This window comes from Myxocyprinus asiaticus, chromosome 39 (assembly GCF_019703515.2).
Source record: "Myxocyprinus asiaticus isolate MX2 ecotype Aquarium Trade chromosome 39, UBuf_Myxa_2, whole genome shotgun sequence".
Taxonomy (NCBI): domain Eukaryota; kingdom Metazoa; phylum Chordata; class Actinopteri; order Cypriniformes; family Catostomidae; genus Myxocyprinus; species Myxocyprinus asiaticus.
In genome coordinates, this window is record NC_059382.1 from 17,763,253 (window position 1) to 18,339,968 (window position 576,716).

The 576,716-nt window shown below is 41.3% G+C and overlaps 4 protein-coding genes and 4 pseudogenes across 12 annotated transcripts in view; 1 reads left to right on the top strand and 7 right to left on the bottom strand.

The window, feature by feature from the left end:
* Positions 1-3,150: 3,150 nt before the first annotated feature.
* LOC127430278 (tapasin-related protein-like) lies at positions 3,151-9,767 on the bottom strand. Its single transcript, XM_051679982.1, has 8 exons — positions 9,652-9,767; positions 9,120-9,293; positions 8,751-9,023; positions 5,309-5,638; positions 4,879-5,208; positions 4,331-4,423; positions 3,671-3,690; positions 3,151-3,443 (listed from the first exon to the last, which is right to left on the bottom strand). The coding sequence occupies exons 1-8, from the start codon at positions 9,722-9,724 to the stop codon at positions 3,435-3,437; spliced, it is 1,302 nt and encodes a 433-aa protein (XP_051535942.1). The 5' UTR covers positions 9,725-9,767; the 3' UTR covers positions 3,151-3,434.
* A 1,031-nt stretch (positions 9,768-10,798) lies between these two features.
* On the bottom strand, positions 10,799-16,007 carry LOC127429671 (tapasin-related protein-like; annotated as a pseudogene).
* An 8,970-nt stretch (positions 16,008-24,977) lies between these two features.
* On the bottom strand, positions 24,978-27,178 carry LOC127430285 (dehydrogenase/reductase SDR family member 13-like; annotated as a pseudogene).
* Positions 27,179-27,530: 352 nt separating this feature from the next.
* On the bottom strand, positions 27,531-46,382 carry LOC127430253 (PHD finger protein 12-like). Its single transcript, XM_051679925.1, has 15 exons — positions 45,676-46,382; positions 45,024-45,202; positions 42,978-43,050; positions 40,999-41,416; positions 38,870-38,990; positions 38,555-38,687; positions 37,365-37,529; positions 37,112-37,264; positions 34,218-34,788; positions 30,689-30,796; positions 29,472-29,633; positions 29,242-29,340; positions 29,062-29,144; positions 28,775-28,913; positions 27,531-28,455 (listed from the first exon to the last, which is right to left on the bottom strand). Exons 1-15 carry the CDS (start codon positions 45,739-45,741, stop codon positions 28,091-28,093), a joined length of 2,835 nt encoding a protein of 944 aa, XP_051535885.1. The 5' UTR covers positions 45,742-46,382; the 3' UTR covers positions 27,531-28,090.
* Positions 46,383-52,318: 5,936 nt separating this feature from the next.
* On the bottom strand, positions 52,319-436,535 carry LOC127430040 (seizure protein 6 homolog). 5 transcript variants are annotated; one of them, XM_051679463.1, is made up of 18 exons: positions 436,226-436,535; positions 265,043-265,750; positions 263,267-263,400; positions 210,801-210,990; positions 142,880-143,065; positions 129,388-129,556; positions 128,845-129,011; positions 123,845-124,039; positions 118,959-119,097; positions 78,301-78,497; positions 71,412-71,606; positions 58,784-58,975; positions 58,275-58,469; positions 58,052-58,108; positions 57,836-57,944; positions 57,122-57,221; positions 54,046-54,159; positions 52,319-53,859 (listed from the first exon to the last, which is right to left on the bottom strand). In XM_051679463.1, the coding sequence occupies exons 1-17, from the start codon at positions 436,308-436,310 to the stop codon at positions 54,082-54,084; spliced, it is 3,096 nt and encodes a 1,031-aa protein (XP_051535423.1). In that variant the 5' UTR covers positions 436,311-436,535; the 3' UTR covers positions 52,319-53,859; positions 54,046-54,081. The 5 variants fall into 5 exon arrangements, with proteins under 5 accessions (XP_051535423.1, XP_051535425.1, XP_051535426.1 ...); XM_051679465.1 differs by having other exon boundaries at positions 52,319-55,289; positions 58,052-58,090; XM_051679466.1 differs by lacking the exon at positions 54,046-54,159.
* Positions 436,536-473,927: 37,392 nt separating this feature from the next.
* LOC127429672 (peroxisomal sarcosine oxidase-like) lies at positions 473,928-492,795 on the top strand (annotated as a pseudogene).
* Positions 492,796-508,549: 15,754 nt separating this feature from the next.
* The window catches only part of LOC127429468 (unconventional myosin-XVIIIa-like), a 157,016-nt gene continuing 88,849 nt past the window's right edge, over positions 508,550-576,716 (bottom strand). For 2 of the 5 annotated variants that reach the window (XM_051678468.1, XM_051678467.1), the window contains exons 20-43: positions 576,466-576,676; positions 575,868-575,977; positions 573,470-573,535; positions 568,477-568,605; positions 564,002-564,145; positions 562,400-562,489; positions 560,149-560,268; positions 559,610-559,721; positions 557,614-557,741; positions 556,699-556,853; positions 551,253-551,376; positions 550,944-551,144; positions 549,900-550,010; positions 547,978-548,082; positions 547,246-547,392; positions 547,005-547,118; positions 543,440-543,556; positions 540,535-540,618; positions 536,075-536,212; positions 530,088-530,273; positions 529,355-529,494; positions 528,622-528,666; positions 520,172-520,294; positions 508,551-510,295 (exon numbers count right to left, since the gene is read on the bottom strand). In XM_051678468.1, coding sequence (XP_051534428.1) covers positions 510,121-510,295; positions 520,172-520,294; positions 528,622-528,666; positions 529,355-529,494; positions 530,088-530,273; positions 536,075-536,212; positions 540,535-540,618; positions 543,440-543,556; positions 547,005-547,118; positions 547,246-547,392; positions 547,978-548,082; positions 549,900-550,010; positions 550,944-551,144; positions 551,253-551,376; positions 556,699-556,853; positions 557,614-557,741; positions 559,610-559,721; positions 560,149-560,268; positions 562,400-562,489; positions 564,002-564,145; positions 568,477-568,605; positions 573,470-573,535; positions 575,868-575,977; positions 576,466-576,676 — 3,075 coding nt within the window. In that variant the 3' untranslated portion in view covers positions 508,551-510,120. Of the gene's footprint in view, positions 510,296-520,171; positions 520,295-528,621; positions 528,667-529,354; positions 529,495-530,087; positions 530,274-536,074; positions 536,213-540,534; positions 540,619-543,439; positions 543,557-547,004; positions 547,119-547,245; positions 547,393-547,977; positions 548,083-549,899; positions 550,011-550,943; positions 551,145-551,252; positions 551,377-556,698; positions 556,854-557,613; positions 557,742-559,609; positions 559,722-560,148; positions 560,269-562,399; positions 562,490-564,001; positions 564,146-568,476; positions 568,606-573,469; positions 573,536-575,867; positions 575,978-576,465; positions 576,677-576,716 lie in introns of all 5 variants that reach the window. The other 3 variants (XM_051678470.1, XM_051678469.1, XM_051678466.1) reach the window with 2 other exon arrangements.
* LOC127429473 (uncharacterized) lies at positions 510,303-516,088 on the bottom strand (annotated as a pseudogene).

The window sequence follows — 576,716 nt, forward strand, 5'->3', positions numbered from 1 at the left end:
GGCAGCTGTTTCCGTAGAACTGCAAAGCTTGGCTGAGCATTGACCTTCCTCTACCTGCTGACCCATCAGGCATGCTAGTTTCCACTGAGCCTTTTTGGCCACAGCCCACCCCCAGCATCACACCAGATTAAACGTTCAACAAAGCAAAAACTAGTAGTCCCACTTTGTCAGTGCATGCACAACACAGCAGCTCATTGCTAATGAAACTAAGAGAAAGAAACAATTTGCATAGATAACATGCAGTTTCAGCGTCGTCCTGCAGTGTGACATGCTATCTATCTAAAACTATTTTAAACAACATATTTTAAACAAACAGGTAGACACAGCGCTACGAATGGAACAGGTGGCAACAGAATGGAAAATATAATACAAAATAAATAAATATCTAGGTTTCAGTGAGGCACTTACAATGGAAGGGAATAGGGCCCATTTTTAGAGGGTTTAAAGGCAGACATGTGAAGCTTATAATTTTATAAAAGCAATTGCATTAATTATTCTGTTAAAACTCATCTATTATTTGAGCTGTAAAGTTGTTTAAATCGTAATTTTTACAGTCGTTTTAGGGGTTTAGAATTTGTTGACATGACATCGCAGTTGTAAAATTGGATGTAAATTTACACAGAAAAGGTTAGGAAGTGATTTTTTTCACACTAAAATCATGTTAACACACATATTGTTTATGTCTAGTGGCTATATAATTTTGAAATAGTGAGTATTTTAACATTTAAGAATTGTCCCCATTCACTCCCATTGTAAGTGCCTCACTGGAACCCAGATTTTTGCTTTTTTTAAAGAAAAGGCTAAATAAACTTTTGTGGTAAACAATATTATGCCACAAATGCTGTCGATTATGCTTAACTTTGACCCCCGAATATTCCTTTAAGGTTCTTTTAAAACTGATATGTATAAAAAAGACGGCGCTCCAGCTCAAGACCCTGGAAAAACCAGTGAGACACGGCGCAGCGACCAAAGATGTCCGTCCAGCACGTTTTCATTGATAAACAATTAAAAACGGTGCAGGCAGATGCAAAAACACATTCGTATGAACGACTTTTTAAAAGAGTTTGAATGATTTTTATACGCTGTATCAAGTTTAAAAGAACTTCAAGCTTTAAAAACGGGTCTCAAGACACCTGCATTCTGTTCCATTCATTTTAGTGCAAAAGAACAGATTCGGCCCCTTATATGTCAACTACCCATCTTCAGTTCTTTAGAAAGGCTCCACTGTGCAGCTGAAGACATTGTAGCAGGGATGAAATAGAGAAAGCGTGGGAGAGAAGTAGGGTACTTTAGGAAAAGAAGAATGTACAAAGTGTCATGTAGGAACAGCTGCCATTCCTGAGTGAAGTGTTTATAGTGTAGCTAACTGGGAATCAGGGAGATGCCACACAGTGGCTACATGTGGACCAGAGATGAGTATTTAGTAAAGAGTATTTAAAAATCCCACAGGCCTCTTAGCAACATTTGTGTTGCCTTTCACAGTAAGCGGAAAACAACATGTTGCTAACATCGTACACAGCAAATTTTCCCTGAAGATTGATACATGCGGCTTTAAGAACACAAAAGTAAATTAAACACAGACTTTATTTCTTTAAACTTTCAAGTAAAAGTACAGTTCAAGTACATTCCTTCAACCATCAGAGGCAGATTTTATTTATTTATTTATTTTTACACAGCTTTCCCACAATTTTTGACCAATACATTTCCATTACTTTTCCAGTCCTTCATGATTACTGGATAATGATAAAAAAATAAAATAAATAAATAAATAAATAAAGAATTTAAAGAGATTGCACTGTAAAAGAGTAATTTACTGTATATTTGTTAAAATGTCTTTAGTAGCGCATAACTAGAAAACATTATATTCTCTAAAGAAATGTCCATTATTTTTCCATTTGCTTTGTAAGATTTTAATTTTCATGATTTTTCCAGGCCTAGAAATCACAATATTAATTTTCCAGGTTTTCTATGACCATGGAAACACTGTAGGCCTATATGCATGTCCGTTTCTAGCTATAAGTGGTAAAAGCGGCCATTTAAGCACCACCAGTGGCCCCCACAAAGCAATGTCAGTTTTTTTTACATGCTAAAAGCTTAAAGTATCTGTTATGATTCAGTTAGACAGGTATAGGGGGCCCCCTTGTGGCCAGAGAAAGAAGGGAAAATGTAATGGGACAGTTGTGAAAAAAGTTGTATAGTGAGGATGTTTTTCAAAAATAATGGCATGAATAATTTTTAATTTCTTCATACCAAGTGCAGTAAACATAATAAAAATAAAGATTTGGTGTGACCACCTTTCTTTAAAACAGCACCAATTCACCTATGTATTTGCGAACAGTTTTTCAAGGTTGATGGCAGATTGGTTGTTCCAAGCATCTTGGAGAACTTGCCACAGTTCTCTGTATTTGTGCTGTCTCATCTGCTTCTGTCTCTTCATGTAATACCAGACTGACTCATACCATCTGTTGCAGGACTCCTTGTTCTACTTCTATTTTATTCTATTTGCAAAAGGAATGTTTGGAAATCTAAGATTGATATTTCTTATTAAGACACTAAAGCAGAAGATACTGTATAAAATAACCATCTTAAAGGTGTGCTCAGTAATTTTGTCCTCATTAAAATAGTTTTTCTCCTAAAGAAATTAATTGTAATTTTGAAACATATGTATAAAATCATGAGCACTCACATGAGATGAGGACTCTAGTCATATCATTAACCTTATAAAAGCTGTTTTAATCTACATGGGGCAGGGGTGCCCTCGTAGGTGCTGCCATTTTAGAATCACATGACCAGTTGAATACTACTCGCTTAATCTCAGTAACCATCTTGTTTTTGCACACTTTCATGCTTGGATTAAATTAATCATGGCTGATTGTGAAAAGTGAATTTCTACAATGGCATCTGTAACTGAAAACTATTGATTTTGGATGATGCTGCATCCACACCACTAGGTGATACTGTTAGTCCAAGATGACACCAGCAAAAAGTTACTGACTGCATCTTTAAGACAAATGTTTTAGTGAAACATCTAATGTGACTAACAAGATTTTTGCACAGTACTGTATATTTTTTTGGCAAAAGAAAAAAAACTATTTCATTGCAGTAGTGTATTTTGCACATAATTTATTGACAAATAAATGTATTGCTAAATTGACATCATTTACTGTATATGTGTCTACACGCAAAAATGTTACATTCTAAAAAGCCCCTTTTAAATTCTTTAATTCAAGGGAGACTGAAAAATGATAGTACCTTGTTATCAGCTACTGTAAACAAGAACATAAACCATGAGATCAAGCAGTAACAGCAGGAGGATACGTGCAGATCTTTTAGAAAGCAGTAGCAGCAGGAGGAGACGGTAGGGACGAGTGGAGAGGGATGGATGCGTTGTCGGTTTCCCTGGCGCTGTCCATTAAATCCTCAGGTATGAGCTTTCAGAACCTCTGCACACAAGAGAAAGAGTCTAAACATACAGTGGATGAGACTGGACATATAGATGCATTTAGTTACATTACTTTTCCACATATGCCAGTTCTAACATATACACATGCACATGTAAAACACACAAACACACACAAAATAAACAGTACAAAAAGCTTATTCAACTCATGCATATTCAATCATATGGGGTCACTGTTAATTTGCACAAAGGATATTGGAAGCAACTCACCTTATTTGCAGCTTTTCGTCCTATAAGAGAATAAATATTACAAGAATTGCAGTTGGCACAGGTAAATAGAATAATGAAAAAGTGAAAAAACAATATTTCTGTTCAATTTAACATTAGAGTCCAAAATTAAAAATATGTTTAAGGAAATTAAGCTTTTGTTTAGAGACTTGGTTTAAGTTATTTATGTAAATGACAATGATTTATCTGTTTTTATGGTTTGTAAAGGCTTCCCTTATAACTGTTGCAAAATATTAAGTCTCAAATACTTATAACCCACATTATATTGGAAAATATCTGTGTAATGATAAATGTATTCACACATTACAAATAATTGTGATTGGGGTACTGGGATGTGGGATGATGAGGAATACAAAATTGCAGGTGTTGAATATTAGTCAAAACTGTATATTATATTACTTTGTCTTCCTTACAGAGAAAAATAAATCTGAAAATTGCTTAAAAGGAGCAGCTCTTTAAACCTTTTCTAATTACTTGTTCATCACAGACATAATGGGCTATGGAGATTGTAAAAATATTTAAACAATGCATTGGAAGCGGTATTAAGTATCATTGTGGAAGACCAATATTTGAGGGATTGATTCAGTTGAGGGATACACAAAAATGCTATAAAATTTAAACAAATTACACCAAAAGTCTTACCTGCTAAGTACTGAGGCAGCAGCCAATTAAGAATTCCTAGCATGACAATTATAAATCCAAAGACTTTGATATACCACATGGTAGAGTCAGGTTCTGTGGTGTAAGTTTTTAGCTTTTAGACCATGTGTGTTAGCATGGAGGCCATCTACAGTATATGCTAGTATACTCCAACACGTTGACAAATTCACTTTAAGTGAATATACACATTTAAATATTTTCTTCTGGCAAAACACACCAAAAATATTGATGACTCATCCTGCTCTACACAGACTTTTATCTAGTCAAATGCTCTCTATAATGAAAATGTACCTCCCCCCTAATATCACCTAAAACTGACTAGCAAGTAGAAAAGCCTGTTGAAAAACAAATGAACGAGCCCTTTGATATGTCCCACCCAAAAATCTGGATTCAATAAGAAATATGTAAACACAGGACAGAAAACAGCGCTCGTCAATTCATTTCAAGGAATCTTCAAAAGATATTTAGGGAATATTTATACAAAATAGTCCTTTGTGAGAATATGTGTGTTCATATTGCATCTGATTCACCTGTAACTGTGAGGATGAAGCTCTTGCGGATGGGAGTGAGCAAGGACTTATGAGATACTCTGCAAGTGTACTTATATCCAGAGTCTTCAAGGCCAGGCTGCAGAAGGAAGAAGGCTGAGAGCGAGTATGTGCCATCTTGATGAAGCTGATGACTGGAGTGCAGTACATTCTTCAGGAACACAGGTGTAAGGCTGCCTCCAGCTGGTCCTCGATACCACTCAATGTTCACATCCAGAGGATAGTAGCCCTCTGCATCACAAACTACCTTCTGATCCTCACCGAGTGTTAAAGCCAAGGAGGAGCCCACATTTAGAGACACACGGGGTTTTTCTGTGGAGGTTGAAGAGAAATAAGAAACATTATGTCCACATGAATCTCTCTAATACACTCCCTTAGATCTTCTCATACTTAAAAAAGTTAATCATCTCACCACTTAGGCTAAGGGGAATATTGTGGCTGCCATGGAGAGGTGGGATGAGAACAGAGCAGGTGTATGTGCCCTCATTGTTTTTTCTGATGGGTCGAAGTTTGAAGGAGGCATTTCCAGCGCCAATGGCTTTGACAGACACTCCGCTACCTTCACTCTTCCCTGTGCGGCTGAAGTAGCTAAAGAGTTTGCTGCGCTCCCCGTGTCGCTGTAACGTCCACTCCACAGATACATTGGCCAGTTTATGATCCACTGCAAACTGACAGTGCAAAGTTGTTTCCTTTAAGAATCCCACCTCAACCGAGGGAGTCCGAGTCAAAACAACCATTGCAGCTGCCAAACACATTTGGAAGACATGGTGACTGACATTTTTACACCTAGGATATATTCCTGGATTAAAATATTTGTTTGTCCTGAACAGGGCCGTTTCTAGCTAAATGTGGTATAAGCAGGTTCTTAGGGCCCCCAAGCCACAAGGGGGCCTCACAAAGCAAGGTCTTTTTTCCATGAAATGGAAAATCAAAATGTCCTTGATATTTAGACATATAAGAGGTACAGTAACCTTACTATAAAAGACTACTGTAAATTTCAGAACTCAAAACTTCCTCCCCAGTCTAAAAAGGGCATTTATAGTTTCCACCTGTTTGAAAATTATGTGTCATTTTGAAAACTTTGTATTCATGACATCACGAGACATTGCTCAGTTGTATTTACACGCCCCACAACATGTGTAATCGCACTCTTAGCCCCGCCCACTGCCGTTCAGTTCGTATACAGAGAGGGAGAGAGACTGGCCTAGTGTGACCAACTATTTCTGAACACCAAAAGGGACCAATCTGAACTATTTTGAAGTTTTTTGGTGCATATAACATGCATTACACATACGTCTTTGAATGTTGTCACGTTTATCACGCCAATTTTAAAAGACGCGGTGTCAAGTTACAATTCAGAAACGGAGGTGCAATTCAGTTTCATTTAGCTGCTCTTCTTGCTGTTCTTGCGTCCATCTGCGCTATTTTTAATTGTTGGTGTTTGTAAACAAGCAATAGCTGGACATCTTTGACCATTTGGATGCATTTCTGGCGATATGCGTCTCTGTACACCTATGTGTGAGCATCTTTTTCATCGTGTTATGGACTGTGTGTGTGCAAATATCAGCGTGGACTGCTTGTGAACCAGTCATAATATGATTCAAGTGTTACAAAGGAACTGTTATTGAAGAAGAATGGGGCAATTAAAAACACTTGGATTTGACTGCAAAACCATGAGTAAATAGTTTAATTCATGCATATTTATTCTGTATGTCATGACTATTTGATAGTTATGGTACTGATGTGCTTGAGTGAACATTTTAATATATTCGGATGCAATGTGTTGGATGTGCCTTATGTATAAACCCTGAAATTTAGTTTTAGAATTTTGTGGAGTTTGTTTATTCTCTTCCGATTGAGTTTCAAATATGGTTGAATTTGAGGGGCTGCATGATGTTAGCCAATCAGAACAGTGGGCATTTACATTGAAGTTTAAAGGAGATGCTGTGGTCAAAACCATGTGTTTCAGACAGAGGGCCAGAAACAGGGTGGAAAATGATCATTTATTATTAAACTATGACAGTTTTGGTGAAAAAGACTTTACTGATATTATCAGTGGACCTCAGGGAAGGTAATAAAATTATAAAAAAATAGCATTTCATGACCCCTTTAAAAAACATACTAAAAGCTTTGAGTAAGACTCAGGCATCTGCTGTGGCTCAATTAGACAGGTGTAGGGGGCCCCCTTTTGGCCTGAGAGGGAAGGGAGAATGCAATAAATCGGGGAGCTGGGTGGGGTTGGGGCCTACAAGTAGGATTTTGTTTAGGGCTCCCATATGCTCAGAAATGGCCCTGGCCCAGAAACAACATTTCTACCAGTTTTAGATGTTATGTTTTGGCTCATGACTGGTGTTAGGGGATAGAAAAACACTGTCATCAAGCCATAATTTCTCTTTGATTTTAGGGGTGAGTTATGGTTATGGTAAAGGTTAGGGATAGGTTTTGGCCTTTGATTGTTTGATTGGAATATAGTTTCAGGACCAACAAAGGATTTTGATCCAGGAACATCCAATTTGGCCCACTCAAGTCCACCAGAAGAGACTGTGATAAGATGACTGGCAAGTTGAAATTAGTGGTCACTGTTATTTGGTATTTTTAAAATATTGCATCTGCCGATATATTTTCCTGTCTGGCCAATAGGTTTTGCGAGCCATGATGGTACTGGAAGCAGTCAGGGGCTGAATCCCTCGAGTCAGAAGATGCTTGAATTTACTTTTAGTAGTTTAAGTACTGGGAAATCACCTTGTTTTGTTGAAAAGTGCTTAAAAGTGCTTGAAATTAAAATGGAACATTTCTTCCTTGTAATGTGTGTCTATCAAAGATGATATCCACACACTCCACTTTCATTGAATAATGTGCCTTTTCACATCTGTTCTGCTCTTTACAGTCAGTTGTTGATCAAAAAGTGAAAAGAAACATTAAGTTTAATCACACATATTAAAGTAAAGTAAAGAAGCTGTACAACTATATTCATTTTCATGTGCCATCAGCCAAAGCAGTTCTGGGACTGTAAACATTATTTCAAACAGTGACAGCTCATCCAGTACTGTATGATTATTATATATGAAATTTAATGGAAAAATATTAATTGATAGTATGTAGAATTTTTTTTTTATCAAACATGAGCTTTTTTTTTATTATATATATATATATATATATATATACTTGAAAGACCTGGAATTGCATTCTGTGATGCCTGTATAAACCTGTATTTAATTCACCACTATTAATGTCATGGTCACTGTGCACTGTATGTACAATAAGTTTAATTCAGTCTTTTTATGGAGAAAAAAAAAATGTGTTTGCTAATGCATACACACTGTTCGTGGTTACTGTGTGTACTGTTATTTCCTTCTTTCTTTTATTAATGTTTTTTTTTTACAATTTCCTTACGTGTGAACAAATGACTAAACTGGGATGGCAAAACAGAAACCAGCAGAAGCTTCTATATCTAAGATGCACAAAAATAATATTTTCTTTAAAGATTTTATTTTTGTACACAGTGTTTTTACATAAGTTTCTGTTTGAAATTTTGAGTAAATGATGAATAAAAGTGAATTTCTTTTTTTTTTTTTTTTAAAGCAATTTTATGTAGCTACATGACACTGTCACACTATCATATTAAATTGTGTGATATCATATATATATATATATATCAGCATTATATCAGCCTATCGGCCACTCTGCTCTCTAGATATCGGCATAGCCCATCAAACAAAAAAAAAACAAAAAAACATATTGGTTGAGCACTAGTTGTAATGTATTCAATGTAAAGCAAAACATGAGTGTAGACTGTAGAGCTGTGGTGTGACTACAGGATGTTGACTGATTCTGTATCTAGTAATAACAGTTACCTGATGTTGTCAGAAGTTCCCCTTCTTTAATAGTTATCCAGTGTAGATAGTCTGGCCTTCCTTTGGTGGGAGCCGCAGGTGTGTGTCTAAGGAAGGTAGTGATGTTGAATAATCCTTTAGTACTGCGCAGAGTACAAGTGAACCAGATGTCATAATCTTGTGCTCCCATTGCAGGCCAGCGCATCACAGTGCTTTTAGTGCTGTACCTACGGATCTCACAGCACAGTTTGCCATCCTCGCTGTCCACATAAAGCCTCATATCCACTTTAGAGGCTAGATAAAACAAAACAAATGAAAACACAGTTATAAAGCACATACATCAAAGAACACAGGAATTATAACAACTGATTAAGTTGATTTTTTACTCACCTGTGACAAGAAAGGTAATGGCAGGGTATAAAGGACTGTCACCGGCATTACCAAACTGAATCACAGCCTCTTTGTGGATGTACTGAGTCTCTGTGTGGTTATTCTTATTTACATAAACTTTCTCATCTACAAACTCACAGGGGAACCAGTGAGCTGTGTGTGATCCACTAACTCCTGATCATAAAAATATATACATACATACATGAATAAATATAACAGTGCTTGATGACTTGATTTTAAGCCATTGCTTATAATTGCAAATATAAATGAGTTCATGCTAAACAAAACAACATTGTAAACAGTTTCCAGAAAAACATCTACCATGAATAGACCTATAATTAACTTCACATACAGATTTACTACAGCCATTGTACATGTAATTCAATATCTTACATAACAGCATGAATGTAATATGATGAAGTCAGTGCAATTCTGCAACTGTACTGGATTAAGAAGGTAAAGGTTGGAATAAAACATTCAGACATAAATGTATACAAAAAATGTAACCATTACAAGTAGTATTTATAATTACCTAAGCATAAAAGTGTAAGGATAACACCTACAAAGACCAAATCCATAATGTGTATCGTCCTTAAGACAATCATCCCAGTTCTTTAAAACAGCCATATAAAGCAAACATACTTTCACTTTTGTTTCTTTGTAAGTATCATACCTTGAAAGGGATCATCATCTTTAAAGGGGACTGAACAATTAGTTAAAGAATAGTAAAATTAAAGTGTTAGTGGCGTGTTATTTAAAAAACAAAAAACAAAACAAAAAAAACAAAAAACATTTCAGATTATAAAAGAAACAGTTATGTGAATTTAGGGAATAGCTGAAATTTCTAAATTACTAGGTTTGTGGGTCATTCAGTGCCTTTTGTGCCTGAAATTGTAGTTTTGGTAATTTAGTAATTTTAAATGATTCAGATTAGTGGAACTAACCTATTTATTTTTTTGTTTTACTAAAATATCAAAAGATCAAACCATTGTTTTAAAAGGGGGAAATGTCACAGCATAGCAGGGTTGAAAAAAGTGCTGTGAAAAGACAAATTCTGCACAGAAAATGCCTACATAAACAGTGAAAGCATAACATTTTTATTAATTCAATAAAAGCAATATTCAGGTAAGATTATGATTTTATCCACCCCATTTAAATAGTGATGAATGGATAAAGGCAAATTGTCTGTTATCTAAATATATTTTTTTTAAATTACAGTTAAGTCTAATTAAATATTGTGACTAAGTTCAATGTCCTTAGATTTATATCAGTACTGTGTCATGGGAACACACATAGCACTGTTTACTGAGAATGACCCCAATAGTGCTGCTAAATGGGGGTCAGGGAGATACCTCACAGTAGCTACAGTACATGTGCACCAGAAGTGAACATTTAGTCAAGAACACTTCAAAATCCCACAGGCCTCATAGCACCATTGGTGTTGCATTTCACAGTGAGCGGAAAACAACAGCATAAGCATCACACACAGCATTCATATGATATTACATGGATGTAAGAACACAAAAGTAAAATTCAAAACACAGGCTTTATTTTTCTGCATTAAATTTCACACAAAAATCTTACAAATAGACTATAGTTCAAGTATATTTTTATTTCAACCATCAGAGGCAGATTTTATTTTTGTGTTTTTATATACAGCGTTCCCACACTTTTGACCAACGAATTTTCATTTCTTTTCCAGTGGTTCATGATTAGTGGTTAAGGAATTTTATAAATTGTTTTATAGAGATTGCACCATAAAAGATACATTTCTAGTTGATAAATATTTTAGAGCTGAGCATAGCAAGAAAACGTCCTCTTTAGAAATGTCCATTACTTTTTTCATGACTTTTCCAGGCCTAGAAATTACAATTTTAAATTTCCAGGTTTTCTATGACCATGGAAACCCTGTATATATATATATATATATATAACAAAATTGTACTACATTTTCATACTTGCAAAAACAAAAATATAATAATAATAATAATAATAATATATTACTTCAATTGTAATAGTGTTTCTTGCCAATAATGTATGAGTCTTCCTTGCTAAATTGACATAATTTACAGTAGGTCTACACACAAAAATGATACAATCCATAAAGCCCCTTTTAAATTATTCTTTAATTCAGGGTAGTCTGAAAAATGATAGTGCCTTGTTATCAGCTACTGTTCACAAGAACATAAACCATGAGATCTGGAAATACACTCCTCATTTCCCCATGTAGTGCATCTGATCTTTTAGAAAGCAGTAGCAGCAGGAGGAGACGGTAGGGACGAGTGGAGAGGGATGGATGTGTTTTTGGTTTCCCTGGTGCTGTCCATTAAATCCTCAGGTATGAGCTTTCAGAACCTCTGCACACAAGAGAAAGAGTCTAAACATACAGTGGATGAGACTGGACATATGGCATATAGACGCACTTACTTACGTCACATTTCCACATATGCCAATAATTACTTGTACTGTAAATGTACACATGCACATGTAAAACACACAGATACACATAACAAACAGTACAGAGAGCCCATTCATTCATATTTAATCATGTACAATTAAGTTGGCTGTTAATTTGTGCAAAGGACTTTGGAAGCATATTTATTGTTACTTTTCTGTTCTTCATAGTTAGACCTCACCTTATTTGCAGCTTTCCGTTCTAAAGGAGAAACAATATTATGAGCATTAGAGTTGGCACAGGTAAGTAGAATAGTGAAAAAGTTAAACAAAAACATTCTACAATATTTGTTTGTTGGCTTGGCTGACTGACGAAATGGCAATGGACAACCATTTATCTGATGTTTTAATAGTTTTCAATGGCTTCCTTTACATTAGTTTCCAGACTTTTAGCCTTGAATATTCTTTAACTTTCAGCCACATTTTTTTTAAATCCCTATCTAATGATAAATGTATTCAGACATTAGAAATAATTGTTATTAGGGAGGTTTGGACGTGGGATGCTGAGAAAAGCAGGAAGTCAGAAGTTTTAAATTGAGGTGAGGTTTTCCATATGTTTTTCTGTTTACATTTTAAAATTGTAAAACAAATATCAGGAAATGTAGAAACTCTAATTAAATAATAAACAAGTCAATTGAGGGATGCACAAAAATGCAATAAAAATGGACATCTTTAAAGTTATTTAGAAACAACAAAGATCTCACCTGCTAAGTACTCAGGCAGCAGCCAATAAAGAATTCCTAGCATTACTATTATGAATGCAATGACTGTGACATACCACATTGTAGAGTCAGGTTCTGTTGTAAAAACAAGAACAAAAATGTATTGAGAAGAGTTTTTGATAATTCTGAACATGACAAATACATCTCGCTTGCCATCTAGTGGTTATTATTAATACTTCATTTAAAGGATACTTTGGGGACTTTCCATATAAAAAGAGCTTTGTGAGAATAGTTGTGTGTTCATACTGCATATGATTCACCTGTAACTGTGAGGATGAAGCTCTTGCGGATGGGAGTGAGCAAGGACTTATGAGATACTCTGCAAGTGTACTTATATCCAGAGTCTTCAAGGCTAGGCTGCAGAAGGAAGAAGGCTGAGAGGGAGTATGTGCCATCTTGATGAAGACTGATGACTGGAGTACAGTACATTCTTCAGGAACACAGGTGTAGGGCTGCCTCCAGCTGGTTCTCGATACCACTCAGTGTTCACATCCAGAGGATAGTAGCCCTCTGCATCACATACTACCTTCTGATCCTCACCAAGTGTTAAAGCCAAGGAGGAGCCCACATTTAGAGACACACGGGGTTGTTCTGTGGAGGTTAAAGAGAAATAAGAAACATGAATCTCTAATATGCTTCTTTCTTTGATAGAGCTGTTCAGTCATAACATCTATTAGTAGGCCTACCGGGAAGGCTAATATACCATTGGTTTCCTCGGGAACTTCCGATGGGTCTCTAGAAAAGCAGTTTTGGATTTATGAGCTAATTAAGATTTCTAGTTAACATTACATTAAAAGCGTTCATGTTTTTAATGTAATTAATTATAAATTAATTAAAGTAAAAAATGAGTTAATTTTGAAGCTTCTGTGTTTTCAAAATGTTGTCGTCCATATTTAGCAACTTGTGTTTTAAATTTTTTTTAATTAAAATTAACATTTGGGTTTGACTGAGTGTAATTTATGCTGTAGAACAAAATGTGAAGGTCACTTCAAGTAATGTTAACCGCAGATTTATTGTTCACCCAAACATTTAAATTCACTCATCATTTACTCACCATCATGCCATTCCAGATGTGTATGACTTTCTTTCTTCTGCTGAACACAAACAAAGATTTTTAGAAGAATACCTCAGCACTGTAGGTCCATAAAATACAAGTGAATGGGTACCAAATTTATGAAGCTCCAAAAGCACATAAATCAGCATAAAAGTAATCCATATGACTCCGGTGGTTAAATTGATATCTTCAGAAGTGCTATGATAGGTGTTGGTGAGAAATAGATCAATATTTTAGTCCTTTTTTACTATTAATTTTCCTCCCTGCCCAGTAGGTGACGATATGCATGAAGAATGCGAATCGCCAAAAACATAAGAAGACGGTAAAAGTGAAAGTGGAGATTAATAGTAAAATATTACTTAAATATTGATCTGTTTGTCATCCACACCTATCATATCACTTCTGAAGACATGGATTTAACCACTGGAGTCGTATGGATTACTTCTATGCTGCCTTTATGTGGTTTTTGGAGCTTCAAAGTTTTGGTCACCATTCACTTGCATTGTGAGGACCAACAGAGCTAAAATATTCTTCTAAAAATCTTCGTTTGTGTTCAGCAGAAGAAAGTAAGTCATACACATCTGGGATGGCATTTTCATTTTTGGGTGAACTATCCCATTAATTTAACCCATTAATTTGAAAACCTCTATTTTTTTTAACCTATTAGAAATTCATGAAGGAACCCATGGCTCGAAAATACAAATTCTCTTCTGAGTTTTAAGAATACAAATTGAACAGCTAAATTTCTTCACTTAGAAAAGTTTGTCATCTCACCACTTAGGCTAAGGGGAATATCGTGGCTGCCATAGATGGGAGGAACAAGAACAGAGCAGGTGTATGTGCCCTCACTGTTTTTTCTGGTGGGTGGAAGTTTGAAGGAGGCGTTTCCAGCACCGATGGCTTTGACAGACACTCTGCTACCTTCACTCTTCCCTGTGCGGCTGGAGTAGCTAAACAGTTTGCTGCGCTCCCCGTGTCGCTGTAACCTCCACTCCACAGATACATTGGCCAGTTTATGATCCACTACAAACTGACAGTGCATAGTTGGTTCCTTCAAGAATCCCACCTCAACCGAGGGAGTCCGAGTCAAAACAACCATTGCAGCTGCCAAACAAATTTGGAAGATACGGTGGTAATGTGGCTGACAGGTTGGGATATATTAAAGGAATAGTTCACCCAAAAATTTTAATTCTATAATCATTTTCTCACCCTAATGTTGTTACAATTCCATTTGACTTTCTTTCTTCAGTGAAACACAAAAGGACATGTGAGCCAGTAAATCTCAGTCTCCATGAACTACCATTGCATCTTTTTTTTTTTTTCAATGAAAAAGTGAATGGGGATTGAGGCTGTAATTCTGCCAAACATCTTCTGTAGAAAGAAAGTTCTACAGGTCTGAAACAACATGAGGGTGAGTAAAGGATGACAGATAGAACTTTAATGTTTGGGTGAACTATCCCTTTAAATGTAGAGCAAAATCATGAGTGAATTCTGCTTCCAATATTAATGGTTACCTGATGTTGTTAGAAGTTCCCTATCATTAACAGTCATCCTTTGTAGATAGTCCATCTGTCCTTTGGCAGGAGCTGCAGGCGTGTGTCTGAGGAATGTGGAGATGACAAATGATCCTTCAGTATGGCGTAAAGTACAGGTGAACCAGATGTCATATTCTTGTGCTCCAACAGCAGGCCAGCGCATTACAATGCCTCCAGTGCTGTACCTACGGATCTCACAGTGTATTTTGTCCTCCCCTCCTTCCACATAATGCCTCATATCCACCTTAGAGGCTGCATTAGTCACAACAAATAAACAAAGATTTATAGTGCGGATTAAAACTAAAGATTTATAACTGCAACTGCATGAACTGACTTTCACTTACCTGTGACAAGAAAGGTAATGGTAGGGTATAAAGGGCTGTCACCTGCATTACCAAACTGAATCACAACCTCTCTGTGGATGTACTGAGTCTCTGTGTGTCCCTCTTCATTTATATGAACTTTCTCATCCACAAACTGACAAGGAAGCCATTGAACATTACGAACAGACTGAGATCCATTAACACCTGGTCAAAAAAATTAAATAAAATAAATAAAGAATAATTGAAAATTAAAGATTACAGTGCTTCAAGACAGGATTAAAAAAGACAATGCTTGTAATTACAAATGTAAAGAAACCTTTGGAGCTGATGCTAAACTAAGCTGAAAACAGCAATAGTCAGCACTTCCCAATAAGGATGGGATAGTTCATCCAAAAATAAAAATTCTCTCATCATTTACTCACCCTCAAGCCATCCCAGATGTGTATGACTTACTTTCTTCTGCAGAACACAAACAAAGATTTTTAAGAATATCTCAGCTCTGTAGGTCCATACAATGCAAGTGAATGGTGCTCAAAACTTTGAAGCTCCAAAAAGCACATAAAGGCAGCATAAATTTAATCCATATGACTCCAGTGGTTAAATCAATGTCTTAAGAAGAGATATGATAGGTGTGGGTGAGAAACAGATCAGTTTTTATGTCATTTTTTACTATAAATCTCCACTTTTGACCAGCACAGTCCAGTAGGTGGTGATATGCACAAAACAAAATAAGGCCCTTTCGCAAATGGCACACTTGATGTGGACTTGCGGAAGGGCTGGGCAATGCATCGAATACCCATGATATTACCACGATGATTTTGCTGACGATATAAAATTCAACAATATCGTGAATATTGCGATGATTGTAATGAGCCTTTTATTGAAGTATAGGGTGTTTCTCAATCTGTTGGTGTTTTCAAACCAGGATGGGCGTTTTTCAACTATCCAATAAAAGTAGGGAATCTCAATATAGTAATCAGTGGTCGTTTCCAAACAGGATAGGCATTTCTTAAGTATCCAATGAAAGCAGGGAATCTCAATGTAGTAGGCAAAACATGTAAAGCAGTTGAAAAATGCCCACTGATTGGAAAATGCCTATTTTTGTTCTGCAGAGACACAAGTCTCCTTTTATTTGGCCATTAAGTTTCATAGAGTGCATCAGTAGACTAATTTCATGATCCTTCAGGGCTGTATAATTAATCAAAATAACATCAAAATGGAGATATGATCAAATGTGATTATTTAACTGCCAAAGGCTGCGATTAAAGACAGATAAACATGGTCTGTGTGCGCTTCAGAATGAATGAGCAACGCGCTGATCTGTGCACGTGCATGGGCGGCAGGGCCACTGATATACAGTATATATAGAACTGGATAGCCGATGCAACGTTAAACTGCCAGCCTGAGGTGAAGCCACCAGAAGTGTTCGAGCAGCCATCTTTGTATGCCCAAACCACCATAGAGCATCAATGACTGAAAACACCCCCGTTTCATCGTCTCTGACCTGCGGATACAACAGTTGCATTTCGCCCTCTAGGGACAATCATGTTTAATATTTAATTATCTTAATGTTTAATTAGCTTTAATTAGCCCCCCCTCTAGCTCCGCCCCTGCATAGCTGTAGCTTGAAAGATTGCTTATATTTATGATGTAGCAATGTTCGGTCTAACAGTGATATATATATATATTATACCTAAGGAAGTGTGGTTGTATTTTATAAAGATTTTTGCGATATGCGGTGGTGTGTGAGACATATGTTCTTCTTTCTATACATTTTACTGTGTTCTAAGACCTGCCTGTAAACATCCATGTGTCTGAATCATATTTTTTAGTTTTTTTTTGTTCTCTAAATATTTTAAAAGATGGGGTTTTGTTGTTGTTATATGTGCACTTTTTTCAGGGGTTCTTGGTTAAATTGCCTAATGCTTTATTGCCAGTGCGTTGCATGGACATATTTAATAAAAACAAATATCCAAGAGTTAGTTTAAAGTGTGCTCTTTATCCTATCTATCAATGTCATGACTTTTCAAATAATAATTTGTAAAACTGCATGTATATGAAAAACCTAATATATAAAAATGCGTCATCTAATTAAAGTCTTTAAGTCTGTCCCAAATGTCACCAAAGTCTGGACTCAAAGGAAGACTGCAAGGGCGTAGGGTACCATTTTGGACAGGGTCTAAGAAGAATGTGAAAGCGAATGTGAGAGTGGATATTAATAGTAAAAAAGGACTTAAATATTGATCTATTTCTCACCCACACCTATCATATCGCTTCTGAAGTCATTGATTTAAACACTGGAGTCTTATGGATTACTTTTATGCTGCTTTTATGTGCTTTTTGGGGCTTCAAAATTCAAAATTCTGGTCAACATTCACTTGCATTGCATGGACCAAAAGAGTTCAGATATTCTTCTAAAAATCTTCACTTGTGCTCTGCAGAATAAAGAAAGTCATACACATCTGGGATGGCATGAGGGTGAGTAAATGGTGAGACAGTTTTCATTTTTGGGTGAACTATTCCTTTAAATCAACTCTTCTACGTTCATTTATTTCTACTTTTAAGAGTTATCTGCTTTAAAATATTATGGATGTAGTTAGACAATACCATAGTGTTACTCATTTTATATTTTATGTTATGTACAGTGCATCCGGAAAGTTTTCACAGCGCTTCACTTTTTCCACATTTTGTTATGTTACAGCCTTATTCCAAAATGTATTAAATTCATTATTTTCCTCAAAATTCAACAAACAATACTCCATAATGACAACGTGAAAGAAGTTTGTTTGAAATCTTTGCAAATTTATTAAAAATTAAAAACGAAAAAAAAAAAAAAAAAAACACATGTACATAAGTATTCACAGCCTTTGCCATGACACTCAAAATTGAGCTCAGGTACACCCTGTTTCCACTGATCATCCTTGAGATGTTTCTACAACTTGACTGGAGTCCACCTGTGGTAAATTCAGTTGATTGGATATGATTTGGAAAGGCACACACCTGTCTATATAAGGTCCCACAGTTAACAGTGCATGTCAGAGCACAAACCAAGCCATGAAGTCCAAGGAATTGTCTGTAGACCTCCAAGACAGGATTGTATCGAGGCACAGATCTGGGGAAGGGTACAGAACATTTTTTGCAGCATTGAAGGTCCCAAATGAGCACAGTGCCCTCCATCATCCATAAATGGAAGAAGTTTGGAACCCCCAGGACTCTTCCTAGAGCTGGCTGCCCGGCCAAACTGAGCGATCGGGGGAGAAGGGCCTTAGTCAGGGAGGTGACCAAGAACCCGACGGTCACTCTGTCAGCGCTCCAGCATTTCTCTGTGGAGAGAGGAGAACCTTCCAGAAGAACAACCATCTCTGCAGCACTCCACCAATCAGGCCTGTATGGTAGAGTGGCCAGACGGAAGCCACTCCTCAGTAAAAGGCACATGACAGCCCGCCTGGAGTTTGCCAAAAGGCACCTGAAGGACTCCCAGTCCATAAGAAACAAATTCTCTGGTCTGATGAAACAAAGATTGAACTCTTTGGCCTGAATGGCAAGCGTCATGCCTGGAGGAAATCAGGCACCGCTCATCTCCTGGCCAATACCATCCCTACAGTGAAGCATGGTGGTGGCAGCATCATGCTGTGCGGATGTTTTTCAGCGGCAGGAACTGGGAGACTAGTCAGGATTGAGGGAAAGATGAATGTAGCAATGTACAGAGACTTCCTTGATGAAAACCTGCTCCAGAGCGCTCTGGACCTCAGACTGGGGGCGAAGGTTCATCTTCCAACAGAACAACGGCCCCAAGCACACAGCCAAGATAACAAGGGAGTTGCAACGGGACAACTCAGTGAATGTCCTTGAGTGGCCCAGCCAGAGCCCAGACTTGAACCCGATTGAACATCTCTGGAGAGATCTGAAAATGGCTGTGCACCGACGCTCCCCATCCAACCTGATGGAGCTTGAGAGGTCCTGCAAAGAAGAATGGGAGAAACTGCCCAAAAATAGGTGTGCCAAGCTTGTAGCATCATACTCAAAGACTTGAGGCTGTAATTGGTGCCAAAGGTGCTTCAACAAAGTATTGAGCAAAGGCTGTGAATACTTATGTACATGTGTTGTTGTCGTGTGTGTGTGTGTGTGTGTGTGTGTGTGTGTGTGTGTGTGTGTGTGTGTGTGTGTTTTTTATTTAATAAATTTGCAAAGATTTCAAACTTCTATCACGTTGTCATTATGGGGTATTGTTTGTAGAATTGAGGAAAATTAATTTAATCCATTTTGGAAGAAGGCTGTAACATAACAAAATGTGGAAAAAGTGAAGTGCTGTGAATACTTTCCGGATGCACTGTATAATAGTAGATTTGACGTAATAGCCAATTACATGCTTTGATGTGATAACGTGAGCAACAAACAATTTTACAGTAACAAGAAAGCAAACAAGGCAAGGAAAAACATTTGGCTTCTCTAAATATAAATAACAATTTAACCGTTACAAACAGTACTTGTCTATACCTAAGCATAGAAATATAAGGATAAGACCTCCAAAGGCCAAAACCATAATGTGTATTCCCGTCCTAACGACAATCATTCCAGTTGCCTGAAACCGCCAAACAAGCAAATGTAGGCCACTTTCTTTTTCGTTTTACAGCAGCTGCCACTGAAATACTCTTCGTGGCTGTTCACGCAATAAATCATTGACCGCATGATGGCGCTAGAGAAACAGCGGGCAGAACATGTGGTTGAGTTCTTTCTCTCCCTCCGTCTGACGTTGACGCGGAAGCACGCGCACGTTCTACATTTGAAAACTTGGAAGGAATTTTTACAAAAATGTAAAAGTGATATTGAAATAAAATGCTCTTTCTGCAAAAGTTCTACTGAAACCATTTTTCATATGTGTTGGTCCTGCCAAGATACACAAAGTTTCTGAAAAGATGTTGAGAGAAGTATGTGATATTAGGTTATTGTATTAAGAACCATTGCTCAAAGGATGTTGGTTTCATTATAAATTTTATTTTATTTTTATGTAAATTTCATATCCATAAATGTAAATTCACAAATGGCAAACCCAATTTTACAGTGCTTAAGAAGGAGATTAAAATGTGCATTGATGTTATGTCAAAATCTAAAAATAGCAAAGCAATTAAAACAACTGCAATATGTTCTTCGTTTAATATTTTCATATAAAAAGTATCTATTTATGCTTATTCAACAATATATAGATATGTACCCTCTCTGTGTTTTTCTTTTTTTATAATCTCTATTGTATTGTGAAGCATGTGATATGTTTCTCTGTTGCAATATGGTAATTAATCTTGTACATGTTATTTGTTGATAATAAAGCATTATATATAAAAAATAAAAATAATAAATTTTAACTTTAAAAAAAAAAAAAAAAAACTTACAAGGGGAACGCATGAAGCTTTGCCCGTGTGATTTATAATTAGTTTGTCTCAGTGGACATGAGTTACTTCAGCTGGTGACATTTATTTGCAAGTAAAGCAATTATGGACCATGGTAATAGTCTCCTAAAGCCTGCAATACATGTATATTATGTACATCTATGGCTTACTTGGAGTTTGGAAGCTTTACTTTGCTTGAAAGAGATCCCACATTTCTGTTACAGGTTTTCAGTTGTAACAATAACTAGTAACTGGTATTTTGGCTATAACTCATTACCATGGTATTTTTTTTTTTTTTTTTTATGTTTCTCATGATCTTAAAACCTTTTGATCTGTAAATTCTTGAAATTTGCTTTGGAGACAAATATAATTTGTGCCCACCTATGAATTTATTTACAAAACCATTTGAGAGTGCTGTAATCTAGGCTAAAAGAGGCTACTTTGAAGCTAAAATATATGATTGTTCTTTATTTTGGTCACTACATAATTCACACTTCTATTTGTGTTATTTTATAGTTTTGATGACTTCACTAGTTGGGCTGGGTATTGATACAGATTTCTTGATTCGATTGTGTTGCATAAGCTCACTATTCTATTCCAATTTCGATTCATATGTTATATTTCAGTTATAATGTCCACTTTGCTTACATATTAAATAAAACCTAGCTAATGCTGTTAATTATACAGGGGACCTTCTAACTAGGTACATTACGAAAATATAAATTTTATAAGTGATATTTGTTCATTATCATTTTGGTCACATTTTAGCTTTTTGACAATGTACACATCCATGTATTTCATCAATAAATATGATCACATATTGCATATACTGTATATATAATAATAATGAAAAACCAGCACTCGTCTGTAAATGAGTGCATATTAACAAGAGTGGCTTTTTTATCTCATCCGTGCTATGTGTGATGAGAATTAAATGCTTATGTTTTGTTGATTTTGATCAACAATTGACTGTATAGAACAGAAAGGGTATTAAAAGTGAATTGTGTGGATCTTGTCTTTGGACACATTACACGGAATATCAAATCAAACTTTTACTCTCGGCACACCGTGACAGGATGTTGAAGTTCCTAGCCAATATACAGTACTACTCAATTATTAAGTGAAATCTTATTCAGAACATTTACCAGCAAGTGGCTAATCACAGACATTTTTAATAGTTTAGCACGAAATTTGAGCTCGTATGCGAGTTATTTACTTGCATTATAGAGAGTTGCACATTTAGTAAACGATCAATCTTAGGATTTAAGAATCTACAGTTGGAGTCAGAAGTTTACATACACCTTAACCAAATACATTTAAACTCCGTTTTTCACAGTTCCTGACATTTAAGCATAGAAAACATTCCCTGTCTTAGGTCAGTTAGGATCACTATTTTAAGAATGTGAAATGTCAGAATAATAGTAGAGTGAATTATTTATTTCATCTTTTATTTCTTTTCATCACATTCCCATTGGGTCAGATGTTTACATACATTTATTAGTAAACTCAGCAAAAAAAGTAACGTCCTTTCACTTTCAACTGCTTTTATTTTCAGCAAACTTAATGTGTAAATATTTGTATGAACATAAAAAGATTCAACAACTAAGACATAAACTGAACAAGATTCACAGACATGTGACTAAAAGTAACAGTCAGTATCTGGTGTGGCCACCAGCTGCATTAAGTACTGCAGTGCATCTCCTCCTCATGGACTGCACCAGATTTGCCAGTTCTTGCTTTGAGATGTTACCCCACTCTTCCACCAAGGCATTCGCAAGTTCCCGGATATTTCTGGGGGAATGGCCCTAACCCTCACCCTCCGATCCAACAGTTCCCAGACGTGCTCAATGGGATTGAGATCCAGGCTCTTCGCTGGCCATGGCAGAACACTGACATTCCTGTCTTGCAGGAAATCACGCACAGAACGAGCAGTATGGCTGGTGGCATTGTCATGCTGGAGGGTCATGTCAGGATGAGCCTGCAGGAAGGGTACCATATGAGGGAGGAGGATGTCTTCCCTGTAACACACAGTGTTGAGATTGCCTGCAATGACAACAAGCTCAGTCTGATGATGCTGTGACACACCGCCCCAGACCATGACGGACCCTCCACCTCCAAATCAATCCCGCTCCAGAGTACAGGCCTCGGTGTAACGCTCATTCCTTCGATGATAAACATGAGACCTAACATCACCCCTGTTGAGACAAAACCGAGACTTGTCAGTGAAGGGCACTTTTTGACAGTCCTGTTTGGTCCGGTGAGGGTGGGTTTGTGCCCATAGGCGACATTGTTGCCGGTGATGTCTGGTAAGGACCTAACTTACAACAGGCCTACAAGCCCTCAGTCCAGCCTCTCTCAGCCTATTGCAGACAATCTGAGCACTGATGGAAGGAATGTGTGTTCCTGGTGTAACTCGGCAGTTGTTGTTGCCATCCTGTACCTGTCCTGCAGGTGTGACATTCGGATGTACCGATCCTGTGCAGGTGTTGTTACACATGGTCTGCCACTGCGAGGACGATCAGCTGTCCTTCCTGTCTCCCTGTAGCATTGTCTTAGGCGTCTCGCAGTACGGACATTGAAATGTATTGCCCTGGCCACATCTGCAGTCCTCATGCCTCCATGCAGCATGCCTAAGCATGCACATTCATGCAGATGAGCAGGGACCCTGGGCATCTTTCTTTTGGTGTTTTTCAGAGTCAGTAGAAAGGTCTCTTTAGTGTCCTAAGTTTTTATAACTGTGACCTTAATTGTCTCCCGTTTGTAAGCAGTTAGCATCTTAATGACTGTTCCACAGGTGCATGTTCATTAATTGTTTATGGTTCATTGAACAAGCATGGTATACATTGTTTAAATGCTTTACAATAAAGATCTGTAAAGTTATTTGGATTTTTACAAAATTATCTTTAAATACAGTGTTCTGAAAAAGGGACATTTCTTTTTTTGCTGAGTTTTTGGTAGCAATGTCTTTAAATTGTTTAACTTGGGTCAAATGTTTTGGGTAGCCTTCCACAAGCTTCTTACAATAAGTTGCTAGAATTTTGTCCCATTCCTTCAGACAGAACGCACACGCTTTTCAGTTCTGCCCACAAATTCAGATTGAGGTCAGGCCTTTGAAATGGCCACTCCAATACCTTGACTTTGTTGTCCTTAAGCCATTTTGCCACAATTTTGGAGGTATGCTTGGGATCATTATGCCATCTGTTTTGTGAAGTGAACCAGTCCCTCCTGCAGCAAAGCATCCCCACATCATGATGCTGACACCCCCTTGCTTCACAGTTGGGATGGTGTTCTTCAGCTTGAAAGCCTCACCCTTTTTCCTCTAAAAATAACAATGGTCATTATGGCCAAACAGTTACATTTATATTTCATCAGGCCAGAGGACATTTCTCCAAAAAGTAAGATATTTGTCCCCATGTGCACTTGCAAACTGTAATCTGGTTTTTTTATGGCAGTTTTCGAGTCTCCTTCCTTGCTGAGCAGCCTTTCAGGTTATGTCAATGTAGGACTTGTTTTAATGTGAATATAGATACTTGTCCACCTGTTTCCTCCAGCATCTTCATAAGGTCCTTTGCTGTTGTTCTGGGATTGATTTGCACTTTTCACACTAAACTACGTTCATTTCTAGGAGACAGAATGCGTCTCCTTCCTGAACGGTATGATGGCTGCGTGGTACCATGGTGTGTATACTTATACATACTATTGTTTGTACAGATGAACGTGGTAACTTCAGGCATTTGGAAATTGCTCACAAGGATGAACTAGACTTGTGGAGGTCCACAATTTTTTTCTGAGGTCTTGGCTGATTTCTTTTGATTTTTCCATGATGTCAAGCAAAGAGGCACTGAGTTTTAAGGTAGGCCTTAATATACAACCACAGGTACACTTCCAATTATCCTATCAGAAGCTAATTGGCTAATTGCTTAAAGGCTTGACATCATTTTCTGGAATTTTCCAAGCTGCTTAAAGGCACAGTTAACTTAGTGTATGTAAACTTCTGACAAACTGTAACTGTAATATAGTCAATTAAAAGTGAAACAATCTGTCTGTAAACAGTTGTTGGAAAAATTACTCATGTCACGCACAAAGTAGATGTCCTAAATGACTTGCCAAAACTATAGTTTGCTAATATGAAATCTGTGGAGTTAAAATGAGTTTTAATGACTTCAACCTAAATGTATGTAAACTTCTGACTTCAACTGTATCCGCCACTCAATTTTCCATTGCTGCTTAGCTGATTTTTATTTTAGTTTTATGATTGCATAGCTGTATTGCACTTTAGCTTAAGGATTAATCAAGGGTTTAACAAACATGACATTGATTGTAATGATAATAATGCAATAATTAGCACAAGAATGTGTGCCAACTTTCACATCACCAAATGCAGACTAAAGACAAATAGACTTTTATTTCAAGTGAAAATTACAGCAAGCATAAACTCTTATGTGGATCATCTGTGTTAGACAGAAAGTCAGGTACTATCAAAGATGACAAGCAAAGCCCAATGCGACTGTTCAGATATGTCCCATGTTCTCCTTTATTACAGTAGTAAAGCACTGAAATGATGATAGTTCATCTATATATGTATATAATTCCATGCAACAACTATAGAAAGAGAGTATCTTTGGTTAATGTCTGTCTCTGTGCTGTGCTCTCCATGGACACCTGTATTGCATATGTAGTAAGTAAATTGGATACTGTATGTGTCATAGAGTGGATTTAGGACAGGCCACTTAATGTCTCACTCACTTCCCACAGCTTCCTGGCCAAAGCATCGTTCTTAGCCTTTGCCTTCACCTTCTGAACAGCACAGTTGGAGAAATATCTGCCACTGAGGGATTCAGTGCCCTCTTGCAGGGCACAGTGTAAAGTCGTCTGAGCACCGGACTCTACACCCTTAAAGAACAAAGCTCCAATGGGTTTCAGTAGTAACCTCCTGAACATTTTATTAATGTTATGAGTCAACTCAGTGTTGATAACACCTGGTGAATTAAGTGTGGTGGCATAGATGGTTAGGCAATGCAGAATATAGTTTAGAAAATATTAGGGTTCAAATGTAAAACTGTTTGCATAGAAGATAGTGACAAGTGCACATGCGAATTAAATGTTTATATACTAATCTAGCTCTGAAGACGAAGCATGCACAAACTATGGTAAAGACACAAACCTGGATTGAGACTGTAACAGGTCACACTGGTTCCTTGTAGCCTCTTTGCAAGCTCATGTGTGAATAGCACATTGCACTGTTTGCTGTGTGAATATATCCAAAAGACATCCATTCCAGACTCACCCACTCCAAACTCCTTGTTTGTGCGAAGACAGTCAAAGTCAAGGTTACCGAAATTATGTAAATACGAAGACACTGTGACAATGCGGCTCGGTGCACACTCTTTCATTCTGTCCAGCAGCAAGTTAGTCAGGAGGAAATTACCAATATGGTTGACACCAAATATTAGACCAAGACCATCCTCAGTAGTGCCCTGCATATAGACTCCTGAAATAAGGATTTGATATGCATTAAATATAAACTATGGATTTTGATATGAATTATAGATTTGGTATAAAATGTGATGAAATAGCACTGATGGTACAAGCACCACAGTGGTACAGTGTTGAAAAGAGATAAATACCATGTTTGTGAATAACTACCATATAAATATTTAATATGTTATGTGTCAAATAGCTCAAACAATACTATTGTTATCATGTAAAACATGTCCAAAACAAATGGTAATACTTTATGTTAGTCGTGAATAATGGATTAAGTTCGGATATAAGACATAATGATATACTTGTGATATTAAAAATTGTTCAACCTGCATTGTTGATGAGATCCAGTGTTTTCTCTATCTTGAGAAAAATCTCTGCAAAGGCGCACACTGATTTAAGACTGGCCAAATCCAGCTGCACGAACACCACATTTTTACTTCCACTCTCCTGAGTTCAAACAACAAAAGCTCATGACATGCATCTGTAAACAAACATTTAGTAGCTTATATATAAAGGGTCACACGTAAGGAGATTTTATAAAATTTTCTCACTCGTTTTACATCATCAACAGCAGCCGTATTTGATTCCGGCAGGCCAGAATGACTCTTGCGCCTCTCCGCGCTAAATCTACCGCTGTGGCTCTACCGATGCCCGTGTTACAACCTGCACAGAGACACAAAGTGTCACATTAAGCTTGATGAATTCTTATTAAATACTTTTTAAATGTAAAATATGCTCTAAATAATTACATAATAAATGCACGAAACGTTTACCTGTTACGATGACTGTTTTGCCATGTAGTTTCTCTTTGCTTTTACAGCGCGCTCCAAGTATAAAATTACGAAATATCATCAACACCCCAATAACAACACTAGTGAACATCAGAAACTCTGACAATATGAACGAGAAGAATTCCAATCAACCACACCAGCAAAATACAAGTACGGAAGTAACAATCGTGAATATCCAAGCGATTATTCTAAGTTGCGAACTGGACTTCTTTTTTCTAGTATCCTCCAAAATAAACAATGGCATATTAAGGAAACAGTATCGAATTAAAGAAACTGCATAATTAAATGACTAAATTATATTAGTAAACAACAGTACTCGCAAATTTTGTTTGCTTTTAAAAACCGTGGATCAAATCGACATAAGTTCACTGCTGGGGGTAAAAAAAAACAGCTAAAACCAGTTTTAAGCTGTTAGGCAGCATTCGACCGGTTACATAAGGGTTTTAGGCACCTTTTGCTGAGCAGGATTGGAGACCAGCCAATCAGGCTGCTTTATTTATTCTTATTTCATTTTAGCTGTTTATTTTTTTTATTTTTTATTATTTATTTAAATCTGCATACACAAAGAAATAGTCTTATTTAAAAATCTTCATATATTTATAATGTAATGACGTACATGTCAGAACTTATCTTGCTGACACAATGAAACTTCAGTCACATATACACGAGCAAAAGAGACAACATTTTAGAGTTTAACAACTAGCTTTATACACAAATAAACTTCACAACTAAGGTTGCAGAGGTTCTAACACTACAGAGAAATGAACGGTTCCAGAAGAAAACTAGAACGATGACGATTTTGCTAATAAATCCAACAAAGGTATTTGCACATGTATGCATTTCTGCATATAATTGCTTATGGTGCAAAACTGCAGATAAAGAACAATACATTCTTATATCAAAATAAAATATTCTGAGTAAATATATTGTTCAAAAGAGTACATAAAAACCCCTTTGATGGACACAAAGTATACAGGGTGTGGTGTCCACATGTGAGGTTAAGGGGAATTCAAACGTCTGCTCCTCAGTCAAAAGGTTTTGCATAATAAAAATGGTAGAAATGTAAATGTAATGTGCAAACACTCTGTAATACCCAGTCCCCAAAATACCTCCGTACAAATAAATGCTTGAACTGCTTTATCAAAGTCCCTTTTTTTTTTTTGCACCTGTAGTCCACACCATATTTACGGTCCAATGTATTTTTTTAAGGGAAAGTAGGGGCTATGATACAGACTTGGACTTTAGCACTGGTATTTGGTGGAGTTTGGGAGTCTGTGTGTCAACCACTTCAGTCTCTTCTTGGCTAAGAATAGTGGACGTCTCCTCCTTTTTGGGCTGGTTGTTAGCAAACTCTGTGATGCTGAATAGGAATTGCATGCAGCCCACTTTGATGCAGCTGCTGTGGTGGAGCAATGCGGTACCCTCCCATCCAGCTCCGCTGCCCCCTATCAGGCTGGAGCTGCTAGCTTTGCAGTTGCAGGGAGACTTGGGTCCTCCTTGAGCCTGGCTACTCATCATGCCACCTGCAGGCATCAGCACCGCCTCTGCGCACACCTCCCCATGTGGCTTCCTTGACCTGTTACCTCCTGCAGATTTATCACAGTAAAATGAAATGAAATTATAATGCATTACAAGTCACACCACACAAATGTTTTTCAGCAAGATCAGAAATGAATCAGCCCAATGGCAAAAATGGCACTAAGTGTGAAGAAAAAAAAAAAAAAAAACATTAATTCATTTCAATGGACTGGTTAGAAATAGAAATATTTGACATAAACAGTTTATGGTTTTAAAAGAAAATGCCCCTGAAAATCAGTTCCATAGGGACAGTATTGCCCTTTAATAATAAAGAATCTTTTCTGACACCATCCTCTTGCATTCCACAAAGCTTTGAGTGATACTCACTGATGCTGTTTTGTACTTTGGATGCATGTCCACTGGGTGAAGTAATGTTCGGTTTGTCGGAGAAGTCACATGAGTAAAGCACATTATCTACCGTTGTCCCATGCTCACTGTAGTTCAGGAGCTCATAATGCTTTGTGTTCTACAAGAGATTCAATTACATTAAAAACTTTCATCTCTAATAAGTCTGAACAATTAATAAAAAATCTTCCCCATACCCTTTAATCATGCATAATTATTGTTCATTATCATAAAAAAAATGGCTTCATTTATTACTTGATTACACTTACTTCATCATAAAAGATGCAGGCATGTTTCCCAGAAACATAAATGCAATGGCCATAGTTTGTAAGGCACACATCCATTTCAGCACCTAAAAAAGTTGAGAAGTTTTCATGTAATGCAAAACTCAATGACGCATATTAAGAATAATGCAATCTCTTGTTAATGTTGCTCTTTGTAATCCATACCTGTTCCTATGTAAAGAGTCCTATAGCACATGCTGACAGCTGTCCCCTTTCCTGTTAAAGGACACAGTACTGCTCGAGCTTGCACGTCCCTTTTTTGTGCTGAAAAAGAGCAAACTTACTACATTACTTATTACATTATACCAGAAAGGCTAATAGAACATAACATGTCTGAAATGCGCTGGTTCGGTAAGCTATGCAAGTGTGACGTCAGTTCTATTCAGGGCTCTTACCATCTGTTTGAGGGGATGGTTTGGACAGAGAGGCAGTGACAGCTGAAGAGATCCCACATTTACTCAAAGGTTGAAGTGATGATTTGGGGGAGATGAGCTGCTGGATCCTCTGCCAGGCCAGCAGTCTGATCAACTCTTCATCCAGCATATTTATCTCCACTTCTGTAACACAAAAAAAAAAAAAAAGTTAAATGATCAGAGTGTAATGTAATTAGATGAATGTGTGCTTGGGAGTTTTTACACTTTAAGAGTAGTTTGCAAGAATGTTGCCTTTTATGTGATCACTCACATTAGCTTTGTATTATAACCGGTAACAGTCAAAACTATTTGGAATCACGTAAATATCAAAATCAAGCGAGTCTGGAGTGCACTGCGTTCACAATGCACATTATGAGCAAACCACACTGTGGACTTAAACGGATAGTACACCCAAAAATGAAAATTCTCTCATCATTTACTTACCCTCATGCCGTCCCAGATGAGTATGACTTTCTTTCTTCTGCAGAACACAATTTATGATTTTTAAAAGAATATTTGAGCTCTGTAGGTCCATAAAATGCAAGTGAATGGGTGCCAAATTTGTTACGCTCTAAAAAGCACATAAAGGCAGCATAAAAGTAATCCATATGAATCCAGTGGTTAAATCTATATCTTCAGACGTGATATGACAGATGTGGGTGAGAAACAGATCAATATTTAAGTAATTTTTTGCTAGAAATTCTTCTCCCTGCCCAGTAGGGTGCGATATGAATGAAGAATGTGAATCAGCAAAAATGTGAATAATGTGAAAGTGATCCGTTTCTCACCCACACCTATCATATTGCTTCTGAAGACATTGATTTAACCACTGGAGTCTTATGGATTACTTTTATGCTGACTGATTTTTTTTGAGCTTCAAAGTTTTGGCACCCATTCACTTGTATTGTATGGACCAAAAGAGCAGAGAAATTCATCTAAAAATCTTCATATGAGTTCAACAGATGAAACAAAGTCATACACATCTGGGAGGGCATAAGGATGAGTAAAAGAGAGATTTTTCATTTTGGGGTGAACTATTACTTTAAAGCAAAACATACTTTGAACAGCCTAAGTTTATTTTTTTTTAGAAGTGTTCGAGTTTGTTTAGAGTGTTCACAGATAATCCAAAATTATTTATCCACTCTGTGCTACCTGACATGTAAAAACAAATGTGCATCTGGTTACAGTGGATACCTTACCTCCATCACCTTGAACAGCATTCTTGATGTAGCTATATAAGCTGCCTATTGAGGAGGGGAGTACAGAGCCTTTCCCAACAGACATTACATCAGGGCTCACCTTGTTCTCTGAGAAAGCAAAGCATGAAAAAGTTTGAAACTACTTGGCATGATGGTCTGTGGAAAGGTCATGTAAAATGAAACTACTACAAGAAACCCTGACTAGCTGTAAAAGTTGACTAAAAGGGTTAATTAACCCCAAAATTTAATCATCCTCCTGTTGTTCCAAACCCGTATGACTTTCTTCTGTGGAACACAAGAGAAGTTAGGCAGTATGTTAGAGACTGACAGACTTTCTTTATATGGAAAAAAGAGCCAATGAAAGTAAAAAGGTGACTGACAGGTTTAAGTAAGTGTAAGACACTTCACTGTCATTGTATACAACAAAATTCGATGTGGTTACCCTCAGAAAATGCAGCAGCTGACAGACTAATACTTAAAAGTGAAACAGGTATTAATAATTAAATAAAGTAATAATTAACACATTCTAAAATCTACACAATGAGATATACAGTATAAAAGACAAAGTGTCTGAATTGCATTAATGCTTTTTGCATGAGTGGGGGTGAATAAAAGATGGATTGTGTGCGTGGGGGGCAACAACAGCTCTGGGAAAGAAGCGGTGTCTCAGTCAATCTGTGCAGGACTTGATGGCTCTGTACCACTTCCCAGATGGCAGGGGGACAAACACAATGTGTCCTGGGTGGGTTGAGCCTTTTAATAATGCTGCTAGCCTTTTTAAGTAGTCGGCTTGCATACACAGTGTCCTGGTTTGGGAGGATAGAACCAATAATCCTTTGTGCTGTTTTTACTACATGGTCTTCACGATTTTCCCCAGTGCACCTGGCATACCACACCGTAGTACAGTGGGAGAGGATATTTTCTATAGAAGCGCTAAAATTTCACCAGGAACTGTGTGGGTAGTTTGGTCTGTAAGAAGAATAGCCTTTGTTGTGCTTTCTTCACAAACAAGGAGGTATTGAGGGACCACAAGAGTTCTTTTGTTATATAGACTCCAAGGAGCTTGATGTTATTGACACTCTCCACTTCCTCTCTGTGTACGTGAAGGGAGGGATGGATGGTCTTCCTCGATTTTCTGAAGTCTATAATAATCTCTTTGCGTTTCTGAGGTGTTCAGGATCAGATTATAGTCTGTGCATCACCCGACCAAATGTTGGACCTCCTCCTTGTAGGCTGTTTCCTCATTTCCTGATATAAGTCCCACTATGGTGGTGTCATCAGCGAACTTTACAGTAGTGAAATCATGAGTGAAAAAGTGAATAGGGCCAGGCTAAACACACAGCCCTGAGGCACAACTGTGTTCAGGATGAGGGTGGAGGAAGTACAGTTACCTATTCTGGCATTTTGTGGTCTGTGACCCTGTTTACACCTGGTATTACGATGCGTTTTTAGTGATCCGATCACATGTGGTCAGCGCTAAATACAGATCTAAACTGTCTAAATAATTTTGTGATCGGATCACAAAAACCACATACAAATGTGGTCAAAAACACGTGACTGCATCACATTTGAGGTGTAAATGCTAATCCGTTCTGTATGCGTCCTGGCAGCAGCGCCACCCCTCACCTGTCAAACAACAGCTGCACTAAAACAAGAGTTTAAACTTTGCCTCTTCCGAGCGGCTTTAAAAGGAAATAACCGTCCGATCAGAAAATGTGAAAAAGTGGATACAGCATGTCTGATATCAACATGCAGGGACTTATGAGAAGCACAAACATCTGCAGCTCAGGTTAATTAGGCCTGTAGTGACTATTAAATAACCGTCTGATCGTGGTTATTTGAGACAACTGCAATTATTGGGATTATTGCAAAATAAGGGAATTTTAAGCTAATATACTGTATAAATGCCATGAATGGCACATTTGTGTCATACAGTTGAACTCCGTGTCTGTGCATCACTGAGCCGCACCGCAGAGGTCAACAAGCTCCTGTCCTCATGTGTCTGCAGAGGCTCATGCCAAACTCACACGAAAGTATAAACGAACAAGTATTAACTTTGATACTGAACGCAAAGTGCTCCAGTTTCCTTTAAACGATTGTGTAATGGGAAAAATTCCTGGTTCATACACACTGTGTTAATGACACACAGTGACAAAAAGGAGACAACACACTTTATTTCTATTTCATAACAAATAAGGGTTCGTAAATTTAATCAGAGCATTAAAATAACTTGTGAAAGTGAAGAAATTAGGAAAGAAATGTTTTACTACTGCATAATAAAAATATAATATATATATATATATATATATATATATATATATATATATATATATATATATATATTATAAAAAATTATAAAATATATGAGTTTAGAAAATAAGTGTAATTGTAAAATTGACCAAAACTAAAGTTGACCAAAAGAGAGACATTTTAATTATTTAGAAATATTTAGATATTTATTTTATTTTTCATGTCATTCCTAAGTTTTTAAAGCCTTAAAAAGGAAATCATAGTTTATCCCCATTTTATTATTTGATTTATACATTTACAGTTAAATATGTAAAAATGACTTCATTAGGTGTATGAAGAACACATGCAGAAAAAAAAACACCTTAAAAAACATGACAATTTTATGACAATTAATCATGAAAGCCCTTAACAAGACAATTAATCGTCACAGCCCTAAAACAGACAATTAATCGCCATAATCACAATTATTTGACAATTAATCGTCAGCCAGATTTCATAATAGTGACAGCCCTACATGTAATCCACTAAAATAACTGACAATTGTGCTTGAAATGTTGCTTTTGTGCTCAAATTAAATTTAATTCAGCTACATCTGGGAGAAACAGTGCATTGCTTTTTCATGCTTTCTTTGTATTTTATGACTTTGTTGTGCTTGAATGTCATGCAGTAACACACTGACACAGTGATTGATGTCATCATGAAACAGAGACCCTCCCCTCCAAATCCGATCGCAAGTGGTCACAGGAGATTTTAAGCAACCAGATGTAAACAGCTATGTGTCTTGCCTGACCACATATGATCGGATCACCCGAGATGCATCTTAATACCAGGTGTAAATGGGGTCTGTCTGTTAGAAAGTCCATAATCCATGAGCAGAGTGAAGTGCCTAGGCCCAGGTTTCTATTTGCTAAGTTTGCATATGAGTTTATGGGGGATTATGGTATTAAAGACGGAACTGAATCTAATGAATAGCATCCTAACATAGGTATTTGGCTGCTCCTGGTGAGTCACGGCTGTATGAAGTGCAAGGGAGTCAGCATCATCTGTGGATCGGTTCGCCAGCTAAGCAAACTGATAGTTGTCTAGATCCCTGGGAATGATGGCCTTGATGTGCAATAATATGAGTCTACTGAAACACTTCCTGATTCTGTCTGTAACCTCTTTGTGTTTCACAGAAGAAAGTCATAAGTGTTCGGAACAACACAAGTGTAAGCAAATTATGACAATGCCACAAAAGTGTACAATATAGCCCATTTAAGTGATGTGTAGGCACAAATACCTTTAGTCTGAGCTGACGAGCTGCTGTTCAGCCCTGAGGAATTTCCTACAGCTGAGCCATGATGAAGGGCAGGCGAGTCTGAAGCAAGGCTGGTAGATGAAGTAATATCTCTCTGCATACAGGAGCTGAGGGGACTACTGCTCTCAGTCTTTATGTCTACATGATTGGGCAGGGCTGGTTCTGTGACGACTGGAGTTTGTGGTTTAGAGGGGCTACAGGGCTTGTGTGGGGCTTCATCCTCACACACCACAGGTCCATTCACTCCTGCACCCTTCCCCACTGGACTATCAGCATCACCCTGACAAGGTCTTTTGGGCTGTTTAGGTGCTTGAGGGTGCAGCAAAGAGGCCCCTCGGGGGCCAACTGGTGTACCGCTGGACTGGAGGCAGTCAGCAAGTAGCGCAGGCTTGCAGGGAGAATCCTGAGAGCTGAGCTCTTGTGTCTCCACACACTTCTGAGTCTTCACATCTGACATGTCTGTCTGCTCTGAGTCCTGGTGGGATGATGACATCTGCTTGGCAGATAAATGTTTCATAATACTGCATTGAAGTGCAATGACTTGCCGAAGCCACTGTAGAAAAAAACAAAAAAACAAGTGAGGAAGAATCTTTTTGCAGTGATACCTGGGTAGTTGATTAATACATTTGTAAATTGACTTTTTATTAATCAACATCAAGATTTTTGGTTAAAATAGGTTTCTTGAGCCAAGTTAACACAAAAATGAAAATTCTGTCATCATTTACTCATGTTGTTCCAAACTTTCTTCTGTGGAACACAAAAGGTGTTGTTAGGCAGAATGTTAGTCTCTGTAACCATTCACTTTCATTGTATGGGCAAAAAGATGCAGTGAATATGAATGGTGATTGAGGCTAACATTCTGAATAACTTCTTTTGTGTTCCATGGAGAAAACGAATAAAAAGAAAAAGTCATACAGGTTTGGAAACAACATGAGGGTGAGTAAATTATCATTTTTCATGTTTGGGTTGAACTACCACTTAAAGTTTTTTTTGTATTTTTTCTCCTCATCTTTTTGCTTTCACTAATTCATTTTAAATGGTCTTGTGGTGTGACAAATTCCCATGTAGTCTCTCAATTAAAGGGATAGTTCACCCAAAAATGAAAATTCTCTCATCATTTACTCACCCTCCTGGCATCCCAGATGTGTATGACTTTCTTTCTTCTGCAGAAAACAAATTAAGATTTTCAGAAGAAAATATCTACTATGTAGGTCCATACAATGAAAGTGAATGAGTGCCTAAATGTTTAAGCTCCAAAAATCCACATAAAGGGAGCATATACACAGATCAACCACAACATTAAAACCACCAGCCTAATATTGTGTAGGTCCCCCTCATGCTGCCAAAAGCATCTCAGAATAGCATTCTGAGATGCTATTCTTCTCACCACAATTGTACAGAGAAGTTATCCGAGTTACCGTAGACTCTGTCAGTTTGAACCAGTCTGCCCATTCTCTGTTGACCTCTCTCATCAACAAGGCATTACTGTCCGCAGAACTGCTGCTCACTGTAGGTTTTTTGTTTTGGTCCCTTTCTGATAGATTCTAGAGACCGTTGTGCATGAAAATACCAGGAGATCAGCAGTTACAGAAATACTCAAAACAGCCCGTCCGGCACCAACAATCATCACCAGTAAATCGTGTGGCAGCAGTGCATAAAATCATACATATACGAGTCAGTCGCTTCAGTTAATGTTCACATCAACCATCAGAATGGGGAAAAAATTAGATCTCACTGATTTGGACCATGGCATGATTGTTGGTGCCAGATGGGCTGGTTTGAGTATTTCTGTAACTGCTGATCTCCTGGGATTTTCACGCACACAGTCTCTAGAATTTACTCCAAATGGTGCCAAAAACAAAAAACATCCAGTGAGGGGCAGTTCTGTGGATGGAAATGCCTTGATGAAAGTGGTCAGCAGAGAATGGCCAGACTGGTTCGAACTGACAAAGTCTACGGTAACTCAGATAACCGCTCTGTACAATTGTGGTGAGAAGAATAGCATCTCAGAATGCTATTCTAAGATGTGGGTTGGCGCTCTTTTGGCAGCACGAGGGGGACCTACACAGGGCAGGACCTGCAGGTGGTTTTAATGTTGTGGCTGATCGGTGTAAGTAATCCATACGATTCCAGTGATTAAATCCACTGGGCTCAGACACAATATGATAGGTGTGGGTGAGAAACAGATAAAAAATGTAAGTAATTTTTTATCATTAATTCTCCTCCCTGCCCAGTAGGGGACGATATGCACAAAGAATGCAAATCACCAAAAACAGGAAGAGGAGAAAGTGAAAGAAAAAGGACTTAAATATTGATCTGTTTCTCACCCACACCTATCATGTTGCTTTAGAAGATATGGATTTAACCACCAAAGTTGTCTGGAGTACTTTTAAAAGAAGACTTTATATTTGTCACACATTATACAGTGACATTTTTCCCCCTGCATATCCCAACTAAGCTGGGGTCAGAGCGCAGGGTCAGCCATGATACGGCACCCCTGGAGCAGATAGGGTCAAGGGCCTTGCTCAAGGGCCCAACAGTGGCATCTTGGCGGTGCTGGGGCTTGAAACCCTGACCTTCTGGTCAGTAACCCAGAGCCTTAATCGCTGAGCCACCACTGCCCCTATATGTATATATTATATGTTGCCCTTATGCAAAAATCTAAATATTATCTAAAAATCTTTATATGAGTTCAGCAGATGAAAGAAAGTCATAAACATCTGAGATGGCATGAGGGTGAGTAAATAAGACAATTTTCATTTTTGGGTGAACTATTCTTTCAACATGAGGTCATAAGGCTGCATTCATTATTATAAAATAATGTAGAAGTTAGTTTGTTTCATATAAACGCTTTATATATAATCCATTGTATTTACCTCCTCTTGTTCCTCCACACTGGTTAGATGCTGGGTGGGTGAAGAATGTTCTTGCTCCATGAAACAATTAGTGCTCAGCTCTCCGTTGCGAAGGCCCACTTGATCCATCAGCACAGGGGGGTTTTGGTAGTGACTTTTAATGGAATTGGGGACCTGAGCACACATCAAAGTGAAAGACCCATTAATCAAAGCTGCTATGTGTACAAGTGCCTCTTCAGAATAGTTGTGGATGTCATGTTCTATTGGACTCAACCTTTAAAGTCTTTTTCTTGACGTGCCGAACACCTCTGCGGTTGGGATGGTGTTGACGGTGAACCCACCGAAGGAAGTCCACTTTTACAGCATGCTGAGACAGTCGATCTTGGAACTGATCAAAGAGCTGGCAACGTGTGCTGAGGGTCATGTTCTTCTGGTTAAGCTAGAATGGAAATAAAATTTCAGTCATGGTTTACATTAAAGGGTTACTGACATATAAGGTTGTCTGAGGTGAAGAAAATGGGGGTGGGAGGAATTCTAATTAAAACACGTGTCATGTACATAAATGTAATCTTTAAATTCATGATGGCTTCACAAATTTTTGAAAAACATTTATAGCATTTTCTACAAAGATATTGATTTAATGACTTTAAAAGTGTCATGTGGTGTAACCATAAAGTAAAATGTATTAAAATACTTTCTTGCACCTTGAATACACAAATGTACTCAACTTAATCATTAATTTCAAAAATGTTTTCAAATATATTTTTCAAGAATTTTTAGAAGTATCATGAATTTTTGAGACAAGAATATAAATACGTTTTCTTATGTTACACCAAATGACCTGAACAAAATGTGTCTTTAAATGAAAATGTTAAAATATTGATATTTAAAAGATATGACCAAAAAAAAGTCACATGGAATACAAAATGGCTACTACCTACATATTGGTTACACCACCTGACTTTGATTTGTGGGACAAAAGTATTTCAAATATTAATATTTTTTTAAAAATAAAATAATAATAAAAGATAATTCTGTACTACTCTAAAGAATTTCAGAATTAACAGAGACTTTTTCCCCCCGCTGTCTCAGGATGGTTACGCCAGATGACATTTAATCCTCAGAACATTTTTTCAAAATGACTTAACTCAGTGACTAACAACACATTATTGGGGATATCTTCAGGGCAAAATCCAAGGAATCTATCATATAAAATGTATTTCACATGTTTGTTCATGAAATAGAAGTCCACATTCCAAATGTTTTGCACTATAGATGTACCAACAGTACAGCGTTGCTTCCTCGAGTCAACATTTCGGACCAATTTCCATCCAAATTTCATATTTTTACCATTTACGGTTGACAACACAACAGGATTCGTTCTGTGCCGGAACCCCTAAATATGACAGAAATATGCTACAAGGTAGCATGATCAATAATACCTGTTAAGACTAAGACACTCACCACCATGTGCTCTACATGGTTGGGACACATCCATCTCCCAGTGGGCATGGCAGTGAGAGGGGGATCCAGGCAGTCCATGTGGAACAAGAGCGCACAGTAATCACACTGGATCAGAGGAGCTACCCTACAGCTCCTGTGCAGTAAGAAGAGAGAGGAACCTGACGCACTGTGCCACAAATCAATGGTTTTAACATTAGGTCATTTAGGAAGCATAATGGTCACAGACAATGTTTTGATGATAAACTTGACAAGGGGAAGTTATTTGGACTATAACATGTTGCTGATCAGTGTCAGGCAGAGCAGCTGAACTCTTACTTGGTGCAGGCAAAACACACTTTCACTGGCAGAGGGACCAGCCCACTGGGATCCAGTTCATGTTGTGGCCTCTTCACATTCTTGCCTATTGCCTCCTCCTTCCTTCTGCGCTTACTGCTACCTGTAGACACATGCACACATAAGTTTTAAAAACACAATAAAGCAACACTTATTATGTAACAGTTTGTTCCAGTCCTCTAATCTGATTGGACAATTGGCATTCCAAGAGTGCAGATATGCAGAATAGCAGCACTGGGACGCTTAGTTGTATCAGTAACATTTTTTGTAATTGCTATGTGTGTTTACAATTTTCATTAGCAGAGCGAAGATCTGGGCTCCCACACTTTTTGACCAATTAGTTTTTATAGCTGCGTTTCCATCCAACTATAAATCCTGAATGGAAACACTTGATATGCGAACAAACTCTCAAAATTCGCATACAATTTAATGCACTAGGAGAATGGATTTTCTAGAGTATCGCATTAGTTAAAATGCGATTTTATGTGATAGAAACGGCTTATTCACATGAACGATGATGTGTCATGACCAATGTGCTCGTTGGATAGGTGCGCGAGAGCTTGATGTGACTGGCTCAACGAAAGGCCAGACCATGGCATACAATTCTTCAAACATAGCCCTGGTTAGTCAAAAGTGCTTCACCCACAGATCATCGTTAAAGTGGGTCCTCACAATCCACCAGAACTGTTTGGAGTGTGGGCGCTCCCAGGTATATGGAGGCTGTCGGCGAATGGGAATAGCCATTTGAACCCTGATTGTGTGAGCTATTGCACTTATTCTGCGATGTCTCCTGGCAGCATTTAATATCATAATGTACAATTGCTTTATTACAGCAAATACAACTCTCCCCGAAGCAAAGAGGCCATTCAGCTGCTCCATGACAAAAAGGTGGGCTCCCTCAAGATAATGCGCATTTACAGTTCATAGATACGCGCAATGTTTCACATTTTCTTAAGTCGAATTTTCAGAAATGCGCATTAAAAATGCTAAACATTTTGATGGAAACCCAGCTTATGACAGTTTCAATCGTTCAGAGTACTGGATAAAGATTTTTAAAAATAATTTTATAGAGAGTGCACTCACAAAGAGCATATAAGCAATGGGCTACTTTTTAAAAGCATAACTTAAAAAACGTCTGTCACTACAGAAATTTGGATGACTTTTCCATTATGTTTTAAAGGGATAGTTCACCCAAAAATGAAAATTCTCTCATCATTTACTCACCCTCATGCCATCCCAGATGCGTATGAATATCTTTCTTAGCAGAACATAAAGATTTTTTGATCTCAACTTCGTAGGTCCATACAATGCAAGTGAATTGTGATCAGACTTTTATAGTAGCAAAAATCACAAAGGAAACATAAAAGTAATTCTTATGATTCCAGTGTTTAAATCCTTATCTTCAGAAGTTATATAATAGGTGTGGGTGAGAAACAGAACAATACTGAATTCCCTCTTTGTTTTTTTACACTGAATCTCCACTTTGAGCTTTGACTTTCACTTTGTGAATGTGAAATAAACAGGCACCAATGTGACTTTAAGATTTAAAAGTGAAAGTTGAGATTTATAGTAAAAAAAAAAAAAGGACTTAAATTGATCTAATCACATCTATTACATCGCTTCTGAAGATATGGATTTAACCACTGGAGTCTTATGGATTACTTCTATGTTTTCTATGGACCAACAGAGCTGAAATATTCTTCTAAACATTTTTGTTTGCGTTTTGCAGAAAAAAGAAAGGCATTCACATCTGGGATGGCATGAGTGTGAGTAAATGATGAGAATTTACATTTTTGGGTGAACCATCCCTTTAAGATTTAATTCATTTTCATGACTTTTCAGGCCCGGAAAACACCATTTTAAAATTCCCTGATATTTCAGTTTTTTCATGACCATGGGAACCCTGAAAATAGACAAAAAGTACCTGCACATATTGTTTCTATAAAGTTATTCAACACAAATTTCCTGTTTATAGAACTGTTGTATAAAAGCAATATCACACTCGTAATCATGCGATTGCATTGATATTCAGCACTCTTGCTTGTATAATATTGCTTAAAACAAAAAAGCAAATACTGATTGGTGACTTCCTCAAACATGCCATGTCACACCTGGCAATGAAGTGGTGCATGTAAGCTCAGTGGGTAGCTGGAACTGTGTGGGGTTTCTCTCCATGGCCGCAGCGATCAGCAGCTGGAAAGGTTTCTTCAGACGAGGCATGGCAATCTCAGACTCAGAGCAGTGGACATCCTCTTCCCCGTCCATCAGGTCCTCATCCACATCGTTGTGTTCTGACGGTGTGGGCGTATCAGTGGACGCATTGGAGGTGGGTGTGCCAGGCCGACTGCTTGTCCGGCGATCGAGAAGTCGGACCTGCGCCACGGCCAGTCTCAGACCTCCTGATGTGGCAGAAGGCAGACCATCTAGACGCAGCGTGCCCAGCTCCAGCTCCGGTGCAGGAGAGGAGGAGCGCTTTGATAACTGCCGCTCTAACGCCCCGTTCACCTGCTCTGTCTTCTGCTCACGCTTCTAGACATTCAGAACACCACAATATAAATAATTTCATGGCAATTTTTATGGCAAAAACCAGGTTAAAATGTAATACAAGGCATAGTGAATAAAAACCGGCATTAACCTCAAACTCTGCAGACTCGGTACCAGGTTCGTGGGCGCAGCCAGGAGCATGACATAAGTTTAGGATTACAAAATAAAAGTCCCAAAACTCACAAGTGAGGCATATGTGGTACCATTTGAAAGCTTATAATCTGAACTTTTCACAGAACTCCATCACTTTTGCATTTATGTTACATAAAATAACAAGATAAGACATGAAATCCTCTGTCGCAAATGAGCGCCACCTTTTGGTAATGATGTAGAAACATAAATATGAAAGAGTTTCATATAGCATATGAATAGACATGTCATATATCACATGAAAGCTCTCCTTCTCAGAAATGTGATTGTACAGTTTATGTTGTCCTAACACCACAGTTTTAATGTTTATCAAGAGTCAAGTAGTTAAATATAATCTCTGTAAGACAATAAAGACAAAAGTCTCTGCCCTTATCATCAGTGCTTCTGTAAGCCCCAAATTGCCACAAAATATATTTCACCTCTTACGTTAGGCTGTTTTCTTTCAAATGAGCCATGTTTACTTGTCTGTGAGCTTTCTTGGGTAAATAATCCAATGATATGTCTCAGAACAAAATATGCAGCCAGTAGAAAAAGCATGAAACAAATCACCAGCAAAATATGTTCACAACTGTTGATGATTAAATGTATGGATCTCAGCATTCCAAAGACACCAAGATTGAGCATCTAGACAACTCAGAAGCAAAGATATTCAGCGAAACAGAAACAAATATACATTTTATGTCTATGGACGAGCGCATATGCTCAGTTGTGTTGGTGCACCCCCCACATTTCAGATCTTTTATATTGTGATGGAAGGTGAGAGGAAAAATTATTTTTCCTCGTACTTGCTGCCATCTAGTGGAATGAAATAAGACTTTTTCCTGGGAGATGGTGCAAACAGAAAAGGAATTATTACACGCTCACAAACTTAGGGAAACAAAAAAAGAAATTGTTCATCATAAGATTGTAAACATATACAATATTATGTGTGAATTAATGGAACCTTTTCTTAAAAATTGTGCGTGTGTGTGTGTGTGTGTGGGGGGGGTTCTGTAAAATGATACCCATTGTGTAAGATGAGCTTTTAAATTTGGGTGTGTAAGATAAGCTTTTAAATTTGGGTGTGAAAAATGCAGGCAGCAGACAAAGATATTCACAAGAGTTGAAGAGGTTAAAAGTATTTTTTGATTCAGTCTTTTTAGTAAAAACTCTTACTTGCAAGTGTCAGTCAGATAAAACTATCTCCACAAAGAATTCAACAATTACAATCCATTAAATATGTTTCAGTAAAATTAGTCTAGACAGTGTTTGTCTCTGGTAAGTTATCAAATGTACTTAAAATTCAAATGATCAATTTCAGTAGTCCAAAAGGCATACACGCACACTGTACACATCTCAATCTCCCCCAAATACATGGCATAGCAAAGCTATAAAGGCTTATATTATTTTTACCCACCTTCTTGCGCATACTGCAGCGATGACACATCCAGTCACCAGGGGGGAGCATCTCTCTACTTAAAGGCGGATTACTGTGAAGAGGCAAATATTTTGTCACAAATCTTAGTGTTTTTAGAAAGATAATACCTCTTGTTACACATTTTAAAATTCGTTGAAAGCTTCACTTTGGCATAAAAAAATACAGCAAATTCTACAAGATTTATTCAATGAGATTTAGAGAAAACCAAAACTATACTCACACAGAAACTTCTTAGGTTTTGGCACAAACTATATACCAAATCAATGTAAAAACAGGCTAACAACAGGGATTCTAAACATGTAGGCCAACATGGTATAAAGGATACAATGTTATTTTAAAAGAATACATAAGCTACAAATGTGGTCTAAATAGAATGTCTTTTTTTTGCTATTAAAAATCAAAGTATAATTCTGAGTTTCTCTGTCATATAGTCACTACAATCTAAGCTCTACATTACATTAACCAATAGAACAGCTGATCAATTTAATGCAAAGCACACCTGAACACATCTATATAGATGGGAACTTGACTGTTGAATAATGATAGTTTGTAAGACAGTAGTTAAGCAGAAAATAAACTAGTTCTCTGAGTGAATTACTTTCTCCAGGCAAATATCTATTAATACTTTTGCCCTATCTCTAATCTGTCAGTGCAAGTGAATATACAGCATATCATGCACTACAATACTATCTAGAATGGAGCAAAGAAAGCCCCTGTAAAAACAGCTATTTTTCTATGCTGGTTGACATAGGAGTGAGGAAGTGGTGACTCTTGCTTGAACCAAATATCATGCAATATTGCTCTCACGCGATCTACCGCAACTCTGTGCAATGTGCTCCTAGAGAACGGCATAACAGAGTATAGATTGATCAGGGTTAAAGGAAAAGTTCAACCAAAAATGAAAAATCTCTCATCATTTACTCACTCTCATGTCATCCCAAATGTGTAATGACTTTCCTTCTTTTGCAGAACACAAATGAGAAGAACATCTCAGCTCTGTAGGTCCATTCAATGCATGTGAACGGTGGCCAGAACTCTGAAGGTCTAAAAAGCACATAAAGGTAGCATAAAAGTAATCCATATGACTCCAGTTTAAATCCATGTCTTCAGTAGCGATATGAAAGGTGTGGGTGAGAAAGATATAAATATTTGACATTTTTCAATAAAAATCTCCACCTATGACCATGCATGAAGAATGCAAAACACCAAAAAACAAAAGAATGTGGAGGTGAAAGTGGATATTTATAAAAAAAAGACAAAAGAAAGAAAAAAGAAAAAAAAAGGACAAACATTGATCTGTTTTTTACACACACCTATCATATCACTTCTGAAGATATGGACTTAACCAATGCAGTTATATGGATTACTTTATGCTGCCTTTATGCGCTTTTTTGGAACTTCTGACAACCATTTACTTGCATTGTATGGACCTACAGAGCTGAGATATTCTCCTACAAGTCTTTGTTTGTGTTTTGCAGAAGAAACTCATACACATCTGAGATGGAATGAGGGTGAGCAAATGATGAGAATGTAAATTTTTGGGTGAACTATCCCTCACATTGTTCAAAACCTGAATGACTGACTTTCTTCTATGAAACACAGGAGTTGCGGTGCGAATGTTACGAGGCGTGGTGCGAGCGCGAGGCGATAGACTGTGTTCCGCAACTGCTACCGGGTCCTTGACGTATTACTTGCAAGTAATGGCAGCCGGTGGAGTTTCTGGTACCCCTCTAGGGTAAGATGGTGCCCTATGCAGACTGCATAATATGCGAATAGTGAGCACCGGTAATTATGGAACACAAAAAGAAATGTTAGGCAGAATGACAGCCTCATTCACCATTCACTTTCAATAAATCTTTTCTCCCCAATATATTACAAGTGAATGGTGATTGAGGCTGTCATTCCACCTAACATCTATCGTGTTCCATAAAAGGCAGAATTTCACTTTTGGGTGAAATATCCCTTTAAAGAATTGATCGGAAAAGTTCAACCACAGAAATATTTGACATAGCACAGCTGGTTTACCAGCACTGCAGGTGGAAAGCAGCCGGACAGTGATCACAGCAGAGCAGGTCTCCTCCTTCACGGCAACTGTCACAGGTGTCGTGGTTAGTGGCTCGGCCTCCTCTTCTAGTCTCCCTCTCTGGCTTCCGTCTTTTCTCTCCGTCCTCGGAGCGTGGAGGCGCAAGCAGCTGTTGAATTTGCTGCAACAGCATGACAAATTCATTTTAAGCTTCCAAATGAATAAACACTCTGTAGTTACGCTCAGAGCCTCTGTCGTGTTAAAACTGACAATAATGTCAGAAGTGAGTTGTGCAAAACACAAGCCTCAGCACGGATTGCTTCATTCATTCAACTATGAGAAGGCCATTAAACTTGCTTCCAAATCAAATAAGTTCTGATCAGGTAAGCCCAATGAAAACTGTTTAGGATTGATATATAAAGACAGTCTTCTCCACGTCTACTCTCCAGTCAGGCACATTTCTAAGCCAGGCTGGAAAAGGCCACAGGAGTTGACGCTGATTCCAGCAAAAACAGAAGAGCAAAAGGCCTCAAGCGACTGTTTTGCATTCTGCAGCTTACATTGCACACTGACTCATTATTACACAGTAAGTCATTCATAAACGCATATATAAGTCAGTCATTTTGAGCAAAGCTAAAGGGCAGCTAGTCTTACCTCCATTAGGCCCCCAGACGTGTCCAAATCGTACAGAATCTTTGGGGTCTCCATTTTGTCCCACATTCACCCTGCTAAGGTGTAGCATCAACACACAATCCGTCAGCAGTTCTCTCCACACTCCGATCCAATCGGCTCCACCTGCTGCCTTTAAACCGTATTGGAGAAATCCAACGACCCTGATCGACAATCTTCGAAATGAAGTGGCTTGGCTGGCTGCTCGAGCTTCAGCTAGCTAGCAGCTAGGACTATCAACAAACAAAAGCACAACGCTCGCTAGAGATTTAAACTAAACCAAGAGCTGATCTATCGCTCAAAGCTCTCGTTTAAGTGCAATTACAGCTGCTAGTTTGACTTCAGCTTGATGTCTGGTGCAGTTTACAAGGTTTGCTGTGGGATGTGAAGGCCTAGCTCGCTAGCCTAGCAGCATCCTCTGGTTTAGCAGCAGCCGCCTGCAGAGATGCGTGTAAACATCCACGGCTGTCTGTCCCCATCGCATACTGACTGTGAAAGCGCTTTCTGTCGCAAAGAAAGAGAGTCTCCTGGATTGTTCCGCGGCTGTTAGATTCTCATGTGCAAAAACACTCGTGGATGGTGCTCGGATGACAGCAGTGAAGAGCAGCGGTGTTGTTGTGAAAAGCCATTGCTAGTAGCTATGCTAACTGGCTGGTATTGCCCTCCTCTGACTCGACGGGGCTGGAATGAAGTCTGCGCATGCGTACTAGGACGAAGCGGGAATCGTCTCCTCCTAGCGTTGATCTAGGGGAATCACATAAAATGCTTTAAAGGGTCAGTTCACGCAAAAAGGAAAATTCAGTCATTGTTTACTCACCCCTGTGTTGTTATAACCCCATATGACTTTCTTTCTTTTTCTTAACACAAAGGGAGAAATTGTGAAATTTTTTTGTGTTCAGTGATGTCATACAATGGCAGTTATATGGTGACCACCTCTTCAAGCTTCAAAAGGATGCAAAAGTATAATTCAGAAGTCTAATAAATTATTCTATGAGACTCATGATTGTTATGAATACGATGAGCTTTGGTGAGAAACAAACCGAAATCGAATGTATTATTTAGTGAAATTGTTGACCGACCAATATTCTCCTCTGCAGGGCCGTGCACAGACATTTCGAGGAGCAGTGGCTCAAACTGAGAAAAAGGGACATCCCACCCCTTCCACCTTCTAAATAAAGTTACAGTGAATGTTTTACAAACATATGGTTAATAATTAGGCTTAATGCTAACACTACTACTGTTGTTGTTGCTGTTATAACTAGTGTTCTGTTCAAAGATTCACATGTCTATCTTACTCCTTATCAAACTCTTAGTATGTACCTTTACAGTACATCACTAAAATCCTCTCACCACTGGCTCCTGATGCTCAAAAGGCTCTTCCGAGTCTTGTGGTTTATGCCTCATCTTGAATGGAAGAATTAGACTTATCACTTATTGTTAAATAAAATACTATTTTCTATATAAATTGTTAAGCTAAATATATAACTCATAACAATAATGTATATTATTCCCTTTTTATTCTGTATACTAATATTAATTAGTTTTACTTAAAATATGCTTTACTTTAACACAGATGTAAACATTACTTCCTCCTATGAAAAAATAATTTTGGAGGAAAAAATACTTGATTGTGTGAAGGATCTTTTGCTATATATTTTCATCATGATTCACCTGCTTGTTTGCTGGTGCTTTGAATCCAGCTTTACAAAGAGACACTTCTTTTTTGTGAAGGTGTGGTACTGTAAACAGTGTGCAATAATTTTTACATTACAATATGCACAGCATAATGTGATGCCTGATATGCAGACCTGGTGTTATTTAATATTATGCAGTTAAATTTCATGGTTACTTCAGTGTTATGATCTCTGTCTTCACTGTTATATTTATATATAGGACTGAAATAGGCTTTATATGTACTGTATATACTCTTTTTTTTTTTTTTATCCCCCTTTTCTCCCGAATTTGGAATGCCCAATTCCCACTAATTAGTAGGTCCTCGTGGTGGCTCGATTACTCACCTCAATCCAGGTGGTGGAGGACAAGTCTCAGTTGCCTCCGCTTCTGAGACAGTCAGTCCGCGCACCTTATCACGTGGCTCATTGTGCATGACAACGTGGAGACTCACAGCATGTGGAGGTTCATGCTACTCTCCATGATCCACGCACAACTTACCATGCTCCCCATTGAGAGCGAGAACCACTAATCGTGACCATGAGGAGGTTACCCCATGTGACTCTACCCTCCCTAGCAGCCGGGCCAATTTGGTTGCTTAGGAGACCTGGTTGGAGTCACTCAGCACACCCTGGATTTGAACTTGCGACTCCAGGGGTGGTAGTCAGCGTCAATACTCGCTGAGCTACCCAGGCCCCCCACTGTATATATTCTTTAATATAAAGCAAATTGTAGCAGACAGCTAGCTTGATATATTCAGTTCAGCAACAGTTCAAGGGCTCACTTAATCTTTATCATTTATATTATAACTTGATGATTTAGCAGTGCAGCAATTGTAGTAATTGGAAAGTCTTCATTCTAGTTTAAATAACAACAAAATTAAAGAAAAGTACAGGTGCATCTCAATAAATTAGAATGTCGTGGAAAAGTTCATTTATTTCAGTAATTCAACTCAAATTGTGAAACTTGTATATTAAATAAATTCAGTGCACACAGACTGAAGTAGTTTAAGTCTTTGGTTCTTTTAATTGTGATGATTTTGGCTCACATTTAACAAAAACCCACCAATTCACTATCTCAAAAAATTAGAATACATCATAAGACCAATAAAAAAAACATTTTTAGTGAATTGTTGGCCTTCTGGAAAGTATGTTCATTTACTGTATATGTACTCAATACTTGGTAGGGGCTCCTTTTGCTTTAATTACTGCCTCAATTCGGCGTGGCATGGAGGTGATCAGTTTGTGGCACTGCTAAGGTGGTATGGAAGCCCAGGTTTCTTTGACAGTGGCCTTCAGCTCATCTGCATTTTTTGGTCTCTTGTTTCTCTTTTTCCTCTTGACAATACCCCATAGATTCTCTATGGGGTTCAGGTCTGGTGAGTTTGCTGGCCAGTCAAGCACACCAACACCATGGTCATTTAACCAACTTTTGGTGCATTTGGCAGTGTGGGCAGGTGCCAAATCCTGCTGGAAAATGAAATCAGCATCTTTAAAAAGCTGGTCAGCAGAAGGAAGCATGAAGTGCTCCAAAATTTCTTGGTAAACAGGTGCAGTGACTTTGGTTTTCAAAAAACACAATGGACCAACACCAGCAGATGACATTGCACCCCAAATCATCACAGACTGTGGAAACTTAACACTGGACTTCAAGCAACTTGGGCTATGAGCTTCTCCACCCTTCCTCCAGACTCTAGGACCTTGGTTTCCAAATGAAATATGAAACTTGCTCTCATCTGAAAAGAGGACTTTGGACCACTGGGCAACAGTCCAGTTCTTCTTCTCCTTAGCCCAGGTAAGACGCCTCTGACGTTGTCTGTGGTTCAGGAGTGGCTTAACAAGAGGAATACGACAACTGTAGCCAAATTCCTTGACACGTCTGTGTGTGGTGGCTCTTGATGCCTTGACCCCAGCCTCAGTCCATTCCTTGTGAAGTTCACCCAAATTCTTGAATCAATTTTGCTTGACAATCCTCATAAGGCTGCGGTTCTCTCGGTTGGTTGTGCATCTTTTTCTTCCACACTTTTTCCTTCCACTCAACTTTCTGTTAACATGCTTGGATACAGCACTCTGTGAACAGCCAGCTTATTTGGCAATGAATGTTTGTGGCTTACCCTCCTTGTGAAGGGTGTCAATGATTGTCTTCTGGACAACTGTCAGATCAGCAGTCTTCCCCATGATTGTGTAGCCTAGTGAACCAAACTGAGAGACCATTTTGAAGGCTCAGGAAACCTTTGCAGGTGTTTTGAGTTGATTAGCTGATTGGCATGTCACCATATTCTAATTTTTTGAGATAGTGAATTGGTGGGTTTTTGTTAAAAGTGAGCCAAAATCATCACAATTAAAAGAACAAAAGACTTAAACTACGTCAGTCTGTGTGCATTGAATTTATTTAATACATGAGTTTCACAATTTGAGTTGAATTACTGAAATAAATGAACTTTTCCACGACATTCTAATTTATTGAGATGCTCCTGTATACATTTTAAGAGACTTACGTTGGCTCTGCGATCTGATCGGTCACCTTATGAACTAATGCAAGTTTTTAAAGCATCTGGGCGCACTTAAGCAATGTGAATACTAATCAATGTGCATTTTTGACGCATTCGGACCCGCTCAAGCAGGGCCGTAGCTAGTGGGGTGAAAGGTTGTAACGATTCTAGGGGCCCAAAGGTCCCGGGGGCCCCACAACAAATTCTAAACTGTACTTTTTAATAGGAAACCACTGCCTGCAAAACAAAGACACGACACAACAGCCGAAGATGGCTGTCTAGCACATGTATACATAAACCAACAAAAATAAAAATAAAATCACGCAGTGTTGTACTATTCATCATATATAAATCACTTTGATGCTGGGGGTAAACAGCATCTTCAAAATTAATGCAAACAAAATTACTTTCTCCAGAAGGGTACCTCAGCCCAAGAGGGCAAAGGGGCAGTGGCTTAGGCTACTGTTGCCATCCCCCTGTGCATGTCCCTGCTCCTCTGCACATTCATGAGACTGCACTAGAGCTGCAGTTCAAGCAGTCTCCCGCTCGCAGCATGGGGCGTTCAAGCGAAAACTTTTGTTTATCTAAAGACAGGTCCACCATCCACAACAGCAATAGAAACAAGAGAACACAACACAGCTGCACACAAACCAGAGAACAGAGCAGAATGTTTTCACTCGATGATCATGAGCTTGCGCACACTCTCTGTGTTCACATCAGCGTCTCCCAGGAGTTTGGGGCCCCCCTGCTGCTGAGGGCCCTGGGGCTTAAGCCCAGGTAAGCACGTGCATTAATGCGGCCCTGGTCGCGAGGGGGTTGCGTGAACTGATTCTCTCATGCAGTTTCATCATGAACGTGCAGAGGAGGGTAACGGTCGGCCAAAAGTTTCACTAAATAATACGTTGGATTTCGATTTGTTTCTGACCAAAGCTCATGGTATGCTTTCTTAACAATCATGAGTCTCATGGAATAATTTATTAGACTTCTGAATTATATTTTTGCGTCCTTTTGTAGCTTGAAGAGGTGGTCACCATAAACTGCCATTGTGTGACATCACTGAACACAACTATCCCTTTAAGTAAGAAATAAGTATATTATATAAGTATATTTTCTCTAATGCCAGTGTTGGGTAGTAATAGACAGTGCTGGGTAGATAACTTCTGAATTGTAATCTGGTACTGATTCCAAATTACATGACTAAAATTGTATACAGTAACGTAATCTCTAGAATTATTTTTTATATATAATCTGATTGCTTTTAGACTACTTTTGGATTACTTCTGAACAGTGGCGTAATTTGGATCTTGCGGGCCCCAGCGCAAAGAAACTGTTGGGCTCCTTCCTTGGGGGGCCTTGGTAATTTTTCATCACCCCTCGGGCCCACTGTCATTTTTATGGTTTCTTTTGGTCGACCCTCTCACCCCGGGCCCTAGGGCAGAAACCCACCCTGCCCTCCCTCTAGTTACGCCCCTGCTTATGACCTAATTCTTGTTTATTTGATGTCACATGCATTTGAGTAGGATGAATGGTAGCATTTTGACATAAAGTTACGTAAATGCATTAAAGAAAACTTGCTTAATGGATCAAAATATGAGAATTGATATGTGTGTGTGTGTGTGTGTGTGTGTGTGTGTGTGTGTGTGTGTGTTTTACTTGCTTTTTGGGAGTTTCTGAGTAAAATAAAAAAATGTTCTTACTTTGGCAGTTTTGCCATTACAAACGCCATCCATGTGTGGTAACAAATCAGACGAGATATATTTGTAAAAAGCACATTCATGTACATTTTTTAAGTTAAGTACAAAAGCAATTCGCAAAACTAATACTGCATTAATGCAATCGATTCGGCATTTATGTGTGGATTACAGCGCCATCTTCAGGACAGCCACCTAACTGACGACTCCTATATCTTAAATTAATCAGTCATACCTCAAATGTGAATTTTGAAGCTGTATTGAATTGCATACTTTCATGTTTGAGGTGTGAAAGTGTGTAATTTATGTTGTAGAACAAAAATTTCACGTATCTTCAAGTAATGTTTTCGAAAATTAGTTGAAAAACCCCATTATAAAAACCCATAGGAAAATCCTGAGGGAACCCATGGCGAATTGGACTTCAGGGTTCGCCTACAAATTGACGTCATGGCTGAAAAGCTTTATAAGGGAGGGGGTTTGTTTTCATGCTTAATAAACTTTAATGAAAGGAGTGTAGATTTGGTATTTAATACACTTAAAGTTAGATTTCCATGAAAACAAACAGTAAGTAATCCAAAAGTAATTATTAGATTACCTAAAAAGTGTAATATAAAAGTTTGTAACTGATTACAAAGTTAGTTGTGTAACCATATTATATTTCAGAAATAATCTACCCAATACTGATTGAAAAGGTTTATGAAAAGTAAAGCAAACACAAATTTCACTCTAAAAACAAAGTAACTTGAAGTAACTACAACAACAAAACAGCACACTCTGATGGAATATCATTTTTAATTGAAGATATGCTCTGACAATGTGGTAAATAATTACAGTACAATAAAGCAAAAAATATATACAGTATATAATCTTGAATCATGAATATTTAAGTTTGAGGATGGTCAAGGAATTAATTTATTCTGCTCTGAATTCTGTGAGACTTTTAAGTCATAAATCCATTAAATGTTGTTTCTTAGGTTCCCAAAACTCAGTTTTTCAATTGGAGACAGTGAAACACTGAAGCATACTGTACATCCATGATGCAAGTCTGTCACGTGTCACATGACAAACAATGATGTTTTTGTCAGCTTTTGGTAATTACATTGAAATGACAATGTTTCCAATATGGACAACATTCTTATGGAGAACATGTACATAATTGCTTTTAGATGATCCATATCATTGATGTTGAAAGACAGTATCAAATGATGAACATTGATCTATTCTATAATAGATAAACCTCATATATACATACAGTTAAGCCATAATAAAAATTGTATGTACATTCTTAGATATTTATAGATTAAGAATGCCTGCTGAAAGAGTACAGTCAATTGTTCTTTTGTTCTATCATATGTATAAAAACATACAAAAATAAACTGAAAAAAAAAAAGAAAAATTCAGAGCAAATTGATCAGTGAAGGAGGGATGATTTACAAGAACTTGCTGTACATATATATTTATTACTTTTGGCTTATTCAGCCAAAGGCGAAATTTAGCGCAAGTAGAGACCAATTTCCCAACAGTCTTAGTCTGTTACTGTACACACAGACTACTTTTAACTAAGGATAATGTAAAGGCTTCAGAGCGACGAAATAGGGACCCACTTAACATCTATGGATACAGAAACATGTACCAGACCAGTCCCCATGCAAAACACTAAATTTCATAAAACTGGCAGATGTCATTTGAAGGTTGCTACTTACAGCTCTTGTAATTAAACATATAATTTTCATGATGTGTGGAAAAAATATATTAATAATAAACTGTTATCCATGCATAAGTTTTATTGTTTAATGGTTGCTGTGTTTTACATAATTGTGTTCATTTTTCCCAGCATGTAATTTAGGTGTCAAATGTTATGATTATCAATACATTTGTTGCAAACTCATCTGAATAAGCCACAAACTGTATTTTTATACTCTAGATGCACCATTGATGCCCTTTCAGGCCATAAATTATTTCCGGGTGTTGAGAGGTAACAAGAGCGCAACAATCAAGAACATAAATAAATAAATCTGTTTAAAGAGGCATCAATCAGCTAAATTACATGAATTCCCCATTTTCAGTCATTTTTTTATTCCTTATTTAATTTGGCTCAATTAAGGGTAAAAACTGTACAAACAATTCTGCTAGGCCATGGCAATCGAAGCTCTACAAAAATAATATCATGTTGTCCACACTTTTCGCTTACGGAAGTCCTCAGAATCAAGGCAATATTTACAGCAGATGGGAAAGGATGAAAAGCTAGGCAGGCGGTCCTCCATGCTAAAATTAGCTTTGTTGTATTTAAATGGAGACTTCATATTCTCTTGTATCCTGCATACCAAACAAACAAAAACACACCAAAGTATATCAATATTTAGCATTTATATGCACATATACATAATGAATAAAAATGAAAGCAGTGGGCAACTTTGTGAGGGGAAGGGACATGTCATAACATCATTGTAACTCGAAAGACAGAGACGAAAGATGGAGACACCCTACACCCGTGGTTCAAACCTTCTCGGCCTTGTCCATGTGATGCTACTCCATTGATCAACTCTCCTTACAGGCTCTTTCTTTACAACAGAATCCTAGAGAGTACCTCTGGTGGCTGGTTTGAATCATAGGTCTCTGTATAAATCAAAAATACCATGCAACTTAAGTGTGAAAATGCCTAAAAAATAATAAACAGCAATGGAAACATGATGAAAGTTAGAGGAAATACCAAAACTTTTGAGTAATTTTTGGGAAAAACAATGTATGATTTTGGAGATTAAATTGTGATCCAATAAATGAACAAAGTAGATGACTATGGGAATACAATTTTTATAAAGTATAGTTCTAAAGCCGTCTCAAATGGGTTTTGTTTACTCTGCGCTGACACTTAGCAGCATAGATGCATCATCATGCCATGGTAGAAATGCACTATTCACATCATGACGCCAATAACTGGGGATTATCAAAATAAAATTAGTAATATTCTGGTCATGTAATTTCAAGATGGCAGCACTCATGAATGTGCGTCCAGCACCAAATGTAGAATAAAGCAGCTTTTTCTCTAAGACTGATTTGACAAGAGTCTTCATCTCATGTGAATGTACATCATTTATTGTTTTTGTTTTTAAATAAAATGTATTAATTTATGTTTGAAGGTTTAGCAATTAGCAAAAAGTGCTAATGTTAATTTTGCCAAATGGCAAATTTTGCTAATTGCACTTTTAAATCGAATGGAAAATTCCACAACAAGAATGGTGCTCAGCCTGATTCAACCTTTGAATCAGTGGATGAATGGTAAATAGACAATACTAGTCTATTTATTACAGATCTAGACTGTCAGTTTTCTATTCATCTCGTTTTAATCTCGTTTTCGAGAGAGAGGTGCTCATGACCCTATGTTTCCATTGTTTTTACTTACTGACACACTTAATGTGAGTACAAAGCTTCAGTGCAGGAGGAACAGTCACACATAAACACATGCTCTGGCTAGCCACACACTTAGAAACATTCAAACACAGACTGAGCCCTTGGGGCCAGAAACTGTTTTCGAGCTGGTTAGTATATGCAAGCAGTGAGTGCTGCAGGGACTGGGTTATGAGTGCTACACCACAGCGAGGTCTGGATAGACACTAGTATAGCACTTGAGAGGTGTGAATAACCTGGAGTCTGTATCACAAGCTAGAACCAGCAGGCAGAGGGAAAAGACCACATTGCAGTCTAATACTTTTGACAGACAAGGTTTCAGAAAATCTAACCTCATTGTTCTTCAGGGATGCAGAAAGAGATAGAGAGAGAGAGAGTGAGAGAGAGAGAGAGAGAGAGAGAGAGAGAGAGAGAGAGAGAGAGAGAGAGAGCAGAGAAAGTGCAATGTAAGTGATTGAGAAGTTAACATCTCGGACAAAAAAAATCTCAGAATAAGTTGTTGTCTCTGAGATAAAGGGATTTAAAATTCTGACATCATTTACTTACATTTATGTAATTCAAACCCATGTGATTTATTTCTACTTCCATAGAACACAAAAGGAAATGTTTAGCAGAATGTCCCAGGTGCTCCTTTCCACACAATAAAGTGAAATCTCAATTACACTTAGGGCCCTATTTTAAGAGTGCTAAGTGCAGCGCTATGCGATAATTCATATGCGCAATGTCAATGGGCATGGCCATGAATTTTTGGTATTTTCTAGCAAGTATGCGCTAAGTCTAGGTGCAAGCAGGTCTGGATCAAGTGCAATTTAATTCGGAGGTTATTCTCTGGTTTTTACACTGTCTGCATCCTATTATATAGGTAGTCCATTCCTTCAAGCCCAAGACAGCACATTTATAAGAAGTTGGTAGTGTAAATGGGCTGTATATGAATAGAAGAATATAAATATGGACTTAAGTTCTTTTGTGCATTAACTGCATGACTGTGTCCTTGTTGAATGTCAGTCATATCCTTACATGCATGGAAAATGTGATTCTTATAAGGATTTGGATGTAGGCTCAGTTAAATTATAGAGAATGTAAGTATTATTAATCATTTTCATCTACTGACACACAAATCATGACTTAATAAAGTATTAACAGTGTTATCGGCCTTCCAGGTTAGGCTGTGGACCAACGGATTTTTGCAAATACTTCACTACGACCGGTCGATTTTAATTATGAAAAAATAAAATGTATTTATTAAAACATGAAAAAATTAAACCAAAAATATTTCTAAATTTAAATTACACTTTAAATGAAAATATAATCAAAATAATGAAGTTATTACAAATCCAAACATTTTACCCTCTCCAACTTCTTCCACCGGCCTCTTTTGCAGTGACTTAAAAATTACTAACGGACTTTGTATGTTGCGCTGCACCTGGTGCACTTACGAAAATAGAGCTATAAGCTGATTCAAACCGGTACATCACGTTTGGTTGTGAAACAACGCAACAACCAATAGATTCATTTGACATATTTGAATATTCCGAAGCTCAAATGACATTTCAAATCTATAGCAGAGGGCTATATTTTCAGTTAATAAAGACATTTATTTTTGTTTGTTCCACATAGCTATCATATGGCTTTAAAAATTTAAAATATAGTATACTTTTATGGTACTGTTTTGTCATTTCTGGAGCTCTGCAGCATTTTGTCCCCATTTGCTTACATTGAGCACCTGGGACATTCTCTTAAACATCTCCTTTTGTGTTCTACAGAAGAAGGAAAGTCATTTTTGTTTGGAATGACATGAGTTCAGTCAATCAATCAGTCAGTCTGTCTATCTACCCATTTAAGCTGAATGTGAATATTGAACAATGTGAGAAGGTGAAGCAAAGGGGGGCAATGATATGCCAATAGACTTTCTAATAATGGGGTGATGAGATGAGGGCATGGCTCTGTGTGCCAGAATAGCACTTTCATGCTAATTAGATAACAGAAATGAACCCACAATATGGTAATACATATGGTGTGCAAAGTGCAAATGTGCACCCGTAGGACTAAACACCTGAGTAACTCTGTTTTGCCAAGAAAATCACCACAAATGGATGTGGGTGTGAATAAGATTCTGTTACTACTAGTGATGAGGAGGATGTGGGTGAATGTATGTAATGTATGCTTTACTTACTGCAGTCTCATAAATGGGGGTTTCAAAAGCTGGCTCTCCTCTGATGTGGTCATATTTTGGTGATGTGGACATGGACAGGCGTAGTGATTTCCCCTGCACCCTGAGAAGAGACATGCAAAAACAATTGAAATTTGTTGCCCTGGTCTAAACCAGAGATGAGAGATTTGAACTAAAATAAATGTCATGTTCAATGACCCCAAAGTATTCGGACAATTAAGCCACATTTTAAAATGTATGAATTACCTTGCAATAGATATAGTAACCAGATATAAAACCAAGTAGCCTCTGCAAACAAATGATGCTTTACTTTTTATCAGAACTAATTGTATTTTTATTAGCCTTTTTTGCAGTTACTTTTTATTGTCCCAGGGTAATTTTTTGAGGATGTATGAAGTCAGTTCCCCACAAGTTCACACAGGCGTCCTAGCAAAGTAACCGCAGGTGTAGTTCATCACATGAATTATGGACATATTCCACAATGTTTGACAACCAGAAAGTGTCCAAATACAAACTATATCATTTTAAAATATTAAACTTGACAAACTTCTTTTAATCAAATATTTTTCTTAAAAAGTGTTCTTGTGCTACTTTCCTTAAAATAAATCCCAATTGGTGTCACATTTTATTATCTAATGCAATCACAAATGACATTCATAGATATTTAAGTGTATCTTATGAGTCCAAATACTTTTTGGGGCCACTGAATCAACTTACCTTGAAAAGTAGAAATATATTGACATGATGATAATCATGATTATTGCCACTGGGATGAAAATGGAAACAGCCACACTGGCTCCCTCCACACTGAAGTCTGCACTGGCCACTAAAAAGGGAGGTACGTATATACATTAAAGTATTTAAGTAGTATATCTGCTATACATACTGTATATACAGTATGTGTATATACAAGATGCAAAGACAACTTCATACCATCTAGCCTGCGTTCATCTATGTACTCCAGTGTCACAGCTGGGAGAGAAGTGATAGCTTTTAACACATGAGAAAATGTTACATGTCATTCCAATTACCTACCCTGTAGTAAAAGAACATATACATAACTAAACATCCACTAATGACAGGAAAGGGGCCTTATGAATGATATACTTTGCAGATCACATCACACACCATGAAAATTGCAAAACACAGAATGTACCTTTGCACAGTGGGGGTGAATGGCTCCATTTGGAAGGGTGCCCAGGGATACAGCTGAGAACAGGTTCACCCTGGAGCTCATACCCGCTCAGACAGGAGAACCGCAGAGTCTCTCCTGCCTGATACACATGCTTCTCTGAACTCTGGATGCTATAGGCGGGAGTCCCAGGATTCCTGCACAGCTCCAATGTATCAGCTATATAACACATACCATAAATACACAGACTTTTTCACAAATGTGGGGTAGTCATTAAAATACTGCTATTTCTGTATATACAATGAGACTTTATAAAAATAAAATAAAATAAACATAAACCAAAAATAAACCATTCATGTTAATACCAAAAATGGTGCAGGACGAGTTATGTGCAGAAGATTAATTGATTTGAACAAACTTCTAACCTTAAGTATAAGCAAAAGTAAAAGTGATAATGTTATTAACCTGTGTTTGTGTGTGGCTATGTGTGGCTCTGTGTAATTATTTGTGAATAAAATCACAAATGTACTCACGAATGCATTTCGGCAGTTTCTCGCTCCATTTGGGGCCGGTGGAGTCACGGTGGTAGCATGAGAGAAGGCTGTTACCCGACAATGAGTACCCTTTGTTGCAGATGTACTGCACAGTGGAGCCCACGATGAGACGTGGCCCTGACATCACCCTGCGACTGTGCTCCACTGTGCCTGGGTCTGCACATGACAGAACTGGACAAGCAAAAACAAATATCACACAGAGAGTATTTATATATTTTTTCTGGAAAAGTTCATATCATTTGTCTTGTTCTTTAGTCTATGAGGTTGATACAGTTTGATTCTATGCTAACTTGAGAAATAAATTGTTAATGAAAAAAAAAAATGCTTTAAAGATGCCTTTTAAAAGGTTAAGGTATATGGGAGACCGGGGCTAGTTGTTGCACGGGGAAGTTGTCACAAGAACTATATCTCAGTAACTATTTTTTTGCCCAAGTCAAATGTCTAATTACACAAACGTGTGTTTTATAGCAGAATGTATAGTTTTGTATGCTGGTTTTATACACCTGTTATCAAAATCCTCATGAATTAGAATAATATTTGTGAATTTTATCCTCCAATATCATCATATTTTTGTAATTGTTTGTAATTTGTAACTAAAAGTTTGATCTGTATTCTCAGGACAAGATGACTTTTCATAAATTAGTCAGGACTGGTTAAGTTATGTGTTTTATATGTTAAAAATATATACAGTTTACAGTATTAATTACAATATTTATTAGCCAAAACAATGGTTTGCTATTTTATATGTTACCTTTTACATTTTTGCAGTATCCTAAATTGTTTTGTTTCACAATTATTTAGCTTATAATAGCTTATAATAAACAGTTTCATGAGTTGTTGAGTTGAGTATACTTTATTGTCCCGTAAGGGAAATTTGTTTTGGACTACATACACGACAGCCAAAACACACACAAAACTTACTCACAAATATTACATAGCAACAATATCCTATTATATAATAAACAATATAACATATTATATATAAAAACAATAAAACCATGACAATATAAGTCTCAAGTAGTCCTTTTTAAAAGTCTGATTGAGGTAGGCACAAAAGAGTTCCTAAAATGATTCGACCTACTAATTGGGATTCTATATCTTCTCCCATAGGGCAACAAATGGGACTGATCATAAACAATTCCTTGGGCTTGCCTCAGTGCCGTTTGCTCAAACCATACTTGAATGGGTCAGTTTACTTTCCAGCCTAATATTTTCATAGCAGTTTGCACAAGGCAGGAAAGTTTTGTTTTTAACTCTACCGGTAAGTTCCCGTACCATGCTGCTACTCCATATCTAATAAGACTCTCAAAAATGGACTGGCAAAATAAAAACAATGTTCTGGCTTACCCCATATATACTAAGTCTCCTCAGGAAATAGATCGTCTGTTGCAGTTTTGCACACAAACTCTCAATATGGGTATTCCAACTCAATTAATTATTAACATAGACCACCAGATACTTAAATGTGGAGACCTGTGTAATGGGTTCATCATATATTAACACTGAACTATGATCCCCCACTGATCTGGGGTCAAATATCATTTCAACAGTTCCCTATCTGTCACTCACTCGACGTTGTGTCGATGTAGTGACACTAGGGGTCACTCTTGGGAGCCCGAGACACCTCTGGTCTTTGATAAAAGGCCAATGAAAATTGAGTGGTATTTGCATGCCACTCCCCCAGACACACGCAAAAAGGAGCTGGCGTGCAACCACTCATTCAGATTTTCTCTTCGGAGCCGAACGGTCGATGTTTACTGAGCTGACTGTTCGTTCACCTCTGCTGGATCTGACGGCGCATTTCAGTAGCTTCTCCCTCCTCTGCACTGGTGCACTGCAGAGAACGCCCCTGGGTGTTTCGTCAGAAAAAAGAGAGTATATTTTCCTAAAAGAGTATATTTCTCTAAAAGAGCGGCACACACGGAACGTCTTTTTAAAGACGCATCTTTTTAAAGATGCTTTCCGTTTGTATGTTATTCCTGGTTGCGGTCCTTACCTCTCAACTTCAGACGGTCACGATCGCTGTCTTTCATGTCTGGGCGTGACCCACACGGAGACAGCGTTTGTGGATGGTTCATGTTCTCACTGCGAGAACATGACCATGGCAACGTTGCGGTCGCGGCGTGCTTTCGTAAGAAAGCCCCAGCTGGGCTCCCCCTTCAGGGACGACTGCCCAGTCACAGGCTGATGCGGAAATGATGGACATGCTTTCCCGGGCGGCCGTGAGCGTCGGGCTAGAGTGGAACCCTCCGCTCTCCCCCGAACCCTCGCGGCTCGATGATTGGTTCCTGGGCATGCGGCGCCGCTCAAAGCAGCCACGCCCCACTCCAGTGCCTTTCTTTCCGGAAGTGCACGAGGAGCTGACAAAATTGTGGGAGGCACCTTTTACTGCCCGGTCCTGAATTCTCAGTTCCACCGCCCTCACTGCCCTTGATGGCGGGGCGGCCAGGGGCTATATGGCGATTCCCCCGGTGGATAAGTCACTCGCGGTGCATCTATGTCCACAGAGCGCCGCCACCTGGCGCGGATGCCCAAAGCTCCCGTCCAAGCCCTGTAGGTTCACGTCGTCCCTGACGGCCAAAGCCTACAGTGCTGCTGGACAAGCCGCCTCTGCCCTGCATGCCATGGCTCTCCTGCAGGTCCACCAAGCCAAGGTGCTAAAAGAACTGCACGAGGGTAGTTCCGCCCCAGATCTGATGCAGGAACTGCGCTCGGCGACCGACCTTGCTCTCTGGGCGACGAAGGTCATGGCGCGGTCTCTCGGGCGGGCGATGTCCACATTAGTGGTCCAGGAGCACCACCTTTGGCTCAACCTGGTTGAGATGGGTGAGGCCGACAAGACACTTGCTGCCCCTATCTCCCAGGCTGGCCTATTCGGTGACACTGTCGAGGACTTTGCCCAGCAGTTCTCGAAGGTGAAGCAGCAGACGGACGCTATCCGGCATATCCTGCCCCGGTGCGGCTCAAGATCCTGCACCCCGTCTGCTCGTCGCCAAGGGCGTCCCCCTGCGGTGACTGCACCGGCTCTGCCGCAGCCCGCCCCTTCGGCCCAGCCCTGGCGTGGAGCCCGCCGCAGGAAGCAGATGCCACCCGTCTCATGGCCGGCCACCAAGAACCCACGAAAGGCTTCAAAGCGCCCCTGAGACGGGCGACCCAGGGTCGACGAAACCCACTGCGTTGGAGCTGGTAGGAAGACCACTCCAACCCCTGGTGGAGGGCCGGGTGGAGAATCTTTTGTTGCCTTTTCATTTGATTTCGCTGCATGCCCAAGTGGCTGCGGTACCCAACAGTTCAGCAAAAGAGCGGTTTCCTTCTTCCCTGGGTCACATACCCGGTGTGCATGGCCATCATCATGACCACCGTCCACCTTTTACCCTTGCAGGATTGGCGCTCCAGCGGCGGTCTCCCCTCCCCTGTGTGCCCAGCTGTGGCACAGATCTGTCCCCGATGTGACAGTCTCCATGGGTTGCGAGGACAGGCCTCTTCCTCCCCCATCCCAGGCTGTTCCGGGGGTGGTCACAAGGAGCCAAGTAAGTGCTTCAATGTCCCTAGACCCAGCACGGCCACGACATGGTGTGGCACCTCGAGCTCCGCACCGCCGCGAGGCCCCACCTTCCGGTACGTCCGACGAGGTTGTCCCTTTGGTCCCCCTCTCGCGGAACTGGGATGCGTGGCTTGCGCTTTCCAATCTGTCACGATGGCTGGTCCGGACTGTCCAACTCGGCTACACGATTCAGTTTGCCAGGCGTCTGCCCAGGTTCAGCGTTATCCACTTCACCTTGGTGAAGGACGAAACACTGCTACCTTGCGCGCGGAGATCGCCACCCTCCTATGGAAGGGTACGATAGAACCTGTCCCTCCGGCTGAGATGAAGAAGGGGTTTTACAGCCCCTACTTCATCGTACTGAAAAAGGCGGTGGGTTGCGGCCAATCTTGGACCTGCGAGTACTGAACCGGGCTTTACACAGACTCCTGTTCAAGATGCTGACGCAAAAACACATTCTGGCGAGCGTCCGGCATCAAGATTGGTTCACGGCAGTAGACCTGAAGGACACGTACTTTCACGTCTCGATTCTACCTCGACACAGACCCTTCCTCCGGTTTGCATTCGAGGGTCGGGCGTATCAGTACAAGGTCCTCCCTTTTGGTCTGTCCTTGTTCCCTCATGTCTTCACGAAGGTCGCAGAGGCAGCTCTTGCCCCGTTAAGGGAGGTGGGCATTCGCATTCTCAACTATCTCGATGATTGGCTAATCCTAGCTCACTCTCAGGACATATTGTGTGCACATAGGGACTTGGTGCTCTCGCACCTCAGGTGATTAGGGCTTCGGGTCAGCTGGGAAAAGAGCAAGCTCCTCCCGGTTCAGAGCATCTCTTATCTCGGTTTGGAGTTGGACTCAGTCTCATTGACAGCACGCCTCAGGAACGAGCACGCACAGTCGGTGCTGACCTGTTTGAAGGCGTTCAAACAGAAAACAGCGGTTCCACTGAAACTCTTTCAGAGGCTCCTGGGGCATATGGCATCCTCAGCGGTGGCCACCCCGCTCGGGTTGATGCATATAAGACCACTTCAGCACTGGCTTCAGACTCGAGTCCCGAGATGGGCGTGGCGCCGCAGGACACATCGTGTGGTCATCACGCGGGTCTGTCACCGCCTCTTTAGCTCTTGGACAGACCTCACATTTCTACAGGCAGGCGTTCCCCTAGAGCAGGTCTCCAGGTGCGTCATGGTCACGACAGACACCTCCAAAATGGGCTGGGGCGCTGTTTGCAATGGGCACGCAGCCACCGGCTTAAGGACGGGCCCGTGGCTGCGTTGGCACATTAACTGCCTTGAGTTGTTGGCAATTTTGCCCGCCCTGCGGAGGTTCCGGCTGTTGATCCAGGGCAAGCACGTGTTAGTTCGGACAGACAACACGGCAACGGTAGCATATGTCAACCGCCAAGGCGGTCTGCGCTCTCATTGTATGTCACAACTCACCCGCCGTCTCCTCCTCTGGAGTCAGCAGCACCTCAAGTCTCTGCGAGCCACTCACATCCCGGGCGACCTCAACACTGCACGTGGTTCTCGGACCTCACGCTCCTCGCGACAGCCCCCCAACCCCTGGCGAATTCCCCTGAGGAAGGACCTTCTTTCTCAGGGACGGGGCACCATCTGGCACCCGTGATCAGACCTCTGGAATCTCCATGTCTGGCCCCTGGACGGGACGCGGAAGACCTAAGCTGTCTACCACCCGTGGTGGTAGACACGATCACTCAGGCTAGGGCCCCCTCTACGAGGTGCCTGTATGCCTTTGAGTGCCGTCTGTTCGGTAAGTGGTGTTCTTCCTGACGGGAAGACCCCCAGAGATGCGCAGTCGGATCGGTGCTTTCCTTCCTGCAGGAGAGGTTGGAAGGGTGGCTGTCCCCTTCCACCTTGAAGGTGTACATTGCTGCTATAGCAGCACACCATGACACAGTGGATGGTAAGTCCTTAGGGAAGCACGACCTGATCATCAGGTTCCTGAGAGGCGCCAGGAGGCTGAACCCCTCCAGACCGTGCCTCGTTCCCTCATGGGACCTCTCTGTATTTCTTCAGGGTCTACAGGGGTCTACAGAGGACATACTTTCGACATAGTTCAGCAAGACCATGTGCTGTATTTTCCACTTAAATATCCTCCCCTCTCTCTGGGCGAGGTGTGGTCTCTGCGGTGTCCTCCCCTTGGGAGGGACACCCCCCAACTAGACCTGGTTGGCCCAGTCGGATATTCTCCCTTTTTTTGGGGAGTGGAAAAAAAGAAGGGGGAAAAGAGGCCACGACTGGGCTAGCCTGTCTCTATCTTTTGGGTAGTCGACTTGTCCCCAAAGGGCCGTTCGACACTCATAACTATGTTGGGGGAGGTTACGTGTCAGCCTGGTGTGCTGGCTACGAGGCACACAGTTGTCTGCCCGTCACACACCGCCAGTTCATGGTCATGGTTACTTGTGTAACCTCCGTTCCCTGATGGAGGGAACGAGACATTGTGTCCCTCCTGCCACAACGCTGAACTACCCGCAGAAATGGCCGGACCTTGTCTCGGCTCCTCAGCATAAAACCTGAATGAGTGGTTGCAAGCCAGCTCCTTTTATACCCGTATGTCCGGGGGTGTGGCAAATACCACTCGCCAATTTTCATTTGCCTTTTATCAAAGACCAGAGGTGTCTCGGGCTCCCAAGAGTGACCCCTAGTGTCACTACATCGACACAACGTCTCGTTCCCTCCATCAGGGAACGGAGGTTACACAAGTAACCATGATGTTTTGCTCTCATTTAAAATCAAACAACTACTATCACACCACTGTACAAAATGATCAACTACTGTAAAAGCCCTTGAGAACAAATATTCTTGTACATTAAACTTAAAATAGCAGTATCATAAGAGAACAGGCTACTAATACAATCATTAGTATACAAAGTAAACAAGACGGGGGAGCTGACACACTCCTGAGGTGCACCTGTATTTACCACTTTAACATCAGAGAAGGAATTGTTAACCCTGACCTGTTGTGTATGATTACACTGTAAAAAAAAAATCCTGTTGTTTTACAAAAAAAATTTGGCAGTTGTGGTTGCCAGAATAATTATGTAAAAACAGTAAAAATTTAAACAACTTTACAGAACAACCTGTAAATTTTACAGTTTAAAACTGTTGTAATTTACATGACCACGATGGCACTGTAAAAAAAAAAAAAATAAAAAATAAAAAACAATTCTGTTCAATTTACAGTAAAACAAAAAGTCATAAACTTGATATTAGCCTTCTGAATCTGTAAAAATCTGCTTTTCACTTTATAATGTATTGTTAATCACCGTAGTAACTACAGAAGAGCACATCAATAGTGGCTCTTCCAGAAGCAATGACCAATAAACATGTAGAGACAGTGCTCAGTGTCACTCACACAAACACTAAACACCATCAGGGTAACACATGTGAAATTAAAATAATGTAATAAACATTAACTAAACTACATCAAATATAAAACAGAACACCCCGATGTACGTAACTGATATTAAAAATAAGAAGAAACATAACTATTCCCATAAAATATAATGAAATGTACTGGGTCACGCAGGGAATTGTGGGAACGCCCGATTACTGCTTTATACTGTAATTTTAACAATAATTTGCTGTAAAAAGTAAATGTACTCTCTTGTTAAACATGTCATTTTTTTTTTTACCATTAATTATACAGGAAAATCATACTTTTTAAATTAAAAAAATTTATAAAAATTATTGTAAAAACTACTGTATTGTCTTTTAAAATATATAAAAAAATTTTACTGCATATTTTACAATTAATACTCGTTAATCAATTAACGTTTTATTTCTGTAGCTTTTTTTACAGTCTTTTACTGTTAAAATTACAGACATTTTTTACAGTGTAGTTAAAAATGAATAAAACCACTTAATAACAAAAGGATTAACATTCAACTATTTCAGTTTCTGAATAAGCAGATGAGGTTGAAGAGTTTTAAAAATCTACAAAAATTATAGGTTCAATTTGTAGTGCGACTTACCCCAGGTAGTTTGACTATTGCTATTTCCTGGGTCCTAACGGCGGAAATGTTCAGTAGCTTTTGGAAGCCAAGACATAGGTACGTAGGTATTTAAGGTATAAGCCAATACAGAAACTGACATTCAAAAATAAACCTATCCTGAGAAATATTAAAGGAATACTCTAGGTTCAATAAAAGTTAAGCTCAAGCGACAGCGTTTATGACAAAAAAGTTGATTACCTCAGAATTTAATTTTGACTCATTCCTCCTTTTCTTAAATTAAAGAAGAAGCAAAAATTAAGGTTACAGTGAGCCACTGCAATAGAAGTGAAGTACATTTTTGGAGGGTTTAAAGTCAGAAATTTGAAGCTTGTAATTTTATAAAAGCACTTAGATGAATTCTTCTGTTAAAATGCATGTATAATTTCAGCTGTAAAGTTGTTTAAATTATAATTTTTACAGACATTTTAGGGTTTTAGGGTTTGTTGACATTACACCATCATGACAACGAAGTTGTGGCTATAACTTTACACAGAAAACATTAGTAAGTAATTTAATCACACTAAAATCATGTTAACACACATATTGTTTATGTCTTTTGGCTATACGTTTGAAAAAGTGAGTATTCTAACATTCCAAAATTGGCCCCCATTCACTTCCATTGTAAGTGCTCACTGTAAACCAGATTTTATTATTTTTTTTTTAATAAAAGGAGGGGCAAGTCAAAATTATATTTTGTGGTCAAGTCAAATCATTTATTTATAAAGCACATTTAAAAACAACAGCTGTTGAGCCAAAGTGCTGTACAACATCAAGCATAAAAATGAAAAAGGATTATTTATATAGCAATTATTTATACAACAAGGAGAGATAAATGAAAACTTTAACAAGATATAAGTTCTAATCCAAGTCAAAGGCTAAAGAAAATAAATAAGTCTTTAGTTTAGATTTTAGATTTATTTAGATGGGGAGGATCTAATATGCAGGGGCAAGCTGTTCCAGAGCTTAGGGGCGGCAACTGAGAAAGCCCTATCTCCCTTGGTAATCAATATTATGCCATAAGTGCTGTCGATTGAGCTCAACTTTTATTGAACCTGGAATATTTCTTTAACTGTAGTAAACAGTGTGACAACATGCCCAAGTCTACAAAAAGATAAAACATAAAAAAAATAAAATAAAAAAGACATACAAAAAGATTTTAAATATTTTAAGAGGATGTTTATTTAAATGTAAATTTATAAGCAAAAGTCTACTGCAGTCCTCACTGTCACCTGAAGGTGGCACCAATGAATTAAAGAACAAATATTTGTGATTAACAGACAGTGCCTTTGGATCACAATGGTTTTGGAATGATGTTTACTGTTTCCACCTTTCTTTTTTTTTTTTTTTTTTTTTTTTTTACACCAGTATTGTAAACCATGCAGAATTTTAATACTTCAAAATCCTGAAATACACAAATGCACATTTCTGCACATTTTGTTTTTTACCTTGTTGCTAAACTGGACATGATATAAAGAGCCAGGTCAAATGATTACCTATCCGAACACATATGTGGTGAAAAAGGTTTAAGCACCATGTGATCTTACTAAACGTGCTCTCTGTTCTGAGCTCTCTGTCCTTCACCCCTTACATCATAGAGGGGCCCATATGCCAGGGGCCCACAACTCATTCCATTTAGACAGTGTGAGGTGAGTTCGCATTGGAGCCAATGGGAAGAAGAACATGTGACTTTGATCTCAGGGCAGCATCCAGGCACACAGTGCAGTATAATAAAAAGATTACTTTGCACCACACTGCCCAGCTGCAAAGCCAATTCTCTCCCCTGCAGTTGTGGGGCAGGAAAAGGGTATGGGAGAGGCGAGTGAGTTAATGATGTTTGCATGGGGGTGAGAGCTTTGAGCCAGATAAAGGTCCCCGGTGCTTCTGGGCTGCTGTTGTTGCTGCTGTTTTTGTGAGAGACAGCGCTGGGAGCCAGAGCACAGGGCCACACAGCCTCCTGGCACTCACACTTCAAGCATCGAATGTCTGTGGACATCCTGGGAGAACGGTCCAGGCTGTTACTGCAATACTACACACTCACACAGAGCAAGTCCTGGCAACACAATAGCACAGGTGACAAGATTTAATTTCAAGCACTGGAGCAACTGGCTTCAACAAAATAAAGTCGTGGAGTTGTCACAATTTCACCTGTGATGAAACACTCATTGTATCTGCCAGATACTGACAGAGGTTCACCAGAGGGTATAAAGTGGAATACGAATTCTTGCTTAAATCAGTTGGTGTCGTAAGGCGTAAGCAGAGGGAGGATGCAGAAAGACTGCGAATTGAAACGGCATCTGCTTCATTTGTGAAGTTGCACTCGAAAGAAAAGTGAGTGATTACCAACAAAGACCTTCTTCACTCCTCACCTGTCCTTGAATGGGACTGCACTGGAGAGGCAAACAGGCACTTGTGAAATTCTACCCCTCAAATGGAATTCAAAAGCTCATCTACTGTTGTTTCGGAGCAGAGCATCTCTCTTGATCAATAGGCAGTGTGTGTTGAAAATGGATTTACGAGAAGGCCTATTTCCCACATCCAGCATCTATGGCGTGCAAGCAGTGCTGCAGTGTAAAGGGCCGTTCACACTGAATGTGATTTTGTGTCAGTCTTTTTAATTGTTTTTCTATGTAAACATTCGCTTGATGACTGTCTTTAATCGTTTTGCTGTGTCCTGAGTAGGAGTGCTACATTTTTTACACTCCTTATCAAGTTAGAAAGAACTTCAACTTTTAAAAACACTTCAGAATGGCTCCTAACTGCAAAAACAGGCTCGCATTTCTACTGTGTAACAGAGCTGCATCTTTATACAAAACAATAAAGTGATTTCTGGGTAACTGCACTAAATATTTCCTAAAATGGTAATCAGGAGTGAGCCATTAGGAATTATACAAACTTGATCTTCATGAAATCTAATTTACAAGAGGAGGGGGATCACATTTACACTACCGGTCAAAAGTTTTGAAACACTTGACTGAAATATTTCTCATGATCTTAAAAATCTTTTGATCTGAAGGCGTATGCTTAAATGTTTGAAATTAGTTTTGTAGACAAAAATATAATTGTGCCACCATATTAATTTATTTAATTATAAAACTAAAATTTAATAAAAATAAAAAAACTTGAAATTGATGATTTGACCAATTGGCCAATAAGTGCCCAACATAGATGGTAACTCCTTCACTACTGTTTAAAAAGCATGCCAGGGTGATACCTCAAGAATTTGGTTGAGAAAATGTCAAGAGTACATTTCTGAAAATTCTAGGCAAAGGGTGACTACTTTGAAGATGCTAAAATATAACAGAGTTTTGATTTATTTTGGATTTTGTTTAGTCACAACATAATTCCCATAGTTCCATTTATGTTATTCCATAGTTTTAATGACTTTACTATTATTCTAAATGTGAAAAAAAAAAAAAAAAAAAAAAAAATTAATAATGAATGAATAAGTGTTTCAAAACTTTTGACCGGTAGTGTACATTAAAATATTAATTAATGTACAAAGAATTAATTAAACTGCTTAAATTGTCTGGATTCAGATAAGCCGGAGCCACACTAACTGATTTTCAGGTGTGAGCTTCATTAACATAATTGCCGGCCAGGCGTAGGGAGACAAAGCGTGCATTAGAGTCTGGCAGTGGGAGGTCGTTAATCACTTGACTGTCGGGACATTGAGTCTGTCCTCTGCACCTCAATAACTGTCTGGTTTGGTTCAGCTACGAAATCAGACATCAGAAGACTACAAAGGACAGTTTGGACTGCTGAGAGGATTACTGGTTGCCCCCTGCCCCCCCCCTTCAAGAACTATACACTTCCAGAGTTAGGAAAAAGGCTGGAAAAATCACTCTGGACACCACTCACCCTACCCACTACCTTTTTGAACTGTTGTCTTCTGGCCGACGCTTCAGAGCTCTGAGCACCAGAACCGTCAGGCACAGGAACAGTTTTTTCCCTCAGGCTATCCATCTCATGAACAGTTAAATTGCCCCATTGAGCAATAACTATGTGCAATAAACAGTTTAGTCTTTTTTATATTTATCCAACACATCCAACCTCTTCTGCCATTTCATTCCTCTGAAAAAAAAAAATAAAAAAAAATAAAAAAAACATTTGCACTGTACATAACAGATTGTATTAGATTTGCACTACCCATGTGTATGTGTGTATGTATGTATGTATGTGTGTGTCTGTACATATGTGTTTAATTATTTTTTATTATTATCTATGTCTTGCTGCTGTTTTTGTATTGTTTTTGTATTGTTGTACACTGGAAGCTCCTGTCACCAAGACAAATTCCTTGTATGTATAAGCATACTTGGCAATAAAGCTGATTCTGATTCTGATTCTCTCTGCTGAGTTCATGGCTTCAGAAAGTGAAAAAACACATCTGGCTTGCTTGAAAAAATTGTTCTGTCACTGAGGCAGTTTCTTGAGTTTTTGTCAAGTGACGAATGAGTTACTTCTTTTACTGAAGAACTGACAAGACATCAAGCTCAACATTTTCATCATATCATCACAAATTCTGATTGTAATCCATTGTGATTCTGTCACCAAGCGTTTTTTCTACACTAAAACGATATCAGAAAGCAGAGCCACAACAGTCTGTTTTTACTGAATGTAAATTTCTTCACTCACTGAAAGCTGCTTAAGGACATACATGTTCTACAGCAAGCCTCGATGGGATAAATACACAATCATTCACAATTATTGCTGTATGAGTTAAATCTTGCAACATTGTAACTATTTTATCCCCTTTTTAGAACAAATCAAGCAAGCTACAGGTCTGAAAACGCCCTAAAACCACCCCAATAGTTTATGCTCAAGCAGTACTCCTGTTGTTATTACGGCGAGCTCCACGTGACAGGGAATCAGAGAGAGAGAGTTGCGGTGAGTTGGTATGTCTTTCACCTCTTCACCATTTTGTATCGGCAAGTGTGTCATACATCCAACTGAAGAGAGCAAGATTTAATATTAACCTGTTAATATGGGCACTGAAATGAACATGCACCACAGACATTGGATGTATGAAAAAGGCCTGAGTGTGTGTGCTTTCACCTCTTTCACAGCTGGGCAGGTCTCCGCTCCAGGTCAGGTCCCACTGACACATCAGCAATTCAGTGCCCACCACCTCGAATCCTGGGTAACACTGATATGTCACCACCGTGCCATGCACCAGGTCAGGGTGAGATGTGGTCTTCCATCCATTAGAGATCTCTGGGAGCTCTGGACATGTGTCATTACGAGGAACCTCTGCAATGAGAGAGAGAAAGACTCAATTAGTTTAATTAGTAGAACAGCAAGAGAAAGAAAAGGAGAGAGACAATGTGCAATAATGCATGCAAACAATTTCTTTGTTTCTCACCATGTCCCTGAACAAACCACAGGTGTTGTGTCTAATGACTGCTGAATCAAATGGTAGGAATCAGCTTGGCTGTGATTAAAAATGTGAACAGAGCAGCGCAGACAGCTGGCAGGCTTTTTGCTGATGTCCATTTGTAGCGCAGCAGAGCTGGGGAGGGCACGGCACCCAACAAATGCGGCTAATGAGTACAAACATGCACTATAATTGTTAGCACCTTTGCAAGGCCAATTCCCTACACCTGCAGTAGCTGGTTGTGGATTTTCCCCTCCCCTCTGTGCTGCATGAAGAAAATGCAAATCATTCCATTTTGGTCTTCCCTCTCAGTCATCTGCATTCCGCCATTCTCACCTTAACTCTTTATAAAACTCATTAGATTTTATCTGATCTTGTGTGGTAGTTGGCCACAAATGGAAAGCTATTGGAATGACCTTCCCTTTATCCTGGGAAATGTGAGCAGGGACTAAACCAGCAGTGTGTCTCTTTCTATAACTCTTTCTGCCTCTCTCTCTCTCTCTCTCTCTCTCTCTAAGGGGTGTAATCTCCTCACCACACTTTTCCAAATCCATGATCCAATAATTATACTTTATACCACGGGACTGTTGAATGCTTGATTCTGATTGGTTCACGGACGTTCTAAGGTGTGCAATTATTTTTCAAGTAAACGCATGGCTAGTAGTTCCAGGTCTTGACCACATAACGGTTCCAAATCACTTCACCAAATTATTTTAGTTATTTCAAAGAGCCCTACAGGCTACCATAGCAAAATAACGAATTAAAACAAAGACACTGGTTAAAGTAAATCAGATAAGAACATCAAATAATGTCTAAAATATCCCACATGTATTTCAGTTTCAGTTAAAAAGAGCCCTTGTGCTCCCTCATCTCACCCGCACTTACACGCACACACACACACACATACACATACACACAACAAATAGAGCTGCATCCCCACGAATTGATCAATACAGTTTATATTATCCGAAATAACTTTTAATGTTTCAATGTATTTCACACTTATCAGCCTCACATAGCTATAGTGGGGAAAAGCACTGCGCTACTCCTCCCCCTCTCTTTCACTCTCACACAAACTCTTTTGGTAGCAAAGTCAGCGCTCCCCCTCGACTCACTGCGATTGTAAACAGTTGTTTAGCAATAGAAAAGCTATATAAACTCAGCAAAAAAAGAAACGTCCTCTCACATTCAACTGCTTTTATTTTCAGCAAACTTAATTTGTAAATATTTGTATGAACATAAAAATATTCAACAACTAAGACATAAACTGAACAAGTTTCACAGACATGTGACTAACAGAAATAGAATAATGTGTCCCTGAACAAAGGGGGGGGGGGGGGGGGGGGGTCAAAATCAAAAGTAACAGTCAGTATCTGGTGTGGCCACCAGCTGCATTAAGTACTGCAGTGCATCTCCTCCTCATGGACTGCACCAGGTTTGCCAGTTCTTGCTGTGAGATGTTACCCCTCACTTCCACCAAGGCACTTGCAAGTTCCCTGACTTTTCTGGGGGGAATGGCCCTAGCCCTCACCCTCCGATCCGACAGGTTCCAGATGTGCTCAATGGGATTGAGATCTGGGCTCTTCGCTGGCCATGGCAGAACACTGACAGGAAATCATGCACAGAATGAACAGTATGGCTGATGGCATTGTCATGCTGGAGGGTCATGTCAGGATGAGACTGCAGGAAGGGTACCACATGAGGGAGGAGGATGTCTTCACTGTAAAGCACAGCGTTGAGATTGCCTGCAATGACAACAAGCTCAGTCTGATGATGCTGTGACACACCACCCCAGACCATGACGGACCCTCCACCTCCAAATTGAGCCCGCTCCAGAGTACAGGCCTCAGTGTAATGCTTATTCCTTCGACATAAACTCGAGTCCGACCATCACCCCTGGTGAGACAAAACCGTGACTCATCAGTGAAGAGCACTTCTTGCCAGTCCTGTCTGGCCCAGAGAAGGTGGGTTTGTGCCCATAGGCGACGTTGTTGACGGTGAAACTGTGACTTTAATTGCCTACCATCTGTAAGCTGTTAGTGTCTTAACAAGTTCCATAGGTGCATGTTCATTAATTGTTTATGGTTCATTGAACAAGCATGGAAAACATTGTTTAAACCCTTTACAATAAAGATCTGTAAAGTTAATTGGATTTTTACAAAATTATCTTTAAAATACAGTGTCCTGAAAAAGGAACGTTTCTTTTTTTGCTGAGTTTACAAGAATGGCGACACTCGCTGCTGCTGAGACTTAAACTTACACTTTGGCAATATGAAGCTCCGCTGCGCGTCGTGACCGCATTACCACCTCAGGTGTGCATTATTTTTCAACAATTCAATGGTCCGTCGTCAATTATTCCTTACTTAATTAGACAGCTCTCTGGATTATTTCATTCTGATTGCTCAATCATGGCACTTTGTTATCAAATATTTTTGTGTAGAAGTGGTCTCATATGCATCAACCCGAGCTGTGTGGCAACCGCTGAGGATGCCATATGCCCCAGGAGCTTCTGAAAAAGTTTCAGTGGAACCGCTGTCTTCTGACTGAACGCCTTCCGACAGTTCAGTACCGACTGTGCGCGCTCGTTCGTGAGGTGCGCCGACATCAACACTGAGTCCAACTCCAAGCCGAGAAAAGAGATGCTCTGAACTGGGGAGAGCTTCGAAGCCTTCCTTGGGTTCTTGGCGGCCGGCCGTGTGGCGAGTGGCGTCTGCTTCCTGCGGTGGGCTCCACACCGGCGCCGTGCCGTGGGGGCGGGCTGCGGCGGAGCCGGTGCTGTTGCTGCAGGAGGACGCCCTTGGCGACGAGCAGACGGGGTGTGAGGTCTTGAGCCGCAATGGGGCAGGACGTGCTGTATAGCCGCCATCTGCTTCTTCACCGCCGAGAACTGCTGGGCAAAGTCCTCGACAGTGTCGCCGAACAGGCCAACCTGGGAAATGGGGGCGTCAAGGAACTGTGCCTTGTCAGCCTCTCTCATCTCGATCAGGTTAAGCCAAAGGTGGCGCTCCTGGACCACCAGGGTGGACATCGCCTCCCCGAGAGACCGCGCTGTGACCTTCGTCACCCGGAGAGCGAGGTCGGTTGCCGAGCGCAGTTCCTGCATCAATCCCGGGTCAGAACTACCCTCGTGCAGCTCTTTTAGTGCCTTGGCTTTGTGTACCTGCAGGAGAGCCATGGCATGCAGGGCGAAGGCGGCTTGTCCAGTGGCACCATAGGCCTTAGTTGCCAGGGACGATGTAAACCTACAGGCCCTGGACGGGAGCTTCGGGCGCCCGCGCCAGGTGGCGGCGCTCTGTGGGCACAAGTGCACCGCGAGCGCCTTATCCACCTGGGGGATCACCGAATACCCCTTGGCCACCCCACCATCGAGGGTAGTGAGAGCGAGGGAGCTGAAAGATCGGAATCAGTTAGTAAAAAGTGCCCCCCATGATCTTGTCAGCTCCTCATGCACTTCCGGGAAGAAAGGGACCAAGGTGGGGCGTGGCAGTGAGAGGCACTCTGGGCTCAGAAACCAATCATCGAGCCACGAGGGTTCAGGGGAGAGTGGAGGGTTCCACTCTAGCCTGACGCTCGCGGCTGCCCGGGAAAGCATGTCCGTCATCTCCACATAGGCGTGAGACTGGGCGACTATACCTGAAGGAGGAAGCCCAGCTGAAGCCTCCGCATCAGACTGGACGAACCCGCTCTCCGATGCTGCGCTCGATAACTCATCGTCTTCCCGGGCCCCGAATAAGAGGTCGAACTCGCCCTGAGACGAGCCGGTGGTCCGAGAGCCCGACCAGGTCAAGCGAGCATTCTGAGGAATGGGAGGTCTGTGGGGGGTTACCCGGCGGAGGTGCTCCCATTGAAGTCCCCAAATCGGCCCCAGTGCTAACTGACGCGGCCTCATACCCGTAGGTAGAAGGACCGAGGCGGGGAGCCGCTGGGGTGGCTTGCTTTTTACGAAGGCAAGCCGTGACCGCAATGTTGCCATGGTCATGTTCTCGCAATGAGGACAAGACCCATCCATGAACGGTGTCTCCACGTGGGCAGCGCCCACACACGTAAGACAGCGATCGTGGCCGTCAGAAGTGGAGAGATAACGACTGCAACCAGGAATAATACACAAACGGAAAGGCATCTTTAAAAATATGTTCCGTGTGTGCCGCTCTTTTAGAATTGAAAATATATTCTTTTAGAATATACTCTTTTGTTTTGTTCTGCCGAAGCGCCCAGGGGCGTTCTCTGTACTCCATGGGTGCAGAGGGGGAGAAGCCTCTGAAATGCACCGTAAACCCAGCAGTTTGAGGTGAACGGTAGGAAGAAATTGAATTCAGTGCACTGAATGCAACCGCTTGGCTCCGAAGAGAAAATCTGAATGAGTGGTTGCATACCAGCTCCTTTTATACCCGTATGTCCGGGGGAGTGGCATGCAAACTCCACTCGCCAATTCCCATTGGCCTTTTTCAAAAAGCAGAGGTGTTTGGGGCTCCCAAGAATGACCCCTAGTGTCACTACATCGACACAATGTCGAGTGAGTGACAGATAGGGAACTACTTTCTGTCGCCATGGATTCAGCATCTTGCTTTAATATAGTCCGAGCCTTCATTGCTAATTCAAAAACGTCACTTTAGAACTAGCAACAGAAGATTGCGAGGCTTGCGCTGCTTTACTCGAGGACTTACTGGATAATGAGGTAGTGCGTTTGTGCATGTGTGTGTGAGTTAGTGTGTGAGTTTGTGTTTGAGGAATGGAAAGAGAGAAACTCAGAAAATAAGAGAGATTGCTTCTGGGATTACCTTTTTTGGTGCAGCTCTCGTCAGAAGTAACATTGCTTCAAAATCACCAAGATGTAAGTTTAAGCACTTCTCAGCAGCAGCGAGTGTCGCCATATTTCCGTTTTATACCCCAGGTCTGTTGAATACTTGATTCTGATTGGTTTGACATTCTTCTTAATTTGGTTTGAAATCTTCTTAATTTCTTAATTTACTTGAACCAATGTCTTCATTTTAATTGGTTATTTTGTTGTGGTAGCCTGTTGGGTTCTTTGAAATAACTGAAATAATTTGATGAACTGTTATGCGGTCAAGACATGGAACTACTTCATAGCGGTGCGTTTACTTGGAAAAACAATTGCACACCTTAGAATGTCCGTGAACCAATCAGGATCAAGCATTCATTAAACCCGTGGTGTATATATACATATACATATATATACTGTATATATATATATATATATATATATATATATATAAACCAATTATTATCAAAGGTAACTTTTCAAACCAATCAGCTTCCAGAATCACCTTAGCACATTATCAAGTCTTGTGGTTAACAGATCTCAACTTTCAAATTAAGCCAAAATATCGATGAAACCCAAATTGTTAAAGGATCTTAAAACAGGACTGAACAGCAACATTATATAAAACTCAATGAATGAGTAGAATATGGAGTTTTTGTGCACTTCGGTGAACAGAGAGACACAATGGCGGCCTCCATTCATTTACAATGTTTGCAACCAGTGTTGGGTTGGTGATCGAAAAGATAATAACTAATCGTTAATTGTCAAGACTATTTTAACATAACAGGGAGAGATCATCTTTGCATGGAGCATAAATATAAGCAAATAAAATAAATAAATAAAAATAATGCATTGTATTGATAAAACCATTTAATGGTTTTATTAATCAATATTGTTTCAAATATTTGCCTCCTCAGAAAATGTCCTCACGGACAGCCACTGATAAAAAATAACATAATTAGAAAAGAATGAACCTAAAATACATCTTCATGACTCCAATACTAACTTAAAATAAAAATAACTTAGAACTAAGCTTTTGATACAAATTATATTATAAAATTTGAAACCTTTACAACCTCCATCATTAAAGCGATATCAAGCCATGAGAAATGTAATGATGTTAAGCATATTGAAATATCATTTTACTCATTAACGACCTCAAAATACAAAAACAAAAATAAGTATTAAATACTGAATTAAATATACAGAAAAAATAACAACCATAGAGTGAAAACTAAACTAAAGTGAAAATAAATACTGAAAATAAATTAGAAACAAAACGTAAAGTTGCACACTGTAATTTTTTCTCTTCAAAAAAGTTTTACTACTTAAGAAATGAATACTAATTTTGAAACGTATGTATAAAATCATGACCTCTCACATGAAATGAAGACTTTATTCAACATCAGTAACCTTATAAAAGCTGTTTAAATCTACATGGAGAGGGTCCCCTCATGGGGGCAGCCATGTTAGGATCACATGACCAGCCAAATACTACTCGCTTAATCTCAGTATTGAGACACTTTCACATTTTTTATTTTTTTTTATTAATCATGGCTGACTGTGAATGTTGAACGTCTACAATGACATTGATGACAGAAAACATTTGCAAATTATGCAACATCTATGCCCCTTGGTGTCAGTGTAAGCTCAAGGCGAAGTACTGTACATAAAAAATTACTGAGTGCACCTTTAGATAAAAAAATTAAAAACTATAATAACCCTGTTCCTTACATTACACACTCAGAGATACCGACTCAGGTGGAAGAAAGGGTTAAACAAGTCATTACCGAAAAAGTGTACCACAAAACCATTGTTGTAGCCGTAGATGTTGGTGGCGGGGTCTGATTGGAACTGGATAGTGACATCAGCCATGGAGGTGTAGAGTTTGAAATGAGGCCTGGAGGCACTGTACTGGCCCAGTATCTTTGCAGTCAGGTCATCTCCATCATAGAACGTCAGCACATCATTCTTGCCCATGTGGAGACTGTGAGCAGATAAAACACAACTGGTCAATTCCAGACTAATCCACTATCACAGATGCTCAGGTTTCACCTTACAGGAGCACCAGGGGCCCTGACAGTTCTCTGACCTCCCCTGTCTTTTTATTCTAGCCTACCTTTCTTACTTTAGTCCTTCTTATCCAGCATCACAATCACTGCTTATCCTTGTCACTGCAGCAAACAGAACATTTTCTGCTTTTTAATTTTAACTCACTGCTTTTGTTAATCCCTTTTGGACATAGTTTCAATATGAGTGCAATCACGAACCGCATTCAAACGACTCACAGTATAAAGAGCAAATGATTCAGCAGTGGGAGACACTATTGTCCTGTCTCCATCTCATGTTTAGAAATAGCTGCAAAATAAGTTTTCTTATACAAGCCATGGAGAAGCCATTTAGCAGCTTCCTTATGGAAAATTCAAGACAATCTACACCAAGTTCATGCTTTTATTTATTTGTTATTTTTTTGTGTGTGTGTGTGTTTGGCAAACTTATTAATAGATTTTAATATTTGAATTACAGAGTGTAATACAAGGGTGTAGGTAGGAATATTTTAAAATCCCCATTTTCATTTAAAATGTCAATTTTAAGAAGTTACAAGGGACATTGTTTAGTAAGCGACTGTGCATGAGTTAAGCCTAGTTATACTTTAAATGTAAACTTACACACACAGTCGCACACAGTTACATGCTAGACAGTGTTACTAGTAACTATAAATTACATTTACAAAGGGGAATAAATACTTTAATTTTACAAATGAAAACATGGCACAGAATCATACAATATTTATATTACATAATATAATTAAATTACATTCACTCACAACTGCAATAGATAGAAATCAAGCATAGCGCCAGTTCAGGCAGGTCATGTTAGTCAAGCTGCAATTAGCTGATGCTCAGCTGATCATGACATCTACCAATACAATTCAGACGCTTATCAGAGCAGATCTATTTAAGTCCTCCATTTATTCATTGCCTTAGCTACCTTTACAGTGCATGCTGTACTTGACACCCTCCTCCATCCCCAGCTCCACATTTGTATGGCAGCTTCGCCTTTTAGTTTTCGCTACATCTGTCTTGTATGCTGCGCTCTAAAGCCCCATACACACATGCAGCAATTTTATCGTTTGATGTCGTTAGTCTCTGTACTTTGAAGTCACTAGTGGCTAGTGGTTTCTACTGCTGTCGCTTTAACATTATTGGTAGACTGCATGTCTGGCCATGTCTTTTGAAAATCTGATCACAGATGAGATGTACTGCCGTTAAAACTAAGATTTATTTCTAATTTGACAATTAATCAGTTTTCTTGTCCCTAAAAATGCACATTCTGCAGGGGAGAGTGTCTATATGAACTGAAGCAATTCTCATTCCATCAAATCATTCAGAAAAGATGAGCGATCTATCAATGTACGAATCAAATTCACTCAGACTACTGACAATTTCTTTCCCACACATTTTTTATTATTTTTATTATATCTATGTATGTTTTTACAAACAAATCAAAGAACAGTGAAATCCCTCACAGAAACATCACAATGCTGCTCCGTCTAGTCTGTACTCAACGCCATTATCTCAAAGGAGACCAATGACGTGATCTCCACTGACACCCTCTTCCCTCCTATTGGTTGTCGCTCCCAAAAGTCACTTCTCATTTGCATAAAGTTAAACTTTTCTAAACTTTGTCGTGTCACTTGCCACGTCCACATCTAGTCGCTAGAGGTTGCTGTCATTTGTGTCCCTGGAAATCGCCAGCTCTCATTGAAAATTTATGAGATTTGGTCGCTTTGTCGCTGGAAGTCGCTGCATGTGTGTACGGGGCATAAGACTACAATTGGTTGCCAGTTTGTAATTCCAATCTTCAGTGTGTTATTGCACCTTGTTCTTGATGTATCAACTTGATATACAGTATTTGAAGTTCTTTGAAATGTCCATTTAATCTATTATGTAATGAAAGATTGTTCCAAGTTGCACTGTCAGAATGTTTAAAAATTTAACAATGTTAAATTCTGAACTAGGTCTGTTCTGTTCCTCCTGGGGGGTTTTATTCGCTGCACTCCCTGATCTGTCCATGCATGGCTGCATGGATGGGTGGAGAGTTTGCCCAGAACAGAATCATACCGCCAACACAAACAGATTGCTTTAATAATTTATAAGTGAATAAAATCTATTCATTCAAGTATTCAAGTCAAGTACTCATTTGACAGAAGTGGTCCTGACTGAAATATTAGTAGGGATTATTCAGTAGTCACATAACTTTGGTAGGAACATGTGCCTAGATTTCATAAGTACGAAACAAGCTTTTCAATGAGATGGTAATCCTAGTGTGATGCTCTAAAGCCTGGCGAATAATTGACCTTCAGGATACTTTGAATTACCTCAAAGAAGTCTGACAGCTTACACCAAGATGACAATAGACCCTGGCCTACAATAGAAATGTCAAGAAATGAAAGGTGTTACCTTGACAGGTTAAACTTCATTTTCATGTTTCACTGCTTTACTCTAGTGTAAAATAATAAGACTATATAGCAAACACAGTTTTTGAGATGCATTGAGGTGCATTACAGTGCTTACATGTGACTGTGTGGGATCTGTAATTGTGGCTGACATCCACCAGACCTAGACAGTCTGGCCAATCACTGGTGGTGGAAGAGTGTGATTCAGGCAGGCAGGGAGGTGGCATACACACTCTATCTTGTCAATAATTAATCACAAGTGGGCAGTAATGGAAGTCATTACTAAAGAGAGGGGAATAATTAATCATTTACGTTCTGCTGTAGCAGGAGGCAGAATGGTTACATTCAGGCAAAATGAAGACAGGATGTTTAAATTATGGCCTACATACACACACGCAGCTAGAGAAAGCCACTCACTGGTGCCTACATGCACAGAATCTACTGTCTATGTAAGATTTGTAAAGATGATTACAAGTCACTGAATTGAAGAGTCTCTGAAGTGGAGTTTAAGTCAGTCTCAAGTCTATCAGGCACAAGCCTAAGTCAAGTCGCAAATCTTTTGCCACAAGTTAAAGGTAAAGTGTGTAATTTTTCTGATGTTAAAATCTTTTCTCCAATCCCAGCTTAATATGCAGAGACAACTATTAGTAACAATTCAAGGGTTGATTTCACCAAAAAGAGTAATCATGGTGACAGTGGATCAACCAATAGCACAAGTTTGGGATGTGATTTCCTGTTTGCCTGACCAAACCTTATTGAAAATTGCCAATTCTGTTTAGTGATGCTAGTAGCGAGTCAATACATTTTGTCCGGACAATGCAATTAAGTTATACAAAAATACATAAAAATGCAATTCACACAAAACAATTACTTGAACACACCTCTACTATGATATGTTTAAAATTTTTGGAATTTGAAGTCATTTATATATTTATATATACATTTACATATATTTATATCATTTATATTTTCTGGTGTTTAATGTAAAGAAAATGTCTAAGTGGTGTAACCGTCCATAGACAGTGAAATAAATAAATACATAAAATAAAAGTCTCAGTAAAAGTTGAAATTCTTGAAAAAAAGAGAAATGTTAGCATAAGTGGTTTGAACTAATCCTTTATTATAATTTCTTTAAAAAATAAAGAGCAAAATTATTTTGTTTTAAAAATATGCATAGTTGAAAAAAACAAAAAAACAAAAACAGAGGACCCATTAAGACAATCATGACTATGTATGAAGTTAAAAACAAAAAAATAATCTGATATTTTTACATTATTATAAATAGGAACATTATGTTCAGGTCAAATTGAGTAACCTTAAGAAAATGTCTTGACATGCATGATTCAAAATTAATATTTGTAAAAAAGAAGAAGAAAAAAGAATTTGTGTTGAAAATATATTTGAAAACTTTTTTGAAATTATTGATTAAGTTATGTACACTCACAAGTATTCAATGAGCAAAAAAAGAGTTTAACACCTTTTACTTGATGGTTACACCACTTGATTTTTTTTAAAGTAATTAAACCAACTATAAATGTTTTTTAAAAATGTATGAAACCAACATGCAATTATTACATTTCTAACTTGATACATGTGTTTTAAAAATAGATTCTTAAAAGATTTCTCAGTTTTATCATCTCAAACAACCTTATTTGTTAATTAACCTTGTGCAGAAATCTCACACTTGACCTTGAAGTCTCTAGCCTTCTGGGTATAGTTTTCAATCCAAAACAGGTTATTTTAATAATCTTGTAGCAAAGTAATCAATTTAATATATTTTGTTGTTCTCAAGTGTCTAATCAGGAATCCAAGTCAAGTCTCAAGTCAATAATTCACAAGTCTACATCAAGTCTACCTTGAGTTAACGTCTCTATTCGTAACAGCCCTGTAATACTGTTTGCCTCTGGCTGTGGGAGACTCCATGTATCCTTTTCTACTGGAGAAGCAGTTAAGCCTGAGGAGCCTCTGACCTGCTCTGAGGACCACAGAGAGTAAAACCGTGTCAGCTCTTATTGTATTTGTTGTGATAAAGTCAAACAAACCTTTGCGTAGATGCACACCGTATCTGCCGAGAAAATCAATCATGCTTTCCATTTGCTGGCAGTAATTTCATTTTGTTTAATCACAAAAACAGGCAGCTTGATTTGGCCAACACAACTACCTTCAAAATGCATCAAAGTCTCATATAGGGCTCCCAGACACATTGTCCTCCACTCAGCACAAAGAAAAGGAAGTGACAAATGCTGGTCTATTAAAAAAAGAAGAAATGTCAATTGTGTTCACATTCTCTGCATCTTAGAGGTGGTTAAAATAAATTTTTGGTGGTTCCATAGTGAGATGCATTCAATTCTGTTTGCTCTTTGGAAAACTAATCCATAATGATCCATCGTCTGTCAAGCAAACCAAGCCTATCTGCAATTTACATGGATGATGGGGCATAACTGAGAAAAACTGAGTTTATATGCATCAAAGTGAACAAATTCTAGAACATTGTTCGCTCCCCTTCCCCATGTCTGTTTAGTGCAGATTCATCTATCTGAATGATTGCCCTGCTGGAAAAACCCATTTCCAATCAAATCCCCTGTACCGAGGGCTGGGCACGGTGGGCCTGTGCTCAACATACCAACAACAGCTTTGCTCTAAGGGTGCAGCATCCCATTATGCAGGATGTAGGATGAACAGCAAAAAGTCACACAGGTGTCCAACATGCTTTCTAATATATGTAAAATTGTAAGCAGCCTAATTTAGTTGTACAGGGACAAAGGTATTAAAATGTCATATATCTGTATGTTAGTGTACATTTAAAATGTGGAAACAAAAATGTAATTTTACCTGGAAATACTAAGAAAGTATTAGGATTTTAATGAATGTACAAGAAGGAAATGATTAAATGATGTAAAATGAATATGAAATATTTAAGATTCTGCATATTAAGATTCAAAATATTTCAGATTTCTACATCAAATAAGCAAATTTGTGACCATGACCACGATAATACGTTTAATACAAAACGTATTAAGAAAAGTCTCCTGGAAAATGGCAGAAGATTTTGCCTAAATTGTGATTGAAACATACCCACTGATTTTATGGCATGTACACATATACTTGTATCAGAGAATAATGCCTGTAAAAATGTGTCTAAGTAACACTAAGACCATGTAAAAATGTGTCTAAAAAACAAAAAGACCATGAACATTTGAACATGTACATATTTCAATTATTAAAATGAATGATGGCTAACCAATTTCTTGCAAGCTCTTTGAAACAAAGTATAAAGTAAATTTATTTATGATGATTTTTTTAATGTTTGTTGTAATGTATCATGTATCATAATTTAATCGCTATCATGTGTGTATTTAAATATATGATTTTTGGACTCTATGTATTGATTTATACATTCAAATAATATTTTTCCTGCTTATTCAATTTACTTAATTTAAAAACTAAAATAACACAGTTCTAAAACATTTAGTCATAATTTGGTTTCACTGAGCATTTAAACTAGTAAAATGGAAGTTTACTTAATTGATTTGTGTTGGGAATACAACTCATACTGGGCAGGGCATTTCCATTTTTCCAGGATGCTTTGCATGGGACTGGAGAGGGAGAAAAAGTGTTATTTTATGCAGTTTTGAGCAAGATGTTTAATGTTCTGTTATACTGGTATTTAGTGTCTGTTATGCTGGAGTTTTGGGGTTACCATTGTGGTGAAAAATGGTGCTTGTGCTTAGCTTGAGGATGGACTTTCAATTTTAAGTGATATTTGATTTGATTGCTGACAGTGCAACAGTGTCCTTTCACTTGCTTACCTTTCATTTACTAATGATTTATAAAATAAATTAAGTTGGTCCAACATAATAAAATATATAAAATAAGCCAAAGTTAATTGAGTTTGACGGACCTCATAAAGTTAACATAACATAGCAAAATAGCGCCCTCAGCTGACAACAGTTAAGAATCTGAATATGATGTTAAAACTGAGCGTTTTGCTTCAAGTACTACACTATGAGAACATGCAAAATGATTGACAGGCAGAAAACACAACAAAATCTTCTTGTTGGCTCATCAAAGAATGTGTCCCACGTGGCCGATGGTCACATTTTTATTTGCTGTATACACAGTCTAGTGCTGTCACAGAGACTGGTTTGATATCTCAGGACACTTACTTCAGTGATATCTTTCAGGGGAGAAGAAACATTTTCTGCATACCATAGTATATTCCTTGGGTGAAATTCCCAGTGTAAGCCATTTCTTTATCTACAACTTCAGACTATCCCAATTCAAGTATACAGAAGGTGTACTTTTTTTTTTTTTTTACAGAGTAGACTGACTTGCCTTGAAAGGCACTTTGGTACCAGTCAAAATTTGGACACACCTGACTGAATTAATGTTTCTCATGGTCTTAGGGACCTTTTCATCTAAAATCTTATGCTTAAAAGCTTGAAATTAGTTTTGTAGACCAATATAAATTGTGGCCATATATTAATTTCTTTACAAAACTAAAATCTTATTTAACTGATGTGTTTTTAATGGATGAGTTAGAGAGAGTGAAAGAAAAAGCAGCATATGAGAACTCCTTTAAGGTTGTTGACAAGGCATCCCAAGTGACTAGCTGAAGCTCAGAGAATGCCATTTTGCAAAATATATTTACACTGAAATTGCAAGTGCAATGGGCCAAGAGACTCAAACAATAGCATGTGTGAGTGATTCCACATGCATTAAAACCTGTAATGGAGCCACAGGAGATTACAGATTGGCCTTTGGTCCACAGCCATTTGTTTAAAATGGATTCCGGACAGAGCCAGCAAATTAACACAGGACTTTTTGTGGCTGAATGATATGAATGTAGAAAAGCCCAAGTTGCTTTTGTATGAACAGTTCAACAGTGTTGGGTGTGGGAAAAGACTAAACGTTCATTTGGAATGTCAACATTTTCTGAGGGAATTACAGAGGACGATGCTTTTCAAATAAAGGTGGGAAATGAGTTCCTCAGTTTTTGCAGCTCTTCTTTAATTAGAAAGTTAAATGTTGGTGTGGGTTCTGGCTCGGTGCCCAGGGGGATGAGACAGCCATGATTTATTACCATCTTGCTAAAGGCTGTGACTCTCTGAGGGACACTGCACACAAGCACCATACAGAGTCCTGTAGCAGAGCCAACTGCCAGCCTAATGCCAAAAAAACAAAAAAAACAAAAAACAAAAAAAAAAGACAGAAAGACAATGAGAAAGCAAAATATAACAGTAAGTGAATGGAAGTAACTGGGACAATGAGACAAGACAACATCATACACAATCAGCAACTCATGGTCAACAAGACATAATCCTTTAAATTGATTAAACTACTGATCCAACACATGATCCAGTGCAGGACTGTTGAATCTAAAGCCCAAAGTATAATCAGGGTTGGGAGGGTTACTTTTTAAATGTAACATGTTACAAATACAGATTACTTAGTAAAGAATGTAATCAGATTACTTAGTTACTTTTTGATTACCTCAAGATCGTATATGTGAGTAAAGTCAAGAGAAAAGCAATATTGTGATGTAGCTATTATTGTATACAGTATAAGAAAAAAACATGAAAAACAGGGACACTGCCTCCTTAATAAGAAAACAGAATATGTTCATATGTAGAACAACTCTGCATTTTTAAACAAATTAGGTGATCTGTTACAGAAAATAGTTTATTTTCTCATCAAGCAAATACAGTTAGAACAGATGCACTGAATTATGTCTTGGTTAACATTAAACAAAATCTGACAGGATATACCTCAGATTCAAAAACACAACAAAGTTGAATTCTGCCATGTATTGCAGATAGCATGTAGACCAATTGGCACTGAACATTCATTAACTTCCGACGGCAATAGGTAGATCACCGGCTATCTTCATCATCATAGTTATTATCATCTGCTTGCTCATGATCCACAGTCAAACATCACCAGCTAACGTTTATGGGTGATTTTACATATGTTTATGTTTAAGGAGGATTCTAATGACAAAAAAAAATAAAAATTAAATAAAAATAAAAAATATTTAAAAATATATTGTTTTAAAGAATAGATCAAAATAGACCATTTTAGTGTGTCTTGATTTACTTAATCCTACTTTCTATGAGTTTTCAAATGTTACGTTTGCCAATTTCTCCCTCACCCATACTTTTGAACGTCTTAATGATACATTTATAATAAGTATCAAAATCAGATAAATTATCCATTGCACTTTTCCCTAAGAACTTAATATAATTTTTAATTCATTTGGTATTCATGTGTACAATTTTGATTTTTTTTTTCAACAAATAAAAAAAGAAATGCTGTCCCAATTACTGTTGTCAGTACAACATGAATGCATTTCAGAGAACAATTTCAACTGAAGTTAAGATGGAAATGAGAAATCACACTAAAGTTTCAACAGTAGACGTCCTGTGTACGGGAATACTGGCCGTTCGCTGGGGGGAGTGGTCGTTTCTCCGCTTCTATTCCTGCTCCTGCGAAAACGACCGAAAGACGGTCTGACGGCGAAATTAGGGAACACTTAAAACTAATTTTAGCTATACTAGCTTACGTGATTTTCGTGTGGGTCTTACCTTTAAATACTTCTTTAAATTATATTTCGGGTCCTTGGAAAATCACTGCATCTTCACAGCTGGAAGGTATAAATTGCACTGAACTGTAATGTTGTTTCCCTTTTCTCCACTGAAGTGACAAAAATGTTGGAATTTTCACAAACATTTGATTATTTCTCCAGTGGCCATTGCGATGAAACCCTTTTAATGGTTTGACCACATTTGCCTCGAGAGTGTTGATGTGAGACAGGTGTTATTTACACATGTGACATTAAGTGATGTCAGATTCACGTGAGTCACGAGAGAGAACCAGAAGAGATCTCCAGCGTACATCTGATCATATCTGTACCACAATGAAGCAAGCAGCGGTCTTTATCATTTTATGTCAGGAGGATCTTTAGTTCCCTATCTGCCACTCACTCGACGTTGTGTCGATGTAGTGACACTAGGGGTCACTCTTGGGAGCCCGAGACACCTCTGGTCTTTGATAAAAGGCCAATGAAAATTGACGAGTGGTATTTGCATGCCACTCCCCCGGACATACGAGTATAAAAGGAGCTGGTATGCAACCACTCATTCAGATTTTCTCTTCGGAGCCGAACGGTCATGCTCACTGAGCTGAATTCTCACGACTGTTCATTCACCTCTGCTGGATCTCCCTCCTCTGCACTGGTACAATGCAGAGAACGCCCCTGGGCGCTTCGGCAGAAAAAAGAGAGTATATTTTCCTGAAAGATTATATTTCTCTAAAAGAGCGCAACACACAGAACGTCTTTTTAAAGACGCGTCTTTTTAAAGATGCCTTTCCGATTGTGTGTTATTCCTGGTTGCGGTCGTTACCTCTCAACTTCAGACAGTCACGATCACTGTCTTTCGTGTCTGGGCACGACCCACACGGCGGCAGCGTTTGTGGATGGTTCATGTTCTCACTGCGAGAACATGAACATGAACATGAAAGCAAGCCACCCCAGCGTCTCCCCGCCTCGGTCCTTCTACCTACGGGTTTGAGGCCAGCGCGGCTAGCACTGGGGGCGATTTGGGGAACCCAATGGGACCGCCTCCGCCGGGTATCCCCCCGCGGACCTCCCATTCCCCAGCACGCTTGTCTGCCCCGATCGGGCTTCCGGATGAGTCTGCCGGCTCGTCTCATGGAGAGTTCGACCTCTTGTTCGGAGCCCGCGAAGCTGATGAGCTCTTGAGCGTAGCATCGGAGAGCGGGCTTGTCCAGTCAGATGCAGAAGCCTCAGCTGGGCTCCCTCCTTCGGGGACGATTGCCCAGTCACAGGCTGATGCAGAGATGACGGACATGCTTTCCCAGGTGGCCGCGAGCGTCAGGCTAGAGTGGAACCCTCCGCTCTCCCCTGAACCCTCGCGGCTCGATGATTGGTTCCTGGGCTCGCGGTGCTGCTCAAAGCAGCCGCGCCCCGCTCCAGTGCCTTTCTTCCCGGAAGTGCACGAGGAGCTGACAAAATCATGGGAGGCACCTTTTACTGCCCGGTCCCGATTTCCCAGTTCCCCCGCCCTCACTACCCTCGATGGCGGGGTGGCCAGGGGCTATACGGCGATTCCCCCGGTGGATAAGGTGCTCGCAGTGCACCTATGCCCGCAGAGCGCCGCCACCTGGCGCGGACGCCCAAAGCTCCCGTCCAAGCCCTGTAGGTTCATGTCGTCCCTGACAGCCAAAGCCTACAGCGCTGCTGGACAAGCCGCCTCTGCCCTGCATGCCATGGCTCTCCGCAGGTCCACCAAGCCAAGGCGTTAAAAGAACTGCACGAGGGTAGTACTGCCCCAGATCTGATGCAGGACCTGCGCTCGGCTACCGACCTCGCTCTCCGAGTGACGGAGGTTACGGCGCAGTCTCTCGGGTGGATGATGTCCACATTAGTGGTCCAGGAGCACCACCTTTGGCTCAACCTGGTCGAGATGGGTGAGGCCGACAAGACACGGTTCCTTGCTGCCCCCATCTTCCAGGCTGGCCTATTCAGTGACACCGTCAAGGAATTTGCCCAGCAGTTCTCGACGGTGAAGCAGCAGACGGAGGCTATCCGGCATATCCTGCCCCGGCACGGCTCAAGATCCCGCACCTCGTCTGCTCGTCGCCAAGGGCGTCGCCCTGCGGTGACTGCACCGGCTCCGCCGCAGCCCGCCCCTACGGCCCGGCCCCGGTGTGGAGCCCACCGCAAGAAGCAGACGCCACCCGTCTCATGGCCGGCAGCCAAGAACCCACGAAGGTTGTCAAAGTGCCCCTGAGACAGGCGACCCAGGGTCGACGAAACCCACTGCATTGGGGCTGCTAGTAAGACCACTCCATCCCCTGGTGGAGGGCTGAGTGGAGAATCTTTTGTTGCCTTTTCATTTGATTTCACCGCATGCCCAAATGGCTGCGGTACCCAACAGTTCAGCAAAAGAGCGGTTTCCTCCTTCCCTGGGTCACATACCTGGTGTGCACGGTCGTCAACACGACCACCGTCCACCTTTTTTCCCTTGCAGGATTGGTGATCCAGCGGCGGTCTCCCCACCCCTGCACGCCCAGCTGTGGCACACATCCGCCCTCAATGTGACAGTCTCCATGGGTTGCGAGGACAGGCCTCTTCCTCCCCCATCCCAGGCTGTTCCGGGGTGGTCACAAGGAGCCAGGTAAGTGCCTCAATGTCCCTAGACTCAGCACGGCCATGACATGGTGCGGCACCTCAAGCTCCGCCTTTTGGTCCCCCTCGCGCGGAACTTGGATGCATGACTTGCGCTTTCCAATCCATTGCGATGGCTAGTCCGGACCGTCTGACTCGGCTACGTGATTCAGTTCGCCAGGCGTCCACCCAGGTTCAGCGGTATCCACTCCACCTAGGTGAAGGACGAAAACGCTGCTACCTTGAGCGCAGAGCGCGGCCACCCAAGGGTTCGATAGAACCTGTCCCTCCGGCCGAGATGAAGAAGGGGTTTTACAGCCCCTATTTCATCGTACCAAAAAAAGGCGTTGGGTTGCGGCCAATCTTGGACCTGCAAGTACTGAACCGGGCTTTACACAGACTCCCATTCAAGATGCTGACACAAAAACGCATTCTGGCGAGCGTCCGGCATCAAGATTGCTTTGCGGCGGTAGACCTGAAGGACGCGTACTTTCACGTCTCGATTCTACCTTGACACAGACCCTTCCTGCGGTTTGTATTCGAGGGTCAGGCGTATCAGTACAAGGTCCTCCCTTTTGACCTGTCCTTGTCCCCTCGTGTCTTCACGAAGGTCACAGAGGCAGCTCTTGCCCCATTAAGGGAAGTGGGCATTCGCATTCTCAACTATCTCGACGATTAGCTAATCCTAGCTCACTCTTGGGACATGTGTGCACACAGGGACTTGGTGCTCTCGCACCTCAGCCGATTAGGGCTTCGAGTCAATTGGGAAAAGAGCAAGCTCCTCCCGGTTCAGAGCATCTCTTTTCTCGGTTTGGAGTTGGACTCAGTCTCATTGACAGCACGCCTCATGAACGAGCGCACACAGTCGGTGCTGACCTGTTTGAAGGCGTTCAAACAGAAAACAGCGGTTCCACTGAAACTCTTTCAGAGGCTCCTGGGGCATATGGCATCCTCAGCGGTGGCCACCCCGCTCGGGTTGATGCATATGAGACCGCTTCAGCACTGGCTTCAGACTCGAGTCCCGAGATGGGCATGGTGCCACAGGACATATCGCGTGGCCATCACGCTGGTCTGTCACCACCTCTTCAGCCCTTGGACCGACCTCTCGTTTCTACAGGCAGGTGTTCCCCTAGAGCAGGTCTCCAGGCACGTCGTGGTCAGGACAGATGCCTCCAAAACGGGCTGGGGTGCTGTTTGCAACGGGTACACAGCCGCCGGCTTATGGACGGGCCCACGGCTGCGTTGGCACATCAACTGCCTCGAGTTGTTGGCAATTCTGCTCGCCCTGCGGAGGTTCCAGCTGTTGATCCAGGGCAAGCACGTGTTAGTTCGGACAGACAACACGGCACCTGCGGAGCCTGCGGTGGTAGATATGATCACTCAGGCTAGGGCCCCCTCTATGAGGCACCTGTATGCCTTTAAGTGCCGTCTGTTCGCTAAGTGGTGTTCTTCCCGACAGGAAGACCCCCAGAGATGCGCAGTCGGATCAGTGCTTTCTTTCCTGCAGGAAAGGTTGGAAGGGTGGCTGTCCCCTTCCACCTTGAAGGTGTATGTTGCTGCTATAGCAGCACACCACGACACAGTGGATGGTAAGTCCTTAGGGAAGCATGACCTGATCATCAGGCTCCTGAAAGGCGCCAGGAGGCTGAACCCCTCCAGACTGTGCCTCGTTCCCTCATAGGACCTCTCTGTAGTTCTTCAGGGTCTACAGAGAGCCCCTTTTGAGCCTTTTCAGTCAGCTGAGCTTAAGGCACTCTCCTTGAAGACTGCCCTCCTGACTGCGCTCACTTTCATCAAGAGGGTAGGAGACTTGCAAGCGTTCTCTGTCAGCGAAACGTGCCTGGAGTTCGGTCCGGGCTACTCTCACATGATCTTGAGACCCCGACTGGGCTATGTGCCCAAGGTTCACAAGACCCCTTTTAGGGACCAGGTGGTGAACCTGCGAGCGCTGACCCAGGAGGAGGCAGACCCAGCCCTGTCGTTGCTATGTCCGGTGCACGCTTTATTCATCTATTTGGATTGCACGCAGAGCTTTAGGATCTCTGAGCAGCTCTTTGTCTACTTTGGTGCACAGCAGAAAGGAAGCGCTGTCTCCAAGCAGAGGATCGCCCACTGGCTCATTGACGCCATAGCTATGGCATATCACGCCCAGGACGTGCCGCCCCCGGAAGGGCTACAAGCCCATTCTACCAGGGGTGTAGCGGCCTCCTGGGCCCTGGCCAGGGGTGCCTCTCTAACAGACATTTGCAGAGCAGCGGGCTGGGCAACACCTAACACCTTTGCAAGGTTCTACAACCTCTGGGTGGAACCGGTTTCATCCCACGTAGTGGCACGCAATACAAGCGGATAAGCCCGGGATAGCCGGCCGGGTGTATCGCTTGCACATAGTGCCTTTCACCTCTGAGCTGAAGACATGCGCCATTAATTCCCAGTAGTGTTCACAAACTATGTTCCCTGGTTGAATTCCTCCGAGCTCTGTGGCAGTCGAGTTTTCGGAGAGACTTGCTGCCGGCCCAGTACACGTGCTAACTAAGAGCCCTGTTCTGGGGTAGGTGCTCCGCATGTGGCGGTTCCCTGTAAGGTAACCCCATGTGATGTATATCTTTCGCTAATTCGTTTCCCTGTTGGCAAACTGCATCTTCCTTGGGCAGAGCCCCCTCTGCCACAGTCTCCATGTTTGTAGTAACTCCTCCCCCGTTGGGTAGGATCTACCATGAGTCTTCTCCACATGGTCGGCAAGACCATGTGACGTATTTTCCACTTAAATATCCCCCCTCTCTTTGGGCGAGGTGTGGTCTCCGCGGTGTCCTCCCCTTGGGAGGGACACCCCCTGATTAGACCTGGTGGCCCAGTCGGATAATACCCCTTGTTTTTTAGGGAGTGGAAAAAAGAAGGGGAAAAGAGGCCACGACTGGGTTAGCCTGTCTCTATCTTTTGGGTAGTCGACTTGTCCCCAAAGGGCCATTCGACACTCATAACTATGTTGGGGGAGGTTACGTGTTGGCCTGGTGTGCTGGCTATGAGGCACACAGTTGTCTGCCCATCACACACTGGCAGTTCACGTAACACAGTTCAGCCAGTTGCGGCGTTTTGTATAGGGACCCCTAGTGTCACTACATTGACACGTCGAGTGAGTGACAGATAGGGAACGTCCTGGTTACTTGCGTAACCTCCGTTCCCTGATGGAGGGAATGAGACGTTGTGTCCCTCCTGCCACAACGACGAAATACCCGCTGAAATGGCCAGACCTTGTCTCGGCTCCTCAGCATAAAACCTGAATGAGTGGTTGCATACCAGTTCCTTTTATATCCGTATGTGTGGCATGCAAATACCACTCTCCAATTTTCATTGGCCTTTTATCAAAGACCAGAGGTGTCTCGGTCTCCCAAGAGTGACCCCTAGTGTCACTACATCGACACAATGTCTTGTTCCCTCCATCAGGGAATGGAGGTTATGCAAGTAACCAGGATGTTCTCGTGTCTTTAAGACCCCATTGACGAGCGCAGTTTTCTTTCCTTGGTTGATGTATTTCCTATTTTTAGCCAATAGGCTTTAGTTTACATCGCAGCCATGAATTTGCTGCTTGCAATTCCCAGTCGGATATTATTACACAACACCTGTGAGTGCAAGGTGAATCAGTAATGTTTTTGTTTCATATTCCAGAAAGACACTGGAAATTATAAGTGTGTACATATGCATGTGTATGCTTTAAGGAATGTTCAGGTTCAATACAAGTTAAGCTCAAATGACATCCCCCATTTTATATTAAAAAAAAGTGAGTGAATGGGTCCAGTCCATAACATTAAAATATTAACTGTTTATTTTTTTAATTATACTTGTTAACATGATTTTAGTGTGATTAAATCGCTAACTAATCTCTGTGTAAAGTTATATCCAATATTACAACTTCATTGTCATGACGACATAATGCTGTTAAATCCTGTAATCTAGTAAATATCGCCCTAAAATTGTGTTAAAACATAGCAGTTATGTTTTTTTGCTAAATACCTTTGAAATAGTAATGTATTTTTTTGTACTGTATGTTTATGTGCTGGCCCCATTCACAATTACTTTATTGTAAGCACAATTGTAGCTCCTTTTTTAAAAAAAAAACAAGGGATGAGTCAAAATTATTTTTTATAGTAGTAAACATCATGCCACAAATGTTGACGATTAAGCTTAAGTTGTTTTAAACCAGAAAAATTCCTTTGAACCTAATTTGGCCAAATTTATGGGTTCAGTAGCATATGTATAGTCTCAACAGACATGGACTAAAAGCCATTTTGTGGTGTATTTCAGACAGTTGTCCTAGTATGAACAAACTGATGGTGTGGCAGAGGGAGGTGAGTGGATCAGCCCAGGTGTGTCTGGAGTCATTCTGGTCAACTGCAAAGCCCATGCCTCCACCATCCCCAACTTTATAATCAGGGGTGTAAAGTAACATATTACAAATACTCCTGTTACTGTAATTAAGTAGTTTTTTCCCAGGAATTGTAATTTATTAAGTAATTTTAAAATGGGATGCTTTTTCATTTTAAGGGCTGTAACTGTACTTTTACTGTGCTATTTTCCCTCTGTCTGTGTTCGCTACTTCCCTGTCCTGATTTTATTTTTATCCATCAATGTGATTAGCTACGAGAGTCTCGTGACTCCCGTCAAATCAAAACATGGTTAGAAAACTTGAAGGTTTAATAGCGCCAACTGCTGTCATGGATGTGGAGGATGCCTCAAGCAGCAGTTCAACACCTGAACATCCACGGCCGAACCTGAAAGGGCTTTTCGCAGTGAAGAAGGCCAATTGTTTGATCCTGTCATGTGAGTTTAGCTTGTTCAATCCAGTCGAGATATCTGCAATAATTCTACATCTAATTTGAAGAAGCATATTGAGGTAAATTTCATATTTCTGCTTACTAGATTTTCTGTATCTATAACGCCTGTAAATTAGCAATCTATGACTGAGATTATTGGGCTGCTGTGACAGATTTATAATGTTAGCTAGGTTTTAGGGCTGGTGGATAAAACAGGAAAAAATCTTCAATATTGATGATAAACTTTTTAGTAATTTTTCATATTTTGCGTATGTTCTACATCTAGACCAGGGGTGCTCATTACATTGATTGTGATAGCAAGACAACCACTGGTTGATCTCGATAAAATATAAAAGATTGACTTTTTATTTCCTTGCTTCTGTATCCGTGCTGTTTGACTGACAGGTGGCTTGTGTGTGTGTGTGTGTGTGTGTGTGTGTGTGCTTTATATGCGCATGTGTTCCGAGAGCTCTAATGCAGGTGGGCGCCTAAATGATCAAATACACTTCACACTTCTGCCAAAATGCCCGTCTTGGCAAGGTATTCATGTAAACACAGTCAGTTAAGTCTAAAGTGAATGTAAACAGTGGGACAAAAATGGATTTGTATCAAATAGTCAGACTTGAAGTGTAACTGAATAGACCACTGTCTAGTATGTCATTAAAAGGCTATTAATCAAACAACAATAGCAAAAAAATTAGAAAACCACTCACTGCTTTTTCGCTGAATAACTTTAGTAGCTTTAAAAGTATTCATGTAATATAATAAAACAGTGAAAAAAATTAAAAATATATTTTTTAATAATAGCCTATTGTTAATTTTTTTTAATAATACCAATCCCTGATGTAGAGTGTGTGTTCTTTTGAACAATAAATTACCAGGGAAGTAGGGATGATAAAATAACTTATAATTAACCTCAGCCTTTATTACGTTTTTCTAATGCATGATGCACAATTTTCTGCAGTGTATTTGTGACTGGTGGAATATTTCGCCTTAAGTATTGCTCTACAAAGGTAGATACTTTTCTAAATCAATGCAGAACATTGTATCTCAGAAATAATATAACTGTAATGAATGCCAGGGTAAGAAAGGTAGATCTAATCGCGGCATTTAATAAAACTCAAAACAAACCCAAAATGTCAATAAATACAAGAAACTCAAGAAACTGGAACACAGAAAACACTACAGCCTACAAAGGAAAAGAACTGACAAAGACACAGGTAACATGAGGGCATTATATACACAATACTTAACAAGGTTAACAAGATTAATTAACAAGACACACCTCTAGTGGTCGCTAGGGAAAATGTCCCACATATATTACAATAATGTGGCAACGCTACTTAAAGCCCGATGTGGTCCTTGTACTAAAAAAATTTGCCCACCCCTGCTCAATACCCCCTCTATTGTGCAGGACGTGACATGCTAACTGCCAAGTGACAGTCTTTTTCTGCTTTTTTTGTTGTTTTTACATTATGTATTGTTTTGAACATTGTTTTATGCGCAACATTAACTCGCTCTGTCGGCATTAAGGGAAATTTAGACCCTCCACATAAACTAATTTTAATGTAATTGTTTTATACATTGCGATACATTATGATTTAAAATGATGATCAGTGTATTGAAAATAACATTTTCATCTTTTCATCTCTTTAATCATGTCTCCCTTTTATTTTTTTGGAATCATATTCATGTGTATAGATAACAGATGTATTTTAAAAGTTGGCATTCAAAAATACCTATAAACATCTATATTTTTCATTCTTTCTGGAAAACAGACATAAAAGGGAATATGAATCACGGTATGTATGCTACATTTTGAAATTGCAGCATGCATTGTTTATTATAACAATGTAATAACAAAATAAGTAGTCATAGCATTCGCAACCCAATACTCACTACTCACGGGTACTTTTAAATGAGCTACTATTTTACTCGTACTTGACTCATTTTTAGGACAGGTACCTTTACTCTACTCACACTACATTTTTTTTGGGATATAACAGTAATTTTACTTGAGGATGATTTTGCAGTACTCTTTCCACCCCTGCTTATAATCTTCAAATGACCAAATTTGTCAAAGGACATATGGGACATTATCAGCCAGGCGCATCAAATGAGATGTATAGATGGGAAAAATGAGTGAGGAGGGAGCCAGCCACAGCTGTTCAGCCCAGAGAGAGAGAGACAGAGAGAGAAATAACAAATCTATTGGCAGTCGTGCACCCAATTTAATTATTAAGCAAACTCATTTCTGTCCATATATTCACAGATGCATCTTCATACAAGCGATCACTGACCCAGCATAAGTCCTTATTGCTTTGGAGGCAACCTACAGAGTGGTTTGATGCCTCTTGAATCAGGGGTACAGCAATGTAGGGCCCGGGTCTCTGCTGGAGGCTCATTATGGGGCTGTAAGAACATTTTAGCCCGGTAATGAATATGCACCCACTCCTCTGTAATCATTCATCAATGTACACTGCACTCCCAATTACCTGAGAATGTGGGGCGTAATGAAGGCTGATGAATTCATTTAGCAGGGAGGGTTTCTCATGCCCTGTGTGCCGTGTGGTGAGTTGGAGAAGGAAGGAGAGAGGTGCACAGATGACAGCTGGGACACCTGCACACAGTCTTTCATAGGCCTAGTTGCACAGCAGGGAACGCTGGGTATATTAGAACCAATCAAAGTGCTATAGCCCTCTACTGAAGTTCTAGTGCACAGCTGTGTTTATTTATCAAATCCTGGATGTTCCTGGATCATCATCATTTGTTGATCCTGAAATAATATTCCTATCATAGCCCTAACCCTAACTGATGATGAAGTGTCCTCGTTTGACCTGAATTATACTCAGGCTTAAGGAGTAATGGAATATTTGTAATGACATTACGTAATCAGGATACAAAAAAATATGTAACTGTAATCCATTACAGTTACATAAAAGCCCAACGTATTCAGATTACAGTTACATTTGGTAAAAATTGGGATTACTAGCAGGATTTTATAAAAAAAAGTTATTTATAAAAAAAAAACGTCCTGGTTACTTGTGTAACCTCCGTTCTCTGATGGAGGGAACGAGATGTTGTGTCGATGTAGTGACACTAGGGGTCACTCTTGGGAGCCCGAGACACCTCTGGTCTTTGATAAAAGGCCAGTGAAAATTGGCGAGTGGTATTTGCATGCCACTCCCCCGGACATACGGGTATAAAAGGAACTGGTATGCAACCACTCATTCAAGTTTTATGCTGAGGAGCCGAGACAAGGTCCGACCATTTCAGCTGGTAGTTCAGCATTGTGGCAGGAGGGACACAACGTCTCATACCCTCCATCAGGGAACGGAGGTTACGCAAGTAACCAGGACGTTCCCTATCTGTCACTCACTCGACATTGTGTTGATGTAGTGACACTAGGGGTCCCTATACAAAATGCTGCAACTGGCTGAACTGTGTTACGTGAACTGCCGGTGTGTGACAGGCAGACAACTGTGTGCCTTGTAGCCAGCGCACCAGGCTGACACGTAACCTCCCCCAACATAGTTATGAATGTCGAACGGCCCTTTGGGGACAAGTCGACTACCCAAAAGATAGAGACAGGCTAACCCAGTCGTGGCCTCTTTTCCCCTTCTTTTTTTCCACTCCCTAAAAAACAAGGGGTATTATCTGACTGGGCTGCCAGGTCTATTCGGGGGGTGTCCCTCCCAAGGGGAGGACACCGCGGAGACCACACCTCGCCCAAAGAGAGGGGGGGTATTTAAGTGGAAAATACGTCACATGGTCTTTCCAACAATGTGGAGTGTTTCAAGGTAGATCCTGCCCAATGGCGGAGGAGTTACTACAAACATGGAGACTGTGGCAGAGGGGCTCTGCCCAAGGAAGATGCAGTTTGCCAACAGGGAATGAATTAGCGGAAGATATACATCGCATGGGGTTACCTTACAGGGTACCGCCACATGTGGAGCACCTACCCCAGAACAGGGCTCTTAGTTAGCATGTGTACTGGGCTAGCAGCGAGGGCTTGGAGGAAGTCAACCAGGGAACATAGTTTGTGAACACTACTGGGAATTAATGGCGCACATCTTCAGCTCAGAGGAGGTGAAAGGCACTATGTGCAAGCGATACACCCAGCCAGCTAACCCATGCTTATCCGCTTGTATTGCGTGCCACTACCTGGGATGAAACCGGTTCCATCCGGAGGTTGTAGAACCTTGCAAAGATGTTGGGTGTTGCCCAGCCCACTGCTCTGCAAATGTCTGTTAGAGAGGCACCCCTGGCCAGGGCCCAGGAGGCTGCTACACCCCTGGTAGAATGGGCTCGTAGCCCTACCGGGGGTGGCACATCCTGGGTGTGATATGCCATAGCTATGGCGTCAATGAGCCAGTGGGTGATCCTATGCTTGGAGACAGTGCTTCCTTTCTGCTGTGCACCAAAGCAGACAAAGAGCTGCTCAGAGATCCTAAAGCTCTGCGTGCGATCCAAACAGATGTGTAAAGCATGCACCGGACACAGCAACAACAGGGCTGGGTCTGCCTCCTCCTGGGGCAGCACTCGCAGGTTCACAACCTGGTCCCTAAAAGGGATCGTGTGAACCTTGGGCACATAGCCTGGTCAGGGTCTCAAGATCACGTGAGAGTAGCCCGGAACAAACTCCAGGCACGTTTCGCTGACAGAGAACGCTTGCAGGTCTCCTACCCTCTTGATGGAATTGAGCGCAGTCAGGAGGGCAGTCTTCAAGGAGAGTGCCTTAAGCTCAGCTGACTGCAAAGGTTCATAGGGGGCTCTCTGTAGACCCTGAAGAACTACAGAGAGGTCCGATGAGGGAACAAGGCACGGTCTGGAGGGGTTCAGCCTCTTGGTGCCTTTCAGGAACCTGATGATCAGGTCATGCTTCCCTAAGGACTTACCATCCACTGCGTTGTGGTGTGCTGCTATAGCAGCAATGTACATCTTCAAGGTGGAAGGGGACAGCCGCCCTTCCAAACTCCTGCAGGAAGGAAAGCACAAATCTGACCACGCATCTCTGGGGGTCTTCCCGTCGGGTAGAACACCACTTAGTGAATAGACGGCACTTAAAGGCATACAGGCGCCTTGTAGAGGGGGCCCTAGCCTGAGTGATCGTATCTACCACCGCGGGTGGTAGACCGCTTAGGTCTTCCGTGTCCCATCCAGGGGCCAGACATGGGGGGGGGGCTGTCACGAGAAGTGTGAGGTCCGAGAACCATGTCTGGGTGGGCCAGTAGGGTGCTACCAAGATGACCTGCTCCTCGTCCTCCCTGACCTTGCACAGAGTCTGTGCAAGTAGGTTCACTGGGGGAAATGCATATTTGCGTAGGCCAGGAGGCCAGCTGTGTGCCAGCGCATCTATATCGAGAATTGCCTCGGTCAGGGAGTACCAGAGCGGGCAGTGGGAGGATTCTTGGGAGGCGAACAGGCCTACCTGTGCCTGTCCGAATCAACACCAAATCAGCTGGACCACCTGAGGGTGGAGTCTCCACTCTCCCCTGAGGGTAACCTGCCATGACAGCACGTCCACTGCAGTGTTGAGGTTGTCCGGGATGTGAGTGGCTCGCAGCGACTTGAAGTGCTGCTGAGTCCAGAGGAGGAGATGGCGGGCAAGTTGTGACATACAACGAGAGCGCAGACCGCCTTGGCGGTTGACATATGCTACCGTTGCCATGTTGTCTGTCCGAACTAACACATGCTTGCCCTGGATCAATGACCGGAACCTCCGCAGGGCGAGCAGAATTGCCAACAACTTGAGGCAGTTGATGTGCGAACGGAGCTGCGGGCCCTTCCATAAGCCGGCGGCTGCGTACCCATTGCAAACAGCGCCTCAGCCCGTTTTGGAGGCATCTGTCGTGACCACGACACACCTGGAGACCTGCTCTAGGGGAACACCTGCCCATAGAAACGAGAGGTCGGTCCAAGGGCTGGAAAGACAGTGACAGACCGGCGTGATGACCACGTGATATGTCCCGCGGCGCCATGCCCATCTCGGGACTCGAGTCTGAAGCCAGTGCTGAAGTGGTCTCATATGCATCAACCCAAGCAGGGTGGCTACCGCTGAGGATGCCATATGCCCCAGGAACCTCTGAAAAAGTTTCAGTGGAACCGCTGTTTTCTGTTTGAATGCCTTCAAACAGGCCAGCACCGACTGGGCGCGCTCGTTCATGAGGCGTGCTGTCAAAGAGTCCAACTCCAAACCAAGGAAATAGATGCTCTGAACCGGGAGGAGCTTGCTCTTTTCCCAACTGACCCGAAGCCCTAGTCGGCTGAGGTGTGAGAAGTCCCTGTGTGCACACAACATGTCCCGAGAGTGAGCTAGGATTAGCCAGTCATCAAGATAGGTTCTATCGTGCCCTTCCGTAGGAGGGTAGCGATCTCCGCATGCAAGGTATCAGCGTTTTCGTCCTTCACCAAGGTGAAGTGGATACCGCTGAACCTGGGCGGGTGCCTGTCAAATTGAATCATGTTGCCGAGTCGGAAGGTCCGGACCAGCCATAGCGATGGATTGGAAAGCGCAAGCCACGCATCCAAGTTACGCGCAAGGGGGACCAAGGAGACAACGTCGTCGGACGTACCGGCAGGTGGGGCCTCGTGGCGGGGCGGAGCTCGAGGTGCCACACCACGTCATGACCGTGCTGAAGCACTTACCTGGCTCCTTGTGACCACCCCCAGAAAAGCCTGGGATGGGGGAGGAAGAGGCCTGTCCTCGTAACCCATGGAGATTGTCACATCGGGGGCAGATGTGTGCCACAGCTGGGAGCTCAGGGGCGGGAAGACCACCGCTGGAGCGCCAATCCTGCAAGGAAAAACCCGTGGACGGTAGTCGTGATGACGACCGTGCACACTGGGTATGTGACCCAGGGAAGAAGGAAACCGCTCTTTTGCTGTACTGTTGGGTACCGCAGCCACTTGGGCATGTGGTGAAATCAAACAAAAAGGCAACAAAAGATTCTCCACCCGGCCCTCCACCGGGGGATGGAGAGGTCTTCTTACCAGCTCCGGACGAGTGTGCTGGGGAATGGGAGGTCCGTGGGGGGATACCCAGCGGAGGCGATCCCATTTGGGTCCCCAAATAGCCCCCAGTTCTAGCCGCACTGACCTCATACCCGTAGGTAGAAGGACCTAGGCGGGGAGCCGCTGGGGTTGCCATGGTAATGTTCTCGCAGTGAGAACATGAACCATCCACGAATGCTGCCTCCGCGTGGGTCGTGCCCACACATGAAAGACAGCGATCATGACCATCCGAAGTTGAGAGATAACGACCGCAACCAGGAATAACACACAATCGGAAAGGCATCTTTAAACAGACGCGTCTTTCAAAAGACATTCCGTGTGTACCGCTCTTTTAGAGAAATATACTCTTTTAGAGAATTAAACTCTTTCAGAAAATATACTCTCTTTTTTCTGCCGAAGCGCCCAGGGGCGTTCTCTGCAGTGCACCAGTGCAGAGGAGGGAGAAGCCGCTGAAATGCGCCGTCAGATCCAGCAGCAGTGAATGAACAGTAGAAATTCAGCTCACTGAGCATGACTGTTCGTCTCCGAAGAGAAAATCTGAATGAGTGGTTGCATACCAGCTCCTTTTATACCCGTATGTCTGGGGGAGTGGCATGCAAATACCACTCACCAATTTTCTTTGGCCTTTTATCAAAGACCAGAGGTGTCTTGGGCTCCCAAGAGTGACCCCTAGTGTCACTACATCGACACAACGTTGAGTGAGTGACAGAAAGTAGAAACATTCAACCACATTCTAACCAGAAGCATTTACAGCAGGCAGGGAGCATCCAGCAAATTCTGAATGCTGCTGCCATCTCCCTCCATTACCTTCACCACATAATAAATGAAAAATTAATTACGTTGACTGCATCTCCTGCAATACATCCTGGATGTCATTTATTACACAGTCATACAATGCAGCACTGCATTCGGGACACTCGCAATGAGGGAGGGAGAGAGAGAGAGAGTGAGTGAGAGAGAGAGAGAGAGAGATAGAGAGAGAGAGAGAGAGAGAGTGAGAGAAAGATAGAGAGAGAGAGAGAGAGAGAGACGATGACAAATGCGAAAGGAACCATATGCAAATGAGTGAATCTTAATTAATGCAGCCAAATAATTGAACGCATGAATAATCTATCTGGGTCTGACACAGCAGGGTCTCATGTTCCGCGCCTCACCTATGGAGCAATTATACTGAACACTTGTTTCCCTGCTCACACAATTGATTTCACATTCATAAAAACACCCAATAAAACAATTGTTGATCTGCAAAGTTTGTTATTAACCCTTGGGCATCCAACTTCTGCATCCTTTTAATGTGCAATGTTCACCTTCGACTCCCATATTTGATTTGATTTATTTTTGGCTTTTAAGACCCAAAGAAATCAAAATTGGAGTTTGTGGCTGTTCCCTTACAACTCAGTACACTTGACATTGCATTTATTAATGCATATGGGAGTGTCTTCTTACATGACCTAGTTGAAACCTCTCTACAATAACGCCACTATTCTAACATTGGCTATGGTGTTTGAGCCCTGCCTGTTTTGGAGCGAAACTGTCTGCTATAAAAACAGGTGCACAAACACCATTTTCTCAGAATTTCTTCCTTCAAGACAGCGATCATCTCTTGTCTAGAAGCTCTCTACCTTTGCCATCAATATACACGATTCAGTGGGCGGAATCTTCGCGGGAAGTCTTTCCGCTCCCCTGCAGTGCTCCGGTGAACATCACACCGCCGCGCAGCTTGACGCTTCGCTGGTGAGCGGGCCTCAGCATCCTGATTCCCCGCAGCGCTTCGGCAGAGTTTGTGTGTCCTTACAAATCATTTGTATGTATATTGTGTGCTATAAATATAAATATTTATTTATTTATATATCTAAAAGTGTCACTTAAGTGTTCACGTCTTTCTAAAGAAGTTGTTCCATAAGTGTTCCTTGTGCGAGAGGAACATCCCACCATCAGATCAGCATGAGAGCTGTGTTTACTGTCTGGGCTGTGCCCATGTAGAGACAGCACTAATGGAGACAGACTGTCCTCGCTGTGAATCACCCTCATTCTGAGGGATGATTTAGCCTCACGCACCCTCCCACCCACCTCGTCTGTGACACTCGAGGATTCACACGAGGAGGCATGGTGGGGCCACGAGGTCAAGCAGGTTGATTTTGAGGTGGTCCTCGTGGCGGCACATGCCCCGCGAGCCCCTCAATCTCTACGAAGATTATGTTTTACGATACGCTATGTACGAGATGAGCTCCGGCCTTCTGAAAGAGCAGGCGGCCTCGTATTGTTCAGTGGTTCTGATGCTGGAGATAATTATGACGATGCCATGTCTCTCACTACATCAGGCGAGTGGTCAGTGGATGATGCTGCCACCCCTCCCCCCAACGAGGAACATGCACGCGCCACTGACAGGGAGATGCTCCACGTCCTTACAAGGGCGGTCAAAGAGCTTCACCTTGAGTGGTTTCCCCCAGAGGAACCTGAACAGTTTCACCTCAATGAATGGTTCCTGCAGTCTGAATGCTGTCAAACGGCAACATCCTGCAAATCTGCCCCATTCTTCCCCGAAGTTCATAACAAACTGTCTAAGTCCTGGCACGCACCATTCTTTGCACTTGCGCAGTGACTCCATTCTTTCTAATGTGGATCATGGGGAAGAAAACGGTCATGGCCAACTACCTCCTGTGGAGGAGGCGGTAGCGGCACACCTCTGCCCAGTGAGTAACAGGCCATGGAAATCACGCACCATACATCATTCCAAATCATGTCGACAAACGTCTGCACTGGCGGGAATAGATTACTCAGCAGCAGGACAAGCTGGATCAGCACTCCACGCAATGGCGGTGCTCCAATTATTTCAAGCCAAGCTCCTCAAGCAAATGGATGAGCACGGCTTCGATCCAGAGACCTTCAAAGAGCTCCGCACCACTACAGACTTAGTGCTGCATGCCACGAAAGTCATTGTGCAGGCCGTCGGCAAGTTCATGGGCAACCTGGTAGTTCAGGATCGACATATATGGCTGACCTTCACAGAAATGAGTGATAAGGAAAAAGCCACTCTGTTGGAGTGTCTCCAGCCGGCCTCTCTGGCAGCTCTGTGAATAAGTTATATGAGACACTTTATGCCCAAATGGAGTATATCACAGCCTGTTCACCCTCACTCTGTTTCGAGCCAGTGCCCAACTAAAAGCCCCATACCTGCTGCCTCACCAGCACCTGCGTATCAGCACGCACAGCAAAAGCGCTCCTGACGGGCACAACCCTTTGAAGCAGAAAGCAGAGCCCGCGGTTCCCTCCGGGTCTGCTCCAAAAAAGGCTCAATTGGAGACACAAAACACTGTTCCCCATCTTCCCATTACTGTTTGTCGGGAAAAGAATGTTGTTGTTCACAGTATTGTTCAAAATGTTGTTCCTGTGTCTTGAACTCAAATAAATGCAATAAAAATGCAATAAGTGCAAAAAAGAATACAGCATTCATTGCAAATGCACGAGATGCTTACACATTCTCAATAAAGAGCCCTTTTCCTCTTCAAAGCACACACATTATGTGCAACCACTTTCCTATAATGAGCGATGCATTATATCCAGGGTTGGGGAGTAACGGTATACATGTAACGGGATTACGTATTTAAAATACAAAACATATGTAAATGTATTCCACTACAGTTACAATTTAAATAATTGGTAATTAGAATACAGTTACATTCAAAAAGTATTTTGATTACTGAAGAGATTTCTTTACATTTTATTGTCATTTGTTTCATTTAATATTTAATCCTTTCAGATGGAAAACATTTATACATATAAATGATGCGATCCAAAGTGCATTTGAACAGCGGTGAAACATTTTCTTATGATGTGTTACATTCATACGAGCAGACAGAGAAGTAAGTTTGAAGTAAATTTGGAGCAGAAGAAATAAAAATAAACATTGTGTAAATTGTCAGCTTTACGCTAAGCTAAAATGCTATTTCTAGCCATTTTACATGCACGTTACCAGGCACGATCATATTTTTTTATCAAGAAAATTCATGTTGGATCATAATTTCTTTTTTTCTAGTAAGACCTTTGATATTAGAGCAAAAATCACATTCTTGATAATTTTTGTATTGTTTTCCTGTAAAACATCTAAAAATCCTTGATTTATCTTGTTTTAGAAACAACACTGCATATGATATTTCGATTTTTCAGAGAATTTATTTTTAACATGTGTATTTTGTCTTACTGTACTGGCAGAGTTTTTATAGTCAAAACAAGCGAAAAAAATCTACCAGTGCTAAAGAAATAATCAAAGTATTTAGAATATGTTACTGACCTTGAGTAATCTAATGGAATACATTACAAATGACATTTTACAGCATGTATTCTGTCATCTGTAGTGGAATACATTTAAAAAGTAACCCTCCCAACCCTGATTATATGATATGGAAAACAAACCAAATTGCCCTCAGTCCCGTTACGCGGATGCATGGTGAGTCCTAACGGGAATTTCAGAATGGGTGCAAAAAACAATCGAACATGGTTATACGATCCAGTTTGCATGCCGGCCACCCCGTTTCAACGGTGTTTTGTCTTCCACGGTTTCAACCAATGATGCACCAGTGTTACGAGCCGAAATACACAATCTCCTTGTGAAAAACACAATAGAGATTGTGCCAAACTGTCAAGCCCAAAAGGGTTTTACAGCCATTATTTTCTTGTCCCAAAGAAAAACGGCGGGCTTCGGCTGATCCTAGATCTGGGATATTTAAATTGCGCACTCACAAAGTGAGTTTGAGATTCATGTTCGAGGAAACAACATATCAATTCAAAGTCCTGCCCTTCAGACTGTATCTGGCTCCTCGCACATTCACAAAGTGCATCAATACGCAGGGAGCGGACTCAATTGCACACAAATGGCCGGCGAAATGCAAATATGCATTTCCCCTGGTATGCCTGATTCACTCTGTCAGATGCAAAGTCCGAGAGGACAAGGAAATGATTCTATTGGTTGCGCTGAAATGGCCCAACCAGCCATGGTTTCCAGAAATGATAGAGATGATATACAGTTTGCCATGGGAAATACCGCTGAGGAGGGATCCACTATCTCAGACGTAAGGCACAATCTGCCCCAGCTGTGGAACATGCACGTGTGGCCCCTGAACAGAGCATGCTAAACGCACCAGAACTGACACATTCAGTCATGAACACCATTGTACAGGCCAGAGCACCGTCCACGAGACGCCTCTACGTGCTAAAATGGAAGGTGTTCACTGATTGGTGTCTATCACATGGCAAAGATCCAGTAAACTGCCCCATACATGAAATGCTCATATTTCTTCAAGAGCGATTAGATGCAGGACTCACTCCATCAACGCTCACAGTGTATGTGGCAACTATATCTGCGTATCACGCACATGATCCGGCACCTCTATAGGTGAGCATTATTTAATCATAAAGTTCCTTAAAGGAGCAAGACGATTAAACCCACCTCGCCCAGCTACAGTCCCGACTTGGGACTTAACTTTAGTCCTAATAGCTCTCGCAGGGCCCCCCTTCGAGCCTTTGGACTCTGTTGATTTGCGCTTGCTCTCCATTAAGACCGAACTACTGCTGGTTCTGGCCTCAGAAAAGCGAGTCTGTGACCTGCATGCACTATCAATTGACAAGTCCTGTCTGGAGTTTGGCCCCAGATTTTCAAAAGCCACTATCAAACCCAGAAAAGGCTATGTGCCTAAGGTCCTAGCAATGCCCTTCAGAGCGCAGGTAGTTCACCTACAGGCATTCTTCCCTCCTCCATTTAATTTGGATGAGGAACAATCATTGCACCTGTTATGCCCTGTGCGGGCACTACACGTATACTTTGAGCATACACGCCAGTTCAGACTGTCTGATACACTCTTTGTATGCTATGAAGGATGCACGAAAGGAATGTCCATCTCTAAGCAAAGACTTTCTCACTGGATTGTTGATGCAATTGCTCTGGCTTATGAGTCGCAGGGTAAGATTTGCCCAATTGGTATTAAAGCACACTCAACTAGAGGCATGGCCTCCTCATGGGCATGGACGAATGGTGTGTCCTTACAAGACATATGTTTTGCAGCAGGATGATCTTCTCAAAACACATTCGCAAGGTTTTACAACCTAGACGTAATGTCTCTCTCTTCACAAGTCCTCTCTGTTTAGAGCACTTGCTATTCATTCATATATATACTTATGCTCCTCCCTTTAAGGATGAGCTCCCCATAATTTTACACAACCGCCTGCATTCAGACCATTGTAATTTACCATAAGTCACAAGCACTTACATTATAAATAAACTCCCTTCCCAATTGGGTTCGTGAAGGAGTTAATCCATACTATATGACTATTATTAATATATTCATTCTGAGTGCTCCCCTCCTGGCCCAACACAAGGGTCACGCATACTCATGTCAGTCACCGTCCCACCAGACTGCGGTGTCATGCCTCCTTTCTGGGAGGTTATGTCGTATAGTGCGCCGTGATGGGATTCTGTTCCCCATATGCGTTAATAAACGCAATGTTAAGTGTACTGAGTCGTAAGGGAACGCCTCGGTTACATATGTAACCTCTTGTAGAGAGTAACTGTAGAGAGGTTTCAACTAGGTTGTGTAAGAAGGCTCTCCCATATGCATTAATAAACTCAATTGTTCCCTTCATCTCAGGGACCTGAGGTTACGTACGTAACCAAGATGTTAATCCATGTCTATTAACTGTGAAACTATCTACAGTATGTGCTAGTGTACTCCTAAAAGTAGATAATATTAACTTTTAGCAAGATTCAAAATGTACAGCCTTCCTTTTCTGGGAAAACTGAAAAAAAAAAAATATTGATGGCCCCCCATTTGCCACTTTGTTTTAGATGTGAGTCTCAGTTTTCCCTGTGAGAGTAGGGCAGAATGATCTAGCTTGTTTCTCCAAGCAGAGTCTTTCCCCCATAAGGAACTTCAGAGAAAATAAAAGCTTGCTGCCTTTCGATCTCTTTACCTGTACAGTTAAACTGCCCAGGAAGCGGTAGGGAACGTGAACTGAATAAACCTGATCTGATATGTTCACCACAAGAAACAGATACAGTATAATTATGTGACCTCTAAGTTAAAAGTTTGAAGCTCCAACATAAAGCTTCGCAACAGCTATCTTATCATTGAGAATTTGGCTGAAAGGAGCCACAAAGACAGCACAGTGCCACACTGATCACAGTAAATATTGATGCAACAGAGAGTAATTTCAAATTGTTTTGGGGTTAATTTAAAATAAGTTTTGAGCTGAATAAGTGAATGAAAGCTGTGATTTGATGTCAGTACTTTAAAGATGGATGCTCTGGGAGATTTTCAGAAAAGCCAATTGAGGTCTTAGAGTTCTAGGCCATTTTAGTTCAAGAAAATGCCCAGGGTGATATGACAGGTGTTTCATTTGGCTGGTGAGAGTGGAATGGAGTTGAATCGGTCAGTGGGGAGCAGATGACACAAAGTACCAGAATTTGTAACTGCGGTGCAATCTCAGCCACTTCAAGGACAAATCCAGGTGACAAAAAATGTCAGCACCATGTTTGAATCTGTAAAAAGCAGAGTTAGAGTCTGATGGATGAACAGGGAGTGTGCAGAAAAGTTGTGATGACCCCATAGTAGATTTGATCCACACCGTCATTTCAGGGTGAATAAAGGATGCAGAAGATGTATCAGTTATCAGTTATTCTCTGTGGATATTACACAGAAACTCAGCAATGGCTACCAAAAAACTTTGGAGAGAACAAACTGGAGGATTTTTGGGGAATATGAAACACATTCAGGTCATTTTTCACTTTGCATGTATTTGGCAGATGCTTCTACCCAAAGCGACATATGGCTAATTTATACTTCCTGGGTGAACAGGTTTCTTTTAGTTCGCCTAAAAATTATAACAAAAATCAGTGACATTTTGTTCTGTCAAGGTGTTCATTGTGATATTTCTCCTGTTCGCGCACATCTCTGAAATTCTTGGCAAAGGAGAACTCAGCTAGTCGAAGAGCGTTAATGATTGGTTAAAACTAATCGTGGGTGTGGCTTAGACGTGACTTTTTTCATTTACAATCACGTGTGCCAGCTGAGGAGTAGTGACCTAGGTTAATATGCTTAAAAAAGGAAAACTTTGAAGGCCGTCTCTCAAAGAATGTGCAGAACGTCCTGGTTACTTTCGTAACCTCTGTTCCCTGATGAAGGGAACGAGATGTTGTGTCGATGTAGTGACACTAGGGGTCACACTTGGGAGCCCCAAACACCTCTGCTTTTTGAAAAAAGGCCAATGGGAATTGGCGAGTGGAATTTGCATGCCACTCCCCCGGACATACGGGTAAAAAAGGAGCTGGTATGCAACCACTCATTCAGGTTTTGTGCTGAGGAGCTGAGAGAAGGTCCCGGCCATTTCAGCGGGTAGTTCAGTGTTGTGACAAGAGGGACACAACGTCTCGTTCCCTCCATCAGGGAATGGAGGTTACGAAAGTAACCAGTACATTCCCTATCTGTCACTCACTCGACATTGTGTCAATTTAGTGACACTAGGGGTCACTATACAAAACACCACAACTAGCTGAACTGTGTTACGTGGACTGGCGGTGCGAGATGGGCAGACCGCTGTGTGCCTCGTAGCCAGCACACCAGGCCGTCACATAACCTCCACCAACACTCTTATGAGCGCCGAACGGTCCTTTGGGAACAAGTCAACTGCCCCAAAAATAGGGACAGGCTTTGTTAACCGACTAGGGGCTATAAATGTCTACGTCGGGGTTGGGGGGGTCTTCTCCCAAAGGGAAGACACCGCGGAGACCACACCCCGCCCAGAGAAGGGGGGGGGTATTTTGAGTGGAAATACGTCACATGGTCTTACAGAGTCTTGTTGGAAGTATGTCACGTGGAGAAGTCCTATGGTAGGTCCTACCCAAGGGGGAAGGAGTTTCTACAAACATGGTGAGGGGCCTCTGCCCAAGGAAGACGCAGTTTACTGGCAGGGAAATGATTTAGCGGAAGATATCACAAGGGGTCACCGACGGGGAACCAGCACATGTGGAGCACCTACCCTTCACTGGGGGAAATGCATATTTTTGTAGTCCAGGGGGCCAGCTGTGTGCCAGCGCATCAATACCGAGGGGTGCCTCGGTCGGGGCGTACCAAAGTGGGCAGTGGGAGAATTCCCGGGAGGCAAACAGGTCTACCTGTGCTCGACCGAATTGACTCCAAATCAGCTGGACCACCTGGGGGTGGAGTCTCCACTCTCCCCTGAGTGTAACATGTCGTGACAGTGCGTCCGCTGCAGTGTTGAGGTCGCCCGGGATGTGAGTGGCTCATAGCGACTTGAGGTGCTGCTGACTCCAGAGGAGGAGACGGCGGGCGAGTTGTGACATGCAACGGGAGCGTAGACCACCTTTACGGTTGATGTATGCTACCGTTGCCGTGTTGTCTGTCTGGACCAACACATGCTTGCCCTGGATCAATGGTTGGAACCTCCGCAGGGTGAGCAGTACTGCCAACAACTCGAGGCAGTTGATGTGCCAACACAGCCACGGGCCAGTCCAGGAGCCGGCGGCTGTGTGCCCATTGCATGCGGCGCCCCAGCCCCTCTTGGAGGCATCCGTTGTAACCATGACATGCCTGGAGACCTGCTCTAGGGGAACCCCTGCCCGTAGAAATGCAAGGTCGGTCCAAGGGCTGAAGAGGCGGCGACAGATCGGCGTGATGACCACGCGATGTGTCCTGTGGCGCCATGCCCATCTCGGGACTCCAGTCTGAAGCCAGTGCTGAAGTGGTCTCATATGCATCAACCCGAGTGGTGTGGCAACTGCTGAGGATGTCATATGCCCAGGAGCCTCTGAAAAAGTTTCAGTGGAACCTCTGTCTTCTGTTGGAATGCCTTCAGACAGTTCAGCACCGACTGTGTGCGCTTGTTCGTGAGGCGCGCCGTCATCGAGACTGAGCCCAACTCCAAGCCGAGAAAAGAGATGCTCTGAACTGGGGAGAGCTTGCTCTTTTCCCAGTTGACCTGAAGACCCAGTCGGCTGAGGTGCGTGAGCACCAGGTCCCTGTGCACACACAACACATCCCAAGAGTGAGCTAGGATTAGCCAGTCGTCAAGATAATTGAGGATGTGGACGCCCACTTCCCTTAGCTGGGCAATGTAATCTGTATGAAACAAAGCGATGTACAGTTTCTCTTGGCTCACCTAATTATCCCTAATGAGATCACACCAACCAGCAGAGCGCGCTATTCATATGGTAATGTGCTGAGTTGATCAATGCGACAATGCCTTAAAAAACATCAAGTTCATCATCAGATTCATTCACTTTCCTGCGCGTTTGGAAGATGGCACGCTACACAGGTGAGGAAGCTCTACAGATGGTCCTGAATAGTGACGAAGAGTTCACATTTTCCTCAGAAGAAGAGTGGGACTCCGACGATGTTTGAAGAGTGATTTGATCCAGCCGAGGATACTTACATTAGTTGATATGCTATTTTATATAAACATGTACATATTTTACTAGCTCCCTGTCTGTCACTCACTCGACGTTGTGTCGATGTAGTGACACTAGGGGTCACTCTTGGGAGCCCGAGACACCTCTGGTCTTTGATAAAAGGCCAATGAAAATTGGCGAGTGGTATTTGCATGCCACTCCCCCGGACATACGGGTATAAAAGGAGCTGGTATGCAACCACTCATTCAGATTTTCTCTTCGGAGCCGAACGGTCATGCTGAATACTGCTGTTCATTCACCTCTGTTGGATCTGACGGCGCATTTCAGCGGCTTCTCCCCCCTCTGCACTGGTGCACTGCAGAGAATGCCCCTGGGTGCTTGGCAGAAATAAAAGAGTATATTTCTCTAAAAGAGTATATTTCTCTAAAAGAGCGGCACACACGGAACGTCTTTTTAAAGACGCGTCTTTCTAAAGATGCTTTTCCGATTGTGTGTTATTCCTGGTTGCGCTCGTTATCTCTCGCCTTCTGATGGTCACGATCACTGTCTTTCGTGTCTGGGCACTGCTCACGCGGAGACAGCGTTCGTGGATGGTCATGTTCTCATTGCGAGGATATGTCCATGGCAACGTTGTGGGCGCAGCTCGCCTTCGTAAGAAAGCAAGCCACCCCAGAGGCTCCCCGCCTTGGTCCTTTTACCCATGGGTATGAGACCAGCGCGGCTACCACTGGGGGTGATTTGGGGACCCCAATGGGACCGCCTCCGCCGGGTATCCCCACGCGGACCTCCCATTCCCCAGCACGCTCGTCTGCCCCGATCGGGCTTCCGGATGAGTCCACCGGCTCGTCTCATGGCGAGTTCGACCTCTTATTCAGAGCCCGCGAAAGTGATGAGCTCTCGAGCACAGCATCGGAGAGTGGGCTCGTCCAGTCGGAAGCCTCAGCTGGGCTCCTCCCTTTGGGGACGATTGCCCAGTCACAGGCTGACGCGGAGATTACGACATACTTTCCCGGGCAGCCGCAAGCATCGGCTAGAGTGGAACCCTCTGCTCTTCCCTGAACACTCGCGGCTCGGTGATTGGTTCCTGGGCTCGTGGCGCCACTCAAAGCCACGCCCCACCCCCGTTCCTTTCTTCCCGGAAGTGCATGAAGAGCTGACAAGGTCGCGGGAGGCGACTGCCCGGTCCCAATCTTTTCAGCTTCCCCGCCCTCACTACCTTCGATGGTGGGGCGGCCAAGGGCTATTCGGCAATCCCCCGGTGGATAAAGGCGCTTGCGGTTCACCTATGCCCGCAGAGCGCCGCCACCTGGCGCGGGTGCCCAAAGCCCCCATTCAAGGCCTGTAGGTTTACGTCGTCTCTGACGGCCAAGGCCTACGGTGCCGCTGGACAAGCCACCACACCCAACACCTGTGCAAGTCCGCCAAGGTGCTAAAGGAACTGCACGAGGGTAATTCCGCCCCAGGATTGATGCAGGAACAGCGCTCGGCGACCAACCTCGCTCTCCGAGCGACGGAGGTCACGACGCGGTCTCTCAGGCAGACGATGGCCACACTAGTGGTCCAGGAGCTCAACCTGGTCGAGATGGGCGAGGCCGACAAGACACGGTTCCTTGCTGCCCCCATTTCCCAGGCGGGCCTATTTGGCGACACCGTCAAGGACTTTGCCCAGCAGTTCTCGATGGTGGAGCAGTAGACGATGCTAGCCGGCATATCCTGGCCCTGCGCAGCTCAAGATCCCGCACCCCTTCTACTCACCACCAAGGGCGTCCCCCTGTGGTGACTGCACCGACCCCACCGCAGCCCGCCCCTTTGGCCCGGCCCCGGCGTGGAACCCATGAAAGGCTTCAAAGCGCCCTTGAGACGGGCAACCCAGGGACAACGAAACCCACTGCTCTGGAGCTGGTAAGCAGATCTCTCCATCTTTTTGTTACCTTTTGCATTTAATTGCGCTGCATGCCCAAGTGGCTGCAGTACTCAAGAGCTCAGCAAGAGCGGTTTCCTTATTCCCTGGGTCATGTATCCGGTGTGCACAGCCGTCATCACGACCACCGTCCACCACTCTATTTGGCAGGTTTGGTGCTCCAGCGGCGGTCTACCGCCCCTGAGCGCCCAGCTGTGGCACAAATCTGCCCCCGATGTGACAGTCTCCATATGTCATGAGGACAGGCCTCTTCCTCCCCTGTCCCAGGCTGTTCCGGGGGTGGTCACAAGGAGCCAGGTAAGTGCTTTGATGTCCTTAGACTCAGCACGGCCACGACGTGGTGTGGCACCTCGAGCTCCACCCCGCCGCGAGGCCCCACCTGCTGGTACGTCCGATGACGTTGTCCCTTTGGTCCCCCTTGCGCGGAACTTGGACGCATGGCTTGCGCTTTCCAATCCATCACAAGCGCTGGTCCGGACCGTCCGACTCGGCTACGCGATTCACTTCGTCGGGCATCCGCCCAGGTTCAGCAGTGTCCACTTCACCTTGGTGAAGGACAAAAATGCTGCTACCTTGTGCGGAGATTGCTACCTTCCTACGGAAGGGCGTGATAGAACCTGTCCCTCCAGCTGAGATGAAGAAGGGGTTTTTCAGCCCCTACTTCATGGTACTGAAAAAAGGCGGTGGGTTGCGGCCAATCTTGGACCTGTGAGTACTGAACTAGGCTTTACACAGACTCCCGTTCAAGATGCTGGCGAACATCCGGCATCAAGATCGGTTCGCGGCGGTAGACCTGAAGGATGCATACTTCCACGTCTCGATCCTTCCTCGACACAGACCCATCCTGTGGTTTGCGTCCGAGAGTCAGGCGTATCAGTACAAAGTCCTCCCTTTCGGACTTTCCCTGTCTCCTCGCGTCTTTACGAAGGTCGCAGAGGCTGCCCTTGCCCTGTTATGGGAGGTGGGCATTCGCATTCTCAACTATCTTGATGACTGGCTAATCGTAGCTCATTCTCGAGACATGTTGTGCGCACACAGGGACCTGGTGCTCTCACATCTCAGCCGACTAGGGCTTCGGGTCAACTGGGAAAAGAGCAAGCTCCTCCCGGTTCAGAACATCTCTTTTCTCAGTTTGGAGTTGGACTCAGTCTCCTTGACGGCACACCTTACGAACGAGCGCGCCCAGTCGGTGCTGGCCTGTTTGAAGGCGTTCAAACAGAAAACAGCGGTTCCACTGAAACTTTTTCAGAGGCTTCTGGGGCATATGGCGTCCTCAGCGGTGGCCACCCCACTCGGATTGATGCATATGAGGCCGCTTCAGCACTGGCTCCAGACTCGAGTCCCAAGATGGGCATGGCACCACGGGACACGTCGCGTGGTCATCACGCCGGTCTGTCACCATCATTTCAGCACTTGGACCGACCTCTCATTTCTACGGGCAGGCGTTCCTCTAGAACTGGTCTCCACGCGCGTCGTGGTCATGACAGACGCCTCCAAAAGGGGCTGGGGCGCTGTTTGCAACGGGCATGCAGCCACCGGCCTCTGGACGGGTCCGCGACTGCATTGGCACATCAACTGCCTCGAGTTGTTGGCAATTCTGCTCGCCCTGCGGAGGTTCTGGCCGTTGATCCAGGGCAAGCACGTGTTAGTTCAGACAGACAACACGACAATGGTAGCATATGTCAACTGCCAAGGCGGTCTGCGCTCTCGTTGTATGTCACAACTCGCCCGCCGTCTCCTTCTCTGGAGTCAGCAGCACTTCAAGTCGCTGCGAGCCACTCACATCCCGGGCAACCTCAACACTACAGCGGACGTGCTGTCACGACAGGTTACCCTCAGTGGAGAGTGAAGACTCCACCCTCATGTTGTCCAGCTGATTTGGAGTTGATTTGACAGGCACAGGTGCACCTGTTCGCCTCCCAATAATCCTCCACACTGCCCGTTCTGGTATGCCCTGACCGAGGCCCCACTCGGCATAGATGCGCTGGCACACAGCTGGCCCCCTCGCCTACACAAATATGCGTTTCCCCCAGTGAGCCTGCTTGCACAGATCCTGTGCAAGGTCAGGGAGGATGAGGAGCAGGTCGTCCTGGTAGCATCCTACTGGCCCACCCAGACATGGTGCTCGGACCTCACACTCCTCGCGACAGCTCCCTCCTGGCGAATTCCCCTGAGGAAGAACCTTCTTTCTCAGGGACGGGGCACCCTCTGGCACCCGTGACCAGACCTCTGGAATCTCCATGTCTGGCCCCTGCAGTGGTAGACACGATCACTCAGGCTATGGCCCCCTCTACGAGGCGCCTGTATGCCTTTAAGTGGCGTCTGTTCGCTAAGTGGTGTTCTTCCCATCGGGAAGACCCCCAGAGATGCGCAGTTGGATCAGTGCTTTCCTTCCTGCAGTAGAGATTGGAATGGAGGCTGTCCCCTTCCACCTTGAAGGTGTACATTGCCACCATAGCAGCACACCACGACACAGTCGACGGTAAGTCCTTAGGGCTCCCAAGAGTGACCCCTAGTGTCACTACATCGACACAACGTCTCGTTCCCTCCATCAGGGAACGGAGGCTACACAAGTAACAATGACGTTTGACTATTTCCAGACTTACCAGCCAGTATTTAAAGTATTGAAATTTGAAATATGTCCTAATATGCAAGTTTTAGTTACGTTTAAATGTTGTTTCGGCTAAAGCATGTATTTAACTTGTATGCTGTATGCTATCAATATGATATGTAATATGATATAAAAATAATATGAATGTTTAGATTATATTTTAACTAGTGTTTATGCTGCCTCATTATCATCAATGAAGCTTGTGCTTGCAAATATCTGTTCAGGTGTAAATGTGTAAAATGTGCTGTAAATATGCCCATATTAGAAAATCAGCATATTAGAATGATTTCTGAAGGATCATGTGACACTGAAGACTGCAGTAATGATGCTGAAAATTCAGCTTTGATCACAGGAATAAATTGCATTTTACAATATATTCAAATAGAAAAGTTATTTTAAATTGTAAAAATATTTCACAATATCACTGTTTTTGCTGTATTTTGGATCAAATAAATGCAGCCTTGGTGAGCATTAAACAATTTTAAAACATTAAAAAAATCTTACAGATCTAAAACTTTTAAATGGTAGTGTAGGACTGAAGTTTTTAAGTAAAGTCTTTATGTAAAGAAAATGTATAGTCAGATAATACATTCAATCATTAAGTCTTCTCACATTCATTCTCTCTCAGGGGAGGAGTCTTTGTCTCCTCAGCTGTGAATCACATCAATATTCATGATCATCCTCGCATATGACCTTTCTAACACTAAAAGTGTCTTACAAAAGTTAAATGACTATATTGACTATATTGTTTTGTATGAATGAGTGATCAGGATTGTTTCACATCATTTTATAGCAAAAACTCTAGGCTACAAGATCCAGTTCTCAAAAGCCTTGTGAACAAATGTTTAGTATGTGTTATATGGCCTTATTTCAGTTACTTAAAATTAAGTTTTTTCAAAAACCACGCATAAACGTTATTTTCTCAAAAATACAAACTTGTACATACATGTTGCTCGCATATTATTGTAGCCCAGTTTGTGCTGAATACAGTGTTATCAGACTTTAGCCATTAATATGTTTTTAAGCAACTGAAAAAAGCACAAATGTCAAGACATGTCAAAACTTCTCCAGGGCCCAAAACACCCTCAGACCCCAGAGGGTTAAGGTATATATTTTTTATCTGTCCGTGTATTCACAGGGAATCAAACCCACAACCTTGGCATTGCCAGCACAATGCTCTACCAGTTAAGGTACAGAAACACAACACATTTTACCATCATGGCTTGTACATAGTACAACAATTGCTTCTTTTAGAATGGTAGAGGATGTTTTCAATAACTGCAATGTTATGCATGAAATGGGAAAATTTGATTTCTCCCACGTTTTACCCAATGTAAGTGTTTTAAGATTGGCCTTGATAGTTGAACCGACAACAAAGTCTTGGTTGTAAGAAACAGATGTTTCTATATTGCCAAAGCCTTCATCAGCCAAATAACAAAGGACACTGCATCTATGTGCACTTTCACAGTTAAGCCAGGATGGACATCAAAACTTTGTCACTAATCTTACACTTCATACAAAATAATTTTGTTTAAACATTGGCCTCTAACATTTACTAAGTATACTAATTTAAACCATGACATGTAATAGACATAAATAAGTAATATTAGCATTATATTCATGCTGTTTAGCCAGAAGGGTGGCCCTCAAAGTGAGCCTTGATTCTCCCAAGGTTATTTTTCTCCATTAACCAACATCTTATGGAGTTTTTTGTTCCTTGCCATGGTTGCCTATGGCCTGCTCACTGGGGGTCTAAATACAAATATTATTTACTTATTAAGGCACAATCTACAATCACGTTTTTATCAGATCTCCCAATGATGACTAAGACATTACAGCTTTATTTTCTGTTATAGCATAATTTCCTGCACCGCTTTGAAAAGACGTCTGATGTGAAAAGCACTATACAAATAAAAATTACTTGACTTGAATTGAGATGTCTCTCAAAACTGTGAAATCTTTGTATGGTGTTGTTTATAGTGAGCTTCTGATAGAAAATGGGTAGATATGTTGTTCACTTATACATACACTTGGATGTCTAGCATCATCCTCTTGTCTTCTTCAACATGGATCCCCCAGATGCAGTCCTGGCCTTTGTCGTAGGCTTCAGGCCAGTTTGGTGACAACACCACCCCAGCTGAATCAGTGATCTCTCCACTGCATACAGCTGCAATGGAACCACAGTGAGAAAGATTAGGTCATTTAATATGTAAGTACACACACAAATGTACACTGGTGGCCAGAAGTTTGGAAAAATGTACAGATTTTGCTCTTATGGAAAGAAATTGGTACTTTTATTCACCAAAGTGGCATTCAACTGATCACAATGTATAGTCAGGACGTTATTAACATGAAAAACTACTATTACAATTTGAAAGAAAAAAATGTTCAAACTTCTTAAACTACTTTAAAGAGTTCTCATCAAAAAATCCTCCACGTGCAGCAATGACAGCTTTGCAGATCCTTGGCATTCCAGCTGTCAGTTTGTCCAGATACTCAGGTGACATTTCACCCCATGCTTCCTGTAGCACTTGCCATAGATGTGGCTGTCTTGTCGGGCACTTCTCACACACCTTACAGTCTAGCTGATCCCACAAAAGCTCAATGGGGTTAAGATCCATAACACTCTTTTCCAATTATCTGTTGTCCAATATCTGTGTTTCTTTGCCCACTCTAACCTTTTCTTTTTGATTTTCTGTTTCAAAAGTGGATTTTTCTTTGCAGTTCTTCCCATAAGGCCTGCACCCCTGAGTCTTCTCTTTACTGTTGTACATGAAACTGGTGTTGAGCGGGTAGAATTCAATGAACCTGTCAGCTGAGGACATGTGAGGCATCTATTTTTCAAACTAGAGACTCTGATGTACATGTTGTTTAGTTGTACATCTGGCCTTCCACATCTCTTTCTATCCTTGTTAGACCCAGTTGTCCTTTGACTTTGAAGACTGTAGTGTACACCTTTGTATGAAAACTTCAGTTTTTTGGCAATTTCAAGCACTGTATAACCTTCATTCCTCAAAACAATGATTGATTGATGAGTTTCTAGAGAAAGCTGTTTCTTTTATTGCCATTTTTGACCTAATATTGACTTTAAGACATGCCAGTCTATTGCATACTGTGGCAACTCAAAAACAAACACAAAGACAATGTTAAGCTTCATTTAACGAACCAAATCACTTTCAGCAGTGTTTGATATAATGGCAAGTGATTTTCTAGCACCAAATTAGCAATTTAGCATGATTACTCAAGGTGTTGGAGCGATGGCTGCTGGAAATGTAGCCTGTCTAGATTTGATCAAAAATTACTTTTTCAAATAGTGATGTTGCTGTTTTTTTTACATCAGTAATGTCCTGACTATACTTTGTGATCAGTTGAATGCCACTTTCAACACATTTCCTTCCGAAACAGCAAAATCTCTACATTATTCCAAACTTTTGGTTGCCAGTGTATATACAGGTATTAATGCTCACATCTCTGAGAACATGCACAAAAGTTTTTGCAAAATGTAAAAAATATTAAATAAAAAAATAACAGTTTGGATGCAGGACACATTCTTGCGTTCAATAACAGCTAGATGGAGCGTGGTGGAATGAAACAAATCCCAGGTGTCTTGAACTTTTTTAAAGTTGAAATGCTTTAAACTTGACATGGCATTTAAAAACAGGATGCTTAGACACTGAAAAACAGCAAGGTGTGTCACAATGGTCAAAAATCACACTGAGAAATAAAAAACAATACAAAACACCACATATGGTTGCTAGAACATGTCCTGTGTGATCGGCACAATATTCAAAAGTTTATGGCATTTTGTATCCTAATTTGTTCCATAGGTGAGTCCTGGCCCTGGAACAGAGGTCAAGATCCAGATTAATCCGACAGGTCTCAGAATGGACATTTTCGTTCATTTTACATAATAAACAACTAGGCTTTCTGTTTTCCTTTCACGTCAGTACACTGGCTTAGCTGGTTCTAAGCACATTTTCAAATGCAAAAGCTGTTGTCTTGACCCTGCAATTGTGCTGGAGCCAGTATGATTAAATCCTTTCTATCCAAACTCTGTTGTAAAGCTGGAGTAATGTATTTGAGCACTGTGTCAGATAAGATAGCACTATGTGTGTGGGTGGAATCAGTGCTTTATTAGCAAGGAATTCTCTCACATTCTTTGACTCTATAATGCATCTCCAGCCTCCACGCTTTTTAATGATTTTAGTGCTACTGTAGGCATGTTACTGTGGCTGAAACCCATCGAGGTGACACATGATGTAGTGGATAATATAAAAAAAGGCACTAAAAGGATGTGGGGTGCTTGTACTGTATCTGCACGCGTCGCCTGTAAAGCTCTTTAGCAGCTGACTAATGTAGTGAAATATTCACTGGGTTATATTAACACATGGTGACATCATACACACACACACACACACACACACACACACACACACACACACACATGTTGCTATCATTATGAGGACTCTCCATAGACATAATGATTTTTATACTGTACAAACTATATATTCTATGCCCTAACCCTACCCCTAAACCTATCCCTCACAAAAAACCTTCTGCATTTTTACATTTTCAGTAAAACTTCATTTAGTATGTTTTTTAAATGTTTTAAATTATGGGGACACTAGAAATGTCCTCATAAACCACATTTATAGCATAATACCCTTATAATTACCAGTTTGTAACCTAACAAAAGTCCTCGTAAACCACTTAAACCACTTAAAGAAAGGAGGTGTGCTTGAACTAAAAGAAGAATGACAATGACTTAAAGGAATGTTTCAGGTTCAATAGTTAGGCACAATTGACAGAATTTGTGGCATAATGTTGATTTCCACAAAACAGTTTGACTCATTAATGTTATGATATACACTGTTTCAAAAGTATAGCCACAAGATGTAAACATAAACACGCCTTAACATTATTTCAGTGTATTAAAATCACTTACTAACCTTATCTGTGTAAAGTTGTCATGATGACGCAATTCCGGTAAACCCTGTTATGTAGTAAGTGCCTTATCGCCGGTAAATCCCTGATTTTTATTACATTAAAATCATGTTAACATGTATAATGTTTACATCTTGTGGCTATACTTTTGAAATATTGTGTATTTCATTGCTTATGTACTGGTCCCCTTCACTTCTATTTTAAGTGCCTTACTACGGTGGATCATGTGTGCACAACACAACTAAATTAGCAAAGTAAATAAAAGCTGAAAACACAAAGGAAATAAACCACAGCAGAATGAAATTTAGCCACCACACAACATAAAAGCCACAACAAAACAAATTAAGCCACAGCACAACAGAAATAAGCCAGAACAAAATTAAGCCACAGCACAACGGAAACAAGCCACAACAACAACAATAAAAGCAACAACACAACAGAAAAGCCACAACACAACAAAATTAAGCCACAACACAATGGAAATAAGCCACAAAACAATTCAAATAAGCCACAACACAACAGATAAGCCAGAATACAATGGAAATAATCCACAACACAACATAAATAAGCCACAACACAACAGAAAATCCACAACACAATGGAAATAAGCCACAAAACAGTGCAAATAAGCCACAACACAACAGATAAACCAGAATACAATGGAAATAAACCACAACACAACATAAATAAGCCACAACACAACAGAAAATCCACAACACAATGGAAATAAGCCACAAAACACAATGCAAATAAGCCACAACACAACAGATAAACCAGAATACAATGGAAATAATCCACAACACAACATAAATAAGCCACAACACAACAGAAAATCCACAACACAATGGAAATAAGCCACAAAACACAATGCAAATAAGCCACAACACAACGGAAAGAAGCCGAAACACAAAAACAACAACAACAACAACACAAAGAAAATAAGACACAACAGAAAAGTCACAGCACAAAGGAAATAAGCCACAACAAAAATAGCCACAACACAACAGAAAATACACAACACAATGGAAAGAAGCCGAAACACAACATCAACAACAACAAAAAAAGCCACAACCCAACAAAAATAAGCCACAATACAACAGAAAATCCACAACACAACGGAAAGAAGCCGAAACACAACAACAAAAAAGCCACAACACAACAACAACAACAAAAAAAAAAGCCACAACACAACAAAAATAAACCACAACACAATGGAAAGAAGCCGAAACACAACATCAACAACAACAAAAAAAGCCACAACCCAACAAAAATAAGCCACAACACAACAGAAAATCCACAACACAACGGAAAGAAGCCGAAACACAACAACAAAAAAGCCACAACACAACAACAACAACAACAAAAAAAGCCACAACACAACAAAAATAAACCACAACACAATGGAAATAAGCCACAAAACACAATGCAAATAAGCCACAACAGAAAAGCCACAACACAGCAAAATTAAGCAACGACATAACAGAATTATGACTGAATAAAATCATGATCTTGCATGCATTGAATCAGAACTGCCACACAAATTAAAAAGTTTTAAAAATTAAAAAGTACTTTTTTTCCCTGTTAATTTTGTTGTGTTTTGGCTTCATTTTTGTTTGTGTTGTGACTTCTCTGTTGTGCTGTGGTTTAATTTTTAGTTTTTATTTTATTTTTTAAAATTAAGTTTAATAAAACTTTTGTTTGCTTAGCTAATTTTTTTGTGTTGTGCACCCCTGGGACACTGTAATTTATTTTGTGATAAAGAACATAATGCCAAAAATGCTGTCATTTGAGCCTTACTTGTATTAAACCAGGAACATTCCTTTAATTGAAAAACAGTGAAGCACTATTTCAGCGCATTTAATGGTTAGTGAATAAGACGAAATATTGTGTACAAAAGTGGCACAACTGTTTAGTGAATTTGCGCCACAGTGTACACACTCATATGCAATCACTCACACACACAGACACACCTCTGCAGGCGGGCTCAGTCTCATTCCATTGAGGGTTGCTGGGATCCATGCACTCGATGATGACGGAGCCCTGCTCTAGGGTGTAGCCGGGGTCACAGGTGAACTCCACAACCGTGCCTACAGCGTAGGTGCTGTCAGTGGTGGTGAAGTTGCCGTACTTGACAAATGGCTCGTAGCAATGTCCTGCCGCAAAAGCTGAAAGGACAAATGGACAAAACCATAAATCATCTGCTTGAGACGTACATCACTGTCCAAACACTATCACTAAGCATCTGATTTCATAAAGCACACAGACAACCAGTCCACTCTGTTTAGCTAATGAGCATTTCAAATAATAATTTATCTGAAATTCAGATAGCACAGAATCCAAATTTAAAAGCGTTTCAAGGTGGCATTCTAAAGAAATTTATTTGCTGAATATGAGAAACTCCATGCAGTGCTTTACATTTCCACCAATCATAATCCTCTTGGATGCAAATCCAAGGTTTTGGGTTGCACTTGGAAGGAGATTGTTAGTTAATCAACCTTAGCCAGACTTGCAAGGCCACTTACAGGCGTAATAGAAGAGAGATGGCCCGACAATGTGAATAAATGTGAAAGAAAAAACCTTCGGAGGGAAACAACAAACTGACACGGCTGGCTGCGCCATTATTGGTTGTTGTGCTTTTCTGAGAATGTAGAATAGAGATTAGAGGGGAGAGGAGGGGACCTAAGATGAGAACGTTCAGACTGTGGGTAAACACTGGCTTTGATATCCCACCGGGTCCGGCCTCATTCAAGCATGTGCTAGATTAGGCTACCCACATTCAGCTGTTTAATAAACACAGGCGATTCTGCCAATTACAGCAAACCATTTCCATATCACCCCTTTCCCCAGACACATGCATTATTCAGCTCTGGCCTCACCCAGCTAGCGCCTCAAAAACAAGTAGAATTGAGCCATTTTAATCATCTGTTGATTCATTCACCCATATAACCAGAGCATCTATCAATATTGAAGATACATTTTTGACATTAATGTAAGATTGATATGGAAATATGATTTCCAAAAAGCCTATAATTTAATGTGGAGTGTGAATTTTAGGTTATTGTTATGTGTGAAACCTTACTGATTAGTATACACTACATACGTACTGTATTTCAAAGTTCTCATTTTTGACTACATTTTTACATTTATTGAAGAAAATGTGAGTTGTGCTTGCATGTGCAAAAGACACTGCTGCAATGCTAGGGTGTTGTGGGTGGTTGGGTGGACATATCTGGGTGTTTTTTTTTTTTTTTTTTTTTTTCAGGCACTTTCATGTCCAAGGATTTCATAAAACTTTTTTTTAAGGTCACATTAATAAAGTCTCATCAAAACTGTCTTGGATGCATTTTACCAGGCCTTCATGATTTATTTTTTATACTTTTTCAAATGCCATAAATGTATAGATTTGACTGTTTTAGCGTTGTCCCAGACAAATCAGTCCAGTCCAATATTAAACTATTCAAAACCATTATAATTACATGTTTAAAAATATAATAATCTAAACAAAGAGTGAAATTAACACAATTTTGTTAAATCTTTATTGTGTAAAAATAACTGTTATAATAAAAAAAAAAAAAAAAATGATGCCTGTCCCACAATTGTGCCATCATTTGCACCACATCAAATAATGTTGCCCATAATCATTTTATTTTCAAGCTAATGTACTTGTAGACAAAAGTGTCAGTAAAGTGCACGCATGAGATGAAATAACGTGACAGACAAGTGGTGCAAAGAAAAAATAAATAACTCAATTTAAATATCAAGCTGCAATTTTGCCAAATTATGCAAAAAGTGTGAAAACCTTATTTACTTTTGTGTATTTGGGATACATAAAATGTTAGCTATAAAAATTAGCCTTAGCAAGACAAAGGAGTTGGCCCTCTTAATTTAAAAATGTAAAAAATGTCATTTCCATCACACATAATTTTAAGATGTGGTGAAAATGACACGGTGGAGGGAATATTCAGGACTTTCAGAAAAAATTAAAAAAATTAAAAATCTGCTGTGATTCATGTAGATACACTGTCCACTGTTAGCAGACAAATAATAAGTAAAACAAAACAAAACACCCAGCTATGCAGTTACTAAGGTGTTGAGCAGCTTTTATCCCATTGCTATGCTGTTGCTAGGATGTCAGGGGTGGTTGCTTACTCACAACCATCTAGCAACCACCACATCAAAAGAGCTCACCCCAAAGTCTCCATCATAGTCTCTCGACTATAGATATGACTTACATCCCTCCTTCAAAGCAAAGATAAAGGAATTTTTCTCTCCCGTTTTATCAAAAATCATATATCAATCATGTCTGTAGCACAAACAATGAGGGGTGAGTTCCGTGCTGACGTTTAGGGTTATCCTTAGTTAGCAATAAAAAATAAAAAAAATGCTTGGCTTAGCAAACCCCACTAATTAGAAAATTCAAAAACTACACTGAATAGCATCTATTTCAACATATTCATATACAGTCATTACACAAATTCTCATGATACCATGGTTTGAAGGTTTTCACCCAGAAGTATTCTGTGTGTTCGTGTGGCCTCTCTGCTCAGATCTCTAGACCTCCAGAGCAACACAATCACTAGTCTACTAAAATTGATAAAAAAAACGAATCAGATTTGTTTATGATGGCAAAAAAATAAAAAAACAAAAGAAAATAAAGAAAAGAAAAAAGAGAACTGCACTTCAATCAGAAAGACTATTAAAACGTGAGGGCTCTGTCTGGTGTGAAATTCAGCAAGGTATCAGGAGTGTGAGAAGACAAGCTGTGTTGTTACAGGTTGTTGTGAAGGCACATTAGTATATTGTAGATAGTGTAATTGGATTGTGCCATGGCAAATGAGATTAGATTGATCTTGCTGGATAATGACTACGGGGCCCAGAGGTGTGTATGACATCCCTGTGAACAAATACAGCTGCACACATTCAACTGACCTGTCAGGAGAATTGAAATACAATTTCTGTACAAAAGAACTGCTCTGTGTTTTCAGTTAAAACTCATTTTAATGACCTTGTCGGGTTGCATTTGCCCAGTTCATTCGATTTCCATTTCATTTAATCTGAATACATTTCATTTCAGGTAGGAATCTGAGGACTGTTTAGTATTGCACAGGAGAGAAAGGATCTTTGGTGTGAACCGAAGCAACAAGGGCAATGTGCCGGAAGGTACATTCTTTGTCTGCATCTGAACCCTGAGGCTCTGTAAAGGAAAAACAATGTTTGAACTCAGTAACCCCCACCATGTATGTCCTGGCTCAGAGAAAATGCAGTGCAGGATGAAAGAGAGATCGTGGCTTGGAAATTCTGTGATAGTTGTGTCCTGTGACCCTTTAAACCAGTTCACACCTGGTATTAAAGGGATTGTTCTCTGAAAATAAATTCACTTTCAGTATATGGAAAAAAGATTCAATGAAAGTGAATGGTGGCTAAAGGGATAGTTCGCCCAAAAATGAAAATTCTCTCATCATTAACTCACCCTTATGCCATCTCAGATGTGTATGCCTTTCTTTCTTCTGCAGAACACAAATGAAGATTTTTTTTTTTAAATATCTCAGCTCTTTGGGTCCATACAGTGCAAGTGAATGGTGGCCAAATCTTTGAAATGAGTTCCAAAAAGCACATAAAGGCAGCATAAAAGTAATCCATATGACTCTAGTGGCTAAATCCATGTCTTCAGAAATTATATGATAGGTGTGGGTAAGAAACAGATCAATATTTAAGTCTTTTTTTTACTATAAATGTCCATCTTTGACCAGCCCCGACCAGTAAGTGGCAATATGCACGAAGTATGCAAAACACAAAAAAACAATAGAAGAAGAATGTGGATTTATAGTAAAAAAGGCTTAAATATTGATCTGTTTCTCACCCACATCTATCACATCACCTTGGAAGATATAGATTAAACCACTGGAGTCTTATGAATTACTTTTATTCAGCATTTAAGTGGTTTTTGGAGCTTTAAAGTTCAGGTCACCATTCACTTGCATTGTATGGACCTACAGAGCTGAGATATTCTTCAAAAAATCTTTGTGTTTTGCAGAAGAAAGAAAGTCATACACATCTGGGATGACATGAGGGTGATTAAATGATTGGAGAATTTTTATTTTGGATGAACTATTCCTTTAAGGTCCTTAACATTCTCCTTTTGTGTCTCAATAAAGAGATAAAGTCAAACATGTTTGGAACAATATGAGGGTGGTAAATGAATTAGAATTTAGAATAGACAGAATTAAAATTTTTGAATGAATTATTCCTTTAAGATTCGTCTCAGGTGATCCAATCACAAGTTGTCAGCAGTAAATACAGGCATCCAAAAAATTTAGTGATCCAGTCACTTAAACCACATTTGAAAGTAATTAGAAATGCACGTGAGCACATTGCATTTGTAGTGTAAATGATAATCTGTCTTGAACTATCTCAGATAGCAGCAATAGACTGCCTACATACCTGTCAATCAACCACAGCACTAAAACAAGGGTTTTAAATTAAGAAAATAAAGAAATGTGCAAACATACAATATGTATAATCACAAAACTTCACAGAACCTCTTCAGTGTGCCTAATATCAACATGCAGTGACACAGATCATGTGAAGCACATCTGAAGCTCAGTTAATACAAGTGCTTGCTGTAAGTGTACATTGACAAAGATTTATGTATGTGGTCACAAAATCAGAGACCCACCCCTCGAAATCCAATCACGAGTGGTCACAGGAGATGCACCAGAGATGGATGTTAATACCAAGGCCTTTGATTAGGAGAGAGCAGATTGCTGTAAGAAGACTATCAAGTGATTATGAATTGGCTACTCCCTGCTGTAACAATCAACCAATCAGCCTCCTGCACAGAATCACTGCAGAGCAGTGTTGGTTCACTTGCTGCAGGCTGGCCTATGCAGATGTGAACATAACAGCAAGGACCTGTGCAGTGAACCAAGGCTGAACTCTAATTATCTGCAGCTGTGTTGTTGGTCTGTACCTTCATATCTGATGGCTACCCCAGTGTTGGTGCCGAAGCTATCTGTTGTAAACTCCACGAAGAAATGTCTGGAGGAACTGACAATTCCCTCGTTTGGCAGGTATTCCACCTCATATGAGTCGTATAGAATTGGTGAGTCGATGTGGTTACCATTTTTGATCAGAAACCTATCAACACAAACAGAAAATAAGGATTTAGTTTCGCTATTCCACTGACAAAGTGAAGAGCTCTAATCGCTCTCTGCGCGCTCGCAAGAGGGGATTTGATTATTCTAAATTATTTTAAAGGGGAGCAAGTGTCTGATCTCAGAAACTTTCATCCACTTTCGCTTGTGCGCTCACAGCTGTTCCTGTCATGCTTAGCTCTCACCATAGCAGATAATGCCATGAAGAGCAGCACCACATTTGGAGTGTGACTGCACTGTGAAGCAACACTCTGAGCTTCTCCAACTGTCTCTCTTTGAACATCTGATGACTAATTAGTGTTTAAATGTAAAGTGGCTGACACAATATAATAGCAGAGCATTGAGTGAGTTGCACAGACCTGTCATCATCTTCCGCGAGGGCCACCTTCTCAAAGTGTACATGGAGCCATTGACCCTCAGGGGCCTCCAGCACCCAGTGGCAGGTCAGATTGTTGCTGTAGTTGCCAGGGAAACCAGGGGACACAATGCGACCGAGAGTTGCATTCTTCATCATTCCACCGCAGGCCACTGTGCCAAGTACAAATGGAAGGAGACATATGACATTGAGAAGAAAAAAAGAGAGTTAGAAGTCAAGTTAGCCCTCAGAGTGAACTTTGAACAGTTGATAACAAAACTCTTTCACAGTGCAGGGCCTTAGAGACAGTGTGACAAGTTTTATGACAAGAGACTTTTGTCATAGAACCAATAATAAAAAAGGTGACCTAATAATTAAAGGTGAAATGCTTTTCCAGTGGGATTACAGACACCATTAGGAAGTATGAAAAAAAAAAAACCTTTAGTTCAGTGGTTCTGAACTGGTTTTGCTCAAACCCAGATTTTAAATTGGACATACTGTAAAGTGGCGACCCAACATAGTTCCACATTTGTTTTTGTTATTCCATGTATGCCTGATATCAACAGTGACAGATCGTAGGTGAGTTCCAATCACAAGTGATAATGCCTGTGTCCTAGTCACTTCTAAGACTTTATCTTCTACCGAGAGAGCTTAAGAGAGCTCAAAGGTGTAGGGCCTTTCATATTTAAATATGTAGGGAATGACACTACAGCTTGGCTACCATGATTGTTCTACCCTACGAAGGCATCATTTACGGCATTTGGAACACAGTGCATGTGAAGCATACACATCCGAAGTTTACTTAATACAGGCACTCCATTAAAATTGCAGAATTATGCTTGAAATATCATGCTTGTGGTTAGAATTTTTTTTAGAAATGTTAAGTTGTGCTTTTTTCATTATGGATTATAAGAACCCAAAGGTTATTATTTAGACAAAAGGTTCTCAGCTGGTTTTGCTTCAAGGGATAGTTTACCTAAAAATGAAAATTCGCTCATCATTTACTCACCCTCATGCCATTCCAGATGTGTGACTTTCTTTCTTCTGCAGAACACAAATTAAGATTTTTATAAGAATATCTCAGCTCTGCTGGTCATCACAATGCAAGGTGAATGGTGACCAGAACTCACAAGATCCAACATTTACATAAAGGAGGCATAAAAGTAATCCATATGACTCCAGTGGTTTAATCCATGTCTTCTGAAGCAATATGATAGGTGTGGGTGAGAAACAGACCAATATTTAAGTCCTTTTTTTTTACTATCACTCTCCACATTTGACCAGCCCCAACTACTAGTTGGTTGAATGTGAAAGTGAAAGTTTAGTAAAAAAGGACTTAAATATTGATCTGTTTCTCACCCACACCTATCATATCACTTCAGAACATATGGATTTAACCAATGGAGTTGTATGGATTACTTTTATACTGCCTTTTTGCGCCTTCAAAGTTCTGGTCACCATTCACTTTTATTTTATCACACATTATATGTTTTGCACATATACAGTGAAATTCTTTTTTTCACATGTCCCAGCTGAGCTGGGGTCAGAGTACAGTGATATGCAGCCATGATACGGCAACCCTGGAGCAGATAGGGTCAAGGGCCTTGCTCAAGGGCCTAAAAGTGGCATCTTGGCAGTGCTGGGGTTTGAACCCCCAACCTTCTGGTCAGTAACCCAGAGCCTTAACTACTGAGCCACCACTACCCCCTGCATTTGCATTGTGAGGACCAAGAGAGTGGAGTTATTCTTCTGAAAATCATTCTTTGTGTTTTGCAGAAGAAAGTCATACACATCTGGGATGGCATTTGGGTGAGTAAATGATAAGAGAATTTTCATTTTTGGTGAACTATCCCTTTCAGGACCCAGATTTTTTACAAAGGACATCAAGTGGCGACCCAACACAGTACCAAAAATTGTTTATTGTACAAATTTAAACAAAATTTCCTTAATGTATTAATGGGTCGTTCCTACAATTCAGTGCCTTTTCGGCTTTGAAACTTTGAAAAATTAAACATTCTTTTAAAAGTATCTGTGTAATCATTAAAGTAACAAGTTAAAGATATTATAAGTCATACAGGTCAAGCTAAATGCTTCAGATGTCCATTCTGTTAAATGGGCAGGGAAAGAATGGACAATAACAGGGTGGACATTCAGTGGGTTAAATTAGCCAATACATGTTCTGTGAATGATATCTAACTAAGTTTACCATTTACAAACTTATACAGATGATTTTATTTCTGTTAAAGTAAATATATTGTTCATTTAAAATTACATACATTTTCCCAAAAAGAGTGGACATGTTATGCTTGATGTCACAAATATAAAAATAAAACAAAAATAAAACAGAAGTGCTACACACTTCAAACAACCCCAAGTGTGTAACATTATAAATAGTCTATATTCTTTTTAACAAGCCTATTAAATTTTCTAATCTGGTGAAATTAATCATTATAAAATACCATAACATGTATTGGGGCCTTAAAAGGCACTGAATTGTAAGTATAACCCTAATATTACTTGATTCATTTATTAATAGGCCCATGACAGAGGCTGAATAGGAAAATTAACAATTTTGGTTTCTAAATGTCTCTTGAATTTCAATTATTTCATGCTGGCAGCAGCCAATAACTCACAGGACAAAACAAACTATGGTCAGCACCAACCAACCACCAACCATACTTGTTGCAAATTAACCTGTATATGAACATATTCTGGGTCATATTTTCATATATTTTGTTTAGTTTTGTTCATGGTTTACAAATATGAAAGCATGTCACACAACCTGTCCATCTTGATATCTGCAGATTTTAACAGGCCTTTGACATTAAAAATAAAAGGTATCTAATGCGTATTCTCCTCCCTTTTAAAAGTTGATTAGCCCATTTATTTTGCCATCCTATCTATACAAGGTTATATGGTTAGCTGCATTTTATAATTCTGCAATTACCACTGTTATTCTCTGCTATCCAGAGAATCAAAACAGGCCTCCAATCCGACAGACCCACCAGATGAGAACCACTGCTTTAGATCATGACACAGAAGAGTTAAACAGAGAAGGACAGCAATTGTAAATTGTCCTGTGATAGGAGAGGCGGATAGTTTCTGAGCTCAACGGCTGAAGGTTAGTCAGGTGGACAGAGTGTAATTAAAGTGGACCCAAAGCTCTGCTCTCTGGCAGCTTGCCCATGCTGATCAGTAATCAGACTTGGACAGTCTGGCCCAGCCCTATGTCAGCATGGCAGGGACACACTTCTTAAATGGCACGTTTATGCTATTTCACTCTGAATCAATGCTGAGAGTAAGAAACCCCAGGCTCTGTAGGCCGCATCTAGCAGCCGCAGGCTAACTAAACCTCCTCACGATTCACACTATAGCCATGCCTCCAAACCACTAAATCATCAAAACAGCCCTCCTTCAGGGAGCTCAACGTTTCTTGGAATCGGAGATGCTTCTCTGTTTGTCATGCAAGAGGAAGAGTTCTCCAGCTCTGGGATTCATCTCTCAGAAGAGGAAGAGGCGCACAAAGCCTTATTTATGCACATGAGGCAGGCCTGTCAATTAGGCTGTCACATTGGGCTGCCTTGAGGGGGAACGGTTGTTAATATTCACTGCCTTGTACACAAACACTTCTGTTAGCCATTCCAGGCAAAATCAATTATCAGCCCCAATTAAAAGGTGGTGGGAGCAACCGCACCAGGAGTCTCTCCCACATCAAGATAAATCACGCCTGTGAGGACAAAATATTTACACAGGCATTCGATTTGTTTTTGTGTGGAAAGCATCAGGCTCTAAGCAGAGTTTGTCTGAATGACATGATGACTTGTGGGTGTATGTTTCTGGTGAGAAGCAGAAAAAAGGGAGGATAATTGCTACTGAGCAAGTCCAGGGTGACTTCACAATGATGCAAATCAGCAAGTGTGTGTGAGAAGGCTGTATTTATGATTGGCAGGCAGATTGGTTGCAAAACCAAACACCTCGCTTCTAAATGCAAATTAAATAAGGTTCATTTAAAAGTTTATGCTACTAGTTCATACACTCAAAGGAGGACTGATGATTTTCATGTACCTCTAAATATAACAGTGCCGCTTACTTGTGTGACTGGCCTGCTTCATAATTGAATTTCTCAAGGGCAGAGTTCAAACACTGCAGATTTGGTAATTAACTGTCATTTAGCTGATGATTTTGTTACAGTGCACTCAATATAGGGACAATCCCCCTGGAGCAACTAAGATTAAGAGTATAGCTCAAGACCAAAATGGACTTGGCGTGACATCTTAGTTACTTAGTTAATTCAAGATTTACTGTCACCTGGAGTCTACCTGCATCCATTATCATTAGCAGCCCAGATCCATAACTGTCAGGTTAAAAATAGACAGGGGAATTCACAAATAATGAATTGTGCCAGCTGATAGTGTTTGTTTATATTTTTTTTATTAGTATGCATTGTGTCATTTTAGCAATTGATTTGCTAGTGTTATTCAAATCTGGTAACGACTCCAAAGCAGCCAAACAATGTGTGGTGAATGCAATTTGCACAATTTTAAGCCATAAAAATATACGTAAACATTTTGAATACAATTCCAAGCAATGTTAATTACATCAGGCAAATAGCGCTCACTTTTTTGAACAAAACACAATCTATAATAAGCATAATTTACATAGAAAGGAGGCATGTTTGCACTGAAAAAAAAGACAATGACAATGACAAATCAATAGTTCACCCAAAAATTTAAATTCTGTTTATTCTGTTAAATTAATTTTATTTTAAGAAAATCACTGTACAACATCGTACAGCATCTTTTTTGCACAGTAAAAAAGTGACAGTGTTATAGTAATGAGAATCATCATTAATGACAATGGAAATAGTAAAAGTAAAACATCCAGATGTGTTGTGGCAATGATAATTTGTGGTTAAGATGTGATTAAGTGTCCTGAAAGCAGAAAATCTTAATGGCCCTGAATGTAGACTTAATTTTCTTTATGCAAAATATAATTGGCAGAGGATATTTGCACTCTGGTGCAAATAATGGTATATGCTATTTACACCCCAGTGCAAATAGTGGCATATATTATTTGCACCCCAACCCTGGTGCAAATAATGGTAGATTCTAGTTGCACCCTGGTGCAAATAATGGACTCAAGATTGGACTCAAGATGGCGCCGAGTATGGCTGCTGCGTTGCGAGCTCCGACACAACTTAGCAATGGTTTGTTTGTTTTGTTTACAATTCTTATGTTTCTTGTCTTGGATGTTGCCTGCCTTATTGTCTACGACAGACAAACACTTTTGGACATTGGCTCAGCGATCTCACACCGTAAACCGGACTTCACATTCCTCAATGCCGACCCGCTGTTTACAAACACGCAAGCGGAGCCCTTTGTCTGGGCAGCACGGCCGCGGAAACGCAGGAGGAAAAGGGGAAACAGAGCCGGCGTTCTCATCAGAGTAAGACGCCGCGCAAATCGACCCCCGCTACCCACTATTCTACTGGCAAATGTTCAGTCTCTGGATAACAAGCTCTGCGAGCTGAAAGCGCGTATCTCTTTCCAACGAGAGACGAGGGACTGCTGCGTTATCTGCCTTACGGAAACTTGGATGTCTGCGGAGATTCCAGACTCAGCCATTGAACCCGCGGGGTTTTCCATGCTCCGAGCGGACAGAGCGAAAGACCTCTCAGGTAAAACTAGAGGAGGTGGTGTATGTTTTATGATCAACAAATCCTGGTGCGATCAGAGGAACATACATTCTATCAAGTCTTTCTGTTCTCCTGATCTGGAATTTCTTATGCTTCTGTGTCGACCATTCTGGCTACCGAGGGAATTCACAGCGGTCATTATCACTGCTGTGTACATTCCCCCACAAGCCGACACAGACCAGGCACTCAAGGAACTGTATGGGAGTATAAGTGAGCAGGAAACCGCGCACCCTGAGGCCGCGTTCATTGTGACCGGGGACTTTAATAAAGCCAGTTTAAAATCAGTCGCACCAAAATATCACCAGCACATTAGTTTCAACACACGAGGGGACCGGGTTTTGGACCATTGCTACTCTCCGTTCCGGGATGGCTACAAATCCCTCCCCCGCCCACCATTTGGCAAATCGGACCACTCTTCCATTCTGCTTCTGCCCGCTTACAGGCAGAAACTGAAACAGGAAGCACCCACCCTCAGAACGATCCAGTGCTGGTCGGACCAATCAGACTCTACGCTACAAGACTGTTTCGATCGCACGGACTGGGAGATGTTCCGGTCCGCCTCTGATGACGACATCGAGCTTTACGCTGATAGCGTAATGTGCTTCATCAGAACGTGTGTAGAGGAAGTGATTCCGACCAGAACTGTGCGAATCTATCCGAATCAGAAGCCGTGGATCAACAGCGATGTTCGCGCAGCACTTAATGTGCGGACCTCCGCTTTTAATTCCGGGAACGCGGAGGAGCATAAACAAGCCAGTTATGCCCTCCGAAAAACTATCAAAACAGCAAAACGCCAGTACAGGAGTAAGATTGAAGGACAGTTTAACACCACCAACTCTAGAAGCATGTGGCAGGGAATTAACATCATCACGGACTTTAAAGGGAATAAAAACTCCGCCATGAACACCGCTGCCTCTCTCCCAGATGAGCTAAATACTTTTTATGCTCGTTTCGAGGGAAATAACACCGCCCTCGCGGAGAGAGCTCTCACGGCCGAAGCTACAGAGGTTAGTTCACTCTCCGTCTCTGTAGCGGATGTAACCCGATCATTCCGACGGGTGAATATCCGCAAAGCCGCGGGTCCAGACGGCATTCCGGGCCGCGTCATCAGAGCGTGCGCGAACCAGCTGGCTGGTGTTTTTACGGACATTTTCAACCTCTCCCTCTCTTTGTCTGTAGTCCCCACATGCTTTAAAACATCCACCATTGTGCCTGTTCCAAAACAATCGAAAATAACTTGTTTAAATGACTGGCGTCCTGTTGCTCTGACCCCCATCATCAGCAAATGTTTTGAGAGACTAATCAGAGATTACATCTGCTCTGTATTACCACTCAATCTTGACCCGCTGCAGTTTGCTTACCGTAACAACCGCTCCACTGATGATGCCATTGCATCTACAATACACACTGCTCTCTCCCACCTGGAAAAAAAGAACACTTATGTGAGAATGCTGTTTGTAGACTACAGCTCAGCATTCAACACCATAGTGCCCTCCAAGCTAGATGAGAAACTCCGGGCTCTGGGCTTAAACAGCTCGCTGTGCAGCTGGATCCTGGACTTCCTGTCAAGCAGACGCCAGGTGGTTAGAATAGGCAGCAACATCTCCTCATCACTGACCCTCAACACTGGAGCCCCGCAGGGCTGTGTTCTCAGCCCACTACTGTATTCCCTGTACACACATGACTGTGTGGCAACACATAACTCCAATGCCATCATTAAGTTTGCTGATGACACGACGGTGGTAGGTCTGATCACTGACAATGATGAAACAGCCTACAGAGAGGAGGTGCACACTCTGACACACTGGTGTCAGGAGCACAACCTCTCCCTCAACGTCAGTAAGACAAAGGAGCTTGTGGTGGACTTCAGAAGAAAAGACAGAGAACACAGTCCCATCACCATCAATGGGGCACCAGTGGAGAGAGTCAGCAGCTTCAAGTTCCTGGGTGTCCACATCACTGAGGAACTCACATGGTCCGTCCACACTGAAGTCGTTGTGAAGAAGGCTCATCAGCGCCTTTTCTTCCTGAGACGGCTGAGGAAGTTTGGAATGAACCGCCACATCCTCACACGGTTCTACACCTGCACTGTGGAGAGCATCCTGACTGGCTGCATCTCCGCCTGGTACGGCAATAGCACTGCCCACAACCGCAAAGCACTGCAAAGGGTGGTGCGAACTGCCAAACACATCATCGGAGGTGAGCTTCCCTCCCTCCAGGAAATATATACAAGGCGGTGTGTGAAAAAAGCTCGGAGGATCATCAGAGACTCCAGCCACCCGAGCCATGGGCTGTTCTCACTGCTACCATCAGGTAGGCGGTATCGCAGCATCAGGACACGCACCAGCCGACTCCATGATAGCTTCTTCCCCCAAGCAATCAGACTTCTGAACTCTTGATCTCCCACGATCAAAATACATCATCCCTGCACTTTATTACTCTTTTATCTCACACCGGACTGTCATAAATTATATTACTGTCATTATATTATGTCTCTCTTAACAACTGACTATCAACCGACAGCCTGAATGTCAATACAGTACAATACTGTACATTCTATATATATACTTTTTTCATATATATTTTAATTTTTATTGAATAATGTGTATCTATATAGTATCTATATAGTAAAAAACAAAAAAAAAAACACAAAAAACAAAAACAGCATATTGTATACTGTGCAATGTATGTTATTATTGTATATTGTTGAGTGTAATTGTGTATAACAGATGTTTAAATTGTGTTGTGTTAATTTGATGTTTTAAGTTGTGTAATTATGTATAACAGATGTTTAAATTGTGCTGTGTTAATTTGATGTTTTAAGTCGAGTTTAATTATGTATAACAGATGTTTAAATTGTGCTGTGTTAATTTGATGTTTTAAGTCGAGTTTAATTATGTATAACAGATGTTTAAATTGTGTTGTGTTAATTTGATGTTTATTGTAGATTGGCGTATGTCTCATCACTGTCACGACTGCTATGTTGATCGGAACTGCACCCAAGAATTTCACACACCATTGCACTTGTGTATATGGCTGTGTGACAATAAAGTGATTTGATTTGATTTGATAATGTCAGATACTATTTACACCCATATTTAAATGCTAACAGTATGGACATCACTGCAGTGTGTTTATTGTGTTTATTTAGAGTCCCACAGACACACTACATTAATCCCTACCCCTAAACCTAACCCTAACCTTACAATCGAAAAAATAACCTTGGTTTTACTACAGTAACCATAGTTTCACCATTGTATTTTTTGTAAATTTACAGTAACCACAAAATTAACCATGGTTACCATATTACCACCACATTACTGTACTAACACCATGGTTAACTGCATTAAAACGATGGTGTGGAGGTGAGGGCATGGTCAAGTGCCCATCTGGGGAGAGAGAAAGCGGTAAGGACATCCACCTGAGATGAATTGTGACTAATTACCGTTTCCATGTTCACAATGAGATTTGGGGGAAATAAAGACGGCCCAGTCCACTGAAAAGGAGAAAGAGCCCCCAGCTGAGAAGCTGTTTGTGTGTTGGCCGCTGCTGTGTTTCAACGTTTGAGTGTTTAACCTCTTAACATCCGGCATCCTTTTGTGCATGAGCTTTAAAATGACATACCCAAAGTAAGACTCTTCCAGTTCTTGAACCCTTTGGTCTACAAACATATACTTGGGCTCATTTGAAAGTAGACACTTGGACATTTTCTTATTCAAGAGTACAAATGCATAATTGTAGTATAAAAAAAATAGTTAGAGCTATTCAAATATTTTGAGGGCCCGGCCCCACCCTCCTCTTTGTCACATCCACCCAGCTCTTCTGGTTCCGCCTGCCGGCAGGCTTTTCCCCACCTCTCTAGGGCTGGGGAGGGGGACGAGGGGAGGGAAAGGGTAAAGCGGAGCGACAGCGAGTGAGAGAGAGAGAGAGGAGGAGAGGAATAACCTGGAATAAGCCCAGATATGCTGTCGCCCGGCCCTCAGCCACTCCCCAACCTCTGGCGGATGACAGCCGCTCCTCCTCTGTTGGACCGGAGCAAGTCCTCCGACCCTTGGCAGATGGAACGCCCTTCTGCTCCAGGTGGCCGGCAGTGAGCCCCTCCTCCCCTCGTGGATGGCGGCCGTTCCTCTGCGTCCAGGCGGCTGGCAGCGACTCCTCCGTCTCCCCGCGGATGGCTGCAGCTGCTCCTTTGGTTTGGCTGGTAGTGGCAAGGACTCCACGACAGCGCATCCCTCCTCCTTCCTGGGTTTTGGCACCAATGTAACACGGTTGAAATGGGAATGGAGGCGGCGGGAACCGCTGAACAGTCGAAGTAATATTTTAATACAAACTTAAACAAAAAGACACAAAAACATAAACACACACATGGCAGCTGCATGTGGCTCTCTCTCTCCCGAACTGCAGAATTCCGCTGCACTTATCCCTCTCCTCGGCTGATTAGCCCGATTGGGGGCCGGGCCTGCGTAGTCACGGCCCGGCCCCACCCAACTCCTCGTCACAGTGTACTTCCAAAAAAAGGCCACTTGGAGGTGCCAATAGACCACTTGTAGTAACTCTGTAAACCAATTATCAAAGTGGTTCAAAACACGCAATTTGTTTATATTTCAATGTAAATAATACCACACAAATCTAAATATACATGAAGATATATATATATTTTTTATTATTTGGGAATATATTATAAGCATTCCATATATATTTATGTATTTTATAAACAATGTGAAAAGAACATTGCAATTTGAAATGTTGTAATGGAAATAAACTTTTACATACAATAAAGATACTTCTGTTAATTTTTTTCCCCATACAAATGCAAATGAACTTTTTCAGAGCTTTTGCTCTGCCTTCACCCAGGGTCTATGCCACTGCCTCAAGCCGGGGAGCCTCACTCTCCCCGGCTTCGATCAGTCGGGAGTGTGTGTTTTCCAAACCCTCAGTGATGGTGACAGAAGCCAAGGAGGGTGGATCAGATCGCAGGTCCAAAAGTCGAGTTTTTGTCGACAGTACGGCAGTAACACGCTATAACTGCACACCGTGAGTAAAAGCACAAAACCCACACAAACACAGTCCACGGATTCCATTCCGAACCTTTGCGAATAGGCATCAGGGATATATACAACCGTAATATCATTGTTTTCATCTTTTCATTAGCTTCTCGACCCATCAGTCAAAAACTAATTTCATTGGCTGGCTTTATCCAGAGACAAACATGGATTATGCAAATCTTTATGTCACTCGTGTCGACTGTTCTGCTATCTTGAGTGACTACCCAATCACCACTGCACAGAAAATTCTGTTCGTAAGACCCTCCCAAATATCATGTTTGGATGTTTTGCTACTGAAACACTACACAGAGTGCAAGATTTCGTAGAAAATGAACATGAATGATAACTTGTGTTGAATATATAAAATCTGAACAAAGACAGATTGATCAATATTTCTTCATATTTGTACATTTTTTGGACTAAATCTCTATCTCTCTTTTATTTATTGGACTCTTGCAATGAAACGCATACCGAAGTTTGCAGGATTGGGCTGATCTGTGTTTGGCTGGAAGACAATAAAGGTCAGAACTTCCGGTTTCATTTTCCGTGTTTTGATTTTCACTCTTGACACGTTTAATAAAATCTTAGTGTTGTAACTTTGCGATCATCATAATATCTTTAAAATATGAAATCTTGAGACCCAGATCTTTCAAATGATATATTGGATGTCAATATTAGTTTACAATTTCACAGTTTAAACATGCATTAAACATAAATTTAAATGTAAATAAATAAGCGAGTGGGTCATTTTTGACCCACTCGTCGTTAAGAGGTTAAACTGAAGCTTTACTGTTGCGCTTTAAGCGATCGTGTTTATTTTCTGTTAATAAAAAGTGACATTCCTGAGTTGGAATCACCGTGCCCCGCTTCCTCATTCCAAATACGAACATCTGTTACACTGGTGCCAAAACCCAGGATAAGGAGGAAGGTACGCTGCTATGGAATCGTCTTCACCACTGGAGGAAGTGTTCCAATCCCTCACCAGCATCCACCTGGCTCAACACCAGGACCTCATGGATCTGCAGGTGGAGCAGCAACAGCGCTTTGAGGCGTTCCTTTGAGTCCAAGAAGAGGACCGATGGACATTGCGGAGCTTGGTACCCTAGGGGGGGGGGCACATGCCTTGACCCCAGCAGCAGCGAACCCCCATGTGACGCTGGCGAAGATGGGGGCGCAAGATGACATGGAGGACTTTCTGGAGCTCTTCTGGATATTTACGATTATCCTGCAGTGATTGTCACTATTCTATTTCGGGGTCAAATGCATAACATTGAGGCTGTCCACTAATTTTGGGTGCTAACTGGCCGGCTTTCCCCGAATTGTTAAAGGGGCTTTGTGTGGATGGGCCCTCTAATACAGTAGTACGGTCTGGGGTGTGCAATGTGCTGAGGGGGGAGGCGGAGCCGGGGCCATCTATGTCAGCTCTGCATCAAGATGACGTAAGGGAGGGGGAAGCTTTGTGTTGGTTCTGGTGGACTACGCAACGCCCAGATCACCCGTTGGTATCTGGCACTCCAGCCATTTTAGTTTGAAGTGGTCCACAGACCCGGGGCACAGATGAGTGTCGCAGTCTTCCTCTCCAGAAGGGGGGGGGAGTCCGGACGGTTCCCCCGGCCTGAGTCGGGTGATGGGGGCATGTGAAGGTGAGGGCGTGGTCAAGTGCCCATCTGGGGAGAGAGAAAGTGGTAAGGATATCCACCTGAGATGAATTGTGACTAATTACCATTTCCATGTTCACAGTGAGAGTCGGGGGAGATAAAAGACGGCCCAGTCCACCAAAAGGGAGAGAGCCCAGCTGAGAAGCTGTTTGTGTGTTAGCCACTGCCGTGTTTCATGTTTGAGTGTTTAAATTTAAGCTTTACCGTTGTGCTTTAAGCGAACGTGTTTATTTTCATTTAATAAAAAGTGACATTCCTGAGTTGGAATCGCCATGTCCCGCTTCCTCCTTTTAATCCAATTATGAAAAGCTGTTACAGATGTTTTCTGCAAAAAAAACATGGTTACTACAATATTAGCAATACAGTGATGCAATCTACACACAAGCAATGCCAAGCCGCGGGAACGAGTGCAATCGACAGACCCTGCCTCCGGATCAAACCCTTCTCTACACTCCTCGACATTCACCGTGACCAAATCACTGCAATGAAATCAACATTTATATTCATTTTTATCTATTATTTTAAGTAGTATTAAAGGAAATATTAAGCATGGAAACAGGAAATCTGATAGGAAAAACTGTGGGGAAAAAAATGCGGATTCGAACTGCAGTCGCTAGGACACTATGCCACTGCAGCGACATCTATTGTTTAGTTTGTCGTATATTTATGTGGTTCCACTAGACTATTGGGGTGCAAATAGCTGCACTGTGTGGCAGATTCTATTTACACTGGGGTGCAAATAGACACTCAGAATTTAATTTCATCTTTTTTTTCTGACATTTCCTTGACAGGTTTAGTTGTTTCTCACCAAAATCATTAGAAACACCAAAATCGTATCTATCACATTACTTCTTTTGTTCCGCAGAAGAAAGAAAGTCATACAGGTTTGGAATGACATGAGGGTGAGTAAATGGTGACAGAATTTAAATTTTTGGGTGAATTATTTATTTTTAAATGCTCATGGCACAGCACTATTTCCTCCATTTAGCGCCGGCTTAAACTGGATCGCAGAGGGTTAGTGAATTAAACGCATAAGTGGCATAATTGTTTCATTAATATGTCCCACAATACCAACAGAATGTTTGAATGTAGTCTCACCAAGACACCGGGGCACATTTCCACTCCAGTAGGGTGTGGTAGCATTGCGGCACGTAAGGGTGGAGGGACCCTGGAGCTTGTATCCATTGAAGCAGTAGAAATAGGCCTCTCCCCCCGCATGAAGGCTGGTCACGGACACATCCCCATAAGCTGGTCTATCAGGGAAGTTACAGCTCAACACAAAGGCTGTAATGGATAGCAGAGAGAGAGAGAGAGAGAGAGAGAGAGAGAGAGAGAGAGAGAGAGAGAGAGAGAGAGAGAGAGAGAGAGAATAAAAGATTAGGCAAACAGTCTTTCAATTAAAACTGCAGTTCTGCAGAACAGACTTGTTTAAATAAATGTCTGAAGCTGTTCTAAAACTATCATTAGCTGTACTGAGAATATGTCTGCGGGGAGTCTATGAATATTGCATTATGGCTACTCTCACTTATTTTAAGAAGACTTATTATCTAAACAAACTCTATCTGTCTTTCTTTCTCTCAGTTTAATATGGTCTCTGTGGGTCTGTCCCCAATGCATGTCCTCTCTCAATGCCCTCCAGCCCTGCATACCGAAGTCAACCTTTTTTTGTGAACAGGACATCTCCAAGATGACAAATAAGCCCGAACTCTAAACACTGTTCATGTCCCTGTTCATGTCCGTTTCTCCAGACAGACTGGGCCTGCTGGGATGTATAGAGACAATCATTAGCTGCCTAAGATGATAGATTAGACTCACATTTGCCCTAATGGTTGCAATAGAGCAAACCCTCTCTACATGCTTTACAATATCTTGCTGATAAGTGCACAAAACAGAGCCATTCAAAGTTGTTGAACAATCTACCCCATCACTTTTATCTGGACATTCCTGGACCGGACTGTAGTCACTAGTCTCAGCCTCAGATGGCATACCAATAAACCAGTTATTGATTGCCTGATGAACACACAGGTTTTTTTTTTTTTTTTTATTATGTTTTTTTTTTATATCAGTCTACCTGAGAAAAAAAAAAAAACTTGGCCCTAAGCATCAAGTACAAACAAAACAAACTGGGGTTGGTTGCTTTACATGTCTGTCAGACAGTCTTTTCCTGTGGGCAGTTCTTGGCCAGAACAAACTGCAGTTAGGACCACATGACTACAAGAGACAACAGAATCTCTGACTCAAGCTAACTGCAAAGCAAGTATTTATCATAGAGCTTTCACCTCATAACTAGGCAGACTAAAAAAAAATCTCTAAATGGCTTTTGGTCTTCTGTATAGGGCTGTGGAGTGAGTCATTATTAACCATTGTCTTGTTTGGCTCTCTGCACTAAACCAGGCTGTCAATACTTTCTCAAGCAATGGCCACAAAAGTAATTTCAGAGTTTATTGCTGCTGGCTTGTGAGTCTTTTTCCTTTCACTAATTTCAAAATGCTTGAAGATGGTCATTTGACCCAAACATTGCTGTGTAATATTTTATTTTCAAGCTACAACTGTGTGCAGGACTTTTTCTATTCTACCCTTTCTACATATGAAACTCAACAAGCAGCAACCTTGTGAATACTGAAGACATAAAAGGCATAGATATTTTCTTTGAAATGAAATAAGTCAGAATTCAAGGCCAGAGAGAATTTCAATTGCCAGTTAAGTATAGAAAGGTGTCTGCATATGAAGGAGTTTTGATAAGCAAGGGACCCTCATTTCATTTATCACAAAAGCTCAGCACATGTTCCCCGCATGTTCCCTGGGAGGTCCCGATAGGTGGTAAATCCAGGTCACACCGCAAGTGCCCATTTAACTAAGAACTGTTTTTTCGACACCAATGTTTTCTTCCTTCTCCACATCTTCCTCCGAGAATGTTTTTGCAATTTATGACAGAAATTTCAGGGCTCATTTGTCCGTCTCGACGCGGTTGTGGCAGCCTTATTGTTAGCTGCTGAAATTCAGAGCAGTGTGTGTGGGCGTTGATTTTGTCCCAAAATGACAAAACTAAGCCTGAGGCCAGAAAATATGCACAGGTCAATAAATTATAACCTCTGACCTGGCTCAGATTTATGTCATATCTGCTCTCTACCTCGCTTGCTGACTGCCAACAGGCAGAGCACATATCTGTTAAAACAGAAATACAGCTAGCGCATGATGTCTATAGATTTTACACTGTCATTTCCATCAGGCTTGTGTTGTGCTGTCATACTGACAGTTTCTGCTCTGCAAAAGACAAGGTTCCCACCCTTTTTGACCAATGCATTTCCATTACTTTTTCATGATTTTTCCAGATGTTTGTGATTACTATCTATGGAATTTTAAAAATCATTTTGATTCAGACTTATTTGCTAATTAATCATTTAGATCTAGTTGTGAACCGTTTGGCCAGTTAATTGAAAAGAACTGATTTAGAGTACAAAGAACAATATCTAGGCAATAAAATATTATAGAGCTGAGCAAAACTAGAAAATATACTGTATATTTATAGGGGATCCCAGCTCTAGTTTAAAAGGTAGGTTTTATTTAAGTCAGTTTCTGCATATTCTGCATATACACAGTCTTGGCTACCAATGAGGTATTGAACACTTTCACCATTATAGCCCTGAAAAAAATTATTAATTTAAAAAGAATTAATTGAACACACATTGACCTTTTGTGAGCGAGACAAATAGCATCACTATATGGGGTAAGCTGTCACAATGGAACCTGCTATTAAACTGGTGGATCACAGTCACCAAAAGAAAATCTACACATCTCTTTAAATCTACACCTGTATTTAGCAACCTATAGGCTTTTGCGTAAAATGTAAAGAGTAAACAATTTTGAGGAACAAAAAGATTCATAAAACAACAAAAATGGAAAAGGTAACTGTAACAGGTTTGTTGTGTGTGAGGAGGAGGAAGCGGGGACCGGATCAATAATCCACGTGAGCTTTATTTTAATCACACAGATGTCGCTTTTCAGCGTAAATGGAAATCAAAACTCTGCTTTTCGGCCTCAAACAAATATGTACCTGTGTCAGGCTCTCTCTCTCTCTGCAATGAGAAACAGGTGTTAAAGATAATCACTGACAGGTGATAGATCTCACCATTGTCATCTCCCGATCTCGCTCTCCATTCACAAAGCTCGACCATGCCCTCACCACCACCGTAACGTACAAAAATATCAAAACATTGCTTTGGCCAGCCAACAAATATTGTATATTGAATATGTAAAATTGTATACATTTATGACATTTAAAACACATTTGGTAACCTGCCCCAATAAAAATGTGACAACATGCCCTGACCTGACTTTTGTGAAATTAAGACAAAATTTATACCTTTCAGTAAAAATCTGCCTTCATAAGTTGGCCCTTGCCTGGACGTATGCCAGTGTGGTTTGATTATGTTTGCCTTTCACTGCATGTGTAACTTGCATCAAGCCTGACATTTTTTTTTTTCAGACAGTGTGAGCTGTTTACTACATTATATGTTGCTTCACAAAACATAGCCTTTGCTCTGTATGTTCTGGTGAATTTAGCACACTACTTCTGGCAAAAGTAGGCTCAGCGCTACCCTACTACAGCTATGCTTGTGCTACGCAGCATTGTTTTGCTAACACAGGAAATGTGAATGATGTAACCTGTTATATGGGCGGCAAAAACAAATATGCAATCTGAAACAGGCTCTTTTTTTTTTTTTTTAAGTCTTTAGGGGCCTAAAAAGAGCTTTAGAGCTCTAAAAGGGCTAGTTGCTCAAAATTAACACAAGGTCTTCAGTTACACCAAAGTCCTATAAATAACAGCTAAAAGCGTCAGGTTGTATAACAACACTATGATCATGATGCTATCCTTTCCCAAAACATCTGTTATCTTACATTAGAGGCCATAGAAGCTGTTCCAAGCAAGTCCTTCCTGAAATATTACAGCAATTTTTCAGATGTGAGGCATTAATTAACCCGTGCTGACTTTTTCAATGCCCTCTAGTATTGCTTTCACAATGCATATTCTCCATATCTTATCTTATAGTAATAGCAAAAGTGAATCATGAATTACTCTGCTCTGCGATCCTGTGGTGGTGTTTAGAGAGGTAGAGGGCCCTGTCAAACAGAATTAATGTTTTTGTTTAATTTTTTTCCTCCTCTGCTGGCTCAGGTTGGATTCCTGTGTCTAAGAAAGCCACAGTTTGATAAATCACTGCAATTCTTTTCCCTCGTTGAGCAGAGAGGAGCAGCGTAATGGGGTGGGGCACCTCAGCAACAATATAGGAGCCCGTGAACGAGGTTTATACAGAGCGACTGACATCTACAGCCCTGTAGAAGCAATTTAAAAATACCCTAATTCAAGCGCTGGGTTAGAGTAGGTTGCTGCATTTGAGGAGTCAATTTTGCATCCTCGCTCTTGTAGCCATAATACAGAGCATCTTAAAGTGACAGTTGACCCAAAAACGAAAATTCTGTCATCATTTACTCACCCTTTCGTTCTTCTGTGGAACACAGAATTAGATGTTAGGCAGTTTGTTAGTCTCAGTCAACATTTAGTTGCATTGCAAATGTAAATTTTTTGGTGAACTATCCCTTTAACAGAATGCATGCCCTGTTTGTGAGTGCTACCATGCTTACTTTCACTGCATCCTCTCACATTGGCGCACATGCATAAGAGCTCAGTGCTTGCGGCGGCAGGGCATGTGGAGAGGGTATCTGTCCCTGATGACTGTCTAATCTCGGTGCTGAGAGGGGGAGCACTCCTCTAACCGACTCAATGAGCAGGCACATGGGGGGGCCCTCAACTCCCTCAGCCATCTTTTTTATTTATGGTTTATTAATGCTGTTTCAGCACAGCAGGGCCCGTGCACCAGCATTGCAGGGTTGTTACAGCATTATTACCCCTCTGTTTCCATTTCAATTAAACTAATACCGAGGGGGCAGTGGAGGACGGCTTTATTTGGAGCAGTCAGATCGACATTAAATCACACGCTCACAAAGTTGCCTTGCGGCCTCATAGGTCATAAAGCCTGACTGTTGTAATGCAGCCTGAAGATGACTCTGTGGCAACTGGCATGGTGGAGATTAGCTAGCAACTGCTTAGACAGCAACAGATGCAGTGCTAATGTCTGCCAATAGGTGCCCTGGAGGAAGGCCCGTGGGTGGATGTGGTGGGTATGTCTGATCATCATAAGGCAGTTTAGTTGATTAGAAATGTTATAAGCATCATGTGTGTCTATGTGTGAAAATAGACTTTGAATGCCACTTCCAAAGCAGTAAAAAAAAAAAAAAAAAAGCAGTTAAAAAAAAATCTTCTAATTTGCAAATAATTTAAAAAGTGTCTTTCTAAAATGCTGTGGCAGAAATCATCACTTACATGTCTAATTTTGGTCACTACAATTAAGTTGCATTTTCTATCAACATGTATTTCTCTCATGTCGCTCCGAACTAAATTAATAATTTTCCCCCATGGTACACGAACGGAGTTATTATCAAAATGATAAAGTTCCTCTTTTCCATATAAGAAAAAGCATGCTGATCACTGCTTGTCAAGTTCAGATAAAATGTTTATTGGTTTATTAAAAATTGATATAAATTAGGTCTGGATTTGAACTTGGGTCCTGTTGCACATTTGTCTTATACAAGGGTCATCAACGTGTCCGTGGCAAAATATATTAAGATTGAGAGAAAAAATATATTTGTATTGGAAATAGTATATAAATATCAAATTTTAATAAAGCGCTTTCAGTCTGAATAGGCACTTATGTTACTTGCAAAATAATTTTAGTTTTTTTTTTTTGTTTAACATTACAAGCACTTTCAGGGTTCAGAGGTTATGCCCCAATCAAACGAGACATCTAATTCCAGTGAGATGAGTTAGCTAGGCGAGAACCCCTAAAATATATATACACTATATTGCCAAAAGTATTTGCTCATCTGCCTTTAGACGCATATGAACTTAAGTGACATCCCATTCTTAATCCATAGGGTTTAATATGACGTCGGCCCACCCTTTGCAGCTATAACAGCTTCAACTCTTCTGGGAAGGCTTTCCACAAGGTTTAGGAGTGTGTTTATGGGAATTTTTGACCATTCTTCCAGAAGCGCATTTGTGAGGTCAGACACTGATGTTGGACGAGAAGGCCTGGCTCGCAGTCTTTGCTCTAATTCATCCCAAAGGTGCTCTATCGGGTTGAGGTCAAGACTCTGTGCAGGCCAGTCAAGTTCTTCCACACCAAACTCGCTCATCCATGTCTTTATGGACCTTGCTTTGTGCACTGGTGCGCAGTCATGTTGGAACAGGAAGGGGCCATCCCCAAACTGTTCCCACAAAGTTGGGAGCATGGAATTGTCCAAAATCTCTTGGTATGCTGAAGCATTCAGAGTTCCTTTCACTGGAACTAAGGGGCCAAGCCCAGCTCCTGAAAAACAACCCCACACCATAATCCCCCCTCCACCAAACTTCACAGTTGGCACAATGCAGTCAGACAAGGACCGTTCTCCTGGCAACTGCCAAACCCAGACTCGTCCATCAGATTGCCAGATGGAGAAGCGTGATTCGTCACTCCAGAGAACGCGTCTCCACTGCTCTAGAGTCCAGTGGTGGCGTGCTTTACGCCACTGCATCCGACGCTTTGCATTGCACTTGGTGATGTATGGCTTGGATGCAGCTGCTCGGCCATGGAAACCCATTCCATGAAGCTCTCTACACACTGTTCTTGAGCTAATCTGAAGGCCACATGAACTTTGGAGGTCTGTAGCGATTGACTCTGCAGAAAGTTGGCGACCTCTGCGCACTATGCGCCTCAGCATCCGCTGACCCCGCTCTGTCATTTTACGTGGCCTACCACTTCGTGGTTGAGTTGCTGTCATTCCCAATTGCTTCCACTTTGTTAATACCACTGACAGTTGAGTGTGGAATATTTAGTAGCGAGGAAATTTCACGACTGGACTTGTTGCACAGGTGGCATCCTATCACAGTACCACGCTGGAATTCACTGAGCTCCTGAGAGCGGCCCATTCTTTCACAAATGTTTGTAGAAGCAGTCTGCATGCCTAGGTGCTTCATTTTATACACCTGTGGCCATGGAAGTGATTGGAACACCTGAATTCAATTATTTGGATGGGTGAGCGAATACTTTTGGCAATATAGTGTATATATATATATATATATATATATATATATATATATATATATATATATATATATATATATATCCAAATATGTACAATTAAAGTAACAGCAGGTGAATGGAAGACATCACTGTCTCTCACTGGTAGATCTATTTGTTCTGACAAAAACTGGTACTGTAGCTCTATTTGTTCTGTCTCAGTGCTGCACATGTATAAACATTTCCATCCACATACAATAGACCATTTGCCCACTGGAACTCTCCGAAGGCTTTGAATATAAGTCAGGAACTTCACGAGGCATATCTTAGCCTTCTAAACAAACACACTATCTGCCTCTGGCTCGATGCATTCTCAGCTGTAAACACACACAGGCCTTTGCAATTCAGCCACAAACATACCCTATATTCTGAAGGCAGGCCAAAGAATGGAGAAGATGAGAAATGAAGGTGGAGTGCCAAGACTGATCAATGCATTGAATGGCTGAATGTGATATCAAGAGGAGGTTGCCTATGGCAACAGAAGCAGAAATTCCTCTGATTCCTCTTTGCATTGTTTTTAGCTATACCTACCTTACAGTACAGGAAATGTTACAGAGCCTCCTGGTTACTTTCTTAACCTCCGTACCCTGATGGAGGGAACGAGACGTTGTGTTGGTGTAGTGACACTAGGGGTCACTCTTCGGAGCCCCAAATACCTCTGCTTTTTATAAAAAGGCCAATGAGAATTGGCAAGTGGAATTTGCATGCCACTCCCCCGGACATACGGGTATAAAAGGAGCTGGTGTGCAACCACTCATTCAGGTTTTGTGCTGAGGAGCCTAGACAAGGTCCCGGCCATTTCAGCGGGTAGTTCAGTGTTGTGGCAAGAGGGACACAACATCTCGTTCCCTCCATCAGGGAACTGAGGTTACAAAAGTAACCAGGACATTCCCTATCTGTCACTCACTCGACGTTGTGTCGATGTAGTGACACTAGGGGTCCCTATACAAAACGCCACTACTAGCTGAACTGTGTTATGTGGACTGGCAGTGCGAGACGGGCAGACCGCTGTGTGCCTCGTAGCCAGCGCACCAGGCCGTCACGTAACCTCCCCCAAATGCTCTTAAGAGCGTCGAACGGTCTTTCGGGAACAAGTCGACTGCCCAACAAATAGGGACAAGCTAGCCCAGCCGTGGCCTCTTTTTCTCTTTTTTCTCCCCAAAAAGAGTGGAATTTTTTAACAGACTGGGGGCCATAAATGTCTACGTCGGGGGGGTGTCACTCCCAAGGGGAAGACACTGCGGAGATCACACCCCACCCAGTGAATATGGGGGGGGGGTATTTTGAGTGGAAATATGTCACATGGTCTTACCGAGTATGTCATGTAGAGAAGTTGCATGGTAGGTCCTACCCGAGGGGGGAGTTTCTACAAACATGGTGACCAAGGGCAGAGGGGCCTCTGCCCAAGGAAGATGCAGTTTACCAACAGGGAAACAATTTAGCAGAAGATATCACATGGGGTCACCTACGGGGAACCAGCACATATGGAGCATCTACCCCAGTACAGGGCCTAATTAGCACATGTACTGGGCCGGCAGCGAGTTTCTCCACAAACTTGTCTGCCACAGGGCTAAGGAGGAAAGTCATCCAGGGATCACAGCTTGTGAACACGACTGGGAGTCAAAAGCGCACGTCTTCACATCAAGGGAGGGGAAAGGCTCTATGTGCAAGCGGTACACCCGGCCAGTTGTCCCAGAACTTACCTACTCATGCCTGCCAATACAGAGCCGGACGAGACCGGCTCAACCCGGAGATTGTTGAACCTCGCAAAGGTGTTGGGTGTTGCCCAGCCTGCTGCTCTGCAGATGTCTGCCAAAGAGGCACCACTGGCCAGGGCCCAGGAGGCCGCCACACTCCTGGTGGAGTGGGCTCGTAACCCCACAGGGGGTGGCACGTCCTGAGCCTGATATACCATTGTGATGGCGTCAATGACCCAGTGGGTGATCCTCTGTTTGGAGATCCTTTCCACTGTCCACCAAAGCAGACAAAGAGCTGTTTGGAGCTTCTAAGGCTCTGCGTGCGATCCAAATAGATGTGTAAAGCTCGTACCGGACACAGAAACGTCAAGGCTGGGTCGACAAAAGATTCTCCTCCCAGCCCTCCACCGGGGGATGGAGTGGTCTGTCGACCAGCCCCAGAGAAGTGGGTCTCCTCCCCCTTGGGTCACCCATCTCGGGGGTGCTTCGAAGCCTTCCTCCGGTTCTTAGTGCCCAGCCACGAGACGGGTGGCGTCTGCTTCCTGCGGAGGGCTCCACGCCGGAGCCGGGCCATGGGGGGGCGGGCTGCAGCGGAGCCGGTGTTGTTGCTGCAGGAGGATGCCCTTGGTGACAAGCAGACAGGATGCCAGGTGTCTTAAGCCACACCGGGGCAGGATCATCTGCTTCTTCACCACTGAGAACTGCTGGCCAAAGTCCTCGATGGCGTCGCCAAACAGGCCAACCTGGGAAATGGGGGCATCAAGGAACCGTGCCTTGTCCGCCTCTCCCATCTTGCCCAAGTTGAGCCAAAGGTGGTGCTCCTGGAACACCAGGATGGACATCGCCTGCCCGAGAATCCTCACCGTGACCTTTGTCGTCCGGAGAGTGAGGTCGGTCACCCAGCGCAGTTCCTGCATCAATCCCGGGTCAGACCTACCCTCGTGCAGTTCTTTTAGCGCCTTGGCTTGGTGTACTTGCAGGAGAGCCATGGCGTGCAGGGCGGAGGCGGCTTGTCCAGTGGCACTGCAGGCCACAGTCATCAGGGACGACGTAAACCTACAGGCCCTGGATGGGAGCTTCGGGCGCTCATGCCAGGTGGTGGCGCTCTGCGGACACAAATGCAACACGAGCGCCTTATCCACCTGGGGGATCACCGAATACCACCTGGCCACCATCAAGGGTAGTGAGAGCGGGGAGCTGAAAGACCGGGACCGGGCAGGAAAAGGTGCCTCCCACGATCTTGTCAGCTCCTCATGCACTTCTGCAAAGAAAGGAACAGGGGCGGGGCGGGGCATGGCCGTGGGCGGCGTCCTGAGCCCAGGAACCAATCGTCGAGCCATGAGAGTTCAGGGGAGAGTGGAGGGTTCCACTCTAGCCCGACGCTTGCGGCCGCCCGGGAAAGCATGTCTGTCATTTCCACGACGGCGTGAGACTGGGCGACCGTTCCCGAAGGAGGAAGCCCAGCTGAAGCCTCTGCATCAGACTGGATGAGCCCACTCTCCAATGCTGCACTCGATAATGCATCATCTTCCCGAGCTCCGAACGAGAAGCCGAACTCATGCTGAGACGAGCTGGCGGTCTCATGCGAGAGCCCGATCGGGGCAAGCGTGCGTGCTGGGGAATGGGAGGTCTGTGGGGGGATACCCAGTGGAGGTGGTCCCATTGATGTCCCCAAATCGCCCCCAGTGCTAACCGACGCGGCCTCAAACCCGTAGGTAGAAGGACCGGTGCGGGGAGCCGCTGGGATGGCTTGCTTTCGTAAGAAACCGCAACGATGCCAAGGTCATTTTCTTGCAATGAGGACATGACTCATCCACGAACGATGTCTCCGCATGGGCAGTGCCCAGACACGTAAGACAGTGATCGTGGCCGTCAGAAGCGGAGAGACAACTACCGCAACCAGGAATAACACACCAATGGAAAGGCATCTTTAAAAAGACGTTCCGTGTGTGTGCCACTCTTTTTGTGAATGAAAATACACTCTTTTAGAATATACTCTCTTATTTCCGCTCTGCTGAAGCGCCCAGGGGCGATCTCTGCACTCCACGGGTGCAGAGGGGGAGAAGCCGCTGAAATGCGCCATAAATCCGGCAGTTTTGAGGTGCGTCTTTGGAGGGAATTGAATTCAGAGCACTGAACACAACCGCTCGGCTCTAAAGAGAAAATCTGAATGAATGGTTGCATACCAGCTCCTTTTATACCCATATGTCTGGGGGAGTGGCATGCAAATTCCACTCCCCAATTCTCATTGGCCTTTTTTCAAAAAAGCAGAGGTGTTTGGGGTTCCCAAGAGTGACCCCTAGTGTAACAACATCGACACAATGTCGAGTGAGTGACAGATAGGGAAATAAGGTTCAAGCAGGAAAACAAAATATGTTGTAGAACAACACCAGTGCCGCCTTTTTTATTTATTTGTTTCAGTCTCAGTGTGAATAGACCTTTCGTCTGCAGTTCGTCTCGCAAATTTTTCACAAATTTGGTTTGAATAAGCCTTTAACCTTAAAAACCTTTTCTGTTTAGGAGAAAATGTAACTTGCTTTAAGCACCACTCTGTGGACATTTCACCTCCAAACTACCGCAATGTGTGAAAGGAACCACGTAATATATCTTTGCAAAACTTTGGCCAAGGTCACATAATTTTCCAAAGATCAGACTGGTTTTAAGCCTGGGTGATTCTATTAATGTTCATAGATATTCATACATAGTTTACATGTACATTGTACATTTAAATACACACTGAAACATACAGTATGAATGTACTGAAAGCATCTAAAACATAAACACATATGCATAAACAGCTTTAAACAAATACAAATCTTTACGAATCCCCTGATGGCTGTAATTCTTGGAATGTTTACGGGGATACCGCAGCAGGTAAATGAGTTTAATACTCAGACACAGGAGATCCCACAACAGGACACATAATTATCAGTGAATGAAAGAGAAACTTTGTCCGAGAAAGATTTCTAATGGCATATTTATGTATGAATGAATTCAAACAGTATAATCAAAAATGTATAATCATTTGCACTCATTGTATAGCTGAATTTAACACAGTAAGTTAATTTTGTACCACTGAGTGTCTGCAAACCTATGCAAATGTACCTGTAATAGAACAACACTTGTGTAAAAAATACCTAACAATACTAATGAGATCACGTAGATTTTTTTTTTTTTTTGTTATTAACTATTTTTATTGATCCATTCACAAGACAAACAAACACAACATAAAATATGGAATCAATTATATACATTAAACCCCTCCCCCCAACCATTCTTCCCCCCAGACCCCACCCGACACAAACATGCACTACAGTGGTCACCAACAATTAGAATATATATTAAAAAAAAGAATTTATTTTTTATTTTTTTATATACTTTCAAAAAACAACAAGAATGCACATACACATCTAAACTAGAAATCCCTCTCCACTGCCCCTCCCCGAGAACCCTCCAAAAAAGCCAAATATCCGCCCCACTTCCTATCAAACAAATCCCATTTTACCAGCCTTCTAAAAATCACCTCTTCAAATGCACCAAATCTCCCCGCACCGAAAACGTCGAAACGAAACGATTGTGCCCCAGCCGACTTCCACCCCCTGAGGATAATTTGTCTGTCGATCATAACTCTGGCTAGGACCCAACTTTTTTAATGACTGTCTCCAATATTAATGACCGCCCCATTGCCTAAGATACAGAGTCTGAGGCAAAATGAAAATTGAGTGTCCAATACGTCACACATAAAGCTCTGAAACCTCAACCAAAATTCTTGGATCTTAACACATCCCCAAAAAACATGGGTTGTGTCCCCGTCTTCTGATTGGCATCGCCAGCAGGTGGATGTGTCTTTAAAACCAAGCCTATATAATCTAGAGGGGGTCCAATAGACTCGATGCAAAATCTTAAATTGCATCAGACGCACCCTTGCATCTCTAGATGTAGACTTGATGTTTTTTAGAATCCTAGCCTACACTCCCTCCTCCAATACCAAGTTTAAATCTTTCGCCCATAATCTCTTAAGAGAAGTTGAAGTTCCGTCCCCCAGACTCTGAATTAACAGGGAGCAATACACTGATGCCTCATGACCTTTTCCAAAAGCAGTAATCACCACATCCAGAGAATCTGCCACTTTAGGGGGGTGTATGCTACTACCAAAAATAGTACAGAGCTGGTGGCGCAGCTGTAAATACTTAAAAAACTGAGATCTGGGAATCCCAAAATGTTGAACCAGATTTTCAAAGGATATCAACACTTCACTCTCATATAGGTCACTGAGCGTATTAACCTCCCTCACAATCCACTCTGACCAACCGAAAGGGGACTTATTAATACATAATTTTGGGTTCAGCCATATGCTAGAGGCAACATTTAAATGAATGTCCGAATTAAACACTCTGGACACTTTTGTCCATAACGCGTGCAAATGCGAGAAAACGGGGTGTAACTTAACTTCTCCAGTTAGTTTAATAGAAAGGCTTTGCAATGGCAAAATAGGGGCAAGAACTTCCTGTTCAATACAAAACCAGGGAGGAGCTCTCTCAGGTGGAAGCGACCAATGAGCCAAATGTCTGAGACCGAATGTATAATAATAAAATAAACTCTTGGGTAGGCCTAGCCCATCTTTGTCAATTGGCCTATGCAACTTATTGAAATGTAAACTGGGACGCTTACCATTCCAAATGAAGGACTTCACTATGCTATCAAATTGTTTGAAATAAGAGAGGGGGACATCTACAGGGAGAGACTGTAACAGGCAGTTGAATTGAAGCCCACCTGCCCACATCGCTCGAAAATCTTTTTATTAAGAGGTCAAAATTAACTCTGACTAAATCAGACAAATTTGCTGGGAATAAAATGCCCAAATACTTAATGCCCTGTTTGGGCCACTGGAAGGTGCCTGGCTGAAAAGCCGTTACTAGGTAGTATGCTGTCAGAGCCAAAGCTTCGGATTTAGACCAACTGACTTTGTATCCTGAGAATTTAGAAAAGGAATTAATAATTCTGTGGAGGCAAAGCATAGATCTAGTGGGGTCGGAGACGAATAATAAAATATAATCTGAGTAAAGCAAAAGCTTATTCGCCATACCTCCCGCCACCACCCCTGGAAAATCATCTTCCTTTCTTATCGCAGCTGCTAATGGTTCCAGGGCAAGACAGAGCAATAATGGGGAATGGCAACTGTGCCGGGTGCACCTATCCAGAGTAAAATACTCTGAAATTAATCCATTTGTTTGTACCGCCGCAACCGGGTGTCTATAAAGTAACATAATCCATTCAATAAAAGTATTCACGAGGTAGCAAGGTTCACAATAGGAAAGGAGGACGCGGGAACCAGCTGAACCATCTAAATAATGGTTTAATGAAAACTTAAACAAAAAGACACAGAACACAAATGCACACACTGCAGCTGCATGTGGCTCTTTCTCTCCCGAACTGCTGCATTCTGCTGCACTTATCCCTCTCCTTGGCTAATTTGCCCGATTGCATCACACACTCCTCCTTGTCACACACCTCCCTCCTTTGCCTCAGGCCTGGAAACCTGGCATGCCCTTCTGGCCCCGCCTGCCGGCAGGTATTTCCCCACCTCTCTTGGACTGGGGAGGGGGACGAGGGGAAGGAAAAAAAAAGAGGAGAGGGAAAATGCAAAGCGGAGCAACAGTGAGAGAGAGAGAGGAGAGAGAGGAATAACCTGGTTCGCCAGCACCCAGATATGCTATCGCCCGCCCCTCAGCCACTCCTCAACCTATGGCAGATGACAGCTCGCTCCTCCCCCGGTGGATGGTAGTGGGTCCTCTGGCCCCCGGCAGATGGTCATGCTCCTCCCCCTCTTTTCTCTCTTTTCTTTTTTTCTCTATTCTTTTTTCTATGGGGGGAAACGGCAGCGTGCCTCAGATCCTCGGGGGCCGGCAGTGACATCTACGTCCCTGGGCGATGGCCGCGGCTGCTCCTCGGTTGGCTGGTAGTGGCAAGGACTCCACGACAGTGCATCCCTCCTCCTTCCTGGGCTTCGGCACCAATGTAGCAAGGTTCACAATGGGAAAGGAGGAGGCGGGAACTGGCTGAACCATCAAAATAATTGAAATGTAATCTGGGACGCTTATCATTCCAAATGAAGGACTTTGCTATGCTATCAAACTGCTTGAAATAAGAGAGGGGGACATCTACTGGGAGAGACTGTAGCAGGTAGTTGAATTTTGGAATACAATTAATTTTAATAACATTAACCTTCCCAATCATAGATAAATGTAATGAAGCCCACCTGTCCACATTGCTCGAAACACTTTTTATCAGAGGATCAAAACGGACTCTAACTAAATCACACAAATTTGCTGGGAATAAAATGCTCAAATACTTAATGCCCTGTTTGGGCCACTGGAAGGCACCTGGCTGAAAAGCCGTTACTGGGAAGTATGCTGTCAGAGCCAAAGCTTCGTCCTGAGAACTTAGAAAAGGAATTAATAATTCTGTGGAGGCAAGGCATAGATCTAGTAGGGTTGGAGATGAATAATAAAATATCATCTTGACACCACCCCTGGAAAATCATCCTCCTTTCTTATCGTGGCTGCTAATGGTTTCAGAGCAAGACAGAACAATAATGGGGAAAGAGGGCAACCCTGCCAGGTGCCCCTATCCAAAGTAAAATATTCTGAAATTAATCTAATTGATTGTGAGATGGCAGCGACTGGGGTCTGATCATTTGCCACTGACCACATGATGTTGATGAACCGCCTAATGTTATCAGAAGAGCTGCGGCCCCGAATAAACCTCACCTGATCTATATGTATAAGAGATGTCATAACTTTACTTAATCAGCTAGCCAAAATTTTTGACAGTAGTTTTACGTCTAGATGGATCAGGGAAATTGGACGGTAACTCTTACACTCGCTTGGATCTTTGTCCTTTTTAAGAATCAGACTGATCCGGGCTTGTGTCATGGTTGGCGGAAGTTTTCCATTCTTTAATGATTCCGTATAAGCTTCTAACAAACGTGGAGCCAGTTCTGTAGCATAAGATCTAAAAAATTCAGCAGCAAAGCCGTCTGGCCCCAGAGCCTTGCTTGTAGGCAAGGCCTTAATTGCCTCATCAAGCTCCTCCAAGTTTATCTCATAATCAAGACTTTTTTTGCCCAGTTGTCAGTTTAGGGAGTTCTAATGGTTCCACAAAATGTCTAATATCTTCATCAGTAGACGAAGACGTGGAACTATAGATATCAAGATAGAATTCTTTAAAAGCATTATTAATATCAATGGCCGAGGCAAAAATTTCACCACCAGCAGATTTCACTGAAGGAATGGCATAAAAAGACTCTCTCTGCTATATATATCTAGCCAAAAGCTTCCCTTCTTTGTCCCCCGACTCAGAGTATGACTGTCTTGCCCTGAATTGCCAAAACTCCACCTTCCGCGACAAAATAGTATTATATCTGTATTTCAATCTGGTAAATTCAGGGCAAGAGGCCATCAGACGACATTTGGCACTTCAGCTCTGCTTCGGTACTTTTAATATTCCCTTCCAACTCCACGAGTTCTCGTGCCTTGGATTTTTTTGATGAATGAGGCATACTGTATGATCCGACCCCTAAGAACCACCTTAAGTGCCTCCCAAGCCAGGATACTGAGGACCAGTTGGTCTCCATATAAACATTGATTTCAGCCATTAACATTTGTTGGAATTCAGGATTTTGCAAAAGGGACACATTAAAGTGCCAACTATATGATTTATTTTTCTATATATGTGTCAACACCTCTAAATTCACCAGGGCATGATCTGAGACTAAGATGTTTCCAATTGAGCATTCAACAACAGATGAAGTGAGGGACTTAGATATATAAAAAATCTATTCTAGAATAAATCTTATGGACTGATGAAAAAAAATTATAGTCCCTACCGGATGGGTTCAAAAGTCTCCAAATATCTGTAAAACCAAGATTTTTACAAATCCTATGAAGCGTCAATGTTGCTCTAGGGGGCTTACACACTTTTGCTTCACTATGTTGAAGGACTGAGTCCATCAACAGATTAAAGTCTCCTCCTAATATTATATCATGAGGGGTGCCAGTGACTTGCAACATCCCTTCAAGGTCTATAAAAAAGCCCTGATCATCAGCGTTAGGTGCGTAAATATTAGCCAAAATCAGATTTTGCCCCTGAATTTCTGCTAAAACAACAATGAATCTTCGTAATTTATCTTTAATCTGTTTGAGATATTTGAATTGTAGATGCTTACTTATCAGTGTAATAACTCTCCTGCTCTTACTTGAGCCAGCACTAAAGAAAACATGTCACCCCATATCTTCCCAAAATTTTCAGCTTCCTGTGGGGAAAGATATGTTTCTTGAAGAAACACTATATCATATTTCTTACATTTAAGAAGAGAAATAACTTTCCTTCTTTTTATGGGGTGCCCCATCCCATTCACATTCCACGTGGAGAGAGACAATCCACTCATACTAATATTTGACATTTTGATATATTAGAAAAAATAGAATGTGTGTCAAAAATAAAATTATAAAGACCACATTCCACATTATTGCAACAAACAAACCCCGAACCTCCCCCTGAACCAAACAAACAGAAAAATGAAAAACGTGGGCATTAACCCTGCGCACGACAGCGCCAACCGGCGTCCATCCCTCTAAACTCAAAACAGTCCATGTACGCCTACGAGAGCCCCCGCGACAACAACTTTGCCGTCGGATTGCTCAAGTCCGGTGTTTCTATACAAATTTTGTAAGACAGAATTACACAACAGAAGACAATCTATAAAACAAACTCCAGCCAATAGGTGGGATAAACACAAAGAACGATGTAGGTTCATCCACATAACTGTCCCGAAGGTGTTCCTCCACAAAACAAACTTCCGCCTCTAGCGGAACCTGCACACACAAATTTATATATATATATATATATATATATATATATATATATATATATATATATATATATATATATATATATATAATAAAAAAATAAATAAAATAAAATAAAAAAAAGGCTGTTCAGTATCCTCAGACAGTCAAATGAATGTCCAGTGAGCCGGCCCATTCAACTGCTACATGAGTGCAACAGATGACCCAATTAACTCCAATGTCCTGCAAGAAATACTCCACAAAACAAACTCCAACCAATAGGAGGCGTAAGCACAAAGAACGTGCAGATTCATCCACAACACTGTCCCGAAGGAATGCTGCTAGACAAAACAAACTCCAGCCACTAGGCAGAACCAGCACAAAAAGTAACAAAAAAGGCGCTCAGCTTCCTTGGCTGCAGCATGAGAACCACTAATAACTTACTCAGTCACTGACTTTATGAAGGACATTGCTTGCTGGGGACATGTAAATACTTTACGGCCATCCTTAGTATCTATTCTCAATTTGGCCAGGAAAATCAGTGCAAAAGTGACCTTCCCTTGATGTAAGAGTTTCTTGCATTCCTTGAATCGATCACATTTCTCTCTTGTCGAATTTGCAAAGTCTGGGAACAAAAAATGCTGTGGTTCTTACAAGAAAGCCTTCCTTTACTCCTCGCCTCACATAACATGAGATCTTTATTGGATGATCTCAGAAATCTGGCCAGAATTGATCGGGGCCTGTCTTCCTCAGCTTGCTCGTTTTCCAGTTTATGGCCTGTTATGTCAAGCAGATTTGAAAAGAGCCCGTCCAGGAATTCCACCATATTCTGACCCTCTGCTCCTTCAGGAATTCCAACAATTCGTTGTTATTCCGGAAGTTACTATTCTCCATATCCTTCAACTTCTCCCAAGCATGCTCCAAATCCGCCTTGGTCACTAGTGGATTAGCAGCTAATTCCCTCTCCGATGACTCCAGATAATCAATCCATTTCTCGACATCCCCCACTCTTGTAACCAACTTAGTGAATTTTGTCTCCATGCCTGTGAACAATCGACGTATTGCAGCAAGAACCTCCAAGTCAGCAATGACCTTCATCAGCATTGCCAAAACGTTCAGCAATTCTCGCCGAATCTCTTTCACCTCTCCAACCAAATCGAGTCCCTGGCTCGAGACCACTAGAGGGGCATCAGTTTGAGTACGTAAGTGTCTTTTAATGTCTCCAGAGCCTGAGAATTTTTAATTCTTTGACATATTGTCTTCCTAGAACAGTTATGGATCAGGGTGTATCGAATCTCACCGGTTTATGACACAAAAAGTATCAAAACTAGCAAAGTGCGCAGAGCTCGCCGTTCACACATCCGAACCTCCCATGGTGTCATGTGACTCCCAAGATCATGTTGATTAAGCATGCAAGGTGAGTGATAGTTAACAGTGCAATAAAAATGTAATATTGCTTGAGCAACACGTGTCAGGCATTTGTAAACAGAACCCAAGCGCAGACAATCAGAAACTCTTAAAAGTCTTTTACTGTAAGAAAGAAAAAAACTACAAAAAAAGATACAAAAACCAAAACAAAAGGCCCAGACTGATTCCAACAGGGCAGCAAACAAAACCTCAAATGAGATGGCAAAAACTGAAAAGCAAAATTGTAAAAAAAAAGAAGTAAAAAAACAAAACAAAACAAAACGTCCTGGTTACTTGCATAACCTCCATTCCCTGATGGAGGGAACGAGATGTTGTGTTGATGTAGTGACACTAGGGGTCACTCTTGGGAGCCCGAGACACCTCTGGTCTTTGATAAAAGGCCAATGAAAATTGGCGAGTAGCATTTGCATACCACTCCCCCGGACATACGGGTATAAAAGGAGCTGGTATGCAAACACTCATTCAGGTTTTATGCTGAGGAGCCGAGACAAGGTCCCGGCCATTTCAGCAGGCAGTTCAGCGTTGTGGCAGGAGAGACACAACGTCTCGTTCCCTCCATCAGGGAACGGAGGTTACGCAAGTAACCAGGACTTTCCCATCTGTCACTCACTCGATGTTGTGTCGATGTAGTGACACTAGGGGTCCCTATACGAAACGGCGCAACTGGCTGAACTGTGTTACGTGAACTGGTGGTGTGTGACGGGCAGACCACTGTGTGCCTCATGGCCAGCGCACCAGGCCGACACGTAACCTCCCCCAACACTGTTATGAGTGTCGAACGGCCCTTTGGGACAAGTCGACTACCCAAAAGATAGAGACGGGCTAGCCCAGTCGTGGCCTCTTATCCCCCTTTTTTCACTCCCCCAAAAAAGGGGGATTAACCGACTAGGCCGACCAGGTCTAGTTGGGGGGTGTCTCTCCCAAGGGGAGGACACCGAGGAGACCACACCCCGCCCTAGTCGGCTGAGGTGTGAGAGCACCAGGTCTCTGTGTTCACACAACATATCCCAAGAGTGAGCTAGGATTAGCCAATCATTGAGATGTGAATGCCCACTTCCCTTAATGGGGCAAGAGCTGCCTCTGCGACCTTCGTGAAGACACGAGGGGACAAGGACAGACCGAAAGGGAAGACCTTGTACTGATACGCCCGACCCTGGAATGAAAACCGCAGGCAGGGTCTGTGTCGAGGTAGAATCGAGACGTGGAAGTATGTGTCCTTCAGGTCTACCGCCACGAACCAATCTTGATGCTGGACGCTCGCTAGAATGCGTCTTTGCATCAGCATCTTGGACGTGAATCTGTGTAAAGCCCAGTTCAGTACTCGCAGGTCCAAGATTGGCCGCAACCGACTGCCTTTTTCCGGTACAATGAAGTAGGGGCTGTAAAACCCCTCCTTCATCTCAGCCGGAGGGACATACTCTATCACATCCTTCCGTAGGAGGGTAGCGATCTCCACGCGCAAGGTAGCAGCGTTCTTGCCCTTCACCGAGGTGAAGTGGATGACACTACAGCTGGGCGCTCAGGGGTGGGGAGACCGCCGCTGGAGCACCAAACCTGCCCAAAAATGAAGTGGTGGACGGTGGTCGTGATGATGGCCGTGTACACCGGGTATGTGACCCAGGGAACAAGGAAACTGCTCTTGCTGAACTCTTGGGTACTGCAGCCACTTGGGCATGCAGTGCAATTAAATGCAAAAGTAACAAAAGATTCTCCTCCCGGCCCTCCACCGGGGGATGGAGTGGTCTGCTTACCAGCTCCAGAGCAGCGGGTTTTGTCATCCCTGGGTCGCCCGTCTCAGGGGCGCTTCGAAGCCTTTCATGGGTTCTTGGCGGCTGCGAGAGGGGTGGCATCTGCTTCCTGCAGTGGGCTCCACGCCGGGGTTGTTGTGGAGCGGTGCAGTCACTGCAGGGGGATGCCCTTGGCGACGAGCAGACAGGGTGCGGGATCTTGAGCCACACTGGGGCAGGATGTGCCGGATAACCTCCGTCTGCTGCTTCACCACTGAGAACTGCTGGGCAAAGTCCTCAACAGTGTCGCCGAACTGGCCAACTTGGGAAATGGGGGCAGCAAGGAACCGTGTCTTGTCTGCCTCTCCCATCTCGACCAGGTTGAGCCAAAGGTGGTGCTCCTGGACAAACAAGGTGGACATCGCCCACCTGAGAGACCGAGCCGTGACCTTTGTCGCCCGGAGAGCGAAGTCGGTCGCCGAGTGCAGCTCCTGCATCAATCTCGGGGCGGAACTACCCTCGTGCAGTTCTTTTAGCGCCTTGGCTTGGTGGACTTGTAGGAGAGCCATGGCGTGCAGGGCGGAGGCGGCTTGTCCAGCGGCACCGTAGGCCTTGGCCATCAGGGACGACATAAACCTGCAGGCCTTGGTTGGAAGCTTTGGGCGCCCGTGGCAGGTGGCGGCGCTCTGTGGGCATAGATGCACCGTGAGCGCCTTATCCACCGGGGGGATTGCCGAATAGCCCTTGGCCTCCCCACCATCAAGGGTAGTGAGGGTGGGGAAGCTGAAAGATCAGGACCGGGCAGTAAAAGGTGCCTCCCATGACCTTGTCAGCTCTTCATGCACTTCCGGGAAGAAAGGAACGGGGGCGGGTCATGGCTGTGAGCGGTGCCGCGAGCCCAGGAACCAATCATCGAGCCGCGAGGCTTCAGGGGAGAGCAGAGGGTTCAACTCTAGCCCAACGTTCGCGGCTGCCCGGGAAAGCATGTCGTCATCTCCGCATCAGCTTGTGACTGGGAGGAGCCCAGTCAGAGGCTTCCGCATCCGACTGGATGAGCCTGCTCTCCGAAGCTGTGCTTGAGAGCTCATCACCTTCACGGGCTCCGTATAAGAGGTTGAACTCGCCGTGAGATGAGCCGGTGGACTCATCCGGAAGCCCGATCGTGCAGACGAGTGTGCTGGGGAATGGGAGGTCCGTGGGGGGATACCCGGTGGAGGTGGTCCCATTGGGGTCCCCAAATCGCCCCCAGTGCTAGCCGCGCTGGCCTCATACTCGTGAGTAGAAGGACCAAGGCGGGGAGCCTCTGGGGTGGCTTGCTTCTTACAAAGGTAAGCCGTGACCGCATCGTTGCCATGGACGTGTTCTTGCAATGAGTACATGACCCATCAACGAACGCTGTCTGAGCAGCGCCCAGACACGAAAGACAGTGATCGTGGCCATCAGAGGTCGAGATATAACGAGCGCAACCAGGCATCTTTTAACCAGGCATCTTTTAAAAGACGCGTCTTTAAAAAGACGTTCCGTGTGTGCCGCTCTTTTAGAGAAATATACTCTTTTAGAGAAATATACTCTTTTATTTCTGCCGAAGCGCCCAGGGGCATTCTCTGCAGTGCACCAGTGCAGAGGGGGGAGAAGCCACTGAAATGCGCCGTCAGATCCAGCAGAGGTGAATGAACAGATGTGGGAACTCAGCCCAGTGAACATGACCGTTCGGCTCCAAAGAGAAAATCTTAATGAGTGGTTGTATACCAGCTCCTTTTATACCCGTATGTCCGGGGGAGTGGTATGCAAATACCATTCGCCAATTTTCAGTGGCCTTTTATCAAAGACCAGAGGTGTCTCGTGCTCCCAAGAGTGACCCCTAGTGTCACTACATCGACACAACGTCGAGTGAGTGACAGATGGGGAACCGAAAACACTGAACCTAGAATCTAATGAAAATGTGAAAACCCAGAATGAAGGGAAACATCAATGACCAGGACAGAGAAATGAGAAGAAACCAGTACAAAACAAGAGACATAACGAGAATATAAAGGGGGAGAAATCAGGAGGCAAACGAGGAGGGCAGTTGGGGCAAATGAACAGATAACAAGGCAAAGGTGGGGTCAAGACATGAGACAGAGCGCATGAAGGAGAAAAACACACACAAGACCAAAACAAAAACAGGTGACAGGTTACCAACACTAAATAAAAACTCAAAAAGAGTGTCAGGAACCTGACAACAGGTTCACCCAAATGCACTCCTTATTTCCACTACATGACTTTCTGTTTAATTGTTAATTTTTAAGGGTACAGTGAGATCATAGATGGCAGCAAACAAAATAGAGAGGAACAGAAGTGGAAGCAGAGATTTCATCAGCAAAGAAAAATATTCCTGGTCCCCATGGAAATAAAACCAACCCACAACTTTTTTATTTGCACTGACACCTCGAGTGACAAAACATAGAAACAGTAAAAATCCTTTACTTCATTAAATGTATGGCTCATTGTCAGACTCTCTTTTATGGAAGTATTGAAGTTGATTCATGTCATCTAATGACTGGCTCTAGCACGCCCCTGTCACTCGGTGCCAACAAATACAATTTCATAAAAGCAAATAGACAGTTGGTGGCAGAGTGCGGTTCGTGTTCATGCTGGCATGTTTTTCATACAGCCCAGCTAATGATCTGAGGGCATAGAGAGGGGTCAAATAAATGACAAAACAATGAAGTTCCACAGCACGGCCGAATTGCTCCGCAGGAGAAGACTCATTAACTGGCCTAACTGAAGCACAACTTTGACATTTCAACATCCCACGGCCCAGCAAAATATGAAATGACTTAAAATAATGGTAGTGGGTGAGGATAATAGCCTTATATTTGATTTAGGCACTCACGCTGCCTTGTCTAGCCGAATGGTTCTGGCCCTTTCACATAGCTAGAGTGCTGTTTGAAGGCAGACTTCTCTTAGGAAGAGAGCATACTGGTTAGTCAAGGTAATCAGACACGATTCTTGAAGAAAGGTTTTTGGGGGGTTCTCAGAGAACCCAGTGTGGTCATTGTTAAAGGAATAGTTCACCCAAAAATTAAAATTCTGTCAATTCTTCCTCATGTTGTTCCAAACCCACATGAATTTCTGATCTGATCCATGGACAAAAGCAGTTATTTGTTTACATTATGCTTTCTTAATTCAAATTTTTTAATTAAAATTTCATTGAAATATATAAATTTAGTCTTAATTTAAATTTTTTATGATAAACTTGCATTTAAACCTCTTAAATTGACAGTTCATTTACACCATAGTTTATATGTGTAAGATCTAAGTCAATCACAATATTTATCACATTACTAACAAAGAAACATGGTCTTACATTTCTGATTAATGTAAGAAACCAAAGCCTACCTTACAGTGAAAAGTTCAACCTCCTGGTCCTTGACGCATCAAATTCATTCCATACTCGCTCTGTTTATTCCAACGTCTTTGTGAATGCTCATACCAAGCCTGTGAGGCACAACTTCGTCTTGAATTCCTTAAGAATGTACGATTTATGTGATCTCAGAAATTGTATGCTGCATGCTTTATTCTTTTTTTAAACATTAGCTGGGTTTCCATCAAACTATTTTTATGCGAATTTTGAAATTGCACATAAGAAATTCTGAATGGAAATGCTTAATATACGAATAAACTCCCAAAATTCGCTTAAAATTTAATTCAGTAGGCAGAGGTGAATTTTCTAGAGTTCCACATTTGTTAAAATGCGCATTAAGGTGATGGAAACGATGATGTGTTTTGACCATTTGTGCGTGTGTTATGAGTGTGCGATAGCTTGATGTGACTGGCCCAAGGAAAGGTCAGACTTGGCACACAATTCTTCAAACATAACCCTTGACATTTGGAAATATTTAACCCACAGCTGGTCATTAAAGTGGGTCCTCACAATCCACCAGAAAAGTTTTTGAGCACGGGTGCTCCCAGGTATGCGGAGGCTGGCTGCGTGTGGGCATCACATCCATTTCAGCCCTCATTATATCAGATATTACACTTATTCTGCGTTGTCTCCTGGCAGCATCTAATTAAACAAGGTACAATTGCTCCAATCATGCAAATAAAACTCTCCCCAAAGGAGGTAATTTAGCTTCTCCATCATGACAAGGCGGGGTCACTCAAGATAATGCGATGGATAGATCAAGACATTGGATGGAATCGTGAAGCGATTCGTATTTTCCTTCGTCAAAATTTTAGAAATGCAAAACTTTGAAACCCAGCTATTGTTAAGTGAAAGGCTGTCACGAAATGTTATTACATTCTCCTTGTCAACTCCAGATTAACATCAAAACAATTACATCGTTCATCCCGCCAATCACATTCTTTTAAAAATAATTTAAAAAAATGTTTTATTGGTTTGAAACGTCTGAACGTCTTTTTTCAGTTTACAATTTTTTTTCATGTATATTATTTAGTTTGTAATATAATTTTGTTATTTTAGTATGTGATATTTTTTCCTAAGTATTTTTAACATAAAAAACATACACATTGCCTTTCATTTAGAAAAGATGTAACAGAGAATTCATATTGAAATACTGGTAATGTTAGGGTTCACATTGTGAGCACTCTGTGCACAGGCAGGGGCGCCACTGCTCTTAATGAATGTTGTTTGATAGTAATTGGGCAGATGAGCAGGTGGTCGGTGCTATCAATCAATTACGCATGCACGCCCTGACCACCCCCTAAAACAACTCCAACTGAATTCCATTTGTCACTGTTAGATTTCACGCTGTATCTCGTCCATCAAATGGAAATGAAAGAGCAGCAGTCTGTCTTTTTTATATTATGAAAAGCAGGGAAAACTCAAACTGTAATTACCGTTTAATCATTATTATCTGATAATTCATTACCAATAGCAACCTGAAAACATATTTATTTAGTTAGGGACAGTGGATTTTTTAAAAAGGCCACCTGCAAAATGATTAAGACAATGCCCTTTATTAATTTATTAAAGTGATTTTATGATATGCGCTCCTCTATCCAAGTGTTGCCAAAGGTTTATTATAATATCCCTGCTGTACAATTTAAAGCTCTGAAGAGAGATAGCTGTTCAGCTGTTCACAACAGTCCAGAAATAGGATGAAAATATGGATGAATATTTTTTAAATATGCATTTTCTCATTCTACCATTACATTTTCAAACCAATAATTACAACCTACTATTTTTTATTATATGATTTAAAATTATATATTTTGCAAACTATATTATACAGTATATTATAAACATTTATTTAACAAATTATATAATTTCACTGTATAACATCCTTAAAGGAATAGTTCTCCCAAAAATGATCATTTGGTCATAATTTACTCACCCTCATATTGTTCCAAATGTATATTATGTTCTTTAAAATAGGGATGTGCCCGAATACCTTTTTCGGAAATTCACGAATAATGACTTCAAAACAAATAATGGATTCACCCGAATAATGTACAAAATATTCGTATGACTGATTATCCAAAAAGCACAAGGATAAAGCGACATTTTAAATAAACATATCCAAAATTACAATGTATTTATGAATCTGTGCAGATAATATTTCTAAAGTGTAAACCTTATGAATGAAAATGCACACGGTGTGATTTCAGATCGGATCGGGTGGTCTCGACTCCGTTTGCGGTCTCTGTTAATTGTGCGCTTCTGGAGCTTGTCAGGTGTAATATTAACTAAGATAGGACATCATGTACACTTTCCACTTCTTGAAATGTCTATGTTAATGTATCACACGATTCACATGCGATTCTCATGTATTTATTTATAGCCTAAACCTGAGCGTGATGTTAAATTCCTGACATGAAGTGATTTAACGTCGGAGCTCATCTTTCCATCTCTTAAAGTTGACAACATTTATATCCAAACTGGTTAAGACTTTATTCCAAAAAAATTGTTAAAATACTCCATAAAGGTTTAAATTCTCCATAGAGTATACATCTATTAGGTATATTCCTCCTTATGTAAAACGAAGAAACTGAAACATGCTCCATCTTTTATTTCTTCTTCTTCTTTAAACTGTGCTAAATTTGAAAATGTTAAGTGTTCTTGAATTCTGGTAAGGTGCTATATAATTTAACATTATTATTATTATTATTATTATTATTATTATTATTATTATTATTATTATTTAACTAAATAATGGTTTCCTATCATAAAAATTCATGATAGACTAACAGGACTTTCACCTGTTTATAGGCAATATTAATTTTAGTTTGAATTTGTATTTATTATTCACTGCAAAATGTGTGCTTGACATTTCACATTTTGCTTGACACCTCTTGCCTCCAGAATAATGTTGTTATACATGCACAGACAAAAAAAATTCTGTTTCATGCAGATATTAATATCTGAAATACCAGGAAAAACCACAACATATTCCACAGTTAATGTAGCCTATAAATTCAGCTTCATCTGATAAGACAAATACATAATAATATATTTTTTAAATATAATAATAATAATAATAATAATAGATATTATTATTATTATTATTTTTATTATTATTATTATTATTATCAGGCTATTATTATGAAAAGGCACAAGGCATAGTTTATTAATAGAAATTATAAATGTAAGAGTAACACTTAAAAATGGCAGTTTCATTTAGTTTTGACGCACTTCCGGTTTAAGCCCTGCCCACACCCGGTTCTATCTGAATACAGAGACAGATACAGATAATTTTGTCATATGAAAAGATATAGATACTGGCTTCGCTGCACAACCCTACTTTCTAATGTGGAACACAATAGGAGATAATAGGCACAATGTCACTACAATGTTGCCTCAGTCACTATTGACTTTCACTTCATCTTTATTCCATAAAATCACAGTGAATGGTGACTGAGACTAACATTTCATCTCCTTTTGAGTTGCATGGGAGACATTTATTGCTCTGACAGAGCGTCAGAGCACTCGTGTGCTTTTGGTCAAATCCGGAGCAGCCATCCACCTGACTCAGGTAACATCGCTCTCTCACTCTCTTTCTGTCTACCCGCGTCAGAGATTCACAATACAGTGACAGATTATCTACACATTGTCAGCTGCACAATGCATTTCTCTCAGTATGTAGCGAACAAAATTGAACAGATTTTCTTTTTTTTTTCTGGTGTATTGTATTGGAATGAAGATATACTTTTTCATACAATCGGTAAACAACTGATTGTTTTCTAAATAACTGCACACATGATATTTTAAATCTAATGGATTATTACAAGCGGTGAATCAATCCTCACAAAAGTGTTTTAGGGAGGCAATTACACGGAATGATAAGTGAACTTTGCAGCCATACATGTGCTCATTGAGATAGGATTTACATATTAAACTGGATGTCAAACTTCAATTGCAGCCAAAGGGAACAGAATTTGCCTAGCAGAGAAACTGGAATATGAATGAATAGAACTCTGCGGCTCTCCCTCTGTGTATGTGTATTTAAAAAAAAAAGAAGAAAGAATAAAGCCGGAATAGAGTATAAAAGAAATTAGCTAATTTTAACATACAAATTGCATAAGAATGTACTGGACAGCAGTTGACATGAATGCATGTACACAGTCACATCCGCCAGCAGAACACAAGAGCATGAAAAGTCTTGATGTTTTCTCACACTTACTGGGAGATCACGCTCCATTGTTAAACTATGTGCACTAACATGCACCCTGTGTCACAGCCAATCATTAATGTAATTACTGGGGTTTTGTATCATTACTGTTATTCACAGATCTGAGGAAGGAGGGAACTGCTTTTAGTGAGAGAAGGAAACAATGGCAGTCATAACCCAGACAACCTGGCTTCTCAAATTTTTTCCTGCATTGCACAGTGTTACAGATACATAAGTTAGGCAGATCTGGACCATCCAAAACAAGACATTTTTTATTAGATCGTGTGCATGTGTGAGCAAAAAACATGATCACTTGGAAACAGAAAGACTATATTTATATAACTAGATTTGATCACACAGGATATCGACATGTTGTATACAAAAGTTCATACACTGAAATGAACCCCTTCAGCAGAATTACTGACAAGCGCCATCTCCCATCAGATATATTTGCATCAATTTAAATCTGAACACATTTATAGCTATTGATAACGTGTTGTGCGAGCCACCTCAGAGACAGAAGTTCGGGTCCCGTAGGAACCTCCACCGATGGTTAGGTTTAGTGTTGGGGTTTGGGTTAAGGGGTACAGTTAATTAAATAAGCATTCCTGAAGACTATATTATATAATTTACCATAAATATAACTCACTTTTGGCACCATCCCATGGACATTTCACCTGGAAACTGGAGCTCACATGTGCCCATAAGTTCAACCACACTTCCAGTTTCAGCCACTGGGGAGAGAGATTTGATTTTCAGTAAGCATAGACCGATTTCCACAGCAAAACTTTTGATCTCCGAGTAATGCTTGCACGTGCATACCTTGCTGCCATGATGCTGCACTGAGTGGTTGCTTTCAGTAACAAAAAGCCCAACCCCAAGTGTCTATAATTATGGTCCCAAGATAAATTTCAAAAATCTAAAGTCTGATCACTTAGAAAAGTAGTCGCTCACCTCCTCAACAAGCCTCACAATTTGAGGTATCATTAATGTTCGAAGTGCAAACGTGCGGGAAAAGTTACGCACCAGAGTTAAACTCTAACCCTAACCCAAAACATGAGCAATAGAAATAATGATGCTTGCCTTAGAATAAAAAATTAAAGAAGCCACTACAGATGAAATAGTGTCAACAAATGTAATTGTAAATGTTTTTTTTGTTTTTTTCAGGCAGGTTTCCCGAACACTCCTCTGTCTGCCATTGGTCCGTCCACATTGTTTAGACCTACGAATGGCTTTTTTATAGTTGTTTCTGCATAGTAGAGGAATGCTCATTATTTGTGGGATGTTACAGTACATATAACATTATTTGTGGGATAATGTTAATTACCACAGATAATAATTCTGACAAATAAAATAAATAAATAAATAAATTGCTGTTACAATAAGACACTTGTAATGGAAGTAAATGGAGCCAGTTCATAAACATTAAAATACTGTATACACTGTTTCAAAAGCATAGTCACAAGATGTGAGCATTATACAGTATGTGTTTACCTGACTTGAAGTTTTATTGAATTGAACCCGGAACATTACTTTAAGCTGGGATGGGTGAAAGTATTATAACACTGACAATATAAACTTCACCATGGGATTGCCTCAGCCATTGTGTTTCTATACCATTGCTTGTTAATAAAAATTAAATATGGAAAATAGACACGCTCCATTTCAACACTTTAAGTCACATATATTTAATAATTCTACATCATTTTCTGTATGAGTGTACAGATCTTTTCTCTGCCATCTAGGCAGTGCAGCATGCTTCTCTAATTGCCAATGAAGATTCTGCTCGTGTTGTTTCTCATTTCAGTCAAATAAAGCACACGGTGTACTTCACTCATCGCGCTTGCTTTGTTACATTCACATCATTCTTATTAGATCAAACTTCAGGCGTAAGAGCCCTTCAGATTTGATTGTAGTGGGGGCGTCTGCTGTGATCGTTGGTTTTCTTGTGTAAGCTCATTTAAAACTGATAAAGTACAAGTCCCTCAGTACTCCCTGACTGTCAAAGTCATACAGATATTGAAAGCTTTGGCCACTGAACTGTGTGTGGCCAGACATGGTCAGCATTTCATTTAAACTTAAATGCCTCCAAAATAGACTACTTTTCAGATATTAACTAACCTGAAAAGGCATGCCAACCTCATTATCTACCACTGTCATGGACAGTGACAAGGACACACTCTGCCAAAGGGGCTAATTAAAATAGCTTTTTATTCTTCTTCATTGCATGACTGAACCTTGCACGATGAGCCAAGACTGTTCTTTTTTCTTTCTTTTTTTACGACCAAACCAGTGAATGGACGCCTGCCTTGGAGGAATCCAACTGAAATGGTTGAAATCTCATATGCGCTCCAAACAAACATAAAAGCAGTAGGCTGGTCAGATGTTTTCATTAAGCTTAAAGATTAGGATCGAAGGATAGTCATCTAGCACCACGCACTAGTTTTATTACTCATTGCCTGTGTACTTCACATGTGCAGCTTTAGAGACACAATAACATGTACAATCCACCAGCTACGAATGAATCGGGATCTCTATCAACTGAATTGACCCTCATAAAGAAATCTTTGCAGCAGCTTGCTAGACTAATGAAATTTGTTGGACCAAAGGAAGGCGGACTTCATCCTCCAGAGAGTAGTCTTAAAGGTGGGTGTGGGCAGAGAATTGGGATTCTACCTATTTAAAGGATTCTCTTCTCTGGGGGGGACTTATAAATAAATGGATGGAAGAACTGGAGTTACTCAATCTGAGCTACGCTACCACCATGCTAACATTTGTCTATGAGCACTTGTCAATATCTTCCAGCACACCTACACAATAGATCTCTAGGAAAGTGTCCTTATTCTACCACCAGCCAGCCACCATCAGTTTAGAGGAGTCTGGATGTGACTACAATGATGCCTGAATAGCACGCTGTTTGTAATAGCTATTAGCAATGGTTAGCTAACAGCTGCCAAGAAGTGTTGAGGCAAGGCCTTTATCATCAGAATTATCATCAAGTGGATGGGGTGTTACTCAGAGGAAGTCATATTCATTTGGGCCATAATTCTATTGATCGGCTTCCAAGAATGGCTGGCAAGCTAATAAGCCAGTGAATGTTCATAATACATTTCATATCTTGATGCTTAAAAGCATTTGCATGCAATCACATTTGCCATTTGCCATCTTACAATTGCCATTTGCCAACTGTAAGTTGTAGACAAACCTTTAAAGTCTACATAAAATATACACTGACCTAATTTAACTTTCTTAATACATGTTCCTGGATTTTATCATGCACAACTCGTTGCATGTTATTCCAAAGGTGATACAAGTCTTGTAATCAAAATATACACTATATTGCCAAAAGTATTCGCTCACCTGCCTTTAGACGCATATGAATTTAAGTGACATCCCATTCTTAATCCATAGGGTTTAATATGATGTCGGCCCACCCTTTGCAGCTATAACAGCTTCAACTCTTCTGGGAAGGCTTTCCACAAGGTTTAGGAGTGTGTTTATTTGAATTTTTGACCATTCTTCCAGAAGCGCATTTGTGAGGTCAGACACTGATGTTGGACGAGAAGGCCTGGCTCGCAGTCTTCACTCTAATTCATCCCAAAGGTGCTCTATCGGGTTGAGATCAGGACTCTGTGCAGGCCAGTCAAGTTCTTCCACACCAAACTCACTCATCCATGTCTTTATGGACCTTGCTTTGTGCACTGGTGTGCAGTCATGTTGGAAGAGGAAGGGGCCATCCCCAAACTGTTCCCACAAAGTTGGGAGCATGGAATTGTCCAAAATCTCTTGGTATGCTGAAGCATTCAGAGTTCCTTTCACTGGAACTAAGGGGCCAAGCCCAGCTCCTGAAAAACAACCCCACACCATAATCCCCCCTCCACCAAACTTCACAGTTGGCACAATGCAGTCAGACAAGGACCGTTCTCCTGGCAACTGCCAAACCCAGACTCGTCCATCAGATTGCCAGATGGAGAAGCGTGATTCGTCACTCCAGAGAACGCGTCTCCACTGCTCTAGAGTCCAGTGGTGGCGTGCTTTACACCACTGCATCCGACGCTTTGCATTGTACTTGGTGATGTATGGCTTGGATGCAGCTGCTCGGCCATGGAAACCCATTCCATGAAGCTCTCTACACACTGTTCTTGAGCTAATCTGAAGGCCACATGAACTTTGGAGGTCTGTAGCGATTGACTCTGCAGAAAGTTGGCGACCTCTGCGTACTATGCGCCTCAGCATCCGCTGACCCCGCTTTGTCATTTTACGTGGCCTACCACTTCGTGGCTGAGTTGCTGTCATTCCCAATCGCTTCCACTTTGTTATAATACCACTGACAGTTGACTGTGGAATATTTAGTAGTGAGGAAATTTCACGACTGGACTTGTTGCACAGGTGGCATCCTATCACAGTACCACGCTGGAATTCACTGAGCTCCTGAGAGCGGCCCATTCTTTCACAAATGTTTGTAGGAGCAGTCTGCATGCCTAGGTGCTTCATTTTATAAACCTTATTTTCAACATAAATGAAAACCACCTGGCTCCATTCTTGTATGTAAAGCCCAATTTTTAATACTCATTGCAGTACGACCATATTTCATCGCATTTGCGATAAAAAATTATGTGACAACAGTTTTGATCCCATTCACAAATATGCAATGTGTCATCTCCGCTTATGAGGAGCACTGAAATCAAGAATATTTACAATGCATCTGATGTCTGCTTTACTATTACAAAATCCTTAGCGCTCGAACGGGAGTGATTGCCTTAGATGTGTGTTCAGGGTTGCGATAATGTTGCTTCTATGATTCATGCTAGTCGTTTGGCTGGGCTCAGGAGCATGCTTGACAACTTCCATGCAAAAAACGAGAGCAACAGAAATGTATGCGTATAATAAAAATGCAAGATATTATTTTATTTGCCCTGTGTAAGCATCTAGTTGCTCGATTTCCAGAAGACATGTTCATTAATTACACATTAATTTGTTAATTAATTATAAATTTATACAGTATGTTAATACAAAATATGACCATTAATAGGCTAATAAAAATTATTAAAAATCAAAGTATTATATATTTTTATATCTTTATTTATGAAATAGCAGGAAATAAATAGATATGTTGGGCCTCATGTGCTCAGATAGGAGACAAAGGCAGGCCTACACACAGTCATAATGCCTGACTGAGGCCTGTAGGAACACTCAAAGCCTGATAACACAAAAACGGCACCAAAATCAAACAGATGGAGACCAAACAGACTGCAGATCCCATCAATCCTTGCTCACTTTACACCTAGGTGTGAAATTCTGAAGGATCGAACTCTCAACTCCTATTGGATGAAACGCAGGACAGAACGCGTCCCTCAACCATGATGTCATTGAGAGTATATAACCCCAGAGATTCCTCCAAAGCCTTGCTTCCAGGTGACAGTATTCGCCACGTCTAGTTGCAGCCCTGCTGCTCCCAGGTATAGCCTCGCTGCCTAAGGAAGTAACGTACGTACCTGAACTTTGGCCATACAATCTCCATCTCGCTGGATGAGCCGAGATTCTCTGTGTTCCACCGAGCACGCTAACAGATCCGAAGGAGACCGCTGAGCAATCCGCGTCTCACCCTTTTGCCTGCAGAAGTGAAGAAAGAAGATTTCTCTTCCTTCTTCAACCGACCCTACTTCGCTGATTTCTCCGCAAACCTCGTGAGAATCAGCCGCCGTACCGCCCGCCGACAGAGCGAGGAAACGGCCTCCTGTCATCACCCGAGCTTCGAGGAACCGAGTCGGAATCAAACGATGGACAAACACACATTCTACCCATGTCCTCACGCGACTCAAGTAAGAGGTTTATGTCTGGGTAGAGATAGATTATTATAATGTGTTTTTCTTGTGTATTAAGGTTATTGTTAGTGCAGTTACGGACCGCAAAGTCCGCTCATTGCTGCAAATAATACTCAAGGTATTACTGTAACTTACTGTTACTACGAATGAGATTTGCTGTGTTGTCGTCCAACCACGTTGGGCTGTTTGTGCATTTCCGCCATCGCGGGTGAGACCGGCACACTGAGTCCATTAAAGAACCAACGACCACGGTGGGTGGATTATGAGTGATAAAACTAACGGTTGCTGTCTCTCCCACGATCATTAAACCAGCTTTGGTGCCATCACCCTGTTCTCTCTCTCTCGTACTAACCGCACACACACACGACCCCTCACAAACATACCCGGACACACATTTGGCGAACAGATAACTTGGCGATAGAGCCCAGCTTTGTCCCTAAGTTATCGTACCAGCAGAGACACGTGTTAAATGGGCAGACGCCATAAACCAGTCTCTCCGCCCACATTCGCGGCCACATTTTCTGGCCGGAAACCTCGCATGACACGCTCTTCACGAGAGCCACGCCCGCCATTTTGTGCACTCCTTCTCTCCTTACACACACACACACACACAGACACACACACACACACACACACACACACACCTCTACACTCTCATGTATTATAGGCTTATCTGTTACCATATCTATTCATGTTACTGTTTAGATTGTAGTTGGAAATCGGAAGTTTATCGACTGCATTGTATTGATTATTAATTGATATTACTGCATCAATAAACTTTTTTATACTTTAAAGAGAAGTGTTTTGATATTGTTCTGCATGCACCTGTGCCAAGGGCTGGCAGGGGATGTCAGTGCTCTGATTCAAGCCTTCATTGTTCCCCGTTTGAATGTCGATGTTCTCCGGACGTCAACTTTTCTAAGAGAACAATCCCATATTGAGATTGCTATACTGTCTGCTTATTAGTCCCTGCTTCCAGGGTGGTGCCCAAGCAATATTCATTCTTATTAATATTCTATTGATTTTGATAATTGATAGTTATCTTTGATGATTGTTGGTTTGAAGGATTAATAGGATAATGTTGATTCTAATCAATGTTCTGTTAATTTTAATAATTATCTTTGATTATTATTATTATTTTAATCTTCTTTCTGATTAACATTTTTTTATTGATTATATAGATAAGAAAGAAAAGCAAAACATATATATATATATATATATATATATATATATATATATATATATATATATATATATATACAGAATCAACGTTTATTACCCCTCCCAGTCCCTAACCTCACCCTGACCCTTAACAACATCCCTGTAAACACAAATGATTATAGACACAAATAAAAAAATAAAAAACATAAAAAAATAAAGAAAATATAAAATAATCACACAGATTTAAAACTAAAATTCTCTCTCCACTGCCCCTCCCCAAGAGCCCTCCAAAACCACCAAATAGCTGCCCCATTTCCCATCAAATGAATCCCAACTCCCCAACCTTCTACATGATGCTTCCTCGAAAGCCACCACCCTCCCCATCTCCATGCACCATTCTTGAAATGAGGGTGCTCCAGCTGACTTTCATCACCTTAAAACAATTTGTCTGCCAATCATGACACCGGTTAGAACCCACTTTTTTATGTGTTTATCTCCTGTTGACTGCTCCATCTCCTAAAATACAGAGTCTGGGGCAAAATGAAATTTGAGTGCCCAATACATCACACATAAAACATCATGGTTACTTGCGTAACCTCCGTTCCCTGATGGAGGGAACGAAAGATTGTGTCAATGTAGTGACACTAGGGGTCACTCTTGAGAGCCCGAGACACCTCTGGTCTTTGATAAAAGGCCAATGAAAATTGGCGAGTGGTATTTGCATGCCACTCCCCCGGACATATGGGTATAAAAGGAGCTGGCGTGCAACCACTCATTCAGGTTTTATGCTGAGGAGCCGAGACAAGGTCTGGCCATTTCAGCGGGTATTTCGTCGTTGTGGCAGGAGGGACACAACATCTCGTTCGCTCCATCAGGGAACGGAGGTTATGCAAGTAAACATGATGTTCCCTATCTGACACTCACTCGACGTTGTGTCAATGTAGTGACACTAGGGGTCCCTATACAAAACGCCACAACTGGCTGAACTGTGTTACGTGAACTGGCGGTGTGTGACGGGCAAACAACTGTGTGCCTCGTAGCCAGCACACCAGGCTGACATGTAACCTCCCCAACATAGTTATGAGTGTCGAACGGCCCTTTGGGGACAAGTCTCTGGTCCAACTTGGTCAAGACTACCCAAAAGACAGAGACAGCCTGGCCCAGTTGTGGCCTCTTTTCCCCTTCTTTTTTTCCCACTCTCTAAAAAAAGGGGGAATATCCGACTGGGCTCACCAGGTCAAGTCGGGGGGTGTCCCTCCCAAGGGGATGACACCGCGGAGACCACACCTCGCCCAGAGAGAGGGGGGATATATAAGTGGAAAATATGTCACATGGTCTTGCCGAACTATGTCGGAAGTATGTCATGTGGAGAAGTCTCATGGTAGATCCTACCCAACGGGGGAGGAGTTACTACAAACATGGAGACTGTGGCAGTGGGGGCTTGGCCTAAGGAAGACGCAGTTTGCCAACAGGGAAACGAATTAGCGGAAGATATACATCGCATGGGGTTACCTTACAGGGAACCGCCACATGCGGAGCACCTACCCCAGAACAGGGCTCTTAGTTAGCACGTGTACTGGGTCGGCAGCGAGTCTCTCCAAACATGCGGGAACAAGGCGCAGTCTGGAGGGGTTCAGCCTGGGACGGGGGAGGAAGAGGCCTGTCCTCGCAACCCATGGAAACTGTCACATCGGGGGAGTATGTGTGCCACAGCTGGGCACGCAGGGGTGGGGAGACCGCTGCTGGAGCGCCAATCCTGCAAGGGTAAAAAGGTGGACGGTGGTCATGATGACGACCATGCACACCAGGCATGTGACCCTGGGAAGGAGGAAACTGCTCTTTTGCTGAACTGTTGGGTACCACAGCCACTTGGGCATGCGGCGAAATCAAATGAAAAGGCAACAAAAGATTCTCCACTCGGCCATCCACCAGGGGATGGAGTGGTCTTACTACCAGCTCCAATGCAGTGGGTTTCGTCGACCCTGGGTCGCCCGTCTCAGGGGTGTTTTGAAGCCCTTCATGGGTTCTTGGCGGCTGGCAGTGAGACGGGTGGCGTCTGCTTCCTGCGGTGGGCTCCACGCCGGGGCCGGGCCAAAGGGGCAGGCTGCGACAGAGCAGGTGCAGTCACTGCAGGGGGACGCCCTTGGTGACGATCAGACGGGGTGTGGGATCTTGAGCTGCGCCGGGGCAGGATATGCTGGATAGCCTCCATCTGCTGCTTCACTGTTGAGAACTGCTGGGCAAAGTCCTCGACAGTGACGCCGAATAGGCCAGCCTGGGAGATACGGGCAGCAAGGAACGTGTCTTGTCGGCCTCACCCATCTTGACCAGGTTGAGCCAAAGGTGGCGCTCCTGGACCACTAATGTGGACATCGTCGCCCGGAGAGCGATGTCGGTCGCCGAATGCAGTTCCTGCATCAGATCTGGTGCAGAACTACCCTTGTGAGGTTCTTTTAGTGCCTTGGCTTGGTGGACCTGCAGGAGAGTCATGGCGTGCAGGGCAAAGGCGGCTTGTCTGGCAGCACTGTAGGCTTTGGCCGTCAGGGACGACGTGAACCTACAGGGCTTGGACGGGAGCTTTGGGCGTCTGCGCCAGGTGGCAGTGCTCTGCGGGCATAGGTGCACCGTGAGAGACTTATCCACTGGGGGAATCGCTGTATAGCCCCTGGCCGTCCCGCCATCGAAAGTAGTGAGGGCGGGTGAACTGAGAAATAGGGACTGGGCAGTAAAAGGTGCCTCCCACAATTTTGTCAGCTCCTCGTGCACTTCTGGGAAGAAAGGCACTGGAGCGGGGCGGGGCGTGGCTGCTGTGAGTGGCGCCGCGAGCCCAGGAACCATTCATCGAGCTGCGAGGGTTCGGGGGAGAGCGGAGGGTTCCACTCTAGCCCGACGCTCACGGCCACCCGGTAAAGTATGTCCATCATTTCCGCATCAGCCTGTGACTGGGCAATCATCCCCGAAGGGGGGAGCTCAGCTGAGGCTTCTTCTTGTCCGACTGGACAAGCCCGCTCTCTGATGCTGCGCTCGAGAGCTCATCAGCTTTGCGGGCTCCAAACAAGAGGTTGAACTCGCTGTGAGACGAGCCGGCGGACTCAACCGGAAGCCCGATCGGGGCTGACGAGCGTGCTGGGGAATGGGAGGTCCGCGGGGGGATACCCGGTGGAGGCGGTCCCATTGGGGTCCCCAAATCGCCCCCAGTGCTAGCCGCGCTGGCCTCAAACCCATAGGTAGAAAGACCGAGGCAGGGAGCCGCTGGGGTGGCTTGCTTTCTTACGAAAGCAAGCCGTGACCGCAACGTTGCCATGGTCATGTTCTCACAGTGAGAACATGAACCATCCATGAACGCTGTCTCCATGTGGGTCACGCCCAGACACGAAAGACAGCGATCGTGACCGTCTGAAGTTGAGAGGTAATGACTGCAACCAGGAATAACACACAAACGGAAAGGCATCTTTAAAAAGATGCGTCTTTAAAAAGACATTCCGTGTGTGAAGCTCTTTTAGAGAAATATACACTTTCAGGAAAATATACTCTCTTTTTTCTGCCGAAGTGCCCAGGGGCTTTCTCTGCAGTGCACCAGTGTAGAGGAGGGAGAAGCCACTAAAATGCACCATCAGATCCAGCAGAGGTGAATGAACAGTCAGCTCAGTAAACATCGTCCGTTCAGCTCCAAAGAGAAAATCTGAATGAGTGGTTGCAAGCCAGCTCCTTTTATACCCATATGTCCGGGGGAGTGGCATGCAAATACCACTCACCAATTTTCATTGACCTTTTATCAAAGATCAGAGGTGTCTCGGGCTCCCAAGAGTAACCCCTAGTGTCACTACATCGACACACAACGTCGAGTGAGTGACAGATAGGGAACTCTGAACCTTCAACCATGATTCTTGGATCTTAACACACCTTTATCAATCGGCCTATACAATTTACTGAAATGTAATCTGGGATGTTTACCATTCCAAATGAAGGACTTCGCTATGTTATCAAACTGCTTGAAATAAGAGAGGGGGAAATCTACAGGGACAGATTGTAGCAGGTAGTTGAATTTTGGAATACAATTCATTTTAATAATATTAACCTTCCCAATCATAGATAAATGTAATAAAGCCCACCTGTACACATCGCTCGAAACACTTTTTATTAGAGGATCAAAATGGACTCTAACTAAATCACACAAATTTGCTGGGAATAAAATGGTCAAATACTTAATGCCCTGTTTGGGCCACTGGAAGGCGCCTGGCTTAAAAGCCGTTACTGGGAAGTATGCTGTCAGAGCCAAAGCTTCGGATTTAGACCAATTAACTCTGTATCCTGAAAACTTAGAAAAGGAATTAATAATTCTGTGGAGGCAAGGCATAGATCTAGTAGGGTCAGAGACGAATAATAAAATATCATCTTGACACCACACCTGGAAAATCATCCTCCTTACTTATTGTGGCTGCTAATGGTTCCAGGGCAAGACAGAACAATAATGGGGAAAGAGGGCAACCCTGCCGGGTGACCCTATCCAAAGTGAAATATTCTGAAATTAATCTATTTGTTTGTGAGATGGCAGCGACTGGGGTCTGATCATTCGCCACTGCCCAAATGATATTGATGAAATGCCTAATGTTATCAGAAGAGCTTCGGCCCTGAATAAACCCCACCTGAACAATATGTATAAGAGATGTCATAACTTTATTTAATTGGTTAGCCAAAATTTTGGACAATATTTTAATGTCTAGCTGGATCAGGGAAATTGGATGGTAACTCTTACACTCACTTGGATCTTGTCCTTTTTAAGAATCAGACCGGGCTTGTGTTATGGTTGGTGGAAGCTTTCCATTCTTAAATGATTCCATATAAACTTCAAGGAAAAATGGAGCCAGTTCTGTAGCATAAGATCTAAAAAATTCAGCAGCAAAGCCGTCTGGCCCTGGAGCCTTGCCTGTAGGCAAGGTCTTAATTACCTCACCAAGCTCCTCCAAGGTTATCTCAGAATCAAGAGAATTTTTTTGCTCAGTCGTCAGTTTAGGAAGTTCCATTGGTTCCACAAAGTTTCTAATATCTTTATCAGTAGACAAAGACGTGGAACTCTAGAAATCAAGATAGAATACTTTAAAAGCATTATTAATATCAATGGCCGAGGTAAATATTTCACCACCAACAGATTTCATAGCATCTGCTTTTGCATGGCACTTTTAATATTCCCTTCCAATTCCATGAATTCTTGTGCTTTGGATTTTTTGGTGAATGAGGCATACTATATGATCCGGCCCATAAGAACCGCCTTAAGTGCCTCCCAAGCCATGCCCACAGAGGATACTGAGGACCAGTTGGTCTCCATATAAACATTGATTTCAGCTTTTATCATTTGTTGGAATTCAGGATTTTGCAAAAGAGATACATTAAAGCGCCAACTATATGATTTCTTTTTCTCCGTATGTGGCAACACCTCTAAACACACCAGGGTGTGATCTGAGACTAAAATGTTTCCAATTGAGCAATCAACAACAGACGAAATGAGGGACTTAGATATATATAAAAAAAATTATTCTAGAGTAAATCTTATGGACTGATGAAAAATGTATAGTCCCTACCAGATGGTTTCAAAAGTCTCCAAATATCTGTAAGACCAAGATTATCCTGTGAAGCATCAATGTTGCTCTAGCGGGCTAGCAGACTTTTGCTTCACTATGATCAAGGACTGAGTCCATCAAAAGATTAAAGTCTCCTCCCAAGATTAAAGTCTCCCCCAATATTATATCATGAGGGGTGCCAGCGGCTTGCAACATCCCTTCAAGATCTATAAAAAAGCCCTGATCATCAACATTAGGTGCATAAATATTAGCCAAAATAAGACTTTGCCCCTGAATTTCTGCTAAAACATTAATGACTCTTCCTAATTTATCTTTAATCTGTTTGAGACATTTGAATTGTAGATGTTTACTCATCAGTGTAATGACTCCCCTGCTCTTACTTGAGACAGCACTAAAGAAAACCTGTCCACCCCATATCTTCCCAAATTTTTCAGCTTTCTGCGGGGAAAGATGCATTTCTTGAAGAAACACTATATCATATTTCTTACGCTTAAGAAGAGAAATAACCTTCCTTCTTTTTATGGGGTGCCCCAACCCATTCACATTCCACGTGGAGAGAGACAATCCACTCATATTAACATTTGACATTTTGATATATGAGAAAAAATAGATTGTGTGTGTCAAAAACAAAATTATAAAGACCACATTCCAACATTAGAGCAACAAAGAAACACTGAACTTTCCCCAGAACCAAACAAACAGAAAAAAGAAAAACGTGTGCATTAACCCCTTGCACGACAGCGCCAACTGGCGTCCATCCCTCTAAACTCAAACAGTCCATGTAAGCCTACGAGAGCCTACGCAACACTTTTGCCATCAGAATCCTCTAGTCCGGTGTTTCTATACAAATTTTGTGCGACAGAATTACAGAACAAAAGATAATCTATAAAACCAACTCAAATAAACACAAATAAACACAAAGAACGTGTAAATTCATCCATATAACTGTCCCGAAGGTATGTTCCTTCACAAAACAAACTCCAGCTGCTAGGTGGAACCAGCACAATAAATAAATAAATGAATAATAATAATAATAGTAAATACATTTTTTTTAAAAAGCCGTTCATTTTCCTCGGACAGTCAAACGGATGTTCAGTGAGCCGGCCTATCCGGCTGCTACATTAGTGCAACAAATGACCTAATCACTCCAATGTCATGCAAGAAATACTCCAGCCAATAGGAGGCATAAGCACAAAGAACATGCACATTCATCCACAACGCTGTCCTGAAGGAGTGTTTTTCCACAAAAACAAACTCCAGCCGTTAGGCCGAACTAGCACAAAAAGAAACAAAAAAGGCGCTCAGTTTCCTCGAACAGTCAAGTGAATGTTCAGTGAGTCAGGCCCACTCGGCTGCAATGTGAGTACCACAAAATAACTTACTCCATTGACTTTATGAAGGACAATGCTTGCTGTGGGCATGTGAATGTTTTACGGCCATCCTTAGCATCTATTTGTCCGGGAACGTCAGTGCAAAAGCGACCTTTCATTGATGTAGGAGTTTCTTGCATTCCTTGAATCTATGATGTTTCTCTCTTGATGAATTCGCAAAGTCTGGGAACAAGAAAATGCTGTGGTTTTTCCAAGAAAGCCTTCCTTTACTCCTTGCCTCGAGTAACCACCTCAGTGAATTTCGTCTCCATGGCAGTGATCAATCGACCTATTACAGGAAGATCCTCCAAGTTCAACAATTCTCGCTGAATTTCTCGCACTTTACCAGCAAAATCGACTCCCTGGTCCGCGGCCTGCTGCTCAGGGGTGTCAGCTTGAGCATGTAAGTGTCTTTTAATGTCTCCAGAGGCTGAGGATTTTGAATTCTTTGACATATTGTCTTCTTAGAACAGTTATGGAACATGGTGTATTGAATCTCACCGGTTTATGACAATAATAGTGTTAAAACTAGCAAAGTGCGCAGAGCTCGCCGTTCACAAGTCCGAACCTTGCATGGCGTCACGTGACCTCCATCTTTGATAATTATTAATTATTGTTAATAACCAAACCCGCTCCTGAACGAAGCCCCAACAAATACATACAGTCTATTGTGGTGGTGGGGGCAAATGCCCACTTAAGGAAATTATGTGTAGCAGTATTTATATCATTATATCAAAGAAGTAATTAAAAATGACATTGTATTAAAATTGCAGTTAAAATTGAATTAGTAAAAATAAAAATAGTAATAAATAAAAAATAAAATAAATATAAAAATAAAATGATTGACCATACTCTTTTATGTGCTTATACATTTTTATTTGTGCTAATTAATTTTATTAGTTCACTAGCACCAGTGCAAACACCTAAAAAGTTAAGCATACATCCCTGCGTCTTTGGACACAGCACGCCAGGTATGACATCCTTGATGCTATATGGCATTGGCATTAGTTCTTGCTACTCTCTGTGTTAAGTGCATTGTGTAAGAAAATTCCTACTGACGATATAAACATTTCTCTTGGGAAGGGAGAGAAAGAGAGACAGATCCAGAAAAAGTGAGAAAGAAATAAATAAAAATAGAGGGAAATAAAGCTCATCAGTCATAAATCTGTTATAGACTTGAGCACGAAGGTGGCTTGGTCTTTTATTATTGGCCATCTCACCAGGCAGGAGAGCAGGAAAATTAATGTTGCAGAAATGAGTAGGCCTCAGGCAGAGGTGAACCTGGCATAAAGGTGAAATTTAGCCTGGGCCGCATAGTTCCTTAAGCTGTTTTGACACCTCTGTCGCTGAACGCTTTGACAGCACTAAATGTCAGAGCTCTTTTACGGAAACTTTGCCTGTCTTTTAGCGCAGCCGTCAAAGACACTGATTCATCCCGACGTTTATCACCGAGAAGGGCAACATTTGCGGCGAGGAGGTTCAGAGCTGCAAATCAGACATGGGACACAACATGACTTCTTAATCAGGTGAGAAAGGTGACAGACAATGTACAGACTGGCAGGTCACAAAGTTAAAGGGATAAAGGAGCTTATAAAACAAAAAAGAGAAAAGAATTATTGCTGTTACAGAAGGGTAAATCAATGGGGCGAATTTCACTACACAGCTGCACCATATTTGCATGTGGTATTTCAGGGCAAAACCCAGCATGTTATTCACTACCCAACCTCAATCCAGTTTAACCAGATGCAATCAGCACTGAAATAGCGCTGTGCTGTATTTAAATTAAGTCATTGTCATGCTTTTCAGAGCAAACAGGCCTCCTTTCTATGTAAATTAGGCTCATTGTAGATTGTACTTTATTAACGTTACGCTATTACCATCGGCAGAAAGCAGGCGGTAAACCAAATATTACTTAAAAGAGATGTTGGTTTACAGAAACTCATCAAATTATGATTAAATGATGGAGAAAACTGGGCATATCTCCAGATGGGCCATGTTGTCAAATGCCAGATCTTGGTGGTCTGCTGCATCTTCCTCAGCCTAGCACTCAGAAGTGGCCCGCATGTTTGTGAACTGAGGCCTGCAAAAAGTGTTCAGAACAGATTTTGTGGGCACAGACTCTCATTTAATTCAATTTATTTATGTACACAGAACGCACTATAAAGCCTGCATTTTTGTGTGTGCTGAAAAAGCAAAATGCATAGCAACGAATAGAAAAGTCTGCAGGTTACATTAGAAATGTGTTAAAAAGAATATAATTTTATTTTTTAAACTTGACGCACTATCTAAAAAACAAGGCACTCCGATGCAAGACTCAGAAAAAACAGAAGCACAGTGGTCAAAGATGTCTATCTAGCACGTTTACATAGAAAACAAATAGAAGAACAGTGCAGACCGGCACAAAAAGGCATTTCGTGTGAACGCCCTCTTAGTGTCATACAGCTCCCCTGAAACATTTAATGTTCTAATCTTGAGCAAATGCAGAGTTGTACTGGACTCAGCATGGCACCATCTCTTTCTGTCAACCCACTGACCCTTTAAATGTTAAAGCAATTACCCACAAAGATGTGGAGGATGTAGAGTGCTTTCTACTTGATTGTGGAGCCCTTTCATTTGAAAATCTCCTTTACTCTTATTTACTTCTTATTTCATGAATGGCTCTATTTTCATCTATCAATCTGGATGGCCTTGTTCACACCTGCAGAATTGTTCAGTCATAAAGCCATGCTTTGACCTTACATGACTTCTCTTACTGCGTCGGTCCAGGTCATATTTTTTGGGTGAATTCAAGATGAGAGGGCAGGATTTATTAGCCTGTCAACCTCTTAAAAGAAGCAGCTCATTATGAGGAAATTAATTAGCCATTCTCTCAGAGACAGCATGTCCATCTATAATCAGATCTATCTCCTCCGCCACGCCTGTCTAATGAAAATGTTTTCACTCTTTCACACCAGACAAGGTGAACCTAGGGATCAAAGAGAATGGGATATCAAAGTGTCACCTTCCAGAACAGGAAGGAATGAAGAAATATCTATGACACACTCAGATCCTTTTGAGGAGGGAAAAACCTGTAATGACTAGATTTTACTTTACAACTATTGACCTGTATCAAGATAAATTTCACTCCAAAATCTGTTGGAACTGGTTCAACATTTCTAAAAATGGCAAGGGTGAAACTAAAATAAAAATCTGGATGCAGTGAGGTCAAGGTAATTTGGGATTCACTGTATCTGCTTAATGCCGTACAGGCTGCCATGGTCAAACGACAAGAGAAGAGTGTGAAACAGTCATGACAGGGAACGTCTAGACACATAAAAATAAAATGTTCTCATTTATTACAGAAATCCAGTTTGTCAGTACACAACCTGCATTTACAGAGCCTTCATAAAGACCTTGCTGACAAATAAGGTCAAAGGATGATTTTGACAGTAGGGCTGGGCGATCTGGCCAAAAATATGATCACGATATTCTTTTTCATATCATTTCGATATCGATATTTATCCCGATATACATTCACATTTGCACATTGCACTTTTATTTTTTTAGTTTCCAAGTTGGCAGAAGGAAAGAAGAAAAAAATTAAATCCTAAACAGCCAAAGTCTAAACATAGTCTCTACAAAACTGCATTGGGGGCCCAGAGACAGCCAAAGCAGTGGTGTCTGAGGGATCTTCTAGTTCTCCCAAAATATTAAAATATTTTATAGAGTTTATCAATCGAGTGCAGTTGGACAGTTGGAAGATCATCTGTTTTGTTTTGAAGCATAATGACAGCAGTCCAGAATTTGTTGGAATATTTTTACATTCAAATTATATATTTTTATATTTTTATATTTTTATATTTCTTGACATTCAGATACACAAGTATGGGGCATAGAAGCCCTTGTGACTGAGGAATGATACTGTATGGGGGTTCAGGGGTATCCCCTGGGAGAAAGTATTTAGAAAATGTAAAAGTCTGAATGGACCTTTTTTATATTTTCATTAAAGTGAGAAAGAATTGGCTACCAACTAGTCATTTTATTGAATTTCCTTGTCATCCATGCCAGAGATGGTAACATCTGATAAATTTTCACAAAATTAGAACAGAAATCTATTTGTTTATGATTAAAGCCTCGTAACATGCTGATGAATAAAGCTAAATTTAGAAGGAAAAAACGTTATGGTTTAAAAGCGCTCTGGAACCATGTTAACATATGTGGCGCGGCGGCGGCGCCTCATGTCTACTCATAAGCGCGGAAAAGAGGCAACACGTGTGGAGCGGGACAAGGCATAAATGAAGCGTGTTCGGTGTTAGAGAAAAATATTCAAGAATACAACACAGAAAGATCAGATCAGCTGTACACAGCACTGTAGTTTTGTCGCGCTGCTCACTAGAGACGATGAAAGGGCGCAACCATCGTCATGAAGTATTGCGGACTGGATGAAATCAATCCGGGATCCGGACCCGGCCGGACCACAGTGACAGGCGTAGCCTAATCTAGCAAGGCAGCTAACATTAGCAACTTCATAGTCTGAGAAAGCCGAACTGCTTGCGTTTTTTGCGACTCGCATCTGATCGTCTAGATGTAGAAGATCATCGATATCGTGGACTTTTAGTTCAGGTTTGTAATTTATGAAAAAAAATATATACAGGACTTCCGAACTTGTTTCGCCCATGAGCTCTCACTCACCGATACGTGTGAATGGATGAGTTAGGGGCCATTCATACCGAACGTGTTTTTTGCCCACGTCTGCTATGTTTTTTCATTGTTTTCCTATGTAAACACGCTGGACGAACGTCCACACCTGCTTCACCATGTCTCACTGTTTCTTCAGTGTCTTACAGGACCGGCACATTTTTAGACATTGTGTCAAAAACTTCAGGTCTCAAAAATGCAACTCGATACACATGCATTCTGTTATAGTCGTTGCGCTGCGTCTAGATTGTTTTTAGCGCATGCGTCACTAAGATTTAACGTTCTGAACAAGTTAAGGTTGCAAAGAGGTGACTGTTACAATGTTTAACATTATTCCAGATTATTCTGCACCAAGCAAATTTTCAGTGCTTGATAAACGGCAATGTTTTTTCTTCTTCTACTCTAGTGTGCTGAGGGGCCACCGTGACTTGTATGTCTACAGTTACAATACTGTTACGAATGTTGCCTACGATGCTTGCATAAAATACAGCCTTTTGCAACAATGAACAATACACTGCAGCATCAGAATATAAGCTCCAGTTGAAAGTAAACTAAATAAGACCGAAATATATTACTATTGTATACAACAAATCCTCAAAGTAATAATAATAATTCTGTATCAAATTATAATGACAAACCGGACAACAATAAATAATTGTTGGGTTATAATAATAATAAATAAAAACTGAATTCCAAAATGTTAGCGAGTGTAGTAAAAAAGAAAAAAATTGTGTTTTGTAAAAATATATGTAAGCAAATATATATATATATACAATTTTATGTAATATTTTAAGCAAACATTTTCTAAACGGGTTGGTCGGTTGCTTGGGGCCTCAGAAATCATAAACTCGTACCTGATGGACAGTCAGAGAAGACCCTGGAAATCTGTTTTTATGTTATGAATTTATGAAAAAATAATAATAATAATAATAATAATAATATATATATATATATATATATATATATATATATATATATATATATATATATATATATATATATTATTTTATTTTATTTTACAATTCATTTATTTTAGATAACAATAAACAGAAAATCCAACGTAAAAATACGCACACAACACATGCATCAAATTATCCAATATTTAGAGCAGGCTATGCAGGTAGTCAACAGCGCTTTACAAGAATGGCAGAGCAAAGCGTGGACACATAGTGTAATCAAAGGATGTGAAACTGGGACTGGAAAATGGTCAACTTATGTGTTGAGAAACCAACCTCAGGCAAGATGGGCATCATATCATGCATCATGTGATAATAGCAATAACAGAAAAATAAAATGTGATTTGTGTACACTTGTTGTCTATTTGTATGGCTTTTGCCCTATATGGAAAACAAATGCAGGGTTGCGGGAACGGGAGTGGTTGGGAAGGAACTCACTGTGGGCAGACAGTGGGTGAACATGGAGTAAAATTCAGCGGGACATTGGGGTGTGGGGTAAAAACTTATGGGAGCGGGATGGAAAAAACGTCATAGTTACTGGTGTAACCTCCGTTCCCTGATGGAGGGAGCAAGACATTGTGTCAATGTAGTGACACTAGGGGTCAATCTTGGGAGCCCGAGACACCTCTGGTCTTTGATAAAAGGCCAATGAAAATTGGCGAGTGGTATTTGCATGCCACTCCCCCCGTAAGGAGCTGGTATGCAACCACTCATTCAGGTTTTATGCTGAGGAGCCGATATAAGGTCCGGCCATTTCAGTGGGTAGTTCAGCGTTGTGGCAGGAGGGACACAACGTCTCGTTCCCTCCATCAGGGAACGGAGGTTACACCAGTAACCATGATGTTCCCTATCTGTCACTCACTTGATGTTGTGTCGATATACTGACACTAGGGGTCCCTATACGAAATGCCACAACAGGTTGAACTGTGTTACGTGAACTGGCGGTTTGTGGTGGGCAGACTGCTGTGTGCCTCATAGCCAGCGCACCAGGTCAACACGTAACCTCCCCCAACATAGTTATGAGTGTCGAACGGCCCTTTTTGGGGACAAGTCGACTACCCAAAGATAGAGACAGGCTTAACTCAGTCGTGGCCTCTTTTCCCCTTCTCTTTTTCCACTCCCTAAAAAAGAAGGGGGATTATCCGACTGGGCCGCCAGGTCTAGTCGGGGGGTGTCCCTCCCAAGGGGAAGACACTGCGGAGACCACACCTCGCCCAAAGAGAGGGGGGGATATTTAAGTGGAAGAATACGTCACATGGTCTTTCCAACCATGTGGAGAGCCTTCAAGGTAGATCCTGCCCAATGGGGGAGGAGTTACTACAAACATGGAGACTGGGGCAGAGGGGCTCTGCCCAAGGAAGACACAGTTTGCCAACAGGGAAACGAACTAGCGGAAGATATATATCGCATGGGGTTAGCCTTAAAGGGAACCACCACATACGGAGCACCTACTACAGAACAGGGCTCTTAGTTAGCGCGTGTACTGGGCCGGCAGCGAGTCTCTCCGAAAACTCGACTGTCACAGGGCTTGGAGGAAGTCATCCAGGGAACAAAGTTTGTGAACACTACTGGGAATTAACGGCGCATGTCTTCAGCTCCAAGGGAGGTGGAAGGCGCTATGTGCAAGCGATACACCCGGCCGGCTATCCCGGGCTTATCTGCTTGTGTTGCGTGCCACTACCTGGGATGAAACCGGTTTCACCTAGAGGTTGTAGAACCTTGCAAAGGTGTTGGGTGTTGCCCAGCCTGCTGCTCTGCAAATGTCTGTTAGAGAGGCACCTCTGGCCAGGGCCCAGGAAGCCGCTACACCTCGGGTAGAATGAGCTCGTAGCCCTACCGGGGGCGGCATGTTCTGGGTGAGATATGCCATAGTTATGGCATCAATGAGCCAGTGGAGACAGCGCTTCCTTTCCGCTGTGCACCAAAGCAGACAAAGAGCTGCTCAGAGATTCTAAAGCTCTGCATGCAATCCAAATAGATGCATAAACCGCACACCGGACACAGCAACGACAGGGCTGGGTCTGCCTCCTCCTGGGGCAGCGCTTGCAGGTTCACCACCTGGTCCCTAAAAGGGGTGGTGGGAACCTTGGGCACATAACCCGGTCGGGGTCTCAGGATCACGTAAGAGTAGCCCGGACCGAACTCCAGGCACGTTTTGCTGACAGAGAACGCTTGCAGGTCACCTACCCTCTTGATGGAAGTGAGCGCAGTCAGGAGGGCAGTCTTCAAAGAGAGTGCCTTAAGCTCGGCTGACTGCAAAGGCTCAAAGGGGGCTCTCTGTAGACCCTGAAGAACTACGGAGAGATCCTATGAGGGAACGAGGCACGGTCTGGAGGGATTCAGCCTCCTGGTGCCTTTTAGGAACCTGATGATCAGGTCGTGCTTCCCTAAGGACTTACTGTCGACTGCGTCGTGGTGTGCTGCTATGGCAGCAATGTTCACCTTCAAGGTGGAAGGGGACAGCCTCCCTTCCAACCTCTCCTGCAGGAAGGAAAGCACTGATCTGACTGCACATCTCTGGGGGTCTTCGTGTCGGGAAGAGCACCACTTAGCGAATAGACGCCACTTAAAGGCATACAGGCACCTCGTAGAGGGGGCCCTAGCCTGAGTGATCATGTTTCTGCTTAGGTCTTCCATGTCCCATCCAGGGACCAGACATGGAGATTCCAGAGGTCAGGGCGTGGGTGCCAGAGGGTGCCCCATCCCTGAGAAAGAAGGTCCTTCCTCAGGGGAATTCGCCAGGGGGGAGCTGTTGCGAGGAGCGTGAGGTCTGAGAACCACGTCTGGGTGGGCCAGTAGCGTGCTACCAGGACGACCTGCTCCTCGTCCTCCCTGACCTTGCACAGGGTCTGTGCAAGCAGGCTCACTGGGGGAAACGCATATTTGTGTAGGCCAGGGGGCCAGCTGTGTGCCAGCGCGTCTATGCCGAGGGGAGCCTTGGTGAGGGCGTACCAGAGTGGGCAGTGGGAGGATTCTTGGGAGGTAAACAGGTCCACCTGTGCCCATCTGAATCGACTCCAAATCAGCTGGACCACCTAAGGGTGGAGTCTCCACTCTCCCCTGAGGGAAACCTGCTGTGACAGCGCATCCGCTGTAGTGTTGAGGTTGCCCGGGATGTGAGTGGCTCGCAGCAACTTGAAGTGCTGCTGACTCCGGAGGAGGAGACGGCGGGCGAGTTGTGACATACAACGAGAGCGCAGACCGCCTTGGCGGTTGACATGCTACCAATGCCGTGCTGACCGTCCGAACTAACACATGCTTGCCCTGGATCAACGGCCGAAACCTCCGCAGGGTGAGCAGAATTGCCAATAACTCGAGGCAGTTGATGTGCCAATGCAGTCGCGGGCCCATCCAGAGGCCGGCGGCTGCGTGCCCGTTGCAAACAGTGCAACGGATTGGAAAGCGCGAGCCACGCGTCCAAATTCCGCTCGAGGGGGACCAAGGGGACAACGTCATCGGACATACCTGCAGGTGGGGCCTCACAGCGGGGTGGAGCATGAGGTGCCACAGCACGTCGTGGCCGTGCTGAGTCTAGGGACATCGAAGCACTTACCTGGCTCCTTGTGACCACCCCCGGAACAGCCTGGGACGGGGGAGGAAGAGGCCTATCCTCGTAACCCGTGGAGGCTGCCACATCGGGGGTGGCTGGGTGCTCAGGGGCGGAAAGGGCACCGCTGGAGCACCAATCCTGAAAGAAAAAGCCTGGGGACAGTAGTCGTGGTGACGACCGTATGCCTGGGTATGTGACCCAGGGAGGAAGGAAGCCGCTCTTTTGCTGAACAGTTGGGTACCGCAGCCACTTGGGCGTGCGGTGAAATCAAACAAAAAGTCAACAAAAGATTTTCCACCCGGCCCTCCACCGGGGGATGGAGTGGTCTTCCTACCAGCTCCCATGAGTGGGTTCCCTCGTCCCTGGGTTGCCCGTCTCAGGGGCACTTCGAGGATCTCTGTGGGTTCTTCGGTGCTGGCTGTGAGACGGGTGGCGTCGGCTTCCTGCGGTGGGCTCCACGCCGGGACCGGGCCGAAGGGGCAGGCTGTGGCGGAGCCGGTGCAGTCACCGCAGGGGGACACTCTTGGCGATGAGCAGACGGGGTGTGGGATCTTGAGTCGCGCCAGGGCAGGATGTGCCAGATTACCTCCGTCTGCTGCTTCACCATCGAGAACTGCTGGGCAAAGTCCTCGACGGTGTCGCCGAATAGGCCCGCCTGAGAAATGGGGGCAGCAAGGAACCGTGTCTTGTCGGCCTCGCCCATCTCGACCAGGTTGAGCCAAAGGTGGCGCTCCTGGATCACTAGTGTGGCCATCGTCTGCCCGAGAGTCCGCGCCATGACCTTTGTCACCCGGAGGACGAGGTCGGTCGCTGAGCGCAGTTCCTGCATCAAATCTGGGGCGGAACTACCCTTGTGCAGTTCTTTCAGTGCCTTGGCTTGGTGGACCTGCAGGAGAGCCATGGCGTGCAGGGCAGAGGCGGCTTGTCCAGCAGCACCGTAGGCTTTAGCCGTCAGGGATGACGTGAGCCTACAGGGCTTGGACGGGAGCTTAGGGCGTCACGCCAGGTGGCGGCGCTCTGCGGGCATAGGTGCACCACGAGCGCCTTATCCACTGGGGGAATCGCTGTATAGCCCTTGGTCGCCCCGCCATTGAGGGTAGTGAGAGCAGGGGAACTGCAGAGTCGGGGCCGGGCAGTGAAAGGTGCCTCCCATGACTTCATCAGCTCCTCATGCACTTCCGGGAAGAATGGCACTGGGGCGGGGCGCGGCTGCTTTGAGCGGCGCCGTGAGCCCAGAAACCAATCATCAAGCCGCGAGGGTTCAGGTGAGAGTGGAGGGTTCCACTCTAACCCGACGCTCGCGGCCACCCAGGAAAGCATGTCCGTCATTTCAGCATCGGCCTGTGACTGGGCGATCGTCCCTGAAGGGGGAAGCCCAGCTGAGGCTTCTGCGTCCGACTGGACAAGCCCGCTCTCCGCTGCTGCGCTCGAGAGCTCATCATCTTCGCGAGCTCCGAACAAGAAGCCAGACTCGCCGTGAGACGAGCCGGCGAACTCATCCGGAAGCCCAATTGGGGCAGACGAGCGTGCTGGGGAATGGGAGGTCTGCGGGGGGATACCCGGCAGAGACGATCCCATTGGGGTCCCCAAATCGCCCCCAGTGCTAGCCATGCTGGCCTCATACCCGTAGGTAGAAGGACCGAGGCAGGGAAAGCAAGCCGCGACCGCAACGTTGCCATGGTCATGTTCTCGCAGTGAGAACATGAACCATTCACAAACGCTGCTTCCGTGTGGGTCGTGCCCAGACACGAAAGACAGCGATCATGACCATCCGAAGTTGAGAGATAATGACCGCAACCAGGAATAACACACAATCGGAAAGACGCGTTTTTAAAAAGATGTTCCGTGTGTGTGCTCTTTTAGAGATATATATACTCTTTTAGAGGGGAAAAATGCTCTTTCAGAAAATATACTCTCTAGTTTTTCTGCCGAAGCGCCCAGGGGTGTTCTCTGCAGTGCACCAGTGCAGAGGAGGGAGAAGCCGCTGAAATTCGCTGTCAGATTCAGCAGAGGTTAATGATATTCAGTGAACAGTGATATTCAGCTCAATGAGCATGACCATTCGGCTCCGAAGAGAAAATCTGAATGAGTGGTTGCATACCAGCTCCTTTTATGCCCGTATGTCCGGGGGAGTGGCATGCAAATACCACTCGCCAATTTTCATTGGCCTTTTATCAAAGACCAGAGGTGTCTCGGGCTCCCAAGAGTGACCCCTAGTGTCACTACATCGACACAACGTCGAGTGAGTGACAGATAGGGAACTAATTTTAACAAAAAGTGTAGTTAATGTGCTTTGCCACTGCACATTTGCCTTTTATTATAAAGTAAAATGAACATGCTGTTAATTTTTTTTAAAGTGTTACTAAAGCATGTGTAAATAACGCACAAAATTAGTCTCTCAGAGAGTGAATATTTCTGACAACTACAGGTCACTACAGTGTCTGCAGAGGCACCAAACCCATGACAAGATTAGCCTAGAACAGAATGAAATACTGTATAATAAATGTTAGAAAACAGTAAAGATAAACAAAAAAAATAGGAATGTTTGCTTTGTATTGCCCCCACATTTAAAAAACTGGAGCATTCCTGCCCTGAACCCTGATTTATTTCAGACCCTGGTGCACATAGGTGGAACTCACTCCATCGCCCATCACTGGTTTATCTGTCGGATTCTCAAGCAGTTAAAATGACCAAGATACACATCCCTAAAATGTAGAGAACAGTACAGAGTAGAGTATACACTAACAGTAGAAAGAGGGAGAAGTGGAGCCCTGCGTTCACTGAGGATGTGTGTCAGTGTGTGAGAGCATGTATCTCGGCAGGTGATTCTTTGCCCTGCAGGGTTAATCTCCTCTGGGAGGGGCGAGAGGCAGGGTGGAGGATATTACAGCAGCTTTCTCAGCCATCTCTGTACACAGCAGCCTGCCACGCACGGCTGGGCTCAGCCCAGATCAGCTGAGTTTATCACAGCTCAACTACACAACTGAGCTCTTACTAGGGCAGCACACCAATCCTCAGTTCATAATACCCACTCTAAGCTGTTCTCAGAATCAGTTTAACTACAGCACATGTATGGTTGCATGACAACTCATTTGACTCCTCATTTTTACTAGTCGTCCACAAAAGTAGTTGACTAATCGGTGGGTGAATGTTTACATTATGTAAGTTAGTCAACGCAAACCATACAGCAGTCTTTGCTGTTTCTGGCAAGTTTAACACTGCATTAACAGTGTGTGTGTGTGTGTGTGTGTGTGTGTGTGTGTGTGTATGTGTGTGTGTGTGTGAAGGGAGAGAATGTACGTAGAGCTGAGATGATTTATGAGAAACAAAAGATATATACATCCTTTTCTATAGACAGATAGATAGATCGATTGATCAATCTCAGCTTGTGACATTTCAGTGGTGGGGTGAAAGCAGTGCAGTGAATGGGGTGATTATGTGTTAAAAGGCCAGTCAGAATCCACAGCATCTATTTTGAACTTTACTCCATCAGTCGTGCCTTGTTTGTGTTTAACCTTTATACAGACTTGAAGGGGGTGGCGAGGATGGGCTATGGCATCCTTTCATTGCGATATGAATTATTGAGCGATCTAAATCTTTGATGTACATCCTCTGAAGGAGTTTCCCATTTAGAGAATCTATCGTCCATCAAACTGCACAGGCAGCTGCCAGTCTGATCGTTGAGACAGGACAGGTGCTATGCTCAGAGTGTTGTGTTTGAATTGTGTGTTGGTAGAGTATAGAGTACAGTCTTACCATAGACATATGACAACAGATCAGAGTTGTACTATGTACAATGTACTATAAAAGAGTTGGATGTGCTGTGAAGACATACTCTAACATTCACAATGCAAAACCACTAAATCTTAGTTGCGAAAATGGGTAATTAAAAAAATCATCATGGTATTGATGTCAGAGGCATGAGTACATTAACATATGACTGGCCATATTTACATATTAATGCCTTTTCAGTATTCAGCAACTTTGCAGGTGCATTGTCACTCATTTTACATGGGTTAGCCAATCATAATAGAGGAAGTCTTAAAGGAACAGTAGCAAAAGCAGCCTCTTTAAACTAAGGGTCAGATAGAAGTGTGGGAAAATAGACATGAAAAACCTAATTTTGTCTGTTTTTGGCTTTGATTAAAAGAATTGTTCACCCAGCTATGGAAATTCTGTCATTATTTATTCACCCAGGTCACTGAAAACCCATATGACTTTCTTCCATGGAATGTAAAATGTAAATTTTGAAAAAGTCTTCACAGGGTTTATTTGCCATAATGCAAGTGAATAGGGACTCCAGTCAAACTAACGGAGAAACAAACATAAAAGCACTATAAACCCACAGTAATCAATATGACTTATGCACCATATTCTAAGGGCATTTTCAGACCTGTATCTTGCTTGATTTTTTCCGAAACAGGTTCCAATTTTTTTTTTACAATGTAGCATTTTCTTCAAGGTCCAGTTTGCTTTCACAAGGGAGTATTTCAAAATGGACGAAAACGGTGTTAATAAAAGTCACATGTGAGCAATCTGTCCCCTCATTGGTTAGAATTTTTGTGCACTGTTCTAGGATTTAGCTCATATACCTGTAAAAATGTGTCAACTACTACAAATATTCATGTATTGTTTTAAATGTTATACAAAACCACATGATACAGAATGTGTGTTCCACTCAGAGATTGCACTGCAAATAAACATTATCTGGCACATGGATGGATATGAGTTATAACATTTACGTTGTGGTTATTTTTATTCGTCTATTTAATAGTTGCTTTTGCATTATTCAGATATCTGTCTCTCTCCCCCTCGTGCCCGTAGACAAACACACACACACAAACACACCAAGGGCGTAGCCAGGAAATTACTTTTGGGTGGGCCTCAATAAAAATGAATGGGCCAAGTTTTTGCCCAAATGTTTTTTTTTTTTTTTTTTTTACCAAATTTTCCTTAACAACATTGAAGCAGCACATTCAAACAGTTCTTTCACACTTTCAGAGATCAGAATTTATGAATTTTTTAAAAGTACTTTATAAATATATATATATTTGAAGTCAAAGAATAATCTCAAATATTCTGGGTGGGCCTGGGTCTAATTTGGATGGGCCCAGGCCCACCCCAGCCCACCCTTGGCTACGCCACTAACACACACACTTGCACACACACATACACCGAAAAAGTGAAGCCACGTTTTTATCTGTCAAAAAGTTGCTGACGCCGTCCTTCCTGTGTCTGTTCTGCCACTATCCAAAAGAGAGCAGCGATCATGCCAAAATTACCTTAGGAATTATTAACTCGCATTTTAAAAGTGCAGCTATATCTATATAGTCGGCAAAAGGCTCAATCAATGTTTTGATGATGAATTACAGTGAAGAGCTGACCTACAGATTTCTTCCCTGCAGATCCATCAGATATGCTCATGGTTTTTACAGCCATATTATTTTGCTCTGTGGGGTCGGATCACATTCTTACAAGCGAAAAGCTCCAGTGTTTGTTTGCAATTAGACTGTCGGAATGCGTGATGTTAAGAGGGTTAGGGAGGTGCTAGGTAGACTCGGTACGACAAAGGTGGGTTAAGGTAAAAAGTGCTTTTTTTACAGACTGTGATAGAGGGTGGTGCCATACACAAGTGCAAAGAACAATGACAAAAAAAAAAAAAAAATAATATACGAATTAGAAGAACAGGATTATATACAAACAATGGTGCTATGATGCGGCACACTCACTTTGACTTACAAACACAAAGCAAAATTGCCAGGAGTACCAAAAACCTATGCACTAAACAATGCATCTGAGACAAGTGTCTCACCCTCTTTTACCACTCTTCCAGTTTCTATGCATGGACAACCTCAGTTGAGCTCAACTCTTGTGAAATGAGCTCTCAAAAAGCTAATAACACTCATGTTATATAGGCTCTTTTCCTGTCAAACTATAATGTGTCAGAGAGTGATAGCGAGACAAAGAGACCCAAGAGCAGAGGAACAGTTCAAAGGATTTATTAACAATAAATATTCACTTCAGCTGTGCTGGCGAAGACGGAGGATCCTGGCACCAGCTGCAGTAGTGGGGAGAAGCTTGTGGATGCATGCGCACCATGGCCGCGCAATAGGCAAATCCATGAATAGTGTATTCGTAGGGGAGTATGTGTATCGTGGAAGTCAGGAGCAGATTCGTAGGAATCCTCCATTGAAGCGTAGCGAGGTGCATAGAACAGTGCACAGCAGACTGGAAGGCAATAACTCTCCCGGCATGTGGGCAGAGATGAGGAATCCTCCGTTGAAGATTTGTGAGTGCAGAGAACAAGCGTACAGCAAACTGAAAGGCAACCACACTCCCAACATGCAGGCAAAGACGGTCAACCAAACAGATACACGAGACAGGACCAACTAGGCAGAGAGAGTGAGGTAAGTACTTCATATCAAATAACAATCTAGCTAAGATACTGAAAACACGAAGGGCTTAAGTAGGGAGTGAATCAGTGGAGAACCAGGTGCTGCTAGCATGCTAATTAGTGGCATGATCAGCGTTCCCCTAGGAACAATCAATGTTCCCATGGAAACACTGATCATGCATGCCGGCATCGCCTGCGAGACATGAGGGAAAGAAAATAACAAAACACACAGAGCAAACCGACAAACTCACCGGCGCCGTGACTATAATGGATCATATTATTAGTACTGGTTAGTGCTACTTCCCTAATAAACACACATCAGAGAGTATGTTTTAACACATACACTGGCAGCCAAAAGTTTGGAATAATGTACAGATTTCGCTGTTTCGGAAGGAAATTGGTACTTTAATTCACCAAAGTAGCATTCAACTGATCAGAATGTATAGTCAGGACATTACAGATGTAAAAAAAAAACAGCACCATCACTATTTGAAAAAAGTAATTTTTTGATAAAATCTAGACAGGCCCCATTTCCAGCAGCCATCACTCAAACACCTTGAGTAATCATGCTAAATTGCTAATTTGGTACTAGAAAATCACTTGCCATTATATCAAACACAGTCATACAAAGGTGTACACTACAGTCTTCAAAGACAAAGGGCAACTGGCTCTAACAAGGACAGAAAGAGATTTGGAAGGCCAGATGTACAACTAAACAAGAGGATAAGTACATCAGAGTCTCTAGTTTGAGAAATAGATGCCTCACATGTCCTCAGCTGACAGCTTCATTGAATTCTACCCGCTCAACACCAGTTTCGTGTACAACAGTAAAGAAAAGACTCAGGGGTGCAGGCCTTTTCAAAACCCACTTTTGAAACAGAAAAATCAGCTAGACTGTAAGGTGCGTGAGAAGTGCCCGATAAGACAGCCACATCTATGGCAAGTGCTACAGGAAGCGTGGGGTGAAATGTCACCTGTGTATCTGGATAAACCAGATGATCTGCAAAGCAGTCATTGCTGCATGTGGAGGATTTTTTGATGAGACCACTTTGAAGTAGTTTAAAAAGTTCTGAAATTTTTTATCAAATTGTAATAGTAATTTTTCACGTTATTAATAACCTGACTATACATTGTGATCAGTTGAATGCCACTTTGGTGAATAAAAGTACCAATTTCTTTCCATAAGAGCAAAATCTGTACATTATTCCAAACTTTTGAACACCAGTGTACATAGTCACGACATTTTCAAACCATAAAGGTAAACAGGAGCACAATGAAAACCTTACATGACTAGGGTGACCATACATCCTCTTTTTCCCAGACATGTCCTCTTTTTCAGACCTTAAAAAAGCGTCCGGCTGGGATTTCTAAATTTGCAAAAATGTCCGGGATTCTACTTTAGTTGCATTATGATGTGCATCTGGTCTAATACTTCATTGTGTGTGCACGCATATTTGCATTGCTTTAACCCCTCTTTGTAAGTCCCGCCTTCTCGCACACCAATTGGTCGATTGTAAGAGGCTTGCAGCAACTATTGGCCAAATTTCTGCCTGTCAATCTCTCTGTGAACGCGCGAACGCTGTTGTGTTCGGCATCGCGCTGTTGTGTTCGGCATCAAACAGTTGCTTGACAGTAGCAGCAAATGACAGCTGAGTGGAAACAATGCCCAAACGAAAGTGCAAATTTACAGAAGATTTGCACAAAAAATTCCCATGCTTTCGTCCAGGTTAAGATCCGTGGGAAGCAAAATGTATGACATATAAAGCTGGCACTTATGTGTCAGTTGCTAATAAAGGTGCAAGTGATTTAGAAGCACACGTTAGCTCTGCCAAGCATAAAGAGTCAGCAAAATGTGAAAGTTCATCAGGTAAATTAATGGACTACTTTTTGCGACCAGGTAAAATTATCACATTGCTTCATTTTCCATGGCCATTCAAAATAATAGTAATAGTAAATGAAGGTACACTCATGGCATCAAATATTTAATTTAAGTACATGGACATTCAAAAGAATGTTGGAAATAGTTATTTATTTATATATATTTATGTTATGCTAATAGTGTCTTTTTCACTGTATTAAAGTTTGCATTCATAGTAACACTGTTTTGAACCCTATTATTAGTTCTTAGTAAAACTTGTGTATGTTAGTGAATTCCAAACATTCGTAAATACAGCGTGCATGCACGTTTATTCGCAGTTATCATAATCCACGGCCATGAAAATGCCATATAAGTTAGGCTTCAGACTCACTAGTCAATGAGAACAGGAATCTTGTAACATTTATGTGAACAGTAATAAGTTATTTATTTATTTTTATTCCAAATGGAATGCATTCACATCGTAAAATATTGATTTAGCAAACCCTTGCATGTTCGTTCTAAAAAGAATGTGAGGAATTTACAGTCATCGCATGCTTTTGCTGTCATCAGAGGTTCTTTTGTCAATGTAACAGTCCAAGAGGTCAATAAAAATGGTTTGAAAAGAAACTTTAGTGTAAAGAAATGTCAGGTCACGCCGGCAGGAGGATGTCCACCAACATTAACGTCATGGTTACTTCTGTAACCTCCGTACCCTGATGGAGGGAACGAGACGTTATGTTGATGTAGTGACACTAGGGGTCACTCTTGGGAGCCACAAACACCTCTGCTTTTTTAAAAAAGGTCAATGGGAATTGGCGAGTGGAATTTGCATGCCACTCCCCCGGACATACGGGTATAAAAGGAGCTGGTATGCAACAACTCATTCAGGTTTTGTGCTGAGGAGCCGAGACCAGGTCCCGGCCATTTCAGCGGGTAGTTCAGCGTTGTGGCAAGAGGGACACAACGTCTCATTCCCTCATCAGGGAACAGAGGTTATGAAAGTAACCATGACGTTCCCTATCTGTCACTCACTTGACGTTGTGTCGATGTAGTGACAATAGGGGTCCCTATACAAAACGCCACAACTATCCGAACTGTGTTACGTGGACTGGGGGTGCAAAACGGGCAGACCGCTGTGTGCCTCGTAGCCAGCGCACCAGGCCATCACGTAACCTCCCCCAACGCTGTTATGACCATCGAACGGTCCTTCAGGAACAAGTCGACTGCCCAACAATAGGGACAGGCTAGCCCAGCCAAGGCCTCTTTTCCTCGTTTTTCTCCCCAAAAAGAGTGGAATTTGTTAACCGACTGGGAGCCATAAGTGTCTACGTCGGGGGGTGTCCCTCCCAAGGGGAAGACACCGTGGAGAACACACCCCACCCAAAAAAGGGGGGGGGGGGTATTTTGAGTGGAATACGTCACAGGGTCTCACCGAGTCTTGTCGGAAGTATGTCATGTGGAGAGGTCTCATGGTAGGTCCTACCCGAAGGGGAGGAGTTTCTACAGAGCATAGTGACCGGGGGCAGAGTGGCCTCTGCCCAAGGAAGACGTAGTTTGCCGACAGGGAAATGATTTTGCGGAAGATATCACATGGGGTCGCCTTTGGGGAACCAGCACATGTGGAGCACCTACCTCAGTACAGGGCCTCATTAGCGCACGTACTGGGCCAGCAGCGAGTTTCTCAGCAAACTCAACTGCCAGAGGGCTAAGGAGGAAAGTCATTCAGGGATCACAGTCTGTGAACAAGACTGGGAGTCAAGAATGCATGTCTTAACCTCAAGGGAGGGGAAAGGCGCTATGCGCAAGCGGTACACCCCTCCATCTGTCCCGGAACTTACCTGCTCGTGCCTGCCAATACACGGGACGAGACCAGCTCAACCCGGATATTGTAGAACCTCGCAAAGGTGTTGGGTACTGTCCAGCCCGCTGCTCTGCAGATGTCTGCAAAAGAGGCGCCACTGGCCAGGGCCCAGAAGGCCACCACACTCATGGTAGAGTGGGCTCATAACCCCGCAGGGGGTGGCACGTCCTGAGCCTGATATGCCATCGCAGTGATGTCAATGACCCAGTGGGCGATCCTCTATTTGGAGACAGTGCTTCCTTTCTGCTGTCCACCAAAGCAGACAAAGAGCTGCTCGGAGCTTCTAAAGCTCTGCGTGCAATCCAAATAGATGTGTAAAGCTCGCACCGGACACAGTAACGCCAGGGCTGGGTCTGCCTCCTCCTGGGGCAGTGCTTGCAGGTTCACCACCTGATCCCTAAAAGGGGTCGTGGGAACCTTGGGCACATAGCCCGGTCAGGGTCTCAGGATCACATGAGAGTAACCTGGACCGAACTCCAGGCACGATTCGCTGACAGAGAACGCCTGCAGGTCCCCTACCCTCTTGATGGAAGTGAGCGCAGTCAGGATGGCAGTCTTCAAAGAGAGTGCCTTAAGCTCAGCTGACTCCAAGGGCTCAAAGAGAGCTCCCTGTAGACCCTGAAGGACTACAGAGAGGTCCCAAGAGGGTACGAGGTGCGGTCTGGAGGGATTCAACCTCCTAGCGCCTCTCAGGAAACTGATGATCAAGTCATGCTTCCCCAAGTACTTACCATCTACTGCATCATGATGAGCTGAAATAGCGGCTACATACACCTTCAAGGTGGAGGGGGACAGCCGCCCCTCCAGCCTCTCCTGCAGGAAGGAAAGCACCAATCCGACTGCGCATTTCTGGGGGTCTTCGCGTCGTGAAGAACACCACTTAGCGAACAGACTTCCTTCAAGGCATACAGGCGCCTCATAGAGGGAGCCCTAGCCTGAGTGATCGTGTCTACCACCGCGGGTGGTAGGCCACTTAGGTCTTCTGCGTCCCGTCCAAGGGCCAGACGTGGAGATTCCAGAGGTCTGGTCACGGGTGCCAGATTGTGCACCGTCACTGAGAAAGAAGGTCCTTCCTCAGGGGAATTCACCGGTGGGGGGGGGGCTGTCGCAAGGAGCGTGAGATCTGAGAACTACATCTGGATGGGCCAGTAAGGTGCTACTAGGACGATCTGCTCCTCGTCCTCCCTGACCTTGCACAGGGTCTGTGCAAGTAGGCTCACTGGGGGAAACGCGTATTTGCGTAGTCCAGGCGGCCAGCTGTGTGCCAGCGAATCTATACCGAGGGGTGCCTTGGTCAGGGCGTACCAAAGCAGGCAGTGGGATGATTCCCGGGAAGCAAACAGGTCTACCTGTGCTCGACTGAGTCGACTCCAAATCAGCTGGACCACCTGGGGGTAGAATCTCCACTCTCCGCTGAGGGTAACCTGTCATGACAGCGCATCCGCTGCGGTGTTGAGGTCGCCCGGGATGTGAGTGGCTCGTAGCGACTTGAGGCGCTGCTGACTCCAGAGGAGGAGGCGGTGGGTGAGTTGTGACATGCAACAGGAGCGTAGACCACCTTGACAGTTGATGTATGCTACCGTCGCTGTGTTGTCCATCCGGACCACCACGTGCTTGTCCTGGATCAATGGCCGGAACCTCTGCAGGGCGAGCAGTACTGCCAACAACTCTAGGCAGTTGATGTGCCAACGCAGCAGCGGGCCAGTCCAGGAGCCGGCGGCTGTGTGCCCGTTGCATACAGCACCCCAGCCTGTCTTGGAGGCGTCTGTTGTAACCAAGATGTGCCTGGAAACCTGCTGTAGGGGAACCCCTGCCCATAGATATGCAAGGTCAGTCCAAGGACTGAAGAGGTGGCGACAGATAGGTGTGATTGCCACGTGATGTGTCCCGTGGCACCATGCCCATCTCGGGACTCGAGTCTGAAGCCAGTGCTGAAGCGGTCTCATATGCATCAAACCGTGCAGTGTGGCCACCGCTGAGGATGCCATATGCCCCAGGAGCCTCTGAAAAAGTTTCAGTGGAACCGCTGTCCTCTGTCTGAACAACTTCAGACAGTTCAGCACTGACTGTGCACGCTCGTTCGTGAGGCACGCCATCATCGAGACTGAGTCCAACTCCAAACTGAGAAAAGAGATGCTCTGAACCGGGGAGAGCTTGCTCTTTTCCCAGGTGACTCAAAGCCCCAGTCGGCTGAGGTGCCGGAGCATGAGGTCCCTGTTTGCGCACAGCAACTCTTGAGAGTGAGCTAGGATTAGCCAGTTGTCGAGATAATTGAGGATGCGGATGCCCACTTCCATTAGCGGGGCAAGGGCTGCCTCTACGAACTTCGTGAAGACGCGAAGGGACAAGGAAAGGCTGAAGGGGAGGACCTTGTACTGGTACACCTGGCCTTCGAAGGCAAACCGCAGGAAGGGTCCGTGTCAAGGTAAGACCGAGATGTGGAAGTACGCATCCTTCAGGTCTACTGCCATGAACCAATCTTGATGCCGGATGCTCGCTAGAATGCATTTTTGCATCAGCATCTTGAACGGGAGTCTGTGCAAAGCCCGGTTCAGTACTTGCAGGTCCAGGATTGCCCAAACTCCGGGCGAGGGTGACCAAGGGAATGATCACATCGTGTGGGTGGAGACTCGCGGTGGGGTGGAGCTCGAGGTGCCACATCGAGGGGACTCGAGCCCCGTGGCCGTGCTGAGTCCAGGGACATTGAAGCACTTACCTGGCTCATGCTGCCCACTATAAGATTGGCTGAGGAGGGGGGAGGAGGAATCTCATCCCCGTAGTCCACCGAAACCAATCCCACGTTGGCTTGTTTGTGCCACAGCTGGGCACACAGGGGCGGGGGGTCCGCCGCTGGAGCGCCATACCTGCAAAAATGGGATGGTGGACGGTGGTCGTGACGACGACCGTGCGCACTGGACATGTGACCCAAGAAACGAGAAAATCACTCTTTTGTCGAACTTTTGGGTACCGCAGCCTCTTGGGCATGCGGCAAAGAATGAAACAAAAGATTCTCCTCCCGGCCCTCCATGAGGGGATGGAGTGGTCTGTTTACCAGCTCCAGAGAAGCAGGTCTCCTCGCCCCTGGGTTGCCCATCTCAGGGGCGCTTCGAAGCCTTCCTCGGGTTCTTAGTGGCTGGCCGTGAGACGGGTGGCATCTGCTTCTTGCGTTGGGCTCCACGCTGGGGTCAGGCCACGGGGGCGGGCTTCAGCGGAGCCAGTGTTGTTGCTGCAGGAGGACGCCCTTAGCGACGAGCAGACGGGGTGCGGGATCTTGATCCGTGCCGGGGCAGGATGTGTTGTATGGCCTCCATCTGCTTCTTCACCACCGAGAACTGCTGGGCAAAGTGCTCGACGGTATCTCCGAACAGGCCAACCTGGGAGATGGGGGCATCAAGGAACCGTGCCTTGTCAGCCTCTCACATCTCAACCAAGTTGAGACAAAGGTGGCACTCCTGGACCACCAGGGTGGACATTACCTACCCGAGAGACCACGCTGTGACCTTCGTCGCCCAGAGAACGAGGTCGGTCGCCGAGCACAGTTCCTGCATCAATCCCGGGTCAGCACCACCCTCGTGCAGCTCTTTTAGCACCTTGGCTTGGTGTACTTGCAGGAGAGCCATGGCATGCAGGGCGGAGGCAGCTTGTCCAGCAGCACCGTAGGCCCTGGTCATCAGGGATGACGTAAACCTACAGGCTCTGGACGGGAGCTTAGGGTGCCCGTGCCAGGTGGCGGCGCTCTGCGGACACAAGTGCACCGCAAGCGCCTTTTCCACCTGGGGGATCACCGAATACCTTCTAAAATTTTCTTACAAAAGCAAGCCATGACCACAACGTTGCCATGGTCATGTTCTCGCAATGAGGACATGACCCATCCACGAATGATGTCTCCGCGTGGGCAGTGCCCAGACACGTAAGACAGCGATTGTGGCCCTCAGAAGCGGAGAGATAACGACCGCAACCAGGAATAACACACAAATGGAAAGACATCTTTAAAAAGATGTTCCGTGTGTGCCGCTCTTTTTGTGAATGAAAATATACACTTTTAGAATATACTCTCTTTTTTCGCTCTGCCGAAGAACCCAGGGGCGTTCTCTGCACTCCACGGGTGCAGAGGGGGAGAAGCCGCTGAAATGCGCCGTAAATCCAGCAGTTTTGATGTGCGTCTTTGGAGGGAAATTGAATTCAGTGCACTGAATACAACCGCTCGGCTCCAAAGAGAAAATCTGAATGAGTGGTTGCATACCAGCTCCTTTTATACCCGTATGTCCGGGGGAGTGGCATGCAAATTCCACTCGCCAATTCCCATTGGCCTTTTTTCAAAAAAGCAGAGGTGTTTGGGGCTCCCAAGAGTGACCCCTAGTGTCACTACATCGACACAATGTCGAGTGAGTGACAGATAGGGAACCTTCTCTGGTTCATTTGAGCGCTACACTAAATTATGAAACCAAATTAAAGAGCTCATAAAATAAAAAATAAAAATAAAAAATGTCCAGCCAGTCACGTTAGAGGTCAAGATTTTTTTTTTTTTCAGAAAAAAATCAAACGCAATTTTTTTTCATTGCTTATTTAATTTTACTTCTACCAAAATGTAGTCATGGCAGTTTGTCTAAAAGAACACAACACGTTCGGATGTCTTACGCACAAATTACATTTGGTCGGGAGCAGGTATAAATTTTGTTCGCACCGACTAACATTCTGAAAATTCAATAACTTTCATGAATCCGAAAATTTACATCAGACCGGCTTTACGAACGATTGCTCTGCTCGTGTTTCATGAATGAGGCCCAATAAGAGTAAATAATGACAGAATTCTATGGATGTAAGCGGAATTTCCCTTCTAAATTTCCTAATAATATTTTATCAAAATTTTACTATTTGCTGTGCTCTCAGATTCCCTGTGATGGCACAAAACCTTCAAATGTCTCTGGGAATAACAACACCACTTCCCTCAGAATCAAATGCAAGCTATAGACCCCCCATTGCCATAGAGAAAGTCGAGGCAATCAAAAGAAGGAAACCAACAATTTGCTCACCCATTCTGAAATGCAGCCAATTTTGTTTCTAGACATGCCTAACATGGCCATGTTAAAACAGATATTCAAACAAAAACATCACACAAATAACGCTTTTCCACTGCACTGCTGAAATGATTTTCTCATAGTGAAAAGAGAGTTTGCAATGAAAATAATGCATGAGCAATAAAGCAAGGGGCGTCTGCATTTGATACCACTGATTGCACAAAATCAAGAGCACCATAATTTTATCTATTAACTGAAAGAGGAACAATCCTGTTGCTTTATATTGCAGTATGTATTTACAGTATACCAGAATCCCTGCTTGCTTCTTTTCCTTTCTGCTGTCCATTCATATCATTGCCATGGCAAGTGTAAAACCCTAGTGGCAAAATTAGCTGCTCTTGCTTGTGCACATCCACCCAGCATAACAGATGGAGCACATTAAATTGAACTGGAAACAGGGGGAAGCAGGGCCTTCAGAGTGAAGTAATTGAAAGTTTTATAGAGAAACAGAAAGCTATTATGAAATATGTGCTGCCTGGCTCCTGTGGATGATTGCAATGAGTTTAATAGGGGAAGGCTAAGGCTTCACTCAAAAGCATTTAGAAGGCTGTACACCACCAATTACCACCCCATAGACCCAAAAAGACAGAGAAAAACACAGATGGAGAGAGAGAGAGAGAGAGAGAGAGAGAGAGAGAGTGGTTGGAGAGTAAATGGCTTTGTTATTCAACAGGCATATTAAGGATTCACAAAATGATATTACTGCACTGCAAACCTGCCACAGTTCATTAGCTCCCAGAGACAAAAGAATTTGTCTGTATACAGTAATTTGTCACTTTCTCGCCCTGAGCGATGAAGGAGAAAACTTCGCTATACGGGGAGGGACACATCAGCGTTCTGTAACCTTTTCTGTTGTGCCAATCTCCCTTTGATGACTCTGTTAAAAGACTATTAGCAGAGAATTATCCAAGTCAATTATGCGGCCTATTGACAGCAGCTGTCATTTTCAGGCTAACATGAGCATATTATGTTGACATGAGATAACAAGGAGTGTTTCCCCTTCAGTGCGCAGAGAGTCTCTCCTAATAGCAAGCAATGATTGAGAGCTCCCTACTCACAGAGTCATAATCGTTCATGCCAATCTAATCATTAAGTGCACACTCATAAACAGGTTTCTCTAGAGTGCTGGATCTGTGCCAACCTGAGACTCTGGCACAAGCACAATTAATAGGAAGTGGATTAAGCAGATGTTTAGAGGTTGAAGTGTAGGACGACTCACCTTGGTAACGCAGAAGCAAGGAGCTGGACTGCGGCTGCCGGCTACGGTAATGGATGGAGATTTGGTTGCTCCAGCTGCGTACCACCAGACCCTTCAACAAGATAGACTCGTTGGCCAGCACAGAAGGCTCCCAGCTGCCCAGGTCTTCAAATCTGACAACGTCACCTTCAGCCAGGCTTACATTCATCACCTTAATGTTCAAAGAGAGTAAAAAAAAAAAAAAAGAGAGAGATCAGGGACACGGTTAAAGACACCATGAAATTTTAGTGGCTTTTGGTCCATGTTTGTTAACTCTGAGGCCATCTACTGTAAGAGAAAGTAGAAACATGGCTTCACTATAAAATAAAATAGCCTCATTCTGTTTTCTCTGTTGAGCATATAAATTGAGCATAGAGTAAAGTCAAACCAATGTGACAGAACAGGTTATAGAATAAGAGACCCCATTTTGGTCATAACTCAGTTTTGATAAAATGTGTAGTTACTGTTTTTAGACTGTTTTAGAAGGTGTCCCTCCCCTAACAGAGCACAACTGGTCTGGTTCTGGAAGTAAAAATCCCATTCATTTTCTCCATAGGTGGATTGATTTTTAACAATAACTTATACACTTTTAAAGACAGACCTACCATGAGCTCCAAGGTTGTTAATCGATGGTATATGTTTCTGTTGTAGACATCAATCAACATTATTTCAACATAATTAAAAAAAACTCATGTTTAATATTGGAATTCATGGTGAAGAACTACATTACCCATAATCCTAAGGGAAACAATCCATCTGAAAATCGAGAACTCTCTAGTGACCGCCCACTTCCACGGCTGCTGTGAATGATGCAATCAAGCCGGTCTCCCTACAATTTAAAACTACTTATATATTTGCATATATCTGAATATAAAAGAGGTAAAGTACATAGTCTTGTACCTTTGTCTGTTTGACTGATTTTTTAAAACATTTTCTGCTTCAAATCAAAGCTTGTAATGATGTTATGCACGTCGATCGGAGCTGGTTGGTTTGGTTCATGGCTAAGAACTCTTTTATGAAGGATTTTATGAAATCACTATGGAAGAAATAAAAAATAAAAAAAGTTGTCTGAAAACGTGGGTAGGCACTGTTGCACTCTCTACCACCTGTATCTGACTAACAAGTAGCAAATAATAGTTCATGGATGTGACATAACTAAAACCTATTGGCTATTTAAAAACAAAAGATGTGAGCCCTTTGATACATCCCATCAAAACTTCCCTTTTTTTAACACAAAATACTTTCACATTGGAAAGAAAGCTTTTTCTCTCATCAAATGATTTCACATGGTCTTTAAAGAGGGTCAGGGGACAGGTGAGGAGCATGTTACGTGGAAAGTTTAGACAATTCCCAAGAGTGCAGCTGGAACCAGAAGGATAGACTGACGTTTTTTCAAATATGCAGAGATGGTGGTAGGGTGACATATTCTGCCACTCTGACTGCACTCATAATAATGTTGGCCTACCTGTCTGCCAAGCGGCATGGTAATTGCACCACGGACAAGCTCTTGTCTGCAAAAGCCAGCATGCATATCCTCACCTGTCACTGATACAAAGCCACAGCCTCCCATTACTTCTAGTTCTGTTTGTCTTCCCCTTTAGGAAACACATGCAACAACTGCAAGAGCCAATAGCCAATTCAGCAGCGTGGGAGGTAGTCGTGACATGGACCACAGTAAAATGCGTCTGAGGAATAATTATAATTACAACCGTCAGATGTATTCACCTTGCACGCCGTGGTGAAGTCGTGCCACTTTGCCTGATCTGGGATAAGCTGGAATGTGCCCTGGTGCTCTTCTCAGGTAATGAAAGTGTCTTTCATCAGATGCAGGAAAATTAATCTGACCTGAGGAGGGATGCTGCCTAGACACAGACATGACGACAGGTTAATGAGGCCTCACCCCGCCATGAATGCATTGCCCACATTCTAGACACATGTAACTCCTTCAGACACCTCGGACTTACAGCACAAAATGATGGCACTGTCTCAAGTTACTATCAGAACAGTCTCTTTAAAAGCACAACTGTAGCTTCCCATTTAAATATGTATATAGGGAATGATTGCTATGGAATTTAAATGGGGCTTGCTGCAAACACACATAGATTGGATCCAAGGCCCCTGAGTGCTGTGAAGGCAACAGGTGACAACCTGAGGATGTGTACTACAGGAATGAATTCACACTTAATAAAGCCAGAGCTGCAATGTGCTGAAGCAGTCTATAAAACAAAAGTGCATTACAAAGTAATCACATTACACTAAAAGCCCTTGGATAATAAAATGTTTCCAGAATATTGCTCGCCATAATCCAATTTGCGTTGGCACTGGGCCCGACCTCCTACCGCACGCATGTAATCCCTTGCATAAACATGACTGTCAGTCAGATGCAGATGTTGGCATGTAAACGTGCAGTTGTGGAGCTATTCAGGGTCAGTGTTGATTAAAACATTTGCTGTTTTTTTAACACAGAGCACAACAGACAGGTTTAGAATAAAGGGAAATGACATCAATTATCTCTGCAGTCCTAGCATGCCCAGAGGGCCCATATGCTTTAGAGTGAGCAGGGTAAACCAGGAAGCCTGGTGTTCTATATTCTAAATAGGAAAATACCTTAAAGTAATACTACAGCCAAATAGATATATGTCAGTGGATCAGATACACACAAATTATCATCAATATACACTTTGAGTTGCTATTCATTGCATATCTAGTTTGACAAAATATGCAAAAACCAATAAAGTTTGCATGCCATTTCTTCTTCTCATAATTTTCTCATTATATTTCATTAAGTGTGCTGTGTTTCCAGCTACAGTTGTGCTCAAAAGTTTGCATACCCTGGCAGAAATTGTGAAATTTTGGCATTGATTTTGAAAATATGACTGATTATTTAAGGATAGTGATCATATTAAGCCATTTATCATCACATAGTTGTTTGGCTCCTTCTTAAATCATAATGATAACAGAAATCACCTAAATGGCCCTGATCAAAAGTTTACATACCCTTGAATGTTTGGCCTTGTTACAGACACACAAGGTGACACACACAGGTTTAAATGGCAATTAAAGGTTAATTTCCCACACCTGTGGCTTTTTAAATTGCAATTAGTGCCTGTGTATAAATAATCAATGAGTTTGATAGCTCTCACGTGGATGCACTGAGCAGGCTAGATACTGAGCCATGGGGAGCAGAAAAGAACTGTCAAAAGACCTGCGTAACAAGGTAATGAATATTTATAAAGATGGAAAAGGATATAAAAAGATATCCAAAGCCTTGAAAATGCCAGTCATTACTGTTCAATCACTTATTAAGAAGTGGAAAATTTGGGGATCTCTTGATACCAAGCCAAGGTCAGGTAGACCAAGAAATATTTCAGCCACAACTGCCAGAAGAATTGTTCGGGATACAAAGAAAAACCCACAGGTAACCTCAGGAAAAATACAGGCTGCTCTGGAAAAAGATGGTGTGGTTGTTTCAAGGAGCACAATACAACAATACTTGAACAAAAATGAGCTGCATGGTCAAGTTTCCAGAAAGAAGCCTTTACTGTGCCAATGCCACAAAAAATCCTGGTTACAATATGCCCGACAACACCTTGACACGCCTCACAGCTTCTGGCACACTGTAATTTGGAGTGACGTGACCAAAATAGAGCTTTATGGTCACAACCATAAGCGCTATGTTTGGAGAGGGGTCAACAAGGCCTATAGTGAAAAGAATACCATCCCCACTGTGAAGCATGGTGGTGGCTCACTGATGTTTTGGGGGTGTGCGAGCTCTAAATGCACGGGGAATCTTGTGAAAATTGATGGCAAAATGAATGCAGCATGTAATCAGAAAATACTGGCAGACAATTTGCATTCTTCTGCATGAAAGCTGCGCATGGGATGCTCTTGGACATTCCAGCAAGACAATGACCCTGAGCACAAGGCCAAGTTGACCCTTCAGTGGTTACAGCAGAAAAAGGTGGAGGTTCTGGAGTGGCCATCACAGTCTCCTGACCTTAATATCATTGAGCCATTCTGGGGAGATCTCAAACGTGCGGTTCATGCAAGACGACCAAAGACTTTGCATGACCTGGAGGCATTTTGCCAAGATGAATGGGCAGCTATACCACCTGCAAGAATTTGAGGCCTCATAGACAACTATTACAAAAGACTGCATGCTGCCATTGATGCTAAAGGGGACAATACACAGTATTAAGAACTAAGGTTATGCAGACTTTTGAACAGGGGTCATTTCATTTTTTTCATTGTTGCCATGTTTTGTTTTATGATTGTGCCAATCTGTTATAACCTACAGTTGAATATGAATCCCATAAGAAATAAAAGAAATGTGTTTTGCCTGCTCACTCATGTTTTCTTTAAAAATGGTACATATGTTACCAATACTCCAAGGGTATGCAAACTTTTGAGCACAACTGTATATGTAGACAAAATAGTTTTCATGTTCAAAATTCTGTTTGTCTTCTCAAACACTCTCGAGTGCATTGTGCCATCTGCAGCGAAAGCCATTCACACATTTGTCTAAAGTAAGATATGCCCATGATTATTCTTTTGTCTTTATTCTGAACTTTATCACTTTTTTACACTTATCTTTGCAATTGTATCAGTGTCATTATAAATCACAGTAACAGTGTAACCGGCACATATAATGGCCACGTATAGCGTATTAGCGCATTAGCGTCATGAATTCACAATATATACAAATTTAATACAAATGAAACATTTTCTACTGCATAGTATATATTACTTTAAATCATCATTGAGTGATTAAAACGGCTTCTTTTACTGACCACGTGTGAAGTCTACTTATAGAATGAGGCATAAAGTCATTGAACACATTTTAGTTTAAATCACTGGTTAAGGCTTTACATGTAGCGTCCTCATATTTAAATGTACTTCTAAACGCCTCCCACAGTGGTGTGACGGGTGTCTGAATGTTCAGAAACAGTATACCGTTGCTTGGCTGTTTAGAACTTTTTTCCCCCTGAATGAAGAACGAAAAGGAACTTCTCCGAAAGTATATTGAGGCCTTAGCTCTCTTGTACACAACAAGAGAGTGATAACATTTTCTTTTTTGGTGAATTACCCTTTTAATTATCCAAACAAAACAACAAGCACATCAACAAGCAGCTTAAATATGTCTAACTATAGTGGCAGAAAATGCCACAGTGAAGAAGTTTTTGTTGCAACATTAAAAGTATCAGTACAGTTTGACATTCACTTCTATGAATATCACTGCTTATGTGGGTCTCACATGCCTGAAGCTCTCCCAACATGAAGGACATCAGATGACAATCATGATTTGATATAAAGTGGTCACCAACTGCACCCGCTCTCTCTCTGAGTCTCTCTCCCATTGTCAGGCAAGTGTTGAAGAGTCAGTTTTATTATAAACCTATCAGAGTTTATAAAAGCAGGGCTTTTTGATGTGTATTGTTTGAGTCTGATTGATGTGCTCGTGTATTTGGTGAATTCTCAGGGTGTTTCTCTCATATGCATATCCAAGTCATGTAAAAGATGAATATTCTCTCTCTCCCTTCACTGTATAAGAATAGAAAAACCCCAAAAGCCCTCTGTGGTACGACTCTTTCTCTTTATTTCAATGCCTGCTGCATGCTGTTCATCCACTCCCATGGCTCCATTTCTCTGGGATGAGTGGAAGGAATGAAATCTTCTCTAATTAGCAGGGTCCATTCCTCAAGAGCCAAGAGAAACCAAGCAGAGTGCTAGAGAGGAAAGGGTTGTGGGAGAGAATACATGGTTGTATTTGGGCTGCTAATTACAGCCTATAATTAAGAGCAAACAGGAAATGATGAAGCACTCTTAGTTCACACATTTATTTTTTATTTTTTTGTCTTAACTGTTGCGCCACACCTGCTGTTTTTTTCAGTGTCTCGCGCAGAAGTGCTGCATTTTTTAGATGTCATGTCAAGTTAACTGTACTTACTAATACCCCTAGAGTGAGTTATTTAATGTACACTGTATTTTGAAAAAAAATCACATTACACTTGGCAGCAGATGCACAAAGGGCTGATTGTATATTACAGGGATAGTTCACCCATATCGCTTCAGAAGATATGGATTTAACCACCAGAGTCGTCTGGAGTACTTTTATGTTGCCGTTATATGGATTTTGGAGCTTCAAAATGTTGTCATCCATTCACTTGCATTGTATGGACCTAAAGAGCTGAGGAATTCTTCAGAGAAAAATCTTTATTTGCGTTCAGCAGATGGAAGAAAGTCATACACATCTGGGATGGCATTAGGGTGAGTAAATGAAAAGAGAATTTAAATTTTTGGGTGAACTAACTCTTTAATAAACACATTATGTGATTTTAATATGTTTAATGATTAATTATGATAAGATGCGATCAAGAATACCAGGAAGTCCGCAGCCATGTTGTTTACGTTGCAATGCTGCACTGGATTCTGAGTTTGTTATAGCAAAGATGGTTATATGAAAGTAGCCCTTCCATTTGTTTCCCTAGAAGTGGTGAAAATGAATGATGGATGAATAGGAGAAAGCTCAAGTGGACTAACTAGTTACCCATTACATTCTTTGTTTGGAAAAAAAAAAAAAAAAAGTACATTAAAGAAATTAAAAGCCGCATTAACACAGCCAACTCAAAATAGCAACAGCTATAAACTTTTATCCTAGTAATTCTGTGATTATTTTAAAGTTGGTAACATAAAAAATAAAGATATTGTGCGGCTGACAACAGCTTCAGTGCCAGTTCAAACAATGTCGCGAATACAGATTACACTGATTTGATCACATGCCTCAGGGACCAGCCTAAAGTGATCACACCGGTTTGATCATATGTGCAAAGCAGTTAAAAAGAACTCAAGATTTCTGAATTAGTTTTTTGTGCAAGAACGTGTTCGGTCTGAATGACCCCTTTACACTCTACAGATCTGGGCCATAGATGTGAATGGTTTGAAACAGGATGGGAAAGAGTGAAAGAGATTCACCCTGCTCGCAGATAGGGTCACCCAGAGAGATCAGGTTGTTGGTATTATATTTAGGAGTGCCTCGAGTGCAGAAGAGAAGAGATGAAGAGACCCATCTGTACCATCTGGAAGGGCCACACCTGGGCAATCCATCTGAGAGTGAAAATCCACAGATGGACTCCAGTTCTGACGGCCCTTATCTCTCTCACCTCTTCACCTCACACATTATTGAAGAAAGACAAGCATCGTCCGGTATATGTACCATTGTGCCGCAAATTATCAGACATGTTCTCAGCATGTCATTTGCATGAACTTCTTCACTAAAGCAGCATATCGCTGTAGGGACTTTTGTCATGACATTCAAAGACACATTATTTTTCATTCTATTTGATCACTTGAATAATCCACAATGAATCTGCACTATGAATACGGATGTTCTTCAGAAAAGCTTCAAAGCTCTGGCCTGCCAAGAGAGGACAGGTTGAACATAAAGATGCTGTCATTAATTTCAGTTGAGCAGAGAAAGAGAAATACTGGTAGGATTTTTTTTAAAAATACCTTTAGTTTCTGCTAGACAACAATAAACAGAGAATTGAAGAGCCAAAGTTAATTGAGAGCCAAAGGAGAATTGTTCTTCTCGAATCTTTCTCCTGAGAATCAGACTCTAGTAATGTGTCTCCTCTTGAGTTTCAGAAGAGATCTCAACAACATCTCAAACTGTGCTCAGACTTGCCAAGATACCAAAGTCTGCAATCAAAAGTCAGATTTCAATATGAATTTTAAACATTTCTCATTAAATTCTTCCTAAACCAAATGATCTGAGCTGTACTTTTTTATGGTATGCCAACAGTTGTCTCACTTGTTTCTATTTTTATTACCCTTAAAGGAATATTCAGGGTTCCATACAAGTTAAGCTCAGTCATCAGCATTTGTGGCATTATGTTGATTTCTGCAAAAGTAATTTTGACTCTTCTTTTCTTTAAAAAGCGAGGTTTCCAAGAAGCCCTTACAGTGGATGTGAATGGGGCCAGTTTTTGGAGGGTTTAAAAGGCAAAAATTTGAAGTTTATTATTTTATAAAAGGCACTTAAATTAATTCCTCTGATAAAACGTGTATTATTTGAGCTGTAAAGTTGTTTAAATTGTCATTTTTACAGTGGTTTTAGGGTTTACAGCATTACGTCTTCATGGCAACAAAGTTGTAAAACTGTACATAACTTTACACAGAAAAGGTTAAGAAGCGAATTTATCACATTAAAATCATGTTCCATTGAAAGTGCCTCCCTGTATCCCAGATTTTTTTATATAAAAGTAGGGACATGTTCACATACATTTTTGTGGCAATAAACATTACGCCCCAAATGCTGTCAATTAAGCTTTACTTTTATTGAACCATGCTTTAATCTCTAGTTATGAAAGAACAACCTCTCAGCAATAAAAGAAATCAAGCATAGCATTAGTTCAGGCAGGTCGTTGCACTGTCAAAATGGAACAATGTTGTAATAATTCTGCAGGATCTGTTCACTGCATTCCCTGCTCTGTTCATGCATGGCAGCATGGATGGGCAGACAGTTTGCCAAGAACAGAACCATACCGCCAACATAAATAGATTGCTTTAATTGTCTATAAGTGAATAAAGTATCCATTCAGGTATTCAAGTCAAGTAGCCTATTCATTTGACGGAAGTGGTCCTGACTGAACTTACATTAAATTCAGACGCAAATGGACTATACTGCTTGGCAACAATTTTGCCATCACCTAATGTGGTTCTTAGCCAACCTACTGTATATGGGCCATCAAAGCCTTCTAGTTTATTGACCGTCCAGCCCTGCCAATACAAGTCTCTTCATTCTGGTAATATGTGCAACACACACTAATGGACTTTATCAGCATCCAATAACCCTGCAGTTGTTCTGGACGTGTGGCAAGAACAAAGAGTCATGGGAGGGAGCGACGCTGGCCTTCCAACCAACGGGGCATTCACACACACTCCATGTCTACGCTTATCTCATTTTAACATTCACCTCAGTCAGTCTCTTTTTCATTATCTCTACAATCCCCCGCATGCCGCACCAGAAATTGGTTTTATGCTATGCGGCTGAATAACGGCAAGGAAATTGCAGAGGAAGGCAAATCTTGACAACATGAAAACAAGGGCAGGATTATGAAAAAAAAAAAAAATAGCGATTATCCATAGAGTATAAATAAGGGTGTGTTGGGGCGAGTGGTCTATTATGGAAGTTGAATAATGATTTTATTATAAACAGAAAGAAGAATGGAGAGTTAATTTGGATACAGTATTGAGTAGTACTGAGCTCAGCGTTGAAGATCTTTTCAATTAGAGGTTGGGGAATTTCCAATTCCACTGTTGAAGAAGTCTCTAGAGACATAAGTCAGCAAGAAAAGTCCTTCACGCAGCAATTTTTCTTTCATTTAAAAAATATTTTTCCTCTAAAGCTTCCCTGAAGATAAATCATCCTCTTATCATTTTGCTTCAGGTGCTTCATTTATACAAAACAACCACACTGTCCATCTGGTTGAGCTTTATAAACACAAGGATAACATTTCATAAAAAAAATTCTCTCTGTTCACACCTGCATTGCCCATCATTTCAACATGAAAGCAAGGAATTAAAAAGGGAATTAAGAATCTATAAAAAATTATGGTATTTTTAATTTCTTAAACAAGAACAAGAAATGGACGATTCTGACAACCACTTTCGAGATTTAAAGGAAATCACTTGAAATTTACTGCTCATATTATTTCTTAACATATCAATTAAATTAATATTCTGGGTTCAATACAAGTTAAGCTCAGTTGACAGCATTTGTGGCATAATATAGATTACCACAAAAATTTATTTTGACTTGCCCCTCCTTTTCTTAAAAAAAAAAAAAAGCAAAACTCTGGGTTACAGTGAGGCTCTAACAATGGAAGTGAATGGGGGCCAATTTCTGAACGTTAAAATACTCACTATTTCAAAAGTATAGCCACAAGACATAAACAATATGTGTTAACATGATTTTTACTGAATTTATTTTTTTTTGTGTAAAGTTATAGCCAATTTTACAACTTCGTTGCCATGATGATGTAATGCCAACAAACCCTAAAACCCTAAAACTAATACATCTAAGTGCTTTTGTAAAATAAGCTTCTCATTTTTTTCCTTTAAACCCTCCAAAAAATTGGCCCTATTCAGTTCCATTGTAAGTGCCTCACTGTAACCTTGATTTTTGCTTTATTTTATCTTATTTTTTATTTTAAGAAAAGGATGGACAAGCCGAAATAATTTCTTTTTGCCACAAATATTGTTAATTGAGCTTAACTTGTATTGAACGTGGAATATTCCTAGATTATATTTGTCACCATTTAGAAACCATTAAAAACTATATTGAGTATACAATTGACTACATTATGTTGCATATACTGTATCCAATCACTCCTCAAAGATTAATGGTCTGAGCATCCCACAAAGACAAGTAAAAGCTGACATTTCACTGAAATATTGATTTTCTTTCTCCATTAGCTTTGTCAGCCTGAGAAAAAAGGGAACATTTATAATCATGACACTAGGCAGTACAGCTAGGAACACTGTCATCTGTTGTTCTTACAAAATTTGATGAGAACATTTTCATATGCTCTCTAGAAAACAAATCTGTCATTTTGTTTGATTGAAGTGACGAGTTACTTGCACACTGCTACCTATGAAGATAGTTTGAGTGTATTTGTATGCCTGTAAGAGTATTGGCTATGACCACATGGAAACTGTGCCCACAGAACTCCAATGTAAGCGCCACAGGTTTCTGCAGAATTCAAATGTCTGTCACTCACAAAATTCTACACATCCCTACTGAAATCTAGTCTGCAATAGCATGGAAATTAATGCTGGTTTATTCTGGTTACTGCTGGTTTGGTGTTTGTTTTGTTGTTGGACTAGCAGGCATATCCCACCCTTTGAGGGTCCATTTGTTATCCCACACTATAATTGCATTTGAAAGAGTCTTTAATAAAAGATTTTTTTATGTAATATATCAATGTAATGCAATGTCTTTTAAATATTTTTTAAACTGAATTTAGGTCTATTAATGGGAAATATTATCTTCAGACAAAGCTCACATTAAGTGGCTAATGTTCAGTCTGGGTTTCCTCATGATAATAGAAACAGCCAATTAAGAGCATTTCCACCATCAGGCCGAAAGGTTCTGAGCACGGTGAGGAACGCAATAAATTCAACTGCTGTATTTAATCCAAAAACAACAGACTGCAAGCTGTGCAAATTCACCAACCAATACCCATTCTTAAAAACACCTCATAAATCAATCAACAATATTATACTGCCATCAAAATCTGAGGCACCACAGACCAAAACCTTTAATTAATCAATCAGAAAAATAACTTGCACAGCTTAGAAAAATATAAAGCAAATTTTCTCAGAAAATGTATGTAGTATTGTGTATAATGCTTTCAGTCTGCATTGTTTCAATTCCTGATTAGCTAAAGGAATTAGGCAAATTAGGTAACGGCACAAATGTGCCCAAACATTTAGCGCAATTTCCCATTTGCGGGTCGTTCTGAGTGTTAGGTTGTGGAGCATGCAGCAGATTCCACAATCTGGCATACTTCACAGGGACTGTACTACATCACTCCACCACTGCGAACCAGGCACCTGAATTGGCTCCTTAAAAATGTAAGGAAAGTGTGCTTGATTACAACACACATCTGGATATATGGCCATTTGAAACACTCCTCTCCATTATTTTATGCTTATTTGATGAACTACAGTACTATTACTGAATAAAATGCAGGTTTTTGAGCTGAAATACTGTGTGCACAAGTGGCACATCTGTTTAGTGAATTCGCCCCCTGTGTGTTAAGTGTTTAATGTAATGTCTTTCTGTAATGTGCCCTTTAAAATAACGAAATAAATTTTAATTCAGTCTGTAACAACTGACATTGATGAGTAAAGTCTGCACATTTATACAAACATCTTGAGCTCATCTGTCTTCATTGTATCCTTTTCCCATTTCCTTCCATTAATCAAGAGCTTCAGAGTTTCTTTTTGTAACATGAAATGAATAATGAAAAGATGTCTCATTTTCTCTGTTCATACTCGGTATCCCCCATATCTTTGCACCTCTCTCTTGAAAAACTTGTCTACATTTTCTCTCACTGAACAATTCACCCTCTGTGGCTGAGTGAACATGCTTAGATGTGCATTTTAAAGGGTGCAGAAAATTGCGGCTGGAATCTTCCAAAAGGGTGACATCTGGGAGTCCGGGGGCAGAGCGAGGCGAAAGAGAAGGAGCACCCTCACAACAGAATAAATCAAAGGAAGCTGAGAGGGCTGCAGAGAGCTGATAGCTGAACTACCGAGGCAAAAAAAAAAAAAAAAAAAAACACATACACACAGGTACGCACAGGCACAAATATACTCACACCTGAAAAGCTTCTAAAGTACAGCGCTGCACTTTCAACATCTAAAAACCCTGCCTCAGCCGCACTGGACAAACTTCCAATCCCTCACAACAATAACACACTACAAAAGAGTCCTGCAAGAGAGGCTGCAGGCCTGATGATGAGTAATGGACTCCCTCATCTCTCTCTCTCTCTTCACATTACTGTTATATCCCTCTCCCACTCTCACTCTCTTTCTCTGTTCATATTACTCAGTCTATCTCTCTCTCACTCTGTCTTTCTCACTCCTACTCTCTGTACATCTTTCCATTTCTCTTCCTCTCTCAAGATTCGAGTAGCCTTATTGGCATGAGAAAAAAGCTTTACTTTGCCAAAGCACTGGTAACATTATATATATATATATATATATACATACTGTAGTTTTTTGGGAAGTTGACATATCCATGCTACACTCAAACAGCAAATCTACAGTGCATCCGGAAAGTATTCACAGCGCTTCACTTTTTCCACATTTTGTTATGTTACAGCCTTATTCCAAAATGGATTAAATACATTATTTTCCTCAAAATTCTACAAACAATACTCCATAATGACAACGTGAAAGAAGTTTGAAATCTTTGCAAATTTATTAAAAATAAAAAACAAAAAAAATCACATGTACATAAGCATTCACAGCCTTTACCATGACTCTCAAAATTGAGCTCAGGTGCATCCTGTTTCCACTGATCATCCTTGAGATGTTTCTACAACTTGATTGGAGTCTACCTGTGGTAAATTCAGTTGATTGGACATGATTTGGAAAGGCACACACCTGTCTATATATGGTCCCACAGTTAACAGTGCATGTCAGAGCAGAAACCAAGCCATGAAGTCCAAGGAATTGTCTGTAGACCGCCGAGACAGGATTGTATCAAGGCACAGATCTGGGGAAGGGTACAGAAAAATTTCTGCAGCATTGAAGGTCCCAATGAGCACAGTGGCCTCCATCATCCATAAATGGAAGAAGTTTGGAACCACCAGGACTCTTCCTAGAGCTGGCCGCCTGGCCAAACTGAGCGATCGGGGGAGAAGGGCCTTAGTCAGGGAGGTGACCAAGAACCCGACGGTCACTCTGTCAGAGCTCCAGCATTTCTCTGTGGAGAGAGGAGAACCTTCCAGAAGAACAACCATCTGTGCAGCACTCCACCAATCAGGCCTGTATGGTAGAGTGGCCAGACGGAAGCCACTCCTCAGTAAAAGGCACATGACAGCCTGCCTGGAGTTTGCCAAAAGGCACCTGAAGGACTCTCAGACCATGAGAAACAAAGATTGAACTCTTTGGCCTGAATGGCAAGCGTCATATCTGGAGGAAACCAGGCACCGCTCATGTCCTGGCCAATACCATCCCTACAGTGAAGCATGGTGGTGGCAGCATCATGCTGTGGGGATGTTTTTCAGCGGCAGGAACTGGGAGACTAGTCAGGATCGAGGGGAAATATGAATGCAGCAATGTACAGAGACATCCTTGATGAAAACCTGCTCCAGAGCGCTCTGGACCTCAGACTGGGGCAAAGGTTCATCTTCCAACAGGACAACGACCCTAAGCACACAGCCAAGATAACAAAGGAGTGGCTCCGGGACAACTCTGTGAATGTCTTTGAGTGGCCCAGCCAGAGCCCAGACTTGAACAGACTCTGGAGAGATCTGAAAATGGCTGTGCACCGACGCTCCCCATCCAACCTGATGGAGCTTGAGAGGTCCTGCAAAGAAGAATGGGAGAAACTGCCAAAAAATAGGTGTGCCAAGCTTGTAGCATCATACTCAAAAAGACTTGAGGCTGTAATTGGTGCCAAAGGTGCTTCAACAAAGTATTGAGTAAAGGCTGTGAATACTTATGTACATGTGATTTTTTTTTTTTTTTTTCGTTTTTTTATTTTTAATAAATTTGCAAAGATTTCAAAAAACTTCTTTCACGTTGTCATTATGGGGTATTGTTTGTAGAATTTTGAGGAAAATAATGAATTTAATCCATTTTGGAATAAGGCTGTAACATAACAAAATGTGGAAAAAAATGAAGCGCTGTGAATACTTTCTGGATGCACTGTACATGGACACTTTGTATATTAAAAAATGAATTAAAAATTTATAAAAAAAATTATCACTCAATAGGACCATTTAAAATAAACTAGTGCAGGCAAAAAGGTCAAAATGAAATGGTGAAATGGTGAAAATGAATGGAGTAGTTAAGGTGTGCCAAGAGCAAAAATGCCACCAGTTCTTCATATTCTATAGGCCTATATTATGGGATAAAAAATTAAATAAAAAAGAGCTGATGTTAATTTAAAACATGTGGTATTCTAAATCTTGAGAATTATTTGTATTTTTTTTTTATTACATTTACATATTTCGGATGAGAAACAGTTTATATTTTATATGGTTAGAAAATATGTGTCCTCACAAAGCTAAAAATGCCCCTGAATTTTAAACCCAGGGGGCAAATATTGTCCCTAAATTTGAAAGTTAATTTCTGACACATATATACTGTATATGTACTGTATACATACAGAAAATTACATTAACAATAATACTAAAATGATTAATTAAACTGTTTACATTTCACTATTTACACAAGTTATCAATACAGTAAAACTGTATTATTCACTATTTATCTCTCTCATCTCCGTTTATATTACTCTTTCTCTCCAACTCCATGCATCTCTTTTACTTTTTCTCAGAAACTGCCAGTATCTCATTTCCTCCCTCTATTTGTCTTCCTCTAACTCTTTCCCTATTTATATGTCAGTTTATTTATATCTCTCCCTCTCTATTTTTGTCTCTTTCTCCCTCTCCGATTCAGATTCAAGTAGATTTACTGATATACTCATAACATTGTATATACTGACTTACACATTTACACACATAAGACAAACAATTGAAACTTTCTAATTTTCTATCTATTTTTCTACCTCTTTCATCTCACTATTCTCTATGAGATGACCCATGGTGGTTCGACAGTAGGGACTTGCTAGGGGATGCAGTGCCGTGAACCAGTGGCACAAGGTGGAGCTGGTATGGAGCTGAGCCAGAACTCACATCTGCTTCATGGGCTGCAGAGATTAGAGCCATTTAATGAAAGTAGATCTGAGCCAGAATCTGAGCTGATATGACAAACACCCGATGTCGCCTGCCAACTCATCCCTTTAAATCTATCATCAAAGAGCAGACAAGTGGGTCAGTGGTGAGCGTGACGACTGGAATGGGAAGCTGCAATCCAGTGGACCCTTCAGAGCTTGACGTGAGATTTATGTACTGTGCTTTTATGAGAAAACTATCAATTCATATTTAGGCATGCAGGTGAAATAGCAGATATCTGTTATAGTAATGTCAGCTCACCCCAAGGTCTTAACGCTCTTACAAATACCAAAGTTTATTCTGATCTGCACATCAACACTTATGCATTCAGTAAATATGATTTCTTTAAAACAATACTGATGCAAATATACTTCAGCTTCTATGGTACTGATGCTCTGAAAACCTACTTGTGTAATGGGTCTGTCAATAGTCTTAATGCTACACACTGAGGAAATGCAAGACATTCAAGAAAAAACATTTTGCCTTCCACTTCGACTCATTGCTTGCTTTGTGGAACCTGTGTAAAGATTCGTCAAATGATCAAATGAGGCTGAGAGATTTTAAATTTGTACTATTCAAAGTATTCATCACTCACATTATTCAAAACTGCAAAAGGCAACCGCTTTAAAGAAAATGCAGAAGGCAGTTTCCACAAGTAGTGTACACTTTGGCTAAATTTGTTTTGGTGTGAGACATACTGGACATCTTAGATAAACTATTATGTAGCATAAAATTAACATAACATGAGAAATAGCTGGTTTTAAACACATCAAATGTCTGACTTCATTTGTCAAGCTCAACCATTCAACCTTACCATAGTTATTGTTAGAAAAAAATGATCAAACAAGTATTTGTATTTATTTATTTAGATGTATGGGAAATATAAGTTTATCAAAAACTATGAACAAACATTTGGCCCCAAACTAGCTAGTCACTACTAAGTGATATCTTAGGCAATTTTGTAAATTGCAACCCTGCTACTTGAGTTAATTTATTTTATTTTATTTAAAATTTTTATATTTAGGGTTTTTTAATTAGGGTTCATCTATTTGCAGCTGATTTTTATGGCAACCTTGAGTTTTTAGAAATAAAATTAAACAAATAAAATAAAATCGTACTACGATTAATAATAATAATAATAATAATAATAATAATAATTGGCTATTTGTTCATGTTCTCTATAAAAATGTTTGGACCCTGATAATTGCTGCTTACAACTACATTTATTATAGTTATTTAATATTTCATTGTTGTATTTTTCTTTTACTGCCTGAAGAAGACCCAAGTGGTCGAAACATTGTTCATTCTATTAAATGACATGGGAGCATTTATAGCAGTGTGCTGTTCTCTCCTTGTTTTATGAATGTTGTTATTTTGTGATCACAATCAGGTTGGCGATCAACATTTTCTTAAGGTTAAGTACCTCTTTTAACAGACTGTTGCAAAATAAAATAAAAACGTAATTTTTTAAGAGTTTAGGCTCTATTTTGTACCCTATTCATGGAAAGTGCCAGACAGCAAGAGAAAGCTCTCTCTAATGGTTGTCTTATACGATTTTATGGTAAAGCAAAGTAGGGTAGACAGTGGCGTTCTCTCTGTGAATGAAAATGGCACTGAAACGGTGTCAAAAATGATTACACATGGGAGAACTCGCCCTTGGTGGCCAGTGACCTTCAGGAGGGGCGGGGGGAAGACATGGTCTGATGTTCAGGAGAATGGCGTGCACGTTAAAAGCCTTCAGGCTCAGACGGGAAAGGTGGAAGGCTACAGTCATCGCCATCATTCCATGTGTTTCACACCATCTCACAGGTGCACTGGAGCCACTGGGCATATCTGACAAGAGAAATGTAGATCATGGTTCACAAGCTCTTTTTAGTGCATCTCTGTGTTCTCACATCCCCCGCGTGGAGTTATGAGATTATTATCATAATTTGATAATTGTGTTCCTCTCAGCCCTTTGAAGAATTATTGCAGAGCCTCGCAAAAGCAATAGATGTACAATCAAGTACAATAACAATATGGCGACAGCAGAAAGTCACAGATTAAATGTGGTGAGTGTAATAGTGAGTGAGATAGGCAGAAATCGAGAAGGGGAGATAGAAAAAAAAGAAGACAAAAGGAGACACAGTGATGTTGAGCTTTGACTGAGCGTACCTGTGAGAGCTCCATATGAGAGATCAGTGTCATTACCAACATTCGATTGTTGAAATGACCTCTGAATATAGACCATTTCAAAGATGTAAATAATAACAAAGGAACTGGAACAATGCTGGCCTGGGAGAACTTCCAGTATCATTACCAGATCCTTTAAATAAAATGAAACGTTTACCTGAAGTGACTTCTCTAGACATGTTGTTGATACTGAGCGTCTATGCGACAGAGGAGATGAAATTGTATTGTAGTTTAGATGCTCACAATTATTTCCTCAGCAGAAAGTTCGGGAATGTTGGATCACTTCTATTATAATCAATGAAGCCGTTCAAAGAAGCTGTCGGCGTGACCTGCGGACAAGATAAGGCTTTCTTTTTTTAAATTATAAAAATACTTTTCTTGTCTCTTTCTGTTACTCCAGCTACTCTGAGAACTTAGCTGCTTGGTATGTTCCTCATTTGTAAGTCGTTTTGGATAAAAGCATCTGCTAAATGACTAAATGTAATAGTAAATTACTTGCATGGCTTCATTCATTAGAATGGGAGCGATCTATAGTCACTTTTAGAGCTCTGCCTCCCAAACATACAATTTGTTGGCATAAAGGAAGCGCATCCCACTGTTGTTTTGAATGAGTTTGAATATTAGCAGGAAATGTTCAAGGCACAAAGACGTCCCTTCCTCAAAAAAACGAAACAGTCCTTGAAATGGTCTACAACAAAACAGATTAAAAAAATAGCACGATCAATTAAAAATTAAAGAATCAAAGATACATAGAAAATAAATTACATTTGAAGGGATAATTCACCCAAAATAAATATTCTGCACTCATCTACTTGTTTATATTTATTCAAGTGGAGCATAAAAGGCAAAATGTTAGCCTCAGTCACTAATCACTTTAATTTGATCTTTTGTCCATACTTTGAAAGTGAATGGTGACTGAGACAAACATCTCAGCCTAACATCTCCTTTTGTGTTCCACAGAAAAGATAAATTTATACAGGTTTGGAACAACATAATGGTGAGTAAGTTATGACAGAATTTTAATTTCTGGGTGAAATATCCCATTAAACTTAATTTTATTTGAGTCCTAATGTGATTTTTTAATTGATCATACAAAACTGTAATCAAAGATGTCACTATGGCTGCCTATGTCAACTTTGCCAGGATACGCAACTGTCAATGTTTTTGAAGACTATTCTTGGCCCTTTACTTTACTTGAGAAACCCAGCCAGCTTGTTCTTACTTTAGACCAAACCATTGCCAGTGCTTAATGGAAAGTGTGTGGGTGAGCAGAGCATGAATCATACAGTTGGCTCTACTGATGGTGGAAGTGTATGAACTTGTTTGGTTCCTCCTTATGGTCAATATGTAACCCAATATACAACCTGTGTTCCAATGATTAATTTAGCTCCATACTTCACTCTTAATCCTTCACCAAAACACACACTCCATATGCAGCCATTTCACATTTATCGACAGTTGAGCACAAATTAAATCCATTATTGGGCCTGAGCAGGCGGATAACACCCATTCAATCACATTCTCTTTAGCCCTGTTCCTAGTTTCAAGGCCCCCTGTTCAATTTAATGCATTTCCAATTTTAACCTCACATACGCAATCACCAAACCAGACAGGGTTTTAATAGGCATTGGGGAAAATTTGCTGGAAGGCAGGGCTGCTCGCTACTGCCTGGCTTTCATTCCATGGCCCTTTTCATTCTCTGCATGGAGGCATACACTGAATGAGGACGACAATAAAATGAGCCAAGCAAGATGGCTGGAGCTAAAATGGTGCTGTTTACATGCACATAACATCTTAAGGCCCTGGTTGGGGGGCACAGAAAGAAAATAGTGTTTTGAGTGGATAAAGAAGGGGTTAAAACACAAAGTGCTGTAATCTAGAGCGCAATGGAGCTGAGAGGCAGTGTGTGACAAGAAAATAAGGAAAGCGTGGGGTGTGCGAAAGAGAAAAAAACATTTTGGATTGACACCGGAGCAGTAAAGACACAAGACAAGAGTGACCCCTTGTAATGAGGAATCATCATCAGTCCATCTGTCACTGTCTGATCGCATCTATTAACAAAAACACATCAGTACACCCACCGGATACCATGGAAACAAGAGTGCAGGTTATAAGGGGGAAAAATATGAAAAAATATTGGAGGACATTTCAAAACAAAGAAAAAATAGAAAGAAAAAAGACTTGCAAACAGGTGTGATCGAAGTTACAACAGAAAACATAAAAATATAGTCCATCACCACAGTCACCACAAATGTTGTATCACTGTATGAGTGATTGAATATCACGGTAATGATTATATCACAATATTGTTATTTTTGCTGGAATTTCAACCCCCAAAATGCTTTATATACCAACTTATCATGTAGGAATTACATTCCTCATTTTCTTAATGATCCAGTGATTTAAATACTTTGAAAGGCACTTTATTTGGATATTTTGGTCTCTATTTTTGTGACTGCGCTAAGCATTGCTCTACGTACAATGATTGTGTGCTACATCTTATAAAATTTTGTGAGAGTGCTTATTCTAAATGGAAAAGTGCAAGTGGCCGTGGGTGGGAGTTTTTGCGCTATCTGTGGGTCTATGTGCACAAAATGTGCGTATAAGTGGCATTTTAGAAGCAAACATCCAATTGTCCAAACTCTGAGAATATAGTGGAACATCAAATTATTGTCATGTGTATTTTGCTGATTCTTGTATTTCATGTCTTTTATTTTGAAAATTCTAGTTCCTGTTTCATGTCATGTGGTTCACTTGTCATGTGATTTCATGTTTTCCCTCCATGTTCATGTGTTTTGTTTTCATTGGTTGATTGTCTTGTTATCTTATTTAGGGTTCTGTTTGTTCATTGGTTTGTTCTCCCAGGTCCATGTACTTATACCCTCATGTTTTCCATTGTCCTTCGTCAAGTATTGTAGATGTGTATGTAACTTTGTTGTATCGTCAAGTCAAGTCAAGTCAAGTCAAGTCAAGTCAAGTCAAGTCAAGTCAAGTCATGTTTTGTTTATGTCAAGTCTATTGTCAAGTCGTGTCAAGTCAAGTCTAGTCTAGTTTAGTTGTTCATGTTTATGTTTCGTTTTGTTCACATTAGTAGTCAGGGTTTTTTGGATCTCACATTTGGAAATAAACTGCACTTGGGTTCATCACTTCACCATCGTCTCTTCATCTGCCTGTTTCCAGCATCGTTACAGAATACTTGACCCAACCATAAACCCAGCAGTTCTACTCCTATGCCTACGTCAGGGGAGTCGTCCCCTAGAGGATTATGTCGAGGACTTCTGCGCTCTGGCCTGCCAGGTGAACTTTAATAAGGTTGCCCTAAAAGACATTTTCCGTTTTGGACTAAGTGAGCCAATCTCCACTTTGATGCCTTGCGGTCGCAGTTCTCTCAGTCTCGCTCAGTATATCAACCTTGCCCTGCAGATCACTGGTTCTACATTTACTGTGGGGGAGGCGAATGCCGAGCCAGAGTTCCACGACATGGCCGCCGAGCCGGAGTTCCACGACATGGCTGCCGAGCCGGAGTTCAACGACATGGTCGCCGAGCCGGAGTTCCACGACATGGCCGACAAGCCAAGTTCCTCGTCATGGTCGCTGAGCTAGCGCCATCTTTTGTCACAGCAACGCCTCAGCCTGCTCCAGGCCATGTCACAGCAATGCCTCAGCCTGCTCCATGCCATGTCACAGCAACGCCTCAGCCTGCTCCATGCCATGTCACAGCAACGCCTCAGCCTGCTCCATGCCATGTCACAGCAACGCCTCAGCCTGCTCCATGCCATGTCACAGCAACGCCTCAGCCTGCTCCATGCCATGTCACAGCAAAGCCTCAGCCTGCTCCATGCCATGTCACAGCAACGCCTCAGCCTGCTCCATGCCATGTCACAGCAAAGCCTCAGCCTGCTCCATGCCATGTCACAGCCATGCCTGAGCCTGCTCCATGCCATGTTTTGTTCATGTTAGTAGTCAGGGTTTTTTGGATCTCACATTTGGAAATAAACTGCACTTGGGTTCATCACTTCACCATCGTCTCTTCATCTGCCTGTTTCCAGCGTTGTTAGAATTATGTCCCTGACAATCACTGTTGTAGCCGTTCCCTATCTGTCACTCACTCGACGTTGTGTCGATGTAGTGACACTAGGGGTCACTCTTGGGAGCCCCAAACACCTCTGCCTTTTGAAACACCACCGGGTAACCCCCCACAGACCTCCCATTCCTCAGCATGCTCGCTTGCCCCGGTCAGGCTATCAGATGAGAACGCCGGCTCGTCTCCGTGCGAGTTCGTCCTCTTATTCGGGGCCTGGGAAGACGATGAGTTATCGAGCGCGGCATCGGAGAGTGGGCTTGTCCATTCTGACGCGGAGGCTTCGGCTGGGCTTCCCCCTTCGGGCGTGGTCGCCCAGTCTCAGGCCGACGCAGAGATGACGGACATGCTTTCCCAGGCAGCCGTGAGTGTCGGGCTAGAGTGGAACCCTCCACTCTCCCCTGAACCCTCGCGGCTCCATGATTGGTTCCTGGGCCCAGAGCGCCACTGAAAAAGACAGAACCAATCAGTCAAAGAGAAACAGAGTGTCAACGGTGCGACAGAAAAGCATGGCGTCAGGACAAACACAATTAGTCAAGAGGAGAATTGCATGCTGGTACACTTCCATTCGTTTGGAATAAACCACGGGTGGTGTGCCTTCAAATAAATGACATTTGCTGTGGGAAGATGTGCCCATGTGAATAGGTTCGGCTGACTTTCACACTTCAGATCTGTGATTAATTCAGATGGACACTGATAAATTGACTGAGTTCCCTCACTCAGGTGCCCCTGCATTCTAATGCAAGAAGCTTATTGTGCAATAGATGCCCTGCATTAATCAAAGGCACTGTGAAATGACATTGGTGTAAATATTCAAGGGTGTCTCATGGCTGGAATGTGATCCAAGTTACATGCACATAATTAACAGTGGAATTGCATGGATCATATTAAACTTTAGAGTTTATGTGAGCAAAAAATGCAGTTTTACTGGCTGCAAGAAGATAAAATGTTGAAATTGCATGTTTCCTCGTCATTTTACTGTTGTGTCATAATTGTGAACTTCATAAGGTTGAAAGGATGTCCCGTCCTTTAGAAAGGAGAAATGTCTTTGTATTTGCTCCCTTTTACCTTTGCATTTCAATTTGTGTAAATGGATAAATCTCACGAAAAGAAGGCAGGGTCACAATTCATCCCAAAATCAAAAGAGAGAGAAAAAAAATAAGATAATATATATTGTGTAAAGAAGGTGAAGCCTATTTTTGGACAATTAAGGTTTGTTTGTTTGTTTTTTGTCATTATTGTAATTACAGTTAAGCAGAGAAAATTTTTCTTTTGAGTTTCTCATTCTCGTTTTTCTCAGTGGTGATTTATTCAATACAATAATTTACATTTTCATTAAATTAAAAATTAAAGGCAGTCCAATAAGTACAACAATGATGTTGAAATACTTATATTTATTTTATATTTATGCATTTGGCAGATGCTTTTATCCAAAGCAACTTACAGTGCCCTTATTACAGGGACAATCCCCCTGGAGCAACCTGGAGTTAAGTGCCTTGCTCAAGGACACAATGGTGGTGGCTGTGGGGATTGAACCAACAATCTTTGGCTTACCAGTTCAGTGCTTTAGTCCACTACACCACCACCACTCCAAATATTATTTTATTTATATTTTTATCTTAATTAATTAATTAATATTATTAATAATTATAATAATAATAATAATTTATTTTAGGGTGAAATATTACCCTGGCATATTTTTGACAGGTTTCATGAGATTTGCCCAATCAGAGAATTATGACAAAATGTACAATAACAAAGTTACATGAGTTAAAAGTTACATGAGTAATAATAAAATAATAAAAATTAAATTACAAATAAATACTTTATTTTCAAGCAAAATTGGAAACAACTTAATACTTGCCTTAATATATACAGTAATGGTGTCACGGCTCCGGTAAATTTGTCGGTTTGTTATTTCTCTCCCTCATGTATTCACTCTCAGCTCCCAAGAAGGAGGACATGATCAGGTATATCAATGATTCTCTGGCAGTCGGTCTCATCCACTCATCCTCATCGCCGGCAGGGTTCTTCTTCGAGGAGAAGAAGGATGGCTTGCTTAGACCCTGTATAGATTATCAGGGGCTAAATGACATCACGGTAAAGAATCTTTATCCTTTGACATTGATGTCCTCAGCTTTCGAACTCTTGCAGGGAGATTCTGTTTTTACGAAGTTGGACCTACGCAATGCTTATCACCATGTTCGGATCAGGAAGGGGGATGAATGACGGCTTATAACACCCATAGGGGGCACTTTGAATATTTGGTCATGCCTTTCAGATTGGTCTTCCAGGGGCTCGTAAATGACGTGCTCAGAGACATGGTTGATCATTTGGGGTTTGTTTATCTTGATGATATTTTGATCTTTTCCCAGAATATCCAGGACCATGTTCAGCTCATCAGGCAGGTGCTTCAGTGACTGCTAGAGAATCGGCTGTTTGTTATGGCGGAGACATGCGCTTTTCACGCACAGTCGGTTCCATTCCTGGGGTTCACTGTTTCGTCCAAGGAAGTGCGCATGGACCCAACCAAGGTCAGAGCCGTCTCCAATTGGCCAACCCCAGATTCTCGCAAGGCTTTGCAGAGGTTTCTGGGGTTTGTTAATTTCTATCGGAGGTTTATTAGCTGGTGGCGACGGTGAGTTTGTCCTCTGGGTTTCATCCCCAGACAAATGGGCAAGCAGAGCGGGCGAATCAGGAACTTGAAAAAACCCTGCACTGTGTGGCCTCCTGTAATCCGTCTTCTTGGAGTGATCATTTAGTCTGGGTTGAGTATGCCCACAACTCCTTGCCGTCGTTGTCAGAAACCCCATGCACTGGGGTTATCACCCTTCCAGTGCAGCCTTGGTTATCAGCCCCCTCTGTTCCCCGCACAAGAGCCCAATTTTCAGGTTTCATCTGCCCACGCGTTCATTCAGAGGTGCTGGTGCACCTGGAAAGCCGCCAGAGAAGCCCTCATACGGACTGGTGCTCGTGTTAAGAGGTCGGCAGACTGGCATTGGTCTATGTCCCCAGCTTACATGTGTGGGCAGAAGGTTTGGTTGTCCATGAGGACTCTCCTCACGTAAGCTGGGTCCCAAGTTTATCAGGCCATTTCCCATCACCAAGGTCATTAGTCCGGTGACAGTCTGTCTTAAACTACCTCCTTACCTCAAACGCATTCACCCTGTTTTCATGTCTCCAATATTTAAACAAAAATTTAAACTCAAATATTTAAATCTAAATGTTCTAATTTACATCCTACCACACCCATCCCACCTCCACGGTCAGGAGACTGATCGACATCATGCAGAGGGGCAGAGGGTTCTAGTTCCTGGTTGACTGGGAGGGTTATGGACCTGAGGAGAGATGTTGGATCCTGGCTTGGGACATCCTGGACCATGCCCTCATAGACCAGTTCCACCTCCGGCAAAGTAATTCTGCTGGGGATGCCAGGAGGCACTGTCACAGCTCCGGTGAGTTTGTCGGTTTGTTCTGTTTGTTTTATTATTTATCTCCCTCATGTCTCACAGGTGCTGCCGGCATGCATGATCAGTGTGTTTCCATGGGAACACTGATCATGCCAATAATTAGCGTGCTAGCAGCACCTGATTCTCCACTGATTCACTCCCTACTTAATTCCTTAGTGTTGTCAGTATCTTTGCTAGAATGTTGTTTGGTGTGAAGTAACTTACCTCACTCTCTCTGCCTAGTTGGTCCTGTCTTGTGTATCTGTTTTGGTTGCCCGTCTCTGCCCGCGTGTCAGGAGTGCGGTTGCCTTCCAGTTTGCTGTATGCTTGCTCTCTGCACTCACGAATCTTCAACGGAGGATTCCTCATCTCTGCCCCTGTGTTGGGAGTGATTGCCTTCCAGTCTGCTGTGCGCTGGTTCTCTGTACCTCACTACGCTTCAACAGAGGATTTATCATGGATCTGCTCCTGACTACCATGATGCACACACTTGTCTACAAACACACTATTCATTGAATCCTCAAGCATCTGCCCACTGCGCGGCTATGGCGCACACGCATTCCCCTGCTACTGCAGCCGGTGCCGGGTTCTCCATTCTTCGCCAGCACAGTTTAAGTTGCTATTTATTGTAATAAATCCTTTGAACTGTTCCTATGTTCTTGGGTCTCTTTGTCTCGCTCTCGCTCTGTGACAAATGGTAGAAATTTGTGCCATTAGAAGATTATCTGCGGCTATGTTTGGCAACAAATTTGAACTGTATTATGGATAAGATTTATGAATGACAGCATTCACAAAAACCTTTTCAACTATATTATTGTAAATTAATTCATCATATTCTCCTTCACGAAACAGGGAAAAGCAGGAGAGTGGTCTTGTTATAACCTGATTCCACTGCTGATGCACACTGTTCCAATCAAATTAGTTCAGCACAAATCTCTCCTGGCTGGTTAAGGTCTTTACTATAACTTAAATCTACAAAAGATTAAGCCTCATTGAAGTATCCCCCTGCAAGGTATAAGACAACTGGAAATGAGTGCAGAGGAAGTTCTCTGCAAAACAAAAAGATCTCATTACTTCATATCTTCCCTTGTACAAAATGTCAGCATTTACAGTAGTACAGGCATCGTCAGCGAAGAGGACGGGGATCAAGAAAACAAGTGACAGGCTATTAATAAAGCTTGACCATTAGCCCTCGAGTTAAAAGTGAGCTTTAGAGGAGCGCAAATGAAATTGTCTGAGGTTATTGATCCATGCTATTGAGGAGAATGATACTTCAAACATAGTTATGTGAGGTGAATTGGCTCAAAACCTCCACCCAACATCCAAAAAAGGTAAAAAGATATAGATATGAATATTTATATGAATACTTAGAATAGTTCACCCTAAAATTAAATTTCTGTCATTATTTTCTCACCCTTATGTTGTTCCAAAACGTCATGACTTTCTATCCTTTGTTGAACACAAATGGTGAAATTTTAAAGAATATCCTGGCCACTCTTTCTATATAATTACTGTGAATGAGGGCTGAGGCCATCAAGAACCCAAATGTAAAGAAATAAAAATAAATAAAATAAAAACCCTATAAAATATCATAAAAGTGGTCTATACTATTCATGTGTTATTTTACAAGTCTTCTAAAGCCATACAATAGCGATTTTGTAAGAAAGTCATTTGGGTTTGTACTGTAACAACATGTGGGTGAGTAAATAATGATTTAACAGCGATAGATTATTATAAGTAGTATTACAGGAGATATTAAGAGTGGAGACAGGAAACAGGATGGGGGAAAGTTAGTCAAAGGCGAAAATCGAACCGGGTCCATCCGCACGAAAAATACACATCCACACCGTCAGGGGCGTAGCACCAAATGTTGGGCCCTGGGTACAGAATTATTTTAGGGCCCCCTAAATGATTTGGGTTTGTGGTGGTGGTTATATATAAATGGTTTTAGATGGACATTTAACAGTGCTATATTATTTACAAGTAATTCACAATTCTTTATTTTCAAACACAAACAATCTTTGAATGAACAATAAATTAGTAAACAAAAAATGCAGACAAACAAAATTAATTATACATGTATAATTTACAAGTTCTTACATTGTCAAAGTCACCATAAGATCTCTGAAATGAGAGTGGTGCCAGGTTGTTCAGTCTATACTGAGGCTTTTCTGCTCTCAGGTAGTTTTCGCAAATTATAACTTGCTAACTGACATTTACACAGAGTCCAAAATTAACTTTAAATACTATTAAAATTCTTGCAAACTGAATGTAGCATTATTTTTATATAAATGTATTTTTTTGTCACTGTGACAGTGGAATTATTTAGCTATGTCATTTTATGTTATAACAAGGGTTTATTTTAAGTTATCATGGGTAAGATTTTCATTCCCATGAGATAGTTGTGATTCTGTTAAAAGCAGTTTTTAGAATTTTTGCTGAATGTTGGTGCAGCATACCACTGTATTAAATATTAAAAGTTAATGAGTGATTGAAAAAAAGATCACATATTCTCTCAGTGACTTAATGTAGGTAAAATCGCACATGTATCATGGAGTTCTGGAGTTAAAAAAAAAAAAAAAACTCTTAGGTATCATAAATCACGTAGATGTTTCCTTTAACAGACAGTTTGATTTTAATCCTGCATGTCACTTTATTTAGCATGCATCAGATTAGTCTCACAGTTCACTTTAAAGCATGTGATGCAGTTGCTAATAATGTTACCAGCCAACCATATTTGAACTCGCAATTTTTATTTCATTTGGCGTGTTAATTTTGGATCCTGTTTCCATGTAAATCGAACAAATATTTATCTACAGTAAGTAGCAATGTTTACATGTATGGCTTACTTTTTTCTCTAAGAAAATTGTCTGCTACTTCTCGCTCTTTCTCCTCTGCTTTTTCTTTTGAAAGTCAGATTTTGGCTTCATTTCTGTAGATACATTAGCAGTAATGTACATGATGTGTTCACAGTTTGCACCACAGCTGGCTAAACTTGAGGACCATCCCACTTTCGATTTAATTTGAGGTGGGGAGGGGGGTTCATAAGAGACAAGGCAGATGAGATGAATTCCCTAATTTTAAGGATGGACAACGGGGTTTTGCAACGTTTTTAACTTTTTCATGATAATATCGTGGAACATCAATTTTGCCTTTCCATGGGCCCCCTACAGTGAGGGCCCCTGTTAATCGAGAAGGGTAAAGCTGCAGACATAGATTCAAAAAAGGGTGGGAGCTCCAAACTGCCAGCAAAGATATAGAGAGCCCCTTACCAAACCCTTTTCCTAACCAACTGTGGAGGTGTCACCCCATTTTGGAATTGGCGCAACCCCCTTTGGAGTAACTCCGCCCCCTTCTGGAGAAACCATGCCCTATTTTGGAGATTCTGCCATTTGGTAGACATCTGGCCTGGAGCTATACCAACTTCTGTTACTCGGGTCCAACATAACCCCCAGTCTGACACCCCTGCACACCATCTACACACACAATGCAATTGCAATGACACTTGGTGGCGCAGTTTGTCTTTAAAACTTTTGTTTCCACCAGATTATTTGAGTGTAAATAGCTGGGCTGTGTGGGCAGGTGCTATTTACACCTAATTTTCTGGGCAATAATTTTGGGTGAGTTATCCCTTTAAGGTTTGACATCTTGCATCTTGTGCATGAGGATATCTCATTTCTGAGACCAAATGTGAGTTATTGCGAGATTCTATCTAAAGATAAATTTTGGACCTGACACTGTAATTCCCAAAAAATGCCTTAGGGTTATTAGAAAGAAAACTTTAAACAAAAAGAAATAGCATCTGCTCAGACCCTTACAAATGATGAGCACCTATGTCATGCAAAATCCAAAGAAATACATATATAGTCCTTAATTATCCAAGACAGATATAGCCTATTGCAAAGGAACAAAAATCTCCTTAAAGAGGAGGGACTAAGGGTGAACTGTCCCTTTAAGGAGACTTTTGCTCCTCTGCAAGTGGCTGTAAGACTTTAAGCAAACCTGTCGGTGTTAAACTGACTCAGTGTTCTTTGCAGAGGGGCCCTGCCAACAGTCATCTGGGTGTTTAACTGTCCAGGTTGACAAATACATCCAAATCAATGTCAGCTATCAGCTCAGACAGGCTGCAGAGCGAACTATATTTTATTGAACTGTACAGAGGAGCCACTTAATCCAGAGCAGTTGAGAATATCGACCCTCAGTCAATATCATTGCACCACCAATGGTTCTGGAGAAGACTTATGGATCTCTCTCACTTTGGTGGACAGCTGCTTGAGTTTTGACCCTCTCACAGCTAACAGTGCTGTTTAAGCATCCAATCCATATCACCATATTAAGCCATGGTATGCACTGAGTTTCCGCCCACACTTGGGAATGTACTGTATGTGAGTCTATTTAGGCGAGGACTATCTGGACTCAGAAAGCATTACAGTATGACTGCACTGATGAGTCAGCGTGAAGTGGAAACAGCACTGTTAAAAAGACAAAATTGCTCATGCAGCTCTGAGATACTAACTGTAATAGGCCAAGGCCAATGGAGTTGAGAATGAATAATACAAAAGCAGAATTCTACAAATTGTGAAGCAGATTACTCCATCCATTTTAATGCCAGTTGCCTCTTTCCTCATGAAACGGCCAGCACATGGATGATACTTAAATAACTATTTTAATGTTAAAACTGCTCCTCGGCAGAAAAACTGTAGCTGGCAGAAATATAGAAAATGTACTGCAGTAATTTCTCTAAGAATCTGACATACTCTTTATTGGGATGTTTAATTGCTTAGCATTGGTCAGATACCACATAGCAGAATTTATTATTTTGGGAACGTTCTATTATTTTCATGAAAAAAATATTTTCAAAAAATCTGCTCTATATACAGTGGGGTTAAAACAGGGCCGGTCAACACATTAGGTGACATAGGCAAGCGCCTAGGGCAGCATCACTTCGGGGGCGCCGATCTATTGAACCAATTTTAGCATGTGTCCAATCTGTGTCGAACAAAATGTGCCCTGTGCGTTCCGATAACGTGTTGTAGTGCCCCCCATGGACCATAGACCGTGTACTAAATGCCTTACTACCATACTGCTCTTACTGTTTCTGTTATATCTGTGTTTGGCAAAAACAGTGAGAGAAGTATGGAAAGTATGCCATTGTAAACACGTCCAAAGAGCACGGGACTCGTAAATCAGAGCGATGCCCGATGCGTGAAATAATCACTTGTTATTGTGTAACATGCGGGCTGAATCATTTGAAGCTCTTTGTCACGCAGTAAAATGGTTACGGGATGCTTTAGAATATAGAGAACAAAAACAATGCTAAATGAAGTGGATATTTACTTAATTAATTGAAACAAAACCTGCAGCAGCATTCAAACGTTTGCCAGTGATGAAGAAGGTCATGTGCAAGTGTGAGTGCAGTGTGAACGATTGTCTACTGCTGGTAAAGAATTTTTTTTTAATTAAAAGTGTATTAAAATACTTATATTACATGAAGGGTGGAGGGTCTCGCCTAGGGTGCTAAATGGGGTAGGACCGGCACTGGATTAAAAAGTCTGAGTTCATATTGAAAATCTGCGTTTCAGTAGTTTTAGGATTTTTAAAAAATTGAAAGAAAGGAACATTATGATGTAAAATGAATATTAAATATTTTAGATTCTGAACTATTTCAAAGTTGAAATTCACTAATCAAAAAGCTATTTGAGACATTGACCATGTTTATGTTGACTCCTTTGTTCAAAAGGTCAGATTTCCTTGTTTCCGTTGAAGCACACAACATGACTTTTGGAACATTCTCAAATCACACTGGGATAACATGGATCATCTGGTTTAGCACAAATGTGGTGTCTATGTCATTAAAGCAAAAAGGAGACATACTATATGCTAAGAAATTCTCAAATTCAATTACATTTTTTAATTCAACTTTTCACTCAAATTGTTATACTGATGATTCAATTTGAATAATTTAATATTTTTATTTTCTATTTAAATTATTACATTTAGAAAAATGCTAAATAGTTCGACCATGTTTAACAAAAGGACTCAAGACTTTCCAACCTCACTATTCTGTACATATAAAAGTTGATGTTGCTTTGGTGCGGTAGATACCAAGGACCTGAACAAATCTTGCACAGCTGTTTCTTAGTTCATAGAGATGGATGTTCACTTGCCCCCAGCTTGTTCCCTATCTGTCACTCACTCGATGTTGTGTCGATGTAGTGACACTAGGGGTCACTCTTGGGAGCCCGAGACACCTCTGGTCTTTGATAAAAGGCCAATGAAAATTGGTGAGTGGTATTTGCATGCCACTCCCCCGGACATACAGGTACAAAAGGAGCTGGTATGCAACCACTCATTCAGATTTTCTCTTTGGAGCCGAACGGTCATGCTCATTGAGCTGAATTTCTACTGTTCATTCACCTCTGCTGGATCTGACGGTGCATTTCAGCGGCTTCTCCCTCCTCTGCACTGGTGCACTGCAGAGAACGCCCCTGGGCGCTTTAGCAGAAAAAAGAGAGTATATTTTCTGAAAGAGTTTAATTCTCTAAAAGAGTATATTTCTCTAAAAGAGCGGCACACACGGAACATCTTTTTAAAGATGTGCCTTTTTAAAGATGCCTGTCCAATTGTGTGTTATTCCTGGTTGCAGTCGTTATCTCTCAACTTCGGATGGTCATGATTGCTGTCTTTCGTGTCTGGGCGCGACCCACACAGAGGCAGCGTTCGTGGATGGTTCATGTTCTCACTGCGACCCCAGTGGCTCCCCGCCTCGGTCCTTCTACCTATGGGTACGAGGCCAGTGCGGCTAGCACTGGGGGTGATTTGGGGACCCCAATGGGATCTCCTCCACCGGGTATCCCCCCGCGGACCTCCCATTCCCCAGCATGCTTGTCTGCCCCAGTTGGGCTTCCGGATGAGTCTGCCAGCTCGTCTCATGGCAAGTCTGGCCTCTTGTTCGGAGCCCGCAAAGATGATGAGCTCTCGAGTGCAGCATCGGAGAGCGGGCTTGTCCAGTCGGATGCAGAAGCCTCAGCTGGGCTCCCCCACTCGGGGACGATTGCCCGGTCACAGGCTGATGCAGAGATGACGGACATGCTTTCCCTGGCGGCCGCGAGCGTTGGGCTAGAGTGGAACCCTCCGCTCTTCCCTGAAACCTCGCAGTTCGATGATTGGTTCCTGGGCTCGCGGCGCCGCTCAAAGCAGCCACACCCCGCTCCAGTGCCTTTCTTCCCGGAAGTGCACGAGGAGCTGACGAAATCGTGGGGGGCAGCTTTTACTGCCCGGTCCTGATTCCTCAGTTCCCCCACCCTCACTATCCACAATGGCGGGGCAGCCTGGGGCTATGCGGCGATTCCCCCGGTGGATAAGGCGCTCGCGGTGCATCTATGCCCGCAGACTGCTGCCACCTGGCGCAGATGCCCAAAGCTCCTGTCCAAGCCCTGTAGGTTTACGTCGTCCCTGACGGCTAAAGCCTACAGCGCTGCTGGACAAGCCACCTCTGCCCTGCACGCCATGGCTCTCCTGCATGTCCACCAAGCCAAGGCGCTAAATGAACTGCACGAGGGTAGTTCCACCCCAGATCTGGTGCAGGAACTGCGCTCGGCGACCGACCTCGCTCTCCGAGCGACGAAGGTCACGACGCGGTCTATCGGGCGGACGATGGCCACATTAGTGGTCCAGGAGCACCACCTTTGGCTCAACCTGGTCGAGATGGGTGAGGCCGACAAGACACGGTTCCTTGCCGCCCCCATTTCCCAGGCTGGCCTATTCGGTGACACCGTCGAGGACTTTGCCCAGCAGTTCTCGACGGTGAAGCAGCAGATGGAGGCTAACTGGCATATCCTTCCCTGGCGTGGCTCAAGATCCCGCACCCCTTCTGCTCATTGCAAAGGGCGTCCCCCTGCGGTGACTGCACCGGCTCCGCCGCAGCCCGCCCCTTCGGCCCGGCCCCGGCGTGGAGCCCACCGCAGGAAGCAGACGCCACCCGTCTCACAGTCAGCCGCTAAGAACCCACGGAGGTCGTCAAAGCACCCCTGAGACGGGCAACCCAGGGTCGAAGAAACCCACTCACCTGGAGCTGGTAAGAAGACCACTCCATCCCCCGGTGGAGGGCTGAGTGGAGAATCTTTTGTTAACATTTGTTTGATTTTGCTGCATGCCCAAGTGGCTGCGGTACCCAGCAGTTCAGCAAAAGAGCAGTTTCCTTCTTCCCTGGGTCACATACCCAGTGTGCACGGTCGTCATCACGACTACCGTCTACAGGTTTTTCCTTGCAGGATTGGCACTCCAGCGGTGGTATTCCTGCCCCTGAGCACCCAGCTGTGGCACACCGATGTGACGGTCTCCACGGGTTACGAGGATAGGCCTCTTCCTCCCCCATCCCAGGCTGTTCCGGGGGTGGTCACAAGGAACCAGGTAAGTGCTTCGATGTCCCTAGACTCAGCACGGCCACGATGTGGTGTGGCACCTCAAGCTCTGCCCCGCCGCGAGGCCCCACCTGCCGGTACGTCCGATGACATTGTCCCCTTGGTCCCCCTTGTGTGGAACTTGGATGCGTGGCTTGCGCTTTCCAATCTGTCCCGATTGCTGGTCTGGACCGTCTGACTCGGCTACACGATTCAGTTCGCCAGGTGCCCGCCCAGGTTCAGTGGTGTCCACTTCACCTTGGTGAAGGACAAAAACGCTGCTACCTTGCACGCGGAGATCGCTAACCTCCTACGGAAGGGTGCGATAGAACCTGTCCCTCCAGCCGAGATGAAGAAGGGGTTTTACTGCCCCTATTTCATCGTACCGGAAAAAAGGTGGTGGGTTGCGGCCAATCTTGGACTTGTGAGTACTGAACTGGGCTTTACACAGACTCCCGTTCAAGATGCTGACGCAAAAACGCATTCTGGCGAGCGTCCGGCATCAAAATTGGTTCACGGCGGTAGAACTGAAGGACGCGTACTTCCACGTCTCGATCCTACCTCGACACAGACCCTTCCTGCGGTTTGCATTCGAGGGTCAGGCGTATCAGTACAAGGTCCTCCCTTTCGGCCTATCCCTGTCTCCTCGCGTCTTCACGAAGGTCACAGAGGCAGCCCTTGTCCCGTTAAGGGAAGTGGGCATTCGCATTCTCAACTATCCCGACAACTGGCTAATTCTAGCTCACTCTCGGGACATGTTGTGCGCATACAGGGACTTGGTGCTCTCACACCTCAGCCGACAAGGGCTTTGAGTCAACTGGGAAAAGAGCAAGCTCCTCCCGGTTCAGAGCATCTCTTTCCTCGGTTTGGAGTTGGACCCAGTCTCTTTGACAATGCGCCTCATGAACGAGCATGCCCAGTCGGTGCTGGCCTGTTTGAAGGTGTTCAAACAGAAAACAGCGGTTCCACTGAAACTTTTTCAGAGGCTCCTGGGGCATATGGCATCCTCAGCGGTAGCTACCCCGCTTGGGTTGATGCATATGAGACCGCTTCAGCACTGGCTTCAGACTCGAGTCCCCAGATGGCCATGGCACCACGGGACACATTGCGTGGTCATCACGCCGGTCTGTCACCGTCTTTTCGGCCCTTGGACAGACCTCTTGTTTCTACTGGCAGGTGTTCCCCTAGAACTGGTCTCCAGGCACATCGTGGTCACGACAGACACCTCTAAAACAGCTGGGGCGCTGTTTGCAATGGGCACGCAGCCACCGGCTTGTGGACAGGCCCGCGACTGCATTGGCACATCAACTGCCTCGAGTTGTTGGCAATTCTGCTCGCCCTGTGGAGGTTTCGGCCGTTGATCCAGGGCAAGCACGTGTTAGTTCGGACAGGCAACACGGCAACAGTAGCATATGTCAACCACCAAGGCGGTCTGTCACAACTCGCCCGCCGTCTCCTCCTCTGGAGTCAGCAGCACTTCAAGTCGCTGCGAGCCACTCACATCCCGGGCAACCTCAACACTACAGCGGATGCGCTGTCACGACAGGTTACCCTCAGGGGAGAGTGGAGGCTCCACCCTCAGGTGGTCCAGCTGATTTGGAGTCGATTCGGACAGGCACAGGTGGACCTGTTTGCCTTCCAAGAATCCTCCCACTGCCCGCTCTGGTATGCCCTGTCCGAGGCCCCCCTCGGCATGGACATGCTGGCACACAGCAGGCCCCCTGGCCTGTGCAAATATGCGTTTCCCCCAGTGAGCCTACTTGCACAGACCCTGTGCAAGGTCAGGGAGGACGAGGAGCAGGTCGTCCTGGTAGCACCCTACTGGCCCACCCAGACGTGGTTCTCAGACCTCACGCTTCTCGTGACAGCCCCCCCCCCCCCCACAGCGAATTCCCCTGAGGAAGGACCTTCTTTCTTAGGGATGGGGCACCATCTGGCACCTGCGACCAGACCTCTGGAATCTCCATGTCTGGCCCCTGGACAGGACGTGGAAGACCTAAGCGGTCTATCACCCGTGGTGGTAGACATGATCACTCAGGCTAGGGCCCCCTCTACGAGGCGCCTGTATGCCTTTAAGTGGCTTCTGTTCACTAAGTGGTGTTCTTCCTGACGGGAAGACCCCCCAGAGATGCGCAGTCGGATCAGTGCTTTCCTTCCTGCAGGAGAGGTTGGAAGGGCGGCTGTCCCTTTCCACCTTGAAGGTGTACGTTGCCACCATAGCAGCACACCACGACACAGTCGACGGTAAGTCCTTAGGGAAACACAACCTGATCATCAGGTTCCTGAGAGGGGCCAGGAGGCTTAATCCCTCCAGACCGCGCCTCATTCCCTCATGGGACCTCTCTGTAGTTCTTCAGGGTCTACAGAGATCCCCCTTTGAGCCTTGTCAGTCAGCTGAGCTTAAGGCACTCTCCTTGAAGACTGCCCTCCTGACTGCGCTCACTTCCATCAAGAGGGTAGGAGAACTGCAAGCGTTCTCTGTCAGCGAAACGTGCCTGGAGTTCGGTCCGGGCTTCTCTCACGTGATCCTGAGACCCCGACTGGGCTATGTTCCAAGGTTCCCACGACCCCTTTTTGGGATCAGTTGGTGAACCTGCGAGCGCTGCCCCAGGAGGAGGCAGACCCAGCCCTGTCATTGCTGTGTCCAGTGCGTGCTTTTCACATCTATTTGGATTGCACGCAGAGTTTTAGAATCTCTGAGCAGCTCTTTGTCTGCTTCGGTGCACAGCGGAAAGGAAGCGCTGTCTCCAAGCAGAGGATCACCCACTGGCTCATTGACGCCATAGCTATGGCATATCATGCCCAGGAAATGCCACCCCCGGTAGGGCTACATGCCCATTCTACCAGGGGTGTAGCGGCCTCCTGGGCCCTGGCCAGGGGTGCCTCTCTAACAGACATTTGCAGAGCAGCAGGCTGGGCAACACCCAACACCTTTGCAAGGTTGCATAACCTCCGAGTGGAACCGGTTTCATCCCAGGTAGTGGCACGCAATACAAGCGGATAAGCCCGGGATAGCCGGCCGGGTGTATTGCTTGCACATAGTGCCTTCCACCTCTTTTGAGCTGAAGACGTGCACCATTAATTCCCAGTAGTGTTCACAAACTATGTTCCCTGGTTAACTTCCTCCTAGCCCTGTGGCAGTCGAGTCTTCGGAGAGACTCACTGCCGGCCCAGTACACGTGCTAACTAAGAGCCCTGTTCTGGGGTAGGTGCTCCGCATGTGGCGGTAACCCCATGCGATGTATATCTTCCGCTAATTCGTTTCCCTGTTGGCAAACTGCATCTTCGTTGGGCAGAGCCCCTCTGCCCCAGTCTCTATGTTTGTAGTAACTCCTCCCCCGTTGGGTAGGATCTACCTTGAGACTCTCCACATGGTCATCAAGACCATGTGACGTATTTTTTCCAATTAAATATCCCCCCCACTATTTGGGTGAGGTGTGGTCTCCGCGGTGTCCTCCCCTTGGGAGGCACACCCCCCGACTAGACCTGGCGGCCCAGTCGGATACTCCCCCTTCTTTTTTATGGAGTGGAAAAAAAGAAGGGGAAAAGAGGCCACGACTGGGTTAGCCTGTCTCTATCTCTTGGGTTGTCGACTTGTCCCCAAAGGGCCGTTCGACACTCATAACTATGTTGGGGAAGGTTATGTGTTGGCCTGGTGCACTGGCTATGAGGCAAACAGTGGTCTGCCCTTCACACACCGCCAGTTCACGTAACACAGTTCAGCCAGTTGGACCCCTAGTGTCAATACATCGACACAACTTCAAGTGAGTGACAGATAGGGAATGTCCTGGTTACTTGCATAACCTCCGTTCCCTGATGGAGGGAACGAGACATTGTGTTCTTCCTGCCACAATGCTGAACTACCCGCTGAAATGGCCGGACCTTGTCTCGGCTCCTTAGCATAAAACCTGAATGAGTGGTTGCATACCAGCTCCTTTTATACCCGTATGTCTGGGGGAATGGCATGCAAATACCACTCGCCAAATTTCATTGGCCATTTATCAAAGACCAGAGGCGTCTCGGGTTCCCAAGAGTGACCCCTAGTGTCACTACATCGACACAACGTCTCGTTCCCTCCATCAGGGAATGGAGGTTATGCAAGTAACCAGGATGTTTTATTCCAACGTGATCTCATGAGAGTTTGTATGTATTCTTATGTAAAGTTTGGTTCTAGCAAATGCACATTTTCTTACGTTTGCATAGACACTGAAACGTGCAATATTGACGTATTGACAGCATCTAAACATCATCATTTTACTAATTAACACCTATAGAAACATACAAATGTTTATGTGTACTGTTTGAATTGATTAATATAAAAAAATTCATAGAATTAATCAGTTAATTACATTTAATTGATAATCATTGAGATTAGTTAAATACCATCACATTTATTTAATGCAGTTGACATTTTAATATGACATTTTAATGATTTAATTCAGTTCTGTGTGTTTCTGCTGCCCTATACAATGTTTTAAAGGAATATATCACTTTAACCAAGACTACACTTTAAAATGTTAAAATGAATAAAAACTCTGTAATCATTTAATAATTTACTAATCATTTAATTTTATTTTTGTTTACCATGGGACACAAAAGGAGTAAAATAAATAAATAAAAAAAAAGCACCATAAAACAATAATCAAATTTATCCATATATTTGTTAGCTATAATCCAAATCTTCAGACTGCTTTCTGTGAAGAACAGACCAAAAGTCAAGCCTTTTATTCAACGATCTCCGTGTTGGTTTCATTTGAAAAATTTAAAAATTGTCGCCTCAAGCATTATGACCAGTGGTTTTACGGCAGTAATGTTGAATGCTCATTGGCTTTCAAGTGTCTCGTGACCGTTTGCAACACGCCATATTCTGAGATGTATATGTTTGAATGAGGTATCACAGCGCCGTTATGGAGTGCATCAGGAGAAGATTTTCAGTGATTAATAATTTTGATTCTACTCTCCACCTCACACAATGCTATTGAATGCCATAGACCTCACACTGCGGGTTTTGGAACGTGGAAGTAAACGTTTGTAGGGTAAACTTCGACAGCGGAGAATGGGAGTGAATGGGAGATCACAGCAAATATTATTTTCACTTATCCATTTGCTCCAAGACCAAAAGAAAAAATCCACTATTACATTTTAATGACTTTCCAGAAGAGGAAAAAAAATATAATGTGATGGATAAAGCAAGGCAGATGGGAGAAGATGCCAAATTTTCTGTCACTCTCTCAGCAGCTGTAATAGAAACCCCCTCACAGCTGTGGTAATTCTTTTTTTTTTTTAAACTAATTCCAGGGTAATATAACAATAAGCATAATGTTATACATTTACATTCAATATTTAAAAAAATTATAATATAAAATAAATTGCAAGATTTACGCTGCTAAATAAGGCGGAAACGCATCATCACTGTCTGTGAAAATGAGCTATCAGGGAGCACATCGGATGCAGCGCAGTGCCCTTTGGACTACTTTTGTTCTGAATTTTGCAACTTTTCTGAATAAATTATTGTGATTAAATGTATCTGCCTTTTACATGTTTTAAATGCTTAATAAATGGTTATGATTAGGTTTAGGAGTAGGTGTGGGATTAGTGGCTGTAAAATAATATATTGTAACAAAAATTATTGCTACTGTACATTAATCTACTTGTTGCATGTTTTATATTGTTGAAATGTGGTTATGTTTAGAGGTTGGGGTAGGGTTAAGGGATCTAAAATATCTATAAAACAGTAAAATTGCACAAATATATTTATAATCGATTTGCGTATTCAAATATAGTTGTAATGGATTAGTCAATATTTTACGTTTCTAAAGCTGTAAATATGTAAAAATGTTTATGTTTTAGATGCTTTCAAATGTCCATATTGTACATTTTAGTGTCTATTCTAACGTACAAACATAAGTTTAAATGTACATTTGTAAATGTATGTATGTTAAAATGTAACAAATATTAACGTACAAATAGCTACGTATATTAATGAGATCAAGCTGTTTTTTTCCATTATGTAAGTGGGATGACAATAAGGTCACAATTTTAGAAAGGAAAAGGAACGAAAACAGCTGGGCAATCAACACCTAAAAATAAAGTAGTTGCATAAACAACAGGAAAAAGAAAACACCTAAAATGATGTAGCAAGATGTTTCTCAAGCGAGTTTTAAATGTAAGGTAGTTGCAGTTTTTAGGTATGAGCTTCAAACATTCAGTGAAATCAGCTATTTGTAAGGCACACAGACATACATATTTGATGAGAAAAAAAAAACAATAATAATTTGATAAAGCTTTTATTCAAATGATATTAAAAGTAAAGTGTGTAATTTCTGCACCAAGGTTTCCCGAACACACCCCTCTCTCCAATCGATCAGGCAAAAAGATCCCAAACTCACACCACTGGTTGAGTCAATGTTGCTGTGTCGGGCTGTTTGGGATGCTCAAACAAACAGAGCAATGTTTTAATAGCGCAACCAAGCTACAGTGTTTACACTTTTCAGGGAAACCAACCTACGATTTGCTTATAATTGTCTTTGCACATTAAGATGGAATAGAATAATGTATTGTAAGGTTTGTTCAATAGAGTTTTGAGTTCAAATAAGGTAAGCACAGCAAGAAGCTCTAGGAGTTAGCTTGTACTCCTTAGCACCCCAAGATTAAATTTCCAATGTGCCATCTTGCTCTCTTATTAACTTGGTAATTGTTTACAAGCAATGATAATACCCTGAGCCATAACAACTGCCATGGCTGAGTGGACAGAAGTATCTCCGAGCACCAGACTGCCACATTAAACATTTACTCTCTGTCCAAAACAGAATTGAGAATGAGGACAAGCTATTCTTTCTACTGAGTTCTAATAGACAATATGTGTCTCGCTTGTGGGTAATATCAGTGTAAAGATCATTACGCTCATCTGTACATTCCTAAACGAATATGTGAGATTCTGACAATAGAAGAATCACTGTATGTTTTTATAAAATAAGTCTGTCCTATTTCCAAGGCATTTGACAACACTGTCAAGCAGCAGTTTATGGGGAATATTACAATATCTATTATCTTGTAAAATCAAGGACGTCTACAATGTTTGAGGAGAGTTATCCATTAGCATTCCTATTCATCAACATAAACCACATATAAAAAAACGTCTTGGTTACTGTCATAACCTCCATTCCCTGATGGAGGGAACGAGACGTTGTGTCGATGTAGTGACACTAGGGGTTTCTCTTGGGAGCCCTAAACACCTCCAAGGCCAATGGGAATTGGCGAATGGAATTTGCATGCCACTCCCCCTGACATACGGGTATGAAAGGAGCTGGCTCGCAACCACTAATTCAGGTTTTGTGCTGAGGAGCCGAGACAGGATCCTGGCCATTTCAGCGGGTAGTTCAGTGTTGTGGCAAGAGGGACACAACGTCTCGTTCCCTCCATTGGGGAACGGAGGTTATGACAGTAATCAAGACATTCCCTATCTGTCACTCACTCAATGTTGTGTTGATGTAGTGACACTAGAGGTCCCTATATGAAACGCCACAACTAGCTGAACTGTGTTACTTGGATTGGCAGTGCAGGTGTGGGCAAGCCACTGCGTGCCTCGTAGCAAGCGCACCTGGCCCTCACATAACCTCCCCCAATGCTCCGAACGTCGTACGGTCACCCGCATCTCGGGAACAAGCTGACTGCCCATAATGGGAATAGGCCACACCAGCCATGGCCTCTTCTCTTCTTTCCCCAAAAAGTGGAAATTCTCAGCTGGGGACATAAGCATCCGTGTCGGGGGGGGAGTCTTTTTCCAAGAGGAAAGACACCACGGAGACCACACCCTGCCCGAAGGGGAGGTAATTGTGTGGAAATACGTCACATGGACTTACCGACCAGCAGTATTGCATGTGGAGGAAGTTCACATGGTAGGTCCTACACATGGCGACCGGTGGCAGAGGGAACTCTGCCCAAGGAAGATGCGGGTTTACCAACGGGGAAACCTTACCGAGTAAGATACATCACACGGGGTTACTCACGGGCAACCAGCACATGTGGAGCACCTAACCCAGTACAGGGCCTACTAGCACACATATTGGGCTGGCATCGAATTTCTCCGCCAAATTCGCCTGCCACAGGGCTAAGGAGGAAGGACATCCAGGGTCCACAGTCTCATGAACTCGGCTGGGGGGAAAGAGCACACATCTGTATGTGGTTGCGAGCCAGCTCCTTTTATACCCGTTTGTTCGGGGGAGTGGCATGCAAATTCCACTCTCCAATTCCCATTGGCCTTTTCCCAAAGATCAGAGGTGTTTGGGGCTACCAAGAGCGACCCCTAGTGTCACCATATTGACACAACGTCGAGTGAGTGACAGATAGGGAACAATGTGTAAAGTTCAATAATTTTTTTCAAAATTAGAAATGCTTAATTGGATCAAATTAGATTAAACTTAACTTCAATCTAAAAGCGATCCTAATAAGGTTGTTCTGAAGTGGTGACATTTAAACTTCAGTAAAACTGAGAGCTTTACAGCTGCTGTGCTTCCTCAAAAGGCTAATTTCCATCAAATAAAGGGAGTTCAGCCACAGGAGGTGGAGACTAAAGTTCAGTATCTGAGTATTAAAGGAAGAGTGAGCCATGACCTGATCTCCGTCTGCTGAGCTCAGACTGATGAGGGTTTAGCCATTTGGCCTGGCTCAGCAGGTCAGGTGTGCACAGGTGATGAGTCCTCTGCTCATGCACATCCCTCTACATGCAAGGTCAGCAACCACCCGGCACCAGTAATACCTGATTCTCAGAGGAATTCAGCAGGTGAAGGCCAATGGCCACACAGCACGAACAAGAGATGGAAACAGCATTATAGGCATTCAAAAGCAAATCTCTTTCTATCTTCCAGCCAATAAATGATGGAAATTGTATAATAAAATGATAAGCCATGAGAGTCTATTCGTTACAGCCTGCGGGAGTTCAGCGGCACAACGTGAAGCAGGCTTATGGTTTTTAGAAAATGGGGTCAACAGCAATTTAATTAAAAAAAACACACAAATATTTAATAAAGTAATATATTGATTAGGGCAGTCAATTTAATGTGTTAATTTCATGTGATTGATTAAATGAAAAATAATACATACAAAATTTATGCTATTACTCATGTCCCCAGCCACATTAATTCAGTATTAAGGAATGTTCCTACCATCAGAGCAATTCAAGCTTGATGTACCAACTTTATGCAGTAGGGGGCAGTCGGAGCATTACAGCTGGACGGAACACTACAGAATGCATGGATTTCTAAACGTTGTAGGTTCTACTGGTTGTTTAGATCAGTGTTACTATCAGAAATAATTAATAATTGTTTCTTTAGTTATTAATTAATATTTAAATTAAATAATAGAATCTAACTCAATAAAGCCTCATACGGGACACCAGTAAATGTAGTGCGCTACGTTCATGAGCGGGTTTGGTTATTAGCAATAATCAATAATTATCAAAGATAATTATCAATTATTAAAATCAATAGAACATTGATTTGAATCAATGTTAGCTCTTTTAATCCTTCACATCAACAATCAAAGATAACCATCAAATTCAATAGAATATTAATTATTATCAAAGATAATCATTAATTATTAAAATCAATGGAACATTGATTAGAATTAACACTAGCTTATTGATCCTTCAAATTCAACAATCATCAAAGATAATTATCAATTATCAGGATTAATATTGCTGGGGCACCACCCTGGAATCAGGGACTAATAACCAGACAGTATAACAGTCTCATTATTAGATTGTTCTCTTAGGAAAATCGACATCCGAAGAATATCGACCTTCGAAAAGAAACAATGAAGGCTTGAATCCGAGCACTGACATCCCCTGTCAGCATTTGACACAGGTGTATGCAAAACAAACCAAAACACTTCTCTTTGAAATATAACAAAGTTTATTTATGAAGTAATATCAATTAATAATCAGTACAATGCAGTCAATAAACTTCCGACTTACAACTACAAACTAAACAGTGACATGATTAGATATGGTAACCAAAATAAGCCTATAACATATGAGAGGACGGTAGGTGTGTGTGTGTGTGTGTGTGTGTGTGTGTGTTTGTGTAAGGTGTGACACGCACAAAATGGCGGAAGTGACTCTCGTGGAGAGTACGTCACGCGAGATTTCCAGCCAGAGAATATGGCCGCAAAGTGGGCGGAGAGAAGCCGTTTAATGGCGTCTGCCAGTTTACCGCGCGTCTCCGCTTGTACGATAACATAGGGACAAAGCTAATCTTTATCACGAAGTTATCTACTAGCCAAAAGTGTGTGCGAGAATGTTTGTGAGGGGTCGTGTGTGTGTGTGTGTGTGGTTATTACGAGAGAGAGAATAAAGTGGCAGCACCAAAGCCGGTTTCGCAATCGTGGGAGAGAAAGCAGCTGTTAGTTTATCACTCGTAAACCGCCCCGCGGTCTTTGGTTCTTTAATGGTTAAACTCAGTGTGCCGGTCTCACCCGCGATGGCAGAAATACACAACAGTCCAACGTGGTTGAACCGCAACACAGCAGATCTCATTCATGATAACAGTACATTACAGTAATAACTTGAGTATTATTAGCAGCAATGAGCGGACTCGGCGGTCCGTAAACTGTACAAGCAATAAACTTGATACACAAGAATAACACACTATAATATTCTATCTCTGCCCAGACGTAAACCTCTTACTTTAATCATATGAGGATGCAGGTAGAATATGTGTTCCTCTGTCCTTTATCTCCGACTCGGTTCCTCGAGGCTCAGGTGATGACGGGAGGCCGTTTCCTCGCTCTGTCGGCGGGCGGTACGGCTGCTAATTCTTGGCGTGCTGGCAGAGAAATCAGCGACATCGACTTGATTGAAGAGGGAAGAGAAATCTTTTCTTTTCACTTCTGCAGGCAAACGGATGAAGATGCGGATTGCTCGGCGATCTCCTTCAGATCTGTTAGAGTGTTCGGTGGAACACAGAGTAATCTCAACTCGTGCAGCGAGATAGAGATTGTATGGCCACAGTTTCAAGTCGGATGTTACTTCCTTGTGCCACGAGGATACACCTGAGACCAGCGATGAGCTGCGTCTACATCCGGTGAGCAAAGCTGCTGAAAGCAATGCCCGGAAGCAACTCAGAGGTATTTCTACTCCTGATGACGTCATGGTTGAGGGGTGTTCTGTCATGTGCCTCATCCAATAGGAGTTGAGAGTTCGATCCTTTAGTGAGCAAGACTTAATGGGATTTGTAGTCTGTTTTGGACTCCCTTTGTTTGATTTTGGCGCGGTTTTTATCAGTAAGATTTATGACTTTGTGTGTGGGCCTCAGTTAGGTTTTACGACTGTGTTAGGCCTGCCTTTGTCTTCTATCTGAATACATGAGGCCCAACAAGTGTTTTTCAAAGTTTCAAATTTACATTTAGTTTAACTTGACATTTTGTCCTGGAAATACAGAGCTTGAATGCCACTTTGGTGAATTAAATTACCAATTTCCTTCTGAAACAGCAAAATCTGTACATTATTCCAAATTTTGGCCGCCAGTGTATATTATATTTAGAATTATTTTAATTATTACATTCTAAATTACCTTTATTTAGGGGCCATCCTCCGTAAATATTGATATGCAATTAATTGTGATTAATTCTATTAATTAATCGTCACATTATGTAATTAGAGTTGCAGTCGAAATTATTCAACCCCCCCTCCCCCCAAGACAGTAAGGATTTACAAAGTTAAGCTTTTCTGATGACCCAGAATTTTTCAACTTTACATCTATATCAGTTGAGTGACACATTCAAATTTATAGTGTGAATATGTAACCTAATATTTCTAATTAGCAGGATTTTTATATAAATACAGCCATGGCATAATTATTCAACCACTATTGCATGTAGCTGTTTCTTAAATATGTAAGTCTACACAAGTAATTGTTTTAAAACAAAATTAAGTCATCAATCTGCAATGGCACTTATTTAAGTTTTAAAATGTAAGTTTAGCGTTGTAAGAAAAAATGCAATTAGAAATAAGCTGTCTCAAAAGCTAATAGAGGAGATTATTTCATTACACAAGAAAGGTCATGGCTAAAAGTACATTTCCAAGGCACTTCAATTTCCAATAGACAAAGTTGGCAGCACCATTCATAATTTTTTTAAATATGGTACAACAGCAACCTTCTTGGGATGTGGAAGAAAGCAAAACTTCAAGGGAAATGTTGACTTGAATATTCAAGAAGTAATAGGAAAGAAGTAGGAAAGACCTGTGGAGTCCTGGAAGAAGGTTTTATAGAAGTATGACACTAAACTGAAAATGAGTTTTAGACCCATGGGTCAGCAGTACATCTGGAGTAAGATGGCAAGGTGATGACAAGAACGACACCATCCAGTCAAGTATGGAGGTGGGTCAATCCTGTTGTTGGGCCTCATGTATTCAGATAGAAGACAAAGGCAGGCCTAACACTGTCGCAAAACCTAGCTCAGGCCCACATACCAGGTCATAAATCTTACTGATAAAAACCATGCCAAAATCAAACAAAGGGAGTCCAAAACAGACTACAAATCCCATGAAGCCTTGCTCATTAAAGGATCGAACTCTCAACTCCTATTGGACGAGGCACACAACAGAACGTCCCTCAACCATGACATCATCGGGAGTAGAAATACCTCTGAAATGCTTCCGGGATTTGCTTCCAGCAACTTTGCTCGCCGTGTGTAGACGCAGCTCATCGCTGCTCTCAGGTGCAGCCTCGTGGCACAAGGAAGTAACGTCCGATTTGGAACTGTGGCCATACAATCTCCATCTCGCTGGACAAGTTGAGATTACTCTGTGTTCCACCAAACACTCTAACAGATCCGAAGGAGACCGCCGAGCTATCCACATCTTCATCCGTTTGCCTGCAGAAGTGAAGAGATAAAAGATTTCTCTTCTATCTTCAATCAAGTCGACGTTGCTGATTTCTCCGCCAGCCCGCCGAGATTCAGCAGCCGTACCGCCCGCCGACAGAGCAAGGAAACGGACTCCCATCATCACCCAAGCCTCGAGGAACCGAGTCGGAGTTAAAGGATGGATGAACACACATTCTGCGTCCTCATGTGATTCAAGTAAGAGGTTTACGTCTGGGCAGAGATAGAATATTATAGTGTGTTATTCTTGTGTATCAAGGTTATTGCTTGTACAGTTTACGGACCACCGAGTCCACTCATTATTAATATTCATGGTATTAATTATCACGAATGAGATTTGTTGTATTGTAGTCCAACCACATTGGACTGTTGTGCATTTCTGCCATCGCGAGTAAGACTGGTACACTGCGTTTATCCATTAAAGAATCAAAGACCGCGGGACGGTTTACGAGCCGTCCACCGCGTCTCTGAGTGATAAACTAACAGCTGCTTTCTCTCCCACGATCGCGAAATCGGCTTTGGGGCCGTCACTTAATTCTCTCTCTCTCTCTCTCGTACTAACACACACACACACACACACACACACACACACACGCGACCCCTCACAAACATTCTCGCACACATTTTTGGTTAGCTTCGGGATAAAGCTCAGCTTTGTCCCTAAGCTACCATTGACTGGTTTCTCTCCGCCCCCACATTCGCGGCCATATTCTCTGGCCGGAAGTCTCACGTGACATACTCTCCACGAGAGTCATGTCCGCCATTTTGTGCACGTCCATCCTTACACACACACACACACACACACACACACACACACACACTCTCTCTCTCTCACACACACACACACACCCTCATGTGTTATAGGATTATTTTGGTTTCCATATCTAATCATATCACTGTTTAGTTTGTAGTTGTAAGTCAGAAGTTTATTGACTGCATTGTATTAATTATTAATTGATATTACTGCATAAATAAACTTTGTTGTATTACAAAGAGAAGTGTTTTGGTTTGTTTTGCATACACCTGTGTCATGCTGACGGGATGTCAGTGCTCGGATTCAAGCCTTCATTCATTGTTTTTTTTTTTTTTTTCGAAAACTGATATTCTTCGGATGTAGATTTTCCTAAGAAAACAATCTAATATTGAGACTGTTATAATATCTGGTTATTAGTCCCTGATTCCAGGGTGGTGCCCTGTCAATATTAATCCTTATTAATATTCTATTGATTTTTGATAATTGATAATTATCTTTGATGATTGTTGAATCTGAATGATCAATAAGCTAGTGTTAATTTTAATTAATGTTTCATCGATGTTAACAATTAATGATTATCTTTGATAATTGTTGATTTAAAGGATTAGAAAAAGCTAACATTGATTCTCATCAATGTTCTATTGATTTTAATAATTAATAATTATCTTTGATAATTATTAATTATTGCTAATAACCAAACCCGCTCCTAAACGTAGCGCAATACATTTAATGGAGCCCCATATGAGGTTTTAATGAGTTAGATTCAATTAATTAATTTAAATATGAATTAATAACTAAATAAATAATTACCAATTATTTCTAATAGTAACACTGATCTAAACAACCAGTAAAGCCCTACACTGTTATGGGGGTGTTTTGCGGCTGCAGGAAATGGCTATCCAGACTATGTGACTGACACCATGGATTCTTTCAGGTATCAGGCCATTTTGACATGAAAAATGTGATGCCTTCAGTGTGTAAATTAAAGCTCAGTGATCACTGGACTTTCTAACAAGACAATAACATCAAGGATCTATCCTAGTTGTCCAAAATCTGGATCAGGGATCCCAAACCTTTGTTGGGATTTCAAGGAAGCAGTGGCAGCACAGAAACCAAAGAATGTCAATGAGCTAGAAGCTTTTGCTCATGAGAAATGTGTAAAAATTCTAATAGAGAGGTTTCTGAAGCCTGAGAACACTTACCTGAAACATTTATTTGCTGTTATTAAGGATAAAGGATGCTCTACATATGATTGACTTTGGGGGTTGAATATTTTTGACATGACATTTGTGGAGAGAATTAGTTATTTTGTATTTTAAAATTTGGGTAAACTGAGAACTTTGTTCTCAAAATCAATCAAATGTGTATTAAAAACTTACTTTGACTGTTTACTGAGGTTTTAGTTGATGTGTTTTAATTCACATCACCAGAATGTATTGCTGGTCAGGGGGGTTGAATAATTTTGATTGCAACTGTAATTCAATTAAAAGTTTTAATCGATTGACAGCCCTAATACTTATTAATTCTTCTGCCATATAATTTTACATCCTTACCCATGGTAAAATCTCTGTAACCAAGGGCTTCTCATGGCCTATTGCTTTTATAAAATGATGGCAACAGAAATATAATAAAACACACCAATATTTTAAAAAAGCACTGTATCTATTATTAATAGAAATCGAAACTCTTCCACTAAGTAATATAGTTCATTATCCAAATTGCAGGCTGTTTGCGGTTGCCAAGCAATGTAGCTACTTGACGCATTCGAGGCCATTCACAACAAACACATTTCTGCATCCATCTGTTAACTTTTTTGCTATATAAACGTGAAATCTTTGACAGTTGCAGCACGTCTCGCTGGTTTTTCAGAGAGGAGTCCAGATCAGAAGAATGCTTAACCAGGTCTTTAAGACATGACCAATCGAATAAACTAGTCCAGAAGACCATTGCTAATGCAAAACAGGCTGTTGCATTGTCTGAATTAGACATTATCTTTGTCTGTCAGCAGAAGGATGAGGCTGCTTTAATTAAGTTAAGAGTTGCCTGAGAGACAGTTTAACAGGAGGGCATTAAAGAATACCATAAACAAAAAAAAAAATAAGTGGACAGATAATCCATAAGCAATTAATTAGGGGAGGAACTGTGTGGTTTCCGTACATTTCAGTCACATTGAATAATTGCTTGAAATGAGAGAGATATTTATACACTGTCCCAGGTTATCAAGTCTGTACAAGGAGAGGAGGAATGAGATGAGACACAGAGCTCGCCTCCCTCTCTGTCTCTCTCTCCCTCTCAGCTTAAAGGCCACAGCAGCTGTGTGGTATGGTTGACAGTGATTCGGTATGCGCAAACTTTACTATTCAAGATATATTGGCCAAACCAACTGGAAGATCAGAGAGGTAATGGCTACTGTATATTTTATTAAAGGAGGCTGCAGTTAATCATATGGATGAAGGTGATTCTTGTGAGGGCTTGTGTTATGGCTTTGTTCCAAATCCAATTGAGCTACCTCACTGTCTTCTGTCTTCATAGGCAGCTCATAAATGACTAATTTTAAATGGTCTTTGTAGGCAGCAACTCTGTTAACGCTCACTGACGTGTCCCACTCAAATAGAGAAGCACACAAGGAACTCAGCTATCACTTACAGTTGATTCCAATGCAGTTTGATGTTAGCATGTGCTAAGCCAGGAGTGTAAAATAATTGAGTAAAAATACTTAAGTATTCTATTTAAGTATTGTTTGTTGGGATTTGTACTTTACTCAAGTGCAATTTAAACAGAATACTTGTACTTTTACTTAATTACATTTCCAAAGAAAAATAGCACTTTTTACTCTTTCTACACCTGCTGCTTCGACAGATTGTCAGTTATGAAGTCAAAAATGATGATTCATGTTGCCTATATATGTATATATATATATATATATATATATATATATATATATATATATATATATATATATATATATAGCAACAAAAGGCTTTTGTAATTAAATGTGTACATGTCATTTATTTCTACACTTGCCTTCATATTTAAATCATATCTATGAATTTCTATTCATATACTGTTGTTGTTGTTGTTGTTGTTAGGCAACTATTAATCATAATAATCACTATAAAACCAGCAATGATACTGATACAAATAATGATAATGAAAAATAGAATCAGAGTAAAAATTAATTTTGAATTTTATTGAATTCATCCATCAGTTCACTAAATCACCAACATTACTAACTTTCTTCAAAGCTTCATTTATTTATTTTTTTCATCTTTCTCTATGTCTAAAGGGGCTGGGTGCTCTGACATCGCAATTCGTGAGTGCCTTCTCCCATGCAATGAACATTGCGTGACTGTGGCATCATTTTTGCAAAATAAAATTATGTGGTTCATTACACGTCTCAGGGCAGTTCTGAGGTGAAATGTCCACTGTGTGGCGCTAAAAGCGAGTGAAATGTTCTCCTGAACAGATGAGGTTTTTAAGGTAGATGTTCTATCGAGATTTAAATCAACAAAGCTGACATCACTACCCTAAACATTAAACCTAAACCTAACCAGTAGTGTTATAAAAAGCAAATGTGAGATGAAATTTCACAATTTCTGAAACAATCACATAAATTTGTGGTGCTTATTTGACACTTTTGGCTCACGTGCCGACTCCCACGCTCTTCAGGACCCGTACCCTGGTGTTTTGTATTGCATATTCAACAGTCTAACCACTTGAAACTCCACAACAAATATTGAGTGATATGTTCATGAAGTGAATAGTTAATTTCAATTCGATGGAGCTATTCTCTTTTGATACTTTTCTGTACTGAACATAATTGATATTTCCTTCAACTTCATCTACCATCTTGGTTTAAAATTTTCACTGATCCATTCTGGGATTGCATTCTGGGAATTGCCTTATCCGCAAATTATACATGCAATGCTGCCTTTATTGACCAAAAAGATGTATCTTGTAATGCAACATAATTTACAGTAGGTGCCTACTGTTTAGAATTGCCTTTTTGTCAGGAGTGCACCCAAGGGGCTGTTCAAACCGAATGTGCACTTGCGTCCATCTGCATCCCTTTTAAATATTTTTCGAAGTAAACATTCCCTAGATGTACGCCTTTGACCACGCCACATCCCACTGATTCTCCAGGGTCTTGCGCAGGAGCGCTGCGTTTTTTAGACACCATGTCACTTTAAAAAGAATGTAAACTATTAAAAATGTGTCTCGTGACACCTGCGTCCTGTTCCATACTATGTCTAGCTTTTTTAGCGCAAAAACGCATTCTGTCTGAATGGCCCCTAAGATGCCTAAAAATTTGGCCTAGGTTTGGCAGCTCTCTAGGGTTTGGTTCAGCAGATTGAATTCTTGGTAGATATTTATGTACTTGCCTTTCAAGACAAATCTTTCAATTCAGAAGAAAACCAATATAAATAAAATCAGTCAACTCCAAGCCATTCATAGACAACATGATCACACGGGAAGTTAGCATGCTGTTTCCGAAAGTTCCGGTACCTTAGGATCGGCAACAGTATGCTGACTCACTGACATGCCCAATCTCCCATCGGACATATCTGGAATGGCTCAACAACAATTACTTTCCCTCTTGGCACGACTGTTAGCACATTTTGTCAGTTGCATGGAAGACCACAGTTCAATCCCCATTGAAACGAGGAAGTAATTACATTTGTATAAACAATCATGTGCGTGATAAGGAGGTTGCATTTTTATTCCAAACATTGCATTTTGTCTCTACTAATGGTTAGGGTTAGATTTGGGTTTTGGTTCAGGGGTAGATTAAATAAAATAAGCATTTCTCTTCACTGTTTTACACCCTGGTCAGCTGAAAACAATTATTTTTACAACAGGCTTCTGGCGACCTCTCCTGGATATAAGTGGATGTCACACTTTTTTATATGCTCTGAAACACTTACCGCTTTAGCCTCTAGAGGCAGTGTTTTCAAATTCGGTCAACGTATACCGATTTCGGCTAAAGAAAAATCTTATTTTATGTGAGATTAGGCTGTCATAGAAGTGGCTTCTATCAGTATTTATTTTAGCTTGTGTATGTATGGCTCCTGTAAATCTAAAACCAGTTATTTATGACCTTTACATTACACAAAACATACAGCACATCTGAAAGAATAAAAGAGCAGAAGTGGATTATCAAAGTAATTTTGTTCATTTCCAGTTGAATCAGTTGTGCAGGTCAATAACAGCAGCACCGTGACATGAATTTACCTGAATTTCCACCCCATAGCCCATGTAGATGGTCACAGTGTACGTGCAGTCCACATTTGTATTGTACCAACTCTTGGCTGGCTGTGGTGTCTCTATGTAGCCTCCCGGCGCTGTGAAATTGCTGCTGCACAGAGCTGCATAAGAAAAGGTGGAGGCAGAGAAATAGAGACAGACAGAGTGCATCAGAAGAAGCAAGCCTTTTTCTCATTCTCTCGATCTCACTTCATTGAATTCCAACCCATCTTTAATTGTCTTTCAAGGTTTTCTCATTTTCTGTCTGGATCAACAGGGTCAGCTTTCCTGCCCTACTGTGTAGACTCAGAAGGACAATACTGATGAAATTGCAGGTAAGAGAGTATTTTTTTTTTCTTTCTCCTCTGCTGGCTTCTTTATCTCCCTCTAGAGTTAAGCGCTGCCGGTCATGAGATATGTTCTCTCTATAACTGAGTACTCACTCCATATAGATTCATATGCTTGGCTTGGTTATGAAAGACTAAATCACTCCCCTCTACAACAAAAACAATTATTCCAGTACCATCTGAAAATTACATGACAATCACATGCCTATACACAAGCAGGGCAGGACATTCAAAGATGATTTGTGTCATTAAATATTGTAGCCCCAAAAGTATTTTGACAGTATCAGCTACACTTAAAATGTATGAATGTTTCTGTGATATACATAAAAAAAATATCAAACCAAGTGGCATTTATTTTAAAGACATATGGCACAAACACATATTTCAAGAAAAACATTTAGCAAAATGTCTGTTAGGTTTTAAATGATAAAACAACAGATGTTCAAAATTTAGTCAAAAAGTATTTGGACACTTTCTGGTTGGTAAACTTAAAGGAATAGTTCACCCAAAAATGAAAATTCTCTTATCATTTACTCACCCCCATGTCATCCCAGATGTGTATGACTTTTTTCTTCAGCAGAACACAACCGTTTATGAATTTTTAGAAAAATATCTCCACTCTGAAGGTGCATAAAATGCAAGTGAATGGAGATCAGACCTTTGTAGCTCCAGAAATCACATAAAGGAAACATAAAAGTAATCCATATGGCTCCAGTGTTTAAATGTCTTCAGAAGTGATATGATAGGTGTGGGTGAAAAACAGAACAATATTTAAGTCCTTTTTTACTTTAAATCTCCACTTTAACCTTCACTTTCGGATGTGAATGTGATACTTAACAGCACCACATGTGACTTTCAGATGTAAAAGTGAAAGTGGAGATTCATTTTTAAAAAAGGACTTAAATATTGACCTGTTTCTCACCCACACTTATTATATCACTTCTGAAGATAGGGATTTAACCACTGGAGTCTTATGGATTACTTCTATGTTTCCTTTATGTGAATTTTTGAGCTACAAAAGTCTGACCACCATTCACTTGCATTGTATGGACCTTCAGAGCTGAGATATTCTTCTAAAAATCCTTGTCTGTGTTCTGCAGAAGAAGGTCATACACATCTGGGATGGCATGAGTGTGAGTAAATGATGAGATAATTTTCATTTTTGGGTGAACTATCCCTTTAATTGAACATGTCCATAGTCACCTGTGTTTACTCTGCTAGGACACCAGTGTATATCTGAGTAATTGGCTCTGAAAAGAAAGAAAAGGTCTTGCACCATTTGTTTGCAGATGCCACTTGGTTTTGTGTGGTTATTAAGTGCGACTGAAGTGTCCAAGTACTTTTTGGTGCCAATGTATATGTAAATCTACACCTACAATATCAACGTCAGTCATGCTAATGGTGTGAATGGTAATACCTGGTGTCTGCATGGTTGTAATAACCGTCGTGGTGATGATGGTGGAGGTGGTAGTCTCGTCATCCAAATCTGCAGATGATGCTGTTGCAGCGACATCACTTCTTGGAGCATAATGTTCCATCTTGATTTTTGATGCCTTTTCTTTATTATTTGCATGTTTGGGCCCATTTTTGGAAGACACAGTGATGCCCCCTCCATCTAAATGTATTTCATTGGATGTTTGAGCATCATTGATCAGTGATCCTGTGGTCATGAACACAGGTGGCTCCTTGGAACTTTCCTTTTGTGTTTCTGCTGAAGGTTCATTCTGGATGCTGGATATGTGTGGCTGCATGAGGGCAGCAGAAGATGGTGCCAGTGTGGTGGGTCTGGAAGTCGTTACATCAGAGAATGAAGGTGTGTCCTTGTGTGGGACCAGCTGAGTGGATGGATCTTGGAGGTGATGGGCTGGAGCGGATGGCATTGTGGGATGATGAGCCACCCCTCCACTGTCCTGAAAGTACTGATCATGGCTTTGGCGCCGGGGGTTGTAAGGCAGGAAGGGCTTATAAGGCGGATGGTGGCCGAGGCTAATGAAAGGGGGAGCAGTGGTGAACAGGGGCAGGTCTCTCTCGGGGTCCTGTGTAGTGTGGTATGGGTTGGACCCATCTTCTGCCTCCGGCTGACCTCCTCTTTGGGTGACTGCTAACCTCCCATCCATAAAAGAACCTGGGGGAGACATTCAGTTCAAGCAAAGATCATTATAACATCTATAGTTAGTTTAGAACAAAATAACTTGAGTGTTCGAACATCTTCAGTCCTTTAAAAAATATCTTTGGCTGACTGTTAACTAGAGTTATCAGGATACCTTAACAATAATAAGGGGCCATTCACACCAAATGTGTTTTTGAAAAAAGAACTAACTTTTATAAATGTGTCTTGAGACACCTGGATTCTGTTCCATTTGTTGCTTAGTTTTGAACTTCAGTATCAATTTCTTAACTTTCATGAAGCATTGCAATGCGGTCAAATGAAACCCCTGAGTTTTGCAGAAAAATTAAGGAATACGATGTGTCCTTATGTTCCGTCTGAGCTATTTTTTAATTGTCGGTCAATATACACATGCATCAGATGGAGGTCTTTGGTCATTGTATCTGGCTTATTTATCTGTGTCTTGCATCATGAACATTGCGGTTATAAAAACACTCTGAAGTTGTAAGGCGTCTTGTGATATCCACATGCACTGGGCTCAGATGCATTGCATTACCATGTTGAGACAGAGTCTTTTTATACTTGCAGAGCCGCAAACGCTGCTCACACAAACAAGTTCAGCCCGAATATTAGGCTACTACTATCTGGGAATATGGACTATTAACCTGTATGAATCATGATTATGGTATTACCGTAAATAATGCAATGCATTGTGCAACGCTATTGTTAATCTCCCATCTATTAAAGAACCTGGAGGAGACATTCAATTCAAGTAAAGCGTATGATAAAATCTATAGTCAGTTTTGAACTATAATAAACCTGTTTGCTCAAACAGCTTTAATCCTATTTCACAGCCATGCACCCTCCCTTTTGCTAACAGCTGACTTGCCTACAACATATTCCTTTTCTAAACCACCCAAGGAGAGGAGGACTGCTAGGATTGTATGCTGCTGATGCTTTGTGGTTCAGCCATACGTAATTGCAAAGCATTCAAACTGCAGGGTCAGAACCTCTAGCACATTAACAAAATGGAAAAGTGTCCTCTAAATGGATTATGACTGGAGATTCTATGAATACACTGTGCAACACAGGGAGGATAAAAGATAAACTCCTTCTCCGTAATTGTTCATTTGAATACTCTCTCTCCTCCCCTTGCCAAATAATGAGTACAAACCTTCATCAGGTAGTTTGTTTTAATGAGCGGTTTTAAGAAGTGTAGCGGGGGAAATGGCTCTCCCCACATACACCTGGTGAGAAGTAATCAGCCAGTCTTTTGGAGGCTGCCAGAGCACCAGGGAAAGTTTTTATTTCACAATGCTTAATTTCCACCCTAATAGCTCTCTCTTTCTGTTCTGACATTGGAGCTCGCTATATTGGAAGCACATTCCCATGAGCCAGTGTTTCAATAGGCATCGCAAATTGTGGTGTGGAAATCAGAGACATTCCGAAAAGAAAGGATGATATCTCAAAGCGAACGGAACTGACGAGCAATTTTTTCTCTGTATCGTATGTGTCAGGAGCAAAGTTGCACATTGTTTCTCCTAGAGGTGATGTGTGTTTTGAGAGACTGACTCCTCTTTGATGGTAAAATCACATTGGCATCTAAAGCATTACTCTGATCCATGCAAATGACACATGAAAGACAAAGAATAGGGCAGGAAGCCCTCAATCTCTGTCATCTATTAGGAATACAGTCATATGTAGACTAAATCCAAAAGGCTTTTTCGACTAGAACACTTAGGAGCAAAGAGCCAGACTGAGCTCGAAGTGTCAATCAGCTCTTCGCTTTATGATAATTTATTTTGCTGTGACCTTACATGAGTAATTATGAAATAACTGATGTCAAATTTCAAGGTTGTTAAATTAGACGAATTTAATGAATGTGCCTAACATTATGAAATTAATTATTAATCCATTCCACCCTGAACATGGTGGGTCGGGTCGAATGGTTCTGAGCACAGTGATTAATGGTACTTGTGGCATTTCCATTACAACACAGTTTGGTACAGTACGATTACAAACCGTTCCCAGCTCGCATTTCTCAACATGGTTAGCTAACCATATTCAGGAGGGAAAACTGTTTAGTGATGTGGCGACTCACGATTGGTCACTTGCCTGGTCACTTGCCAGTCAGTACATTCAAATCATGATTCTGCAGCACAATGGAAGAAGAAACCGTAACGGTAACCTCTCTGCCTGATGGAAATGCATCACGAAAGCAATGGCAATGAAACTTTGTATTTTGGGACTTCCAGCCTTTAAAAAGGCCTTAACACTGAAGAACACTGTGACTCTTTTTCTTTTCACAAACGTTTTTTTGTTGAAAAAAGTCCCAAAATGCTTCTTGGCAGAAAGCGTTCCCATATACCTCATGCACTTCATACAACCCCAGAATTTCGAGTTCAGGCTCGCCTAAAAAACTTGAGGCAAGACCAAAGAGTTGTATTTCATTGAGGCAGGGCAGTCAGAGATTCTGTGGGGAAGAGGTCCTGTTTGATTTGCTCCATAAGTGCTGTAGAGAATACACAGAATCTCAGTGTGTCTTTACTGCACTGTACTGTCTTCAATGGCTGGATTTGACTTTTAAATGTCCATGGGTCTGATTTAGAAACTTTTTACACAATCAGCGGAGGAGTGCAGGCTTTGTTTTACCCTCTATTGCATTTTCTCTTAACTTGCAAATAGGTATGTTCACTGAACTCCTAGGTAAATAGGAGCCTTCATGAGCAAAACACAACACAGGAGGAATAGCTGCAGATAACAGCTGAAGGGAGAAGTGCAATGTCAAGCAAATTTTAGACAAAAAGTTCTCCCTCTGACATAAGATCTGTAAAGAAGAACATCATTTAGTAGTCATTGTTTAGCAGATGCTTTTATCATAAGCTTTCTGAGGGGCTTGAACCAGCAATCCTCCCTAAACTAATTGTACATACAGCACACAGTGTATATGGCAATAACAGTGGCCAATTACATATTATAGTGCACTTGAAGCGCTTTCAATTTATCCAACGATAGCAGCAATCTCCTGACTGTTTCCAGTTTACATGGCTCGGATCACTGCCTGCTTATGTCACGGACTGACCGTCATGCAACATTTGTGTGTAACAGATTCATAGTTTTGATCCAGACTGATATAATAGATGCTTCAAGATCTGGGAGCACTCCACAAGAATACATGCTTCAAAGGAAGAAATTGCAGCATTTGTGTCAGTTTTGTGAGGTTCGTAAACTAAGCGCTAGGTTTGTGCACAGTACCGTTTGTATCATTCAGTTAATATATTCGGTCATACTTGGAAAAATGTTTTTTTTTTTTTTTTTTTTTTTTCAAGTACCGTCAGACTTGGTTCGGGAGAAGACCTCTATTGCACGTGTAGAATAACCAAATAGTGATTTTGGTAGTATCCGTGGACACCCCTATTAAGCACTTGATTACAGTGGTTTTCTTTAAAGAACCAGTCAAACCAATTGGTGAATCTGTCTGAATCAAAGACATTCAGTGTCTCGCTATATCAACAGGTTGATGGATGATTGTTTGGTGATTGTGAGCTCAAATACACAGGTCTCATACATCAGAGGGTTTATTGAGGTCTGCAAGTTTATCACAGATTTACAGGGCAGATGAAAGGGGACGCTACACAAATATCTATGTTCTGCATACATACTAATATATTTCCTGTAGGATCAAATAAAATCTGCTCGTTCAGCCACTGTACAACCTGGCAGCATCTAAAACCCTTCGAGATACACAGGGTATTGGTTCATCTCATCACCCCAAGCTTGTGTGGCAGCAATAAGATTTGAGGAAGGCATGTTTGACTTTGACAGTAAAGGTTGACAGGCAGTAGACCAGCACTCTTCTATGATGTCTGTCCACACACCACTCAGCAAATCCTTAACTCAATTTTCCTTGGCACTGTTTGCAGTGATTAAGGTATTTCTGTCTCCTTGGAAGGATGTTTCTATGTCCTAGCCCTAATTGAGTTTTGATAACTGCTGAGTGAGGAGAGCAAAGCGGGTGTGGGTATCATGTTTTAAGAAAAAGAGACAGACAGATGGTGAGAAAGAGGGAGATGGAGAGATAGATGGAAAGAGAGGAAACTAAAGATAACTAATACAACTTTTTGACTTGAAAAATGTATTAGCATTTGTTGAAATTATTATTTACCAAGATTAATACATTATGTAAAGCAGTGTTCATGTTAACTAATGTTGTTAACTAATGTTAACAAATGGAACCTTATTTTAAAGTGTTGCCTCTTTATTTGCTCTCTTTTTTTTACTCGTTATTTGAATGGGTCCCGGCAGGCCTATTGCTGTGAGGGAGGCACTGTGTGTGTTTCCCTGGTGCATTATTGATGCTGTACACAATGGGGAGGGGAGGGGCTTTGCCTTGCAGTCTTTCTCATTTTTAAAAATGTTCTCTACACCTTGCAGCTTGTGGTTAATGTGCTATGAACTAACAATGAACAATTGTATTTTTATTAACTGGAACCTTATTGTAAATTGTTACCAATAATGATATATTCACTTATAAACTTTTAAAGACAGACCTACATTAATTTTCGTGAGAATGCAAAGTGCAGTGATACGTGCTACGACCGTGCACAATGTCTTATACAATTTTCGTGAGATCGTTAATGTCAAGCGCAATTTTCATGCTAGCGCAGAGCGCAAGTGGGCATGGGTGGAAGTGTCTGCACAAACTGTGGGCGTATGCGTGAAAACTGTGGGTGTGTTGTAGGGTAATGAAGTGGAGCCAGGTCCAATTTGCTATTTTCCTGAGAAATAGTTAATTACGCTAAGACATTTAAAAACTATATCTTATTTCAGCACAAAGTATAAACTCAGTTCCTGCATTTGCAGTTTGGAGATTTCACCAGCAGGTGGTAATAAAGATCATGTCCAAACTCTATAAATACAGTGGGAAATCAAATGAAAACCCATTAAATCCATTGAGGGAATGGACTATATACTGTAATAGGACGCAGACGGTGGAATAACCGGAGAAGAGCCTCCGAATTAAATTGCAATCGACCCAGTCTATCTGCACGTTTCGCGCAATTTCGCCAAACCCACTTGTGCCTATACTTAGCGCATGCTTGCACGAAAATACCAAAACTTCATGGCCATGCCTACTGACTTTGCACTTATGACTTATGGCATAGCACTGTGCTTTGCGCTAGTGCTCTTAAAATAGGGCCGATTGATTCTATACTTCTAATCAATAACTTTAAATCAGTTGTATATTTTTCCATTTGTTCTACCTTTGGTGTTGGGTGCCTAACCATACTGAGGTCAAATGACCAGCCAAACATTACTTGCTTTAGCTCAATATTTCAGTGAAATTAGACATAATCACTTGCCGTATAAATTAATAATGGCTAACAGCAAATAGCGCATTTTTACAAGATATTGGTAAATTATAACTTCTGTTTCTGCACGATGCTGCATCTGCACTGGTTCATCGTAACATAAACAAGAATATTACTGTAGATGATGCTTTATAATTCAGGAAAATATATAGCTTTGTGTAAAAAAGAGTTTAAATGACACAAAAGACAGATGAAAGTTTGGCAATGAATTGAAGTATAAAACTTGCTCTATTTTATCACGGCAATCTTTATATCCACCTTTTCATCCACGTTTTTCTGTCTTCTTCCCATTAACAGTTGCTCTGTCATTTTATTTTATTGTCCTCTCTCTTCCTTTCTCTTTCTCTCTATCTCTCTCCACCTTCTTCTTTCAGCCAGTGTCAGGAGTCAAAACAAGGGGAAACACAAAGGCCGACTCTGAGTGATGGGGAACTGCCTCAAGAGACACTTTGATGTTTATCATTGAGCGTTTCAAAGATTGTAACTAAAAATGGGCTTATCTTGAACAAACCCCAATATTCTAAATAAATGGAGCTGATTACATTTCTGAGCATTTTCTTTTAGTGGAGGAATGGTTTTTAGAAAGGACTAAAAACACTATTTGTCCCAACATTTTCTCTACTAAAAAAATAAAGATCAGACTACAGTTGTTTTTGTTGTTTTCCAAAATCAGAAAAAAAGACACTAAGCAATCTAATTCATGTATAAATTAAACAATTCCATAAAGGCTTTTCAGAACATAGAGAAAATACAATTATTTCTAAAGCATCAAAAAATAAATAACCCCATTAAATGTTATGACAAACACATTTCTTTTATTTCTTTTATTTTTTTTATCTGTGTTAACATTTAAAAAGAAGTTGGGATGGGACATATCGAATTGGCTTTTCTTTTCTTTCTTTCTTTCTTTCTTTCTTTCTTTCTTTCTTTCTTTTATTTATTGTTTTAAATAGCCAATAGCCTTTGGCTTACATCACAGCTGTGAAACATAAATTGCTTATTTACTAAATATGAGACAAGTCACAAAAATGTTTGGTCTGTTTTCAAAAAGAGAAACACTGTACATTTTAAATGCATATATCTGCTACAAGTTCAGTATGTCGATGTTTAGGAGTACACTAGCATATAGACAAATAGGCCCAGGGGTGGACTAAGAAGAGAAATCGGCCTGGGATTTTAAATAGAAACTCCAATGTTCATTTAGTAGGGTCATTAAGGATATGTCCTACTGATTTAGATCCATGTACAAGTAAATGTAACAACTACATCTGCTTACACCCACCCACACACAAACACACACAACTCTCTTTATCCTCAGAGGAAGCTTGAAAAAACAAAACAAAAATGTTATTCCAGTTCTGATGAGCCTTTTCAGAGAGCATGAGGGAAATTAAGGGGAGTAGTGAAATGAGGGGGCTACATCACCCACTAAATTGATTTTCTTTGATTCGTGTCTTCCCCACTCACAGTTCACCACTTACACCACACACACAATGCTTCATAATGAATCTGTTTGAATGGTAGAGAGCTGGCCATGTGCAGCTAGCAGACTCCAATTACATGGAGAGAGCATGCACGCACTGAAAGTCTGAGAGCTGAGTAATCGCTTCCACAGCATTTGGTTCAAACACACTATGTGGTCATCACACACACACACACACAAACTGTATGTTTTTAATTCCATTTTCACACACACAATATACTGTAACTCCACTTAAAAGCACTTAACTATAATATCTGTCTTACCATGCCAAAGTATTTAAAATGTAGCTATGATTTAACTCATTAAAATAATGTCTCAAAAATATTAATGTATTTATGGTTTCTTAATAAATGTACTTTAGATAAAAAACATGACCTAAATGTCAAAATACATCACTTCATTCCAGTTTCTTAAAGTAAGCATATTATACAGTAGGTGATCAAACTGTCTTTTACACAGCACCATCATTTGCATACCATTATAACAAACATTGAAACTGAACGTCATGGAAATAGAACACTCTGGATATTCTAAAGTAATGCCAGCATAGTATACATCTAGAAACCCACACACACAAACACACACAAAATAAACCCACAAGCACAGACATTTTAATCTAGTAAACAATGACAATGTGAAACGTTTTTCAGTGTGGCACCAGCCTGACAAATCCTGCAGCATTGCTCTGACACGTTCCAACACCATTCATTATCTTCAGCCTCGTCACACATAATTCAAAGGCCCTTTGAAACTTCAAGCTGGTTGAGAAAGCGTTCTCTTTCAGCCCTATTCTGTCACAACAGAGAGCAATCCAAGTTACCAGACAAAGCACACTGAGTTGGTTTGACATCTCTCACAATTCATCAGAAATAACAAAGGCAATTTGCAGCACCTGCAATGCCCAAAGAAGGCACACAGTATCCCAATACAAATAAAATATGATGATAAAGTAATCAGTGCATTAAAAGGTCTAAGAAAACACATCCTCCGTCGCATTCTACTGGGTGTCTGATGTCTACACTGAGACTAGGAAGGTGAAAAATAACTTGTCTGTCAATGGCATTCCCTAGACTCAGTTTGGGTATTTTCTGTTTGCTTCTGTCAGGACTGTGACTGCTCCAGTAGTTTACATCAGATTGCTTTAAAATTGTGATGAAACAACCAGTTATTTTTAAGCTGCTTTCATGTCTGCCTTGAGAAAGACCTTTTGTGAATTGGGCAATGCAATAATGTGTTGATGGCTACGTGTGGAAAGTAATGGTGATTGCTGAGGCTCTCAAGTAACTGAGTGTATCTGAATCATTGCATTCTGATGGAAGTAAAGCAAGCACAAGATTCTTCCCAAGGCTCTTTGAAAATCTAATTGTAAACATTATGTAAACTGTGTGTATCCTAGGCCACGTCCACACTAATACGTTTTCATTGAAAACGAATCTTTTTCTCTATGTTTTGGCCTTCAGTTCACACTGAGATTGTGTTTTTGTCAGCGAAAACTGAGCTTTTTGAAAATGCTCTCTCAAGTGGATACATTTGAAAATGCCGTCTTCACACTGTAGTGTGGACTAGGAAAATGGATATATCTGAAAACAATAACATCTTTGTTGTCATGTGACGCAGTCATGTGATCCATTCAACCAAAGCATTCAAGATGGAGGCCCGTGTTATAGTAGCGCTGTTGTGCTTGATATTGACTTTGATAGCATTGTTACTTAGTACAAAATTCACATTGCATTCCTTCAAAGGCGATGGGAAGTTTACTCGGAATTGGTGTCCAGCGACAGAACACGAGGACAATTGCACTTCAGACCAAACTGCAATTTTTCGCATGCGCAATAAGGGAAATTAAGCGTTTTCATACATTTCAGTGTAGACAAGCAACATTTGGAAAATGCTTGGAAACAGCAGTGTGGAAGGAGAGCGTTTTGAAAACGAAAACTCAAATGTATCCGTATTAATGTAGATGTAGTCCTAATTGGTTGATCACTGCATTGTTTTAATACACACAGGTGTGAAACAAGGATGTCTGTAATTCCTGGAGAAAGCTTTAAACAGAATTAGAATTCTTATTCTTCTCAATAGCACATATTTCTGTTCCTTATCTGTCACTCACTCGATGTTGTGTCGATGTAGTGACAATAGGGTTCACTCTTGGGAGCCCCAAACACCTCTGCTTTTTTGAAAAAAGGCCAAAGGGAATTGGCGAGTGGAATTTGCATGCCACTCCCCCGGACATACGGGTATAAAAGGAGCTGGTATGCAACCACTCATTCAGATTTTCTCTTTGGAGCCGAGTGGTGGTATTCAGTGCACTGATTTCAATTTCCCTCCAAAGACGCACCTCAAAACTGCTGGATTTATGGCGCATTTCAGCGGCTTCTCCCCCTCTGCACCCGTGGAGTGCAGAGAACGCCCCTGGGTGCTTCAGCAGAGCGAAAAAAGAGAGTATATTCTAAAAGAGTATATTTTCATTCACAAAAAGAGCGGCACACACTGAATGTCTTTTTAAAGATGCCTTTCAGTTTGTGTGTTATTCCTGGTTGCGGTCGTTATCTCTCCGCTTCTGACGGCCACGATCGCTGTCTTACGTGTCTGGGCGCTGCCCATGCGGAGACATAATTCGTGGATGGGTGCGCCCAGCTGTGACACAAACACGCCCACACGGGATTGGTTCCGGTGGACTACGGGGATGAGATTCCTCCTCCCCCCTCCTCGGCCAATCTTATGGTGGGCGGCAGGAGCCAGGTAAGTGCTTCGATGTCCCTGGACTCAGCACGGCCACGGGGCTCGAGTCCCCTCGACATGGCACCTCGAGCTCCGCCCCGCCGCGAGGCCCCACCCGCCGGTACGTCCGACATGATCATTCTCCTGGTCCCTCTCGCCCAGAGTTTGGGTGCGTGGCTCGCGCTTTTCAACCCGTCGCGATGGCTGACCCAGACCGTCCAACTCGGCTTCGCGATTCAGTTCGCCAGGCGCCCAGGTTCAACGGCGTCCGCTTCACCATGGTGAAGGGCGAGAATGCTGCTATCTTGCGTGCGGAGTTTGCTACCCTTCTGCGATAGAGCCTGTCCCTCCAGCCGAGATGAAGAAAGGGTTATACAGCCCTTACTTCATCATACCGAAGAAAGGCGGTGGGTTGCGACAAATCCTGGACTTGCGAGTACTGAACCGGGCTTTGCACAGACTCCCATTCAAGATGCTGATGATTGGTTCGCAGCAGTAGACCTGAAGGACGCATACTTCCACGTCTCGGTCTTACCTCGACACAGACCCTTCCTGCGGTTTGCCTTCAAAGGCCAGGCGTACCAGTACAAGGTCCTACCCTTCGGCCTGTACTTGTCCCCTCGCTTCTTCAGGAAGGTCGCAGAGGCAGCCCTTGCCCAGCTAAGGGAAGTGGGCATCCGCATCCTCAACTATCGCGACGACTGGCTAATCCTAGCTCACTCTCGAGAGTTGCTGTGCACACACAGGGACCTCGTGCTCCGGCACCTAAGCCGACTGAGGCTTCGGGTCAACTGGGAAAAGAGCAAGCTCTCCCTTCCTGCAGGAGAGGCTGGAGGATCGGCTGTCCCCCTCCACCTTGAAGGTGTATGTAGCCGCTATTTTGGCTCATCATGATGCAGTAGATGGTAAGTACTTGGGGAAGCACGACTTGATCATCAGGTTCCTGAGAGGCGCTAGGAGGTTTAATCCCTCCAGACCGCGCCTCGTCCCCTCGTGGGACCTCTCTGTAGTCCTTTGGGGTCTACGGAGAGCTCCCTTTGAGCCCTTGGAGTCAGTTGAGCTTAAGGCACTCTCTTTGAAGACTGCCTTCCTGACTGCACTCACTTTCATCAAGAGGGTAGGGGACCTGCAGGCGTTCTCTGTCAGCAAATCGTGCCTGGAGTTCGGTCCGGGTTACTCTCATGTGATCCTGAGGCCCCGACTGGGCTATGTGCCCAAGGCTCCCACGACCCCTTTTAGGGATCAGGTGGTGAACCTGCAAGCGCTGCCCCAGGAGGAGGCAGACCCAGCCTTGGCATTGCTGTGTCTGTTGCGAGCTTTACACATCTATTTAGATTGCACGCAAAGCTTTAGAAGCTCCGAGCAGAACTTTGTCTGCTTTGGTGGACAGCAGAATGGAAGCGCTGTCTCCAAACAGAGGATCGTCACTGGCTCATTGACGCCATCGCGATGGCATATCAGGCTCAGGACGTGCTGCCCCCTGCCAGGTTACGAGCCCACTCTACCAGGAGTGTGGCGGCCTCCTGGGTCCTGGCCAGTGGTGCCTCTTTGGCAGACATCTACAGAGCAGCAGGCTGGGCAGCACCCAACACCTTTGCGAGGTTCTACAATCTCCGGGTTGAGCCGGTCTCGTCCCGTGTATTGGCAGGCACGATCAGGTAAGTTCTGGGACAGCTGGCTGGGTGTACCACTTGTGCATAGCGCCTTTTCCCTCCCTTGAGGTGAAGACATGCGCTCTTGACTCCCAGTCGTGTTCACAGACTGTGATCCCTGGATGAATTTCCTCCTTAGCCCTCTGGCAGTTGAGTTTGCAGAGAAACTCGCTGCTGGCTCAGTACGTGCGCTAATGAGGCCCTGTACTGAGGTAGGTGCTCCACATGTGCTGGTTCCCCAAAGGCGACCCCATGTGATATCTTCTGCAAAATCGTTTCCCTGTCGGTAAACTGCATCTTCCTTGGGCAGAGGCCCCTCTGCCCCCGGTCGCCATGTTTTGTAGAAACTCCTCCCCCTTCGGGTAGGACCTACCATGGGACCTCTCCACATGACGTACTTCTGACAAGACTCGGTAAGACCATGTGATGTATTCCACTCAAAATACCCCCCCCCCCCCCCTTTTGGGTGGGGTGTGGTCTCCGCTGTGTCTTCCCCTTGGGAGGGACACCCCCTGACGTGGACACTTATGGATCCCAGTCGGTTAACCAATTCCACTCTTTTTGGGGAGAAAAAAGAGGAAAAGTGGCCTTGGCTGGGCTAGCCTGTCCCTATTGTTGGGCAGTCAACTTGTTCCTGAAGGACCATTCGACGCTCATAAGAGCGTTGGGGGAGGTTACATGACGGCCTGTTGCGCTGGCTATGAGGCACATAACGGTCTGCCTGTCTCGCACCGCCAGTCCAAGTAACACAGTTCGGATAGTTGTGCCATTTTGTATAGGGACGTCTAGTGTCACTGCATTGACACAGCGTCGAGTGAGTGACAGATAGGGAACGTCATGGTTACTTTCATACCCTCCTTTCCCTGATGGAGGGAACGAGACGTTGTGTCCCTCTTGCCACAACGCTGAACTACCCGCTGAAATGGCCGGGACCTGGTCTCGGCTCCTCAGCACAAAACCTGAATGAGTGGTTGCATACCAGCTCCTTTTATACCCGTATGTCCGGGAAAGTGGCATGCAAATTCCACTCTCCAATTCCCATTGGCCTTTTTTCAAAAAAGCAGAGGTGTTTGGGGCTCCCAAGAGTGACCCCTATTGTCACTACATCGACACAACGTCTCATTCCCTCCATCAGGGAATGGAGGTAACGAAAGTAACCATGACGTTCTCATTGATTCGCCCTCATGTTGTTCCAAAACTGTATCGCTTTCTGAGGATACATTTTGAAAAATTCCATTTAATTCCATTCCATTTAAAGAAAACGAATGGTGACTGGGGCCATTTGTCCCAAACATTCTCCCTAACATTTTCTTTTTGTGTTTTACGGAAGACAGAAATGTCATATGGTTTTGGAGCAACATGAGGGTAAGAAAATTATGACATAATTTTCATTTTTGAGTGAAATATCCTTTAAAGAGCCCCCCAAACAAATTGGGCACTGGTAAAATATTTACTATTATATAATGAAATATTTAGGATTTAAATTATTCTTGCAAAAAAATAAAAATACAAATAACTTTAAATCAGCATACAAATCTTTTGAATGACCACTTTTGATATTTTCAATGGTCACCAACGGGGAATAATTCTTCCAGATGGTGTAGTTAGGACATCTACCAGCAGAAGCTAACAGGCTAAACCTTGCAAACCAGCCAAACCTTGACCTATTGGTTTGAAACTTTTATTTTATTTTTTTGTTATCATGAATTTATTCTACAAAGAACTAAACCTTTTTGAATTATTGTGACACAGCCAAGGTTTTCCATGTAGCACAAGTATAGCTACATCACATATCTCTCAGCTATAAATCAACACTGGCGGCCAAAAGTTTGGAATAATGTATAGATTTGCTCTTATGGAAAGAAATTGGTACTTTAATTCACCAAAGTGGCATTCAACTGATCACAATTTATAGTCAGGACATTAATAAATTGAAAAATTACTATTACAAGTTGAAGAAAATGTTCAGAACTACTTCAAAAAGTTCTCATAAAAAAATCCTCCACATGCAGCAATGTCAGCTTTGCAGATCCTTGGCATTCTAGCCGTCAGTTTGTCGAGATATTCAGGTGACATTTCACCCCAAGCTTCCTGTAGCACTTGCCATAGATGTGGCTGTCTTGTCGGGCACTTCTCACACACCTTACAGTCTAGCTGATCCCACAAAAGCTCAATGGGGTTGATCCATAACAATCTTTTCCAATTATCTGTTGACCAATGTCTGTGTTTCTTTGCCCACTCTAACCGTTTCTTTTTGTTTTTCTGTTTCAAAAGTGGCTTTTTCTTTGCAATTCTTGGCCTGCACCCCTGAGTCTTCTCTTTACTGTTGTACATGAAACTGGTGTTGAGTGGGTAGAATTCAATGAAGCTGTCAGCTGAGGACATGTGAGGCATCTATTTCTCAAACTAGAGACTCTGATGAAATTATCCTCTTGTTTAGTTGTACATCTGGGCCTTTCACATCTCTTTCTGTCCTTGTTTGAGCCAGTTGTCCTTTGTCTTTGAAGACTGTGGTGTACACCTTTGTATGAAATCTTCAGTTTTTGGGCAATTTCAAGCATTGTATAGCCTTCATTCCTCAAAACAATGACTGACTGATGAGTTTCTAGAGAAAGTTGTTTCTTTTTTGCCATTTTTGACCTAATATTGACCTTAAGACATGCCAGTCTATTGCATACTGTGGCAACTCAAAAACAAACACAAAGACAATGTTAAGCTTCATTTAATGAACCAAATAGCTTTCAACTGTGTTTGATATAATGGCAAGTGATTTTCTAGTACCAAATTAGCAATTTAGCATGATTACTCAAGGATAAGGTGTTGGAGTGATGGCTGCTGGAAATGGGGCCTGTTGAGATTTGATAAAAAATACTTTTTTCAAATAGTGATGGTGCTGTTTTTTTTTACATCAGTAATGACTATACTATGTGATCAGTTGGATGCAACTTTGGTGAATTAAAGTACCAATTTCCTTCCGAAACAGCAAAGTCTGTACATTATTCCAAACTTTTGGCCGCCAGTGTATATGTATCACAGCTCTCAAGACTCCCTTGTTCTCTGTCTTCATCTATGATTTAGAGTCACAGACACCACTGACAATCACTCTGCTCTTTGACTGTCACTCTCCCTTGTGTCTTGATGAGATATCTAAAAGTTCACTTGTGTGCTACATCTGAGGCTAAAGGCTGTGCCATCTGGCACAGAACAGCAGCGCTGGCCCCTCCAGTCCTGTTCACCCATCCTTTCTTCCATTTTGCACAGCACAGTGGAAAGGTCACTCTCACATCTCCATAATGACCAGAAACAAAGAACAAGAAGGGCAGACCAATGCAAGGACACCTGCTATCAGTGGCAGCTTATCGACCAGCAGCCAAGAGCAGCCAGTGATACACTCAGGCAGGCATCACCTATTCTGTCCCAGTGGAGAAACGGAGAGAGCGAATAAGAGAAAGAGAGAGATACAGCACTACTCTGCCAATGTATTGATTGCCTTCCCTTTACTTTGTGTGAAGACAATTAACAAACCAGTGTGAAAAATGAGAGTCAAGGTATAATGTCATGGTATAAAGTGACAAATCGTGTTAAGCAGAGATGTGCGATTTGGAAATTTTTGACCAATTTAATAAAATACTATAAGCCGATCCTATTATTTTGTTACTTATTCACCTATTTGAACTTTTGTCATCTGATCACCATTTTGCTTTTGAAATAATCCTTTTGAATTAACACAGTACAAATCACACCACTACAAAGATTGCTGTAGTAATATTCAGTCATTACCAATGTATATTACAGATTTGATGTGTCTGGTGTAGTAGAAAAACACAGAACTCAGACTTCACACTTGATTGTAACACTTACAACACATTACGTTTCTGTTCATAAACATTAGTTAATGCATTACATATCAATGAACAACAATGAACATGGTGAAACAATAAAATGATTTGATTTTGTGTACAGTCTGCATAACAGGCTACAAGAAAGACACAATAAAAGAACAAATAACGGATCAGAATATTCTAACAGGACAATTTTCATAGAGGTTGTTATTTTGCATCTTCTAATAAAGCCCACTTGTGTCACTCAGTTGTCACAGAACATAAATTATTTACAAAACTCGGAAAACCTCAGAAGTTCAGTTGTCTGTCTAAGAACATAAGCATAAAGTTTGTTATTTCATCAGAAAAAGGGGAAAGATTTTCTTTACAAAAAGAAGCTTTTGAGCTTTTCAGAGCTTATCTTGGCTAAAGCTGTCGGATAATTACCAAAATGTTACCAAAATGCTTGGTTACTGCTTGTAAATTAGTTGTTTTAGACCCCGTTTACACCTGGTATTAAGATGCGTTTTTGGTGATCTGATCACATGTGGTCAGCGCTAAATACAGGTCTAAAAGGAGTCTTAAACATCTTGTGATCGAATCATAAAAACCACATACAAATGTGGTCAAAAACGCATGCGACCACATCACATTTGAGGTGTAAATGCTAATCCGTCCTGTATGCATCCTGGCAGCAGCGAAGCGCCACCGCTCATCCGTCAATCAACCGCTGCACTAAAACAAGAGTTTAAACTTTGCTGGTTACTAGCGATTTAAAAGGAAATAACTGTTCAACAGGAAAATTTTAAAAAGCGGATATACTGTATACACAAACATGAAAACTTCACAGATCTTCTTCAGTGTGTCTGAAATCAACATGCATGGACACTTATGAAAAAGCATGAACATCTGCAGCTCAGGTTATTACAGGTAATCCACTAAAAAAAACCTGACAATTCTGCTCGAAATGTTGCTTTTGTGCTTAGATTAAATTTCAGCTGCATCTGGGAGAAACTGCACCATCACTGACACAATGATTGATGTATGTCATCATGAAACAGAGGCTCTCCCCTCCAAATCCGAACACAAGTGGTCACAGGAGACGCATTTAGCCGACCAGGTGTAAACAGCGATGTGTCTCACCTGACTACATGTGATCAGATCACCCAAGTCGCATCTTAAAACCAGTTGTAAACAGGGTCTTAGAGTTTAAACCTCTGTCTTGATTTGGTGGCAAATTGAATCCGATGTGCTGAAAGTCTTAACCGCGTTACCCCCTCAGCAGAACACTCATTTAAAATAGGGTTTTTGTTGTCCTTTTTTTAAACTTTTGAAGTAACTCCACACTGCAGACATTTTCTTTGTCTTCTGCAAAATTCTAGCTTCAAAGTGTATGCATGTAGGACAGTGCCTTGACTGGCTGATTGATAATGTCTTCTACAAACTAAATTTTACAAATGCAAATGTCCAAAGGCTTTAATTTTTCCAGATTTCATTCATGTGGGTTGGTACAGTATATTAGAACATTTTTATAGTTTGTGGACTTTTTAAAAACAATAAATATACCCAATAAATTACTAATCAAATGTTAAATATCTACCTTTTTTATACTACAGGCAATTGCTGACATTGTTAACAAGTTGCTTTGGATAAAAGTGTCTGCTTAATCATTAAATAGAAATGTAAATATAAATAATTATTCAATAAATATCTTTATTTTTTGATACATGTGTGCATTAAGGTAGAAAATGGTAAATGTTTGAGTTAGTGACTCTCACCAGTTCCAGTCTTTGTGAGCCCTCCTAAAAACAAACAGCTTAAAAGGTGGTATGCTGGTCTTAGCTGGTTTATACTTGTTTATGGTCTCTCAGCCTTGTTAAACTGGTTTTCAGCTGGTCAGCCAGCTGGTTTTCCAGCCTGACCAGATGACAAGTGTCCAAAAACCTTCTAAAGCCAGCTAAACAGACCAGCCAAACAGCTTGGCCAGTTTAGGGGACAAGCTAACCACATTACATTCACACCAAACACACTTTTTTTCATTTATCCACACTGTTTCTCAATTGTTTTCCTAAGTAAACATGCACTAGATGGATGAACGCATCTTGAGACACCTGCTTTCTGTTGTATTTTTTGTGCTGCTTATTGTATTTTTAACGCAAGAATGTGTTCTGTCTGAACGGCCCACTAAACTTTTTTATTTTAGCAACAGGGCTGACACTTCACAGACATTTTAACCTCATTATGAAACTAGTAACACTATAGTCATCAATGCCAACCTAGAGTTGACACATCTAGTAGCCTAAAATCACAACTGATGCAACAGAGGAACCAGGCTGTAAAATATCAGCATCAGACATCATTTTGAGGTACAAGCCCTCAATATGTCACATTTTTTAACACAGCTGCCTTGATGAGATCATGGTGAAAATTTGATGTGCTACCTAAATAGGAATAAACAAACTGTCAAGGAGTTGAAGAGTCTGGCTGAGCTCACTGACTGATAATACTGCAAACCAGAGCTGTACTCAATAATCAAAACAAGTAAGTACAACCCCCCCCCCACCCCCCAAATTAAAGTATACCATGATTAATGGAAACAAGTAAATGCTTCACGCTGTTGAATGTTCAAGCCAAATCTACGCCCTTGCTCCTGCACACACCTCTGTCAATGAGCATCTTTAGCTTACAAGACAAATAACTCTTTCTGAGAAAGCTTGAAGGGAAAAGAGAATCCAGCCTGACTCAGTGCAGCTGAATATCAGTAGGTTTGGAAGGGGTAACAGACGGAAAACGGGATTTGCTCTGCCGGTGCATAATTTTTAAAAATAAGCCTTCTAGAGGTGGTCATGAGGGCCTAAGAGGGGTTTGTAGGAGTCGATCCAGCAACTTTCGAATGTAGAAACTGGATGATCAGTACAGCATGTTATTGCACGGATCCAGCCAAGTTAAAGCTTTTAAGAAAAAAAGTATAACCCAAAGGAGTCTTGTCTCCGTCTGGTTTATTGTCTAATTTATGTGTTTCATCGATATGCTATATCTGTTTCATCATTCACTTAGATCAATCACCAATTGAATATTTCAAAAATTCAAGAAATTTTAACATGCTTTTTACATTCTTTAAAGTTCAAGTTCATTTATACAGACAATCCAACTCTTCCTATGACATAAAATAAATACATGCTCTCTATTTGTGAGCTGCCTAACCTAAACATGCTCCTTAAAGGGATAGTTTGGCAAAATAAATAAATAAATAATATTGTCATCCTCATGTCCTCCAATCCCATATGACCATCTTTCTTCTGTTGAAGCTAGGCATAAAAACAGCCTTAGTCACCATTTACTTTAATTGTATAGAAAAAAGATGCATGTGAATGGTGAAAAGTGAATGGTGCCTGAGGCTGTCAGTCCCTAATATTGTGACTGTTTGTGTTCCATGTCAAAGTCATATGGGTTTGGAACAACATGAGGAGTAAATAATGACAGATTTTTATTTTTTTTGGTGAAACTATGCCTTTAATAATGAAGATTTTTACACCCCCTGACCAGTCAAAGGTTGAGCATTAAAACAAACCAAACATCAATGATTAATGGCCCCCTTTCTTTCTAATTAGAAGCATCCACAAAAAAAGAAAAAAAAGAAAATAATAATAATAATAATAAATATAAAATCTTCGTCCCAATTCAATCAGCTAGTGTGTCTCCTTATACACCCAAGAAAATTTTGTTCCAATTCATGTTGACCCTTCCTGAAACACAGGTCTTCAGTCTTCCTGTTTAATAACAGCCTTTTGTTTGGATGCAGAAAACATTCACCCCTGAGCAACAGATTAGCAATGCTGGCTCTTTGTGTGGCTGTACAAAGCCAGAGCAATTAAGGCTCTTCTTCCCCTTAACAAGCTTTAATCCAGACATGCTTTCATTTAATTTCATCTTTCTTTGCCAGTGCCAGCAAGACTGAGAGATACTCCCCTGTGCTTTATATACACTGCCAATTGGGAGCCACTGCTCTCAGCACCTAATCCTTGTCATCTGCATGCTCAGGAATTTATTGCATGGAATTAAACAGAGGGATCTGATGTCTAATAAAGTTTTTCCACATGTAACTGCCATAATAATTACAGTACTTGTTTTATGGCCAATATTATGGATGTTGTTGACATGGTATGTTACCATTTTAATAAACAATTACAAATGAAACCGCTTTAATTGTAATTATCGTAACTGTTTATCCTAGACAACATTAGATTAAATGGACAACAAATTGAGACTTTTGTTTCAAGATGTGTGTAATTTTGTTTATGTTAAAAATCTTGTGTCACTGTGATGCTATCAAAATACATTCATCTGCTAGTTTGAGCAGCCCATTCCAGGCCGACAAAGAAACACTGGTTCAACTAATGGTGTGAGTATGAGGCAGGACTTTCTGTTCGTATAACCAATGAAAGATGGGGGGCATTTTCTTGAATCCATTTGATGACGCTAGTGGTGCAGACAATACACCCTACCTCCTGATCCTCAGTCTCCTGCTCCTCAGATTTTTATCCTGAGAAAAAGACCTCTTTTAGAGTCATATTTATCCAAGTACAAATTAACTGAGCAATGTTATCGACACAACATGATCACACGGGAAGTCAGAATGTTCCAGTACCCTGACATCGGCACCATTATGCAGAGTTACTGACAAGCAGCATCTCCCTTCAAACATTTTTACATCGGTTCAGATGTGTTTACCTTCCTCTGTGGGGCAACCGGAAGCACATTGTGTCAGTTGCGGGGGAGATCCAGGTTCTTTTCCCATATTGAAACAGAAAGTAATCGTGTTTGCATAATCAATGATGAGCGTGATTCTGAGGTTCTATTTCGAAAATCTCCGATTTTCATTTAATTTGAACCCAGCAACATTTATTCACAGTGATGAAAGTTTAATCAGCAATATTTATTATGTTTGTAGCATTAAATGTTTAATCAGTTGTTTTCTGTACACGTTCTGCTCTTTTGAAGTGACCTGTTTAGTTCTGGATTTATTCCAAATCTTCCAGTCGCTTCTTGTAAAGAGCAGACCCAAATTTTAGTCTTGATTCAATGATCCCGGTCCACCAGTGTCCACCGTAACAAATCCCACACTCATTTTAACACACTAGTAATATTTTGGTAAGACACAGACCAAAATATAACTCCTTTTTAGTCTCCTTGGTGATCATGATTTCAAGATCGATTACAGTTCCTAGTGCTTGAGTGTTAGATGGCGCTATAGGAAGTGCAATCGAGCTTGAAATCATGATCGAGGAGACTGCTGTCAAGATGTACAGTGAAAAAGGAGTTATATTTTTGTCTATTCTCACCAAAAACCAACCGGATCGCTTCAGAAGACACTGATTAAACCACCGGATGTTTATGTTGACATTATCTGCTTTTTGGAGCTTCAAAGGTCTGACCACCATTCACTTGCATTCAACTGACAGAGCTGAGATATTCTTCAAAAAATCATAATTTGTATTCTGAAGAAGAAAGAAGTAATACACAACAGGGATGGCATGAGGGTGAGTGAATGAGAGAAATTTCATTTTTGGGTGAACTAACCCTTTAATTCAAGAGCTAATATACATAATCAGATGCTTATTATGGTTAAAACATGATCCATTGTGTAATTTAAAAATGCTCTGAATAACTCATCCATATATCCTGTATTACATGCAGGGGCATTGCTAGACTTCAGTGACATCCGGGGCTTAGCCCACAGGGCATATAAAAATATAAAAATAAGAAGAATCCTTCCTTCAGTGAGTTAAAAAATTACCACCCTACTTGTCAAATAACAGTTAGGGCCTATATTGAGCACACAACACTGACACCTATTCAGAACTTTATATGAGCAAACGTCAGGTGCACAATAAACGGATCAAACACGTATCAAAGCGAAAATTACAACTTGTCGGCTCATTTGTTCATTGTGCAGAAACTAACGCTAAGAATAAAATCAAAGTATTTTTACAGTTTAAATTTGCAATTGTCATTTATCATAATATTTTGAGAATAAAGTAAAAATTACGAGAAGAAAGTCAAAGCAGTATGAGATTAAAGTCATAATATTTTGAGAATAAATCAAAAGGATAGTGATGTGGTGGACAACAGCAAAGTGGAGCATCTGGGTCTTTACATACAACACCACTAACCAGGGGGATAACTTGGCTATGCAACCGAGCTGAATTTGTGGGAAGTTTTTGCGAGCTCTCTGTTCATGAATGAGGTGTGCATTAGTACAGGAGTTTTCATGTGGGCGCCTGTCAAGGGAGGCACGAGATATAGGCTCACATTCAAGTGAAGTGAAAAATAATTGGAACTGCTGCATTATATAAATCTATATCAAGATATTGTATGTGGTAAAATCCCCTCTCAGTTACAGTGTTGTTTAGAGAGGAAAACCCAATGCCGATCGGGACTGCGTAAATCTGTCTGGTTCTTTCTCCTAAAATTTAATTTCCTACATATCCACTGCAGTGTCCGGATACTAATAACTCTGTGCTGATGAGCCAAAAGACCAAGGATTTAATTATTGCTAAATCCTAAACTAAAGTATACCTATGATTTAACTACATCCTCCACATCCATCTCTTGCAATAATGAAGCTGCAGGCTCGGCGTCCGTTATATCATTGTGATAATGATGCTCTGTTTAGCCTAATATTGAGATTTTTTTCTATAATATTTCTACTTTATTCACACAATATACTACTTTCACAATGCTAAGACTTTATTCTAATAATTTTTACTTTGTTCTCAAAATATTATGTCTATAATCTCAAAATGCTATGACTTTTTTTCCTAATAATTTTGACTTTATTCTCATACAAGATTTTATATCATAATACTACGATTTTATTCTCAAACTATTACGATTTCAATCTCATAATGCTTCAACTTAAGTTTCGTAATTTTTACTTTATTTGCAAAATATTACGATTTTATTATCGATTTTTTTTTTTTTTTTTTTTTTACATGGCAATAAAACACCATCGTGGGATTGAGTAAAGTTAAAAATAACTTTATTTTTTTAAAATGCATCTCGAAACACCTGCGTTGGGTTTCATGATTCCAGGTTGTTTTTAACAAAGTAAAGTTTCAACATTTGATAAATGGTAAGGGAGTGTTTTTCCCCCTTTTGCTCTGGTGTGCAGACTTACGTACAATAATTAGACAAGTTCAATGTCATTTGATTTTAAACCATTTAAAAATCTAGGCAACCCAAAGAGGCTTTTTAAACGCAGTAGTGTAACTCCACGCACATGACATGAAAATGTGAACCGAGACCGGGCAGAGCACATATACAGGCAGTGACAGTTCGATCACTTTTGTTTGACTTTAATGTGAGATTTTTCATTTTAAAAACTTTGTATTGTGCTATTTAAGCTTATAGCTCACTGTTCTGCTATTTTGAGTTGTGTTTGAGGAAATTTCATTGCAGTAAACATGCTTCATTCCCTCGTAGCCTACTGACTCCTGATTAAACCCAAATAACCGAACAAGTAGACTGTTGCATGCATTAAAATCTACTTGGTGTGTGGATTTGTGAAGAGGCAGGCAAGGAATGAGGATTTAAATGCAGCTTTAATTAAACAAAGGTAAACAAAGTAACTTAGAATATAAAAGGAAACAAAACACAGGGAACCAAGCACAGAGCATCAAACAATACATGCAAAGACTGACAAAGAAAACAGGGAAAACAAGGGCTTAAATACACAGGGGCAAACAAGGGAACGAGGAACACCAGGGAAACCAATCATGAAATGAAACTACAAAAGAACTACAAAATTAACAGGAACAAGGAACTAAACAAGAATTTCAACATAAGTCTAAGCAAAAAACAGGGAATACGTGACAGAGCCTCCCTTTAAGGAGCGGATTCACAAGGGGCAAGGGAAGCAGAGGAACAAGGCAAATCAGGGAGGCTTGAGACCAAGGCGGAGCCGGAGGGATGGAGAGCCAGGGCGACGCTGCAGGCTCGGAGGAACAAGCTGGAGCCCGAGGTTCAAAGGGCTGAGGTGGAGCTGGGGGCTCGGAAGACCGAGGCTGAGCTGGTGGGAGTGAGGACCAAGAAGACCAGAGCAGATCAAGCAGACGGCCAGGAGACCAAGGAGACCAGAGCAGATCAGGCGGATGGCCAGGAGACCAGAGCAGATCAGGCGGATAGCCAGGAGACCAGAGCAGATCAGGCGGATAGCCAGGAGACCAGAGCAGATCAGGCAGATGGCCAGGAGACCAAGGAGACCAGAGCAGATCAGGCAGATGGCCAGGAGACCAAGGAGGTGACCTCAAGGTGGGGACTGGGTCAGGAGTCATGGTAGACGACTACAGGGCCGAAATAGGTTCAGGAGGTCTGGGAGGCAGCCGCAGGGCCAAGACAGGGTCAGGAGGCCTGGGAGGCAGCCGCAGGGCAGAGACAGGGTCAGCCTAGTCTCTGGGGAAGCAGGCGGAGCCGTGGAAGACTCTGTGGGCGGAGCCAGGAGAGGCTCGACGAAGGCAGGCGGAGCCAGGAGAGGCTCGAGGGTCGAAGCCATTGATGGCGGAGCCGTGGGAGGCTCGAGGGTCGAAGCCAAGGAAGGCAGAGCCGTGGGAGGCTCGAGGGGCGAAGCCAAGGAAGGCAGAGCCGTGGGAGGCTCGAGGGGCGAAGCCAAGGAAGGTGGAGCCATGGGAGGCTCGAGGGGCGAAGCCAAGGAAGGCGGAGCCGTGGGAGGCTCGAGACAAAGAGTCCTGGATGACTGGGAAACAATCTCCGTGGTCACGAACATGGGAAGAGACTAGGGAACGACCTCTGTGGTCGTGGGCATCTGCAGCGACTCGGGAATGACCTCTGTGGTCGTGGGCATCTGCAGCGACTCGGGAACGACCTCTGTGGTCGTGGGCATCTGCAGCGACTCGGGAACGACCTCTGTGGTCGTGGGCATCTGCAGCGACTCGGGAACGACCTCTGTGGTCGTGGGCATCTGCAGCGACTCGGGAACGACCTCTGTGGTCGTGGGCATCTGCAGCGACTCGGGAACGACCTCTGTGGTCGTGGGCATCTGCAGCGACTCGGGAACGACCTCTGTGGTCGTGGGCATCTGCAGCGACTCGGGAACGACCTCTGTGGTCGTGGGCATCTGCAGCGACTCGGGAACGACCTCTGTGGTCGTGGGCATCTGCAGCGACTCGGGAACGACCTCTGTGGTCGTGGGCATCTGCAGCGACTCGGGAACGACCTCTGTGGTCGTGGGCATCTGCAGCGACTCGGGAACGACCTCTGTGGTCGTGGGCATCTGCAGCGACTCGGGAACGACCTCTGTGGTCGTGGGCATCTGCAGCGACTCGGGAACGACCTCTGTGGTCGTGGGCATCTGCAGCGACTCGGGAACGACCTCTGTGGTCGTGGGCATCTGCAGTGACTCGGGAACGACCTCTGTGGTCGTGGGCATGGACAGAGACTCGGGAACGACCTCTGTGGTGGTGAACATTGGCTCGTTGGCCGTGGCAGGCGTGGACGCTGACAATTTGTGAGGTAGGGTCTTCATGGCCCTATGCACCTACATCAGTGGCAGATCATTCAACTTGGAGACAGTGGCCATGGAAGGCTTCGAGACAGGGGCCGCGGGAGGCTTGGAGCGAGGAGCCGTGGGAGGCTTGGAGCAGAAGATGTGGGTTTTGGCCCAGGGTTCCCGCCATAATCCACTGTGTAAAGGGATCTGCAAAGTTCCAGAGCCTTCTCCAAATATTTGCAGAGCGTCCAGTGAGGATCAGCCAGAGGCATCAGTTCCTTCTGTGCACTATTCAGACCACCAGAGAGCGGTCTGGATAGTGCACTAAATTTGCTAGCTCTAAAAACTCACGGACGTGATCCTCAACTGGACGGTACCCTTGCTTCAGAAGCTAAATTCTGACAGCCACTAGATCCATTTTTGGTCAGTCTTTCTGTGACATGGCAGGCGAGGAATGAGGATCTAAATCCTAGTAGCTTTAATAAAACAAAGATAAACAAAGTAAATCAGAATATAAGGGAACACAGGGAACCAAGCAAAGAGCATCAAACAATACATGCAAAGACTGACAAGGAAAACAGGGAAAACAAGGCTTAAATACACAGGGGCAAACAAGGGAACGAGGAACACCTGGGGAACCAATCAGGGAAAAACCAATCATAAAATGAAACTACAAAAGGACTACAAAACTAACAGGAACGAGGAACTAAACAAGAATTTCAACATAAAAGTCTAAGCAAAAAATACGTGACAGGATTGTTAAAAACAAATGAAGATTAGAAATGAGGTTCATAGATTATATACTTAGAAATAAGACTTGCATAATAAAACCTCAGTGCCTCTGATACAGAAAAGCTGCACCCCTGTGAGAGAAAATAGAAAGCTTCCACAGGAGGCGTTTGTAACTATTCGTCTGATGAACTTGAGCATGAACAGAAGGTAAAAGTCAAAGTGCGAACTGTCAATTAATGCAAGTTGGGCTCACTGATCGGAATTAATTTAAATTAGAAGCCAGAATTGCAGCCTGCCTTGTTGCTTTTGTACCATGATATAATGAACATTAAGCCTTACATTTTGTTTTCCACAAAAAAATATTCAGGGCTAATAACAAAAGATCCGGGGCTTCAGCCCTATCAGCCAAGGTCTAGCTATGCCACTGATTACATGTACATATTAATTTTATAAACTTTAGGCAATAGTTTTAAAATGCCAGCAGGTGTCAACTATTCCGAATTGGGTTTAAACAGCATTCACTACATTTCTACACAAAAGGTTTCCACAAAACACTAGCAGCATATCAATGGAGTGTTGGAACACTTTGCCTTTGAAAACAGGCTAATCAGCCTCTTCAGGCAATACACAGGAGGAGACATTGAATGGCATTAGACTCTAATTTCCAGCCGTCATTATCTCATTACTCTGAGAAGGCAAAACAGAAAAACAAGATCCAATTTCTCTTCAAACCAGGGATGGGAATGCAGACCGCAGCACTGTCTGCACTCGAATAGCTCTGTAATTTCCTTGGATTTTGCATCTGAATATGTTAAACTTGTCAAGAATGAAAAAATATAAATATAAATATAAAATAAAATATAGAATATATATTTTATTACTTTCTCCTATCCCATTCTAATATGCAGCGGAAATTATAGGTAAGCTAACTGTAGGCTGATTTCCCAAAAACTGTAAACTGTGTGGCTCTCTTGTGCTCTTAGCATTAGCTCCACCAATGGTGACAGTTTGGGGCAGGATTATCTGTTTGATCAACCAATGGCAGGCAGGGGAGCATTTGGGAAACCATGAAAAGTTATTGTTTTTGCAATTACATCTGGTGATGCAAGCGGTGCAAAAATTTCACTTTATTTCCTGCCTCTTGCATTTTAAGATGCAATTAAGCATAAAAAAAAACCAAACAAAAAAATAAATAAATAAATCTGATCTATAACATGATGAGTAATGAGAATATCTACTCTGCATTCTTTCTTTTTCAAAGGGCATTGGATTTTGCCAGGTGGCTAGTCTGTGCCACCTGACGCCATGTTGTCTCAGTCAGCACACCCATTTCGCTTCAATAATAGCTGCTAAAACAGCGTTTTACACTTGGTGCCTCTGCGCCCCTCATTCCAGCTCACTAGCGTGGCTCATCGGGGACTGACAAATAACTGCATCCTAATGGTTCCAATGTGCTCATCTCACATTTGTTAATGCCAGAAAACTGTCTCCTAAATGCACATTAGCATGATGCAAGCCATCGCCACTGCTACCCTTCAGGCCCGCCAAAGATCCATCCCCATGGAATAGCTTTAACTGCTGCTGCAAATATAGATGTCCTTCTAAAAATCATCTTCAAGCTGGGTGCCGAGGAGATAACAAACAATAAAAATGCTACAATAGAACAGGATGATTCTTTAAGGGATAGTTCAGCCAAAAATTAAACTTCTTTCATCATTTACTCACATCATGTTGTTTCAAACCAGTATGACTTGCTTTTTTCCATGGAACACCAAAGGAGAACTTTTGCAGAATGTTTGAGCAACTCTCTTCCATTCAATGAAAGTGGCTTTAAGCATCATATAAATAGTTTTGTGTCTTGTATTTCATGTGTTTTAAAGCTGAATGATAGCTTTGTGTGAGAAACAGACTGAAATGAAGTCATTATCCACCAGAATCTTCCTTTTTGGGTGAACTATTCCTTTAATTCTATGGCTAGCCCACTAATTCAAGCTTATCTATAATGATGTTCTAACAGAACATCCCTGGCTTCAAAAGGACTACCAGCACATTCACAAACAGAAAAAACACAGTTTTATATGAGTTGCATATATATATATATATATATATATATATATATATATATATATATATATATATATATATATATATATCATACCCTATAATCATGGGCAGATCCACTTCCTCTTCTCCGTCTCTTTCACAGTCCAGTGGCCAGCTCACAGAGATCAGCCATCTACCTCATATGGGTATCTTTCTCTCTTATGCTTCATTCATTGGCTCAGTAAAAGTTAATGAGTTTATTCGGAGAGGACTGCCAAAACAGCATTTATGTTTTAATCAGGATTAACAGTGGCATGGGCTCCTGCACTGATTTTTTATTAATCGCTCTCTTTACACTTCATTACCCTCTCCCTGGCTTCCTCTCAGAAACTCATTCCACCACCCAAACTCAAAACAGAGATATTTGTTAGAGGGCTCGGGAGGATACAGGGCTTTGCACTTATAAGTCCATTTAGAACAGTCTTTCATCTGGGATGATGGTTTTGCATGTGGAATATCACACATCTCAGAAATGATGCCCTATTTGACTATATTAAGGCCATGAGCCAAAAATTAAAAGTAAATTATCTGAGCTTAATAGAGAGATAACCAATAGAAGACAGGGGAAGTGTTTAGAAAACATGTTTAAGAATAGTTATAAACATTTTGGGGGCCTGGGTGGCTCAGCAAAAATTGACACTGACTACCACCCCTGGAGTCATGAGTTCGAATTCAGGAGGTGCTGAGTGACTCTAGCCAGGTCCCCTAAGCAATCAAATTGGCCCGGTTGCTAGGGAGGATAGAGTCGCATGGGTTAACCTCCTCATGGTCGCTATAATGTGTGGTTCTCGCTCTCGGTGGGGCACGTAGTAAGTTGTGCTTGGATGCCTCAGAGAATAGCGTGGGTCTCCACACACGCTATGTCTCCAATGTAACGTGCTCAACAAGCCTCGTGATAAGATGCACGGATTGATGGTCTCAGATGCGGAGGCAACTGGGATTCGTCCTCCGCCACCCAGATTGAGGTGAGTCACTACGCCACCACGGAGACTTAGAGTGCATTGGGAATTGGGCATTCCAAATTGGGGAGAAAAAATAAAAGAACAGTCATAATGGAATTTGTAAGGAATCGAAAGATTCTGGTTCTGATTCCCCTTAACAATTCTGGTTACTTAACGGTTTCATCAAATTATACTTTTAGTACTTTTGAGAAACAAATACATGTAAGAAATGCAATTCTTATTGTTTTTACTGCCCTTAGCAGTCTCTTATCAAATGATCATTTCAAATTGTAACAGAGCTGATTCTTGCAAATGGCATGTTGACAGACCTTTTAATTAAAAAAAATATATATATTTATTAATTTATTTTTATAAAATACCACCAATTACAGCAAAACTCATAATGTGTATCTTTAACTACACACCGTCGCATCGGCAGGAAATTGCATGTTCAAGATTCGTTAATGGAACTGAAAGTCGTAAAAATCATTAGTTTAAGTTCTTCCTTTTTTTTTTTTTTTGATGGAACTGGTTCTAAATAAGATTCGGTTCTCAGTTCCCAACCCTTGTCCATATTTATGGAATTCCATTTGGAAATAATAAAAGTATTGTGTGCAATTTCTGTGCCACTGGCACCAAACAGAATTGGAAAAATAATGTTCTCAAACAGGCTTCCCGAACACTCCTATCGGTCGTGCAAACAGATGTACCCCATTTGTACACTGTAATGAAATTGTCAAGTAACCTAAAAAAATAAACATCAATGGCTGACATGAACAGTCGTTAACTTGTGATTCTTACCTTTATATTGCTCTTTATTTCTGCTCCTCTTCTTTGTGCATTCTTGCCTTGTGCACCTGACAATTTGGTTATTTTTTCACTCATTTTGTCCACATATGATAAGGATTCGATTATAATATAATCATGTAACACTAGTGCTCAACATATGGGTAGAGGGGCACACAGTCATCACAAGAGGGCGCACTTCCGACAAAAATAAAACAAACTCTCGTGCGCTGACTCTCTGTCATTTTGTGCCCTAGGTAACCACCTATGTCGCCTATGCCACGGGCCGGCCCTGATGTGCACCAGGAAATGGAGCAAAATGTCTGAATTTCAGCTAACTCCATTCCTTTCAAATGTCACATTGACATAAGACAAAAAGCGTTATTATTAGTAATCTGCAAGATTCATAACATGTACTGTAAAGTCAGAGCAGCATAAGTATATGTGTGGGCTGCCTGTTTTTGTTTTTTTCCGAGATCCATTCTCTCACCTCACCTCACCTCTATGGTACAGACCAGCATTTAATCAACAGAGCCCAAATAAAAACGAGTCTGCCCCCTCTTGAAAGCTCATTACTTATGACAGCGTATGCCCAGGCACTTTAATGCTGATAAACATGTTAGCACACGCTGCTAGCGCTGCTGAAACATAGCCAGGCAGACGGCAGATGGAAAGTGCCAGTGAATTAGTGGGATGCTGGAGGTAACGGCAGCACAATGCCGCTGCCTGTCAAACTTACTACACACATCACATATCATACTGCACAAGCTCTGTAACTCTTCACCGCACAGTGACGCCATCGTAAACACACAACGGCACAGTGCTAAGAGACAGAAATATGCACGCTGTCAATTTGATAGGGAAATTACCCCGATGGTTTTTCAAATTTAATGTAATGGTTTGATTTAAGAGTATTCATGTTAAACGGCTGCATTTTGCCTCGTCGCTTTCATGTTTCCTGAAAGAGCATTTCCGTGGAAAATAATGTTTGAGGTAATGTGCTGTGAAAAGACTCTAGTACCATCAAAATCCCATCATTGTCATGGCACACATAGCGTGTGTTTTGTTTACCAAAATTTCAAGGTTATGAGTTTTTTTCTGCTTTTACATAAGCTTACAGCATGATGCAAGCTTGCTAAAAATACAACTTCAAATGCTGAAACAGGGGTTTCTGGGCACCAGAAATAAACATTATGTCTACAGTATTTGGGTGTTGTGAAAACAGCCTAAAAAGCAGGTCTGGGGTACGGCTCGTGAACTCTGGAATGGTTCTTGGTTGATGTGATCACAATCTGTCTCAAATTGTGGAAGTGAAGCACTATTCCAGTGGTCCAGAGAGAGTTTGGGGCCAGGTGATTAAATTGTCACTTGCCCAGTCATCTTATGCTTGTTGATCATACTTGTGTTTTTATGCCTTGCAAACTTAAACATTTGGTTTTGTATGATGAATTGACTGCTGTTGTGAATTTTGCTGATTTAAGTTTATCACCAGGGTAGCGTTATTTAGCTGGTTGACGTCAATGAGTTTTCTTTAAAATTGTGAAAATGACTTGTGATAGTCTTGGAACCATCAAACAAATCAGTAATGTTTTGCACAATATTCCATCATTTTCAAGCAAAAGTGTATGTCACTGATTCTTGACATAAGGGACAAAACATGTCCTACATACAAAAGTCCTCTTTACGTTAAAAATCAAGAAATTTATAATAATAAAAATCTGAAAAAGTTAAATCTAAAGGAAATGTGTTTACTCGGGGCATTCATTACTTATTTAAAAAAAAAAAAAAAAAATTTAATTCATGCTCTATACTTGGAAACACATGTAACTTAACCTGTCCTCAGCAACAGGTCACAATGTTAAACTACCAAACAATGTGTTTAAAAATGCAAGAAATTCATAAATATAAATATCAAATGAAAGGTAGGGATATGTAAGATATCAAACAATACATAAAGAAAACTTTAAATTATATTTTCCATGTAAAAAAAACTGCCTATCAAAGTTGAGTCCTCACTTTGCATTTTATAATCCTGAATAAATCAGACAATGTCATGGTCAGCTATAACTCTGAGGACCCCTTTCCCACTTCCTGCTCATGGTGGATGCAACAGTAGGACACATGGTCTAGTAAGTATTATATTTTTTTTATATTTTAAACAAACAATGTTGAAGTCTCTACATTCACAGCTTCAACATGTCAACACCGTCATTCCCATTATGATCATTTCTGTTAGGAATTGTGGAATAATTTGGGCATTTTAGTTTAGTTTATAGAGGCAGCTTTTGACTGAGGAAAAAAACAAAATGGCTCCAGTGTACAAAACATGATTAAGATGGAAAAAATATTTTTATTTTTTATTTTGTCAACTCCGTAAAAATGTTCAGAATATTGTTAAAAAAAAAAGACTTTAATTAAGTCTTAATTAAAGACTGTTGTTGGATGGATCAAATTAAAATAGCATGCTTTTTAGTGTGTCTGATGCAGTTGACAAAATTACAATAAGATATATGTTATAAAGTGAATAAATGTCAATTTACAGAAAAAAGCATTTTTATAAAAACATGTTCCCTTACATGGTTCGTTAGATGTGACCTTTGTCTACAAATTCATCCATTTCAAATTAATTTTAATTTATTAATTTGAAACATATTTTGTTCTTTATCTCAAGAATCAGCAATGTATGAGTTCATAGTTATGTTTATAAAATTTCCAGTTGTTACTGCAAATTAAAAACCTAATAATTTAAACCTTATGTTAAATGGAATATCTAAAAAAATAATAATAATAAATTTGACACATATAAATATTGTTTTTTAAAAATGGTAATGGGCTAGTGAAAATGTTTACTGGGCAAGAAAAAATCTGTACTGGCCTGACCGGGCCATCCTTATACAAAAAGATCCCTATTGTTAAGCCCTGCTATTGGTGACATATAACTTGTATCTTTGCATGTTCGCTATTACAGATGTATATATGTTATAATGCATTTCTTATAACTGCTTGCCTCCAGATAAACTGGCTTCGGAAAGCAGTTCGTATTATTTTAATCTTTTGCAATGCACTCACAGCAGAAATACATAGAAAGTGCTGTTCCGTACTTGTAAAGTTTTAGTGGTAAATCCAAAGGGACAAAAAACATGAATAAAACAGTGAAGTTGACAACTAATCATCGTGACTTGCTGCCTAGCCACATTGGTACAGAGATGTCAATTGTTTTCAAGGTGGTACTCACATTTATGATGCAAACGTACCCCATTTTGGACGAAAAAACACAACATGAAGAGACCAGCAGGGCGAGGGTGAGGGGATAGAATCTAATTCAGGCTCAAAACATGCAATCAAACAAAGTGTGAAAACAGCCTAAGATGATGGTGGTTGTCGCAGTACTGCTCATTAGGCACAACAGTTAAGGCTGAAACATTTAAGAACTAACTATTCTGAGGATTTTCAAGACAGAATAGACATTTTGCATAATCCTGAATGAGAAGATCAAGGGAACTCTGAGGAAAGTGGCTAAAATTACACTATTTAACCTCATAATTACATTACATTATATTAGATTTTAATGGCTGTGAAACATTCAAGCTATATTCAAGAGTAGGTGAAAAAAGCATTAATCATTAACAGCGGGTAACAGCTTTTTCTCCAAAAGTTGAAGAGATGTCAAGCTGCTGCAATGGGGCAGAAATAAGAACGTGTCTCTGGGTGAGCACACAGTCTGAAAACAAAAGTACATTTTCAAGTATGATCAGATCCCTTGACAGCTTTTCAAAAACTTGTGTCGAACAGCCAACAAAACTGAATTTCAATATGGAATTTGGAATGAGTTCTCTCATATGCATACTAACAAAGGAGGATTTTTCTCAAGGCACAAAGCTCTGAAGATTTCTCACTGCTTTAAATCTCTCAGAGATCATCAGTTTCTCATAATGTGAAGTTCAGTGGTTTATAGATGCCGGCTTGTGTTATAGGAGTTATGATGTTAATGTTTGAAGATTACGGGAGATTAATATCAGAGGCTTTTAGGATTATGGGTCACCTCAGAAGAAAACAATGACATAGGCTTACTGATTTCATACATCTCATTAAAGAGTTGGTTGTCATTTACAATTAAAAAAAAAAAACAAAACAAAAAAAAAAAAAATCAATCTATTTTACTTCTTTTTTTTTTTTTTACTTTTTTACTTTACTTGAGCAAAACAGGGATATTTAATGTGAAACAAATGTAGGATGTATGAAGGTACCTTCTAAAAAAACTGGTTTCAGACCAGCTTTATTGGCACCACAACTTCATGCCTAATGATCTAAAAAAAAAAAAAACATTCAAGTGAGTTTTAGAGATAACCAAGCAAATATTTGGCTACAACAATGCTTATTTATTGGCAAACATTTTGTCATAAGTTGAACAAAAAAAATAAAAAATGAAAAAATGACATTTATGATTAAATTTAGTCCTTTCACGTTTCTTTCAGTTTTCATTCCTTCCACTAACCAACAGCCATCTTTGCTGCCTTCCAAACCCAACCAGATGAAGGTAACTTAGCAGGAGATAAACACCGGATTTGGACATGCCTTTTTACTTTAATTTGTCCATAAACTGTCAGAGAAAGCAGCACTTTACAACTTTCAGACAATATATGACAGTCTGCAGGATATGAGTATATCTCAATATGGTGATAGGAGAAGAAGGGCTAAAAACAATGAGCAATTGGTGACATCAGCAAATAAGGAAAGTCATTTCAGATGCAAAGCAAGTTATACATTTTGATTACAAAGATTTCCAAGACAAAATAAATTATTCTTTGAAATAACGTGCACTGCTGAATAAGAGGCGTTCACACCAAACATGTTATTGCGTCTGTTTACGATGTGTCAAGTTAAAAGGTCTTAACAGCTTCTTGGAAAATAAATAGGGTCTATTTTGATTTGAAGCTAATGAAACAAAGGCCTCCTCATTTATCCAAAATTGCATTTCAGAAACAGAGTAGCCACGGTGTCCCATCTAGTCAGAAGCCTCAGTCATGCTACAAAAACTAACACTATGTAACAGGTTAGTGATGAGCTACTGTCTGTGACTGACTCAGTGGAAAAACAGTGGACTATGCATGAATACCAGCACAGCCTGTCTACCACCATTCTATTCTGTCAGCTTTAATTCCAGGTCACCTTATCACTGCTCAGCAGAGGGAAATCCCGTAATGACAGAGTCCCATCACCAGGTTTACATGCCTCAGTAAATGGACAGGGCTGGCAGGTTGTGGCAAGACCGCTGGTCTGAGTCCACGAAGAACTACATAAACTGTATAAAGAGAGCAAAAATGGCCTCTGCAGATCTAGAAAACTGGGTTCCTCAGGACTGACTCTGGGGAAGATGTTTCCTGGGCAACAAATTGGATCCTGACAGGCCGAAATCCTATTAAATGAAGCAATATGGAGGCAGGAGAATGGAGATACAGCAGTGCCTGGCAACTTCACGGAAGATCAAGCAGCCATGGCTCCCTCTGCTCGCCGGTCCCCGCCCCACCCCATCTTGACGGTTGATGAATTGTCTAAAGCAGTCATTCCATTTTGCCAAAATAAATGCTGTTGCTGTCACCATACACAAGATCATCAGCTCGGAGCAGCATTACATTGTAGATGCTTTCAGATTCTGTGCATTTCAAACTCCTTGCTGGGTTGAAATGCAAACATGTGCACAGAGTTTTCATAAAAGGTTTTGAAAAGGTGATTGGTGTATGTAATTTTATCAATGTTAAAATACTTTGTCCCCTCCCAACTTAATGTAAGTAAGCCATTAGTTTGATTTCCCCGAAGAGTAGGGTTTTCATGATACAAAAATTCAGAAGTCGGTACCAATACCAGTGAAATTTCATGATTCACGATACTAATTTCGGTAACAGAGCAAAAATTAACACTTTCAGGTAGCTAATTTCTTAATTAAGTAAACATTGTTTTAAGTACTTATGAAATAATTCATAACAAAATTTGGTAATATAATATGAAGAAAGAAGCAAATCACAAGCAAATGAACAAATAAAGACAATAAAGCAAAGATCAAGTAAAACTTGGTCAAGTCGCCTATTTAACAACAGTATCAAGTATTCAAGTAAACATTCAGAAATTTATAAAAATTAAAAAACTACTTAAATTACTGGTATAATCTTTACTGTATGATTTTTAGATATAATACATCAATACTTTTTAACCCTAGAAGGCATCTGTAACTTCACCCCCATTAAATGCATATGTGGACCCAAAATGACCCAGGTGAAATATAGATGCTTATTTTTATTATTTTTTTTTATGACTTATTTTGTCAAAGAACAGTAACGCTAATTATAGTTTTATTAGTAATTAAAATTAAATTAAATAGTTGATAAATCTTTTTTCAATTCTGAAGAGTTTTAGACGCATTGAAAATGAAGTAGGAGTTCCCTATCTGTCACTCACTCGACGTTGTGTTGATGTAGTGACACTAGGGGTCGGACTTGGGAGCCCCAATCACCTCTGATATTTGAGAAGGCCAATGAGAATTGGCGAGTGGAATTTGCATGCCACTACCCTAGACATACTGGTATAAAAGGAGACGGCTTGCATCCACTCATTCAGATTTGTTCTTCAGAGCCGATCAGTGTTGAAAGCTAATCCACTGGCATTCCATTCACCTCTACGAGTGTTTAAAAGGCTGTTGGATATATGGTGCATTTACAGCGGGTTCTCCCTTCTCGCACAGATAAGTCTCTTCAGCAGCCACACCAAAAGAGTTTATTTTCTCTAAAAGAGTAAGCACTGATGGAAAGCTTCTTTTTAAAGATGACAAGGTTCGCTTTCTTGATGCCCCCATCTCTCAAGGTGGCCTGTTCGGCGACACTGTTGAAGACTTTTCCCAGCAGTTCTTGGCAGTCAAGAAGCAGACGGAGGCCATCCTGCACATCCTACCCAGCATGATTCCACCTACAGGCTGCCAAGATCCCACACCCCGTCTGCCAATGGCTCAGCCTCAGCATAGAGCCTCCCACAGGAAGCTGACGCCCCCCCATCCCTCGGTCTGGCAACAAGAACCCCAGGAGGGCTTCAAGTGTCCCTGAGATGGGTGACCCAGGGGTGAGGAGACCCACTGTAAACCAGGAGGTGGTACACAGACCACTCCATCCCCCAGTGGAGGGCCGGGAGGAGAATCTTTTGTTCCTTTTTTTATGGTTTCGCCACATTCCCAAGGGGCTCCGGCACTTTCATTTAAAAAAAAGAGCGGTTTCCTCATTCTCTGGGTCACACACTCGGTGTCTACGGCTGTCGTTGTCATGACAGCCATACATCGAACACTTCTAGAGAAGGATGCGATAGAGCCTATCTCTCCAGCTGAGATGAAGAAGGGGTTTTACAGCCCCTACTTCATCGTACTAAAAAAAGGCGGTTGGTTGCGGACAATCTTAGACCTGCAAGCTTTGAATCGGCCCTGCACAAGCTCCCATTAAAAATGCTGACGCAGAAGCGCATTCTGTCATGTATCCGGCATCTAGATTGGTTTGCAGAAGTAGACCTGAAGGACACGTACTTTCATGTCTCAATTTTGCCTCGACTGTTCCTTCAGTTTGCCTTTGAGGGTCAAGCATATCAGTATAAGTTCCTCCCCTTCGATCTGTCTCTGTCACCTCGCATCTTTACGAAAGTCGCAGAGGCAGCCCTTGCCCCGCTAAGGGAAGTGGGTGTCTGCATCCTCAATTATCTCGATGACTGGCTTATTCTAGCTCACTCTCGAGATTTATTATGTGTGCACAGGGACCTGGTGCTCAGACACCTCAGCCGATTGGGGCTTCAGGTCAACTGGGAAAAGAGCAAGCTCTCTCCGGTGCAGAGCATCTCTTTTCTCAGGATGGAGTTGGACTCAGTCACTATGATGTCGTGCCTCATGAGTGAGCGTGCTCAGTTGGCGCTGAATTGCCTGAAGTCAATTGGGGGAGGAACAGTCCAGGTAGGACCTACCGCAGGGACTCCTTTCCATATGTGGTACTTCCCGGTGGGTAAGTCCATGTAATGTGCTCTCCACATGTTAACCTCCCTTCAGGCAGGATGTGGTCTCCACGGTGTCCTTTCTCCGTGGGGGAAAAGAACACCTTCCCCGGTGCGAATATATCTTGGTCCCAGCTAAGTGAATTTTCATTTTTTTTTTTTTTTTTTAAAGAAGAGAATAGGTCAAAAAAGCTGATGCGACCTATTCATATTGTAAGAACGTCTTGCACCCCCCCCCCCCCCCGGGGACGAGAGACTATGCGACTTATGTGGGGCGTTGGGAAGGTTACGATGGGGCTGTGTGCACTTGTTACTAGGCATACGGTAGCCTGCCTGCATCTGCACCGCCGATCCAAGTAACACAGTTCAGTTGGTTGTGGCATTTTGTCACTACATCCACACAACGTCGAGTGAGTGACAGACAGGGAACGAGACGTTGTGTCCCTCCTGCCACAACACTGAACTACCCGCTGAAATGCGGCTATATTTGTTGTTCGAAGTGGTGAGGCATACTAAAATAGAAAAGTTGCAGATTCAAACACACTAAGAAATGGTCCAGGAGCTATGATTATTGTGTCCTTGCCATGAAAAAGGCATCTAACCTCAGGTTGCTCCATGAGGACAATACCTGTAATAGTTATAATGTCAAGCACTCTGGATATAAGCATATACAGTAGGCTGAATGACAAATATCTGTACTTGCATACTACACAAATATAAATGTGAACATTGTATTTAACACATATTTAATTACATAACAAATGTAAACTGAAAAAAAAAAATCCATGTATTACTAAATTAATACCAGTGTTAAACGCATTGAATACCATAGGAAACACATATGGGTTATATAATACCCACATATGCATTCTAGGCTTAGTGATGCAAATTTTCTTATAATTTTAAAACATTCAATTAAATGTTAAAAAAGTCACTTCACATGATAGAAGACACTTTCATTGAGGAACACCTGGAGTGACAGAATAAAAGGCCACTTCATGTAAAAATGATGTCGTAAAAATTATGCGAGGTCATTTTTGACACACTTATGCATTCTAGGGTTAAAGCTACTAAAGTTAGCCATCCAATAACTGAACTTTTTTTCTTCTCTATTTTCTTGTCAATATTGTTCTCATCAGTATTGTTGGAGATCATTATTTTTGCAATTCCATTTAGTGCTGCTAGTTGTGCATATATTACACACTTCTCCTATAAGTGATGTGCATGGGTGTTACATCAAAAGCCCTATTAAGACATGATTAGTTTTACGGACATTTCTTTGTAAAGGAATTACTGCTGCAGATGCATGTAATGTTTACCGATTCGCACGGGATAAACGATATCTGTAGAAATCGCAAAGATGGGTGTGTCTACTGCGTTTACACACTGCTTTCACACGTAACTGACCCATCAGAAAATTTATAGCTGTGCTGGTTAATTTATGCAGGAAATATAAAACATGATCATATACTGTTTCTGGGATTATTAGAAGAAATTGATTGGAATATCTGGCAAGATACAACAGAACTGGTGACGTTAGCGAGCCTGTAATCATATATTACACTCTTGAATTAAAAATATGGACAATCCTTTTACATAATGTCATTTTATTTGTCTATTTGGAAAATACGTTACGAAATGCAGGGCTGCAGTGTCCCAACAACATACAAACCTCACCACAACTTCCCCCCTTTACTCTGCTCAAACCAAAAAATGACATGCTTGTGTACCTTTCTATTTTTCCTAACCTAAAGAAAATACGTCATGGTTACTGGTGTAACCTCCATTCCCTGATGGAGGGAACGAGACGTTGGTGTCGATGTAGTGACACTAGGGGTCACTCTTGGGAGCCCGAGACACCTCTGGTCTTTGATAAAAGGCCAATGAAAATTGGCGAGTGGTATTTGCATGCCACTCCCCCGAACAAACGGGTATAAAAGGAGCTGGTATGCAACCACTCATTCAGGTTTTACGCTGAGGAGCCGATATAAGGTCTGGCCATTTCAGCGGGTAGTTCAGCGTTGTGGCAGGAGGGACCAACGTCTCGTTCCCTCCATCAGGGAATGGAGGTTACACCAGTAACCATGACGTTCCCTATCTGTCACTCACTCGACGTTGGTGTCGATGTAGTGACACTAGGGGTCCCTATACAAAACGCCACAAGGTTGAACTGTGTTACATGAACTGGCGGTGTGTGGTGGGCAGACTTGCTGTGTGCCTCATAGCCAGCACACCAGGTCAACACGTAACCTCCCCCAAACACAGTTATGAGTGTCGAATGGCCCTTTTTGGGGACAAGTCGACTACCCAGAGATAGAGACAGGCTTAACGCAGTCGTGGCCTCTTTCCCCTTCTCTTTTTCCACTCCCTAAAAAAGAAGGGGGATTATCCGACTGGGCCGCCAGGTCTAGTCGGGGGTATCCCTCCCAAGGGGAGGACACTGCGGAGACCACACCTCGCGCCAAGAGGGGGGGGATATTTAAGTGGAAGAATACATCAAATGGTCTTTCCAACCATGTGGAGAGCCTTCAAGGTAGATCCTGCCCAATGGGGGAGGAGTACTACAACATGGAGACTGGGGCAGAGGGGCTCTGCCCAATGAAGACGCTGTTTGCCAGCAGGGAAATGAATTAGTGGAAGATATAGATCGCATGGGGTTAGCCTTACAGGGAACCGCCACATGCGGAGCACCTACCCCAGAACCGGGCTCTTAGTTAGTGCATGTACTGGGCCGGCAGCGAGTCTCTCCAAAAACTCGACTGCCACAGGGCTCGGAGGAAGTCAACCAGGGAACAACTTTTGTGAACACTACTGGGAATTAACAGGGCACGTCTTCAGCTCAAAAGGAGGTGGAAGGCACTATGTGCAAGCGATACACCCGGCTGGCTATCCCGGGCTTATCCGCTTGTGTTGCGTGCCACTACCTGGGACGAAACCGGTTCCACCCGGAGGTTGTAGAACCTTGCAAAGATGTTGGGTGTTGCCCAGCCCGCTGCTCTGCAAATGTCTGTTAGAGAGGCACCTCTGGCCAGGGCCCAAGAAGCCGCTACACCACGGGTAGAATGGGCTCGTAGCCCTACCGGGGGAGGCATGTTTTGGGCGAGATATGCCATAGTTATGGCGTCAATGAGCCAGTGGGCGATCCTCTGCTTGGAGACAGCGCTTCCTTTCCGCTGTGCACCAAAGCAGACAAAGAGCTGCTCAGAGACTCAAGTTCTGTGTGCGATCCAAATAGATGTGTAAAGTGCGCACCGGACACAGCAACGACAGGGCTGGGTCTGCCTCCTCCTGGGGCAGCACTTGCAGGTTCACCACCTGGTCCCTAAAAGGAGTGGTGGGAACCTTGGGCACATAGCCCGGTCGGGGTCTCAGGATCACGTGAGAATAGCCCGGACCGAACTTCAGGCACGTTTCGCTGACAGAGAACGCTTGCAGGTCACCTACCCTCTTGATGGAAGTGAGCACAGTCAGGAGGGCAGTCTTCAAGGAGAGTGCCTTAAGCTCGGCTGACTGCAAAGCTCAAAGGGGGCTCTCTGTAGACCCTGAAAAACTACAGAGGTCCGATGAGGGAACGAGGCGCGGTCTGGAGGGATTCAGCCTCCTGGCACCTCTTAGGAACCTGATGATCAGATCATGCTTCCCTAAGGACTTACCGTCGACTGCGTCGTGGTGTGCTGCTATGGCAGCAACGTACACCTTCAAGGTGGAAGGGGACAGCCTCCCTTCCAACCTCACTTGCAGGAAGGAAAGCACTTATCTGACTGCGCGTCTATGGGGGTCTTCCCAATGGGAAGAACACCACTTAACGAACAGACGCCACTTAAAAGGCATACAGGCGCCTCGTAGAGGGAGCCCTAGCCTGAGTGAACGTGTCTACCATCGCAGGTGGGAGACAGCTTAGGTCTTCTGTGTCCCGTCCAGGGGCCAGACATGGAGATTCCAGAGGTCTGGGCACGGGTGCCGGATGGTGCCCCTTCCCTGAGAAAGAAGGTCCTACCTCAGGGGAATTTGCCCGGGGGGAGCTGTCGCGAGGAGCGTGAGGTCCGACCACCACATCTGGGCGGGCCAGTAGGGTGCTTACCAGGACAACCTTCTCCTCATCCTCCCTGACCTTGCACAGGGTCTGTGCAAGCAGGCTCACTGGGGGAAAACGCATATTTGCGAATGCCAGGGGACCAGCTGTGTGCCAGCGCATCTATGCCGAGGAAGGCCTCGGTCAGGGTCTACCAGAGCGGGCAGTGGGGAGGATTCTTGGGAGGCGAGCAGGTGCACCTGTGCCTGTCGAATCGACTCCAAATCAGCTGGACCACCTGAAGGTGGAGTCTACACTCTCCCTTAAGGGTAACCTGTTGTGACGGCGCGTCCGCTGAAGTGTTGAGGTTGCCCGGGATGTGAGTGGCTTGCAGCGACTTGAGGTGCTGCTGACTCCGTTGGAGGAGACGGCGGGTGAGTTGTGACATACAGCGGGAGCACAGACCGCCTTGGCGTTTGACATATGCTACCGCTGCCATGCTGTCTGTCCGAACTAACACGTGCTTGCCCTGGATCAACGGCCGGAACCTCCACAGGGCGAGCAGAATTGCAAGTAACTCGAGGCAGTTGATGTGCCAACGCAGCCGCAGACCCGTCCAGAGGCCGGCGGCTGCGTGCCCGTTGCCAACAGCGCCCCAGCCCGTTTTGGAGGCGTCTGTCATGACCACGACGCGCCTGGAGACCAGTTCTAGGGGAACACCTGCTCGTAGAAACGAGAAGTCGGTCCAAGGGCTGAAAAGACGGTGACAGACCGACGTAATGGCCACGCGGTGTGTCCCGTGGCGCCATGCCCATCTCGGGACTCAAGTCTGGAGCCAGTGCTGAAGCGGCCTCATATGCATCAACCCGAGCAGGGTGGCCACCACCGAGGATGCCATATGCCCCAGGAGCCTCTGAAAAAGTTTCAGTGGAACCGCTGTTTTCTGTTTGAACGCCTTCAAACAGGCCAGCACCGACTGGGCACGCTCGTTCGTAAGGTGCGTCAAGGAGACTGAGTCCAACTCCAAACCAAGAAAAGAGATGCTCTGAACCGGGAGGAGCTTGCTCTTTTCCCAGTTGACCAGAAGCCCTAGTCGGCTGAGATGTGAGAGCATCAGGTCCCTGTGTGAGCATAACACGTCTCGAGAGTGAGCTAAGATTAGCCAGTCATCGAGATAGTTGAGAATGCGAATGCCCACCTCCCTTAACGGGGCAAGGGCAGCCTCTGCGATCTTCGTAAAGACGCAAGGAGACAGGGACAGGCCGAAAGGGAGGACTTGTACTGATACGCCTGACCCTCGAACGCGAACCGCAGGAAGAGTCTGTGTCGAGGAAGGATAGAGATGTGAAAGTACGCATCCTTCGGGTCTACCGCCGCGAACCAATTTTGATGCCGGACGCTCGCTAGAATGCGTCTTTGCGTCAGCATCTTGAACGGGAGTCTGTGTAAAGCCCGGTTCAGTACTCGCAGGTCCAAGATTGGCCGCAACCCACCGCCTTTTTTCGGTACAATGAAGTAGGGGCTGTAAAACCCTTTCTTCATCTCGGCTGGAGGGACAGGTTCTATCGCGTCCTTCCGTAGGAGGGTAGCGATCTCCGCGCAAGGTAGCAGCGTTTTCATCTTTCACCAAGGTGAAGTGGACACCACTGAACCTGGGCGGATGCCCGGCGAAGTGAATCACGCAGCCGAGTCGGACGGTCCGGACCAGCCCTCGTGACGGACTGGAAGGCGCAAGCCATGCGTCCAAGTTCTGCGCAAGGGGGAGGACAGGTCATCGGATGTAGCGGCAGGTGGGGCCTTGCGGTGGGGCGGAGCTCGAGGTGCCACACCACATCGTGGCCGTGCTGAGTCCGAGGACATCGAAGCACTTACCTGGCTCCTTGTGACCACCCCCGGAACAGCCTGGGACGGGGGAGGAAGAGGCCTGTCCTCGTGACCCATGGAGACTGTCACATCGGGGGCGGATTTGTGCCACAGCTGGGCGCTCAGGGTGGGAGACCGCCGCTGGAGCGCCAACCTGCCAAATGGAGTGGTGGACGGTGGTCGTGATGCCAGCCGTACACACCAGATACGTGATCCAGGGAACAAGGAAACCACTCTTGCTGAGCTCTTGAGTACTGCAGCCACTTGGTCATGCAGCGCAATTAAATGCAAAAGGTAACAAAAAGATGAAGATCTGCTTACCAGCTCCAGAGCAGCGGGTTTCGTTGTCCCTGGGTCGCCTGTCTCAAGGGCGCTTTGAAGCCTTTCACGGGTTCTGGGCGGCCGCGAGACGGGTGGCGTCTGCTTCCTGCGGTGGGCTCCATGCCTGGGCCAGGCCGAAGGGGCGGGCTGCGGCGGAGCCGGTGCAGTCACCGCAGGGGGACACCCTTGGCGATGAGTAGATGGGTGCGGGATCTTGAGCCGCGCGGGGGCAGGATATGCCAGCTAGCATCCATCTACTGCTCTACCATCAAGAACTGCTGGGCAAAGTGCTCGACGGTGTCTCCGAATAGGCCCGCAATGGGGGCAGCAAGGAATCGTGTCTTGTCGGCCTCACCCATCTCGACCAGGTTGAGCCAAAGGTGGCACTCCTGGACCACTAGTGTGGCCATCGTCCACCTGAGAGACCGCGCCGTGACCTCCGTCGCTTGGAGAGCGAGATCAGTCACCGAGCGCAGTTCCTGCATCAATCCCGGGGCGGAACTACCCTCGTGCAATTCCTTTAGCGCCTTGGCGGACTTGCAGGAGAGCCATGGCGTGCAGGGTGGAGGCGGCTTGTCCAGCGGCACTGTAGGCCTTGGCCGTCAGAGACAACGTAAACCTACAGGCCTTGGATGGGGGCTTTGGGCACCCGCGCCAGGTGGCAGCGCTCTGCGGGCATAGGTGCACTGCGAGCGCCTTTATCCACCGGGGGATTGCCAAATAACCCTTGGCCGTCCTACCATCGAGGGTAGTGAGAGCAGGGAAGCTGAAAAGATCGGTACCGGGCAGTAAAAAGTGCCTCCCACGACCTTGTCAGCTCTTTATGCACTTCCGGGAAGAAAGGAACGGGGGCGGGGCGTGGCTTTGAGCGGCGCCGCGAGCCCAGGAACCAATCACCGAGCCGCGAGGGTTCAGGGAAGAGCGGTGAATCCACTCTAACCGACGCTCGCAGCTGCCCGGGAAAGCATGTCATCATCTCCGCGTCAGCCTGTGACTGGGCGATCGACCCCGAAGGGAGGAGCCCAGCTGAGGCTTCCGACTGGACGAGCCCGCTCTCCGATGCTGCGCTCGAGAGCTCATCACTTTCGCGGGCTCTGAATAAGAGGTCGATCTCGCCATGAGACGAGCCGGCAGACTCACCCGGACGCCCGATCAGGGCAGACAAGCGTGCTAGGGAATGAGAGGTCCACGGGGAGATACCCGGCGGTCCCATTGGGGTCCCAAAATCGCCCCCAGTGCTAGCCGTGCTGGCCTCAAACCCGTGGATAAAAGGACCGAGGCGGGAGCCTCTGGGGTGGCTCGCTTTCTTACGAAGGCGAGCTGCGACCGCAACATTGCCATGGACATATTCTCGCAATGAGAACATGACCATCCACGAACGCTGTCTCCGCGTGAGCAGCGCCCAGACACGAAAGACAGTGATCGTGACCGTTAGAAGGCGAGAGATAACGAGCACAACCAGGAATAACACACAATCGGAAAAGCATCTTTAAAAAGACGCGTCTTTAAAAAGATGTTCCGTGTGTGCGCTCTTTTAGAGAATTATATACTCTTTTAGAGGGGAAAAATGCTCTTTCAGAAAATATACTCTCTAGTTTTTTCTGCCGAAGCGCCCAGGGGCATACCAGCTCCTTTTATACCCGTATGTTCGGGGGAGTGGCATGCAAATACCACTCGCCAATTTTCATTGGCCTTTTATCAAAGACCAGAGGTGTCTCGGGCTCCCAAGAGTGACCCCTAGTGTCACTACATCGACACCAACGTCGAGTGAGTGACAGATAGGGAACTCTAATTTCTTTCTCTTTCACATGGGTAAAAAAGCACTCGACAGCATAAAATACTTGAGAAAAACATGCATCAGTCCATAGGCAACAGCCAGTCTTATGTGAGGTTGTGAAATGCATCTTACATTTTCTGGTGTCTTCTCTTTGGCAAACATCCACTTGAGCACTTGAATAACTAAAGAAACTACTATAGTTAAAGGGCTCACTGGCTTTTAACCAGCATGTCACTTTGCATGGGATTAGTATAACCAGGGGCTATTTTTACTGGTCGTATTCTAGAAGGTAAAAGACACTGGGAATGTGCAGTCCATAAAATGTCTGTAAAAATTACTGACATGACTGTTTCACAGAAGATTAAAATCAGTGAGAAACCCTGGTAATTATTACCTTTCTCAACGTCCCCATATAAAACTAATCCTAATAGCGCTAAAAAGTTGACTACAGTACAACTGTGTACAATGCAAGAAAATACCCTTGTAACATTGAAAGGTCTTACAACACACTTCATTGACAGCAGAACATAACCTTTAACTGCTCAAGTAAGTGCTTGGAATGGATTCTCCACAAGTTAGCGCAGAAAAAAAATCAATATCAGACTTCTGTGCACAGTCCGTCCTTCTGCGCGTATATCGTAGTGTGATAGCACAAGAGTCCTTAATTTCCAAAAAAAGGAGGAGATGAGAGCAGGAGAGAGTGGCCATCTTTCCTCTCCTCACCTGCTCCCTGCACACAAAGCCTCTCTTGATGGGCTTGCCTCCAAGAGATAGCATCTCTGTGCCACTGAAAGCAATTTCTCCTTGCCATTAGGAGTTAGACCATTCCAGAGGCAGAGACCATTGGAGTTCATCTATACTTTTTATTTGCTTTGGCTGTGCTGTGAAAAAGGCATGAGGAGAGCTTGCACAGTTGAGTCATTGTAGTTAGGCCAAGATGGGGCTTGGGAGGTCGGGCTGTGGAAGTGTGAATGAACACTAGAGCTTCAGCCTCTGATTTCATTCTGCCAGTAGCCATTTTCCCACTTTCAACACATTATATTGCAGTAAAACTGCCAGATTACCTTTTCCGGTAAAAGAAAAGCTCTTTCATTTTAGCATCTGTAAAATTCAATGAAATTTATCGATAATAACGATTTTCAACTCCCGGATCAGCGGTTTACAACTGTATGGCTTTGTTCACACATCAATATTGAACGTTCCTGGAAGTGTTTGAACTTCTCAAGGCCACATCCACAAATCGGTTTCTTATGAAAGCACATTTATTTCACTACATTTACGCCTCTCTTCCAGACTAGAACACTGTTTTCCTCCACAGAAAACTGAGACTTCCGAAAACACCCACAGTTACCACATACTTTCAAAAAAGATGAAAATTGGGGTTTCGAAATTAAAACAGATTAGTGTGGATTTGGCCTAAGTCTGCAAATTGCCAGAGCTGATTTGTTGGCATTTCAACAATGGGTCCAGTGACATGACAACCAAAGAGACAACTAAATGACAACTAAAGAGAAAAAATTTGTACATTTACAGAAATGGCTGTAGGATATATAGCTGAATTCTAAAACATTCTTTTAAGGACAATGGTAAAATCATGTAATTGTGAAAAAGTATGGAATATATTCTGATTTTCAATCTTTCTCAGTGTGTTAAGGGTCCTAATCTTACACATAAATGTGTCAATTGTCTACTTGTAAAAAAAAACCTTCTTATATAGGATAAACAACTCTTTTGACTAAACAACAGAAATGTCTCCTGCGGTTTTGTTTTTCTTTCTGCTGTGTAATTTGCACTCATATGCTAGGAGACCACCTGGATTTAAGTGCTGTTGTTATAAAGTAGAACAGTGCAATTTTTCCTGGTTCCAACAACAGGCTGGATGGAAGAAAATGAGCGTGAGACTTGAGGTTCTGTAAAGAGTTGAATCAAGTTTCTTTATAGTTCCAAGAAATAGACATAAATATCTCAAACTGTATAAACGATCATGAATGTAAAAGGAAGAAAGCAACAAAAAACAAACAACAAAAACAACAATGACCCGCCATATAACCACAAGATCAATATACAGTTCAGTCTGAAGAAATAACAGTGTTCTTTATGACAGTCAGTGTTCTTGTCATTGTGCCAAAAATAATGTTTTTTATTTCTGTAAAACAGAGTTGAACTATTGAGCTTGAAAAGGTTGAAAATCTCACTAATTTTTCTTTCACCGTCTCATGCAAGATCGCCACATTTTTAGACACCAAGTAAAGTATAGGTTGCAAAGAAGAGGACTTCATGTGACTGTTACACCATTAAACATGATTCTGTTTTTCACCAAGGAAAATTTCAGCACTTTACAAATGGTAAGACAGTGTTTTTCCCATTTGCTCTAATGTGCATATTTACATACAGTAGTTAGACAAATTCAATGCCATTTGATTTTAAACCATTTAAAAATCAAAGCACCCTGAAGAGGATATTTAACCACAGCAGTGTGACTCCACGCACATGACAATAATACTTGCATTTGCTCCCTCACGGAAATGTCAGCCAGCCTGGACAGAGCGCATATACAATCAGTGACAGTTTGACTATTTTTGTTTGAGTTGAATGTGAGATTTTATCATTTGAAGATCTATGTATTGTGCTAATTAGGTTCATAGCTTTCTGTGCACTTTATTTGCTACTGTTTTGAGTAGTTTTTGAGGAAATTCCATTGCAATAAACATTCTTTATTCCTGCGTCCCGCGTCCCGACGACAAAACCGATTAACCGTTCGTGAAACCTTGTGGTTAACCGAATGTTAAAAATGGTAACCGTGCACATCCCTAATCCAGAATATAAGCATCATAAATGGAAAAAGAAAGAAAGAAAGAAAGGGTGAACTTTTTTAATCCAGTGTTTTGTTTTCCTCTTGTCACAGTTTTGCTTTCTCTTGATTTCCCAAATGGATGTTTAATCAGTACAGTGTGAAGAAAGGAAAATTGACCATGGGAATAATCCAATAAACACACAACAGCCCCTACCAATCATATCACAATGTCTGAGGGCACTTTTATGGAAGGCTGATGATTAGAAGTGAGAGAAATAAATGCAGTATGAAACAAGGAAAATATTCCATAGATGTGATTAAACTTTCTGCTCAAAGTTTGCCATGCAAGAGACTAACAGCTAAATGATAAACAGGACTGTAAGTGCATGGCTTTAGGCAAGTATTACTACTGCCGTATATATGTGGCAAGACCATGCCTGTTTTCTGCATGGATTCAGTGCCATACCAGTGCAGAACACAACATTGCTCTACACATAACAGGATTAAAGGGCTGTTCACATCAAACACATTTTTTCTGTCTCTCCGTGCTGTTTTACTATTATTTTCCTAAGTAAACATATGCCAGACAGACTTTTTTACTGTTGCGCCGTATCTCGCTGTTTTTTCAGCGCAGGAGTGGCATGATTTTTAGACACATTTCAAGTTAAAAAGTTTCATGTTTGTATTGTATTTGTGGTGCTGCATCTAGATTTTTAACTGCAAGAATGCGTTCATTGTGAACAGCCCCTAAGCATGGCTTTAAACTGACTACGGAGGGGAAAATTGTTGAGCTTTGCACCTTATCACTTATTAAAAGTATTCTGGTTGGAGCACTTAATAGCTTTACTCTTTAATGCCTTCTACCATCCTGAGATGAGGAGAAGCCATTGCAGTGACAGGGTCCCATCTATGTGGTGTTCAACCAATGAGGTGTAATTGTGTGACAGGCAGCCATGCTTTATCTGGCAGACAGATATGCAGGACAAGTGACACCTGCAAGGAGAGAGGCCCCATTTCCTTGACACATCTAGATAACCAAAACAAGCCTGGAACTGATTCAGTCACAGATTCCCTCACAGCCACCACCGCAAACCTCTATCCTCCAGACATCTGCACATCCCTGGGTGGTAAGACACCTGCTGATGAGGGATCTCTCAGCTGAAAGAAACTTTTTCGTACATGCTGTAGCCAAAAAAACATTAAGTGTCATGATATTTCACAGCTGGAACGTAAAGTGACAGTGCACCTCAGTTAAATGTGTCAAATATACTATGCTTAATTTGTCTCCTGGCTCCTTGACAAAATGCCAATTCATCTCTATGGATTTTCTTTGGACTCACTGTTAATTTGACACAAATGAAACTCCTGGGACAATTTCTCAAATAAGTGAGTTGCAAAAGCAAAGCCTCTGGTGACATTCACTAAAAGGCCTCGCATGGATGTAATCCAAATGTCATCAGAGCAGGATCGATGGTTTAGTCTGCCCTTACCGCAGCATGTACAATCACTGGGGATCAGACTCAGGGAGTTAGTCCCTCGCATTTAAAGGTGATGCTCCAGAGTAGATTGTCTTCTCCATGGTTGCCACAATTTTTGACCAATGAATTTCCATGACCTTTCCAGTCATTTGTGATTACTGGATAAGGATATTTTTTTAAATAATTTTGATTCAGACAGATTTGTATATGAATCATTCAGAACTAGAACCAACTCAAGAGAAGGATTCACTTGTTCATTCATTGTTACATTATGACTTGTGAGCAAGTTTTAGTCTACACAAGAGCAATGTTTAGCATATGAAATAATTAACAGCTGTAAATAATTACGATAAAAATAATCTTCACTATAGAAATTCACCAATTTTTTGTGAAATAAGTCTGTTTCCATGACTGTGGGAACCTTGCTTCTCCATCCTTTTTCTGCTAGAAGCAAACTGTAAAACTTCCAACATAAAACATATTCATCCTTTTGCTATGATTGCAGTTATTCTAGATAAGGATGCATTTAAACATTTTCAGCCAGTCTCTCTGCGAAAACAACCACTGAATTTTACCAACCTTTCGATAAACCCACTGAACCATTAATGTTTGCTACAAATGTCAAGAGTATTAACTGAAGTAATCTTGTTTTTTAATGAAAGTGCTGGGGTTCTCTATCTACAAGTAATTATGCTAATGGAAGGCATAAAACTGAAGTGCCATTTCAGCTGTGGACATTTCCTTACTGAAAAACACATTATGTCTTAAGGTATGGCAATTATCTATATTCATGATTTAATCTCATGATTTAATAACTGAACTTGATGGATAGACAGACAGACAGACAGACATGAAAGGGGGTCTGTGGTGGTTACGGACCTAGATAGATAAATAGATATATATATATATATATATATATATATATATATATATATATGAGGCAGTAAACTAGAGATTACATAAGCACAAACACTTCTCACACACGGGCACAGGCCCGTTTCACCAGGAAGATTGCACGTCACCTCCTGTTTGTGCACGTGCCTTTATCCTCAGCCTCAATTAAAAGCAACGGAGGGGAAACTATCGGCAGGATTATTCCAAACATCACGGAAGATGGAGGCACGGTGGAAGGGGCTGCAGCGCTGACAGTAAGTGATGTGTGGTTTACTCTCCAGAAGCGGCAGGGAGAAGAAATCACTTCCCAGGGAATAATAAACATGATCTGCAGCCCCCAGTGCCACTTCTGCAGCTGCCCTCTCCCTCTCGCCAATAGAAATGTCAAGATGTCCAAGCAGTGGAGGTTATTATTAGTATGACTGTTGATTGATTACAACACTGAATATATTCTTTTGATAGCATCTTAAATAAAAAATACATTTAAAATAAAAATATCGTGGAGATGGTAAAATTGTCAACCGGCAGAAATTTAGCTATACCTTCTATATCGTGTCAGTGTTTTAAAATTCGGTAAATGACAAAACCTTTCCGCTTTACATTCCAAGAGAAAATTAGGAAGAGCTTGGTTATAAAAAGCTGTGTCCTCGGTGAGGAACTAATGCTCTGCTAAGTACTGCTCCCTTTAGTTACTGTTGCTGACAAGTCAAGCTTTCTTACCTGTGCCTGTTACAGTGCAGCGGCATGTTTTATGCATTTTTTGTTATAAGAACAGCTGAAAATAATTTCTTTGTTTGTACAGACTAAAAGTTTTAAGTTGATGCTTTAGTGAAATCCAGTATTTTTAAATTGGATTAAATTAAGTTTCTTGTGGAGCGCAACCCTGAAATTTTCTCAGTGATTCAACTCATCTCTTTTTTTACATGTGAGTTTTTTAAAGGCGAGTGGTATTTATCACATTCCTATTTCTATGGTGACGCATCAAGCTTGTCACGTGACACTTCGCGGTCATGTGGCGCTGTATGATTGATTTTTCTGTTTTATTCAAAAAATGTTTGACTCTTATTCAAATATTCATTAACTTGTGAAATAAATGATATTCTGATTCTTAAATATGTGTAAGTAAATGTATTTTATGATTTAACTACATTTATAATGATCATGTTAGATGATCGTCCTGGTTACTTGCGTAACCTCCATTCCCTGATGGAGGGAACGAGACGTTGTGTCGATGTAGTGACACTAGGGTCACTCCTGGGAGCCCGAGACACCTCTGGTCTTTGATAAAAGGCCAATGAAAATTGGCGAGTGGTATTCGCATGCCACTCCCATGGACATACGGGTATAAAAGGAGCTGGTATGCAACCACTCATTCAGGTTTTATGCTGAGGAGCCGAGACAAAGTCCGGCCATTTCAGCAGGTAGTTCAGCGTTGTGGCAGGAGGGACACACAGAGGTTACGCAAGTAACCAGGACGTTCCCTATCTGTCACTCACTCGACGTTGTGTCAATGTAGTGACACTAGGGGTCACTATACAAAATGCCACATCTGGCTGAACTGTGTTACGTGAACTGGCGGTGTGTGACGGGCAGACCACTGTGTGCCTCATAGCCAGCGCACCAGGCCGACACGTAACCTCCCCCAACATAGCTATGGGTGTCGAACGGCCCTTTGGGGACAAGTCGACTGCCCAAAAGATAGAGACAGGCTAACCCATTCGTAAAAAGGGGGATTATCCGACTGGGCCACCAGGTCTAGTCAGGGGGTTTCCCTCCCAAGGGGAGGACACCACGGAGACCACACCTCGCCCAAACAGAGGGGGGGATATTTAAGTGGAAAATACATCACATGGTCTCGCCGTCCATGTGGAGAGTCTCATGGTAGATCCTATCCAACGGGGGAGAAGTTGCTACAAACATGGAGACTGTGGCAGAGGGGGCTCTGCCCAAGGTAAGATGCAGTTTGCCAACAGGGAAACAAATTAGCAGAAGATATACATAGCATGGGGTTACCTTACAGGGAACCGCCACATGCGGAGCACCTACCCCAGAACAGGGCTCTTAGCATGTGTACTGAGCCGGCAGCGAGTCTCTCTGAAAACTCGACTGCCACAGGCCTCGGAGGAAGTCAACCAGGGAACATAGTTTGTGAACACTACTGGGAATTAATGGTGCACATCTTCAACTCAGAAGAGGTGAAAGGCGCTATGTGCAAGTGATACACCCAGCCGGCTATCCTGGGCTTATCCGCTTGTATTGTGTGCCACTACCTGGGACGAAACCGGTTCCACCCGGAGGTTGTAGAACCTTGCAAAGGTGTTGGGTGTTGCCCAGCCCGCTGCTCTGCAAATGTCTGTTAGAGAGGCACCTCTGGCCAGGGCCCAGGAGGCTGCTATACCCCTGGTAGAATGGATTCGTAGCCCTACCGGGGGCAGCACGTCCTGGGCGTGATATGCCATAGCTATGGCATCAATGAGCCAGTGGGCGATCCTCTGCTTGGAGACAGCACTTCCTTTCCGCTGTGCACCAAAGTAGACAAAGAGCTGCTCAGAGATCCTAAGCTCTGCATGCGATCCAAATAGATGCGTAAAGCGTGCTCCGGACACAGCAACGACAGGGCTGGGTCTGCCTCCTCCTGGGGCAGCACTCGCAGGTTCACCACCTGGTCCCTAAAAGGGGTCGTGGGAACCTTGGGCACATAGCCCGGTCGGGGTCTCAGGATCACGTGAGAGTAGCCCGGACCGAACTCCAGGCACATTTCGCTGACAGAGAATGCTTGCAGGTTTCCTACCCTTTGATTGGAAGTGAGTGCAGTCAGGAGGGCAGTCTTCAAAGAGAGTGCCTTAAGCTCAGCTGACTGCAAAGGCTCAAAGGGGGCTTTCTGTAGACCCTGAAGAACTACAGAGAGGTCCCATGAGGGAACGAGGCACGGTCTGGAGGGATTCAGCCTCCTGGCACCTCTCTGGAACCTGATGATCAGGTCGTGCTAAGGACTTACCGTCCACTGTGTCGTGGTGTGCTGCTATAGCAGCAACGTACACCTTCAAGGTGGAAGGGGACAGCCGCCCTTCCAACCTCTCCTGCAGGAAGGAAAGCACCAATCTTTCCTTTTCCAATGCGCATCTCTGGGGGTCTTCCCGTCGGGAAAAACACCACTTAGCAAACAGATGCCACTTAAAGGCATAAAGGCGCGGGTAGACCACTTAGGTCTCCCGCGTCCCGTCCAGGGGCCAGACATGGAGATCTCAGAGGTCTGGTCACGGGTGCCAGATGTTGCCCTGTCCCTGAGAAAGAAGGTTCTTCCTCAGGGAAATTCGCCAGTGGGGGCTGTCGCGAGGAGCGTGAGGTCCGAGAACCACGTCTGGGTGGGCCAGTAGGGTGCTACCAGGACAACCTGCTCCTCGTCCTCCCTGACCTTGCACAGAGTCTGTGCAAGTAGGCTTACTGGGGGAAACACATATTTGCGTAGGCCAGGAGGCCAGCTGAGCGCGTCTATGCCGAGGGGTGCCTCAGTCAGGGCGTACCAGAGAGGGCAGTGGGAGGATTCTTGGGATGCGAACAGGTCTACCTGTGCCTGTCCGAATCGACTCCAGATCAGCTGGACCACCTGAGGGTGGAGTCTCCACTCTCACCTGAGGGTAACCTGCTGTGACAGTACGTCCGCTGTAGTGTTGAGGTCGCCCGGGATGTGAGTGGCTTGCAGCGACTTGAAATGCTGCTGATTCCAGAGGAGGGGCGGGCTGCGGCGGAGCCAGTGCAGTCACCGCAGGGGGACGCCCTTGGCGACGAGCAGACGGGGTGCGGGATTTTGAGCCACGCTGGGGCAGGATATGCCGGATAGCCTCCGTCTGCTGCTTATCAAAGACCAGAGGTGTCTCGGGCTCCCATGAGTGACCCCTAGTGTCACTACATCGACACATCGTCGAGTGAGTGACAGATAAGGAACTGTAGGTTATAACGGGCCATGGGCGCAGCCATGTTTGTTTACGCTGCAAAGGAGTCAGAGCCTGTCTCAATTCATCCACTTCTCCAGAAAGACGTAAAAGTGAGTGGCTGGTGAACTGGGAGAAGAATTGAGTAAACTTTATAGTGATCTACACAATGTGTGTTTGACATGAATAAAACACATTGTTAAATTACGTTTGAAATGTTATTTTCTCACTTATTGCCGCTTCCATAGATTTAGCAGTATGATTACATTATGCACCAAAGTGATTGTACACGTCAAAGGGTTAAGTTGTGATTTGCGCACACGCAGTGACATAACTCAAACTGAAGTGGAGGGTGTGGAAATTGGAGTGGCATAAACCAGATTGAGATGAACAAATACTGGTAAATTAAACTACTTAGTCAAAATTGTTTCTGGAAACACAATTTTTGGAAATGTTTGTTTCTCTTGCTAGCTTTGTTTAGTGTCCTACTCAGGCTAGATAACAAATTGAATGTTAGAAGATGTTAAAATTGTACTGCTAATAATGTTCAATATTGTTATGCGGTGGTCTCTTTGGGCCTAAAGTCTGTCTCTGTAAAGCATTATTCATGAATGTAGCAAATATTTTTGTGATAGTTATGTTCCCCTGTCAGTCTAGCTAGCTTTGCTTGTCATGATTGCTAGGCTAGTTGATTGCTTAACTTGACGTCTTCTTCATGGGAAGGGAAAGGGAAAAAAGTTCCCTTGTAACATTAACTATTTTTGGTGCACATGATAAAGCATTGTTGTTAACCAGCTAAATGTTTTATATCTTGCAGTAAAAAGTCTTTGAAGCTGCTTTAAATGTAACTCTTGGCTTTGGTAAGTTAACGTTACCTGTTTCATTTTAACTGGCTAAGTAAGTGATTATGCATTTCCCTGAATGTTTTAGTGGGAAGAATATTAAAGATCATGATTGATTTTTAAGAGACTACATCAACACACAAGTTAGATCATAACTGAACAAACATTTTTAATCACCAATATCTAAATTGGGTTTTAAGTTGTCAACTGAACTATGATAAAATGTAAGGTAACTACATGTGAATTTGGACTATTCTTTGTTCCCTGTCTGTCACTCACTCGACATTGTGTCGATGTAGTGACACTAGGGGTTCAATCTTGAGAGCCCCAATCACCTTTGATTAAAATAGAAAAGGCCATTGAGAACTGGCGAGTGGAATCTGCATGCCACTCTCCGCCCCGGATATACGGGTATAAAAGGAGATGTCATGCATCACTCATTCAGATTTTTCTTCGGAGCTGAACGCATGTGTGTTCGTCCCTGTCACCAATGCTTACACTGCTGATTTACGCCACATATCAGTGGTCACGCTCACACGGTCAAGTGTTGTGTTTCCCCTGGGCGCTTTGGCGGCTGAGTCTGCAGGTGCTAAAAGAGTATATTCTAAAGAGTATATTTTCTTCTAAAAGAGCTCGCACAAACGTTTGGCGTCTTTTTAAAGATGATCTTTTGAATTTGTGCTACTGGATATAGCCGTTATCTCTCCCCTCCAGATTCCCATGAGATCTGTCTCAAGTGCTTGGGGCACCCGCACACCGAGGCAGCTTTTGTGGAGGGGTCATGTTCTCATTGCGAGAACATTCCCATGAGAATGTTGCGGTCGTGGCTCACCTCCTTCTTCATGAAGCAGGGAGCCACCGTGGCTGCTTCCCAGCCCGGTCCGTCCTGGGCTGATACTCTGGCAGTCGGGTCGGCGAGCACTGTGGGTAATCTGGATGTGGACATGGGAGCATTTCTGCCGGCTCAACCCCCGCAGAACTCCCATCCCCCAGCACGCTCGTTCTGCCCGGTAGAGTTCACGTGCGATGTAGGCGGTCCGACTCAAGGTGGATTTAATGTCTCGTTCGGGGCTCGTGACGAGGATGAGTTATAGGTCGCAGCATCGGAAAGTGGGCTTCTGCTGTCGGAAGTGGATGAATCTTCTGAGCTCCTACCCACGGGCGGTAGAGCTCAGGATGATGTGGACGCTGAGATAGCAGCCGTGCTTGCCAGGGCAGCTGTGAACATCGGGCTAAAGTGGAATCCTCCACCCTGCCATGAGCGTTTGTGGCTGGATTATTGGTTTCTGGGCTCGGAGCGTGACTCACGGCCACGCCCCGCCCCGGTGCCTTTCTTCCCGGAAGTGCACGAGGAGCTAACGAAGTCATGGAAGGCACCTTTCTCTGCCCATACTCACTTTGCGGACTCCTAACTACCCTCAACGGTGGAGCGGCTAAGGGATATGTCGAGCTTCCCCAGGTAGAGCGCACCATAGCTGTGCATTTATGCCTGCAGGGCGCAGCCACCTGGAGGGACCGACCAAGGCTCCCTTCCAAGGCCTGTAAGTTCTCTTCCTTGTTGATGATGAAGGCTTACAAGGCTTCGGGTAAGGTCGCTTCCACCCTGCACTCCATGGCCATCCTACAGGTCCACCAGGCCAAGGCACTGAAAGATCTGCACGAGGGTAGAACCGACCCGGGGCTTATGCAGGAACTGCATACCGAGACCGACCTCGCCCTACCGGCAATGAAGGTCACGACGCATGCCCTGGGCCAGATGATGTCCACTCTCGCGGAGATGCGTGATGCCGAGAAGATTCGCTTTCTCGATGCGCCCATCTTCCAAGGGGGGCTTTTTGGCGACACTGTTGATGACTTCACACAGCAGTTCTCGACAGTGAGGAAGCAGACAGAGGCGATCAAACATATCTTTCCGCAGCGCGACTTGGCCGCCCTCAGGCCTCCGAAGTCCCACGCCCCATCTGCCTCTCACCAGGGCTGTCCTCCTGCGGCTCCGGCCCCGGCTTCCGTACCATCGGAGCCCGTACTCCGGTCTTTGAGAAGAAGATCCTCAGGCTGGTGCCGTGTGCAACAGGCAAGCAGTATCAGGGCTCTGGACAGGGCCCCGACTCCAATGGCACATCAACTGCTTAGAGTTGCTGGCAGTATCGCTGGCCCTGCGGAGGATTCGGCCGTTGATTCAGGGCAAGCATGTGCTGGTCTGGACTGACAACACAGTGACCATGGCATACATAAACCGCCAAGGCAGCGTACGCTCACGTCACATGTCGCAACTCCTCCTTTGGAGTCAGCCGACGTTGAAGTTTCTGCAAGCCACTCACCTTCCGGGCATCCTCAACCATGCAGCGGACGTGATCTCACAGCAGGTAATGCTCCAGGGGGAGTGGAAACTCCACTCCCACGTAGTCCAGCTGATTTGGGAAAGATTCGGGGAGGCGCAGGTAGACCTGTTCGCCTCCCGAGAGCCTCTCACTGCCCCCTTTGGTACTCCCTGTCCGAGGCTCCCCTCGGCATGGATGCCCTGTTGCACAGCTGGCCTCAGGGACTATGCAAGTATGCATTTCCTCCAGTGAGCCTCATTGCACAGACACTGTGCAAAGTCAGGGAGGATTGGCAGCAAATCCTGTTCATTGCGCCATACTGGCCCAGCCAGATGTGGTTCTCAGACCTGATGCTCCTGGCAGTAGCCCCTCCTTGGTGCATTCCCCTGAGGCAGGACCTTCTGACTCAGGGGCAGGGCACACTCTGGCATCCACGGCCAGACCTCTGGAATCTCCACGTCTGGCTCCTGGATGGGATGCGGAAGACCAAGCGAATCTTCCACCAGCAGTGGTAAATACGATCACTCAGGCTAGAGCCCCCTCTATGAGGTGGCTGTATGCCTTGAAGTGGTGTCTCTTCGCGAACTGGTGTTCTTCCCATGGGGAAGACCCACAGAGGTGCATGGTCGGGTCTGTGCTGTCTTTCCTACAGGAAGGGCTGGGTAGACAGCTGTCTCCCTCTACCCTGAAGGTGTACATGGCTGCTATAGCAGCGTATCACAATACACTGGATGGGAGACCCTCACGGCAGCACGACTTGATCACCAGGTTCTTCAAAGGCACGAGGAGGTTGAACCCTCTTAGACTGTGCCTGATTCCCTCTTGGGATCTCTCTGTGGTCCTACCTTCCCTACAGAGAGCCCCCTTTGTGCCCCTGGAGCAGGCCGAGCTCAGCACTTTGTCACTGAAGACGGCCCTCCTGGTGGTGCTCACTTCCATCAAGAGGGTGGGGGACCTACAGGTACCCTCTGTCACCAGCGAATGCCTGGAGTTCGGGCCGGCACACTCTCACGTGACCTTGAGACCCTGGCCTAGTTACGTGCCCAAAGTTCCCACCACTCCCTTTCGAGACCAGGTGATGAACCTGCAAGCGCTCCCTTCAGAGGAGGAAGACCTGGCCTTGTCGTTGCTGTGTCCAGTTCACGCCCTGTGCATCTATCTGGACCGCACGCAGAGCTTCAGATGTTTTGAGCAGCTCTTTGTCTGTTTTGGAGGGCAGCAGAGGGGGAAAGCTGTCTCCAAACAGAGGCTGGCCCATTGGATTGTGGATGCTTTTTGCTTGGCTTACCAGTCACAAGTACTGCCGTGCCCCTTGGGACTAGAGGTGTTGCGTCCTCCTGGGCACTGTCAAGGAGGGCCTCTCTAGCAGACATATGCAGAGCTGCGGGTTGGGCTACACTGAATACCTTTACAACCTACGCATAGAACCGGTTTCATCCTGAGTGTTATGAGGTAACAGCAGGCAGGCCGGGCAGCTGGTCGGGGTGTACTGCTTGCATTACACCTTTCCCCTTTTTCAAGGTGATAATGTACGTTGTTTTGTCCACAACAGTTCCCTGTAACTGGTGAACCCTGGATGCCTTTTTAAAGCTTAAGCACTGTTCGGTGATGAACTCGGCGGAGGAGTGATGCCACCAGGCCCAGTACTCATGGTATGAGCCCATGTACTTGGGCTCAGTGCTCCATACATGGTGATTTCCCTCTGGGTAATCCCGTGTGACGCATTTCCACTGTTCAGTTTCCCCTCTGGTGAACCTGTGTTTCCCCTCGTCAGAGCCTTGGCTCTGCTTCGGCCACTGTTGATGTGTACCCTCTCCGTAGATAGGGTCCTTCAGGTGGTATCATTCCATATGCAAACTTCCCCATTGGTAAGTCCATGTGCGGTATTCTCCACATGTTAACCTCCCTCTGGTAGGATGTGGTCTCCGTAGTGCCCTCCCTCCTGGAGAGGGGAGAGCACTTCCCAGCGTTATTCTAGAAGGTGCTTGGCGGGAAATTGCTTAACAGCAAATATCAGGAAAGGCCACCGCTGTAGCCTCCTTGGTTAAGTACCTCCTCCCCCTTAACGAGACTAGAGAGACGCCTTAACTAAACACACTGGAAAGTCACGACGTGGTCGAGCGCTCGCTGCGTGGCACGCAGCAGCTTGCCTGTGTCCGTTCTTCCGTACCTCATGACATGGTTCAGCGCCTGCGGTGTTTCCTTTAGGAACCCCTAGTGTCACTACATCGACACAACATCGAGTGAGTGACAGACAGGGTACGTATGGGTTACTGGTGTAATCCCTGTTCCCTGATGGAGGGAATGAGATGTTGTGTCCCTCCTGCCGCAGCGCTGAACCAGCCGATGACATGGCCGTGACTCTCTATTGGCTCCTCAGCATAAATCTGAATGAGTGATGCATGCCATCTCCTTTTATACCCGTATGTCCGGGCGGAGAGTGGCATGAAAATTCCACTTTAAGCAAAGGTGACTGGGGCTCTCAAGATTGAACCCCTAGTGTCACTACATCGACGCAACGTCTCGTTCCCTCCATCAGGGAACAGGGGTTACACCAGTAACCCAGACATTTTCTCAGTTATTTGATGGATGTGGAAATGCAAAGAATGCAGCCATTCATATTCCAGAAGATCTGAACTACTTCAACACTATAGACTACACCATGGGCATTATGGATGTAGCCATTCTCATCTGTGCATTTATGAAAAATGCTCATGTTCATGCAAGACATGGAATGCTCTTCTGAGCCATCTTAGTAAAAGCCACCCTTGTCTGCAATCCTCACAAAAAGAGATCTCTACTTTTAAATGCTACATTTGAAAGTTGACATACTACAGTCAACTTTCTACTCAGTGGGACTTTTTTCACCACATTGGCAAACATTTAAAAAATAATGAATCAGTTACTTGTATGTTTGTTGGTTGTTCATTTTAAACCAACATATATGGAAATTTCCACACTCACAAATGGAGAAAACACAGCTCGTCTACAGTTAGCGATTTAAAACCTGGAATAGTTATATATAAGTCTACAGTTAGCGATTTAATAACCTGGAGAAGTCTGGAATAGTACTGTATAAGTCTACAGTTAGCGATTGGAAGCAGACTTCTCCGCCTCCTGGCTGTCAGCAGCAGACTCCTCCACCTCCTGGCGGTCGGCAGCAGAGGTTGGAAAATTGGGCAAGACTCTGAGAGACAGAGTCCATAATGCCTCCGCTGGTTCCACAGTTGGCCAGATAGTTCTGTCATGGAATTAGAGGAAGGACCCAAGATTCAGAAAGGCAAGAAGCATGTGAAATATAACAGAAAACTAGCTAAATTAAAATGCAAACAAAAACTCTCACAGGGGAGAAAACCCAGAAAAGACAAGGCAAAAAAGAATAATAAACAAACTAACTAAGAACGGGAACAAACAGGAACTCACAGGGACTGACTGACAAAACTGGAGAGCATACACAACACAACAATCTGGCAACTAAGACAAGAGTTGTGCGGCATACTGTTTGTGCGGCATACTGGATGTTTCAAAAATGTGTTATTGTCCTTTGCAGAGAGGCACCAGTTTCATATGGCACAACAGCTTTATATATGTGGCTTTCCTAAACCTCTCCTGGAAGTGACAAACATCTCAACTGTTTTCATTGAAGTTTTGAAAAAGGATATTGCTCTAGATGTTAAGCGGAAGCACCCAGACATATAGAATGTTTGCCTGGCTAAAAATGTCACCTATAACAGGTTAAAATAAATATATCCTTGCTTATGGTTCACTGGCAGGGCTGCCTGAATTTACAGAAATAATCCAGATGATTGTTGTGAGGGAGAAGTTGCTTTTTGTTGTTCGGAAGCTTGGTACATGAAACACTTCAGGGCCTATGAGCTGACAATGTCCCCAACAAAGGAGGTTAAAGTTTTTGAGCCATCTGAACTGATGGACCCATATCCATTGGCAGACTTTACAGTTGGGGGAATGCGGCTATTTACGCTCAAAAGATATATACAAATAAAAGGTCTGCATCTTGTATTTGGGTTAAGCTGTAGCTCTCAGTATTTGTGGTTGACTGTATATAAATATCATTGTATATATTTGGCACAAATATGCATAACTTTACAGTAGTTTACATTTTTATAATACTTAAATCTCTCTCTCTCTCTCTCTCTCTCTCTCTCTCAGTGAACATTGATTATAATGGTGAGTACCACACCTGTTCAAATGCTGGTCATCTTGAGTGAGGACAACTGTGTCAGAAATGAGCTACCGAACGGCATCCCTGACTTCGTTGAAGAGGACATTACGGTGGTCAAGTATTCGTGTGGATTAAGTGGAAATCTAAGGCTGCAGTACAAAGACACTGATTTTGGGACATTTGTCAACTTGACCTCAACCTCTGAAATCAAGGACCTTACAACTGTTAAGTTTATCAATTTAGACTCTGCATTTTCAATGATAATCTTAGAGCCAGTTGACTTCTCAATGAGTGATAATCCCTTTGTCATTGAAGACAATGAATTCCTCCTTTCAGCATCTACAGGGTCAGATGATACAATACTGTTAAGCAGCTCTTCCTCCAAGGCATTCATAACAGTGGCCAAAAGTGTTCCCCATCCCTATTTTCTCCTATGAAACAGAGTGTCAACTACAAAGAGGAAATGCAGAGTACATATAAGAAGCCAGGCTAAACTGACACCCAGCTCAAAAATGCTTTCAGACATACTGGAAAAAGTGTCCAAAAAAATCTATACCTACAAAGCATATCCAACAGATCCTACTTTAGTGTAGTTGCAGAGGCTCTGACACAGGCACACCCCTGCTTAAGTGAACCAGGCTCTTTCAGTAAGAGCTATGGATGGAAACAGAGGCTGAAATACAAGATTTCATCACCTGAGCTAATAGTGAAGTCTCTCAAACATAAATCTCATGATGATGCCTTCCCAGCAAAGAACATTATGAGACCAAGAAAAGCTGAGGCTAACTATTATCCATCGCTCCAAGTAGTGAGACTCCAGAAAGCCTGGAAAAAGTGAGAACATCCCTTTTGACAGAAATTAATAAGAAAAATAATGGGAAAATAATAAAAGAGAAGATGTCCAAGATGTCGTTTGGATACAGGAGGCAAGAAGTTGTGGATCAGCAACCCAGCATTGAGGATTTCATAGACAGACGGCCAGCAATTTTTCAGGTGGAAGACCTGCACTGTCTCTAAGTGATTTTTCTACAAATGTGCAAATTTGAAAGATTGTTTTGGAAGCAAGTGCTTGACTACAAAAATAGTAGTCTTTGTTATACCTAAAACCTTACAGGATTGCATTGACTTGATTGAACTTTAAGCTATATGTTCTAATGCTTTTGCTTGGAAACATAGCTTATTATTCACTTGTATTTGCAATGTTTTTTCTAGATCAATGCTAACAACTGTTCCCCTGCAAGCGAGATTCATGGCACAGTTGGACAATTACTCCAGTTAATTGCATGAGATCATCAGGAGTAGGGGAGGAGCTGTTCGAGAGAAGACACCAATATTCTGCAGGTTCTAGGTCAGGTATTTCTGGGTATTCTGTACCAATCCCAAAGTTAGGTGGACTAATTGGTGCTGCTTGTGACACCCTGTAGTACAAGACCTTACACAAATATGAGGTAATATGAGGTATAATATTTAATTATAAACCGCTGAAACTTATCTGTCAAGAAAATTTTGATGAAGGCCAGTCATGACCGGAAGAATGCAAGAAGGAAGAGAAGAGAGAAGGGAATGGAATTGAATGAGGAGAGAAGTAGAAAGGAAAGGAGAACTGTACCTCATGCAGAGTTCCAGATACCAGGGTGGTGATGATTGGGTGGGAGCCGGTTGAGCTGAATACCAGATGCCATGCTGGGAAATAGCAAGGGAGTTGGATGTTATGGATTTAGGTGTCCCTAAGAGTCTCTTACTCTAACGCTGTCTCATTGTTATTTAAGTAGACATGATTGTGCAATTTAAATAATAAACATTGTGAGTGTCTTTATGCAGGAGCGGGATATCAACACCGAAAAAGAATGTATTCTCAAATCTCTTATCACTTACCTGGGTGAAAAGGTAGAGAGCCTCATCAAAGAATACCTGGTAAAGGAATCTTTATAACAATTTCATATTTGTGGAAATGAGTAATGTCATACATTCAATCCCAGAATCCCAATATGCATTGGTTTTTGCAGGTTTCACAGCAAAATTAGGCCAAACAGGGTCTGCAGCAGCCCACCATGGCTATCTTTGTCATCAGGGAAGATGAAAATCTTTCGCATCTGCCCAAAGATATCGGGATTACCACTGAGGGAGTGGAAGTCCTGAACAAGTTGGCCTCTGTCGCAACAGCGTTTGCCATGCACTTCGGGCTTATCTATGCACTAAACCTGAAATATCTGAAGGGATTCAGTCTAACCTTTGAAGTCACTCAGAAAGTCCACATGGAGCTGGACACCAACAAGATGTCCACAAAGGTGCAGAAACTGAATACCAAGCTACACAGACACCGTAGGCTGTGTTCTCAAAGTATGGACCACTTGAAGTGATCCACTTAATATTATTTAGCATTATTTTTGCATTAATATTTTGTAGTGGTTCAACAACTTTGTTTGTTAATGCTAATGTTTTATTACCTGAAGGACCACATAAGGATTTTTTTTTTCTTCTCCTCACCTTTTAAAAACAAATGCCTTGTATTTTATTTTATTATTATTTTTTTTTTACAGCAAGAATAGATTTGTAAGTGCTGTTGTTTGAAAAAAAAATATGGCAACGTATATTGATTTATTTTTTTATCTGGCGTTTTTTGTTTATTGGAATGTCTTCAACAGTGGTGAAAGACCATAGTAGTTGAAAGTTATTGTGTCCAAGTATAATACTTGTACTATAGAAATGGAAAAGCATGTTAAGGGCAGACATGTCAACTTATTTGAAATCATACTTGGCAAAGTTTTGGAAATGAAATAGGAATCTATTCTGAGTCATTTTTGATGAAAGTAAAATTTTTGATGGGATACAATAGAAAAAAAATACACGTTACCTACAGAATAATTTCAAATGATGACATCTTGAAAATATTTTGTCTGCTCAATCTGAAAAACATTGCTTGCTCCAACTGTTAGAAAATGGTTTCCTTGGCAAAGAAATTACAATTTCAACCAAATGTACTGATTTATGGTGAGTCAAGTTAAAATACTTTATGTGAATTATTACCTCTTTTTTTTTTTTTCTTTTTTTTTTTGCATTGAATCAATGTTATATCTTTTCAGTGTGTCAAACACATAGAAAAATGTGACTGTTCGCGATAAATTTCTAATGATTCTTGTGTGATTAAATAACACCTTTGTGAGCCGTGCATAGATTTCTAGTAGTATAAAGTTGCAAAAAAATGTCCAGTATCTAATGGTGTCACGAGCGCACCGGGCTCTCCCTCACCGTCAGTCACCCGCTCTCACTCGTCTGAGTTTTAATCACACACTTGCAGCTCATTATCACCTCGTTTGGACTTGCACTTAAACCTCACTCTCACACTCACTCAGTGCCTGGCCTTGTTGAAGGTTCCTCAGACTCACCTTCCGCTCTGCAGTAGTGAACTGCTTATCTGTTTATTACTTACCTGTTTGTCAATGATGTGCTCTGGATTTACAAGATAAGTAACTCTGAGTTTACAGCATACCTACTTACCTGTGTGTATCACTCCTGTTTATCAATGATCTGCTCTGGATGTGCAAGATAAGTGACTTATGTGAACCTGAGTTAACCGTGTATCTACTCCACTGTGTGAAACTTGCCTGTTATTCAACGATCAGCTCTGAATGTGCTAGACACGTGACTTTGAGAACTCTGTATGTACTTAATGCCTTGATATACTGACCTGTTCCTCAGTTTATGGAAGTTTATATACCTTAAACCCTGTTAAGTCTGTTTACTGTTTTGACAATGATTGGCCCAGAAATGGCGATTAGTTGATCGCCTTCTGTTTTACCAAAGATTGCGTTCTAAAGACTATATACCTGCCTGTATACTCACCTAACACTACTCACCTGTGTTTTGTGCAATAAACTCCCACATCTGCATTTACCTCAGCTCCCATGTTTGTGTCATTACAAAATGGAAGTTTAAATCCAAAACAAATGGCTCGGTTTGCTTAAAGCAAATGCTTAAATTTCAATTAACGTGTCTCTTTTTTTTTTTTGGACTGAAACTATGCAGAGTACATGTACTGTGCAAAAGTCTTAGGGGCACTATATTTTCGGACTATTTGCACCCCGGTGTAAATAGCATCTGCCACACTGTGCGGCTATTTGCACCCCGATAGTCTGGTGAAACCTGAGGAATATGACAAACTAGACAATAGATGTCACTGCAGTGGCATTGGGTGTAAAGACAAATGTGTACTGTTGTCCAAGCAACACCGCCCCCCCCCCCCCCCATTCATTTCTGCCTTTTGTCCCACTCTTTTTTTTTTTTTTTTTCATTTGATTTCCTGTTTCCACTCTTTATATTTCCTATAGTACTACTTAATAGATAAAAACAAATATAAATGTTGATTTCATCAGTGATTTGGTCACAGTGAATGTTGGGGAGTTCAGAGTGGGGTTTGACTTTGATCCAGAGGCGGGGTCTGTCGATCGCACTCGTTCCCATTGCTCGGCATCACTTGTGTGTAGATTTGCATCACTGTATTAATAATTCCTTACATTTATATAGTGTTTTTCTAGGCACTCAACCACCACCAGTGTGTATCATCCACCTGGATGATCAACAGCAGCCATAGTGCGCCAGAACGCCCACCACACTAGCTATTGGTGGAGAGGAGAGTTATGTAGCCAATTCAGGGATGGAAATTATTAGGAGGCCATGATAGATAAGGGCCAATGGGGGGGGGATTTGGCCAGGACACTGGGGTTATACCCCTACTCTTTACGAGAAGTGCCCTGGGAGTTTTAATGACCACAGAAAGTCAGGACCTCGGTTTAACATCTCATCCGAAAGGTGCTTTTTTACAGTCTAGTGTCCCCGTCACTATACTGGGGCATTAGGACCCACACAGACCACAGGGTGAGCACCCCCTGCTGGCCTCCCTAATACCACTTCCGGCAGCAAACTTCATTTTCCCCAGGAGGTTTCCCATCCAGGTACTGGCCAGGCTCAACCCTGCTTAGCTTTAGTGGGCAACCAGGCGAGAGCTGCAGGGTGATATTACCACAGTAATATTGCAGTAAATATGTTTTTTTTTTTTTGGCAGAAACTATAATTTTAATGCAATTAACCATGGTGTTAGTACAGTATTGTGGTGGTAATATAGTAACCATGGTCAATTTTATGGTTACTATAATTTTATTACAAAATGCCATGGTGAAACTAGGTTACTGTAGTAAATCCAAGGTTATTTTCTAAGGTAGGGTTAGGTTTAGGGATAGGGATTAATGTAGTGTGTCTGTGTGACTCTAAATAAACACAAACACACTGCAGTGATGCCCATATACTGTGTGTTAGTATTTAAATATGGGTGCAAATAGTATCTGACAATATTTGCAACAGGGTGCATTAATATTTACCATTATTTCCACCACGGTTGGGGTGCAAATAATATCTGCCACTATTTCCAGTTGGGTGTAAATAGCATATACCAATATTTGCACCGGGGTGCAAATAGCATCTGCCTTATATTTTTCACAAACATTTGTCTTAAGATGGTTATTTTATATATTCTGCTTTTAGTGTATCAGTAGAATATATAAATTTTAAATTTCCAGATTCCCTTTGCAAATAGAATTGAATAGAATAAGAACAAGGAGCCCACGGAGCCCTTAATATCAGTGAGTCAATATGGGATTACATGAACAGACAGAAGCAATTGAGACAACCTAAATAGAAGAACTGTAGCAAGTTCTCCATGAAAATTGGAACATCCTGTCAGCCAACAACCAAGAAAAACGGTCTAGGTGTACCTAGGACAATTGGTGCTGTTTTGAAGTAAAAGATTTAGCTTTTTTTATGTTTACTGGACTTTGTATGACATTAATTGATAAAAACTATTTACAGTATGGCATTATTTTTGAAGACATCCTCATTATGCTACACTTATATACAGTGTAATATATATATACACACACACACACACACTTTACACAGATTGTATGCAGTAACAATAAAATACAATAAACTATGCCTATTGTTCTCTGCAAGATTTACACAATGACCTCCAGTAGATTATCAGTCCTAAATGTTGAGCTGAACACCAAATGAGTTGATGACACTGATAATCTGAAATAAAACGCTCATTACTGTAATTATCTTTTTAAATGGTGAAGTTCTATTTTCATAACTTCAAATCATTAACAGCTAATAAACAACATACTGTGAAGATAATGCTAAATCATAAACTATCATCTTCACAGTGTGTTGTTTATTGGATGTTAATGATACAAATTTCATGATGAAAATCTATTGCTCAAATACAAAACCGTACCACTTATGCTCTGTTCTAAAACTTTCCTGTGCATTAGACCACAAGAGTAAAAAACACAAGCTCTTATGGGTGGAGTTTTGGCCATATTCAGGCCTTGTTTTGACTATGCAATATTAATAAACAAAACAACAGCTAATTAGCTAAATTAACATGCTGTGATACCAAGGTTTGGCTCAAGAAAGCAAACATAGTTACAAATCCATTTAGTCGCTTTAATTAGCTCAGATTCATAATTAACCACCTCTGCCCCCTCTCTAGTTTTAGCTTTTATTCAATAAACATGTTATTTCTGAGGCCTGACAGGCAGATGCCACTTTGCAGTTTGGTTGCATACAGGTGCATAGCCTTGGCACAGCGCCACAAGCCTCAATCTTCTCTCTCCTCAATTTTTATATATAACCCTTCAAAATCACCCTCCCAAAGTATGCTCATGAGACGCATAGCACAATAAACCGATCTTGTGTGCATTTTGCAGCCGAATTTAAGACTTTTATTCTCACTGTGTCTCAGAAAACTTGGCATTTGTATGACCAGCAGTTTTATTCATGAAATTTTAATGGAAAAAGGACAAAGTCGAATAGAAAGACAGATTGTCAAGGACAGAAACATTTTCTGTGAGCCATCCAGACGTGCCGGTGTAAAGCTTCCTTTTCACAGAGAGCTCATCCGCTAGCATGTTGATTATGTGTTCCGGGCTGGAATTTAGTTTTGAGTTAGGAGATTAAATTGTTGTAGCACTTCTTGTGCTGTCTTCAGCTGTCAGCGCTAGCCGTGAGCTGCCAGCCCAAGGTGAGCCAATGATTTGTGGTTTAAGGGAAGTAATTTTATAGAGGGGGGTGAAAAGAGATTCTTCAGAAAAGCATAGGCACAGAAATGCTGAGATTCAGGGCCCTATGGCAACCATTTGATTAGTTTTGCCCTTGATGTGACATAATATACAGCATACTTGAGTCTCGCTTCTATGTGGATGGCCTACAGTAAGTACAAACAGCAGGATAAATGTGGAAAATGTAGCATGTAGATGTTGATATTATAGGGCAGTTTGACATTCTGACATTCACATAATGAAAAAAGCGTACATTGAAAGTTCTACCAGGAGGATGTGTGAAAGTTGCAATTTAAAAGAATTTGTAATGAAGGTAAAAATGCACCCACCTGCTGAGTTTTGTCCACAGGCAGTTGTTACAGAGAGTAAGCACAGGAAAAAGAGAGAGAGATTTCATAAGTTTCCTGAATGCTGGTTTGAGTCAAATAAAACATTATCAGGGTTTGTATTCAAACAAAGCACAAGGACACAGTCCATCCGAAGAATGTAAGCATTATGCTCACATTATAATAAACATTCCCTAAGTCGTGGAAAAGCAGAGGATCTGATGTGTATTTAACTCCCCCATAAATCATCTTATATTGTGGATTCAAGCACAATTACCATCATTTGTGATGCTTGGAGTCTAGACATGCAAAGAAGTGTAAAGGCCAAGAGCACAATTGAGCCAGCCAGGAGGTGTCTTGTCTCATCTGCAGCAGAGGGTATGTTCTTCATTGTGTCTGGCACGCTGTTCAAAGCAGTGCCATCTTCAAGCAGAGGTGGGTAGTAACATGCTACATTTACAGTTACATTTACTTGAGTAATTTTTTGGAAAAAATGTTACTTTTAGAGTAGGTTTAAAAGTGGGTACTTTTTACTCTCACTCAAGTAAATTTCGAATGAAATTTTTTTACTTTACAATGGGCGGCGTTCCTGTCGTTACATTACTGGGTTTAATTTTAGTTAATGTGTAATTATTGAGAGATTACTGAATGGGACTTTTAAGACAGTGGAAGTTCACACAGCTGTGCATGATGTCACAGACTGTCACTCATGCTGAGTCTACCACTGCTGTAGCATCAAGCTCTTCAAAGTGAAACACTTTCTTTGCTCCGGACAGTGAAAAAAGATTCGTTTCGTCATGCAGTGCCTTCATTTAACACCAAGACAAGCTGATGTTTCAAGATTAAAATCTCACCTTCAATTTAAGGCAGCACATCGAGGTAAGTTGTGGCTCTAATGCTAACGCAGGCTTTTCTGTGTAATGTGATGGTCATTTTCAGGGTGATTCTTATGACATCAGTTTTTAAGTGTACATTTTTAAATCAGTGCAGCAATATATCAGTGCACTATGTCCCGCATGTCATGAGCAGTATTTCCACATTTACTGGAAACTATCGCAGCTACATCAGGCTGATTAACTGTATAAATCCATGTAAACATCAAAGTTAAGTGTAAATGCCTTTTGCTCTGCCGTTCGCGTGAGTGACAACTGGAGCGCGGACAGACAGCATTTCAGCGCATGTAAAATGAGGGGTGCGAGGCGCTCGTGAGATGTACGGGCGCGAGGCGTATGGTAAAGAGAGTGGCTGTATCGTTCACTCATTCACTATTTCCTATATAGTGAATGTCAGTGTTGGAGCTTCGTTCAGGAGCAGATTTGGTTATTAGCAATAATTATTAAAATCAATATAACATTGATTATTATCAAAGACAACTATTAATTATTAAAATCAATAGAACATTGATTAGAATCAACATTAGCTTATTAATCCTTCAAATCAACAATCATCAAAGATAACTATCAATTATCAAAATCAATAGAATATTAATAAGGATTAATATTGCCGGGGCACCACCCTGGAATCAAGGACTAATAACCAGACAGTATAGCAGTCTCAATATAAGATTGTTCTCTTAGGAATGTCGACGTCCGGAGAACATCGACATTCAAAAGGAAAACAATGAAGTCTTGAATCCGAGCACTGACATCCCCTTCCAGCCCTTGGAACAGGTGCATGCAGAACAATACCAAAACACTTCCCTTTAAAGTATAACAAAGTTTATTGATGCAGTAATATCAATTAATACTCAATACAATGCAGTCGATAAACTTCTGACTTCCAACTACAAGCTAAAGAGTAACATGATTAGATATGGTAACAGATAAACCTATAATACATGAGAGGAGGGTTGGTGTGTGTGTGTGTGTGTGTGTGTGTGTGTGTGTGTGTGTGTGTGTGTGTGTGTGTGTGTGTGAGTGAGTGTAAGGAGAGAAGGAGGGCACAAAATGGCGGGCTCATAATCCATCTGCCACGGTCGTTGGTTCTTTAATGGATAAACTCAGTGTGCCGGTCTCACCCACGATGGCGGAAATGCACAAACAGCCCAACGTGGTTGGACGACAACACAGAAAATCTCATTCGTAGTAACAGTAAGTTACAATAATACCTTGAGTATTATTAGCAGCAATGAGCGGACTCGGTGGTTCGTAAACTGTACAAGCAATAACATTGATACACAAGAATAACACACTATAATAATCTATCTCTGCCCATCTCTTAATTGAGTCACATGAGGACGTGGGTAGAATGTGTGTTCGTCCGTCGTTTGACCAAGACTCGGTTCCTCGAAGCTCAGGTGATGACGGGAGGCCGTTTCCTCGCTCTGTCGGCGGGCGGTACGGCGGCTGATTCTCACCAGGTTTGCGGAGAAATCAGCGAAGTAGGCTCGGTTGAAGAAGGAAGAGAAATCTTCTTTCTTCACTTCTGCAGGCAAAAGTGTGAGACGCGGATTGTTCAGCGGTCTCCTTCAGATCCGTTAGCGTGCTCGGTGGAACCCAGAGAATCTCAGCTCGTCCAGCAAGATGAAGATTGTATGGCCAAAGTTCAGGTACGTACGTTACTTCCTTGAGCAGCGAGGCTATACCTGTGAGCAGCAGGGCTGCAACTAGACACGGCGAATACTGTCGCTGGAAGCAAGGCTTTGGAGGAATCTCTGGGGTTATATACTCTCGATGACATCATGGTTGAGGGACACGTTCTGTCCTGCGTTTCATCCAATAGGAGTTGAGAGTTCGATCCTTCAGAATTTCACACCTAGGTGTAAAGTGAGCAAGGCTTGATGGGATCTGTAGTCTGTTTGGACTCCCTTTGTTTGATTTTGCCGGCTGATTCTGTGTTATCAGGCTTTCAGTGTTCCTACAGGCCTCAGTCAGGCTTTATGACTGTGTGTAGGCCTGCCTTTGTCTCCTATCTGAGCACATAAGGCCCAACAGCAGTGAGTGAACAAAATGAGTGAGTGAATTTGGACGCTGACGTACACACCGAGCATCGGAGCTCTGGGGCTGTCACAGAAACAACGTCACATATGAACTTTTAATATACTTGGGCCTTGTTATTCTTATTAAATAATATATGAATACAATAAATCTTCATTTTGTTTGTCATTTTTAATATACATGTTAATATAAAGTGTAATCACATTTTATCAGATGTACATTATTGTATTTATTTGTTATACTTTAGTATCTTTAAACTCCAATACAAGCTGGGTAGCATTTCTGACCAAATTATCATAACCTACAGGTTATAACCGAATATTCCAATCATCCACAGAATTATCATTTCCACTGTGTGCATTCTCCTGAGTTAAAATAATATCACCTCAGTGAATTATTTAGTAAATAAAGAATTCTTCTGCTTAATGGCAAAATTCTGTATAAATATAAATAAAGAGTATATTTTAAAATGTATCTGTATGTTTTCCTCTCTATATGTTATATTAATCAAGTAATGATTTGTCAAAAAGTAATTAAATACATTCAGCATGAAATAAAACATTGCAGGAGTGAAGGAAGCAGTAAACTCCCAGCTTGTAAGCCTTCCCCGCAGTGGATTTTGGGCAATTAACCGTCGTCGAGTGTATATCGAATGTACACCCAAAATTAGAGTGCATTGTGGGTAAGAATGAGTAAACAAAAGTAGGGAATGAGTGGCTCACTCAGAATTCAGACACTCCTACAAAATGGCGGACACACAAAATAGTGCACAATATAGTGGATGGGGGCGGTTTCAGACACAGCGAGTGATCCGCGACTGGGGTTGGTGCCCTATGCAGGCTGCGTACTCTGCATATAGAGAGCGGCGGTACTGCGGTACAGAACTAATGATTTAAATTCTTTTGACACTAAAAACTGTAACTACACTGAAATAAGAATCCACGCAGGACTTTAAAAGCTGAGAAATAGCGAAAGTTGGCATTAATAAAACGTGATCTTGCTTTGGTTTATATTTCAGTATTATATATAATGTCCCTGTGGGACATTTTCACATTTTCACTGTAATAAGGTTTCCAAACCTCTCTTCTTATTGACAAATTCATCCGGTTCTGACAAGTGCCCTTAAAGCGATTAGTTCAGCCAAAAATGAAAATTCTCTCATCATTTACTCACCCTCATGCCATCACATATGTGTATGACTTTCTTTCATCTACTGAACACAAATTAAGATTTTTTGAAGAATTTCTCAGCTCTTTTGGTCCATAAAATTCAAGTGAATGGGTGACAACATTTTAAAGCTAAAAAAATAAACAAATAAGTCAGCATAAAAGTAATCCATAAGACTCCAGTGGTTAAATCAATATCTTCAGAAGTGATGTGATATGAGAATGTGTGGATAAATGTCTAGCAAAAAATAACAAATATTGATCTGTTTCTCACCCACATCATATCACTTCTGAAGATATTTATTTAAACACTGGAGTCTTATGGATTACTTTTATGCTGCCTTTATATGCTTTTTGGAGCATTACAATTTTGGCACCCATTCACTTGCATTGTATGGACCTACAGAGCTGTATCTTAATATGTGTTCTGCAGAAGAAAGAAAGTCATACACATCTGGGATGGCATGAGGATGAGTAATTTAAATTTTTGGGTGATCTATCCCTTTAAAATGATAGCTCGGCCATAATTTAATATTCATAATTTCCCAACCCTCATGTTGTTCCAAACCCATGTGACCTTCTGTATTCTGTGGAACACAAAAGATGTTAGACAGAATGTTAGGGACTGACAGTCTTGGTCACCATTCACTTTCAAAATATAGAGAAAAAAAAACACATTCACTGAAATAAATAGTGACTCAGGCAAACATTCTGTCAAATATCTTCTTATTGTGTTGCATGGAAGAAAGAAAGTCATACGGGTTTGGAACAACATGATGGTGAATGATGACATAATTTCCATTATTAATAATAATAATAATAATAATAATAATTCTGTAATACATGTTAAATGTGTATTATGTAATGGAATATATGGGAGTTAATGTCCATTATGTCATTTGTGAAAGTAACAAGTTACTCACTACTTAAGTACTCTTTTAATTGGATACTTTCTTACTCTTACTCAAGTAATTATTTATGTTAGTACTTCTACTTGAGTAATTATTTTTTAAAGTAATTGTACTTTTACTTGAGTACAGTTTTTGGCTACTCTACCCACCTCACTTTAACACACATGTATGAGAAATGCATGGGTACGAGCACCTGTTCTTCCACCCAACTTTGATGCAAGCCTTTTGAAAAAGGATCGGAGGAGAAATGCGACATCATTTTGGGGCTGGAAGTTTTTCTTATGTCTGTGTAATCAATCTGAATTGCATATGCCTCTCTCATATAAACAAATGTTTATTTGCACATAAGCGCAAGCCATAGGGACCTTAGCTGCAAGTTGGATTTGGCACTTTAGCTAAAGCTGTAGATTAGAGTATAATAGAGTGGATTTAAAATATTGCAACATGAGTAATGAAAACAACATATAATCCACGTTTCTTATACTTTCCCATTTTTAATCAATAGTTTAATATTTATTAAATAATGTTTGCAGAGTACAAGTCTGTTGTTCACCACAAACTGCTAGCCAAGCACATAACTAAATCAATGTTTCATGAATGTAATTTTTATTTTTTTTTTTATTTTTTTTTTTAGGTAATTCTATATGTATATGAATATACTGATACTTTTTGGAAAATCTTCTCCATACTTGGAAAGTGTAATTTCTGCGTAGCTAGCGTAATAAAACGGAACCACAAAAATTATGATTGTTTTATAACCTGGGTGCCAGTGGTCATACATACATGCCACTGGTTGGGACATTGTTGTGTCAAGGTTTGCTCAAACTAACAGAGCAATGTTTTGATGGCGCAGCAGTGTTTAGAATTTTTCACCATTATCAACCTAAGCTCACAAAACTCAAGTCACTGCAAACTTAGTGGGGACAGCATTAAAATTCAGTTAACAAGGAAAATGTGTTTCATTCCTCAGCTATCTCCGTTAAAGGGATAGTTCAACAAAACATGAACATTTTACGTCATTTTCAACCTACGAATGGTTTACAGAATACATGTTTCTGCATATTAAGGTGGAATAGTAGAAAATATTTACCTTTAAAAAAAAAATACATGCCTTTAATGTGCAGGAAACAACCCGTTTACAATGGGCAGTGACATTTCAAGTGTGAGATGAAACCAGTAAAACATAAGTCTTGTATGGGGTGAGACAGTCTAAAAAATCAAATGTGGAGCCCAAGGAACTCCAGATGTGTTAGGCTTGAAGTAAATGAAACCGATAAGCTGATCGAATCGCAAGATATACTGACCGGAAGATGCCCTTGAGTGATGTGATTTGATAACAAACGTATTGGATTTTCAAGGTTCCTGATGAAAACAACCCTGACATGCTGAGTCAGTCTGGAAGCAAACAAGTAACAATGATACGAGAAAAGACTGTTTGCAGGACTATGAGCAAGTTTGTGTACTATGGGAGATTTGAATGGAAATAAATGTTTACATTATTATTTCAGCCAATTAAACTTTTCAACATTTTAGAGAGAAAATATCATAAGAGGACTTCCTTCGAAATTCAGCATCTTAAAGGAATAGCTCACCCAAAAATGAAAATTCTGTCATAATTTACTCATACTCCTGTGGTTCCAAATGTATGTACTTTCTTTCTTACATGGAACACAAAAGGAAAATAAAACAAATATCCTGGTTTGTCTTTGCAATACAATGGCAGTAGATAATGACTCACTTTAAAGTAAAAAAAAAAAAAAAAACAACCTAAAGAGTCATGAAAGTATTCCATGCGGTGCGGATCGTACATCATATTGAAAGTCTTTTTGAAGGCATGCAATAGGTTTTGGTGAGAAAACAAAAATGTAAGTAATTTAATTTAATCACAAATTTACTTAAATAATTTTTAAGTGAAAATTGATAAAAACAAGTTTTCATGTTATCATTCAAGCTAGTGTGAACAAGCTTCTCACATGGCTCTCATGAAAGCCCAATGGACGTAAAGATTTTCACTAAAAAAAAATAATACAGGTTTGGATGTCATGATGGTGAGTAAATTATGACAGAATTTTCACTTCAAACTACTCCTTTAAAAGAACAAACATTACAACTGCAATTTCCTACTAAGCATTTTGCTGGATTCAACCTGATGTACAACTGAAAAAGCATATTCCCCCCTATGAGCCTGATATGTCTTTAGACTGTAAAGTGGGGTTCATAATAATCTCTGACTGTCCAGAACAGCTCGAGTATGGACTTATATAAAACAGTCCCTGTCAAGGAGGCAGGAAATAATTAACCCTCACAGGGCCGGATCTATGGGGTGTTGGGTGGGCTTCGCCAAACTCAAATGAAGCAAAGGATTGAATTGTATCATCATGGCTCTAACCCTAACCTTAACAAAACGCACTGGGATGAAGCTCACGTACACACCCCCCGTCAACGGAAGACATACTCGTGCAATACCACCATCAACACAATCGCGATATAATGATAATTTCCTGAGTGAAATAAGAGTATGTAAAGCAAAAGCAGAAATGGAGCACAATCTTTACCCCGCTTCCACTTACAATTTTTTTTCCTGGAGCCTCTGGTATTTTGAACTGACTCAAAGTGTATTGTGTGAGGGCCTCTGTGGCGGCAGGGGTGTGGTCGAGCATTCGTCCGGAGAGAGAGAATGCGGTAAGGGTGCACACACCTGAGTGCTATAATGTGTAACACCTGTTTCTGATTGCAATAAGCACTGGGGAGAATGATAAAAAGGGACCACGCCAGAGACGAGGGAAGAGAGCTACCAGACATAAAAAGACTCCGTTGAGCTGTGAATGCTGAAAAGCTACCCTGTTGTGTGATCAATTAGATGTTATGCTGAAAAGCCATTTTTGAGTTTGATAAATTAAAGTCTTACCATTGAGTTGAAATCCCAAGTTTCCCATTTCCTCCTTTCCCACCCAACAGACCTCTTCACAGCCTCCAAAACTAATTTACAAAAAAAACTATGAGCTGATAATGATTGAAAATGGTAATAATTACATTTTGCATAAAAACTGACATACTATGTGTAATGACATATAATGATGAATAGCGCCAGCATAATCTAAAGGGTTTGTAACAAAAGCAAGATTATAAACAAATGAAAATCTACTTTGACCTTTTATTGTCATTTTATTTTTCCATTTATTTGTGATTTAGTGACTCTGATATCCTTGCAGTCTGCCCTAGTATTTGCTGAATTGTTGTTTTATACAGAACAATGTCTCTTCCTTCTCTGTTTGTTTACCTCGGGATCAGAACAGAATTTGTGAGGATAAGACCGGTGCTTAACCTTCTCTGGCCATTTTGCCCCTCCAAGGATTTTAATTTCTTCTCTCAGATTTGTAAATAGATTCACCCTCCTTGGCTTGAAGCAGTTATCTCTCATATTAACCAACACCCCGGTAAAGTCTCAGAGACAGCTGTGTGGGTCTAGAGGTAAGAAACCGTTGCAAAGAACGAAATTAATTAATATGTAGTTGCACTATCATTTCTCCACTTCACATCACTGCAAAACTCAAGTCATTACAAGCTTAGCGGAGACCATTAAATTCAGTGAGCAAGGAAAATGTGTTTCTTTCCTCAGCCATCTCCCTGTTAAAGGGATGGTTCCCCCAAACATGAACATTTTATCATTTACTCACCCTCATGTTTTTCCAAACCCATATGACTTACTTTCTTCTGTGGAACACAAAAAGAGAAGTTAGGCAAAATGTTTCCCTGAGTCACCATTCACTTTTAATGCAACTTTTTTTTTTTCCATACAATGAAAGTGATTGGTGAATGAGCTAACATTCTGCTTAACATTTTCTTTTGTATTCCATAAAAGAAAGTCACATGGGTTTGGAATGACATGAGGGTAAATGATGTACGTAAACATTTTCATTTTGGGGTGAACTATCCCTTCAATGTTAGTGGACATACAGTTCTGTATGTTATAAAGTCTCATAAAGTGGATAGTGCCTCACTTCAAAGTTAAAAAGCACCTAAAAGTATCAACAAAAGTAGTCCATTCAGCTCATTCATCATATTCTAAGTCTTCAGAAGGCATACAATAGGGTTTTGGTGAGAAACAACTCGTAATTTAAGTCATTTTTCAGTGCATTGTTGAGTAAATTATGACAGAATTTTCTTTTTGGGTGAACTATTCCTATAAGAAGTTCAAATTCAGCTAAATGTTTCATTGTCCCTCCAACATTAAAATGTAATTTTACTTTTGTCCCTCCCTTTACAATCAATATGTAATATACAAGTATAAGACTCTGTATATCAATAATGATTATTTAATTACTTTGCAATGTAAGCATTAAGCATAAATACATTAATATTGTACAATATGCATGTTATAACGGGCCAGACGTAGAATGCAACCCTTAATTTTATACAAAATGTAACAATCTATTCACCAAGGGGTCCTTGGCCTGAAAAATTTTGAAGACCTAATCCAGATCTTTCTGTCCTTTCCACTTCTTCATTTCCACTAAAATGGCACTTTGGCCCTCAACGTCCTTGTCTCCAGAGTCCATCAAAGATAAACGTCAAAATACGAGGAATACATTTGGTGATACTGTTCCCCCACCAGGGTGTTGTCCCTAAGGTGGGAATGGAGACATTACAGTGATTTATGGCCCAGCTCGCCCTAGAACGTCATTACTTACAGTGACAGATTCAAATGATCCTGTGGGATGTCTTATTTAAAACGGAGGGGTAAATCTGTACAGTGCAAATTCCCCTGTTTACCTGAGCTGAACCAGCATACCAAGGTCAATTCATCTTTGTTAAGATCCTCTGACATGTTCTACAGAAAGCCTTGAGGCTGAGCACCTGGCTGCTTCCAACCACAAATTGACAGATTCACTGACGCAAATACTATGATCCTTTTTCCCTGCCTGTAGTGGGTTTTACAACACTTGACCAGGCCTGAGAGGCTAGGCAGTTGAAGAAGCCTGAGCAGCACGTGGCAGTTCGTAAGTGTGTAGAATTAGCTTTGCCAGAGTGTAAACCTTCTGTAAATAATGTATAGAGCCACAAATGTTTGCCGCATTACAGGCCAAATGCATTCTGATTTGTTCCAAATGGCTTCTGCTCTTCGATCTGGTTTTCAGACATTTTGGTTAGAATTGCTAAATTGAGCTGAAAGAAGTCATACAGGTTTGGAACAAAATGAGGGTCAGAGTTTTCATTTTTGGGTAAATTAACCCTGTAAGGAGCTCATATGCTCACTTGTTCTACAAAACTGCACAATGTCTAATATGTTGGAAATGCTGAAATTGTGAGCACTAATCATTGGACCTTACTTCCAATAGGTTGTTTCTCAGTTAGCTAAATATTGTTTCTGAGTCATTCAGTGAGAAATGTCTGAAAAAATATTTTTTTTCATTTACGATTAAAAGGGAAGGAGGCTGACCTGAGGCTGTTTATTCTTGCTGTACAGAATTCTATAAAGACATGTCTTCAAGCAGGCCCCAATAAAGTAATTATTTTGTTTCTGACACCCTCTTGCCTTTTTGTGATTTGAGTTCAACAATGTCAAGAAAGTTTCAGAAAATTTTATGTTTTAAAAGTCCATTTCTGAACTCCTGACAGACTTTGCTGATCTCAGAAAAAAAAAAATAGGTATGGTAATAACAGCATCATAGATTATGCACAATAAAAATGCTGATGGGGTAGGACGATAAGGTTATCTCATGGTCTGGTTCAATGTACAATATGAGGTTCACAGTTCAATATAATCTTGATTTAATATAAAACATTTAAATGATAAAGTATGGCAGAAATTTATTTAAAAAAAAAATGTTTGAGCAAAATGCACATTATATACAGTATTCTCATCAGAATAAAGTTCTCTAATACACCATAGAAATGCTCCAAGTTCAAATAATTAGAGTTTCTTGTATACGTTCTCTATAATAAAAGATCTAAAAAAAATGAACCTTCAAAAACAGTTTGCTTCATTCGGGCTGATCAGGTGCAGTACAAGCAATAGAACTGAACAGAACATGTCCTGAAAAATATGCAAGTCGCAATCAAAACTCCTCTATAACATGAAAGGGACAGCTGTACTACTTTCTATTCCAAGCATATATATATATATATATATATATGTATATATATATATATATACAGTATACAGTATATAATGTTTGTTATCATTATTATAATCACATTGTAGCTTTTACATTTTTTTTAAATTCTGTTTATTTTATTTGATAAAATTGCATACATAATAATGATATAAGCTGTCACTGATTGAAATAATGTGTAAAATTTTGAAGTATTTACACTGAGTTTACAATACATCCATTTGTATAACAGGCGCTAAAATGCTACTGTCTCTTTAATAATGGCAGCAGTTCAATGAGCATCCCAGAAGTGTTTTGTATGAACGCACATTAATGCATTAACGAGAGAGGAGTTTCGTGGTTTCTTTACCGCATCCGTGCTATGTGTGATTAATGTTTCTTTTTTTATTAAAACCTGACTGTAAAGAATACAAATGATTTTAAAAGACACATTATTCAGTTAAAGTGGAGTGCGTGGATATCATCTTTGATGGACACACATTAGATTGAAGAAATGTACCGTTCTGATTTTCCAGGCTTATATTTCTAAAAGCTCTTTTCAAGCACTTTAATCACATTAAGCCAAGGACATTATGCAAAACATGTAAATAGTGTAGATTTAAAGCAACAGGGAGATTTTGATGTTTGACAGGTCATTTTGTTTATGATCACATGGACAGAAAACAATGTTGCAAATTTTGAAATATCAAATTTTTCCTTCAGTATGGTTCATTATTTATTTTGGTTCACAATAGTTCAAAATTCAATCCATTCCTACAGTATAATGACATATTAGAATTTAAAATGACATTTATTTTACTCCAATGAAATCTTTTTACCACTCTTCCACCAAACATAATAATCCTCTATGAGAGGAAGGCAGTGCTAGGGTGTCTATGGTGCTGTCATAGTATCACCATTGTAACGCAAATCATATCCGGTGAAGTTTGTGAGTGGGATCAGTGATGCTGGCTGAGATAATGTATGAAGTCACACAGTGATCGATGACAGTGTGCTAATCTGCTTGTGAGATAGTGAGCCTTCTGCATTCCTTCTCAACCTCACGCTCTCTTCCTCCCCCTTTGTTTGAGAATCACAGCCATTCCCTATCTGTCACTCACTCGACGTTGTGTCGATGTAGTGACACTAGGGGTCACTCTTGGGAGCCCGAGACACCTCTGGTCTTTGATAAAAGGCCAATGAAAATTGGCGAGTGGTATTTGCAAGCCACCGGACATACGGGTATAATAGGAGCTGGCGTGCAACTCATTCAGATTTTCTCTTCGGAGCCGAACAGTTGATGTTTACTGAGCTGACTGTTCATTCACCTCTGCTGGATCTGATGGTGCATTTCAGCGGCTTCTCCCTCTTCTGCACTGGTGCACTGCAGAGAACGCCCCTGGGCGCTTCGGCAGAAAAAAAAGAGTATATTTTTCTAAATGAGTATATTTCTCTAAAAGAGCGGCACACACAGAACATCTTTTTAAAGACGCATCTTTTTAAAGATGCTTTTCCGTTTGTGTGTTATTCCTGGTTGCGGTTGTTACCTCTCAACTTCAGACAGTCACAATCGCTGTCTTTCGTGTCTAGGCGTGACCCATGCGGAGACAGCATTTGTGGATGGATCATGTACTCACTGCGAGAACATGACCATGGCAACGAGTGCTGCTGGACAAGCCGCCTCTGCCCTGCACGCCATGGCTCTCCTGCAGGTCCAGCAAGCCAAGGCACTAAAAGAACTGCACGAGGGTAGTTCCGCCACAGATTTGATGCAGGAACTGAGCTCGGCAACCAACTGCTCTCCGGGTGACGAAGGTCACGACGCGGTCTCTCGGGCAGGCGATGTCCACCTTAGTGGTCCAGGAGCGGCACCTTTGGCTCAACCTGGTCGAGATGGGTGCACATCCATGACACAGTGGACGGTAAGTCCTTAGGGAAGCACGACCTGATCATCAGGTTCCTGAGAGGTGCCAGGAGGCTGAACCCCTCCAGACCGCGCCTCATTCCCTCATGGGACCCTCTCTGTAGTTCTTCACGGTCTACAGAGAGCCCCCTTTGAGCCTTTGCAGTTAGCTGAGCTTAAGGCACTCTCCTTGAAGATTGCCCTCCTGACTGCGCTCACTTCCATCAAGAGGGTAGGAGACCTGCAAGCATTCTCTGTCAGCGAAACGTGCCTGGAATTCATCCGGGCTACTCTCAAGTGAACCTGAGACCCCGACCGGGCTATGTGCCCAAGATTCCCACAACCCCTTTTAGGGACCAGGTGGTGAACCTGCGAGCGCTGCCCCAGGAGGAGGCAGACCCAGCCCTGACGTTGCTGTGTACGGTGCGTGCTTTACGCATCTATTTGGATCGCACGCAGAACTTTAGAATCTCTGAGCAGCTCTTCGTCTGCTTTGGCGCACAGCAGAAAGGAAGCACTGTCTCCAAGCAGAGGATCACCCACTGGCTCATTGACGACATCACTATGGCATTTCATGCCCAGGACGTGCCCACCTTGCAGAGCAGCGGGCTGGGCAACACCCAACACCTTTGCGAGGTTCTACAACCTACGGGTGGAACCGGTTTCGTCCCGTGTAGTGGCACACAATACAAGCAGGTAAGTCCGGGACAGCTGGCTGGGTGTATTGCTTGCACATAGCGCCTTTCGCCTCCCCTGAGCTGAAGACATGCGCCATTAACTCCTATAAGTGTTCACAAACTGTGTTCCCTGGTTGACTTCCTCCGAGCCCTGTGGCAGTCGAGTTTTTGGAGAGACTCGCTGCCGGCCCAGTACACTTGCTATCTAAAGCCCTGTATTGGGGTAGGTGCTCCGCATGTGGCAGTTCCCCGTAGGTAACCCCATGCGATGTATATCTTCCGCTAATTTGTTTCCCTGTTGGCAAACTGCATCTTCCTTGGGTAGAGAACCCTCTGCCCCAGTCTCCATGTTTGTAGTAACTCCTCCCCCATGGGGTAGGACCTACCATGAGACTTCTCCACATGACATACTTCCGACATAGCTCGGCAAGACCGTGTGATGTATTTCCACTTAAATACCCCCCCACACCGAGGTGTGGTCTCCGCGGTGTCCTCCCCTTGGGAGGGACACCCCCTGACTAGACCTGGTTGGCCCAGTCGGATAATCCCCATTTTTTTTAGGGAGTGGAAAAAACGAAGGGGAAAAGAGGCCACGACTGGGTTAGCCTGTCTCTATCTTTTGGGTAGTCGACTTGTCCCAAAGGGCCGTTCGAAACTCATAACAGTGTTGGGGGAGGTTACATGTTGGCCTGGTGCGCTGGCTATGAGGCACACAGTTGTCTGCCCGTCACACACCGCCAATTCACGTAACAGAGTTCAGCCTGTTGCGGCGTTTTGTATAGGGACCCCTAGTGTCACTACATCGACACAACATCGAGTGAGTGACAGATAGGGAATGTCCCGGTTACTTGTGTAACCTCCGTTCCCTGATGGGGAACGAGACGTTGTGTCCCTCCTGCCACAACGCTGAACTACCCGCTGAAATGGCCGGACCTTGTCTCGGCTCCTCAGCATAAAACCTGAATGAGTGGTTGCACACCAGCTCCTTTTATACCCGTTTGTCTGGGGGAGTGGCATGCAAATATCAATCGCTAATTTTCATTGGCCTTTTATCAAAGACCAGAGGTGTCTCGGGCTCCCAAGAGTGACCCCTAATATCACTACATCGACACAACGTCTTGTTCCCTCCATCAGGGAACAGAGGTTACGCAAGTAACCAGGATGTTATATCTGCACTAAGGGCTTTTTGCAACACAAGATAGATGCCACAAACAAATAATTTTTAAATCAAAGAGATCCAAAGGTTGATTAAATTAATTAGTCAAAATTGTTCTGTGATCTTATGTTAAGATTTATTAATTGGTAAAGGTTTACGTTAGCTTTCTTTTTCAGAAAGAGACTATTTGACACAAAAGCCCTCTACAATCATCTCTAAAACAGTGACCTAGTCATTTTACACATTTGGAGAGGGAAAATTATATTGATTAGAAATTATAGACTTCTTTTGGAGAATATTTATACATTTATATTCTAAAGCATTTCCTAAAACTTCAAGCAAGATCAATACTCTTGACCCATTGGTCACTACCCTGCCCTGATATCCTGAAACAAACTAAGCAGTCTTTGAAAGAGAACATTTTATTCTGAGCTCCTCTTCATTTGCACTTGACACACAGGGACGCCACATCTCCCCTCATCACTGCACCTCTGACCTTGTGCCGTCCACTCTCTGCATACACAAGATGCCTCCTGATGTCTATCAGAATCTGTAGGGGCTGCTTAAACATCCATGAGCATCAAGGAAACTTCTATCAGTGAGAAATGAGGGTCCCAACTAGTGCACTTGACACCAAAAGCTTGTTAATCATAAAAAGAGGAACAGATTGATTCCATTTTTCATGTCTGGATTTGAGCTTGTACAACCCCAATTCCAAAACATGTGCAAAATTGAAAGCATAATATCACATCATAATTTGATGTTTTATTTTTTTAATTTAACTGTTTTTTTTTTTTGTTTTTTTTTAAATATACACTAATTTAAAATCAAATTATTGCAAAATGCTCCCAAAAAGTCGGGACGGTCACAGTATTATTTGCGTAGGAAAATTCTTTTTCACTGGAAGATCATCATGCAAAATTTATGATTGCGCATATTCCCACTGAAATGACTGTATTTCGCAGTAGGCTGAAAGTTCCAAATTGTAAATCTTGGGCATCTCAGACAGGTTACGTCTGTCACTAAGCTGTGTGTTATTTAAATATGACTTAGCTTCACCTCGCCGACTTGCACCTTCAGATATCTGGCTTGACCCACAGCAGGAGTGAATATTACCCCGCAGTTCCCATTTCACCCAGTCAAAGCATTTTCAGCAGCTCAAGCCCAGAAAGTACACCATCATGCCTTATTTAATCCCTGCTTACATTTTTAATGACACGGAGGGAGAAGAAATGTAAGATAAGCTCCTCTCCTCTGGCTTATAGTAATACCAGCAAGCACAAACACACTCAATGAGATTTTATTTTAGGAAAAAATCTCTGGGAATTTGTCACAGGCATAAGATGACAGCTGAAAATGGGGGTACTGTATATTTTAAGAAAATACTTATCAAACAGTGTTAACGTCATGACATTTCTTTCTTCTTTCTTCCTCCTTTTGTTATAAATGTATGATAAAAGATACACAAGGAGAAAATCTGCCCGCAGTCCTTATCTATACTGAAAAACCATTAAGAGCTTTCAAGTGAGTGAACTCCTGATCAAGATTAAAAAATTCAAAATGAAAAAAAGTGATGGGGTCTAAAGCAGCTAAGTGATCTAATTACCTCTAATTTACCAGCAGATCAAAGAGGTTTCTCGAGTACACTGATTGAACATTGGGCAATCTCTCAAATTCTCCAATCTCAAGGCCAGCACTGCTATCTAAAGATGAAGTCATACAGGTAACATTCAATTCCATTTTCAAATCAGAACTCATTCTCTATGTTTTCTTAAAAGCCTGTGTCAGATAAAGCAGTTTTCTACTGTGGTGAGTATGAGATCATGTTTGAATCTCGCTGAGAGCCATTGAAGAGGGAAGAAATTCATGTTCTTTCAACTCCCTTACAATTATAATTATAGCCTTTATGGGATCCAGCTCTTAATCTATGCCACTATAGGATTTGCCTTCTAAACTGATGAACACACAAAAGTATCAGCACAAGATAAAATGGCAGAGTTGATGATAGGCTGGAAGTGTTAAATGGGGGGGTGGGGGGGTGGGGGGTAAATCTTGCAGTCAGACTGGAAACTAGCAGCATATTTACACCACACATAGCGTTTGCTCCCGTGTAATTGGCCCACCTTTCCTCAACACAACTGAAAGTTTGAGGCCAAGAGAAATGCAATTAAATACACTTTTCTGTATAATGAGGTTTAAATCGCCTTTTAGGACGAGGCAGGTCCTTTCACACTAAAGTGAAACAAATACAGTTAATTAAAATTGTACTTAAGAGAGCCACTACAAAGCACAACACTAATTAATAATCTATTATTTGCTTCTTAACAAATTCTCTGCACTTTAAAAGGTCAAACTAGTGCAAAATGTTCTGCTGTGCTCAATTCATAATAAGCAACATAGGGTGTCACATTTGTGCAGTCTTTCAGCCTTTGCTTTGAATACAGCGAAGGGATCTAAGCCTAAACAGAGTAAAGCATTGAGTTAGGAAAGTGTTTTGTCTCAGGAAATATAGGTGGCTTAATGGGATTTTACGGTTATCCTCCCGGGGTAGATACTGCAAATCTCCATCACACCCCTGCAGCAAGACCCAAATGATAATGACTCGACTGATGTGAGACTCTTACCACTTTCAAAGGCCTGCTACAGCTGTGCCTAAGCAGATGCCAAGGCCAAAAGCTAACTTTCAGCAATATACTTTATGCCTTTTTCCAACATTATGCTCATTATGAGTCATTACCAGAGTGTAAATTTTAGAACAACGGCATAATTCATCATCACTGATTCCATGAGGGTGAAGAGGGAGAATTTTTCCGGGCAAGAAAAAAAAAAACAATTGGTATTATTCAGTCTGCAGTCATTGAACTATAATCACAATTTATAATATTCACATCAGCGTCGGGTGATTTTTCTTGGTTTCATTGTGACTCATTGTTTAGAATTGTTATTTCAGAGTCGTACTGTTTCAAACACAAAAGTCCATATCTGTGCTTAGTCACACAAAAGATCATGACGTTTGCTTTATTCTTAACATGGCCAATAAGTAGCTGTGTAAATGATTCGATTTTCTCTGTTTTTGCTTCACTGAGCAATAACTTGTTGGACGTCTCTGCTTGGCTATGCTAATTAAAGCATTAAAGCATGACTTCAGGATATCCGCTCAGGTTGAGTCTCATCTCATTATGTATATATAGTGAGTGCTACAGGCTTCCACATCCTTCTCTAATTGTTTGCTTAACATGGCTAAAAATAAGAGGGCATGAATCCCTGGTTGTACAGTGCATATCCCCCTCTTGGCCCACTTAAACATTTAAAAGAAGTATGTTGAAAATAATGCACTCTTAAAGGGACAGTTCACCCAAAAATGAATTCTGTCATAGTTTACTCACCCTCATGTTGTACAAAACTTGGTTATTTTTTTCTTTGGAACATAAAGGTAGAAATTTCACCATACAATGACAAAGCTCCAAAAAGAACAAAAAACAAACTAAAAGCATCATCAAAATAGGTCACACGACTTGTGCACTACTGTATTTTCGAAAGTCTTCTGAAGCCATACGAAAACTTTGTGTGAGGAACAGGCCAACATTTTAGTTGTTATGTACTGAAAATATTAAACTTTGATGAAAATCGTATATACTTTGTTTACATCAAGATTAAAAAATGGTCTACTGTACGTCATTGATGCCGAAACAGCATTGGTTCTCACGTTTAGTAACGGAATGCAGTGCATCATTTCAAATGTGAATTCAGAGTTTCAGCAGATATTTGGTTTTTTGTAGTCTTTGTGCAACCCAAATGCTGCACTCCATACTCGGTTAAACCAAGTTTAAACTCGGTTTACTCAACCTCATGTTGCTCCAAATCTGTGTGACTTTCTTTCTTTTGTGGAACATTAAAGGAGATGTTAAGCAGAATGACAGCCTCAGTCAGCATTGGTTCTCCTGTGTTCAGTAGCGGAATGCAAAGCACTATTTCTGAATTTTGGATACGAAAGCAGCCTAGACGCTGTTTTCGTCAGAGGTGACAACACAGTCTCATGACGACTCGTACTAATTCGTATGAGATGGTGAAATCGTTAGATATCATACGACTTGGCTCGTATGATATAGGCTCGTATGAAAAGGTAAGACTTTCATTCCCATGGAGACAAACCAATTAGCAAAACAAATTTTAAATCGATACAAACAGGCATCAAATTTTAGCTAGCCTTCTATCCAACAATTAATTTTAAGAAAGGAAACGTCAGACAACAAATTTGGTTTCTCATTATTCATTATAATATTAATTTAAGCAATACAAATGACTGATGTTTGTCAATAACCTGTAACACGCTTCCCTTGTCTCTTTCCAAATGCCTATATTTATTTCTTCCGTGGTACACTAAAGTTATTTTCCTATTAAAATCATGGTTAGGTTTAGAGATTGGGTAAGGGACTAAACTTATGAAAAATTGTGAAATCATTGTTCGTTGGTTTGTTTATTTTTCTCCATGGGAGTAAAAGTTGCAAGTTTTGTAAGAGCCAACTTAATTTCGCCATCTCGTACTATTATTACGACTTGTCATGAGACCAGGTTGACTCAAATTTCAGTCAGTTCCTCACACAAACTTAATGTATGGCTTCAGATGACTTATATGATAAATTTTTACCGTTTTTGTACTTTTTGGAGGTTATCAGCCATTGAATGGTAAGAGTTGCATAAAAATTATTTGAAAATTTCTTCTTTTGTTTTGCATGCACTGAAAAAAAAAAAGATTTTTGGGGGTGTTAATTACTTTTCCTCCACATTGGTAAAAATGTACCCAAGGACATAAGATCTTCAGTTTACCTAATAAATATAGATAGATTTACTTAATAGCTAACACTAAAATTTTTCTTTAATTAGAAGCAGTAAATTTCCTTTGATAAAATTACACAACATGTCCTCTAATAATTTAATTAAAAACTACCACATACAAAAGCCTAAAAAAAATGTCATTCACGTACGCATGAGCACATGCATTATCCACAATGAGAGATGTGGCAAGAGACAGAAATAACGGACATCCAGCAAGGATCGACAGAAAAATGCTTTTCAAGTTCATCTAAGGTCCGGCTGCCAGTTCAGGAACATTTTACAAAGGGCTGAATGAAATCCTTTATCATAGGTTAAGATAATGTGATAAGTAACATTAAATTTGTTGTTTCGAAATTAAAGTGTGACCAAGCTTTACTTTATCGTGCAGTGCACATTTTGAATCAGAGTATTTCTGATGCTGCAGGTTTTGATGCCTTTTGGAATTCAAATCGAGCGAGGCCAGAAATATTGATAGACTAGATGCTTTTGTGTCGCAGGTAATTATAAAAGCGCATTTCTGTTTAGATACTAAAGACACGACTATTTTAATGCATGTTTATCGTGTTATGGATTTCTGATTCTGAAAATATTTCAGTTTCCCCTTCTGTCACTCACTCGACGTTGTGTCGATGTAGTGACACTAGGGGTCACCCTTGGGAACCCCAAACACCTCAGATCTTTGAGAAAAGACCAATGAGAATTGGTGAGTGGAATTTGCATGCCACTCCCCCGGACATACGGGTATAAAAGGAGCTGGCTCGCAACCACTCGTTCAGATTTTTTCTTCGGAGCCGAGCGGTTGTGTGTCAGCAAGCTGTCTTCCACTAGCGGTCCATTCGCCACTCACAGCCATGCCCCCCCCCCGGTCCCTTTCTTCCCGGAAGTGTACGACGAGCTGATGAGGTCGTGGAGGGCACCTTTTTCTGCCTAAAACCGACCTCCCAGCTCGTCTGCTCTCACTACCCTCGATGGCGGGGCGGCCCACGGGTATACGGAGGTCCCTCAGGTAGATAAGGCGGTTGCGGTGCACCTGTGCCAGCAAAGCGCAGCCACCTGGTGGGATCGCCCGGCACTCCCTTCCAAGGCCTGTAGGACGACGTCGTCACTGATGGCCTAAGCCTACAGCGCCGCTCGTAAGGCCGCCTCTGGCCTGCATTCCATGGCCCTCCTGCAAGGACACCAGGCCAAGGCACTAAACGAACTGCACGTGGGTAGTCCTGATCCCGATGTGATGCAGGAGCTGTGCTCAGTGACTGACCTCGGGCGACGAAGGTCACGGCACGAGCACTCGGGCATGCGATGTCCACCCTCGTGGTCCAGGAACACCACCTGTGGCTGAATCTGGTCGAGATGAGGGATGTGGACAAGGTTCACTTTCTCAACGCCCCCATCTCCCAGATCGGCCTATTCGGAGACACCGTCGAGGACTTCGCCCAGCAGTTCTCGGCATTGAAGAAGCAGACGGAGGCTATACAACACATCTTGCCCCGACGTGTGCTGATATGCCTTACTGAGGTAGGTGCTCCACAGGTGCCGGTTACTCCGCTAACCTCCTGTGATGTATTTTCCGCAGTACAGTCTCCCTGTCGGCAGACCTGCGTCTCCCTTCGACAGAGCCCTCTCTGTCCCAGTCACTGTGTTTGTAGAGCTCCTCCCCTTTCAGGCAGGACCATGTGCGGCTCTGAGCCCACATGACATGCTTGCTACATGTTACCTCCCATCCAGGCAGGATGTGGTCTCCGCGGGGTCTTTTCCCCCTGAAAGAATTGGAAAGGAAAAGAACACCTTCCCCGGTGCATATATTGATGGCCCCAGCCAAATAACTGAATACTCTGTCGAGCGAAAACATAGAGAGAAAAGGCCACGGCTGGCGCCCATACTAGACACATCCCCCCCACCCCAGGGATTTGGGGAACTTTACAATGTTTTTTGGGGCATTGGGGGAGGCTACGTGCAGACCGGTGCACCTGCTACTACGCACGCAGCAGCTTGCTTGCACCTGCACCGGCAGTCCACGTAACACGGTTCAGCTAGTTCACAACGTCGAGTGAGTGACAGAAGGGGAAAGTCTCAGTTACTGTCGTAACCTCCGTTCCCTGATGGAGGGAACGAGACGTTGTGTCCCCCCTGCCACACCGCTGTACTACCCCCTGAAATGGCCGGGACCCTGTCTCGGCTCCTCAGAACAAAACCTGGATGAGTGGTTGCGAGCCAGCTCCTTTTATACCCATATGTCCGGGGGAGTGGCATGCAAATTCCACTCGCCAATTCTCATTGGCCTTTTCTCAAAGATCTGAGGTTTTTGGGGCTCACTACATTGACACAACGTCTCCTTCCTTCTATCAGGGAATGGAGGTTACGACAGTAACCGAGACGTTTTCCATGCATTCTACTCATGTTGGTCCTCCTGTTAAAAAATCATGGAAAGCTGCCAGCATTTCACTGAGGCTCAGGTATGTGTTTCATATCAGCAATAAAGAAATCACTATTCTTCCACTGTTGGACTGGGATACAAGGATGGACTAGCCATCAGGATTAATCCGTGCAGCGCATTCATCGGCCACAGCGCGAGAGCAGAACGGGACAACCACCAGTCTCTCACAGGAGCAGCACAACACTGATGAATCTGCATTGCACTCACACCCTCATGTACAGTGGTAAACACCATTGTATGAGTTGCACAGCCCATTTAAATTCAACACAGAATTAACTGTTATACACCCGTGTGATATGGAAATCTTTCTGTCTGTCTTTTGCTAAATTAATTGACTAAATTCAGCAACAAAGCTTGTGCACTGTTATCAGGACAGTTTTTAAAGAAATGAATGCCAGCTCAGATGAATTTTATGTATTAAAGTTTTACTGTATTGTGCATTTAAACATTCATAGATAATTCTCTGTGAAAGATTTTTGTTTAGTCAACCCATGTGTACACATGTTGGTCAATAAATATTATTAACTATTAATTGTGTGTTTCTTGTGAGTAACTGAAATAGATTTACAAAAAATATACAATATTTATAATGGGAAAGAAAATAGGTATTAAAAAATACTTACAGCTTTTTTTCAGGTTAATTTGACCCAATATTTAAATGTACATTTAGGCTATTTTACAAAGGTAAATTTATTTTCTTCTTAGGGCAAAGATTCTACCGTTTCAGGTATAGATGAGGCTCACATTGCACACTGATCTCAACACTTCACTGGGATAACTGGAGAGGCACTACAGCCCACCCTGGACTCTACTGGCCTGCTTCTGACATTTCAATGAGCTGCTCTCCGTGCCTATATCCAAGCCCAAAAATTATGAATCATTAGGTTCTAGTCCGTTGATGGCGCCGGCTGAAGTCGGGGGCTTCCGTTCAGCTGCCATTTGCACTTTCCCCCCACTGTAATATCATTCTGTTTTCCAGAGGTGGTTTCTGTCATGATTCACCATGAGCGATACCAGAGAGGCAGATTAGAAGTGGGGCTGCTGAGAGATACTCTTAATGGAGGCAGATTTATCAATCGGCTTTGCTGGTCAGGGCTATGATGACTTACTCATATCGCCAGCCTTTGCTGTTGATTAAATTCAGCGAATGGGGAAAGTGACTTAGCATAAAGATGTATTAGACTACAGACGTGAGTGTTCAAGTGTGCATGGGTGCGGATGTGTGACTGTTCATCACCCAGATTGGATTAATTTGAGCAAAGCCTCATCTTGTGACATTAAGTGTCCATTATTCTTGTGTCTGTTGCACTTTTCTTGTTGCTGTGATTTAAAATATCTCACTTTGTCCAAGGCAGAGTCCCAGGGTTACATAATGATTGAAATACTTGCGATGGAATTCAGTGGACCTATCATAGGTGACGTTCACACATCAGCAAAATATGGTTGTCAGTCCTGTTTAGAGCAGTGTTTCCCAACCTTTTTTCTGCCACGGCACACTTTTTACGACTAAAAAATTCTACGGCACACCACTATCCGACATAGGATAACCATCATCAATATTTTTCCTTTTCAAGAACTTATCCATGTTTTCTGTCCATCTTAGTAGCGTGTTTACTTGTAATGTTTGAAATTCGGCTATGCAAAAAAAAACAGCTATGCTGTGTGAGGTCACAGGTGGCAAGAGCGCTAAATGGGTAATGAAAAAACAACAGATTTGCATCTTTTCTAATTTGTAGATTTGTTCTTGCAATGCCACAACAAATTACAGGGATGCAAACTCATGAGGGGCAAAAAAGGTAAGACAATCACTGGTCCATGAACACTTTTTCTGGGGATATTTTTTTTAAAGAATAAGCTAAAAGCACCAATTCCAGCTATTTTAGTGATTCGAGTTTATTCAAGTTTACAACTGTGCAGAATTAGCTGCAAAATAAAGAGTATTTTGGTGAGGCTTGCTTCTGTTTCACAAATTTGTTCAATTTTATTAACTGATTAGTTCAGTGACCCCTTCTGGAAATGTCACTAGGTGGCGACAAATAAGCGTCTTATGTGTTATGAGTGAGTCAGTGAATAATTTTGAGTCGTTCATGACCAAAATGTACCATGAGACTTTATAGTGTTTAAGCATTAAAAGAACAAAGCAGATCTATAGTCTTCATTCAGACTGAGCATTATTTTTCATCCAAAAAGACAACAATAATAGTCTAATAATAGTGAGGTTCAATAATGTCCTTACCTTCACCTTTATTAAAACTTGCATGGCTACAAATCTACTGACTTCAGTATAAGAATTATAAACACAAAGCAGATCTACGGTATCATTTTCCTACAGTAGCCTATTTAAACTTTATCAGAAAAGACCACAATAATAGACAAATAATAATAATTTTGAGTTTCAATAATGTTCTTTCGTCATTGTAAAGCGCATTTCACACGAGTTGAGTCGAGGCATCAACACTCTGTTCAACGCCAGCATCAAGCGCCGCATTGCCCTCCACATGACAAGAGCTGCAGAAAGCATCACAGAGGGGCAATTTTACAAGTCTGCCACGTAAAAAAGCGGGAGGTGTGCACAATAAACATTGAAAACATGTATTTGGAAGAGAGAAAAAAAGCTTGCTGTTGCTTTGATAGCAGAAAGTAATAAAATGACTCGATTATGTTTAGGTCTAAGTGTTTTCTTGGTGAATTTAAATGAGTTCAATAACTGGGGTCTCTGATATTCGTAAACGATAAGGTAATATTTAATTAAAAGAAATGATGTCACAAATTTGGACAGTTTTTAAATATTTCTTGTTGCTTAGTACTCTCAAAGACATTATTGGTGAAGCAAAAATGTGTGTGTGAAAAACACTTTGGTGTAAAGTGGCGTCACTTCATAGACTTCAATGTATTTTGCAGCGCTGACGCGAGTCATGTGAAAACCTTTAACGTGTATAAATATCACTTTTGCACATTAATCATTGCTCTTCACAATCACAAAAGTGACCGATTATGGTTTCAAAATGGCGAATTTCTCCAAAAGGTGAGGAGTTTGGATCCCTGAAATTATAAAAAAAATGTTCATGCAATTATTTATTTGTGGAATTTGGTAATTTTCCACGGCACACCTGACGATCTTTCACGGCACACTAGTGTGCCGCGGCACAGTGGTTGGGAAACACTGGTTTTGAGTGCGTAAAGTGATAGACCTAAATAATACAAATTCTGTCATACTTTACTTATCCTCATGTTGTTCCAAACCTGTAATATGGTTGTCAATCCCAAGCAACCACATGACTGTGTGAATGTAGCCATAACTTTAAAGCATTAAGTAAAGTCCTTTAGTCGGCTCTGCTGGACTATGATTTCTCTTAATTAAACAGCCTCTGGAGCTGTCCGCTGCTCCCTGGAGAGCCCAGTCTTTGCTTGCTCAGATGGAAGCATGAGGCAAAGATCTCTTAAACTATAAGAATACAGCTTAGTCATTTCCTCATCTCCCTGAGGACTATTGGGATTTAGCTCTACTTCTTTCCCTCACAGTCCCATTCAGCTCCAGGATAATCCAGGAGGAAATACATCCTGCTGCCCTCATGACTATACAGAGAAGAGCTTTTGGTATCAGCGACAATGATCCAAAATTCTATCATTACTGTTTACTCACCCTTGAGTTGCTCCAAACCTGTATATGTTGATTGTTTTTTTTTTTGTTTTTTTTTTAACACAGGAGAATTTTGGAGAATCGACATGCAGCTGTTTTGTATACAGTTAATATTGACTCTCCAGTGATAGTCTGTCAAGTTCCAAATAGGAATCCATAATAACACCATAAAAGTAATCCAAACAACTCTATATTCAAAGTATGCTGAACTCTTTGTGAGACAAATAGGCCAAAGCTGATGTTGTCATTCGCAAAAAATCTTCGCTTCCACCGTAGCTCTGAAATGGACTACAAAAGCAGCATGGATAAGTGTTGGGGAAACTACTGAAAAGTAGCGGCGCTACTAACTTAACTAGGCGTAGCTATTTTCACATTATTGTTTCATTTCCATTAACTACTTTTTCCAACGAGTAGCAGTGTAGCTTCACAAAACGCTACATTTATCGTATGTAGCACAAGTTCTAATCTTTTAAGTGAATCGGTTCTTTCAGACAGTTCATTTAAATGATCTGTTTAAAATAAACAATTCACTTATATTTAGCATAAATTAAACTTAAATTCCTTTTAGTTAATCGGTTCATTCGGATGGTTCATTTAAATAAGCTAGTTCACATAAATGATTCATTAATTCACTTGAGTCCCTGCGCACCCTAAAAAAGGAATTTGGCAGAAGTCATGTCTTTTTTTAAGCTAAATATTTAGTTAATTGCTAATGTTTATTACTATATTTCGACTGTTTTCTAGTTTAATTAGTTAATATTTATATAAACTTACAGTATATGTTAAAAGTTTTTTTTTGTGTCACACTAATTAAATATATAACTATCAGGTGACATTATTTAATTAAATCAATAATAATAATTTCTATCTGATTATTATGAATTTATAAATATTTTCTTATTAAAATAGCTTAAATGTAGCTAGCTACTTTTTGTTTGACTATTTTAAGTTATGAATAGCTTGTAGCTTGGCAAGCTACAGTTTTAAAGTAGCTTCTCCAAAAAATGGTGCAACAGCAACATGTCGTGTATTTTGTTGATTCATGTCTTTTATTTTGAAATGTTTAGTTCCTGTTTCCCTTGTCATGTGATTTCTGTTTTCCCTCCATGTTCATGTGTCATGTTTTCATTGGTTTATTGTTTAATTGTCTTGTTATCAGTTCTGTTTGTTCATTGGTTTATGTTTCCCCCATGTCCAAGTATTTAAGCCTCATGTTTTCCATTGTGTCTTTGTCTAGTATTGAATGTGTATGTTTATAGTCATGTTTATAGTCATGTTTATAGTCATGTTTATAGTCATGTTTTATGTTTCACGTTTGTAGTTAGGGTTACTGGTTATCACGTTTGTAAATAAACTGCTCTTGGGTTCTTCTCATCGTCATTGCCAGCAGCCAGCACACGTTACACAACATCATTAATACCAAACGTCACTGGTTCTTGCGCATCTAAAGACCAAACATCATGGCAACCAACCTATGCCATAGGCGCTATTTTTGATTTAACATATATGAGAGCTGCATCAAAGAGGAATGAATAATGACTAATGAATGAGTGAATAACACACAAAAACAGCAGTGTGAATATTTTTCAAAATTCTCCATTTGTTTTTGACAAAACAGCATATGGGTTTGGAATGATATGATGGTGAGTAAATAATTTCAGAATTTTTATCTTTGGGTAAACTATTCTTTTAAAAGCAAGCTTATTTTAAAAAAGAGACACCCCTTCCTCTATTCAAGTATGGGCTGGGTTATGCGTTACTTCTCGGGGCATTCTGACAGCTCAGCTTCACTAAACAGACACACTTGGAAGTCTCGCCCACCCTCTCCAAAGCCTCCATCAACTCCAAAGCAGCTGTCAGGACCTGTTCCAGAGGGCAATGAAAACAACTGACCTTGAGCTGGCAGTTCCAACTAACGCACTGAGACAGGGGCAAGACAAGATTCCCCTCCCATAAACCTCCTCTCAAGGTCTAGAACTGAATCCCTTTGCATATATGCCTCTGCAAATAGACTGCTGGGGGGATAAAACTTCCTATGTTGACATATGACTGGAGGTTTAGATGTGATACTTATTTTGTGAATTTGAGATTCCACTCTTCTTGAGTACAATATCCTTGATAATGTTATCTTGCTAAAGATGAGTATTTTAACTTGTTTCTACATAGAAATTATGCTTAATTCACATACAATAATTGAACATTGTTGAACAATAATTGAATAATGTTGCCAGGAAACTGGAGAGATTTTTCAGAATGAGCAATCTACTGTAGGACAAGGCAAAAATGAAGTAAAAATATTCAGAAAATTTTTGTGTCCAAAAATAACTACAGGAAAGTTTGTCTACCTATGCTTTACCTACACTTGAGGTCGTTTGATAAATTGTTAATGATTTTCAATCATATTTAAAAAAAGAAGGACTACTAAGCCAGACTGCAAAAGAAGGCAAGTGGACAATCAGGCTATTAAGAATCACACATTTTTTGAGGGAGAGTGAAGAAACAGATCCACACCAAGACTCTGAACCAAAGCCATCTGGAAGAAATTGCTACTAACTTGTCTAATAAATCTAATTCAGCTCAACTGATTTGATTTAGAAGCAAATGTGTTGGGACAGCAAATGGATGCTGCTTGATTTGGACGATTTTCACATATCAAAATATCTTCGAATTTAAATCCAATTGAAATCACTGTCTTGGTAATTGCTCCTCCACAGAACCCACAGCATGCAACATATTTTAATTGCCTGTGGAGAAAGCAAAATAGGGCTTCATTTCTCACTCTGTTCTCACATACATCCCAGCTTGGAGCCGCTCATGTTTCACCCAGATGGAAACACCTGCAGTTATTAATGAAATGCCCATAAATATGCAGCATTACTTATGCTCAACATATCATAATCAGGATGTCGCTGATTAAAAATGCACTGCTCCTTGCAAAATGAGGTCCTCAGGATTGCTTGAATAAAACACGTGCTGCATGTTGAAATGCAATTGTGATTGTTGTGACTCTCTTAGAGTCCTCGCAGCATAATGATTCCTGTGAAAGTGCAATTAGGTGTAATCTGTGAAAATCTCCACAAATTTACCCTCTGTGCTGTTTAAAAACATGGTCTCCCCTATATCAACAATTAATGGCAGAACATCTAATTTAATGGCCTTATAAGGGATGCTACAGTACACAGAAAAGAGTGCATCAACAGTGGGGTTCAAAAGGTCTGAAACCACTAGTGAAAATGCTTCTATTTTTTATGCAGATTTTTTGTTGTTGTTGTAAAAATTGTCATCAGCATAATCTGAGTGAAAATTTGAATTTAAAAATGTACAAGAACTTCAGAATTTCTTTGTATTTACTATTTCGCCATTTTGCTTTAATGACAACACACACTGGACACAAAATTTCAGAATGTTCCAAAGAGCAACTTGTGTGCTTCAATGAAAGCAAGGAAATCATGCGTATCAGCAAACGCCACACATGTCTGTGGGTGACATAATTTCCATGGCCACATGTTCCCACAATGGTTTCTCTCACAGAAATAATAAAAACATGGACAGGTCCAAGGATAAATATTAGATGTAATAACTGTTGCACTGTTTCCGTCTCATTGAACTATTATAAATTTTAAGCAGGTTTCAGTTCCTTGGTATTTATGTTCGGTTTCAGATGGTTTATTGAGGCTAAAGCTCCAACCAAAGACCGAGCAGTTCTCTCTTTTTCTTGTAAATATTATTGCTTGATTCCCTTCAACTAATTGTGTGTGTATTTGTGATGTAACTTCAGGTTAATTTGTAAATTCCGTGTTTTTCCTTTTGTTCAGTGTAAAACTAGCACCCACCAACCCGCCAAATGTGGATTATTTTATACGCAGTGGTGGGATATTTCTGTGGCGTGCGACTTATAAATAAGTGACATGTGACAAGAAATGCTGTCAGACACAAAGATGCATGTTTGAAGAAATACACCTGATAATATTTTGAAGAACAGATGAAAGAATAAAGCCGCTGATGCGTGTGTCTGATTCGCTGTGTATTCAGAGGCGCTCTGCCGGCCATAAGCGCAGCGCTTCTCATGGAACACACGCATGCAAAGTGCTCACTGTTTCTGCTGTTTCAGTCATCTGAAAATAGTTTGCAATTGCAAGAACAGTGTCATCAATGAGCACGCTGCAAATCATCTCAGACCATCTCAAGAGGTGCTCTTAGTTTAGTTTGCTTGAGTTTGCGTTTACACGCATTGTGAATGCAACATTGCTTAATTACAAACATTTGTGGCTGAATACATAACCTTACAAAACACATGACATACAGTGACATTAATGAATTGTCATGTGTGTCATCATAATTCACTACAGCTTCAGAAGTGGTGTTTTATATACCTTTATGATGAATAACCAAAGGAGCTGGTAAAAAAAATCAAAGTGGCTGGTGAAATTGGGCATTCACAGCCACTGTGGCTGGTGGGCAATTTTTTAAAAATCTTTTTGCCCCAGTGTTAGCTATGAAAACAGCATCTTTCTATTTTCATGCTCCAATTTTCCTTTGCTCCACCGCTGAACTACCAGCGTCACTAAAGAAATTATAGAAGATTGCAAATTGCAGTCTGAATTGAATGTGGTGACATAAAAAAGCATGCACCATGAAATAACACCAAAACAGCGCGCCTTTTTATTGTGTTGTGTTCGCTGGCTGTACTCAACAACCAACACGGTGACTGGTTTAGTTCGATTCATGACTAAATGACTCTTATAAGCCGGTACTTTTAAAACAGTGATTCACCAGCTCACGAGTTTTCGTTTTGAATCAGTTTGACGAATCTTTCAGTGAATGAACTTATTGAATTACTTGGAGGCGTTGAATGAATATGTGATTCCCTATTTGTCACTCACTCGACGTTGTGTCGATGTAGTGACACTAGGAGTCACTCTTGGGAGCCCCGAACACCTCTGCTTTTTGAAAAAAGGCCAATGGGAATTGGCGAGTGGAATTTGCATGCCACTCCCCCGGACATACGGGTATAAAAGGAGCTGGTATGCAACCACTCATTCAGGTTTTGTGCTGAGGAGCCGAGACAAGGTCCCGGCCATTTCAGCGGGTAGTTCAGCGTTGTGGCAAGAGGGACATAACATCTCATTCCCTCCATCAGGGAACAGAGGTTACGAAAGTAACCAGGATGTTCCCTATCTGTCACTCACTCGACGTTGTGTCGTTGTAGTGGCACTAGGGTTCCCTATACAAAACGCACACATCTAGCTGAACTGTGTTATGTGGACTGGCGGTGCGAGACGGGCAGACCGCTGTGTGCCTCATAGCCAGCGCACCAGGCCGTCACCTCCCCCAACGCTCTTATGAGTGTCAAATGGTCCTTCGGGAACAAGTCGACTGCCCAACAAATAGGGCCATGCTAGCCCAGCCGTGGCCTCTTTTCCTCTTTTTTCTCCCCAAAAAGAGTGGAATTTGTTAACCGACTGGGGGCCATAAATATCTACAACGGGGGGGGTGTCACTCCCAAGGGTAAGACACCACAGAGACCACACCCCACCCAGAGAAGGCGGGGGGGTATTTCGAGTGGAAATACGTCACATGGTCTTACCGTGTCTTGTCAGAAGTATGTCATGTGGAGAAGTCGCATGGTAAGTCCTACCCGAGGGGGGAGGAATTTCTACAAGCATGGTGACCGGGGGCAGAGGGGCCTCTGCCCAAGGAAGATGCAGTTTACCGACAGGGAAATGATTTAGCAGAAGATATATCACATGGGGTCACCTATGGGAAACCAGTGCATGTGGAGCACTTACCCCAGTACTGGGCCGGCAGCGAGTTTCTCTGCAAAATCGTCTGCCACAGGGCTAAGGAATAAAGTCATCCAGGGATCACAACTTGTGAACACGACTGAGAGTCAAAGGCACACGTCTTCACCTCATGGGAGGGGAAAGGCGCTATACGCAAGCGGTACACCCAGCCAGCTGTCCCGGAACTTACCTGTTCAGACCTGACAATACACGGGACGAAACCGGCTCAACCCGGAGATTATAGAACCTCGCAAAGGTGTTGGGTGTTGCCCAGCCCGCTGCTCAGCAGATGTCTGCCAAAGAGGCACCAATGGTCATGGCCCAGGAGGCCGCTACACTCCTAGTAGAGTCACTACATCGACACAACATCTCGTTCCCTCCGTCAGGGAACGGAGGTTACGAAAGTAACCAGGACATTTTCTGCAAGTTGCTCTTAGTCATGTTGAAATGTTTTAAGTACAAATTTTATAAAATGATGATATATGATAACATTTTGTTAAAGATAAATAATAATTTTAATATATAATTTTAAAAGCTATTTAAACAAAGCTAAATTATATATATATATATATATATATATATATATATATATATATATATATATATATATAATCTTCAGCCTCCAAGCAATGTCACTTGGTCCAATCAGGCCCGCAATGCAAACTGAGTTTGACACCCTTGGTCTAAACGGTTCCCCTCTGTTTTATGTTTTTATTGTCACATGACAATAAAATAGCTATACCTGCATGTTAATATCTTTTGAGCTGTTTCATGTGATGTCACTGTATGACTGCGCCGCCATGTTTGTGACCAATATTCCATATACCTTCATTGTGCAGCGCTGTGAGATGCAACAAAAACCTTCTTCAGGAGTTAAAAGGAGCTCTTACATTCATACAGACAGGATCATAACAGACGTTTCTTAATACTGTGACTAAATCAGACCAGAAAACAATACAAAAACATTTGTAACTTCTGAATGAGAGATGTTTACGGTGATGTACCAGTGGGCGTGTGTACTCACCGGTCACACATCAGACTTGCCCACGTACGGAGATGAATCATAGATAAAATATCTGTGAAAGTTCAATTTGGCAATATTTGTGCTATCTTTAGACCTGTATGAACTTTTCCTGGGACTTGGCATGGATCAAAAGCAATTTTTGATGTTTTTCTTTATATCGTTTTTCGGGTGTTTTTCCATTCACTGCCATTGTTTCCTCCCACTGATGGTCACAAATATGGCGGCTGTGGAGAAAAGTGATGTCACTGAAACAGGTCAATCCCATGTTTGTTACACCACCTGACTTTGATTTGGTGGACAAATGTTTTTAAAATATTAATTATATTTTAAAACAAAATAGTTCCCAGAAAGAAATAATCATAAAATATTATTCCAAACTACTTATGCCAACATCTATTTTTTTCATTTCTGCTTAAAATAAGACTTAATTTTTTTTCTGTCTCTGGGTCATTACACCATTGTAGCACCAGAAGAAAAAAATATAAAAATGACTGAACTCAGAATTTGAAAACATGTTAATCAAAATAAGGGGTATTTAAGTAATTATTTTGTGTGAATTGCATTTTTAATGCATTTTTGAATCTGATCAAAAAAATAAATACATTTTGGGTCGCTGACCCATTTCTCATTTTTAAGTATGCCATGTTGCTTTGTCACACATTTTCCAAAATCATAAAACTTTTTTTTTTTTTTTTTTTTAAGATTAAAAGTAGATTTTTATACCAGATTTCAATGTGGACTCAGACCACTATAGGCAGACAGAGTGCTACAATTGTACAAAACAGTTGAAGCTAAAAGAGGGCAATGCATTTCACAATCACCATGATTAATCGTTATTAATATCTCTAAATATTTGCAAACTAAAACCCCTTCTGAGCCCAGCTTGATTGATCTACAATCCCTTACACTCAGTGGATATATTTATCAAGAAGCCATCTCTATGTAACCACATGCATGCTTTTATGAGTGCTTCCTGCTTTGTAGTAGCTGCAGAGACAAAAACAGACAAAAGACTCAACACCCCTGTTGTAGGCACAATGCTGTCATGGTGGAGTGGGTGGCATACTACACTCTACTGTAAGTGTGTAAGAGATCTCTGTAATAAACTCCAATTATAAACCCGTGTGCCTCTGTATGTATGTGCGAATTGTGTGTGTGAATGAGTGTCTCTGATGCGTCTTCACTGCCAGAAGCAGTCTCGGTGGGACATGGCCCACTGAAGGCATTTTGATAAACCGCCTTTTCTCTGGGCATCCATATCTTTGCAATGGACTCAGGGGACCGTCTCTGTCTCCAGGGGTGTGTAGAGACATCTGTGTGGAGACAGAAAAGGAAGGAGAGGGATGTCTCTGCTGCACCATACCACACCTTTCTCCTGATTACAGCCTTAAGAGTGAAATTACTCTACAGTATGTGGGAGGGGAGGATCAGTTTCATATTCAACAGAAGAATATCATGTGCAAATTCAAGTGTAATGTGCCCCTAATCGTGTGAAAGGCTCTTTAGGTTCCTGTGTCTCCTTGTATGATATACTCCTTCACTTGCTACTTTTTACTTTAGCTTAAAGGCATAGTTCAACCAAAAATGAAAATTCTCTCATTATTTACTCACCCTCATGATATACCAGGTGTGTATGACTTTCTTTCTTCACCAGAACACATTTGAAGAAAAATAGAAAAATAACTTAGCTCAGTAGGTCCTTAAAATGCAAGCGAATGATAATTTCTCATTTGAAGCTCCAAAAATCACAGACAGTCAGCATAAACGTCATCCATGCGACACCAGCAGTTAAATTAATGTCTTCTAAAGTGATATGATCACTTTTGGTGCAAAAAAAGATAAATATTTAAGTACTTTTTTTTAACTCTAAATTAAGCTTCCGGTCTGCAGCGGAATGCGCGTGTAACGGAATCGTATTGGCATTTGAAACACATGAGAACTGAGGCATGTGCGTCATAGCTGGAAGAGCAGTGCTGTTTACAAGTGAGAAGGAGGAACGCTGTACAGTAGCTTGGTTGCTTTTGGTTTAGATCTGTATTGATCTGTTTGTTTACTCACAATGGTGCGTTTGTGTGCTCATCCTGGATTTCTCAACCGAGTGGAGAACGTGAGATTACATCTGTATCCATGGCAATGCAAATACATCATATGAGAGACCATGTGATCTCCACCCTCTCCCGAAGCTTACTGGAAGCGATGATCAAATTGTCTCGCCATCTGAAATACCAGAGCGCTCTCTGTGCAAATCTCAGCAATCAGCGGTGAGTTTAACAACACTCATTGGCACGTGCAACAGCATTCAGCCGTCATCAGTTGTGCGGACCGGAGCGCGCGTTTAAGCTTTTCTGACGATAGTTTAGTTATACTGCTTTGCTAAACATGGATCACACCATTTGGATGAACATTTTATAGCATCTTTTTCAATCAAATGTATTAATATAAAATTGCTTGGTTGTGTGGAGTGCGGTCAGATCTACAGATGTAAATGTAAATTATCACCGCAGTTGTTATAGAAATCAAATGTTGTCGGCACATATGCACATCTTAGGCAACAAAAGAGAAACTGATTGTGAAAACGGAACGTTCTAAGAAAATGTGCTGAAAAGTTTGTTTTTAGTTAATTTTTTTTTAAACTGAACCTGCAAATATCCAGATTATATTTGGTTATGTACAGCTGTGAGTCAGCCTTCTCAATCACGAACAGCATCAACTCAGTTTGTTATTCTTTTGCCAATGATTATCTGCACAAATGTCTGGCTCCTGCACTGGCTATTGTGTGCAAATTCACAATATTTGCAGGACTAATGTTTTCCTCACTGAATAGGATGATACTTTATAGAGAAATTGGAAGAATATACATTTTATCTCTTTTATTTTCCAAAAAGAAAATTACATTTAAATGCATTCTTAAGTAAACATGATATTTTATATGACCATTGTTTTCATATGTGGGTTGATATTGTGAGAGGGCTTTAGCAGATCTAAATGTTTCTCCACAGTTTTCATCATTTTTTTCATAATAGCCCTAAAATGTTAAAATTATTATGTTTTGTTTTTTCAAAGTGAAGTTGATAAAAATGTATTTGTTAGTTAAGAGTATGTCATGTTTTTTTTTTTGTTGTTGTTGTTTTTTTTTTTGTTTTTTTCAGCCAGATCTTATGAAAGAATTTATGGCCAGACCTTAAACAATTATAATTCAATATACAGTATACCATGTGACTATTTTAATATGAATAAATGACTGTATAAAATGTGTTTTTTAAAGGAACACCCTAAGGTAAATAAGGGAAAAAATTTGGTTTTCATCTGGATAATCAGGCCTCCGCAAGAAAGTAGTTGAAGAGCCCTGATTTAGAGTTAAAAAGTACTTAAATATTTATCTTTTTTTGCACCAAAAGTGATCATATCGCTTTAGAAGACATTAATTTAACCACTAGAGTCATATGGATGACCTTTATGCTGACTGTCTGTGATTTTTGGAGCTTCAAAAGAGAAATCTCCATTCACTTGCATTTTAAGGACCTACTGAGCTAAGATATTTTTCTGTGTTTCTTCAAATGTGTTCTGGTGAAGAAAGAAAGTCATACACACCTGAGATATCATGAGGGTGAGTAAATAATGAAAGAATTTTAATTATTGAGTGAACTATCCCTTTTATTCCAAATATATTTGGAATAAATATATGACAGAACAAAACCATGAGATGATTAGGCTGTGTAAATCCTAATCAAGGCAAAAAAAAAAAAAAAAAAAGGCTTCTTGTATATAGACGTCTACATATGGCATCTCAAGAAGTAGATTAGCAGGTGGCTACGAGTATGCTTTCATGTTAATGATTGATGCAAACTAGAGTACCGCAGACATTCCTGACATTGAATTAATATTCCTTGTCAAAGGAAGTCAATTTTGTGCTGCTGTGTTAATGGACAATGCTCATTTTAGTAACAGCCAACAAACATAAAACTGTCAATACATAAGTGAAGATTGAATCGGCAAACGTTGTAAAATTATTATTAAGCTCATTAATTAGCTACAATGACCTTACTGTCTATGCAAATGTATGTGTGCTTTCAAATGTTCTCCACATCACAGTACAAACAATACACTGCAAGCATGTCATTGCCCACATCTCTTCTTCTCTGTAATCATGCTGTCTGCTGCTTTATTAATAGCAGGCAAGACAAATGCTCAGTTCTTACTTCAATGGACAAAACCACATTCAACCATTAGATGCAAATTCATATACTGAGCAGAGTTATTATTGCTAATGAAAACAATCACAAACTCGAAAGCCAGCAGTGAAAAAATATTTCCGTTACTAAAATAAAAAAAGCCTTAACTCAAGCTATAAATGTGCACTACAATACAAACAAAAACTTCATAGAATCATAGAGAAAATGACTAGTTTTCATATATTTTTAAATCAGTGCTGGGTAGACTGATTTAATCAATCTCGCAATGCTGATTTCTGACAATCAGTGTAAAAAGAATGGCCAAATAAATTATTTTTTTTTTTATTTATTTATTTTTTTTGCATTTGGCAGATGCTTTTATCCAAAGCAACTTACAGTGTACTTATTACAGGGACAATCCCCCTGGAGCAACCTGGAGTTAAGTGCCTTGCTCAAGGACACAATGGTGGTGGCTGTGGGGATCGAACTGATAGCCTTCTGATTATCAGTTATGTACTTTAGTCCACTACGCCACCACCACTCCAAATTAGACAAGGAGCAGCCATAAAATTGATATGTAAAACAACTAATTGGGGTGCATTTTCCAAACAACGATGTAACACTACTTAACCACCATAGTACGATGCATCGTTGGAGAAATTAACTAGCTGCTCACGAATGTTTCCCAAAACTGTCGCACATCCATAGTTTGAACCACGTTGGTGGTTCAACAACATAAAACTGTCATTAATGACATTACGCAGGAGGTGGAGTAATAACTTCCGGGGATTTTAAATTCTAATAGCTCATTTACACATACAATAGAGAGCTGTTTAATGCGAGAAAGCTGCTGAAGACATGAAATCGCCGTGCACCGTGTAATGAGACATATGCGCTGCGCTGCAATATACAGTATGTGTTTCTCTCGACATCAGACTTCGGGGTTCCCCTGACACGCTTGAGCACAAACGCACATGTGCACTCTTCAAATGGGCACGTTCTATTCAGAAGAGATCGTCCTGGTTACTTTCATAACCTCTGTTCCCTGATGGAGGGAACGAGATGTTGTGTCGATGTAGTGACACTAGGGGTCGCCCTTGGGAGCCCCGAACACCTCTGATCTTTGAAAAAAGGCCAATGCGAATTGGCGAGTGGAATTTGCATGCCACTCCCCTGGACATACGGGTATAAAAGGAGCTGGCTCACAACCACTCATTCAGGTTTTGTGCTGAGGAGCCGAGACAAGGTCCCGGCCATTTCAGCGGGTAGTTCAGTGTTGTGGCAAGAGGGACACAATGTCTCATTCCCTCCATCAGGGAACAGAGGTTATGAAAGTAACCAGGACGTTCCCTATCTGTCACTCACTCGACGTTGTGTCGATGTAGTGACACTAGGGTTCCCTATACAAAACGCCACAATGACTGAACTGTGTTACGTGGACTGACAGTGTGAGATGGGCAGACCGCTGTGTGCCTCGTAGCCAGCGCACCAGGCCGTCACGTAACCTCCCCCGATGCTCCTATGAGCATCGAACGGTCCCCTGTGGATAAGTCGACTGCCCAAAAAATGGGGAAAGGCTAGCCCAGCCATGGCCTCTTCTCCTCTTTTTTTCTCCCCAAAAAGAGTGGAAATCATTTACCGATGGGGCCATAAGTGTCCGCGTCGGGGGGGTGTCACTCCCAAGGGGAAGACACTGCGGAGACCACACCCCGCCCGGAGGGAGGGGGTATTTGAGTGGAAATACGTCACATGGTCTTACCGAGTTTTGTCGGAAGTATGTCATGTGGAGAAGTCCTGTGGTAGGTCCTACCCGAGGGGGGAGGAGCTCTACAGACACGGTGACCAGGGGCAAAGGAACCTCTGCCCAAGGAAGACGCAGTTTACCAACAAGGAAACCATTTTGCGGAAAATACATCACACGGGGTTACCTACGGGGAACCAGCGCATGTGGAGCACCTACCCCAGTACAGGGCCTAGTTATCACATGTACTGGGCCAGCAGCGAGTTTCTCCGCAAACCCGCCTGCCACAGGGCTAAGGAGGAAAGTCATCCAGGGTCCACAACTTTGTGGACTCAACTGGGAGTCAAAGCGCACATCTTCACCTGGGGGAGGGGAAAGGTGCTATGCGCAAGCGGTTCACCAGGCCAGCTGTCCCGGAACTTACCTGTTCGTACCTGAAAACACACAGGGCGAAACTGGCTCAACCCGGAGATTATAGAATCTCGCAAAGGTGTTGGGTGTTGCCCAGCCCGCCACTCTGCAGATGTCTGCTAAAGAGGCGCCATTGGTCAGAGCCCAGGAGGCCCCCACACTCCTAGTAGAGTGGGCTCGTAGCCCCAAGGGGGGTGGCATGTCCTGGGCGTGATATGCCATAGCGATGGCGTCAGTGACCCAGTGGGCGATCCTCTGTTTGGAGACAGTGCTCCATTTCCGCTGTCCATCTAAGCAGACAAAGAGCTGCTCAGAGTGTCTAAAGCTCTGCGTGCAATCCCAATAGATGCGCAAAGCATGCATCGGACACAGCAATGATAAGGCTGGGTCTGCCTCCTCCCGGGGCAGCTTCGCTTGCAGGTTCACCACCTGATCCCTAAACGGGGTCTTGGGAACCTTGGGCACATAGCCCAATCAGGGTCTCAGATCACATGAGAGCAACCCGGACTGAACTCCAGGCACGTTACGCTGACAGAGAACGCCTGCAGGTCCCCTACCCTCTTGATGGAGGTGATCGCAGTCAGGAAGGCAGTCTTCAAAGAGAATGGGGATAAGATGCGATCTGGGGGGGTTTAACCTCCTAGCGCCTCTCAGGAACCTGACGATCAATTCGTGCTTCCCCAAATACTTACCGTCTACTGCATTGTGATGAGCCGATATAGCAGTTACATACACCTTCAAGGTGGAGGGGGACAGCCACCCCTCCAGCCACTCCGGCAAGAAGGAAAGCACTGATCCAACTGCGCATCTCTGGGGTTCTTCGCGTCGGGAAGAACACCACTTAGCGAACAGACGTCACTTCAAGGCATACAGGCGCCTCGTAAAGGGAGCCCTGGCCTGAGTGATCGTGTCTACCACCGTGGGTGGTAGGCCACTTAGGTCTTCTGCGTCCTGTCCAAGGGCCAGACATGGAGATTCCAGAGGTCTAGTCGCGGGTGCCAGATGGTGCCCCATCCCTGAGAAAGAAGGTCCTTCCTCAGGGGAATTCGCCAGGGAGGGGGCTTTTGTGAGGAACATGAGGTCTGAGAACCAGGTCTGGGTAGGCCAGTAGGGCGCTACTAGGACAACCTGCTCCTTGTCCTCCCTGACCTTGCACAACGTCTGTGCAAGTAGGCTCAATTGGGGGAATGCATACTTGCATAGCCCCAGGGGCCAGCTGCGTGCCAGCGCATCTGTGCCGAGGGGAGCCTCGGTCAGGAAATACCAGAGCGGGCAGTGGGAGGATTCCCGGGAAGCGAACAGGTCCACCTGCGCTTGACCAATCGACTCCAGATCAGCTGGACCAACTGAGGGTGGAGTCTCCACTCTCCACCGAGCGTGACCTGCTGCGACAGCGCGTCCGCTGTGCTGTTGAGGTTGCCCGGGATGTGAGTGGCTCGCAACGACTTGAGTCACTGGTGACTCCAGAGGAGGAGACGGCGGGCGAGTTGCGAAATTGGCGGTTGATGTACGCTACCGTTGCCGTGTTGTCTGTCCGGACCAACACGTGCTTGCCCTGGATCAACGGCAAAAGCTGCAATACTGCTAGCAACTCGAGGCAGTTGATGTGCCAACACAGTCGTGGGCCAGCCAAGGACTGGTGACTGCGCGCCCATTGTACACGGTGCCCCAGCCATGCTTGGAGGCATCCATCGTAACCACAACGTGCCTGGAGACCTACTCTAGGGGAACCCCTGCCTGTAGAAATGCCAGGTCGGTCCAAGGGCTGAACATACGGCGGCAGACCGGTGTGATGAGCACGCGGTGTGTGCCGTAGCGCCATGCTCATCTCGGGACTCGAGTTTCAAGCCAGTGCTGAAGCGGTCTCATATGCATCAAACCGAGTGGCTTGACCGCCGTTGAGGATGCCATATGCCCCAGGAGCCTCTGAAATAATTTCAGTGGGACCCACGTTTTTCGCCTGAATGCTCTCAGACAGTTCAGCACCGACTGTGCGCACTCGCTCGCGAGGCACACCATCATTCAGACTGAGTCTAACTCCATGCCGAGAAAAGAGATGCTCTGAACCAGGGAGAGCTTGCTCTTTTCCCAGTTGACCCGAAGCCCCAACCGGCTGAGGTGCCTGAGCACCAGGTCTATGTGCGCACACATCAAGTCCCGCGAATGAGCTAGAATCAGCCAGTCGTCGAGATAGTTGAGGATGCGAACACCCACTTCCCTTAACGGGGCAAGGGCTGCCTCTGTGACCTGCGCGAGATGACAGGGACAGACCGAAGGGAAGGACCTTGTACTGGTATGCCCGGCCCTCAAAAGCAAACTACTGGAAGAGTCTGTGCTGAGGTAGAATCGAGATGTGGAAGTACGCGTCCTTCAGGTCTACCGCCGCGAACCAATCTTGATGCCGGACGCTGGCCAAAATGCGCTTTTGCATCAGCATCTTGAACGGGAGTCTGTGAAAGGCCCGGTTCAAAACTCACACGTCCATGATTGGCCGTAAAACCCCTTCTTCATCTCAGCTGGAGGAACAGGCGTGCGAGGCAGCAGCGTTCTCGCCTTTCACCCTTCGGGCATGCGGCAAATTAAAGAAAAGGCAAAGGATTCTCCTCCTGGCCCTCCACCGTGGGATGGAGTTGTCTGCTTACCATCTCTAGGCCTGCAGCAGGTCTCCATGTGCCTGGGTTGCCCTTCTCAGGGGTGCTTCAAAGCCTCCTCGGGTTCTTGGCGGCCGGCTGTGAAGCAGGTGGCATCTGCTTCCTGCGGGTGGCTCCACACCGGGGCCAGGCCGCGGGGGCGGGCTGCGGCGGAGCTGGTGTTGTTGCGGCAGGAGGATGCCCTTGGCGATGAGCAGACGAGGTGTGAGGTCTTGAACCACGCCGATGCAGGATGTGCTGAATAGCCAAGCTTCTGGGCGAAGTCCTCGACAGTGTCGCTGAACAGGCTGACCTGGGAGACGGGGGCATCAAGGAACCGCACCTTGTCAGCTTCCCACATCTCGACCAAGTTGAGCCATAGGTGGTGCTCCTGGACAACCAGGGTGGACATCGCCTGCCCGAGAATCCGCGCCATGACCTTTGTTGCCCGGAGAGCGAAGTCGGTCGCCGAGCACAGCTCCTGCATCAATCCCGGGTCAGAACTACCCTCGTACAGTTCTCTTAGCGCCTTGGCTTGGTGCACTTGCAGGAGAGCCATGGTGTGCAGGGCGGAGGTGGCCTGTCCAGCAGCACCACAGGCCTTAGTCACCAGAGATGACGTAACCCTACAGGTGCTGGACGGGGTCTCAGGCGGCCCCGCTAGGTGGCGGCATTTTGCAGGCACAGGTGCACTGCAACCGCCTTATCCAACTGGGGAATCGCCGAGTACCCCCTGGCAGCCCCACCATCGAAGGTAGTGAGAGTGAAGGAGCTCAGAGACCGGGCCCGGGCAGTGAAAAGGTGCCCGCCACGACCTCATGAGCTCCTCATGCACCTCCGGGAAGAAAGGGACCGGGGCGGGGTGCGGCCGTGAGCGGCGCTCCGGGCCCAGGAACCAATCGTCAGGCTGCGAGGGTTCAGTGGGGGTGGAGGGTTCCACTCCAGCTCGACACACGCAGCCGCCCAGGCAAGCATGGCTGCCAGCTGTGCGTCAGGCTGCGACTGGGTGACCGCACCCGAAGGTGGGAGCTCAGTCGAGTCCTCAGCATCAGACTGGACAGCCTGCTCTCCAATGCTGCAATCAAGAGCTCATCCACTTCGCGAGCACCGAAACGAGATCACGAACTTGCCCTGAGACGAGCCGGCAGTTTCATCCCAGCAGGGCAAACGAGCGTACTGAGGAATGGGAGGTCCATGGGGAGTTACCCGGCAGAGTGGCTCCCACTGGGGTCCCCAAATCACCCCCAGTGCTAACCGACATGGCCTCAAACCCGTAGGTAGAAGGACCGAGGCGGGGAGCCGCTGGGGTGGTCTTTCCCTCTAACGAAGGAAAAACCACGACCTCAACATTGCCATGGTCAAGCTCTTGCAGTGAGAACATGACCCATCCACGAACGCTGTCTCCGCGTGGGCAGCGCCCAAGCACGTAAGACCGCAATCGTGGCCATCGGAAGCGGAGAGGTAACAACCACAACCAGGAAATACACACAAACGGAGAGGCATCTTTAAAAAGACGCTCTCCGTTAATGGCACTCTTTTAGAAGGGAAAATATACTCTTTCAGTAGGAAGAATATACTCTTTTAGCTGCTGAAGCGCCCAGGGGCGTTCTCTGCACTTCACCAGTGCAAGAGTGGGAGAAGCCGCTGTAATGCGCCGTAAATCCAACAGCTTTTCGAGGTGAATGGATCGGCAGAGTAATTCAGCTCGCTGAACACAACCGCTCAGCTCCGAAGAGAAAATCTGAATGAGTGGTTGCGAGCCAGCTCCTTTTATACCCGTATGTCCGGGAGAGTGGCATGCAAAAGATAGGGAACACTTATTAAGCCATTTTTATTGAACATTGAGTTTGAAGCTATCTATTATGATTGTTAATCCTCCATTCGGAGGCTGATTTATCCCGTTGGGAACGCAGCCAAAACGCCTTATCATGGCTGTGTTCTCCAACAGAACCGCGTGTTTAATCGCTTTCTCTTTAAAACCTTTAAGTGCTTAATGTCTGCATTCATGTTTAAATCCTGAACAAGTCTTTTTTTTTTTTTTTTTTTTTTTTTTTAATGCATGTAAACGTGATCAAAGTCTTGACAGAATGAAAGACATATATAGAATAAAAGATTTACAAGCCTCAGCTAAGTGGCATGATGTCCAAACAGCAAACTAACAAGGAATTATGCTTCTAACCACAGGTATAGAGCTGTAGTTCCAACCACACAATTTTGCGATGCTGTTTGCGAATGTTCAGGAAACACAGAATTGTTGAACTATGTTGGTAGTGATGGAACTTACAACCATAGTTGGCTAACTACTATGACGTTTATGAGAACTTAAATCTGGGGAGAGGCTCTGGACAACACCAATGACCCAGTATGCGGCAAAGCTGTGACAACAAATAGCCTAATTCCGCTATGGTCTTTGCAAAGACAGCATGAAAGTAGTTGACCTCAAACAAAATTCCTGAATCATGAGTACGTCATGACACAAATTTTGGCCAATCAGTAACTAGTTGTACTTTGGTAGAGGCTTTCTGACACAATATCTAAATGCCCTGGAGATGCCAGAGTGGTAGTTATTATGACTAAATTTGACAAAATTGCACATTTATAGTAGAATTTATTGTCAGCAAGTGCTGCAGAATGCTGTGTTGATGTCAATTTGACAAATAAACACTTTTATTTAAATTTAGGCATAATTACTTTGAGCAGTAGTAGTTTCTGATAAAGTATTATCACAGGCGGATAATATTTTGTGGTGTAAAAAAAAAAAAAAAAAAAAAAAACTAGTAACATTTTCTAAACTATAACACCCATTACACTGAGGACAAGCCTGTTTAAAAAATATCTGCAAAACTAAAAAGAAAATGTGCTTCTGAAATGCTGTTTTCTAAGTATATTTGCACTATATTTCATTTACATTTATATTAGATGAATCAAATAACTGATAACATCAAGTAAACCTGATGTCCAAATCTGTAAGTAATAATTTTCTGGTGGTCAGCACACTTGACTAGGGTAAATTAGATTCTCAGTCTTTTTCTCCATTAATTGAATTGTAAAGGGCATTTTATCTCCATCTCTCATTTCCTCTAAAAGGCTTTTCCTATTATAGATAAAGTGTTAGGTAAAAGCTCAGATGCCTTGTTTGCAAAGACGGGCACCTTGACTTCAATCAACTCCAGAAAGCTGTCCTCTTTGCGCGATAAAGGGTTTATTCGGCAATGTTAACGTTCCAATTGTGTTGCAGACTTCTCCAGATGTACACTGAACTGAGCACTGCATTGAACACTAATCTAGATAGGAGAAAGAGGCAGTAAAACATATTATGCTAATGCTGTGTTCCATTCAACTCGGAAAGTCAGATTTTCCAACTTCCTTCTGGGAAAAGTGCAAAGTCGTAATTCCAACTTGGAAAGTCATGCGGAAATTTTAAACTCTGATTTTGCAGATCATGTCGGCATCCAGGAAGATATACAAAATAAGTGATAAAAATTCACTTGTATTAAATAATACTGATAAATGAGTCAAAGTTCCTACACTGCATGATATTAAAGCGTGTTCAAAACATGGTAAATTATACTCTCTTTTGATAATCGTACACCTGTAGCGCAAATGCTAGCGTTGCAAATTGTTTATGAATTGGGTTGCTAGGAGACATCTCTGGTGACAGTCAAACACCTGCTAAGCTAACGGGAGTATTGCAGTTTTGTTTCCTTAAACGTCATCTTCCGAGCATCTGGCAATGGGATGCATTTATGGTTGGAGATCGGAGATAACAAGTAGGAATATCCCACATCTTATTTGAATGGAACTTAGCATATGAGGTGATGCTACATTAACTTGCTACATTAGCACAATTACGCTGTGCTAGCAGCTCTTTGCTATGCTCACTGACTCAGCAGCAATAATTCTGTCAAAATAAGATTATGTATGTATGTATAAGTGTGGGTTTTACCCTAATGCTTTACTCCTAAGAGTAAAGTCCACAGTCCATTCAGCCGGAGCAGATTGAATTAGCTTGGTATTGGTAGACACAATTGTCAAAAATTATGGCATGGGTTGGACAAGAACAGTGGTGGAGATTAAGAAGATGCTCACGTCTGATAGCAAATTGTTAATGAAGTGTGCACAGAATATTTTGGACTTCACATAGTTTTACTAGACCCTGTGTAAGGGAGCTAGCAAAGTAAGGAGGCTAAAGTAGCTGTTTAAGCTAAAATGGCCTGCTTAAAGTTGCATTCAGTAGTTTGGAGCCAATTTAAAAAGTTTTACACATTAACAAATTAATTGTGTTTTTGTGAAGTTTGATCTGAATGGTGTACACTCACATGAGATGAAGACTGTACTCATAATAGTTTTCTATAAAAAGTGTTTTATTCTACATGGTGCAGGTCACCCCCTTCCATGTGTTTCTCCATGTTGAAATCACATGACCCGGGGTGTTTCACTAAACGTCAAAGAAGAGGATCCTCATGCTCATTGGCTGCCGCCTGTGTAGATACTCTTGGTTATGCTTAGAACATTGTTGCTTGGTGACATGAAGAGCGAAAAGAATCAGAATGAGCTTTATTTCCAATTATGTTTACACACACACACAAGGAATTTTTCATAGTGACAGAACACAATGGAACATACTTATTTATCGTGCTTTAGCAGCAGAATCAACGGGAGATCCAGTAACTGTACTGCCGAAAAAGCAAAAAAAGGTCTGAAGCAACATGCTTCAAGCAAGAAGACAGAGAGACCAGCAAAGGCAAAAAACTAGAGTAAACATCAGTAACGGTAAGGCATCTACGTCTTCATTCGTTCAGTGCAAAGTAGCTTGGAACAACGATTGTTTTTTTTATTTGTTTTTTTTATCCCCTTTTCTCCCCAGTTTGGAATGCCCAATTCCCACTACTTAGTAGATCCTCATGGTGGCTCATTTACTCACCTCAATCCGGGTGGCGGAGGACAAGTCTCAGTTGTCTCCGATTCTGAGACAGTCAATCTGTGCATCTTATCACATGGCACGTTATGCATGACACCGCAGAGACTCCCAGCATGTGGAGGCTCATGCTACTCTCCACAATCCACGCACAACTTACCACATGCCCCACTGAGAGCGAGAATCACTAATCGTGACCACGAGGAGATTACCCCATGTGACTCTACCCTCCCTAGCAACCAGGCCAATTTGGTTGCTTAGGAGACCTGGCTGGATTCACTCAGTACACCCTGGATTCGAACTCGCGACTCCAGGGGTGGCAGTCAGCGTCAATACTCGCTGAGCTACCCAGGTCCCCTTGGTATAGCGATTGTTGTAGATTTTGTGTAAACCATGACGTTAGTTGCTTGGAAATAAATCAAGTTCTTCAAATACAGTATTCATGGAGATGCTAAATTTGATCATCAAAAACAATTCTAATCTTTCCTTTACCATAACATTCTGTATTGCTAGATAATTGAGGTTTATTTTATGCTTAGCAGTTCTCTTATAAAGGTAATAACTGTCTTTAGAAATAACTTGAAACATAGACAGTCTCCAAAGATTATTGATATGAGGGACAATAATAATCTATCCTTAAAAGTAGAAGCATGTTCACTTAATTTCTGACATTTGATTTTAGGCAAAGTTTTTATATTATAGGAGTAAGAAATAACTTTAGAAATTACCTCAGACTCTGACAATTTCCAGATGCAAATGATATTCCAAAGCTGACGGGGCAGCAGAGACGATCATGCTGATCCACGTTGAAAGATGGCAGTATAGTGTCTAACACCACTGTCACACTGGTATTTAAAGTACACGAAGAAGAGCAATGCTAACGCTAGCTAGAGAACTACTGAATGCCCCTTTAAATGCATGGGAATTTCACCAAACACTCTTACATATTCAAGTCTTTAGAGACCCGATAGAAACCAGATTCTTCAAATGAAAAAAGGGGACATTTCAACTAGGGCGTAGATTTGGCTTGAACATTGGGCTGGGGTTGCAGCGGGGGTGGTGGGGGGGGGGGGGTTGTACTTGCTTGATTTGATTGCTGAGGGTGTTACCTCCCCTACCATGTATTTTGTGTATATGTTAAAACAACAAATGAGAAATATGTGAGAAGACGCTTTCTTTAGTCAGTGTGTGATATTACTAGTGCGAAAGGGAGGGAGAGGTGATGGTGGGCCGATACCTCTGATATACCCAACACACACTGATTAAATATACAATTATTGATTTTCTTTGTTCATCTGCGGGGATTAATTTGACTACTTTTAACCAGCATGTTATAGTTTGTGCAGTCTGTGCGAGAATTCCAGCATTATGAGGGCCAAACTTTCAATACAATCCCACGCCGAATTCAGAACCGAATTAATATTTTACAACAGTTATGGATGACAGAATTTTACAGTTAATTATTATTATTTATGTGAAAAGTATTGAAAATCAAAATAATTAACTTTTACAATTATTTTCACACAATAAAAACATTATAACACTTTTTACTTACATATTGTTTTCAGCACAATACACTTCCAACAACCAGTAGTGTATTAATACATGAAAAGATGTGTAAAATTTTCAGTTATTTATTATTTTAAGTAGGCTATAACAGTCACTGCTACCAAAAACAATCAGTCTTCAGCTGAGTGAAAAGACAAAAACAGCTGTTGCAACCAACATCAACAACTTTAAGTCTACGAGTGTCCCAACGTGCAATCAAAAGTCATACACACACTTGCAGTCTTCACATCTACTTGCACACTGGTGACCAAACACCGGAAATACGTAAGACAAGTGGGTAAGTAGGCAAGACAAAAAGGGTATTGGAACAGGGCCTAAGTTTCTTGCCATGTAATATTTCACTGAGCGGGCTGTTTTGAATGCTCTGGAAAAACGGAGACATTTCCGGGGACAGCTCCAGTTGGGGACAGACCACCAAAAACCGGGACAGTCCCCGGAAAATGGGGGGACAGTCTGGTCACCCTAGTGTAAAATGCATTTTAAAATTTTCAAAATATTTTCAAGACAATTAGAAAATAATAGAATAAAATATATTTTGATATATTTTGATGTTTTATTTTTCATATATCAAAGAGATAATGCAACAAATCAGGACAAATCTAGAACAGGTTTCATTACTTTCACACTTAAATGAGTTCACCCTCATGAATGAAATTTCTCTTATCATTTACTCACCATCATGCCTTCCAAGATGTGTATTACTTTCTTTCATCTGCTGAACTCAGATTAAGATTATTAGAAGAATTTCTCAGCTCTGTAGTTCCATGCAATGCAAGTGAATAGGTGCCAAAATTTTGAAGCTCCAAAAATCACAGAAGTCAGCATAAAAGTAATCCATCCGACTCCAGTGGTTAAATTAATGTCTTCAGAAGCGATAGATAGGTGTAGGTGAGAAACAGATCAATATATTATGTGCTTTTTAGAGGTGTCAAAATTACCTACAGGACCTACAGAGCGCCACCTTGAGTAACAAATGGCATGTATAATATATATGTGTACATGCATATGGGGTCCTGCTAATGTACCATTGTTGCACAGACAATCAATGTGATATAGTTTTTATTTGTATGAATATAGTACTCATTTCTCTTGTAATAAATAAAGAAATATATATTCTGTGATAGTAAACTTATATAGATATGAAATAATCATAAAAAATATAGTTTATGGAAGTGCAAAAAAACAAAACAAAAACAAAAAAATCAAGACACTATTACATATCTCGGGTCTCTAGTGAACCGATACACTTTTGGTACTTAAGCCATTATACTTTTTTATAAGGTATGCGTTTAACGGTTAAAATGACTGCCATTAAATATGATGACCCTACAGATTAAAAAAAAAAAAAAAAAAGAAAAAAAAAAAAGATAATCTATTTAAGAATTCAAATAAAATGACATAACTCCATTAGTATGTTTTATTGTAAATATTTTAAATGTCTGCCATTTGGCAGCAACACAGTCAGCTGTATGATATGGATGCTATACTCTCCACTGTCTACTTTAGATGCAAGGACCTGACCAAAGCTTTCGACAAAATGTCAGGCTTTTAATGTCTGTGAGGATTTTAAATCCAAACATCACTCGTTAGATTGGAATGATGTGAAGCTAGGTAAATGTCAGTGACTTTTTAAGCCGTCCAGTCAGGAACAAAAGTCCATGAGGTCAGCTACTGAACTTGAGCCATATGTCTTAGTTAAGGCTCAGGAAGTGTTAACATGGTAACATTTGAGCATATAAATAATGACCATTTAATTATATGCATTGCACTGACAGTGTTTTAGATTCATACGTCTAAACAGAATGATGCTCTGTAATTATATCCTTATTCATTACCTATTGCTTGAGTGCATCCATTTGCTTGAATTAATTTGAATTAATTCACTTCCATCAATTTGGTTCTTTTACTGCATGCTCACAGAATTTTACTAAAAATTAAAATGACTACAAATGTCCCTCATACTGTACAATGATGACTAGATGATATAAGTAGAAGGCAGAAAAGGAATCAGTGTTACTGTAATATCAAGAGAATACTTTACTAAATCCATAACCGAGACTCTACTTAACCTAAAATCAAACCATAACCATTTACAAAAACTTCCTTTTAAATAACCCTCTATCCACAATGAACAAATGCTCAAGCCTATTAACTGCAAAGAAAACACCATTTCACAATGTCACAATCAATCTCCAAACATGAGATGTATTCATGAGCAATGCAGCCATTTAAAATCATACCATTTAAAATGTCGTTTACTTATTAATTATTAGCTGCATTACTTTACATAAATAATGTCTTCTTATTCTATATATAGGTATGTGTGTGTGTCACACACATATATAATACATACCATAAGAAGATTGTATTACTATAATTTGCAGTTGCATCTGTTTTATGAAGTAGCATTTTAGAATTGTTGTTTATTTTACTTACAAAATTAGACTTTTTTCAGCGCTGACAGATGTTCAGTAGCACACCTAAGGAGCCACACCTCAACTGTGCTGCCTAAAATCCATGGCAAAATGTATTATTTATCATAGCAGACAGTAAGTGACCAGCATTAAATTAGGTCCCTATAGGCTGGCAGTGTCATTGTAAGGCCAAAAGGGGGCAGCCTGAAGATGGCTGACATCTCTGATTCAAGACCCAAGATGGAATGTCAAGCGCTGGCTGATTGCTGCTTTTGACATATTCACTGCACCTCAGGTGCTGCCTTGGATCTGTCAGCTGTCTCATATATTCAGTGGCATCTCTTCTCACCTCATGAATTAAATTGTAGCCATAAGCACTTCCATGATCTACAGTAAATAATTCAGATGTATTTGACTCTGGGGAATTATTAGTGGTACAGACAGAAAGCTTAAGTGGAGACCTATCTTGTGGTCCTGATGTTAAAAAGACACATGAGAGAAGTATAATTTATTTGCATCTGCTGTCTGCAACAGTTTAGCTGCTGATTCACTAAAATAATGATCCGAATCAGGTAATGGTGCAACAGACTACTGTGGTATAGCATGCTTTTCTGGGAATATACTGCATCAATCCACCACTCCAGGCACCTGAATGGGCTTTTTAAAATACCAAAAGTGCACTCATATACACTGTGCATCTGGATACACTGTATACCCCATTATATTCTACATCATTCGATAGAAAATGTACACAAGCATCCTTTTAAAAAGAAAATCCATTTACCGCCTGCTTTCACTATTACCAGCAATAACAGTGCAATAATAATTGCACCAAGCAAACAGTGCTGACTTTTGTAAATAGAATGCAATTTATAATAAACTTAATTTACATAGGAGTCACATTTGTGCAGAAAAGAATGACGCTGACATAATTTAAACACCCATTGCATATCACTAAACCAGCACAGATTGCCTCTGTTTAAACTGAATTGTTGGTTAATAAATGTTTAATAAATAAGCAGACTGATCACACTGTGAATTTGGTGAGAGGAGGTCAACAGTTCTACTGCTGAAATCGGTCTGTGCTTGGCAAAATTCAAACCAACTGAATTTTTTAGTAATTTACGTAATACAGTCAAAAGGACTGCATATTTTACTAAGCTTACTCCTTAAAAAACCCTTGTGTTGCCTTAAGGGTCAAAAATGACCCGCCACTATGTTTACCAGCAGAGAAAACCAGCTAAATGATTTTTTTTCAACTTGAAATTTTATGACTTTTCCTAGAGTGACCCCCAACATTAGAAAAAGTGAAACATTGCCTTTGTTCATATTTCCATGAAAGCTGTACACCACCAGGGTACAAAGATTGTCTTAGGGTCATTTTTGACCCAGCAGTTATAAAATCATTTACACACCACAAAAACCACAAAGAGACACACACACACACACACAAAGAGAAATTGAGATTATGTGTGCTACTGACTGAACTCAGACAAAACTAAAACTTTCTTGTGCATGTGCAGCATCTCCCCTCCACGACCCCACACATGACTCAAGTTCACAGACAAAATTAAAAAAAAGCAAGAGAACAATGATTTAGAAGAGGAGGAGGTATCTGAAGAAGAAGATGGGGAAGAATACAATCCAGAGCACGATGCATCATCTTCAGATGAAGAAGAAATCCCCCAAGCTGAAAGAGAGACATTTTTGTCAAAGAACAGCAAAATAACATGGTTCTTGTCACCATATGACAACCAGGGCAGGATGGCAGCACAAAATGTCATAAGGATGACCCCAGGGCCCACAAGACATGCAGCTGCCCATGCCCAGGACATCGCCTCAACATTCTACATGTTCATCACACCAGCCATCGAAAAAATAATCCTAGAGATGACACATTTGGAGGGTTTCCGTAAATATGGAGACAACTGGAAAAGGATGGATGAGATTGACCTGCGTGCCTACATAGGGCTGCTAATCTTAGCGGGTGTGTATAGGTCCCGAGGTGAGGCTACATGTAGTATCTGGGATGCAGAGAGTGGAAGAGCGATTTTCCGTGCCACGATGCTGCTGAAAGTCTTTCACACTTTCTCAAGAATGCTATGATTTGATAACCGTGAGTCAAGACCTGCAAGACTTGTGAGAGACAAACTGGCGGCCATAAGAGAGGTCTGAGAGAAGTGGGTGGAGCGTCTGCCATACCTCTACAACCCTGGGCCTGAAGTAACAGTGGATGAGCAACTGGTTCCATTCAGAGGTACATTTTTATTTTAATATCTGTAATTTAAGTGATTTTCACTGTTAATTTTATTATGTATTGCTGTAATATCATTGATTTATGTGATTGTTTTCTGTGACACTGATACTAAATACTGATAGTAATCTCTTTTGTCAAAAGGTCGCTGTCCTTTCCGGCAGTATATGCCCAGCAAGCCAGCAAAGTATGGCATCAAGATATGGGTGGCCTGTGATGCACAATCCAGCTACACTTGGAAGATGCAAGTCTACACAGGGAAGCCGACCAGTGGAGGCCCGGAGAAGAACCAGGGGAAACGGGTTGTGCTTGATGTGACAGATGGACTGAGGGGGCACAATGCCACATGTGACAATTTCTTCACCTCTTATGAACTCGGCCAGCAGCTCGTGAAGAGGAAGATCACCATGGTTGGCACAGTTAGAAAGAACAAGTCTGAGCTCCCCACTGCACTCCTCGCAACAAGGGGGAGAGAGGTCTTCTAATCAAAGTTTGCCTTCACCCCCACAACCACTCTAGTTTCTTACCTTCCAAAGAGGAACAAGAATGTGGTCCTCCTGAGCACACTGCACAAAACGGCTGAGATCAGTGATCGTGAGGACAGGAAGCCAGCCATCATCCTGGACTACAACCATAACAAAGGAGGCATGGACAACCTGGACAAGGTGATTGGAACTTACAGCTGCAGGAGGATGACTGCCCGCTGGCCCCTGGTCATCTTCCATAACATCATTGATGTGTCCTCATACAATGCCTTCGTGATATGGAACAAGATCAACCCTACCTGGATGCCTGATAAGCGGAACAAGAGGAGGGTGTTCCTGGAGCAGCTGGGAAAGGCACTTGTAACCCCACACATTCAAAGAAGGGAGCAGCCTCTGCAGCGCTTGTGAAAGCTGTTCAGGGGGCTGAATCTTGTCCTGATCCACCTGAGGCTGCAGCTGGGGCAGGCAAGAGGAGGAGATGCCAATTCTGCCCTTCAAAGAAAGACTGTAAAACAAATACTATGTGCTGCACATGTGAGAAATACATCTGCAAAGTCCATGCGCACACACTTGCATATTGTCGTACATGTGCTAATTAGAGTTGATTGATTTATGTTCTTCACGTTTTTGTTTTGTATCTATTATCTTATTTTATTCTTATTTATTGTTGTTGTTTATACACCTTGTGGGTGGGGGCAATGGTTCGAAAAATGGGAGAAGACTAGTATTTTGTAGTTGAATTCCTCATTGTACAGTATATAAGAATTATCACTATGTTGCCAAAAAAGATCAAGACTGTTATTGTTTCCTTTCAATAAAATGCATTCAAAACTACTTTCTGCACATTTCTGCTACTTTCTTAGTCTATACAAGTGCTATCTCTTGCTAAACAATTAATGTTTACACCTATGCAGTACCTTTAGAAATAATAATAATAATAATAATAATAATAGTAATAATAATAAACCTCTACTTTAGTAAAGAAAACAATTATGACAGGTGTGTTGTAATAAAAACGAGTGGTGTCCACTGATTAAATGGAGTCTTTCTGCACTGTGAAGAGGTAAAACCCACATATTCACAAAGTTTGTGATGAATGACAGTTTGTTTCTTCATGCAAAATAGATTTGGGGTTTAAAATTCAATTAAGCTGCTTTATTTTAGGGGTTTGGTGAAGGTGGGTCACTTTTACCCTTAGGACAAGGGGAGTATACAGAATGTTAACACTACACAAGGGTTTGCAAACTCTAAACCTAACCTTTAATTAAAATGCAACCTCTGAATCATGCTCACCATTGTTTATGTGAATGCAATTACTTCCTGCTTTCCACCGGACCCAAACCTGTGTATCAGAATGAACACAATGACTTCATGTTTTCCATGGGACCATGGGTTTTTAGCTGAAATAACATGCAAAGTGGTGTGCCATGCAAAGAGGCACAAATGTTTAGTGAAGTCAACCCAGTTCAAAGGGTTGGGTTATACAATGGAGTCATATCTATGTCAGTTCTTTCTGCTCTGCTTCAAACTGTCCTCCCCTTTCCAGTCTCCCAAATCACCGCTGCTCTGAAACCAGCCACTTTATCTAATGGCCAACTTGATGTTGCCACAGTGGGGCCAGCATGGCAAATGGAGATCAAGAGCTAGCTTTACCTTGAATGTTATAGAGCCAGCACAAATGCCACTAAGATTGTAGACTAAGCTTATCTAACTTTGATAGAACCTGATCTTGGGACCCTTTCCTCCTTGATTCAGCTGTAATCAAAAGATCCATCTAAATCTTAAAGGATAGGCAGTATTAGATTAAATACATGTTCATAGAGTGAGAAGTAATAACCAGGATTTAAAGGTAAACATGTTGACAGGAGTGGAGAGTTTGTGTTGACACTGTATTGATCACATTAAGCTACTGCCATTCTAAAACCACTAAATTGAATATAAAACAAGAGGCAAGTCTGAAACTGGATGAATTGTTTAAAACAGAACAAATTAAAATAATAAAAAAACAAACAAAAAAAAAAAAACAGCAAATGATGTTTGAGTGTCTATCAGGCCATATAAAAGAAAACGCACACTACCAAGGCTTCCCCTCCATTTCCTTGTTAGGTGTACCAGATGAGAAGAAAGGAAGAGAGTAAGATGAGTTGCTTTTTCGGACAAATGACTTTGAAATGGGGAATTAATGGAGCTGTTTGTCTCCCCCCCAATCTGGTTGGACTGCGTGTTTCCAGAGACCTCCACCCTTGTGTAAGTGCGGAGCCAGTGTGGCGTGAAATGCAGGCTAATTGCCGTTTGGATGCAAGTGTGTAAAAGCAGCCATTATTCCGCTCCGTCCTCCGTTCAGCACTAAGCTGAGGGTTAAATGTGCCGTGTGCCAGATGACAAAAAATGTAGCATGAAATACAAAGACAACTTGGCCTTCATCCCTCAGATGAACCAAAACCATCGTAAAACATCTACTTTAAGACAAACATAAGTATAGAATGCATTTCTGCATCATAATAGCATTTTAATGTTAAAAGAACAGTTCACCCAAAAATGACAGTTCTGTCTTTATTTTATTCACCCTAATTTCGCTCCAAACCCATGACTTTCTTATTTCCGTGGAATGAAATATAAGTCATTATTCACTCTCAGATCAAATAACATGGCTATCATCAACCAACAGTGCTACATGACATTTGGTTTGATGTTACTGACATTTGATTTAAGCGATTTATTACTGATTTGATTTAATCTGAGAGTGAATAGCGACTTCAATTTAGTTCTGTTTAGTTCTGTTAAGTGATCATATGGATTCAGAACACTTGGAAAATAGTGCGTGAGTGATATTGATTACTTTTAATGACATTGATTATTTGACATACTTTTTTGGTGTCTATCTTTTGTTGACAGACTGATTTATTTATTTTTATTTGACAGACCGCAGTCACTATTAATTTATATTATGGCAAATAAACCATAAGAAGCCTTTAAAAAAAAAAAAAAATATGAGGTCATGAGGTCATAACAAAATTAGGGCTGGGTAAAAATTTAGATTTTCTGATTAATCTCAATCTTCATTTGAAAGATCTCAATATCAGTTCTTAAAATCCCAAGATATATCTTTTACTTTTACTTTAAAGTTGTTTTGGTTGTGTTGATTATTGTGTAGCCTGTAGTTGTAAAGAAACAACACAGGATACAAACATTTCTTTTTGGGGTTTTATTCTGATGGCTGTTTCATAAAAAAAAAAAAAAAGAAAAAAAGAAAAATAGGAACAGCAGTCGATGGGGTCATATTGTATTTAAAAAAAAAAAAAGAATAAAGAAAATCCAAAAACTGAAATATGGTACAACGAAATACAAAGAAATTAAATACGGTAAAGGCCAGTTCTCACAAGTGTAAAACGTGGTTAGAATCCACACATGCATCTCAAAGAATTATCAACCGATGAACAAAACTAGAAGCTCTCTTGCACCAAATCTGCTCTCACGTCTCTATCATGAGAGAGTGCCGGAAAGCAGGTGTCGCAAAACTCCAGTTCTTAAAGGGGCCACGTCCAATTTATGACTAAAGTTAAATTACATGCAATTTCTCCACTTGGCTACAATTGTCTCTGTTTAAAAACTTCATTTGAATTGCATAGTTTGGGCCATATCTTTTCATTTTTTAAATGAATATTTTCATAATGTACCAAATTAGAAGGTTCACTATGTTGTTTACAGCATTAGCTGAGAGATAAAAAATAAATAAAAAATTATATGTGAGGAAAATTTACAATTTAACTGAAATATACCCAATCTAATCAAACTGTATCGGAATCGAATAGAGAGCTTGTGAATTGGAATCAAATCAAATCAAATCAGGATATCTGTATACCAGGCCTTAATCATAATCATTCTAAACATAACAGGACAAGAGTCATTCTCAGTTTTCATTGCAGATACTATTCTCTGCAATCAACAAAGAGAGTGGTTATTATGTAGAACCTCTGAGCACTCTCCAACTTCTTATTTCGAAAGAGGTTTACATGCATTTCTTGTACTGAAAATACAGTTTATATACACTATGATTATTTTATGCAAGCTGCTACCATCAAACACACTCACATGAGCATTCCGAACAGCAGCGTAGCATCAAAGGTGCCCACATGAAGTGAGTTTGTAGTTTATAAAGGGAGTGAATGTTTGTATTCAGACAAGCTTCGACCATGAATATCTTGCAGACACTGCAGATAATAGATCTAAAAAACCGCAGTCTGTACAAACACATTCTTTTTACAGATATCGCCATAGATGGATAATATTTATTTTTACACCACAATACTGGAAAGCGTACGTGAACTTCATATGCGGGATGAAGAATTCCACACTGAATCAGCACTCATAGACTCGCATGCATTCCCATGTCCAATTTGCAGATATTTCTATGCCAGCCTTGACAAAATACCTGTTCTGTGCTTTGCATATGGAGTACTCTGGGGATATATATTTATAGGCCGATGGCAGGCGGCATATTCACAGTTGTTTTTATGTTAAAAAAAATCTTGCTTCTGCATATACATAAACTCCAGCTGTTTTCATTATAACATTATTACTCTTAAGGCAGTCACTGCATGTAGCCTATATACTGTATAATATAAGTAGAGTCACATGGTAAAGACCACAAGATGGATTCTGTAATTAGCCAATTTAAAGAAAACCTTGACCTGTTTGAGAGCCGATAGGAATTCTTGTGGGTTTGTGTTCATAAAGTGCTGTCAAGTTGCAAGAGAGTGTGTATATAGCTTATACAGGGTGAATTCACAAAGAATTAATCACCCCCGCTGATAATATTGTTTAATTTCACACACTGTCTGCATTGTTTTGGCACTCAATTCACTCAAGGAATTATGCAAATTATGTAGCAAACACGCACAAAAAAATTTGCTGACCGTGCTTACATGGAGCAATTCCATTCTTGCAAGCAGGTTTTGAGTGCTAGGTTGTGGAGGAGGCAATAGACTACTGTGATCTAGTATACCAATCCTGATACAGTGATCCAGACACCTGGACCAAGCTATTTAAAATGCCGGTAGATGTACTCAGTTACAATGCTCTTCTCCATCATTTAATCATCATTTCATGAATTACTGCTGCCATCATCACTAAAAAGGTACACAAACATCTCTTTTAAATAAAACTCTGTTTACTTTTGCAATGTTAATAAGCCTTATTTGCATAGCAAGGATGTGTGCTTGGACTGAAAAGAAGAACAATGGTTTAATTTAAATACAGCGCAGCGATATTCCAGCGCATTTAGTATATGCTTAAACTAAATGGTGGGTGGTTCGTGATTAAGACAAGAGTTGCGTTAAAATGGTGCTGCTACTTAGTGAATTTGCCACCTAAAGTGTAAATACATTTGCAGCAGCCCTAATACACTGTGAGCAGCATGTACAGAATTAATTACAGAGAGCTGAATCTCCTCTTTTTTTTTTTTTAATTAACAGCTCCTGGTAATTGCTAAAATAATGGAGTCGGTGCTCTCTGGGCCTCAGGATAACTCCCTCTTTGTGGCCAGCTCCTTTGGCTCTCTGACATCAATGGAATTAACAGTCACTCAGCTCCAGCTTAAAGGTCAAGCATTGGTGCTAGCTCTGAGAAACTGCTGATATTACATAAGCATTCTTATCTTGAGTTCACAGGATGATATGGGTTGCCAGAAAATAACACAAACCCCCAGTTCATTAACTTCATCGTGTCATTCCCATTGTTCTATTATAATGATGCTCTTATTTGGAAACTTGGACATCTCCACATTTGACTTTCATGAACTCTATAATGGCAAAGGAAGAGCGGCCCATCTTCAGTGCACTTTCCAGTCCCGTTCCCCTCTCCATGCAGGAGCTTCATTTGTAACATTTAGTGTCATTCATAAATCCAAATTGAAAATCTGGAATTCAAAATCTAATTTAAACATGAAAAAAATTATGATGTAAAATGAAAAGGAAATATTTAACATTCTGCACTATTTCTATGACATTAATTAAATAAGCAAATCTGTGATATTGTTCATAATTACCTTTGTCTGAAAGCTCACATTTCCTTGCTTTCATTGAAGCATGCAAGATGCTCTTTGGAACATTCTCAAATCATGCTGGATAATATGGATCTTCAGATTTTGCACAAACTTGTAGTGTCCATGTCAGCTTGTATAAATGCTGTAATTTAAGTATATGGGGACATGCCAGTTACTAAGAAATTCTGAAATTCAGTCAAATGTTACTCAAATTGTTATGCTGACAATATAATTAGCAGGGCTCCCAATTCCCATACAATTTCATAACTCATGGAAAAGTCATGGACATTTCTATAGTGGAGTTATATACTTTATAGTTTTCTCTGTTATAAAATATTTAATGTGCTAGATATTGATCTTGTGTAGAGTAAAAAAAAAAAAAAAAGAAAGAAAACCTTACAAGCCCATTGGTGTTTAATTTGTCAATTAATTGATGAATTGTCCTTTGTTTTGAATGAATAGAGGCCTGTTCACACCAAGTCTGTTTTTCGGTACAAATGTTTGTCCCGAACGAGCTTTTGTACAACACAATGCATTCCTATGGCGCTATGCACATCGGGTCCGACAAATCGTCCGCCAACAATCTGAAAATCATGTTTCGACTTTTTTTTCCTTAGGACTGCGATGAAAACTGACTGACCAATGAAATAAGAGCTTTTTTAAGTCAATGCAGCTGCTCAATCCAGTGCGTTGGTGGCACTAATCAATTGGCAAACACCGGCATACTGTACGTTCAGCTGATACACACCCATGGAAATTATATAATTAAAAATAAATAGTTGCAGCTCATGAACCCTTTGTACAGCAAACATAAACCCATTCTATTTTTGAAAGTCTGCTTATGTTTTTTTGTCTTAATGTACATTATTTAATATGTACATCACTGTGCCTGTTATATTTTAATAAAGACCGAGAGGGTATTTGTAACACCTGAGACTTTTGCCCTAACAGCCACCAGAGGTCACTAAGAGTTTAGAGACTTTTAGTTTGTAGTTCTGAGTAGTCCTTGTCTTGTCATGTGATATCCTGTTTCCCTCATGTTCATGTGTCTTGTTCTCATTGGTTTAAAGTCTTGAGATCTTATTATTAGTTAAGACTTGTCATTGGTTGTCTTTGTCAGGTGTTTCCCTTGTCAGTGTATTTAAGCCCTCTTGTTTGCATTAGTCCATTGTTGGTTGTAACTCTGTTTTCTTGTCCAGTCTATCTGGTTCTAAGTCAAGTCAAGTCAAGTCTAGTCATTTATGTCTGTTTTGTTCTGTTACCAGCACTGTAAATAAACTGCACTTGGGTTCACACTTCAGTTACTTCGTCTCTATCTCTTCCTGTCTTCAGCCTGCTAGAATGTTACAGTATTCTTTAATATTATTTTAATATTCTGCATCATATTTTATAATATACCTGTTATTCTTAATGCACATTATTCCTCATGTATTTATATCACTGTACCTTGTTATATTATCTAGACATTAATCCAGGCATTATAAAAAGAGAAGCTGGCTTCAGGTGTCTATTTGTACAGAACTCCTAAGAGGACAGGGTTGGCATTTTTTTTCTGAAATAGTTTTGCATGTCCTCGCAATAGTTTGCATTCCCTCGCAATAAATTTACCATGGTTTTACTACAGTAACCATATTTTAACCTTGATATTCATAGTAAAACCATAGTAATAATACAGGAAAATTAAAACTATGGTAATAAAAACCATAATAATGTGGTTAGTATGGTTTTACTATGCAAACACCATAGTTTAACTATGGTTTTAATACAGTATACTGTATTTCATTTTCATGTATTATTTAGGCATTTAAGCATTTACACAATTCATGACAGTTCAATGCATCCATCATCTTCTTTTTTTCTTTTTTCTTTTTTTTTCTTAAAAGGAATTGGCTGAAGCCAAACCTTATTATGCCTACCCTTTTTACATCTCTAATTTTATGTTCTCTCTTTAAATATTTTCATTTAAAGTCCTATTCACAACTCATAAGAGAAAAACAAAGAAAATGAGAGCAAAATGGCTATATAACATTTGTAAATGTAACACATATACACATATATTTATACAAACATATACACATATATGCATAATATAATGTTCCTATCAACCCATTCTTTCATACTTTTTAAAGACCTCAATTTTAAACATTCTCATAATTGTTTTACACAATTTTGTTTTTGTTTTTAGCTTAAATACAGTTGTATTTGTACTAAAATAATAACACCAAATTATGATTTTTTATTACCATAGTTAAAATTTTTCTGTATTATTACTATGATTTTACTACAAATATCAAGGTTAAAATATGGTTACTGTAGTAAAACCATGGTAAATTTATTGCGAATGCAAAACTATTGCGAGGGCACGCAAAATTATTGTGAGGGAACGCAAAACTATTGCGAGGTCACGCAAAACTATTGTGAGGGCACGCAGAACTATTGCGAGGGAACGCAAACTATTGCGAGGGAACGCAAAACTATTGCAAGGGCACACAAAACTATTGTGAGGGAACACAAAACTACTGCGAGAGAATGCAAAACTTATTGCGAGGGAACGTAAAACTATTTCTGAAAAAAAATTCCCGCCCTGTCCTCTTAGGGGCTCTGTACGTTTGTAATGTACTTGTAGCAAAATACATGTGCAGATAAATATCCAACAGCACTCTTTACTCATCTCACTCGCATAAACAGATTATATACTCTTCAAAATACATCAACACCATGGAAAGAACATAATGAAACAGTCATACCAAATTAGGTAAATAAATGCTTTAACAGCGTTCATTATATTCATCTCTAACAGCTGAAGGTGCAGACAGGAGGCTGGTACAACAACAGTGCTGCATACTGGACAGGAGTGAAATGTATTTTTGTTTCATTTTTTTACAGACTCGGTCTGAATAGACCTTCCGTCAGAGGTTCGTCTTGCAAAATCGTCATGGATTTGGTGTGAACAGGCCTTTAGTTAAAAAAAAGCTCACAAACCGGTCCAAATTATTTATTAAATTTATTAAAAAATATTTTATTCAGAAATGACAAATGCCTGAAAAAGTCATGAAAAGTCATGGAAATTATTTGGTCAAAAAGGGTGAGAACCTTGAATTAGCTATGAAAAACTATCTATATTAAATACAATTTTAAAAAAAGCAAAATAGAAGCATTTTAATAAGTGGACTATTGACTCTTCAGACTTTTGAATGGCACTATCAATTGTGCCGCTTTCCAATTGGTTCTTTGTGCCCTCTAGGGGCAGTATTCCTCCGACTGCAAATCTTTCTTTTAATTTACAACTTGGGGGAGGGTGTGAGATTTATTTACCCTGGACACTGTCTGGCTAACCGGTATACATACTAACCTGCAATGTTTGGAGCCTCTTGACATCGCTACCTTAATTCTTCAGAAAGCCATCAATTTAAATGAAGTTATGAGGACAGTGTTGGCAAGCTGAGTAAGCATTGTACGCTTTTCTCTTTCATTATGAAGTGCTTTTACCCTTACACTGAAGAAGAGAGACACAGGGGTGTGCTGCTGTATTAAAGTGTTATGCTAGCTTAAACCATCAAGCTATTCTGAAATCTTGAGGTTTATCTACAGCTTAAAACCCCCCTAGTTAGACATTTCTACTGTCCATTGTAACAACACAGCGTGCACCACAACAGGGGTAATACACTACAGAACTGGGCCACAGTAAGGATGGGATAAACCACAGCTCTACAAAGAACCTCTAATCCGCATCTCAGGCAGCTGTTAGCCTTCAGAATATTAACTGCTTCTCAGACTTTACAAACACAACAACCCTTCCCACACTAGCATGAAATATAAGTCCACGTTCAAGTGAAAGCCACAGTACAGAGTGCAGCAAAGTTTTGCACACAAGGTCAGCAGCTCGCTCTAGCAATCTCCCCACGCACAGAGATAATCCTCTGCTCTGAGTGGGGTCAGAGGGTGAAATGGTTATGTAGGGTGCAGAGGCAGGACTACAGGAGGAACCAATACTGCCTGGACTACACAGGCTTGAGAGCAGCAAGGCTAGGCCAGGGAACTGCTAATATACTGCCCTAAATTGTCTACCACTCCACATGCTTGCATTTCAAAGTTCAAAAAGAGAGGTGAGGAGGACAAAAGAGGAGGGGATGGAGGAGTTAAGCTGAGGAGTTAAAGAGAATACACCCGCAGAGTAGACAGGCAGACAGTTGAAAACCTTAGTCTAGCGCATGTTTACATAGGGGGAAAAAATGGGAAAAGAGCAAAGACAGACACAAAAAACGCATTCGAGGGATCAGCCCTTAACAGCTAGGGCCCTATTTTAAGAGCGCAAGTGCTAAGTCATAAGCGCAAAGTCAATGGGCATGGCCATGAAGCCTTGTTATTTTTGTGCAAGCATGCACTAAGTCTAGGCGCAAGTGGGTTTGGCCAAATTGCACGTGCAAAGCACTAATGGGCTGGGTCAAGTGGAATTTAATCCTGAGGTTCTTCTCTAGTTATTGCACCATATGCATCCTATTATATAGTCCATTTCCTGTGAAGCACCAGCGATATAATCAAAGACAGCACATTCATAAGAAGTTGGTAACGTAAATGGACTGTATGCAATGAATTAGAAGAATAGAAATATGGATTTACCTCTTTTGTGCATTAACTTTGTGCATTAACCTTGCTGAATATCAAGCGTATTTCTATGACAGTGACATGCTCCTTTTATACGCATGGAAAATGTGGCCCACGTCAGGATTTGTAGGCTCCATTAAATTATAGAGAATGTAAGTATTATTAATCATTTTCATCTACTGACACACAAATCATGGCTAATATTAACAGTGATTGTATTGCCATGCACCTTATTTCTAACCAAGGACAAAAAAGGTTTCAAGGAACAAAAACAAAAACCGAAAACAAACAAAATGTTTTGCAGAATGAAACTGAAAATGGGAACAAAGTGAATTTCAATTGTTCCAGAGTGAAAAATGTTAAATGCTTGTAACCGGTTATAACTGGTTAATTTTGTTCCAATAATTTTTTTCATGAAATCAAAGGCCAAAGGGTTTATCACAGTACATTTTTGGAACTACACCACTTCATGTTGCCCGAAAAATGAAACGTGCTTTGATCCTGAAGGAAACTGCTGCGTCACACATTTCTTTGCCTAATTTCCCGTTGTGGATGTCACATTCTGTGAATAAAGACCTTTTTAACAACTATGTATAATTACTACATTTACATGCACAGCTAATCCAGATACAAGGAAAGAAATATTAGAGGTAAAAAGTACATTTCTCAGTTGTTTCCAAGTCTTCACTGAATTATTGTTAGATATGATGCATTAATACAGATTTGATGCTGTCGGGGTTTGACTGAGAAGCAGATCTATAATTAAAATGATTTTTTACTATTAATTAACTGTATGTTTGTTATGATTTCTATGCTGATATATCCACCACACAAGAAAAAAAATGTATTGCTTATTTTCCGGAACGAAAAAAATACAGTTTTTGCTCAGAACAAACCGAAATGAAAAACATTTTGTTTTTAGTCCCTTTTCTAATGGTTGGTTTTGATTTAGAAAAATTTAATTCATTTATTGAAACAAAAAATTTAACCAAAAATATATCAAAATTGAAATTACACTTCAAACAAAACAAAAATATATTCAAAATAATGAAGTGATCAAAAAAACATACAGAATCCAAACATTTTACCCTCTCCAACTTCTTTCACTTGCTCCTTTTGTAGTGAAAGAAAACATACATACAATAAAAATAATAAATAATAATGATAATTAAAAAATAAACCATGACATATAGATAGTAACAAGTATTTAATACATTTTTGTTTCATAAAACGGTGATTGTTAGGGACATCATTTTGATTTTCCACTATATTTTTAGAGTTTGATCTGAAACTTTACTACCACCTGCTGATTGAATGTCCAAACTGCAAATATAGGAACTGATTTTAGACTTAGCGCTGAAAACATCTTAGCACAATTACCCATTTCTCAGGAAAACAGCAAATTTTGCTTTGCGCCATTTCATCACCATGCTATATACTCACAGTTTACGCACACACACCCACAGATAGCGCAGACACCCACAGCCACTTGCTCTTTGCGCTGGCATGACAATTGCGCTTAGAATTAGCGCTCTCACGAAAATGGGAAAAGATGTAGTGCACAGTCTTTGCGCATGACGCTGTGTTTATTAAAGTAAATACAAATTTTGTGTCAAATTAAAGCACCACTGCTAAAAATATAACAACTACAATAAAAATAAATCCAAAACTACTTGACTTAAAAATTGACTACTTGGTTGTTGACTACTTGGTTGTTGACTACTTGGTTGTTGTATGATCAATTACAGATAGATGGGCAAGAATGAAATAGACTGCTAAGGTAAGGCAAGCTTTGGCAATTACTTCTAAAATTACTTCACTTACAATTCATATAATCACTTTAAGAGGAGGCAAATGAAAACATTTATAGTAAATTAAGCTAACAGAAAAAAAGGGGTTATACATCTAAAAGCTAAAAAATGAGGATGTGCTGGGAACCTATCTTTTTATTTACTCATTAAGTAAACACTGCTGGATTAAGCCAAGCTGAGAAGATTTGTGCTCACCCTGTCTAGGAGGAGCTCATGGAGGGCAAGAAAAAATACATAGAGAGAGAGAGAGAGAGAGAGAGAGAGAGAGAGAGAGAGAGAGACAGAGAGAGGTCAGGAACCCAACACAGCTGTCTGCCTTCACCAAAAGCTCCCAACAGAAAAACAAGAGGCTGCTTTTCCAGGGCCAAGAGCAACTCAGTAGGTAGCATGCACACTTCATCAAGCTCACTTATCTCTCATGAGCATACCCATTCTCCACTGCTTTAACAAAGAACCAAGCGAAAGATTTTAATGAATTGTGGACAATGTTAACTTGGACAATGTGGTTCTGATATATAGTATGATTCCTGAACACTGGACTAGAACAGCAGAACAACAAGTAGTCCAATATATAGACAGACAAGTACATGCATATGAAATTTTAAATAGTGGAGAGATGCAACAGAAAGAAAGTTTTATGCAAAGTTTTGGAATATCACATAAAAAATGCTGGATAGAAAAACACCAAGATGCACAAAAAAAATCCAAAATGTGCAATGCGATCACTTAATGTGGATACTTTTTTTTTTTTTATGTACTGCAAGGAGGCATGCACAAAAAATTATTATGGAAACACATTAACTAAATAAATTCCTATATGTGCATTAGAAATGCAACAAGTCATTTGACACTAAAATATTTAAAATGCTAAAAAATGTACTTAACCAGTGGACCAATATCATTGCATAGGATCTCAAATGTTGCTCTGGTCATTCTAAAATGCCGGAGCCAAAGCCTGTCACCAAAATGATTGGCTATTACTACCTCCCAGAACTGTCTGACATGCTGTCGCTCCCATACATAAAGCCACTTATAGGGTACCACGGGGCTAAATGCACACTCTAAGCAAAATTAGCTTTTTTTCTGGTCTCAGATAGATCAACACACCCTATAGTGTGGCGACATCCGGAGATCGCCCACACACATTGACCGCAACATATACAGGCGCACCAACATTTACCAGCAGGCGCACCGTGCACCTACCCCACATACTTTTGAAACAGCAAGATGCTTTTTAGTAACAAATTAAGGTGTAAAGTGTGCACAATTTGCTGTTAATTTCAATCACATTTGACATTTCAAAACATCTCAAGTATTCTATGAATAAATTAATCTCCATTGAGATTGAATCAGTCAATGTGAGCCCACTTTGGAAATTTTTCATAAAAAATCTATTCCCCCAACTCAAGAAAAACAATGTGTTTTTAAGGGCTTTTAGCCCCTGCAACAGGTGGGCTTTTTATCCCAAATACTATCCTTTCACTTATTGTATGGTTATTCAAATCATTTAATCACCTTGAACAAAACTGAAAATTACAAATAAGTGTTTTGTCTCAAAATAAATGTGATAATTTCCAGGATATTCATTGGCTATATAAATTTCAGCCTGCGCTCATGAAATTTACGTGAGCATTGCAACGTTTTTTGCAAAACTGAAATTACGTGCTTCATTACACGTTTGGTTGCAGTTTTCAAGTGAAATGTCCAGTGGGGAGCGCCAAATTGATGTTGTAATCAGACACGGTTTTTAAGGTGAATTTTAGATGGATGTTTTATAAAGTAAAACGTACCCCTCTAACCAAAAACTTTACCCTAAACCTAACCAATAGTGACCGAAAAGATAAATGAGGTTAACAAAGCCGACATCCTTACCCTTAACCAACACCTTACCCTAACCGATAGTGTTTTAAAATGAAAAAAAAAAAAAAGAAAAAAAAAACATACATTAACTGCAGCAACCACGTCATTTTGTGTCACTTCTATGCCACTTTCACTTTCGTGTGTCTTTGGCTGGATTCGAGCTGCGGCCATTGAGCTCAAAGTCCAACGCTCTACCAGATGAGCTACCAACTGAGATAAAAACATAGGAATAAGTATGTATATGTAGGTGGGTCTGTAATACAAGGGTTAAAATGTTTTGTTTATTAAATCATGCGTTAAAGTAAAAGTGTTTTGATATCATAACATAGCAGTGGGTAAGTAACAGAGTGAAAAATGTGTTTTTATAAAATCAAAATCAGCAATTGTTCTCATGATGTGTGTGACAATGATTAAATCACACAGTTGTTGTTATGCCTCTAGTGTTCATTTCACCTGGAAACTGCAGCAAAACGTAGAAAGCGGCATATACAAGTCAGTTTGCAAGAATGTATATAGAGTGATGTTCATTCTATGAGACTAGGTTGATGAATTTGCAACATTTAAAAAATTATTACAGTTTTTCTCAATTGCTTTGGCTCATTTTTTGTCATCATGTGAGCCATACTGGTCAAAATCTTTTGATGTTTTTTCGCCATGGCAGTCAACCCGGGAAATGTTTGTTATATACAAATTTCATTTTTGTTCTACTTTTTTGTTGACACTGACTGCTTACTGTACTATACAAGAATGTCAGTTTTGTCTAGCTGAATGCTACTGTGTATCACACTGAGCTTTTTAGAAACCGATTTCAACAGTAGGTAAAAGTTTACTGGGAAAAGTCAATACTGTACAATACTGTAGTACACAGAAAAAGGATGTGCACATTTGTATGTATACAGTACATTTATTTTTATAGCAACGCGGTAGTTCTGTAAAAAACAAAATTTCGTACCTCCTCACAGTATGTAACACTACAAGTTCCCATCTTCTTGGTGGACATCCTGTCGCTCTTGTTGGTCTAGCCAGAGATTTAGCAGACATCATAAACATTCGATGTCAGATATTTATGGAATATACATGTATGTCTGACAGATTTTGATAAATGAATGGATCATTTTGCATGTGATGGCTCACATGATGAAAGAATGTTTAAAAGTTGTGAAGAGCATGACAGTTTCACTGAGAATCAACTCATCAGTTTTGATCAGCAAGCCATGTGCATTTAGTTATTGTGCAGTTGTAGACAATTGTACTTACTCTTTTGCACACAAGTGCCAAAACGCATGCAATTTGCTTAAATGAACAAGAAATTAAAATCTGGTGTGAACAAGAAACTAATTGTTCAGAGATTTGAACTTATTGTTTTGAAAAAAAAAATATTCTCATTTGAGAATTGAGCCAAAGCGATTATTAGATATATTAGATCAAATTGCCTCAAAATAAACTTTTAGACATTACACGCAATAATCTCATGGAACAGTAAAATTTAACACTGCTTTATTTGCAAATTGTTTTTGCTATAATCAGATTTTTCGCAACTTGGATGGAAACCTGACAAGTAACAGCAAGTGAGAAAGAGACAGAGAGAGCGTATTAAAAAAGAGCAAGTGTATGTTGTCTTGTAATAGGATTTCTAAGAATGACAGTTATGACAAATGTAGGAGGCTGTTAATTAAATGCGTATGGCCGACATCCATTCAAGCTGCTCCGCAGCTCAAGTCATTTGCTTTGCCAACAAATCCATCCAGCAAGTAAAACACAGAAGTGTTTTATACTAAAGCATACATTAAATCAAAAGACAGTATCACAGTGGGTCAGTTTCTGGGTCATATCTGCGCTCTGTGTGACAGTGTCTTTAATCTGCCCCAAAAACAATAGGGCGAGGACGGTTTTATGGAAGAAAAGAAGCAATTGCTAAGATGAGCTGCTGCAAAGTTGCCTCAGAAATACATTCAGCTCTTTCTTTCTTTCTTTCTTTCTTTTTTTCTTCCACTGACCTACAATGTAGGAGGCCCTGCCTCATTCTCCTCAGTAAGATTGCTTTCACAAATTGATTAAAATCTGCCCACTCAAGAAGGGGTGCCTGGCAGTTTCCCTGCCATTCAATAAAAAGCAGTGTAATGGGAGCAATTCTGTAATTTAATTGGGATTTGGGCACTTTTTTTTCCATTTGCTTTTGATTTCAAGCTGTTAATTCAAATTTTAAAATGTTTTAAACATATGTAACAGTTACCTGACAAATATACATCCATTAGCAGTTTAATGTTCCATATATTACAGTACATGGGTCTCCTCCATTGTTAGACAGAATAACATAGTGTTTTATTCAGAGCAGTGTCTCTGCAGTTTTGTGTGCAGTTGTACTCTATATCTGTAAAACATCAGGCTGTACATAGTAAAGATGATCGGTGAAGAGATGTTTCATATTCTGCATGATTCTATTAAGTGACAGGAGTTCTGGGCCAGTGAGCAAACTCTAAAGGGTAGCGGGTCACCTCATTTTCTTTCTGCCATTCTAGCTGATTCAAAGCCATGTGCTCCAGATGCTCTCAACATCACTCTATGTAAAAGACAAGCTTTGTCTCATCCTCTCGCAGGTACAAGGACACAGTGCACCGGGGGGACACTGCACACAAGCAAATGTGTGCGAATACAAAGGCAAAACACTTAGTGACAGCTTCTGAATGCTTTTAAACACAGCCTGGCCCACTCAGCATCACCAGTGTAGAGTGGCAGGTAAGCATGCAAAGATGGTGTGCGTGTGAGGACAGTGCAGAAAGCAAAAGGTATGAAATATTTAAAGAAAAGCAGTGTTTTTCACTTGCTTTTTCTGAGTCACTCCTTTGAGTGCAGGCAGAGAAATTCTGAACCTATGGTGTGGTGTTATACTGAAGGTCTTAGTCTGTAATGGGGGTGTTGTATTGGATTTTTACCTTCTGTAAATGGCATATTACCTATGTTTTACATAGTTACAATGCAGTATATTATCAAAAACATTATATATTATAATTTAAAGACTCATAAGGTGGAAATTTCTTAGAATGAATTGCGCCCAGTAAAAGCACTGTTTATTTGCATGCGCTACTGTATCTGCATTGGTTTAGCGGCCGATTCACTAAAGAAATTATGCAGATCAGGCAACGGTGATCAAAACCATGCCAAAAATGCACTTGACTACAACATGCATTTAGAGATATGCCAAATTATAATGCTCTTCTCCATAATTGAATAATTGTTTGATGCATTACTACTGCCAGGATCAATAGAAAATGTTCACAAGCATCACTTTTTAGGAATGTCATAAACTATTGATGCTGTTCATTGATTATTGATCGGCACGTAATTTTCTCGATATGTTTTGAGGCATTGATATATATTAACATCAGCTGCCATTTTAATTTCCAGTTCACAGTCAGTTGGCCTTCCGTTTAATGTAGTCTGGCGTGATAGCTTTGGTAGACGACAAGGGGTTGATATAACATTTACTGTACTTAATACTGAAAGACGCGTTGATGCAGTGCAGAGAGCAGTCCAAAGATGTGAATCTAGTCACCATACACACAAAAGTTACGAAGGTTTTTGCACTTCTTCACGAATTAACAAAGTGACATTGATGAGTTTGCAGGACAGTTTATGAAACTGTGATTCCTTGGTGCACGTTAATCCGATAAAAAAAAAATATCTTTTATCAAAATGTAATAACTTGCTCCACCTCTAAAACAACTTTTCTTTTCAGTGACATCACCAATCATTCTTTTTCAACCTCCCTCCAACCATTCTGGTATGTACTGTAAAGCAGTGTCACATTTTGAAAGTAAAATGTGTTCTGATTTGCTGTGACTGTGTCGTTTCGCACAACATTTTCCCTTGTTCCCATGTCTGTGTGGACAGACAAATTACTTATCACTAGAAGCATGTTACATAACCACTGGTCAGGACACAGTGTTATCAGTACCTAAAAATATTATCAAGTTAACAAAAATCTTAAATAAACAAATATATTGCACTTTGTAAATGATGGGCGATTGAATTCTGTGGAAATCAGCAGAGCTTTCTGTGGAATTCTGTAGGTGCAAATTGTATAATGGCCTTTGTGAGTACACCAGACATCAACTTTAGACAGTCCAGATCGGTGACCCTGACATTTAGTGAGCCACATTTGGCAGGACAAACCCTTTGGGCAGCAATAAAGCTAAAAGCACCAATAATCTCAACCACAAAACTGACAAGACTTAAAAATGGACCACAGCCTCAATAGATCATCCAGTGTGCAGTACACATTTGAGAGACCGACATCCCCACAGCATCAGCCACCCCCCTTTCCTAGCCAGTTAAGCCAAAACGAGGGGTGCTCACTGCACTGCAGTAGACTGGGATTGGCAGGGGTCGCAGAGGAGATGGCAAAGTGTTGACAATGGACACATTGTTTAATGGAGGTTATACTGGGGCAAGCCACGCAACGAGCTGGCCAATTTCCCTGTGAGCTGAACTGTTCAGCCCCTGCATTTCCACAGGCAGCCTGGGGTCAGCTCCAAACCTCCTTTACGCCCAGCCTACAATAACATTACAAGCCCAATGCACGACATTCTCCTACTCATAATCACGCACACTTACACACACACACACACACACACACACACACACACACACACATATTATACCCCTCTAGTCTGAGCGTTTTCATCAAGTGCTTTGTGCTGAAAAGATTTCTCCATTTTCCCTACACCATGCTGTCAAAGTGAGTCATATTTAAGCTGACGTATGGAAAAGCCGTAGCCGACAGTAATAGGATTTTTTTTAAAACACACAACATAGCAGTGAGGCACTCCAGACATGAACTGTACTTGTTCATGCATTGAATATCTTGGGCATCTTGTTAATGTTAATAGGAAAACATCCAAATCTGATGCAGCGTCATGATGTGGAAGGAAGGAAGGAAGGAAGGAGGCAGAGAGTGGTAGTGGTGGGATGCTGCACACAACACAGTGATCTACATATTGCCATCATACCCCCACAGGGTTACAGACTAAAAAAATGACTTAGGAGCCATTGACTCCTTAACTGAAACATTAAGGAGCCAAATGGCTGTTTTTAGTCACCAAATTATATAGTTGCTCAATTTAGATTTTTGTTCTGAAATAAGATAGAAAGCAGAAGGAAGACAGCTTATAACCCATTAATCTGAGGTTTAATAAACAGTATATATAGTTGAGAAGATACATTCATCAATGTTCACACCCCTTTCATAATTTATACAAATATAAAAGATATATTTTTTTTTTAATTTAGTACTGCCCTTCAGAATCTACATAAGCAGATATTTACATAAAGCATAGTATGCATAGAGTAGTGTGTTGCCTTCTTGAGCATCAATGAATGTTTGCACCTTGTTGTAATAGTTGTGTACGAGTCCCTCAGTGGTCCTAAGTATGTAGTATGTAGCTGGATCTCACATAATAAATAAATGTATTTGTACATTTGTGTATATATATATATATATATATATATATATATATATAAAGTGATGCAGACTTTTAATTATAAAGAAGCCTGAAATACACATGGGACTTCTATTTTGAAATGTCTGCGCTCCCAGTTGTGAACTCACTGACTCTGATTCAAACTGCTAACCTGAGCTCCTGAGTTCACACCCTTCTTTTCGGGTGATTCATGAAAAAGACCAGTTCAAAAGAGTAATCTGGTCATGACTCTCTTGCGATGTGTTTGTTGTTGCGTACGGCGAACTCATATCATCAACAGAAAGGGTTAAAAACGGCACGAGACACAATGACACTCTAAAGATGTATTCATTAACTCACAAGATGATATCTGACGAAACCACATATGAAAGCACACAACCTGACTGTCACAAATGGCGACTAGATTTTCAATGATTGTCGCAATCAATTATTTTTGTTCGCATTTGCAACCATTTTAGTCGCAGTCTGGAGCCCTGCCTCAAAGTCTTCATTTGAGTGATGTCATATGTCAGTCAAAATATATAACACTGCTCGAATATGACTTATTTGACTTATATATACTAATATGATTCATTTAGACACAGGGAGTTTTCAGTCGGCGTTGAAACCTTTAAGACGTATATGTTAACATTAGTTAATGCATTATGAACTAACATGAACTAACAATGAACAATTGTATTTTCTTACATTAACATTAACCAAGATTAATTTTTTTAAGTAATATTGTTCATTGTCAGTTGATGATACCTAATTTAATAATGTTAACAAATAAACCCTTATTGTAAAGTGTTCCCATTATTTTCATGACAAGTAGGCAGATTTTCTCCTGAAAATTAATGCAATGCATCCAGATGTTTAACTTTTCCCTTTAGTTTAGTTTTTTGTATAAAAAAAATAAAATAAATAATAAAAAAAAAAAAAAATATATATATATATATATATATATATATATATATATATATATATATATATATATATATATATAATTTTTTGTGAAAGTTTTTATTAGATTCTCATTACTGTAATACAGTAATTTTAACTGTACTACATTAAAATCAATAAAATGTTAAAAAAAATAAACAAGCATAAACTAACGGCAGTACAATATACTGTATACTACCATAATGTATTAAAACTTTACAATTTAAATAATATTTAAATCAATCAATAAATCATTTATCACATTACAGTAATAATAAAGATGTGATAAAATATTTAAAAAATTGCTTAATTAATGCTTAATTAAAGTGTGTTTTTGAACACATTTTTATTTATTTATTTTATTTTTTTTAATGGTCCTAAAAATATGCTCCATTTTCTTTAAGTAAAATGTAATTTCTTATTTGTTTCTTTTAATTGTGCATTGAAATATGATCTGGACATATTCTTGACAGATTAATCCATATATCCATATGTATGTATGTATGCATGTTGTGCGTGCATGCAAACAAACATGAGAAACTCAGAAATAAAGTGAGAATGAAACAAACAGAATTAATAGGTTAATCAGATTGATATTTCACTAGCCATATTTCCATACAGTATCAAATAAATCTTTGACAAGCATTTCTGAGTCCGAAGACATTTTTCACAACAGAGACTAATTATAAAGATCTCCGAAGCAGATACAAAAATCCCTAAAGCGTGAGGTCTCAAGGACATTTCAAAAACAACACTAAAACAATCTCTAACTTCTCTGCTAGCTGCATACACTCCCTCTCGCTCTCTCTCTCTGTAAATTTTAATGCTGCTCTGTATTTTTTTTTTTTTTCGTCAGTGTGGCATTATTTGAAAAGATACATCACTCTCACAGATTTTATTAAGTGCAGTGTTGCCAGAGCTAAGCAGTACACTCTGATTGCTGTCACCCTGATACATTGCTCAAAATTATTGCATCAGCAAATACAAAACAAAGTGCAAATGGGGGCTAATACCACTATTCAACTTATTCCCCTTAATGTGCTAGTTCAACCAAAAATGAAAATTCTGTCATGATGACAGAATTTTCATTTATTAGTGAAGTATCCCTTTAATTCCATCAAGAGACTATGTAATTAGAAACCAATCCATTCATACAGCTTTGACTGGATTATCTGAACTCTGGATATTGAGTCTTATTTGAAAACCTTCCAGGTACTGTATAATCTGATCATCCACTAGAGCTGCACTACACTCGCTCAGTACAGAGAGCTGTTGTCAGGTCTATCAATATGCAGGGTCAATAGGGCAGCTGATACGCTGAACTTCCCAAAGGCTAAACAGCTGAGATTTCTGTGGAACATGACTGGCTCCCACAGAAGGGCAACTACACCCACAGGAAATACCACCATGGCCTGCCATCCCACAGCTAGTCATTAATTACACTTTTGCCAGGCCAATAGAAATGGCAGACATCAGGATTAATATTAATGTAGTGATTCCTGTCAATGCCACTTCGTCGTGTCGCTGCATCAAATGCCATTTTACAGTTTCTGACCAACTAAAATAGTGACAAGAAATTTCTTTGTAACGCTGGGTTTTGAACAGCCGTGAGAAAACATTGATTGGAGCAGCTTACTGCTCATGAATAGTGGCTGGCAGGCCTTCAAACTGTAAGTCATTACATGTGAGATCAAAACCCATAGCTGCTGGCCACTAACACAATGAGAAGTCAACAGCATGGGATGATAAAGGTAATCAGTGTGACCATCACTGGTCTCCCTCGATTCTTTAAAAGCCTATCGGAGGCGTGATGTGTTCTCTTCGCTCTGGAACTGTCAGCGCTTAACAAAAGCATCGACCATTTTGTCTGGGTTTTTTCATAGAAGACAAGACAAGGATTGGCTTGTCTTTCTCTTGGAAACAAGAGAGTTTGCTTTTATTAAAGCATATTATTTTTATATGATCAATGATTTGAGTGTCACTTTACCTATTTTCATAGGTATACTTTATTCGACCATGCACTACAAGCTTTTGTAAATTATGAGATGCCACACAATGGGCCTCTTTCATAAAATACGAGCAGAGTGAATTTTTTGTGTAAATCGTTCGTAAAGCCGGTCTGGCGTAAATTTTTGGATTCATGAGTTTTTGTATTTTCAAAATGTTAGTCGGTACGAACACAATTTACACCTGCTCCCGACCATGTGTAAATCGCATTTTGATAGAAGTAAAATTAAATAAGTAATGAAAAATTAACTAATAATTAATGAGTGAAATTAACCTTAAAAAAATTACAATAATAATAATAATAATAATAATAATAATAATAATAATAATAATAAAAGCTTTGTTTCCTTTTTAAACCATAGCCTATAAGTATTTAGAAATGTTTCTTTGCTGCTTGCATTTATTTTTTCAAAGTAAAGTTTTTTTCCCAACTCTGCTGACTGTTTTTCCAGCAGAAGCACTTGGCATGGGGTAAAAGTTTAATGGAAAGATGCAATATTTGAAGATGTGAATGCACTCCATTTAAAAAAAAAAAAAAAACAGTGTTATTACTGTTCGCATAGATGTTAAAAGCTTCCTATTCTCATTTACTAGAGAGTCTGAAGCCTTCCTTATTTTCCGTTTTCATGGGCGTGGATTATGCTAATTGTGAATTAACATGCACGCGCACTCTATTTACGAATGTTTGAAATTCACTAATATTCACACGTTTTGCTAACAAATCTGGGGAATACAAAGCATTTGTGAATCCGGCGGAAAGTTTTCGCAAAGCTACATTTTACACATACTGTAAATTACTCCCAATGTTTTCATATATTTATGACATTTTCATGAATGAGGACTAATGTGTTAATACATTGTGTTTTTAGGATGATATTGTGAGTGACATCTGCCTGCTATATCTTAGCCAGATCACTGCCTGCATCATTCCATTAATTTTTTAGAATGGAGTGTAATCATTTAATCATTATGTTTACAATATTGTAATTTGTACTAATATATTACATATGTAAGAAAGACAAACATTTGCCAGTTATTTCGTGCCTTTCTTATGCACCAGCAAAAAAAGATCCAAAAGGGGCCAAAGCATCAAGCTCAGCTCTGGTCTCTGCACTGCTCTCATTCTCTTGTTTTGAATTAGGAGTGATTCATTCGTAAACGAATCAGTGTTTTTAACATTCTCATTCACTTCCACTGTTACGGTGGTGAATTCTGTTTTTTAACAAATCAGTTGAGGCAATGATTGAATGGCTGAAACTAAACAATAAAGGTGCTCGTTTGTTGGCACCTGCTGGTAAATATACAATCTCCAGAAATGGTCACTGAACAAATCAATGAATGAAATCAAAATGAACAATGATTCAAAATCCCCACCCCTATTTGGAAAGCCACGAACATGGAGAGGTGGAGTGATACAAATAGTGAGCCGTCCATATGCTATTGGACTGTATATCAGCACTCTTGTAATGCCACTTGTCCAATCCAATTCCAGGAGTGGAACTAACTATTGTATAATGTATTATAGTTTCCACTAAGAAATTCTGGTGCCAGCCAACGTTTCCAGAAATTATAAAATTGAAACAAATCTGGACATCTCATTTCAGAGTTTATTTTGTGCTATAAAGTGATGGACTATGCATAATATGCAATATAATAATGATACAATCAATTCAAATGAACAATAAATGTTTGTTCTTATAGCTGCTTTTCCGGCAGTCATGGAAATAGCGTCTAATTCAAAACAACTTTCAAAATAAAAACAGAGGGCAAAGTAAAAAGCTAAACTGCAATTTCTTAAAGTTCACAAAGAAATATTAAAATAACAAATTTGTTAGGATATGTCATATAATTTCTCACCTTGGCTAATTTCTTTCTCTTTATTTTTATGACTATTTTCCTCCGATCTTACATACCACAGAAGCGTTTTGCTGCCTGATTTTTTAATTAGTCTGACTTTTTAACGGTCAAACAACAGTATTTACAGGCTACTGGAAACCCTGGTAACTGTACAATATTTGGCATAAGTACATTTATTGTAATGTTTACCTGGCTGGAGGAGGAAGGGTTCTCCCAGTTGAGTCTTGTTCCTATACCAATCCTCCCTCCTCAACCTTAACATCATGCAGTTGTTTTATTGTCACATTCATCTTTGACTTGCTCACTGGGGACAATGAGGCTCTATTTTCTGTAAAGCTGCTTTGAAAAAAACAATGTTTATAGTGAAAAGCACTATTCATTGTTTGTATTGATCCAGCACAAAGGCGTGCAAAACCATTGATGAGCTAATTAACTAATATTTAATGCCAAACTATTGCCCACACTGACTGTGCCCATTATCAATCCTCTTTTTCCAATTCCTGCCAGAAGTTTCAATGATCTCAGGATCTACACATCCCTCTTGAATCTCAGTCACAGAGGAAGTGGAAAAAGTTCCCATAATGAACGGCTGGGTTTGAATGCATCAATCAATCAATGAACAAGTGCACTAAAGCAGAAAGGGCCCCAATCAGAGTTTGCTATGATGCAGCTGGCTGTACAGTGCAGAGCATTTGTTCTATTCCAGTCTTGCATCTGCTCCTTCACAGACTTCACAGCCTGCTGAGTTAATGTGCCATCAGTAAGGGGCAAATAATGTCATTCACCAATCTCCCATTTCCTGCTATCTACTACATGACATGAAAACCTTGCTATTCACAGCACGGCATATTACAGCCAAAAAAAACTTCTGTCACTTGCAAACAAAAGACACATTCAGCTGTAATCATTAGAATCATAACTGGCAGACAGAGCGCTGTGACCAAGGCTGTTTGAGCTTCCTTGTCACTGTGCTTTCACTAACGCTGGCACAGCTAGTTGGGCAAAATTGTCAGATTTAAGTAACTAGGCAAGCGCATCAACAGGATAAAATAGTGTTTCCCTTTCATGGTCATTATGGATGAAAGACATTACAAACAACATTTCTTTTAAAGCAAAAGTAAGGCTTGGACTTCATAGTTTTATGACTTCAAAGACTTCTAGAAGACCTGATGTCATTTCCGGTAAGAGAACATAGTGAGCAACGATGCTCCCTGGTTTTTAGGGTGCATTCTGGGAATTTTTAGGGAGCAAACTTGTCAGTACATTGGAACGATTTTGCAACTGAGACCTAGAAATGGCTGACTCCATGATCAGTGCCCGAAACTAGGGAGCTGATTGAGGCACACCCTTTGTGTCAGTCACCATTCACTTTCATTGCATTTCATACAACAAAATTAATTGTTGACTCTGCCATCTGGCTACCATTCTGCGTTTCCCTTTGCTTTTACATTAAAAGAAAGAAAATCATACAGGTTTGGAACAACATGAGGATGAGTAAATGATGCATGAAATGCAATGAAAGTGAATTGTAAAATAAATTATTTGTGCCTAAAACTATTTTTTCAACAGGGGTAAGAAAAATAAACATTATCAAAGAGAAAACGACTTTATTTTTCTTACTTCACTAGCAAATAGTTTTGTTTTTCTTGTTTTAAGCATACACCTCACAAAATTTTGTTTGATTTTTCTGAAAAACAGACTTAATATCTTGCTATTTTGCTTCTCAAGTAAATGTATGTTGTTTTGAGGATGCTTAGATATTTGTAATGGAAAATGTCATGGTTACTTTTGTAACCTCCGTTCCCTGATGGAGGGAACGAGACGTTGTGTTGATGTAGTGACATTAGGGGTCACTTTTGGGAGCTCCAAACACCTCTGCTTTTTTTAAAAAAGGCCAATGAGAATTGGCAAGTGGAATTTGCATGCCAAATTTATACGGGTATAAAAGGAGCTGGTATGCAATCACTCATTCAGGTTTTGTGCTGAGGAGCCGAGACCAAGTCCCGGCCATTTCAGCGGGTAGTTCAGCATTGTGGCAAGAGGGACACAACGTCTCGTTCCCTCCATCAGGGAACAGAGGTTACGAAAGTAACCAGGACGTTCCCTATCTGTCACTCACTCAACGTTGTGTTGATGTAGTGACACAGTGGTCCCTATACAAAATGCCACAGCTAGCTGAACTGTGTTACATAAACTGGTGGTGTGTGATGGGCAGACTGCTGTGTGCCTCGTAGCCAGCGCACCAGGCCGTCAAGTAACGTTCGTATGGGCGTCGAACGGTCCATCAGGAACAAGTCGACTGCCTAACTACAGGGACAGGCTAGCCCAGCCGAGGCCTCTTTTCCCTCTCTTTTCTCCCCAAAAAGAGTGGAATTTGTTAACTGACTGGGAGCCATAAGTGTCTCCCAAGAGGAAGACACCGCGGAGACCACACCCCGCCCAAAAAGAGGGGGGGGGTATTTTGAGTGGAATATGTCACATGGTCTTACCGAGTCTTGTCGGAAGTATGTCATGTGGAGAGGTCCCATGGTAGGTCCTACCCGAAGGGGAAGGAGTTTCTACAGAGCATGGCAACCGGGGGCAGAGGGGCCTCTGCCCAAGGAAGACGCAGTTTGCTGTCAGGGAAACAATTTTGCAGAAGATATCACATGGGGTCACCTTCGGGGAACCAGCACATGTGGAGAACCTACCTCAGTACAGGGGCTCATTAGCGCACATACTGGGCAGGTCAGCGAGTTTCTCCGCAAACTCAGCTGCCAGAGGGCTAAGGAGGAAAGTCATCCAGGGATCACAGTCTGTGAACACGACTGGGAGTCAAGAGCACATGTCTCCACCTCAACGGAATGGCACTATGCGCAAGCAGTACACCCGGCCAGTTGTCCCGGAACTTACCTGCTCATGCCTGCCAATACATGGGATGAGTCCAGCTCAACCTGGAGATTATAGTACCTCGCAAAGGTGTTGGGTGTTGCCCAGCCCGCTGCTCTGCATATGTCTGCCAAAGAGGCACCACTGGCCAGGGCCCAGGAGGCTGCCACACTCCTGGTGGAGTGGGCTCGTAACCCCGCAGGGGGTGGCCTGTCCTGAGCCTGATATGCCATCATGATGGCGTCGATGACCCAGTGGGCGATCCTCTGTTTGGAGACAGTGCTTCCTTTCTGCTGACCACCAAAGCAAACAAAGAGCTGCTCTGAACTTCTAAGGCTCTGCGTGCGATCCAAATAGATGTGCAAAGCTCGTACCGGACACAGCAACACCAAGGCTGGGTCTACCTCCTCCTGGGGCAGTGCTTGCAGGTTCACCTCCTGATCCCTAAAAGGAGTCATGGGAACCTTAGGCACATAGCACAGTTGGGGTCTCAGGATCACGTGAGAGTAACCCAGACCGAACTCCAGGCATGATTCGCTGACAGAGAACGCCTGCAGGTCCCCTACCCTTTTGATGGAAGTGAGCGCAGTCAGGAGGGCAGTCTTCAAAGAGAGTGCCTTAAGCTCAGCTGACACCAAGGGCTCAAAGGGAGCTCCCTGTAGACCCCGAAGGACTACAGAGAGGTCCCATGAGGGGACAAGGTGCGGTCTGGAGGAATTCAACCTCCTAGCGCCTCTCAGGAACCTGATGATCAAGTCGTGCTTCCCCAAATACTTACCATCTACTGCATCGTGATGAGCCGAAATAGCGGCTACATATACCTTCAGGGTGGAGGGGGACAGGTGCCCCTCCAGCCTCTCCTGCAGGAAGGAAAGCACTGATCCGACTGTGCATCTCTGGGGGTCTTCGCGTCGGGAAGAACACCACTTAGTGAACAGACACCACTTCAAGGCATACAGGCGCCTCATAGAGGGAGCCCTAGCCTGAGTGATTGTGTCTACCACCGTGGGTGGAAGGCCACTTAGGTCTTCCATGTCCCGTCCAGGGGCCAGATGTGGAGATTCCAGAGGTCTGGTCGTGGGTGCCAGATGGTGCCCCGTCCCTGAGAAAGAAGGTCCTTCCTCAGGGGAATTCGCTGGGGGGGGGGCTGTTGCAAGGAGCGTGAGATCCGAGAACCACATCTGGGTGGGCCAGTAGGGTGCTACTACGATGATCTGCTCCTCGTCCTCCCTGACCTTGCACAGGGTCTGTGCAAGTAGGCCCACTGGGGAAAAGCGTATTTGCGTAGTCCAGGGGGCCAGCTGTGTGCCAGCGCATCTATACCGAGGGGTGCCTCGGTCAGGGCATACAGAATCGGGCAGTGGGAGGATTCCCGGGAAGCAAACAGGTCCACCTGTGCTCGACCGAATTGACTCCAAATCAGCTGGACCACCTGAGGATGGAGTCTCCACTCTCCCCTGAGGGTAACCTGACGTGACAGCACGTCCGCTGCGGTGTTGAGGTCACCAGGGATGTGAGTGGCTCATAGCGACATGAGGCGCTGCTGACTCCAGAGGAGGAGACGGCAGGCGAGTTGTGACATGCAATGGGAGCGTAGACTGCCTTGGCGGTTGATGTATGCTACCGATGCTGTGTTGTCTGTCTGGACCAACACGTGCTTTCCCTGGATCAACGGCCGAAACCTCCACAGGGCGTGCAGTACTGCCAACAACTCTAAGCAGTTGATGTGCCAACGCAGCCGTGGGCCAGTCCAGGAGCCATTGCATACGGCACCCCAGCCTGTCTTGGTGGCACCTGTTGTAACCACGACGCACCTGGAGACCTTCTCTAGGGGAATCCCTGCCTGTAGAAATGCAAGGTCGTTCCAAGGACTGAAGAGGCGGCGACAGATTGGCGTGATGGTCACGCAATGTTTCTTGCAGCGCCATGCCCATCTCGGGACTTGAGTCTGAAGCCAGTGCTGAAGCGGTCTCATATGCATCAACCCGAGCGGGGTGGCTGCTGCTGAGGATGCCATATGCCCCAGGAGCCTCTGAAAAAGTTTCAGTGGAACTGCTGTCCTCCGTCTGAACACCTTCAGACAGTTCAGCACCGACTGTGCATGCTCGTTTGTGAGGCGCGCTATCATCGAGTCCAACTCCAAACCGAAAAAAAGAGATGCTCTGAACCGGGGAGAGCTTGCTCTTTTCCCAGTTGACCCGAAGCCCCAGTTGGCTGAGGTGCCAGAGCACGAGGTCCCTGTGTGCGCACAGCAACTCTCAAGAGTGAGCTAGGATTAGCCAGTCATCGAGATAGTTGAGGATGCGAATGGCCACTTCCCTTAGTGGGGCAAGGGCTGCCTCTGTGACCTTCATGAAGACGTGAGGGGACAAGGACAGGCCGAAGGGGAGGACCTTGTACTGGTACGCCTGGCCTTCGAAGGCAAACCGCAGGAAGGGTCTGTGTCGAGGTAAGTACGCGTCCTTCAGGTCTACCACCGTGAACCAATCTTGATGCCGGATGCTCGCTAGAATGCGTTTTTGCATCAGCATCTTTAACGGGAGTCTGTGTAAAGCCCAATTCAGTACTCGCAGATCCAGGATCTGGGTGAGGGGGACCAAGGGAATGATCATATCGGACATACTGGCGGGTAGAGCCTTGTTGCGGGGCGGAGCTCGAGGTGCCACATCGAGGGGACTCGAGCCCCGTGGCTGTGCTGAGTCCAGGGACATCAAAGCACTAACCTGGCTCCATAAGATTGGCCGAGGAGGGGGAAGGAGGAATCTCGTCCCCGTAGTCCACCGGAATCAATCCCATGTGGGCGTGTTTGTGCCACAGCTGGGCGCACAAGGGCAGGGGGTCCACTGCTGGAGCGCCATACCTGAAAAAATGGGGCGGTGGTCATGACGACGGCCATGCACACTGGACATGTGACCAAGGAAATGAGAAAACCACTCTTTTGTTGAACTTTTGGGTACCGCAGCCTCTTGGGCATGAGGCAGAAAATGAAACAAAGGATTCTCCTCCCGGCCCTCCACCGGGGGATGGAGTGGTCTGCTCACCAGCTCCAGAGAAGCAGGTCTTTTTGCCCCTGGGTCACCCAACTCAGGGGTGCTTCAAAGCCTTCCTCTGGTTCTTAGCGGTCGGCCGTGAGACGGGTGGCGTCTGCTTCCTGCATTGGGCTCCACGCCGGGGCCAGGCCACGGGGCGGGCTGCAGTGGAGCCGGTGTTGTTGCTGCAGGAGGACGCCCTTGGTGACGAGCAGACGGGGTGTGGGGTCTTGAGCCGCGCCGGGGCAGGATGTGTTGTATGGCCTCCATCTGCTTCTTCACCGCCGAGAACTGCTGGGCAGTAAAAGGTGCCTCCCACGATCCTGTCAGCTCCTCATGCACTTCCGGAAAGAAAGGAACGGGGGTGGGCATGGCCGTGGGTGGCGCCCCGAGCCCAAGAACCAATCATCGAGCCGCGAGGGTTTAGGGGAGAGTGGAGGGTTCCACTCTAGCCCGATGGTCGTGGCCGCCTGGGAAAGCATGTCCATCATTTCCACGTCGGCCTGGGACTGGGCGACCATTCCCGAAGGAGAAAGCCCAGACAAAGCCTCTGCGTCCGACTGGACGAGCCCACTCTCTGATGTTGCGCTCGATAACTCATCGCCTTCCCAGGCTCCGAACAAGAGGTCGAACTCGCCCTGAGACGAGCTGGCTGTCTCGTCCGAGTGCCTGACCGGGGCAAGCGAACGTGCTGGGGAATGGGAGGTCCGTGGGGGGATACCCGGCGGAAGTGGTCCCATTGATGTCCTAAAATCGCCCCCAGTGCTAACAGGCACGGCCTCATACCCGTAGGTAGAAGGACCGAGGCGGGGAGCCGCTGGGGTGGCTTGCTTTCTTATGAATGCAAGCCGTGACCGCAACGTTGCCATGGTCATGTTCTCGCAATGAGGACAAGACCCACCACGAACGATGTCCCCGCGTGGGCAGCGCCCAGACACGTAAGACAGCGATCGTGGCCGTCAGAAGCGGAGAGATAACGACCACAACCAGGAATAACACACAAACGGAAAGGCATCTTTAAAGAGACGTTCCGTGTGTGCCATTCTTTTAGAATGAAAATATACGATGAGTAGTGTTTTTTAGAATATACTCTTTTGTTGTTCTGCCAAAGCGCCCAGGGGCATTCTCTGCACTCCATGGGTGCAGAGGGGGAGAAGCCGCTGAAATGCACCGTAAAATCCAGCAGATGAGGTGAATGAACTCGCGGATTAATTCAGCTTCAATGAATAGAACCGCTTAGCTCCGAAGAGAAAATCTGAATGAGTGGTTGCATACCAGCTCCTTTTATACCCGTATGTCCGGGGGAGTGGCATGCAAATTCCACTCACCAATTCCCATTGGCCTTTTTTCAAAAAAGCAGAGGTGTTTGGGGCTCCCAAGAGTGACCCCTAGTGTCACTACATCGACACAACGTCGAGTGAGTGACAGATAGGGAACAAGTAGACAAGTGCATTCTAGTCTTACTAAGATGGTCTGTTTATTCAGTTCTCTTGAATACCTTTTAACCTACATTTTATTTTTAAAATGTAAGAGAAAATTTAAGACAAAAAATAATAATTTTGGTGCGATATATGTGAAAAGAATATGTCAGGACATTTGTCTTACTTTAGCATCTCCGACTCCTCCAAATCCATGTATTTTGATTTCGTTACAATGTGGCATCGCTCCAGACAACAGTGTAAAGGTAAATAATGAGTAGTGTGATTCACAGCAATGGCGTCCTGTGCAAGCACCCTGGATTTGCATGATTCATCTTTATTATGCCAATGTCTGGGAGTCTTAAGGGCCTGATGTCAGCTCCACACATATACACTAAGTTCATTCGCTAGAGCTTCACAAAATGAGCTTTCTCCACCACAGTACACTCATTATGTTAGTCTTAGAAAAAGAACTGCCTTATAGACAAACAGAAATAGACTTTGCAAGGTAGGCTATTACACAGAGTGGGTTATAAAGAGTTGTGAATGCATTCTCTGTTGGACGGATGAATCATCTCTTTAGATTGTGCCAGCGCACAATGTTTTTTTTTTTTCATCCTGGCTTCCCAAAACATATAAACAAGGAAATACACTTTAATGCATATCAAATACTAGTAAAAAGACCTTATGGAAGTATTGCATTCATATTGTGTTCATTGTAAGAAAGCAAGTCATATACAGTTGGTTTGGAGTCAGGGTGAGTAAATTATGGCTTAATTTTAATTTTTGGGTGAACAATCCCTTTAAATCTAAGAGAAGAAAGGTTTCGCCTGTGATCTAATAACTTGCTTTAACTGACAGGTATTTTGTTCAGTCACTGCTTTGTTGATGGTGTTCAATATTTTGCACCCTGGAGCACATCTTGTTACCACCTTTAAATCATTCTGCTAGTGCGGGGCCTGTAAGAGCAAGGGCACAAAGCAATTTGAAATCCTTAAGCATTGGGGGTACATGCTAGGCACAATCCCTGGCATGTCATCAATCAGTCCTTTATGGGGAATGAGGAACTTTATGGTAAATGCTAAATGTGATGGGAGGGAAATTACTCTGAGGTCTGCCATCAACCATGCTAGCTTAGTTCAAATCCCTTCCTCTACTTCTTCCTCTCTGAAGTAAGATGCAACAAATAATATCATTCATGATTAACAGATAATCCAACATTTTGAAAACCCAAGTGAATGACAATTTACATTGGCCCCAAAAAGTATTTGGACACTTAAGCCACATTTAAAAACACATGAATGTTATTGTGTTATATAACAAAATATCTAACCAATGGCCATAACCAATTTATTTCAATATAGCACAAACACACTTTTTAAGCAAACGTTTGACAAAAATAATTTTGTTACATTTCAAATAAAAAATATAAACCAATATTAAAGGGAAAGTTCACCTAAAAATGAAAAGGTTCTCATCATTTGCTCACACTCATGCCATCCCAGATGTGTATGACTTTCTTCTGCAGAACACAAACAAAGATTTTTAGAAGACTATCTCAGCTCTGTAGGTCCTCACAATGCAAGTGAATGGGTACCAAAAATCTGAAGCTCCAAAAAGCACATAAAGGCATCAAAAATGTAATCCATATGACTCTAGTCATTAAATCCATGTCTTCAGATCAAACTTTACACCTCTGGTCACAGATCAATAATTATCAATAAATAATCAATAATAGAAACAGATCAATATTTAAGTCCTTTTTTACAATAAATTCTCCTCCCTGCCCAGTAGGTGGTGATATGCACGAAGAATGCGAATTGCCAAAACCAAAAGAAGAAGAACTTGAAAGTGAAAGTGGAGATTGATAGTAAAAAAAAGGACTTAAATATTGATTTGTTTCTCACCCACTCTTATCATATCACTTCTGGAGTTATGTGGATTACTTTTCTGCTGCCGTTATGCCATAAATTTGGTACCCATTCACTTGCATTGTGAGAACCTGCAGAGCTGAAATATTCTTCTAAAAATCTTCGTTTATGTTCAGCAGAATAAAGAAAGTCATACACATCTAGGATGGCATGAGGGTGAGTAAATGATGAGAGAATCTTTGGGTAACTATCCCTTTAATATTGTTTAAAATTAACACCAAAAGTTTTTGAACACATTCTGTTTGTCAGACTTATTGGAAAAGGTCCATAGTAAATGTGATGACCAACACCTGTGATTACTCTGCTATAACACAACTTGCTAGAACAAGTAAAAAATACACTTGAACCCAGTTCGTTAATAGCTATTACAAATGGTTAATAAAAGTTAAGTTAGTTCTGAGAAAAGGTCTAGCTTCATTTGTTTGCAGATGCCACTGTTTGATATTTTGTATCAAATGCAATGACATTCACATATTTTAAGTGTGACAAGTGTCCAAAAGCATCCAAAAATACTTTTGGGGGCCACTGTATATACTGTATTTATGGAGATTGATAGAAGTTGCAGACAAAAAAATCTCCATAAATACAGTATATACAGTGGCCCCCAAAAGTATTTTTGAATGCTTTTGGACACTTGTCACACTTAAAATATGTGAATGTCATTGCATTTATGTGGACACTATTATTGATGCCAAATCCTGAGAGGAATAGCAATGGGGTGTAGGACTACTAAGTCAAACACCCCATTGCTATTCCTCTCAGGATTTGGCATCAATAATAGTGTCCACATAAATGTATAGCAAGAGACATTCTGCTTGATGCTTTGATGGGTAGAAACTAAGAGATGCACTCCTGTTCTGCTCCGAATGATCCTCTGGTGATTACCTGCCGTCTCCCTGACTGCTGCACCCTGCTGGGGAATGCTCTAGATGAAGTAGCTCCTAGATGGGAGCTGGCACTTCAAACGCAAGGAAGGGATAGGAAGGTTGTCGAAGGCTTAATTGTGGCAGAGAGCAAGCGGTTCTGCATGCGCCAAAGACACCAGGCCCAATTAACCAGGCGTACACAGTCTGCCATTCCATGAGGGACAAGAAGCGGCTGATCCACCATTTGCTCTCCTCTGACTAATGGATTGATACGGATATGTAGAAGGAGGCAGGCCTTAGAGACAGGGGTGGTTCTAGGGTCAGTGGATATTCAGGGCTTAGTCCAGACCTATTTGGGGCCATCATTCAGTGACATATTGGAATATATTACACTATATTACAAAAAAAAAGTTTAAATGTTACATCTGTGAGATGTCATTTATTTAGTAATTTATTTATTTGGTATCTATAAATATTCCTGAAAGTTCCCACTAACTTTTGTCTCAACTTCAAATACACTTGAAAATCAGAAAATGCATGCTTTTAACAATATCTACTTTAAAACATGATTTAAAAAAACACTATATTGAACCCTTTCGGCTTTCTGTAGTTCGAAGCACTTTGTGAACAATTGCCCATTTTATATTGTTGATTTGTCAGGTGATTTAAGTTAGTTTATAAAGTAGCAGGCTGTAAATATACTAAAATAGGTACTTAAGAGGGAAAAAAACTCTCGCTCTCGGTGGGGCGCGTGGTGAGTTGTGTGTGGATGCCATGGAGAATAGCGTGAGCCTCCACACGTGCTACGTCTCTGTGGTAACGCGCTCAACAAACACATGATAAAATGCGCGGATTGATGGTCTCAGATGCGGAGGCAACTGAGATTAGTCCTCTGCCACCCGGAATGAGGCGAGTCACTACGCCACCATGAGGACTTAGAGCACACTGGGCATTCCAAATTGGGGAGAAGAGGGGAGAAAAAAACAATATTATTCCATCTGGATGGACCAGCTCAACACAGTTTTCAATATCTCACCTAGACAGGAATGTTGACCAGACACACACATCAACAATCACACGTCGCAAACGCTCTTCATGCACATCAGGTCTTTGGTGCACATACACAACTGCTGGAATTCACTGCCAACAAGACCGCATGTGTGTACTGAATTGATTCTGTAATTGGTGTTATCTGTAAAAAGACAGGTATCATTAATTTATACATATGAATTAATAATAAAATATATTGTTGAAATATTAAAATATAATATGTTTTAGTATTAATTTGTTATGAAGCACTGGTACAGTACTTCTGACATCACTACAAGATGATAAAAAACATTTGGGCCTTTACAGAAAATATTCATGGAATAAGCCCCGGTAGCCCAGCCCTAGCACCGCCGATGCTTGGAGACACACAAAAACATACATGATCCTCAGCTAATAGCCGTAATGCTGACACGCCACCTGATACCAGCTACATTGCAGCTCCTCTATGCCACTGCATGCATGTTACACCAACAGCTGGTTTATGCTTTATGTTTTCCATCTTACACACCGGCTGGAAGGATGGCCTCATTGTGAGGGTCGGTGCACATCAGTGTGAATAATTAGAGTGATAGTAAGGAGGGAAGGAGAGGTGAAGTCCAGGTCTGGGTCAATCTCAGATATCGGAGCTAGTGAAAACAGCAGCTGTCTTTACATGTCTTCCGTCAATACTGCTTAAACTAAAACCCAGCGATTTGTGCCACAAAATGTATGAACACTATACTGCCCTACAAAGTCAACGCAGTAACAATGCCAACACTGAAACTGAGAGAAAAAATGGTTTCAAAGCCTTCTGATTACCCTGCCAAATGTGGATTATAAAATAATCTTCGTTTTCTCAGAATCTGATCACAGTTAATCCAAACCCATCTGTCACAGGACAGATCATAGTCTAAGAGACTTGATTTGACTCAATTTTGACAAAGTGAGCAGTTACTGCATTTCACTTTTGGAGGGCAGTAATAGATCACCAACATAAGCCATATATAGATGGCTAGAAAAATAGTGCTGTGGACACGAGCCGATGGCATGGGAGAGTTGCCCATTGAGTTGTATTGAATATACACAAGATGTTTTCGCAAGTGTGTTGAAAGCCTTTAAAGGAATATTCCAGGTTCAATACAAGTTAAGCTCAATCACCAGCATTTGTGGCAAAATGCTAATTACCACAAAAATTCATTTTGACTCATCCCTCCTTTACTAAACGTCATGGTTTACACAAAATCCACAACAATCGCTATACTTTGCACTAAACGAATGAAGACGTAGATGCCTAATCGTTACTGATAGTTTTCTGCATTTGCTGGTCTTTCTGTCTTCTTGCTTGAAGCATGTTGCTTCAGACCTTTTTTTGCTTCTTTGGCAGTACAGCTGCTGGATTTCCCATTGTCTCCGCTGCTAAAGCACGATAAATAAGTATGTTCCATTGTGTTCTGTCACCATGACAAATGTGTATAAGCATACTTAACAATAAAGCTCATTCTGATTCTTTTCACTATTCACATCACCAAACAACAATGTTCTAAGCATAACCAAGAGTATCTACACAGGCGGCAGCCAATGAGCATGAGGATTCTCTTCTTAGACGTTTAGTGAAACACCGCGGGTCATGTGATTTCAACATGGCGAAACACATTGAAAGGGGTGACCCGCACCATGTAGAATAAAACACTTTTTATAGAAAATTATTATGAGTACAGTCTTCATCTCATGTGAGTGTACACCATTCGGATCAAACTTCACAAAAACACAATTCATTCGTTAATGTGTAAAACTTTAAAACTCCAAACTATTGAATGCACCTTTAACTTGGACTAAATATTCCTTTAATGTAAAGCCTCATGAGTTACACATTAATGGCCGTGCTGCTAAAGTCCTGCAGCCCACTTATGAGTGTCACTGTTATCACCTTGCTTGCTTAGGTGGAACCCCAGCTGTGTATCTTAGTGGACAAGGGAAGGAATCTAAATGAAAGGATAGTGGGGAAAGGCTCTGAATAGCAGTATTGACACAGAAATGGCATTCTTCTGCTCAGTAGCGGATCATGGCATAGGCGATATAGGCAGATGCCTAGGGCGGCAACGCTCTCTGGAGCAGCACGACAGGGTACCTGCCAGGCCCGCCCCGCACAGAGCTCGCAATTTTGCGATGGGAGAAAGGTGCCTCGAATTGTGCCACCCCGCCCCTGGCTCGCAAGATCGCGATGGGAGAAAAGTGACCCAAATTGTGCCACACCACCCCCGCACAGATCTCACAAGATCGCGATGGGAGATAGGTGCCCCAAATCGTGCCACCCTGCCCCCACACAGCTTGCAAGATCGCGATGGGAGAAAGGTACCCCAACAGGCTACTCAACCTATATTGTTAGGATTATGGTTGTTCATAATGTATTCTTACATTATGAACAAACATAAGATAACCATGGTAAACAGTAGGCCTATAAGTAGGCTACACCATGACACAGGATCTTCTTAGTGGTCTTGCAATAATTAGTATCAACCATGTGATTGCTGGGCAGATGTGACGAAGTCATTGATGATTTTGCATCAATGAAAACCAGGAGGGGAGGGTTACATTTTAGGGATTAGGTGTAATAGCACAGAGTAGCAGCAATTTGTAAGAATTCTGCCATATACTTTATTTATTGACTCTATAATTTAATTGTGAAATTTAAGTTATATACTATATACAGTATACACTACTGTATAGTGTCAATGTTAACAGAATGTGCCATTTATTTATATATATAAGGGGCATTAAGGGGGGGAGGGGTGCCACGTCCGATCTCACCTAGGGCACTAAGTAAGCCAGAACTGCCACTGCTTCTGCTATCGAGACTGCTGTAGATTGGGAGGTGGCCATTCAAAAACATCCCTGCTGGAAAGGCATAATCATGTGACAGAGGGAGCTGTCGGTTCAATAATGTACAACAAGAGCCTTAAAGAAATGTTCCGGGTTCAATACAAGCTAACTTAATCGTGGCATAATTTTGATTACAACCAAAAATAATTTCAATTCATCCTTCATTTACTAAAAAAAATATTATAGTTACAGTAAGGCACTTATAATGGAAGTGAACTTATTTTAAGTGTTAAAATATGCACTGTTTTAAAAGTATAGCCATAATATGTAAACATTATACATGATTTTAAGTGCGAATAAAATCACTTTATCACACTAAAATGGTGTTAACATATATAATGTTTATACTGTATCTTGTGGCTATACTTTTGACACAGGGTGTATTTTACCGTTTATGTACTGGCCTCATTCACTTCCAATGTAAGTGTCTTACTGTAATCACAATTTTTGCTACTAACTGTATAAACTGTTTCTTTTGGTAATCAACTTTATGCCACAAATGCTGTCAATCAATTTGAACTTGTATTGAACACGGAACATTGCTTTAAGAAAAACAACAACACAGTAATGGAAGTGGAGCTCAAATGAAGGTGAATGGAAATGGAAGCTTGTCAGAATATAGATGTTTAGCACATCAGACAAGCTCTTGAGTGAGATGAGGAGGGAGCGTGAGAGGGGAAAAGGTATATATACACATGGCAAAATGGAAAAGGGCTTGTGAAGAGAATGAACACAACCCGAGAAAGCAGTGCTCTGGAAAAAAGCCATTGGGATATACACTTCACAAAGGTTGAGGAAACATCAGGCATGCCTCAGAGACTGTTTTGGCAGAGAGAGAGAGAGATCATGATAAAGTTTTACCAGCTCCTCAGCACCTGGGAACTGTCAAAGCCTGATTCACAACTTCTGTCCTAAAGGAGGGGTAGATTATTAAAAATAATACTCATTTTTAAGCAAGCGTTTTCAAAAGCAGGGTTAAAGGAGGGCCTGCATGCACTGAATGGATCCTGATGAGAATCTGAGGCACACTGCAATAGGTTAATCATAAAAAAAAGTTGTTGAATATTTTCAGTTCGCACACATGATCATCAGAACTCGGGAGCGTGTGGTTTAATTAATAGTGATGTACTCTCGCAAGTTTTTTTTTTTTTTTTCTGTTCTGTTTATTTTCTTTTTTTTTCTAACTTTTTTTTTTCAGAGCCATGAAGCAAAACTGATTGCATTTTGGGTGGGGGAGGGTGTAGAGGGAGTTTTTCATTTATCAGCAGCTCAAAATATTTTGGGGCCCTTCAGCTTGGTCTGGAACAGCAGTAAAGACATACATTACGTCTAAAGCCTAAACACAAACAAAGGTCTCTTCTCTACAAACAGAGAGGAAATACTTAATATTAAACAAACTGAAGTAGGCAGGCCTATCTGTAAGTGTTTGCAACATGTATTTTACAGGCTTTTCTGTACAACATCTGATTCCACAAATTGTACTTTATTCACCTACTGGAATTTAACATAAAATCTAATATACAGTAAGCTATTTAAATGTAATGTCTCTAAATGATTAAAAAAAAAAAAATCTGTCTACATTGGCTCCAGTTCCCATTTTTCTCATAACACATACCATCTGCATTTAATCTATACAAACGCAATCTCGCCACCTTAGACACATATCGATGTGTGTGTCTATAGGGGGAGGGGAGGGGGCTTGGGAATTCAATCAGCTACGATGAGACTCTGGATTTATTAAATAAGAGGTTTAATCTATGAAACACGCTTTCATTGCCAATTTCCACCCTTTTATTTTCTGGAGAAGGGTAAGACTGAATTAAATTGTAAACCATAATGTGCTTCCTAGAATGCTTTAGAACGTGATTTGAAAAACAGGCTGGCTGAGTTATGGAAGGGACAGGACAAGCACATAAAGCACTATTACACCCGTGCTCCTGCCACGACCAGTGATTAAAGCAGGCAATAAAGACAAACATATATACACTCTAGGTTAAAGGATGAGCACGCCACAGCGAAGTCTCCCATTTTTATTAGTGCTAATGGAGAAAACAGCAAAAAAGAGCAAAATCTTGATGCCTTCTTTAGTCAGTTAAGATCCTTTTGTATGCGTTTGTATGAGTGTGTGTGTGTTGCACTACAAAACAGCATGGAGTACAATTAGGAGAATATAGACTATGGCATATCCAGGTCAAGAGAAAAAATAATGGATAGACTGCAAGCGACAAAGTATATTTTAAATATACTATATACACTGGCAGCCAAAAGTTTGGAATAATGTACAGATTTTGCTGTTATGGAAAGAAATTGGTACTTTTATTCACCAAAGTGGCATTCAACTGATCACAATGTACAGTCAGGACATTAATAATGTGAAAAATTACTATTACAATTTGAAAAAAATGTGAACTTAAACTACTTCAGTGTTCTCATAAAAAAAATGTAAGCAATCACACAGTCATGCAGAACAGCTCGTGTTTTTAAATCCATAAGGATCTCTTTCTCAATGGCGATAGCGGCAGTGATGACGATCTTGCGCTCTTTGCTTTCAAATTACATACATCACTTAAAGCGTGATTGCATCACTCAAGGCCAGCTTGAAGGCCTCGACCGGGACATATCTAAAGATCTGACTGGCTGATGAATCTGACAATCTGACTTTAGTTGCTGATTCATTTGCACTGTTGAGGGATTCTGTGGAAATTCTGAAGGCCTGACGGGGTGGAGCTCAAACTCACGCGCTGCTTCGGGCATGCGATTTGTGAAACAGCTGTCACACTTCGCTTGTAAGCATCAAGGAATTAATTCTGACTGGATAAACTTTTTATTTTTCTCTGTTTGTTTGTAGATTAATTAAGAGTGGAAAGCTATTAAAAATACATAGGCAAAAAGGTGATTGAGAATGAAAGGATGAAAAATATTTATTTATTTGGCATGTTAGGCCAGCAGAGAAGGCTTTGCTGGCCCTGAGAATTCACCACTGTTTGTATGAAAACAACTTCAGTTTTTTTTTTAAAAAAGCATTGTATAGCCTTCATTCCTCAAAACAATGATTGACTGATGAGTTTCTAGAGAAAGTTGTTTCTTTTTTGCCATTTTTTACCTAATATTGACCTCAAGATATGCCAGTCTATTGCATACTGTGGCAACTCAAAAACAAACACAAAGACAGAAATTGAATGAACCAAATAGCTTTCAACTGTGTTTGATATAATGGCAAGTGATTTTCTAGTATCAAATTAGCAATTTAGCATGATTACTCAAGGATAAGGTGTTGGAGTGATGGCTGCTGGATATCAGGCCTGTCGAGATTTGATAAAAATTACTTTTTCAAATAGTGATGGTGCTGTTTTTTACATCAGTAATGTCCTGACTATACTTTGTGATCAGTTGAATGCCACTTTGGTGAATTTAAGTACCAATTTCCTTCCGAAACAGCAAAATCTGTACATTATTGCAAACTTTTGGTCACCAGTGTGTATGTATATATATATATATATATATATATATATATATATATATATATATATATATATATATATAGGGCTCCAGACTGCGACTAAAACATAAATAAAACATCAAAAATAATTGATTGCGACAATAATTAAAAATCTAGTCGTCATTGGTGACAGTCGGGTTGTGTGTTTCCATATGCGGTTTCATCAGATATCATCTTGTGAATTACTGAACGCATCTTTAGAGCGCGCACCACCAGTGTGTCTCATGCCGTTCTGTTGTGATGAGCTTGCTGCACTGCGCGCAACAACAAACCCAGCATGAGAGACTCTTCTTCTTTCTTTTTAATTGCAGTTCGCAAGGTAAAATAGTGCATTACCGCCATCTACTGTAAGCACTGGATCAGAGACTGCCTCTCTTTGAACCACCCTCCCCCTGGACCTATTCAGGGCTCAAGCCTCTGCTGGCGCTGCATGTTCAGCTCCTCCAGCATTTGCTTCGAGCCCCTCACAGCCCAGAAAGCGCAAGAGAGTCATGACCAAATGACTCTTTTTCATGAATCACCCAAAAAGAACTGAGGGTGTGAAGGAAACTCAGGAGCTCAGGTTAGCAGTCTGATTCAGAATCACTTTCTCAGTGAATCATCCGTCAGTGTGTTCACAACTGGGAGCACAGACATTTCAAAATAGGAGTCACATGTGTATTTCGGGCTTCTTTATAATTAAAAGTATATATATATATATATATATATATATATATATATATATATATATATATATATATATATATATATATATACGTATATAAGATCCAGCTTTTGACACTTAAGACAATGGAGGGACTCAATTAATTATTAATACACAACTATTACACAAGGTGCAAACACTCATTGATGCACAAGAAGGAAACACACTAATATATGCATACTATGCTTTATATGTAAATATCTGCTTATGTAGATTCTGAAGAGCAGTACTAAATAAAAAATAATAATTTATCTCTTATATTTGTATAAATTATGAAAGGGGTGTGAACACTGATGAGACCAAAGGGGAATGCAAACTTACATATCTTCTCAACTATATGTACTGTTTATTAAACGTCCGATTAATGGGTTATCAGCTGTCTTCCTTTTCTTCTGCTTTCTATCTTATTTCTGATCAACAATCTAAATTGAACAATTATATGATTTGGCAACTAAAAACAGCCATTTGGCTCCTTAATGTTTCAGTTAAGGAGCCAATGGCTCCTAAGTTTTTTTTTTTTTTTTTCTGGAGCCCTCATATATATATATATATATATATATATATATATATATATATATATATATATATATATATATATGAATCTTATAATTAGACTCAGTTCTGTCACACTCCAGGGTTACTGTATGCCCTCACTTCATACATATATAGCTTGACTCCATTACAATACATGGCTGACAAGTTCAGGATGGCAATCAGGTTGTTTCAACGTCAGTATCTTAACTCTGTACTTTTCCATCTTTACCATCTGGCCTCTGGATGTCTGACAAAGTCATTGATCATCTTGGCTCCACAGATGTTCATATGTGGAAGCCACAAAAGAACTTCAAATGGTCTTTAACTGGGTTAGTAATGTATGCAGGGTAAGATTAGCTCATGTAGTACAGAATGTTTGCAGTCTGCTTCGAGAAAGGGATAGTTCATCCAAAACGAAAAATTCTGTCATTATTTACTCACCCTCATACTGTTCCAAACTCATATGACTTTTCTTCAGTGGAAAAAAAAAAACCTGCCTGATCTTATGAAAATTATGTGATTGCGGTGACATTTTTGCAAAATGAGTTTACATGGTTCTGTACACATATCACAGCTGTACTGAGGTGAAATGTCCACTAAGTGGCACTATAAGCAAGTTACATTTTCTCCCAAACTGATGAGGTTTTAAAGGTTAATGCTTTAATCAAGTTTTACACCAATAAAACCTACCCTAAACCTTAAAGCTAAACCTAACCAATAGTGTCATAAAAAAAGCAAATGTAAGATGATAAACAATTTCTAAAGCAACCACGTCTTTTTGTGGTTCTTCTATGACATTTATGCCTCAAGTGTCGACTCGTGCTCTCCAGGACTCATACCTCGGCCCTTTGCATCACTAGTGCAATACACTCAGTCCAACCGCGCAATTTGATGTCATAAGGAAGCATTGTGTGAGAAAAGTAAGTGTTTATGAACTGATAATCTGTCATTTAACTCGTTATTTGTGTGAAAAGGAATGAAAGTCTTAGTTGTTGTTGTAGCACCTCTAGTGGTCATTTCACCAGGAAACTACCACAAGACTTACAACAAGCCATATAAAAATCCTTTTGCAAATATGAAGGTATAGGTGAGTCTAAGAAACATAGTGAATTCACAAAGTGAATGGTGACTGAGCTTAACATTCTGCCTCCTCCATCTCCTTTTGTGTTCCACAGAAGAAAGCAAGTCATACAGGTTTGGAACAGCATGAACGTGGGTTCATGATGATAGAATATTCATTTTTGGGTGAACTATCCCTTTAAGATTTGTAAAGGTAGGACCTTCAGAGTGTGTATATGAGCCTGAGCGTGCCAGTTGTGATGACAATGGGAGGAGGGGGCACCCTGGTAGTGTCCAGATTCCTCCCAGCAGTACTGTCTGCTGAGCAGCATTCTAGCTGACCATTCGTCAGCATTACAGAAGTGGCAGGCCTGCCAATGTGGCTGTGGGAGGCCATTCAGACCCACGACTGATTCATTTATCAGGGCCATAATGAAGACTAGAAGAGCAGAGGCTGAATCTCATAGCCCCTGCAAAGCCACAGCTGAGTGAATGTGTCAAGCAGGGTCAAGAGGTCAAGCAGACAATCACTTTCTCTTCCATCCTTCTTATCCAGCACTGCCCAGCCCAACACACAGGAGAAAGGGGGCACTGATGTATTACTGATTGAATGATATTGCTTGATCCTAAAAGACAGGGTGCTACCCTAATGGCTTCTCTGATCCAGATAAGCTGGAGTGGGTGGAAGTGGGGCTGAACCCTCCTCTGGTGCTTCAGGTAATGGAGTCAGGCTGTGGCACTCACCCTCCTCAAGGGCTGATCTCAGTTGGCTCAACTAGGAAGGTGGTTAAGTTGACCAGTCACTGACTCTCTTATTCTCTCAGTAAAGACCTGGGATGTCTGGCCTTTCACACTGCCATTGAAGAGACAACTTTACTATGTAACCTACTCGGCTCTCAGACCATTATAGCAAACTACTGTATATTTGTGTGAGAGTATACCATGACCTAATGTGAAAACATTTATACTTTTTAATGCAATTTCTTTTGCAAAACATGTAACATGTATAAAAAAAACTTTTACATACAGTATTAAAGGGATAGTTCACCCAAAAACGTGAATATTTGCACTAGGTGTAAATAGCACCTGCCACAAAGCGCTACTATTTGCACTCCATTAGCAATTAGGGAACTATTCCTTTAGGGCCTGTTCCATAGCTTTTTGAGAGAAACAGACCAACAAAATAAGTCTTACTTCACAGAAAATCTGGCCTTCCGCTGCCCACATCAAAAAAATATGACGCCTTAAGACACAATGAGTCAGGTTTGACATCAGTGGCAATAGCAGAATTCAGTGGAAGAAAGTCAAACAAGTTTGGAATGACATGAGGGTGAGTACATTTGTACGAACTATTCCTTGACCATTCATCTTCACCAGTGTATGTTTGTGTGTGTGTGTGTGTGTGTGTACGGAGTAAATGCATATTTACATCTGTGTATATCACTTGGACAGCTAAGCCCTAAACAAATTGACCCACTGGTCTTCCTCAGTTTCTTGTATATTTCATCATCCATTTGTGAGTGGTGGGCACTGCTTTCAGCCTGCTGTTTGTGCTCTGTGTGGAATGATGGAGCTGTATATTAGTCAGAGTGCTTTTCAAGGTAAGTAGCCATTCAGAGTGCAGCTCTGAAGCCTCAGCACACCTGTCCTGAAAGTGACTGATCAGATCGCACTGATTCATACACCTCTCAAAGCAAAAGGTCAACGTTCTGTTCACTAATACATAATCAATACAGCACAAGATGCAATTAGTAAAGACAGACTGAGACAAGAGCAGGAATGGAAATGCTCTGCTTCATTCAATCAGTCTTAACTACTAAGAGTAATTTAAATGCTGTCAGCTAAAACTATGACGAATATCACATTTGCAAGTGAAAGATTCTTAGGGACTTGTGAGATGATTGCTTCGCAGGTGCTACGCAGCAGCGGTTGACAGGTGAGTAAAAATGTAAAGATTCTATTTTTGGAAGAAGAACATCAAGACTTCTGTGATATGTTTCATGGAATTTATGTATAAATGTAAAACAGTGTAATTATGAACCATGCCTAGCAATAAAGTGATCTGATTGACACATAGTCCTCTGCTTTTTAATGTGTAGTTCAATTTTTGTTTTCTTTCTTTCTTTCTTTCTTTCTTTCTTTCTTTAAGAAAAAGGTACCCAACATAATATTTACAAAGAAAATATAGTGCTGTGCAACTCACATAAGTATACTGGGTGGAGCAGCGCTTGACAAATAACACAAGATTATCCCTTGTCTTGCTCACAAATGAAAAAGGAAGCTTTTACAAGAAGGCAAAATATAAATAAATAAACAGCAGCTAAAAACAACACACAGCTCTCAGGTGGTGAAGTACAACAACTTACAAGTGAAAATGAAGTGCAACATGGACAGTGTCTGAAAAATTATGTCGACTTTAGGCAGCTTCAGTGTTATTTCAAGTGATGTGCAAGACATACATTTTATTATTTAGTTCTATACTTTTATGTATGTAGACATCCAAGTATGGTAGTTTAAATCAATGTTTTACAGTATGACTATGCACTTTTCAGCTATAGAAGGGATAATGTATTCTTCAACATTAGTGCAAATTGTCGGACAAAATTTTTAAATGTCAACAGTAAAACCTAAATATTATGGGCAAGACTGTTACGCTCCCCTCAGTTAAATTATAATTAGACGAAAATATGTCACATGCTGGGAACTTTATCCAGGCAAATGTGTGGTATCAAAAAAAAAAATTTGTTCTGCAAGAAGCCTAAAGCTTACATTACCACACACGCATGTTCCTTCATGACATAGACAATAACTGTTATTATTTGCAACAAATGTTAGTGTATGATTCCTACCTCATTAACAACATGAGCAATAATTGGTATAATTATGTGCAATAATTGTTGGCTATATATACACAATATAACATTAACTGCTCTGTTACTGTACTCTTGTTCAACACGGACTATGACAGATTATTGTCTGTATGTATGTATTGTGTTAAAATGACAATAAACCTGACTTTGACTTCATCCACATCAGAATTATATTGCAAATGTTTTTGCTTTTATGTTTAACATGTATATTCTGAGATTACTGTATTTTCTGTCTACTAAAGAAACTAAACAAGCACTTTATGACACTTGTTCTGTGTTATACTTGACCCTGACTCCAGAAATTTCTCAGTCTTCTAAGTAAAATGAGACCTAATCTGAAATGTTATGCTATTTCACTTCTAAATCATAGTAAATAAATGATGGCCCTTACTCTTAAAACACTGGAATCTAAAAAGCAAAACCTGTTGAACCTTAAAGTTTTCACCTTGTCAGATATGATCATGTTGTGAATATAGCCTATGATTTAGAGAAATCTAAAATAATCTGGAAAGTTTTCTGCAACTTTTCATTCTTAAAATTGAATTAGAGAATTTACAGCCATTACACCTATGAAAAAAGCAGAAAACAATCGAGAGATACAAAGATGTCAACTTTAACTCCAATTTAAAAAAAAAATGCTTAAATACGTAGGCTATTACATAAAACGTGAAGGAAATGTTATATACACTGTGCTACGAACTGTGCAGTGCATTCTCTGCGCGTGATTTATCACAATTCCACCGATGACTTTGTGATTTACGAGTCCATCTGTTGTGCTATGCGTGATGAGAGAATACATTTCTGCTCGTCTAAAACCAAAGTACTTGAGTAATATCTTAAATAACATCCTAAACACAAATCTGCTTTCGCACATCTGAAGGTTTTATTATTATTTTATTATTATTATTATTATTATTTATTTTATTTTTTTTCACAAACAAACGTACAGTCAACTGAGAAACCGCTCTCGCGCTCAAATCATCGGGGTCTCTGGAGCTGCATGTAACCTCTTCCGCTAAACGCGTGGACCGCGGATCAAGTATTTCCAAATTCCAGATTTAAACATATAAATTCTTACCTTGCCCTCGTGCGACCACCACACAAACAAATACGGCCAGCATCAGAATGACCATGCTTGGTTTGTAATTTCTTGTCGAGTTCATGTTCACGGCAGTGGGTTCCTCTCACAGAATATGTCCTTGTATTAAACCACTTTCTGAATAATTAAAGCGGGATACAAACGTTCCGCGAGGCGCTCGTCGTGAGACCTCCGCTGCACACACGTGAGGAGCGAGGTCGATGCGCGAGATGGGAAGCGCTGATAAGATTTGTAATTGTGAACGGAGAGGCAGAAAACGTTACATTTCTGCGCTCGCTCGGAGTGCTGTCAGCACCTCTCCTCAGACTGAGCCGTTTCGTTTCAGGACCACGGACAGCTCCTAGCGTTTGCAACTGGAACAACTTCAGGCGCAAAGTTTGTACCGTACATAATCTAATAGTCCCTTCGATTAAATGGCTCGAGTATTACAATGTGTATTTAATATTTAAAACTATCCTATTGACTGGGGCTAATGAAGGAATTCGTCGACTGTGCTCTGCAATATCAAAGGATTGTTCTGACTAAACAAGCAACCCCTATCCAAATAGAGTAGGCTACACAGATTTTTTGCAGTATGTTTTTATAGAATTAACTTACACATCTCTAAACAATAACTTTTCAATCAGGGGGCAAAATAAGGTTTGAGGGATACCAAGTCTCCTCTTAGTGAGTCTAAACTAAATCTTGCAGGGGGCTTAAAAACATTTCTCCCAAATTCCAAATAAAAATAGTCATTTAGAGCATTTATTTGCCGATAATGACAACTGGTCAAAATAACAAAAAAAGATGCAGTGTTTTAAGACTTCGAATAATGCAAAGAAAACAAGTTCATATTCATTTTTAAACAACACAATACTAATGTTTTGACTTAGGAAGAGTTCAGAAATCAGTATTTGGTGGAATAACCCTGATTTTCAATCACAGCTTTCATGTGTCTTGGCATGCTCTCTACCAGTCTTTCACATTGCTGCTAAGTGACTTTATGCCACTCCTAGCACAAAAATTCAAGCAGCTAGGCTTTGTTTGATGGCTTGTGGCCATCCATCTTCCTCTTGGCCACATTCCAGAGGTTTTCAATGGGGTTCAGGTCTGGAGATTGGGCTGGCTATGTCAGGGACTTAATCCGGTGATCCTACATCCACAAATTGATTGACCTGGCTGTGTGGCATGGAGCATTGTCCTGCTGGAAAAAACAATCCTCAGAGCTGGGGAACATTGTCAGAGCAGAAGGAAGCAAGTTTTCTTCCAGGGTAACCTTGGACATGGCTTGATTCATGCATCCTTCACAAAGACGGATCTGCCCGATTCCAGCCTTGCTGAAGCACCCCTAGATCATCACCGATCCCCCACCAAATTTCACAGTGGGTGCGAGACGCTGATTTGGTGGAGGATCAATGATGATCTGGGGGTGCTTCAGCAAGGCTGGAATCAGACAGATTTGTCTTTTTGAAGGACGCATGAATCAAGCCACATACAAGGTTACCCTGGAAGAAAATGTGAAAGACTGGTAGAGAGCATGCCAAGACGCATAGAATAAAACAAAAATGTTAATTTTACTCAAACGCATACTTATAAATAGTAAATCCAGAGAAACATGCAGTGAAACTTGCAGATATTTTGCAGTGGTCTCTTAATTTTTTCCAGAGCTGTATATATAGTACTTTTATGATAAGACTATACAATAAGGTTTTATTCCATTGTAACCGTTCATGGATGGGCAAGGAGGAGGCAGGAACTGGCTGAACAGTCAACATAAAGTTTAATCAGAGACTTAACTTAAAACAAACATAAACAGATACAGACACACATGCAATGCGGCCGTGTGCATCTCTCTCTCTCTCAAACCGGTGTCTCCGGGTGCCCCTTATCTCGCTCTCCCGCTGATCAGCTGATTCAGCGCCGGCTGTGCTCCATCACAGCCCGGCCATGCCCTCCTCCTCGTCACATCAATATACAGTATATATATATATATGTGTGTGTGTGTGTGTGTGTGTGTGTGTGTGTGTGTGTGTGTGTGTGTGTGTGTTTCAAGATTGTTTACAAACAATGTTTCAGTAACCACAAGAGATAGATTAGAAGTTAGTCAGAGTGTGCATTTTCACTTAGCAAAAAATAGAAGCTTGCAAAAAGAAGGTTTGCAGTGGTGCATCAATAAAACATGACAAGTATTGTCATTTATCACTTTATTGTACTGTATATTTACAGTATATTTTTCAAATATATCACAAATATATTATGTTTGTGTTTTGTTCAAAAATGTCTTTAAGATTGTTAATGTTTGCTTAACTGGGCTAGGGGCGTCAAAAGACAATTTGGTTTGTTTTAGATGAACCTCAACAGATTGCTCCCTGAAAATTACAGACAGATATTCCTGTAGAAAAGTCGACTCCCCCTTGAGAGTCATTGTATAATTTGCACACTGTTTTCGATTATAGCAATATAACATTGCCTACTTGCAACAGAGACACTGTAAAGACATTTTTGTTTGCTTTGTTGCAATCTATCTATTTTGTCTCCCTCTAGAATGGGTCATTTTGGTGAATAATAATTTCTAATTACAAGTGAACCGCTTCTATCTATAAACAAGAAAAGGAGAAAATGAAAATCTGAAAACATGCCTCTCCCAAAATTACCCATACAATGACCTGCTCATCAGTTTCCAATATTTGCCCTCTGCAAAGAACTAAATGGTAAGGAAAAGAGCAACACTCATGAAATATACATGAGGAGAGACAGAGAGGACTTTGTGGCAATAATATAGAAATGTTAAGTGATGCCACAGAGCTAAGGAGTTATGAATGTTAGCCACCAAATGTTAATGCAGCCCTCATTTGCAGGCCATTATTGGAATTATAAGAAGCCATCATCACCTATATTTCACCATTCAACTATATTTCCCTCTGAGCCTGCTCATGTTTATCAGGAAATGTTCTCTCCATCTCTGTGTCATGATTACTATTTCAAGCTCAGTGGTGAAACTAAAACTGGTAATTAGGATTGCACATTGTAAACGTGAGAATGCTCAATTTATGACCTGTTTAGACATTAAGTTAACAAGCAGGAAGTGATTGCTTTCTTGATTGCAGCTGTGCAGTCATAAAGGGATAGTTTACCCAAAAATGAAAATTCACTCGTGATTTACTCACCCTCATGCCATCCCAGATGTGTATGACTTACTTTCTTCTGCAGAAAACAAATTATGATTTTTAGAAGAATATTGTAGCTCTATAGGCCCATACAATGCAAGTGAATGGGTGCCAAAATTTTGATGCTCCAAAAAGCACATAAAGACATCATAAAAGTAATCCATATGACTCCAGTGTTTTAATCCATACTTACTGAAGCGATATGATAGGTGTGGGGGATAAACAGATACATTTTTAAGTCATTTTTTTGCTTGAAAGTCTTCTCCCTGCCCAGTAGGGGGTGATATGCATGAAGAATGTGAATCACCAAAAAACACAAGAAGAAGAATGTAAAAGTGATCTGTTTCTCACCCACACCTTTCACCTGAAGATATTGATTTAACCACTGGAGTCATAGGAATTACTTTTATGCTGACTTTTGTGATATTTGGAGCTTCAAACTTTTGGCACCCATTCACTTGCATTGTATGGACCAAAAGAGCTGAGAAATTCTTTTAAAAATCTTAATTTGTGTTCAGCAGATGAAAGAAAGTCATACACATATGGGATTTAATAAGGGTGAGTAAATGATGAGAGAATTTTCATTTTTGAGTGAAATAATCCTTTAACCAGTTACACCACAGCTTATCTGTTTGAATACATATGTTTCACAAAAACAGGGTTATTCCCCTAGAGTCTAGACTGGGCCCAGAGTTCAGTGAAGCATTAAGGCTGCCTGTGCCTACAAGCCAGCATCCTGAGGTTAAATCATCTCACTAAGAGCTGTGTGTCAGTGCTTAAATCAACAATCAGTTAAAACCCAGAAACAAACTGTACAAAGTCCAACCCTGCTGCATTAAATCAAGGCCATTTAAAGTATTACTGATACTGAGAAAAGATGTTGACAGGACATGATAGCATGCAAATCACTGTAGATTTTACTGTACACACATAAAAATGTCTAAATCATTTTTGTGTGTGTACAGTAAAATCATGTCTAAAGCAATATACAAAGCAGCAGTAAGAATATATATAAAGAATATTTAAAGGTAAATTCACCCAAAATGATGTTAGACATTATGACAGCCTCAGTCACCATTCACTTCCAATGAATGGAAATAATAGAGTAAGTGAATGGTGATTGAGGCTATAATATTCTGCATAACATCTTCATATGTGTTTGAAACAACACGAGGATAAATAATGACAGAATTTCCCTTTTTGGGTGAACTATCCCTTTAAATATAGTTTTTGGTATTATTTTGATTTAGTTGCATTTAGTTCAGTTTAGTCATTGCTATGGTAAGCTATTGAGACATGGGTAGAAAATTAAAGTAGCCTAAAATCCTGGGTTCAATACAAGTGGATCTCAATCAACAGCATTTGTGGCATAATGTTGATTACACACAAAAATTCATTTGAACTCGTCCCTTCTTCTCGCAAAAATCGAGGTTACAGTGAGGCACTTACAATGGAAGTGAAATGGGCCAATCTGTAAATGTTAAAATACTCTGTTTTTTAAAAGTATAGCCACAACATGTATACAATATACTTGTTAACATGATTTCAGTGTGATAAAATTAACCGTCTTTTTTTATTTTATTTTTTTTATCTTTTTTGTGTTTTTTGTGTAAAGTTATATTAAATTTTAAATGGCAATATTTTTAACTTCATTGCCATGATAATTAATTAATATTTTACCTCCTGCAATAAATAAAGAGCAACAACATTTTATTTTATATTTTTTTCTAAATGTATAAAATTCAAATACAGTCACATTAATCTCCATTCTGGACAATAATGCATGCAAATTAAATATTAAGGTCATCAAAGGGATGCAGTTTTGGGCCCTCATGCACAGTTGGAAGAAAAGAAAAAAGGTCAGGCTTTATGAGCTCTGGATGCCTTCAGGGGGGCAGTCCTGTGATGCATTTAGTCACAGCTTTGGTCATAACTATTGAACTGGGTTTTATGTTCATGGTAGTGTTTGTGAGCTTTCAATGCTGTTCAGCTGAGAACACAGTATATAGAGCATGGCTAAAGTTATTCATCAAATGTGTATCTAATGTGGGCAGCCTGTGACTTATTTAACACAAGTGTGAGATGTGAGTTCTCTGTTCAGGAGTAATTGGCTTAGCCTGCTGTTAGCAAAGGCCTAATGACAAGAAATAGTTCAGACTTCTCCTGTATTTCAGGGCTTCAGACGTGCCATTTCAGAAGAATTGCCCTCCTCTGCAAACTTGTCTTTTCCAAGAAACATGTCTGCTTCAAAGAGGGTACTGTAACTTTGATTGTGTGTAATTTTGTTTTAATAGCTGTCACTTTTTTCACCTTAAAAAACAATATCCCTTCTCTTCCCTTTTGCGATTATAGTTAAACAAATACAAGAATTCAGGGTTTAAATGAGTTTAATAAGATTCTTTTCTACACTGCTGAGCCAGTCCAGATAGGATGTTGGCCTCATTTCCCATTTACTCATAGCCTGCCAATCACCCTGTCATTCAGTGGCACGGTCTGAATAAAGCGTAAAAACCTCCCCACTGTTGGCAAAGGAGATGAGCCAAGATATAAAGGAATGAAATACACTTTACTATTCTCTTGTGAGAATTCTCAACATTAAATGTGTACAATCAGAGAAAAGTACTGTATAAGATGCAAATCAAATTATTTACAAGTTGAGAGCTACTCTAACAAAGTCCTCTGGCACAGATAAGTGTATCTAATTTCATTCCTGCTCAACAAAGCTTGTCTCGATATGCTGCAAAAACAAAACCTCTATCATCCTTTTATCAGCAGTGCTGAGAAAGGCAATAATATACTTTCTACTTCAACCATAATGAAATCTGTTTCAGATCTCTCCACAACAATCGAGAACAGGACTGCTAACTGTCACGACACTATTGTTTTCTCATCTGTTGCATACCATTTCAGCATCTTCGGACATCCTTATTCACCCAAGCAATCCAAGCCTAACCACCAGATCTCTGTCTTTCGACTTGCTCCAGATCAAGTGATCCTTAAACAATTAAAAATGTGTGTGCATAGCTCAAATGCAGATCCATGCTGTCACTGTTTTTGCTAGACCTATTGTCTATACCACAAACTGAGCAGATCGCAAGCTCTTGATGAGGTAATTCCATCTGCACAAGCCATCTGGCAAAGCAACGAAACCAAATACCAACAACAACCTTGCAATCCAAGACCTTCTTTCACAAAGAGTGTATTTGTGCTTCTTTTATGCTACAAGTATATGGACCCTCTCATGGTCTATGACATACAAGAATGAGTGCTGTGTTTTGTGGAATGACTCATGTTCAAAACATCTAAAAATTATAATCCCAATGATTAATACACTATGAAATGTATTATTGTTTTGTTTTATTATATATATATATATATATATATATATATATATATATATATATATATATATATATATATATATACACAGTATACACACACACATACACACAGTACTATGCAAAATAGATGTTTCCCAAAAGCATTTGTCTTAAGACGGTTATTTTTTTTAATCTTCTGCTTTTGTGTGTCAATAGGAAATGTAATTTTCCAAAAATTCCTTTTGCAAATAGAATAGAAGTAGAACAAGGAGTAACTATGGTGGTTACACCAAATATTGATTTATTTTTTATGTTTGCTTTACATCATATGAAGTTAATTGATGAATGAAAACTATTCATGGCATTATTTTTGAAAATATCCTCACTATACAAGATATTTCAAAACTGCCTAAAACATTTGCACAGTACTTTGTGGTAATTTATATATATATATATATATATATATATATATATATATATATATACACACAATTTTTATATTTATAAGTACTGTGCAAAACTTTTAGGTAGTTGTGAAGTATGTTGTATAGTGAGGATGTTTTCAAAAAATAATACCATTAATAGTTTAATATAGCATAGATGGCATGAAAATAGTAATTTAACTGTAACACTTTACAAATAAGATTCCATTCATTAACATTAGGTAATGCATTAGGTAACATGAACAAACAATTAACAATATATTTATACTGGTGGTCAAAAGTTTGGAATAATGTACAGATTAATCATGCCATACAGAATGCCACTTTGGTGAATAAAAGTACCAATTTCTTTCCATAAAAGCAAAACATGTACATTATTCCAAGTGTATATATGAATATATTTACAGCAGTTGTTAGTTTTGGTTAGTTAATAAATATACAATTGTTCATTGTTATTTCATGTTAGTTTATAGTACATTAATTAATGTTAACAAATTCACATTAAAAAAAGAAAAAGAAAAAGAAAGGAGCACCTGTTTGCACTATGTGTAAAAAGTACCTGCCACTCAAATTGTCTGGTGCACTGAAATTAAAGACAAACTGCACCTTCAAGTGTTGCTGCAATGGCGTAGTGTACAAAGATGGTGTGGATGTGTTTTTCTCATGCAGATGACCAGGGTTGGATTCCTCCTTTTGCCCCTGTTTTTCCCATCCTGTTGTCACATCCTCCCTGTCTGTTCACACCAGATCTCCTTCTCCTGAGTATCAACTTCTACCCGGACTACACTTCCCAGAATCCCCCTCTTCCCACCATTGACTCTCACACCTGATCTTTATTCACTAATCAACTCCCTGTGTATATAAACTCTGCTTTCATTACACTTCTCTGCAAAGTCTTGCCAATTCACCCGTTGTCTTGAATTCTGAACGTTACCCCTATCTCCTGCCTGCCTGTTATTGATTACTGTCTGTCCCTTGGATTACCCCTTTGTTTACCATCTTTGTTTTGTTACTTTGTTTGGATTGCTTACCTGGTTTTGACCTTTGCCTGTTTGACTATGATTGTTTTTAAACTCTGCACATGGATCTTCACTCTGTGTCTGACTCGTTACACCTGTTTCCTGTCTCCACTCTTAATATTTCCTTTAATAATGATATAGATTGATTTCCTTGCAGTGATTTGGTCACGGTGAAGATCATGGAGTTAAAAGAAAGGTTTGACATGGATAAAATTAACCATGGTTTTACTATTGTAATATTGTAGTAACCATGTTTTTGGCGGAAGCCATAGTTTTAATGCAATTAACCATGGTGTTACTACTATTGTGTTAAAATGGTAACATGTTTAATTTTGTGGTTACTATGTTTAAATACAAAATACCATACTGATACTATGGTTACTGTAGTAAAACCATGGTTATTTTTTGTAAGGGAAAGTTAGGGTTAGGGGTTGGTGTAGGGTGTCTGTGGGAGTCTAAATAAACACAACAAACACATTGCAGTGATGCCCCTATACTGTATGTTAGTATTTAATTTGGAGTGCAAATAGCATTGGACACTATTTGCATTCAATGTAAAGATGATGTTTTTGGTTGCTATTTACACTTCTTCTATCGCTATTTGCACTTAGTTCAATGCTGTAAAAGTATTGTTCATTCTTAGTTCATGTTAACTAATGTTGTTCACTAATGTTAACTAATGGAACCCTATTGTAAAGTGTTACCGGTTTAACACAAACTCTGTTTTGCTGAAACACTGGTTAACAAAATAATTCTAAATCAAAAAATCTGAATCTTATTTAATTTATGTGCTGATCCCATGATCAGCAAAATTCTGTGACGCACTTTTCAGTTTCTGTAAGGCCACGGTTCACGAATACATCTTAAATCTGTATTGAATGAGCAAATCAGCACTCAAATTACAAATACACAAATAATGCTGACATAAATAAAAAAATTAAAAAAAAAGAAAAAAAAAAGAAACAGAAAACACAGCGAGTAGGAAATTAAATGCAAGATGGGATGGGGATGAACAAAAATCACTGAGAGCACAAAGGCATGTGTTCACAAAGGTCCTATACTTCAACGCATTAATTTCTAAATTAGCTTTGCAAAGCAATAAGTTACAAGGTCTAGAAGCACACTATCAGACTATCATGCTCCAGAAAATCCCTTAATTTGTCTAAGCGTAAAGGGAGAGTTCACCCAAAAAGGAAAATTCTTTCAACATTTACAGTACTTACATTTATGCATTTGGCAGACACTTTTATCCAAAGCAACTTAAAGTGTAGTTATTACATGGACAATTCCCCTAGAGCAACCTGGAGTTAAGTGCCTTGCCCAAGGACACAATGGTGGTGGCTGTGGGGATCAAACCAGCAACCTTCTAATTACCAGTTTTGTGCTTTAGCCCACTACGCCACCACCACTACTTAACTTCATGTTGCTCCAAACCTGTATGGAAAACAAAAATTGTTAGTCAGAATGTATGGAACTCACAGCCTCAGCACCATTCACTTTCATTGCATTTTTCTCAATACAAGGAAAGTGAATGTTGACTGAGGCAATAATTCTGCCTAACATCTCCTTTTGTGTCCATGGAAGAAAGTCATACAGGTTTGGAACAAAATGAGGGCAAGTGAATGATGACAGAATTTTTTATTTTTGGGTGATCTATCCCTTTAAAAGTACTTTCTCTCATTGAACCTGCCTAAAACAACATTTGGCAGATATTTTCAAAATCACAAAACGTATTAAATTTGGAGCACAATGAATTCAGGCAAAACTCTCTCGGGATGCAATAAAATAAGACAGTGCACAAACTGCAGTGCATGATTGCATTTCACAACCCATCGCTCTCACAGGCTACAGCACTGAACTGTCAGAAGACTATATTTTGCTTTTCCTCTGAGCCTCTATTTATTCCAACAATACATCTGTGAGTAGATAGTGACCCTAAGCTTCTTACACTGCAGCCGCCAATGCACCAAGATACAAACCTCACATCAAAAGTTAAAGGGCAGCGCTCAAGAGAGCAGAGAGGAGTGCCTTGGGGTGAAGGGACCAGATTCGCACTTTCTCTGCTCAGCCGATGTTGTGGTCATATTCTACAGAAGACTTCAGACTGCCCTCAAAGAGTAGCCTTGGTCCCTTGAGGTCAGTAAGTGCTGGATCTACTAAATTATCTAGAGTCTAGGACAAACCTGACAGTATGAACCTGACTGTTCAAAGAGTGGACTGGTTCAGTGATACAGCTCTGCTGGACACATCTGTATAAAACGCACAAAATAGACCTTAGTCACTGTGAGGTAGACAAATTTTTTTATTTAATGAAAATGAAAATGAGGTTAGAAGTATTTTTCCCATAATTTGTTTCCAAAGAGGAATTAAAAAACAAAAAAACCTTCATAAAATAGTTTTAGGCATCAACCAAACCAACCAGCTCCAATGTGAATCCTTACATTAAAAACTTTAATTTGAAGCAGAGAATTATTTGTAAATCTGACAAAAAGACAGGTTACAAGATTGTGCACTTACTGTCTTTCATGAGGGCATGAACTACAATCCTATGAAACATTCGAATTACATAATCAAATTAAAAATGACAGAAAAAATATAAAAAAACTGATTTAAAGTTTTTGATTATAATAAGTATGATAATATATTTTACTGCAGAATATTCAACTACAAACAATAGGTAGCACTTTATTAATATTAATATTAATAATAATACGTTTTTATATAGCGCCTTTCTAGAATCCAAGGTCGCTTTACAAAATGATAAGTAATGAGGGGCAAGGTTATGATCTTGAACTGTATGCAAAAGGAGACAGGGAGCCAGTGGAGGTCCAGCAGAATTGAAGTTATGTGTGCACTTTTTTTGTAAGAGTGATAGTCGGGCAGCGGAGATTTGTACACACTGTAGTCGTTTGAAAGCTTTTGTAAAAAAAACAATGAGAAGTGAATTGCAATAATCCAGGCGGGATGTCACAAAGGCATGTGAGTGTGATGGTTTCAGCATCCTGGTGAGTGAGATAGGAGCAAATACAGGAGATGCTCAATGTAATATGACCATCAAATTATAGTGAGGAATCAAAAATTACACCAAGGTTTTGAACAGTCACGAGGGCTTAATATAGTCTCCATCCAAATGATGACAGATTTAGGGCAAATCAATATTACCTGTTTTTTTCAGAGTTGAAATACAACAGAACCTTTACAGAAAGGTTCCATTTGTCAACATTAGTTAACATGAACTAACAATGAACAATACTTTTACAGCATTTATTAATCTTAGTTAATGTTAATTAAAACATATACTAATACGTTTTTTAAATCCAAAGTTGTATTAGCTAACATTAGTTAATGCAAAATGAACTAACAATGAACAATTGCATTTTTAATAACTAACATGAACAAAAATTAATAAATGTTGTAAAGAAAAAAATATTGTTAATTGTTTGTTCATGATACCTAATGCATTAACTAATGTTAACGAGTGGAACCTTATTGTAAAGTGTTACCATACAAATATATACATTGTTGTTTGAGAGTGTAGGAGAGGCCGACTCAGCTGAGACATTCACAGTGCATCATGGAAGTAGACGGTCATTGCCACGGTTTGTTTGACACTATTCTCCAACTGGTGAATCTTTTCTCTTCAGGATCATTGGTAGTGTAGTTCTTCACTAGGAATTACAGTATTAAACACAATTTTTAAATATTAAGTTGAAATAACTTGGTCTGATGGCTTCAAAAGAAGCATATACTTATACAATCAATTAACAACCTTGGAGCTCCCTATTGGTCTGTATTGAAATGTATATAAGTTATGTTGAAAAATCAGTTATGATTTTTATGGAGAAAATGTATGGGATTTTTACTTCCAGAACAAGACTGTTGCGCTCTATTGTCACAACCCATTATTTCCAAGTTTTTTTCCAATGGAAACATTTTGCAAAGATGTTTTTTCGATGTTGAATTGTTGTATTAAACAGCCTTGTTTTCATTTGCATAAAAATAAATATTGTGTCTACACTTGCTAAGGTCCATTAAAGGGATAGTTTATCCCAAAATGAAAATTCTCTCATCATTTACTTACCCTCATGCCATCCCAGATGTGTATGACTTTCTTTCTTCTGCTGAACACAAATGAAGATTTTTAAGGATTTCTCAGCTCCGTAGGTTCATACAATGCAAGTAAATGGGTGCCAAAATTTTGAAGCTCCAAAATCCACATAAGGGCAACATAAAAGCACTCCAGACAACTCCAATGGTTAAATCAATGTTTTTTGAAGCAATATGATAGGTGTAGATGAGAAACAGATCAATATTTAAGTCCTTTTTTTTTACTATAAATTCTCCTCCCTGCTCAGTCAATCTCCACTTCAGTTTCACTTTCCCATTCTTCTTTTGTTTTTGGTGATTCACAGTCTTAATGCATATCGCCCCCTACTGGGCAGAGAGGAGAATTTATGATAAGAATGACTTAACCCTCTGGGGTCGATGGACACGCCGGCGCGTCGTGCTATATTTTTTCCGCATAACAGCGGAAACAACTTAAAATACTCCGTCATTTTTGGGCATACAGATAAGTTTAAGACATCATTAGAAACTATAAAGGGTCTACTTTTATTTGTGTACACTCACAATGACAACAAAACCTTGTGCTTTTGTAAAATAAAGAAAATAAACAGGGTGCGCTTTCAGCCGTCTCTGTCTCCGCGAGCATCTTTCTGAAACACGTCACAAAAATGAAGTGAAACTCCGCGGATACTTATCACACAAACATGAAACATATGTCTAAAGAAAGCTTAAAATGTCTACTTTTAAATAAAACAATTCAAATTTAAAACAAATATTCTCCTGCAATGTAATCTGTATGAAACAAAGCGATGTACAGTTTCTCCTGGCTCAGCTCATTATCACTAATGTGATCCCACCCACCAACAGAGCGCGCTATTCATACGGTAATGTGCTGATGCGATCGATGCAAATGGTAAACACCCCCAACAGTGCCTGGGGTCTGAGGGTGTTTTGGACCCAGGAGAAGTTTTGACATGCCTTGACATTTGTGCTTTTTTCAGTTGCTTAAAAACATATTAATGGCTAAAGTCTGATAACACTGTATTCAGCACAAACTGAGCTACAATAATATGTGAACAACATGTATGTACATGTTTGTATTTTTGAGAAAATAACGTTTATGCGTGGTTTTTGAAAAAACTAAAATTGTAAATCATTGAAACAAGGCCATATAACACATACTAAACATTTGTTCACAAGACTTTTGAGTCTTGAAAAACAGTGATATTGTGAAATATTTTTACAATTTAAAATAACTGTTTTCTATTTGAATATATTGTAAAATGCAATTTATTCATGTTATCAAAGATGAATTTTCAGCATCATTACTGCAGTCTTCAGTGTCACATGATCCTTCAGAAATCATTCTAATATGCTGATTTTCTAATATGGGCATATTTACAGCACATTTTACACATTTACCCAGATATTTGCAAGCACAAGCTTCGTTGATGATAATGAGGCAGCATAAACACTAGTTAAAATATAATCTAAACATTCATATTATTTTTATATCATATTACATATCATATTTATATCATACAGCATACAATTTAAATACCTGCTTTAGCCGAAACAACATTTAAATGTAACTAAAACTTGCCTATTAGGACATATTTCAAATTTAAATACTTTGAATACTGGCTGGCAAGTCTGGAAATAGTCCAGCTAGTAAAATATGTACATGTTTATATAAAATAGCATGTCAACTAATGTAAGTAAAACTAAATGACTTACTCATCCAGAATTGTATCCTCGGCTGGATCAAGACGCTCTTCAAAATGTAAACATTCATCGTCGGAGTCCCGCTCTTCTTCTGAGGAAAATGTGAACTCTTCGTCACTATCCAGGACCATCTGTAGAGCTTCCTCACCTGTGTAGCGTGCCATCTTCCAAATGCGCAGGAAAGTGAATGAATCTGATGATGTAATGAGTAAATCATGAGAGATTTTTAATTTTTGGGTGAACTATCCCTTTAATAGACTACAACAGAAAAATGGCAAAACCATGGTTACTTTTAGAACACTATAAACTAACTGAAAAAGAAGCACAAAACTAAACTAATAGACTTGTCATAATGAAAATTCACTTTCTTTGATAAGTTTGAACAAATAACAAGCACATGCTAACTATACCACAAATATGTAAGCATAATATAAGAATGATTGAAAACAACCATCAGCAGAGTATGACAATGCAGTAAATTGTTAATCTACCATGAAACTCTGAGCAATGGTCACTTTATGCACTTGGGGACAGGGACCTAAGCTATAGCCAGGACCCCATAGAATTTGCGATCACAGAAGTCCGCAAAAAGCTCTGCAGATTTGTGAATAATCTGAATGAATATTATTTGTAATATTCTACATGTGCATATTTGTTTATTTAATAATTTGACTAATTTGATTATGCTATCAGCTACAGTAACAAGAATGAAGCTTTCTCAGCTGCATTTAACACATTCCACATCCTCAGTTTTTCACTCAAAATCAACACAGACAATCCTAAAAAAATTAATCAATGGTTATGACTTACAAACTCCACTTCCAGTCATGTTTCATTCTGAACTGATGCCCCCTTCAATGACTGGGAGTCCTGCTACCCTCTGATGGCGAAGCAATATGAGCACTAGGGGTGATTTCACCCCTGAGGTGTTTCTAAACGGTGCATGGGGAGACTTTCTGTAACTGAATAATTGAAGACACTCACGCATTTCAGCTTTGGATTTGGCAGCACAGTATGAAGGATTCAGTTTGCCTGCCCTTCTCCTCATGTATAAAATGTACAGTAAGTGTACTGTGAGTGACTGGATATATATTTACATGTACTTGCAGGCCTACACATGAAAAATACATGAGCATGTATGGAGTGGTGGTGGCGTAGTGGACTAAAGCACTGAACTGGTAAGCAAAAGGTTGTTGGTTCAGCCACCACCACTAGCCTGATTGTGTCCTTGAGCAAGGCACTTAACTCCAGGTTGCTCCAGGGGCATTGTCCCTGTAATAAGTTCACTGTAAGTCGCTTTGGATAAAAGCGTCTGCCAAATGGAAATGTAAACTGGCTGAACTGTGTTACGTGAACTGGCGGTGTGTGGTGGGCAGACCACTGTGTGCCAGCACACCAGGTTGACACGTAGCCTCCCCCAACATAGTTATGAGTGTCGAACGGCCCTTTGGGGACAAGTCGACTACCTAAAAGATAGAGACAGGCTAACCCAGCTGTGGCCTCTTTTCCCCTTCTCTTTTTCCACTCCCTAAAAAAGAAGGGGGATTATCTGACTGAGCCACCAGGTCTAGTCGGGAGGTGTCCCTCCCAGGGGGAGGACACCGCGGAGACCACACCTTGCCCAAAGGGAGGGGGGGATATTTAAGTGGAAAAATACGTCATGTGGTCTTTCCGACCATGTGGAGAGTCTTCAAGGTAGATCCTACCCAACGGGGGAGGAGTTACTACAAACATGGAGACTGGGGCAGAGGGGCTCTGCCCAAGGAAGATGCAGTTTGCCAAAAGGGAAACGAATTACCGGAAGATATATATCGCATGGGGTTAGCCTTACAGGGAACCGCCACATGCGGAGCACCTACCCCAGAACAGGACTCTTAGATAGCATGTGTACTGGGCCGGAAACTCGACTGCCCCAGGGCTCGGAGGAAGTCGACCAGGGAACAAAGTTTGTGAACACTACTGGGAATTAATGGCGCACGTCTTCAGCTCAAAAGGAGGTGGAAGGCGCTATGTGCAAGCGATACACCCGGCCGGCTATCCCGGGCTTATCCGCTTGTATTGCGTGCCACTACCTGGGATGAAACCGGTTCCACCCGGAGGTTGTTGAACCTTGAAAAGGTATTGGGTGTTGCCCAGCCTGCTGCTCTGCAAATGTCTGTTAGAGAGGCACCCCTGGCCAGGGCCCAGGAGGCCGCTACACCCCTGGTAGAATGGGCTCATAGCCCTACCGGGGGCGGCATGTCCTGGGCATGATATGCCATAGTTATGGCGTCAATGAGCCAGTGGGTGATCCTCTGCTTGGAGACAGCGCTTCCTTTCCGCTGTGCACCAAAGCAGACAAAGAGCTGCTCAGAGATCCTAAAGCTCTGCATGCGATCCAAATAGATGTGTAAAGCTTGCACCGGACACAGCAACGACAGGGCTGGGTCTGCCTCCTCCTGGGGCAGCGCTTTCAGGTTCACTACCTGGTCCCTAAAGGGGCCGTGGGAACCTTGGGCACATAGCCCGGTCGGGGTCTCAGGTTCATGTGAGAGTAGCCCAGACCGAACTCCAGGCATGTTTCACTGACAGAGAACGCTTGCAGGTCTCCTACCCTCTTGATGGAAGTGAGCGCAGTCAGGAGGGCAGTCTTCAAGAAGAGTGCCTTAAGCTCAGCTGACTGCAAAGGCTCAAAGGGGGCTCTCTGTAGACCCTAAATAACTACAGAGAGGACCCATGAGGAAACGAGGCGCGGTCTGGAGGGATTCAGCCTCCTGGCGCCTCTTAGGAACCTGATGATCAGGTCGTGCTTCCCTAAGGACTTACCGTCAACTGCGTTGTGGTGTGCTGCTATGGTGGCAATGTACACCTTCAAGGTGGAAGGTGAAAGCCTCCCTTCCAACCTTTCCTGCAGGAAGGAAAGCAACTTAAAGTCATACAGGCGCCTCGTAGAGGGGGCCCTAGCCTGAGTGATCATGTCTACCACCGCTATCTACCATCCCCAAAGCATGTCTTCCGCGTCCTGTCCATGGGCCAGACATGGAGATTCCTGCAGCGGGTGCCAGATGGTGCCCCGTCCCTGAGAAAGAAGATCCTTCCTCAGGGGAATTCACCAGGGGGGGCTGTCGCGAGGAGTGTGAGGTCTGAGAACCATGTCTGGATGGGCCAGTAGGGTGCTACCAGGATGACCTGCTCCTCGTCCTCCCTGATCCTGTTAAGGGAATTGGGCATTCGCGTTCTCAACTATCTCGACGATTGGCTAATCCTAGCTCACTCTCGGGACATGTTGTGTGCACACAGGGACTTGGTGCTCTCACACCTCAGCCGACTAGGGCTTCGGGTCAACTGGGAAAAGAGCAAGCTCCTCCCGGTTCAGGGCATCTCTTTCCTCGGTTTGGAGTTGGAATCAGTCTCTTTGACAGCGCGCCTCACGAATGAGCATGCACAGTCGGTGCTGGCCTGTTTGAAGGCATTCAAACAGAAAACAGTGGTTCCACTGGAACTCTTTCAGAGGCTCCTGGGGCATATGGAATCCTCAGCAGTGGCCACCCTGCTCGGGTTGATGCATGTGAGACCGCTTCAGCACTGGCTTCAGACTTGAGTCCCGAGATGGGCATGGCACCACGGGACACATCGCAAGGTCATCACGCCGGTCTGTCACCGTCTTTTCAGCCCTTGGACTGACTTCTCATTTCTACGGGCAGGTGTTCCCATAGAACTGGTCTCCAGGCGCATCATGGTCATGACGGATGCCTCCAAAACGGGCTGGGGTGCTGTTTGCAATGGGCATGCAGCCGCCGGCTTGTGGACAGGCCCGCGACTGCATTGGCACATCAATTCTGCTCGCCCTGCGGAGGTTTCGGCCGTTGATCCAGGGCAAGCACGTGTTAGTTCAGACAGACAACACGGCAACGGTAGCATATGTCAACCGCCAAGGCGGTCTGCACTCTCATTGAATGTCACAACTCGCCTGCTTTCTCTCCTCTGGAGTCAGAAGCACCTCAAGTCGCTGCGAGCCACTCACATCCCGGGCAACCTCAACACTACAGCGGACACGCTGTCACAGCAGATTACCCTCAGGGGAGATTGGAGACTCCACCCTCAGGTGGTCCAGCTGATTTGGAGTTGATTCGGACAGGCACAGGTGCACCTGTTCACCTCCCAAGAATCCTCCCACTGCCCGCTCTGGTACGCCCTGACCGAGGCCCCCCTCGGCATAAACGCGCTGGCACACAGCTGGCCCCCTGGCCTGCGCAAATATGCGTTTCCCCCAGTGAGCCTACTTGCACAGACCCTGTGCAAGGCAAGGGCTGCCTCTGTGACTTTCGTGAAGACTCGAGGAGACAAGGACAGGCCGAAAGGGAGGACCTTGTACTGATATGCCTGACCCTCGAATGCAAACCGCAGGAAGGGTCTGTGTCGAGGTAGAATCGAGACGTGGAAGTACGTGTCCTTCAGGTCTACTGCTGCAAACCAATCTTGATGCTGGACGCTCGCCAGAATGCGTTTTTGCATCAGCATCTTGAACGGGTGTCTGTGTAAAGCCCGGTTCAGTACTTGCAGGTCCAAGATTGGCCACAACCCACCGCCTTCTTTCGGTACGATGAAGTAGGGGCTGTAAAACTCCTTCTTCATCTTGACCGGAGGGACAGGTTCTATCATACCCTTCCGTAGGAGGGTAGCGATCTCCGCGTGCAAGGTAGCAGCGTTTTCGTCCTTCACCAAGGTGAAGTGGATACTGCTGAACCTGGGCAGACGCCTGGTGAACTGAATCACATAGCCAAGTCGGACAGTCCAGACCAGCCATCGCGACAGATTGGAAAGTGCAAGCCACGCGTCCAAGTTCCATGCAATGGGGACCAAAGGGACAATGTTGTCAGACCTACCGGCAGGTGGGGTCTCGCGGTGGGGCAGAGCTCGAGATGCCACACCATGTCGTGGCCGTGCTGAGTTTAGGGACATTGAAGTACTTACCTGGCTCCTTGTGACCACCCCCGGAACAGCCTGGGATGGGGGAGGAAGAGGCCTGTGCTCGTGACCCGTGGAGACTGTCACATCGGGGGATATTTGTGCCACAGCTGGGCGCTCAGGGGCGGGAGACCGCTGCTGGAATGCCAAACCTGCCAAATAGAGTGGTGGACAGTGGTCGTGATAACGGCACAGGGAACAAGGAAACCACTTGTGCTGAACTCTTGAGTACTGCAGCCACTTGGGCATGCAGCGCAATTAAATGCAAAGGTAACAAAAAGATTCTCCTCCCCGCCTTCGACCGGGGGATGGAGAGGTCTGCTTACCAGCTCCAGAGCAGCGGGTTTCGTCGCCCCTGGGTCGCCCGTCTCAGGGGCGCTTCGAAGCCTTTCGTGGGTTCTTGGCAGCTGCGAGACGGGTGGCGTCTGCTTCCTGCGGTGGGCTCCACGCTGGAGCCGGGCCGCAGGGGCGGGCTGTGGTGGAGCCGGTGCAGTCACCACAGGGGGACGCCCTTGGCGACGAGCAGTCGGGGTGCGGGATCTTGAGCTGCGCCGGGGCAGGATATGCCGGATAGCCTCCGTCTGCTGCTCCACCATTGAGAACTGCTGGGAAAAGTAATTGACAGTGTCGCCGAATAGGCCAGCTTGGGAGATGGGGGCAGCAAGGAACCGTGTCCTGTTGGCCTCACCCATCTCGACCAGGTTGAGCCAAAGGTGGCTCTCCTGGACCACTAATGTGGACATCGTCCGCCCGAGAGACCGCGCCGTGACCTCCGTCGCTCGGAGAGCGAGGTCAGTCGCCGAGCGCAGTTCCTGCATCAATCCCAGGGCGGAACTACCCTCGTGCAGTTCCTTTAGTGCCCTGGCGGACTTGCAGGAGAGCCATGGCGTGCAGGGCGGAGGCGGCTTGTCCACTTGTCCACCGGCACCGTAGACCTTGGCCGTCAGAGATGACGTAAACCTACAGGCCTCTGACGGGGGCTTTGGGCACCCGTGCCAAGTGGCGGCGCTCTGCGGGCATAGGTGCACCGCGAGCGCCTTTATCCACCAGGGCATTGCCGAATAGCCCTTGGCCACCCCACCATCGAGGGTAGTGAGGGCGGGGAAGCTGAAAAGATCAGGACCGGGTAGTAAAAAAGTACCTCCCACGACCTTGACAGCTCTTCACGCACTTCCGGGAAGAAAGGAACGGGGGCGGGGCATGGCTTTGAGCGGCGCTGCGAGCCCAGGAACCAATCAACGAGCCGCGAGGGTTCAGGGTAGAGCGGAGGGTTCCACTCTAGCCGACACTTGCGGCTGCCCGGGAAAGCATGTCATCATCTCCGCGTCAGCCTGTGACTGGGCAATCATCCCCGAAGGGAGGAGCCCAGCTGAGGCTTCCGCATCTGACTGGACGAGCCCGCTCTCCGATGCTGCGCTCGAGAGCTCATCACTTTCGCGGGCTCTGAATAAGAGGTAGAACTTGCCGTGAGACGAGCCGGCGGACTCATCCAAAAGACCAATTGGGGCAAACGAGCGTGCTGGAGAATGGGAGGTCCGCGGGGGGATACACGGCAGAGGCGGTCCCATTGGGGTCCCCAAATCGCCCCCAGTGCTAGCCGCGCTGGCCTCATACCCGTGGGTAAAAGGACAGAGGCGAGGAGCCTCTGGGGTGGCTTGCTTTCTTACGAAGGCGAGCCGCGACCGCATCGTTGCAATGAGTACATGACCATCCACGAACGCTGTCTCCACGTGAGCAGTGCCCAGACACGAAAGACAGTGATCGTGAGAGATAATGAGCACAACCAGGAATAACACACAAAGGAAAGGCATCTTTAAAAAGACACGTCTTTAAAAAGACATTCCGTGTGTGCCGCTCTTTTATAGAAATATACTCTTTTAGAGAAATATACTCTTATTTCTGCCGAAGCGCCCAGGGGCATTCTCTCTGCATGTCCGGGGGAGTGGCATGCAAATACCACTCGCCAATTTTCATTGGCCTTTTATCAAAGACCAGAGGTGTCTCGGGCTCCCAAGAGTGACCCCTAGTGCCACTACATTGACACAACATTGAGTGAGTGACAGATAGGGAACCTTATCTGTTTAGTAGAACATTTCACTCACTTTTAGTGCCACACAGTGGACATTTCACCTCAGAACTGCCCTGAGACGTGTAATGGACCACATAATTTTATTTTGCAAAAATGTTGCCAGTCACACAATGTTCGTAGCATGGGAGAAGGCACTCACGAATTGCGATGTCAGAGCACCCAGCCCCTTGAGACATAAAGAAAGATCCAAAAAATTCAAATGAAGCTTTGAAGAAAGTTAGTAATGTTGTTGGTTTTGTTAATTGTATTCTAAGTTTTGCTACCAAACCTTGAATTCAATAAAATTCATAATTAACATTTACTCAGATTACATTATTTTTATTATCATCGCTGGTTTTATAGATATTATTATAGTTAATAGTTGCCTAACAACAACAACAATTCAACAAATAGGGAGTATAAATTCATAGATATGATTTAAATATGAAGGCAAGTGTAGAAATAAAATGACATGTACACATTTAATTACAAAAGCCTTTTGTATTTATATATAGATTTGCAACGTGAATGATAATTTTTGACTTCATAACTGTCCAATCTGTTGAAGTAGCAGGTGTTTAGAATAAAATGTAGTACAAAAACCATCAGTGTTTCTCATTTCGTGCTCATTGTTTTGAATGAATTCATCACACTCAGTCGGGCGGTCACATACATTCGAGTCACGCAAATATTTCAACACACAGCGCCATGCGACATTCTGCCATTTGTCAATCTGTCATTTGTCTGATTCTGTGAAAAGGCGGCATCAGTCCAGTAAGACAAAAGAAAATTATCTGCAAAAATGTAATGAGTACTTTTCAAGTTTAAATTAAATTGTAAGGAGTAAAAAGTACTATTTTTTCTTTGGAAATGTAATTAAGTAAAAGTACAAGTATTCCATTTAAATTGCACTCGAGTACAGTACAAATCCCCCCAAATAATACTTAAGTATATTACTTTTAATATAAGTTTTTTTACTCAATTACTTTACACCCCTGAGATGGATGGATATATACAATACAGTTCTATGCAAATGTCCTAGGCACAGTAGATGTTTCACAAAAACATTTGTCTTAAGATGGTTATTTTATATCTGATGTTTTAGTGTGACAATAGGAAATATAGATAATTTTAGATTTCCAAAATTCCTTTTGCAAATACAATAGCATCGAAGTAAAAGAGTACTGCAACAGACGGTATGGCCCCTACAGAGTCCGGATCTCAACATCATTGAGTCAGTCTGGGATTACATAAAGAGACAGAAGCAACTGAGATTAAATGAGCATATATTCAGAGATCTGTGGCAAATTCTCCAAGATGCTTGGAACAGCCTATCTGCCAGCAACCTTGAAAACTGTGCGCAAGTGTACCTAGGAGAATAGATGATAGGGAGAGAGAATTCCTCTCACTTTACATTCAAGATAATCCCGTTCTCCCTGGGTGATCACTGAGACAACATATTCTTGTAAAGTACAGTCATTTAAATTGGCACCAATGAGGCCACGAAGAGATTAAATTCTTTAATCCTACACCAATTCATACACAGCACACAGTCAAATTAAGTCATTAGCTCTGTGTTAACAGCAGGAGAAGCCAATTACAAACAGCACCACAAGCTCAGAGAAACATCTCAAGACAACGATATGCCACACAAGAACTCCAAGTTCAATTCTGTTTATCCTACAATAGAGATCTGGAAACCCTGGAGCACCCACAGTAATGCACAGGCAAGTAAGCTACTCCAAATGCATTATTCATAGGTCTTTAGTTATTTATTAGACAAGACGGGGCACCATGCCATACTGTAGGTATGGAAGACCATGAATATTAACAAGCGAGACTTGATATTTAAACATGATGTGGAATAAATCTGTGGAAGTAAATGCCAAGTAAATAGCACAGCATGTTAGTTACAGTGTGCAGTGGCCGCATGCCTGTTGTTATTCTAAAGCATGACCTTCCCCTTGGAAGATTGCCACTTGACTTTCTTTCCTTTGGCTTTTGAAACACTTTGGGAGTAAAAAACAAAAATACATTAATAAATACAATTATAAATAAAAAAAGAGCAGACATAGGCTGAATTATTACTGCACTCTCAAACAGTAACAATATACTCAGTCTACAGAGCTGCAAACCCATGTGCAGGCCAAGTTAATGTCATAAAAATGATGGAATAATTAGCCTTAAAGAGGTAGTTCACCTCAAAATGAAAAATTCTGTCATCATTTACTTACCCTCATGTTGTTCCAAACTCGCATGTCAAGAAAAGCAGATGTTAGGCAGAATGACAGCCTCCGTCACCATTCCCTTTCATTGTAAGGTGTGACAGATCTCTTGCTACTTTGAAGGAAGAAGCGGGAGCCAGGTGAACAATCCAACGTGAGTTTTTATTTTCCCACTTTTCAGTGTAACAAACAACTTTACTTTTCAGCATAACATAAATAATGGCACTCATGATCACTGCTGTGTGCATCTCTACCTCTCCACTCCGGCAGTCTGGATACCCTTTTTATCCATCTCCAGCTCTTACTGTAACGCAGAACAACTGTTAGAGATAATTTCCCACAGGTGTCAATCCTTACCGTTCTTCCTTTCCCAGCCTTGCTCTCCACAGATGTTGCTCGGCCACACCCACATCACCACATATGGAAAAAGATGCAATGAAAGTGAATGGTGACTGAAAAGAACATTGTGCCTAACATCTAATTTTGTGTTTCAAGGAAGAAAGTCATATTGGTATGGAAAAATATGAGGGTGAGTAAATATTGACAGAGTTTTCATTTTTGGGTGAACTATCCCTTTAATTGATAGGTCATTCAATTGGAAAATCACTAATGTGTTAATACCAAACAAATGTGAATAGCACAATCTATCACTATTTTGTTTTGGTCAACAAAATGCTTTCCAGTCCCTGCATGGAATTTGCTTTTACCTTTCCACAGAGCTTAGAAAAAACGGCAATTCCCTGATGAGTGTGCATAAGAAGTGGTGTGACAGCAATTTTATCCTAAAGGCAGTAAAAGTTTTGCAGCATAATTTTCTCCACTCAAATAGTTATTGATGTTGAGACATGGTGATGTTTATGGGATTGTCCTGACACTGCAGTTTAAACACTGCTGAACAGCTTGGAAGTAAACCCTTAAAATGCTTAAGAGGCTTGTCATACATCATGTCACAGGGAGACTGTACATGCCCACACCACAAAGGGCCTTTGAGGAAATAAACTTTCACTGCCTGCAGATGGTGCTTCTGGGGTCCCAGTAAAGGCCTGGCTCATAAAGAACACGAGGCACCATCTTATTTCACTAGCTGTGCTTTTGGCCAGTTGTGGGCTCAGTCAGCGGGCTTTACAGTCACAGATGTAATTATACAGCAGCTTAGCAGCTCAAACAATGAAACAGCCTGTTCACCATTTACAGCCTCCCACTCATAACTTAATATGCCAAAATCAATAAGCTTCCAGATATGTCTCAGAAGGCTGATGCATCTCGGCGAGGGCACCAGTCTGATGGAGCACAAATCCAGCCTAACAAGCTGAGGTGGAAGATATGGGTAAATTGGGATGTTGGAGCCATCTTTCAAAGGCTGGAGTGTGAACAGTATGAACTGAATATGAATGAGGCTGACAAAGACAACATGACAACAGAATAGCTCTTTGTCTGACACAAGTTGTGCTGCTACGAGTTTACAATTAAGAATGACCAATACTAACATATATAGGCTAAAAGAAATTCTTATATTTGGAAATAAGTTTCTATTATATGCATAAGTCATGAACTGATGGATCAAAAGGGAAAAACATTTGTGAGTTATATTTAGTAACTCCAAGTTGAGTTAAAGAAAATGATTGTTGGCTCTCGTGATCTTGGTGCGCAGGCTTTGATTCATATCCTATTTCCATGATTACACTAACAAATTAATCTACATTGCAATCAATAGACCTTATTTATGCTAGCGCCATCTTTGATTTTAATGTCAATGACAACGAGGCTGTGAGGGATAGACTTACCGTCTCTTCAATGGGCTGTACTGCAGTTTAAAGTGTTTTTGGATCATTTGGCAGACAAAACATTGAAAAAATATCTGTCCAAGAACATTCAGTATACAAAAAACTCCAGACAACATGAGTTGTGGAAAATCAAATGTGATCTAAGTGCTTTATACAGCTTTATACCATTCATGCCATTGAAGAAATGGTAAGTCTGTCTCTCACAGCCTCATTGTCATTCCATTCATCAAAATCAAAGATGGCGCTAGCGTGAATAAGGTCTATATACTGTGAGCGCTTCAGTAAATCTGTTTGCATAATAAGGTGGAAAAGATAAAAAGCACTCTACCAGAATGTCTGTAGGGAAGATCAGACTACAGCTGTCCAAGACAGGCCTCAGCAGCAGGAGGGACAAGACCATCTGACCCTCTCCAGACCTGCCCGTCAACAGGATCCATCTGCTCAGCCTGCTACTGACTCCACAGTACCATGTCACACATAGAGGAAACCCAGTCACAATCCTGTCAGACACAGTCCTCTCTGTTACATCAGCCTGTTGTCATATTTATCTGCTAAAGAATGACCATTTATGCATCAACATCGTGCAAAAGAAGTTATATTTCCCTGAAATCACTGAATATGGTAGAGAAAGTATTGTGTAGCAAGGCATTCATATATTTAGGATAGGCTGGGGATGTATGTGTAGGGGAGAAACACCCCATATTGAAAAAAATAAAAAATAATATATTTATATATACACACACTGACAGCCAAAAGTTTGGAATAATGTACAGATTTTGCTGTTCAACTGATCACAAAGTATAGTCAAAAAACAGCACCATCACTATTTGAAAAAGGTCATTTTTGATCAAATCTAGACAGGCCCCATTTCCAGCAGCCATCACTCCAACACCTTATCCTTGAGTAATCATGCTAAATTGCTAATTTGGTACTAGAAAGTCACTTGCCATTATATCAAACACTGCTGAGAGCTATTTGGTTCTTTGAATGAAGCTTAACATTGTCTTTGTGTTTGTTTTTGAGTTGCCACAGTATGCAATAGACTGGCATGTCTTAAGGTCAATATTAGGTCAAAAATGGCAAAAAAAAGGGGGGCCTGGGTAGCTCAGCGAGTAAAGATGCTGACTACCACCCCTGCAGTCGCAAGTTCGAATCCATGGTGTGCTGAGTGACTCCAGCCAGGTCTCCTAAGCAACCAAATTGGCCCGGTTGCTAGGGAGGGTAGAGTTACATGGGGTAACCTCCTCGTGGTCGCTATAATGTGGTTCACTCTCGGTGGGGCGCGTGGTGAGTTGTGCGTGGATGCCGGGGAAAATAGCATGAAGCCTCCACACGTGCTATGTTTCCATGGTAACGCACTCAACAAGCCACGTGATAAGATGCGCGGATTGATGGTCTCAGACACGGAGGCAACTGAGATTCGTCCTCCGCCACCCAGATTGAGGCGAGTCACTACGCCACCACGAGGACTTAGAGTGCATTGGGAATTGGGTATTCCAAATTGGGGAGAAAAGGGGAGGGGAAAAATGGCAAAAAAAGAAAGCTTTCTCTAGAAACTGGTCAGTCAATCATTGTTTTGAGGAATGAAGGCTATACAATGCTTGAAGATTACATACAAAGATGTACACTACAGTCTTTAAAGACAAAGGACAACTGGCTCTAACAAGGACAGAAAGAGATGTGGAAGGCCAGATGTACAATTAAACAACATGTACATCAGAGTCTCTAGTTTGAGAATTAGATGCCTCACATGTCCTCAGCTGACAGATTCATTGAATTCTACCCGCTCAACACCAGTTACATGTACAACAGTAAAGAGACGATTCAGGGGTGCAGGCCTTACGGGAAGAATTGCAAAGAAAAAGCCACTTTTGAAACAGAAAAACAAAAAGAAAAGGTTAGAGTGGGCAAAGAAACACAGACATTGGACAACAGATAATTGGAAAAGAGTGTTATGGATCTTAACCCCATTGAGCATTTGTGGAATCAGCTAGACTGGAAGGTGCGAGAGAAGTGCCCGACAAGACAGCCACATCTATGGCAAGTGCTACAGGAAGTGTTGGGTGAAATGTCACCTGAGTATCTGGACAAACTGACAGCTGGAATGCCAAGGATCTGCAAAGCTGTCATTGCTGCAAGTGGAGGATTTTTTAAATGAGAACACTTTGAAGTAGTTTTTAGTTTTCTGGCCGCCATATATATATATATATATATATATATATATATATATATATATATATATATATATATATATATATATATATATATATATATATATTAGTAAATAAATAAATATTTCCTGGTTTTGTAAGATAATCTATAGAACAATACAATTTTATTGTTATTTTTTTAAACTATTTTTATTGAATTAAATGGAATGTAATTATATCCCCAGGAAAATATTCAAGTCAGTTGTACAACTTTTGGTCGAGTAACATTCACTATTTGCTGAATTCCTTACCTCCATATCACCTGTCCCTCCGGTCCTGTTAACATCCTGTCTCTTTCTTTGACGTGACTGTTAAAGCAAAATATTCATTAGTTGTTTAATCATTTTACTACATCGTGTAATAATGTTGCTGGCACTGGCAATGACAAAGACGATGACGATGAAGTAAAGAACTCAAGTGCAAATTTATTCCAACTCGTGATATCCAAAAACTACAAACTTTAATGAAACAAACTTGACATAAGCTTGACATAAACTTGAATTTGCAACCAAAGTTACATTCAACAATACCTGACAATGGACAACATGAGGGTTAAATACATGAACATGGGAGAACACATGACAAGGATAAACAATAAACACAAATAACTCTAAACAAGATAATAAAACAATGAAAACAAGACACATGAACATGGAGGGAAACATGAAATCACATGACAAGGGAACCACATGACATGAAACAGGAACTAGAATTTCAAAATAAAAGACATGAAAAACATGAACCAACAAAATACACGACATATCACACCCACTAAGGGGTGGCTCCCAATGCCCCAACACATGAACAAAACACATTAAACATGGCATAAACCCAAAGTTCTGTAGGGAGCTGGGGGGGGGGTCTTGAAGCGTGGCTAGGCAAGACATGGTGTGGGGCATGGCCTGGTAGAGTCAATGGAAAGTGGGGCCCTGAGAGGCGTGGAACGCGGGGCCGTGAGAGACTAGAAGGGCAACACCAGGGAACTTGGTGCCCAGAGAGCAGCCGACGGCTCGAAGGACCATGGTGGAGCCAGAGGTTCGGAGAACCGAGGTAGCGCCCAAGGCTCGGAGGACCGAGGTGGAGCTGGGGGAATCGGAGGACAGAGGCGGAGCCGGTGGGACTGAGGACCAAGGCGGAGCCGTAGGGAAGGAGGTCCCCGGTGGAGCTGCAGGCTCAGACTGATGAAGCGTAGCTGTGGGATAGGAGAGCTCAGGTGGAGCCAGGTGACTGACTGACCAAGGCAGAGCTGGAGGGACGAGGGCCCCAGAGAAGCCAATTGGCCGAAGGACCACGGTGGAGCCGAAGGGACATAGAGCCAAGGTGAAACTGAGAAATCAGAGAACCAAGGCAGAGTCCAGGGCTCGGAAGGTCTAGGCAAATTCGGAGGGTCGGAAGTTCCCCTTGTCTGATCCTGAGGAAGTGTCTATAGGGTGTGTACAAGGGCGGGAACATCTCCAGGTCCAATAGCTCAGATGTGGCTATGACATGGCGTGGAACAGACTCAGGCATGGCTGTGACGTGGCATGGAGCAGGCTCAGGCGTGGCATGGAGCAGACTCAGGATCCGGGGCAAAAGATGGCGCTAGCTTGGCGGCCATGACGTGGAACTCTGGCTTGGCGGCCATGACGTGGAACTCTGGCTTGGCGGCCATGACGTGGAACTTTGGCTTGGTGGCCATGACATGGAACTCTGGCTCAGCATCCGCCTCCCCCACAGTGAACGTAGAACCAATAATCTGCAGGGTGAGTTCGATATACTGAGCCAGGTTGTGGGTATTCTGACCGCCTGGCATCAGCAAAGAGATTGGCTCGTTTCATTTATAATGGAAAATGTCTTTGAGGGCAACCTCATTAAAGTCCACCTGGCATGCCAGAGCTCAAAAGTCCTCCATATAATCCTCCAGGGGACGATTCCCCTGACGTAGGCATAGGAGTTGGATTGCTAGGTTCATTTTTGTGGGTCAGGTATTCTGTAACGATGGCGCTGGCACTGTCAATGACAAAGACAATGACGATGACGATGACGGTGAAGTAAAGAACCCAAGTGCAAATTTATTCCAACTCGTGATATCCAAAACCCTAACTACAAACATGAATGAAACATAAACTTGTCTTGACATAAGCTTGAATTCACAACCAAAGTTACATTCAACAATACCTGACAATGGACAATGGAAAACATGAGGGTTAAATACATGAACATGGGAGAACACATGACAAGGATAACCAATAAACACAAAGAACTCTAAACAAGATAACAAGACAATCAACCAATGAAAACAAGACACATGAACATGGAGGGAAACATGAAATCACATAACAAGGGAACCACATGACATGAAACAGGAACTAGAATTTCAAATTAAAAGACATGAAAAAAATGAACCAACAAAATACACATGACACATTGCTAAAACTAGCCAATTTAAATCATTTGTGGTGAGTTTGTTACAACAAAAAACTTCTGTACTTACATTTATATTGGCCAACCATGAAAAGACTGTACGTCCTCTGATTATTCTTTATATCAACCACTGCAAAGCTCATTAGGTAACATTTTACACTTTAAATTTCCAACCGGTGACCGTATTTTTATTTTATTTTATTTTACAATTCCAGTATGATAATACAGAGGCTGTCCAACAAGAATAAAGACAATAATATTTGTTGACATCAAAAAGGAGAATACACAGACATAGAAATACAGAATAATCATAAAAAAAAATAAAAAAAAACTCATTAAGGTGTGTTTAATAATTCGTCATTTGACAGTTTTGAAACTTTTTTGGTTGTTCGGTATTTGGAAAGTCAACATTAAAGAAGTAACGTCTTGCATAAAAAATTTAAACTTGGGTATGTCTGATGAGAGTTTTTGAATAAATTTATGAATAAAATGTTTTACCAATAGTATTATCACATTAGTTACTGTATTTGGCAAAGGTGTATGTAAACTTCTGACTTCAACTGTATATATTCTATGTTATAATCACAATGAGAAAAGTAATGTATTACATCACATAATGTTAAAGCAAATTTTACTTTGGTGAAGGAAGTCGTGACTTTTTGTAAATGGACCAAATGGCAGCAGCCTCAACAAGGTAGTTTAGTATTTTTCTGTTTATTACAGCCACTGTTACCTGGTACATTTTCTATCTTTGTTTAATTATTGATTGATTTATTTATTTATTTATTTATTTTTGACATTTTGAAAGAACATATAAAGGTGAATTAATACATTTATTTTTTAATGTTTTGACTTTTCTTTAGAAACCTGTGAAAACTTCCTCCACTTTTTTGTTGACAAGATTGCTACTATTAGAGTTAACCTTTCACCACCTTCCAATGACCCATCCATCACTGTCACCTGCTCTGCTGTTTTTAACCAGTTTGAGCCTGTGTTTTTTTCTCTTTTGAGGGAAATCATTTGTCATATGAAATCCTCAGCCTGTCCTAGAGATGTTGTCCCTCCCCACTTTTTAAAAGATATTTTCGAAACTATTAGACCATAGATTCAAATAATTATAAATTGCAGTCTTGCCTCAGGTGTTGTACCACTGAACTTTAAAAATGCAGTAGTGCAAGTACTGATTAAAAAATCCAATCTGGACACTTCGGTTCTCTCCGACTTTAGACCAATCTCCAAACTCCCATTTCTTTCTAAAATATTGGAGAAAGTAGTACTCATACAGTTCTTTATCAGTTATGTACAATCTTTTTTAGACATACATGGTTTTCTAGAGGTATTCCAGTCCAGTTTTAGAGCCCGGTATAGCACTGATACTGCACTTTTAAAAGTTTTAATGACCTTTTATTAGCCTCTGACTTGGGTGATTCCGCTCTTTTAATGCTTCTAGATCTCACAGCTGCATTCAACATTGTAGACCACAGTATCCTGATCTCTTGCTTGGAGCAATGTGTTGGTTTTAAAGGTACTGCTCTAGAGTGGTTCAGGTCCTACCTGTCTGACAGAAGTTTTTCTCTCTGCCTTGGTGACTTTGTATCCTTCTCAGCTCCTCTTCCTTGTGGAGTTCCTCAGGGCTGAATTCTTGGGCCGATCCTGTTCACCCTGTATGTGCTCCCCTTAGGGTCCATTCTTAGGAAGTATGGCATCTCGTTTCATTGTTATGCAGATGACACTCAACTTTACCTGCCTTTGAATCTGAAAGATACTAACTCTTTAAAACCATTGTTGGACTTTCTCAAGGACAACAAAGCTTGGATGGCCTTAAACTTTCAAAATTTTAATGAGAGTAAAACAGAAATTATGATTTTTAGACCCAATGGTGCCTGCGAGGCTCCACATATGGACCTGGGTTCCTTGCATCCATATGTAAAACCCACTGTAAAAAATCTGGGAGTGATAATGGACAGTGATTTTAAACTGGACAAACAGATTAATTCAGTGATCAAATCCATTTTTTTCCAGTTGAGGCTATTATCCAAAGTCAAGTCATTTTTGTCATTTAACAACTTTGAAAGGGTTATACATGTTTTCATCTCGTCCCATCTTGACTACTGTAATGCACTTTATGTTGGTACTAGAAAGGCCTCCCTCTTACGTTTGCAGTTGGTGCAGAATGCTGCAGCTCGTCTTTTAACAGGAACAAGCAAGGTAGAACACATTTACCCATACTGGCTTCTGGTACGTTTAGGATTGATTTTAAGATTTTAGTGTTTGCCTACAAATCACTAAATGGGCTAGCTCCAACCTATCTTTCTGACCTTATACAACCACATGTTCCATCAGTATCACAGGTCCGCTGATCTCTTGCTTCTGGTTTTTCCTAGGGCAAGGTTAAAGCATAGGGGTGACGTGCTTTTGTGTAGCAGCCCACAAACTATGGAATAATTTGCCACTGCATGTTAGGCTGGCCCCCTCACTCTCTGTTTTTAAATCCAGTCTTAAAACATATTTTTATTATTTGGCGTTTAACTCAGTATGAGAGCTGTGTTAGTATTAAAGTTAGTATTAAATTGTACTTTCTGTGACTATGATTGTACCGCACTTTTTTCGACAATTGTTGTTTTTAAATGTGCTTTATAAATACATTTGACTTTGACTTTGAATTAATTAATGTATTGATATTTTGCAGTCATCAACATCGCACATAGATACAGTGTGGCGTTATTCATGTTGCCATAGAAACGAGTAAATTCTCAGTAGGTTGTTAACACAGCATTCAGGGGCTGTTCACATCAAATCAATTTTGCATTTTTTATTGTCTTTGTATGTACATCTGGAGCAACGTGTTTTAGACTCTGTGTCAAGTTAAAGAGACTTTCAACTGTTAAAAACTTCCCCAAATGATTTACTCAGTCTTGCTCAGATTCAGCTGTCGGTACAAAAAAACTCCTTAAAGGGACAGTTCACCCAAACATGAAAATTACTCACCCTTGCAATAATTTACTCACCCTCATGTTGTTCCAAACCTGGATGACTTTCTGTCTTGCATACAACACAAAAGGATATACAGTATTATGCAGAATGAGTCTTAGTCACCATTCACTTTTATTACATCTTTCTTTTATTTATTTTTTTATTTATTTTTTTCATAAAAAAGTGACTGAGGCTAACAAAAAATGTGTTGCTTTTTAAGCCTGCCCTATAATATCATGTATCGAGTAGGCTTACCATTAACATATTACTGTATTTGAATAATTTGTTATGATGCTTACATTGCAAAACCATTAAAGTAATCATGATTCATGTCATGCACATTTTAATTTGACTGAATACATTTTAATGTGGGAGGAATGATGACACAATTAGCTGCACTTTAGCCTCTTAACTTCAGTTTTTGTTTAGGTTAACTGAATACTATATCTTGTAAATGCATGTTTTCTTTTTTTTTGTTCACAAACTAAAAAAATTAATAAAAATGATTGGGATCAAACAATAATTAGGTGATTCTCACAAAACCTATCAAAATGAGCTGGTCATATTTAACCCAAAATCAATATGAGAAAAAAAGAAAAGAAAAATAAATTATAATTTGCTTAAAGAAAATTAAGCCTACATTTAGGACAATTAAGATTGTTTTGCATTGTTACATTATTTTCAGAACATTTTAGCCCCCAGTTCTCATTATCCCATTCCCAAAATAATAAAACAATATTCCCATTGTTTTCATTGATGATTCTCATTGCCCTAACAGTCATTTTTTTACTGTATTAAAGTTGTTGTATAATGATTTTGTTTTTAAATTAAAAATCAGTAAAAATGAAAGGCAGTTCAAAAAGAGTACTACTAAGATGCATATGCTTTACAATTTAAGTAATATGTAATTTTTTCACATTGCAAAATATAATTTCCTATTTGTTTCTTTTGATTTTGGATTAAAATAGGACTAGATATTTTCTTGACAGGTTTCGTGAGAATCAAGACAAGACAATGGGCTCTATTTTAAGAGCGCTAAGCGCAACACTAATCCATAAGTCATAAGCGCAAAGTCAGTGGGCATGGCAGTGAAGTTTTGGTATTTTTGTACAGTCTTGTGCTAAGTCTAGGAGCAAGTGGGTTTGGCGAAATCGCCCGTGCAATGCGCAAATGGGCTGGGTCAAGTGCAATTTAATTCATAAGAAGTTGGTAGTGTAAATGGACTGTATGCAATGAATTAGAATAATAGAAATATGGACACGCTTTTATATGCTTAGAAAATGTTATTCTTGTCAGGATTTGGATGTACGCTCCGTTAAATTATAGGGAATGTAAGTATTATTAATTATTTTCATCTACTGACATACAAATCATGGCTAGTATTAATAGCGATTGTATCTGTACGCACTTCACATCTACCGGTTGATTTTGAACAATTAAATAATATGAAACACAAAAAATTTTACCTACATTCTTCCTAAAAACCTACAAAATATTTCTAAATTCAAATTACACTTCAAACAAAACAAAAATCTAATCAAAATAACAAAATAGTACAACAACAAAAAATCATATACCAAATCCAAACATTTTATCCTATCCAACTTCTTCCACCGGCCCATTTTGCCGTAACTTAAAAATCACTCTACGACAACAGGTGGAAAAATACCAAAACAAATACATAATATTCATAAATACAATTGTAAAAATAAACATAATAATAATTTAAAATTAACCATGAACTATAGATAGTTTAACATGAATCTCATTTTGTTTAATAAAATGGTGATTTTCAGGGACTTAATTTGTTCCACTATATTTTTAGAGTTTGGACATTAACTCTATTACCACCTGCTGGTGGAATGTCCAAACTACAAATTAACGAACTGAATTTAGACTAGCACTGAAAACAGACCTGCTTTTGAAATGTCTTAGCGCAATGACCAATTTCTCAGGAAAATAGCAGATGGCGCTCTGAGCCACTTCATTAACATACAATACACCCACAGTTTGCGCACATACATCCACAGATAGTGCAAACACCCCCACCCACGCCCACTTGCGCTTTTCACTGGCATGAAAATTGCGATTAGAATTAGTGCTCTCACGAAAATTGGACAAGACGTAGCGCACGGTCATTGCGCGTAGCACTGCGCTTTGCACACTCATGAAAATAGAGCCCTAAGACTGTATGTCATATGTGTTTATCAAAACATGATGAAGCCTATGATGAAGATTTCTATGCAAACATGATACAGGAAAGCTATGAGCTTTTGGCTCAGCTTTAGAAAGAAGCAGGTGTTAAGCTATACCGGTAAGCACATGCTGTATGTGTGTGCGAGAGAGGAAATAATTAAATGTTCTTCCCCAAAGCAACAGGAGAGCCATTCTTTGCATGCAGACATTGTACAACTGCCCTTGCAGACTGCCATAGCCCTTACCATCACTTTAAAGCATTAGAGCATTTTCATTCTAGTCCCTGAGCATCATCCACAGACTGTGGGGCACACTTGTTCTTACAGCCTCTGAGAAGTGTAATGGATCACAACTGGATGAGGCCGACTCAGCCTTGATGCAGAATCACACAGCCGCCTTCCCTTTTCTTTCAGTATCCATCTCAGCTCTCTGACAGATGGGTCCTGATGAAGCCACCTGTGCCCTTGAGCATCTCATAGAATGCCGGGCAAGGCGTGAAAAATGTGTGGAAGATTTAGAAGAATACTGTATGTATTCTCTATTTTACTTTATTAAGTAGAGATTGTCCTCAATTATTACCAGGAAAGGTCCTGCCCTGCCATGGTGTGGCCTGCCCATATGCAAGGGCAGGTCACGTGACAAGGGCACTGACACGTGATATGGAGTCCTTCTCTCAGTGTCCCCACTGAGACACACACACTGCAGGGGATTCAGTCATAAAATTCCCTGATGAATGACTTGGACCTGTGAACTGGTGCTGCCATGCATCATGATGCCTGGCAGATGGAGTAGGCCTTGGAATACAGTATCCACCGAAAGTAGCACAACCATCTATCACACACACACATGCATTGTTGATTTAAAGCCTGTGTTCTCAACCTCTCATCCACAGTGCCATAACTTATCATATTAAGACACCTGCATCACAAGCAGCTACCACCAAACAGAAGGCACTTTGCAAAAAATGTATACATATGGAGCCTCAAATTACTTATACCGCAATCAGGATGAAGTGATTGCTGTTGTAAATTAATTCCATTACTTTCTCATTCTTGCAAAGCAGTTCAGTATGGAGATCTAAGTTAAATACAGATAGTAATATTTTGGACACTTAATTCACACTTAAAAATTAATGAATTTCATTGCATCGAAAACAAAAAATATCAAACCAAGTGGCATCTGCAAACAATTATGCAAGACTTTGTCACGGAAATAAATTTTATTAGTGATTTTGGCAATTGCTTTTAATCAACTGGTCCCAAGGTGGATGTACCTGTATGAAGGTGTCCAAGCAGAGTGACCACAGTGGTTTTTCATTACTTTAGCATCTACACAACCAGAAAGTTTCCAAATGCTTTTGTCTTAATTTTGAACAATATATCTATTATGTTATAATTTAAAACCTAGCAAATTTTTCTTTCTTTTTTTTCCAAGATGTTTTCCATCTTATCTTATCTAATTCAAGTAATTGAAAGCATGCGTAATAGAAAGCATTAATTCTTCTATTTAAAATAGCGCTATAACACCCTATAACACTATTAAACCTCTATAACATTGACAAAAACATGTCAGTCAAATATACACACTCCAGTTATTCACACATTTCAAAAAATATATAACATTTATTGAAACATTTCCACGAATATCAGATTTAGAGTTATGCTCATAAAATATATAATTGGCTATATGAAAACTGTCCTTGTGAAAACCTTAACTCCTGAAATAATAGCACATAAAGATTATCTATATTAAAGTATTAGCTAGTATTAGTATTATATTTTTAGAAGTTAGGATGTTGTTAATTGTTTTGGGAACTGTAACTCAATTCCGTGTTTTAGACAGTTGTAAAGCAGCACGTATTTACGACAACAGCATTCACAATGCATTCTGACTGGCACGGAATTTCGTTTAAATTCATTTGACTATTTGCTTCATTGTTTGAGCAGATGAAAGTTATTACATTGCAGTTGTAGATATACAGTAGCTGATTGATCTCTCATAGCCTATAAGTGAGAGAGGTAATTAACCCATTAAAACAGATCAATTTACCGGCACAACATCGGTGAAAAGCTCAACTCACAAGCGAGGAAATCATCAACACTATGCCTACATTATTTTAATACATTCTTTCCTGATTATTCTTTTTGAAAACATTGTTAGTGCACTGTTAATGTCTTGCAGTGTTATTTTTCAGCTCACATTTTCGTAAAGAGTAAGTTTTGATTAAAATAATTTAGTTACCAAAATAATCTTCTTTTTTATGTCATCCTCGTTATTGTTGATGTAATAAAAATAACCCTTAACATTTTTGTCATTAATTTAATTAACGAGATTAACACAGAATAGGACGGTTTTCAAATAGCATTAATAGTCATTAATTCTTTAATGCATTCAGTATTTTGACCACACTTAACAGGGTGTGCTACAACGCCGACAAGGGGTTCTGCAGCACCCCCAGCACCCCTACATCCCGCGACTATGGTGCTAGAAATACCAACTTTAATATATTTTCTGCATGAAAAGTTGTTTCTTACTTGAGTTAATAGATCAGTTTTATCTTACTATATCAGGAAGCATAGCACTAACGTCGTGTGAGTTTGTAGTATGTCATCAAACAGCAACGTTTCGATCAAACTGATTTTCTTCAGGCTTGATTGAACATTGCTGTTGTTTTTAATCAGTAAAAGGGAATAGTATGACAGTGTGCGGATCTATCTCTTGCACCTGTTGAAGAAAGGTCGGATGTGCTTGCAGTTTCCCTCTTTTGTTGACATCATACTATGCAAGCACAGTCCTTTATTTTGTTTGACGATGTCACATCAACATGATGCTAGATTGCCAACTCTCTTGTGATTGCTCAAACAATTGTCATATATTTACTCATTTATTCTATTTATTTCCAGACAGTGTTTAGTGAGTTTAAAACAATTCAAGTAATCTTCTTTAAAAACCAAGGATATGTTGAACAAAAGAGTACTGTCTATTGAAATCTCTCTCTATGTATGATGTTCTTTTAAACTTTTCAGTGTAACAAAGGCATTGAGTTATGCTCTTTGTGTGCATAACTGTATTATACTGTTGCCTTCAACACACGTCAGAGATAAGCTATGGTTGCAGACTAGCTTATTATAGCCTTCTTACACCTTATATTGGGAATATGACCCTGCACTTTTGTGCACACAATGACTCCCCAGATTCAGTAAGCTCTGCCTACAGCAGCTACAGAGTGCAGTGATAAGATCCCGGTTGGCTCTTACTAAAGAAACTCTTTCATTATCTGTTGCCCGAATCTGACCAGCTTTTTCCAGTTTCAACTGATCCCTGCTGACATCTCTCCATGTCAAACTCAGCCCCTATTAAAATTTAACCAAGCTCTCCTCACAATACTTATTAATATTTTTTCTGTCATAGGAAGGATGTATTGAAGAACTTTGAGCATGGGGTGATGTTTGTAAGAAACTTTGTATTTAATGTGACTTTTATTGTTTGTCTTTTGATGTTCCTACAGGGGGTTTATCTGTCAAATGGCTGTGTGATAATGGACGGGGAGAAAGTGATTGACATTCAGCCTGGTGATGTGGTTGCCGTAATGACGGGGTCGGGACTGTATAGAGGGAGGAGCCTTGTTTTCACAGCGGGTAAACAAATTAATTACAAATATAGGACTACAGCTCCCACTGAAGGTACACTGGAATATTTAGGGGTTGGAAAGCAGTTTCTGAAAAGTGGAACATATGCATACAGCAAGTAATATTATCTATAAGCTAGTTTGTGAAACACACACAGCCATGTATGCAGTAGATTGATCTGGATTACACCGCTGGACAGAATGAAATGTGAGTCATTGGTGAATGTAAACAAACCACCCTATACTCAACTCTCAGGCCTATAAACAGTCTTGCCACTGGGCTCCAGTCCACAGAGATCTCTTGTGTGTCACACACCACAAGAGAAGTGCTGGAAAAAGTATTCTGGGTTAGTTAAACTTCAAATTGGACCTAGAATTGGAACTGAATTTTTCAGAATAGGATGGGCTGTAAAGTCTGCGCTTGGGTGAGCACAACAATAAATGAGCAATGAATTTGTGCACTGGTGAAATTTTAAGGTTTCTGAATTAGAAGGCAGGCTGGACAAATCTTTAAAGTTAGAACAATTAATTCCTAACTCCTTATTAGATTTACCTTGATGTGATTATAAATGTTTATTCATATTTAATTCAAATTCCATTATAATATGCTGATTTTGAACTTTTATTTGGAAATATGGAAACTGTGTAGTTAAAAGACTTTAATCAGCATTAAGGTTTGTGTTTTCAGCTCTCTCTTCTTTTTTTGGGAGGTTGTAAAGATTAACGTGTGCTACTGGAAGGAAAAGGTCGTAGGCACCTACAGTGTCAGCCATCGTTTCCCCTGTTTTATCCAACTGGAGACAAAAGATGGGGAGTACAACATTTACGGCCTTCCATCCAGTGATTATCCAGGACTAATGAAGGTGAGTGCCTTGATATTTAAAAGTAGAACTTTAGCTGTAACCGTGGCATAGTGTTAAACGTGCTTTGAGCATGGTGCAAATACCGGCAATGTGAATTTGAGATGGGCTTACATAATTTAAGAATCCTGTTCCCCCTTATTTACAAATTTTCTCTTTTATCACAGTCATGGAAAACTTGGAAATATCAGGGGTTTTTAAAATTGTAAATTCAAGGCCTGGAAAAGTCATTGAAAATAATAAAATTGTAAAAAGTCATGGAAATTACCATAGTGAATATATTTTTTTGTAGTTATACTCACACCAAAATTTTTCATCGAATTTGAAATTGCTAGGATTAGACATTGCAAGCTCTATACATTTATTCCTAAAAATCCACACTAATCATGAATGACTGTAAAATGACTGTTCTATTTGCTCCATGTTTTACAACAATACCATGTGTCATCACTCTTTTATTTGAAAGACCATTTTCCATAGCAACAATAAATATTGCCTATTACACACACACAAACACACACACGCATATATATATATATATATATATATATATATATATATATATATATATATATATATATATGTATGTATGTATGTATATACAGTAGATACTGTAAATAGCCTAGATACTCCATCTCAATATACAACAGACCATCTCATTAATGCAATATCCTGCCCACATCTCATAAGAAAAAGCCACAGAGGTTCACCATCATTATAGTTTGAATCTTTTGTTGATTAATCCACAATTCCTTTATGTATGTCTAATTCTACACCACACATCTCCTACTCTGAGAGCTTTGAGATTTCAAGTACATCAGATGCCAGCGCAAACTGAGTCGAATCTATAGCGCTCTGAATGAATACACAAACCTTGATGCTTTTACAGAGGCAGAGAAGCAGCACTCTCCTCTGGTCTGTGTTCTCATGGTACTAATGGCTTGGTTTCAGAACATAGCAGAGCCCAGCAGGAGTCTTTAGACTCATCACACTTTGCAAGGCTGAATGGGAGAGCACAGATGGTGGTGTCATGTCATGTATGATGCATTAAGTCTGCTCCAGTCACTGGAGCCTGGCTTCTGCACGTATACGTATCTGCTGCTCCAACAAGCATACAGAGTGGTGGATCACAGATCTGTAATGTATCATAGGTCAGATTTTTTTCTTCTGTATCATAGTGTGTGTGCATGTGTCTGAGCAGGTGTGTTACCACATGGGCAGTGAGACCAAACCGGATGAGAGAGATAAACAGATGGATAGAGGGGACATCGATATACTTATGAGCTACGTCACCCACTGTCTCCCTGGGCTGGTGCCTGTGCCTGCTATTGTGGAGAGCTGCATGTACACAATGAGTTGGTTGATTGCTTATCCTCAGGTGCTTTCACTTGTCAAGATCTTTGTGTACTGAACAAACTTTCTTTGACTATTTCTCACTTAAGGGTAGGAAAGAGGATATTTGAATGCAGGTTTCATATTATATTCTGATACATTATTTGATTGAACAGCAGGGGTGGAGAAAATTCAGAATTTAAGAATTTGCTCCCTTTCAATTTATAAATTGGAAATTGAATTGTAATAACAGGAAGAGGATTTAACTGAATTGCAATTTAAAGAAATTCAACATATTCACACGACAGGAACTATGTATGTTTTATTACAAAACATAAATTGTTATACATTTTATTTGATGAATTAATGATGGATATTCATTCATTTTTATCATTTATGCCTATTTATTCCCTGATATGCATTTTTTTTCAAACTGACGTTTCTATAAACTAAGTTCAGTACTGTCAAAATATTCAAACCAGCCCTCAAACAGATTACTGAAATATACTGTTTACGAACATATATAAATATGAAAAAATTGGAATCTATTGATTATGTTATATACAATAGTGAGTCAATTTAAGCATTCTGGGAAAGGAAGTTGTGGCAGCGGGGGCGTGGTCAAGCATCTCTCCGGAGAGAGAAAGCGGTAAGGGCGCTTACACCTGAGCTAAATTATGTCTAACACCTGTCTCTAATTTCAGTGAGCACGGGGAGAGCGGCATAAATAGAGCGACACAACACTCAGTCGAGAGAGAGACTGGATACGACAGAGCCGAGCCAGAGCAAGGATTTTCTAGTAGTGAAAGTTTACTTATGAAAGCAGTGTGTGTTAGTGTTCAGTTTAGTGCGTAAAGGTAAACTGTAAAGTGGTGTCGCCAAGAGGGGAAAATAAAGCCTCACCTTAAGAAGGAAAAACCGCTCCTCGCCTCATCTTTTACACTGGTGCCGAAACCCGGGATTGAAGTTTGGGTCGAAGATGGATGGAGGTCGTCCCGTAGAGTCCTCCCAGTTGGCGGAGATCCTCCAAGCCCTCGCCAGCCTACATCAAAACCACCAACAAACGCTGCTTGAGCTCCGACAAGATCAAGACCGCCGGTTTGTCGAGCTCATGCATGCTCAAGCCGAGGACCGGCAGGCGATCCGGAGCCTCCTCAGCCAGGGGGCATCCTCAGCCGCGACCCCGGACACACCCACGCCATTACCCCCGCCAGCATTACAGAAAATGGGGGCGGCGGACGACCCCGAGGCCTTCCTGGATTTGTTTGAGCGGACCTCCGAGATCTGGGGCTGGCCGCTCGGCCAATGGGCAGCCCGATTGATCCCACTATTGTCCGGGGAAGGCCAGCTCGCGGCTCAACAACTGCCAGCGTCGAGCCTCCTGGCCTACGGAGATCTAAAAAAAGCCATCTTGCAACAGGTTGGTCGCACTCCGGAGGAAAGTCGTCAACTCTTCCGGAGCTTGAAGTTGGAAAGCTCCGACCGCCCGTTTGCCTTTGCCCAGCGGCTCCGTGACGCCTGCCGAAGATGGCTGCTAGCGGGGGATCGCGACATCCAGGGAATTATCGACCAGGTGGTACTGGAACAGTTCACAGTTCGACTGCCAAAAGGGACGGCAGAGTGGTTCCAGTGCCACCGCCCGGCGTCGTTGGAGGAAGCTATCCGACTTGCGGAGGACCACATGGCGGCGATCCCGAGGGCGGAAGATCCCTCCTACGTTTTCTCTCCTCCCTCTGTTTCTTCCCCCTCCCCTCTCTCTCTCTCGTCTGCTCTCTCTCCAGGTCCCGTTCCTGCCCCACGCAGACGAGGAGGAACTCAGCCCCTAAGACCAGTTCCCCGGGTGTGGGAGGCGACACCTTCCCCTACTCCAATGCCCCGCCACTCTCCCCCTCAGGGGGGGCGCCCGCCGACACAAGTGTGGGCGTAGCACCTGGGCCGGCCCGCTGGAGGTGCGGAGACCCAAGCCACTTCCGAGATCAGTGCCCTCTGATGGAGCTGGGGACGGTGGTGCGGGTCTCTGACCTCCCACAGGCTGCCCCCGACCGGGCCGGAGCATACCGGATACTGGTAAGTGTCAAGGAGGGTACTCACCAAGCGTTGGTGGATACCGGGTGTAATCAAACCACTATCCACCAACGCCTGGTTCAACCCGAGGTATTGGTCACATCCAAAACGGTGAAGGTGAAGTGTGTACACGGGGATATTCACAAGTATCCGGTGGTGACCCTGACAATTAAATTTCGGGGGAAAAAGCATAGAGTGGAGGCTGCGGTTAGTTCCCACCTCACCCATCCGCTGATTTTGGGGACTGATTGGCCTGATTTTAGAGTTTTATTAAAGGGAATTTGCACGGATGGGTCCTGTGTGAAAATAGGGAGATGTGTGATGTGTGATGCTCTGGCAGGGGAGGCGGAGCCGGGGCCGTCCTCGACAGCTCCACGTCATGATGACGAGAGAGGGGGAGAGGCTGCGGCCCCTCCCCTTCTCAGGGAATTCCCTGACGGGGATTTCCCTTTGGAGCAGTCGCGAGACGAAACCCTCAAACACGCCTTTGACCAAGTGAGAGTCATCGATGGTCAACGACTCCAGCCTGACATCGCACTTTCATACCCCTATTTTGCAATTATAAATGAGCGGTTGTATCGAGTGACACAGGACACTCGGACCAAAGAGGATACAACCCAACTTTTGATTCCAAGGAGCCGTCGGGAAATGGTATTCCAGGCGGCTCATTATAATCCCATGGCAGGTCATCTAGGAGAAAGAAAAACACTGAACCGTCTAATAGCCCGTTTCTATTGGCTGGGCATTGGCAGCGATGTCCGCAGGTGGTGTGCGGCATGCCGCGAATGCCAGCTGGTTAACCCACCGGCCACCCCAAAAGCGCCATTGTGCCCTCTCCCTCTGATTGAGGTCCCCTTTGAGAGAATTGGAATGGACCTCGTCGGGCCATTAGAATGGTCAGCACGCGGACATCGCTTTGTATTGGTCCTAGTGGACTATGCAACGCGATATCCGGAAGCAGTGCCTCTTCGCAACATCTCAGCACGCAGTGTTGCGGAGGAACTCTTCAAAATAATCTCCCGGGTGGGGATTCCGAAAGAAATCCTCACCGATCAAGGCACAACATTTATGTCACGAACACTACGCGAACTGTACGAGTTATTAAATATTAAATCGATTCGCACCAGTGTATACCATCCTCAAACGGATGGCCTGGTGGAACGATTTAATAAAACCCTCAAAAACATGATTCGTAAGTTCGTGCACGATGATTCTAGAAATTGGGATAAATGGCTCGACCCCCTGTTATTTGCAGTATGAGAGGTCCCGCAAGCCTCCACTGGCTTCTCCCCATTCGAGCTGCTGTATGGGTGACGCCCACGCGGCATGCTTGATGTAATGCGAGAGGCCTGGGAGGAAGGACCTTCAAACAGTAAAAATGAAATTCAGTACGTTCTTGATCTTAGAGCAAAGCTCCACACCTTGGGGCAACTAACACAGGAGAATTTGCTCCAAGCTCAAGAACGACAGCGCCGACTGTATGACAGGGGAACTCAGCTAAGGGAATTTGCACCGGGAGATAAAGTGCTTGTATTGCTTCCCACATCGAGCTCTAAATTACTCGCCAAGTGGCAAGGACCCTTTGAGGTCACACGACGAGTGGGAGATCTCGATTATGAGGTTAAACGAACCGATAGAGGGGACGCACGTCAAATATACCACCTCAATCTCCTAAAATTGTGGAGGGAGGCGGTCCCCGTGACGTTGGCTACGGTGGTTCCCGAGAAGGCGGAGCTCGGACCGGAGGTGAGCTCAAAACATAAACAGTTCACCCCGGTCACTTGCGGAGACCGCCTCTCACCGAGCCAACTCGCGGAGGTTGCTAAGTTGCAACAGGAGTTTGCAGATGTGTTCTCCCCTCTACCGGGACGTACAGACCTCATCCATCACCACATCGAGACCGAGCCGGGGGTGGTGGTACGTAGCCGCCCCTACCGACTACCCGAACACAAAAAGAAAATTGTTCGGGAAGAATTGGATGTGATGCTTGATATGGGGGTAATTGAAGAATCCCACAGTGATTGGTCCAGCCCAGTTGTTCTAGTGCCTAAGAGCGACGGGTCTGTACGATTCTGTGTGGATTACAGGAAAGTCAACGCGGTGTCTAAATTTGATGCATATCCAATGCCTCGCGTTGATGAGTTTCTCGATCGGTTGGGCACTGCTCGTTTTTATTCGACATTGGATTTGACGAAGGGTTATTGGCAGATCCCCTTGACACCAATTTCCCGTGAGAAAACCGCCTTCTCCACACCGTTTGGATTACACCAATTTGTGACACTTCTGTTCGGTTTGTTTGGAGCCCCAGCTACGTTTCAGCATCTCATGGACCGAATCCTCAGGCCGCATTCAGCTTACGCCGCTGCCTATTTAGACGACATCATCATTTATAGCAATGATTGGCAGCGGCATATGCAACATCTGAGGGCGGTTCTGAGATCGCTGCGCCGAGCGGGACTCACAGCGAACCCGAAGAAGTGCGCGATTGGACGGGTGGAGGTACGGTATCTGTGGTTCCACTTGGGCCACGGGCAGGTGCGTCCCCAAATTGACAAGACAGCGGTGATTGCGACCTGCCCGAGACCCAAGACCAAAAAGGGGGTGAGACAGTTCCTGGGGCTGGCTGGCTATTATAGAAGGTTCGTGCCTAATTATTTGGACGTCACCAGCCCGCTGACTGATCTCACTAAAAAGGGAGCTCCAGATCCGGTCCAGTGGACGGAGCAGTGTCAACGGGCGTTCACGCAAGTTAAAGCCGCACTTTGCAGGGGGCCGCTTTTACATTCACCTGACTTCTCTCTCCCTTTTGTTTTACAGACAGATGGTTCAGACAGGGGGCTGGGGGCCGTACTCTCGCAGGTGGTGGAGGGGGAGGAGCGCCCGGTGCTGTACATTAGCCATAAGCTCGCGTTAAGGGAAACTAAGTACAGCACCGTGGAAAAGGAGTGTCTCGCCATCAAGTGGGCGGTCCTCACTCTCCGATACTACCTGCTGGGGTGGGCCTTCACCCTCTGCTCGGATCACGCCCCACTCCAGTGGCTCCACCGCATGAAAGATACTAACGCCCGGATCACCCGTTGGTATCTGGCTCTTCAGCCGTTTAAGTTCAAGGTGGTCCACAGACCGGGGGCGCAGATGGTTGTCGCCGACTTCCTTTCCAGGAATGGGGGGGGAATGGTAGGCAGGCCAGATGTCGGGCGGTGGGGATATGTGGCAGCGGGGGCGTGGTCAAGCATCTCTCCGGAGAGAGAAAGCGGTAAGGGCGCTTACACCTGAGCTAAATTATGTCTAACACCTGTCTCTAATTTCAGTGAGCACGGGGAGAGCGGCATAAATAGAGCGACACAACACTCAGTCGAGAGAGAGACTGGATACGACAGAGCCGAGCCAGAGCAAGGATTTTCTAGTAGTGAAAGTTTACTTATGAAAGCAGTGTGTGTTAGTGTTCAGTTTAGTGCGTAAAGGTAAACTGTAAAGTGGTGTCGCCAAGAGGGGAAAATAAAGCCTCACCTTAAGAAGGAAAAACCGCTCCTCGCCTCATTTTTTACAGAAGTGTTCTTCCACCATGATCCATAACATGATTAATTAATTTAATTAATTAAAAAGTTAATTAATTGTATCGAATGAAATACACCGAACAGCCACAACATTAAAACCACCTGCCTAATATTGTGTAGGTCCACTTCGTGCCGCCAAAACAGCGCCAACCTGCATCTTAGAATAGCATTCTGAGATGTTGTTCTTCTCACCACAATTGTATAGATCGGTTATCTGAGTTACCGTAGACTTTGACAGTTCAAAACTGCCATTTCCATCCAAAGAACTGCTGCTCACTGGATGTTTTTGGCACCATTCGGAGTAAATTCTAGAGACTGTTGTGCGTGATAATCCCAGGAGATCAGAGTTACAGAAATACCCAAACCAGTCCATCTGGCACCAACAATCATGGCACGGCCCAAATCACTGAGATCACATTTTTTCCCCATTCTGATGGTTGATGTGAACATTAACTGAAGCTCCTGACCCGTATCTGCATGATTTTATGTACTGCACCGCTGTCACACGATTGGCTGATTAGATAATCGCATGGATGATTGTTGGTGCCAGACGGGCTGGTTTGAGTATTTTTGTAACTGCTGATCTTCTGGGATTTTCACGCACAACAGTCTAGAATTTACTCCTAATTGTGCCAAAAACAAAAAACACCCAGTGAGTGGCAGTTCTGCAGATGGAAACACCTTGTTGATGAGAGAGGTCAACAGAGAATGGCCAGACTGGTTAGAACTGACAAAGTCTACAGTAACTCAGATAACCGCTCTGTACAATTGGGGTGAGAAGAATATTATCTCAGAATGCTATTCTGAGATGCTGGTTGGCGCTGTTTTGGCGGCACGAGGTGGACCTACACAATATTAGGCAGGTGGTTTTAATGTTGTGGCTGATCGGTGTAGATATTAAATACTAATTTCTATGGTGGCATTTCAAACATTTATTATTAATATCATCGAATGTTTCTGGAAATACCCAATATGTAGGTAGGATAAACATATTTATGGGTAATTCATACTGAAAAAAATAATTAAAAAAAATTAAACTTAAAACAATTATATGAATATCTTTGAACTTCATTCCATTTTATTTCTACGTAGGAAGTAAAAAAATTATATTCTACTTCCTATAAATACAAATTAGAATTTCAATTCAATTCTATATAGCACACAAAGATAAATAGTTTTTTTAAATGGAACCAAATGTTTTAATTTTATTTATTTATTTATTTCAGTTCTGCACTGGTTTTAAATAGATTTTTGTTTTTGACACTTTTGCATGTTCTGAGAGTCAGAATTAGTCTTTCGTTTAATGCTTCAGTACTTCAAAAAGATTACATTTTCTCTGAGCAGGTTTTCAGTTACTGTGTAACATTCTGCATGACCAAACACTCAAGTTTCCCATCCAGATGGCTGAGATGAAAAAGTAATACAATCACAGCTTACAAATGCAAAGTACAATCGCATCAATCATGGAAAAGTACAGTGATGGTGTAATGCACCCTTAATCCTTCATAAACTGCCCTTGACAAAACCCTCCAGTTTCCTGTCAAGAGATCCATAGGTCTGTGTCCAGAATGCTGTAGAATCTACTGAGATAAAGTTCTGTATTAAGGGAAGAAACTGAGAGGAACCATATAAAACAGTTACCTAGTAGCATGCTGCACAGAGCTGTCTTCTTCAATAGTATCCGCACAACGTCTCAGTCAGCCCTCCACAGTATTGATTATTTTCGGCCTTCATACAAACCAAAAAAAAAAAAAAAAAAAGACACATAAGACAACATCTTAGCAATATATTAGTGGCTCCGAAAGCTATTAGAGGCTTTTAAAAAAGAATAATTTTGGTTGAATAGGTCTCTTTTTGCAATAGTCAGATGCTGCAATAACATTTGTTCAGGATGAAGTAAAAAGCATCTTTAAAAGCAAAACAACTTATTTTAAACCCATGCACAATATTGATGTAGCCCACTCAGTATTTTCAACTTTATTTTGCTCTAATGTGTTTTATTTTAAAATGTGTTTTGGGATTTTTTTGTATTTTTTATTTTATGTGTCATTTTTGAAATTGTGTCTGTTTGAAAATATACATTGCATGTTAATTAGTTTTCTTTGTTTTGGAAACTTCTAACTAATCAAATGTTATTATGGACATGATTGATTGCATGTAATGGACCAATCAGAAATTGCTGTGAACCCTAAAAAAACCTGTGTGGGGAGGGGAGAAGAAACAGCACACAAGTGACTTGATTTTGAGATGTGTTGAAGAGCTGTGTCCGATAAATGAGTTAAAAGTAGGGATGCACCGATACCACTTTTTCTCTTCCGATCCGATTCCGATATCGGAAATCTCAGTATCGGCCAATACCGATCCCGATACGATACCAGTGTCGTTTTTTTGCATAATCAATTTAGAATATCTTTACATTATTGTGTGGAACTAATTGAGAGTACTCTTTAATATGTAAAGAAACACAAACCTCTAACTGCACATTATTTCAATATAAATGTACAGCTTATTAAGAAAAACTTTGTTAACTAGTATACTGGATAATGTAGCAGCAAAATTAACAGTAATTCCAGTATAAGTCATCAGTAGAAAAGAAGAATTTCTTTTTTTTTTTTTTTTTTTTTTTTTTTTTTTGCTAAATTTTCTCAACTTGTATCTGTACTTTAAAGGATTCAGATCTCTTTTTTGTTCAGTTTAGTTGTAAGATATCGGCTCACTTTTCATTCACACAGTTATTTTTTGGAACCCATTCAACTTAAATATTATTATAATTTGTAAACAAATAATAATAATAATAATAATAATAATAATAATATATAGTGATATATCTCAATCATGCAACTTTTTTGACATTCTGAACTCTCCAGGAAGTCCTGTAAGTGTCTATTTGTAGGCAAGTTCACAGTAGTTTAATTTGCTTCTTATTCAAATTCTGGTAAAAAAAAAACAAAAAAAAACAAAAAAAAACAAATGCACCACCAGTGCCGTTCTAAATGCATATTATAAGTGAACCGAACTTTTGAGCATCTACATCTGAGATGTTATTCGTGAGTAATGCTCAAATATTGCAAGGAGTGAAGGCTAAAAATAGCCACGAGTGTGTGTGTGTAAACAGAGCAACGCCATTCAATAACTGCTGGAGCTGCACATGCATTTTATAGATTTACTTATTAAACAGAGCCTTTTGTGATTCACAGAGATATTGCACATCTTCAAGTGGCTTTGAATAAAATGCAGGAGTCATATGAACTACTTTAACTGTGTTTTTATGGTTCTTTTATGTCATTTTTTGAGCTTGACAGTAATGAACATGACTAACACACAGTATCGGATTTGGATCGGGCTCGTCGGACCGATACCCGATCCATCTAAAAGCTTCAGTATAGCAGCTTATACCGATCCAGGTATCGGATCGGTGAATCCCTAGTTAAAAGAACGAAAATATCTAATAGTTTCACTTAATAGTATTTCAAAGAGTGTCAAGAAGTTTATTTCTTCTCATTTGTGTGTGTATGTGCTTAATCAGCAATTTGACATTAAGTTACCCTCTGTTGCTTGGCTCAAAGGAGTACGTTTATTGCACGCACAAAACTATTTTTCAGCGGATTTTTTTGTTTCTGTGTGGCTTATTAGAGAGTTAATTTTTCCAGATACGTTTGATTACGAATGGCGAATCGCTACAGCTGGGAAGAGTTTCCGGTTGGCCGATGGACAGCTTGAAAGACAGCAAGTGGAGGTTATTTCCCTTTCTCTCATCATTACTCATCACTTCTTCTGAGACTCTTCATTGTGCTTTCGCAAAAGGATGATCAGTGCCGCCGAGGTCCTGTGAGTTAAGTTAATCTCCAACGAAAGATTCATCTTGTTGCATCAATCACCACATGCGTGGAAATTGAGTCAAACATTGCTGCTGGATCGTAAGTTGATCTTAAACTGTTTTACACGAGAGTATGTTCCTGTGGGCCCCAGCGATGAAGAGTAAATAAGCACTTGAGCTCAATATAAACTCTGAATTATGGGATATAAGTGATTTGTATGGACATTTGATTCAATTGCCCATTTGATTCATTCGAACACTGAGTCATATACGTTTTTTTTCTATTGAGTGATTTGGGGATTCAGGGAATTGATTTAGTGAATCTGATTCATGTTACTGGAAGGTATATGGTGATTCATGTGAGTCGTTGATTGAATTGTTTCAATTGATTCAAAATATATAATGTTGTGAGTTAAGTTTATATATATATATATATATATATATATATATATCTACAAAGTATTTGAGGACTTTATAAGTGCATTTCATTTTATTATTTTCTTTGATTTAAGGGGTATAGTTAAAGTAGTTTAAGATAAATCAGACACATCTAAAGAAGATAAATTATTTTATTTAGAAAACTTTAATGTCTTACAGAAGTTTTTCATGAATGGAGGCACTGCACCGACTGAATTTTTCATGTTAATCATTTTCATAATTAATATTGCAGAGTAAAACCAGTCAGATCATCATCAATAGCTGGGCTCCCAGGTATCCTGTCATAAACTGTGAGTACTATAACACTACCTTGTTACTAGAGGGTTACATTAAAATAAATGTGTGGCATTCCTTAATCTTTAATGTGCAACACTCACACTCACTCATCTGTTAAAGGCCCTGAACGTGGCTGAAATTTTATGTAGTTTTTAATTTAATAAAGTTAAAGCTCTATTTTTGTTTATATAGTGTGTGTTGCACCTCCTTTTTAAAGTTTGGCATTTTGATATTTGGTGACACATTAGCTCGTTGCTGCATTGCGTAATGCATCGCTTGCAGTCGCAATCCAAAGTGATGTCCAATTTGTGAGTGAATTGTTCTTTTGAGTCACACCAGTTCACAAAATATGCTTAATGATTCATTGGTGATTCGGTCTGAATCCAAATAACTTTTAAATATCCTTATCCAGGAAATCGCAAACGACTGGAAATGTCACAAAAAAGTCATGGAAAGTCACTGGTCAACAAAGTGTGGGAACTCTGTCATAGCATTCATTAGCAATTTCAGCCATTTAGTGGCTCCCTAAAATAGCTTTTTAATTTTAAGTTGAGTTCAAACACTGCTCATAACTCATGCAACGTATATGTTGTCAGTATGAAAAGGACAAATATTTGCAAAAGTAATGACAGTCTTGCCCTGGTGTTTAACATTCCCATGCTTCAATCATTATTGTTTGTAGGTCACACCAGACCATCACTTTGTCCTTGATTGCCACCCAGCCCACAGAAACATCATCATCAGCGCTGGATTCTCAGGTCAGTGTGGACACTACTATTCTCCCCTGCTGAAAAGATTACCTTAGACTAGCACCAATTTCTATCCTGGTGCAAGATGGAATATACTATTTAGTGCTGGTTTGGTGGTGGTGTAGCTGGTGGATCAGCAAATCATTAAGGTATAAAGCATAGTCTTTCTCATGAAGCTGGTTGACGAAGGGCAGTCCGCTTGTTAAAGGGATAGTTCACCCAAAATTTTTTCCAAACATGACTTTCTTTTTTCTGTGGAACACAAACGAAGTTAGGCAGGACATTAGCTTCAGTCACCATTTACTTTCATTGCACCTTTTTTCCATACAATGAAGGTGAATGGTGACTGACGTTAACATTTCTGCCAAATAGAAAATCATACCGGTTTGAAACAACGTGCGTGAGTAAATGATGACAGAATTTTTCTTTTTCATTAAACTACCCCTTTAAGTTAGTTAACAAGCCTGGTAGGGACCCCAGCACACCAGAATCCCACGCTAGGTTCCAGCATCCAAAAAACCAACAAATGTGATGACTAGCAGTGTTGGTCTTTTCGACAGGGCTACCAGGCTTGTAAAACACCCACCCACACACAGTCACACTGACTCAACGAGGTGTCTTAACTTTTGAATAAGCAAATGAATTAGGGCACTGATGAAGGACAGGAACCAAAGCCCCAGTGCAAGTGCTTTTATCCTCTAATTAAAGGCGGTTGCTGGCACCCCAGGGTCCTTTGTGCTCCCAAACCTGCCTCTCAGGGGGCCAAAGGGCTCACCTGGCATTTGTTCCATCTGCTTCCATCACCTCCTCCTTATACTAATTATGGGACTAATTAAATTCCACTGGTAATCACTTCAGTGTTTAGCAGCATGGGAGGCAGAAAGTAGCATTTAATGGGAAGGGGTTAGGAAAAGATATAAACTGCAGCTGCTATTGTGGTGTCACTGTGTAGCTATTCATCTTGTGATATATTGCACCTGGTTAAAGGACCTGCTCTGGAGATGTCACCGAAAGTATTGTGTGGCTGCCTCACTGTACCAGTACTGTCCCAATGCTCTGGCACGGCACGCACTAACAATTTATGACATATATTCTTCTACCTTAATAATACATTACGACTCTGATAGGAGCAAAAGAATGCTCACGATTAACCTCTCCCAGCCTTTTCTCATTATACTGTCACCAAAACGACAGCGTTTCGCCTCCCCACTACTCCCCTGCCCTCAGTGCTGCTGTTGTGTCTGTGGCTTGGGAGAAACTAAAGGGTACGAATTGGATCAATTTCAGGGGTAAATACACAGAGCAGTTGCCCCTCTTCCATTCGGAATTTGTCTTGAGCCAAGCTCTATGCTCAAGGACCTCCGGTTGCCATGGATACCCAGTCACATCAGTGGGGTTTAAGCAAGAACAGAAGACCCTCCGCACAGACGTCTTGTGGTCAAAGCCATATCCACTCAGAGCCCAGCCTTCAAAAACATCAGACGGCCACCCAATCTGAGAAAGCAAAGAGAATTGGAAAAGAATGCAGTGAATTTTAAACATCTTACCCAGCTTGAGCTCTCTTAAAAGGTTAGTTAATTAAAAAAATCCATGATCATTTACAAAAAAAGATGTTAGGCAGAATGTTAGCCTCAGTCACCATTCACTTTCATTCAACTTCTTTTTTCTGAAGCTAACATTTTGCCTAACATCTCCTTTTGTGTTCCACAGAAGACATGAAAGTGTGTCCCAAACCGCACACCACTGCAATATTCTACGTCATTTTGTAGTGCAAGTAGTGCGAGTAGTATGTTAACACTGAAAATGCAACAAAAAGAGTTGTACTATAAGTAACCGGATGATGCAATTCTTCAACTGTCAAAACGGAGTGGGAAATTTTTTGGACACTTCATGCACTTTGCGCTTGCGGTTTGCCATTCGTAGAGGAAGGGGCGGAGTTACCTGGCTGCGTTGCTAGTCTGACAAAATTAATAAATAATGGAGAATGTAGCAACTAGCAAAACTTCTGTGAAGACAGCACCTTCCAAAAGTAAGTTGAGCACTTTACCATCACCCCATGCTGTGTGAATGCATATGTTGTTTAAGATGAAGTGTTGAACTGAGGTTAGCTAACGTGCTAAAGCAAGCAGCAACACATCGCATGTGTTTGAAACGTCACTTCCTTCAGCTGTTAAATGGCAAATGCTTCCGTATAGGAAACAGCTGTTAAGTGTTCCATTTGGAACAATTCTACACTTTGAAAATTCATACACAACATGGCTGAGTGCATAGTGTATTTTGTAAGTGCATAGTGTAAAGTGCGTCATTTGCATCATCCAGCTGTTAGAAGAACATGAGGGTGAGCAAATAATGACAGAATTGTCATTTTCAGGTGAACTTCAAAAACATACATAAACGCACAGAACACTGATAGCCCACTCTCTTCAATGAGGTACACAAATTATCTTAATTTAGCATTTGGCCAGAACCAACGCAGAAAATAAATGTTCTGTGACTGCGGGTGTGATTGTGCCAGCATGATTTCTTTTTTGTCTCCATGCTCTCTCATGCAAAGGCTTTTCTGAGTCAGACAGCAGATGGCAGATAATGGCTTGTAACAAGTCATTGGATCTGTTGGAAGGAGGAAGCGGGACTCTGTGTATTCTTTTATTTACAATAAACAATGTGGTTTTTCAGCACACACACACTTAAACGCGTACACACACACACTCAGGCATTTGAAGCGTAGCTCTCTTTCTCTCTCCTCCAGCAGTCTGGACACCCTTTTTATCCCCTTCCAGCTCTCACTGAAACACAGAACAGCTGTTAGAGATACTTTCCCACAGGTGTCAATACTTACCGTTCTCCTTCTCCTGGCCTCTCCACAGATGTCGCTTGGCCACACCCACATCACCACATACCCCCATCACCCGACTCAGGCTGGGGAGCCCACCACAAAGTGCAGCTTTCACCCGCGTGAATGACTGCAGACAGGGCTCCGTCCACTGGACCGAATCTGGTGCCCCCTTTTTAGTGAGATTGGTCAGCGGGCTGGTGACAGTCGAATAATTAGGCACAAACCTATGATAATAGCCAGCCCCAGGAACTGTCTTGACTCCTTTTTGGTCTTAGGTCTCGGGCAGGCTACAATCGTTGCGGTTTTATCAATTTGGGGCTGCACCTGCCCATGACCCAAGTGGAAGCCCAGATACCATACTTCCAATTGCGCACTAATTTGAGTTTGCCGTGAGTCCCGCTTGTCTCAACGACTTCAGGACAGCCCTCAGATGCTGCAGGTGCCGCTGCCAATCATTACCGTAAATAATGATATCATCCCGATAGGTAGCGGCGTATGCAGCGCGTGGTCTGAGAATTCGGTCCATGAGCCGCTGAAACGTAGCCGGGGCGCCAGACAAACCGAATGGAAGCATCACGAATTGGTGTAATCCGAACAGTGTGTAAAATGCCGTCTTTTCACGGGACATGGGAGTTAAGGGGATCTGCCAAAATCCCTTTAAGTCCATTGTCAAAAAAAGCAAGCCGCGCCTAACCGATCAAGCAGTTTATCATTCCGTGGCATTGGGTACGCATCAAATTTAGACACTGCATTGACACCGAGAACTGGACCGAGCCGTCACTCTTCAGAACCAACACCACTGGGCTGGCCCAGTCACAGTGGGATTCTTCTATTACCCCCATATCTAGCATGGCCTTTTAATTCTTCCAGAACCACTTCTTTTTTTTGTGCTCGGGTAATCGGTAGGGACGACTGCGTACCACTACCCCTGGGGTCGTTTTGATATGATACTCTGAGATTTATATGACCGGGAACATGCAAGAACATGTCAGAGAATTCTCCTTGCAACCTGACAACCTCTGTGACTTTTGACAGTGAGAGTTGGTCTCCGCAAGTGACCAGGTTGATTCGATCGGTGGCTTTTAAGTTCACCTCCAGTCCGTGCTCCTCCCTCTCCGGAACCACCATCGCCAAAGTCACAGGGACCGCCTCTCTCCATGGTTTTAGGAGATTAAGGTGGTAAATCTGATGTGCTCCACCTCTATCTGTTCATTTAACCTCATACTCAATTTCCCTGACTCACCGTGTGACCTCAAAGGGCCCTTGCCACTTGGCGAGTAATTTAGAGCTCGATGTGGGGAGTAATACAAGGACTTTATCTCCCGGTGCAAATTCACATAGCCGAGTACTCCTATTATACAGCCGGCTTTGACATTCTTGAGCCTGGAGCGAATTTTCCTGTGTTAATTGACCCTGTGTGTGGAGTTTTGCTCTCAGGTCAAGAACATATTGAATTTCGTTTTGCTGTTTGAAGGTCCCCCCTCCCAATTTTCACGTAGAACGTCGAGCACGCTGCGCAGTCGACGCCCGTACAATAATTCAAATGGGGAGAACCCCATGGAGGCTTGCAGGACCTCTCGTACTGCAAATAATGGGGGCTCGAGCCACTTATCCCAATTTTGAGCGTCTTTGTGCACAAACTTACAAATCATGTTCTTTAGTGTCATATTAAATCATTTGACCAAGTCGTCCGTTTGGGGGTGGTAAACGCTGGTCCGAATCGATTTAATCCCCAATAATTCATATAGTTTGCATAGTGTACATGACATAAATGTCATGCCCTGATCAGTGAGGATTTCTTTTGGAATCCCCACTCGGGAGATTATTCTGAAGAGTGCCTCCGCAATACTACATGCTGAGATGTTGCACAGAGGCACTGCTTCAGGGTATCGTGTTGCATAGTCTACCAGAACCAACACAAAGCGATGCCCGCATGCCGTCCACTCTAATGGCCCGACGAGGTCCATGCCAATTCTTTCGAAGGGGACCTCGATCAATGGAAGGGGGCGCAATGGCGCTCTTGTGGTGGCCGGTGGATTCACCAGCTGATATTCATGGCATGCCGCACACCACCTGCGAACATCCCCGCGAATGCCCGGCCAATGGAAACGGGCCATTATATGGTTTAGTGTTTTTTCTTGCCTTAAGTGACCTGCCATCAGATTATGATGAGCCGTCTGGAATAGCATTTCCCGACGGCTCTTTGGTATTAACAACTGTGTTGTATCCTCCTTTGTCTGAGCGTCCTGTGTCAATCAATACAACCGATCCTTAATAACCTAAAAATACGGGTATGAGAGTGCAATGTCTGGCTGGAGGCGTTGACCATCAATCACTTTCACTTGGTCAAAAGCGGCCCTATCGTGGGGAAGGTGCTCTCTCAATTGGCCATGGGACAGGTTCCATTCAGTGATCTATCACCTTTCCACATCCAACGTTTCAGATCCCATTCCAGATCTTCTCTTTAAGTTTAGGACCATAACATAAACACAATAAGCTTTTGATGTGATAAACAATGTAAAATCCCTAAATGCTGCGAACTGTGCTATATCAATTCAATGACCAGGATCAAGGGTCCAAAATTAACACTAGCCAGGGCCAAATGTGAGCAAAAATTGGCTTTGAGTAAATAAAGCGGAGTAACTCACTTAAAAGTTGCACTAAGTTACTTTTTGCCAAATGCTGAACTTTTAAAAAGGAAAAATATTTTTAAACTGATTTACACACGAGCTGAAGACTGTAGTCATTTTAGTCTTGGAGTAAAAGCTGTTTTATTCTATATATGGTGCTGGGCACATTCATGAGTGCTGCCAGGTTGAGATCACATGATCAGACGAATATTGCAAGTTTTAGCTCGATAAACCCAGTTGGCCCGATTGCTAGGGAGGGTAGAGTCACATGGGGTAACCTCCTCGTGGTCGCGATGAGTGGTTCTCGCTCTAAGTGGGGTGCGTGGTAAGTTGTGCGTGGATCGCGGAGAATAGCATGAGCCTCCAGTGCTGTGTGAGTCTCCGCGGTGTCATGCACAGCGAGCCACGTGAAAAGATGAGTGGATCGACTGTCTCAGAAGCAGAGGCAACTGAGACTTGTCCTCCACCACCTGGATTGAGGTGAGTAACCGTGCCACTATGAGTACCTACTAAGTAGTGGGAATTGGGCATTCCAAATTGGGAGTAAAGGGGGATAATATAAATAAATATAAAACATTTCAAGGCCAGAATATGTTCTTAATTCACTCGCCAGTGACCGGGGTACACTGAAAAGCATATACACTATATACACATCGTATGTGACTAAATGTGTGTAACAACTAATTAATAACCATTTTTTAAATAATTGTCTTCACCAATAAGTTTTGTATCAAAAAGCCTGCAGACAAGGAGTTCTCATTTGTCTGTTCATGAAGACGCCAAATGCCTTGGAGAGGTTAAGAGAAGGATGACGAATCAATAACCTCTAATGCTGATCAAAAGAGTAATTTCAACAGAGACACTGCCTGCCTCCCCATGTTTCAGCATATGCTAAACTGACAAGGGAGCCATTAGGTTCCTACAATGACTTTGTAACACTTGTCTGATATTGTCTGATTTTGAACGCATTCATCTGTGGCCAACAGCATTAAAATTAAAATGCACACTTGTCAGTTTTTATGATTTTATGCATTACTCCTCCTCGGTGCCTTAGAGAGAGGGGTCACACTGCAAACAAAGCATATTGTTAAAAAGACATCAGCCGTTGTGCCATTTGTCTTTGAGAATTCGGCTTCATTTGATGCCTTGCTGCCTGGACCCATTTTCCCCTGTAAACATGTTAATCACTAATCAGGCAGCCTTTTACAATAGACATCCACCGGCACCATTAGAGGGAATGAAGAAATTATACAATGTGACAGCGGGTTGCCAGGGGCCCATTCATCCTCCAGGCTAGAAGTTGGTGTGCATTGATAATATTAGTGTATTGATGGCTGTATTAAAATGCCATCAAACATGCAAAAGCTAATATTTGCCTCCCCTGATGAGAGGTAACCTGATGTGATGAGAGCTTTTTAAAGGGATAGTCCACCTAGAAATAAGTTCTGTCATAATTTTCTCACCCTCATTGTCACCACAAACCCGTATGACTTTTTCTTTCTTTCGTGGAACTCAAAAGGAGAAATTGTAAAGTCTTCGCAGGGATTATTTGGCTTTTAATGAAAGCAAATCGTGACTCAGGTCTGTCAAGCTCTAAAAAGGACAAACGTTGATGTTATCAACGTATCTGTCATGTTTGATTTAAGCACTTTATTAATGATTTGATTGAGACTGTATAACAACCCATATTTCATTTTGTGCATCACAGAGTGTTTGAATGGCTTCAGAAGATTTGGAATATAGGCATGAACTGTATCTATTGCTTTTACTATGGTTTTATGGGATTGTTTTTGTCATTTTTCTAGCTTGATTGACCGGAGTCACTATTCGCTTTCATTTTATGGAAAATACAGGTTTCAAAGAAACATGAGGGTGAGTAAATTATGACAGAATTAAAATTTGGGTAAATTATCCCTTAAGCAAAAGCTTGAGGAGCTATTGTAAATTGTGCTTTGGAAGCCTGGAGGCAAAGGCTTTCATTGTATATGAATGCAGCTCCTGGCCTGTTTACTGGCTTGCTTATGAGTGGAAGGGTCATTTCTGTGGCTTCAGACTGCAGAGGTGAGCATTTTTTTGCGGAAAAGTCAAAATAGCTCTTCAGTGCAAATGATAAAGGAGCTATTTAATGATTGGGGGAGAGTGAATCGGGCCACTCACTGGTAAATGTGGTCTCTGATGGTGTGCAAAGGATGATAGGGCAACAAAAAGGTGTTGTGCAAAAAAGAACTGAAAAGTGAATATGGCTTGTGAAGAATCCATAAGTGATGTCAGGTCTCATAAATGGGGTCACTAAAATAGCAACACTCAGTGTCATTCATTAGCTTAAACCAAGGCAAGCATCACATTTTTTAATTGCTCATACTTGGGGTCTCTGCATTGTCCTAAACCTACAAATTAAACTTTTATTCATACCATTCATCAAAAACCACTCAGAACACCTTAGAAACCACAAAACAATGTCTTAGCAACCACCTAGAACACCCTAACAGCCTGCTAAAAACACTCAGAACACCTTAGTAACCGCACAGCAACACCCTAGCAACAAAGTGCTAAAAACACTCATAACATCTTAAAAACACTTTAGCAACTGCATAACAATGCCCTTGCAATCACCCAGAACACTATAGCAACCTGCTAAAAAACACTTGGAACACCTTAATAACCGCATAGCAACACCCTACCAACAAAGTGCCAAAAACACTCAACACCTTAGCAACTGCATAGCAATGCCCATGCAACCAACCAGAACACTCTAGCAACCTGCTAAAAAACACCCAGAACACTTGGCAACTGCATAGCAATGCCCTTGTTACCATCCAGAACACAACACCCTAGCAACTAGGTAAAAAAAAAAACACTGGGAACACCTTAGCAACCGCATAGCAACACCCAGTGGTGTAGTAGTGTCTGAAGAGGTAGGCATACTGTGACTTCTACTTGTACTTTTTTTTCATCTGCCATCAATTCAACATTTCATGGCATAGATGAGCAGATGCAGGTAACCGTATTTCAGCTCAAATCTCACAGAAATAATAGAAAACTGATAGACTGACAGCAGAGTATAGGCATCTCTTTGCTCTGTGCATCTCACTCTTTCTTTCTAACTCTCATTGTCTTTCTCTGTCTCAAATATTGCCCCCTCCCTGGAAATTTTCGAAATTGCCCTTCTAGAAGGTGTCAGACGAAGAAAACCACTCATTGACTGATAACAAAGAAGGAGAAAGGCCCTGTTGCTATGGTGATGTTTGCCTCCCACTGTAAAGGTCTGGACAAATGGAACAGGGGGTCAGAGATTATTTAGCAGAGATGGGCCACTTCTATTAAAATGAATGTTAGAAATTAAAATGCTCAACCAAGGAGCTCTGAGCACCCAATGGTCAACAAATGTAGAAAGGAAGCTAAAAGAGCCAATCACCTTTTAGATACAGACATCACCTGTCAATCAACTCTAGAACGCGCATGCGCATTAGCTATACAAGCCAGGAAAATTGCGTTTTTTGGCATAATATAAGGTAAAGAATCATAGTTTATGTGTCAGATTTATTGCTAATTTGAAATATGTTCTCTGATCGTAATCTTGACCAACCATTTTTGAGATTTTGGTCTTTCTCCATTCAAGTAGATAGGAGCTGCACTGACATGACTGGAAATAGCCTCCCGAGAGTGTTCCAAAGATGGCAGACAGTGGACTGACTTGCTAGAAAGTCTTTGAGGGGGTTTAGTAGAAGCAGAGAGCTCAAACCGGACTTCTTGTGATATGGTGCTGCCCTTGACTTGGATGTGTCATGTCATTGCATCATATATACCCCATATCCTCTCATCTGAACAACAAATGGGATGCACTGTATAATGTTTCACTTGAAACTGTCTACTGTCTCTCTTGTTGTGGTTTGGTTTGTTTTGTTTTTTTTTTTTTGGTTTTTTTGGTTTGTTTTTTGTGGAAGCATCATTTGGACCATGTTATGAAAAGTACGTCAACTTGGTAAATTCTCCGTGATGGGAGAAAGATGCCATTCATAGTTCCTTGCAGGCTCCTCTGCCCTACAGGCTCCATTTGGTTAGGATCAGGATGGGGGTGGGGTTAGGACATCTGCTGCCTGCCAGGAACAAACTGTGGCACATTTGTACAATGGGCATAAGGTCTATAGGTCCCTTTTTCGTTCTCGTCTGCACACAGTGTTAAAGGGATAGTTCACCCAAAAATGAAAATGCTCATGCCATCTCAGATGTGTATGACTTTCTTTCTTCTGCAGAACACAAATAAAGATATTTAGAAGAATATTTCAGCTCTGTAGGTCCTCCCAATGCAAGTGAATGGGTGTTAACATTTTAAAACTCCAAAATCCATATAAAGGGAGCATAAAAGTAATCCATATGACTACAGTGGTTAAATCCATGTGTTCAGACATGATATGATAGGTGTGGGTGAGAAACAGATCAATATATAAAGGGTTAGTTCACCCAAAAATGAAAATTCTCTCATTTACTCACCTTCATGCCATCCCAGATGTGTATGACTTTCTTTTCAGATCAATATTTAAGTCCTTTTTCCTTCACTTCCACTTTCTCCTCCTGTTTTTGGTGATTCACATTCTTCATGCATATCGCCCCCTATTGGGCAGGGAGGAGAATTTATGAGAAAACATAAATATTGAACTGTTTCTCACCCACACCTAACATATCGTGTCTGAATACATGGATTTAAACACTAGAGTCTTATGGATTACTTTTATGATGCCTTTATGTGGATTTTGGAGCTTCAAAATTCTGGCACCCATTCACTTGCATTGTTAGGACATACAGAGCTGAAATATTCTTCTAAATATCTTAATTTGTGAAAGTCATACACATCTGAGATGGCATAAGAGTGAGTAAATTGTGAAAGAATTTTCTTTTTTGGGTGAATTATTCTTTAAGTAATTTTTTTGTCATATATTCTCCTTCTTGCCCATTAGGGGGCGATATGCAAGAAGGATGTGAATCACCAAAAACAGAAGAAGGAGAATGATTAAGTGGAAGTAAAGTGGAAATTGACTGAGCAGGGAGGAGAATTTATAGTAAAAAAAAAAAGGTACTTAAATATTGATCTGTTTCTCACCCACACCTATCAAATTGCTTCAGAATATATGGATTTAACCAACAGAGTCATCTGCAGTACTTTTATTTTGCCCATATGTGATTTTTGGCACCCATTCTCTTACATTGTATGGACCTAAAGAACTGAGAAATACTTCTAAAAATTTTTAATTGTGTTCAGCAGAAGAAAAAAGTCATTCACTTCTGGGATGGCATGAGGGTGAGTAAATGATGAGAATTTTCATTTTTTGGTGAACTAACCCTTTAAGTAATGCTAATGAACAGGGTTTTAATTGTATGACAGTGCAAATAAAAGTCCTACTCCTGAGTTACAAATAATTTTTATATATTAAATTTTGACTCAAAGTTAGAGTAAAACAGTTTTTATTTTATTTTTTCACGATTAAAAAATTCAATTCTAATTGCATATGAAGAAGTGTGGGGACACTATTTTAGGATATCTGTGAGGACATCAGACCCTTACGAAAACATACTGTGGATGTAATGTGATGCAATGATGGTATCAGGTGGTACTATGGTGCTAATGATGTATTCCATGGTATTAAATGAGTAGTATACTAATGTATCGATGCATTTCTCACATCCCAAAAGATCTGTACTCATTGCATTTACATGTATTAATTTAACTGAATTAATCTAAAGAAGAATGCAAAGTTAGTGAAGTGCTCTCGAAAGGAATGTCTTTAGACGTTTTTTGAAGATTGCACTGAGCTCTGCTGTTTGTGTGAAAGTTGGTAGTTCATTCCACTTTTGCACTTTTCAAATACACAAAACTCTCTGAGCTTCCATATCAACAGCTGTTCTCTGCCATTGGGATGCTTTTCACCATAGATGGCACATCCTACTTTGTGTGTCTTACATCCTACTTTGTTATATGCCACCTGAAAGTACAGAACAAATTATGTTTACAGCTCAAACAACCCATTCATTTTAAATCTCTGACCCTGCACCTGCTATGCTGCTTTAAATGGAGTCTCATGAGCCCTAAGCCTTGATGTTTTTTGGGGCTGCTGTGATTTTTATATCCACACATGAGTGTGTAATAAAAAGGAGGTCAAGCCTCCCTGACCCGTCAGTCGCACCCCCAAGGTTTATCTAACACTGCACACCCGCCTCAGAAGACAGGTGTTAATTAGTGGCCGTCTACCAAACACTCTCCCTCCTTTAGACTCCAACAGCAAACAAAATGCTCGCTCCCTGGGGTAATCATCCTGCAGCACTCTGGCCACTTGCGTAAGCCCCAACGGAGCTCTTTGCGGCAAGACATACTGCAGGTCAAGAGGGCCAGGATTCTTTCCAGTAGGGGGATCATAGAACATGGCAGAGCAGAGCATGATGACAGCACCAGTAAAGATCAATATCCCAGGGTTATGAAAGACCGAAGTGGTGTAGTGCCAGCATATGAGTCCCTTGGGGATCTTTTTTCTTTGACAGAGTTTGCCTTTTACAGTTCAACTGGAAAATAACATTAAAAAGCAGTGGAATAGATGAGGGTCACTTGTAGTTATAGATGATGTTAAATCTGCAAAGATGAAATTAGATATTTTGAATGTGTTTTTAAATGTACATTCATAACCTTAGATTATGCTTCATAACCCGAAAATTTGTAAGGTCGTGTAAACGGCATGTACAGTAAATGTTTTATCGGAAAGGTCATAAAGTTTATTTAAACTAAAACCATTTGCAGTTGAATTTTGTCTTGTGCGCAAATCCATAAACGTTAAAAGTTTCAAAAACTGTTATACTGTTTCAAAAGTATAGCCACAGGACATAAACAATATGCATGTAAACATGATTTTAGTGTGATAAAACCTTCTCTGTGTAAAGTTATGTCCAATTGAACAACTTTATTGCCATGACAACATTACACTCTTAACCCTAAAATGACTGTAAAAACTCTGATTTAAACAACTTTACAGCTCAAATAATAGACAAATTTTAACAGAAGCATTAAGATAAGTGCTTTTATTAAACTATAAGCTTCACATTTCTGCCTTTTAAACCCTCCAAATATTGGCCCCATTCACTTCTATTGTAAGTGTCTCACTGTAACCTCGATTTTCTCATTTTTTTAAAGGAGGGACAAATCTGCATTATTTTTTGTGGTAGTCAACATTAACCCATTATGCCACAAATGCTGTCGATTGAGCTTAACTTGTATTGAACCAGGCGTATTCATTTAATAACCTGACAACGTGTAAGATAAACACCTGAAACTGTGTTCTTTAAACAGTTAAACAGTGTAACCCGTTAAAACGAATCCCGATCAGCACATAGATTTTTGCCCATTACCCCAATTTTGCCCTGCATGTAAACGCCTTTACAAGTGTTAGGGCGGCGTATTCAATGAGTGTATGTCTGTTTATGTTTTGAAGTAAAAACCAGAGGAAAATATTTTTAAGTCAATATTTGGCAGTTATTTGTGTTTTGTTGTACATGTAAATGCACAGAGTTTCCTTCAGAACTGTTTTTGCACATTGTCATAAACATCTAGTCATTTAGCACGTTTACGTGTACAACAATACGCTCATAACTATCAAAAATCAGCGCATTCAAAAAATCTGACAAAAAAAAAAAAACCTGTTTACATAAATTTTGAAATTATCTGGATTTTCTGTGGTTTTAACATCAAAATGTTATCAGACATATGCACACTGAATAAGCAAACAGAATGGCAGTAAGCAAATTTCTGATAAGTGGGATGGCAGGGGAAGGAGTCATATCAATGAATAAAGCACTACCTGATTTGTTAGGTTTAGGGGTAGGGTTATTGTTTCTCCGACCAATGATGTAGCCTTTTCCTGGTTAATATTACTGAATCATCCAATCAGGTATCACTTTCCTCATAAATATAAATTACTTCGGAAATTCACCACCAGTAAAGGGGTGCTTCTAAAATGAAAGGTTGCAGCCTAGTAAGGCTGTGTCCTTCATAGACCAGACCTTCTGAGGCTGTAGGCTAGACGACTCCTCAGCATTCAGTGCTAGAATGAGACAGTCTTGTGTGCATGGCTACGTCATAAAGGTTTCTGCCTCCATGGTCACATCGTGAAAATTTTGAAAATAAATTATTTGTGAACCACTACAACTACTTTGTAGAAATGGAGGAAGCCACTAGGAGGGCGCACATCCGTTTTATTTGTTTTCCGTTATACTCTTTAAAAGAAAATCTGAATTGTGCAAATGATTGTGGGTGATTGAAGGCCACAAAGGATGCACATGTGTGGGGCATTAATTTGGCCAGCGGTGGCTCTGCTTCCAAGTGTCCTCACAATTGAAACAGCCTTCGATGGTGCTTGATGACGTGGCGCTGAAATATTCAGCCCAACTAGGCTGTACTCTTCCGATTGAGAAGAACCAAAGGTGTTTACATGCTGAGCAAAATCAGAGTAATTGGCAAAAATCAATGTGTGCCGATCAGGTTTTGCTTCAACAGTCTATGACCTTTTCCCGATATAAGAAAAACATTTAAAGCGTTTGCATGTCCTTAAACGTTGTTGGCTTATTAAGCATATTCAGTGTCAATGTAGACACACTCAGTGTTTCATATATTACACTGATTCAAATGATAACTTGTGAGTCTGTTAGACCGATTCATTAAAAGAACCAGCTCTAATGAGTCATACGCTTGTGAATCAGTCTACACTGGTCACTGGTTTTTGCATGCAAAAACCAAGTCTTGTATCAATAAAAAATGTTATGTCATCACATTCAATTCAAATAGTGCACCCCTTTGAACCTCCTCTGGGGTGAGAATGCCAATTCATTGGCTTTGCTCTGATAGTGCATTAAAAACCTTCCACACTCTGACTACAGTTAGCCATGTAACACCCAACACTTTGATGTCCATTATGTTCCATCATGATGTGAACATACCTGCTGGGTTCCCGGTCCCTTAGATAGCCTTTGTATTCAGGCAACACTTACACAGTGGTTGGTGACCGCAAGTGTCAGTTAGTCATGAGGGACGCTGTCATCAGGGACCTGTGAGAGAGGTTAGATGATGTGTCAGCTGCATGTGGTAGTGTAATGGGCCTGCTGCCACTGCTGCTGAGGGCATCAAATGGTTTTATGGCCCCTCCTTGTCACATGTGCTCTTGGGAGAGGCAACAATTGCCTCCTTTCCCACCCAGTGTCTGTACCTCCAACTCTCTCACAACACCTTTCAGCTCAGCAGGGTGACAATAGCCACCCATGGATATTAGCAGAGACGGGCCAATTCTGTTTAAATGAATGGGAGAAATTGGAACTCCCAAACAAGATGCTCTAGTGCCCAACAGTCAATGGATGTAGAAAGGAAGTCCTACCTTACAGGCCAATCAACTTTTATTGCAGACATCGCCTGTCAATCAACTCGCTAACACGCATGCACATTAGTTGTACAAGACGAGAAAATTGCGTGTTTTAGCATAATATGAGGTAAAGAAGCACAATTTATGATTCCAATATTCTAACATTTTATTGCTGATTTGAAATATGTTCTTTAATCTTGACTAACCATTTTTGATATTTCGATGTCCCCCCCATTCAAGTAGATAGGAGCTGCACTGGCATGACTGGAAATAGCCTCCCGAGAACATTCCAAAGATGGCCGACAGCGGACTGACTTGCTTGAAAAACTTTGGTGAAGTGGCCTCTGAGACCCTATAATAAAACTGATAATCCAGACTCTAAATTCTGATTAGATGAGCCACGTTTGAAGTCACTGTAAAATAGCCAATATAAGCATGCCTGTGAGTGCACATCATTTTAATTCTATATTAAAGGATAGTTCATCCAAAAATGAAATGACTGAGGCTATCCCTTTAAAGTACCAATTCACTACAGTTAGGCTAATGATCTACATTACTTGGTGGAACATTTATTCTGTTCAGTGTTAATAACAAATATAAAATATTTCACATTTAAACCTCCAAAAGTTTGATGAGAAAAAAATATTCTCAAGTCTTATGTTCTGAAAAGAGGCAGAATTTGACCTAGAAACAGAATTGTGCATTAAATTGCCTAACCCACCCCTCATGCCATTATATACACGCACATCGAATTACATCCTCAGCTGCAGTGAGAGATGTGCTTGCATGCCATAATTGGAACACACACATAAAGCTGTGCCCCAGGACTGCTGGAGGGTGTGTTGCTCTTTTAGTTAGTGTTTACGTTCATGATGCCCGTGGGTTATGAGTGGGAAGAGACTGACAGCTGATGTTTGTTACAAGGCTACAAAGAGCAAAAAACTGGGGTGTAATTGGCAGTGTTGCCACCACGACCATGTTTAAGCTTGCTTAATGCTTTAAACTGTTGTTAAATAAACCAGTTTTAAAAGATTGCAAGATTCCCACACTAATTGACCAATTAATTTTCATTGTTGATTTATAATGAAGCAGATGGAAGTCTGGACAAAAATTATTTAAACCTAGAAGACAATAGTAAAAAAAAAAAAAAAAAAAAAATATATATATATTTTAAATGAGAATAATTCACACTGTCTTTTTCTGCCATCTTGGACAAACATGCATATCTGTTAAAGTGTGTTTTTGTGTTCCATTACCCTTTTAGTTTTTTTTTTTTTAGTTTTTTAGTGTTATTATTTCACTTAGTAACAGACAAATAGCAAGTAAAACATTGAAAAATAAATAAATAAATAAATCTTATATATTAAATTTAAGCATAATTGTCAAAGTGGTATAGATTATCCTACTCAAATGCATGTGACATTAAATTAACAACAGTTAGGTCAGAAGTTATCCAAAAGTAATCAGATTAGATTACCTGAAATATATAATGCAAGAGATTATGTTTATGATTGCAATTTTTTTCATGTAATTTGTAATCTGTACTGGATTGCAATTTATAGGTAATCTATTGAAGGGGCTGGTTTTCCCCTGTCTCTTCAGCCTATTGATGAGTTGAATACATTCACTAACAATTGTTATAATCAACAGGAAATCAAAGCATTTTAATTATGTGCATTTATTCAGTTTAAGAGTTCAAATAAAATAAAATCAAAATCAAATCCCTTTATTGTCTCTCAACCATATACACAGTGCAACAGTGGGTGAAAGTCTTGGGTGCAGTTCCGAGCAACATAGCAGTATGACACTATGTTACAATATTACAATATTTATTACAATAAACATATGATTTACACATAGCATAGTTTACACTTCTGTTACACAACACAATATACAATATACACCTAATAATATATAATATAGTATACACAAAATAAGACTGTATACAAAAAAATTAATATACAGTATACACAAAATAAGACTGTATACAAAAAATAATATATAATATACAGTATACACAAAATAAGAAGACTGTATACAATAAATACCACCCCATGTAATCAGAAATAAATATGAAGTGTTGTGTTGACATTCAGCTGTCAGTTGATAGTCAGTTGCCAGTGTGTTATTAAGTGAAGTATAAAATGTCGGTCCAGTCTGAGGCTAATAAAGTGCAGTGCTGATATATGTATCGTGAGCGATCAAGAGTTCAGAAGTCTGATTTTTTTGGGGGTAAGAAGCTGTCATGAAGTTGGCTGGTGCAGGTCCTGATGGTAGCAGTGAGAACAGACCATGGCTTGGGTGGCTGGAGTCTCTGATGATCCAATGAGCTTTTTTCACACACCGCCTGGTATATATGTCCTGGAGGGAGGGAAGCTCAACTCCGATGATGTGTCTTGTTTTTAAGTTTTACATCAATTACTGACACAAATACATTCTTAGCATTCATTACTAATATTTCTGCCTAACTTTGCTCTGGTACGTTTGGACATATTGTTCTATTGTCATGTTTGTTCCAGCTGGTAAGGCTTGTGTCCCAGTGAGTGTGTCCCAACCTTGAGAGAAATGCTGTGTTCTGTCTAATGATGTCATTGCAGGGATTGTTTGTAGTTTTGAGAATCATGTGACTAAGTCAGAGGAACTTGACGCCAGTGTATCAAAAGAGAAGACTCACCTCTGACCCTTTTCTGCTTAACAACATGACTTAGTGTTTTAAAAATATAATCTTTGAATGGTTGCATTCACACAATTAAACAGACCACCATGTTTGTAAGATTTCTAGAATTATCTGATTTCTGTACTTGTAAGAGATGATGTCAATTAATTTGCATATGCCTATTATTACTGTTGTTTTGGTAATCTAAATTAGTTTGAGGTTAGATCCTCATCTTATTTTCTTTTTCCGTCTTTTGCCTTTGAAAATGTGTTGAACTTTGTCTTCAGTAAACTCTCTCTGTTGATTTAAACTTCAACTTTGACTCCTGGTCATCATTGTTCATACTGGTCTCTTTACTGGGTATAAAACTGTATTTCTTTACACTACCCATATATATATATATATTACCGGATAAAGTAAGGCCCTTACATTGGATGCATGGGGCCAGTCTGTAAATGCACACTATTCAGCAACAAGACGTAAACATTATATGTGTTAACGATTTTAGTTGGATAAAATCAGGGATTTACTGGTGTTACGTGTTTGCAAGGTAACAGAGTTTACCAGCATTATGTCATCATGACATATTTGTAATATCGGATATAAATTTGCACAGATAATGTTAGTAAGCGATTTAATCACATTAAAATCATGTTAACACATATGTTTACATCTTGTGGTTTTACTTTTGAAACAGTGTGTTTTTTTCAGATTAACATTTTTATTGTTTGATTCTCAATCACAATACAGAATAAAGCAAAGTATACATGCACAGAGGCAACCATTATTCCCCTTTAACCCCCATTAATTCCTTATCCCCTTCCCAGTCCCCAACCCTAAACAAACATTCTCATGGTCCAAGCCTGAGTATACACATATAAACATGAAGAAAGAAAGAAAAAAAGTTTTCTTTCCACATGATTCTCAACGAGAGCCTTCCAGAATGGTCATGTGTTTGTCCCATTTCTTACCACCCTGCCCAATTCGGTGAACCATTCTTGAAATGAGGGAGCACCAGTTGACTTCCATCCTCTAAGAATTATCTGTCTTCCAATCATTACACTAGTTTGGACCCAGATTGTTGTATATTTGTCACCTACTTCAATATCCGCTCCATCACCCAATATACATAGTCTAGAGTAGAATTAATTTTGAGTATCTAAAAACACACAGATAATATTCTGGACTCTTAACCAGAATTTCTGAATCTTTGCGCAGAATCACAGAGCAAGGGCTATGTCTCCATCCTCCAACTGATATCGTCAGGAGGTAGGTGTATCTTTTAAACCAAGCCTAAACAATCTAGAGGGAGTCCAGTAGAAACTATGCAAAATCTTAAATTGAATAAGGCATACCCTTGCATCCCTTGACATAGTTGTAATATTTTTTACAATTATTTCCCACTCCCCATGCTCCAGTACCAAATTTGAATCTCTTTCCCATAACCTTTTAAGAGCTGTTAAGGCCCCATCAACAAGAATCTGAGTCAACGAGGAATAAAACACTGGCGCTTCATGCCCCTTTCCAAAGGCTGTGACCACCATACAGAGAATGTCTGCAGCTTTAGGGGGCTGTGTACTACCACACAAATAGCAAAAAGTAGATGGCGCTACTGTAAATACCTGACAAATTGAGACCTAGAAATCCCAAATTGCTGTGTTATATTTTCAATTGATCTCAAAGCTTTGTTTTCATAAAGGTCACCAAGTGTAGCAGCACCCCTCTTTATCCATTCTTTCCAGCAAAAGGGGGACTTGTTAATACATCATTTGGGGTACAGCCATATACTTGAGGAAACATTTAGCTAAGTATCAAATTTGAACATACAGGAAACCTTTGCCCATACTGAATCTAAGTGTGAAATAATGGAATGCGCTTTTACTTCTCTAGGCAATTTAATAGAAAGACTTTGCAATTGTGAAATTGGAGCAAGGGCTGCTGTTTTTCAATGTTGTACCAGGGAGGGGCTCTCTCTGGTGGGAGAGACCAATGGGCCAAATGTCTAAGATTAAAAGCATAGTAATAAAAAAAAAGGTCGTTTACCATTCCAAATAAAAGACTTAGATATTCTATCAAATTGTTTAAATAAGAAAGAGTAACTTCTAGAGGGAGAGACTGCAGTAAATAATTGAATTTGGGGATACAATACATTTTTATAACATTGACCTTCCCATCGCATGAGAACTTTTTCATTAATGGATCAAAATTAGCGCTAAATAAATCTCTCAAATTTGCTGAAAATAAAATGCCTAAATATCAAATGCCTTGCTTTGGTCATTGAAAGGCGCCAGGTTGGAAAGCTGTGGTAGGGCAATATGTTGTTAGAGACAGTACCTCCGATTTAGACCAATTCACCCTGTATCCTGAAAATTTGGTATTTGGTTCACTTAATCCACCCAATAAAGAAACTGTGCATTTTAATGTTTGTAGACTGGACCAATTAACATTCATTGTAATTATTATACTATAACCACAATTTTATATATATATTTTATATACTATATTTTTTAACCTGGAATATTCGTTTAATGTGATGAACAGAAATGGTGTCATAGATTTCATGCCACTGACATACTCTCCTTTAGAAAGTCAACTATTGTTAAGTCCTGGTGTTATTGTCACTATGTACATTTCCTTGCAGTTCCTTTCAAAAATACATACCAAATTCAGGTATAAGGCCAGTTCAAAACCAGGAAGTGGCAACAATAATTGTTCATAAATTGTATTTGAAAGCCATAATTATTTTGCAAACTGTCAAAAGAAAATGTTTTTGAGATACACAGGTGTCTTATAGACACTGGGAAGAAAGTGCCATCTCATCTTTAAATTACATTTATCTGAACAGCAGGTGTTTCTGTAATGCAATGCAAGAACATTCGTGTGAAAAGACCACATCACCTTAAAATTCAAAATTACACCGCGTTTTAAAAGAGCACCACACACTAAAGGCCAGATTATGCTATTGATTTAAAAACTGCCGTCATAATAACTGTCCATTGTAAAACATTCAAGCCTACAACCTGCATTTATAAATGGGCTTGTAAGTATCAGACTCCTGAAAAACAGCATGACGTCTGTACTTGTGGGTTTCAGAGCTCTAGCACATTTACATGTAATCCATGAGGCATACAGATTTACATTCAAAGGCACATTCAGGGCTGCTATTGTTTCTTGAATAAGCCATCAAAATATAGATCATAAATGTTATAAGCCCATTTTTGGTAACAGGATTGTGGCCATTGACTACTATTTATATTTAAGGTTAAATTATGGATTACTAAGGATTCATTTGGTAGGGGATATTGTACAGAGTAGGATTACTGTTGGCTCTCACTCATCTCAGTGCAGAGGAGCTCTCTTACCTAGTCCTCTGCTTTGACTGCACTGATTGAGCCAGAGGAAACCTCAAGCTGTGCTGTGCCCAGTAAGCTGCCTTTCGTATTGTTAGCTCATAGAGATTATTGCAAGGCTACCTATTGTGCAATGGAACAACCAGTCAATAGAAAAGAAAAGGCTGAATAGGAAGCATAGGTAGGGCTTTCCAACAATGTCTAATTTGGCTGCATTGTTTTATTTAAAATATCAAATTTAAGGCTCAATTCAGATATTTCACATAAGGAGCCTGATCTTGAGAAATCTGCAGATTCATTCATTGATACAATAATGTCTCTTGGATAAAGAAAACAAACTGTTAAAAAACATGCCAAAATGTTGAGACAGTATTTTTTACTTAATGTATCCATTATAAAAATTCTAATTATTAAAAAAAATTATGCATTATAAAAGAAGCATATTGAAACAAGTTTAAAACAATCATCATCATTTATTTACAATATATTAAACTGAAATGCAAAATTATTACTCATATCAAGTGATCATTTATTCAGTAAAGAAAATAAACATCAATTTTGAAAGCTAGAATGAATCATACAGATATTTATATATTTTTTATATTAATGTGTACAGCCAGCAAATGTTATGCATCTTGTAGCCATGTGATTTAATTAGCCAAAGACATCATAAAACACTCACTTTTCTTATTAAAACCAATACTGACTGCATAGAAAAGAGGATAAAGTTATTGACCTGTGCAGAGGTTCCATAAAACTACGTAAAATACACACGCTGTCTCCCTTTAAAATCAAAGAGAAGAAATGGGACTCTTTCATCTCAATGCTGTTGGTGATGATGGTTTAAATTTTGCCAGCTTCGCTCAATCCATCAAAATGCTAGTTCATAAATACTACAATGAAAGCAACAAAACCAGGTAACAATGGAACATTCTGAACAATGGGATTTCCATTTGTTCAGGTTCAAATACACCTTTAACTACAGAGTTTCATGGTCATTAAGGCCAAAAACACTGATAAATCCAATGTGACAACATGCTTAAAGGAAGCGAGGATTTCACAGTATCAGTTCTGTTGAATATCTCCATCTTACATGATTGGTTGTATCACAACAGCCCGAAAGCAACAATTGTTTGAATGCCCCAAGCAATGTCCATTATTCAGTTCTGACCAGACGAAGAATGCAAGCACAGTGTTTGGTGGAGTCACTGCTTATTTAGAAAGGGCAGAGAAAGAACGTCAGAAGTAAAGGCACAAAAACAAGTAACAATCAACAGAGCTGTATTTTATAATGCTGTACAAATCTTTTAAAGCTCTACACAATGCACATATGAAAGAAATGGTAATAATAACAATACTTAAAAGGATAGTTCGCCCAAAAATGAAAATTCTGAAATAATTTACTGACTTATTTAAAAAAGTGCAAAAAGTGAATGGTGACTGAGGCTAACATGCTGCCTAACATCTCCTATTGTGTTCCTCAGAAGAAATGTATTAGTTAAATGTTGGAACAAAATGAGGGTGAGTTAATAATGTCAGAACTTTCATTTTTGGGTAAACTATACCTATAATAAATGAGGAGGTTATCTTTTAGAATGTGAGAGTGCAGTTGTTTGGCAGAGAATGAGAGACCACAGAGTGTGTCCCATCATGCACCACTCTAACTAAAATCTACTCGGCTCATCTAACATCTGGATCTGAGTTCGAGAAATAGATGGATACTAAGAGTCAAAAGTCCTCTTTCCAATGTGAATGACAATGCATGTGGCTACGCAGTGGACTCTGAGAGCTTGCACTCTCCATCGCTGTTGTTCAGGTAGCTGTTGCTGCTGCGTTTGTAGCGGGTGCGGTATGAGCTTCGGCCCGTGCTCCCTTCCTCTTTTTCTTCTTCCCCTTCCTCATCAGATCTGTCAAGGCAGAAGCGTCTTCTACTGGAGGGTGGGCTGGAGTGGGGAGACAGTGAAAGCTTTGATTAGGATGAGTATGTGAAAAGAGGATTATCTATGAAGGAATGTTGGGTTACCAAACTGCAGAACGTGGAGGAACAATATTTAACAGGCTTCACAATTCAGTATAATGGTAAGCTGATGCATTTGTGTCAGACAAATCTCATGCAAATTACACTTCCAAAGCTAAGGTGCAGCTTACTGGCTACTTGTTAAAAAAGTTGTGCAAACAAATGAAAATACAAATGCCGGTTTCACTAGTTTACAATACAGCACAGGTCTTTTTTATTCTTTTTTAAATAAAGATTGACTTCTGTGCCATTCTTAAGATAAAAGTATATAAAGTGTCTATTTAAAGGACAGTTCACATAAAAATGAAAATGGCATCAATTCCTCACATATTTCAAACCCATATTACCTTCTTTCTTTCATGGAAAACTGAGGGTGAAATTTTGCAGAAGGTTTACGCATCAACAGTATTTTCCATTCAACAAAGGCAAATTGTTACAATGGATTTCAAAGCTCCAAAAAGTATTATAAAAGTAGATACAAATTGAGCACTCTAATACACCGATCAGCCACAACATTAGAACCACCTGCCTAATATTGTTCAGGTCCCCTTCGTGCCGCCAAAACAGCGCCAACCCGCATCTCAGATTAACAATCTGAGATGCTATTCTTCTCACCACAATTGTACAGAGTGGTTATCCGAGTTACCATAGACTTTGTCAGTTTGAACCAGTCTGACCATTCTCTGTTGACCTCTCTCATCAACAAGGCATTTCTGTCCACAGAACTTTTTTTTGGCACCGCAGTCGGTTTCCCTCACGTTTAATCACGCATCTGGAGCACAAGTTTTGGTCAAGAAAACAAAGTGTCAAACAGACAGGCACAGTTACAACATCCGCTAATGCACCTGAATGGATCTGTAGATGGATACCCTCCGCCTGTTTTTCACGTGGGTCAACTTGACATCACTGTTCTGCAAGCATTGAGTGTAGTTAAAATGGCAAGTGGAGAAAATGAAATGCTGATAGAGAAGCCTCCTGCGTTTCTCCTTTTTGGGAAAAATTTTTTTTGCAGCCAATTACAACAGCGATGGTTAAAAGACGTTTACAAAACAGGCACTGTTTGCAGACATCGCTCGACACGAGTGCTGTATACTGGTAATATATGTCAATAATGCACGTGAGAGTTTATTTAAAACATACATGCAAGTTCTTCCTGTTTCCTTGTGCGGCTGTAATCTGTCACGAGCGTCAATAATGCGCTTTGATTAATGGCATTAAGATGCCATTATAGTAATACACTGATACATGATTAATAATTTACGCCGACATTACCCAGGGAAAGAGCCACAGGTGAGACGAAACTGCACACACTCCCTTCCATTTTTAAGCAGGCTCTCAGTGCTAATTCGGACAGACATGAAACAATAACTAAAGCGTTTGGGGTGTTCATGTGGAATTTCCACGAATGATTAAAATACTCAAGCAGCATTATCACAACATTCCTTCTCGTATGCATTCTAATAGCAAGGTTATTCCTTCTATACTGATGTGCAGCTTCCGAATATTGAATATGTTGAGATGAGTTTGAAGTGCACTTTATGTTGATGCATGTAGCGTATTAGTGCAGGTATTAAGCTAAATTGTTGATTTAGTAATTAGAGAAAATGTTGTTGTTTTTTTTGTTAAGGACCCTGACAAAAATTAACCATGGTTTTACTATAGTAATATTGTAGCAACCATGACTGCTTTCATCATGGATTTCTGTGAAGAAATCATGGTTTTGATACAATTAACCATGGTTTTATAACAGTAATACTGTAGTTTCTATATAGTAACCATGACAGTAACCATGTTTATATTTTGGTTACTATGATTTTACTACAAACGCCATGGTTGGACTATGGTTACTGTTGTAAAACAATGATTGTTATTTAAGGGGCAAACCTGTTGAAATGTTTACCAAACAGATTATTATTTGGATTTGGCGGTAATATTATTATTATTTTTTTTAACAAAGCAAATACTGAACCGTACCGAAACCGTGACCCTTAAACTGATACAAAACGAACCGTGAGAAATTTGAACCGTTACACCCCTAATTGTCATGCACAACAATCTCTAGAATTTACTCAGAATGGTGCCAAAAAAAAAAAAAAAAAACATCCAGTGAGCGTCAGTTCTGTGGACAGAAATGCCTGGTTGATGAGAGAGGTCAACAGAGAATGGCCAGACTGGTTCGAACTGACAAAGTCTAGGGTAACTCGGATAACCACTCTGTACAATTGTGGTGAGAAGAACATCATCTCAGAATGCTATTCTGAGATGTGGGTCAGCGCTATTTTAGTGGCACGAGGGGGATCTACACAATATTAGGCAGGTGGTTTTAATGTTGTGGCTGATCGGTGTATATACACAGTATGTGTCCTGAAGTGAAAATGTTGACCCTCACCACAGCTCCTAAATGTCATTCCTGCTTCTGCATATTCAAACTTGGCATGTTATGTCTGGTTGCAAGACAATCTGGAACCAATGGTGCCTTGAAGCACCAAGCACCAAGTTTGAATATGTGACTGGGTGAATGAGATAAATATTTTAGTCTGTTCCTCAAACAAGCTATCATATTACTCAAATTACTTGAAATATAGCGTGCAAGATGCATGGACTACTTTTATAGTGCTCTTTCATCTTTTTTGTAGCCTAAAAGCTTTTTGGTCACCGTTTGTTTTTATTGTATAGAAACAAATAGTGGTATGCACATTTTTCAAAAATTCTCCTTTTGTTCCATGAAAGAAAGCAAGTCATACAGGATTGCAACTGCATTAAGTGGAATAAATGATGATAGAATTCTAATTTTGCTGTGAGTTTACCCTTTAAAACTCCACTGCTGCAATAACTTATGGTCTATTATTTTAAAGCATCCTCCAATATTCTTGATGGTTAGTCATAATCTTATCAGTGAATTAACATATAAATTAATTGTATACTCTAATTATATGAGAGCGAGCAGACAAGAAATAGAGAAAGCATTAATACCTCATTCTCCTCAAAAAGACAATGATAACTTTTCATGTCATAAGCCTTCTCTTTTTCGTAATAAAACAAACTTCAGGTTAAATGCCAGCAAGGCACCCTAATCGATTTTCTGTTTTAATTACGTTCCAGACCAGGAAAAGCCAAAGTTACACCACCTTTCTTTTGTGGTAATACGTCACACAATGGTATTTCAGTAAATTACATGTCCACATGCACCAGTTCACAAGTAATTGCCCACTTCATCAGGATCTGATTCAGAGCTATGGCTTTTCTTCTTCTTTTTCAACTTGCTCTTATCCTTCTTGCTGCGGCTGCTATGTGTGCTGAGGGTACTACTGGAGCACATGTAGTCCGCGGCTGAAGCAGAGCGATGCAGGCTGGAGGAGCGACCACTGTCTCTGCCAGTCCTGGAGCTGCTGATGCTCTTTCTCTCGTCATCCTCTCCACCTTGCTTGTCCTTCTCAGCTTCTGAATCTTCCAAGCTGGTGTGTTTAAACTTGATGGGTTTGAAGCTCAGCACTTCATTAATGGCGGCCTCCAGGTCAGGGTCCAGGTAGTTGTGGTGACTGACTGGCATGACATCCCGAGAGATTGGGTGGGCTGGAATCAGTGGTCCGGCCTTGCGGGGGCATGGAGAAGCTGCGGCCAGAGGTGGAGTGGGGGCTGTAGGCACTGGAGTGAGCTTTGCTGAATGCCACACTTCGGGTGTCATCATCCATGTCAAATTCACTGAGGTGACAGCTGCGAGACAGGGACATGCGGGAGTCAGTGCGGCTCACACTGCCTGGTCTGCAGTGGCTCAGGATGGGGCTGATGGCCGAACCGTATTCACTCTGGCGGTCATCGAGACGAGGCATGCTTCGGCGTCGGCTTAGCGGACTTATGCGGCTCACTCTGGAAACAGCATCATCATCCAAGTCCATCGCAGTGCAGCGGGTGGAAGCTCAGCTGGGGGCTACAGAGGAGATGATGGACTCCTAATCAAACTCAGACCAATGGCTGTCCATACCCTTCCTGGCCCGACTGGCAGCCTCTAAATAGGCCTGAGAGATAACAGAGCCCCGATCATCAAGATCATCTCCTGCCTTCCTCCAGGAGGTGACAGAGTAGGAGACATCCTCAGCTTCCTGCTTGGATTTTTTTCTTCCGGAAGGAAGAGAAGTCCTGGGAGTCAGATTGTTCTTTTAGAGTATTGAGGAGAGAACTCTCGTCTCCCTTACCTCCTATGGAGTCCTTCATGTTGGAACGTTTCCTGTAGCTGAGGGAACTCATGACAGACACAGGGCTACTGGGTTCTAACTCTTTACCTTTGCCATTGTCCTTCCATTCTTTACTCTCATCCCACTCTTTTCCCTCTTTTCCATCAACATTTACAGCATATCTTTATGAAGGCAGGGCAGAGGGACAGTGTACAACACAGAAGGACAAACAGACAAAGGAGAGCAGAGGGTAGAGATGGAAATGAAAAATGAGAATGAGAAAATACATGAATCGAAACTTAACAGATGACTGACACCCAAGGAGAGAAATAATAATAAAGGTTTATCTAAGCAGACAGGACAGAATTTAGATGAAAAGTGTGATGTCACAGCAGGGAATACAAGCCACTTAAGAAGGAAGAAAATGTGCTGGACTCTAACTCTGTGATTCAAAATCAATAGTTAATCCATATCCCCAGGTATCTACACTTAAATGTAGACATAAAGATCCTTTTAGGCAGAAATCATTTAGATAATTGTGCAAAAACTTTTACTGATATAATCTTGTCTGACAATAATTACCATTCAGATTTTTTTTTTTTTTAACTCAAATGTGATAATAAAAAAAGTTTTAAGACAGTAGGATGTGGAGCCAACTTCCCATAAGTGTGCACCTTACATTATGTGATTAAAAGAACTCAGAAGCTTGAAAGTTTAAAAAGGTGCAAGAAGCTGAAAAGACCATGTTAAATCTTCTGGTTAAGAGAAAAAAACAAGGAAAAATAAAAAGTGTTGCCAGTGGGAAGACCTATTCATCTCTAGAAGAAAAGGCCCAGGTAGGTGTTCAAACTGGCTAATGGGCATATCCATTAACCTGCCTGTGGGATTGTTCTTTCTTATAGAAGCCTCTGTTATCAAACTGCTGACAATGGGGAAGAATAAGTTGGTGAATACCAACAGACAGAAAAGTCCCTTAAGGCGGGCGTACACGGTGCAATTTTCGGCTGTCGTGCGAGCTCCTGACAGATATTTTCCAGTCGGGAGAGATCGTGTGGAAATCGTTGGTGCTCGTGTGGTCACAGCTCGCATCGTGTGAGAGGAATTATGAGTGGAGCCGAGCAGCTTACGAGCAGCTCATGACCTCCTGATAATTTTTAAAACTGTCTACAAGATTTGCTTGAATCCGTGAGGTGTGTGCGGTTGAATGAGCTGATTTGGCGATCCACCTTAAGTTGACCAATCAGTAGAAGGTGTTACAACTTACACGATCAATGAAAACTGAGTGTTCATGAAGCTTTTACACATTTGGGGAAAATGGTTGTGTTAAAAGTGTGTTTTTCCCATATTATTCACGACCACATCACTGAAGGATTCTACTGAAATGCCATGCTATTCTCTGCTTTTCAAACAAATCATTTGCCATTTGGGTTGCGCTAGAAAACAATCTTCACTCTAATGGAAAAGTTTGTAAAATTTCTGACATGGTTTGTTTTTATTCGACATACTTGCATTAGTTTCAGTTCTAGGGGGACATTTGGGGGGGGGGGGGGGGGTATAGGATCTGTTAGAATTGTATATACATGATAGTGGATATGTGAGAGATATTTTTAAACTCCCCAAGTGCAAGTCTGGTGAAACCAAGGACTTCTAGGTTGAAAGTTCTACCTGTCAATCAACCGCAGTGCTAAAACAAGATTTTTAAACTTTGCTACGTGCGGCTTTAAAACACTGTGACGAGGAGGAGGGCCAGGCCAGGCTGGGCCGTTCAGACACACGTCTGGCCCTGAATCGAGCTAATCAGCCAGGAGGGGGATAAAGATGAGCCGGAGGCGCCAGTTCGAGAGAGACACATGCGGCCACACTGCATGTGTGTCTGTTCGTTTAAGTTTTATGTTGTTTTAAGTTCATTTATATCATTAAACATTTATGTTGACTGTTCAGCCGGTTCCCGCCTCCTCCTTGCCCGTCCTTATACTGTTACAGTTGTGCTGAAACCCGGGAGGGAGGAGGGATGCGCTGTCGCGGATTCCTCGCCGCTGCCGTCCGCCAAAGGAGCAGCCACGGCCATCTGCCTGGAGACGGAGGGGTCACTGTCAGCCGCCGAGAGCCGGAGGACTCGCTGCCATCCGCCAAAGGGCGGAGGAGCGGTTGAGGACTGAGCGACAGTGTATCCGGGAACCGGCGAGCAAGTTTTTCTCTCTCTCACCTCTCTCTCTCTCCTCTCTCTCTCTTTTGCAGAAAGGCGGGGAAGACCTGCCAGCAGGCACGGCCAGAAGGGCAACGCCCCCCCTCCAGGAAGGGAGCGGAGGGGAGTGCATCATGCCGGGGTTTTCCCCAGCCTGAGTCAGGCGATGGAGGAGTATGATGAGGAGGAGTGCAGGTCTGGGCCATGAAGACACACGGCTGGCCCCGAATTAGGCTAATCAGCCGGGAGGGGGATAAAGACGAGCCGGAGGCACCAGTTCAAGAGAGAGATGCATGCGGCCGTGCTGCATGTGTGTCTGTTCGTTTATGTTTTATGTTGTTTTAAGTTACTGTTACAAGCACATTTACATGGACAAGACTTCTTCAGCACGTACGCTATCAACATGCAAGCAGTGACAGTGTGACAAAGATGAGAAGGCCGTAGCCTACATATAAAGCTGAATAATACAGGTAGCCTACTCCACTAAAATAACTCGGAATTCTGCACTAAATGTCATGTTTGCGCTTAGATTAAATCCAAGTATAACCGTCAGAAATGGTTCGTGAATTTTGCGCACTTTCTTTTTAATCTTGTTAATTTTGTGTGCTTTATTATCGTGCAGTACTGGCAGCAACACACTATCGTTATGATTGATGTATGCAGTCACGAAATCACACAGCCTCCATTCGAAATCTGAATCTGTCAAATGTCGGACAGCTTTTGTAATAATTATTCATATATAAATATACAGGGTTGGTGAGTAATGGAATACATGTAACGGGAATACGTATTTAAAATACAAAATATAAGTAACTGTATTCCACTACAGTTACAATTCAAATCATTGGTAATTAGAATACAGTTACATTAAAAATGTATTATGATTACTGAAGAGATTTCTTTGCTTTTTATTGTCATTTGTTTAATTTAATATTTAGTCCTTTCAGATGGAAAACATTTATACATATAAATTATGCGATCCAAAGTGCATTTGAACAGCGGTGAAACACTTTCTTATGATGTGTTACATTCATACGAGCAGACAGAGAAGTAAGTATGAAGTAAGTTTGGAGCAGCAGAAATAGAAATAAACATTGTGTAAATTGTCAGCTTTACACTAAGCTAAAATGCTATTTCTAGCCATTTTACATGCACGTTACCAGGCAAGATCATATTTTTTTATCAAGAAAATTCACGTTAGATCATAATTTCTTTTTTCTAGTAAGACCTTTGATATTAGGGCAAAAATCATATTCTTCATAATAATTTTTGTGTTTTCCTGTAAAAATATCTAAAAATCCTTAAAACAAGATCAATTTGATTTATCTTGTTTTAGAAACAACACTGCATAAGATATTTAGGTTTTTCAGAGAATGTATTTTGTCTTACTGTACTGGCAGAGTCTTTATAGTCAAAACAAGTGAAAAAATCTACCAGTGCTGAAGAAGTAATCCAAAGTATTTAGAATACGTTACTGACCTTGAGTAATCTAACGGAATATGTTACAAATTACATTTTACAGCATGTATTCTGTAATCTGTAGTGGAATACATTTCAAAAGTAACCCTCCCAACCCTGCATATATATATACTCAGCAAAAAAAGAACTGTCCTCTCACTTTCAACTGCTTTTATTTTCAGCAAACTTGACATGTGTAAATATTTGTATGAACATAAAAAGATTCAAAAACTAAGACATAAACTGAACAAGTTTCACAGACATGTAACTAACAGAAATGGAATAATGTGTCCCTGAACAAAGGGGGGGGGTCAAAAGTAACAGTCAGTATCTAGTGCATTAAGTACTGCAGTGCATCTCCTCCTCATGGACTGCACCAGATTTGCCAGTTCTTGCTGTGAGATGTTACCCCACTCTTCCACCAAGGCACTTGCAAGTCCCCTCACCCTCCGATCCAACAGGTCCCAGACGTGCTCAATGGGATTGAGATCCGGGCTCTTTGCTGGCCATGGCAGAACACTGACATTCCTGTCTTGCAGGAAACCATGCACAGAACGAGCAGTATGGCTGGTGGCACTGTCATGCTGGAGGCTCATGTCAGGATGAGCCTGCAGGAAGGGTACCACATGAGGGAGGAGGATGTCTTCCCTGTAACGCACAGCGTTGAGATTGCCTGCAATGACAACAAGCTCAGTCCGATGATGCTGTGACACAGCACACCAGACCATGACAGACCCTCCACCTCCAAATCGATCACGCTCCAGAGTATAGGCCTCAGTGTAACGCTCATTCCTTCGACGATAAACATGAGACCGAACATCACCCCTGGTGAGACAAAACCGCAACTTGTCAGTGAAGAGCACTTTTTGCCAGTCCTGTCTGGTCCAGCGAAGGTGGGTTTGTGCCCATAGGCGACGTTGTTGGCGATGATGTCTGGTAAGGACCTGCCTTACAACAGACCTACAAGCCCTCAGTCCAGCCTCTCTCAGCCTATTGCAGACAGTCTGAGCACTGATGGAGGATATTGCCTTCCGTCTGTAAGCTGTTAGTGTCTTAACGACCGTTTGACAGGTGCATGTTCATTAATTGTTTATGGTTCATTGAACAAGCATGGAAAATATTGTTTAAATCCTTTACAATAAAGATCTGTAAAGTTATTTGGATTTTTACAAAATTATCTTTAAAATACAGTGTCCTGAAAAAGGGACATTTCTTTTTTTGCTGAGTTTATATACTGTATATATATATATATATATATATATATATATATATATATATATATATATATACGCTGTGTGTGTGTGTGTGTGTGTGTGTGTGTATATATTATTTTTTTATTATTATTATTTTAATGTATTTATTTTTTATTGGCAGATGAGTTTTCAGATAATGCAGCCCCTGGTCTTGCCAGTCTTCTTTTTTATTTCTAAATCGCAAGCTACAAGGAATGAAAGTAATGTCCTCCTCTGGCTTTATATCTTAATGATAAATAGCGAAATAATTTGTGCAATTACTTCAGAATTCACCAAGTCGTTAAGTCGTGTCGTGTCCCACTGCATCTGTGCGATTATCAGATAAACTGACTCGTAACGTGTGCAGGGGCTCACGACCTCCCATGTGTCAGAACTCGCACCGTGTACGCCCGGTTTAGTGGAAGTGAATTCACCTTTCTTCTTCCCTGCTGAAAAAACAAACTTGCATAGGCTGGTTAGCTGGTCTTAGGTAGTTTGAAATGGTCAAGCTGGTCTCCCAGCATGGCCAAACTGGTCTAGCTAGTCGGCCAGTTGGTCTCCAAGCATGACCAGTTGTGCCAAACCCCCTTTAATACCAGCAAACTAGACCAGCTTGACCAGACTGGGAATCTAGTTAAGACCAGCAACTATCTTAGGCTGTTTTTTGTTGTTGTTTTTTTTACAGTGTTGCTGAATTGGGCTTGGGTTAAACCATTGTGTGGGGTAACTGGGGGAAATGTTGTTGCAGTACTGACCTTGAGCTCTTCAGACAACCGTCATCTGACAGGTTCTTGGCAGAGCCCTTGTTTTTGGACAGCCATGACTTCACCCCATCAACACAGTCTTCCACCTCAGAGTCAGTATCAGAGGCACCCTCACTGCGCAGTAGGAAGTGGAGAAAAGGAAGGAATATCAACACCAGGTAGAAAAAATAATCTGTATATAAATACTGTTAGTAGAGCAACAGGAGGAACACAAGGGTTTATGTTGGAGACACATGCACCCGATCACTGGAATCCCTGAAAATGCCACTGCCATTCTGTGTTAATAAGTCAGACTCATAGTCAACAACAGTACCCTGCAGCTAGTTGGCTCTGTATAATGTGTGAAGCATCCAAAAGGGTGAGGTCAGTACAACTCAAAGCCAAACCAGGAGAATGGAGAAAATTTAAAGGGGAATATAATACAGACAGTAATGTAGTAGTCAGTCCATTGTCTTTTATAATAAAAAGATGGGATAGCTGAATAAAGAACTAAATGTGATATTATGTGAGGTGCGAAGCTTGCGATATATCCTGTCTTCCTCAACAAAAGCCAGAATATAAGACTTCAGATCCTTTAAGGTGTGTCAGTTCAATCATAACTTGTAACTGGTAACATCACTGTGAAGCTATGATCTACACAGGCATTAGGAACACAAGTGCAATTCTAAAATGGTGACGGACCAAAATCTCCCAAACTACTTGTCAAGATTATGTTTCAATAACGCAATTCAAATCAGCAATGAAAGCTGATAGTGATGGTATAATAAATGTACCTTCTTCTGCTCAAATTACACTAAAATACAGCATTTTTCAGGTTGATCTAGTTAATGCGCATGCCTATTTTAGAGTAAACCAATTTAATCAAAAAGCTAATTGCCACTTTTAAGTAAAAGATGGCACTTCCATTCCAATGGACCTTTTTCACAGCAATGTAATAATGCGTTTCCGCCTTATTTAGCAGCATAAATCTAGAAAACTTTTTAATATCTTAATTTATTTTTTTATTATTTAGAGTAAATTTATAATATTATTCAATGTGATATATTACCCTGGCATTGATTAAAAAAAAAAAAAAATGGCCATAATTAACTTGGGCCTGTAATTAACTTGCCCACAATGCTTATAGCATGCATCTCTCGATACAAATGGGTTTGGAAGCGTTGCGCTGCCAATAAGAACAAGTAAACACAAACAGAAAGTCTCCAGGAGCACATGCATTAGCACCTGACAAAGAAAGCAGCACTGTGAATCCCAGTTCTGTTTGCTAATTTCTCTGGACCAGATAAAACCATTGGATTTATGTTTGGCTGGATTTACAAGTCAGTGCTTCCCTGCCTCTTTAGATTAGTCTTATCTGTCACTTATCACACAACACACCACACTGAGTAACTATGAATCGCCCTTCAAGGACCCAGAGACCTCAAACACCTTTGCACATGAACAAATAGGAAATCTTTAGGGAAGATTTTATGATGGCTGATGATGAATTTGGATTTTTTCACAATTTTTTTTCAATTTAAATTTTAATAATCACATTGCTATTGTCCACCAACACTTTGAGTCAAATATCACCCAATGAAATAAGACAATATAATATGGCCCATTGTACCAAGAGTTGAGAGAAGGTTCATTCTGAAGCAGCAGCTGGTATTTTCTCTGGGTTCCGGTCTGCTTAGCACTCTGTTTGTGGTATTATGCATATGAGAACATTATACAGTTGTGCTCAAATGTTTGCATACCCTGGCAGAAATTGTGAAATTTTGGCATTGATTTTGAAAATATGCCTGATCGTCTTTTAAGGATAGTCATCATATGAAGCCATTTATTATCACATAGTTGTTTGGCTCCTTTTTAAATAATAATGATAACAGAAATCACCCAAATGGCCCTGATCAAAAGTTTACATACCCTTGAATGTTTGGCCTTGTTACAGACACACAAGGTGACACACACAGGTTTAAATGGCAATTAAAAGTTAATTTCCCACACCTGTGGCTTTTTAAATTGCAATTAGTGCCTGTGTATAAATAGTCAATGAGTTTGTTAGCTCTCACGTGGATGCAATGAGCAGGCTAGATACTGCAGAAAAGAACGGTCAAAAGACCTGCGTAACAAGGTAATGGAACTTTATAAAGATGGAGAAGGATATAAAAATATACAGGTGCTGGTCATATAATTAGAATATCATCAAAAAGTTGATTTATTTCACTAATTCCATTCAAAAAGTGAAACTTGTATATTATATTCATTCATTACACACAGACTGATATATTTCAAATGTTTATTTCTTTTAATTTTGATGATTATAACTGACAACTAAGGAAAATCCCAAATTCAGTATCTCAGAAAATTAGAATATTGTGAAAAGGTTCAATATTGAAGACACCTGGTGCCACACTCTAATCAGCTAATTAACTCAAAACACCTGCAAAGGCCTTTAAATGGTCTCTCAGTCTAGTTCTGTACGCTACACAATCATGGGGAAGACTGTTGACTTGACAGTTGTCCAAAAGATGACCATTGACACGTTGCACAAGGAGGGCAAGACACAAAAGGTCATTGCAAAAGAGGCTGGCTGTTCACAGAGCTCTGTGTCCAAGCACATTAATAGAGAGGTGAAGGGAAGGAAAAGATGTGGTAGAAAAAAGTGTACAAGCAATAGGGATAACCGCACCCTGGAGAGGATTATGAAACAAAACCCATTCAAAAATGTGGGGGAGAACCACTACGCACAGACGTATGCAAGACATGGGTTTCAGCTGTCGCATTCCTTGTGTCAAGCCACTCTTGAACAACAGACAGCGTCTGAAGCGTCTCGCCTGGGCTAAAGACAAAAAGGACTGGACTGCTGCTGAGTGGTCCAAAGTTATGTTCTCTGATGAAAGTAAATTTTGCATTTCCTTTGGAAATCAGGGTCCCAGAGTCTGGAGGAAGAGAGGCACACAATCCACGTTGCTTGAGGTCCAGTGTAAAGTTTCCACAGTCAGTGATGGTTTGGGGTGCCATGTCATCTGCTGGTGTTGGTCCACTGTGTTTTCTGAGGTCCAAGGTCAACGCAGCCGTATACCAGGAAGTTTTAGAGCACTTCCTGCTGCTGACCAACTTTATGGAGATGCAGATTTCATTTTCCAACAGGACTTGGCACCTGCACACAGTGCCAAAGCAACCAGTATCTGGTTTAAGGACCATGGTATCCCTGTTCTTAACTGGCCAGCAAACTCACCTGACCTTAACCCCATAGAAAATCTATGGGGTATTGTGAAGAGGAAGATGCGATATGCCAGACCCAACAATGCAGAAGAGCTGAAGGCCACTATCAGAGCAACCTGGGCTCTCATAACACCTGAGCAGTGCCACAGACTGATCGACTCCATGCCACGCCGCATTACTGCAGTAATTCAGGCAAAAGGAGCCCCAACTAAGTACTGAGTGCTGTACATGCTCATACTTTTCATGTTCATACTTTTCAGTTGGCCAAGATTTCTAAAAATCCTTTCTTTGTATTGGTCTTAAGTAATATTCTAATTTTCTGAGATACTGAATTTGGGATTTTCCTTAGTTGTCAGTTATAATCATCAAAATTAAAAGAAATAAACATTTGAAATATATCAGTCTGTGTGTAATGAATGAATATAATATACAAGTTTCACTTTTTGAATGGAATTAGTGAAATAAATCAACTTTTTGATGATATTCTAATTATATGACCAGCACCTGTATCCAAAGCCTTGAAAATGCCAGTCAGTACTGTTCAATCACTTATTAAGAAGTGGAAAATTCGGGGATCTCTTGATACCAAGCCAAGGTCAGGTAGACCAAGAAAGATTTCAGCCACAACTGCCAGAAGAATTGTTCAGGATACAAAGAAAAACCCACAGGTAACCTCAGGAGAAATACAGGCTGCTCTGGAAAAAGACGGTGTGGTTGTTTCAAGGAGCACAATACGACGATACTTGAACAAAAATGAGCTGCATGGTCGAGTTGCCAGAAAGAAGCCTTTACTGCGCCAATGCCACAAAAAAGCCCAGTTACAATATGCCTGACAACACCTTGACATGCCTCACAGCTTCTGGCACACTGTAATTTGGAGTGACAAGGCCAAAATAGAGCTTTATGGTCACAACCATAAGCACTATGTTTGGAGAGGGGTCAACAAGGCCTATAGTGAAAAGAATACCATCCTCACTGTGAAGCATGGTGGTGGCTCACTGATGTTTTGGGGGTGTGTGAGCTCTAAAGGCATGGGGAATCTTGTGAAAATTGATGGCAAGGTGAATGCAGCATGTTATCAGAAAATACTGGCAGACAATTTGCATTCTTCTGCACGAAAGCTGTGCATGGGACGCTCTTAGACATTCCAGCATGACAATAACCCTAAGCACAAGGCCAAGTTGACCCTCCAGTGGTTACAGCAGAAAAAGGTGAAGGTTCTAGAGTGGCCATCACAGTTTCCTGACCTTAATATCGTTGAGCCACTCTGGGGAGATCTCAAACGTGTGGTTCATGCAAGACAACCAAAGACTTTGCATGACCTGGAGGCATTTTGCCATGACAAATGGGCAGCTATACCACCTGCAAGAATTTGGGGCCTCATAGACAACTATTACAAAAGACTGCATGCTGTCATTGATGCTAAAGGGGGCAATACACAGTATTAAGATCTAAGGGTATGCAGACTTTTGTAAAAAATTTCATTTTTTTCATTGTTGCCATGTTTTGTTTTATAATTGTGCCATTCTGTTATAACCTACAGTTGAATATGAATATGAATATGAATATGAAGGGTATGCAAGGGTATGCAAAATTTTGAGCCCAACTGTATATGCACGGGCCCAAGAGAAAGCACAGATATCACTAAACACTAACTGTACACTCACAGTTGGAGTGCTGGAGAGGGTGTATATTAGAGGATTTGATACACTCAAGCTAATACATTTGGGACAAAAGAATTTGGTGTAGAATCCTTCAGTGAATAGCGCTCTGACAAAATCTGGGCAACTTGAGTGCTACAGAGCCTGTTTTTCTTCAAGAGCCCTTTAGGCTCTTGTGTAAACCCCAGTGCCTAGAGGTATACTGAGGTGAGAACGTTGTGTGAATAAACCCTGAACTCTGCTAGCTGGTCCATCGCTAAACAGTGGGACAGCGGGCTCTTTGTAATGAAGCGCTAATGCAAAATGTCACACACAATTTATGTCCTTGACCATATACCATTAGTTAAGCTGCACCTAAGCCCAGGGGAACAAACAAACAACACAGTGAGAGAGGGGAGACATTAATTGTCTGTGACAACATGCCTCCATTGGTTGTACATCTCTGTTACAGGCTATTACATTTATCATTAGCATCTACAGAAGTCTCTCAACCCCTCTATTTTCCTCTCCACACTCTTTTTTCTCTCTTTCTCCACTTATTCCTCAGCCAAGGCAATGAGTTTGGTCTTTTAAAGTGCAAGTTTCTTTTGGCTTTGTACCTGATTATTTCTTAACAGAGAAAAAATGACATTGCAGAACAACTCTGTGATGTCTGAAATGCCTGCAGTGTTTAGGAAGAAATTATTACGTAAATTAGCATAATTGTAAGAGGCAGATCAATGGATGACAATGGCCTTTGCCTTCATGTTAAGTGCCTCTTAACATGCCAGTTTAAAGTTTATTAGACACACAGTATTATTAAAAGTCTCATTCATTTAAAATTACACCTACTCTGCACAGTATGCTCTAAACATCTTTATGTTCTCTTTACATTTAGTGACACAGTTACAATTAGAAAATCTGTCCTTCAAAACCCAAATGAATTTCTTTTTTTGTTGTTGCAGAAAACAAATGGAAATGTTTTAATAAGGGCTGTCAATCGATTACATTTTTAATAAAATTACGATTAATCACAATTAATCGCGTATATATATATATATATATATATATATATATATATATTTGCTGAAAAAGACCCTCAAATAACAATAATTTAATTTATAATTATATGATAATTATTAGTTATATTTAAATCATTATAAATATAATTTACATCATAAATACTATAATTATTCAGATATTTAAAATGCATTTCAATATTGTGGCAGATAAGAAAAGCATTTATAAGACCATACAAAAAGTGGCTTAAGAAGGCAATATATTAATAATTTCCATATTATTAAACATATGACATAACATTGGACTAAAGTCCACAGCAATAACTTTTGCAACTGAATTAGTCAAACTGTCCAAGATAGCATTATTATAAGGGCTTTTTTCTAATGACATGTCTAGGTACACGTGTCAGAAAGATGCTTTTGGAGCATTTCACTTTGGTTGCATCATGTCATAAACAGCGCTTTTAGGATGCTGCATCAAGTTAAACGTAGTTTGCGCTCCATCCAGCTCTGTTTGAACGCATTCTCATTTTTGCTGTTGCTAGTGTCAAGTGAGCCTGAGTGTGGTTTGTTTTCCGTACAGCTGCGCATTGCCTATACAGCTGGAGTTTCGCTTACTGCCCCCTATTGAAAACAATTGCTCTGTTGTTACCTGTCACTGATTAACCGAGAAATATTCTATAGACATATTACCTCTTTATAATAGAGGTATTCTACTCAAATCATTCATTTTGTTTTGTAAACAAATGTGACAAAAAATGACCATGAACGCAGCCATGGAATTAACATGGAATGAAACTCCTAATTATAGCCTCTTTTTCCCAAATATCTATCCTCTTCATTTGTTATTTGTTTATGCCAAGTCTACCACTCATATGGTTTGGGAAATTCTGAATAATGGGTTCTCCACTAATGTTTGTATTTAGCTAACAAACCTTTTACAGGCAGTCTAATTAAGACTAATGCAACATGAACTCCCCCAATTAAATGATCACAGCAGAAAGCTCAACAACCCTTTGTGAACTCAAACAAACATCTCTGGCACAGCATATCCATCTAAACGTGACCAGTAATGCACAGCCTATCCATTAGCTTTTAATACTTTCTCACATGATGTAATAAGTGGTGCTTAGAGCTTAAGGGTTTGCCCTAAGTGGCATACAGTGCAGACCAAGGACTATTGACAGGGGAATGAAATGGCCCGATGCCAACAGCTGGTACTTCGTTGTAGGCCATTGCCAGTTGGGGGGCTTTTTGTAGGACATTTGATGGTTATTCATTATTTAGTCCTCATAGTTGAAAGATTGATGAGGAACACACATTCTCTTGCCTTAAGAGGCTGCTAAGTCCCAAGAACAGAAGTATGAATTATTCAAAAGAGAGAGTGTGAGAAAGAGAGGGTAAGAAATGGGGAGAGCAGAGCAACCCCACACAGATGTTTTCGCATGGCCCTGTAGCATTAAACAAGTTCATGTGCCCCCCTTGGCCCTAGGCTCTAGAGTTAGAAAGTGAGGGGTTTGCCACCTATCTGGGCTCTGTGGACATGTAAACAGATGAGGCCACGCTCAAAATTATACTAACCTGCCATTGGATACTAATTCCAATGGTGAAGCATGGGTTGTCCATGTTACTGTAAGTTCAGTGTTACAAACCAGGGTATTGGGATGTGGGATTGCCTTCGAGGAGGGTAACTGAGCAGAATGGGGACCATGCTTGGCTGGGAAAAGCTTGCAGTCCATGGTATGCATACATTATGTGTCATTGTGCATAAAAGGAAGAAAATAATGTCTGTGAGGTTAGTTATCATGCACAGAAGTGTGATGCAGTATCAACATGATGCCCCAAGTCTTTTCTTGATCTGAAATCAAGATTTTATAACACAGAATACTCCCTATTCTGTTTTAAAGACCCCATGAAATCAAAATGAGTGTATATGCTAGTGTACTCCAAAATGTCGACAAAATTCAATATTAGCAGATCTCTTCCAGGAAAACGGACCAAAATATTCATGACTTGTTCTGTACAGGATTTTGTCCAATCAAATGCTCTCCCCCTAAGGGGCTATTCAAATTGAACGTGTTCTTGCGCTAATAAAAAGCTAAATGTGTCACAGTGAATGAAACAGAAACAGTGTCTCATGATGTGTTTTTTAAAGTTCAAGTTCTTTTAGCTTGACACAGAGTCTAAAACACACGGCACTCCAGCATGAGATGCTGAACAAACAGTAAGATGCGGTGGAACGGTCAAATAAATCTGTCTAGTGCATGTTTAAATAGAAAAACAACTAAAAATAGTAAAGACGGACGTAAAAAAACCTGCAGCTGACTAGTAATACCAAATCATGGTTCATGGCTGTGATGGAATTGAATCATACTGGCTATTTAACAATAAATAAATAAATTAATAGTTTTTCAATTTGTCAACACAGGAAAGAAAACTACACTCAGCAAGCAATTTCATGGGGTCTTTAATGTTCTCTAAAAGGACTGTATACTGCATCATCCTCCTGTGAGGGCAAAGGAGAACCAAAACCATGTTAAAACAAGTTCAAACTCAAACTCAGGTGCCTCACTTCTTGTTCTTTCGTTTCTGATACTTAGTCACCATGTCTTGTAAACTAGAGGAGGAAGGGGAATGAGAAACAAACACAAAAACAAGCAGAAAAAAAAGAGTTTTAAATGGAAACTAAATGAACAAGAAAAGAACAATGGCTGAAGACAACAAAACAAGTCTTAAAAGCACAGATGCTGAAAAAAATCATTGTGATTGAATATTTATCATATCCTGTGCAAAGGTTTTGAGTGCTGCATACTTGCTCAAGATGTTTACCCAAAACACTGACCTTTCTCTGACTTCAACTCTGTGCTGAAACAGAGCCTGCCTCACGAAGTCTGGAATGCAGTGCTATTTTGTGTTTTTAGGGTGAATGGAAGTATTCTATACACATAAACAAACTAATAAACTCAGCTCAGTAAGGTGCGCGTCACTAAGAGAGAGGCAGAGCAATGTGGAATAAGGCAGATCGGAGATGACTTCCACTACTGATGAGGCCAAATACATCAAAAAGTAGCTCCAAATTATGTGCGGCAGTTTTCTAGGCATAAATATTTAAGAGAGTGTGAATAAGAGATGACTGAGACTTGGTCACTGATTGCACAGCGTACAGCGCATTCATTCAGATTGTGTCTCGTCTCTTTTTTGCTCTCTATTTCTCTCGTTTTCATTTTTTCCCCCACTTATGAACACTAGTAAGCTCTCCTGATGTCTACATGAGAAGAGAGAGTCCATGAAGCAGCAATTGTTACCTGTTGATGAGTTCTTCATTGTCATCACTCTCCATCTCATCCTCGATAGCAGCCTGGAGGTCCCCGATCCTCTTGAAGGCCAGCTTGAGGTCCGCTTGGAGACTCTGGTTGGCTGCTTCCAAACTCTCAATATCCATTTCCTAAAAAGACAGGATTAAAATGTATCCCTTTGCAAAGGAGGTTCACATAAACAAAGTAAATGTTGTATACAGGGTTCACAAACTTTTTGAGATATTTATTTCCATGACTTTTCCATGATCTTTCCAGTTGTTTGTGACAACTGGATAAGGGTTTTTTAAATCATTCCAAATCAGATCGATTTTCTCATGAATTCTTAATGTGAACTGGTTCACTGAAACAGATGCATTGAAAAGAATAAATTTATATTTGAACAATTTGCTCACAAATCAGACATCCCTATGGCATAGGATCAAGTTTTACTCTACAGAAGAGCAATATTTAGCCAATGTAATGTTTAGAGAAAAGCATAACAATTGAAATATATATTCATTGAAGAAATTTCCATAACTTTTCTGTAACTTTTTAGATTTTAGTAATTTCCATAATTTTTTAAGGACTAGAAAACAATTTTCTGAAATATTCAGGTTTTCGATGACCGTGGAAACCTTGTTTATAACAAATATGTAACATGTCTGCTTTCATCACATGCTTAAGATACTTGAGAACCAGAATGAGAATATCAGTGAACAGCACAGCAGATCAGGCCCCTCACCAGTTCGTGTTTCTTGCGGCTTGCCTCCGCTTCCTTTTTGGCTAGCTCAGCCATCTCCTCCTTAATGTCTCGGATCTGTCTGAGGAGACGCTTGTTCTGTTCTTTCTCGCGATTTTCGCTGGCACTGCGTTGATCTCGTTCCTCTGTTAATTTCTCGAGGTTCTCTTTTAGCCTTGCTATTAGACTCTGAGGAATCACAAGACCCAATAACATAATAAATTAACATAGATATCCAGCAGTAACATGCACAATCACTGCAGAAAACCCTGCCTGCAGGAACTAAAGTGAACTGATGAAGCTAAATTTGCAGGGTTATGCATCTCAGAGGCTCATGATACTGAATCCATTGTGGTTGTTTACCATATCCTTTAAGTCTGGTACTGAAATATGCAAGATTGTCAAGCTATCCATATGGTGTGAAACTCAAATAACTTCCGAGGCAACTTTTCTGTGATTTTTCACACCGTTGGTTGGCTGTGCTGGCATCAAAACCACAGAAATTAGGAAAACACAGATTCTACGGATATTTATAGCTTTGCAAGGACATGGATAAAACAATCTCCCCCTCGAGATCACATTGTCAAACTCTACATAGAACTACATGTCCAACAAATAAGTAATAATAACATTTTCAAAGCATTTTTGTTGACAGATTTAGCTGTGGGTGCAGTAGTTGCTTGTAATTTGTGCAGAATGCCCATTGTAATTCAGCAGGTGAGCTCATGGAACACCCAACAGAGATGAACGATGAAAAGTGCTGGCTGCTGGGAAATGTCACGTCAGAAGATAAAAAAAAAAACTTCAAATCAACCTAAACAAAAACACTGAAATAAGTGCATTAGAGAAAACTTTAAGTTACTCATGTATCCCTGGTTCTTTGATAACAGGAGGGAGGTATCTCACTATGGGTAACGCCTTGGGCGTGACCAATCCTGGAAGCACCAATAACACCCAGTCTGTCAGTTGACAGACCAATCACAGCAATGATGAGGGAGTCCCACCTCCCTATATAAACCACTGTCATAGGTGCCTACTTCATTCTCCGCATTTCTCTTCTCCGTGCAACTGCATGGAGGAAAGTGTGGTGAGATACCTCACTCCTGTTATCAGAGAACTGGGGTTACGTGAGTAACCTAAAGTTCTCTTTCTAACATTCGTTCGGTATCTCACTATGAGACATAGCCAACTCCCGTATTGCAGATATGCTTGTGCTTCACTTTAAAGTTTGAAGTTTTTTTCACTTCACTTCACACAAAACTCTGAATCGTTTCAATCACCCTGGGGGTAAACCCATGACGGGTAACAGGCCAGGCCAAGAGCGCTACTCGATCCAGGGTGGGGTGAAATATTTCCCCCTGCGCTTGCAACAGGAGATAACAGAATCAGTGGAGGAAACACGTAGTGCATTTGGCCAAGGATGCACTAGATCATCCACACCCATAGAAGCACCATATCTCGCCAGAGAAAACAGAGGGCAATGAGCGTTTTTGTGCGATGCGAAGACATCTACGGCAGCTCGCCCATATCTCTCCCACAGCTGATTCACCACCTGAGGGTGAAGTCTCCATTCTCTGTAAAGAGGATTCCCCCTGGACAGGAGATCCACCCCCATATTTATCGCTCCTGGAACGTGCGTCGCCAGTAATGAGAAAAGGCACGCACCGCTCCACACAATCAGTTTTTGTGCCAGGCTGTGTAGCCGCTGTGAACACGTGCCCCCGTCTGTTTATGTATGCCACTGTTGTCTGATCTGACTAAGACATTGTGGCCTTGAAGGAACTGTACAAAGTGCTTCAATGCTAGAAACACTTTCAGTAACTCCAGAAAGTTTATGTGTGCATTATGTAGTGATACGGGCCAAAGCCCATGCACTATTCTGCCTTCGCACACCGCGCCCCAATCTGTGAGTGACGCGTCTGTCGTCACAACTTTTCTCAGAGAGAGACCGCCCCCAAAGGGGTTCCCCCATTAAGGAAAGCAGAGATTCTTCAGTGATGGAGAGCGAGCATCCCCTCTGATGTCACTCTTACTCTGCAATTTAAGTGACGGTGAGAACACAAGTGCTGCGCTGCAATCCAATGCTGAAACTCTCTCATTCACAGTAGTCCCATAGGCTATCAGACCCAATAGGCATAGACTCAACTTGAATGAGACTTTTTTCCCCTTCTGAAAAAGGGACAAACAACCACGAATCAATCCTCTTGACAGAAAAACTGGATACTGATCAGATTTCAATCTGAGATTTCAATTTATTTCCTGTGAGGGCATCAGAAAGCTCTTTGTCTCATTTATTTTGAATACCAGATTCGCTAAATGAGACAACAGCATTCTTGTATCTATCCATCTCTGCTTGCTGCCACGATGGTGTGCACAGCAGTAGATCGTCTAGATAAGCAGACACCCTGAGACCCATTAACCTCAGTGACATTAGCGCTGCCTCCACACACTTGATGAAGACTCTCGGTGCCAATGAAAGTCTGAAAGGCACCTTCAGAAATTCGTAAGCTATTCCCTAATAGGTAAATCTTAGGAATTTTCTGTGTGACAGGTAGATGATGAATATACATGTCCTTCAGATCGACTGACATAAACCAGTCTCTGGAACGAATAAAACTGAGTGTTTTGAGCATGAACATTTTGAACATGTACCATCTGAGGTATTTGTTGAGGTTTCGCAAATCCAGAATGGGACGGGGACCTCCTCCTCTCGAGGATGACGAATTACCTGGAGTAAAAGCACTGACAGCTTTCCTCCAGCGGCACAATCCTTATTGTTCTTTTGCTCAGCAAATTGGCTATTTCCTCCTCTAAAATCCGAGCTGACTCCCCCTCCGCTGGTGACATTAACACACTGTTGAACAGAGGTGGTTTTACAGCAAATTGCAGCCAATAACCCTGTTTTATCGTAAATAAAACCAAGGGATGAACTGCGCATGTGCGGCAACCTTCTGTATGAATAGAGAGGGGCCCTCTGAAGCTCTCACTCACTGATGATGCTGAGGCACCATCTAGAAGCTGAGCTGGGGATTGCCGCTCTGGGTTCGGTATTGTTTTGTGATTTCACACACTGCTGTGCCCTTGCTCCACTGCCTGGATGCACAGAGGAGATTTTGTCAAATGTTTTTGGGCAAACTTTCCTCTCTGTTTTCTGACCATGTGGGTGGAGAGGGGAGGTTGCAAACTGAGATGCACTGGGGGAACTGGTGCCAACATTCCCATTAAATCGTTTGTGTATGAACCGTGTAACATAAAACTTATGGTTTGATTGCCCTTCCGAATCCTCTTGGCTGGAGAGGCAGAAAACAAACTCACTTCTTGAGGCAGGAGTGGAACAGAGACTCCGCAAGTGCTGTTCACCCACTCCATGTCCTGAAGCAGAACACTGGTAAGGTTGCCCGTCTCTTCTTGTTCCCCTGAGGGTTAGACAGACAATGTTTGGTGCCACCACCGCAAAAGAAGCCTTGAGCAGTGGATTTTCGGGGAAGGCAGGTGTAACAGTTCGTGGAAAGGAGGATGCTGGGGCCGGCTTGACAAAACACACAGACATCTGTTGTTGCACCCCTCAGTCGCACACAATAAGGCCACTTCTCAGCAGTACACAAAAGGCTCACTTTTCAGCTTCACTACACAAACTCTGTTGGCTTTTCAGCTCAACACACTACACACAAACAGCTTCATGCATCTCTCTCTCTCGTCTGCCATTATCTTTTCTCCTTAAGTATTCCCGCCACCCCTCGCTGGAACACAAGACTGATGTGGCATGCAGGTGAAGTCATTCGGCACTTATCTTCCCGGCCTCGCTCTGCCCTGATGCTGATCAGTTCCGCCCTGCTCACCACAGCAGGCCTTAAACACTTCCCCATCCTTTTTACTCAAATCACACTGCTGCAGCATTGTGGACACCGTAGCCCCGAAAAGGACTTTCGGTTCCACTGGGGCATAGAGGAAATCTGTCTTCTCCCTCTCAGACAGGCCGAGCCAAATAGCCAGTTCGCCCACAATGGCGAGACCCATGCTGCGGCCGCAGTTCTGGACAGCCCCTCTTGACGTACGTAGGTTGAGATCCACAATAACTCAGATCTCTTACCACAACACCGCATCTGGTGCCCACACATCAATTTGTCAGCCCATCTCCTCCATCAACTTGGTCTGATATGCTGTGAGGAGCGAGGTGGTGTTAACAGCCCTTACAGCTAGGGCTGAAGATCGGTAGATCTTTTGGTAAATGGAGTCCGACAATCTCTCCGACCCACCTGGCAATGAAGCGGGAGCAGACGGAAAAAAAACGCCCGACAATCGTGGTGAAGGTGATTCGCCACTGACTCCTCGACTGGAGCGGGGCAGAACATCCCCAGATCCTCCATTTCATGCATATCCAGCGTAGCGCAAACTTTAACAGGCACTATGTGCGAAAAAGGCTTGTCCCAAAACTGACACATCTCCATGACGCACACTAAGATGGCTGGAATAAATTGCTTTACCGGGGAAGCAGGAGACGGCAGCTATTTGCCATCATACAGATCCCTCTCTGTACCCTGGCCAGTCTGCTGTGATGGCCAGTCGATGGAGAGCTTGGCTGCCACCCTCCAACACATCTCAATAAGGTCCAGCTCTCCTTGGACAGGAGAGGGGGTCGCGTCCACCGGGCTAACCGATCAGGAAGGAGGAAGAGCTGAGAGAATGGCATCATCTTCATCCCTCTCGCCATCGTCCTCCAAAAGATGATCATCAGTGTCATCCTCCTGCTCCTCCTCTTCCTTGTCCCCCATCAAAGGGGCTGATTCAACGAGGGGAGGAAGATCAGGAGAGACTTCATCCAGGAAATCGCCCCAGCTGTGCTGTCCTTGCAGCTGGGGTGGGGGGGTCTTTCTACGCTGGTGGCGGAGAAAAATAGGGATCCTCATTATTCGATGCCGTAACCCACACCCTCCTTTCCAAAACTCTCCGTACAAAACGGGAACAATGTGGGCAACACTCGGATTAGCGAATGTGGCCTGTGCATGCCTGATCCCCAGACAGGCAATAAAGTGGGTAGGAATTCTTCTGCAAGATCATAGATCCACAAGCGCACGGATGGGAGGGATCCTTCCCCTTCGCTCCACCGCTCGGTGAGCTCGCAGTTGCCATGACAGAACCCGAACTCAAAAACACAGAAGCAGTAGAGGTAGAATCAATAACAGCTCGAAACGCAGAAAAAACGCAAAACTGCCACAACGCGCTGGTTCACGCAACCCGGAGAAAACATTATAAATACAGCAGAAAATATATTTTGACAGTGAATATACTCTAAGAACAGCCGCGTTCTGCGATGTACCTGAACAGCTCGCCTGATCCATTTCTCCACTTCTTACGAGTCCTGCTGAGGTGAGATTCCAAAGATCTTCACAGGGAAGAAAACAAGATTGAAGTAGGCACCTATGACAGTGATTTCTATAGGGAGGTGGGACTCCCTCATCACTGCTGTGATTGGTCTGTCAAGTGACAGATTGGGTGTTATTGGTGCTTCCAGAATTGGCCACGCCTGAGGCATTACCCATAGTGAGATACCAAACGAATGTTAAAAAGAGAACACTTTTAATTAAACATTCTGTGTACAATGAAAAAACAGATGACCTGCTGCCTCCAGCAACACAAAATATAATCAGAAATTAAATTAAATACATTTTCAATCTAAAAAGGGGGACTGACAGTGTCAATTCATAAAAATAAAAAAAAGAGGGAAATGGAAATAATCTACTTTCAATTTGTACTGTAATGATTTTTGATGTATTTTTGATGTATAGAACTGTGGATTTTGGCTAGTGCAATGGTCAGATGTCTATAAAGAGAACTGGGCATGATACAGTTGAGGGAGAGGGAGAGGTCTGGTGGGTGTGTAGATTAATTTCACTCTTATCTGACTCTTTAATGCCTGTGCACTGACCTTTTAACACTTCCAGTACACTGCAAGCTCAGCCCACATACATACACCAATCCTGCCTACTCACCTCCAAGCGTTTGACCTGTGTCTTCTCAAACTCCAGCTTGGTCTCCAGCTCACGGATCTTGGCCTCCTGCCGGCTGACCAAAGACTTGTCCACCATGGACTGCTCTTGGAACTCTAGCTGACTCTGCAGGGCTGTGAGCTGCCAAACACACAGATACTGAGTTACAATTTAAAAATATAAGACCCAGCAGAAAATGATCGACTACCGCCACGTCCACACTAATTAATTTAAGTTGAAACCTCTTCTTCTCATTTCGGGTGGAGGAAAACACCGCTCCAGTTTGGATGAAATGCGTAAAGGTAGAAAAATTAATGCACTTTCAAACGAAAATGGATTAGTGGACCAGTCAATAAAAAAAGAAATAAAAAAAATTCTTGTTGCACTTGAATACTACTATTCTGATGTTAGTGAAACTTTGTAATATGGCACTTTTCATACCACTGTCTCCTTAAGATGATTCGCTTGTAATCTATTCCTCTTTTGTAAGTCGCTTTGGATAAAAGCGTCTACCGAATGAATAAATGTAAATGTAAATGTAGTGTGGACGTGGCCTAATACACACTATTATACAGACCAGGGGTTTTCAAACTCTTTGATTCCAAGAACCACTAAGGTACCCCCTTCCAAAAAACTAAAACGGCAGTGATATATTTTCATGTACAAAGACCAGTTTATATTGTGTAAGAAAAAAATGGTGATATCGTTAAATAATCAGAATTATGAGGGGGGCCTGGTTAGCTCAGCGAGTATTGATGCTGACTACCACCCCTGGAGTCGCGAGTTCGAATCCAGGGTGTACTGGGTGACTCCAGCCAGGTCTCCTAAGCAACCAAATTGGCCCAGTTGCTAGGGAGGGTAAAGTCACATGGGGTAACCTCCACATGGTCGCGATTAGTGGTTCTCGCTCTCAATGAGGCGCGAAGTTGTGTGTGGATCGCGGAGAGTAGCATGAGCCTCCGCATGCTGAGTCTCCGCGGTGTCATGCACAATGAGCCACGTGAAAAGATGTGTGGATTGACTGTCTCAGAAGCGGAGGCAACAGAGTTGTCTTCCGCCACCCGGACTGAGGTGAGTAACCGCGCCACCACGTGGACCTACTAAGTAGTGGGAATTGGGCATTCCAAATTGGGAATAAAAATTAAAAGAAATAAAAAATCAGATCAGAATTATGAAATAATGAAATATTTTATTAAATAAGTAACTAAATGTATTGTGAAATCCAATTAAATGATTGGATTATCTATTGTTATTGTATAAAACAAAATATCTGAAATAAATAAACATTTGGAAAATATTTCTTTTGTATTATGTTGACCACATAATATTTTTCCTACCAACTAAAAGTAGTTACATGTTAAAACCTGAACAAAATTTTTTCAATTTAATTCAAATCTATTGGTAGTCCTTAGAAAACAGAATGTTTTAACAGAAGTTGTTAAATGTTTACTTTTTTATTTGTTTTTTTTACACATTTGTTTTTTCTTTGAAATATCCTGTGATTCCCTAGCACCCCTTTTGCAGACCCCTGGAAGTCCCAGGACACTTGTTTAAAAAACCCTAATATACACTTCAATACAGTATAACTATACACCGATCATTCTGAGATGCTATTCTTCTCACCACAATTGTACAGAGTAGTTATCTGAGTTACCATAGACTTTGTCAGTTCGAACCAGTCTGGCCATTCTCTGTTGACCTCTCTCATCAACAAAGCATTTCCGTCTGCAGAACTGCCACTCAATGGATGTTTTTTGTTTTTGCCACCATTCAGTGTAAATGCCGGGGGTGAACAGCTCACGTTGCCACCGACGGGCATGCTTGCCACGGGCCTGGGAAGACAGGCTGCCAGTAACGCCGCACCTCGCACCATGGACTTTGGAGGGGAGCTTGAGCGGCCGACTGACCCAGCCCGTGCCTGGGCTATCCTATGGACACTACCCCGCCCTTTCACGGAGCCCCGTTCACCGCGAGGATGCCAGATTCCCCCTTTAATATGAATACTATTCCCACTTGGACACTTTATTACCCCTTTTGGACATTTAACGTAAAACATCCAGTAAGTGGCAGTACTGTGGACGGAAACGCCTTGATGAGAATGGCCAGACTGGTTCGAACTGACAAAGTCTATGGTAACTCAGATAATCGCTCTGTACAATTGTGGTGAGAAGAATAGCATCTCAGAATGTTATTCTGAGATGCGGGTTGATGCTCTTTTGGTGGCACGAGGGGGACCTACACAGTATTAGGCAGGTGGTTTTAATGTTGTGGCTGATCGGTGTTTACTATTATATGCAATAGACTATTATATGCAATATTCTAGAAGGGTGCTTCCGGTGAACACAGCATATGAAACATGCAAAAACATAATTCATCTGATTTGTGGTCACAGCTCTGCTCAATAGGTTATCTGACAATTGCTTCGAATGCAGCTCCTCCAATCATATTGTAATGTTCTGAGTCCTTTGTTTCTAACTCAATATAAAACTTTTCATTTGCAAAGTATTTAGTGGATTGTCAAAAAATAGGTATTTCGGGGTTGTAATTGCTGCAAAAATTACTATTGAAATATATACCATTACTGTGATATAAAATGACTCACACCATGTTATAAGCTATGGTCATACTGCCCTCCCCTACACAGTCACAAAGAAGAAAAAAACAGTAATTTGTATTTCATGGACATACTAACTTGAAGGCCTAAATATAACTGTGTTATTTGCAGAGCTATGACTCAAAGAGACAAAGCCCCTTAACACCACAGGGTGACTTTACCGACGTTGTTTATCAGCCTTTAATCCAGTTCTTGCACTTTACATCAACTGCAATGTCCAATCCCATCCAGACCAGAATACAGATTCAGACACTCAATTACACAGGATTCAAATCTATTATTCAAAAAAATCCAACTCTGTGCCTCAGTTATTTTAAAGAGGTAAAATATTCTGTGCTGAGAATAATGACTGCCACTGTATTCACTAGTGGACAGATATAATTTTTCCTATTAAACAAATGTGTTCCCTACAGTGTAGAACAATTATTTGGAACAGATGTAGTCAACAATTTGGGGCAGAGGCTATGTACATAAAAATGCTTGAAGATTTTGAACTACAGTGAAAAAATTAATGAGCACCTTCCTTATCAACCCTTAAAATATCCTCAGAAAAGGAGTCAACTGCTGAGAGGGGCAGAGTCTGATCTCTCAACTGGAGGGGGGCAGGAAATCCCCAGATCCTTCATTTCATGCACATCCAGTGTAGAATAACCTTTAACAGGCACATGAAAAAGGCTTTTCCCAAAACTGACGCATCTCCGCAACGCACGCTGGGATGGCTGGAATAAATTGCTTTACCTGGGCAGCTCGAGACATCAGCCGTTTGCCATCATACAGATCCCTCTCTGTACCCTGGCCAGTAATAAAAATAAAAAGAGCCATAAAAAAAGCAAACTGCTGAGAGGGGCAGAGTCTGATCATTTAAAAAAAAAAAAAAAATGTATCCCCTTTTCTCCCCAATTTGGAATGCCCAATTCCCACTACTTAGTAGGTCCTTGTGGTGGCGCGGTTACTCACCTCAATCCGGGTGGTGGAGGACAAGTCTCAGTTGCCTCCGCTTCTGAGACCGTCAATCCGTGCATCTTATCACGTGGCCCACTGTGCATGACACTGCAGAGACTCACAGCATGTGGAGGTTCATGCTACTCTCCACGATCCATGCACAACTTACCACATTCCCCATTGAGAGCGAGAACCAATAATCGTGACCACGAGGTTACCCCATGTGACTCTACCCTCCCTAGTAACCGGGACAATTTGGTTGCTTAGGAGACCTGGTTGAAGTCACTCAGCATGCCCTGGATTCGAACTTGTGACTCCAGGGGTGGACTCCACTGAGCTACCCAGGCCCTGAGTCTGAATATTTTTTAATTCTGGTCTTGATCTCATTCAAGAGTTCAATGCTGAGAGGACGGAATCTGTTTGTGTTCTCATTAAAAAGTAAAATGCTCAAAGGGGCAGACTCTGATCTTGATCTCAAGGAAGTCAAATGCTGAGAGTAGCCAAGTCTGATCCTTATCTTATGAAACAGTCAAATGCAGAGGGGGCGGAGTCTGATTTCAATCTCATGAAAGGCAATTGTTAAGAGGTGAGTCTCATTATCTCAAAATTGTCGCTGTGCAGTGAAACTGGGAGGCACAAATCTCTAATGTCCTCACCCTATTTTACTTTAAGCAGAAATGAGACAATAAAGGAGCTGATTTCTACTTAATTGTTGGATAATTAATTGTCATGCAAGTACACCAAACTAATAAACATACCAGCAGGATAACAGGAGCACTTAGTAAAGCACTGATCCTTGCCTAAGATAAACAACACTTTATTTATTCAATCCATATAGGCTGTACCGAGAGAATGAAAGCAACAGCGTTGGCTTTGTAGAAGACAGATCTCTGCAGAGCGAACTCACCTTCTCCTGCACGTCCTGTTTCTCCTTCATGGTCTCCTCCAGCTGGGCCTGTAGGTCACTGATCTGGGCCAAGTTCTGTGAGGACTGCACAAGAACACACACCAGAATGGTCAGAGTCTGTCTTCCACAAGCATCAGTCTGAACTTTAAATCTGGCCGAAATTACTCATACAATACAACAATCTCAAAACAACCAAAGACAGTTTCTAAATAATATTCTACAATGTGCTTTCACTAGCAAAAAAGTACCAAAAAGGATCATTTGGACATGGTATCATGGTAATACTATGCTTGTTTGGACATGTATCATGGTAGACAGTACCATGGTATTCTCTGAAGTATCTTGGAGTTCGATATAAATATCATGGTACGTGGTATGGTAATCCTTCAGTACCATAATAGACACTAACTGACCACTTTATAAGGAACACCTGTACACCTACTTATTCATGCGATTATCTAATCAGCCAATCATGTGGCAGCAGTGCAATGCATAAAATCATGCAGATACAGGTCAGGAGCTTCAGTTAATAATATTCACAACCATCAGAATGGGGAAAAATGTGATCTCAGTGATTTTGACCGTGGCATGATTTTTGGTGCCAGACGGGCTGGTTTGAGTATTTCTGTAACTGCTGATCTCCTGGGAATTTCATGCATAACTGTCTCCAGAATTTACTCAGAATGGTGGCAAAAACAAAAAACATCCATTGAGTGGCAGTTCTGCAGACGGAACTGCCTTGTGAATGAGAGAGTTCAACAGAGAATGGCCAGACTGGTTCAAGCTGACAGGAAGGCTATGGTAACTCAGATAACCACTCTGTACAATTGTAGTGACTAGAATAGCATCTCAGGAAGCACAACACATCGAACTTTGAGGCGGATGGGCTATAACAGCAGAAGACCACTTCAGGTTCCACTTCTGTCAGCCAAGAAGAGGCTGCAGTGGGCCAACCATCTGTGTATCTCAGCAGAAATCGAGGTTCATCAGACCAGGCTGTTTTTCCAGTCTTTAACTGTCCAGTGTTGGTGAGCCTGTGCACACCAAATGTGTATCAGATCACATTTTTCCCCATTCTGATGGTTGATGTGAACATTAACTGAACCCCCAGACTTGCTTCTGCATGATTTTATGCACTGTACTGATGCCACACAATTGGCTGATTAGATAATCGCATGGGACCCACTTTATATTAGGTGGCCTTAACTACTATGTACTTAACCATTTGATACAATGTACTTACTATGTACATACATGTTGTTGCACTGTAATTACATTTAAAGTACTTGCATTTAATTACATTCATAGTTACACTGTTAACTTTACTCCTAATCCTAACCCTAACCTTACTCCAAAACCTACCCATATCTCAAACTCAGTAGCAGCAAATGTGCAGAACAACATAGTCTTGTATGCATTTAATGTTAGTACATAATAGTTAAGGCCACCTAATATAAAGTGTGACCATCGCATGAAGTAGGTGTACAGGTGTTCCAAATAAAGTGGTCACTGAGTGTGTATACTGTATATGTGGCATTGGTATTACCATTTGATGATGCCATCACTGTACCATAGTTCCACTCAAGTATTTTTTAAATAAATTTGAAAGATATTTTGGGATATATGGAGAGTAAACTCAAAAGAAACTTGATTTCAATGGGACAATTTATAAAAGAGAGGTTTCACATATAATTTACATGCACATTTGCTCTGCTCATGTTTCATGAATAAGGCAAACTGTGTGCAAGTGTATGAGTTTTCTGTATATTATTCGGATGACATTCTATATTCACCTCATGTGACAACAGCATAGTATCCTACATTTAATGGCTGCATACAGTCCTGTATACAATTATAAAAACGGCGTGCAGTATACAGCAAATACTGTAGAAGTGGACGATATGCACTATGATGGCATATTATTTCAGTGATATATCTTTTGGCACATGGCAAACCATTTAACCGTTGACAGACAAGCAATCTGATGGTCTGTTAATGTCATCTCACAGAAAAATGGCAGCGATAAATGGCATGTTAACAGAAGCGTGAGTGAAATGGAGCGAAGAGAGAGGAGACTGCGAGACGGTCTGAATGCATCAAGTATGAATGTGACTGATGTAAAGCATTTGAAAACCTGCGCGGTGCTCCTGTAAAAGAAGCATAGAGCTGGTGAAGTAAACCCATGGGAATCACACTGTTCCGCTAGAGAGGATGTGTTTACTTAGGGTCTGTGGAGAGACATCACTCAACTCTACATCGCTGCTGTAACAATCCTGTGTTTAAAACACTCGTAATAGCAATCAACCCACACACTGAAATAAATGGCAATCGCTCTAATGACACTTTGTGAGCCGCATGTGCGACCAATCAAAAGAGAAAAACACAAAGTGGTCCAGGTTTCATTTGCACACATTTGACACTGAGAATTTGATTTGCATGATGGAAGCATGTTGCAGAGAAAAAGCAATGAATAATACTGTGAAATGACAGATATGTGTAAATAATGTAACAAATATATGTATAACATCAGTTAATTATTTATGAACTAACATGAACTAATGAACAACAGTATACTTATAAAATAATTGACCAAAATTAATAAAGCTATTAAAAATGACTGTTCATTCTAAGTTCATGATACCTAATGCATTAACTAGTGTTGACATATACAACCTTATTATAAAGTGTTGCAAACACTCTCACTTTCAAAAAAGACTATGCACATGTAAGCTTTCAAAAAAAAAAAAAAAAAACTTAAAAAGCTGTATATCTGCGAGGAGTCTTATTCTTGAGATGAGGATGGTGCAGAGGCTGTGTATATGTTGTACTGTGTGTGTGATTGTTGACAGACGTGGGAGAGTCTCTGTACAGCACTGTGACAAGCCTGAGCGCTGGAGAGAGTTACCTGGGCAACAGCGGCTTTGTGTTTCTTCATGAGTTCGTTCATGTCCTCCTGGTCCTCCTCCATACGAGACTGCAGGTCATTCTTTTCCCTTTGCAAACGACTCAGCTGCTCCTCAAGCTGCATGAGAGAACCAAACAACAGCATTAAAACACATGAACACGCATATTGAAATAAAGTCTTTAATGGAAATATGTGTTCAGTCAACATGATTTTGCAACATATTTTACAGCCTTAATCGGATTTATTTGAATGAAACAAGATAATTAACAACATAAAATCTTGCCGGAACTTGATTTTTTTTTCGTGGCCATTTTTAAAAGCGGCCGTTACATCGCAACCTTACATAAAAAGAGTCAAGATTACAAAGACAAACATTATTTTATTATTTAATACCAATTAATAGGAACATGGAAATGATTATTAAAACAGCAAATGATTAAATAATGATTTACTGGAAGTATGTTTATATTTCATGTTCAATTAGAATTCATTCATGTTTTTTGAGGGCTTTTTGCCTTTGTTATTGATACAGACAGCAGAATGTTACAGGATATGTTTTTTTCTTTTTTCTTTTTTTGTGGGGGGGGGGGGGGGGGGGGACTTAAACCTGCACCTCTCATATTAGCACCTCTCTTTAATATGTTTGAACCATGTGCAGCTAACCGCTTGGCCAGTGCTCTGAATTCAGCTTTCATTTTTAGTTTCAAACAAACCCCAACCCCTTTTATTCCTAAGAGAGATAATTTTCTTGTCACCTTCTTACTAAACAGTGGCTGCTCAATTGTATAAATCCATCAGAACACAAAATACAGCGCAGTTCCTCACAATTAAAGCTCTCCCAATTAGAAACTAACACTTCACTGCCTGCTCTGTCACACAGTATCAGAGGTCTAATTCCATTCAATAATAATTACCTCAACAATTCACTTCGCTAAACTCTGAGGAGTAACTTTGAAATGTAGTAGTAAAAGCAATAAATGTAGACATCAAATGTTACTAATTAGTTTGTAAGCATAAAAGCAGGAAATGAAATACATTTTGAACAAATATGATCAATTTGGTTTTTCCCATGTGGAAAACAGGCACACTTGATGGTACACACCCATTCATTTTCAGTCAAGAGAGACGCTTTAATTGCTGCAAATTGGCATTTCACAATGATCTTTTTATTGATTCTTTCTTAGACTGAGTGTGTTTTACCGTCTGCTGTTCTAGCAGCTCAAATCCCCATGTGTAAAAAATGAGTCACAAACAGAAACAAGATTGTCAAAGACTGACAAAAAAAAAATCTTTAAAATACAATTACCACAGCCAGACACTCCAGCCTAAGAAAAGAAAGTGTACAATTTAAAGTCTTCCCTTCTGAACTTTCAATCCATCGTCTCTGAGCAATGAAGCAAGACCACATTGTCTTAAAATGCTGACAACAAAACAACATCTTTTACACTCTTGTTCACAAATCAGTATGCAGTAATATCAAAGGGGATGTTTTCAACTTTTTTGTATCATTTTATTTTTTCCCTTCAAATTTTTTTAGTTTAGTTTTACATGACCATTTTCCATTCTCTCTCTGAAACTTACAATTAAAATGGCTGTTATTGCTACAGTAATTTTATGACTTTTTAATTAAAATTCCTCTGATATGATTGACTAACATCCACATACTGGTCATTTATCAGAGAGGGCAAAGTTGTTGAAAACCCAACTGGCATTAATATGTAAACATAGGCATTCATGTTATGTGCTCATGTGACTTTATAATGAATTAACCATTCTGCAGCTTAGTTTTCATAATGTATGCCATTACAAAAATGTACCATGGTAATCATTTTGACAAAATTCCCAATTTTTGTCACCGTTCTGGTTACTACTGAAAAACAGTAGCTTTTACCTTTTATAATTGTAAATTTAAATGTTTCTCCTTAAAACAGTGTAAGGGGAGGTTCAGACACAATGCGTCCTTGGGTTCTAAAAGCTAGATGCAGTGCCACAAATAAGGCAGAACGCTGGTGTCTTTAGACGCTTTTTTAACAGTTGAACTTCTTTTTAACTTTACGTGGCATCTAAAAACTGCGACGCTCCTGCATGAGGCGTTGTAGTATGCCAAGACGTCTGTATAGCACGTTTACTTAAGAAAACTTTTGAAAAACAGCGCAGACAGACGCAAAAACACGTTTTCTAAAGAAGATAACAAAATTATTGAATTTACACACAGTGGTGATTAAATTTCTGCAAGGTTGGGTGGATTGGGGAGAAAGGTTTGCATTGCAGGTGTTAAGAGTATATCTATATAGTACAAGTTTATATTTCAAAAGAGTAAATAAAATGTAAACTTGAAAAAAAAAAAAATTCCACTGATATAGATCTGTAAAGTCCTGCACCTTTAACACTCTCTGACAGGTCACTGTATCAAACCTGTGTCACCTTCTAATCCTCTAGTGGAAATCCATGATCACTCAGGGAGGATGAGAGACAGACCCTTTAGTTAATCAGAGGAGATAATGACCAGACCATTTATCATGGTCCAGCTAATCAATATGACAATATTCAGAAAAGATTAGGATTAGCTATACCCAAAACAAACGTGACAAAGAATACTTCACTTCACCAGAACAATGCATCAGCATGGCTGTAGCTTTCAAGAAAATTAAAACATTCACTGCAACCTTCTGTCAGTGTCTCCTGCTCCAGAGAGCTGAGCAAATATAACATGCAACAACAACAATATGGAGGCAGAGTCAGGGAAACAGCATCTGCAAAATTTGGCTGCTTCCATCTCTCCTGATATTTCTTCATAACATGCTACAGGGAGGACTTAATTACACAATTGTCCCCACAATTAAATAATAATGAACCAATGACAGAATAATTAAAGTGTAATGTATTTCACAGTGATGCATCCTGTTCAAATTAGATCCCAGATCGGAAACGTGCCATTATGGACGGAAATCATTTCCCTGTGGTAAATAATTGAAATGACATCCTGGCTGCCACTGAAGGTGGATGAAGACAGGTGGTGTGGTGTATGTTTGTGAGATGATCTTGCTCTGAATCTTAAGTAAAAGCAGCAAAAAAGACAGCCTCTGATCCTCTTTCAAAGACAGATAGGGTAATATGCATTATAAAAAGTCTTTCGAATGCAACTTGTAAATATATATTGTATGTAAAAAAATAAATAAAAATGGGTTTGTCTTAAATGCTGTGGCAAAAATCACACATTCATATGACTAAATTTGGTCAGTCCAATTGACTTCTGAAGATCACCTTTTACAAATAATTTGCTTTAAACTGAACATTCTGTCATCCCATCCTCATGATGCTCAAAACTTGGAAAGAGTTAAAGCTGCTCTTTTTCAAAACATTCCATGAAAACGCATGGTGATTTTGCTTGGTTTATTAAGAAATTCTCACCCTTGCAGGCAAAACAAATACAGTACCACTAGACTAACACGTCCTTGTTAAAAAAAAACTTTGAAAAAATTAGTTAAAACTGACAAAAAAATCAAAACACAAAACAAAAAACAAATAAATATGCATGAGACCCCTGGCCAGGGTTTACACTTACCGCCTGCTTGGATTTGGAGATGTCATCCATTTGGACATGGAGGTCTTCAATCTCCACTTCCATAGACTTTCTGGCTTTGACTGCAGCTGCACATGTGAACTCAGACTCCTCAAGCTGTGAAGCACACACATACAGTAAATGAAGCGTTTTTACAAAGGTGAGGTTTACTTTTTAGTATTGGACATCACGTATGATGCTTTTAACAGCAGACCTCAGGGAAGCTGTGGAACAGAAATCAGACCTGGTTTTTGAGCTGCGTGATCTCTCTCTTGCTTGGAGCATTGTTCTTCAGGTGATCCAACATGATCTGAGCGTCAGCCAGCAAGGCCTTTGTGCGCTTCAGGTCTTTCCTCAAACGCTTCTCTGTCTCCACATCTCTGTGGCTCACCTGAAAAACACCAAACAGTGATGCTTTGTGTACTTTTTAAAATACCCTACACATTCAAAACCTTAACTGGAGACACTACAGGCATAAATGATGAATTCGGTTGAATTTAATATTTGTGACTTTCAAAAAAGATCCCAGCTCCACTATCCAAAAAAATGTTTAGGATTATATCTAACGTTCGGCAGGTAAATTAGCAGACAGCATTTCGCCATACCCATTTTCTAAGTGAAATTTTGCTCATATAGGAAATGTAAAAAAAAAAAAATAAAGATTAATTAAGGTAAAGACCCCATTTTTTTTTATTTGCTTCTTAAATGATATTGCTGCAAATTATGTTTTTTTTATTATTATTATTATTGTTTCACTTTAGCACTTTATAAAGCAATTGTGAACAGTATGCAAAATCACAATATTTGTTATATGTGTTTTCATATAGAAGTTCCTTTTTGCTAAAAGGAAAAATTGTAGCCTATTAGTAGTTGTAACTTTCCTTAAGAATAAGCAAATATAGCTGCACAGGATTATTCTTGGCCTACAGTATGAGAGATAAGGCTCAGCATGTGAGTGTGGGGTTGAGTGCTGTACCTGCTCCTGAGCACTCATCAGCTTAGCTTCCAGATCTCTCCTCTCCCGCAAGACCTTCTGCTTGTCTTCATACTCCTCCTCCAGCTGCACCTCCATTTGCTTGAGCTACACACACATACACACAGGCACGCACACACAACCATCATAAAAAAACATCATGGAGGTCTCTGAGAAGTGGGTCTGCTCAGAAGAGTCAATCCAATTATATACCATAATTTCATACAAATAAACACATTCCCTAAGCATCTTCAAGTGTCAATCTAGAGAGTTGGTCATGTGAAGGAGGGTAATTATGGGATGCACTGTACTGGCACTTGATTGGTTAAGTGGAAAGGAGGGAAAGGTGAACCGTACGTGATGAAAATAAAATAGCAACCCCATGAATTATACATCAAAACAAAACTCAATGAGTTCAGCTTATCTGCACCTCCACGGCAAAGACACTCCACAAATGCCCAGCTGCCTTCTCCAACAAGAGCTGTGCTTAATGAGATTTTTTTTTTTCAACACATGGCCGAATATGTCTTGTTTATTTATGTTGTATGATAGTTAAAATGAGCTCTGCATAAAAACCCAACATCAGCAATTAAAATATTTTCAACGGAACATTTGCACTTCTAAAACTGAAGTACATTCTGTGGATGCTTAATCGTGTTTAGGAGTGTTAGCAGGTGATCTACAACAATAAAAGAAAAGGTCTTACGTTCACTTTGCACGTGTGACACATAGAACATAAAGTAATGAATCATACATGAATACCCAGAAACTCTAACATGCCCCAAGGTTTTAAAAAGAACAACAAAAACAAACCAAGCCAAACCAAACCAAACAAAAAAACAAAACAAAAAAACAAACAAAAATCGGGTAATATTTATTTGACAGTTTGCTTTTTACACTACTGTATATTACATAAATCTAATTAATGACCAGTAAAATCAATCATGTACTACAGAAATTCAATGTATGTGTATTTATAAGCAGCTTGTACACAGTGGCAGCTGGTCAGAGCTAAAAAAATTATAATAAAATAACGTAACAACAAAAGTGATAAAAAATGTTTTAATAAATTTACCTAATAATATACATAACTCAGATGCCTTTAATTTTTGAGTTTAAATTATTGTATGAATCGGTATGAATGCCAGAAGTGGCTGACAGCATAAAGCCTCCTGCCATTAGTAAACTGACCAATCAAAATGGATATTCAAATTAAGCAACTTCATCTGGTTCTGTTCAAACAGCATCCAAAAAAGACCAAATGAAGACAAAATGGAATTTGCCTCATCCTGTGTTCATAATCATTCATTATCAGAAGTAACCATTCAAGCCAATCAGCTTTCAGTATCATGTTTACACTTCATCAAGCCTGCTTATTGTTGACGCGACAGGTGAAGAGAAACTTTCAAAATATGCCAAAGATGGAATAAAATGCATTGGAAGATCTAAAAGCATGTGAAAAACTCAATGAACTAATGGAGGATGGAATTCATCTGCACATACTGTGTGAGGTGATTAGATGTTACTGTACATGGAATGGGGCCCTCCATTCATTTATAAATGTTTGCAGTGATTGAAGTCTTTAACTGGCGCTGCGTTATTTGTTCTGTTAGTTTGTTGTACTGACAAGTGTTGAGTTGGTGATTGGAAAGATTATAACACAACAGTAGTTATCAAGACTATATTAAGATATCAGGGAGAGATCATCTGTGTACAAGAGCATAATTACCAGCGATAAACATATAATAAAACATGATATTTAGACCCACAGCAATATTTTATTGGTTTGATCTTTCAATCCTGATTTATATATTTGCCTCCCCGGAAAATTCTGTCATGGATCGCCTCTGCTCGTACACACACACACACAATGCAGAGCTAACATAACAAAGGTTGTAAGTTAAGCTCAGTTAAAGGTGTCATACCTTCTTACTGCAGGACTGTCTGATCTCCTCCACCTCGTCATCTTTACTCTCGATTTCTTTCGAATGTGTCTGTCTCAGTCTCTCCATCTCCATCTCCAGACGAAGCTTGGCCTGCAGGTCACAACATCAGCACCTTAGTGCATGCAAATACACACCTTCTGCACATATCAATGCAATGACATATAGTGAAATACACATTATGTGCATTCAAATGCATGTGCAAAATAGCCCTGTGTCACAGACCAATAAAATGCTTCATAATAATTATTAATGTATGCAGACTGCGAATACTGAGTTTCTTCATACTGACACATAAGCCGAATCTACATGCATTAGCATATTATACATGACAGGTGAAAATTGTATGCATGGACAATGGGCATTATTTCAAGAAATAATACATTAAACATCAACCATATGAATACAATGTATGCCTAACAAAGTAACCATTTATTTCTTTACATTTCTCATAAGTGTACAGCTGGTCGGAATGTGCCGTGTATCTGTGGGTTTACTAAGCTGTACTTTGGAACAATATTTTCCCAAAAAATTAGCTCAATCTAAAGAAGACTTCCTTTGGGGATGTCCAGGGATGTAGTTAATTGGAAAAATTCTTCATATATAAAATATATACTATTTTCTTGTTCTGAACCAGTGGCGTAAATTAGAACCTAGAATATTACAGATTATTCTTTGACTTCAAATATATATTTATAAAATAGTTTAAAATATTCATAAATTCAGATTTCTGAAAGTGTGAAAGAACTGTTTGAATGCGCCGCCTTTCTGTTGTTAAGGAAAATATGTTTAAAAAAAATTTGGCCCATCCATTTTTATGGAGGTCCACCCAAAAGTAATTTCCTGGCTACACCCTTGTTCTGAACTTACTGTATCTCATTGAGACAGTTTGGGTAGGGATTGTATAAAAACAGTAGAAATCAATAGAAAGTTCTCACCATGATAGGAATACAAACGTGTGTGTGTGTGTGTGTGTGTGTGTGTGTGTGTGTGTGTGTGTGTGTGTGTGTGTGTGTGTTTGATCACCTGCTCCAACATCTGAATGGTGCCCGCCTGCTCATCAAGCTCTTCCTCCTGATCTTTGACCTTTGCCTCAAGGTCTCGAAGCTGCTTTTTAACCTTGGCCAGTGAGGCCTCGTCCTTTGACTCCTGCGAGTTCAGATCCTGAAGCTCCGCCTCCATCTGCTCCAGCTTTAGACTGACAGCACATATTTCCAGATCCTTATCCTGAGAGAGCAGAGGAAAACTTGTTTAGAACACATGTACGTCAGAGCTGGGAAAAGCCTGTGAGCGAGAGATATCAAAGCGAAGGATAATATAAGAGAGGTGGTTGACCTCCAATTGTTGTCGAAGGCTGAACACTTCCCCGGTCAGCATGTCTTTCTCTCTGCTCAGTTTTTCCCGTTGACTCCTCTCTCTCTGCACCTCCTCCTGAGCCTGGGTCTGCTCAGAGTCAAACCTGCACACATTAAACACCCAGTCAACAACCTCATTTTCAGGAGAGAAGAAACTCTGATCTGTTCAGCGTGTAAAACTGCAATGTTTCACTGTTATCAGATGGTCAATACACAGAGCACTATGTACCGCAGTGTGAAACGTACTGAATCTAACCTTTCACCAAAAGATGATCTCTAATCTCTAACCCTATAAAGGTTTTTGTATCCTGGTGGATTCAAACATTTAAGAGGCTAGAGAGAGGAGCAATGAGTGAGTCAGTCAAATGTTTGTGAATAATATTGAAAAGGGTCCCTGCAAATACTAAGGACATGAGACTTTGTATATAAAGTCTGGCATCAACTCAGTCTTTATCTAAAAGTAAAACGGCAGCATTTTTTTATTTATTTATTTTTTTTTTTTTTGAGAAGGCAGGCAAGCTCCTATCTTTCAATGTTATTTTCATGATTTCTACAAGCTATAACATTTAAAAATAAAGTGTTATTTTAGAAAAGAAATTGTAATTTATTATGTGGGCCCTAATGTGTTGGAAAACAGCAATGAATTAATTTTCAGAGGTACCTTTATATGCTTGCTCTTTTTAGGATGATGATCAAGAGATGCAAAGATGCAAATAATCCTTAAATATCTGTTCACTTTTGCATTTTTTAATGGTTAGTTTTCGTACCAACTGCGAACCGAACATGAACCGTACCCCAGATCACCTGTTCATTAGATTCGCCGGTGGACATCCGGGTTTGGAAAATCGCTTACACACCAACCAAACAAACTGAACTCTGACATTAAATGGACTCGGCTCTGAACCAAAAGCTCTAGTGTGAAAGCATCCCAAGATGAAAATGCAGTGGACTATAGCCATTTGCAACAAACTCCTTAAATTAAGAACAACTTAAACTAAAGGTTTAATTACTTTAAAGGGTGTAGTAAAACAGTATTAAACACCATACCAAACCATTAAAATATGACCTACCTGCTTTTTCTAAAATAGCCAAGCATAGTAGAGCTCTGGGAAATGGTAAAACCCATCTAAGCCTTACAGTATTGTATGTGACGTGCTTGTCAGGAGGGGCATTAGTTGAAAGAGTTCTGATTGGGTTAACATGTAAGTGGGCGACAATGTGCGGGGAGGGTGAGCTATGATGCTTAGACGCAAATCAGTTATTTTCCTTTATTTCCTAATTCTCTTTCTCCCCCCCCCCCCATCTCTCTCTTTCAATTTCAATTTAAAGTTCTTTATTAGCATGATTGTGTTTACATACAATATCAAAACATTAATACACAAAACAGATAATGACAAGACAAAAAATAATAATAAAACAGTAACAAATAACAATAAAATAGAATTAAAATAAGGTGCCAGGTAATGAATAAAATAAAATAAAAACTATAATAACAATATACACTATACATTGTAAAATAAAATAAGCATTTAACAAGACATTATGAACATAAAAAAAATACTATGAACGAAGTACATTAAGGCAGTAATTGGTTTCTGAGGGTGTGCACTTCAAAAATGTATTTTGTTGCAACTGATGCATGATTGTCCTCCCCCAGTAACACCTGCATTTGATCTGTTTCTGCTGAACTGGGAAACTGTGGCATGAGGTTTGAGAGTTTGTCAAAGTACCTCTCTCTCACTTCTGTAAATTTCTCACAATGAAGGAGAAAGTTTATCTCTGTCTCGACCTCACCAGTGTCACAGTGAGCACAGACTCATTCTTCCTTTGGAAGCCATGTTTGTCTGTGTCTCCCAATTTCTATGGCCAGACTGTGATCACTAAGCCTCTATTTGGTGAGGATCCGTCTGGTGAGGACCCCAAACCTCACATATGTACAGAGCAATAGACATAATAATACTATCAAAGATTTTACACCAAATTGTTACAGGAATGTCTATTTGGGTAAATTTGCCCTTAATAGCATAGAATGCTCTTCGAGCTTTCTCTTTTAGTGCATTCACTGCCAGACCAAAACCCCCTGAAGCACTGATTTTAAGACCGAGGTAGTCATAGTGTAGGGTGTGTTCTATTGTAGTGTTTCCCAGAGTGAATGTGTATCTGGTTTCCTGTAATCTGGCTTTTTCCTGGGAGATCATCATTTTAGTTTTTTTCAAATTGACTGTCAGGGCCCAGTTCTGACAGTAGTTCTCCAGCAGGTTCAGGTGCTGCTGTAGCCCTTGTGCAGTAGCTGACAGCAACACCAGATCATCTGCATAGAGAAGAAATTTAACTTCAGAATTATTTAGTGTAAAACCGATGTTGCAGATTGTTCCAGTAGCACTGATAACTCATTAATGTGAAAGTTGAGCAGAGCTGGACTCAAACTGCAGCCCTGTCTCACTCCACGCCCTTGAGTGAAGAATTCTGTTCCTTTATTACAAATTTTAACACTGCACCTGTTGTCCGAATACATAGATTTGATATAGTGTCGTACATTTTACCCCAATGCTGGATTGTAGAATTTTATAATATAGACCATCATGCCAAATGGAATCAAATGCTTTTTTTAAATCAATAAAACATGCATAAATTTTACCTTTGCTTTTTTGATGAACGTACTGGTTGACTATCGTGTGAATGTGGTCGGTGGTGCGGTGGTTTGGCAGGAATCCAATCTGACTCTTTCTCAAGACATAAGGGTAAGGTAGGCCTGTATCAGGGCATTCAGGATTCAACAGAAAGTCTTCCCCAGATTACTGTTCACACAAATACCTCGGTAGTTATTGGGGTCAAATTTGTCTCCACTCTTATATAATGGGTGTATGGAGCCCATACTCCAGGTATCATGAAAGTAGCCAGTTTGCAGAACCAGACTGAACAGTTTTAACAAGGCCTCCTGCATTACTGCAGGACTGTGCTTCAGCATTTCTGTTCTAATGTTGTCTAAACCACATGCCTTTCTGGGTTTTAGTTTCTTAAGTGCATCTGTCAATTCTTCTCTGCTAATCTGATAGTCTAAAGGGTTGTTTTTTATTTTTTTTATTGTAGATTCCAATTGACTTATTTTGCATGTTTTTCTGGTCAGGTGTGAGATTTTCTGGAGAAATTTCTCTGAATACGTTTTAAAATAGCTTTTCAATAATTCTCCGTTTTGTATGGCTGTGTCCTGGCTGTGTTGTTTATTTAGACTGTTCCATTTTCCCCAGAACTGATTATCATTCATTGACTCTTCAATTTCATTAAGAGTGTGGTTTAGATGTTGTTGCTTTTTGTGGCATATTATATTTTTATAATCCCTGAGTGCTTCACAATAATTTTGTCTGGTTTCAGCTTTGTGTGGCTGAATCTAAAACTGAATCTCTCTCTCTCTCTCTCTCTGAGGCCTTGTTATAATCCCGTAAATTAGTTTTATGCAACTCGGAGTGTTAATCCGAGCCCTACAGTGAGCCTCCCTTCACCCCTCCCCTTGGCTAAATCTGCCCTCTGCTGCATGAGCTGCTGGCCGATCATTTAGAGTGGACTTTCACACATTCCCAGCACTGTGACAGGCACAGCCTCCCGGTCTCCGCCTGTTTACTCAAGGGTCTAGAGAGGCTTAGCTGCTGCACCTTCATGCATTAACCACCACCAGTCCTTTGCTCACAGCCCGTCCCTCTGAGAAATGATAATCACAGTCACACAGATTCATTTTGAGCTATCTCTTCCCTGGCAGAGGAGAAGGTTGTTAGTTCTAGGATTTGTTGGTACTGGTTTAACTTTGAGATATTCCCATTGAAGTTGGCACAGTCAGGATACTGATTACTAAGGCACCCTAACAAGACGTGAACAACATTCCTCACTGAAAATGAAAACGCTGTGAAGAGTCAATATTACAGCCAATCAGAACATATATGAGCTTTAACGTACAGTTATGAAGTGCAGGATTTTGGACAAAGAAGATTTTAAATTGTGGGCGGGGCTTTCCAGTGTGGGGTAACAAAAGCAGAAGCCAAACAATTGAGAAAATGCTTAGTGAGAGTTGCAGCTGGTTAGTTGAAAAATAGTTTCGTGTCTCAAGAGCCCTGAGTTCTGTTCAATTCCTTTACCCTCCATCTAGCCATTTTTGAACATAACATGAGCTGTGTGAACGCCCCCTTACATGTGTGTCTGAAGCTTTTCATCTACAAATACTCACTGTTGTTTGCGTGCAAAATAAATATGTGTTTTGAATTTTACTCATTGAGACCTTACAAATGAGATATGACACATAACCAGTGTCAGAAATCAACTTTTGCATTACGGTGATAGTTCAACCAAAAATGAAAATTCTCTTTCTTTCATCTGCTGAACACAAATGAAGATTTTAGGAAGAATATTTCAGCTATAGGTCCATAAAACGATTCTCACCCAACCTATCATATCGCTTCAGAATACATGGACACTGTCATCTGGATTACTTTTAGAAGAAGAAGAAGAAAGCCTTTATTATTGTCACACATTATACATTTTTCATATATACAGTGAAATTTCTTTGTTTTCACATATCCCAGCTAAGCTGGGGTCAGAGTGCAGGGTCAGCCATGATACGGCGCCCCTGTAGCAGATAGGGTCAAGGGCCTTGCTCAAGGGCCCAACAGTGACATCTTGGCAGTGTTGGGGCTTGAACCCCCAACCATCTAGTCAGTAACCCAGAGCCTTAACCGCCAAGCCACCACTGCCCATTTTTATGCTGCTTTTATATGTTTTTTGGACCTTCAAAGATCTGGCCACCATTCACTTGCATTGAATGGTCCAACAGAGCTGAGATATTCTTCTAAAAATCTTTGTTTGTGTTCAGCAAAAGAAAGAAAGTCACACACACCTGGGATGGCATGAGGGTAAGTACTGTAAATGATGAGAGAAATGTTGGGTGAACTACCCCTTTAAGTGGCAATATTTTCCCTCTAAATTTTTAGGGGCATTTTTTACCTTTTATTCTAACCTTTTAAAACAAACTGTGTCTCATCCGTTTATGTCAAATACGTCAATTTAATTAATTAAAACAAATGTTCAAGATCGAGAGTAGAATTACATCAACATCAGCTCATATTTTGTGCTATAATATGTATAACTAGGACTATAGTAGAATATTAAGAAGAACAGATAAAAAAAAAAAATAATAATTTAAATTATTACGAGGAATAAAGAAATAAAAACACCAATTTCATGTCAAGCAAATAATTAGAAAAAAAGGATCTAATTGGCAAGCCACTTCAGCTAAAAAGGTTAGAACACAAAAAGTAAAAGTATTGGTTAGTGTTACCACAAAGCGCTGCTGATTATCGGTTAGCATTATCAGGCCAGAAATTCCATATTAGTGCATGTCTAATAAAATTTTCTCTCCCTTCATTTCCTGGACAACTCACTTGCGTTGCTTCTTCTCCAGGTCGTGGTTACGGCTCTGCTGACCCTCTAGGTGCAGTTTAGTGTCCTGCAGCTCTGCTGTCAGTCTCTGGCATTTCTTTTTCAGCTGCTGCGCCACACGCTGCACCTCCTCATTGTCTGCCTGCAGGTCTGTCAGCTACGCACACACACATACACAGATTCTCAGTGAGTCTGTACAGGTGGATCTGTCCATCTAGATGAGATCCACACCAATGTGTCTTGTCCTGTCTAAATGTGTGAGTTTCAGTCAGTACGTACATATTTGAGACATTACATGCTGTTGTGTTGGTACACATTGACAGTTTGAGTGAAGAGAAAGTGATGTCTTTATGATAAATTTTACAGAACACTGAGTGGATAAGGCATTGGGTTATGTAAGAGTGATGTAAGAAGAGATTGTTATCATAGACTCTGGTCATCATTTCAGTCCAGCTGCTGGAGATTGACCAAGGGATTTGCAAAACTATATTTTTCAGAATCGACTAGTTGATGGGCTGACAAAAAAAACAGAATGATAGATGACTAGTTGATTAGCCGACCATTCTTACCCAAGCATACCACAGTTCCAGGCCTTCTTTATGACACATTTGCCAGTAATTTTCATATAAATCTCAAGACAATGATGAGCTGGTTCAGGTGTATTTGATAAAAGCTGAATCTAAACTAGCAGGAAGGTAGATCTCCATGAGCAGGACTAACTATTCCTATTTACAGGGTTTGAAAAACATAAAGGTGGTGGAATTGTGTGTGAACAAAATATGGAATTTGGCTTAGTTTGATGGGATAAAGAAAAAAGGCTTGCAAAGGTGCCAGGTGGTGGAAAAGCAGCCAGAGCTATTAGTGTCAAAGTGTGAAACAGTGATGTTACATCGAGTGTGTGTGTGTGTGAGTATTACTTTTCTCTCCAGCTGCCTCTTGTTTTGCTGCTCCACCTCTAATTTGTCATCAAACTCTTGTTTGAGTCTCTTCTTAGTGAACTCGATCTCTCTGATGGCTCTCTCATACTTGAGTCTCCATTCTCCACCTACACAAACACAGTCAGTTATCATCACACCTTAAATCTCTACCCTCTAACCCCTCAGGTGAGAGAACCTGGGCCAGATTGTGTGTGGTCATTCCCTGAAGAGATATGATGTTTAAACCCTGGACCTTTGCCTTTGAAATTTCTCTGCAATCTTGTTGTGCTGTGGCCAACACAAAACCCCTGCTATTAAAGGAATATTCCGGGTTCAGTACAAGTTAAGCTCAATCTAAAGGAAAACTACTTGTGGCATAATGTTGATTACCACAAAAAAAATGTTAGACTTGTGCTTCCTTTTTTTAAAAATAGAAGAAGCAAAAATTTAGGTTACAGTGAGGCACTTACAATGAAAGTGAATGGGGGCCAATTTTCTGAGGGATTAAAGGCATAAATGTGATGCTTATAATTTTATAAAAGCACTTACATTAATTCTTCTGTAAAAACTTGTGTATTATTTGAGCTGTAAAGTTGTTTAAATCATCAATTTTCCAACATTGCATTTTTTTTTAAATAAAAAGTGGGAGGAGTCAAAATACTTGTTTGTGCATATCAACGTATTGACGTATTGATTCTGGAATATTCTTTAAATTTGCCAGATGTCTGCTCCACTGCTCACAGAATGTGTGGTGACTGAACTGGAAATTTTGTTTTCGATGCAATGAAATTCATACGTTTATTAAGTGTGCTTTAGGGCCCAAATAATTTTTTGTGCCACCATGTTTCCGGATTAAATGGTACTTGATTTTATCTATCAAGATTTGATTGGATCAGAAAGGGGTGCAACATATTAGGCAATGATTTTATTGATTAATATCATTTTTCCTTGTTTCTATGATATAATTTTCCTCAACTGGCCAACATCAGAAAATAAAAAAATTTCTTAAGAGGTGGGGAGATTTCATTTTGATGAAAGTTTATGAAAACCAGGGATAATAATAAATAAAGATCAATGAAATGCTGAAATACATATATATGAGAGGTTTAATGATTGCAAAATATGTGAAGCCAGTTCACACCACGTCATTGTTGGTGGGGGGGGGTAAATCTGAAATAAATCTAATGTTCATGGCTTAGCATTAAGCCTCTGAGATCAACTGAATGGCATTGAGGTGAGAGATGAGAACAAGCCGCCAACCGACTGGCATATGCATTACATTGTGCCCTATTCATGAAAGTTCTGACAGTACTGATTCTGCTGAGTATGATCACAGTAAGACTTCTACAGAGAACATGTTGGGCATGAACAGGATGAGAAATTGGAGGGACAGAGGAAGAGTGGCAGAGCTATAGCGGAAGGAAGAACTTGAGAAAAGTGGAAAACTGAAAAAGAAGAAGTATTAAACAGTGTGTGAGAGAGAGAGAGAGAGAGAGAGAGAGAGAGAGAGAGAGAGAGAGAGAGAGAGAGAGAGAGAGAATAAAAGAATGTTGGGACTTCTCAGAGCCCCCCAGCATTTCCATATAAACAGCTTAATGAGGAGCAGCAGCTCTTGATGCTACAGGTTATTTTCTCATCTGTCTGGAGAAGCCACACTGAGGATGTTCAGCACCCCTGAAGCTCTTACCACCCTACAGCTGATAGCCATGAAAATCTTCTGGCTAAACATTCAATTCCACAAATTGTTTTGAGTCTTTGCTCAAAGCTCAGTCATCATGAGTACATCCCTTCACTGAGACCCCATTATATATTTGATCATTTAAACTCTACGGCTGAGGGCCAGCAGCACTGATGGAAAGGTGGCTACATACGAATTCCCATACTTTCATTGCATGTACTGAATTTGAGGAAGAACCTATTTCTCGACCGTTGTTTAAACACTGTTGGTTTTGAGAGGTTTGAGTGTTCTGACCAGGAAGTGATGTCACCAACTCACCTGTGTCATCGTCATCCATTTCCCCGTTGAGCTCTGATGCGCGTATAAGTCGTGCCTCCATTACTTCCATTTCCATAGACTCCATCTGCTTCTTCATAGCATCAAACTTTGCCTGAAACACACACACACACACACACACACACATCACATCAGCTCTCAGTTCTACAGGGAAATACCAAGGCCATCTGCTCAGATGGGCAACCCTGAGTTTAAAGAGACACATTTGAACACACAACTCATACACACACTAGGCAGAGACAAATACTTGCACGCACACACACTCACACACTCACACACTCACACACTCACACACTCACACACTCACACACTCTGTGTTCACCCATACACTGCATCTGTCAGGCTAACACAAATATTTAATATGAGACAACATGATTTTTTTTTTTCACGCTCTACTGCATGGACAATCGCACTGTCTGTGCATTTACGGAAAACAAAACAAATTTTAGGCATGAGGAGTTTCCTTAGAGTAAACCATCAAGTGAATACTCTGTTTCTGTTCGGAAATGTGTGTGTGGTACCTGCAGATCCTTCATTTCTTTCTCTAGTCTTAGTCTCTCCGATGTCTCAGACTCTAGCAGCTGGGAGGCAGACTCGCCTGTGTTTCTCTCATCGGCGAGCTCGGACGACAGTTCTGTGATCTGAAACATGCATACAAACATGCAGACGTGAAACGTGTGTCCACTAGGTGTGGCAAATGTGCTCTCTCCAAACTCCACAGAGGAGTATGATTCATCTCAAATACACACATAACACTTCACATCTGTACCAAAACTAAACAACAAATCTAAAAACACAATAGCAAATCCAAAGACAAAATAACAATTCAGAGACACAACAACAAATCATAAACCACAACGGCAAATCCGAAAACAAAAAAGCAAATCATAAAACACAACACAAAACCCAGAAACAAAAAGATGTTAGAAAACACAACAGCAATTCAGTCGAAACAGAAAGGTGAAACGTGTACACTGCCGGCGTGATGCCTCACTTTCTACATTTGAAGACAGAATGTCCAATTATGAGTAGTGTTCAATTATTGTAGAAAAAAAAATTGCTGACCTTTTACCAAGATTTTATTTTCATATTGTAAAGGTTGTAGAAGGCCACTATTAGATATGCTGACTTACTCTAGGTGAGATTTTCCCAAGATGTGGAATTATACATATACAGTATACAATTATAAAAAAAAAAAAAAAAAAAAACAAACAATGTAAGTTAGTCATTCACACCATAGGCAGCCTGCTAAAACCTTTGTAATGTAAAAATTACATCTTGATGAATTTTAGTGGTGTTTTTTCTAAAATAATTGAATACTGTGTCCATATAATTAGATATACTTGGAAAATCTATCCATTGGCAGCAACCGGAACCTTCATAATTTTTATTAAAAAATCTTTTTTAAACAACAGTGTTTTTTAAGTTAGAACATGCAAGATGAATGAACGTTTTAGCACAGTTTGTGGACTTTAAGATGGTCCCTTACACACTAGATGAACCATGACACCATAGATGAACACTGTACCTAAAACTAACCTTTCCCGCTCGCTGTTTGTACTCTCTGTTATAAAGTTTCCTGTTACTGTTTTCCCGAGAGAGAAAACACTCCAAATGATTTAGCTTTTCAGTCAGTGACATTTTGGCATGGATTTTGATATAATCAGTGAACCAATCCTGAAGAAAGGACTAGGTCTCATTCACACAGCCAATCAGGTGAGAAGCTATGGTACCTACCCTTTCCATTTCGACTGAATTGCTGTTGTGTTTTCTTTCTTGCAAATGTGTTTTCTGAATTGCCGTTTTGTTTTCTGAATTGCCATTGTGTTTTCTGAATTGCTGTTGTGTTTTTAGATTTGTTGTTTTGTTTTGCACTTCACGGCCATCGTAGTATCATCACTCACATATTTCACAAAAGGATGATGGCTTTTTGGTAATGTGGTGAGATGGTGACAGTGTGTGTGTGTGTATGTGTGTGTGTGTGTGTGTGAAGTATCTGTGATTGTGCACTATAGTTAGCTTAAGTTCATAAATATGTTCCAAGTAGATACATTTGACAAAACCTCCCTTTGGGGACAATTGGGAATGCTCATGTTAGGAAAAACGTCTTCATAAAAAAATTAATAAAATTAATGTTTCTACAACTTCTAAAATGATAAAAGTTTTCTATTAGGGTTTGGGTTAGTCTGCAGTCTTTATAATTAGCTTAACAGAAGTGTATACTGCCTTTTGAAGGTAAAGGGAAGTCACTACACATTTTGTCAAAACTGAGTTATGACTGAAGGTGGATCTCTAAGACTGAAGTTTGGCTCAGCTATGCTCAGATTAATACAAAGCGTGTAAAAACTGCAGTAACTATAAAATCCACACTAAATGCAAGTGACTTTAAGCTGTTTTAGTTTTGAGGTAGTTGGTAGTTACTGTGCTTTGCCTTTGTAGGACAGTATGGTATGACCTCGTTTACTAGGCAGGGAATGTATATTTACTCTGAGGTAAATGTATGTGCGTGTAGGTATGAAGGGAGAGAGAGTGCGATGCATAGTAATAACTATGGAATAAAATGTTTTTATCGACGCCTTACTGTATATTGAGCATTTTTGTATCAACTATGTGATACTTTCAAAGGTTTTTGCGATGATAAACTTTAGTTTATCACACCAATAAACTTTCTTTGAATTGAATTTGAAGTGGATCTGAAGCGAATTTGCATTGAACTGAACTTTTAAAATGAATTTATAAACTGATTACACTGAACTGAATTCGAACACGAACCTTGCTTTCCAGTCGGTCGCTATTAAGTCTTAACTCGTTCCTCTCCTTCTCCACTTTCTCCAGCCTCAACTTGAGTTGCTGAATTTCCTCCTAAAAATAAACAGTGACACAGAGATATTAAATAAATGAAATACAGACCAAAAGAGAGAGATCATCTCAGGGTGACAAGTAATGAAGCCAATATTTAGAGGAATGACCACAGACAGTTGGACATTTGTGACACAATAACAAATAACTATACATTGTGAACAACAGAGGCAGACAGGTAAGCTAAATTAAAAACATTAACAGAATGACAGACAGATAGAAAACCAACAACTCTAATATCGCTAACCTCCTTGCACTTTCCTTAACTTTCCTTTTGCTAACTTGAGAGAGCTGCAGGCTACAGCCAGTAGGTTTCAGCTCAGCAGGCTGTTTGTGCAGAGGAGATAGTGACTTAGTGTTTGTTTTTTTTAAAGCAGGCTGTTTGGAGGCAGTGTCAGCACCCGTCTGTCTCTCTCCGGAGCACGCCTGACTGCATGGCTACTTAGCACTCAGCGGGGATGTGGCCCAGCGGACGAAACATACGGTATGCACGTGTATGCGTACACATACACACACTCTGTGACATGCTAATGTACTCCCCTCAAGGAGCAGAGTTGCTTTTGAACCAAACAGCTACATAAGTCATATATGCATACACACAGCCCTGCCACTCTCTGCACACACAAATACACACAAACACAACTCTCTACAAACACTCAGATTGAGTCAAAGCCGCAGAGACAGTAATCAAAGAGACGGGCACTGAGTGCTTTGGGTGTCACTGAGAGCTGCAGCTGAGCAAAGACCAAGAGAGGGCATTAAAAGCCACACACATGGGCTTTAAATTCAGCTATACTACTGTAAAAAGGCAAAACCTGTACATGACATGCCAACTGAAAGCATTTGAAGTGGTTAGTGAGGACGGGCAATGTCAGAGAGGGAGAGAGAGAAAGAGAGAGAGATGGATTAAGGTATGGATTAAGAGAGATGATGTGTGCTTCTGTCTAGCGATAGACTTATATATCGGCCAGACAGATCAATCTGCCAATATTTGGCATTTTGAGATTCTAGGCATCAGCTATTACCCGATGTTTACAGGGCTAGTAAATAGAGGTTCATGCCAATAAAGTGTATAAATAGACTGATATCTTGGCCAAACCAATTAATCAGATGATATTTGACCATTGAGATTATCAGCATTGGCTGTTATAGAATTACCATGCTCACTGGGCTGATAAACAAGTTCATGCCAATAAAGTTTAGAAATAGGCCGATATACCGACCAAACCGGTTAGTCGGCCGATATTTGGCCATTTTGAGATTATCAGCAATCAGCAGCTGATATGATAATCATGTCTACTGGGGCTATTAACAGAAGTGCTAGTTGCCCCAATTAGGTGCCCCTACTGTACTTGTCAATATTTCATAATTTAATTTTTTTGTGAATTTTGAGTATATATTGTATAAGTCAATTGCATTAAAAATACAAGCATTATAATGCTTGGCCATCCTGGTCTCTAGATATTGTTTTCCGTATATGGCATTGAAAAACCATATTGGCAGACCATTACTTACGTCTTTTCCTCGGATCTGCTCCTCCGTTAGCTGCACCTCGATGAGAGGTCGTACGGTGGTAAAGAGCTTCCACCACGGCCAGCCCTTCACACCGCGGTTTTTCTTGATGTTCTTCTGAATACAGCGAATGGCCAGGTCCTGGATCTAAAAGGCAAGAGACATACAGTATATGATGCAGGGTCTGCAAATGTATAACATTCTAGAAGAATGTGTGTTTCTGTTTCAGACCTTGCATACTTCCTATCTCTGTGCAAGTGTGGAAAAGCTTAAATGGCAGTGGGCTGTTGAGACAATCTGTAATGCCTGTAAGTTTAGCAGCAGTGGAGTACAGTAGCTCAACCCAGGCAGAGCATGTATGGACAATAACAGGCCTGTTTGGAGGCCATGGGCCCCCTCGGTCAAAGAGCTTCCTGTGGGGTAACTAGCTCTGAATGGGTCCTTTTCAGCTCCAATGGAAGATCTACAGTGCCTTCCACTATAAGCCCAAGAGCGGGAGCCTCTACCCCATCATCAAACGAAAGTTAACATTGCTAACATATTCACCCATAGATATACTGCCCTACACAGACAAAACTAGTAACACTAAAACTGAGCAAAACAGCTTCAAAGTTTCTGATTGTCCAGCCAAATGTGTTGTGTTTTTTTGGGGGGGTTTTTTTTGTGCCAAAAAGCTCAACCAATAATTTTGATGCATGACCCCCCAAAAAAAACAGATGAAACAAGACAACCGTAAAAACCACAGTTGTTACATTTGATTTAGTGTAGATTTTGTAGCTACTGCAATTTTTCAAAAGAGGAGAGCTCCTGGAGTTGTACCAACAGTCTAGAAAATGCAGCTAGAAGTAAAAGCCCCAAGCCCCATGTGAGTAATTCAATTAAACTTCAATGCTACTTGGCAGCTGATTTAAAGCCTGCATAAAGATTTACATGCTGCAGGAACAGGGACATTTCAAATAATAGAGGATTATCTGGAAATCCAATTAGACAGGCCCAATTCAGCACATTAACGGGGCAGAGTCTGTATGTTTTGGGTTAGGGTGATGTCACATTTGTCACACCGAAAGAGCTTTAACGCTACACAGAACAGAGGCCTGACACATGCACTGCCGCTCATTTGCCACGATTTGACCAAAACAAATGCCAAACAGCCATCTAAACAGCTTGTAAAGGAGGACAAAATAAGGAAGAGCTTCCTAATTAAAACTGCCGTCTGGAGGAAATGGGGCCTGTAAGCCCTGGAGCCTGGCAGGAGGATCTAAGTGTTACGATGAATGGATGCGACTCCAAGGTGCTGCTAAACAAGGTCAGCCACAACCTCTACAACAGGTGTCTCATATCCACTGAAGTATGTAGCAAAAATTTGAATACGGATCAGCTGCAAGTAACACAATTATTACACGGCTTACAGACAAGGACAATGGAGCACATACAAACACACACGTTTGTGGGGCACCTGCTCAGACTTGGCGCAAAAGATTGTGTCTTTAGGAAATGAGTTAATTAGACACGCGATTGGCATTCAGCGAAATTCCCAGCTCCCTCTAGTGCCGTTTCCGTTGAATGTCAAAGAAACTTGGGGAGGAGCATGCCGCTAGGCTTCAAAAGACCAAACATGGTTGTTCTCTGTTCAGCTGCTCCCCACAGAGAGAAAGAAAAAAAAAAAAAAAAAAAAAAAGAGAGCTCTAGGGGGACTAAGAGCTTTGAAAATACTCTTCTTAGATAGTCCAAAACAGGAACAGATTTCAAGGTGTTGCAATCCCCCCAGTTATCGATCTGAGAGAGAAACAAGCAAATTTATTTTGCATTGTAGCAACTGTGGTTTGAGAGAGGAAGCCAAGTCCCATATGTCTCTCTCTCCTGGAGCTACCATAATGACTCAACTTGTCTCGACATTGGTAAATATGTCCTAATTATATCTTACATCTTCACTAATTAAGAAATAATGGCAAAGGACACTAACATCTTTCAACGTCCCCTACACTCATTTTTAGAACTGGAGGAGGATATGAGACTCTGAGATTCTGTCCAAGACTGTTGTCGTCACTCGTTCCAGGGGTTCATGTAGTCTTGCGTAGCTAGACTTTTAATTATTAGCATAACGTTTGGTCTACTTTGCAGCTTATTCAGGCCATGAACCACCCACTAAGGCTGGGTTCTCACTGTACAATACTGGCCATGATTTTGATATCTAAGAAAAATGTTGGGGATTGAAAATTATCTGAGCTTTCCAGATAGAGAAAGAGCATGGCATTTTTGCATGCGATATGCATTAGAAGCTCAGTGAATGGACTGTGAGAGGTATGTGCCATCTGAGTAGATATTTTACAGCAAAGACATTACAAATCACTAATCTGATCTTTCAATCTAGTAAGGAGTACAGGTTTCTGACATGTGCTTGACAAAAGATTCAGCCTTTCTACTGAACTGAATTCCTTTGGGGACAGGTCGCTTTGATTTAAAGGCATCCAGACAAGGCCCTTTGGGGGGACAATAATTGTAGAGAAAGCGAAAAATACCAGTGGACCCTTCAGTAAATACCAAGATGCAGTCCCAATGATTACTCAGAAAAGTCAAACAAATCTGTAAGTAAACAAAACATTCTGAGAAACATTTACAGCGATCTACAAATTGGTGTAACAAAAGACCCCAGCCTTACAAGGATCCAAATAAACAAAAGAGGAAAAAGAATAAAACACTACTAATGTCTAAATTATACAAACAACAGATTAGAAGAGCAAAAAGCTCAGTTAAACAGCTACAACCTCTCCTACTTACATCAAAACATCCAGTAAACAGTCTTGACTAATGTCAGGAGCTCTGTGGTAAACGGTAAACAAAGTCTCACCAATGAAAGCTCTCTCGGTTTGTGTGCTACTCTGAAAGAAGTGGATGTTGATGAAGCTGTAATGCCAAGGCAGCTGACCACCAAGGGCCAACTGCAGCGCAAGGAGCTCAGTCTGCAGTCAGAGCCACCTCCTCCTCCTCTCTCCCTTGACAAACTATAGTGAGACAGGGGCCCACTCTTTTCAGGAGAGAGTCGTAGGAAACAGTGGAATCAACCCTCACATCTTGAGCCAATGCCATTCAGGACAGCATGAGTTTAGAGGAGTGACAAAGTGTCAACAAAAAGGAAGGAAAGAGAGAGGGAGAAATGAAAGTGAGGGAGAGAGAGGTGCAAAAAGAATCAGATATTGAGCACAACAGTTGAGTTCCGGAAGTAAAAATCCCATTCATTCAAATAAAACTTTACAGATTTTTTCTTTGTTTTTCTTTTTTTTAAAATCGTGTTTAATAGCAGAATTCCTGGTGAAGAACTACTCTACACATAATCCAGAAGAGGGATCCGCCAATCAGAAGTTGATGTTACCATGGAAATGTAAATCGCTGCAAAACAGCTCAGCAGCGATCACCCAATCTCAGTCCCATAAATCATTGAGACTGACGTAATCTAATTGCTCTGCACTCTGAAAATCTGAATTTATGTATTTGAAACTGGATTATTTTCAATATATTTAAAATATATTGTTTTTATACCAATAATCAATTATTATAAGTCAATAGTTTTGATACTTTCTGATTCGATTTCGTCATCCGATTTCGTTAATTCGCTCAAAAAAGAAATGTAAGGAGGTAGTCTTGTTCCTTTGTCCACCCCTCCCCCCAAACTTCAAATCTAAATTTGTTGGGAATCCTCTTGAGGCTGGTTGGTTTGGTTCATGGTTTAAAACTCTTTATTGAAGATTTAATTTGTTAGTCAGGGAAAAGAAAAAGTGGGCTCTGTTGAAAGGAGTAAGAACGACATACAGAACAGAATAAAAAAGAACAAAACAGACAGAGGTGCAGAACAATGAGCCATAAAAAATAGAAGGGCTTAAATCCAGAGGAGAGACAGTGAATGGCAAAACATAAATTAATGGACAGAGAGTGGGGGCAGGCGAGAGAGCAGGGCACGCAGTGGCGGGAGAATCGATAGGCATGTGATGGAGGGCAGTAGGGTAGGCGACTTTTCCCCAAGAGATGCGCTGACTGAAGGCCAAAGCCAGGGGGATTTACTCATGACACCAATGAAAGTCTGATGGACTCTGAGACAAACTTCACGACAAATGGACATGCACTCAGTGTGGAGAGATCTCACTCTTGAGAAAAGGACTGCAACTCAAACACAAAGCACTTCCACTTTTGGGGACCAAAATGTTAAATTTCCATCTTTTTTTATTTTATTTTATGTTCATTTTAAAATTGTTTGTTTGGATACAGTATAAAGTGTAATCATTTCATCTCACGGGATGTTTCTGACAAAATCTGGTGACACTTCCTGATTTACTTAAAGCTGCAGTGTGTAATTTCTGCACCACTAGTGGCACCTATCAGAATTGCAAAATAATATCTTTTCCCATCTTCCCATCTTTTTTTCCCATACAAAACAGTGTTATTTGTACATATGAATTGTCTTTTATTAGGTAAGGATGACTTACCTTCCTCTTCTTAAAGGCCTGTCGAGCCAGGTTGCCCCTGCACGCAGCCTGAAACAGGGTGATGTTGCGTCTTGTCTGGATGTCTCTCTGCTCCTCCAGCTTAGCCAGCACACCTGCCCTGAAGAACACCTGCACACAGACCAATGCTGTGAGATACTTGAAATACAACAAACTGTCTCTCAATGAACATTTGACTGAATTCACAATGTTTGGTGTGCTAATGTCTTTGCGACCAGCATGGCTGAACATTAGAAGTATTATGCAACTGACTTGTGTTTGGGACTGTGAAGCTTCAGAAAATCTAGACTAGTGATGGACCAATATATCGTCCAGGTAGATTATGTCATTTTTTTGTGAATTTGAGATTATCAGCATCGAGAACAGATGTGCAAGTTTCTCCTTGTCTCAGTTTAAAAATCTACCAACAGACAATAATTATTTTCAGTTTTTAGTGAATTTTGAGTAAATGTTGGGTAAAATAAGTGTTTAATTTAAGCAATTTTGTGTAGGTCTCTTCATTAAATTATATTATGTATACATATAGTATAGTTACACTCAGTGACCACTTTATTAGGTACACCTGAACACCTACTTATTCATGTGATTATCTAATCATCCAATCGTGTGGCAGCAGTGCACTGTATAAAATCATGCAGATACGGGTCAGGAGCTTCAGTTAATGTTCACATCAAACATCAGAATGAGGAACAAATGTGATCTCAGAGACATAGGCTGTGGCATGATTTTTGGTGCCAGACAGGCTGGTTTGAGTATTTCTGCTCTCTATATATCCTCATCAACCAATAAAAAGTCCAATCTGGTCTAATATGGACAATATAAAAAAATACACTGATTACTTTACCATTTATGTAATATTTCTGCCATAGTCATACATTCACTTTCCCACAAAAAAGCCTTGCAGGCAAAACTTCAGTCAGCGTCTAGCTGAACATAATTCTAATTAAAACCGCCCTGGATCCGTGGTATACCTAAAAGTCTGCACTAGGGGGAAGTGCTGCATTGAAAAAATGGTTTGGGACATACAGTGGGGTTTAAAAGTTTGAGTTCACTAGTATAAAAAAAAAAAAAAAAAAAAAAAAAAAGCATTTATTTAGCATTTTCCTATTTAATACAGTTTTGTCTGTTACAAATTACTGTATATTATCAGCATAAACATTTGATTGAAAAGTTGAACAGAAGAATATATATCAGATATATAAAAGTAGGTTGCCCTTTTGCTTTGATGACAGCATGCACTCAGGCTGTCATGGATTTCACAAGTTTGTCCAAAACCTTCACGTTATCCCAGCATGATCTGAGAATATCATCAAGGAGTTAACATGGTTAATGTAACAAAATTAATTATTTGATTAATGAGAAATAATGCAGAATCTTAAATATTTATTCATTTTATATCATAATCATTCTTTGTTTAGCATTTTTCTAAATTTAAAAACTTGCTTTCAGGTTTAAATTCATTTTTAAATCCAAGAATTTCAATCAGGACTCAGACTTTTGAATGGCACTGTATATAAATAGAGAAAGAGAGAGAGATGGGAGGCTAAGAGTCCACTGCTGCAATTACTACTCATCAGAGGGAATGGCAACAAATGCCTCTTGATTGAGGCTTTATCAGGAGCTGTTCTGCAGCATAATATCCTTTTCACATCAAAGGCAGCCAGAGCCTTTTAGTGGTGTAGAGTCTCGGTTATTGTTATTACAGGAGGCAATCTCTCTGAGCTCCGAGCAACAGATCATACAGGAAAATGGAGTGTTATGAAATGATTCCATATTCATGTTAAGTTTGACAGCATTCAGACCAAATGGCATTGGGCTGTGAACCCTATGGTACAGCAAAAAAATAAAGACAATACATTTGCTTCACACAACCTTTTGCAATCTCCACAAATTAGAACATCAGGGATGAGCTACCTGGGCAACTAATACAGACATACGTGCACACACCTACACACACACACACACACACACACACACACACACACTTGTCTGCTTTTAGGCAGGTGTAATATCAGAGTGGGACCTCTCCACCTCAGGAGAGTAGCAAGGGAAAATTGAGTTTCGTTTCTCAATGTCAGTGGAGATGTGCTGCAAAAAAGATCTACCATCACTTGAACGATAAATCTATCCCTGGTTCTCTTGAATTGAATGTAAAATCAACACTTACAGTATATTATTCATGCCATTACAGAGGATGTATAAAACACTATTTTAGAGAATTACAGTATATCATATAAAGAGAGCACTATAAAGCCACTCAGTTATGACGTCAATTTCCGTCAGGTTCCCTTAGGAAGTTTTTATGGGTTTTATGAGAAAAATAAAGTCTGAGGTTAACATTTCTTGAAAACACCTTCATATTTTGTTCTACAACTTAAATTACCACAGTCAAACATGAATTTTGATACCTTTTAAAAGCACACACTGTAGCATGTTGCTACTTCAAGACTAGAAAAGAGCGTAAACTCGCATCCTTGTGGTAATTGTAGTCCTTCTTTAGCAACAAAATAATAATAATAATAATAATAAAAAAACAAAAACATTTAGCTACAAAATGCACCTTAAAAGGTATTACTGTGTGTAATTTGTTAATTGTGTGTAATATGTTAATTACAGACCTTATTTAACTCAAAACAAAAAAGAATTTGACTAAAAATCTATTGGTTATTCCAGAGGGAACCAATGACTCAAAAAGGCTAATTCTCTTCCAGGTTTTAGGACTTCAAACTGAACAGATCTATTAGAACATTGAAGTGCCCATGATAATATCATTCAGCAATGTCTCTGCTGCATGTGACCACTGAGGGCATGTGCTTATTAGCCACATCGCCCCATGACATTCACCCAGCAGGCCATGGGGGTGCTGCATTGGGGCCTGTGATTGGCCAATATTTTCCTCACAAGAGCACCAGCGGTCAGCACGGTCAGCTGAGTGGAAAGATCCATTCATGAGGGTCAAAAGGCAGCCTTGGTCATAGAGACTAAGAGAATGACAATCCTCACAAAGGAAAGGGGCAACAAATAGTAATGGAGAGGAGCAAATAGAGGAGCTTGTGTGCAAGTCTGTGGGAGAGTCTGTGATTTAGATGGATGAATTGTACTAAGGTGGCAACTGTACAATGACAGTTTTCAGTAAGGAGTGGAGGCAGTTCAAGTTTTGTTGGATCTCCTTCACGTCTACAGTAGCCTAATAATGTATTTAGACTTTTTTGGACACTTAATATCTGAACGTTATTGCATTCGATACAAAATATCAAAGCAAGTGGCATTTGCAAACAAATTAGGGTTTTTGTCCAGAACTAACTGTTCCCAAGATGATAATTATGGGATGTAATTCAGTTCTCCACAAGTTCACACAGGTATCCTAGCAGAGAAACCACGGGTGTAGTTCATCACATTATCTATGGACATGTTCCACTAAATTTGACAACCAGAATGTGTTCAAATACATTGTCTTATTTTTGAATTTGAAATCTAAAATGTTTTGCTTGAAAGTGTGTTTTTGCTATATTTATTTCAAATAAATGCCACTTGGTTTAATATTTTGTTTTATAATGCCAGAGACATTGAATACATATTAAGAGTGGCTTAAGTGTTCAAATATTTCTGGGGAAACTGTACATCCAACCAACCATTGGTGTGTTACACAGCTATTCTATTTTCTACATTAAACTGATTTATCACCATTTTTTTACACTTATCCCTTCCTGAATCTCCATAGTACACTGGTATTTCAAAATTATGGCCGTCAGCTAATCATTTGTGTATTTCCTGGAAGCGGTCTTCCCCATTGCCATTCATGTAATCAGCTATTTATCAGAATGTCATTATTTTGGCTCTCCCTGCAGGCTTCGTCTGAAAGCACAATATCTCTCTGTGCTGATTGGTGTTTGTAGTGACTTATTGGCGTGTGCCAAGCCAGAGCACACCAAACAAAGAAAGCTGGTGCCTGCCAGAATCAATCTTTCCTTTGCAGAAGATGCACAAAAGGAAGGAGCTTGAATTCTGCTTTAATCATTTGAAGTGTGGGGGAGACCCAGAGTGCAATGGCGCAGCCTTCCAGCCTGGCTCAAAGTCATGCTCGCTTGTTCTGAGAAGAAAACGCAGAATAATTGTCTTTCTTACTCCGACAAGCCTGCCAATGAGGCCTGCCAGCCATGTCCCATCTGCAGTTTAGCATTCTGGGTAAAGCGTCGGTCCAGAGCAGAGAGCTTTTCACGACGGGAGAGGAGGAGATGAGTCCTTTTGGCCAAAGCCTACCCTGCCACACTTTCGTCCAGATGTGAGCACAGCGGCAGAGCAGATTAAAGTCTGTCTGTGTCTGAGAGGTGTAGAAGAAGTGAAAGTTTTGGCAATCTAAATGGAAATCATGCCATCTGTTTGGAACTGATCCTCATGATTCAGGCTGAATCTGTATGCCACAAACTGAATCAATGCACTGATCCATAACATAGAAGGACTGAACATTTGTGAATTCGTTCTTTTAGATGACTTAAGAATGATGAAATATTTGATGGCAGATTCATCAAAAAATAATCAGATTAAACCTTGTGGATGACTCATCTAAGCAAGTAATGAGCATTTTCCAGGTCAAGTATCACTAGCTACATTATCATTTTCAGGTTTTATGGTTTAAAGGTGAAGTGTGTAATTTACCTGCCTCTATCGACACCAAATAGAATTGCAAAAATAATAAACATTCACCCTGTTTTCCATTGGTTTGACAAAAAGTTAATTCCGTCCCAAACTCAAACCACTGGTTGAGCTAATGTTGCCGTGTTGGGATGCTTAAGAAGACTAATGTTGTTATAGCACCACTGAGCCACAGTATTTAACACAGTGCTTTTGGGGAAATCAACCTACCAATTGTCTCTGCATATTAAGCTGTGATAATAGACTAAAGTACTTTAACAATGAAGAAATTACACACTTTCCCTTTAAAAAAGAACATTGTATAACGTGAGGTTTTACTTACTCTGCTCAGGCCCATGTGATAGCTGTTTTTTTCCAGCTCAAGAGACTCCAGAAGCTCTTCGACAGCCTAAAAACAAAAAGCCAGACACAACACACACACACAAACCCATAAGACAGACATTAAGACCTAGTATGCTATCCACCTCAGTGCACAAAGAAATACCCTAGAAGGACTCCATGAGGGCAGAGTGCTGACATGGCCCTCTCTTTCTCTCCAAAAGCCCCCCCCCCCCCCTTTGGGAAAACTGGGTCACAAACAATGTCTTAATGTCTGACCTCTCTTCTCCATTCACCTAACTGTGCTTTCTTCCTGACAGGATGGCAGGTAAATAACAACATGGCAGGGGACTAAAGAATCTCAGTGGACTGATGACTAATGGCTAGAGTTTGAGCTAAAAGCACAGGGAGGTACTGAGAGCTCTCTGTAGGGGCACTGGGGCCGGCTGGTGAACAGGTTCAGTGGAGAGAGACAAACAAAAGGCCACATCTCAGACTGAGCAGTGGCAGATAGATCACAGGTCTAAGGGGGAATCTGCTGATGTTTGGTTACCAAAGTGAATCCTTGGAAAAGCACAGCTAAAGCAACATGTAAACAAAGAAGGGTTTCCTTAGATACATTTCTTTCAGCTTGTGGTATCTCTTTCTGAATACTATAAAACGATTACCTGTAGCCTAAATAGATAGTGACTATCAAAAGTTTGGACACACCAACTCATTCTTTATCATCATTTTCCACATTTTATGATAATAGTAAAGTCATCAAAACTATGAAATGACACAAATGTAGGTATAGGAATTACAAATTGTAGTGACAAAAAAACGTTTAATCAAATTAAAACTATTTTATATTTAAGATTCTTTGCAGTAGCCACCCTTTAATTACAGCTTTGCACACTGTGACGAGGAGGAGTGCGGGGCTGGGCCGTGACTACGCACGCCAGGCCCCCAGTTGGGCTAATCAGCCGAGGAGAGGGATAAATGCAGTGGAACGTGGCAGTTCGGGAGAGAGAGAGCCACATGCAGCTGCCATGTGTGCGTTTGTGTTCTGTGTGTCTTTTTGTTTAAGTTCTTATTAAATATTACTTTGACTGTTCAGCAGGTTCCTGCCTCCTCCTTTCCCAACCTTAACCATGTTACACAAACTTTGGGCATTCGCTCAACCAATTGCAAGAAATTTCCACTTTGGATACTTTTTTAAACAGTATTGAAGGATTTCCCATATATTCTGGGCACTTCCTCGTACTTGATGCATGTGCACATACTCTGCGCATGAGTCAAGCGCAAGGAAGTTTAATCGAGCTTCAAATCATGATCGCCAAGGAGACAGCAAATGTCAAAATTTGTAGGGCAAAAGGAGTTACATGTTGGTCTGTTTCTCACCCAAAATAAACCGTATCATTACAGAAAAAAGTGGATAAAACCACTTGAGTCGTATGGATCACCTTTATGCTGCCTTTATGTCTTCTTTGGAGCTTAAAAGTGTTGGACCCCATTGACTTGCATTGTATGGACAAAAACACCTCATATTTCCAAACATCCTTGAAAACATATATAGAAACAAAAATGCAACGAGTGCTCCTTGGGTATAAAATCCATATCTGCTGGTGCTCTTTGGAAAAGGGATAATCTATCTCGTGAAAAAAGGATATATCTAAGGCACTCAGACTTAAGTATAATCTAGCTGACGCATTGCGGCTAGAAAGCCTTCATCAGGGCGTGGGGGGAAAAAAACACTGAGAGTCCTTAAATAATGTGACTAATTTGTGTCATGTGACACTGTCACATGATAGGACCACATGACACAATCATCTGACAGTGACACCTTCCAAGTATCTCCATCAAAATATCTTGGTTTATGTTCCGCAGAAGATAAAATAGTCATACGTGTTTGAGAAGGCATGAGAGTAAATAATTAGACAATTATCCTTTTTGGATGATCTATTTCTATAAGCATGACTCTTTAAATCAAAATGTTTTTAGTTTAATGAGAAACATACAGTCAGGTGTGTCTAAACTTTTGACTGGTACTGTATATACTGTCATATATGTACATATAGACACACATATACATTTAGATACACAGTAAGATCACTTTAAGATATTTGGGGTCTTCACCATAATTAAATAGTCTTTGTAGAGTCAATAACAGAAGTGGGGTCATTGATAGGACAGGATGCTGCTCTGAGCCATGATTAAAGCCTTTATTGCCCTGTCACCAGAACAGTGCTGCAATTAAGAGCTAAAAGATGTGTAGAACAGCCAATTAATCAACAACACAGCTCTCTACCCACAGCTCGGTCATAATCATTTACATGGAAGAACAGCTCATGAAGGAGGAGCAAAGCGGAGTTCCCAGAGAAACAACACACTCACAAACATACACATAACAGGACACTCACCCTTCTCTCATCAGTTACAAAGTAGTTCCGCCCATGTTTCTTCGTCAGGTGGGGGGTCAGTACGTCAAAGCGACGACGGAACTCAGAAAAGACCAAATGATCAGGATAACCTTGAGAAAGGGGAGAGCAAAATGATGTGAGCTTTACAAGAGAAGGACGTGTTTGACTGAGAGTTTCTAGGAAGCTACAGAGTACAGGTTCAGATCACAATGACGAGGGCATTGGTCAGTCACTTATCTTAAGAACATTTTGTTGAGTCAGGGCTTTGGGCTGAAATGTGCCGTATTTTCGAGAGGCATTTTGTTGAAATGTTTTCCAAAAGATCACTCAACAAAATAAGCCCATGGACGTCTCTAAGACAATGATATCAAACGCACTAGGGCTGTTTTTGGCAAATAAGCCCAACAAAACCTCAAAAGGTCAACAAACCCTGGGAGAAAAACAGGATATTCTGAAAAATTAAACCTGTATGGAAAAGGTGAACTTTCAAATCTGTCCTCTCTTCACAGATTTTTATATATTCCCCTCAAACAAAGGTCAAAAATTGATAGAGAGGTCTTTCACTGTCTTCAAGCTTGCTTTTTTCCATGTTTCTTACCTTGCCGGTAGATTCGAAGAGTGTCGAGCAGTTTGGAGCCACGGAGCTGTGCTCGGAGCAAACACACATCCAGCTGCATGAGGCCTGTGTCACAGCTCTCTCCGTGGGTCTCTGTCTTCACCTTCACATCCCCAGTCAGAGCCTCTGCCTTAGGCACCAGGCAATGCACAAAGTGCACCCTGGACCGCCTCACTGTGTCAATCAGTGCATCCTACAAGACAACAACAAAACAAGTTCACAAAAGATGGTGT

Bases quoted from the DNA above. Each gene is read 5' to 3' on its own strand.
- LOC127430253 (XM_051679925.1), bottom strand. From the start codon at position 45,741: ATGTGGGACAAAATGGAGACCCCAAAGATTCTGTACGATTTGGACACG. The intron at 38,991-40,998 runs GTGTGACATGGC...ATGTGTCTACAG, and splicing joins ATGCACCACTTCATTGCCAG to GTAGCAGTAAGCGCAGAAGG. The intron at 29,145-29,241 runs GTATGGATTACA...CAACTTTTTTAG, and splicing joins GACTCTTTACATAGGAACAG to GTGCTGAAATGGATGTGTGC.
- LOC127430278 (XM_051679982.1), bottom strand. From the start codon at position 9,724: ATGATTGTCTTAAGGACGATACACATTATGGATTTGGTCTTTGTAGGT. The intron at 9,294-9,651 runs GTAATTATAAAT...TTTTATGATCAG, and splicing joins CCTTACACTTTTATGCTTAG to GAGTTAGTGGATCACACACA. The intron at 5,209-5,308 runs GTGAGATGATTA...CAACCTCCACAG, and splicing joins TATTCCCCTTAGCCTAAGTG to AAAAACCCCGTGTGTCTCTA.
- LOC127430040 (XM_051679462.1), bottom strand. From the start codon at position 436,310: ATGAACTCGACAAGAAATTACAAACCAAGCATGGTCATTCTGATGCTG. The intron at 78,498-118,958 runs GTATGTATAAGT...ATCTGCTCACAG, and splicing joins ATGATGCTAGACATCCAAGT to TCTCCACATGGGCAAGAATG. The intron at 71,607-78,300 runs GTAATGACTTGT...CTCTCATTGCAG, and splicing joins TTTTGTGGTACACTTTTTCG to AGGTTCCTCGTAATGACACA.